The 432,575-nt window shown below is 40.2% G+C and overlaps 5 protein-coding genes and 1 long non-coding RNA gene across 12 annotated transcripts; 2 read left to right on the top strand and 4 right to left on the bottom strand.

Moving 5' to 3' along the window:
- Positions 1-13,107: 13,107 nt before the first annotated feature.
- On the bottom strand, positions 13,108-301,967 carry SYTL5 (synaptotagmin like 5). 6 transcript variants are annotated; one of them, XR_006710868.1, is made up of 20 exons: positions 301,825-301,967; positions 128,521-128,841; positions 105,819-106,028; positions 77,211-77,326; positions 75,661-75,769; positions 71,911-72,045; positions 58,985-59,126; positions 55,078-55,210; positions 52,309-52,415; positions 46,028-46,120; positions 45,356-45,421; positions 42,071-42,249; positions 40,179-40,278; positions 37,374-37,535; positions 26,845-26,953; positions 25,347-25,482; positions 22,051-22,259; positions 20,837-20,981; positions 18,565-18,614; positions 13,108-17,063 (listed from the first exon to the last, which is right to left on the bottom strand). XR_006710868.1 is itself a non-coding variant. In XM_045471711.1 (19 exons), the coding sequence occupies exons 2-18, from the start codon at positions 128,637-128,639 to the stop codon at positions 20,839-20,841; spliced, it is 2,268 nt and encodes a 755-aa protein (XP_045327667.1). In that variant the 5' UTR covers positions 128,640-128,841; positions 301,825-301,967; the 3' UTR covers positions 13,108-18,614; positions 20,837-20,838. The 6 variants fall into 6 exon arrangements, 5 of the variants coding, with proteins under 5 accessions (XP_045327667.1, XP_045327670.1, XP_045327668.1 ...); XM_045471711.1 differs by having other exon boundaries at positions 13,108-18,614; XM_045471714.1 differs by having other exon boundaries at positions 13,108-18,614; positions 55,078-55,207; positions 301,825-301,966.
- LOC123594765 (histone H2A-Bbd type 1-like) lies at positions 161,078-161,688 on the bottom strand. The gene is made up of 2 exons (XM_045471717.1): positions 161,529-161,688; positions 161,078-161,495 (listed from the first exon to the last, which is right to left on the bottom strand). Exons 1-2 carry the CDS (start codon positions 161,570-161,572, stop codon positions 161,186-161,188), a joined length of 354 nt encoding a protein of 117 aa, XP_045327673.1. The 5' UTR covers positions 161,573-161,688; the 3' UTR covers positions 161,078-161,185.
- Positions 174,237-174,575, bottom strand: LOC123594340 (huntingtin-interacting protein M). The gene has a single exon (XM_045471143.1). It carries the CDS (start codon positions 174,573-174,575, stop codon positions 174,237-174,239), a length of 339 nt encoding a protein of 112 aa, XP_045327099.1.
- Positions 301,968-311,135: 9,168 nt separating the features above from the next.
- Positions 311,136-335,392, top strand: LOC123594241. Its single transcript, XR_006710720.1, has 3 exons — positions 311,136-311,242; positions 311,409-311,507; positions 335,294-335,392. It is a non-coding gene; the product is annotated as an uncharacterized LOC123594241 (long non-coding RNA).
- Positions 335,393-351,619: 16,227 nt separating this feature from the next.
- DYNLT3 (dynein light chain Tctex-type 3) lies at positions 351,620-359,368 on the top strand. Of its 2 annotated transcripts, XM_045471214.1 has the most exons (5): positions 351,631-351,922; positions 354,058-354,099; positions 356,438-356,561; positions 357,198-357,275; positions 357,563-359,368. In XM_045471214.1, the coding sequence occupies exons 1-5, from the start codon at positions 351,782-351,784 to the stop codon at positions 357,637-357,639; spliced, it is 462 nt and encodes a 153-aa protein (XP_045327170.1). In that variant the 5' UTR covers positions 351,631-351,781; the 3' UTR covers positions 357,640-359,368. The 2 variants fall into 2 exon arrangements, with proteins under 2 accessions (XP_045327171.1, XP_045327170.1); XM_045471215.1 differs by lacking the exon at positions 354,058-354,099 and having other exon boundaries at positions 351,620-351,922.
- Positions 359,369-384,308: 24,940 nt separating this feature from the next.
- Positions 384,309-418,072, bottom strand: LOC123594326 (cytochrome b-245 heavy chain). The gene is made up of 13 exons (XM_045471129.1): positions 417,945-418,072; positions 415,539-415,634; positions 414,148-414,258; positions 405,692-405,776; positions 402,756-402,901; positions 400,435-400,625; positions 396,989-397,118; positions 394,421-394,513; positions 391,874-392,127; positions 390,867-391,029; positions 389,600-389,746; positions 387,351-387,475; positions 384,309-386,266 (listed from the first exon to the last, which is right to left on the bottom strand). The coding sequence occupies exons 1-13, from the start codon at positions 417,987-417,989 to the stop codon at positions 386,140-386,142; spliced, it is 1,713 nt and encodes a 570-aa protein (XP_045327085.1). The 5' UTR covers positions 417,990-418,072; the 3' UTR covers positions 384,309-386,139.
- Positions 418,073-432,575: the final 14,503 nt, after the last annotated feature.

Below are 432,575 nucleotides of genomic sequence, written 5' to 3'. Positions count from 1 at the left end.
GAATATGTCCCAAACAAAACAAGACAAAATCAAAGTAAAAGAACTACGTGAAACAGAGATAATATGTCTAATAGCAGATTCAAAGTAATGGTCATAAAGATGCTCATTGGACTTGAGAAAGAGTGGAGGTGCTCACTGAGAACTTCAACAAAGAAATAGAAAAACAGAGCTGAAGAAGTCAATAAATGAAATGAAAATAGACTAGAGGGAATCAACAGCAGATGATAGAATGAAAAGAAATGGATCAGCAATCTGGAAGATGATAATAGCAACCAAGCTGAAAATGAAAAAAGAGTAATAAAAGTAGGTGAAGGGAACTCTGACATTATCAAATGTCATAACATTTGTATTATAGGGGGTCTTAGAAGGAAAAGAGAGAGAGGAGTCAGAAAATTTATTTGAAGAAATAATAGCTGAAAACTTGCCCAATCTGAGGAAGGAAACAGACATTCAGGTCCAGGAAGCATTCAGTCCAGGACTCTCTAGTTCCTAAGAAGATGAATCCAAGTTGGTCTTTTAATCATAATTAAAATGGCAAAAAATAATGATAAAGATTGAATTTTAAAAGTAGCAAGAGAAAAGACAATTACATACAAGAGAAATCACATAAGTGTATTAGATGATTTTTCAGCAGAAACTTTGCAGGCCAGAAGGGAATAGCATGATATCTTTAATGTGATGAAAGGAAAAAAAACCTACACCCAACATACTATAGATTAATAACTTATAAATAGGCAATATGGACGTTAAAACACAAAATGGCAAAATCAATTATATCTATAAATATTAGTCCAGGGATACACAAAATAAAAAACTGTAAAATATTATATATATGATATATATATCATACATATGCAAAAATAATGGAGGGAGAAGTAAAAATTTACTATTTTAAAATGTGTTCAAACTTAAGTGACCATCGACTTAATAAAGACTACTATACATGTAGGATGTTACATATGAACCCAATGGTAACCATAAATCAAAAACCTATAGTAAAATACACACAAAAAAATAAAATCTAAGCATAGTGCTAAAGAAAGCCATCAAATTGCAAGGGAAGAAAGCCAAAGAAGAAAGGAACAGAAAATAGCTACAAAAACAACCAGGGAGCAACTTAAAAAATGGCACTAAGTACACACTTACCAATAATTACTTCAAATATAGATGGATTAAACGCTCCAGTCAAAAGATATATAGGGTGACTGAATAAATAAAAGAAACCAAGCCCATCTATATGCTGCTGCCTACAGGAGAGTTACATCAGACCAAAAGACACATACAGATGAAAGTGAAGGGATGGAAAAAGGCAAGTGATATTTATATCACACAAAAAAGACTTTAAAACAGACTATAGTAAAGGACAAAGAAGGGCAATACATGATGAAAAGGGGATCAATCAAATAAAAGGATACAATAATTGTAAATATCTATATACTGAACATAGGACTTCTATGCATAAAGCAAATATTAATAGACATAAAGGGAGAAATTGAAAGTAATACAATAATAGTAGGGGACTTTTACATCAATGAATAGATCATTCAGACAGAAAGTCAACAGGGAAATTGTCTCTGAATGACACATTAGGCCGGGTGGACTTAACAGCTACATATAGAACATTCTACCTAAAAAGAGAAGAATACACATTATTTTCGGGTGCACATGGAACATTCTCCAGGATAGATTACATGTTTGGCCACAAAAGAAGTCTAAATAAATTTAAGAATATTGAAATTATCTCAAGCACTTTTTCTGACCACAATGATATGAAACTAGAAATCAATTGCAACTTAAAAAACTAGAAAAAAGCACAAACACATGGAGGCCAACAAACAACATACTACTAAATAAATGATGGCTCAACAAATAAATAAGAGAGAAAATAAAAAAATACATGGAGACAAATAAAAATTAAGATATAACAGTCCAAAATCTTTAAGACATAGTAAAAGCATTTCTAAGAGGAACATGTATAGTGATACAGGCCTACCTCAAGAAACAATATTTCAAAGAAACAAACAAGCAAAAAAACCTAACTAATCTTACACCTAAAGGAAGTAGAAAAAGAACACACAAAGCCAGTACAAGAAAGGAAATAATAAAGATTAGAGGGGAAAATGAATAAAATAGACACTAAAAATACCCAACAAGATCAATGAAACCAAGAGTTGGTTTGTTGAAAAGATAAATAAAATTGATAAATTTTTAGCTGAACTCATCAGAAAAAGAGAGGACTCAAAGTGAGAAATAAAGGAGGAGAAATAATACCACAGAAATAGAATCATAAGAGAACATTATGAAAACTTATATGCTAACAAATTGGACAACCTAGAAGAAATGGATAAATTCCTAGAAACACAATCTTCCAGAACGTGACTCAAGAAGAAACAGAAAATTTGAACAGACCAATTGCTATAATGAAATTGAATTGATAATCAGAAAACTCCCAATGGCTCACAGGTGAATTCTATACAATATTTTTAAAAGAGCTAATACTTATTCTTCTCAAACTATTCTGAAAAACAGAAGGAGGAAAACTTCCAAACTCATTCTATAAGGTCAGCATTACCCTGATAACAAAACCAGACAAAGATACTACAAAAAAAGAAAACTACAGGCTAATAACATAGATGTGAAAATCTTCAACAAAATATTAGCAAACCAAATTGAATGATACATTAAAAGGATCATTCACCATCAAGTGGGATTTTTTCCAGGGATAGAAGGATGGTTCAATATTCAAAAACCAATTAAGGTGGTATATCACATCACATTAACAAGAGGAAAGATAAAAACCATGTTATTATTTCAAAAGATGTAGAAAAAGCATTTGACAAAATATAACATCTGCTCACGATAAAAACTCTCCACAAAGTAGGTTTAGAAGTAGCATACCTCAATATGATAAGGGCCATTGATGAAAATCCCACAGCTAACATCATATTCAATGGTGAAAAAACAGCTTTTCCTATAAGATCAGGAACATGATAAGGATGTCCACTCTCATCACTTTTATTCAACACAGTACTGGGAATCCTTGCCAAAGCAATCAGACTAGAAAAAGAAATAAAAGGCACCCAAATTGGTACGAAGGAGTAAAACCATCGCTATTAGCAAATGACATGATACTATATACAAAAATCCTAAAGACTCCACCAAAAAGCTATTAGAACAAATGAATGCGGTAAAGTTTCAGGATAGACAACTAAGAGACATCTGTTGCATTTCTATACACTAATAACAAAGTAACAGGAAGAGAAATTAAGAAAATAATTCCATTTACAATTATACCAAAAAGAACAAAATACCTAGAGATAAACTTAACCAAGGAGGGGAAAGACCTACAATCAGAGAACTATAACACATTGATGAAAGAAAGTGAAGATGACACAAAGAAATGTAAAGACATAGCATGCTCATGGATTGGAAGAATACTGGTAAATTGTTCATACTAACCAAAGCAATCTACAGATTCATTGCATTCCCTTTCAAAATACCAATAACATTTTTTTACAGAACTAGAACAAACAATCCTAAAATTTGTGTGGAACCTCAAAAGACCTTGGATGGCCAAAGTAATTTTGAGAAAGAAAAAACAAAACAGGGATTGAAAGGTATCACAATCCCAGATTTCAAGATATAATACAAAGCTGAATTAATCAAAACAGTATAGTACTGGCACAAAAACAGACACATAGATCAATGGAACAGGATAGAAAGACAAGAAATAAACCCACAATTATATGGTCAATTAAACTTTAACAAAGGAAGCAAGAATATGCAAAGGGAAAAAGAGTTGAATAAATGGCTATCCAGTGGGAAAACTGGATAGTATAGCTATCTGTGTAGCTATAGTGTAGGAAAACTATCCAGTGTAGCTATCCAGTGGGAAAACTGAATAGCTACATGCAAAAGTGAAAATGGACCACTTTCTTAACACTGTACACAGGAATAAAAAAACCAAGATATTGAATAAAAAACCAATACAATAACCAAGATATTGAATTAAAGACCTGAAACCATAATTCTCCTAAAAATAAACATAGGCAATAATCTCTTGAACATCAATCAGCCTTAGCAAAATTTTTCTAGATAGGTCTCCAGAGGCAAGGGGAACAAAAGCAAATATAAACTATTGGGACTGCACCAAAAGAAAAAGCTTTTGCACATGAAGGAGACCAAAACAAAAAGACAACCTAGTGAATGGGAGAAGGTATTTGCAAATTATATATCTGGTAAGTGGTTAATAGTCAAAATACAATAAGAGCTTATAGAACTCAACACCAAAAAATCCACAAATAATCTGATTAATCAATGGGCAGAGAACCTGAACAGATATTTTTCCCAAGGAGACATACAGATGACCAACAGACACATAAAAAGATGCTCAACATCACTATCAGGGAAATGCAAATCACAACCACAGTGAAATATTACTTCATACAGTCAGAATGGCTAAAATCAAAAAGACAAGAAATAACAAGCGTGGGTAAGGATGTGGAGAAAAGGGATCACTCGTGTACTGTTGGGTACAAGGTAAAATGGTGCAACCACTGTGGAAAACAGTATGGAAGTTCCTCAAAAAGTTAAAAATAGAACTACCATAAAATCCAGTAATTCCCCTGAGTATTTACCCAAAGAAAATGAAAACAGTAAATTGAAAAGGTGTATGCACCCCTATGTTTATTGCAGCATTATTTATAATAACCAAGATATGGAAGCAACCCAAATGCCTGTCAATAGATGAATGGAAAAAGAAGATGTGATACACACATGTATGCACACACGTGTGACACGTGGACCTAGAGGGTATTATGCTAAGTTAAACAACTTACACATGGAATGATAAATACTGTACGATCTCACTCATATGTGGAAACCAAAAATAACAAATGCACAAATAAATGAAAAAGACTAAGATTCTTAAATACAGAGAAAATAACTGGTGATTTCTAGAAGGGAGGTACTAGGGAGGATGGGTGAAATAGATGAAGGGAATTAAGAGGTGTAAACTTCTAGTTATAAAGTAAGTCACAGACATAAAAAGTACTGCATAGGGAAATTAGTAATATTGTAATAGCACTATAGTGACAGGTGCTGAGCACTGAGTAATGTATAGAATTATCAAATCAATATGTTGTATCCCTGAAAGTAATATAACATTGTCAATTATACTTAAGTAATAAATTTTTTAAAATAGGGTCAAAGTAAACAAAACCTCACAAAAATAAGAAAGGTGTTTTCCACGGCACATATGGCAGCAGGTGCACATTTCATCAGACGCTATGAAAAATCATGGTAATATAACATCGCAAACAGAAAAATATAAATTCTCTAGCAATCAAACCCAAAGACGTGGAATTACTGTGATCTAACTTAAGAAAATTAAAACTAGCTGTTATGAAGAAATTCAATGTGCTACAAGAAAACTCAAAAAGGCAATTCAGTAAACTCAGGAATTAAATTAATGAATAGAAGGACTATTTCACCAAAGAGATTGAAATTCTGAAAAAGAAGCAAATTCTCGGGCTGAAGGACTCAATAAATCAGGTGGAGAATGCGGTAGAAAGCATTGGAAAGAGAGATCAGACGGAAGAGAGACTAAGCAAGGTGGAAGACAGTGATTTAGAAATGATTCATGTAGAAGAGAAGAGAGAATTAAGGTTTTTTTAAAGTGAAGAAACTCAATGAGTACTCTCAGACTCCTACATTAGAAGAGCAAACACAAGATTAATGGGTATATTGGAGGAAGAGAGAGACAAGTGAGCACAGAGCTTATTTAAAGAAATAACAGCTGAGAACTTCCCAAATATGGGGAAAGAACTTGATCTACAAGTCCACAAAGTGAATTAAACACCTTTTTATCTCAATGCAAAAAGACATTCTCTAAGACACATTTTAATAAAATTACCAAAGTCAATGATAAAGAATTTTAAAGGCAGCCAGGTGAAAGAAGACCATAAAACCTACAAAGGAACCCTCATTAAGCTATCAGCAGATTTTTCAGGAGAAACTCTATATTCCAGGAGAGAGTTGAATGACATATTCAAAATATTAAAAACTGCCAAAGTACGGGGTGCCTGGGTGGTTTCAGTTAAGCGTCTGACTTCGGCTCAGGTCATGATCTCACGGTTCGTGAGTTCAAGCCCCACATCGGGCTCTGTGCTGACAGCTCGGAGGCTGAAGCCTGCTTCAGATTCTGTGTTTCCCTCTCTCTCTGCCCCTCCCCCACTCACACTCTGTCTCTGTCTCTCTCAAAAATAAATAAACATTAAAAAAATTTAAAAACTGCCAAAGTACATACTGTACGATTCCCTTTGCGTGAAATTTTTTAACAGGCAAAACTTTCTGTAGTGACAGAAACCAACACAAAAGTGGTTTCATCTGTCAGGAAATAAATTGAAAAGGAGCACAAAGGAAGCATCATAGGGTATTAGAAAAACTCTACCTTGATGGGGATGTAGGTTAAAGCCTGAGTGCTGACAACTTGAGCACCAAAAATATGATCGTGATTAATGTCAACTAGAACCATAAGTCTACAATGACATAAAATGGTCCAAAACCAGAAAGTATGCTTTAAAACAGCATATGTCATGATGTGAATTGATCACAAAATGCAAGGGTGAGTTCAAGATATTGGATATATGACCATCCACCAAGACTGAAGGGGTAGACTATGAGAAAATGAGTGTCTCACGATGGTCCTTGGCCCAACATCGGAACCACCCAGATAAGAGGATGTTAAATCAGACTCACTGTGTGGATTGTGGGGAAAGAAAAGTTTATGCAACACCGCATAGGTGGAGGAGAACATATTCTCAATGACCTGCTACTGACTCAGTTTTCTCCCCACAGAGGAGGACATGGTTGAGGAGGAGGATCTTGGTTCAAAGATGGGAAGAGACAGGAATTCCACGTCCGTTAACAGGAGTGTAGCTCATATAACTATAACTCCGGAAAAACATAGAAAAAAAAAAAAAGGTTGTTTGAATTCACTGCAACTCAACCAAAAGCAGGTAAAAATTGGAGAAGATATGACTCTGAAAGAAGGAAACACATTGAATGAGCTCCAAATTTCATTGGCGTTTCCTCTGAAGCCTCTTCCATTTGCTTGATGAACTGAACACGGAGCTCAAGCAGAAGGCTATAGTCTTACTGAGTTGAGAATTTGGAGGACAGAGATAGGATTGCTAGAGAGGCTGGAAATTGAAGAAACACGAGAGAGGAGAAAGCCACAGTGAAGGAGGCTCTGAATCTGCAGATAATATTATCTCAAATTTTTAACTGACCCCTGAGTTGTGCAGAATAAAGTTCCAAAGGGTCCAGGTGGGAAAACAAAAGTTGAAGGTAAAAGAGCTGAACAGATATCTCGGGAGCTGATCAGTGCCTGAGATCAAGTCAAGTCAAAGGGGCTCACTGAACAGCTTAGGCTTCCATGGAAAACCCAGAAGTAAAGACTAAGTCTCTGGACTAAGATAAACCAAAATAGACCTGCTCAACAAATCCTAAAATCAAACTTCCACGAGATCAGGATGATGAACTAGTAATTTAACTGTCTGCAAGAACAAAAATGAGGCCAGCTTGTATGGTAAGCATTCCCTTAAGCTAGCAGTTCTCAAACCTTGGTAATGCTCCAAAGCATTTCTGTTTATTTGGGTGATATCTACGCATATTTACTGTGTTATAAATTAAAACTGAGAAGGAAAAAAATCTCATTTATAAGTATCAAAAACAATAATATACCTTTAAAAAAAAGAATAAAATACTTAGGAATACATTTAACCAAGGAAGTGAAAGATCTGTTAACTGAAAACTATAACACAATGATGAAAGAAAGTTAAGAAGACACAAATAAATGGATATCGCATACTTAAAATTGGAAGAATTAATATTGTTAAAATGCCCATACTACTCACAGAAAGCTATGAATTCAATGTAATCCTTATCCAAATTCCAGTGGCATTTTTCACAGAAATAGAACAAACAATCCTAAAATTTGTGTGGAATCACAAAAGACCCTGAATAGCCAAAGCAATCTTGAGAAAGAACAAAGCTGGAAGCATCATGCTACCTTGATTTCAAATTATATTACAAAGTGATAATAAAAACAGTATGGCATGTGCATAAAAACAGACACACAGATCAATGGAACAGAATAGACAGTCCATATATAAACCCATGCATATATGGTCAATTAATTTATGACAAAAGAGTCAAGAAAATACAATGGGGAAAGGATAATCTCTTTAATAAATGGTGTTTGGATAACTGGACAGTCACATGCAAGAAAATGAGACTGGACTACTACCTTATGCCATACATAAAAAAAAAAACAAAATGGATTAAAGACTTGAAGGAAACACCTAAAACCATAACACTCCTAGATGAAAACATAGGCAGTAACCTCCTTGACATTAGTCTTGGATAGGATTCTTTGGATCTGATTCCAAAAGCAACAGTAACAAAAGCAAAAATAAATACGTGGGACTACATCAAGGTAAGAGGCTTTTACACACCAAAGGAAATCCCTTTTAAAATGAAAAGGCAACCTATTGAATGTGAGAAAATATTTGCAAATCATGTAGCCCAAAAGGGGTTAGTATCCAAAAAATATAAAGAACCTATACAACTCAACAGCAAAATAAAACACAAAAAACAAAAACAAAAAAAACAGAAGCAGAAAACAAACAAACAAAAAATACCAACAATCCAATTAAAAAATGAGTGGAAGACCTGAATAGACCTTTTCCTAAAGAAGACTTACAGATGGCCAACAGGTATATGGAAAGATGCTCAGCATTACTCATCAGAGAAATGCAAATCAAAATCACAATGAGATCTCACCTCACATCTGTCAAAATGGCTAGAATCAGAAAGACAAGAAATAATAAGTATTAACAAGGATGTAGAAAAAAAGGAAACCTCATGCATTTTTGGTGGGTATGGATAACAGCATGGAGGTTCCTCATAAAATTAAAAACAGAACTACCATATCTACTTCTGGATACTTACCCAAAGAAAACAAAATCACTATCTCAAGAAGATATAAGCATCCCCACATTCACTGCAGCATTATTTCCAATAGCTAAGATACGGAAACAACCTAAATGTCCATCAGTGGGTGAGTGGAGAAGGAAAATGTGTATACACACACTGGAATATTATTCAGCTACAAGAAATACAATTTTCCCATTTGCAGCTACAACATGCATGGATCTTGAGGACACTCTCCTAAATGAAATAAATCAGAGAAAGATAAATACCATACAGGGCCATTATATTAGTAATCTAAAATGGCAAGGAAGCATACATAAAAGCCAAATTCATAGATACATATCACATATTGGTGGTTGCAGGAGGTGGGGGTTTGAGGGTAGGTGAAAGGGATCAAAAGATAGAAACTTCTGGGGCGCCTGGGTGGCGCAGTCGGTTAAGCGTCCGACTTCAGCCAGGTCACGATCTCGCGGTCCGTGAGTTCGAGCCCCGCGTCGGGCTCTGGGCTGATGGCTCAGGGCCTGGAGCCTGTTTCCGATTCTGTGTCTCCCTCTCTCTCTGCCCCTCCCCCGTTCATGCTCTGTCTCTCTCTGTCCCAAAAATAAATAAACGTTGAAAAAAAAAATTTTTTTTTAAATTAAAAAAAAAAAAGATAGAAACTTCTAGATATAAAATAAGTCATTGGGATTACTGTACACCATGACAATTATAGTTAATAATACTGTATTGTATATTTGAAAGTTGCTAAGAGAGTAAATCTTATAAATTCTCATCACAAGAAAAAATTTTTCTAACCATATATGGTGACGGGTGTTAAACAGACATATCATGGTGATCATTTTACAATATATACAAATATTGAATCATTGTGTTATACACTTGAAGCAAATAATGTCAATTATAACAAAATTGAGTATAAAAATTATAGCATTTTTGGCACTATATATCAAGCGTAACTTAATAAGAGGTTAAAACAATTTTTAAAAAATCTATATTTTGATTCATTTAGGAAACAATAACCTCAGGTTAACATAGATATATTTTTTAGAAAAATTAAATATGCTTCTTGAGACAAAAAAAGTGAGATAACTGGTATTATTTTATATTATTACAAGTCTCTTCAAATTTGGTTTGCCATAAAAGCAGACAGCTAGATTCTCATACGTACTTTCCATTCGATATGTTGTAGTATCAATATATTGTTTTGATCGAAGCATGTAAAGAAAATATGGCTTCACAGAGATATATATTTGAAAAAGAGAGGAGTATTTTAACAGCCTATTTAGATAACTGGATATTTTTCTTTGGCCCTTCACCAAAACCCAGCAGTTACTAGTTCCTTAAAGATTAATGTCAATATGAAAACGTTTTCATACTCTACCGTATTAAAATCCATTGGTCTATCCTGCGCTTTGAACGGATCTTTGAGCCAGGCATGATTTTCTAACTTGTACTTCACTATTTCATTTAATCCTGGTCATTTAGAAAACACTGGTTCACTGAATCAGGCAAATCTTCCAAAGGTCGATAAAATTTGTTCGACAATATAAACAAAAAAATCACATTAGTTAAGGCCATCAACAATCTTATCAGAAAAGCCTCTAATCATTGGAAAGCTGTCGTCACACAAAGGTATATACAAGTTTTTCAAAATTCAAATTTTCACTTCAAAGCTCAAATTTTATATTTGTCACTAAATATGTCAGTTTTTTTTCTTAAAATGAGAGACTATTCATTTTTGAGAAAATGTCCACCCAGTCCTCAACACTGAATAACTATGGTTTATCTGTCATTCATTCTTTAAAATAAAAATGGTAAAAAAAAAATATATATACATATATATATAGCCAGTTCAATTTGCAACTCAAATGCACAAATGCTTTATTTACCCTGAGACAACCCTTGTACTTTGGCATGCACACAAATTTAAAAACACATGTATTAAAGGTCCAGATTTAATAACATTAATAATGTTTACTGCTTCATGAAGAACTTTCTTCAAAGTGGTATTTTATTTATTTACCACGAACGCATAAAGGCAAAGAAACACACTGGCTTGATTCATGCTAAAGTCTGTGCAGTTTTACTCATCATTGCTTCTGGACCATTGGTACCCATGTCAACACAGTGAAAAAGGCAAGTAAGGAAAATAGCTTTGACTTTGCTGACACCCCGCAAAAAGGTTTTAGGACACCCAGTGGTCTGCAGACCACTTCCTTAAACAAAAGTGCACTGATTGCTCTGGAATGGTGACAGAAGCATGAGTAGAAAAGAGTGGAAGCATACCAAAAATTCGGCCCTTTTCTCAATGCTGACAGGACTCATGGAGAGTGTTAGTGTTCCTGGTAGCTGTGTGCCTTGTAGAGACCCACAGTAGTTCTTGTACTTGCCAGACTAGACTCAGACATTGCTAGTTTTCTGTAATAAGACAGCCTGTGCAGTTCCAATGAGTAGTTTTGCTAACGGACTGGTAAGTTCTAGACAGGCAACCTAGACTAAGTAATGTCTTAGGCTGTAAATAAGGCCAACATCTATTAAAAATAGGCTTGGCCAGGGACGCCTGGGTGGCACATTTGATTAAGTGTCTTCGGCTCAGGTCACGGTCTCCCGGTTTGTGAGTTTGAGCCCCCCGTCAGGCTCTGTGCTGACAGCTCAGAGCCTGGAGCCTGCTTCAGATTCTGTGTCTCCCTCTGTCCCTGGCCCTCCCCTGCTCACGCTATCTCCCTCTCAAAAATAAACAAACATTAAAAAAAAATTAAAAAATAGGGTTGGCCAGAATATATGCCAGTTGTTACACAGAGCAGTCAGTGAATGTGAGCCAACTTGCGGGCCATCCTCTTCTTTCAGAAAGCTGTGAACTCAGTTCGTATAGAATCACAAACAACAACAAAGTACAGCTTCACAAAAAGCAAATTTGTACCCACATTGGTAGCATTTGCTTTGGAGTTATCTCATTTCATGAGAAATGGAATGACTAAATAGTATTTTAATGTTTTAGCCCTGGTGTAACAACTAGGAGTTTTGGGCAAGGCCATGACCTTCTCGCTGACTACCCATCTCAAGACTGAAAAAGAGCATCTAAGTACTTAGGAAGAATCAGTGTTGACTCTTATTTTTGAAGTTTAGCCTGAACAACACAATCTGTCATACCACTACACTTTCTCTTTGAGATGAGGGGCACTATGAATGCTCATTATTCAATGATTTGTTCATTCACCAGGAATACATCCCGACTAACATAGTTCACTGATTCTAAGACACACATTTTCTTTTCACATTTTAACATCTCTGAGGTGGGGAGTGTCTTACAATCAATGACGTACTTTTTAGTCAAAGTCCTGTTGGGAAACAGACAACAGACTCAAACGGGAATTGGAGAGGACATAATGAAAGGATTATAATGGTGTGGGCATGGTAAAGGAACTCAGTAAGGGGTACTGAAGCACTTCAAAGCTAACAGCATCAAAGGATATTTACCACCCTAGGCCTACAGGGCAAGGGGAGGGAGTGACAAGTGGAGCCCAGAGAGAACTGTATGTATAGTTTTAGGACAGATCACCTAAGAGGAGCTGTGACAGAAGAACAGTCTCTAACAGTCTTCAGCCTAGCAAGGGGGAATAAACACCCTGAACTTTCTGTCCTCTTGTCCTCTAATCTACCACTATTGGCTCCAGTTGGCCAAATGCAGCGTAAAACCAGAGAGCAAAGTAGCAAAGCACAAAGCAGTTTGGAAACCACCTGATACATAACAGGTGCACAACCAAGGTCACTTCTGATCCCTTCCCTTGTCATTACCTACGATTTATTTAGCGCAAAGGGAGTGATGGTGTCAGGGTTCAGATTTACAGAAAGATAAGTGAGCAAAAACCACAGTGATGGTCGAATTCAATAGCTGAGCCCCAAGAAGAGTTTTTCAACATCATCCTAGCCTTAGAAACGAAAAGCAGACACTCATTCCATCAGTGTGTGTCAATTCAACAAATGTGCTTTTCTCCAAAGACAAATAAGTATAAAAACAGGAGGAATATAGGTGACATATAATCAGTCCTCAGGGATATACAATCCATCTTCAAGTACTCAGGAATAACTTGTAACAGAACACATTAGAGATATTAGGAAAGTGAATTTAATGAAAAAGACATTAAAGTTTGCAGCGAGTACAGGGTGGCACAAAGCTTTGGTTTGGGGTACATATTCCATACAGAAGCTTAGAAGTAGGCATGTTAAACATTTAAGTATTGCTGCTAATTTTGCACTAAACATGGCAAGACAAGTAAATAGGAACAGTTGAAGAAAACCAAGAAAACTAGCAAAATAAATGCAGACTTCCCATCATCTCCAGGGGATTTAAAAAATGTTACTGTTTCCTAGAGTTTTCCATCCTTTTCTCTTTATTTAAAAGCAAAGATACTGTATCATATACTTAAAAATGTGTTAAGACAGTAAAATCTCATGTTAAGTGCTCTTAATGAAATTAAAAAAAATACAAACAAATGAACTATCAAACCAGAAAAAGACATGGAGAAACCTTAAATGCGCATCGATAAGTGAAACAAGCAAGTCAGAAAGGGTACATACCATATGATTTCAACTAATGACATTCTAAGAGAAGGCAAAGGAAAGACACTACAGTAAAGTAGACAGTAAAAAGATCAGTGGTTGCCACAGGTTAGAGCACAGGAGATTTTTATGGCACTGAAATTATTCTGCATGATGATGTAATTGTGGATGCAGGATATTATGCATTTGTCAAAACCCACAAAACTGTAAAACACCAAGAATGAACCCTAATATAAACTACGGACTTGAGTTAATAATGATGTACCAGTATTGATTCATCAACTGCAATAAATGTACTACGCCAAGATGTTCATTATAGGAGAAACTTGTTGGGGATGGTGTAGTTGTATATGGGAACTCTCTGTACTTTCTGTTCAATTTTTCTGTAAACCTAATACTGCTATGAGAAATAAAATCTATGGATTTAAAAGCAAACAAAGAAGTCAGATTCCTATCTGAGCAAGGGTTTAGGAGAATAAATTGGCAGCCAAAGCAGGTGGGTGGCAGAGACAAAGCAGAAATGAACACACTCACAGGTAGGCTACCCAGCCTTTGGCAGTTTGGAAAATTACCCCTCTTATTTCTTCCCAAGGAGAGCCCCTGTTCTAATGTCCCAGTGAGCCAATGATTGTTAGCTGTTCTTAGGATATTGAGAGTTTGTCTTCCTTCTCCAGCCCACTAAACTCTTAGACTCATCTTCAGGCCCAGAAAAAAAAAACAAAAAAAAAACAACCAAATGAACTGCTTGTGACAACCACAGTCAATCTAGGAATGGAGACCAAGTACATTCAGTCGGGCCAATTCTTGCACTGATGACATGGTGCCCCTCTCAGAGGTTCTGTAAATATTTGTGTAACATTTGAGGAACACCTGCCTGGTGGAAGGGGTACAAAGAAAACCCTCAATGGAAGCACCCCCCCTTTCCCTACGTCCTTAGCAATTCATGTCTAGCCCAAACTGTAAACCTTATTCAACAAAACAAACGCTTTGCCTCTAAATAGACCTGTCTTTCTTAGAATTTATCAACCATGAATCGCTCTTCAGGCATGGGGTCCCTTCTTCACTTATTTATTGAAATCGACATTATTTCATCCTCCTAATACCATACTTTTCCTTAGAGAAGTTCTCTACCTCATTACCTTTTCAGGGATGTTTAGTGCCCCTTATAACTTGGCACCCCGGGAAGTAGCCAGGACAGCCCCTACCCAATCCCGTAAACTGGCTTTGTGCATTCAGATGCTTTGCAAGCATATGATTCTAACAGGGCTGGGTTTTGAGGTAAAAGGAAAAAGCTGAAAATTAACAATAATATTTCCATTAATCCATGTGGGATCATGAGGAGTTCCTAAGGTTCTTGTATAAACCCCATTAGTCAGAGGGACAATGTAGGAAGATATTTAGGAATTAAGGAGGACAAATGAAGGTCAAAAGCAAAAAGATCCAGGAAATTCTAGACATCTATTTCTTCATATCAACTGAAAGCCAATGATCTCTCTTCAAAAATGTCCATTTATGAATAATGAATATGAGGAAAGGATAGAAAAGAAAATATATTCCCAACCTGCAATTGCTCTAACTATAGTTTAACCATAAATGATGGACATAAACTGTCTTGTAACAGAATGGTTCCCTTCCTTGTTTCCAAGTGAGAAAGATTTTAAAAGTGTTATTGTTTGGAATCATCAATTCTCATGGATTTGCACAAACGAGTGTCAACTTTCTGAAGACAAAATTAACCTTGGGCGAAGCAGAAAAAAAATGCATGGAAGGAGCAATCAGACTCTTTCCCAAAGTAAGCAGATCTAACAATAAAGAGGTGAAACGAAAATATTTAGATTCAAACACGTATCTAGTTCTCTGTTCTTCTATAAGGAGCCTTTTTTTCCCTCACAAATGCCAATGACTTAAACTTTTGCTTTAAATTATAATAAAATATTTTACTTTCTTGCTGTGTTAATCTCTGCCTCAACCAAAGAAAAAGAAAAGCAGAGTTAAGCCTCCCTTTGTGCTGAGATACTAAAGATAAAAATATGATCTACTACCCCATATGAGTGTTTTGTCATGTACAGGCAATACTAACTACATATTCCACTTCCCTTTTCCAAATATGGAAGGAACCCCCTGCCAGAATAGTTTGATGAGTTCTAGGGAGGCAAATGAGGTACAAATGCTGATCTTTGAAACACTGTGCATTCCTCATAATGCCAAGAGTAGTTTGTATTTCTATGGAATTTGTTTCAACAGAACGGTAAATTTCCTTCTGTAAATAAAAAGCACAATTCTGAACAACAACCCTGTGAGGAAAGCACATTTGATCTCTCTAGCGTGAAGGATAAGCAATGGGCCACAGAAAGAGATGGTCTTTACACCAAAAGAGGGTGTTAAGGAAAGGCATGGCAACATGGTTTGCTTGTAGATTCCACAACCTGTCAACAAAAAAACTGACCACAGTTTTTCTCCCCATCAAATAAAACACATTTTGAAATATTTATTATCTAGTCAGATGAAGTAGAAAATTCCAGCCTAAAAATAAATTACTATTACCCACAATGGGTAATATAGCACAAAATAAGATTTTCTTTCTTCCTTTCTTTCTTTTCCTTCCTTCCTTCTTTCTTTCTTTCTTTCTTTCTTTCTTTCTTTCTTTCTTTCTTTCTTTTTTCTTTTCTTCTTCTTCTTCTTACTCTTATTCTTCTCCCTTTTTTTGTATTTCTATACACTGGAGACCACTTAATTGTACATAGAATGATTAAGTTCCATCCAAGCATTCAGGAAAAGAAGGGCCCAAGAGATTATGAACAACAGAGTGCTGTATCTAGCTCACCAATGGCCTCCCCCACCCCAGTGGTTAAAATTTACAAAGCATATTTACATATATTACTTTCTTTCATATCTTCAGTAACTCCAAGTTATCCTGATTATTCCTATTTTACAGGCAAAAAGATCAAGGCCTAGATTGGATACTTAACTTGACCGAGGTCACATAGTTGGTAAGCAGTCAAGACTTGAGCTAATATCATCTGAGTCCGAGGTTAGGCTCCTTCCGTTTCACCATGATTGCCTTGCAATGAACAATGTCCAAGTTAGCCAAATCTAACCTGCCATCATGACATAGAGTGAGTCCAGTTATTACAGTTGAGTTATTTTGTCTTCTTATGCAGTGTTTCTCAAACTGTGATCCATTTGTATCAGAATCACCCAAGAATCTTGATTAGAATGATGGGAATTTCTGAGGATTTTGTTCAGTAGGTTTGGAGCAATGCTCTGGAATCAGTGTATTAAATTCATACTCCGGATGATTCGGATAATCCTTTGGAATCCTCGATGTGGCTCAATTTCCATGGCTATTGTTCAAACTTTGCTAGATCCAATTTTTGTTATAGTGTTACCTGTGTAGATTTCCTCCTCCTGTTTGTTTTAATTTCAGAGGCCATAAATGACACCATTATAGGAGGAGAGCCCTTCTGCCAACTTCTAAAGGCAATGCTCTGTTTAATGTGAAACATCTATATGGAACAAAAAAATAAACATTGATCACAGCCCCAAATGCCATAGGCTTTTACTCTGAGGTACTTCCGGGATGATTCAATATTTCGATCTACTTTGCTTCTACAAGTAGGATTTGCCCTTGTTTCTTCCATGACTTTCTCCTCCCCCATCAAATATAAACCTTAGGGTAGCAGGTGATGATGAGACTGATATTACTGTGAATCAGGCGGGTCATCCATTAGTTACTTAAACACTTAAAGATCAATGGTCATATATTTGTGTGGGTTTATTAAGGAAAAGGAGACTAGGATTATGAAGTTACATCAAAATATCTTTGTGCTTGGCATTTCTGTGTCCTGGAAGATCTACAACATGATGATTCCAGTTATAGTGACAATGTAAGTGAAATGAGAGCTGATAAATTATCTTCCAGATGTCCTGAAAGTACTGTTGACAATCTGAATGGATAAAGTCAGGCTTTAAAGCTTGCCCATATCCCTTTACAACTTGTGTGATTCAAGCGAGGGAATGCTGAGGGCTGAGATGTCCTGACAAGGACACTCCAGCAAGGTCATGGTACCTTCTGAGAAGGCAATATGGAGAGCTGGGCTGGAGAGCACTCTCTGTGCTTTTATCTGTGCTGAGACAGACTGGGCTGAACTGTCCAGCTGAACTGGCTCAACTGGGTAGATGACAGTACAAGGCACCGAGACAGGATATACTAGAATAGGAAGAATTGGGTACAAGGGGAAGGTGGAATAAAGGGTTCCATTTTGACTATGTTGAAAACATGAGCTATGCTGGTGGATAGGTCATATAGGTAGGTGGGTCTGAGTCTAAGGCTGAGAGGAAGGGTCTGGGTTGGAGATGTGAGTTTGAAGTTATAAGCATATAAAACTACGAGGGCAGCATACATGATAATTCCAGAGATGGTGTATGAAGTGATAAGAAACAACAAGCACTGAAGAATCCAATGCTTATCATTTAACAATCTTTAACAGAGAAGGAGAGGGAGCAACTAACGACACAGAAAAACTAGGCATATATGATATTGCAGAAGGCCTCTACTGAGGGGCTACTGGGTTATTTTCTATATTTTGCAATAAATACTTTTGTATGTACTCATTTCTCACATCTGTATCTATCTCTGTAGGACAAATACCCCAAATTGGAAATACCCAAAAATCTCACTTTGAATTTCGAAGTGTTGATGTTTGAAAGAAAAGGTTGTTCAGAAAAGCCACCAAACATAGATAGCTTAGTTAACCATATTTAACATGGCATTTGATAGGAATGGTTAAATAAATTTGCTATATCCCTATAATGTAATACCCTATATGCATAAGAAAGAATGAGGCTATCAATCATTTCTGCTATGGAAGAGGAGAAAGGCAGACGGACTTTTCACAATTTTGAACTATTTGAATTGTGTGCCATTCACATATGTAATCTAGATTTAAAAATATTTGTACTTCTACACAATGCTTAGTAAAAAGAATGACATGAAGATCAATTTACCTTTTCTCTCTGAGAACAACATTGCAGGTTTCTGATGGACTTCTGCATACCTAGGTTTCGCATTGTGGAAATACCCAGTTAGATGTTGGATTTTATGAAACCATAATACAGAAAACTGCTCTAAATGTGGCAAAGATCTGAACACATAAAGTTTATGCTCATCTAGAGTTTAAGTTATAGATTTCAGAATTTATTATTTTGCCACTTTTATTGTTAGTGGATAAATCTACTTCATTTTGTTTACTGTATTTTTAAAAAAATTTTTTAAATTTATTTTTGAGAGAGAGAGAGAGAGAGAGAGAGAGAGAGAGAGAGAGAGAGAGCAAGCACGGGAGGGGCAGAGGGAGAGGGAGCCAAAGAAGTAGACTCCAGGCTCCAAGCTGTTAGCACGGAGCCCAGTGCGGGGCTTGAACTCACAAACCATGAGATCATGACCTGAGCGAAGTCGGACGCTTAACTGACTGAGCCACCCAGGTGCCCCCATTTTGTTTACTTTAGAGATGTTTCCATACTTCACCATCATCTCCCTCTCACGTGTCCCCAAAATATCAATGAAGACAGAATGGGTCAGGTCAAGTGTGAAGACAAGTTTTCCAATACAGGAAGTAGTGATGATCTTACACTTTGTGTTTTGTTTCTTAAGAAGGGCAACATAGGGATGGGAATTTGAGTTTTTAAAAAATATTCCATATATACTGAGCTATACTAGACTGGTAACTTTAATTTTTGAGAATTAGCCTTTTTTGAATAATACTGAAAATGGACTGCTTATTCCCTCAGAATAATGCTAAATATATTCTTAAATCAGTTTTCAAAATTCAAGAAGAAATTTAGAATATGGAAAAATTAGCTTGAATAAGCCTAAAGATGATTCTACCTTTCTTACCACTAAAATTCAGTTTCTATCCTTTCAAAGATTTTATATGAATTCAAGTAAAAAAAATGAGCTGAGGGGCTAGACTAGGACTCTGGCAGAAAAGTCGATCAGGTACTTCATACTGAAGTAATCCGACTCTGCTCCACCTTCTTTCATCTATGCCCTCCTCTCCACCTGGATAAGCACAAGATTATGCCAGGGGCTACCGTAGAAAGAATAATGGCCTATCAATCACAGCCTGGATTTAAGTCTGAATATAGTCATAGCTTCCATAGGACCTTAGCCAAGTCATGTCAGCTCCCTGGGCTTCAGATTTGGAATATGCAAAATGAGGAACAGGTCTGAGGTACCTTTCTGCTTCAACTACCTTTGCATTTAAGTTTGGTGGCTAAAGCATCTAGAATTCCAGGTAACAGAGAGTATGGTAGACTGAACTACTGGTAACAATTCTTCTTCCCTTTCTGCATCATCAATCTTGCCATGGCTTCATCATGCACAGATGGATTTTCCTGCCTCTTGATTTTAGGCTTGGCCATATGACTTCCTTTGACCAAAGAGATATCAGTAAATATGATACAAGCAGGGGCTCAAAATGTGCATTAGTTCTTACTTCCTTGTAGTTAGTGGCTTAGAATATTTTATAAACTAACTGTTTATAATAGAACTAATTGTTAGGTCATAATTAGGGTGACCCTACATCCCAATTTTCCCAGTTCAATCCTGGTTTACATCTGTTGTTCCAGTATAATAATTTCGTTCTTCTCATTCTCAAAAGTGGGCTGATTTAGATTATAAATTATATAGTCACCAAAAAAACCTTTCAGTTCGTCTTGAAAACTTACCTGGTTAATCCACAAGTTTGCTACAATAACAGGGCCACCTCCTTGTCCAAGCAACCATCCCCACCATGCCTTCTTTGGACTGTGGGGATTCCCAGGGTGAGAAAAGGGTAGACAGTATTCCTTCTTACTCTTCAAGTGATCTATATTCTGAGTGGCCCTTTTATCCCTCAAACCCTTTTAAGAAACCTAAAATAACTTATTAATAGAAGTTTAGGGACTCCAAATCTCTACGGTAGTTTCAAAGAAGCTTGCACCATTTCCCTTATGGTATAAAGCCTATGAATCACTGTACAATTTGCTTGCTGACAGGACAATGTGACACACTTTCCATCATCCAATCAACAAGGCCTTGGTCCATGGACATATGGAGGCACATGCTCTTATAGACACTCAGCAAGTCCCTAAATGTTCATAACACTGACATCTCTCCCCGCATGTCCCAGTTCCCTCAGGTGAGAAATGGCAGGGAAACAGAATCCCAGGTACCAAGCCTGATAATAACAGGAAATGGCAGCCAGACAGTGCCTGGAGGCCCCATTTTGAAGACTGGTACCTTCAGAGTCTACACTTCCCCATGCTGGAACGGAGCATGAGTACACCCTCTACGGGAGTCCCGGGATTGTCGGCCATCTTCTGCCAAAGGCGTTGCTCTTCCCCCTGAGAGTCCATCCAATCCACGTTCTTCCCATGGCTCATACCTGAAGAGGGGGAAAAGGAGTGTTACACTTCACAGATGAAACATTTCGATCTTCTGGAAGACACTTATCAACCTCTAAGGGGGTCTTTTGAGCAGAGAGTCCTTCACTGGCTTGTTTTTCCTTATCACATCTAGTGAGTAGTGTTAGTTAGAACGAAAGACTTCCTTTGTAGTCTGACTACTCACTTCTGCCAAGATGAAGAGAAACAAATCAGGACGGCCCTAGTGGGGCATTTCCACCACCCTCCAATTTGGTAGTTTATCACAGAGCAGGCTCTCTTCTGGACTGAGTTAACCTGACAGAACAGGCTGAACGGGTCTCTGAAGCACTCGCTTTTTAACAAGGCCCCTTGTTAAACTCCCCACTGACCTGGGGATTTTTCACTTTAGTGGTATAGATATTCTTGGCTCTCCTTAGAGTATCATAGAGGCAGGGTTGTTCTTAACAGGAACATAGACCATGGTGCATGCAGACCCTCCATGTCTTACTTAAATTATGGAATAATGAGAATCTGGGGGGCTACATGTGCTCTACTACTGTCATTTCCCTCCAATTCACCCTGTTGGCTTGCACCTTGTGGCATCAGTAGTATGCTTCCATAATCTGTTTAAACAACATTAGATGTTATTTTTTAGCGGGGAAAATGGGTTTCCTTTCAATTCAACCAGTGAGTAATCTGAGAAGAGGATGAAGTAAAGTTGGTCTTGGAAATTGTTCTCTCCCCTGTCAGAAGTCTGTGCTGTCTTGGTGATCTTCTCCTGAGCAAAACATGAAATAGCACCCAGGAAGGTAGGTGAAATTCACTTAGACTAAGATGTAGGTGATATTTTATAAAAGGACTGAATACAAACATTTTATATCTTAAACTTATAGCCAAAGGATGCAAACTTATGTAGTAGTATTTTTAACAATGAACAGATTCTTGGCTAAAGGGATGGAGCATGTGTGGTAATTTCAGGAATCAGTTAAGCTGAAACTATGTGTGCATCTATTACACGTTAACCGGCAGGAACCACTCTTCTGCCCCATGCCTCGTCACAGACCATCTCAGGGTCCCCAAGTCCCTCACCAGTTCCAGAATTCAAACGAACTCCTCCCAGAAAGATGTTGCTGGAAAAGGCCTCCTTGTCCCAGACAGTAAGTTCTAGGCAAACATTCCTTATGTCCTGGGGATGCAGGCCACTGAACATGAAAGTATGGTTCCACTGAGGGTTAACACTCTTTTTTATTACCAGAGTTTTGTGCTTGGTGGCTTTGCTATCATCAGGGAGCAGGTAGCTGCAAGAGAAAATGCAATCAAGCCATCGGTGAGACAGTAGCAATGGCATCCTTGAGTAGTCATTTCAATTCCCCATCATTCTTTAAAAAAATTTTTTTAATGTTTATTTATTTTTGAGAGAAAGAGAGACAGAACATGATCAGGGGAGGTGCAGAGAGAGAGAGGGAGACACAGAATCTGGAACAGGCTCCAGGCTCTGAGCTGTCAGCACAGAGCCCGATGTGGGGCTCGAACTCATGGACTGAGATCATGACCTGAGCTGAAGTCAGAAGCTTAACTGACTAAGCCACCCAGGCACCCCCAATCAATTCCCCTAATTCTTAGTATGTGTGTGTGTGTGTGTGTGTGTGTGTGCATGCGTGCATGTGTGTGTGTATTTGATTTTTTCTTCTAGGTTCTTCTATGCTTAAATCTAGATTTAAGTGGATTGGTTTATTGTTTATTTTAAGTAGGGCGATAGTAAAATTCCTGCATTTTCCTTTCTAATCCTATTTTGGTCCCTCATCTTGAAATGAAAATATCTCCTATAGTAGGTGCTTACAATAAATAAGACACCTTGCAACACTTGAGATTTCATTTCATGCACCAAGAAAAAGACTCCTTATCTCCCAACATTCATTCTCTCCTTCTTCTTTAAAATACTCATTTTTTTTTTAGGTAGGCACAAGATTGCCCAGAATAAAGACAACATTCCCAGCCTCCCTTGCAGCCTATATAGCTGTGTACTAAGTTCTGGCCAATAGGACACAAAAAGTGGCTCTATATGAAGTTTCTGGGAATTACCTTATGGCTGGAATTTGGATGGCATAGCTGAAACTCCAGCAGCTATCTGGGCCAATGAGGTGAATACCATAACAAGACAGAAGAAACATGGGTCGCTAATTATCATGAACCTTTCATACCGGCCCTAGATACTTTACCTTTTGTGTTTGCTTACATGCAACAGAAAAAACTTTGCTTTCTCAAGCTCTCTTAAAAAAATGTAAGGTCTCTTGAAAATCAGCTCAATATTTAAGTGTAACCAGGGAGACAATTTACTAGAAAGTTATAGGCCCTTTTTCATTATAGAACAAAGATACTATCTTTTATTATCTCTGCTTTGTAAATGTTCAACAAGATACAGTGAAAACTATGTCAAAAGATGTTAAATCACCCCTGTAAGGTGACAATGAGGCCATAGGAAGGAGCCATCCCCTCATCCCACCAGACAGTGAGCAGGAAGAGGCCGGAATGGATGGTGGGGCTGATGAGAGAAAATGCAATGGCAGGATACAAATACAACATATCTTTTGTGCTTAAAACCATTGTGAGAAAGACTGAAGGACAGATGGACTGGGACTCAGGCCCACACACTCACCAGCAGGAAAGTCCCAGATATCTGCTTCTCTTTATTATTTGCTTTATCAAAATTAGAATGTTGTGAGGGTAAAAGTTTGACTCATTTTCTTATAGAGACGATTATACTTTTCTAAGAAGGATTGATGAGAAGAACAGTAATGTGATTGACTCAAAGAATTAGCCTCGTGCCTAAAATCTATAATAAATCCACAAAACATAAAGAGAAAGAAAGCCAAATATAACACTACAGAAAATCATCAATCACAAAGAAAGAGAGCAAGAGAAGAAGAGAGGAACAAAGAAGAACTACAAAAACAACCAGAAAAACGATGAACAAAATGGCAGTAAGCTCCTACCTATTCAAAATGATCTTAAATATAAACGGCCTAAATGCTCCAATAAAAAGACAGAGGATGACAGAATGGATAAAAAAACAAGATCCATCTATATGCTGCCTATAAGAGACTCACCTCAGACCTAAAGACACATACAGAGTGAAAGTGAAAGGATGAAAAAATTTTACCATGCAAATGGAAGCAAAAAAAAAAAAAGTCTGGAAGAGCAATAATAGACAAAATAGACTTTAAAACAAAGGCTGGCTGTGACAAGAGACACAGAAGGGTATTACATAATGAGATAAGGATCAATCTAACAAGAGGGTATAATAATTGTAAATATCTATGCACCCAATATTGGAGCACTTAAATACATAAAACAAATATTAACGGACATAAAGAGAAATTGGTGGTAACATAATAACAGTAGGGTTTAACACCCTAGTTAAATCAATGGCAGAAAATCAATAAGGAAAAGGTATCTTTGAATGACACATTAGACCAGATGGACATGACAGATATATACAGAACGTTCCATTCCAAAACAACAGAATACAGATTATTTTCAACTGCACATGGAACACTGTCCAGAATACATCACATCTTAGGCAACAAAACAAGCTTCAATAAACTTAAGAAGACTGAAATCATACCATGTATCTATTCTGACCACCATGGTATGAAACTAGAAATCAATCACAAGAAAAAACTGGAAAAAAGAAATATGCCTCTGCCAAAGCACTCTCCAATTGATATCTCTGGGGAAGGTGCTCTGAAATCTCTACTTTTTACAATTTCCCCTAAGAGAGCAAAACACCAATGATCTAATGTTTTTGTTGCTTTTGTATATTACCAGTATCAAATGATAACAAAGCACAATAAAAAATATATTACATGTAGAAAATCATATTTTCTCCTCCTTTGAGAAATGAATCTTACAGGAAAATCTGCCAGTATTGAGGATGAGAATGATGAGAAATCCTGAAATATGCTGGAAGCAAGCTGAAAGCTAGAATAAGCAGCCCCCTCTATACTTGTGTTGTTTCATATCTAAAAGCCAGTATTTATGGGGCACCTGGGTGGCTCAGTCAGTTAAGTGTCTGACTCTTGATCTTGGCTCAGGTCATGATCTCACAGTTTATGAGACTGAGCCTCGCATTGGGATTCAACTTTTGAGATTGTTTGGGATTCTGTCTCTCCCTCTCTCTGCCCCTCTGCTGCTCACTCTCTGTTTCTGTCTCTCAAAAATAAATAAACTTAAAAAAAAAAAAAAGGCAGCATTTAAGGGTAGCTCTTACCTTGTACATTTAGAGTAATACTAACACAGAAGTCTCACAGCCACCACTGTCTTTGGATCACAGACCCTCTCATCTCCCGTTAAGTATTTTCTAAAATGAGTTAAAACAAAATTACCCCTTCACAAAGCTATCGCAAGTGCCTCCTGACTTCACTGCGGTCAAATTCTTTGCCTCTTTGATGAACACTTCCAGTATTCCTCCAAATATTACAGGTGACTCCTTCTTCTTTCCCCTTTTGAAGCTCTTCTTTCCTGCATCAGCCATCAAAATGAGAGAGATTGAGAGAGACGGAGAGAGAGGGAGGGAGAAGGGAAGTGAAAGAAGGGAAGAGAGAGAGGGTTCTATTTCAAAGTTCAGAAAGAAAATCTGCAAATACTTATTTCATTTGTTGACTGAATCAGGTCTTTACGCTACCGTGTATTTTTCCATGTATTTATTTAAATGTTTTTTACCCCCACTGGATTCCTTCTGGATAGGTCTTGTGTTTGTTGAAAAACAAGAACAAATAAATTTATTTTTTTTCAATATATGAAGTTTATTGTCAAATTGGTTTCCATACAACACCCAGTGCTCATCCCAAAAGGTGCCCTCCTCAATACCCATCCCCCTCCCTCCCCTCCCTCCCACACCCCAGGAACAAATAAATTTAAAACTTTATTCCCCAACAAGGAATATCTTTTCACAGGTATATAGAGAGAGAAAAGGGAAAAGACCCTGAGAGCTGCCTGAGCCACATTCTTGCTCTCAGTGAGAAACAGCTACAGTGAACGCCACACACAAGTGTGCAGACTCCAAAAGAGAAAATTCCATAACATCCTTCTTGGATGTTTCAGTCCTACAAATTGAGAACTGTGCAAGGCCAGCTCCAAAGGCAATATATAGCCCAGGCACAACTACATTTTTGAGTGAGAGAAAACTCTTCCTGTGTCACATTTTTATTCTGATGAAATGTGCTCAACGTGAATAATCACCACCACCACCACCACCACCTTTATTTAGTGCTGCTTTAAGCACTTTACATGAATGAACCTATTTAATCCTTGCAATAACCCTATGAAGTAAGGAAATGGAGGCTGAGAGACAGTAATTACTTGCACAGGGTCACAATGAAGAGGGTGATAACGAATAGAAGGACAGAGGAAGATGGCTATAGGAGTTGATGGTAGAAGGGCAAAAGGGATTTAAAAGTTGACTCCATCTGGATTTTTCCTTTGGTGTGTTCTAGTCAACTTCCTCCTCAAGACTCCCTGAGTAACTGTCAATATCATAAATAGGTACAGCAGCTTTTACACCTCCCCTCTCAGCAGACTGTACCACTCCCTCCCTCCCCACTCCATCCTGGGGAAGATTCTAGATCTCTGGGACTTCCAGGAAACAAATATCACCATTAAGGCTGGTTTCTAAGTATGAAATTTGCCCTTTACTTGTAAAGATCTTGCACCCTTCCCCATATGTCAGATATACTTCTCAACTCTCTCCAGTTAGTGACACCTAATCCTTTACATTTTCATCCGCGTAATGGGAAAGTAACATAATCCAACAATTCCTGAGCCCTATTCCCACGCTTCTAGATACAGAATGTCCTTGATCAAAGTCACCAATTTTTACTCTACCTTGAACTTGTTCTAGAGGAAGCACCAGGTTCTCCTCTGGGGGAATGTAACGTAAGACAACTGTCAGCTCTCCTTTATAGTGAAGGCCTATGTCAGCAGCAAATTCCACCTGGCCAAGGGAAAACACGTGAAAAGAAGAAGTGACAATGCTTGGTTTATTATTTTGTAGCCCATGTTTGAATGTACAATATTAACTTGCTGGATTAAATATGACAATCCATTTCCATTCAACTATGTTAGAATTTACTGGTTTAAGATATGCCTTAGGTATAAGAAAAAGAGAGGCTGGAAAACTCTATGAAGGTATTTCTCTGTAACTTTTAACATTAAAGTAAAAGGAATTTGAGAGGAGATATAGGACACACGTGTGGTCAGTCAGTGGCTACTGACACTCTATGGTACAATGAGGACTGGAACCCATCAATGAACATATAGGTTGGGGTATGAGGTGGAAATAAAGATACCACTGAAAACAGCCCCAGAAGATCCTTCTCCTTGTCTGTTCTTGAGGTCTCAAGGCTTTCCTAAGTGACCAAGAGGGGGAAAGTAGGCAGTAATGCTTGGTTCACATTGGGCTGCCAAGCCACCAAACATTAAAAACAGTGTTGGTAATTCACATCATTAAAATTCAATGTGGAAGAGCTGATATAAACATTGGGGTACATGTACCCCTATGGATCAGCACTCCTGTACATACAATGGAATACTACTTGGCAATGAGAAAGAGTAAAATCATGCCATTTGCAGCAACATGGATGGAACTGGAAGGTATTGTGCTGAGTGAAGTAAATTAGTCCGAGACAGACAGATATGTTTTCACTCATATGTGGACCTTGAGAAAATTAACAGAAGACCATGGGGGAAGGGAGGGGGAAAATAAATACAAACAAAGAGGGAAGGAAGCAAACCACAAGAGACTCTTAAATATAGAGAACAAACTGAAGGTGGATGGCATGGGGGGGTGGGGGGGAGAGGGAAAATGGGTGATGGGCATTGAGGAGGGCACTTGTTGAGATGAGCACTGGGTGTTGTATGTAAGCCAATTTGACAAATTATATTTAATATAAAAAATAAGTTGAAAGTTAAAAAAAAATTAAATAAATAAATAAATCATTCAATGTGGAAAAACTGGTTCACTTGGACATTGCTGGTGGGAATGTAAAATGGTGTAGCCTTTTCAGAAAATAGTTTGGTAGTTGCTTATAAGACTAAGCATACAACTACCATAAAACCCAGCGATTGCACATTGGGACGTTTATCTCAGAGAAATGAAAGATTATGTCCACATAAAAAGCTGTATGCAAATATTCATATCATCTTTATTTCTAATAGCCCCAAATTAGAAACAAACTAGATGACCTTCAAGAGGTGGCTGGCTCAACGAACAATGGTACAGCCATACCAGGGGACACTACTCAGCAATAAAAAGGAATGAACTAGCAATATACACAGCTTGGATGAATCTCGACAATTATGCTGAGTGAAAAAAACCCATCTCAAATGATACATGCCATACAATTCCATTTAAATGACATTCCTGAAGTGACAAAATAAGCGGTTGCTGGGAGTTAGGGAAGGGTGGCAGGAGGGAGGTGGGTATGGTTATAAAAGATCACAAGGGATCTTTGCTGTGACGGAACTGTTCTGCATCTTGGCTGTAGTGGTATATAAACAAAGCTACACATGTGATAAAATTGCATAGAACTAAAACACACACACACACACACACACACACACACACACACACAAGAACTGAGGAAATCTGAAGAAGATGGGTGGATTGTATCAATGCCATTACCCTGGTTGTGGCATTGCACCATAGCCTTGCAAGATGATATCACTGGGGGAAACTAGGTAAAGGGTACATGAGATCTGCCTGTATTATTTCTTATAACTGAATGTGGATCTACAATCATCTCAAAACCAAAAGTTTCAATTCAAAAATTCAGTGTGAACATATACCAAGAGCCTTTGTTCTGTAAGACTCCTACTTGCCATGGAGTCAACAGAACTATGACTTTTCATAAGTGGAGTAAGAAAAGACATATACTTTCTTAGGCTTTTCCTTCAGGTACCTGACTCCTGAGCACTGAGTCAAGGGCTGAGAACTGCTGTCTTCTGAGAGGGCAGACCAAAAGAATTCAGAAACCCCAAAACTCACAGTGAAGCCAGAGGCTGTTCAAGCTTCAGCAAAGACAGAGACCATTACCAGGAAAAGGAATCCTTCCCTGACTTTCCTCTTGGTCGTGGTAAAACTTATTAGTAAGGGTGGGAAAAATCATTTGAAGTATTTTATTCAACCTTCTTACTAGGGGTAAACATGAGATTGGATGGTGAAATAGACCATCCATCTAATTTTTAACTGTTGTAAGTCACGTGCCTTGTAAAAGGAATTTTGTTTTAACAGTTTTAGTAAATCTTACTTAATGAGAATGTCACAAATGGAAAGTTCTAATGGACATTATAGCAGATTAAAGACGTCATAACTTTTTGATACTACAGCCAATGAGAGGTGGGGTATTTATCCTCTCTCTTTGGATTAGTGGACCTTGTGATTGCTTTGAATAGTAGACCACGACAAAAGTGACAATGTGCCAGTTTCTGGGCCCCAACCCTAAGATTAACAGCTTCTACTTCCCCTCTTAGAATGGATATTCTTGGGGTGCTCCTTCGAGAAGCCATGATGTCGAGGCCCAAGCTACATGGAGGAGCCACAGGTAGGTGCTCTGGTTGGCAGGCCTAGCTGAATTCCCAGCTGGCAGCTAACATTAAGTGTGAGACAGCCAACTTGAACAACCAGCATAGTCGAGCCTTCATATGACTTCAGAGCCTCAGTCTACCATCTAGCTGCAACCACATGAGAGACCTTAAATGAGAACCACCTAGCTGAGCCCAGTCACCCCCAGAATCATGTGCAATAAATTGTTTTAAACCACTAAGGTTTAGGGGCACCTGGGTGGCTCAGTTGGTTGATTTCAGCTCAACTCTTGATTTCAGCTCAACTCATGATCTCACGGTTTGTGGGTTCAAGCCCCATGTCAGGCCCAGCACATAGCCTGCTTGGGATTTCTCTCTCCCTCTTTTTCTGACTCTCTCCTGCTCACATGTCTTCTCTCTCTCTCTCTCTCTCTCTCTCTCTCTTTCTCTCTCTCAAAATAAACATTAAACCAGTAAGGTTTAGGGTAGTCTCTATACAACAGTTAACCAATGCAGGCTCTATTTGCTTTTGGCTGAAAGTTTTGGATAGGAAAATATGTTGTTAGGAAAAAGTGATACATGTGGGTATCACATACTAATATATAGTATATTAGTAGAGGCTAAAACATGCATTATTGGGATTTATTAATGTTCCATTGGTATTTAGCTTAAAATATACTGGTGACTTTTTGTAAATACAGTCTTCAAATCTTTTTTTAAATGTTTTATTTATTTTTGAGAGAAAGGCAGACAGACAGACAGACAGACTGTGAGTGGGGAAAGAGCAGAGAGAGAGGGAGACACAGAATCTGAAGCAGGCTCCAGGCTCTGAGCTGTCAGCACAGAGCCCGACGCGGGGCTCGAACCCACAAACTGTGAGATCATGACCTGAGCCAAAGTCAGTCGCTTAACAGACTGAGCCACCCAGGTGCCCCCAGTCTTGAAATCTTATGAGAGTAGAAAATAGTACAGATAAAGTCCTATAGCATTATAAACACATACCAAAGAAATTCAGTGGAGTGAGTTATCTTCTAGCCTGCATGTATCTAATGTCTTTGGGATATGTGCTTGCTTTGGCAGCACATATACTAATGTCTTGGGATATTTTTGGCATTCTTGCTCAGAAATTCCAAGGCAATGTCATCTTCCGACATACCAACATCTTACATTATTAAACCACCTTCTGCTCAGAAAAATGGTATAATTCAACGCATTCAATTCTACCAACACATATGGAACACCTTCTTGTAGTAATGCTTTTAAGGCATTTTGCTGAGTGCTGTAGGGACACATAAGACACAGACCTTGCTTTCTATGAGTTTTCACTCTATCCAGGAGACATATATTCAACAGAAGCTCTATTAATCTGCCCTTATTTAACTGATTCATCAGATTAATGTTCTCCATTCCCAATGAAGAGCAGATCTTCTATACAAAGACCATGCATGCCTACTTCTATCAGCTGAACTGTGCTCATCAAAAGCTAGGTGAATTAGTCTCCCAGGCTCTTTATGCCAGGCATGTTTGTGGTTCTAATTATATAAGTTAATATCAATAAACTAAAGAGAAGAAAAAGACAACTACTACTATAAAAATTAAGCTGAATATTTTTAATTTTTAAAAAATATTTATTTATTTTTGAGAGAGACAGAGTATGAGCAGGGGAGAGGCAGAGAGAGAGAGAGACACAGAATCTGAAGCAGGCTCCAGGCTCTGAGCTGGCAGCACAGAGCCCGATGTGGGGCTCAAACTCACAGACTGCGAGATCATGACTTGAGCTGAAGTCGGACGCTTAACTGACTGAGCCGCCCAGGCGCCCCAAAATTAAGCTGAATACTTCTGAAGACCTAAGTATTTGAAAATAAATTTGCTATTGGGTTATGTTTGGGCTCAAAGCTGTAAAAGATTAGAAAACAATCATGAGGGGCACTGGGTGGCTCAATAGGTTGAGCGTTGGACTTTTGATTTTGGCTGGAGTCATGATCCCAGGGTCATTAGAACGAGCCCCACGTCAAGCTCCATGCTGAGCGTGGATCCTGCTTGGGATTCTCTCTCTCTCTCTCTCTCTCTCTCTCTCTCTCTCTCTCTCTCCCCACCCCTCTACCCCTCTCCTGCTCATGAATGCTTTCTCTCTCTCTAAAATAAATAAAATGAAAAAATAAACTGAAAAAAATAATCATGAATATTTAGAAAGCTTTTATGTTTGGTTTACTTTGAAAGCATTCTTAGGTTCTTATTGCACTTTAGAAAAGCTCAAACTAGAAATTACTGATTATAATGCATTAAGGTCAGAATTTATGCCAGGAAGATATGGAAGAATTCTAATCACTGAAACTATACTCAAACAAAATGAATTATTACTATACTAGAAGACTTTAAAATAAATGCACATTTAAGTTAAAATAAATGATTAAGAAATGCACTGGGGGTGTATGTTTGTAGGTATGTAATTTCTGTGGTTTTATTAACTGACCTACTATTTCAAACTCAGGTCAAAGGATGACAGTTGCTCTGATACAGATGCAAAGAAACTACTGTGGGAAGAGAATAATCTAGATTGGGATAAAGAGGTGGCCTTTGCTTGGTGCTTAAAGGAGAGGAGATATGATGACTGATAAATACAGGATGGGAAGAAGGTCAGTCTGGGTTAAGAAAGAAGTATGAGCAAGATACTCATGAGCAAAATATAGTGGGGACTGTATAAAATGTGTTTAAGAACTGGTAGGAAGTCAGGTGTGATTAGAGGTGTGTGTGAAGGGAGGTTGTGGCAAGGAGGATGGAAACAAGGTGTCTACTCTGGGTTGCCTGGAAGACTTTAAGACACAACTTTATCTTAGAGTGTTTTATTAGGAAAGGGAGTGGAGAAGTGGGACCACAAAATGAAGACAGACTTAAGAAGGCTGTGATATCAGGCAAAGTTTTATATGGTGAGCAACTTGCTCAGTTCCACAGGGGAGCTTTGGAGACAAGACAGATCACATGTCAGAGCTGTCTCAACCAGAGACAAGGGAATCAGAGTGTTTATTATGTATGTTCCTTCATCCATCACTTACTGATCAAGGGCTCTGCCCTCAACCTCCAGGAAACTTATTCAGGCTGCTCTGGCTTTCCGCTCCCACAGACCAAGACCACATCAGCAGCTTAAGGGCTGGCTCCTCGCCTACAAAGACTGGCAGGTGTTGGCTTATGTGAATGAAAGCCATGGGGAACCACATATGCATGAATGTGGGGGTATAGGTAGAGCACTGGCATCCTCCTCTGTTACAGAAGGCTGGGCCATACCAAGGGGCCACTAAGTACCAGGGTGATGGGTTAGGATTTATTCAAACCATATCCATAAGCAGTTGGGAACCAGTGAAGGCAGCGGACCAAGCAGAGGTGTGGCGTCATCAGGTAACACCTGTTATTGTCTGCGTTTTGAAAAGAGAGAGAGATCCACATTCCATCAGAGTTGAAAGCGGAGTTGCTAGTACATTTATAGGTGTAAGGTGGTGGTAATAAATTATGGACAAGTGTCTGCCCAAACTGCCAAATACAGAGAGAGCCTTTTAGCTAGGTAATAATTTCACAGGAACTTACATTTACTCTCTGCCTGAAGGCAGAACAGAGAAGATTTCCTTGGAAAACACTTGAGCTTGCTGTTGGTTTTCAAAGCTCCTTGTTTTTATAATAGCACCTTCTGGGAAGACATGAAAGGCAATTCATACTGACAAACACTTCTTGTCTAACTACCTAACATGCCTTTCAGAAAGATAATGAGTTACAGCTAATAAACAAGCTCATGTCATGCAGTGAAATAGAAGTTATACTGTGAAACTACTTTACAGTACGCATGACATCTTGAGCTCTTTCTCTGTCTGCACCAGCCTCCTCACCGGCTTAGTGCTGTAAGACCTAGCAAAGACAAAGGCAGGTGGCAAGGGACTTTCACTAACACAGAGTCAATAAGAAATAAGGCACTCTGTCCTTCCAGTATTCCCACTGCAAAAGGATGTCAGTATTTCCAAATGCTTAAAAGGACTATTAATTCTGATCCTCTATCACTAAAGAAATTGGTTCTCTGCAGCTTACACTTTACCTCCTCAGCTGGATAATCTACAAGAAAACATCAAGACTCCGGGCTGCTCATCCTGTAGGTACAGTTGATGAAGTGACTACTGCCTTGAAGTGTCTGAGACAGGAGACTGAAAATGAAGTGACATCTCTCATAGCTGTAACTACAGAGCCCACACAGAGCCCAGCTCCTCCTGAGGACGGGCCACTAAGGGACAGGAGGCAGTGTACAGAGTTATGGTGCACCTGCCCTCCCCATTTCTGGAAGGCATGGCACCTAAGCGAGGCTGAAACTGCGGGCTTTCCTCTACGCGTGTCAGAGACACTTATATGTATCCATAGGTGTCATCTATTTCTTTGCAGAGAAAGATGATCTGGATTAGAGACGTGAACTATATTGAGTTCCCCAGAAGCTGACTCTGAAGTGAGCATTCTTATGCATGTGACTTATTAAGAATTGCTCCCAGAGTGCCGATTCAATGAGGCACATGCACCCCAATGTTTATAGCAGCACTGTGACCCTAACTATGGAAAGAGCTTAAATGTCCATTGACTGATAAATGGATAAAGAAGATGGGGTGTGTGTGTGTATATATATATATGTGTGTACACACACACGCACACACACACACAGTGGAATATTACTCGGTGATCAAAAAGAATGAAATCTTGTCATTTGCAAGAACATGGATGGAACTAGAATGTATTATGCTAAGCGAAATAAGTCAGTCAGAGAAAGACAAATATCATATGATTTCACTCATATGTGGAATTTAAGATACAAAACAGATGCACATAAGGGAAGGGAAGCAAAAATAAGATAAAAACAGAGAGGGAGACAAACATAAGAGACTCTTAAATACAGAGGACAAACTGAGGGTTGCTGGCGGGGTGTTGGGCAGGGAGAAGGCTAAAGGGGTGAGGGGCATTAAGGAAGGCACTTGTTGGGATGAATACTAGGGGCTATATGCAAGTGATGAATCACTAAATTCTATTCCTGAAATTATTAGTACACTCTATGTTAACTTGGATTTAAATTTAAAAAATAAAAAATAAAAATAAAGCACTCAACAAAAGAATTGCTCCCAGGATAGACCAGCCAAGGGGCGATGGGAAAAAGGTCAGGGAAGGAGAGGAAGCCAGGCAAGGGCATAGCCTGATCTGGCAGCAAAGCTGTAGAGTCTAAGTAATGCCTTGGGGCACCACTCCTTTTGCCCCCCCCCCCCCCCCCCGCTGCTCTCAGGGAATTAACTGTGCTTTCAGACTCCCCATCTATTAGTTATTGGTAAAGGGTTGCCTTGTGGCAGGGCGTATGTAAGCTCCTAGGAGCTTCTGGCTCTCTGCTCACGTGAGAAAAAGCTACAATAGCCTGAGGAGAGGCTTCTAAACAGAGACTCAGGTGAAAGTTGTGGGAGACAAAACTCCTAACAGTCATGGTGAAAGGAATCCAAGGCGACCTGGTAGAGGACCGAGGAGTCAGAGCTCCTTTCTCTGGAAAGACATTAAATGCAATCAGAACTTTTGAGCAGGCTCAGAGAACTACTTCTCCCTTACGATAGAGAGTGAAATCACTCGGTGGTAATGTGAAGGTGATTGCCATGGAAAGTGGTTGGTCCCTGAGCACAGAGGATGCCTGGGAGAGCTCAGATAGCGCCCCAGTGCACATCCTTCAACCATTTCCAGGCAACTGTCTGGAAGCCTCCAAGTTGTTTTCCAAATAGCCCCTCTGTGTTTTAACGTTAAATTTATGACAGACAATTTTATGTATTGAAATGAATGTTACTTGTCCTTCATCTGTGTCCTGCATCACATATTGTCTTGAACATTTTCTAACTTAAGAGTCTATGGTGATCACCCATTATGCACAAAAGGAAGAAAGTGATTGGAGACTGTGAAGTCAGATTAAGCGCTATCCTTTATTGTAGGGCTTGTCATTCAATTCCAAGAGACTTAGTGTTGTAATGACCAAATATTTCCCCTAGTTCATGTCAGGGGAATGCTAATTCTCCTGTGGACGTATTTCTTGTTAATATTGCACTTCCTATTTTTATCATATTTATGTGAGTCATGGGCTTGTAGTTATTTTAAGGACTTTTATTATATTTTATTATCACTTTTACCCCAGCCCAAATATACTTCCCGAAGATTTTCCATGAATTATTCACACCAAGCTTAAGGTCTACAATTATAAAACTCCACCAGAAAGCTGTATGTAACTTCTGAGCCTCAATCTCCACACATAACAAGGAAATAATGACACTTATCTCACAATGTTTGCTGTACCTTTAGCTGTGAACAGTGCTGCTATTGATGATGATCAATGCATGTTTTGCTGTCTAGCATCCACTCACCCACCATTCCTTTAGATTTCCTTTGGGGCAATACCACCTTCAGGACCAGAGTATGTTCTGATCGTCTTAAGTCAGCTGATGTACCCCACCTCCCCGGCTGGCCACAGCAATTAGCTTAGGATGGGCAACTGATGTAATTAGAATGAGAACCAGGCCCAGGGCACTGGTTGGACTACTGGAGGAGGAGGAAATCTTTCTTCTCCTGGACAGTGTGGTGCAAGCATGAGAGGCTTCCAGGTGTTGTAGTGGCCAAGAGAAGCATACTGGAACCAGTGAGGGAAGCCAACTGCATGAGGTCTAAAAAATGAAGTGACAGACAGAAGAGAGACCAAGAGTGTCCAGGGCCTTGATAAGATTTGAGCATCTGGATCAAGCCATGCTTGATAATCACTGGCCAATAATTTCCTTTTATTTTTTGAGCAGTATGAGCTGGGGTTTCTGTCACTTGCAACATAGGGACTATAATGTAACATAAATACTACCTAGCATTGACTGAGAGCTTAAAATGTGCCTGACGCAGTACTGTGAGCATCATATAGAGTGCTTCTTCAAGCCTCAGAACGTCCCAGTAAGATATATCCAATTATTGTATCACAAATGAGAACACCAAAGCCTGGGAAGTTAAATAATTTGCCTAAGGTCACACAGACAGTCCCGAAGCCAGGACTGAACCCAGAAAGTCTGATTTGAGTCTACTATCTTTACCATCACGTTCTTTTTGCCTCTCTCTATATAAAGAACAATCTTTGGTTACATAAATGTGACCTTTTTTTTTTAATCTCACTTTTGACTTAAAAAAGTACTGTAGAGAGACTCCGTTGCATAGAGTGAATCCAAGGTACTGCTGGTCTAGTTCAGAACATGCTATACTGCACTTAATTTCTAGAATCAGCTTTAAGATGGCTTTTCCGAATATAACTCAAGACCTAGGTTATGAATCTCAAAAGTGGGAATGTAGAAAACCAGATACTTTAGCTACTGGTTACTTCCTTATGTGAGCCAAGGCAAGATCACTCCTGCTTCAGTCTGTCTGAATAGTGGAGAATCAGGAATAGAGAGAATGCTTTGATACCGATTGGCTCTATGGATCTGTTTTTGCTTATGTGAAATTGAGTACTTTCTATTATGATAGGACCACATAATGCCTTCCTTTTGTTTATCCATGGAGACCTTCAAATGATGAATACATTTTTAGCAAGTCAAATTAATAATATACACGATGATGTGACTTGCATTATACAGTCTGTATTAAAGGAGGAGTTCCAAGGAACAGATTTACGTTTATTATTCCAAAATTAGCTGCACTAATCCGTTCAGATTATCTCTTGAATATTAGAAGTCTTCAGATTCTTTAGGCCTATGACATCAATTTTGTTCATAACTTGTCTCACTGCAAAACTGTTTAATTAATCTGGAAGCATTTCCTACCTTGGGCTGAAGCACAAACCACTCATCACTTGGATTTTCAAAATTCCATGAGTCAAAAGGAATCTCCACCTCCCCAAGGAAGCTGTTACGTCCAAATCGATCATAATGCCAGACTGAGAGCTGCAGAGTTCTTGTTTCCAGCTGGGTATGGCTGATGGTGTACTGCAAATGAGATTCACAACATCACACTCCACATGGAGGGCTCTGCCCAATTCTACAACGGGCTGAAATGTATTTCCACCATCTTTCGGATATGCATTATGAACCTTATAATATGAACAACATTATATATAATGCATACACAATATGCATTATAACATTATAATATGAACAACAAACACAAAAACTTTATTTTTGTTTGTTTACGCTACAACTGGGGTTCTATTCCATAAACTGATTTTGTGTTAGACCTCGCGCTGAAAGATATTTCAGCAAATCATTGAGGACAAAGTCAGTAAACTTCAAATATATTAATAAGTGATGAAGCTTGTCTCCTTTCCAGTTTTACTTGGGTTTCATTTGCTAATCATTTTTCCAACATCTACTCTGTAAGCTTAAGGTTTGACATATCAACTCTCCAACTTTTTTTTTTTTAATGTTTATTTATTTTTGAGAGAGAGCGCGAGCGAGCGAGAGAGCACACTAGCAGGGGAGGGGCAGAGATGGAGAGGGAGACACAGAATCCGAAGTAGGCTCCAGGCTCTGAGCTGTCAGCATAGAGCCTGACAAGGGACTCAAACTCATGAACCGTGACATCATGACCTGAGCCGAAGTCAGACACTTGACCAATGGTGCCACTCAGGTGCCCTCCAACTTCTTTTATTTTATTCATAATGAGAACCCCCAAATCCAGAAAAGTGTTGTCAGTGAGTGTGGGGAATAAGCTTAGGAATTCCCTGAGCTTGCACTGATGGGTTAAGGAGGCATAAAGAATTAGAAAGTCATAGGATGAACACACCCAAGTTTGGGGAAACAAGATTAGGTAAACAGGGCAAAGTCTCCCAGTATAGGACAAAGATATAGGAATAGAAAGGCCTCAGGATGAAAGCATGAAACTGAGGTAAACAAGATTAGGAATTCAGGGTGGAAACGCCCCTCAACTTAATACAACAGCAGAAAGCTGCTTTCACAGGAAGGAAGGACCAAAATAGGTAAACAGGTAAACAGGACTTTAGACCCCAGCAGGGCAAAGTTGCCAAGAGTGGAGCTAATTAGCAAAAGAAAGGTGCCTTGTTGGCTCTAAGGTAGCATGCTCTGTCTTTCTTGCGCCCTAGGCCAGTTTAGGTAAACAGGTGGGGCCTCATGTATGCTATAAACAACCTTATGCCCAGCACCAGAATTTTGTTTTGTATTGACCCAAACCCCTAACACCACATATCTTCAAAATCCCCTTGCCCCCATGCCCATGAGTTAATGTTCACAGTTTCATTGTCTCTTTGTGCACACCCATCAGGCTTATAAGCCTTCCTTTTTTTTTTTTTATTTTCAATTTTATTTTATTTTTTTTAATTTACATCCAAATTAGTTAGCATATAAGCCTTCTGATCCTAATAAAAACGGAGCAAGGACCCTTACTCTGGGCACTTTTCTCCTCTGGGACATTAGCCTCTCTCACATTTCAATCCTCCATCTGCTCTCTTGCGGGACAAGAGAGAACTACAGACCCAGAGTCTACAATAAGTGAGAAACTTGCAAACACCAAAATCCATAAAGGGTAGCATAAGTGCAGGAATAAATAGACAAATATGTAGACTGAGCAGAAAGAAAATATTGCTGGGGTAGCTTTTCTTTTTCCAGCAGAACATTATCCACTGAGTCATGCCTACACACCCTCAAATCTCCTGCTTGCAACTACCACCTGAGACACAATTCAGACCTCTTCTTGATCTTGGATTTACATCCTTACCTGTCCTTACTTTTCCTGACATGATTAACCTTGGCTTCCTGCTTCCTGAATTTGCCAGGTCACTCTATCTATTCTGCTTGGGCTCAGCTTTGCTATCCTATTATGGCCACTGGATTCACCCCCTGCCTATATTCATTCGTTCTCATTTTCATCTATCTTCATATTGGCTCCTGCTTCTAAACGTGACCCCACTGATGGATGTTCCCATTCACCGATTTCCCGCTATGGTGGACTCTGACTCCATCACTCTGGGCACAAGGTCGATAAATTTCCCTGCAACTAGCAATAACTTCTACATTCCAGTCTCCTCAGATCGTTCTTACCAGGCTAGATTGGCCCAGGGTGAGAGAAGGGGTTGTCACATAGAAGCCCATGGGGAAAAGTAATGTCTCTAGGATTGGAGACTGGCCAAATCCAACCTTGCATCTCCACTGTTCATTACCCACAAGCCTAAATTTAGCCAAATTCTGAAAGCTCACAAGAAACAGTACATATTCATGCTGTGCTAGCAGAACAATGAGTGTGTACAAAGTGACTTCCTGAGTTAGTGTCAAAATGGTGACAAACTCCTCTTAAGGGGAACTAGAAAAAAAATAGCTTTCCCAAGTGTGAAATGTCCTTTAGACAAGATGCACCAGCTCAAATGTAATTTCACTGGATCATATTTACTTAAGGTGTAACTTTAGCAGCAGCAGAGAAATAAGCAGAGTAAGAGCGATTTGCAGTTGTTCTCTTCCAAGAACTGTCAGGAAAGCCAAGGGTATTACACTAATTTATTCACATTCTACTTTTCTAAAAGATATTTACGCCTGGACATGCAAATCCTCCAAAGTTACTTTTAAACCCAATGAGGGTGTGAACAGTATCACCTGAGTTAATATGAGAGGGCACGTACTTACCTTTAATGTCTCGTTGAATTCTGGATTGGTGCCTGTTCTGATCTTGGTCTTGCGTTTATTGTTTCTGGACTTGTCAGGAAGAAGGTACGACTTGACGTAACTGTAAACGATAACACATGAAAGTAATTATTGGGAAACTTTTACTTTGCAAGAAATAGGGGCTTCAGCGAATAAAAGAGATGAAGGGAATAGGCCAGCACACATGAGAAACCCAAAGAGAATATAGTCTGCACAGCAGGACACCTTAAAATATAACTCTGGACCTTCAATAAGAGAAAAGTAGTATAGTGATAAATAGTGTGGGCTCTGGAGTCGATCCAACTAGGTCTGAATCACTCCATGCCTCACTGGTTTTGGTAAACTCAAGAAATTACTTAACCTCTCTATGCCTCAGTTTCTTCATCTGGAAAACTAGGAGAGTAACAGTAACTTATAGCATTCTAAGAATTAAATTGGTTGATACGTACAGGGAGCTGACATATTATACTACTCAATAAATGTCATCTATTTATAGGATCAATGGTCTCAGAAAATACCACAGGGTTGTATTCTTCTCCATTCAGATGTCAGGACTTAAGATGAGTGGAATCAATGGTGATGGGTAAATGAAGGAAAATGATGGAAAAGAACAAATAGGAAATCATAACCTGATGTCACAATAACAATTCTACCCAACACCTTGTGTTGAGCTATCCCAGGAGTCTCTTGGAGCGGGGGCATCCAAGTCAAGGCAGACTTAGAAATGTACAAGACTGCAATGTGCAAGATGGTGAAGCACATCTACCAGAACTCTAAATGACCTGTTTCCATGCTACTCTAAATGACTATATTGGTCCTGAAGCCCGCTGATAGTTAGCTGAGGAAGTAGGTAGACCAAACTATTTTCTGATCTTAAGACACTTGGAAACAGCTTCTTTGAGTTGTGTATTGAACCTAGGTCACCTATTATGAAGGAAAGGGGTAACATAACACAGCAGGCCTCATTGTGCTGTCCTTAGAAACACTTGCTTACAAGGTTAGCGGTTGGCTGGCGTCTGGAAACTTGGATTCCGGGAAGATTCTCATCACTTCCAGAACAGATAAAGGGGCTCACTGTGACTAAACTATGTGTAAAAATAATATGGCTTATGCAGAACACCTGCTCTCCTTCTGGGACACTGGAATTTTGGTATGTGACCAGCTGAGTCTCTAAATGAGCTCCTGTGGTGGACAACATTGTACATATGCTGCCATAACTTGTTGCTGGGAAAATTAAGCACATCCTGTGTAACTCCAGTGGGAAAGGACACTTGGAGGTTAAAGCCTGGATTCTTTAGAACTTCACCACATATGCCTTTTTTCTTTGCTGATTATCACTACATGTGGAGTTCCGGGAGTCCTCCTAGTAAACCAGCAAACCTGGCAGTGATCTTGGGAAGCACTGACACATCTTTCATCTAGTTCCCTTCCAATGTGTCATGGTCCCCATCTGCCTCCCAGCTGATACCTGGAATCCTGAGAGCTTCAAAATTGTCCTTTTGAGTCGTTCAAGTGGGTTAACAGCTTGGTGATTTTCTCTGGAGGTTCTCCCAGAACAGGACACTCACACATCCTGGGGTGTGCCCATGTGTCAGCCAGCCTCTATCTCAAACAGCTGCCTCTGTGTAAACTACAAATGTGCCAGTCCTGAATCACGGTGACTAATAGCTTTTTAAAAACTCAGATAATCACGGACAAAATCATTATATGTACACCTAAGAGAATATCTAGAAGTGTAGCACAGGAGAAAAGGGACAACCTCCTGAAAAGGCTCTGAATCAAGAGGAATGCTAAGAGTCTTCTGAAACAAAAACACACATACTGACAAAGGAAGCAGTGATTGAAAGAGTCTGAGGAATATGCTATATGCTTACGCATCCGTCCTCTGTTTCTTTTCATCTCCTATGGCCAGATTTCTGCAATTCTTGACAAAAATGTAGAGCCCGCCAGTTTTGTAGCAGTAGCTGATGTGAAGAAGGATTTCACCACTGACCTTCACGTTGCCATAGTCTCCTGTTTCACTGTAAACACTCATCATGCTGTTAAGGCTGGTCTGGAATAAACGAGATGAAGACAGGTGTCCAGTGTTATTCTCATTGTTTCCTCACAGAAGCCACCCCCTTCATTCAATTACAATTCTTATTCGTTATAATGAGCAGGAAGGTGTAGGGTGAGAGAAGAAAGCAAAAATCACTTGTTTTGCTTGTTTTTCTGGTATTGTATAAAGTCCAAGCCTGGGAAGGGACAAGAAGATTTAAGGAGCATTAGTAAGGAAGGCAGGAAACTTGCTGAGAAGGGAAGCATTGCCTTTCTGGGTGGCAAATAGCCTTTGTTTGTTCACTTCTAATGAATACGGGGTCACTGAGGCATTTCCAATCCCACATCCTCTCCCGATTCATGTAGCTTTCACCTTTCTCACTGGTAGACTCAAGGTCAGTCTACTTCAAGGTCTAGAATGCATCCATCAGGACAAAGAAAAGCTCATATATTCTGTGCTAGCAGGAGACACAAGGTTTCCTCTCTGACACCCCCAGAGAGCATCCCATCAGTCTCTGGGAAGCCGTAACTGCAGCTTTAACAAGGGCAGGCCAGAAGAACATCATATACCCTTGGCTGTTGTGAATTCCCTGAGCAGCTGTTGTGGTCACATGGGTAGTATGAGACCAGAACTTTGTAAACCTGTATAAAATAACCACCCACAAAATCGAAGAGTAAGCAAAAAAATTACACACCAACCAACAAATAAAATAAAATGTGAGAGAAAAACAGTCCAAATCTACCAGAATGAATAAATGGCAAGGGACATATTTAAATTAAATGTAACAAAAGTATCCTTTAGTGCCCAAACTGTATCTTAGCAACACAACTGTCACAAGAGACCACTTGAAAGGCTTTCATGAGTGACCCAGTAGTTTCAAAAGCCCTGTCTGTGAACTGGTGGGAAGGATTATAGTAAGTACAAAGAGAGCCCAGGCTTCCCACTTTTCAGATATGCCTAACAAAAGTCATCATGTTCCTCTAGTTACTCAGAGTAGAGACCGATCAAAGAACAGGATGTGGGTGACGTGGCTAGCATCTCTTCTCAGCTGGAGTCTAGGGCTTAAGAATTCCATGATTACTTAAAAATGATAATTTCAAGAGAGCCAGTGAGTGATCTAATTTGTCTTTCCCAGTCCTAAAACAAAACAAATTTTTCATAATAACAGGTGGCTTTGAGCAGTGCTTTTCAAACTTTAATTGCACATAAATCATCTGGGGATCTCTGTCAAATGATGATTCGGGTCCAGTTACTCCCCAGTGGGGTCTGAGAGTCTGCTTTTCTAACAAACGCCTAGGCCCACAGCTTCCAAAATGTGTATTGAGGCATCCCAGAGTACCACAGCACATGCACAGGGGCAGTACAGGATATTTTAAAGTTTCAAGGGAAACACAGCAACATCTATCAGACACGGTGCAAACTGTTTACGGTAGTTCACGATGTCAACATTAAATCACAATTTATTCTTTTCAGGTAAGTCCTAACGGTGTGAAGCTGAGTTTTTGACAGTTGCCGTGAAAAAAAAAAAAAAGTGCTGCATAAAAATCAATGTGGAACAGGAAATAAAAGAGGTGCTGTTCAATCAGAGTCCAAGATTTGACAAGTTGTGAAGTGCCCAACAGGCAACCACCTCCCATTAGTAAGGAATAAGAGCTATTTAAGAGTGGAATAAAAATATTTTTCTTTCAATTTATGTGTATTATTGTTCCACCTGTCTACTAAGTGGTTAGCATAGCAGTGCTTATTAAGTTTTTTAACCTAACTGATGTGGAGAACAAAGGCAAAAGAAATCTAGAAAAAATTAAATTTTCCGTTTCAGCCCATTGACAAGTCTAAGACAGGCAGGGTGACTTTCCTCCAGGAACTCAACTGCCTTGATGCTAATACTTTGCTAGAGGCAAAAGGCAACCTTAGCTTGACGTCAGCCTGACCTCCAGGACCCTGTAAGTCTCTAACATAAAAATCTCTTTGGAAACTTCCTTTATCTCTACCCACCGCTCCCCCTCTCCCTGCAAGATACATGTTAGCAATCATCCTCCAAGCATACGGCCCCCTGGTATACATCTGAAGGGTCTCGTGACTAAGGTTTTACTAGACTATGTAAATACCCTTACTTTTCACAGCAGCTAGCCCCTCAAGGTCCCGGAAATCTTGCTTCCAAATTCCTTAGAGGCTTATACTATCCCTCACCCCCTCCCACTTTGAAAGTATATAACCAATCCACTCCTCACACCCCCAGTGCAGCTCTTTCTGCCCACAGAAAGTTCTTCCTGCCTGTCCCTGTGCTTTCACAAAACCACCTTTTTCCACCAAAGACATCTCAAGAATTCTTTCTTGGCTGTTCACTCTCAGACCCCAACATTTCACATCACTAACTACTCGATACATGGGTTGGTCAGGTGTTACTTTTGGCTCAGGAGTAGGATCAAAGAATCACTAGGGGTTCTGCGAATGGACAGTGTGAGAGTCTCTGCCCTAGGGGATGCGATGTTGCTGGTGCATAGACTATGCTTTGACTTTCAAGGGCTTCAAGAATACGCATCTACTCCCTGTTACAGAAGACGAAACTCTGGCCTCCAGAAATTACTGGCAGAGCCAAGGCAGGAAGCAAGATCTTCAGATTTTTAGTCTGAGGACCTCCCTACCATGCCTCCCCACTAAGTTGTGTCGACATCACATCCCTCAGTAGCCACATTTTCAAAAAGGTCCTCAGTAACCAGGGGGACCCTATAGATAGAAGAAAATGTAAGAACCCACAAATGCTGGAGCTTGGGAGAAATTAAGGCAATTTTGCTCCTAACCAACCAGTATGCTCTTAACCAAGTTAATGTGATTTAAAATAGAGATGTTCATTTCAAAGAGATTTCATAAATGGTAAATCATTTTGAACCATGTGTCTTTTGACTGGCACTCAGGTTCTCATGTTTAATGATCTTTTCTTCCCTTGGACTACTTGGATTCTGATAATGTTGTTTACCCTTTAAAGAGAAACTCTGGTTAATTACACACAAGGCAGGAAAAGATAAATGCTGGAAAATGTGCCCACCTTATCAGATTTCCCATACCATGAAATTTGTGAAGTATGGTTGGAAAGAAGGCAAAGGAAAGACTGAAAACTCACAGTGTCTGAGTCAGCATCAGGGACATTCAGGTAGGTCCACTTCCTGTCAGAGCCTGCTGGAGAACTCTTTAAGAAAGTCGCCCAAAGGTCAAAAGGAAAAAGGGTATTAGAGCAACAGACAGAAATCAGAGAAGCAAAAAAAAAGACCTACAGGCATATACACATAGATGGATATGAGGACACGGGGGATCCTAAAGCCTACTTCTCAAGCAAAGCCTTGAACATGAAAGTAAGAAGGGACTTTATTCTACAGGCAGTGAAAAGCTATGGACAGTGTCTGAGTAGGAGAGAAACCCGACTGGGTATGTATTTGAGGAAAACGAAAGGCAGCAGCATGGTGGACGGTTGGGAAATTGAGAGAACAGGGGCAGGGAAATAAATGTATGCAGAGAACTATGATAGTTTATAGGTTTGAGGTGATGAGAGCCTGAACTGGGGAGGGAAGATGTTTTAAAAACTGGGCGAGGACCATGGAAGGAGAGGGAAGGAAAAACCCATACAAAATTAGACCAAAAAGTTTTCTGTGGCCAAAAGGCAAGCAGGTGATTATAATGACGTTTAACTCACTATCACACATATTCCCAAGAACATTCCTATCTCCTTTGAAAAAAAGTACAGAAAATCAACAAGAGAAAGAAGAAACTTCCAGTCACAGGCTAGATAAATGCTTACGGTTGACAGGCCACTTGCTAGACTGTGGGTGTTTGCCGAAAACCGTGAGGACACTAAGTCATTAATGCCTTCCCCAGTCTCTTCCAAGGAGTCCTAAGGAAGGAGGAGAACATCAGTGCTTTAGTTTCTTTCTTTCCTAGAAAGAGTTTTCACTTCCAAAACCACTTTGTTTTTAAATACCTGAACTATTAGATACAAATATCTATAAATCACCTTATTCTGAGGTTTTTCTCTTTTGCTATCCATTCAACGTGAATTATTTCATCAGAGGATTGGGGTCTCCTTCCTACTGGCGCTTGTTTTATGAAAAGAACATGAAATTTAGAATCACACAATCCTGGGTGTTCAATTTCTACCTCCCTGATCTCTAAGCTTTGGGCAAGGTACTTAAATTATTTAACTAAAAAGAAAATGGGTTTATGCATGTGTGTATACTGTCAATATGGAGAAATAGATCTTAAAAATCTCTCCAACAGAATTAACTCTTTTAGACACTGGATTCTTGTCCAAAATTCCAGATTCTGCTTTTCTTCTCCTACATGATAAAGTGGTTTTTCCTTTGGTTAATCATGCAATGCATTTTTACAGTAAAAATTTGCAAGCAATATAGATAAATATAAATTAAACTCAGGACTCCCACTAATATCTTAATGATCAAGTTTCAATAGTTTTATGATATGTACACACACATGCCTACATACACAACCACACATAAATGGAATATATCATGCATACTTTTTTTTACATAAACACCTTGCTTTTTTGCTTCTCCTCTCCTCCGTTTCCTCTCACCCCAGGTTAAACTAATATTTTATATATTCTATTCCATATCTCCTTATTTATGTGAAAAATCATATAAAATTGTGCACACAGAAATCTGAGCAGTTATACATAAGAATTTCCTTTAACCATGTTGTTATAAATTGATATATATATATATATACACACACACACACACACATATATATATATACACACACACATATATATGTATATAATTCTGTGCTTTAAACTAAAACAAATTCTAAAATATCACACATGGAGAAAAGTGCATCAAACATAATTGTACAGTATAATAATATTAAGTGATCGAGTAGAAGCCCCCTTTGTGCTCTGTCAATGTCATAGACCTCTTTCTCCCATCTTTGAAATAATATCTTAACTCTTATGGTAATCACATCCTTACTCTTCTTTCTATTTTTGCTACCTAAGCATTCATTCCTAAACAATATGATATTGTTTTGCCTGTTTCTAAATTGTATGTAAATACAATTAAATGTAAGAGGCTCTTTTGGGTTTTGCCTCTTTGTCTCGACATTATAGTCTTTTAAGAGTCATCCAAATTGTTGCATAATGTTATCATTTGTTCATTTTTATTTATTAGTCAATGGTTTCATACCCCACACTTTATCCATTTTCTGTTGCTAAATGTTTGGGTTGTTTCCAGAGTTTTTTCTATCATTATGAAAGTTGCTATGAATATTCTTTTTTGGTTATTTTTTTGAGAGAGAGACAAAGAGCAAGTAAGTAAGTGCGTGCACACAAGTGGGGGAGAGGCAGAGACCAAATCCCAAGCCCACTCTGTGTGCTGTCCCTGCAGAGCCCATGGCAGGGCTCCAACTCATGAACTCATTCATTGCCCACCCCGGTCTGCTCTGGCAATCACCAGTTTCTTCTCTGTACTTATAGGTCTAGTTCTGCTTTTTATTAGTTTATTCATTTGTTTTTTTTAACATTCCACATATAAGTGAAATCATATGGTATTTGTCTTTCTCGGACTTTTTTCACATAGAATTCTGCCCTCTAGGTCCATCTGTGTGTGTGTGTGCGCGCACACACGTGTGTGTGTGTGTGTGTGTGTGTGTGTGTGTGTGTGTGTGTGTATACATCTTTATCCACTCATCTATGGATGGATACTTAGGCTGCTTCAATATCTTGGATATTACAAATAATGCTACAATAAATGTAGGGGTGCGTATATCTTTTCAATTTACTTTTTTGTCTTATTCGGATAAGTACCCAGTAGTGGAATTACTGGATTATATGGAAATTCCCTTGTTAATTTTTCAGAGCATGAATGGGGGAGGGTCAGAGAGAGAGGGAGACACAGAATCTGAAGCAGGCTCCAGGCTCTGAGCTGTCAGCACAGAGCCTGACGTGGGGCTCGAACTCACGGACTGTGAGATCATGACCTGAGCCAAAGTCGGACGCTTAACCAACTCAGCCACCCAGGCGCCCCATCCCTTGTTAATTTTTTGAGGACCTTCCATACTGTTTTTCACAGAGGCTACATCAATTTGCATTCCCACCAACAGTGCATGAAGGGTCTTTTTTCTCCACATCCTCATCAACACTTGTTATTTCTTGTCTTTTTGATTCTAGCCATTCTGACAAGTGTAAAGTGACAGCTCATTGTGGTTTTAATTTGCATTTCTCTGATGATTAGTGATGCTAAGCATCTTTTCAAGTGTTTGCTGGAAATCTGTACCTTTTCTTTGGAAAAATGTTTATTAAGGCCCCTTGCTCACAGTTTAATTGGATTTGAGTTGTATAACATCCCTCTATATTTTGGACATTAACCCCTTAACGGATAAAACATTTGTACATATATTCTCTCATTCAGTAGGTTGCCCTTTTTTGTTGTTGACAGTTTCCTTCATGGGACAAAAGCTTGTTATTTCGGTGTAGTCCCAATAGTTTAATTTTGCTTTCATTTCCCTTGCCTGAGGAGACATATCTAGAAAAATATTTCTACAACAGATATGAAAGAAATTACTTCCTATATTTTTTTGCTAGAACTTTTATGGTTTCAGGTCACACATTTAGGTCTTTAATCCATTTTGAGTTTGTTGTTGTGTGTGGTCTAAGAAGCTAGTCCAGTTTCATTGTTCTGCATGTTGCTGTCCAGTTTTCCCAGCACCGTTTGTTGGAAAGACCGTCTTTTCCCCCACTGCATATTCTTGTCTCCTTTGCAATAGATTAATTGACCATAGAAGTGTGGGTTTATTTCTGAACTCTACATTCTGTTCCATTGATCTATGTGTCTCTTTACGTGCCAGTGCCATATTCCTTAGTATAGATTTGTAGTAGATCTTGAAATCTGGGATTGTGATACCTCCAGCTTTTTCTTTTTCAAGATTGCTTTGGCTATTCAGGGTCTTTTCTGGTTCCATACAAATTTTAGGATTATTTGTTCTAGTTCTGTGAAAAATGTTGTTGGTATTTTGGTAGGGATTGCATTAAATCCATAGATCATTTTGGGTAGTATGAACACTTTAACCATATTGGATCTTCCACTCCATGAGCATGGAATATCTTTCCATTTGCTTAAGTGCTCTTTCTTTCATCACTGTTTTATAGTTTTCAGAGTATAAGTCTTTCACCTCCTTGATTAATTTTATTTCCAGGTATTTTATTATTTGTGGTGCAATTGTAAATGGGATCATTTTCTTAATTTCTCTTTCTGCTACTTCATTATTAGTGTATAGAAATGCAACAGATTTCTGTGTATTAATTTTGTATCCTATGACTTTACTGAATTCACTCATCAGTTCTAGTAGTTTTTTGGTGGAGTCTTAAGGGTTTTCTATATACAGTATCATGTCATATGCAAATACTGAGCATTTTACTTCTTCCTTATCAATTTGGATGCCTTTTGTTTCCTTACTGTTGTGGCTAGGACATGGAGCACTATGTTGCATAAAAGTGGTAAGAGTAGACATCTTTGCCTTGTTTCTGATCTTAGAGGACAAGCTCTCAGTTTACCACCATTGAGTATGATGTTTGCTCTCAGTTTTTTCATATATGGCCTTTATGTTAAGATATGTTCCCCCTAGTACCCCTTTGTTCAGGGCTTTTATTATGAATGGATATTGTACTTTGTCAAATGCATCTGATGATCATATGGTTTTCCTTTGTCTTGTTAATGTGATGTATAATGTTAATTAATTTGTGAATAATGAACCACACTTGCATCCCTGGGATAAATCCCACTTGATTGTGAATGATTTTTTTAAGTTTACTTATTTATTTTTGAAAGAGAGTGAGCGAGAGAGAGAAAGTGAGCGAGCGAGCAGGGGAGGGGCAGAGAGAGGGGGAGAGATAGAATTCCAAGCAGGCTCTGTACTGTCAGCACAGAGCCCAATGTGAGGCTTGAACTCAGGAACTATGAGATCATGACCTGAGCCAAAACTAAGAGTCAGATATTTAATCAACTGAGTCACCCAGGCACCCCGTGGTGAATTATTTTTTAAATGTGCTGTTGGATTTGGTTTACTAATATTTTATGGAGGATTTTTGCATCTCTGTTCAGCAGAGATATTGGCCTATAGTTTTCTTTTTGTAGTGTCTTGATTTGGTTTTGTTATCAGTGTAATGCTGGCCTTGTAGAATTCATGTGAAAGTCTTCTTCCTCTTCTATGTTTTAGAAATTTTGAGAAAAATAGGTATTAATTCTTCTTCAAATATTTGGTAGAATTCACCTGTGAAGCCATCTGGTCCTGGACTTTTGTTTGTTGGGAGTTTTTCGATTACTGATTCAATTTCATTGTTACTAATTGGTCTGTTCAAATCTTCTATTTCTTCTTGATTCAGTTTTGGTGTTGAAGTCCTTTACCTTTTGTTCATCTGGGCAACTCTGTATCTCATTTTCAGTTCTGAATAACTTTGCTGAGTATTCTTGGTTGTAGGTTTGTTTTTTTTTTCCAGCACTTTGAATATACCATGCCACTCCCTTCTAGCCTGGAAAGTTTCAGATGAAAACTCAGCTGATAGACACATGGTGTTTCCCTTGTATGTAACTATTTTCTCTTGCTGCTTTTGAGGGCACTTGTTGGGATGAGTACTGGGTATTATATGGCAACCAATTTGTCAATAAATTATATTAAAAAATAAAATTCTCTATCATTATTTTTTTCCACTTTAATTATTATGTGTGTTGATGTGAACCTCCTTGGGTTGATTTTATTGTGGACTCTCTGTGCCTTTTTGACATGGATGTTTATTTCCTTACCCAGATTATGGAATCTTTCAGCTATTATTTCTTTAAATAAGTTTCTGCCTACTTTTCTCTCTCCTTTTCTTCTGGGATCCGTATAATGTAAATATTATTATGCTTAATGATGTCACTGAATTCCCATAAGCTATTCTAATTTTGTATTATTCTTTTTTCTCGTTGCTGTTCAGCTTGCTTGCCTCCCACTACCCTGTCTTCCAGATCATCTATTTGTTCTTCTTCATATTCTAATCTGCCATTGATTCCCTCTAGTATATTTTTAATTTCAATTATGGAGTTTTCTAGGATCAGGAGTAGTTTCATAATGTTGGAATTAGCTGTTCTTTAAAGGTTGAACACAAGTAAGCTTTGAAACCATTTGATCTTATTGCCCCACCCCCTTTTGTGGTAGATTTTAAAATACTTTCCAGGTTTTGTTTTTTTTTACTCTAGTAAATAACAGTGAGCTTTAGAACCCAAGTTTCCTGGCTTGCTTTGGAAAATTATACTACTGTCATTTAACATTGTTTTATAACTTTCTTTCAAAGAGTTCAAATTCCATTATAGCAATTACAGAAATCAGAATATCAAGGTATTAGAACTAGAAGGAAACTTAATAATTTAACTCAACCTTCTGATTTCAAAAACGAGTTCACGTTTGCACTAATTTTTACATAATTTAATCTCAGTTATGAAGGTAGTTTATTAGGGGTAACTTGAGATGTACAAATGTTCATATAAAATATACAGTCAGATAAATCTGGTAATATATGATTTAGAAAATGTTAGCATCCTTCATTTTCCAGGTTTAGATTAAGTGATGTTAAGCCAGGAGTTGAAATCCCCAAGAGGTATTTTTTTTAGGGATAATCTTCACCCATTAACCTGATTACCAGTTAACTTTTCTAAATCATCCTTTTTTCTTTTTTTTTTTAATTTAGAGAGAGAGAGAGAGAGAGAGAGCACATGAGCAAGCAGGGGAAAGGGAGAAGGAAAGAGAATCTCAAGCAGACTCCACATTCAACATAGAGCTTGAAGATGTGGGACTTGACCTCACAACAATGAGATCATGACCTGACCTTAAATCAAGAGTTTGACTCAACCAACTGAGCCACTCCAGGAGCCCTTCTAAAACATGCTTTAGTTGTTTTTATATATTGGTTGTGAAGACCAGTAGAAACAGATTCCCATATGTCTTCACTTTATTCTCACCTAAAAGTGGGAAGGTTTGGAACAAGACTGTGCCCTTTCCTCATGATCATTAGACTTTCTTCCACATCCAACTTACCAAGTCTTTGTCTAAAGCCCCAGGGACAGACTTGCTTCTTATGTTTACAGTATTCTCTAAATCTTCTGGAAATGACCCACTCAAATCTAATTCAGATTGACTCCGGTCTGGAGGAAGGAAGAGAACAGGAGAGATATCAATCAGCTAATTTTGTTAGAAGATTTCATTTTTTTAAATGTTTGTTTAGTTTTGAGAGAGAGAGACACACAGAGAGAGAGAGAGAGAGAAAGAGAGAGAGAGAGAGAGAGAGAGAAGAGAGAGAGAGAGAGGGAGAGGGAGAGAAGGAGAGAGGGAGAGGGAGAGGGAGAGGGAGAGAGAGAGAGAGAGAGCCCATGTGAGCCAGGGAGGGACAGAGAGAGCGGGAGACAGAGGACCTAAAGCAGACTCTGCACTGACAGCAAAGACCTCGATATGGGGCTCAAACTCACAAACCATGAGATCATGACTTGAGCCGAAGTTAGATGTTTAACCGACTGAGCTACCCAGGTGCTACAATCTCATTTTTCATTGCCAATATTTTATCATTATTTCCATTCTTTCTAGGCGCAGGGCATGGAGTGTTAAGAAAGCAACAGTCAGAGAAACTTCATGCTGCTTACACTAACATACTTTTTTTAAATAGTATTTTCAAATTTTCTTTGACGGCATTATCAACCCCGATGCGTTTGGTTAAAGGAAGTTAAATGTTCTATTGTAAAATGCAAATTTTTAAGCTAAGACTTCTGTTTTTCTCATAGACTAAAAAACCCTCACAGAACGGGGCCTTAAAATATAATGAGCTCTTAGAAAAAAATAAAGCATTAATCATTCTTGACTTATATATTTAGAGAATTCACTGTGTTTTTACATTTGACATACAATGCTATTAAAGGATATAACAAATTTCTTTCACATAAAAAGGGAGTGGCCATAGGAAAACTGAGAGGAAGTTCCATTTCTTCAGGCACAAGAATAGTCTTTCATCAGAGGAACATCTTGCTTTCAAATATGTAATTGTTTGAAATTTTTAAAAAAATTTTTATTTAATTTTATTTATCATTTTTTTTTTTTTGAGAGAAAGACAACACAAGTCAGGGAGAGGGGGAGACAGAGGAGAGAAAGAGAGAATCTTAAGCAGGCTCTGCACTCAGCACAGAGCCTGACGTGGGGCATAATCTCATGACCATGAGATCATGACCTGAGCCGAAATCAAGAGTCAAATGCTTAATCAACCGAGCCACCCAGGTACCTCTTAAAAATATAATTTAAAGAACAATGCACCACTCAGTAATGCTGTAGACAACTTACTAAGACAAAGACAGTTCATTTACACAGAGTGGTGGTTCTATGTCAAAGCCCTGCTGGGATAGACATAGTTGTTCACTACGAGAAAGATTAAAGAGAGCAAGTTCGTACTTGAGTTTGAAATGGTAAATGAAACACTGCAGAAGTGCTTAGCACAGTGCCTGACACAGAGTATGTGATCGAAAAACAGGAGCTGTTGACTAGAAGGAGTAGAAATATAATCTATGAGGTTGGCCTGTAGACTAGTTAAAAATTTTTCTATTAACAGGAGAAACAATTTTGCAGTCCTGAACAAAATGCAACAAGAACCACATATATTTAGAAAACCCTTTGTGAGCTACATGACTAGGAAAGACTCCTCAACTCAGCACACAGAATCTAGCCTCAGGCTTTATGCAAATATCATCATTAGGTAACAGTTAACCTTTCCATGTTGAGGATCCTGTCATGATTGTAATTCTACATAAGGGACTACTGCAAATGTCTCTAAAGAATTTTCTTATTCGTAGGTAATAAAATTGCAACATAAATAATACCTGTTTCACAGGGTTGTTGTGATGGAGAAGTGAAACGATATACAGTATTTGAATGTACCATCCGAATGAAAAGGGTTATTACTCACTTTAATGCAGCTTACAAGTAACTTTTTATTTAAACCACAGGATAATTATTCTTTCTAGATATAGGGCATTTTAGACCATCCTGTCTACTGAACTATCATTTCCCTGAATTCTGGAAAAGTGTTATCTTTCTACCAAATGAACCAATTATATTTCCTACACTCCTATACTGATGTTTGGTATAGCTCTGAAACTTGACTGACAAGCATATACACTTAATAAATGGATTTTGCATGAATGCAGGAGGCTCAAGGTGTCGCCTGGGTCCACATTTAACCTGTTCTTATGGAATGGACCTACCATCACGGGTCAAGGGATAGACGATTATTTTCTAAAGCATGAAATATCCATTTAATGTCACACAAGACTGTCAATTCCAAATGACTTTAGTCAAGGGTGCCTGGGTGGCTCCGTCGGTTATGCTTCCAACTCTTTTTTTTTTTTTAATTTTTTTTTAACGTTTATTTTATTTTTGAGACAGAGAGAGACAGAGCATGAACGGGGGAGGGTCAGAGAGAGGGAGACACAGAATCTGAAACAGGCTCCAGGCTCTGAGCGGTCAGCACAGAGCCCTACGCGGGGCTCGAACTCACAGACCGCGAGATCATGACCTGAGCCGAAGTCGGCCGCTTAACCGACTGAGCCACCCAGGCGCCCCTTCCAACTCTTGATTGTGGCTCAGGTCATGATGTCAGGGTTTGTGAGATGGAGCCCTGTGTCAGGCTCAGCACTGACAGCGTGGAGTCTGCTTGGGATTCTCTCGCTCCTCTCTCTGCTTCTCCCCTATGTTCACGTGTGCTCTCTCTCTCTCTCTCAAAATAAATAAATAAATTTAAAAGAGAGTAGTCATGCTGTAAATACCCACCTGAGGAGAGGGAGACCTCAGACACTGCTATGGACGGTGTGCCAGAAGTGTTTCTGCGACGACTCTTTGTGAGGTCGTCAGATGTGCTTTCAAGGGCAGCCAAATCCATGGAATTTTCGAAACCATGTTCCTTCTCACAAAGTAAAAATGAAAAAAGAACATTATGATGACTGTAGTTTACTTTCAAATCATATTAATATACTTTAGTATAACCACATTTATGTTGCATTACTCTTTAGGAGGGGCTAGTTAACATTAGCGGTGGGGGTCCTCATCAGGGGTGCATATAACTCTAAAACTTACTATCAATAACCGCTCTATAAAACCCATTTGTTAATTAGGACAAAAGTTGTTCCAAATAATTTTACATTCACAAAACTGCGAGTGTTCCAATATATAATTAGCAAGAAAGATGATATAGGTACAGCTCCAATCTTAAATGAATTCTATATAAGAATATATAGAGGGGCGCCTGGGTGGCTCAGTCGGTTAAGCATCTGACTTCAGCTCAGGTCATGATCTCACGGTTCTTGAGTTCGAGCCCTGCGTCGGGCTCTGTGCTGACAGCTCAGAGCCTGGAGCCTGCTTCAGACTCTGCGTCTCCCTCTCTCTCTGCCCCTCCCCAGCTTGCACTCTGTGTCTCTCTCTCTCTCTCTCAAAAATAAACAAAACATTAAAAAATTTTCAAAAAAAGAAAAAAATGCTAGAATCTGGCTAGCTTTTCATCCTCAGAGTTATACACAAGCATAGTATTCTGTTTTCTCCCACGTTTGTCCCCATTCTCAACACTCTCTTTCCCCAGTGACCCCCTACCTCCTACACCCCCATTTAACAGAAGACCGTGACCCACAATCCAGGTTAACACATGGCACAGAAGGGCTCCCAGGATACTGCCCCAGCCTTGCACCAGAGTCTGTTCTGATAGCTCAGTGCCTCTGCCATATCAGTTACTAAATATTTTGAATATCATTCCTTGTTAGATTGCCAGCAAAGTAAGGGTAATCACCAACTATCAATGCACTTTTCTGGGTATGGAACACTACTGCTTGCTGAGCTTAGTATAAATATTTATAAATTTTAAATCTGCCTTTTACCTTATCAGCAAGTACAATTCAGACTATAAGTATTTAAAGAAATCTTCTATTTTTATTCAATCTGTCTGGATGCCTTTTGGCTTTTCCTTAAAAATATTTATAGAATCTGGCTGTTTACAGTCTCTGCTTTTCTTTTTTAAGTTTATGATTTATCTTTCCGAAGTTGCACTATAGGAAGAGTCGATATTTTAAATAAATATTTAGTTTTTATATTCAGTATTTAGATAATAACTATTTTTATTAAAGTATCATTGCCATATGATGTTAGTTTCAGGTAGATAGCATAGAGATTCAACAATTCTGTGCATTATGCAGGGCTCACTACCATAAGCATAGTCACCATCTGTCACCATAGGATGTTATTACAATATTATTGGCTATATTCCCCATCCTCCACTTTTCATCTCCACGACTTATTTTATAAATGGAAGTTTGTACCTTTTAATCCCCTTCACCTATTTCACCCACCCCCTCATTCCCCTCTCCTCTGGCAACCACCAGTCTGCTCTCTGTATACATGAATCTGTTTCTGGTTTTGTCTTGGTGTGTTCATTCATTTTGATTTTTAGAATCCACATATAGGTGAAATTATGTGGTATTTTCCTTTCTCTGCCTGACTCCCCTTAGCATAATACCCTCTAAGTCCATCCATATTGTCACAAATGGCATGAACTCATTCTTTAAAAAATATATATATATATTTATTTATTTTTGAGAGACAGAGCACAAGTGGGGGAGGAGCAGAGACAGAAAGAGACAGAATCCGAAACAGGCTCCAGGCTCCAAGCTGTCAGCACAGAGCCTGATGTGGGGCTCAAACCCAGAAACCGTGAGATCATGACCTGAGCTGAAGTCGGACGCTTCACCAACTGAGCCACCCGGGCGCCTCATGAACTCATTCTTTTTTACGGCTGAGCAATATTCGATTGTATACATTTACTACTTCTTTATCCACTCATCTATCAGTGGGCACTGGGGCTACTGCCATATCTTGGCTATTGTAAATAATGCTGCAATAGACATAAGGGTATGTGTATCTTTTTGAATTAATGCTTTCCTTTTCATTGAGTAAACACCCAGTAGTGCAATTGCTGGGTCGTAGGGTACTTCAATTTTTAATTTTTGAGGAACCTCCATACTGCTTTCTACAGTGGCTGCACCAGTTTGCATTCCCACCAACAGTGCACAGGATTCACAACCTCCATTTCTATCCCCTTGTTCCAAAGCCCAGTGTCTCACTTGCAGGAAGACAATGGCATCCTAACTGGTCTCTTGGCTTTTCCACTTGTTCCCCTACAGTTGCTTCTCAGCACAGCCTCCAGATCCTGTATAAAAGAAGCCACATCTTCTGCCTATTTTTCATTGGATTATGTTTTGGGGTGTTGGGTTGTGTAAGTTCTGTACATATTTTGAATTAAGGAGCACAGTCGTCACGATGAGCGCCAAGTGATGTATGGAATTGTTGAATCAGGATGCTGTACACCTGAAACTAATACAATCCTGTGCATTAACTATACTGGAGTTAAAAAAAAAACTAATAAAAATAACAAAAAAAGAAGCCACATCGTGTCACTCTTCTGCTCAAAACCCTCCAACTGTCCCCAGCTTACTCCAACTCAATGTCAAAGTGCATACAGTGGTCAGTCCCTATTACCTCTCTGAGCTCACTTCCTCCCCCTCCTCCCTTTGTTCACTCACAACAGCCAAACTGGCCTTCGTGTTCTTCCTTAAACATACCAGGCACGCTCCCACTTCAGAGTCTTAGCACTGGCTGTTTCTCTAGGGGCGTTAAAAATATTTTAGGCACTGGTTGAACAGTGCCTTGACCACCCAAGAGGGAGGCCAGCCATAAGTAATTGGAACAGCCTTCCCTGTATGTGTACCTGCTGAATATCAGTGCTGTCTCTGCCTGGAGAAACACCTTGCTCCAGACTCCTGCATAGTTAATTCTTTCACTTCAACTGTTTGCTTGACCAGGACCAAGATTTCTTAAACATAGATGTCAGCTCTATGTATGGAGCTTCCTGCTTAACAAAAAATCTAGATGCTCATTGATTCAAAAGAACCATTTCCATATATGTATATATGGAAGGTGTGTGTGTGTCCACACACACACACACACACACACACACACACACACACACACGTTTGTTTATTTTTGAGAGAGAGAGCGGGGGAGGGAGGGGCAGGGAGAGATGGGGACAGAGGATCTGAAGCGGGCTCTGTGCCAACAGCAGAGGGTGCGATGTGGGGCTTGAACTCACGAACCCTGAGATCATGACCTGAGCGGAAGTCAGAGGCTTAATGGACTGAGCCACACAGGCAACCCATATTCTCTCTATATTTTATGTATAATGCAATTTAAGTCTTTATGGTGTGTTGATCCCTAATTTTAACAGGTGTGCATAAAGAAAAACTATTCAAATATTTCAAGATTCTACTTTTCCTGATTTAAATCAGTCTGGGAAAGTTTTAGTGCAGTCAACTTAGGAATTCTTGGCAAATAACACGGAAGATCAAACTAGGAGACTTCTAAACATTATTTATATTTTGTTTAAGCCACATAAGCTACATAGCCATTTAACCCCCCATCATACAAATACCACCTTTGAACCTGCTCCTTCCCTTTCCTTCACATTTCTGGCTTCCCACCAAGAGCTAAGTTGCAGGAAGTTCAGTCCTGATAACGAAGCATCTACAATTAAACAGCATAAACAACATGCTTCAAGATCCCGAGAACTCAGACCCAACCAGGCAATGGTGGTGAGGTCAAGTCTCGGAAGTTGGGTGTCCTTTGACATTTGCGGACTTACTCTACTGCTGGCTGAGGTCACGCTGCGCGTGCTTGGAGCCGGTGACCTCTGCGTGACGGGGGTCACTCCACTGCTCCGGCTGCTCTTCCGAGTTGCCGGGCCAGCTTCCTGGTCATAAAGGTCTGATGAACCAGTGCTTCCCCTAAATGAGAAAGAATATTCTGACTTTAACTAGGATGCAGACCAGCAAGCAAAGACAGAGCCATGGAAAAGCTTCCAAAAAAATGATGATGACAAGTGAACCCCCCCGAAACGCACTGCAGCCACACTGGAATCGGTCGCTATCTTCCTCAGAGACTCACTAGGCTCAAGCCCATTTGTCTGACTCCAGGGTTTCTGTAACTGAGCTTCACCCGACCGTTGCAGCCTTATTTCCTACTGCTCACCAGCATCCTCCCACCTGCACAGGTTCTCCGCTCTCCTCTCAACTCACCACACTCACGGCACCCGCTCCGGCTTCTACCTCTAAGGCTTTTTCTCAAGTTCTCTCCACCTGCTATGCTCTATTTGCCACTCTGCACTTATGCAAATCTTCCCCATCCTTCATGGCCCAGATGAAGGCCAGCCTCCCCTATCAGGCACTTCCTGTCATCTACAAGCCTTGTGAACCTCTGCTCTGCTCCGTTCTTACTGATTCACAGTCTTTGCCAAACTATGTAGCACTTCACTCCAGGATGTCTTATTTGGCTTCTAAGTGATCCACATATATGGGCCTTGTTGACTCTTTCAACCTGAGCTCCTTGGGGACAGAGTTCATGACATATTTACCACATTATCTCTACCACCTTCATAAATGCCTTGGTGCAAAGGAGGCACTCAGTACATACTTAATCAAAGAGTGGGAATTATGTTTTATTTCCCTATGTTGTTTCAGTGTCTGACTCACGGTACACATTTAATAAATGTGGCATAAAAATAATGACATTTGGTAAATGGGCTTGACTCACTTTGTTTGCTAAAACTGATTCAATCCCATTCAATAATGATTATAAAATAATAGTTCCTGCCTTTGAGGTGATCATGATTTTCTGATTACATGGAGTTTCATAAGTATAAGTTTTGACAAATTGGATTTTAAGAGAAGTGTTTGTTCTATTTTATTCTTTATCCTCGGTGAACACAAAATACGCTAAGTGGTAAAACATAAGCCTTTGTGAATTTCACTATTTGATTTACTATTGAGTAAGTTATAAGTGCATCTATAATCATAAGCATGTTAAAGCCTAGACGTGATAGTTAACAGTGATTAGAACTTACGTTTGAGCCAATCAGAAAAGATATGCAAAAGAATAGAGGAAGAGTGCTTTAAAAAAAAAAAAAGGATGTCTCACTGTGCATGTGACATTGCTGGAAGACAAATCTGGCAGAAGAACCGGCAATGACCACTGCAGCTATCAACCACAGCTCCTAACTTTTTCAAGGCTCTGCACCAGAGAAGCCACCAAAATCAAATCAAATATGCCCTGATTTTTACTCCTGGCTACCACCACCCTCAAAAATTATGCAAAGAGAAGCTACATTTACTGAGTATTTTCTAGGTGTTTGACACTTTCCATGTCCCAACATCCCTGTAAGGAAAACATTCTTATTTTAAAGATGGGAACACCGAGTCCTAAAGAGGTTAGACGACTATTCCGTGTACGTAGGCATAGGTGTGTGTACACACACAACACACACCACCCCCACCACCACACCGTCGCACAGTTCATACATAATAAGGTCAGGATAAAAACTGAAAATTGCCTGCCTACCCAAAGCCTATGCTCATTCTAGTTTCTCCTGTTGTGTACTCATCACTCACCAAGATCAAATTGATAGAACCAGGCAGGCTGTACATTGCTAGAAGGAGCTATCAAGCAGAAAACAATTCAAGGGTGAGCGAGCTGGGGGTTAGTTTCTTGGAATCTGATGAAAAGAACTAAAAGTTCTCTGGGTAGCATTCCTATGATACCACATAGAAACAGTCTCTGGCTTCTTCCTCTAGATATGGCACCCTGAATGAATTATAGATTGCTCAGGAAGGGTCTAGGACTGTGTCTTGATTCTGACGAGAGAACAAAGTTTTATGATTAAATAAATTTATATAATTTGAGATTCTAAGTTCCTTGGAGACTTTCCAGAACCCTCCAAGCTCAGGTGCTACACTTTTACACTTGATGACAGTTAACCATCTGAGTGATTTTGCTCATCTCAGAAGTCCTACCTAGAAAGATCTTAGAGACCTCCCAGGAACACTGTGGTGGAACCACAAAACTTCTCTACTATTTTAGGTAAAATCTCCTTTAAAAAACAAGGGCTAGACATTAATCTTGCAGAAATGAGCCAAGAAGTTAGGATCCAAAGGGACTCATGTAGATATATCTGCTTGTGCCTGTCCTGAAAGTTCTCCTTGACCCAGGTGGTTTTGAAAAAGTCCCCATCTCAGATGAGCTTCACTAGAACCAAAAGTCCTACTTATGTAGAAGCTCTGGAAGAAGTTGATTAATTGTGGTGATGACATTCAAGAGGCCACCCTGTAATAAGAAAAAAATTCTTATAAGTCAGCTACTGGAAATTGTTGCCAGAAGCACTACCTCAAAAATGACATATAATTTCACGTTTGTCCCTGACATTTACCGTGAGCTTCTCAAAAATATTTTCCTCTCAGTCAGTTGTTTCAGTTGGTTAGACTAAAAAAGATTCAGTCTGATGAGGGATAATATCATAAATAGTTGGGTGCCAACTCTCTTAGATGTTATATAAAATATGACATAAAATACATAAATCATCGCCACTTAAATAGGAAGAGGATAAAAGAAGTCTAAATTCAAGAAGTTTAAAGTTCAATTAAGAAACAGCTATTTTTTGGGTCAGAGGAGCTGAATAGGTATCTTCCCAAAGAAGCCATACATGTGGCAGACACACGAAAAGATGCTCACCATCACTAATCATCAGGGACATGCAAATTAAAACCACAACGAGATCTAACCTCACAACTGTCAGAACGGCTAGATTCAAAAAGACAAGAAAGGGGCACCTGGGCGGCCCAGTTGGTTAAGCATCTAACTCTTAATTTTGGCTCAGGTCACAATCTGCCATGAGATCGCGCCTGCATCGGGCTCCACATCCAGCTCCACATTGGGCATGGAGCCTGCTTAAGATTCTCTCTCTCCCTCTCCCTCTGCCCCTCCTTTGTGTGCACACTCTTTCTCTCTCTCTCTCTCTCTCTCTCTCAAAAAAAAAAAAAAGAGACAAGAAATAACAAGAGTTGGGTGAGGATGTGGAGAAAAGGGAACCCTTGTGCACTATTGGTGGAAATGTAAATTGGTGCAGCCACTATGGAAAACAATGTAGAGGCTCCTTAACAAATTAAAAGTGGAAATACCATATGGTCCAGTAATTCCACTCCTGGATATTTACCCAAAGAAAACAAAAACATTAATTCAAAAAAAATATATGAACCCTTAAGTGTACTGCAGCATTATTTACAATGGACAAGATATTGGAGCAACCCAAGTGACTACTGATAGATGAATGGATAAAGAAGACGTGGTATATAGATAATGGGATATTACTCAACCATAAATAAAAATGAGATCTTATCATCTGTGACAACATGGATGGATGGACCTATAGGGCAAGGGTATAATGCTAAGTGAAATAAGTCACAGAAAAATATATCATATGGTTGTATTCATATGTGGAATCCAAAAAACAAACGAAGAAATGAGGAAACAAAATGTAGAATCAGACGTATACATACAGAAAACAAACTGGTGGTTGCCAGAGGGGAGGGAGTGGGAGGACAGGCAAAACGAGAGAAGGAGAGTGGGACATAAAAGCTTTCAGTTATAGAATGAGCGAGTCACAGGAATAAAAGGTACAGCACAGAGAATATAGTCAATGGTACTGTAATAGTGTTGCGTGGTGACAGACGGTAGCTATATCTCCAGTGATCACAGCATAACATACAGAGTGGTGGAATCCCTGTTGTACACCTAAGATGAATGTGAAGCTGTGTCAACTATTCTTAAAAAATGAAAGAGCTTTTTTTGATTCAGATATCAGGTCACTGATACTTAAATTGGAAGTGTTAGAAATCAGTGTCAACAAAACTTCTAGCTAAAATTTGCTTAAAGGGAAACTGACAAGAAAGAGAGAGATTTTTCCTGTTCTAGAAGGGCCCAGAGTGTGGAGATAGGACACCGCCTGGGGAGCTCAGACATCCCAGGTTACCTGAAAGACACATTGCCTAGAGTAGGAAACCATCTCGTTTACTTTAGCTTATGAAATATACTTTAAAAGCCTTCCATTTTGCTATCTCTAATTTCACAATGGCCCCAAATCTTGATAATGGCTTTCTAGATTTATTTTTAGATAAAGGATCTAAGGACAAGGGACAGAGACTATAATTTAATGAGTTGCCTTTGTGGATTACATAACCATCTCCCAGGAGTTGTAGTCCGGAAAGCATTTCCCAGGATGCAACCTTCCCAGAGTGGCCTGACAATGTTGAGTCTGTGCCCGCATGGTTAAATGAATACTCCCCTAAGAAAGCTCAACCAAAAGGCAGCATTAATATCAGAGATACTAACACTCACTGTGACAATGAGTCTAGTGCATAGCATGACACAGAGACTGCGTATTCTTTCTGTGGTTTATGCACTTTCCTAATTTTTTTTTGTTATATCAGATCTGAAATGGATATATAAGACAAGCAAGGGAGGTAACAGAAAGTGAAGTGATCCCATTAAATGGGAAAGATGTTAAACATGAGAAAGAAAAGAGAAAAAAGCTGAACATAGGTCAACTTTCCAGTCTCTGGTGATCCCAAAATGCTTTGCCTTTCCTGACAGTCTTATGAGAGATGGGTGGTCTTCATCCGTGGCTGCACATCAGAAACAGTGGGGGAGCTTTTAAAAATCTCCAAGCTTAGACTACATCCAAGACTAATCACATCAGACTCTGAGCATAGGATCTAGGCCCATAGGATCGATATGTTTTAATGACACCACCCCCCAGTGATTCCAATATACAGCCAAGGCTGAGAAACACTGGGCTAAACTCTTGATTAGTTTGAATTTATTCATCTCAGACATCTCTCCATCTGCAATTTGTCCCCCTCATACCACTATTTTCTTAACCTCAGTAATCACATCAATACAAGTGATCTGTCCTCAAAACTTAGCCTGTGGATAAATGGAAGGACACTTTCTTTGTTAGTGAGTGAACGTGTTGTACCAGGAATCAGCAAACTATGATCCACGGACAGAATTGAGCCCATTGTCTGTTTTTGTAGCCTGTGAGCCAAGAGTGGTTTTTACATTTTTTAAGTAATTGAAAAAAAATATTTTGTGACATGTGAAAATTACATGGGGTTCAAATGTCAGTGCCTCTAAATAAAGTTTTGTTGTAATGCTGGCATGCCCATTCATTTATCTATTGTCTACAGCTGCTCCAAGAGCAGAGTTGAGTGGCTGAGACAGAGACCGTGTGGCCCAAAAAGCTCAAACTATCAACTATCTGTATATCTACAGAAGCTGTGTTGACCCCTGTGAGTACTGCCCATCCACACAGGCATACAACATACAGATATGGGTATCTCCATTTAACAGTCAAATCCTTGGAGCACCCGGGTGGCTCAGGCGGTCGAGTGTCCGACTTTTGATTTCAGCTCAGGTCATGATCCCAACCACAGTTGTGGGATTGAGCTCCGCATCAGGCTCCAGGCTGAGCAAGGAGCCGGCTTAAGATTCATTCTCATTTTCATTCTCTCTCTCTCTCTCTTCCCCCCCGACCCCCCACTCATGTGCTCTTTCTAAAGTGAAAAAAAAAAAAAAAAGAAAAGAAAAGAAATAAAAATAAAACTCTCTGGAGAGGTTGACACATCCTAAAAGGATGAATTTCAGGTACTGTGTGCATGTGTGGATACATGTGTACAGATGTATGTGTTTTATTCTTAGGCATAGGTGAACCATCATAGGAGCTTTGGAATGCAGAATTAGGGAAGCAGAGAAATGAGGAAAAAGTACAAGTTCATCAGGAAGCTTCTCTAGCTGCAGTTTCCTCTGAAGTCACTGGCTTTCTGTGATTTAATTACACACATTTTCCTTCTGTCTCCTTCTTGGAGAAAGGATACAATGTGGTGGGTACTCAGTGAAATGTTGTTCAATGAATCATAGTGTTAATTATATAAAGAACCTTTATTTAATTTTTCTTTACCATTTGTTTTTTTTTTTTTGAGAGAGAGAGACAGACAGACAGAGACAGAGAGACAGAGTGTGAGCAGGGGAGGGGCAGAGAGAGGGAGATACAGAATCCAGGCTCTGAGTTGTGAGCACAGAGCCCGACATGAGGCTCAAACTCACAAAGGGTGAGATCATGACCTGAGCCGAAGTCGGACGCTTAACCAACTGAGCCACCCAGGCGCCCCCAAGAACCTTTATATTTGATTTACTAAAACAAAGGGTGATTTGTTTGGTGGGTTTGAAACTGTTTAGCGTTTTCTTAAAGGACCTGCTTTATTTAATTTTGTTTAATATAATTTATCGCCAAAATGGCTCACATACAGTGTGTAAAGTGTGCTCTTGGTTTTTGGGGTAGATTTCTGTGATTCATCACTTACATACAACACCCAGTGCTCATCCCAGCAAGTGCATGATGGGCATAAAGGACCTGTTTTAAGAAGACTCTCCTTAAAGTGGAGGAGACAGTCACCATGAGGGAAGGATTCTGAGTGGGTATGAAGGAAAAGAATAGGTAAAACTCCCAGTCTGAAAATACTTTTGTCTTTTACCATCACGATAGAATCCTGATCCCCTGTCTTCTTTCTAAATAATGGATGAAAGCCATTTGGAAGAGAGAGGCCACCAGCCATGAAAAACCTTGGGTGAATTGGAAGTCAGGGGCAAGAAAGCCGATTGCCTCCATGTGTAGACACCAAGGAAAACAAGTGTTTAGCAGAACTTAACTTTCAGGAACTAAAGGGAAAAGGCACATGCTCTGTACTTAATAGCTCAAATTTGCCAAACTCTTGTTCCATCTGGGATGCTATGTTGCTTATAAAAACAGGTCATCAATGTATCCGAAGCCATCTGTATCTCGGTCCAACTTAGCTCTTAATTTCATCTCTTTCATACAACACTTCAATTTTTACACTCTAAAATCCCCCAACAGTTCATTTTCCAGTACACGCAACATCGCTTTATGCCTCTTTTCCTTTATACTTTCTATTTCCTCTGTTTCATTCTTATCTTTCTTCACCTGGCAGGGTCCTCTTCATCCCTTAAAATTGCTTAGAGGTCATCTCCATGAAGCTTCTCTGAATCCTCTCAAAGGATAAATGCCTCTCTCTGGTTTTCCCATAGCACACAGAACATCTTTTTAACATGATACAATATTGTCTTGAAATTATGTGGTTATATCAATCTTCCTTGACAAATTGGATGTTCATGAAGGGGTGGAATAATATCACTGTCTAAAACCTTCCACAGTTAACTACCATTTGGAATACGGCACTAGGACAATAATGTTGACAGAACTGTGTGTTGAAATTATTTGTATAAATAAAATTAATAGGTAAGCCAGTCATATACCTCTACACCTTAATGATTAGCAGATGGAGAAGACCATTGGTGTATCTTAGATACCCTGAGAAAGGACACACCACAAAATACGCCTGAGTGAAAAAAATTATTATACCGGAAGGGGGAAATGTGTTAAATTTAGTTCATAGAAATAGGACATGTCAAGGCAGTGAATCTTTGAGAAACGGCTGCAGAAACAGATGAGAGAGCAAAGGAGCTGTCCTTGGGCTCACAATCATTTGACCACAAGAACGAGGCAAGTCAAGAACCCAGTTGTAATCCAACCAAAGTATAATATCAAGAGTCTGGCTGAACGACCAAGTCTCCATAACTCCTCAAATTATTGTCATTACATAAAGGAAAGTCACACCTATATAAAGTTAGCATAAATCAGGAGCTGAGTAACCAGTGGTCTGACAAACTGCACCTTTGGAAGAGGCCCAAGAGCAGTCTGGGAAGGATGCTGTAGCAGACCCCAGTGCCCCCGCCCAGTTCCCTTGGCACTCACCTCTACCCACAGAATCCTATTTACTGTGAACACCCATAACTCTATGTCCGAGGACATTTTTTGGATCACAGGAGCATGGAGCACCTATGCACAGAACAAGTCAGAAGTGCCAAAGAGTCAGTGCCCCAGAATTAGTCCTCAGCCAGTGATGAACAGGGAGCCGGTGTATAAATACCCCAGATTCCCAATCTCTTGACTAGATAATTCTAAAGTGTGTTGTACACTGTTTCCTACAGGTGTCCACTGAGAGCGAGCACTGGATCCCCATAGTAGTAAACGGCTTCTTTCCTTTCTCTGGCTCACTTCCCCACTCCTCTTGGGTTTCCAAAACCACCTCCTAAATAAATTACGTGCTCTTGAATCCTTATTTCGGGGTTTGCTCTGAGGAGACCGAAATCAGGGTAGGTGTGTATGATGGGCAAAGGATAAGTAGAAAGGGATGACTGTGTGGTATAAACAGAAGTTTCTAGCTGAAGATGTGTTTGGCAACTCCAGACTTCATATTACTCCCACCGATAGGGTCACGGTCTAAGCACACGAAACACTGGTGAATCTGATACGATTGCCATATTCTCCAATGTGACGACAGACCTGCCACAGAGAAACACAGCATCTTCCTTTGTCCATTTTGTACTGAACTGAGTGAAGGTTAAGTTCAAAGTTCCATTTTTCCTTTATGTGTTTTAGGGGACATTGTTCATGTCCTACCCAGATCCCCTTATATCACTTGTGCTGGCTCTGCACGCTCATCTCCAGCTTCTGAGAGCTTGCCTGCTAATGGCCTGCACCCATGGCCTTCAGAGATCTGCCCTTTAGCACTGGAGCAAGGGGCCTAGACATGCTTTGGAGTGGGTCTTCCCAGACCCCCGTTGGAGAGGTGTCAACCAAAATGCAGAACTCTCAGTTACATTTGAATTTCAGGTAAACAACGAATCATTTTTAGTACAAAAATATACTAATATTTATAGAGTATACGAATGAAAATGATATTGCATGGGGCATACTTTGGATCTTTGTTTGTTAAATCTGGAAACCCTATCCAAGGGAATTCAGAGTCATTGACGAATTGGTAAAGGAGTGCGATGGTCCAGCTCCTCAAAATGGAAAAACTCAAGAGACACATCTTATAGCTCCAGAATCCCTTGAGGGATCAAGCTGAGTTCTCAAATTCAGACCTCATCTGAGAAAGCACATTGCTTAGGTTCTTCCCATTTATTCTGCTTCCCTTACTCCTGTACTGGTTTCTCCTGGAATCGCTTCATTAATAAATCACTTACTTATGAATCCTTGTCTGAGGGTTTGTTTCTGGATGAGCGTGACTTCACACAGATCCCTCACAAATCATACCGCATTGCCAAACTCATCACAACGTAAAAGGGCTTAGGACCCGCTGCCCTGAAGAGCATTCTATTTATTAACCATAGCTTCCATGCATATTCTTTTGAAAAAAAGAAGTCTCCTTTGCCTCATCTGTCAAGTCCCTAGCAGCAAGTGAAGGGCCGTGTGCTGTGCGCCTCTGGGAGGCTGCTGGGCCTTGCCTTACCCATTCATACTTTTCCCTGCTTTCAAACTACTGAAAAGAAAGTTAACCAGGCATCTGGTAAAACATCATTTCCATTCTGATATGATAGGAGTTTTAAACAAGAATTCCCAAGCCCAGCTGCTCCAGGAAAAGAGCAACGGACCATGAAGAAATATGCATTGTGGAGGAGAAAGGAGGAATTCATTGCTGAGCTGGGTCAGGTAACAGACCAAAGAGACTGGCTGGGCCCTTACAACCTCTTTAGGGAAATTTGCTGTTCCATATTCTAAAATGAGTTACAAGGGAGAATGCAATTCTGCTTGCAAAAGCTAAGGAGGAATGGAAGTCTGCCAGTTTTACTACTTAGCTTTGCAGAATTACTGCAGCTTCAAGCAAACAAAAAGGAGCTAATATTTTTTGGTGGGGGAGTTAGGAAAAGATGGGCTACTTCCCGCCCCAACTTTCCAAGGAATAGTTTTGGGATAATATAGCTCATCTCACTGTGGCAGTCCATTAATGAGTCATCGTTATGATAAATGCACATTCTAGGAAATGAACGTTTTGCTCTACTGATCTCTCCAATGGCTTTATTCTCTTTCTTTCTGGGAAAACACTGTTCCTGGCATGCTTAAGCCAAAGCATCCCCGACTACCATATCCTGATCTTCTATAAACCATTTCAGGTACTTAGGATTTAGAAGATAAAGTCTGCCTCCTTTCAGTTTACAACAAGAACAAGAAAACCCTAGGTCAATACAACAGTGTTTGGTGAAACATGTCCATATAGCTTTACAATATTATGATTATTTATACTCAGCAGTAGATAACACAGAAGAAATAAACCCAGGCACATGGATTCTGGAAGGACAGCAAAACCGTATTCTTGTTGAATAACTGTAACACTAATTAATTTAAAATGGAATAATCTATTTGCTGGGTCAGGAGACTTTTTGGTTTCTAACAGGAACTCCATCTTTCCTCTTCAGACATATATATATATACACACACACACACACACACACACATGTACATATATGTGTATATATACATACATGTATATGTATATATGTATATATGCATGTATATATACATATATGCATGTATATATACATATACATATATGCACGTACATATACATATATATGTATGTACGTATATGTGTATATACATACATGTATATATGTGTGTATATATGTATATGTATTTGTATAAGTATATGTACATATGTATATGTACATATATATAGAGAGAGAGAGAATATATCTTCCCTGTATGTGTATTTTTTATTTTATGTATATGTATTTTCCCTGTGTGTGTGTGTGTGTGTGTGTGTGTATATACATATATATACATATTTTTTTTAGGAAATATGTAATTTTTAATTGGGTAACTGGTTTTTCTGATTGTGTTTTGATTTGAAATCTCCCGATTTGAAGCAACCCTAGGATTGTCCCTCTCAGTCCGCTGACGTCCTCCTAAAGAGCAGAGAAGAAAAAGCCAGTTCGACAGAACTGTCACATCACACGAGGTGCCGGCTGAAGGTTTTGTTTTTTAGGTGTGGTCCAAAGTGTACATCCACCCACACTGGGTCCCCAGGGTGCTGTTGTAGGGGGACAGGTGTAGAGGCCTGTGGGCGCGGCCACTCTTGGCCTCCTTTCCGTCTCGGAGCCGCTCGGCTAGGTCTGGTGGTCAGGACGTGGATGACCAGTCAGGCCGTCAGCGTGGCTGACGCCATCCCCAGAGTGGCCCCGCAGCAGATGGCCAGCCGTTTGGCTGACAATCTGCTGGCCGGAGCTGGAAGGGCCTGGGCCACCTCTGGACTCCTGAAGAGGTCCAGGTGGCTCTCGGGCCTTGAATACATTGTCAGGGTGATGCCAGGAGAGGCACCCGTGGCCACCGAAGATGTGACGGCTTCTGCAGGCCCGGGTCGGGGGACCCTGACCACCGTGCTGTCAGTGCTCTGCGGCGGCAGCCCGGCCTGTTTCTGGGCCTCCTCTGCAGCTATCTTCCAGTCCATCCAGGTGGTGTGTGTGTGTGTGTGTGTGTGTGTGTGTGTGTGTGTGTGTATACATTACCCCTCTTAAATATTAGCCTGAAGTCTATGCCAAAATGGCTCATCTGTGGAGTCCCCAAGAAGCTGGGCAAAAATAGCAACACTAAGTTAGTTGGTTCTTACCTCTAAATAATGGGGACCACTGTCTGAGAGTCAGAAGTTCAACAACCGCAAACAAAAATGAAGTTTTTATACAAAGATTCTGTGGAACATGGCAGGGGGCTGCCCCAAGGTAAGTCCAGGAGACTATTTCAAGGACAAAAGCAACTATGGTTTGATTTTTTTTAATCATAAAGGAAATATATCTACATTCTTGAAAATTTGAAAACTACTGAATATCGTGATCCTTTGAGAGCGGATGATAAATGATTTTATACTTCCTCATTTTTTTGTGTTGTTTTACATAAAATGCACTATTTTGCAGCAATGCTGTAGAGAAAAAAGAAACCAGTATAGAGAGCCACCATGGGAAAAAAACCAAAGTCATAAGAGGGTCCTCTCTAGGGGAATTTGCTGTTCCATATTCTAAAATACATTACAGGGGAGAATGCAATTCTGCTCACAAAGCCTGAGGAGGCTTCACTAGCTGGATTTGTAGAATTACTGCAGCTCCAGGAAAATGAAAGGGAATTAACATTTGGACAAACCAGTGAAACATGAGGGTACATCTTTTTTCTCATCACTGCCTTTGATAGTACACTAATCATGAAAATAAGCCTTGACTTATACCCCAACAGGATAAAGAAAATCAAGCCTGATGTGAAATGACTATGCTCTTGGCTATCCTTTCTTTTTGCTTTTCTTGACAAGGTGATAACCCTGGGCATAGGAGATTCTCACTTGGCCCCACTGATAACAAGCTGGATGAGGTGGAATTAGAAAGAGGTGGAATTTATGGAAATTCTCTGGAGCAGTTCAAGTGATGAACTTATTAATAACTTTTAAAAAGCTGCAAGGACTATATCTAATGCTCACATGTTTCTTTTCAGAAGCTTCAACAGAGAAATATCAAGAAATCACTGAAAAGAATGTATTTTCCCTGTACATCCCCAAACATCAAGTCCCATCCCTACACATCACACCGATGATTCTGATAGCTGTAATTCCAGAAGGCTAAGTGCTTCCCATTTCAACTGAAAAATACCCTCCTGGCTTTTCATGTTATGTTATAAGTTCTCCAAGAAGAAATACTTTACAGGTACCTAGAAGCACTGTTTGGATGGAAATAAGTCAACCTTATTCTCAGGCTATACCATTGTGCAATCTGTATGTGCTTTACCTGTCTGAACCAGGGATGGACTTTAAACTCCGAAAGTTTTGGCCGTCTAAGTCCAAGCTGTAGCTCCGCCCACTTTCAGTTTTTGGAGTTATGATTTCTCCCCTGGTTGCTGATCTGAACTTGCTAAGAAGAAATCTGAAATTATATAAATATATATGTACTTAGAAGTAACATCAGAGAAAAAAGCATTTTAAAAGATCATTTCAAGAATACCATTTCTAATATTTTCAACAGTAAATAATTCTTCAATAAAGCGGCCTTGGGGCTGAGAGGTTCTGGGAAATTCCCAGTGCCTCGGTAGTATGCCATCAAGGGTAGTGACAGAGGAGGTTATGACATTCTCCCAAGGCCATACCACTTGTCAGTAAGCCAGGCCTCTGTCCCTGCTAGGAAAAAGACCATCAACTTTGGAACTTACCTGGGAATAGGGAAATATTGCCTGGGTTGAGCCTGTATGCAGGGATGTTAAGACTAGGGAGCTTGCAGGTCATGATCTTGCGGTTCGTGGGTTCAAGCCCCTGCATCAGGCTCTGTGCTGATAGCTCAGAGCCTTGAGCCTGCTTCGGTTTCTGTGTCTCTCTCTCCGCCCCTCCCCCACTCACACCATGACACTCTCTCTTAAAAAAAAAAAAGACTATGGAGCTTGAACTCATCTTGCTCAGAGAGGGGTGCTAGAATGATGGATCCTCTGGGACAAACTGAGGTGGTCATTTGTTAGACTACAGCTCCATGAGAAAAGCAACCCTGCCCTGCTGGTTTCCTGTCAGGTCCCCTGAGCCTAAAGTGATGCCTGGCACATACTAGAACCCAATCAATTCTTGTGGAATGAAGGACTAAACCCCTGCGGTGGAAACCATCTTTATATCTTTCAGGAAATTTCTCCCTGCGGGAATGAAGTTTGAACATTGGGGTGTCTCATGTGGGGTGAAATCTGACTGTATTCCCATTTGACTAAATTATTTAGAACTTGAACAAAAATAGCTTTTCAGGAACTGAGATTTGAGTCATGATCCAGGCCAGTGAAGGCCCAAAACATGGGGGTTTCCAAATATACTTTAATAAACAACCAAAGTTATATTCTTTTTGTGACAGCATTTGGAAAAATCGGTTCATTTACTTTATATTCCAGTTTTCTAGGGAGAAAATGTATTCCAAAGGTATTGGGACAATCTTAATAGAATCTGCCAAGATGTCTCTGTTTCAAAGATATATAAAGAGTGTCTTGTCAAAGTGTCGGAAGCTTCAATCTAACTGGAAAATTACATTTTTTTTTGGTGAGAATAGTGCTCGATATAATGTCAATCTATGCTGCTCTGAGAACCACCTTGTTCATGTCCCCACATCCATACTTCTACTTAAGGTGTTTCTTCCATGTGGAATCACTCTTCCCCACCTTTTGCTATCCTGAACTCTTGTCTTTCAAGGTCCTCATCTGGTCACACTTACAATTTTATGTCTTTCCCATTGTCCTCTGTGACCTCCCAACATTATCTAAGCCCCTTGTTTAATATTCACTTCTTTAATATCTAAGCCCCTTGTTTAATATTCACTTCTTTATTATCTAAGCCCCTTATTTAATATTTACTTAATTACTTATCCTTATGATATCTCTTATAGTTAATTAACACCTTGTCTTATTTTAGAAAGGCTTTCAGGCAGCTCATATTGTCATCTTACATTTTCCTAAAATTCTTCTATACATATTAACTTTTCGGGTATGTACCTTTTCTACCCAACTAACTGTTAAATTCCCTGAAAACAGAACCATCAGATCTCAGTTTTGAGCTCCAGCAGGGCTTAGGCCAGTGCTATGGCTGTTTTTAATTCAGAGCGCACCCAATTCATTGTGCTGGTAAGTTACTTATTGTCTCCCAGCTCCAAGTACATCATTCTGTAACGTACTGAGTGAAGCCTGGGCTGGGGTCTGCAAACGACAGCTCCTACAAGCACTTGTGGGCTCTGAGTTACATGTTCAATCAAGCACAAAAGCAAAAAAGAAAAAAAAAAAAAGCCACAGGTCCAGCACTAAGGGAGCTCACAATTAAGTGTGTGTGTGTGTGTGTTTGGGAGAAGGTGGTGTCAGACTGCAATGTAAGAGTGATACTCAGGCACATGGCACTGTGGGAGCTCTGATGGGTGGCCAATGGATTCAGTACAACAGAAAGGACCAATACGTAGGATGTATGGTGACTCTAGGCTATCTTTCACATTCATCTCTGCTAATTGATGAAGACATGGTTAGTCATGGGTGTTTATGTTACATGACATTTAGCTTTCACTCCTACTCACAGTTCAAGATTCTAAAAAACCAAACCAAAACAAAAACAGACGTTCTCTAGAGCCAGATCAAGGCTCAGATACTGGCAGTCTCGCACACTGCTTTCGGCTGAGAGAACAAAGCAATGCTACTTAGAAAGAACCATAAAGTGACCTGGTGGACATTAGAACCCTCACTAAGCCACAAAACAGATCAACAGTTGCCTGAGAAATGAAGACTAACAAATGCAGAGCCGGGAAGCAGAAGTTTGCCTTTGGGTCCTTTTAGCCTGCATTTTAGGGGTCTCTTTTCTCCCCTGAAGAAGCCGTGTTGCCTCCAGTTTCCTAGTGCCTCCTTGACTCTTGCTTCCCTATGTGCCTCCCATTCTTATTCTTAGTACTTGAGACATAGATTTTCTGAATTAAGTTACTGAGGTAGCCAAATGTGACTTCTTCCTTAAGGAAGCCCCCATTTGAAAGAGGGGACATTATGTTTTAAGCCCAATTAATAAATCTTTGATTTGGATATTTCATGTATCAGCACTCAGGTTGGGGGAGAGTGTTGGCATTCTACAACAAAGGCAGTTGTCACTTCTTTATAGACAAGGCTGGCCCTGACATGAAACCTTCTACCTAGAAGTAATGAGAACCATTTAGTGCAAGACCAGATATGTCAAATGAAATAAAAAGTTTTATTTATATGTTCAGGTCCAAGGTGACCTTTATTTATTTAAGACTGAAAGTATGTAAAACTTCATGTTCTAGGGGGAATGATAGGATAATATTGACTTGGTCAGTTATGTTGACCTTCTCTGGGTCACTGAAGTGACATCGAACTTGAAAAACTAAGGGGTCTCAGCAGTAGCACTGCTAGGAATTTACCCAAGGGATACAGGAGTACTGATGCATAGGGGCACTTGTACCCCAATGTTGATAGCACTCTCAACAATAGCCAAATTATGGAAAGAGCCTAAATGTCCATCAACTGATGAATGGATCAAGAAATTGTGGTTTATATTCACAATGGAGTACTACGTGGCAATGAGAAAGAATGAAATATGGCCCTTTGTAGCAACGTGGATGGAACTGGAGAGTGTGATGCTAAGTGAAATAAGCCATACAGAGAAAGACAGATACCATATGTGTTCACTCTTATGTGGATCCTGAGAAACTCAACAGGAACCCATGGGGGAGGGGAAGGAAAAAAAAAAGAGGTTAGAGTGGGAGAGAGCCAAAGCATAAGAGACTCTTAAAAACTGAGAGCAAACTGAGGGCTGATGGGTGGTGGGAGGCAGGGGAGGGTGGGTGGTGGGTATTGAGGAGGGCACCTGTTGGGATGAGCACTGGGTGTTGTATGGAAACCAATTTGACAATAAATTTCATATATTTAAAAAAAAAAAGAAAAGGAAAAAAAAAAAAGAAAAACTAAGGGGTCTTTATTTCAGAAGTTTCTGGAATGAATTCAAATATGCCCTTGGAAAAAGTGTGTCTTACCCCTTTTTCCTGGGTCCATCATGACTGGCCTTTTGCCTGGCAGAAGGTGAAGTGTCTGCCTTTTCTGCATCCTGGTGGGGTTGCTCTTGACTTTGTATTTCTTCAGTTCCTCATTAAAAACAATCAGAAGATAAATTTACATACAAAATGGCCAGAAACGAGAGCAATTTTCTATTCTTCATTCACTTTCCTACGTTAGCAGAGGACAAAGAAGTCCACAATAATTGGCAATGACATTCCCATCCTGTTTCCTAGTCACACAGTTATTTCTAATCTGCTGAGTGTTCCAGAGTTAAATGAAGACTAAGTTGAGGACTCATCTGTGGGAGGTTTGCTGAGATAAGCTTTCTAGGGATGTCCACAATGGAGGAATGATACATCATCCCTCTACAGATATTTTTAGGGCAGAGGAGCCTGGGTTCATGAGAACTCCAAATCCCTAGAGACGGGACTGTACAAACAATACCCTGATTTCTGAGCACCTAAATGAGATTTCCTGCGTATACCTCATGACTTGAGAGAGAGTCTACACTCTGAAAGGTGCTGAGATATGAGTGGGGAAAACAGCCAGAGCTAGCGGCTTAATTCTAACTCTACTCCATTCTGTCCTCCGGTGGCATCAGACCTGATCTTACCCATCTGGGGAAGCCCTTCCTTGCTAGTGCCACATCCAGAAGTGACGCTGGAATCAGTTCCAAGCCTCCCAGCTTTACCTGCCAGACTTAAAAATGAGGGGATTTGTCTCTGTATATGAAACATGAGACACTCTAGGGCCAAGCCAGAAGATGCCTGCTCCACCTTTACTAGGCCACACATGAGAAATATGCTCCTACACACAAGTTTCACTCAATATTTAACCAGTTAAATTGTAGTTTGAATGCACAGAATAGCATTCTCAAGGTGGAATGTCATTTACATTTGGTGACAGTATAATGCTTCATTGAGTGAAAGGGTCCTGAGCATTTCAGGCCATTTAGCATCTCTGGCTAAATGCTATTAACCACCCACTACATGCTATTAATCCCACCTCTGTCACTGCCACAACCAGTAATGCCCCCATTGTATTTCTAAATGCTCCCCTGGCTTGAGGGAGGAGGGCCTGGTACACGATATCACCCCTTGGTTGAGAACCATTGGATTCATAAAAGGAACATTTAAAAGCAATTTTATGGAAATACATCACGTTGAAAAATCAAGGAGTGCTTTCATAATGTGAATCATTTAATTCATCTGTTTTATGTTACTGTCTTAAATGTTTAGTAAAATATTGGAAGTGCATTCAGGAAAAGAACTATGTGTGATGAAAATAAATACTTCCTTTGAATATCTCAGCATGTCAGCTATATGGAAAATCACTGTGGATTTTATGTTCTGTTGATGTCCTCTTCCCTTGTATGAATTACAGATTGAGATTTCATGCTGAGTTTTGAAATGACCTAAGGGATTCAGGAAATTCAACTATGTTTATTTGCAACATATACAGGGGAATTATTTAGCTCATAAAAGTAAAAATTAAGGCAGTTTTGAAACCAAATAATTGCTTTAGTTACCTGGGCTTCTTCTTAAGATGGACTGTCGGACTATATCAGTGCCCAGAAGATTGACTTGCTTGAAACGCTTTGCCTTTTCTTCAAAAAACCATTCACCGGTTACAATCCTTAGCTGCCTACTCAAGAGAAAAGGAGAGAGCATTGAAATTCAGTTATCTGGCCAAATAATTAACTCTCAAAAATCCCTAATTGAGTAAAAAATAGCCAGTCCTTTATAGAATCTATCTCAATTTCTAGGGTATTTTATGGTGATTATAATGGCAACTATTAGTTGAACGTATACTACATACCAGGTACTTTCTAATTGATCTTCATACTTCATATATTTTTATTCACATAACTCTGTGTAAATATTATCATCCTCATTTTGTAGATGAGCAAATTGACACTTAGAGCAATAAAATGACATGTCTCATATCACATAGCTAATAAGTAAAAGACTCAGGATCCCATTCCAAGCAGTCTGGTCTAGGGCTCAAGTTCTTAACCACCGCATTAGAGGGCAAATAATCTTCATTGGAAACAACGGGGAATGAGTGAAGGTTTTGCATTACAAAAGGGCCACAATTAGACTGTGTTTTAGAATGATACCTTGATATACTCTGATGATTGGCTTAGAGTAAAGAGCAAAGGGAACAAGACAGGTTGGCCATGGCAATAGTCCGGGAAAGAGATGACAAGACTCATGCTGGGGCAATGGCAAGACTAACAGAAATGAAGAAATAAAATAAAAATGTAGGAGGTAGAAGGGTCTACCTGAATTTTACAACCAACTGCTGAAGGTGGAAAAGAAGAATCTTTGAACAATCAAACCCATTTTTTTAAAGCCCCACCTACAATGATAACACAAACCCTTCACTCCAGTTACAAAGGGTATTCACCATTCTCTGAATATGGATTATAGATGTGTTGGTAAAGTAGTGTTCCACTACTACTGTCTGAACACTTCTACACAGGACTGTACTGGAAAAAAGGTTGAAAGGTAGGAGTGGGTCATATAATGAAAATCTTGGAACGTCATGGTAAGGAGTTGGAATGAACTCTTAGTTTTTCTAAAGTTCAGGTTGCCTCATATAATCTCTGGAGCATTATCTGCACAAAGGAGAAACCAGAGGCAGGCCGATGAGGAAGTTATTGCGATAGATAGAATAGGAAATGACGAAGATGCATATCAGTGATGATAAGAAAGATATAAGGTGAAAAGGGTGAAAAGAAAGGTATAGATTCTTGGGCCAATGAGAATGACAATCAGCAAGACTGGTGACAAGTCAGACATGATGGCTGGAGAAAAGCAGCTGAGAGTCATCTTGAGATTTCTAGCCCCAAGAAGCATATAGATGTGATTCAGTAATATATTGGACTTAGAAATTAATAATTGGATCCTAAATTATCTAAAAATGATCCCCAAAATATGTCAATATGTTCCCCATAGCAACTACATTGAAATGCTACTTCTAAATAGAAAAGACAAAATTAAGTTATATACGAAACACAGTTCCGCTACTGGGGAAAAGAAGTGAAAACGTTATCGTTGGAGCAAATTATTCATTGAAAGGAAAGACTATATATAGCATGTAAATCTCAGATTTATTCCCAAGTGGCTAGATCACCTGTTGCAAAGCAAGGGCTACTGGATTAGTTAGAAACTACATATGATATATTAATGGAATATATCAAATCTAAGAAGATCTAATTTACCAAAACCAAATGCTTGAATGGGTTAAATTATTTCTGGATACATCTCAAGAACTCCACAGCCTTATGTATCATTACTTATGTTGGAAATATAGGTGCTAAGTGTGCTATTCTTATTTCTAAAGATGTCTCTTCAAGGTTCCTGTCGCTTAGTTTTTCAATCAAACACTAACCTAGGTACTGCTATGACTGAACTTTGCTAATGGAACTGAAGTTACTAAGCAGCTGACTTTAAAATAGGGAGATTGTTCTAGGTTATCTAGGCAGACCCAAAGTAATCACAGAGCCCTTAAAAACAGGAAGAGGAGGCAGAAGTCAGATCTGCAATGCTACAGAATGGGAAGTCAAATTCCACATGTGAGAAAGATTTTTAAGAAGGCTCTGAGATATAAATGTCTACATGCAAGGACCAGATTCTGCTTACCAAATTGAGCTTGGAAGTGAAATCTTTCCAAAGCCTTCCAATAGGAGCTTAGCCAGCAACGCCTTGATTTCAGCCTTGCAAACCTTGAGTACAGAAAGAGACCAAGCCAAGCCAGATTTCTGAGCCACAGAACTGGGAGATAATATATTTGCGCTGTTTTAAGCTGCTAAATTTGTTATGATGGCAAAAGAAAAGTGAAACAATAACTAAACATTGAAATATATTTGTTCGCATATTCAGCTCAGGAATTCGGGGTACCTGGGTGGCTTCAGTTGGTTAAGCATCCAACTCTTGATTTTGACTCAGGTCATGATCCCAGGGCTCACGGGTTCGAGCCCTGCATCAGGCTCTGCGCTGACAGTGTGGAGCCTGCTTGGGATTCTTTCCCTCTCTCTGTGCCTCACTTGCACTCGTGCTCTCTCTGTCCCTCAAAATAAATAAATAAACATTAAAAAAAATTCAACTCTGGAAATGACCTGCACAGGTTGTGAGAAAATAACTACAGAAACTTCAGAAGACCAATACGGGCAGAGGTTGGCAAATATGGTGTGTGGGCAAAATTCACCCCACTACCTGTTTTGTATGGACTACGAGCTAGGAATGTTTTTTTTACACTTGTTAATGGTTCAAAAAAAATCAAAAGAAAAATATTTCATGACACACAAAATTAAATGAATTATATTCAAAATTCAGTGTCCATAAGTAAAGTGTTATTGGAATACAGCCATGCTCATTTGTTTCTATACTGTCTCTGGCTGCTTTTCTACTGTAAGTGCATAGTTGAGTAGTTTTAGCAGAGACCACATGGCCTTTGAAGTCTACACTATTTACTCTCTGGAATTGTATTTTTTAAAAATTTGACAACCTCTTCAATAGGACAGGGTTTACGCAAAAAGAAAGAACAAGGGAAATAATAGGTCAGCAACTGAAAACCACCCAGTAGCGGCATACCAAAATCTCACTTCTGTGTGTGTGTGTGTGTGTGTGTGTGTGTGTGTGTGTGTGTTTAATGTTCCTGGGATATGGGTTGAGACGGGTGGCGTGCGAACAGCAGTTTCACATATGACAGGTAAAACGGGACACAACCAGTCTACAGGCTCCAGGAAATGGTCCTCCACATCATCTTTACCATATATGCCTAGAGCTGCCAACACCTAATACAAATAAGAACTTCCCAGAATTGTTAGTCATTACTTCTTGCTCTCCTTGTAGAAACAATAACTATAATCCCTGTATTTGCTCAACTTAGATAGGCACTTGAGTCATTTGTCATTTCAGAGCTCTGCAACATCAGAGCAATCTCTCGGGCTTATGCTTTTGCCACCTTCTCAGGTCCTGGAGGTACACGGGAGTCTTGCTGGAAGAAAGGGAAACTAATACTGAGTAAGCATATACCATGTACCAAGTAATGTGCTAGGCACTTTATATATACCTCTATGCTTTATATATCCTCACTGTAAACCATGAAGTAGCTATTATTATTCTCTAATTCTAACGTTTATTAAGAGAGAGAGAGACACACAGTGCGAGCGGAGAAGGGACAGAGAGATAGAGACAGAGACACAGAATCAGAAGCAGGCTCCAGGCTCTGAGCTGTCGGCACAGAGTCCAACGTGGGGCTCGAACTCACTAGCCATGAGATCATGACCTGAACCGAAGTCGGACGCCCAACCGACTGAGCCACCCAGGCGCCTCTATTATTCTCTATTTCAGATGACAAAACTAAAGCTCCCAAAGTTTAAATAACATGCCAGAGTTATAAAGGTATTATGGCAGAAACAGGATTTTATACTAAAAGGTCATACCCTTTGCATTTGGCTAAACTGTCAAAAAAAGAACTCATAGTTGTCATCTATAACAAGCCTTTAAGCAAAGATGCAAACTTATAGAAGCCAAGGAACAATACACAGCATTTCATACGATGGGCTATGATTGTACACGTGTGCGCATGTACACATCCACAAGCGCACACTGGCGTTAGAGTGACATGAATAAAGGAGGGGTGAAAGAGGAAAGAAAGTAAACATGACAACCACTGTGAAATTTATATCCCTATCAGTCACATCAGTCTACTACTTGAAAAATACAAGGCTTGGAATATATTCGGTGTTTCCTCGAAGTCATGCTCTAAAAACTGAGTTTGACTGAAACTAAGCAGATTACGCTCATTTGTCATTAATGATTACTTATTCAGAGTTTTCTAGGTCCTAATTTTCTTTAACATCAACCTCCTGGGACTCCAAACTTTCACTTGGAAGCTTATTTAAATGTAAAGTAAAGTTAAGTTCTCCTTAGATTTATAGAGGGAAAATAGGTAATCTTACCCTAAAAAAAAAAAAAAAAAAAAAAGAATATGACTGACCAAAATATTCATTTTCCTTGTTATCTTCTATTAACTAATGGAGACATCTGAGATAAGATATGTTTATTAGCTATGCTGAGATAAGATAGGAGTTTCCTTCTTATTATTCATAAGAAAACTAATTAGATTTACAAATTTATTCATTACACATCAAATATTTATTGCATTTTTACTTAGCCTTCTGCTAAGGCTAGGAGTAAAGATGCAAATAGGACAAATAAGAACCCTGGCCTTACAGAGATGATGGTCTATATTTATTCCTTTCCAAACACAAAAATTAAAAAAGAAATCCCTAGACACATTATGGTAAAACTGCAGAATACTCCAGAAAAAAAGAACATCTTACAAATAGGTAGAGAGGGAAAATTCCCCCAAATTACATACAAAGCGATGGCAATTAGAATGACAGTTGGCTTTCAACAGTAATAATAAAACCCAGAATCCAGTCAATGATATCTTCAAAGTTCTGAGAGAAAATAACCTTAAAATTGTATATACAAAAAACCACTGTTCAGAAATGAGGTGAAATAAAAAAAATTTCAGCAAAATAAAAACTGAAATAATTTACCATCAATAGAGTTTCACTCAAGGAATTTCCAAAGATTGTACTTCAGAAGAGGTGAAATAGATCTGAGGTATAGAAAGAAACAGCACATGGATAAATCTAAGAAACACGGATGTATAAACAATTATAATATCTAAAGTGAATTTTAAAAATATATATCTAAACAAAAAAGCAAGCCAACAAAAAGATATGTCTAAAACAGAACAAAAAGTATGTATAATCCAGGGAGAAGATATGTGAAGTTTAAGAATATCAAGTTCCTTTTATTAATTAGAAGAAAACTAAAACTATTGATTAGTAAAATAAAATGAATTTTGTGATTTTTAGTATAATCACTGGAAATAAAAAATCATATATAATATCTGCACTAGTAGAAAAAATAAAATCGAATGAGAAAAATATACTTTAATCAACCTGCAGAAAGTAAAAATAAAAGCAAATAAAATCTATAGGTAATAATACATGAAGGCAAATATTACAGTGATCACTATAATAGAAACAAATGTACATATCATGGTAATTATGACTAAGTAGCTTAAACCATAGTTTAAGAAAAATATTGCCAGATTAAACTTTACAAATTATATACAGTGAATATGTATAGCATGTATATGTATTACAACACAAGTATTATGTATATAGCATACATGTATAGCAAATATTTAAATACATATAATTTAAAATAGCATATATGCTATATAGATGAGTCTCACCATAAGCATATGGATACAGAAAGGCTGAAAGTCAAATGGTAGAATAATATATACGATGTAAATACTAATCAACAAAAAACTCGATGTAGTTATATTAATAGCAGACAAAACAAACTTTAAAACTAAAGCATTTCTAGAAGTGAAGAGGGTCACAAAGGAAAACTTCAAATTGGTAAAGACTGACAGTCTAATGGAAAAATGAGCAATGGACATAAATAGTCCTATCACAGAAAAGGAACCAAAAAAGGCCAATAAACCTATGAAAAGATTCTCGACCTCATTAGTAATCAGAAAAATTCAAATTAAAATCATAGTAAAATACCTAGTTATATCTCCAGGTTTGGCAAAAATTAAAAGTTTTCATTATTCCAAGCGTTGGTATGATTGTGAAGTAAAAAAAAAATTATATAGTGCAGGTAGTTTAAACTGCTAGAACCACCATGAGAAACAATTTAACATTATCTCATAAAGTTGAAAATGCTCATACCATTTGCCCTGCAAGTTCATTCCTAGGTGCACCACCTAGAGAAGCCTTCTCAAACATTTTTGGCATAGGTCACAGTAAAGAATATATATATATTTTTGAGAGAGAGAGAGAGAGAGAGAGAGAGAGAGAGAGAGAGAGAGAGAGAGAACGCACAAGAATCTTAAGCAGGCTCCATGCTCAGAGTGGAGCCCTATACAGGGCTGGATCCCATGATGCTGGAATCATGACCTGAGCTGAAATCAAGAGTCTGACACTGAACTGACTGAGCCACCTCAGTGCCCCAAAAATGTTTTATATCACAATCCAGAAAATATACACATACACTTTACACACATATATATGTACACACATTTATTATTATATTTTCACACACACATATAACTACAAGCATACTGACATTTTCTATTCTATTTTGTTTTTAGTGCTGGTCAATCACAGCCCCCTAAAGGGTCATGAGCCAGTTTTAAAACCCCACCTTAGGGAAACTCTTCTACATGTCTGTCAGGCCATATGCACAAGACTGTCATAGCAAGAAGAACAAAACCCAAACCCAGCAACAGGAAGGAAATAATAAAGAGAAGAGCAGAAATAAATGATATAGAAACTAAAAAAAAAAAAAAAAAATTGAACACATCAAAGAAACCAAGAGCTAGTTCTTTGAAAAGATCAACCAAAGTGATAAACCTCTAGCAAGATTCACTACAAAAGAGAGGATCCAAATAAACAAAATTACTAATGAAAGAGGAGACATAACATCACAGAAATGCAAACAACTATAACAGAATATGATGAAAACTTATATGCCAACAAATCGAATAACCTCAAAGAAATGGATTAAGTCAGGGAAACATATAACCTACCAAAACTAAAGCAGGAAGAAATAGAATTTATTTTTTATTTATCACCATCAATAGAATAGAATCAATAATCAAAATAACTCCCAAAAAACAAAAGTCCAGGACCAGACAGCTTCACAGCCGAATTCCACCAAACGTTTAAAGAAGAGTTAATACCAATTCTTCTCAAACTATACCAAAAAAAAAAAAAAGGAAGGAAAACTTCCAAAATCATCCTATGAGGCCAGTATCACTCTGACATCAAAACCAGATAAAGACACCACACACACACAAAAGAGAACTACAGACCAATCTCTCCATTAACTATGTTTCTGCAAAAATCTTCAACAAAGTATTAGTAAACTGAATCCAACAATACATTAAAAAAAATCATACACCATGATCAAGTGAGATTTATTCCCAGGATTCAAGGGTGATTCAATATTCACAAAACAATCTATGTGGTATGTCACATCAATATGACAAATCATAAAAACAGTAAGATCATTTCAGTAGACTCAGGAAAAGCATTTGACAAAGTACACTATCCATTCATGATTAAAAAAAAATCCTCTGCAAAGTAGGTCTAAAGGAAACATATCTCAACATAATAAAGGCCATATATGCAAAACCCCCAGCCAACATCATACTCAATGGGGGAAAACTGAGAGGTTTCCCCCTAAGGTCAGGAATGAGACAAGGATGTTCACTATCACCACTTTTATTCAACACAGTACTGCAAGTCCTAGCCACAACAATGAGACAACATAAAGAAATAAAAGGCATCCAAATTGGTAAGGAAGAAGTAAAACTTTCCCTATTTGCAGGCAACATGATACTATATACAGAAAACCCTAAAGACTCCACCCAAAAAAATTACTAGAATTGATAAATGAATTCAGTATACAAGTTGCAGGATACAAAATCAATGTACAAAAATCTGTTGTATTTTTATACACTAATAATGAAGCTGCAGAAAGTGAAATTAACAAAACAATTCCATCTACAATTGTACCCAAAAGAGCAGAATACCTAGGAATAAACAACCAAAAAGGTGAAAAACCTGTACTCTGAAAACTATAAAACACTCATGAAAGAAATTCAAGATGAAACAAAGAAATGGAAAGATATTCCATGCTCATGGATTGGAAGAACAAATATTGTTAAAATAATTCATAAGCAATCTACAGACCAATAGCATTTTTCACAGAACTAGAACAAATAATCCTAAAATTTGTATGGAACCACCAAAGACCTTGAATAGCCAAAGCAGCCTTGAAACATAAAAACAAAATGTGAGGTATCACAATTTCCAATTTCAAATTATATTACACAGTGGTAGTAATTAAAACAGTATAGTACTGCCAAAAAAACAGACACAGAGATCAATGAAATAGAACAGAAAACCCAGAAGTAAACCCAGAATTATATAGTCAATTAATCTTCGACAAAGGAGGAATGAAAATACAATGGGAAAAGAGTCTCCTCAACAAATGGTGCTGAGAAAACCAGAGAGCCATTTGCAAAAGAATGAAACTGGACCATTTTCTTCACTATACACAAAAATAAACTCAAAACGGATAAAAGACCCAAATGTGAAAAAAAAAAAAGAAGAAAGCTACCATAAACTTCACTGAACCTGTCTTTTAGTGAAAAACATTGAAAATTGAAAAAACTATTTTTAACAAATTTCAATTTTTTTATTAAAAAAAAAAAAGACCTAAATTGTGAGACCTGAAACCAGAAAAATCCATGAAGAGAGCACAGGCAGTAATGTTTATGACATCAGCTAGAGCAACATTTTTCTAGATATGCCTCCTGAGGCAAGGGAAATAAAAGCAAAAATAAACCACAGTGAAAGAGACAATTAACAAAACTAAAAGGCAATCTAATGAATGGGAGAAGATATCTGCAAATGACATATATGATAAAGGGTTAGTATTCAAAGTATATAAAGAACTTATACAACACCCGAAAAACAAATAATCCAACTAAAAAATGGGCAGAAGACATGAACAGACATTTCTTCAGAGAAGATATACAGATGGCCAACAAAGAGATGAAAAGATGCTCAGTATCACTCATCATCAGGGAAATGCAGATCGAAACTACAATGAGATATCACCTCACACCTGTCAGAATGGCTAAACTCAAAACACAAGAAACAACAAGTGTTGGTGAGGACATGGTGGAAAAGAAGTCCTTTTGCCCTGTTGGTGAGAAAGCAAGTTGGTGCAGCCACTGTAAAAAACAGTGTAGAGGCTTCTCAAAAAACTAAAAACAGAATTACCCTATGATCCAGGAATCACACTACCGGGTATTTACCCCAAAAATACCAAATAGCTAATTCAAAGGCATACATGCACCCCTATGTTTACTGCAGCATTATTTACAATAGCCAAACTATGGAAGCAACCCAAGTGTCCACTGACAGATGCATGGATAAAGATGTGATATATATTCATACGATGGGATATTTAGCCACAAAAAGAATGAAATCTTTCATTTGTAACAACATAAATAGAGCTAGAAAGTATGATGTTAAATGAAATAAATCAGAGAAAGACAAATGCCATATGATCTCACTCATATGTGGAATTTAGGAAACAACAAATGAGAAAAGGGAAAAAAAGAGAAACCAAGAAAAAAATTGTTAACTACGAAGAACTGATGGTTACTAGAAGGGAGGTGGGTGGGGTGAAGGGGAATATAGGGGATGGGGATTAAAGAGTACATTTATCATGATGAAAATAAAATGAAATAAAATGGAAAAAAGAATGTCACAGGAGCATTTTATCTACCATTATAAATTGAAACAGTATAAATGTCCATCAACAAGAAAATAGATACACTATAGGATGACATAATAGTGAAGATGAATGTAATCGTACTCACATAAATGTGGATAGATTTCACACACAAAAAATGTTGAGCTAAAAATGTCACAAAGAATACATACAGTATGATTTCCATTTCTGTAGCACTCAAAAATGACAAATTATATTACTTAGGGACATACCCAAGTGCAACAAAACCATAAAGTAAAGCAAGGGAATGAAAAACACAAAACAAGAATATTCTCATTCTTCTTTAAAGAGTTCTTTTTTTAATGTTTATTTTTGAGAGAGGGACCACACGTGTGAGCCGGGGAGGGGCAGGGAGAGAGGGGGACTGAGGATCTGAAGCAGGCTCTGTGCTGTTAGCAGAGAGCCCAATGCAGGGCTTGAAGTCACGAACCGTGAGGCCATGACCCGAGCTGAAGTCGGATGCTTAACCGACTGAGCCATCCAAGGGCCCCAAGAACGTTCTCATTCTTAAACTGGGTGACGAATACATGGATACTCCTTTTATTATTGTTTAAATTATACATATACATTATAGAGTATCTTGATGTGTACGATATTTTCACATTAAAAAAAAATCTTTCTAGTCTATGTAGGTGTTAAGATACTATTCTACAGTCAACAAAGCTAGATTACAGATTTTGCTAAAGTAGGGGTGGTTATGAAATTACTATGTGGCAACTGTTAATGGCCATCAAACCAAAGATCACCAGGAACCCACATATGGGTGAACAAGTTGAGATATTTTTCATTGCAATGAAGGAAAATACACGCCATGGAGAACCATGGGGCATCTCAGTAACAGGGCATTTGGAAGACTTTCATATAGGATTTGGGCTGACATTAGGTAATTTTGGAGACAGTTCTAGGGAGCAGAGATTTGGTCAAGATTAGGTGAAGTCAATAAGCGGGGACAATGCTATGACAGGTATATTAATAAGTTTTATGTAGAAGGAGGGCAAACAAGAACAAGGCTAAAGGTGCAATTGTTAAGGAAATAGCAGGTCACATGAGTCAAGAAAAGGGGATGTTTCATACTTTCTGGCTTCAACAGGCACCTTGTTTTTTCTATGCTTAGACAGGGCTATGAATTGTTCTTATTTTGTCTCACTTCATCATGATTGCAGAGTAATCTTGTGGGATGCTGATGCTGAGATTATGTCCAACAGATGAATACCATGGTCTACCTGTGAGTGTCAGTTCATCTTCTAACAGCATCAAAGCCTGCTTGTAAACATCAGACCAGTTTCCGCACGTCAGGGGCTGTAGTTCTCTTTCTCATAACAAAGGACTATACAGTCCCTCCTTGCACTCTCTCTATGTTCCAACCATTGGTACTATCTGCTTTCAAGTTTACTGGCAGAGACTCCTATTTTATCCATTTCAGTTATATTTTATCTATTTCAGTAATCATTACCAATTCATCAAAAACAAAAACATCAATTTTCTCCTTCTTTAAAAGACAAAGACTCTCACAAGGATACACAACAACATGAAATGTAACGACATGGCATGAATATAAGATCAAGTTATCAACGCCATAGAAGTAACTTACTTTTCAGTTCCCTATCTCATTTTTCTGAGTTCAAATGCGGTGCTGATTAAGAAAAATGATCATTAGGACTGTCTCTGTGTTGGATGGCAACTGCATCAGCTAACATAATCATGTGGAATTTTGTAGGTCTCATTAAGATAGCAAAATGAACTAACTGGCTGCATCAGGGTCCCTTTCATTATGTTTCTGCAGTTAAATTTAAAACTAGACCTATAGCAACCAACCTGTTAAAACGAGAAGGGGTTGTAGAAAATGTCAAGGGCTGCTCAGCCCATTGTAACAGGTAGCCTCCCTCCGTCAGTCCTTGCTATAAATCGTTCCAGTGGTCCAGCAATAAAATCTCTTTACTTTTATCCAATCCAAGGTAAATGACAATAAAGGTTGTGCTTCCAACTGATTAAAGAATGAGTCACTTTCTGACTCATCTCCTCTCTTAGAGGTCAGGGTGAGAATTTCAATTTTATGGTCTATTAAACATGGAGACAGCCCAGTGGCACTGCAGCATTCTCTCACAACAAACAAAGGGTGTTCACCGCCCATAAAATATCATTCCTTTTTGAAAACCACTCCATAAACAGCAAACAAGATACTCCTAATGCTGACAGATAGTTTAAGTCTCTGAGATCACAGAGGCTAGTAGCAGGAATAGTGGAGAAGTAATGGTCTCTGTTTTCAGCTTTAAAAACAAGGAGGGATTTTAATAAGTCAAATTAGATACGCACCATGTAAATTTCCAACTGTCACAGAAGGACATGATTATAAGCTGTAGTCACAGAAGCATAAGAATTAATTGAAAGTTCTGTTTCTTCCTCCGGACATTTGAATGCATAAAAACAGAATTTATACTACTGAGGAGACAATACTGTAATAAACTCATCTTCCTCCTTAGAGGGTTAAACCATTGAGGGTAACCCATGTTTTTTCACCTTTGTATTCTTATCTCCTCGTGTACCAACAGGTTATCAATAAATATTGTAGAAGGGATGGATGAATACACTGATGGGATCAATCAGCTAGGTGGATGGTTGGGTTTATTAAGTTATTGCTTCATCAATAAAAGAAGTACAAATGATTCAGAAGTTCTGTATTGATGCATTAACATCTACAAAGGAAGACAAAGAACTTTCCATTTGTTATTATTTATTCTTAACATCCTTCTGACAACAGCTTGTATTACATCTTTGACAGCTGAAAATTTACTCTGTTCAAAGGTCAAATGTATCTGACATGGCTCATATTTTTTAATGTATTTTTTTAAACTTACGCTTCTGACAGAAGAAAACTACCTGTGTTTCATAACTTGTTTAAGCCTGAAATGCTTTAACTGGAAAACTACCCTCTACTCATTCACTCACTCTCTTATTCTTCTAATCCATGAGCATGGAATGTTTTTCCATTTCTTGGTATCTTCTTCAATTTCCTTCATAAGCTTTCTATAGTTTTCAGCATACACATCTTTTACATCTTTGGTTAGGTTTATTCCTAGGTCTTTTATGATTCTTGGTGCAATTGTGAATGGGATCAGTTTCTTTATTTCTCTTTCTGTTGCTTCATTATTGGTGTATAAAAATGCAACTGATTTCTGTACATTAATTTTGTATCCTGTGACTTTGCTGAATTTATGTATCAGTTCTAGCAGAATTGGGGAGCACTGAAACATATAAAACAATTAATCATAAACATCAGCAACCTTATTGATAAGAATGTCGTAATTGCAGGGGATTTTAACACTCCACTTACAGCAATGGATATATAATCTAGACATAGAATCAGTAAAGAAACAAGGGCCCTGAATGATACATTGGATCAGATGAACTTGACAGATGTATTTAGAATTCCACATCCCAAGGCAACGGAATATACTTTCTTCTCAAGTGTGCATGGAACATTCTCCAAGATAGATCACATACTGGGTCACAAAACAGCCCTTTATAAGTATAAAAGAATTGAGATCATACCATGCACACTTTCAGATCACAATGCTATGAAACTTGAAATCAACCACAGGAAAAAGACTGGAAAACCTCCAAAACCATGGAGATTAAAGAGCATCCTACTAAAGAATGAATGGGTCAACCAAGAATGAATGGGTCATCCTACTAAAGAATGAATGGGCAATTAGAGAAGAAATTAAAAATTATATGGAAACAAATGAAAATGAAAATACAATCCAAATGCTTTGGGATGCAGTGAAGGCAGTCTTGGGAGGAAAATACATTGCAATCCAGGCCGATCTCAAGAAACAAGAAAAATCCCCAATACAATATCTAACAGCACACCTAAAGGAACTAGAAGCAGAACAGCAAAGACACCCCAAACCCAGCAGAAGAAGAGAAATAATAAATCAGAGCATAAATAAGCAACATAGAATCTAAAAAAAAAAAAAAAAACAGTAAAGCAGATCAATGAAACCAAGAGTTGGTTTTTTGAAAAATAAACAAAACTGATAAACCTCTAGCCAGGCTTCTCAAAAAGAAAAGAGAGAGGACCCAAATATATAAAATTACAAATGAGAATGGAATTATTACAGCCAATCCCTCAGAAATACAAGCAATTATCAGGGAATACTATGAAAAATTATATGCCAACAAACTGGAAAACCCGGAAGAAATGGACAAATTCCTAAGCACCCACACACTTCCAAAACTGAAGCAGGAAGAAATAGAAAACTTGAACAGACCCATAACCAGCAAAGAAATGGGATCAGTTATCAAAATCTCCCAACAAATAAGAGTCTAGGACCAGATGGCTTCCCTGGGGAATTCTACCAGACATTTAAAGCAGAGATAATACCTATCCTTCTTAAGCTGTTCTGAAAAAGTAGAAAGGGAAGGAAAACTTCCAGACTCATTCTATGAAGCCAGGATTACTTTGATTCCCAAACCAGACAGAGACCCAGTAAAAAAAGAGAACTACAGGCCAATATCCCTGATGAATATGGAAGCAAAAATTCTCAACCAGATACTAGCAAATCGAATTCAACAGCATATAAAAAGACTTATTCACCATGATCAAGTGGGATTCATTCCTGGGCTGCAGGGCTGGTTCAATATTCACAAATCCATCAATATGATACATCACATGAATAAAAGAAAAGATAAAAACCATACGATCCTGTCAATAGATGCAGAAAAAGCATTTGACAAAATATAGCATCCTTTCTTAATAAAAGCCCTCAAGAAAGTCAGCATAGAAGGAACATACTTAAGCATCATAAAAGCCATTTATGAAAAGCCCACAGCCAATATCATCCTCAATGGCGAAAAACTGAGAGCTTTCCCCCTGAGATCAGGAACACGACAAGGATGTCCACTCTCACCGCTGTTGTTTAACACAGTGTTGGAAGCACCAGCAATCAGACGACAAAAGGAAATCAAAGGCATCAAAATTGGCAAAGATGAAGCTGAGATTTCACTTTTTGCAGATGACATGATACTCTACATGGAAAATATGCATTTTCACTAGATACATATTATACAGAGTCTCACTAACTTACAATTTTTAAAATACTTTTTCATCAACCAAAAGTTATCAGGTTTATAGGAAGACAATATATGACCCAAATCAAGAGAAACAAAGAAACCAAATATCAGTCCCATCAGGGACTCAGATAATATAACTGTCATTTGTAGACTTTTAAATAATTATAAATAATTTTTCCAAGAAACTACAAGAAAAAGGTGAAGGTCAACAGAGAGAATTGTAACAAAAGCAAAATGAAAAATCTAAAATTGAAAAACACAACTAAAGGATGAATAAGCGTGCTTAACAGCAAATTAGACACAAAGATAATATTAGTGAATTGAAAGACAGATAAGAAAAAATATACAAAATGAATTCAGAGACACAAAAGGATAAAAAATATGGAAAGGAATAGAAGAGATATATGAAAATTACTGAATATATAAGAATATATAAGCTATATATTTGGAGTATTTGGAGTAGAGGAGAGAGAAGGGGGAAAAAGCAATATGGGAAGAGATATTATCTGAGAAATATTTGAACATGACAAAAGATATTAATAGATGCAAATTTAAGACACTCTAGATTCCCCAACATGGACAAATGTAAATAAAATCAGACATAGGCTAGATGTGTTATAGAAACTCTGTATATACAACAGAAAAGGGGAAAATAGTAAAAGTAGACAATGAAAAATATTATTACAGTTGATTCCTGGACAACACAGCTTGGTGGGGTTTTTTTCAAGTTTTTATGTAAATTATAGTTAACATTTAAATTATAGTGCAATATTGGTTTCAGGCATAGTATTCAGTGATTCATCATTTAAATACAACACTCAGTGCTCATGATAACAAGTGCCCTCCATTTTTTTTAATGTTTTTATTTTATTTTTGAGACAGAGAGAGAGCATGAACGAGGGAGGGTCAGAGAGAGGGAGACACAGAATCTGAAACAGGCTCCAGACTCCGAGCTGTCAGCACAGAGCCCGACGCAGGGCTCGAACTCACAGACTGTGAGATCATGACCTGAGCCGAAGTCGGACGCTTAACCGACTGAGCCACCCAGGCGCCCCATCACAAGGCGCCCCTCCTTAATACCCATCACCCAACTAGCCCATGCCCTACCCACTTCCCTCCATCAACCCTCAGTTTGTTCTCTATCTTTAAGAGTCTCCCATGGTTGGGGCAGCTGGGTGGCTCAGTTGGTTAAGTGTACAACTCTTGATTTCGGCTCAGGACATGATCTCACAGTTCCTGAGATCAAGCCCCACGTTGGGCTCTGTGCCTACAGCTTGGAGCTTGTTTGGGATTCTCTCTCTCCCTCTCTCTCTGCCCCCATCCTCCTTGTGCTCTCTCTTAAAATAAATAAAACACTTAAAAAAAAAGAGTCTCTCATCATTTGTTTCACTCTTTTCCCCCCTCCCATATGTTCATCTGGTTTTTAAAAAAAAATATTTTTTAATGTTTATTTTTATTTTCGAGAGAGAGAGAGAGAGAGAAGGAGCACAAGCAGGGCAGGAGCAGAGAGGGAGACACAGAATCCAAAGCAGGCTCCAGGCTCTGAGCTGTCAGCACAGAGCGTGACACAGGTGGGGCTCGAACTCTTGAACTGCAAGATCGTGACCTGGGCCGAAGTTGGACACTTAACCGACTGAGCCACCCAGGTGCCCCTGTTCATCTGTCTTGATGGACAATGCAAGTTTGAATGGTGTGGCTTCACTTATATGTGGAGTTTTTTCAATATATTGTTAAAATTTTTGGAGATTTGTGACAATTTGAAAAACTCAGAGGAAATGCACAGCCTAGAAATATTAAAGAATTAAGGAAAATCTATGTCATGAATTGCATAAAATATATGTGGACACTAGTCTATGTTACCATTTACTACCATAAAATATGTACAAATATATCATAAAAAGTTAAACCTTATCAACATTTATGTACACAAAGACTTAGAGACTATATATGGCTCTATTTGCAGTTGAGAAAAATGTATACAAAAATAAAGATGCAGTATTAAATCATGATTGCATAAAATTACCTGTAGTATAAGCTCTACTACTGTAGTAATTTTGTAGCCCCCTCCTGTTGCTCTTGCAGTGAGCTCAAGTGTTGCAAGTATCTACTTAAGGTGCCATGTGACACTAATCATCTCTGTATGAACAGTTCATCTCTACAGTAAACCACGTATCACAGTAAAAAGTGATCCCTCATGGTTCTCATAGTTTTCGCGTTTAGTGCAATACCTCAAACTTCAAATGACACCACTGGACCCATACAGAGTGCCACTAGTGATACTGGAAGTGCTCCCAAGAAGTAGAGAAAAGTCATGATATTATAAGAAAAAGATGAATTGCTTGATATGTACCACAGATTGAGGCCTGCGGCTGTGGTTGCCCACCCATTCAAGATATATGAATCCACTGTGAGGACCACTGTAAAAAAGAGAAAAAGAAACTCATGAAGCCATTGCTGCAGTTACACCAGCAGGTGGGAAAACCTTGCACTTTTTGCAAAATACCTCTCTATCTTGTATAAAAAAATGCAGCTTTTATGTAGGTGCAGGACTGTCATAAGAAAGCCATAACCTATAGACTCTAATGTGATTTGGGGAAAAAAATGAAATCATAATATGACAACTTAAAGCAAAAGAAAGGTGTAGACTCTAAAGCTGGAGAATTTCATGCCAGCCAAGGATGGTTTGGTAATTTTAGAAAGAGGTTTGCCTTAAAAAAAATGTCAAGATAAGAGGAGAAGCATCTTTAGCCAACTTAGAGGCAGCAGATGAGTTTCCAGACAGCACTTACAAACTCACTGAGGAGAAAGGATATTTGCTCGAATAGGTTTTTAATGCAGATGAAAGTAACCTATTCTGGGGGAAAAAATACCACAAAGGACATTTGTTAGTAACGAAGAGAAGCGAACACTAGGATCCAAGACAGGAAGGGATAGGCTAACTGTACTTTTATGTGCAAATGCAGTTGGGTTTATCATCAGCACTGCCCTTATCTATAAAGCCGCTAAACCCTTAACCTTGAAGAAAGAAGATAAACATCAGCTGCTAGTGTTTTGGTTGTACAACAAGAAGGTGTTAACAATGAGAACCCTGCTTTTAAATTGGTTTCAAAGATTCTTGTCCCTAAAGTCAGGAAACACCTTGACAGTAAAGTACTACCTTCTAAAGTTCTTTTGATTTGGACAATGCCCCTGACCACCCAGAAGACCATGAGTTCAACACCAATGAAGTAGTCTACTTGTGCCCAAACACAGTATCTCTAATTCAGCCTCTAAAGCAGGTGGTCATAAGGACCTTTAAGGCTCATTATATGTGGTACTCTATGGAATGGATTGTCAACATTATGGAAGAGAACCCTAATAGAGAAAACATGAAAGCATGGGAAGATTACACCACTGGAGATGCCACTGTTGTTCTAGGAAAATCCACAAAAGCCATCAGCCCAAAATAATAAATTTCTGCTGGCGAAAACTGTGCACAGATGTCGTACATGACTTCACAGGGTTTATACAGAGCCAGCCAAGGAAATCATGAAAGAGATTCTGGTTAAGGCAAAAAAGGTGAGGAGTAAAGGGTTTCAAGGTATGAATCTTAGAGAAGTTCAAGGGCTAACAGACATCACATCAGAGGAATTAGCAGAAGACGACTTGATGGAGATAAGCACTTCTGAACAAGAACAGATGATGAAGAGTAAGACATAGAAGAAGTGGTGCCAGAAAACAAATTGAAATTAGCTAATTGAGCAGAGGAGTCTCAGTTACTCAACATGGCTTTGGTTTCTTTCACAACACGGACCCTTCTATGATAGGGGCACTCAAACTAAAGCAAGCCATGAAAGAAGGGTTGGTACCACAGAGAAATATTTTTAGAGAAATGAAAAAGCAAAAAAGTCAGAAATTACAATGGATTTCTGTAAAGTTACACTGAGGGTGCCTGTCTTTCCCGCCTTCTCTTGTACCTCCTCGAGCTCTTCTGCCTCTGCCACCCCTGAGACAGCAAGACCAACCCTTCCTCTTCCTCCTTAGCCTACTTAACATGAAGACGACAAGGACAAAGACCTCTGTGATGATCTACTTCCACTTAATGAATAGTAAATAATCATCATGCTGTACAGTTAATAAACTTCTATGTTCATAGAGTTAATAATCAACTTATCTGTTACATGTGTGTGTGTCTCTGTGTGAAAATCTAATTAACTGTGCTGTTAAGAAACGTATGAGACATTTTGTGTCATCATCATCATGGCCTAAGTATTCACTGCGTGGAACATTTTGTGCAAGACATGTATGGAAGTGGTCAGCCTACGCTCACCTAGGCATAAGGTGAGTGATATTTAACATACAATGAACAATGTACTAGTTTCCTTACCATCTTCTAACGTTGCTTTCAAAGATATCATATATATCTTTAATATATATGTAATATATATAATATCTACAGTATTTTATATCAAAGAAGACAATATTGGTGTAGGTACTGACAGATGATTCATCTTGTAAACAGATGATGTAAACTTAGCTTACAGTATTGATACAGTACAGTAATGTAAATGTATTTTCTCTTCCCTGTGATTTTCTAGCTCACTTTATTGTCAAAATATAGTATATAACACATGTAACATACGAAATATGTGGTAATAAATGGTTTATGTTACTGGCAAGGCTTCTGGTCAAGAGAGGCTATTAAGTTTTCAGGGAGTCAAAAGTTATACATAGATTTTTAACTATGTGGGGCGTCAGTGCCCCTAACCCCACATTGTTCAAGGGTCAACAGTACCTTCAAAAAAGCAACAATATAATGGTATCTTACTTCCTGACAGAAGCATTGGAAACCAGAAGTCAATGGAATAAGGTCTTCAAATAAGTGAAAGTTAGTAACTTCTAACCTAGAGTTCAGTAACTGGCAAAAACATGCTTGAAAATTAAGGATAAAGTAAAGCATCGCTAAAAAAAAAACAAAAACAAAAACTGAGTATTTATCACCAGGAGAACTACACTAAAGGAAACACTGAAGGGTAACCCTTAGGCAAGAGGAAAACTATCCCAGAAGGAAGCACGAAATGTAATAATAGAAATACAGAGCAATGGAAAGGGTAACAGTGCAATAAATCTAAGTAAATATTAACTATAAATTAACAGTACTGTCTTATGTGATTAAGTATGTTAGTCTGAATGTCTGTGTCTCCCTTGTAATTCACGTTGAAACACAATTCCAATGTCCTGGTATTTGGGGGTAAAGCCCTTGGCAGGTGACTGTGGCCCTTATCAAGAGAGCCCAGAGACTTTCTTTGCCCCTTTCACAATGTGAGGACACAATGAGAAGACAGCTGTCTATGAACCAAGAAGCAGGCCTTCAGCAGACAACACATCTGCCAGAACCTTGATCTTGGACTTGTCAGTCTCCAAAAGTGTGAGAAATCAATTTGTGTTGTTTATAAGCCGCCCAGTCAGTGTTATTCTGTTACGGCTGTCTGAATGGACCAAGACAAAGTGTAGATGTGTATCTCTGTAAGTACAAATACATGTGTATGTCTATGTATAGATATGCAGATATTTTACATGTACGATAGCACTAGAAGGGGAGTACAGGGAGTTAAAGGATTTTAACATTCTGGTATTTCTTGGAACTGCCAAAAGGACTCATTTATATTAGATTTTAGTAAGTCAAGAATGTATGTCGTAATCTCTCAAGTAATCACTAGATGAGTGATAAAAAATCTATAAATAATAAAGAAGAGAAATAGAAAAAATACTTAGACAACCTAAATGAAGGCCAATAATTTGAAATAAAGAAAGGAATACATGGGACAAAGAGCAAGTAAATAGGTGGTAGATTTTAAGTAAAATGTATGAGTAACTTTTTTAGTACAAATGGAATAAATATCTTAATTAATGACAACTGTTGGATAGGATTTAACACACACGTGCACAATTATATGCTACTTACAGAAGAGACACTTTAAATATAAGGAAACAGAAGGGTTGAAAGTAAAAGGATAAAAGGATTTACCAACCATACACTAAAAGAAACACACACACACACACACACACACACACACACACACACACACAAAATGCTGCTGCAGCCATAACAACAAATAAACGTTAGGGAAAAAATTAAAACTTGCCATCAGGATCAAGTTTTCATAATGTACACCTATAAGATATCAAAATCCAAAATATTTAAGCACTCAAGACGATCACTTTAACATATATAAATAAAATATTATCAGAACTAAAAGGATAGAGAGGCACCTGGCTGGCTCAGTTGGTAGAACATGTGACTCTTGATCTTGGGGTTGTGAGTTTGAGCCCCATAGTGGGTATAGAGATTACTTAAAAATAAAATCTTAAAAAAAAGAACTAAAAGGATAGATAGAAAATCCATAATCATTAATTGAGAGAGGTTAGTATATACCTCTCTCAATATTGGACAGAATACACAGATTAAAAAAAATCAGTAAGGATATGGGAGATTTGGACAACATGATTAACAAACATCATTAATAGATATATCTAGGATATTCAAATAAACACTGCAGAATTTTTTCTTTCAATGGCATAGGAAATATTTAACAACAATGACCATTTGCTGAGCCAAATTTCAAAGACTGAAATCAGAGAATTTCCTATGACCGCATTGAATTAAGCTAGAAATCACTATCAAAAAGAGATAAAGTTTTATAAAATTAGAAGAAAGACAATTATAAAGATCTCATATCGAAAAAGATGATGGAAATTATTAAACAGAATGTAGTAAAGATACTAAAATGAATTGACATAAAAATGTGTGGGATGCAGCTGAAGCAGTGAAAACAGGAAAATTTATATTCTGAAATGCATATGTTAGAAAAAACAAAGGCTAGGAAAGCAAGCATCTAAACACCTGAATCAAAAAAATCATTAACGAAAAAAATGGAAAAAAACGAGAACGAGATATAAAATATGGAACCTAGATGTACTAAAGGATGAGAATATATCCATTCAAATATCAGGGAATATAGAAACTTGAAAAGTTTGAGTCATCACAGCTTTAAAGTCACTTGAGAAGGAGTTGGGATCCAAATCTCAGTCCAGAGTAAATGTCATAGAGAGGATTCCATAGGGGGACGCAAGGCTATAACATTTATTCACCTAAAAGTCATCCAATACACGTAGGGAAATGGAATGATATTATTCTGAAATAACCTTCTTTTATAGACTGGCCATGCTTTAAAGTGACTTTTATTAAACATATTAATTATATTCACAATTTCTAAATTAAATATCCATGATGCAAAAAAGTCACTAGTGAAAGATACATTAAATCTAAAGAAAGCAAAAAGAAGGAAACAAATAAAGAAGGCAGAAAGCAATAAAATTCAAAACAAATATGCAATATGGCAAAAAAGATACAAGTATTAGAAAGGAAGAAATAAAAGTCATTCTTCACAGATGACATGATTGTATATAAATAAAATCTGAAAGGCTCCGCAGAAACTGTTATAAACAACAAGTAAATTTAAAAAGATTGCTAAATACAAGGTCAGACTATTCAAATCAATTGTATTTCCACATAGCAACGATTAGAAAATAAAATTTAAAAAAGATACTATTCGGGGTACTTGGGTGGCTCAGTCAGTCAAGCGTCAGACTTCGGCTCAGATCATGATCTCACAGATTGTGAGTTCAAGCCCCACATTTGGCATACTGCTGTTAGCCTAAGGGCCCACTTCAGATCCTCTGTGCCCCTCTCTCTCTGCTCCTCCCCTGCTCATGGACTTGCTCGCTTGCTCTCTCTCTCTCTCTCTTAAAAATAAACATTTTAAAAAGATACTGTCTGGAATAACATAAAAATCAAATACTTGGAATAAATCTAATAATGTGTAAAAGTTGTACCCAGAGACTATAACGTTTTATTGAGAGAAATTAAAAGCAAATAAATAGGCAGATAGTGTTTGTGTATAGAGAGACTAAATTCTGAAAGATGTCAATACTCCCCCAAAAGCATCTGTGGATATAATACAATTCCTATAAAAATGCCAATAGGGTTTATTTTGTGGGAACTGTTAAGCTGATTCTAAAACTTATATGAAAATGCCAGGGGTCAATAATAACCAGGGAATTCTGAACAAAAAGAACAGGGTTGCAAGTTTAAACCTGCGGCATTGGCAGAATGTTAGATTAGTCATAAATAATACTTGGTTTGTCAAAGGGACACTGTAGAACAGTGAAAAAATGATGGTCATTTTAATGAATGTTCCTGGGTCATGTACATATACATATTCAAATATAAAAATAAATCCCTAAATCATAAGCATACGCAAAAATCAGTTCCAGGCAGATTGTAGGTCTAAAGGTAAAAGTTAAACCTATCATGATACAGAAGATAACATAGGAGAATATTTTTATGATTTGAAAGTTAGGGAAAGTTTTCTTTAACAGGATATAGAAAAAAAAATCCCACTAATCAAACAGGAAGAGATAAACGAATTGAGCCACTAAAAATTAGAGATTTCTGTTCATTAAATGGCACCATTAAGAGAAAAAAGGCAAGTCAGAAAAATATCTATAACAGAAATAACCAACGTGGTTTGTATGCAGGATATATAAAGAGGTTCTTCAAATTAGTCAGTAAAAGACAACAGAAAAATAGGCAAGAGACTTGAACTAGCACTTCACCAGAAAGGATGTTCAAATGGTCAATAAATATACGAAAATATTCTCATTCTTGTTAGCAATAAAGAAAATGTAAATTACTCCACTATACATAGTCAACAAAATTATAAAAGCAAAAAAGTAAAAATGTAAACAATTACAATGTCCGTGCACTGCTAATGAAAAGGTAATGTGGCACAACCACTCCGGAAAATTTAAAATTTGATCTGGCATCATCTACTGAAATGGAACACATGCGTATTCTGTGACACAGCCATTTTAGTCCTGTGTATATATCCAACAGAAATGCATACACATGTGTGCTAAGAGACATGTACAAGAATATTTATAGTAACATTATTTGTAAGAGGTGAAAACTGAAAACATCCCAAATATTCATTAATGATAGAATAGTTTATCAATTTATGTATATTTCTTTTTAAGGTTTGTTTACCTTAGAGAGAGAGAGAGAGAGCATGCAAGCAAGCAGGGGAGGGGCAGAGACAGAGGGGGACAGAGGATCCCAAGCAGGCTCTGTGTTGACAGCACAGAGCCCAATGTGGGGCTCAAATCCACGAACCGTGAGATCATGACCTGAACCAAAGTCGGACGCTTAACCGACTGAGCCACCCAGGCGCCCCTAATTCATGTATACTTCTAAACTGTAACATTACCAAACAGTAAAAACGAATAGATGACTAATAGAGGTGACAAAATACACTAGTCTCACAAGTATAATGTTAACAAAGTTATCAACAAACAAATACACACCATGTCATTAAGTTTACATAAAGTATAAAGGAGTCAAAGCTCATCTATGACGTTAGCAGGATAGTGTTTCTTTTTGGGAGATAAAAAAGGGAGCAGTGACTGGGAGGAGGAATGGGAAAGGCTTCTGGAGTATTAATAATGTTCTACTTCTTTACCTTAGAGATAATGGCACAGAAATTGTTACAATTCCCTAAGCCGTTCACCAGTGCTTCTCAAGCAGGGGCAAATTTTCCTCCTCAGGGGACATTCAGCACCTTCTGCAGGAATTTTTCATTGTCACACTGGAAGGTGGAGGAGGGGTGCTACAGGCATCTAGCGGGTGGAGGCCAGGGATGTTGCTAAACATCTTGCAGTGCATTAGACACTGTCACTCTCCAAATTATATCAACCAAGATATCAGTAATGCTGAAATTGAGAAACTCCGCTGTATACTTGTTACTTGTGTTCTTTTGTGTAAGTTAACTCTAATAAAAGAAACCCAGAAGGCCATTTGTATAAGGGTCAATAAAAAACAAGGACATTAGTCTCCATCCAAGTTTTTCTATTTCTCTTTCTTTGCTTCTTGTTAATGTTTAAATTCCATTTGTTGCCTGCTAGTGGTCACTAAGAATGGGAAGGGAGAAATGTCCCTCAAAATTGTGTAGACGCAAAACTAAAATTGAGAAAATTCTGTCCATTAATTTATTATTTCCTTGGTGACTTAGTATCTGACTATCCTGGAAGAGCCTTTATAGCCAACTCTGAAATGCCAAATTAAGGGGAGCAGAATTGGAGAAAGCTATTACAACACACTCAGACAAACTTTCTAAAACATGTCCAGAGTTGAAAACAGCAACTTCTGCATTACTTACTTGACTCACAGATGTATCATGTTATTTTCGACGAGAAAGCAAGGTGATCAACTTTTGATAGTTTTTCTCAACAGGCATAAGGAGAAATAGCCAAAGGAAACGATTTGATTTCATGTGAAATTAAGATGTCTAACATTATTTTTGCATCCTGATTTGCAGATGACTAAACTTCATTTAGAAAATGAATACAGATTGGGAATTCTGAGGAAGATGGATTCCTAAGCTCACCTCATCCCATGGATACAACTAGGTAACACCCACACCAGTGTACTTAACCAGAGAATGACCCAAAGACTGGGGGAGCTGACTTTCCACACCTAAATGTGGACAAGAGGACACACTGAAGAGGGTAGGAAGAGCACAGATGCAGTTCGGAGCTAAACAGACTCACAGGACTGTCCCTGGGAGAAAGGGACACTGCAGGCATGGAGGAGGAGATCGCCACACCAGGCATCTGCATGGCGAAGACAAAACCCGTAACATTTGGCTTTGAAAACCAGAGGGACCTTATTTTCTGAGTTCTTTCAATCAGCGGGGCTTAACACCTGGAACCTTAAAAATCAGGGGGCATGGCTCTGGGACAGCCAGGAGGGGGAAAGGAAACTGAGTCCCCATCCTTAGGGAACACAACAAACAGCTCCACTGAGATAAAGCAGAGAAGCAGTTTGAAAAACACCTGAGGTATATGGGACGGAGACTTGTTTCTTAATCTCAGAGCATGTGCTGGAGGGGCAGGGATCATTGGGAGACTTCTCCTAGAACAAAATTGCTGGCAGGCACCATTTCCCTCTCTTGCCCCACCCCCAATCTAGACACACAGTCACCTATGGGAATCACCTTGCTAACAGTGTGCCATGCCCTAGCATTCTTCTGTGGACCTGCCGCCTCCAATACGCTTTGACCAGAGCTCATCCAAAGTGTTGCCACAAGCCTAGCAGTGTGAAAGCAGCCCTGACAGAGGCCGGCAAAACTCCAAAGTGACCCCTGCCCCAGGAAGAGGGGAAGATAACCACACACACCACTACAGACCCAACAGTGGGCTGGGGCGAAGACACCTGGTCTGACTGCAGGGACCGCTCACCAACAAAAGATTCCCAGGGGACAACTCAGGGAGCGTGCCCTGCAGTTCGGTGCCATTGGATACCTGGCAAATGCCAGGTCTGACTTAAATGAAGCATAAGACAGCCTCAGAGTGGCCCACTAACCCCAGAGAGACCAAACCCTGCCCACAACAGGCAAAGAGAGCCATTGCAGACAAGTGTACTGAAGGCAAATTGGCTCAGCCACAACAGTAGAGTGCACATAACACATAGGAGACACCCCTGAAGCACCAGGTTCTGGTGAAAAGGGGACACTACATCGCAGGGCACTCTAGGACTTCTTCTTCATAAGGCTACTACTTTTAAGAGCAGGAGACATGGCTGACTTTTCTAACACATAGAAACAGACACAGACAGACAAAATGAAGAGACAGAGGGATGTGCCCTAAATTAAAGAAAGGGCAAAATCACAGAAAGAGAGCTTAACAAAATGGAAATTAATAATATGCCTGATAGAGAATTTAAAGCAATCATCATAGTGATACTCACTGGATTTAAGAAGAGTAGAGGATCTCAGTGAGACCCTTAAGAAATGAATAGAAAACATATAAACTGTGGACTTTCTAAGTAATTTCCAAGAAATTTGTAAATTCTTTTTTTAATGTTTATTTATTTTTGAGAGAAAGAGTACAAGTTGGGGGGGGGGGAAGCAGAGAGAGAGGGAGACATAGAATCCAAAGCAGGCTCCAGGCTCTAAACTATCAGGATAGAGCCCGACAAGGGGCTCAAACTCACGGACTGTGAGATCATGATCTGAGCTGAAGTCAGACGCTTAACCGACTGAGCCACTCAGGCTCCCTGAGCTGATTTTTTTTTTTTTTTTAGCAGATACTTGGCAGGCCAGAAGGGAGTGGCATGATAAAGCCTAAGTACTGAAAGAAAAAATACCTGCAGCAAAGAATACTCTATCCAGCAGGGCTATCATTCAAAACAGAAGGATAGATAAAGTGTTTTCCAAACAAAAATTAAAGGAATTCATGACCACTAAACCACTCCTACAAGAAATGTTAAAGGAGATTCAATGAGTGGAAAAGAAAGACCATAGGCAGGAGTAAGAAAAGTGGGAAGCAGAAAACCAGTAAAATTAAGCATATCTATAAAATTCAATCAAGGTAATCATGAAATAATACAATGTCAAGTATGACAATATATGCCTAAAACGTGGGGGTGGGGGCAAAAGAGAGAGGACTCAAACAGAAATGAAAGAAGAGAAATAACAACCAATACCACAGAAATACAGAAGAATTATAAGAGAATATTATAAAAAAAATTATATGGACAACTTAGAAAAATGGATAAATTCATAGAAACATGTAACTTCCCAAAACTAAATCAGGAAGAAATTAAAAAATGTGAACAGGTTATCAGCAATTGTAATTGAATCAGTTCTCAAAAAATTCCCAAGAAACCAGGTGGCTTCAGAGTTGAAATCTACCAAACATTTAAGGAGTGCTAATACCTATTCTTCTCAAAGTACTAAAAAAAATAGTAGAGGGAAGAACCTTCCAAATTCAGTCTATGAGGTCAGCATGACCCTGATACCAAAACAGGATAAAGATACTACAAATAAAAAAGAAAGAGAACTACAGGCCAATATCTTTGATGAGCATAGATGCAAATATCCTCAACAAATACTAGCAAACTGAATCCAACAACACATCAGAGAAATCATTCACCATGATCAACCTGGATTTATTCCTAGGATGCAAGGCAGGGGGTCAATATTCACAAATCAATCAACCAATGTGATACGTCACAGCAATAAGAGAAAGGATAAAAACCATATGCTCATTTCAATAGACGCAGAAAAAGCTTTGCCCCACAGGTGACATGGAAAGCAGGCTGGATGGATATTTCATATTCTTCCTGCCAGTCACGCCACACATCTAAGGATGGCTTCGGGGAATTGCCTGTGCCTTCTGAGAAGACATGTGAGCCAAGTGGGGCTATAAGTGAAGAAAGCTTGTGCATGGTTTTCAAATGTAGAAAGAGACCTCATTCTGCCAGGCTTCCAAGTTGACTGTTTTACAGTCTTTAAAACTAAAAATACCGTTCTCTATTTTGCTAGTGTATGCTTACTCATGCACACGCATGCACGCATGCACGCACACACACACACACACACACCCCTCTCCAGAATTCTACAAAGGCATTGCTGAGCCTGTGTTGGGCTATATTTGTATTCTACTCTCTATCCCTAAATTTTAAATACTTTTTTCTGTTTTTCTTTCCCCACCCCAATCCTTTCAGTCATCAAATCTGGCATTCCGCACAAAGACAAGAAACTCACGCGACTTTGGCACAGATGGTGCATTGCCAGCTGCCGTCAAGGCCCGAGACGCGACATTCGCTGCACACTCTCAGTGAGCAGGCCCGGCACGGGTCTCCTCGGTCGAATATTAAGCCCAAGTTTCTCTGACAGTAGACACAGACTCTGCTGGTTTCTTGTTGAGTCTTCCCACTTCTACGTTTTGCTTCTAAGAGTTCATTTTTCAGCTTCCTGGAAGGAGAGGGAGAAAAAACATCGCTGAACACAAAAAGAAAACAGAGGTACAGAGCTCTCTTAAGGGGTATTTTCACTTGGAAGAACACTTGAGAGAATCAAGGAGTCAGAGCCAAATGCTTTGAGGAAACACAATTTCTTTCTCTAACATCAGTAATCTTTCGATATCAGTAGTGGAAAACCACAGCGTTTGTGTTTTACGTTTGAATTTGGACATCCTCCACTGCCATTACTATTTTGCTATTAGTACTGATTCACATGCTACTCTAACTTCACCAGTATGTCTCAGATATCTTAACGCGGGAGTACAACCCATCTGGCAGCTCGCCCAGTACCATGTTCCTTACCTGCCTGGATACACTACATGAAGCAAGAGTGTGAAATCACTGACACTTTCCCCAAGCGATCCAATAAACAGTTTTCTACAAAGACATGTCCCAACACTTCTCAGCATTGGATGGTTTCCGACAACTACCGCCGACCTGTATGTTCTATCAGGAATCAGCTGTCCAAACTGAGGCAATGATTTGTCAGCTAAACCTTAATTTCTTCATTTCTAAAATAGGGGTAATAACGTTCTTACGTGATTGTTTTTAACTTTGAGCAAGATAATATACGTAAAGTTACCGGCATGGTGCCTGGCATATACTAAATAAATGCTAGTTCTACGTCCCTTTGTTTAATGCCTGACACGTAATTTTTTAAATATACACATTAGAAATGAGCTATTCAAAGTGATGCAACAGGGAACTTACTGGGAATGCATAATTTCAGGCTCCACCTTAGACCTAGTGGATCAGAGTCTGCATAGTCACAAAATCTCCAGGTGATCTGAGTTTCAGAGACACAGCTTTGGACCATCTGTGCTCAAATTTGGCTATATGCTGGAATCACCTGGGAGGATTTTTAAAAGTACTGATTCTCTAGTCTCCCCTCCCCCCGATTCTGATATTTTTTCAACGTGTGACTATTTATTCTAATATACTGCCAAATTTGGAGAAACAATACTCTAAAAGATAGGCTCATCTCCAGACCCTTCTTGAACACAACATTTCTATGTTCCAGAAGAAACAAACATCCCGGGATCACTTTACACATCTCATAACATTTCCTTTTACATTTGTGGTACTGAGCTCTGTTATACAAAACCAGAAACTAGGTTTTTTAATTGCTAGTCTGATGAGAGATTCCTAACGGGGAGTTTAAAAAAGGAATGAGGTTTCCAAAACCTTTGATTAACTGTCTCATTCATTCATCCAACGAACATTTCTTGACTGCCTAGTGTATGCTGGGCATTCTGGCATTCAAAGACAAAAAATGAGTAAAAACAGGATGATCTGCTAAGGTTTCCCAGTATCCTCAATGTTAGTTAAGAAGAGGACAGGGGCTGGGGCGCCTGTGTGGCTCAGTTGGTTAAGCCTCCAACTTAGGCTCAGGTCATGATCTCACAGTTTGTGTGTTCAAGCCCCGCATTGAGCTCTGAGCTGACAGCCCAGAGCCTGGAGCCTGCTTCTGATTCTGTGTCTCCCTCTCTCTGCCCCTCCCCCGTTCATGCTCTGTCTCTCTCTGTCCCCCAAAAAATAAATAAACGTTGAAAAAAAAAAAGAAAAAAAAAGAAGAGGACAGGGGCGCCTGGGTGGCGCAGTCGGTTAAGCGTCCGACTTCAGCCAGGTCACGATCTCGCGGTCCGTGAGTTCGAGCCCCGCGTCAGGCTCTGGGCTGATGGCTCAGAGCCTGGAGCCTGTTTCCGATTCTGTGTCCCCCTCTCTCTCTGCCCCTCCCCCGTTCATGCTCTGTCTCTCTCTGTCCCAAAAATAAATAAACGTTGAAAAAAAAAATTAAACAAAAAAAAAAAAAGAGGACAAATGATGCAAGATGATTCATTCGCTACAACAGGCAGCCATACAGAATGCTCTCAAGTCCTCCTTCTTGTCCACCAAAACGCAGATGACAAGAACCCACAGCAAATTTTCCTAATCCCTGATTTAGAGCTTACAAAGTACCCTTATGCCCCCCCTTTTTTTTTTCCATGAACAACTGGCTTAAGAAATTGAATGTAAGAAAAGCTCCACATAATTTGCTTTGGAAAACTTGCAGAAGCTACAAGCTTTAAGATAACAAAATGAATTCTCATTCGAAGACCACGATTATATTGTCCGGAGAATCACAACAGATGTCTGAACACCTCAGGGCACAGGAGAAATAAAACATTGCTTATTTGAAGTCTACAACAATTCGTGCAACAATGATAAAGAAACAAATTAAAATGGGTAGAGCAAAGACAGCAATCATGGATAGCAGTCCTAGCTGAATAGGCTGGTGGGCAGATCCTCTTCTGGAAAAAAAAATTCCATGACCACTTGCGTGAATCACTTACCAGTTCCTTAATCACTTAGTTCCACAGAATGGGTGAGACCACTTGGAGAAATTATGGCCATAGAGTGAAACATTTTCATCGCATCTTTCTTTGTGCTCTACTCGTAAGACTCTATTTAGCAATCAGGTTTGACTTACGGCATTTCTAAAGTCTGAAAAGACTCGGGGCCCCATGTAAATCATGCCACAAGGAAACAAGAATGTAAAGGTCCCAACACAGTAATGGAATTTCTAAGGCAATTGTTGCTAAGTGTCCCACATACTCTAGGAGCTATCTCTGAGACTGTGGGAAAAGATGGGAAGACTTCCATAGACTGGCACAAAGTACTAAACAGCCTGCTGATTTTTCAGATCTCTCTTAGCAATTGTCCTAATTTAATCATGCCTAGGATAATTTACATTAAATGGACATAACCATTTTCAGACACTCAAGAAGAGGAGGAAGATTCGAGGGAGGGTAATTGCAACTGGGAAAAGAAAGTATGCAAGTGGAGAATTAACACCAAGGAGAAAGGGAGTATAGGCAGCTAGAAGAGAGGAACAGGATGAGAGACAGCTCTTGCCTCTGCCTTACTAGCCAGCATTTACAAAAAGCAAGGCGGGTCTCCTTTTGTTCCTGCCTTGCTGACCCAGTCTCAGAAAGATATCTGAGGAAGCTGACTTTCTGGGTTTCGAGCACAGTATCTATTCATCACCGCCCCCCCCCCCCCCCCAACCACGTAAGCTAGAAATGCTTCTGGTTCCAAGTAACAGGCTTAAAAATAGGTTTCGTTTTTTCCCTACATAACAAGAAATCCAGAATTAGGCAGTTCTTGCATTAGTTCAGCTGCAAATCAGGTCATTAAAGACTCAGGATCCTTTCATCCTAATGGTCCCCTATGTTCAAGGTGTGACTTATTATTCTTATGCAAAATGGCCAGCCAGCTGGAGAACCCCACCCTTGTTTGAGACTGGAGGAAGGGGTGGGGTGCGTTGTGGCTCAGTGAGCTTAATTCTACTTCGGCTCAGGACACGATCTCACAGTGTGTGAGTTCAAGCCCTGTGTGAGCTCAAGCCCTTTGTGGGGCTCTGTGCTGACAGCTGAGAGCCTGGAGCCTGCTTCAGATTCTGTGTACCCCCCCTCCTCCCCCACACTCTCTCTCTCTCTCTAAAATAAAAACATTAAAATTTTTTTTTTGTAAAAAGACAGGAGGAAGGGGGCAAGCTGTGCCAGCTGTACCTGTCTCTTAACAGGAAAACAAAACTTGACCTAGAGCTCCTCACCTCAGACTTCTCCTTGGGTTCCTTGATCATGCACTGTCATATCACCACCACTTGCTACAAGGGAGGCTGGGAAAGTATAACAAGTCAGATGGCACATCCCTGCCCTCCTGACATTAAACGTCGTCCTGTGACCTGCACCGGTCCACAAAATGTGGTGTGTGATTCCAGGTAAGAGCTTTAGAGTGAATATGTGGTTTACCACATACCCTCTCCTTTGCATGGAGAATGGTAATGTCCCAGATAGTTTCCACTCTGTAAGTCTAAATCCTGGTCTGAGGATGCTATGAAGTAGAGTCCTCAGCCGTCCTCTTCCGGATACGTAGCACAAATGAGAAATAAACCTTCATTGCTTTAAGCCACTGAAAGTTTGAGGCTGTTACTGCAGCATCACTTAGCCAATCCTCACTGCTAAGTCCAGCCTAGTTCTTCATCTGGCTGGTTCTTCACCTGACTTCGCTATATCCTTTTTACTTGAGCTTTATTTCTGCTTCCCCAGAGAGCCTATCTCTGACGACAAAATCTACAGCAGATACCCATCTCATTCTCACTCTCTGTAATTTTTATTTTAGAGACAGCGAGCCAACATGTGAGCAGAGGAGAGGGGGAGGGGGGGGGAGAGAGAAGAGGGAGAGAGAGAGAGGGAATCCCAAGCAGTTTCCATGCTCAGCATGGAGCCCAATGTGGGGCTTGATCCCATGACCCTGGGATAATGACCTGAGCAGAAACCAAGAGTTAGATGCTCAACCGACTGAGACACCCAGGCACTCCTATAATTTTTAATTATACATTTATTCGGTAGGTTTTTTTTTTTTAACCAGTTTAAGGTTTGTCCTGTCAATTCCTCTGTAATCTCCATTAGGGCAAGACCATATATGCTTTGTTCAGCTGTGCATTTTACTGCAACCTAGTGCCTGGAACATAATAGATATTATGTCAAATGAATAAAAGAAAACATGAGCACAAAATAGCAAGTGCCAGAAAAAGAGGAAGAGGAAGAGGAAGGAGAAAGAAAAGAGATAAAGAGTGAAAGGAAGGAAGGAAAACTCAGCCATGCTGCTTACCAGATGTCACTGGGCATATGAGTTAACCTCTCTGGGTCTCAGTTACTTCAACTTCAAAATAAAGATAAGAATTACTTTCATATCTCCCTCTGAAGGTGTTTGTAAGAGTCAGAGGCAATAAAGTACGATAGTGTGCTTTGTGAATTATAAAAGCCTTTACAATATGAAGTCATCATTATTAAAAGGAGGATGAGAGGGAAACAAAGTACAATGTTGAGTCTGTTAAGGATAAAGTTAAATTAAAATTGGCTAAAATTGAGATCAAAAATACTCTGAAAAAAAATAGTTCAAGCCTGAGAAAACTACAGAATGCTCTCAAGTACTTGTTAAGTAATTACTTCCATCACTTTTTCTGTCTTTCTTAACCTCATTCCTACAGTGTTAAGGAAAAATATTTTGATTTTTGCAAATATTAAAAATCTAACCCTTCACTCTGTTTGGTCTTCTCTGAAGAGGTGCAAAAAGTACAGAGGTGTGGGGTGCCTGGGTGGCTCAGTCAGTTGAGCGTCTGACTCTTGATTTTGGTTCAGGCCCTGTTCTCACGGTTCATAGGATTGAGCCCCGTGTCAGGCTCTACACTGACAGTGAAGAGCCTGCTTGGAATTCTCTCTCTCCCTCCCTCCCTCTTTCTCTCTCTCTCTGCCCCTTCTCCTGCTCATACTCTCTTTCAAAATAAATAAATGAATTGTTTTAAAAAAAGAGTATGGGAGATACAAAGTGTAGCAGACATAAGCAAAACACAAAGAAAAAGAAAAAAGTTTAAGACATTTAACATCAGCTAACACCAGCTCTTTACTTGAGATGAACTCACGATGCTCTTGCATTTTAAAATATCAGCTTATTCTTTAGATTTCCTTCTTGCTACACAGATGCACTGATATTAACACACAAATTGATGAGCTATATGTAATTGAAATCTTAAAGACTGAAGAGATGAACTATCTCAACTTCAGTTAAATGATAGAATCTTTTCATTGCAGTACCCTGGTGATATACTGAATTCATTTTTTTCCATCCCATCAAAAACATTCAATGTATTACAAAGACTGCTTGCTTTATCATTGCATAGACACACTTCTTTCAAATCAGGAATTTCTTTCATTAAAATTCCTGTCACATTCGTATGGCACTATTTTTCTTTTGTTACCCCATCTAGACTCAATTGTACTGAACTCTATTTTGAACCAAATAAGATGGGAATTTTGGAATGGACGCAATTAGCTGCCTGGAAGAGGAAGCTATAAATAACAATTCACAAAGCATCTTTGATTCCTTGATGCCTTAGACAATCCCCAATCTCATCCAGAAGAGCACACCAAGGCCCGAGAGAAATAAATAAGCAAGGATTATTTAGTGGCCAAGAGGATAGGACTCTGGAGGCAGACTGCCTAGGTTCAAATGCTGGCCTTGCCACTTATTACATTTGAGACCTTAAGAAAATTACTTAACTTCTCTATGCCTCAAGATCCTCCTTCTGTAAAAAAAAGAATTATAATAGTTGCAACCTCATAAGGTTGTTGTGAACATTAAGTAAAAAGTTAAGCCCAGCTTGACATGTAGTAATTACGGAATAGGCAATTCTGGTAGGTGTCTCTCCACCTGTTCTTCTCTTCTATATTAATGGAATGTCTAACTAGGCTTATGGCCGCTCAGAATGAAGACTACATTTCCCAGTATTCCTTGCAGTTAGGTTTTGTCTTGAGACTCCGTGTTGGCTGATGGGATATGATCAGAAATGACACAGGCAACCTCAAGGTCATGGCCTAGTGGGAAAGAGCCCTTTCCCTTGAACCCCTCGTCCCTTCCAGAGGCTCGGATGAGAACATAGGAATGAGCCATCTTGGATTAAGTGCTAAACTGTCAAGGTGGTGGAACAAGAAAGGCAAGGCACCCAGACCCATATTATCATGGAGCCACCAGAACAAAATCACAAAGCTGCCAACCAATCCAGGCTTTAATATTAACAAGCAATACATTTCCATCTTATTGAGGCTATTTTTTTTAATGTTCATTTATTTTTGAGAGAGACATAGAATATGAGTTGGGGTAGGGGGCAGAGAGAGAGGGAGAGTCATATTTTTTTTAATGTTCATTTATTTTTGAGAGAGACATAGAATATGAGTTGGGGTAGGGGGCAGAGAGAGAGGGAGAGTCAGAATCTGAAGCAGGCTCCAGGCTATGAGCTGTCAGCACAGAGCCTGACGCGGGGCTCGAACTCACGAACCGCGAGATCCTGACCTGAGCTGAAGCTGGGCGCTAACCGACTGAGTCACCGAGGTGCCCCTTAAGCTGCTATTGTAATGTATTTCTGTCATCTATAGCCAGAACTATTGTCCAATAAAGACAATAGGGACTCAGTAAATATTAGGCGTTTTCAAAAATGTTGCCATCAGGTTCTGCTTCAGCTTCTGCTGCAATGCCTGCATGCTAAATCCTTCTCTAGAACTAGAGTTTGATATTCCTTTGAGACAGCAAAACCACCGTGGCTGATGAAAAGTATTGTTAAACCAAACGATGAGATAAAAATTACTAAAATAACATTTGCAGGCAGAATAATGTCCCAGCAGCCTGATGCCAATGGCTGCAGAGCTCCTAGCACCCCCATCTTTCATTCGCACCCAGAGGCAATGCCATCAACGCCGGGGCTATTTCATAATTGCCTAAGGAAAATCCAGGGGTGATCAGATCTCCTTTCTGTACTCTGAATATAAAAATACATTTTTCATTTTGATTGTATCTTCTGTGTGCAGAACTTATTGAAATCTAAACAGCACAACACTTGGCCACAAAAACGACAGGCACTCAGTTTTACATGCCATGTCATTAAGCTTTGGCAGTGTCCTATGAGAAAGACATTTTTATTCCCATTTTATAAATATGAAAGTGTAATTTCAGAGAGGAAACTTGCTGTGGGTCACAAGGTTATTAAGCGGTGCTATCAGGATTCAGGTCCAGAAATTTATATTTCACAATCTGCATTCTTCCCTCAGATTCTTCTGGCTAATTCTTATTCTATTAACATATTTTTGCTCAGAAAAGACACTGCATGTATTAAAAACTGCTATCTCTTCCCTAGTTGTGCAAAGCCATGCTGCACACGCTCAAAGTTAAACCTCAGTGGGGCACCTGGGTGGCTTAGTCAGGTGAGCGTCTGACTTTTGATTTTAGTTCAGGTCATGATCCCAGCGTTGTGGGATCTAGCTCCGTGTTGGGTTCCATGCTGAGTGTGGAGCCTGCTTAAGATTCTCTATCTCCCTCTTCCCCTCTCCCAAGCTTTTGTGCTCTCTCCAAAATAAATTTTTCAAAAAGTTAAGCCTCAGTAAACATGAACAGTTGTTTTTGCCTGACTTCTCCCACCAAATGGCATCTGCCCAAGTAACCCCTTATCACAAAGTCTCTTATGATAAACATTCCCCAATGGAGCTGTTCTTCAACAAACACAACTCTGGTCCTAATAAACTTTATAAAGCTGTTGGTTAGTTTCACATCAGAGACTTTTTTTTAACTGTTTATTTTTGAGAGAGAGAGCACAAGCAGGAGAGGGGCAGGGAGAGAGGGAAACAGAGCATGCAAAGCGGGCTCCACACTGACAGCAGAGAGCCTGACATGGGGCTGGAACTTGCAAGTGTGAGACCATGACCGGAGCCGAAGTTGGATGCTTAACCAACTGAGCCACCCAGGCGCCCCTACATCAAAGACTATTAAAAAGAATCAAGACCATCTGAGAATTGGGAAAAAGTTTTGTCTACAGAGAAAGTTACTTCAGAAAAATAAAGAACAAGATTGAAAGAACACTTATCTAGACAAATTTTGTGAATTGTGCCAAGTTAATGTGTTTAGAAATTGTCTCAAGGATGGAGGGCATTGTGGAACCTTCATGTCTGCAGGTGACACCAAGCACTTACTGGCACTAAAACACTCAGCTCATAGGAATATACCGGGAGATTTCACAAAGCTATGTAAACAAACAATTGTTTATTGACTATCGTCTTAAAATCGTGGCAGAAACTGATCCCATATGTAACGAGCAAACCAAGTTCCATAATTAATATGAAATAAGGAAGTGTTTTGCTAATCTAAAATCCAAAGGATACATTTCGTGAGTTTCAAAAACAGCAGAAAATTCTGTTATCGATATGGTAAATTATTCAGAAAAAGAGGGGGTGGAGATAGAGTCAGTGCAGCAAAAAAGAAAAAACATGGATAAAATACTAGGCTTTTAAAGATTATTGCTCTGACAATGTGAGGATTATCTTGATGGGAAGAAATTGGGCTTTCACACACCAGAAAAAGGTAACTTAAAGACAACATGTTGCCCTTGAAAAATTCTTTAAAACCACTTGTGCTACTGAATACAGGTACATGCTGGTTTTAATTTTTATAAACCATAGAGCTGATGTTTATTCTAAAAGGTCTATAACTTGAATTTGCGTAAACTATTTTAAATGCATCAAGGAAGGATTTACATGCCCAGCAGAGACAGTTGTAATTTTTTCCATTTTACTTCTTTAGGGTGGTGCTTATGGGAACTCATATTTTCATAGTTAAAGGTGATTAAAAAAAACCACATCCAGCACTTTTCCTAGTTATCAGCATCAGTAAATAGAACAAGGAATGTAAAGTCACTATGTCTTTGAAATTCATTGAGTATGAATAGCAATAGTGTTTTCTTTATGTGCTTTTTCTTATATGCTTCACTGAAAGTAATCACTGACAATTGCTTTCAGATTTGATGAAACGGAAGCTATAATTCATGCCGAGTAATAAACAAATCTAATTCATAATTCTTAATTGCACCCATTGTTTCAGATTGTTGGTTGTTTCTCCAATATTCCTTCCACTCTTTTCTACCAATAAAAAACCCCAAATGTAGTTGGTCCCATGGCCACCCAGAACAAAGAATACATTTCCGTTACATATCCAAGCTCCTTGCAGCTAAGTACAGTCATGCAACTACATTCTGACCAACACGATGAAAGCAAGGCCATCTATGAAACTTCTCAGAAATATCCTAAGGCAAGGAAACCTTTTTTTCTGCCCTCTGCCCTTCTCCCTGTTGACTAGAATAAGGACAGTATGACAAGTACTGCAGCAGCCATCTTGGACCACGAAGTGTGACTAAGATGGTCTTCTTGACCATATTTTAGACGGTTTCTTCTGAGGCCACTCATTGACAAGATCTTGTCCTTGGGCCCTATTTTTAGCTTGCATAGACCAGATTTAGCAAGAATCCTGCTAAATCGGCATAGCGAGAATCTCCCTACCCTTGATATCTGATGTCACCCTGGCTTGCCTTCAGTAAGTTTTTCCATTCACTGACCCCCTCACTCTGCTCACTGGCTATAAATCCCCAGCTGCCTTTGCTGCATCTGAAGGTGGCCTGGATCTCTCTCCCCTATTGCCATGGTCCTTTTTAAAATTTATTTATTTAAATTCAAGTTAGTTAACATACAATGTAGCATTGGTTCCAGGGGTAGAACCCAGTAATTCATCGCTTACATATAATACCCAGTGCTCATCCCAACAAGTGCCCTCCTTAATTCCCATCACCCATCTAGCCCAACCTCCCACCCATCTCCCCTCCAGCAACCCTGTTTGTTCTCTGCATTTAAGAGTGTCTTATGGTTTGCCTCCCTCTCTTTTATCTTATTTTGCCTTCCCTTCCCCTATGTTCATCTGTTGTGTTTCTTAAATTCCACATGAGTGAAATCATATTTGTCTTTCTCTTACTTATTTTGCTTAGCATAATACACTCCAGTTCCATCCACATTGTTCCAAATGGCAGGATTTCATTCTTTTTCATTGCCAAATAGTATTCCATTGTATATATATACCACATCTTCTTTATCCATTCATCAGTTGATGGACATTTAGGCTCTTTCCAAAATTTGGCTATTGCTGATAGTGCTGCTATAAACATTGGCGTGCCTGTACCCCCTTTGAATCAGAATTTTTGTATCATTGGATAAATACCTAGTAGTGCAACTTTTGGGTAGTAGGGTAGTTCTAGTTTTAATTTTTTCAGGAACCTCCGTACTGGTTTCTAGAGTGGCTGCACCAGTTTGTATTCTCACCAACAGTGCAAAAATTCTCACCCCTTTCTCCACATGCTGGCCAACATCTGTTGTTCCGTGAGTTGTTCATTTTAGCCATTCTGACAGGTGAAAAGTGGTATCTCAGTGTGGTTTTGATTTGTATTTCCCTGATGATGAGTGAAGTTGAGCATCTTTTCATGTGTCTGTTGACCATCTGGATGTCTTCTTCAGTAAAGTGTCTGTTTGTGTCTTCTGCCCATTTCTTCACTTGATTATTTGTTTTTTTGGGTATTGAGTTTTTTAAGTTCTTTACAGATTTTGGATACTAATCCTTTATCTGATATGTCATTTGAAGATATTTTCTCCCATTCTGTCGGATTCCTTTTAGTTTCATTGTCTTCTTTGCTGTGCAGAAGATTTTTATCTTGGATCAAGTCCAAATGGTTTTATTTTTGCTTTTGTTTCCCTTGCCTCCTGAGACACATCTAGTAAGAAGCTGCTGCAGCTGAGATCAAAGAGGTTGCTGCCTGTTTTCTCCTGTAGGATTTTGATAGTTTCCTGTCCCACATTTAGGTCTCTCATCCATTTTGAATTTATTTTTGTGTATGGGGTAAAAAAGTGGTCTAGGTTCATTCTTCTGCATGTCATTGTCCAATTTTCCCAGCACCATCTCAAGAGATGGTCTTTTTCCATTGGATATTCTTTCCTGCTTAGTCAAAGATTAGTTGGCCATATATTTGTGGGCCCATTTCTGGGTTCTCTATTCTGTTCCATTGATCTGTTTTGTGCCAGTACCAATACTGTCTTGATGACGGCAGCTTTGTAATACAGCTTGAAGTCTGGAATTGTGATGCCTCCAGCTTTGGTTTTCTTTTTCAACATTACAATGTCTATACTACCCAAAGCCATCCACACATTCAATGCAATCCCTATCAAAATAACATAATCTTTTGTTTTTAATTTTTTGTGTGAAAGAGTTAAAACGTATTTCAGTAGTCCTGAATAAAAAGTCTTCCTTACCATTTTAATAAGTGTCAGAATAACTTTTTAAGTTTACTTTAACAGATGTTAGCCCATGTTGAAGATAGCAGAGCAACCAGTTCGAAGGACCCCGGGCCTCTGATGAGCATGGAGTTACCATTACCAGTCCTGGATTGTTTTCCTCATGACTTTACCAAGGCAAAAATAAAAAATAAAAAATAAATAAACCTCGCTTATTTAAGTTACTATTATTCTGGTTTTATGACACTCAGAGTTAAACTTACCCTAATTTGTACACCTACAAATAGTATGGATACTGTTACAGAACTAGGGGAGAATGCAAATCCTGGTTGCAAAATATAAATGCATATAGCATCTGTCAAAGTGGTAAATTATTTATATTTTACACAAAGAATGTATCAATTTGGCTCAAGTCACTGTGAAAGTGGAGACTGCACAATCCAATAAAATACAATTTTGCTTCTGTTAAATTAGAAACTAATTCATGTCCATATCCTATGCCTTGCATATAAGTACTTAATGAATTTCTGTGCAATCTTGGAAATGTATCTCCCAAATATGACAAAAAGAATTCAAACAAATATATATTGTCTACAACACTAACACCTGATAGTAAATGGACAATGTGAATAAAAAATTCACAAGAGGAAATACAAATGGCTTGAAATCCTATAAATACCAATAAACACATAAGTGCAAATTAACATAGGACACTGTCATATTAGTAGAGATTTATAGCAACAATTTTGATGTAGGCAGTGGTACAATGTAATAGTTTAGTAAAGAGGAAACTGACATATTTTTAGAAAACAACTTTTCAATTTAAAAGAAATATAAATCAAAATATGAATTAGAATATAATAAAAAAATTAAGACAGAAGACTTGCAAATAAGGATTTTCATGGAAATCGAACAAAATATTGCACATCCATTGTATGAAATCTTATCCAGACAATAAAAATGATGCTTCCAGAGAATTTTTAAGTGAGATGATAAATGTGCATTAAATAATATCAAGCAAATATAGAGGATAAAAATTATATATATGATTCCAACTATATGAAAATTAAATGTATATGCAGCAAAGTGACAGGAAGGAAATTCAACAAGAGGAAACTATCTCTGGGAAGAGGAGAAGTAAGGTTTTAAAGTTCAAATTATATGTATTTTCTGATTTTTTTATAATGAATACATTACTTCTAAAATGAAAAATGTATCAGAAGATATTAAATATTTCTATCACTGGATTGAGGATTTATGATATAAAAAATATTGTACACACTTATGCCCTTTACAGATCCTAGTGAGTTTAAACACTTGAAAAATCCCTTATTGTATAAAAGTTTCATTAATTTTAAACATTTGCATTGAATGTTTACCAGTGACAATTTCTCTGCAATGAAATAATGATTAGAAAAATTAGTAAATGCATGTCAGCCTAATATTATTATAGACTTAAATAAATTAAGTCCTAATTTCTATTAAGATATAAACATTTACATAAACTATTGACATAAAATGGTCATATGCCTGAAATCTAAAATATTAGAAGTTGGGGCACCTGGGTGGCTCAGTCAGTTAAGCATCCGACTTCAGGTCAGGTCATGATCTCGCGGTCCGTGAGTTCGAGCCCCACGTCGGGCTCTGTGCTGACCGCTCAGAGCCTGGAGCCTGTTTCAGATTCTTTGTCTCTCTCTCTCTCTGACCCTCCCCCGTTCATGCTCTGTCTATATCTCAAAAATAAATAAACGTTAAAAAATTTTGAAAAAAAAAGAAGTGACATTTTTGTTAGTGAAGTTTTCACTTGTATTATTTCCTTAGAAATAAAATGCCTATTTTCTCAGGAATTCAGTTGGCATTTATTTAATTAGATTTTCCCTAATGAACTGACCTACCTTTGGGCAACATGGGATTTAGAGATCTTTGTTTCTTCAACCTCCAATAAAAAGGAATGGTAGTTTCCTGGATGTGAGTGCAAATTAACCCATGCTGCATGGGGGCATGTCCTTTACACCAATTCTGGCTAGAGCAGTACATTAGACGGGAAAAGGGGTACAAAAAGAGGAATTTGGAGAGGAGTCAAAGATGAGAGAGACACACACACACAGAATGAGAGATACACATACATAGTATATACACACATTCTACATACATGACAGTTTTACTTATTACTATGGTGACCACATTATTTCAAACAAAAAAAAGTATGGTCTGGCAAATATATTTATTTATTTGGAGAATCCAACGTTGGAAATATCCCCAAATACCAGGTATTTGTGGCCCTTTCCCATGGTGAGCCCTACAAGTAAGAATTACTTGGAGGAGAATGCAGAATAAAAACTGAAGTTAGTTTCCCTAAATATGCATATATATCGAAATTCTTAAGTTCTTTGGTAGGAAAATCTCCAAGGTTCTAAACGCGCTTAAAAGGTGCCCTCCTCAATACCCATCACCCACCCTCCCCGCCCTCCCACCCCCCATCAACCCTCAGTTTGTTCTCAGTTTTTAAGAGTCTCTTATGCTTTGGCTCTCTTCCACTCTAACCTCTTTTTTTTTTTTTCCTTCCCCTCCCCTATGGGTTTCTGTTAAGTTTCTCAGGATGAGCACTGGGTGTTGTATGGAAACCAATTTGACAATAAACTTCATATATTGAAAAAAAATAAAAAATAAAAAAAATGAAAAAAAAGAAAAAAAATATGTGTACTTAATTGAAAAAAAAAACCTTGTTAATCAGAACAAACTCACTCTAAGCCTGAATAAAACATCTGTAGAAACTAATAAAAAAATAAAAAAATAATAAATAAATAAATAAACGCACTTAAAGCAAAGCTGGATTTTCTTTTTTCATTTCTCTGTGACTCACAAAGAGGTTGGGTTTTATTAGGGAGCCAGTATGTTCAGGCAGGGAGTTTCTGTTAATCCATTAAGAAGCTTCATGGCAATTCTATCAGGATTGAAACAAAACGTTTACCAAACTAAAAGTCCACTCTTATAGTTCTCTTGGTGTTTTATGGAGACAGTGAGTCTTCAGGCTTTTCAGCAGGTCAAACTAATTTTGTTCCTAGTGGTAGTGATAAGATTTGGAAAAACGAACAGCCCCAGAGATCAAATATTTGTAGAGGATTAAGAGGATATTACCACTTGGCACTTACTGGTCTCCCTAACTTCCAGGCTGAATGTGTAACTCTTGAAATCAATTCAAATCCATTTGAACTGAATATTTAACTTATCTGCAGGATTACAAATAGCCAATTTGAATACACTTTCCCCTTCTGTTTCTCCCTTCTCTTCCCTTCCCCACCCTGCTCTAAAATGATGGAACCAACTGCACAAAGACAAAGCCGTAACATGAATGGCAATTTCCAGGCTGGGATCTGTGGTCTCTTGATGACACTAGACTCTGGCTTGCTCAGTGGCCCATATCAGCTGAGCCAACTGTTTGGAACAAAGCATAATACACTTTCCCTTTGGTTTCAGTCAGCATAAGGACTAGAACAGCATGAGGAACTCTTGTCAGTTTTCACTGTGTAAAAGCGATGCTTCTACAAAGGTCATAGTAACTTGAGATAATGTTACACAGCTCATAGGTCAGAGCTGTCCATAAATACCAGGCTAAAGAAATGTTTTCTGTTTTGCTCCATTTCTCTAAGAGTAAGGCGATGGGTGGACTCTCAATAGGATCTGAAGAGGTGCCTTTATTGCATAAACAACACAACACAGAGAAAAGGGAAGCAATATGGAATGTGAGCTCCTCCTCTCTGATGTTTACCAGCTTGGCCAATTGTTTAACAAGTTTCAGTTGCCACAGCTGTAGCCCATCATAACAGTAGCTACCCTACAGATGACATGGGGATTAAGTGGGGATACATTTTTGAATTGAGTAATACATTCTCCTTTGTGAGGCAGGTCTTGAATAGTGTACCATTCCTTTTTTGTCCTGGTGCTCAGAAGGGTCAGATACATCCCCTAGAGGTTAAAAGTGACCTAAGAGTGGCCTGTGAGCTCTGGGGCCAGACGGTGGGGCTACAAACCACAGTTCTGCCACTTACTAACTGGGTGACCTTGGACAAGTTACTTAACTTTGCATTTCAGTTTCCCCATCTGTAAATAGGATACTTATAGCTCTGACCTCATTGGGAAAATGAATTTGTAATCTGTCCCTCACAATTCTGCAGAACCTTTGGCTAGTTCTTGGTATTTTCTCTACCTCCAAATTCATTGTACAGTTCTCCTAGAGAAGCAATGAAACATTTAAGCTGTTCCAGCACATAAGCCACTACAGATTGAGTGAGGCATAAAAATCTCCTGGAGATGGCAGGACTCTGTGAAATCATCTAGCCTCCCAGATAGAAGCCCATGCTCTATCTCTGATAGCTGATGGATTCTAGTCTAATACCATTTTGTCTCTTAGACTATAAATGTCCTGCTGCTCACTGAGATGGCTTACCAAGGATTTTAGGTATATACAGCTATTCTTGAGGCGAGAACCTACCAAGGCATTGTTTTCAACACTAAACATCAGCAAATTATAGCCCTTGGGCCAAATCCAGCCCACCACGTGTTTTTGTAAGTAAAGTTTTATTGGAACATAGCTATACCCGTCTGTTTACATGTTGTCTATCGCTGCTTTCATACTACAAAAGCAGGCTAACGTAATCGTAATACAGAACATATACCCTGTAGAGCCTAAAGTATTTACTATCTGGCCCTTTTCAGAAAAAAAAAATTGCTGACCTCTGGTCTATGTCATGTATAGTCTGATCCATGACTGCAAACTTCTTTATGTTTATGGATCCAACAAACATTAATATTGTGTCTCTGCTCACCTTTATTATTCCGATAATACATATATAGCATTTGGCCTATAGAAGGTTTTCAACAAATGTTGATTACTTCTGACTCTTAGAGATTACAGGATGCTGTGGGTTGCATGTAACAGAAAGCCAGATTCAAACTGCTGTAAATAACATGGAAATCTATTATATTGCTTAAAGAAGAAGCCCAAAGGTGTGGCAGGTTCAAGTATATCAGGATATTAACGACAATTTTCTGTCATTCGTTTGGTTCAGCTTCATCACTGTGCTGGCTTTCATTCTCAAGAGCAACAATGACAACAGGTCTCATTGAATATGTCAAGTGGGAAAGAGAACCTTCTATAAATATGGGCTATATGCTTGAGTGGGTCATCTTTGGTCTCATGTCTACCTCAAGACCAATGAGAGTTGCTAGAGGAATATTAGTCAAGGAATGAATATTTTTTTTAAAAAATCCACTGCTGGAGCTGAGCAAAATCAAGATTTGGATAGGGAAGAAGAAAAGAACAAAAGGGGGATGTAAGGCAACCAACAGAGTTCATGACTGAGACAAGCCCAAGAATAGGTGCCAAAGAGAACATTAAGTCCAGATATGTTTTCATGTATTGTGGCCAAATGGAAATGAAATCTTCTTAGTAAAGATAAAGCCCAAATGAACTGCTGAAATGAAGAGTCACTTACAAATTGAAGATTTCTTATATAGGCCAATACCACAACCTATACATGTAGCAGTTTGTTTTTACGCATAGAAGATCAAGCAGAGTAAGATTTTTGTCAATGAGATTTTTTTAGAGTAGATACCATGAACCATCTCATCTTTTACGTTAGAGTGAGTTCTTCCAAAATTAGAAAAACCTAAGGTACAAAATGTCAGCAAAGGTCTTTATTGTGTGCTTCCAAACTATATTTTTTTCCATTTGCATTCACTGTTGATAACTCAATTTTATTAGCATCACTTCCGCCCTCTGTCTTCACTGCATTAAAGCCATCACTAAAACCACGTGATTTGTTCTTCAAAGAGAACATTTAAAATATTCTTATTCTGTAGTAGTTGAAACCTGGTTCTAGATATCTCCTACCATTTCTTCCTGCTTGGTCTGAAGGAAAATTAATACATTTAAGCCCCTTGGGTGAACCTAAAATGCTCTGTTAGTAGGTAGACCCCTCTTCGCAGCCTATAATTCATGACTGGAGATAATTATCAGGCTTGCCATGTGCCTTCTGGGTTCAGAGCACCTTCAGGAGCACCAAATCCCATTTTAATTAATGCTACACTTGAGTGGCTATGTGTACCATAGAGCAAAGGTGAGCATCAGTCCTAATGCATTGATTCAACACAATTTTTACATTCTTCCATTTTTCTATTTTCTTTAAGAATAACCTACTTAGGGGCGCCTGGGTGGCGCAGTCGGTTAAGCCTCCGACTTCAGCCAGGTCACGATCTCGCGGTCCGTGAGTTCGAGCCCCGCGTCGGGCTCTGGGCTGATGGCTCAGAGCCTGGAGCCTGTTTCCGATTCTGTGTCTCCCTCTCTCTCTGCCCCTCCCCCGTTCATGCTCTGTCTCTCTCTGTCCCAAAAATAAATAAACGTTGAAAAAAAAAAAAAAAAAAGAATAACCTACTTAAACAAGTAAACACAGAAACAATAAATCCACTGCTTTCAAAAGTCCAATTTACTAACTTTCCATATCAGTTACTTCTCTGTAACCGTCATAATTCTTAAAAATTTTCTTTGGCTTCCATTTCCTTCTGAAACCGATTAGCAGAATCTGAAGGCAATTTTGCGGTTCATAGTAAACAGCTAAAATGCGGTTGATATATATTTGCCAATGCCAAATCTTTTTCACATGTCAAGGGCAAGATCAAGTGTTACCTCTTCTGTGAAACGAGTCCTTCAATTTCTATCTTATTCATAATTAATTATGCTTCCCTCTAGATGCCAACAAAATATCAACTTACACCTCTGTGGCATGGTGAAAACAATTATTGCAACAGCTAGTACAAATGTTTACTGTTGTAACGAAATTGATTACACCATAAATTCCTTATGTTGATGATTTTAGAGGATAACAAGGAAAAAGAACAAAGTTCCCTGTTCCATCTGGCAAATCTCCTGGTTGGGTTCTCCAAAAGCTAATCTGAGAAGTAGATTTGTGTGCAAGTGATTTACAGAGTCCTCTTGGGAGGAACCTGTAAGGGAATAGGGAAGGCAGGAGAGATAAGCAGAGAGGGGCCAAGTAAGGTTGTGGTCTTTGGGTGACGGCAGTATGATTCCACAGGAAGCTGTGAGGCAGAAATTGCATTGCAAAGCCATTGGCTTGGGGATGCCCAGTAGGGACATAAACTCAAGGTTACCTGGCACTGGTGGCTCTCTAGTCCTAGGAGAAACTCTGGCTGCTCAAAGTAGGCCCCTAAAGAAGGTAATAGAGACCATCCTTAGCAGTAAAGCATGTGGAAACTGGAAGATAAGAGCATGGATCCAACAAGAGACCCTAATAGATCTCAGTGGAGCACTGACAGTGTTCACTACAACACATACCAACAATAGGGCTAATGATTAATGCCAGCAATTAGTAAGTACTTACTGTATGCCAGCATTCTTCTAAACTCTTGATGATATCAGCTTATTTAATCCGTACAACAACCTCATGAGGTACCTAATGTTATTATTATCTCTGTTTCGCCAAATGAGCGATTTATTCATGGAACACACCTATCCAAAGTGACACAAAGATTTCATGGCTTAACGAAGATTTCAATCAATAAATGTGGATATGTGATTCAACAACACACACTCTAAATACCATGCCACTCACTTCGGTGTAGCTTCTCAATACACAAAGCTGTTAAGAGTGGCAGAGCCAGGGGCACCTGAGTGGTTCAGTTGGTTGAGCGTCGGACTCTTGATTTCGGCTTAGGTAATGATCCCAGGGTTGTGGGATCAAGCCCTGTGTCAGGCTCCACACTGAGCATGGAGCCTGCTTGGGATTCTCTCTCTCTCTCTCTCTCTCTCTCTCTCTCTCTCCATCTTCTCTCTTTCCCTCCTCTACCCTTCTCCCCCACTCCCACTTTGTTTCTCTCTCTCTCATTAAAAAAAAAAAAGAGGGGGCGCCTGGGTGGCGCAGTCGGTTAAGCGTCCGACTTCAGCCAGGTCACGATCTCGCGGTCCGGGAGTTCGAGCCCCGCGTCAGGCTCTGGGCTGATGGCTCAGAGCCTGGAGCCTGTTTCCGATTCTGTGTGTCTCCCTCTCTCTCTGCTCCTCCCCCGTTCATGCTCTGTCTCTCTCTGTCCCAAAAATAAATAAACGTTGAAAAAAAAAATTAAAAAAAAAAAAAAAAAAAAAAAAGAGTAGCAGAGCCTGAGTCATCTGGCTTGAGCTCATACCTTGGTAGCTCAGGAAAAATGAGACAACATATCTAATACAGTTAGTGCAGAAAATAACTCAACAAAATATTAGCCACTGCTGCTATTAAAGAAGGGAACAAGATATAGTAGCTTTAAAAATATCTATTTTCTATAAAAGTATCTCTTAGATCTATTAAAGCCTTTCTTCTGCTTTCCAGAAACAAGTTTGAAGGGCCAGGAAATCAACAACTTTATTCTCAATAGCTCTGTTGTATGTTACACATTTGCCTACATTTCTTTATAAAGAGTAAGGAAAAAAGGCAAGGGAAGAAAGAAAACAAGGAAAACAGAGTAAAACAGATTATTAGGAAAAGATATTGTGAATGACAGAAGCAAATATTCTGAACAAATCCCTATCCATTGTACTTCAGTGTTTGTGAGGATCTGGTTATTAAATTGGGTTTTCCTGGGGTGCCTGGGCAGCTCAGTGGGTTAAGTGTCCAACTTTTGATTTTGGCTCAGGTTGTGATCTCACAGTTCGTGAGTTTGAGCCCTGTGTCAGGCTCTGTGCTCTCAGCACAGAGCCTGCTTGAGACTCTCTCTCTCTGCCCCTCCTCTGCTTGCCCACTCACTGTCTGTCTCTTTCTCAAAATAAATAAATAAAACTTAAAAAAAGAAAGAAAGAAATATTTTGTGTTTTCCTGAATAGAGTGATTTTTAATTCCCCACAGCATGTTATCAGTTACTAGCTAGTACCTCACCTCCCATAAACAATTTAACTTTTTGCAGAATAGAAAATTTAGTCAGTTTTCGTGACTGGAATACAAATGCCAGAAACATAATTTCTGATTTCTTTAAAAATCATTAACTGCACTAACCTGAATTCTAGGCATAGAAAAATTGCAATAATTTTCATGAAAGCCTTTATTTCTTTAAGATTGGTTGAATCCTATTAGTGATGAAAATAAAAATTCTGGGCTCTTAACTATGAAGTAAGCATCAATCAAGAATATTTCAATGTATTTCCAATTCTAGGATTCCGGTTCCTTTAGGCACATTGAATACTTTTGCAATATATAAAGATAATCTTATGACAAGTTTTCTCCTGAGTAAAAAAAAGAGAATAAACTTAAGTTTTTGTGGTCTTTCCAGATTTTTTCTTGAGGTTGACATCTAGTTTCACAGCATTGTGGTCAGAATAACTGCAGTCTGGAGAGACACATAAAACACAAAATCTATATATTGCACAGTAGGTGGTCATTGAGAAGGGAACTGTGATTATTTCTGCTCCTCTCATCAGGGTGAGATGTAATATCTAAATATGTTTCACAACCAGCACAGTACAGGTTGCAACCAATCCCGATGTATGTGATAACCAATCAGAACAAGGCTGTGACCATTGAGAACAGAAGATGCAACCAATCAGAATGGATGCTAGCTGAAACATAGGGAAGGTCATGCTTGGGGATCCAGCTAAATATCACCCTTGCCTATAATTGATGTGAAACTCAACTGTGCCCATATTTCTCCATGTTACTCATACAGAGACGTATTATTTTTTAAATTTTACTTGAGAGGGAGAAAGAGAGCATGCGAGCAGGGGAGAGGGGCAGAGGGACAGAGAAAGAAAATCTTAAGCTGTGTCCATGCTCAGGGTGGGCAGAGCCTGATGGGGGGCTCGATCCCACAACCCTAGGATCATGACCTAAGTCAAAATCAAGAGTCAGACGCTCAACTGACAGAGCCATCTAGGCACCCCTAGAGACTTATTCTTAAAAATTCAGGCGACTTCTGGGGTAAAATGAGAATTTTTCACTCCCCAGATCCTCTTCTTCTTTTCTCAGCTATGGTGGGAACAAATTCCCAGAAAGACTCACCTGAGAAAGGCATTATAAATAAATAACTGTGAACTTAGGTACCAGGCACTGTACATGTAGTATCTTCCTTAATCCTTGCAATGATGCTCTGAGGAGGGCACTTTTATTACCTTTGTTTTATGGATGAGGAAACCAAGGCACAGAAAAATTGAGTAACTTGCTCAAGGTCACAGAACTAACACATCCAGGAGTTGGAATTCAAACCTTGGCAGTCCTTCCACTTAACTACTACTTATGATGGTATTAGTGAATGGGCATTCTCATCAACACTGTATTATCCCTGGGGCACCTAGGTGGCTCAGTCGGTTAAGCATCTGACTTCAGCTCAGGTCATGGTCCCATGGTTCGTGAGTTCAAGCCCAGCATCAGGCTCTGTGCTGACTGCTCAGAGCCTGGAGCCTGCTTCAGATTCTGTGTCTTCCCCTCTCGCTGCCCTCCCCACTGCCGCTCGTGCTCTGTGTTTCTCTCTCTCTCAAAAAATAAATAAACATGAAATTTTTTTGAAAAAAACCCTATATTATTTGCTCAATTCCATCCTTCAATCCAGCTAAGTGATAAAATATCAAAGATGTTTTCTAATATGTGGGTTACTGCTGGGAACCCACGAAGGCACTGACCAACATTTGTCTCCAGGAAGGTCGCAGTTGCCCGATTTCTAATCTAGCTTGCTTCCAACAGACAGCAGTCGGGAAGGGCAGAAAAGAGAAAAGAATATTACCTTATTCTCTTGTCCTCCACTTTTTTCAAATATTCATCTCTCTTTAGGACTCCCAGGATCATTTCCTTCTCATGATCTAACAAAAATGACAGATTGATAAACTCCGAGTTCTTAGACATGGTATTTCAGAAACCGCTCTGAGTAGCAGTGAGTGAATCTTCCAGGTGAAGTGATATCCGCAATTCTTGAGGCGCCCCTGATCAACCCGGAGTCACTCAGGTGTTTGATGGCAGAGTGGGCTACACAGAAAAGAGTCGCCACTGGGATTACATTCCAAGAAGGTCAATCCTTCAGAATGCTACAAAGCAGGAATCAGATGACCTGGGGTAGAATACAGAACACACAGGGAAGAAAGAGAAGCAAAGGAGAGAAAAATTATTTAGAATTAATTAGGCCATGTTCCCATAGCACATAGTGTCTAAGTTTTGAAACAATGATCTACTTTACTCAAAAAAAAAAAAAATCAACATGCAACCATTAAATAATTACTATGTGTTTTATTACCATGAAATATAATTTATACTTCCTTGGTTCCAGGTTCTTTGTGCAAATTCAGTTTCTTCCATTATAATTAATTTCCTTTGCCAGCCAGTGCTGTTACCACCCTTGTGGCTGACCCATGGGTGAACGGGGTCACGATTGGGGGACACTAAGTGCACAGACTGGACTGTCCATTAAGTGGTTCCCTCCTATTCCTTCCCTTCTTCCCCCAGCTAGGACCACTGTGCAAAGAGCACTGCTGTCAAGACAAATATAAATCGGTGCTACGTGTATCAACTGGAATGTTTCTCACAAACATAGCACTGAATGGAAAAAAATCAAGTTACAGAAGAATTCATGCAGAATGATGCCATATGTGTGAAGGAAACAATTTGTTACAACATTATATCTAATTTAGGAATATATACATTTGTAGTATAAATACAAGGGATTTCATGGGGAATTCAGAGATCCAATCAAAGAGAACATAGGAACTTCAACCATATTGGATAATGTTTTCTTCTCAAGATGAGTGTTTATATCTCATGATGTGCAGATTTGTGAATTATTCCAGGTGTGTATTACATACTGTGAAACAGATGTTACAAAACTACCCCATGTCAACATAAGAAGTACGCCAGGCTGCGTTCCTCACCCTAATTCTTGAGCACATTCTTTCATTGGCTTGGTACCTGGATTCTTTCTGTACATCCCCTTAGGAATGAGGACTCTTAGAGTGATCTATCTGGTTTTGTGATGTGGCCTCATCCCATGACCTTGTCCCTCAGCTTTCTTCCCAGGTCTACGGACTACAGTCTATGTGCAAGTTACGCTTGGCTTGCTTGGTTATAGCCAGTTTCCAAGCATAATTAGATACCTACTCAAAGGCTGCTTTGGGGCCTCCCAGTTGCCCTAAGTTTAGGCTGACATCAAAATCTCAGGTGATATGAAAGGACAGGATCTTGTCCAGAGCCTAACTTTTCAAAGTCCCTAGGTGTCTGTTTTATACAGTATACACCAAACCATAACTTTGCTGAAATGACTCAGAACAGAATCTCTTCCTATAGGTCAAGAGCTAGCCCCCTCTGAGAAAACTGCCCTGGTCAGCACAGACTTTCAAGATTGACTCCAGGCTTTTTCTTCCATCTCCAAAGTCCTAGAGGCAGCAGGGATCAGAGAGCCCCAAGGCTGACAAGAACAGAAAGCCACAAGGTTAGAGCAAAAAGGGCTCTTCAGAAAGGTTAATGGTTTGGTTTTTGCATCACTGTCCACTGTGGTCTCCTCAGATAAAGAGCGGAACTGGTTTTTCCACCCCTTGTGTGGTTCATCTGGTTTCACACTGAAATGGAAAAACCACTTGGTAACTCAATGAATGAATATGCTATAATTATAGCCTGGTTCACTTAGGACATATTTATATTTGAAATGTCAGATTTAGAAAGTCATATGTGAATGTTCCATAGAATTGTATTTAGAGATTATCCAAGGGGTTGGGAGACACAAAAATGTTTGATCTGAAGCTTATGGTTATCCTTGCTTCGGGTTGGAAATGCAGACCTGCCCTCTAAAGGTCCATGGCTCTGCCCAGTGAACAGAATAAAAAGAGGGAGGGCAGTGACACCGTGGTGGAGCATCTGAAGGTGACAGAGAAGATGGGAAATCAGACAAGGATATAAAAGAAATAAAATTTCCCTGTAAGATTTTAATTAACAAAATTAGCCCTAATTGGATTTTTTCTCATTTGTACCAGGACTGACGGAGCTGATTTATAAATGAGTGGCCAAAGAGATAGATAAGAAGTAGCCAAAACTTTACTAAGAAAATCAGTGTGTGTCCTCCAGGCGGCAGGACTGGACTGTGCATTTAATAGGATGGTATCTAACAGGTGACAGTCCTGGAGAAATATGGGGCAGAGGAGAAAGTGAGCCTGGGCATAGACGAAGGAGATCTAAGGAGCTAGAGGCCGACGATGCCCATCCAGGTTCTGAGCACAGGATAATCACTCGGGCCTCAAAATGAAAATAACTCATTTACTCCCTGCAGCGCATGCTCCATGCTGCAGGATGGGGCGTCAGTGTGGCAAATTTCATGACATTAATCACTCAACTACAGAAAACTGATGGTTACCAGAGGAAGAGGTGGGTGGGGTCATGGGTTAAATAGATGATGAGGACCAGGGAGTGCGCTTGTGGTGATGAGCATAGGGTGATGTATTGAAGTGTTGAGTCACTACATTGTGCACCTGAAACTAATATCACACTGTATATTAACTAGAATTTCAATAAACACACGCACACGTGCGCACACACACACACATACACCCACTCAAATCATACAACCAAAGGGAAATATCCTCTTGCTTGAATTTCACTTCTTCCTGGACACTTCTGATTGTGGACTGGCTTCCCATAGAGCTCTCCTTTTTAAGGAGTGGATGTCCTGGTCCTGCCAATGGAACCCTCTGTGTTTAGTCTGAACCTATGTCTAATCTGTTCTCTGTACACCAACCAAAAAAAAAAAAAAAAAACGTACGAGCCTTTGGAGGACCAGCAGTTGGCGTGGGATGAATTCACCTAAATTTGTACAATTTCTTGATGCCTCTTTTTAGCTGGTTCATAGATCCTCCTGGAGAATCTTGTACCCTCTACACCCTTTACTTAGGTAAGAAAAAAGAAGTAAAAATAACCCTAAGAGCATTTTATCTAGAGTCGATCTTCTTTCTTTTCGTTAAATGTGCTGCGAAAACACTATCAGATTTGGAGAAGGAATCCATTTTTATTTTATTCTTCAATACTTTCACTTCAACATATCTCTCTACGTCAACATTTTAGATGTAGATTTTCCCCTCTTTGGCCAGTAGCCTTGACAAACTGCACAACTATTCAAAAAGATGGCAGAATTGTTCCTAAGTCGTTCTGCTGCCTTTCAGCATAGACAGATTGGGACAGATCATTAACTGCTGAGCACCACAAAAGATGCAATAATAAAAAATTCTCACAGCGTCACCAAGATACGTACGTATTTTTTTTAAAAAGCATATTTTTTGAGTAACACACTTAAAAATCATGCAGGTTGATATTTTTGTCAAAGGGAAGACCTAAACATATCTTATTAAGGAGTACTTGAAACGCAGCTTTAGAAGTGAACTACTTCTGGCAGTGCCCTTAGGATGAAATTAATAAAAATAAAATCAATTTCCTGTTTTTCTGTCACTGTGTGACAACACAACGGTTAGGGAGATTTCTGGCAGACTTAGAAATGCTCAGGATACAGGCGAAACAGCATTTGCAAAATTCACTTGGGAGTGTCTTTCAAATAGACAAGCAGGCAAGAATCCACATGACTGTCAAATGGTGAGAATGACCATAGAGATAAACATGCCGTGGGGAGCGAAATAAATAGTTCTGTCACTATGATAGACTCAAAGGCAGATAGTGTGAAATTACAAGCATTATTTTCAGTACAGCAGTTTATTCTTACATAGACAACTGTGTGCAACATTCAATGGGAATATAATTGAATTTTTTAAAATTTCACAATGTATTGATTCTCTGAACATTATTAGGGAGGCCAATTAAAAATATTACCAGCTTTACAGTGATGCTCCAAGCATGGCATCCTCAGAATGTTACACAGTAATAGCTAACACTTATAGAACTCAACTAATCCTTATAACTCCCCTGCAAAATAAATCCTAATACCCCCATTTTATAGATGAGAAAGCTGAGGCCTAGAGAAGTTAATTAACATGCTCAGGTAGTAATTCAGAGCACTGTGGTTTCAGGGACCCTGCTTCTAATGTGACATGTGACTGCCCCTCAATGCCTCCATGGAAGCAATAGCATCCCATAAGATGTCATGAGATATTCTATGGAATTTTTTTAAAAGTTCTTCAGTCCAACAAAAATTTTTCCATATTGAGTTAAATCAAATTATTTTTCTTCTACAGAACTTCTCAGAGCCTTTAATATTCTAATGTTAACTGTGAACTTTCACAGAACCCTCAGTTTGGAAAAAAGATATCTGACATTAACTGGTTCTTATCTCAGCATCACGTATTTTGGTATTTCTAAAGCAAATACTTTTTATCCCACTTCTTTTAGAAGACTATTTCTATCCTAAGAGAAATCAGCAAGGAGAAAATCTAAATAAATTCAAAAGAGAAAGATTTTAAAGAAAAATGAGAAGACAGACTTAAATCTTATTTGATAGTTCCTCTACATGCTTTTTAACTACCAAGACCTATATAAAATTCTATACTGTCCCCCCACAAAGTTTCAGAGAATAGATCATATATAAACTTAAAATAAATGTACAAAGGAAGCAACTGCAAATAAAGTGAAAACAAGTGATGGTTCCATATAATGCAGGAAAAGGATTCATATCTAGAAAATATAAAGAGATAAATACAAGGGGCACCTGGGTGGCTCAGGCGATTAAGCGTCTGACTTCGGCTCAGGTAATGATCTCCCAGTTTGTGACTTCGAGCCCCGTGTCGGTCTCTGTGCTGACAGCTCAGAAGCTGGAGCCTGCTTTGGATTCTGTGTCTCCCTCTCTCTCTGTCCCACCCCCACTTGTGCTCTGTCTCTCTCTCTCTCAAAAATAAAGATTAAAAAAATTTTAAGAGATAAATACAAGAAAATGAACCAATAAAATAAGGTGCAAATAAGAATAGGCAACTCACAGTATTGGCAATTCAGAAACGAATCATAGAAACATGAAAAGAGGCTCAGCTCACTAGTTATATAAATGCAAATTATAACAAGGAGAAAACATTTTAGCTTTCCCATTAGGTTATAAAAATGTAAAATACAAAAATGTGTATCATCCAATTGTTTAATGAGAGCGTGTGGAAATGGGCAGGCTTAGGCCCCACCGATGGAAGGAGAAATCCGTTCAATCCCTAGCTGAGAGAGAAATCTCCGTGGCTCTCTTCCATATCTACCATGTCTTGTGAGGAGAGGCACTAGCTGCCCTTCTGTTATGGGGAGTCCTTCCAAAGATGTTTGTTTGGTGACCAGCCAGGAAAGACACTGTGTCTGTCTCTGGAGCCGAGGACAGATTTGCTTACGATCTGTTCAACAAAGCAAAAGTCTCTCTCCAGGGCAGAGGGCAGATTTGCTGGAAGCTCACTGTAAAAAATTTGGGTTCCCGAGGTTCAGGGTTCCTCAGCTGTTACACAAGTCCACTGCATGCACTATTTTCACCTGGGCACTCGAGGACAAGGGCAACCGATGCCAACACGAAGCTCATGAGACTTTCTGTGCTCTGAGTAATCAAGTCCATGGCATCTGACCCCGGAGTGGGAGGTCTTTAATCACCATCATAAAACTATGACAGTCCTACTTGGTAGCTTGAAAGGAGGGTAAAATCTCAGAGGCTTTACATCTCTTGTCACCCTTCTTAGAGGATGAGTTAAATCTTTTTTTTTTATTTTTTATTTTTTTTTTATTATATGAAATTTATTGTCAAATTGGTTTCCATACAACACCCAGTGCTCATCCCAAAAGGTGCCCTCCTCAATACCCATCACACACCCTCCCCTCCCTCCCTCCCCCCCATCAACCCTCAGTTTGTTCTCAGTTTTTAACAGTCTCTTATGCTTTGGCTCTCTCCCACTCTAACCACTTTTTTTTTTTCTTTTTTCCTCCCCCTCCCCCATGGGTTCCTGTTAAGTCTCTCAGGATCCATATAAGAGTGAAACCATATGGTATCTGTCTTTCTCTGTCTGGCCAAAATGAACAAATCAGGAGACTATAGATGCTGGAGAGGATGTGGAGAAACGGGAACCCTCTTGCACTGTTGGTGGGAATGCAAATTGGTGCAGCCGCTCTGGAAAGCAGTGTGGAGGTTCCTCAGAAAATTAAAAATAGACCTACCCTATGACCCAGCAATAGCACTGCTAGGAATTTATCCAAGGGATACAGGAGTACTGATGCATAGGGGCACTTGTACCCCAATGTTCATAGCAGCACTCTCAACAATAGCCAAATTATGGAAAGAGCCTAAATGTCCATCAATTGATGAATGGATAAAGAAATTGTGGTTTATATACACAATGGAATACTACGTGGCAATGAGAAAAAATGAAATATGGCCTTTTGTAGCAACGTGGATGGAACTGGAGAGTGTGATGCTAAGTGAAATAAGCCATACAGAGTTAAATCTTTCAAAATTGGTCAAAGGGTAGAAAGTTTCAGTTATTCTAGATGAGTAATCCCCAGAGATCCACTGTAGAGCATAATGCCTCCAGTTAACAACATTGTGTTATACACTGAAAAAAATCACTAAGTGCCTTACCCTTCATTCATATATATATATATATACATAGGATGGGAGAACACTTTTGGAAGTGACAGATATGTGTATGGCACTGATTGTGGTGATAACTGCATGGGTGTATGCTCATCTCCAAACTCATTAAATTGTGTACATGAACTATGTACAGCTTTTTGTATGTCATTCATACCACAATGAAGTTTTAAAAATTAAGACATACAAAAATAAATAAAATAAAATAAATAAAAATTAAGACATGCATTTTTTGACCACTTTTAAGAATCCATCTTTTTTTTTTTTGAGAGTGAGCAAGCACACGCATGCGCACGTGTGAGCAGGGGAGGGGCAGACAGAGAGGGAGAGAGAGAATCTGAAGCAGGCTCCATGCCCAGCATGGGGGCCGATGCAGGGCTTGATCTCAAGACTGTGAGATCATGACCTGAACTGAAATCAAGAGTCTGATGCTTAACTGAGTCACCCAGGCACCCCAAGAATCTATCTTACAGAAAAATTAATAACTGTGTGTATATGTGAGGATAATGAATAGCTATTCATTGTAGCCTGATTATCCGCAGTGAAAATTCTGAAATAGCCTCATGTTACAGCAATACTGCGGTTCCATATTAAAGGAAAATATTTAAAAATATGTACCAACACGGGAATATCTAAACTACATTGCAGTAAAAATAGGGATTATATTTATGATTTCAAATGCATATGTGTCTAATGCAATGACATTGATATAGGCATATTTATAATATACACAAAGACATAGGAAAAGGCATAGAATAATACATACAGACCTGCTAATCATGTTGCCTATAGGGATGGTAGCTAGGTTGTCAGGGGTTAGAGAAAAAATGAAATTTATTTCCATATTGTTTATTATTTGAGACACATTCATATAGTCATATGTTTTATATATTTAAAACATTCAAGAAGCAGGAAGGTGTGGTGGCTGAGTGGGGTTAGAAGGACAAAAGAGAAGCCAAAAATAATTTTAACAATTTTATCTTAAAAAATAAAGGTGACATTGCCAGCAACAGGGAAGCTGGGTAGATGCGCTGGTTTTGATGGTCAATAATGAATTTTATTGCGCATTGGGTGATACCACCCTGGCTTTTCAGTATTAGTTTCCTGCTTCCATCTTGCTCTCCTACATCAGATTCCTCCAAAACACAAATTTGACCAGTGTTGCTCCCGTGCTTAAAATCCTTCAGTGTTTTCCCTTTGCTCTTAGAAGTTCAAATTGTTTAATATGGTTTTAAAAACCCTTTATCATCTGGCTCTTGCCTACCCCTCTCTCATGTATTTACCTTCTAACTACATTCAGCACTTGATTCCTCTAAAACAGCTGTGGCTTCTTCACCTCCAGATCTTTCTACTTAAAAGCCTCTGTGCCTGGAATACCCTATCCTTACCTCTTCACCTTGTAACTCCTAAGTATCCACAGGCATCTGCTTAAATGCCTGACTCCTAATGTAGCTTAGGTACCTTTGATAGGTTGAATAACAGCCCCAAAGACGCTCATGTACTAGTCATGAGAACCTTTATGGATGTGACTAAGGATCTTAAGAAGGGAAGATTATCCTGGATCATCCAGATGGGCCCAATGTAATCACAAGGGTCCTTAGTAGGGGGAGGTAGCAGAGTTAAAGTCAGGAAAGAAGATGTGATGATAGCAGTAGAGGTTGGAGAAATGGGCTTTGAAGATGGAGGAAGGGGCCATGAGCCAAGAAATGCAGGTAGCCTCTACAAGCTGGAAAAGACAAGGAAATGGATTCTCCTCTGGAGCCTCCAGAAGGAAGTCCTGCCAACACCATGATTTTAGCCGTAAGACTTATTTTGGACATCTAACGGATGAGATAAAAAATAAAACATCTTAGAAGCAATGCCTACAATAAAAATTGGAATATATACCATCTTATCTCAGGGGAGAACATTCAATCAGCCTGGGGTGATGCTCTATGTCAAAATGAAATTGGGAAAAAGAAACTATATTCTGGGCAGATGCTTGGGATGGAAAAATTGGACAATATTCCAACTCAGTAGGAATCAGTGCAATACTAATGGGCTTATAGTGGAATTTACCCCTGAAACCACTGTAAAGGACATGATGGTGGCCTCTTTATTATGGATGCCATCTTCTTAGACTGCAGTAGGTTCTATTTAATCAGACAGCCCTCTTCCAATAATTCTGTTACAGAATGTCATAAAACATTGCCGTCTTTACAACAGATGTATGCAAAACGAACAGAAAAGTTCACTTAATTAAAAAAAAATTAGCAGGGAGAATGTGAGGACAAGAGAAGGCTCCACCATACAAAATGTAGGAAGAACATTACTGGAATTTACTCGGAAACCTTCTATATAAGTGGAGCTTATTAGTTCCAAATACAACAGGTGCACTCATTCCTTCATGTTTCAGTTACCTGTTGCTCAGTAACAAACTATCCCCAAATTTAGTGACTTCAGACAAGGTATTGCTACTTTTTACAGTTTTTTGGATTGACTGGGCTTAACTGGGAGGCTTTCATTTTTGTGTTTCTGATGCTGCTGCTGTCAGATGGCAGCTGGGGCTAAAGTGATCTGAAGGCTGGACTAGGTAGGATGTTAAGGACGACACACTCACATATCTGGTACTTGATGTCAGCAGTTGGCTGGGAGCCCACCTGGGGCTACTGACCCCAACACCCATATGTGATTTCTCCCTTATGGTGGTCTCAGGGTAGTCAGACTTTTTACTTGGCAGCTGTCTTTCCCCAGACCAAGCATTCTAAAGGCCAAAGCAGAAGCTGCAAGACGTCTTAAATCTTACCCTTGGAAGTCCCAGAACAGTACTTCTACCATGTTTTATTTGTCAACCAAATTATTAAAGTCATCCCAGATTAAAGGAAGTGAATTCAATCCCAATGGAATGGAATTGTAGTGAAGAATTTGTACCCTTCTCTGATTTATGTCACTTCCTAATATATTAGGTGTATAAGAGTGTGGTGACGAGGAAGTTTGCAAATCAAGGGTCATGCATTCTTTGAGCTCTTGATAGGAATGAAGCTACTGGGTCAGTACAAGTATAGGTACTTTTAGATGTGCAAAGCCCGGTTTGAAATGCTCAGCTGAGAAGAAGTAAGAATGCAAGTTATTATTATTTTACACACAGGAACGCATATTAGTGACTTGGTAGCACAGTTAGCAGACATGGAAATTGTATGAGACTCTCTTACAAACAAACAGTACCAAAGGTACTGGTGAGCATCCAGAGAAAATGTATTCCATGGGTTCCAGGGACACACGAAAAGGTAAGAGAGCAAGAAAATATAATGTTCTCAGTGCAGGGCCTGGCAAGTAAAACTACAGTCTCCTCAAAGGGTTTCTGCAAGACTTGTGGATGCTCCATTATTTGCAATAGAGATAAAGCTTTTTGAAGGATACCTTAGACAGCCAAGAACCACAGACTCTCTACCTTGAAAAAGTATAAATATATTCTAATGTATCATAGACATGTATAATGTCTAACAAAGAGAGGTAATTTCAGGGGCTCAAAAACTGTGGTTACCCAAAGGTTTATACCCCACAGGATAAGCGTTGCTAATACAAAGCCTTCACAATCAAAGGCAACCTCGGTGTACCCTCTCAGAGTTGCTGTTAGAGACAGTGTGAAGCTTGAGAAACAAATGGAATTAAAATCTGACTCTCTGAGATAATAACCTGGACAAGCTATTCTAAGTTCCTGCATTTTAGTTTATTCATCTGCAAAACGGGAATATGAATGTCCACTTCCTTGGTTTGTTGTGAATATTCAAATGTTTGTATACAGAGTATATATAAAATGTACATACATGTATTAAAATGTACATAAAATGTGAAATGCATATAAAGCACAGTATCTGGCACATAACAGATGCTCAAAAAATCTTAGACCCCGGGGCGCCTGGGTGGCGCAGTCGGTTAAGCGTCCGCCTTCAGCCAGGTCACGATCTCGCGGTCCGTGAGTTCGAGCCCCGCGTCGGGCTCTGGGCTGATGGCTCAGAGCCTGGAGCCTGTTTCCGATTCTGTGTCTCCCTCTCTCTCTGCCCCTCCCCCGTTCATGCTCTGTCTCTCTCTGTCCCAAAAATAAATAAAATAAACGTTGAAAAAAAAAATCTTAGACCCCTCCATCCATTTGCCTTTACACTGAAGTTAAGCGATATGTCACTAAGAAAGATCAGTCAAAATGTTCCTCCATTCCCTTTGATTCACAAAATGCCTACAGGTCTGTTTCTCTAGTTTCCTAGACTTTCCATTAAGAATTCACAAATTTCAAGGACACCTGGGGGGCTCAGTTAGTTAAGCATCCAACTTCAGCTCAGATTGTGATCTTGCGGTTTGTGAGTTTGAGTCCCATGTCAGGCTCTGAGATGACAGCTCAGAGCTTGGAGCCTGCTTTGTATTCTGTGTCTCCTTTGCTCTCTGCCCCTCCTCTGCTCATGTCCTCTTTCCCTCACTCCCTCCCTGTCTCTCTCTCTCTCTCTCAAAAATGAACAAACATTTAAAAAAAAGAACTCACAAATTTCTTGGAAATTGCTTAGAAAGTCCACAATTTTTATTAGTAAGATTCTCAACAATACTAAGATTCTAGTATATGATGACTAGTATATGATGACTATATGATGATGGAGCGCTCATAATATGAAGTGAAAAAAATCAGGATATAAAAGTACTTACACACTATGGCTCTAATTTTATTTTTTAAATTTTTTTAATGTTAATTTTATTGTTGAGGGAGAGACAGAGACAGAGCTCAAGCAGAGGAGGGGCAGAGAGAGAGGGAGACACAGAATCCCAAGCAGGCTCCAGGCTTGGAACTGTCAGCACAGAGCCCAACACAGGACTTGAACTCACAAACTGTGAGATCATGACCTGAGCCAAAGTTGGCGCTTAACCAACTGAGCCACCCAGGTGCCACTATGGCTCCTGTTTAAAAGGAAATGTATACACACCTAAATATTACAGAAGAAAGAATGGAAATAAATAAGTCAAAATATTAGGTCTATCTCTGGGGAGTTACATTATGGCTATATTTTAATTTCTTCTTTATAATTGTCTTTAATTTCACGTTTCTACAATGAATACACATAACATACACTATCCATAAAAAACGACAGCAAATGTCAATGCTGTCAAAAATACATTGTACCAGTATTAGCTCAGCTTCATATGCCATGATACACAATGCATATATCCATGGATTATTATGCTCGGATATCAAACAGGAAAATATTTCAGTAGTATTGTCATATAGCTTTGAGGTTAATAAAGTTGTTTTTTAAGGTACTGTTTAATTCATTAAGACATGTTCAGTCTGGAAAAAAATAAAACCTAAGAAGAGAGAGAATGGGTCACAATAAGCATGTGTAAAACCATGTGTCAGAAACTATGCTGAATCTAGGGGATACCCAGAGGAAGAAAGCATGGGCTATATCCCAAGGAGCTTTCTATTTTCTAGCGGAGACAGACATACACATAAAAAGAACAGTCTTATAAATGCCAACTTGGCTTTGAGAACTCAAAGAAAAAGAACAATTAGGAAGAGGCGAGTAGCCATTCAAGGATGTAAAGACAGTAAATAGGAAAAGTCACAAGAACATACAACTAGTCCAGGGAATAATGAATAATCCCAGGGCTGGGGTCCGAGTTAATGGTGGAGAGGTGAGAAGAAGGAGGGTGCCAGCCAGAGAGGAATGTGGTATCCAAATAAAGCATCTGGACTTTATCGAGTGTTTTTCAAACTGTGTCTTTGGGAATGGTTTCTTAGGAAACGCAGCAAGGCAGGTTGAGTGGCCAAGGCTGTGGCGCCGACCCCTGCTTCAAACAGAGGAGTTCTGCTTTTATCTGTTCTATAAGTTGGATTTCCTGGCACGGTTTTATTTGAAGAAAGAGTTCCACGACCTTAAAAAGTCTGAAAACTGCTCCCATGCCATCAAGCTGTTGAGTGCTTTTAAGCCAAGAAATAGCACAGTCAGCTTTCTCTCTTAGATTTGGCTTTTGAAAGACATCAGCATTCAGTGATTATACAAAAGAGAGGGCAGAGGTTATGCAGACAGCATGGAGGCTCCCGCAGGAGTGCCAGGGACAGATTAGGAAGTAAAAGTAGGGTAGTGGGGAAGGACCCAAGGGTCATTTTTTAGACATTTGGGGATGACCTCAATAAGATCCAGCTACCAACTAGATGTAGGTGGTAAACAGGAGAGGGTATGACTCTGAGGCTTCCAGCATAGGGAACTATAAAGATTCTTAAATGTTAGTGTACATAAAAATCACCTATGGGACTTGCTCAAAAACAGATTCCGGAGGGTTCATCTCCAGAGATTCTGATTCAATAGGACTGGAGTAAATGGAATGCTGATGGTAATGCTGTTAACAGAGATAGAGGATACAAGACAGAAGAAGTTGAGAGAAAAAATTGAAATTTGAACACGTTGAGGTCGAAGTGCTTATGAGGCAAACATCAACAAAGATCTGTCCAAAAGGGCATTTGGAATATGGAACTACAGTGTATCAGAGAAGTCTACACTAGAGGCATTTCAGTGGGAATCATTGGTGCTTATGTGGTTCCTAAGGTTATGCAAGTGAGAACATATGAAGAGGGCCAGGGATAGGAGCATGATGAATAATGATTAAAGAAGGGACAAAGGAACAAATGAGCTGATGAAACACTAAGAAGGGATAATCAACACAGCGGGGTATGCAGTTGAGTCTAATGAATGAGAGTCAAGTATATCACTTAGACTCTATGTAGGCCACCGTTAAGTTAATATTTCAATTAACCAATCAAGTAAACTGTTACAAATCCCTCCAGCTACATGAAGTATTACAGTAAACCCAGGATCTTTGGAAAATGCACCATATCAGTAAATTCACCCCAATCCAGGGTTATATCACAAATTCCTTGCCCTAACATCCTACCTTCTAATAATATAATTAGTAAATCCTTCAATTATCTTGGTGTATAATCTAATTCCGTCAAGGTCACACTTTGTACTTGTCCCCCTGGAGCATGCTAAAATCTGGCCATCAGTTATGGACCCTGTGGTAACAAGGATTATTTGGGATGGGTGTTGAGAACAGACAACGTCTTGCATCAAAGGTAGATAGATACATGGACAGACAATAGAGATCCAGGCTAAAAATGAGTTATTGGTAAGGATATCTGAAGTTGTTTATCAAAAACCAAAGGAAAGAATAGTTCAAGATGGACACCTAAGAAGAAGTTTGATAATAAAGATTATAGTGCAGGAGACCACTTGAAGCCTGGAGAATTTCGAAGAGTCATAATGTTTTAGCAGATCCTTTTCACAGGAATCAAAGTGAGCTAATGTTGGAAAATCAGCAGAAATGTCTTCCTACATGTAAAATTCATGGTCAGATAACCCTAACCCTTAACAAACACCTTAAACATTAGGGGGCTTGAAGGCCGGTATAAGAAGATGCAACATTCTGCCAATAAGTTCAGCTAACTAGCATCCAACCCCAATTAACCAAGCTGTCTTTGTGGATTGAAAATTGTTCCTAGAGAATCCCACTTCCAAAGTCTTGTCAACATGACCTAGCTGAGAAGACACTAGATCCTTTGTGGAAAGCTATCCATGCTATTCAGGCAAGTAGCTTGCAACTCCAGGAAGATCTATGTGTAAACTAAACCAAAAGTTGACTCTCACCTACCCAGACCTCTTTTCTAGAGGAAGAAGTATCCATAAATGCAGCCAGCTTGCTGCCCCTCATACTTACTATTCTTAGCCATCTGATTGGTAACGCCATGTCTGCCAAATGCAGCAAAGAGCTGTGGAGAGTAAGATGAATAACATTTATTCCTCGAAGGTGGTCATACTTTGGTCTACACTAGGAGTTAACACAATTTTTCTATTAAGGGCCAGCCAGTAAATATTTTAGGCTTTCTGGTCCAAGAGGCAAAACTATTTTGTAGATACTTACATAATATGAGAAAACAGATGCCCAGAAATATTTTATTGACAAAATTCAAAAAACAAAAAATGATTGAATATTCGTGTCTGTTTTTGTTTGTTGATTGGTTTTTTGGTAACACAGATTCACCAATGAGAAGAATAGGATTGTAGGGCAGATAATGTTTCACTTATCTGTTTCATGTTAGTATTCCTATAATCAAAATTATTGTGTGCCTGACTGCATCCCAGACCTACTAAATTTGAACCTGAATTTTAACAAGAGGCTCCAGTGATTTGCATGCACCCTAAAGTTTGAGAACACACCAGTCTAGAGTCTCTTAGTACCATCTGAGCTGCATCTCTATTCCTTAAAAATTTTTTAGCGTTCATTCATTTTTGAGAAAGAGAGAGAGACAGAACATGAGCAGGGGAGGGGCAGAAGAGACAGAGACACACAATCGAAGCAGGCTCAACACAGAGCCCGACACGGGGCTCGAACTCACAGAGAGTGAGATCATCACCTGAGCCAAAGGCGGAGGCTCAACCAACTAAGCCACGCAGGCACCCCTGCACCTCTACTCCTTTGGGAAAGATAACAAGAGCTGTGGATCCTAAAAAAGGTTCACGACCATTTGAAGTCCATTCAAGATCTCCTACAGGGTCTGTAGCCCTGAAGCTAAGACCTCAGGGACTTTGCTGTCAGGCCCACCCCTGGATGAATATGTTCTAAAATTAGATTGTGGGGATGGTGTTTAACGTATGAATATATTAAAAAAACATTGAACTGCACACTCCAAATGGGTAGATCTCATGGTATATGCATTTTCTCTCAGTAGAGCTGGGTTTTTTTTTAATCAAATTAAAGAATTTGGTGGTAAGGCACTGTAGTTTTAAAACTTCCCACGGGTTTCCAAAGGACAGCTCAAACAGCCAATTGCAAGAACTCCAGGTTTTGGAGTCAGGAAGCTCTGAGTGGAAATCCCAGCTTTCCTACCTACTATGTTAAAGAAGCTATTTAATCCTTCTGAACCTCGGTTTATTCTTATGTAAACTGGAGATACTGATAATATCCACCTCGTAGGGTTTCTGGGAGAATCAAAAGGAATGGCTAATGCTAAATGCCTAGCATCATTCCCTGTCACATACTCTTGTTCCATGTGAAGCCACAGAATTCCTCAGATAGCAAATGCAAAGCCAAAAAGAAACCATTATTATACTTCACGTTATCCAAGTCATAATCAATTATATCTGTTCTGTTACCCATGTGGCATTATATTTTACATTGGGTTGTATATTTCCGGCTTCATTAGTACACTTGCCTTAACTCCTTTACCTTACGGCTCATGGTAAAAATGATGGTAAACACTCACATAGCACTTACTTACAAAGGCCAGGCACTGTTACAGGGTCTTGGTTTACATATGTTAAGTCATGCAATCGTCGCATCAACACTTGGAGTTATTTATTTTTATCATTACCATATTACAGAGAGGGAAAACAAGGCAGAGGGAGACTAAATCACGTGCCCAAGGCCACACAGCGCACAAGTGGTGGAGGGGGGATTCCAAATAAGCCAGGTTTCCTCTAGTGACTGTGTTCACGACCATTATACTGTATTATATACCCACATAATTTTGTCTTGGTCAGTCTTATACCAAGGCCCAGTACTCCTGCTTTTGAGGGTGCACATTTGTAGGTACCAAAAGACTGTACAAAGATGGACATACAGACACATCAGAAAAATGAAAGATGGACTGCAGTAAATACAGATCCTTTCTTCCTAGGAAAGGTGGGGTCTGTGGCAATGCTGCTCTAAATGTGGTTCACCTGGGTGGCTCAGTCGGTTAAGCGTCCAACTTCGGCTCAGGCCATGATCTCACAGTTCATGCGTTCGAGCCCCACATCGGGTTCTGCGCTGACAGTGTGGAGGCTGCCCGGGTCTCTCTCTCTCTCCTTCCTTCTGCCCCTCCCCCACTTGCACACGTGCTCTCTCACTCTCAAGATAAATAAATAAAACTTAAAAAAATAAAAATATTTAAACGTGGTTCACATACTGGTGCTGGGACAAGACACATGCAAAACTGATAACATTTAAAAACTTTTATAGAAATTTGACAGTGACATGCCAAAGGAGTGTGTCATCCGTGGAATCATGACACAACACAATTTAAAAAAAAGTGTTAGTCTAAGGTGGCTTGGAAAATTAAAAACAAAGGAACTGATTCTTTGCCACAGATCATCTGGGAAACAACGCTGTGCTCGATGTTTTCTTTTTCTTCAAATGTTCCTCAAGCTAGGTGTTCTCTCTACCAAGAACAAAGCTTGGCGGTCAGAACATCAAGTTTTATTAGAAGACAGTATAGAGAAAACGTAGGATAAGACACTGGAACAGCTTCTCCTGACTAAAAAAGGAAATGAAACCTCCAGCAGTGGTCAGGATGTGGAGAGGGTAAAGAAAAATAGGTTAGGAAGGGCCTGGTGCTACTTGGCTCTTGCAAGCATGGCCTGAGGAGCTCAGCTGGGGGAGGGGAACTTAGTGTGGCTGAGATAACAGGAAGTCTACAAGGACCAGCAGACCTACGAGCCCAGAGAATTCAGGCTCCTCTACCCCAGAGAATGCAGGCTCCTCTACCGTTGACAAAAGGTCATAGAGAGGATGCCAATTGGTGAGACATTGGGAACAAGGCCAAATCAGCAACAGCTTTATAGATGCCAGCACAGATTGGGTGAGCCTATGAACCAGGAAGAAAGGTAGAAACCAGGGGAGGAGAAAAAATATCCCAGGGAGATACTTCTAGAAGTACTTAATTTGACCAAGGTCAAATGACTCACAGACATGACTAAACCAAGACGTGATCATGGTTACATGAAAAACACTTGAATAGTCCTTGGGTCATAGTAAACCACAGAAAGTGTGACCAGTTACTAAGATTATTAGTGGCAGCAACGGACCTACATTTTATGTTTGCTGACCCAGGGGCAATAGTTTTTCAATATAATCAATCGAATATTATCCCTGGATTTTATCCTCATTGTTCAGGAACCTATTCTGTAGATCTGTGTGGTGCTAATACTTAGTTACATCCTATTGTGCTTAAGTATAAAACCAAACACACAACTATTACTCACAAGGACAATAAAAAAGTCAAACAGGAATTCACTTGAAAGAAAATCAATAGCTATTTTGTTTGTTGTATATAACTGATTTAGAAATAACCTTCCTGTGTTTGGAGCTCAAACTCAGTAATAGCCAACCAAATTAGATGACAGTTATGAGCGGTTTGAAGTAAGTTAAATTCTTCCTTCTTAAGCATGGCTAATGCAAACAAAACATTCTAGTCTTTTCTTTTTCCAAATTATTGACTGGAGTTCCTTGTAGTTATTTTCCTGGGCTGCTTTCTTAATCAGAGGGCAGTGATTCTTTGTCACAAAATGTGTTTTAATATATGTCTAGTCCTAGTCAAAATGTAAAACTTTAAAATCGTACATTTGTTTGTAGACACAGACATCTTTGGATATCCCATTATTTACTGAAAGTCAGAAAAAATGCCTATTTGTATTAGGCCCTTACTGCTTTGTTTGAGACCATATCCTTGATATATCAACTGATTTAAATGAAATTCATTTCAAACATTTTAATCATATACTGATTTTAATGTAATTTCACGCCAGGAGACTAAAAATCATTGCTGTCTACATACGGCTCTTGGGAGGATCTATTAATAGATTTTTCTATACTCTCGACACATGAATTAAATAAATATGTTTATTACGACCTTTCTTGGTCTGTGTTTACCAAGTGGGCTGTTGCTGAACTATTTGTAATCCAAATAAAAGTATGTTTAGATTCAAAGTCTATTTTTGAATCCTGGAACATCATTATTTGATGGCGACATTCCAAGTATGATTTCTCTACACACAGCTCCCATCCCAACTCCATATTCTCTGGTAAAATCTATCACTTCCATTCTTAGAATAAACTGTTAATGTTCAATGAGTTTTTCAAAATTACATTGTTTGGTTTGGAAAATTTTTACTCGTTTTAGTTATTTATTTATTTTTAAAAAGTACCTCTTAAAGTTGCTTCTTTATACATATTCCTAATTTCTCTCCAAGTCCTGATAACGCTTTTGGAAATATTTTCTGACTGTACGACACCAAAGTGAAGTCTATTTACATGAACCACAGACCCCTCAACGAATTGGACGTGTTTTAATGTAGGAACAGAGTGCTTCCTGGCATTCGATTAGAAAGATTAAATCAAATTAGCCTGGATAAGTCAACTGTTGCAAGGACTGGAAACTGCTAAATTAAACTCTAACATGAGTTACAAACGGTATTATGTCTACTTGGAAATGAATAAAGTTATTAAGGGGTTCAGTGGAGGAAAGACTGATTTTAATATTTTTATTCAGTGAAGAAGAAAATGAAGTAAAAGCCTATTAAATTATTTTCGTAGCCAAAAATGCTTAAAGTTAAAAGAAAAACACGAAAGTGAAAGAACACTTAAATGAACAAGGAGTTAAAATAGGAAAATGAAATAACACAGCAATTCTAAATACTGAGTTTGAACTTTTGAAATGTTAGCAAAAACAAAGATGGAAACGAACACACATTCAAGAGAATATCCCTGTGGCCAGAAACCACAATGAAGTAACAGTGCAAAGTACCCGCCAATTTACAGTATGATATGCTGTCTAGGAAATAGAGAAGATCATTATTTGAGACCTTTGATGTTCGCATACAGAATCATAGACGAGAAAAAAAATCAGACTCCTCTTGCAAAGACACTGGGAAACTTAGTACAAATCTCATTTTAGTAATTTTTATATGTTATGAAAAACTATCAAACATTTCATAGCACTTGTCAAGGAGAACTGGAGCCGCATAACCAAAGGCCAGAGCACAGAGGTGCCGAGATGATAGGACTCAGTGATGGAGAATATGGGCTTTGGCCCTGGCCTGCCTGGGTTTGAAACCTGGCTCAATTATCATTAGTTATGCATAACCTCTATGATCCTAATTTTATTCTTATGTAAATGGATGATGATGATGATGATGGTGATGATATCTTGTGGGATTCTCGTGAAGATTCAATTGTTTAAATAATTTAAAGCACTTCAAACCACTCATGGAATGTTTTAAGTATTATTATCTGTTTTCTTAACATGGGGGAAAAAACCCTCGCTCAAACTAAACTACTGTGTGAGTAAAAATACATACTCTGGCCAATGGGCCTATAAATTGAGAAGAAGAGAATTTCTAAGGTCCCTTGCACTGTGAAATGTTATAAGCCTACGCTTGTTAAAGAAAGAAATTTCTAGAATACAGAGGATAGTTAAGTCTCTTTTTAGACATCTGGATACTGATATTTTGATTCCATGAAATACTGACATATTTCATGACTCCAAAAGGCAAACTATTTACCATTCCTTTTTAACTTCCCCAAAGTGTCTGAAAGACCATTATCCCTATCCTTGAACCCCAACCGGTTGTTCAGAATATGCACGGCTCTTCAGAATATGCATGGCTCCTCGACGTACATTTGCTCAATTCTGCGGCAGAGGGGAGGACCATTTTTTATGAGTCACGAGGGATTTAGCCAGGTATACATATTCACTCTGTGGTTGTGTGTTTCCACCCTTGATGGGGCACTGATCTGCATAAGGTAACTCCATTCTAATATATCATTCCCACCTTGTATCCACATGCCCCACCACCACTTCCACACTTAAGAGTACTTAAAATGTGCCAGGCATTGTTTTCAAGTATTTTACGTCTATTAACCCTTCCAGTCCTACCATACCCCTTTGGGTAGAAATTTTTACTACCCCCATTTTACAGAAGAGGAAACTCAGGAACAGAGAAGCTAACTAAGTTTCCTCATTTCTTACAGCTGTTAAGTAGTAGAGCCAGGATTCAAAAGCAGGTGGTCTGGCTGGAGAGTCCAGCTTCCCAATACCTACACTATACTGTCCCAGTATTTAAGACCCAGGGCCTTTGTCCTTGCCTCTGACTTATTCTTCTATTAGCAAATCTTACTTTAATGTTTATATAGTGCTTCACACTTGAAAACGATTTCGTCTCCAAGATCCTATTTGTTTCTTGTGACCACCGCATGAGATAGGATTAGTGTGAGGAAACCGAGGCTGGCAGAGAGAGAAAGTGCACAGGAGGCCCTAGATGTTAAAATAAGAACTTAAGGCTGGATATTTGGCTACCAACGCCTGTGTTCTTTCTATCACACTTATAATTCTGTCACCAAGGTTTGGGAAAAGAAGATATCCGTGGACTTTCTGGTGGAGGTGGGGTCTAACCAAGACCTCGAGTTCTAAGTGGCTCTCAGACCAAAGGAGGAGAGGATGAGAAAATAAAGCATAAAAGAAAAAAATAATAACCAAAAAGATACAGGAGAAATGATTCTAGACATTATTGTAATGAAAAGAATAATTGGAATTGATAATGGTTTGGGTATTGAAAGCAAAGGAAAAGTCAGAATCAAAAGTGACTCCGAGGTTTCAAATGTGCAAAACCAGGAGACCATCAACACCATTAGCAGAAACATGGATGAAAAGAGGAGGACATGAAAGACAGTGAGTTTGGCTACAACCATGATGAATATTAGGTGACAGTTGGACATATGAGTGAGAAAATACATAATAAATGGAAAAATCTGGAAATGGATATATTACAAGCATTCACTTAGAGGTGATATTTAAAACTATGGTTTCATGAGACATCACAGGCAAGGAGAAGAAGAAAGAGATTATGGGCCAAATGATACACCTTTGGGGGAACGGACAAGTAAGGAAGAGAAGGAGACAGTGAGAGGGAAAATTGTAGAAAAGTAGCTGAATAGATAATATAGAGTCATGGATTAACAAGGAAGGGAGGATTCAAGAAGTAGGAAGTGATTATGAATGTCACATAGAGCAAAGTAGTCAAATAGAATGAGGATTTGGAAAAGCATCCTTCATAGTACCTATCATAATTGAAATGAATTATTTAGGTAAATTAACATCTTTCCTAACTATACTAGAGGTACACAAAGGCAGACATGAGAGTTGCATATTTACTGAATGAATGCATGAACGAATGAATGTAATTAGATTTCCTAATAGCAACACAAGTGACCCTTGGAAGTGCAATGCCAATAAAGTGACATAGATAGATGTTATATCACAGGGAAATTAAAATAAAGTGGGGTTTTATTAAAAGAGAAAATGGGGGGCGCCTGGGTGGCTCAGTTGGTTCACCTTCCAACTTCGGCTCAGGTCACGATTTTGCATTTCGTGAGTTCAAGCCCCGCGTTGGGCTCTGTGCTGACAGCTTGGAGCCTGGAGACTGCTTCAGATTCTGTCTGTCTGTCTGTCTGTCTCTGCCCCTCCCCCGCTCACACTCTGTTTCTCACTCTCAAAAAATAAATAAACGTTAAAAAAAATTTTTAAAAAGAGACAGAATGGGTAGCAAGGCACGAAGGGGCAGATTTTATTAAGTACCTCTTAGAGATGTGTTGTGGTGAAAGGGGAGAAAAACCAGATCAAGTAAATTTCCTATCCCAGAGTGTATGTATTTATCAGAGTTTGTACCTCTAAGAGGTCTACCTGACTCCCAGATGATCTTCCAGAACTTAATGTAGCCACTTCAGTTGCCAGGTCTACAAATGAAGGAAGCAATGGAACCACCTCTTTTATTACTGCTGTGTTCAGTATAATTGGATGTCTCTGGCTTCGGTGTGATGAAAGATGTGGAGAAACCATGGTAAGCAGAAGTCACAGGAAGCGATGATACTACCCACAGAAAGACAGAGCCAGGAATGAAACCAAGTTGGAGAGAAGTTAAAGAATCCTGTGAAATCATCCAAAAGTGGGAAAGTATGTGTGGGGGTGAATGTGTGAGAGTAACAGTACATACACAAGCAGCATATGGGATGTATAAAAACAGAGTTACAATTCTAAATAGAAAGTATTAAAGATGATTAGCTAAGTTATTACATATGCTGGCAAAACAGGCATAACATATGCCATTGTAGAAGAGAGCTTAGGTAAAACAAACTGCTCATTCCACATATTAAAGCTGCATTTCTTTAACATACGAAATAAGCATAAGAAAATAGTTTCAACAAAAATACTAAATGTGCCTCCAAGACACAAAGAGGTAGAAATATTATTTCATTCCCTAAACCAATTAGGAGACATTAACAAACTGGAATAAACCGAATGACAACACAGCTAACTCCCAAACTCCGGTTGGCAGAGAATTTCAGAAAATCCTAAGTAGCCAGAATAACCATGATTTGACAACAAAAAGACATTTTCTCATCTTCCTTCTTATCTGTTTCCCCAATATTAGTTGTCCATATGTAAATGTGTACACACACACTCAGGGATGTATAGATCCATTTAAGGATTTCACTAGAGTCCATTTGAATGTCTTCGTGCACTTAAGTCATGGGGTATAAATTGTAACAGTCTTGTGCTTCAGCTGTTGTCTAAATATGTAAACATCTTATTATAAAGTAAAAAAATTAAACACCAAATTCCTGTGCTTTAAAGACATTTTAAGGAGGCTAAGATTTTAAAATACGTTATCATACACAAGTAATATTTGCTATACATAATTGTGAATGCTTTAAATATATAACACCTTTTCTCTCCAAGTACCTGGTTTGATATATTGTGTTCCAAAATGCATTTTTCACTTAAATGAGAAAGAAAGCACTGCTAATTAAAACAGTCTGTATAAAAAAGAATTTTCCGAAAACCTGATGCATCTTTCTAGTATACGTTCATATTCAGTCAGGATCTCATTTCCTCATGGCGTTAAAAACACCACATTCATGTGGAAAGTATTCCAAAGTTTTCAGACTTTTGCAATTTTTCTGTTAAACATATAACCACATTGGATATTTAACCATATCAAGAACAGGACTGTTATTCAACAATGCTAAATAAAACATCTGAGATTTAAACAAATGAAAGAAAATCAGAACACAAGGATTGCTACCTTATATACAAAGGTGCGACCGGTTTTTGGTAAAGTGACAGGACTTCTGCTGTGAACCTGATGTCTTTGTGTCACTAGGAGATATATATTTGTTCATGGAGACACTCATTGTTCAGTAGGATCTAGCACAAGGTTACAACTTATAGATTAAATTAAGCCCTAGGAACCAGAAGATGCTTCTATTTCCCTCCTCAAGCCATCAAACTTACACAGCAGCCCAACGGTCAAAATGTCCCTTCTGTATATATTCCTTTCTTTCTCATTTCATTGTAAAATCTCATGTCAAATAGTGGAAAGAGTCGTTCATTTCCTGAAAAGCAAACCCCAAGCCCCGACCACACAGAGATCAAAAATCAAGAAAGGTGATGTCACCCTGAAGACCCCTAAGCACATGACTCTTACCTCAATATGATGGTTAGAGTATTTTCTAGATGCACTTTTCTTTTGGACATACAAGGTATACAATGCTGGTCTACTTGACCCTCATGGAGCGCTAGGAGAAGGAACTTGAAAAACCAGCCTCTCGTGTTCCCACAATCTATTTACACACTGAACACACCCAGTAGCTCAGAGTAATGTTTATCTGTGGTAGACAGCTATTCCAAGAAGCAGGCAATATCTCCGCTTTCATAAAGGAATGCCTCTGCTGATTAGCAGGGGAAAGGTAATAGCTGTTTCGTCCTCTAAAGCACATTAGGGAAGACTTTTGAAAAGAGACACTTTTTCAATTAATACTTTCAATTAATGTTTTAATGTTTCAATTAATGTCTTAATTAATTAATGTCTTTCAATATTCTGTTCCTTTAAATATTCTACTCTTAAAAGATTCAAGAAAAATATATATTTGATGATCACAACTAACACATATGTGCCAGGTGAAATTCCAAGTGCTTTACATATATCATTTCCCATAAATTCCAAAACTTATGAAGGATGAGCTATTACTATCCCCATATTACAGATGAGCAAACTAGGTATTTTGCCCACAGTTACCCAATTAATACATGGTAGAGCCAGAAGTTAAATCCAGGTACCCCATCACCACAGTCCATGTGTCTAACCATGACAATGCACTGTGTATGATTTTTTTATACCTATGATTTTGAAAAGATAACTATAATAGAATGTCATTGCTCAGCTGAACATTAGATAATGAGTAAAATTTTCCTAATGCTTGTACTGTACTGCATCTTAAGATAGAGTCAGTAAAAATTCTGGAAGATTATTTCCTTAACACAATTATTCATTTATGTTATCATAGCATGCTTCTTTCTAGCTGCAGTAGCCCTTTGGGGTCCCAGAGAAATGAATAGAAGATGAGTTCAGCTTTACATATCAAGAGAACTATTACTTCCTTATGTTCAAAGAGCCACACAGAGAAGCCAATATAACACTTATTTTAAAAAAAAAGTCTCAAGGATATCTGTTTTGTTCTGTTTGTTTTTTTTTTCTGACTGGATAATTCCTCTTGATCAGTCTTCAAGTTCACTGACTCCTTCAGCCACCTCCAAGCTGATGGTGAACCCATGTAGTGTGTTTTTTAGTTGGGTTATTGTAATTTTAAGTTCCAAAGTGGGTTTTTTTTTTTTGCATTTATCTTTTTAAGGCTTTATTTTTAGGTTTTCTTTTTTTAAGTTTATTCAGAAAAAGAGAAAACACATGCAGGAAGGGCAGAGAGAAAGAATCCCAAGCAGGCTCTGCACTGACAGTGTGGAGCTGGATGTCCTGAGAAGTGACCTGAGCTGAAATGAAAAGCCAGATGCTTAAGGACTGAGCCACCCACAAGCGCCCCGCCCCGCTCCCCCCCACCCCCCGCCACTTTTTTTTTTGCATTTAAAAGCACTTTAACATGCAGGTGGGACAAACAGCAGGCAGATACCCAGAAGGTGACATAGTTGTTTCTGGGGTATAAAAATTGGGAAGGATTTGGAGAAGTGACTCATTCCAACTCCCAATTAAGTTCTAAAGTTTTTATTTGGTTATAGTATCCATTTACCTGTTGAAATTCCCTACCTGTTCATTCATTAAGACTGTATTTCCTTTTGTTCTTTGAAAATATTCTCCTTTAGTTCTTTGATCACAGAATAATTGCTTTAAAATCATTGTCTAAAAAGTCCAACAATAGGGCATATTGGCTTCCTTTTTTTTTTTTTTTTTGACTATAGGTCACATTTTCCTGTTTCTTTGCATGTTGAATAAATTTTATTGTATACTGGATGATGTGAATATGTTAGAGATTCCGGGTTCTGCTATCTTCCTCTGAAAAGTGTTGATTTTTTGTTCCAGTAGGCAGTTCAATAGGTTTGTTTTTATGTTTTGTTAAGGTAGTTACGTAGAAAATCCAAGGTTTCCCCAAGCCTGATTAATTTTAAGGAATCAGACTCCAAATTTTATCTCCTCTACAGAATTTATAAGGGTAGGATTTCACTATTTTTAAGGGTGGCTCTATTAGACGTTTTACTTTAGGGCATGGCCTTTACTCCTAAGGCATAGTTGTAACATCTAATGGTTCTCTCACGGGTTAAGGAAAACCTTTAAACATGTTAGTTTCATATCTGTATGAACATCATGGTTTTATCTTGTTCTGACAATTATCTTCTAATCATCCGAGAGGTCAAATAGAAATTCCCAATACATTAACCTACCAGAGCTAGGTAGATTTCAATGTAAGAGAAGTGCGCCTGAGGCAGAGTTTAATCCCAAGTGTGTCTTTCTTTTCTTGATGATCCAGGTGAATCCAAAGCACGAATACAATGATGTTGAATCTGTTTCTCTAGTTTTAATTATTTTGATCTACTATCTCAGTCTGTTTTATTTTGGATACATTATAGCCCATAAGGTATTGCTGTACTAAAGGAAAATGGCTTTTTGTTGTGGAACAGGAATGAGAACGATGAAATATAAAAGTGAGCATGTACAGAAAGCTGTAGAAGGGTCACAAAAATAGAATTTGAAAAGGGACACAAATTTGTACTAAATTTTTCCAAATTGGACTCAATTTTAATAAGTTTATTTACAGGATTTTCAAAAAGAGATTGTGGTTACTTTAGTATCAAATATTATGGTGCATATTAACTCAATCTGAGGATTTGATTTGCTTTCAAGTAAGAAAGACCAAGTTTTGTAAGAGCATGGGTCTGGTCTTACTAAAAGACTATAAAAGGTCACACCTTAGCCATATGAGTTTCCTATGACTGCTCCAAATAATTACCAAAAGCTTCAGGGCTTTCAAAACACATACATTTATTTGATTACATTTCTGGAAGTCAGAAGTTGAAAATCAGTTTCTCTGAGCTACCTTCTTCATAATCTGCTGTTTTGTATTTCAAAAAAATATCTTTTTTCAGTTTGTTCTGACTTCATCATGACCCTGATTATTCTCTTTAAAATAAACAGAAGTTACATAACTTTTGGATGGTTGTTTATTACATGGCCACTTTAAGTAACAGGTAGCCAAGCTACAACCATTCATGTTCGGAAGCTACCATAATCCTATCCTTTAAAAAAAATTTTTTTAAGTTTATGCATTTATTTTGAGAGAGAGCAAGTGTCAGTGTGGAGCCTGATGTGGGGCTTGATCTCACCAACCATGAGATCATGACCAGAGCTGAAATCGAGAGTCTGCTGCTTAACCGACTGAGCCACTCAAGCGCCCCTCCATAATCCTAAGTGCTTCAGTGTCCTGGTAATTTTACTTTTTGCTTTCCCAAAATTAATACTAAATGAAAAATGAAACAATAATTCAAAATATATCTTGCAATTAAAACTCTGAGATTTCCCAGAAGGCCCTGAAAGTCACAAAGATTCTGTCACCTTGCAAAAAGAGAAGTAATAGAATTATGAGATTTATTTGATATACTACTGTTTAAGAGTTGCATGGGAACAAATTCTCAAAAGAGGTGGTCAATGTTCTCTAGGTTAAATGTGAATAGGGATAATATCACTAACATAAATATTTTAGAAATTGTGTCATATATAAGATGTTCCTAGAGATTTGTCACTATTCTCACTGGCCATTGTTTTTTTTTTAAGTTTATTTATTTATTTCGAGATTGAGAGAGTGAGCAAGCATGAGTGGGGCAGGGGCAGAGGGAGAGGGAGAGAATCCCAAGCAGGTTCCACTCTGCCAGCACAGAGCCCAGTGCAGGTCTTGAACTCAAAAACCATTAGACCATGACCTGAGCCAAAACCAACAATCAGATGCTTAACCAACTGAGCCACCTGGGCACCCCTGTCCACTGTTTCCATTTAGTGGAATCCTGGTGGTACTTAACTTGATGATATTAAGGCAACAACACTACAATATTATCAGTGCAACTTCAGTTAATTTTAAATGTTTCATTGCAATCTTACTATTTTAACTTGTAACAAGTATCTTCTAGGTCAGTGCTTTCAAAATGAAGTTATACATAAAACTTATCCCTAGAGCTTTTATTAAAATACACATGTTCAGAACCTGCTCCAGACTTCTTCTAAAATAGTCTTAATCAAAAGACTCATTTTTTTTGAATTGGCTTTATTACCTTCTTTTGCATACCACAGGGGCAAAAAGTAATTTCGCCTTCATTTGCATTATTTTTATGCCCTCCCACAGAAGTTTTTACGTATGAAAAATTATCAGTAATAAATTAACCAGCCATTATACATGTCTGTCTCCTGCAGATTGTGTTTTGTTTAATTCTGATGGTTCCCACAAGACCATACAACCAGCTACAGGACAGAGGGCCTGTTTTCAACAAACGAGTTCTGTCTGAGAACTCCCAAGAAAAAGGACAGGTATTTCCAAGAAGAGGCTCTTGGGTACAGGCTTCTGATGTCACCACATGATCAACTTTAATACCACGTCAATGGACAGAGTCAGAATTTTCAGAACAAGATAAGTGAGAAGCAGAAATGTTTGTGACACGGCTCAACATAAGATACGGTGGAACAAGACCTACTTTGCCAAGTACAAAGATAAAATCAAAGTATGAAATCAATGATTTTATCCTAACCTATCAGCATTTCCCAAAGAAAACGAGTTGCTGATGGCACTTCCCTAGATTCAAGAGACACACTGAACATTCAAAAGACAGTACTGAGAAGTTCATCTTCTTTTTCCCAGAGGAGAACATGAAACGCTGTCAGTCTCAAGGCCCATTTCTCGGGACACAGGAGAGGAGAGAGCCTCAACATCAGGTAGGAGAGACAAGCACGCCTTCTGTGAGGTGAGGAGAGGGGATTACCATCTTGGGGCCAAATTGCCCCCAAATATAAAATGGACATCCAAAAGAAGCCCCACGTACTGTAAGAACCTTCCTCAGGAAAAGCTCTTAGAGTGGTAATTGTACATATGCTACAAGCAGACATTTAAAATAATGTCGTCCAACCTCCTCATTTCATAGCCATGGAAGCTGACGTGCCCTCACGTAAACTACACTTCCTGGAGACCAGAACCTACTGAACCTTCACCTGCAGTTAGCAGGAAGAACTGGTCTTGGCTAAGGCTAGGAGGGTTTCGTGGCTCTCTGTAACAACCTACCAAGGAGCAGTGGGAGGTCACGCAGGTGGTCAAGGCCTACCAGGACCACCTACCACTTGAGGGCCAGGAAGTACCTGGCCAAGCAGACGGAGAGGAGGCTGGAAGAGATACAAAGCTGCTTAAAGAGGCCATAGATACCTGGGATGGTAGCTCCATGAGCCCCTCCCACATCACCATCACTGAATTATGAAAATAAAGAGTAAAGAAATTTGAAAAAGAATTTTGTGGGGTAGACATGCTGACAGTGTTTCTGTAAATATTCGGTTGAAGGGGAAGTAAGTGCGAAGAAAGGGTTCTTGGAGTTTTACAAGCACATGTTGTAACAAGCTCTAAATACAACCTCCACACAATTATTCTCAGGATACTTCTGTGAATTACCTAAAAGCCAGCTGGGTCTTGCTGCCTACACAAATGGTGGCAGGAAGCAGAGAGAGGGTGAGTCCCCAGGCAGAGGGGAGCAGAGAGGAAACCAGGCTGAGGCCTGTCTGGTTCCTGGGTGTACCTCTGGCTGCTTCCTCTGCGTGCCACTCTGTCTCTCCCCAAGGTTCAGCAGGCTGCGGTCTCACAGCCAGTGGCCCAGGCCCCCACCCATCGCGTGAGATCCAGGCCAGGGGCACCTGGGGAAGCACGCCTAAGCATGTCCAAATTGTCCAAAGCCCCTGTGACTCAAGATGGCTTGCCAACACGAAGTCACTGAAGCTCCACCTCCAAATTCCACCTTGGATGCTGGATAGTCTGAAGGAGCCCAGGAAGTCTGGCTCCCTACAGGTGTCACAGAGACCATTAGTGTGGACTCCTGCATGGACTGTAAGGTTACCACCTGACCACACAGGTCTCCTAACCAGACATGGATTACCCATCTACTCTCACATCTCCAGCCTTCAAAGAATTCCTCTGCTGTGCGTTCTGGTGAAATACCCAGGAGACTATTTTGTGCTAAAACAAGCCAAAGCCATGAGCCAAATCAACTGCTTCTAAAAATCAGACAGCTATTTAATCAACGTATCAAGATCTTAGCATAATGACTGATTCTCTGGCATGACCCACCGTGGAGGCAGTCCCTGTTGGCTGAAGGACACTGAAGTATGAGAAACCATGCCCTGGTCACAAAGAAACTCAACTTCAGGGATGAGGTGGCAATGTGGGTGCTATCCTGTAACCAGGTGAAGGCGAATCTCCACCTGCAACTGCGAGAGAGAGAGAGAGAGAGAGAGAGAGAGAGAGAGAGAGAGAGAGAGATGCCTGCTTGCTACTCAAATGAACACAGGAGTAACAGTTGGGCTTGGCTAAGGCAAAGAGGGCTTCCTGGCTCTCTACAATAAATCACAACTTGGAAAGGCAGACATCTTGACAGTGAGGTTTCTGTAACTATTTGGTTGAATGGCATCGTGGAGCAAGAAAAGTTTCTTGGATTTGTACGAGCACATATTCAAATCAGCTCTAAACACAACCCTGACACTATTATTGTCAGGACACTCCTATGAAGTAGGTAAAGGCTAAGCCAACACCATACTTTAAAAGATGGTGGCAGGAAGCAGAGAGAGGGTGAGTCCCCAGGCAGAGGGGAGCAGAGAGGAAACCAGGCTGAGGCCTGTCTGGTTCCTGGGTGTACCTCTGGCTGCTTCCTCTGCGTGCCACTCTGTCTCTCCCCAAGGTTCAGCAGGCTGCGGTCTCACAGCCAGTGGCCCAGGCCCCCGGCCATCGGCCATCGCGTGAGATCCAGGCCAGGGGCACCTGGGGAAGCACGCCTAAGCATGTGGTCTACAGGAAGGGAGAGACGTGCAGCTACGCACTCAGGGCGCACCCTGTGCCGGGCGCTGTGCTATGCGCCAGTTGACAGGCACGCAATGACTTAATCTTTGCAAAACTCCAAAGATGGGGGACCCCTTATTATCCCCATTTCACACGGGAAAGTGCTTTTCAGAGGCAACAGAGGAGTGTCCCACATCACATGGCCACAAAGCGGTGAACTGGGATGGCCAACCCAGCTCCTCTGATCCCTTTGTCGACGCTGCCTAGGCAACCTCTGACCAGCCCTCTGTGACAGTCCAGGGGGCTGCGGGGGAGGGGGGGGTGGGGGTGGGCCTTGAGCACATGATGAACCGGAGAAAATATTAAATGTTGACAGTCACAGGAAGGGGAAAGACTGCCAGAACACTTGACGTGACAACTCTTTTTAACCCAAAACACCACAAGAGTCTTTGTAAGAACTCTATGTCCTCCTGAGTCCAGCACTTGGGACAGAACTTACACGGAACACACTTGTACCTCTCCAAACACGTATTCGGCCACTGATAACTCTATGTTGCTCCATCAAGTATATGATCGTAGACGGGTTAGGTGTTTCATGGAGAATGAGATTACTACAGGAGTTTATAATGGACTATATTTCTAAATAAATCTATTAACAAATAACCATTAAGAACTTCATAGGATTGGGACACCTGGGAGGCTCAGTCCAGGGTCTGACTGTTGGTTTTGGCTCAGGTCATGATCTCACAGTTCCTGGGATCGAGCCCCGCATCGGGCTCTGCGCCGGTGGTAGGGAGTTCCCTTGGGATTCTCCCTCTCCCTCTCGTTCAGCCCCTTCCCTGTATGCTCTCTCTCAAAATAGAGAAACGTTAACAAATGGTTTTTAAAAAGAACGTCTAGGATCGCATGTCTGAGGCCACATGCTACCTTTCCTAGTACTATACGGGTGACCAGTGTCCGCGAGAGAGGGCGGAAGGGTATACTCCACAGAGGACCGCAGCACTAGCTAATGATCCCTACCTCGAGCCCTTTTTTGGAATGAGGCGGGGTAGAAGGCCATCAAATCAACCTGAGCATAGTTCCTTCTACGTGTACCTCTTCATGGTTTCCCCGTCGCTCCTCAATCTTCAATCTCCACGCGAAGCCCTGGCCCCGTTAAGTGCGCGTCGGCTGCTATGCCACCCTCTCCACCCACCCCCACGGCCATCACCTCCTGACTTCCACGTGGTCTCCGGTCAGGAATAAGGCCTGTGGCACCTCAGTCGTGGTCTTCAGCCCCCACCCTCCTTCTGGGCATTCAACATGCCTGGGAGAGCCACCCCCACCCCGCCAGCCTCCTGGCCTCACAAGCCTGGACTGGCTCAGCGCCAGCGAGGAAGTCTCTTCCCCCTGACCCGCTACTCCCTCAGGGCCGCTTCCCGCTCCGTCCCCAGCGAAACCGCTCCCCGGAATGCCCGCCCGAGTCCAGCATCCCACACTGACCGCCCCGTCCACCCTCCACCTCCCGTGGGAGGTCTCCTCCCGGATGTCTGACAGACACCTCCGGCTACCTCCCAATGACAGAAACAGACACCGGTCAGAGGCACGGCCCTGGAGTTAACTCCTTTAATGTCACGTGCAGACACAAGGCCACGCCTCCCTCATCTGTGGGCGGCTTCGGGGTCCGGACGAGGGGGCGCGGGCATCACCACTTCCGAACTCGGGGCATCCCATCCACCCGAGGGGAGGTGGTGTTCTCGAGGAGACCCTTGAGGTGCTGGTTGCTGCCCAGGGCTCGCTGCACGTGCTCCGGGGTGATGCGCATCTTGTGGCTGTCCAGAGCCTCCTTGCCCGCCAGCTCCAGGATGTTGGCCGTCAGGTACTCGAGAACGGCGGTCAGGAAGACCGGGGTGGATGTGCTCAGGCGCCGGGCGTAGCAACCCTCTCGCAGCAGACGCTCCACGCGGCTGACCGGGAATTGCAGCTCGGCTCTCCTGGAGCTGGACACCGCGTGCCTCCTCCGTCTGCCACGGTGCCGGTGGCGGCGCCTCCTCCGTCTGCGACGGTGCCGGCGGCGGCGCCTCCCAGACATGCCGCATGCTGGGTTGGAACCCGATCGGCCCGGCCTGACCGTCCTGCTTGCCCGAGGGTGGCAGGATGTCGGCGCCGACTCCCACCAAGCGTGCCCCTCACTGGTCAGGGAGCTGCTTATATGACACCTCCGACATTATGATGTCACTGGTGTCGCTGGTGTCACTGTGCCCTGCTCAGGACTGGCCTGGACACATCCATGACAGAAACCTGGTCTCCCTGTTGACTGCACTGGACCCTCTTTACGAGGGAACTCTTTCTCCTGGCCCTCAACAGTCTAGTACAAACAAGAACGGGAACCTTTCCACTGACACAGTGCTCTGTCTTGAGGACACTCCCCTCCAGGTTACCTGGTCCCGGCCTTCCATGGTCTTTGAGCTCTTTGACAGCCCTTTGTAAATTGCCAGTCACGGACACACATACTGAATGCTTTGTCCAGTAGAGGTCCAAACGAAACCCAATTTTGCCCCCGTTGACACATTTAAACATTATCAATATTTCTACGTTCTTTGGATTCTCTTCTGGATTGGTTACAATATCCGCCAATTCCTCATCAGTGAAGACTCTTAACACATTTTCACGTTACATTGATATAAAGGTCATGAGTTCACTCTCTTTGAAAATATCTTCTAACTGTTTTGGAGGTCACAGTGATATGCCCACTAGATTCACCAGTCAGAGCCAGATACAATGCAAAGACAAAAAAGTGTACCTCATTCTCAGTTAATACCCAGGCGTGTCTCATTTCTTCTAGGTGAATCCAAAGCACCAAGAGCACTTTGTTGATTTTTTCTAATTTAAATTTGTAATAATTTTAATTTCCTTCTCTGCTAACTTGGTGTTTCTGTTTCATTTTTGTTCATTTACAGCCAATAATTTATTTTTATTGTTAACCAAAATGACTGGGGGGGGGTTGCCTGGGTGGCTCAGTCAGTTAAGCATCCAACTCTTGATTTTGTTTCGGGTCATGAGCTCAGGGTTCACGGATTCAAGCCCCACGTTGGGCTCCACTCTGGCAATATGGAGCCTGCTTGGGATTCTGTCTCCCTCTCTCTCTGCCCTTCCCCTGCTTGCTCACTCATTCTCTCCCTCTCACAATAAACATTTAAAAAAAAAAAAATGGTTCAGAGTTTGGTTTTAGGATCTGACCATGTGGAAATCTCTCAAAATGAGTCCAAAGAGATCTAGTTTCTTTTGGGTGAAAGACAAAACACAACCTCATTTTCCAGTCTTTGTTCAAATCCATTAAGAACTGCATACTCTCTGAGGGGAGAAGAGCTTTTTGATTTCTGGACTGATGAGATTTGCTGTTTCTGTGTTATACTTGACATATGCCTGAAATTGTAGGATTGAAGCTATAAGCTCTACTTGTCTGGGCCCATATGTCTCTGTCTTTAATACACAAAGGTCTTCACCTTTGATTGTGTGAGTGTACAATGTTTTCCTACCTCTGGATGATATTAACAGATTATAAAATCTCTTAAGTTAAGGGAGCTCTGTTCTTAAATTGCATTTCTAGATAAATAACTGCTTACACACATTGAGTATTTCCAAATTTTCTTGAAAATAAGGAAACTGAACTATGATACTTTAAATGAGGTAGATCTAAACAATATATATTCTCCCAGAAACTAAATCACAACTATTTTAAGATATCAAATTCAATTTAAGTAAATCTTTGGCAAACAGGACTAGTTCGATCGTTTAGATTTAATGAAAACAACTAAGTCCTTTCTCTTGTATCAGTGTTAACTATAACACAAATATGCATTTATCTACTACTCAGGTATGTTCTTCCTAAACTTATAAACTTTTACTGATCACATAAACTGGTGCTGATGTATTTTATGTTTAAGATTATGATATGTATATAAATTTATAATTAACCAAATTGAATCACTGGTTGGACAAACTTCATCCTACAAAGCAATCACGTTTCATAGTACGTCAATGAGAAGATAATTTTTAAGATTTCTAGATAATGAATAACTTTGGACTGATAGTTAATGGGCATTCGATACATACCTAATTTTTTTAATGTTTATTTATTTGAGAGGCAGAGAGAGCAAGTGGGGGAGGAGCAGAGAGAGACGGACAGAGAGCCCCAAGCAGGCTCACAGAGCCCTATGCAAGACTCTAATGAATTGTGAGATCATGACCTGAGCCGAAACCAAGAGTTGGATGCTTCACTGAATGAGCCACCCAGGCATCCCATAGATGCCTAGATAATTTTTAAGACAGAATGTTGAAACACTGATAACTAAGTACATTTCTAGTTCGTATATTTTTGCTTCTTATTTGCACATGCTACAAAGAGGCTCTATTTTTGAGCCTGCCCATGACCATGGTCATTTCTGCCACAGTGAGAAGTTATATTAGTATGTGGCTGAGTAATTCTGGGGTAGGTGTGTTCATGAAATCTGCTAAATCCACTAACATGAAAGAAATTCACAATTATTCACCCTGTAGTTTTCACAATAAAATACAAGTGATTTTGCTTAAAAGTTATAACTAACATACATGAGTGAGAGTCCACTAGGAGTTTCAAGATGACGTGGGTTTTTTGTTTCTTTGTTTAAAACAGAATGTTTCTGTATGAAGTAAAATGGCATGTTGGTTCAGAATGTAACAGACAAATTTGAAGGACAAAACCCGAATGCACACAGAACGTTACGGGAGGTTTGCAAAAAAGAGAATCCGGAAAGGAACAAAAGTAAAAAAAATTTTTTTCCAAATCTGGTTCAGTTCTAATAAGTTTGTTCACAAGAATTTCAAAGAGCTCCTGGACCCTTCAGAATCAAATATTAGTGTTACAAGACCTAGCCTCAGCTTTCAGACAACGAAATAAAAGGCATCCAAATTGGCACAAAAGAAGTCAAACCTTCACTCTTCGCAGAGGACGTGATACTCTACACGGAAAACCCAAAAGTTTCCACCAAAAAACTGCTAGAGATGCTAGAGGAACTCAGGAAAGTCGCAGGATATAAAATCAATGTACGGAAATCGGATGCATTTCTATACACCAGTAATGAGGCGGCAGAAAGAGAAACGAGGAATTGATCCCATTTATACACTGCTCCAAAAACCTTAATATACTTAGGAATAAACCTAACCAAAGAGGTAAAAGATCTGTACACTGAAAACTATAGAAAGCTTATGAAAGAAATTGAAGAAGACACAAAGAAATGGAAAAACATCCCATGCTCAAGGATTGGAAGAACAAATATTGCTAAAACGTTGATACTACTGAAAGCAATCTACACATTCAATGCAACATTCTCAAAACAACACCAGCATTCTGGGGTGCCTGGGTGGCTCAGTCAATTAAGTGTCTGACTTTGGCTCAGGTCATGATCTCACAGTTTGTGGGTTTGAGCCCCGCGTTGGGCTCTGTGCTGACAGCTCAGAGTCTGGAGCCTGTTTTGGATTCTGTGTCTCCTCCTCACTCTGCCCCTCCCCTGCTCATGCTGTCCCGCTCTGTCTCTCGATAATAAATAAACGTTAAAAAAATTAAAAAAAAGAAAAGAAAAGAAAACCAAAGGTGGAGGCATCACAAGCCCAGACTTTAAATTATATTACAAAGCTGCAATCATCAAGACAGTACGGTACTGGCAGAGAAACAGACATAGATCAATGGAATAGAATGGAGAACCGAGAAATGGACCTACAAATATATGGCCAACTAATCTTCGACAAAGCAGGAAAGAATATCCAATGGAAAAAAGACAGTCTCTTTAGCAAATGGTACTGGGAGAACTGGACAGAAACATGCAGAAGAATGAAAACGGACCACTTTCTTACACCAGACACAAAAATAAATTCAAAATGGATGAAAGACCTAAATGTGAGACAGAAAACCATCGAAATCCTAGAGGAGAAAATAGGCTGAAACCTCTTTGACCTTGGCCACAGAAATATTTCTTATTTGACATGTCGCCAGAGGCAAGGGAAATAAAAGCAAAAATGAACTATTGGTACCTCATCAAGAGAAAAAGCTTCCGCACAGCAAAGGAAACAATCAACAAAACTACAAAGCAACTGATGGAATGGGAGAAGATATTTGCAAACGACGTATCAGATAAAGGGTTAGTATCTAAAATTTATAAAGAACTTATCACACTCAACACCGAAAAAACAATCCAGTGAAGAAATGGGCAGAAGACATAAACAGACACCTTTCCAAAGAAGACATCCAGATGGCTAACAGACATATGAAAAGATGCTCATCATCACTCATCATCAGGGAAATACAAGTCAACACCACAATGAGATACCACCTCACACCTGTCAGAATGGCTAACATGAACAACTCAGGCAACAACAGATGTTGGTGAGGATGTGGAGAAAGGGGAACCCTTTTACACTATCGGTGGGAATGCAAACTGGTGCAGCCACTCTGGAAAACAGCATGGAGGTTCCTCAAAAAAATTAAAAATAGAACTACCCTACAAGCCAGCAATTGCACTACTAGGTATTTATCCAAGGCATACAGGTATGCTGTTTCGAAGGGGCACATGCACCCCAACGTTTATAGCAGCGCTATCAACAATAGCCAAAGTATGAAAAGAGCCCAAATGTCCATCAACTGATGAATGGATTAAGAAGATGTAATGTGTATATGTATACGTATATACACACACACACACAATGGAATGCTACTGGGTGATGAAAAAGAATGAAATGTTACCAACGGTAAGATTCCAATGTGGATGGAACTAGAATGTATTATGCTAAGCAAAGTCAGTAAGAAAAAGACAAATATCATATGATTTCACTCATATGAGGAATTTAAGAAACAAAACAGATGAACAAAGGGGAAGGGAAGGAAAAATAAGATAAAAACAGAGAGGGAGGAAAACTTTAAGAGACTCTTAAATACAGAAAACTGAGAGTTGATGGAAGGGAGGTGGGTAGGGGGATGGGTTAAATGGGTGACAGGCATTACGAAGGGCACTTTTTGGGAGGAGCACTAGCTGTCATATGTATGAGACGCATCACTGGGTTCTACTCCTGAAGCCAAGACTACACTGTATGTTAACTAACTTCAGAATAAAAAATAAAAAGTAAATTAAGAAAACACAAATATTATATTGAAGCAATCACAGAATTTAGTTTGTTCTCTGTGGAAAGGGCTAAGTTTCCTTACAGCGTTTGTCACATCTTCTTTTTTAAAGTTTATTTATTTATTTATTTTGAGAGAGAGAGAGAGAGAGAGAGAGAGAGAGAGAGAAGGGGAAGAGCAGAGAGAGAGGGGGAGAGACAGAGAATCCCAAGCAGGCTCCACGCTGTCAGCACAGTCCCCACCCCAGGGCTTATAACTCATGAACTGCGAGATGACGACCTGAGCCAAAAACAAGTGCTGGACGCTTCACCAACAGAGCCACCCAAGTGCCCCAGTGTTAGTTCTTAATAAGTGGTTGTCAAAGATTACCCTTCACCTGTATTAGCTTCCTATGGTGGCTGCAAACAATGCACATTGATTCTCTTCTAGGTCATAAATCTGAAATCAGTTTCATCAGGCTAAAAGCAAGGTGTGAACAGGGCTGCATGACCTTTGAAAGTTCCAAGGTCAAATCCATTTCCTTGCCTTCTCCAGCTTCTAGAGCTGAATTCTTTGCATTTCTTTATTCATGACTTCTTCCTCCATCTTCAAAGCCAGCCATACAGCATCTCGTTTCAGTTGTCACATTGCCTTTTGCTTATGTATTAAAATTTCCCTCTGCTTCCCTTATATAAGGGCACTCCGATTTCTCGGGCCAACCACAATTATCCAGGATAATCTTCCCACCTCAATATCTGTAACTTAAATCTAAAAGTCCCATCTGCAAGAGAGAAAGTAACATCCCCACATTCTAGGGATTAGGACCTGAGTATTTGAGAAAGCCTTATTTCAGCCTACCATATTACTCTATACATAATTTGCCCAAGTAGCAGATTCCGTATCTCACCAGAATATTCCTTTGTTCTGACTTCAACATGCTTGTGAGTATTCTCTTTAAACTAAAATAATAATAGCTCATTTCTGAAGTTTTAAGGACTTGTCTACATTTATTTAAATGTTGTCTTGACACTGAATTAGTAGACAGCCAAGCTACAACCATTCACGTTCTCAGGCTCTCATGATTCTACCTTAAGCATGCAAATGTCTCGGCAACTTTTGATTTTAGCATTCCCAAAATACAATCTAAAATGAAGACTGAAAGAAAATAATACTTTGCATTATCTTTTGCACTTAAAACTGTCTTTGGTTTTAAACTGATTTCTCACAGGGTCCCCAGAAAGTCATAAAGATTTTTCACTTTATGAAAAAAAGAGAAGTGCTAGAAATGATTGGATTTACCGCACATGTTACTATTGATGAGTTGCACAGAAAATTCTCAAATCAAAACAAGTACTTGGACTTCTCTTTGTTAAATATTAACAGAAAATATTAATGTAAGTGTTTAAAATCTTATATATTGTATGGAAAGTCTCTAGAGATTTGTCAATGGTCTCACTATCCATGAGATGTTTCTGATTATCAGAGTCCCGGTGGGGTTTTCTCCAGTGATTTAGGCAACAACACTATAGTGTTATCAGACATCATTTATTACTTTTAAATACTTGGTTGCAATCTTCCTGATAAAATTTCACTCTAGCATCTTCTAGGCCAGTGCTTTTCAACTGAGGATGCACATCAGACCTACCTATTATAATGGTTATGTTTTACGTGTCAATTTTGCTAGGCTATGGTGCCGACTCATCTGGCCAAATACAAGTCTAGGTGTTGCTGTGAAGATACTTTTTAAATGAGTTTAACATCTACAATCAGTTGACTATAAGGAAAGGAAATTACCATCACACAATCAGTTGAAAGTCTAAAGAACAAAAACTGAGATTTCTTGGCAAGGAATTTGGCCACACTGTAACGTAGAAATCTGGCCAGAGTTCCCAGCCTGCTGGACTGCCTTACAGAATTAGGACTTGTTAGATCAGATAACCACATGAACCAATCACATGTATATGTACACACATGCAGAGATATAGATATAGATATAGATAGATATAGATATAGATATAGATATAGATATAGATATATCCTATTGGTTCAGTTTTTTTTTTTTTTTCTGGAGAACTCTAACGCACCAAGGGGATTTTATTAAAATCCATAAGTCTAGAACCGATTCCCTACTTTTTTGAAAAAGGGTTACATCATTATGCTTACAGACACTGAGTCAAAAACTCTTTTTCTGCCTTTTCTTTTACATATGACAGAAAAAGGTAATTTCACCTGTAGTTGCACTTTTATTGTTATGCCCTCCCACAAGAGTTTTACCTATGAGAATTATCACCAAGTTGAGCTCAGCCATAAGTATCTGTCTCCTCCAGTTTGTTATTTTGATTTACACTGATGCTTCCCTGAAGGCCTTATAAGCCATCTACAGCCCAGAGATTTTGCCTTCAGCAAGTAAGGATGGTCTCAGAACCATAAAAAAGGACAGTAACTTAGACACCTCAAGAAGAAACTCTTAAGCACAGGCTTCTGATGTCATCACATAATCACCTTCAAGACCATGTCAGTGGACAGAGAATCTCAAAAACACCTTATTTGAGGGGGTGGGTTCATGACACCCACCCCATTACAATGGCCAGTGGAAGAAGACCTGGATTTGCAAATTGAAAGGCCTGAACCATAAAATCAGTCCTTGATCCTAACCCTTTCTGAAATAGAACCCAAGTAAAAGTTCTTGAGAGTTGTTGCTCGTGCTTACCCAGAGATCCAATAAACCCCGCCATCTCTGTATCCAAGAGAGTAGCTTCTTTATCCCAGAGGAGAGTATTACACACTTTCTCTCTTGAGGCTCATCTCTCAGGCTATAGTAGCGGAGGAGCCCCAACAACAGGTACGAGAACAGGACTGGCATGCTCACTGTTCTGCGCATTGGAGAGCTGAGGGTCAGCTCTGGGCCAAAGTGGCCTCAGCTGTAAAAAGGACACCCTAAAAACAATTCCTGTCCTCTGTGCCCCATTTACCCACTGTCAGTACAGACTTTTCTTGGGAAAAGCTCAGACTGGTAATTGTACACCTTGAGCAGACCTCTGAAACAATTTTGTCCAACCTCCTCATTTTATAGCTGTGGAAGCTGATGCGCCCCCAAGGAAACCACACCCGTGGGAGGCCAGAACCTGACTTTCCTCCCTCTTCTGGCACTCTTCTGTCCCAGTATGTCATGAAAGCTCTCGCCTCCACAGTCGAGTTGGTGAATTCCTTTCATCCTATGTGGCAGAACCCAAGCGTCCCACAACGACACCACCTGACCTGCCTCCTTGCCGCAAACCGGTTTCCTTTCGATTTTGTTTAAAAAGATGCAGTGGAGAGAGATTTTCCCCGCAGCGATTTCAAAACCCTAAATACATGACGTACCAGTCTTCTGTGTTCATGAAGGACTCTGAAGCAGAAACACTAAATGAAACATCAAATACAGGTCCTATTCGAGGCCTTTCCTAGATTTGAAACCACACTCCTTAAGGAATAAAATAAAATAAATTCACTCTTACAGTGCTATTCAAATGTGACTTAGGGACTGATGTAGATCATTAAATTATGTTACTGATCAGCTACGACCGCTTCGGAAATGGTCGGCCTTTAGCGACCTTTACAGCAATCGTGGGTTTTGCCACAACATTGAAGTGAGTGGAGTCTTCTTGTTGAACAGAGTATATACTAGTTCAGATGTTGCTGAATTCGAGTGAAGAGTCAAATGTAAACTCCATTCTAGTCCTAGGAAAATAGGACCACATATCAGTTCACAATCTATCTGAACAACAGAAAATACTGGCCCCATACCAAAGACAACTGTGAGGAGCACTGTGCTGTTCTAACCTATTGAAGGAGAGAACTTGACCCTTCAGAAAACTGGTTTTAGGATGGTGAGGATAACGAACTCAAGCAACTTTAAGAGACGGGACGGTACTGTAAAGGAGTGACGTGGGTCATACATGAGGTACAACGGTGAAGGGTGAGCACTGTGGCAAACCAGAGAGGCCCAGTAGTCACGGGACAGCAGCCAGACATCTTCATGTGATAATAAACATGTGTGTGCAGACATGTTGACTTCACCCGAGAAGCCAGTGACTGAGGCTTTTTATGTTAAAAATTCTTTAGTTTAAATGCTGGCAGCTGATTAATTTTCCTGTAAATACATCACTGTAGGCCTAATGATCCCATCTGCTACCTGCATTCTGGCCACATCCTGTAGGATGTCAGATTGAGGAACTAAGGGAGCCTGGGCCTTCAAACCTCTCTGTTCCCAAAGGCTGTTCTCAGTGGGAGCCCAGCCTAATCCCCATGCCTTGTGCTCATGCCAACCCCGAGCCCACACAACCTTCCAGATTCCCCCAGACTCAACTCTTGGGCTCATCTCTTCTCACACATTATGTTTTCTGCTGTGCTGACCCGTCTCTGACCTCAGCCTGTCCTCATACACCTTTGGATCCCAGACCTAGTTTGGCAGCTACACACCCCCCAGCCCCGGACCCCACTCACTCTGGTTTTAGTTTCCCATTCCCAACAGGGCACTGGTCATCAACGGTGTCCTCCCTCCAGGGCCCAAGCCAGAGCTGGTCCTTCCTCACCATCGTCCACCTCCCACTTTTTTGAAATGCACAAAGGGCCTAAACTTGGTGGCTCATTCTTTCCCAGGAGCAGTGATTCCCCCTCTCCACCTGCCTCCCCTGAGTGGAGGATTCCTGTGCACGTGTAGGAGGGGGATTTGGCAGGGGCTGCATTTACACCCATCCTGTACTGGCCCTGGCCCCCATGTTTCCTGTGAAATCCACAAGCACAGCTGAAGCACAGTTCTTACAGGGATGGCAGGAGTGCTCTGCCCGATTGTCCAAAGCCCCTGTGACTCAAGATGGCTTGCCAACACGAAGTCACTGAAGCTCCACCTCCAAATTCCACCTTGGATGCTGGATAGTCTGAAGGAGCCCAGGAAGTCTGGCTCCCTACAGGTGTCACAGAGACCATTAGTGTGGACTCCTGCATGGACCGTAAGGTTACCACCTGACCACACAGGTCTCCTAACCAGACATGGATTACCCATCTACTCTCACATCTCCAGCCTTCAAAGAATTCCTCTGCTGTGCGTTCTGGTGAAATGCCCAGGAGACTATTTTGTGCTAAAACAAGCCAAAGCCATGAGCCAAATCAACTGCTTCTAAAAATCAGACAGCTATTTAATCAACGTATCAAGATCTTAGCATAATGACTGATTCTCTGGCATGACCCACCCTGGAGGCAGTCCCTGTTGGCTGAAGGACACTGAAGTATGAGAAACCATGCCCCGGTCACAAAGAAACTCAACTTCAGGGATGAGGTGGCAATGTGGGTGCTATCCTGTAACCAGGTGAAGGCGAATCTCCACCTGCAACTGCGAGAGAGAGAGAGAGAGAGAGAGAGAGAGAGAGAGAGAGAGATGCCTGCTTGCTACTCAAATGAACACAGGAGTAACAGTTGGGCTTGGCTAAGGCAAAGAGGGCTTCCTGGCTCTCTACAATAAATCACAACTTGGAAAGGCAGACATCTTGACAGTGAGGTTTCTGTAACTATTTGGTTGAATGGCATCGTGGAGCAAGAAAAGTTTCTTGGATTTGTAAGAGCACATATTCAAATCAGCTCTAAACACAACCCTGACACTATTATTGTCAGGACACTCCTATGAAGTAGGTAAAGGCTAAGCCAACACCATACTTTAACACCATACTGGTGGCAGGAAGCAGAGAGAGGGTGAGTCCCCAGGCAGAGGGGAGCAGAGAGGAAACCAGGCTGAGGCCTGTCTGGTTCCTGGGTGTACCTCTGGCTGCTTCCTCTGCGTGCCACTCTGTCTCTCCCCAAGGTTCAGCAGGCTGCGGTCTCACAGCCAGTGGCCCAGGCCCCCGGCCATCGCGTGAGATCCAGGCCAGGGGCACCTGGGGAAGCACGCCTAAGCATGTGGTCTACAGGAAGGGAGAGACGTGCAGCTACGCACTCAGGGCGCACCCTGTGCCGGGCGCTGTGCTATGCGCCAGTTGACAGGCACGCAATGACTTAATCTTTGCAAAACTCCAAAGATGGGGGACCCCTTATTATCCCCATTTCACACGGGAAAGTGCTTTTCAGAGGCAACAGAGGAGTGTCCCACATCACATGGCCACAAAGCGGTGAACTGGGATGGCCAACCCAGCTCCTCTGATCCCTTTGTCGACGCTGCCTAGGCAACCTCTGACCAGCCCTCTGTGACAGTCCAGGGGGCTGCGGGGGAGGGGGAGGGGGGGTGGGCCTTGAGCACATGATGAACCGGAGAAAATATTAAATGTTGACAGTCACAGGAAGGGGAAAGACTGCCAGAACACTTGACGTGACAACTCTCTTTAACCCAAAACACCACAAGAGTCTTTGTAAGAACTCTATGTCCTCCTGAGTCCAGCACTTGGGACAGAACTTACACGGAACACACTTGTACCTCTCCAAACACGTATTCGGCCACTGATAACTCTATGTTGCTCCATCAAGTATATGATCGTAGACGGGTTAGGTGTTTCATGGAGAATGAGATTACTACAGGAGTTTATAATGGACTATATTTCTAAATAAATCTATTAACAATAACCATTAAGAACTTCATAGGATTGGGACACCTGGGAGGCTCAGTCCAGGGTCTGACTGTTGGTTTTGGCTCAGGTCATGATCTCACAGTTCCTGGGATCGAGCCCCGCATCGGGCTCTGCGCCGGTGGTAGGGAGTTCCCTTGGGATTCTCCCTCTCCCTCTCGTTCAGCCCCTTCCCTGTATGCTCTCTCTCAAAATAGAGAAACGTTAACAAATGGTTTTTAAAAAGAACGTCTAGGATCGCATGTCTGAGGCCACATGCTACCTTTCCTAGTACTATACGGGTGACCAGTGTCCGCGAGAGAGGGCGGAAGGGTATACTCCACAGAGGACCGCAGCACTAGCTAATGATCCCTACCTCGAGCCCTTTTTTGGAATGAGGCGGGGTAGAAGGCCATCAAATCAACCTGAGCATAGTTCCTTCTACGTGTACCTCTTCATGGCTTCCCCGTAGCTCCTCAATCTTCAATCTCCACGCGAAGCCCTGGCCCGTTAAGTGCGCGTCGGCTGCTATGCCACCCTCTCCACCCACCCCCACGGCCATCCCCTCCTGACTTCCACGTGGTCTCCGGTCAGGAATAAGGCCTGTGGCACCTCAGTCGTGGTCTTCAGCCCCCACCCTCCTTCTGGGCATTCAACATGCCTGGGAGAGCCACCCCCACCCCGCCAGCCTCCTGGCCTCACAAGCCTGGACTGGCTCAGCGCCAGCGAGGAAGTCTCTTCCCCCTGACCCGCTACTCCCTCAGGGCTGCTTCCCGCTCCGTCCCCAGCGAAACCGCTCCCCGGAATGCCCGCCCGAGTCCAGCATCCCACACTGACCGCCCCGTCCACCCTCCACCTCCCGTGGGAGGTCTCCTCCCGGATGTCTGACAGACGCCTCCAACGCAGAACGGCAGAAACAGAAGTCAGTCAGAAGCATGGCACTTGATTGAACTCGTTTATTTTCTGATGACAGAGGCCAACGATTCCTCAGCTATGAGAAGCTTTGTCTAAGACTACGGCTGTGAGGACTCCCTCCAGGCTCTGGGACCCAGTCTTTAGCCACTTCTCCTGGGTCCAGGCATCTCATCAAGCAGAGTGAAGTTCACATTCTTCAAGTTTTGGGGGCGCTGTCTGTTGCTGCCAACGCCTCTATCATCTTGTGGGACGGTGTGCATATTGCTATTGATGGCCTCATTGGCTACCATCTCTAGGATGTAGTCAGTAAGGTGGTCAAGCATGGTAAGGCGGAAATGATTTATGGATGAATCCGAGCCTTGGGTATGTTGATCCCCAAGCAGGAGGCGGTCCACGTAGCTCAAAGGACGCGTTAGCTCACTTCTTATAAGATGGGATGGAGTCTGACAGGAGCTCGCCTGGATTTTTTTCCCCGACATGATGTTGGCTGGGTTTGGCTCCAATCAGCTCTGCTTCCTTCTCCAGTTGGATTAGGTCTCTCAAGATACCAGCAGTTAACCCTCCCCACTACACGCCCCTGCTCTTGCTCCTCATTGGTCAGGGAGCTGCCTTTGTGACATCTTACACTTTGTGATGTTACTGCCCATTGTGTCATCAGGCATCAACCTGGAAACATCCAGGACAGGAACCTGGTCACCCTAATGACTGGACCTGATTTTGAGAAAACTGTAATTTTCTGCTTATTTTAACATTATAAAGATAAATATGTGTTTCAATGGAAAACTTTTCTGTCTTAGGACACCACTCCACATTATCTGATTCTAGCCTTCTATTGTCTCTGAGGTCTTTTATAATCCTTTGTTATAGGTAGTGATAAATATGTAAAATGTGTTATCTAGGAGACATTACATTGACCCCCCCATGATATAATAAGACCACTTTTGCCTCAATTTATACATTGATTTAAATATTCTTGATTACATTTCCTGCATCTCATCCTTGGATTCTCTATGAACCTGTTATAACCTCTTCCCATTCCCTCATTGATTAAACAGAATCTTTTAACACATGTTTATTTCATATCTGTATTAGTGTCTTGATTTTACACTGTTTGAGAAATACCCCTTGATCATTTTGGAAATCATAATGGGATGTTTATATGTCAGAATCAGGTAAACATTGTTGTGAAAGAGAAGTGTACCTTGGGCTTAGTTTAACCCCAGTTGTCTTCTTGGCTGTCCTAGGGGAAGCCAAAACACCAAGAGATGTTGCCTCTCATTTCTCTCATTTAAATTTTCCTCTCCACTAAGTTTGTGTTTCTGCTTTCTTTTAGGTTCATTTACAGCTGAAAGCAGTTATATACCCTCTCGTGGCAAAAGAGAGAAGTAGAAGGAAGAGAGGAGTCTCTGATCCAAGCAATGGGGATCAAGGAGACAAACCTACATAGGTTTCAATCTGGGAATTATCTTTTGTGGGTCAGGCTCCTCCCTCTGGTCACATGACTTTACCTGCAACCATGGCTCTGTCCTCAAAATCATCTTTCCTTTATTTTGAATGGAGCACATGCTTATAGCTGAGTAGTTTTATCACCTTGTTTTCCTCTTGTCAAATTTTTGGAGTTCCATAGCCTTCTTTTATTTCTTCATCTATCCTTTCAGTTAAAGATGGCATTGTTTCTGCTGATTCAACATACTCAAAAGTCTTGTAGTCTCCCATTTGTGCCTTGGGGATTCCTGTCTTTAAACAGGAGACCTGTTCACAGTTCTCTCCAGGAATATGCCATCCCAACTCATTGCTTCTGCTGAGATGGCTGGAGGTTACCCGTGATTCACACCCCATATCACTTCAAAGAGCCCTCTGTATGATTTAATACTCTGATCTTTTGATCCCTCAAAGATGTCTAGCTACATGCTTGATTTTTATCTCCACAGGATGCTTTCCTGACATAAATCTTTTCCTTTTAATGTCTTTTGCAATCTAGATAGGCTGAGAATTGCTCCTATCTTCAAGTCCTGGTTCCCTTTTGCTTAAGAGCGGTTCCCTCAATTTACTTTCTTCTAGCATTTTACTATAAGTAGCAAGAAGAAACGAGGGCACACCTTCAACACTTTTCTTCGGAATCTGCTCAACTAAATTTTCAACTAATTGTTCACAACTTCCGCTTTCCATGTAATTGCAGGACAAAATTCAGCCAAGATTTCTGCCACTACATAACAAGAATCCCCTCTTCTCCATCTTCCATTATGATGTTCCTCATTTCTAAACCTTTACCAGGAACACCTTTGACACTTATATTTCCATTAATAGGTTGTCTTCGATGACTTAGGCCTTCTCTACAACAATGCACATTTTCTCCACTGTGCTCCTTACTTTCTTTTGGGCTCTCACCAGCAACACTTTTAATATCCACATTTCTACTAACTGTTCAAGGTAATCTAGGATTTTCTATGATACTTCTCGAAGTTATTCTAGCTGATAGCCATTATCCAATTCCAAAGCCACTTTCACGTTTTTAGATATTCATTACGGCAGCAAACTACTTTGTTTTACCAAAATCTGTATCAGATTCCTATGGCTGCTAATGAATTGATACAGATTTGGTGACTTAAAAGAATACATACTTATGGGTCACCGGTTGTGCATCCGGCTTTTGATTTCAGTTCGGGTCATGATCCCAGGGTTTGGGATCGGGCTCTGTGTGGAGTGTGGAGACTGCTTGGGATTCTCTCTCCTCCTCTGTCCCTCTCCCCCACTCATGTACTCTCCCTAAAAAATAAAATAAAATAAATCTTAAAAAAATACGTATTTAGTCTCAGCTCTGGAGGTAAGAAGTCCACGAGAGTGCCACTGGGCTGAAAACAAGTTGCCAACAGGGCCATGCTCCCTCTGGAGGTTCTAGAGGAAAACCTGTTTCTTGGACTTTTCCAGCTTCCAAAGCCACATTCCTTGCATTTCTTGTCTGTACCCCCTTCCTCCATCTTCACAGTCAGCAGTGTGGCATCTTCCATCAGTGGTCAAATTTCCTTTTTCAGTGTCAAATCCCTCTCTGCCTCCCTCTTATATGGACATGTGTGTTTGCATGTGGATTCTATCAGAGAATACAGAATCATCTCTCATCTCAAGATCCTTATCTTAATCTTACGTGTGAATTCTCTTTTGGCATATAAGGTAACACTTGCAAGCTCAAGAGGTTTGGATGTGGTTATCTTTGGGGGCCATTTTTTAGCCTACCATGGTGAGTATTCCCAGGAAACTAATAGGAAAGTGGGGCAATGAGACAGGGAAGGGAAGGAAGCAAACAAATGTCCACTATTAATCAGCTTAGTAGCATTGAAGAACTTTAGAGGACACTAGAAGATACACTTTCCAAGGGAAGATATTGCCCCAGCATTCTGGACTATCATGCTATTGGGCAGTGAGCTCTGAAAGCCTAATAAAAACCTTTACCAAAAAAATGCAGGCTCTAACATTTCGAAGTCAGGCAAATATGTATCTAATTGGTATGTGATGTGATGATATGGGCAGGACCCTGACAGCATCTTCTACACAGTAATGTTTATATACTTTCCTTATAAAGTCTTTCCTTTCCATCCTTACCTCCTGCCTGCTCTTATTGAACAAATGTTTATTGTGCAGCTACCTGGAAGCAAGCACGGAGATGCTAGATCTTTAATGGCAAACAAAACAGACAACTATTTTGTCCTTGTAAAGCATCCCGTCTAGTGGGAAACAAAGAAGACCAAAGAAATGTGTAATTCCAAATTGTCATGCAAAGCTTGGTTTGCAAGCCTAATTTGTTCCAGAAACAGGCCTGTTACCCAAAGCACTTGTATATCAAAGCAAATTTCCCCATAAGAAATAATGGAAACTCAGATGATTCATTCCACAACCCAAAAATATTCGTGTAAAACTGACTACAATATTATAATAGAAAAAAATAAATAAATTACAAAATATAAAGAAAAATAAACAAATTAACCTGCACTTACCTTTGAAAGCCTTTGTGGCTGGTGTGAGGAAGAGAAGAGAAGAGAATTATAATGTAGGATGACTTTCACTATCACTAATGCAATCACTGCTATCTATTGGCTCAATAGCATCTTTTTCTGCATGGGGGCCATTGTATATGCTCACACGGATGTTGACTACAGTGCAGTATTAATACACTGTCATATATAATTAATATACTGTCGGGTGCCTGGGTGGCTCAGTTGGTTAAGCAGCCAACTTCGGCTCAGGTCATGATCTCACAGTTCACGGGTTTGAGCCCCGCACCAGGCTCTGTGCTAAGAGCTCAGAGGCTGGAGCATGCGTCAGGTTCTATGTCTCCCTCTATCTCTGCTCCTTCCCCACTTGTGCTCTCTCAAAAATAAACATAAAAATTTTAATATACTGTCATATATAATGACATAATATAATGTCATATACTGTATTTAATGTAACTGGCAATAAAGCAGCAGAGCAAAGGGTCTATATCTGCAGGCAGCCTGACCTAGAATGAAGCAAAGCATTCCTAAGTTTACTCTTGTATGGAAAAGCAAAGGACTGTCCACAGGTGCTTTGAAGTGACAAAAAATACACCAGTGCCAGTTGTGGGCAACTTCCAACATTCTGAAAAATCACCGATTTCCATCAAACAGCACAGCCTGAGACCGAGCATCCGAGCATGGGAGATGATCATCCACAATGCCGCACCGAGAGAGAGAGAGAGAGAGAGAGAGAGAAAGAACGACGGCTCAGTTGCGATCATGTGACGTTCAGCATCATGTACTACTCGTATTGCAAGGCATCGCTCATTGACCAAGTTAAAATTTGTTAGAAATGTTCACTCATCTTGTGGAACACTCACAGAACAAGTTACTCACAATCCAAAGTTTTACTGTATATACAAAAATCATGTTCATGTTCATCCAGATACGAGAGATGGATCCAAGTTCCAAGAAGTCTATTAAATTCCAGAATTTTTCCTTGTTTGTGGGTGGGTACAAGGTCATCTCAACTCCCATCCTCTTTTGCATTCATGTTTGGTTACATTACTTTTATTAAAAGGCCTCTAATACATTGACAGCTTAGGAATTAGCCCATTCCCATCTTTCTGAAATGTTCTTTCTCTTGCCTCATCTCTACCTTTCCATATTCTTGTGCCAGTTCTCAGTCTCACTGTCGCTTCGTCAGAGGATATTCCTTGATTACTTGATTCCTTCATTACTCAAGTTACATCCTTTTATTGTATCTTAATTTATTTTTAATGTTTATTTATTTTTTAGAGAGACAGAGACAGAATGCAAGTGGGTTGGGGCAGAGAGACAGGGAGACACAGAATCTGAAGCAGGCTCCAGGCTCTGAGCTGTCAGCACAGAGCCCGATGCGGGTCTCGAACTCACAAACTGAAAGATAACGACCTGAGCCAAAGTCAGACGCTCAACCGACTGAGCCACCCAGGCACCCAGTATCTTAAATTTATTTTTAATGTACATTTTTAAGGTAATGTGGTTCTTAGATGAGGATACTTTTGCCTTTTAGGGGACATGTGACAATGTATAGGGATACTTTATGGCATCACAACCATTGTGTGCTATTATCATCTAGGGGGTATAGGCCAAGGATACTGCTAAATATCCTACTATACCACGAACATCCCTCCTGCCCCACAAGAAAGAGTTCTCTAGTCAAAAATGTCTACTGCTGAGGGTGATAAACTCTGCTTTAGATCATCCATGACAACTTGGAATTACACATTTCTTTGGGCAACTGTCTTTCCCACTAGACTGGATGCTTCGCAAGGACAAAAAGTCAATTCAACTCCTTTTTGTGGTATTATTGTTATATATTAAAACTGCAGATTCTACAAACTCAGTAACACGTTGAAAGAATTATTACTTTATACTATGTCATGTCTCTGTGCCTTTAAAGGAGCTGAGAGAAGAAGCAAACGTAGAGTTACAGAGATTTTGTTCTATTAACCTCCTTATTTGTCATCTATATTTCTCTTCATTTGTTCCTACGCATTCTAGTCCTTTTCTTAACCCAATACAGCTTTGCTTCCACCCATCTGCTGTGTGCTGTCCTTGGAAAATATATTACATTTTTCTATCTTTTATGCATGATACACTATACAATTTTTTTTTTAATCTGTGAAAAAAGAAATGAAAACAAATATGCATTTCTATTGTCTTTTAAAATTACATAGTTCCCTTAACCAGTGATTTTTCTGGAAGGGTTATGGATTTGAATTACTGCCTGCAGTTGCTTGCTTTCAGTCTGAAAAACTTCATTTTTCTTTCTGCTCCTCACACTGAAAAAATCTCAAGAGTTCTATCAAGTTCACAGTTTCTTTCTTCTGTCAATTCAAATCTACCAGTCAGCCCTCTAATGAATTTGCCATTTCAGTCACTGTACTTTTCTGCTTCAGAACTTCCATTTGGTTCCTTTGTATGATTTCTCTGGCTTTACTGGCATTTTCTGTTTGATGCAGCTTTGTCATTCTTTAATCATGGTTCCCTTCAGGACTTTAAACATATTTCTTAGAGGGACTTTGAAGTCTCTTTTAAATGCCACATCTGATTGACCTCACAAGTTTCTGTTGCCTGCTTTTGTTCCGGTATGTGGGTCATATTTTTTGTTTGTTTGTTTCTGTGTGTGTCCCACAATTTTTTGTTTGAAAGTGGTAATTTTAGATAATATAGTAACTCTGAGTATTGGTTCCACCACCAAGTGCCTACTATTATGTCTCTATTGAATTGTTTAGTAACTGGCTGGATTATTTCAGGGCAGTCAGCAGCCTCCCCTTACGTTGTGAAACCTTTCATGTGGTTCCTCATGGGCTGCAGGTGTGGGTATGACTCCTGTCACCCTGGGATGCCATTGGTTTTGGCACAACTCTCTCCGTCTCCTTCTCCGACCACAACCAACTGTTAAGCTCCACTAGTTACCAGCTGATTGTTCTACTGTATTTAACAAATGTTCTGAAGCATGAATTATTCCACAGGCTGATCTAATCAAACCCAGGCTCTCTTGAAAGATCAGTTGCTTAGGTCAATGTTTAAGATCTGTTCTGTCCCCAGGAGGGTTCCTCCCAGGTGCCTCTTCCTCAGCCACTCTCCAGAAAACTAGCCAGCCTACAGTTTCATCTGTACCTCCAATTAATCTACAAATCTTTTCCCAGTAGCCTTTCATCACAACCTCCACTGTTTTTGAGAGTGCCCTTAAGTTCAACCTTCTCCGTACTTTGTCGCAAATGAAATCAGCTCTTTTGGTAAGGTATTCAGCGTTCTCTGTTTCTTTTTTTTTTTTAATTTTTTAAAAAATTTTATTTTAATGTTTATTTATCTTTGAAAGAGAGAGACCGTGAGCAGGGGAGGAGCAGAGAGAAGGAGACAGAATTTGAAGCAGGCTCCAGGCTCTGAGCTGTCAGCACAGAGCCCGACACGAGGCTCAAACTCATGAACTATGAGATCATGACCTGAGCCGAATTCGGCTGCTTACCTGACTGAGCCACTCAGGCACCCCTCAGCATTCTCTGTTTTATGGTCCACTTCTCCTCCAGGGCAACAATCCCTGAGACATGGCTCTGGTGATGGGGGTGGGGACAACAGGACATTTTTCTGAGTGACACTCTTCCTTTAGGAGCTGAACCCTTATGGAGGGAAAGTAGCCTCGGCTCTTCTCACCTTGCCTCTCACTGTATATCACGGTACTTGTATACGTGATCAGGTCACAGTATACTCAGTGATGCCACATCCAAGGTAGAGACTACATCACATGACAGGGGGTTAGGAGGAAGAAGCAAGCCCCCATCTCTCAGCCATACATGCCCAGAACTGAGTCTTGGCAACAAGTAGCTGGAGGCAGAATGGAGTAGGAGTAGGAGTTGGAGGGAGGAAGAGCCCTGTGTCCTTTGCTGCACAGCCTTAAGGGGAGTGTTTCCATTTTGCTGAGCTAGGAGGGGAGTGACATGGCATGGGTATCAGTTCAGATACCACAGGCTCACTGCAACTTCTGAAGTTTTAACAGATTTTCTTGAACACATACTTCATTTGTGTATGCCCTTAAGACCATGTCCAAAGACTTTTTTTATTTTTTTCAATATATGAAATTTATTGTCAAATTGGTTTCCATACAACACCCAGTACTCATCCCAAAAGGTGCCCTCCTCAATACCCATCTCCCACCCTCCCCTTCCTCCCACCCCCCATCAACCCTCAGTTTGTTCTCAGTTTTTAAGACTCTTTTATGCTTTGGCTCTCTCCCACTCTAACCTCTTTTTTTTTTTTCCTTCCCCTCCCCCATGGGTTTCTGTTAAGTTTCTCAGGATCCACATAAGAGTGAAAACATGTGGTATCTGTCTTTCTCTGTATGGCTTATTTCACTTAGCATAACACTCTCCAGTTCCATCCACATTGCTACAAAGGGCCATATTTCATTCTTTCTCATTGCCACGTAGTACTCTATTGTGTATATAAACCACAATTTCTTTATCCATTTATCAGTTGATGGACATTTAGGCTCTTTCCATAATTTGGCTATTGTTGAGAGTGCTGCTATGAACATTGGGGTACAAGTGCCCCTATGCATCAGTACTCCTGTATCCCTTGGGTAAATTCCTAGCAGTGCTACTGCTGGGTCATAGGGTAGGTCTATTTTTAATTTTTTGAGGAACCTCCACACTGTTTTCCAGAGTGGCTGCACCAATTTGCATTCCCACCAACAGTGCAAGAGGGTTCCCGTTTCTCCACATCCTCTCCAGCATCTATAGTCTCCTGATTTGTTCATTTTGGCCACTCTGACTAGCGTGAGGTGATATCTGAGTGTGGTTTTGATTTGTATTTCCCTGATGAGAAGTGACATTGAGCATCTTTTCATGTGCCTGTTGGCCATCTGGATGTCTTCCTTACAGAAGTGTCTATTCATGTTTTCTGCCCATTTCTTCACTGGATTATTTGTTTTTCGGGTGTGGAGTTCGGTGAGCTCTTTATAGATTTTGGATACTAGCCCTTTGTCCGATATGTCCTTTGCAAATATCTTTTCCCATTCCGTTGGTTGCCTTTTAGTTTTGTTGGTTGTTTCCTTTGCTGTGCAGAAGCTTTTTATCTTCATGAGGTCCCAGTAGTTCATTTTTGCTTTTAATTCCCTTGCCTTTGGGGATGTGTCAAGTAAGAAATTGCTGCGGCTGAGGTCAGAGAGATCTTTTCCTGCTTTCTCCTCTAGGGGTTTGATGGTTTCCTGTCTCACCATTCAGGTCCTTTATCCATTTTGAGTTTATTTTTGTGAATGGTGTGAGAAAGCGGTCTAGTTTCAATCTTCTGCATGTTGCTGTCCAGTTCTCCCAGCACCATTTGTTTCCATTGGATGTTCTTTCCTGCTTTGTCAAAGATGAGTTGGCCATACGTTTGTGGGTCTAGTTCTGGGGTTTCTATTCTATTCCATTGGTCTATGTGTCTGTTTTTATGCCAATACCATGCTGTCTTGATGATTACAGCTTTGTAGTAGAGGCTAAAGTCTGGGATTGTGATGCCTCCTGCTTTGGTCTTCTTTTTCAAAATTACTTTGGCTATTCAGGGCCTTTTGTGGTTCCATATGAATTTTAGAATTGCTTGTTCTAGCTTTGAGAAGAATGCTCGTGCAATTTTGATTGGGATTGCATTGAATGTGTAGATAGCTTTGGGTAGTATTGACATTTTGACAATATTTATTCTTCCAATCCATAAGCACGGAATGTTTTTCCATTTCTTTATATCTTCTTCAATTTCCTTCATAAGCTTTCTATAGTTTTCAGCATACAGATCTTTTACATCTTTGGTTAGATTTATCCCTAGGTATTTTATGCTTCTTGGTGCAATTGTGAATGGGATCAGTTTCCTTGTCTTTCTGTTGCTTCATTATTAGTGTATAAGAATGCAACTGATTTCTGTACCTTGATTTTGTATCCTGCAACTTTGCTAAATTCATTTATCAGTTCTAGTAGACTTTTCGTGGAGTCTATCGAATTTTCCACGTATAATATCATGTCATCTGCAAAAAGCGAAAGCTTAACTTCATCTTTGCCAATTTTGATGCCTTTGATTTCCTTTTGTTGTCTGATTGCTGATGCTAGAACTTCCAACACTATGTTAAACAACAGCGGTGAGAGTGGACATGCCTGTCGTGTTCCTGATCTCAGGGAAAAAGCTCTCAGTTTTTCCCCATTGAGGACGATGTTAGCTGTGGGCTTTACATAAATGGCTTTGATGATCTTTAAGTATGTTCCTTCTATCACGACTTTCTCGAGGGTTTTTATTAAGAAAGTTGCTGAATTTTGTCAAAGGCCTTTTCTGCATCGATTGACAGGATCATATGGTTCTTATCTTTTCTTTCATTCATGTGATGTATCACATTGATTGATTTGAGAATGTTGAACTAGCCCTGCAGCCCAGGAATGAATCCCACTTGATCATGGTGAATAATTCTTTTTATATGCTGTTGAATTCGATTTGCTAGTATCTTATTGAGAATTTTTGCATCCATATTCATCAGGGATATTGGCCTATAGTTCTCTTTTTTTTACTGGGTCTCTGTCTGGTTTAGGAATCAAAGTAATACTGGCTTCATAGAATGAGTCTGGAAGTTTTCCTTCCCTTTCTATGTTTTGGAATAGCTTGAGAAGGATAGGTATTATCTCTGCTTTAAACGTCTGGTAGAACTCCCCTGGGAAGCCATCTGGTCCTGGACTCTTATTTGTTGGGAGATTTTTGATGACTGATTCCATTTCTTCGCTGGTTATGGGTCTGTTCAAGCTTTCTATTTCCTCCTGATTGAGTTTTGGAAGCGTGTGGGTGTTTAGGAATTTGTCCATTTCTTCCAGGTTGTCCAGTTTGTTGGCATATAATTTTTCATAGTATTCCCTGATAATTGCTTGTATCTCTGAGGGATTGGTCGTAATGATTCCATTTTCATTCATGATTTTATCTATTTGGGTCATCTCCCTTTTCTTTTTGAGAAGCCTTGCTAGAGGTTTATCAATTTTATTTTTTGAAAAAACCAACTCTTGGTTTCGTTGATCTGCTCTACAGTTTTTTTTAGATTCTATATTGTATATTTCTGCTCTGATCTTTATTATTTCTCTTCTTCTGCTGGGTTTGGGGTGTCTTTGCTGTTTTGCTTCTATTTCCTTTAGGTGTCCTGTTAGATTTTGTATTTGGGATTTTTCTTGTTTCTTGAGATAGGCCTGGATTGCAATGTATTTTCCTCTCAGGAATGCCTTTTCTTCATTCCAAAGTGTTTGGATTGTTGTATTTTCATTTTCATTTGTTTCCATATATTTTTTAATTTCTTCTCTAATTGCCTGGTTGACCCATTCATTCTTTAATAGGGTGTTCTTTAACTTCCATGCTTTTGGAGGTTTTCCAGACTTTTTCCTGTGGTTGATTTCAAGCTTCATAGCATTGTGGTCTGAAAGTATGCATGGTATGATCTCAATTCTTGTATACTTATGAAGGGCTGTTTTGTGACCCAGTATGTGATCTATCTTGGAGAATGTTCCATGTGTACTTGAGAAGAAAGTATATTCTGTTGCTTTGGGATGCAGAGTTCTAAATATATCTGTCAAGTCCATCTGATCCAATGTATCATTCAGGGCCCTTGTTTCTTTATTGACCGTGTGTCTAGATGATCTATCCATTGCTGTAAGTGGAGTGTTAAAGTCCCCTGCAGTTACCACATTCTTATCAATAAGGTTGCTTATGTTTGTAATTGTTTTATATATTTGGGGGCTCCCATATTTGGCACATAGACATTTATAATTATTAGCTCTTCCTGATGGATAGACCCTGTAATTATTATATGATGCCCTTCTTCATCTCTTGTTACAGCCTTTAATTTAAAGTCTAGTTTGTCTGATATGAGTATGGCTACTCCAGCTTTCTTTTGACTTCCAGTGGCATGATAAATAGTTCTCCATCCCCTCACTCTCAATCTGAAGGTGTCCTCAGGTCTAAAATGAGTCTCTTGTAGACAGCAAATAGATGGGTCTTGTTTTTTTATCCATTCTGATACCCTATGTCTTTTGGTTGGCACATTTAGTCCATTTACGTTCAGTGTTATTATAGAAAGATATGGGTTTAGAGTCATTGTGATGTCTGTAGGTTTCATGCTTGTAGCAATGTCTCTGGTACTTTGTCTCACAGGATCTCCCTTAGGATCTGTTGTAGGGCTGGTTTAGTGGTGACGAATTCCTTCAGTTTTTGTTTGTTTGGGAAGACCTTTATCTCTCCTTCTATTCTAAATGACAGACTTGCTGGATAAAGGATTCTCGGCTGCATATTTTTTCTGTTCATCACATTGAAGATCTCCTGCCATTCCTTTCTGGCCTGCCAAGTTTCAGTAGAGAGATCAGTCACGAGTCTTATAGGTCTCCCTTTATATGTTAGAGCACGTTTATCCCTAGCTGCTTTCAGAATTTTCTCTTTATTGTTGTATTCTGCCAGTTTCACTGATATGTCGTGCAGAAGATCGATTCAAGTTATGTCTGAAGGGAGTTCTCTGTGCCTCTTGGATTTCAATGCCTTTTTCCTTCCCCAGATCAGGGAAGTTCTCAGCTATGATTTCTTCAAGTACACCTTCAGCACCTTTCCCTCTCTCTTCCTCCTCTGGAATACCAATTATGCGTATATTATTTCTCTTTAGTGCATCACTTACTTCTCTAATTTTCCCCTCATACTCCTGGATGTTTTTAATCTTTTTCTCAGCTTCTTCTTTTTCCATAATTTTATCTTCTAGTTCACCTATTCTCTCCTCTGCCTCTTCAATCCGAGCCATGGTTGTTTCCATTTTATTTTGCAGCTCGTTTATAGCATTTTTTAGCTCCTCCTGACTGTTCCTTAGTCCCTTGATCTCTGTAGCAAGAGATTCTCTGCTGTCCTCTATACTGTTTTCAAGCCCAGCGATTAATTTTATGACTATTATTCTAAATCCACTTTCTGTTATATTGTTTAAATCCTTTTTGATCAGTTCATTAGCTCTTGTTATTTCCTGGAGATTCTTTTGAGGAATTCTTCTGTTTATTCAATTTGGATAGTCCCTGGAGTGGTGCGGAACTGCGGGGCACTTCCCCTGTGCTGTCTTGAATAACTTGCATTGGTGGGTGGGGCCGCAGTCAGACCTGATGTCTGCCCCCAGCCCACCGCTGGAGCCATAGTCAGACTGGTGTGTACCTTCTCTTCCCCTCTCCTAAGAGCGGGATTCACTGTGGGGTGGCGTGGCCCATCTGGGCTACTTGCACACTGCCAGGCCTGTGGTGCTGGGGATCTGGCATATTAACTGGGGTGGATAGGCAAGGTGCACAGGGGCTGGAGGGGGCAGGCTTAGCTCACTTATCCTTCGGTGATCCTTTTTGGGAGGGGCCCTGTGGCACCGGGAGGGAGTCAGACCCGCCACCAGAGGGATGGATCCGCAGAAGCACAGCATTGGGTGTTTGCGTGGTGCAAGCAAGTTCCCTGGCAGGAACCAGTTCCTTTTGAGATTTTCGCTGGGGGATGGGTGAGGGAGATGGCGCTGGCGAGCACCTTTGTTCCCCGCCAAGCTGAGCTCTGTCGTCCGGGGCTCAACAACTCTCCCTCCCGTTGTCCTCCAGCCCTCCCATTCTCCGAGCAGATCTGTTAACTTATAACCTTCCAGATGTTAAGTCCCCCTTGCTGTCCCAACACACTCCGTCCAGCCCCTCCACTTTTGCCAGCCAGACTCAGGGGCTCTGCTTGGCCAGCGGGCTGCCCCTCCACCCCGGCTCCCTCCTGAGAGTCCGTGTAGCCCGCACTGCCTCTCTGCCCTTCCTACCCTCTTCTGTGGGCCTCTCTGGGCTTGGCTCCAGAGAATCCATTCTGCTAGTCTTCTCGCGGTTTTCTGAGTTATTTAGGCAGGTGTGGGTGGAATCTAAGTGATCAGCAGGATGCGGTGAGCCCAGTGTCCTCCTACACCACCATCTTCTCCAAGAATACCCCCATTTCCAAAGACTTTAAATGGTTGTTTTAAAAATGACTTTCACCAGTTTTCTGGGGAATTGGTCTACAGAGATGTTTCCCTTTCCTGCCGGAAGCAGAACTCTGGTTGTGACTTTTAAAAGTTACTAAGGTTTAGTAGCTTATTACAAAGCATTATTGTAGCAATAGATGGGTGCTCCACACAAGTCAACACTGGAGCCACTAGAACCCCAGCCTCCCAGTATTTCATGTGGAATCCAGAATATTCCCTCCACTGCAGTCTAAACCACCATAGGGACTTAGTGAAATAAATCACTTACTTGGTAAATAATACCATGGACTGAAAAACACTTCAGCCTGCAGTTTCCAAAAATAATTCTCATAAAATGAGTCATACTGGAAGAATCTGACTTATGGAGAGGCTTAAATAAAGCGTAATTCTTTAGTAAGAAAAACTGGCCATTTGCTGCATGACAGAAAAAAGTACTCTCATAATTCAGGGGCACATAAAACAGTAAGATTGACAATCTACTTTTAACTAAGCAGAGCAAATACTACACTTGAAAATAGCATTTTATGAAAACTAAATTTGTAGAGTAAGATCCTCCTTCCCCAAACATTTGATCAGGTTTGACAGAGAAAATAAGAGGGAAAGGAGTGAGTAGTCTCATCTAAGAATTTCCTTGCTTTAATCCAGAGTCAGAAATATACCCCACCCATAATACCAACAAAAAGTCACAGTCACTAAACAGGAAATTAATCACTTCTAATTATCAACAGAATCTTCCAATAAAGACAGCTAAAGAATCCCATAGCATTATCAACTCTGTGATAACATCACAGAGTTTCTTTTCTTGACCTACAAGAGCACACATCCCGGCGTTCTCATAGCCTGGCAGTTGACTTCTCCGCCATGATATATTCTAATTGTTTAAAAAGCTAAACTGGCCTCTGCCATAAAAAAGAAATGAAATCTTGCCATTTGCAACAACATGGATGGATCTAGAGGGTAAAATGCCAAGTGAAATAAGTCAGAGAAAGACAAATACCATATGATTTCACTCATATGTGGAATTTAAGAAACGAAACATGAACAAAGGAAAAAAAGAGAGCAAGACACAGACTCTTAACTACAGAGAACAAACTGCTGATTACCAGAGGGGAGGTGGGTTGGGGGGGAGGAGGGGTGGAATAGGTGAAGTGGATTAAGAGCACACTCATCATGATGAGCACTGAGTAATGTAGAAAATTGCTGAATCACTATAATGTACACCTGGAACTAATTTAACACTGTATATTATGCTAAAATTTAAAAATAAAAAATAAATAAATTAAAAAAATACACAGAGGAAGAGTTGAGGCTTACATATATTATTTAAAGTTGAACGTTTAGAGTGAGTACCTCTGGGGTATGGGAGAGGATGTTAGGTGGTATTCCAAAGGATATCAATATTTATTTAAAAACTGAGGGTTGGGGCACCTGGGTGGCTCAGCCACTTAAGCGTCTGACTCTTGATTTCTGCTCAGGTCATGATTTCACAGTTCGTGGGTTCAAGCCACGGGGTGTTTGTTCTTTCTCTCTGCCCCTGCTCCGCTCACACTGTCTCTCGCTCTCACTCTCAAAGAAATAAACCTAAAAAAATTAAAACAGAGGGTTGATGGAGGGAGGTAGGTGGGAGATGGAGTAGATGGGTGATGGATATTAAGTAAACACTCGTTGTGATGAGCACTGGGTGTTGTATGTAAGTGACGAATCACTGAATTCTACTCCTGAAGCCAATATTGCACTGTATGTTAACTAAAATTTAAATTTAAACAATAAAGTTTGTTTAAATGTATCTTAGTGTAAGATTTTAAAAATGATAGTGATACAAAAGCTTTATTTGAAAATAAAAATAATACATAAATACACACACCATAGACAAATTTGCAGTTAACTTTCTGACTCCTAGGGAATTGTAATTTTATATCTAGAAAGATCTTCTTTTTTTAACATTCATTTATTTTGAGAGAGAGACAGACAGACAGAGCACGAGCGGGAGAGGGGCAGAGAGAGGGATACAGAATCTGAAGCAGGTTCCAGGCTCTGAGCTGTCAGCACAGAGCCTGATGCGCAGCTCAAAGTCACGAACCACGAGATCATGACTTGAGCCAAAGTCACTTAACCAACTGAGCCATCCAGGCACCCCTGATCTATAGAGATCCTTAATTATAACAACTAAAAAACTGAAGTATATATCAAAATGTCAGAATTTTCCAATATGAGGGAAATAACTATTCAGGCAATCACACTTGCTGACCTCTAGGTCCTGAGTCAACAGGAAAGCCAGCAAGGTCAACACTCAGAAACCAACAGTGATTTAGTGATAACAGACCACAGTGGTGGGCTGGTTCACATTTCTAAAAGAGCAGTTTCAGAAAGTTGCTTCAAAAACATCCAGTTTGGTCTTTCCTAAGCATAAGAGGTAATATATTTCCTGACAGCTTTTAAGCCTCGCTCTACCCTCTTCTGCCCCAAAGTTGGCAAGCTTATAAGAAAGACTGAGTACTCCTTCCTTTGGTGCTTGTGAGAGATTGAAACCCCACAGGCTGGTTTCTATACACGAGAACCTTCACCCTGGGCCCACTCCCCAGCCACCACAAAACCCCCAAGCCAGTCTTCTCTCCCTGCTCTCTCTAGCCATTTTGGGACCAATTTTGGAGCTACCCTGCTCTATCCAGAAAGTCTCATTATGTGCGTGATACATCTGTTCATACCATCTTGGAGGGTATGTGGTTGTGTGTGTGTGTGTGTGTGTGTGTGTGTGTGTGTGAGAGAGAGAGAGAGAGAGAGAGAGGGAGAGAGAGAGAGAGAGGGAGAGAAACCAAGAAAATGAGAGACATATCACTGATCTCTGCATCCTAACCAAGTTTGGGGCGAGAATCCATCCCGTATCTGTGTATTCACAACAGCGGTCCACTACGGTGAAGTCTCCACTGCACTGCAAGGTACAAAGCTCGTAGCACATCCCATGGGGCACTTTCATCATCTCTCCCCATCCCACCTTTCTAGCCTCTTCTCCCCATCTCTTCCTCTCCACAGGAACCTATGCTTCTGCCTGTGCTTATCTATTCCCAGAATATTCCATGGCCCGCAAGATTTCCGATTGTATATCTGCTTTACCCTTTGCCTGGAAGGTCCTTCCTACCTCCATTTTCCCCCTTCCCTTCCCAACTTCCAAGCCATCTTCTTTCTCGTTGATATTTACAAAATGTTCTCCCCATCCCCTAAGACCAAGTAAAACGTGATGCCCTCTTAAAGTCTCCACTAACCTCTCTAAGCAGAGGTTTTATCTTCTTTTCCGGGTCTATGATGACATTTAAATCACTGTTCTTGCCTGCTTACAGGTCTCTCTTCCCTGCAAGGCTCTGAAACTTTTGATGGCAGAGATCTTCCCTTCTTCATCTACTATAATTTGCCTCTAACACACTTTTATGAATACCATCAGTGCTAAATAATGTTGACTGAGTATTTTTTCAAAATAAAGTGAAAATTTTGTTAAGAATGAAAGGATGTTGGTAAACAAAATATTTTGAACTCTTGGAGACACAGCAAGAATTACAATTTTTCTGTACCTGTTTCTAGTCTTTTTTTTTTTAATTTTTTTTTTCAACGTTTATTTATTTTTGGGACAGAGAGAGACAGAGCATGAACGGGGGAGGGGTAGAGAGAGAGGGAGACACAGAATCGGAAACAGGCTCCAGGCTCTGAGCCATCAGCCCAGAGCCCGACACGGGGCTCGAACTCACGGACCGCAAGATCGTGACCTGGCTGAAGTCGGACGCTTAACCGACTGCGCCACCCAGGCGCCCCATACCTGTTTCTAGTCTTATATGCAAATGACGGTTAAGAATTGTTACTTAGTGAAATAAGTGCAAAATAGTTAAAATCAAGGCACTAATGACTTGCATTATAGGGAAGTAGCAAGGTGAGATATTTATCACTTCCAGATCCTAAACATATCATCACTACTGAGCTAGATTCCTTGAGACCTAAATGATGCTTCTCTGTTAAATTGAATAGCCATAGAAAAAGCAGTGTGACCTCTACGGCTCAATAATCACAAGATAATTAGTTGATAGAAATGAAAATGACTCATGTGCCTTATTCTCCCCTCCCATAAAAACAAATTTGGAAACTGTGGGTCCAAGTGCTTTTGTTTTGTTTTGTTTTAGCCAGTCTGCTCACACAAGAGTTAAGAAAAACTTCTTACCATATGATGGCAAATACCTCCATCTTTCCCTGAAATCAATTTAAGTTCATAGTTGCTGACTTGATGTAAGAACATGCCCTTTTGTATCATTTTATCAAGAACCTAGACAACAACTTGGAGGATAAGCTTATCATGACAAGAGGAGCAGTTAGTACACTGGATCACATTTCCTTCAGTCATTCAGCAAGTATTAATTAAGCATCTACTATATACCACTCAATCTACTGTGCCCTGTTAATCTCTACATCTCTTCTTATCTGTCCCTGCAAGTCTCGGAGCTTCTCAGGGCAAGAATTATAGTATTTTCATATAATACCCACTACTACATACTGGTTTGGCACATGGCTCCAGGGCTGAAGAAGATTTGTCCTTGTTACCTTGTGGAACTTACTAATATCTAAACTGGGAATCCTAAAAGCAATGGGATAATATAGATGTAAACTTCTATATTGAGGGTCACAAAACCAGCAACCTACACAGATATAGGGGAAAGACCCAGGTTGAGAGTACTTCATCTGAAAAGATAGGAGCAAATGTTTTTCTGGTCCAAAATGTTGGTGAGATGTGCTGTTAGGTTTATGCAGTTGCTAAGGTAAATAACGTTTGCATCCTTGACTGCTATCGCACCTTCTATAAATGATCCGTGGTTATAGCGATGGGAGGATGGATATCATGGTAAATCCAACCTTCACCAAGGTCTCAAGCCTGCATGCCAATTAATCACATGTTCCTTAACTGGTTCCTTTGCTCATTCCCACTAGTACCATTTTTTAGCTTCTCACTCTCTTCAAACGATGTTCTCACCTGCATTTCCTATCTTATCGTAGCAGATGTTGTCAGTGCCTCCAAAAAACCCTGCAACCCCCAGTATCCCAGTATGTCCCAGCATTACCCTACTGGGGTAATGGCAGCACCTGCCACTCTCAAGTGGAAGCTTTCTCTCAATTGGCCTGGGAAAGGCTGGAAGCCTAGGGAAGTGAATGCCCCTGAGAACAGTTCTCAGCCAGTAACATATGGGAGTGGAGGATATAGATTTCCATTCTCTTTCCCCTAAGATGGGAGAATTGTGATGCATGTTTGGTACTGTTCCCTAGTATTTCCCAGCAGGATTAAGTCCCAGTTGCCCATGGCTGGAAGCTGTTCCAGAACGCCCACTTTATCAGCTTACTTCTCTTTCCTTTCTCACTTCCTTAATTATCTAATGGTGCTCCTTAGAATTAACTTCCACATAAACTACTTGCACACAAACCCAGTCTCAGGGTCAGCCTCTGGGCCTAGAAAGTTGAGATACTCCCTTTCAGCAAAAACAATCTCCTACTCCACAGAGAGAAGAGACCCCACCCCAATCCCAGGCAGGGGTGGTCTTAGGACGGTTGTGCCACAGATAGAAACCTAATGAAACCTACGCTCATATTTCCCTCCTACCTTTCAACTTTGGTAGAAGAGTTGCCTACTCTTTTGCTTAAGATTAATCCCCTGGTATGTTATCTACATTCATTAGACTTAAAGCCTTTAAAAACAATTTTATTTTGAAGTAATTTCAAATTTATAAAACTTGTGATGAAGGACCTATTTAAAAATATCCAACACACCAAGGACCAATCTTCTTGTTTATGTTTTTGGAAAACAAAATGAAAGTGAATCAGAAAAGCAACAGTGAGCAAAGATCAACAAAATACAAGCTTCTATTTCTTTAATATTTAGATTCACTAGGTATCAATTAACAGTCAAGGAGCTCTACAAATTTCTAAATGTTTATTTTTCGTTTCCATTATTTATCATGTCTCAGACCAGTAACTCACAATTCATGGACTGGCACTGGTCCACCAACCAGAATGTACAGCATTACTGGCAATAACATCGTCAGAGTTCACCTTGACATTTCCACCTCCCCTTCAACCACAATAGCCTTGCTCAAATATCATCCTTCTTTTTTTTTTTTTAAGACTTTTTTTCTTTTAATTTTTTAAATATGTTTTATTTATTTTTGAGACAGGGAGAGACAGAGCATGAACAGGGGAGGGTCAGAGAGAGGGAGACACAGAATCTGAAACAGGCCCCAGGCTCTGAGCTGTCAGCACAGAGCCTGACGCGGGGCTCGGACTCACGGACCGCGAGATCATGACCCGAGCCGAAGTCGGCCGCTTAACCGACTGAGCCACCCAGGCGCCCCAAATATCATCCTTCTTAAAACTGAAAACCAGCAGTCCCATCACTGGGTACCATCTTATCATTTTATCCTTATGAACAAAGGTTTTCACTTTCTATCATTGCATCTTCTATCCATTCCTTGGTCCTTGAAATCTACTGTCTCCATCAGTTCAGGAAACTTTCTGCAACAAATCCAGTGACCTTCTAGTTGGTGACTTCATGAGATACATGGACCATGTCAGTCCTTACCTCTTTAGACTTCTCTCCAGTCTGTGAGATGTGGCCATGCCCTCCCCTTCCTCAACCTTTCCTCTCCTTTGTCTTTTGGGCAATGACACTCTTTTGGGTTTCCTCCTACATACATACATCTTTCCTCAGTACTTTTCAGTTTCCTTTCAAGGGTTCTCTCCCCTCAAACTTCTATTTTCATTCTATAATCTCTCTTCTTGAGCAAACATTTCCATTCACATGTTTCAGTAAACATCTTCCATTGACGATTCCAAAATCTGTACCTGGAGCCCAAACTTCTTTCTTGGAGCTACAGTTCTTTGTCCCACAACTTGGCCCAAACTAACCTCATTATAATTGCCACCTAGTGAAGTCACTTTATTTGGTTTTGTTAACTTTTCAATTTTCAGTCTTTGTGTCTGTAAAATGGGAATAATATCTGACTGACAGGACTTCTGTGCAGATTAAATGATACAATGGAGGTAGGAGTATTTAAGCACTGCCTGACCACAGTAAATCTTCAGTAAACAGAAGATATTATTATCTACTTCTTCCTGAATTTTCTTCTCATATTAGTCCCTTATCATATTGAATGTGGCTAATGCCTTAACAAATTGTTTTTCCTCTCTCCCTTCGTTCATCCTTCAACAAATATTCACCAAGTGCCTGCTATATGCTAGACTATGCTATAGACTAGTCTAGTGTAAGGCTCTAACGATAAAACATTGGCTAAGACAGACAATCCCAACCCTCATTAAGTTTATACTCTAGTGATAATACAGATGTTAAATAATTCACTACAGTATAGACGCTTAGGTGTCACCTTTAACTTTTTTCTCTCTCTTATCCTTATCCCCTAATCTGACCTCTATCAGTGATAAAATATTTTATATTTTTTCTCATGATCTCTAAAGTCCAGTCCTTCCTTGAGCTTTGCATGGTCCAACACAGTAGCCACTAGCCACATGTAGCCACTTAAATTTCAATTAATTAAAATAAAAATGCAGTTCCTTAGTCTCACTGGTGAGATTTCAAGAACTCAGTAGAAACATGTTACCAGTGACTACTGTATCAGGTAGAGCAGCTCTAGAACATCACCATCATTGTCTATCGTTGTCTATCAGACAGCACTGTTCTAGTTTCAATGCCCTAAAGCAGATCCTTATCATCTCTTTCCTCTATTAGTGAAGTGGCCTAGGTATTAGTCTTTCAGTCATTCATCGTTAACTCCTCAATATATGTCCCACTGGTTTCCCAGAATGATATCCAGAATGCAAGTATAACCATGTTACTCCTCTGTTAACAATTCTTTATTTCTCCTCCACTGTTTTCAGGACAAAGTTTTATACCCTAACAATAGTCTACATTATCTGGCCCTAACCTAACTCTCGGCTTTAATCTTTTGCATTTCACCCTACAGCACCACATGCTCAAGTCATAGTGACAGAGAATAGCCCAAAGCAATTTTCAAGTTGGAGGACATACACTGCCTGAATTTAAGTCTTATTTTAAAGCTACAGTGATAAAGACAGTGTACTATTGATGAAATGGTAGACACATCAATGGAACAGAATTAAAGGTTCAGAAACAGACCTGAAATATATGGTTAGGTGATTTTCAATAAAGTCACCAAGAAAATTCAATGGAAAAAGGATAACTTTTTCAACAAATGGTGCCTGCACAACTGGGTAGCCATATGGGAAAAAATACATTTCAGCCCTTACCTATAATAAAAAAACAAATCTTATCAGATTTATATATATATATAAATATTTGTGTATACATATATTTGTATATATAAATATAAATATATATAAATAAATATATACTTTTATATATTGTATATATAAATATCCATGATATTTATATTTATATCATGGATATTTATATATACAATATATAAAAGTATATATTTATATCATGGATATTTATATATATATAAATATCATGGATTTTTATATATACAAATGTTATATATATGTATATATATATATATATACACACATATATATGTACACACTCAAATCTGATAAAGTTTGTATATATACACATATATGTCATATATGTGATCTAAACAAACATATATACTAATATGATATATACTATATTTGTAATATTATAGTATATATTATCTATTACTAATTTTACATTATATTGACTATATTAATACAGTATGTAATATATATTACTTTAGATCATATTACATATGATGAATGTCACAATGTATTGTGATACATGTGTACATGTATACATGTGTAAAATAATAAATATATGATGTGTGTGTGTATATACACACACAATATGCAATAAATTAGAAATGGATCACAGATGGAAATGCGAAAGCTACAACTACAAAATTTCTAGAAGAAAACAGAGAAGAAAATTTTTGTGATGCCAGTTCAGGGAAAGATTTCTTAGATAAGACACCAAAAACATAAACCATTAAAAAAATAGATAAATTGAACTTTGTCAAAATTAAAAACTTTTCCTTATCAAAGGATCCCACTAAGGAAATGAAAAGGTAAGCCTAAAAAATGAGAGAAAATATAATACATATATCTGAGAAAGAACTTATATCTAGAATATACAAAAACATGTTATGCCTTAAAAATCAGAAAACAGCCCAATTAAAAATGGGCAAAAGACTTGAACAAGAACTTTTTAAAACAAGATACATAATTGACCAATAAGCACATGAAAACCTATCTAGAATCTTTATAATATATCCAGCATTTTAGGGAAATGCAAATTAAACTACAATGAGATACTACTATATAACCACTAGGATGACTACAATAATAAGTCAACAGCAACAATAATATCATGTGTTGGAAAGGGTGGGGAAACACTGGAACTGTTATACACTGCTATTGGGAAGCCATTCCACTCCTAGGGATTTTCCAAAGAGAAATGCAAACATACGACCTCAAAAAGACCTGTACATGAAAGCTCATACCAGTTTTAGTCACAAAAGTCCCAAAGTGAAAATAATGTGGATATCTGTTAACCAGTGAATGGATAAACAACATGCGGAATATCCATATAATGAAATACTACTCAGCAATTAAAAGGGAACAGATTACTGATACATACAACAATATGAATAAATCTCAAAATCATTTTGCCGAGTGAAAGAAGCCAGACACAGAGCTGTACATGTTGTAGGATTCCATTTATATAAAATTTGGGAAAAGGCAAATTAATCCACAGAGATAGGAAGTAGATCATCTTTGTCCTGGGGCCAGGGGTGGAGGGAGGGATAGACTACAAGGGGCCCTAGGAAACTGGAAATAGTCTGTAAATTCATTGTGGCAGTGGTTTCATGGGTGTATACATCGATCAAACCCTTTTGAATTGCCTTTTGTTGAAGTCCTAGTCCCGGATATGATGGTATTTGGAGATGGGGCCTTTGGGAGGTAATTAGAGTTAGATGAGGTCATGAAGGTGGGGTCGTCATGATGGGATTAGTGCCCTTATAAAAAGATACACCAGAGAACTTGCTTGTTCTCTTTCTCCCTGCCATGTGAGGACACACTAAGAAGGCGGCCATCTGCAAGCTCTCACCAAAACTGACCACGCTGGCACCCTGATCTCAGACTTTCGGCCTCCAGAACTGTGAGAAATAACTTTCTGTTGTTTAAGCCACCCAGTCTGTGGTATTTTGCTATGGCAGCCTGAGCTAATATATCAGTCACAATCAGTGAAATGCAAACTAAAAGGACTATGAAGTACATTTCATACCCATCAGATTAGTGAACATTTAAAGGGTTTTTTAAAGATAGTAACAGACTCCTAAAAAGCAATTTGGCAATATTTTTTTTAAAGCACTGACACTTTATGTATGTATGTATTTATCTTTTTTAATGTTTATTTGTTTTTGACAGAGACAGAGCATGAGTGGGAGAGGGAGACACAGAATCCGAAGCAGGCTCCAGGCTCCGAGCTGCCAGCACAGAGCCCGACTCAGGACTCGAACTCACAAACCACGAGGTCATGACCTGAGCTGAAGTCAGACGCTTAACCAACTGAGCCACCCACATGCCTCTATTTATTTATTTTTGAAAGAGAGGGAGACAGATGGGGGTGGGGTAGGAGGAGAAAGAGAGAATCTTAAGCAGTTTTCAGGCTCAGCAAAGAGCCTGATGCGGGACTTGATTTCACGACTGTGAGATCATGACCTGAGTTGAAATCAAGAATCGGACGCTCAACCTACTGAGTCACCCAGGCACCCTGGCAATATCTTAAATGCTGAAGATTTTCATCCCCTGTGACCCAGGATTTTAACTCTGTGATCAATTATCTAAGAAACTCCTACACACAGGTATAAGATCTAAGCAAAAAATATGTTTGCTGCAACATTTTTTTGATGTGGCAAAATATTTGAAACAACACAGTAATTAGTTTTTCAAAAATAGTGATTAAAAACTACTATGCTTCTATCATGAAATTTTATGCAGCAATAAAAATAAACTCCTTAAATCCTTCCCCAACCAACAAGAACCATCTTCAGAAGCCAGAGACAACCACCTTTGCTTACTGCTTGTTTTTTCAGATTTATCCTCAGAGCCATATATTGTTAGGAAAGTGTGTCAGAAAGAATATCACACGCAGAATCAAAGGAATTACATTTTAATTATGGCCTGCCCTACTTGCTAATTTCTTGGACACAAATAATTTATTAAATTATTCTGCATCCACGGCCTCGTAGTGACCGCAAGATTTTCTGTTTTCTCTAAGTGATGAAAAAGGTCGTGAAGCCCATTCAGACTTCATTTGGGACAAGGAAAAATACTACCAGCATACTTTCTTTTATTGCACTTCACTTTACTGCACTTTGTAGACAAGTGTTTTCACAAATTGAAGGTTTTTGGCAGCCCTAGGCTGATCAAGTCTATCAGTGCCATTTTTCCAAAAGCACTTGCTCATTTCATGTCCTGTGTCACATTCTGTTAATTCTCACAATATTTCAGACTTTTTCATTATTATTGTATTTGTTATAGTGCTCTGTGGTCAGCAATCTCTGATGTTACTATTGCAATTGTTTTGGGTGCTACAAACTACAGCCATATAAGATGGCAAACTTAGTCGATAAATGTTGTGTGTGTGTTCTTACTACTCCATCGACACGCAACCATACAGAAATTAAAATTAGGCCAATCAATACTCCGACAGTGGCCTCTGTGTGTTCAAGTGAAAGAAAGAGTTTCACGACTCTGAGTTTCAATCAAAAGTGAGAAATGATTATAAGCTTAGCGAGGGAGGCCTGTCAAAAGCCAAGAGAGGCTGAGAGCTAGGCCTTTCGTGCCAAGAAGTTAGCCAAGTCGTGAATGCAAAGGATGAGGTCTTGAAGGAAATTACAAGTGCTCCTCCAGTGAATGCACAAATGATAAGAAAGTGAAACTGCCTTCTTGCTGATGTGGAGAAAGTTTCAGCGGTATAGATCCAAGCCACAATATTCCTTTAATCCAAAGCCTGATCCAGAAAAAGGCCTTAACCTTCTCCAGTTTTATGACGGCTGAGAGAGAGGAAGAAGCTGCAGAAGAAAAGCTGGAAGCAAACCGAGTTTGGCTCATGAGGTTTAAGAAAAGCCATCTCCAGAGCATAAAAGTGCATGATGAAGCAGCAAGCAAGGTATCCAGAGGACCTAGCTTTAGATAATCAATGAAGGTGGCTGCACTGAACAATGGATTTTCAACATAGTTGAAATTGGAAGGTGTCATCTAGGACTTTTCAGAGCTAGAGAGAAGTCAATGCCTGCCTTCAAAGCTTTAAAGGCCAGGCTGACTCTCCTTAGGGGCTTAATACAGCTGGTGGCTTTAAGTTGAAGCCACTGCTCATTTACCATTCCAAATACCCTAGAGCACTTACGGATTATGCTAAATCTGCTCTCAGTTTACTCTGTGAATGGAACAAAGCCTGGATGACAACACATTTGTTTACACATGGTTTATTGAATATTTGAAGCCCACTGTTGGGACCTAATGCGGGGCGGGGAAGGGGGCGGATTCCTTTCAAAATATGACTGTGCATTGACAATGCACCTGGTCACCCAAGGGCTCTGGTGGAGACATACAACAAGATTCATGTTTCTATGCCAGATCACACAACACCCATCCTTCAAACCCATGGATCAAGGAGTAATTTTGACTTCCAAGTCTTATTATTTAAGAAATACATTTTGTAAGATTATAGCTGCCATAGATAGTGACTTCTCTGTTGGATCTGGGCAAAATCCGTTGAAAACCTTCTGGAAAGAATTTGCCATTCTATATGCCATGAAGAACAGCAAAGCTTCATAGAAAGAGGTCAAAATATCAGCATGAACAGGAGTTCAGAAGAAGTTGATTCCAAACCTCATAGATGACTTGGAGAAGCTCAAGACTTCAGCGGAGGAAGTAAGTGCAGATGTGAGGGAAACACCAAGAGAAGTAGAATTAGGACTAGAGCCCGAAGATGGGACTGGACTGCTGCAATTTCATGATAAAACTTTAATGAATCAGGAGTTGCTTCTTATGGATGAGCAAAGAAACTGGTTTCTTGAGAAAAAATCTGAAGATGCTGTGAAGATACTGAAATGACAACAAATGATTTAGACTATTACATAAACTGACGTGATAAAGCAGTGGTAGAGTTTGAGGGCAATGACTCCAATTTGAAAGAAATTCTGCAGATAAAATGCTATCAAAGAGCATCACATGCTACCGAGAAATCATTCACGAAAGGAAGAGTTGATCGATGCGGCACACTTCATTGTTGTCTTATTTTAAGAAATTGCCACAGTTGCCCCCACCTTCAACAACCACCAGCCCTACCAGTCAGCAGCCATCAATATCGAGGCAAGACCCCCTACTTGCAAAAAGATGACTCACTGAAAGATCAGATGATGGTTAGCATTTTCTAGCAATAAAGTATTTTTTAAACTAAGGCATATACACTGTATTCTTACACATAATGGTATTGCACACTTGATAAACCACAGTACAGGGTAAACATTACCTCTCAAAAATTTTTTTTATTTATTGTTGAGAGACAGAAAGAGACAAAGTGTGAGCAGGGGAGGGGCAGAGAGAGAGGGAGATAGAATCTGAAGCAGGCTCCAGGCTCCAAGCTATCAGTACAGAGCCCGAGGCGGGGCTTGAACCCACGAACTGCGAGATCATGACCTGAGCCGAAGACAGACGCTTGACAGTTCAACTGAGCCACCCAGATGCCACTAAACATAACTTCTATATGCACTGGGAAAACAATAAATTAATTTCACCCACTTTACTATGATATTCACTTTACTGTGGTGGTCTAGAACTGAACTCCCAATATCTCTGAGGTATGCTTATATTTCCATTGAGTTTAGTGGGATGGTGATAGAGAAAAATAAATTTGCTTAAATGATTACAATATATGAGTGCCATTTGATCAATGTCCTCATTGCCAATATATTTTCAATACAAGTGTTATGAAAATATAAAGGGTAATATTACATTATTTTTCTTGTTAAAGTCTTATGATTAAATGAGTGTGGGTTACTATTATTCAAGAGACACTGGGCACCACAATGTGAATATACTTAACATTAACACACACTTTAAAATAATTAACATGGGGCGCCTGGGTGGCGCAGTCGGTTAAGCATCCGACTTCAGCCAGGTCACGATCTCGCGGTCCGTGAGTTCGAGCCCCGCGTCGGGCTCTGGGCTGATGGCTCAGAGCCTGGAGCCTGTTTCCGATTCTGTGTCTCCCTCTCTCTCTGCGCCTCCCCCGTTCATGCTCTGTCTCTCTCTGTCCCAAAGATAAATAAACTTTAAAAAAAAAAATAATAATAAAATAAAATAAAATAAAATAATTAACATGGTAAATTTCATGGTATGTACTTTATTCCACAATTTAAAAAAAAACCCAAGACCCGTACAATAAAATATGTGCATTATGTTATAAACCATATAATACTAATAAAAAATTTTATGAATTACATACTTTAAATGGATAGTTTATTGAACATCAATTATAAAGTTAAATTAAACATTAAACTCAAAAGTCATCTTGAATCCTTTGCAACTGCTCAAACATGTCATGTTCTCTCATGCCTCAGTGTCATCGTACATAGTGTTCATTCTCTTAGGACATGCCCTATCCCTCACTCCAACTAGCCAACTTTGCCTGGCTAACTCTTCCTATTTATTTTATTTTATTTATTTATTTATTTTTTAACATTTATTCATCTTTGAGAGACAGAAACAGAGAGCAAGTGGGGGTGGGGCAGAGAGAGAGGGAGACACAGAATCCAAAGCAGGCTTCAGGCTGCGAGCTGTCAGCACAGAGCCCAAGGTGGGGCTCGAACTCACAAACCGCGAGATCATGACCTGAGCCAAAGTCAGACACTTAACCGACTGAGCCACCCAGGTGCCCCTAACTCTTCCTCTTTTAAAATTAGTTCTAAAATCTGCTGATCCTGGAAAATGTTTCCCACCAAATGTGAGCCAACTGCCCTCCTAATTGTTCCCATAGCATTCTGTGTTTAACCAAGTCAACACATGGAGAAGGAATATCATAAAATGTTCGTGTTTCCTGTATCAAGGTCAGAGTGGTAAGTTCCCTCCAGAGTCCCAATAGCCTGGCTAATGAGAGATCTCCTAAAGCATCAGTCATGACCCTGTTAAAAATATCTCAAGGATTTCATCCTTAGCCCAGGCTCAGAAATGTGATCCTTGTCAGCATGCTAAAAGTAGATTGGGATCTACTGACATTAAACAAGTTCACAAGGCATAATAAGAAAAAAAAACTATCTCAGGAGCCAAAATACTGCAAATCTAGACAACCAGCAGGTTTTCTTCCTGTGAAAACCAAAAATTGTGTTCAATTCACGCTTAGGACATACACAAAAAGGATTTGCTTAATTAGGAAAGTTTATGTTTCTTTAGTGACAGAACTGGGATCCCTAAGTAGAAATCACAGGTATTAGATGTTTCCTCATTATGACTTAGATGTTTGCTCATTATTACTGTGACAGTTCAAAAATGAGATGCACTATCTCAAATATTATATGCATTTCCTGTCACTGGAACTGCTAGAAATAGTCGACTCTCTGCCTCGAAATGGAAGATGATGTAAACTGTACTAATATAAAAGGAACTTAAGGTCATTAAAGTTCCAACTTTCAGATGCTATGCATTTTCCCAACTCACATCCTAGCATATAGATGTTCATAAGATGTTATATGCTCATCTAGGGTACAAAATAGCATTTGTTCCACTGATGGAATGTCTATACTTTTTAAATCTCAGTTGCTGCAACCTTTCTAAGTTTCCTCATCTGTGAAATTTGCATATTTATACTTTTCTTGACAAAGTAGGAAAAAATTAAATAAGAATACATATCAAGTGTGTAGTTTATATTAAATATTTAATAACTATTAATTCTCTTACTGCTCAGTTTCTGCATGAAAGACAGCTGATGAGTACAACAGCCAGATATCAATTTCAAGAACTTCTCACTCTGGTTTCACATACTCCCAAAGACCAAGAGCCCTTTGAGGTTGGATCAATGTTACTCATCTTTGAATATCTAATGCCAAGCCCAATGCCAAGAATTTACGGTGCTCTCAATACTGTTGGCTAAATAATTAAATGACCCAGGAGATCTCAGTTGGGTGCCTTTCCCCCAAAGATTTGGATGGTTCTTCAACTCAAGCAGCTTGTTTTTTTCCACTGGGTAGTTCAACAATAACCACGGGAAAAACAAAAGCCAGCCAGGAGGCCATTTTAAGAATGTGGATAATGAAAACAGCTATAAAGTCAAAGTAGATCTTATTATCAAGGTCAAGGGGAGTAGGGAGAAGGAAGAGGTACATTAAATTCAGGAAAGGGGCAAAGTCATTCTTTGTCATTGTAATCACCAAACAATCACACATCTGTGAAGCATTAGTCACCTGTAAAAATACTATGAGTCATGCTATCCTTTATGATAGCACTTAGAGGGTTGCATTTTACTGAGTTGAAGCTCAACCTGACATATTTACAGTACACCCCCACGCCACATCCCCTCTGGTTATTGCGGCAATGCCTGGAGTTTCAGTTTGAGATAGGAAAGACTACGTCAGTCAAGTGAAAGCAGTACAGAAAGTCAGAAAAGCTCAAAAGAGATTATGCATCTAAATATGTTCCCCAAACTGCATATATTATTTAAAGTGATAGTCTTATTACCTGAACCAATCAAGACACAGAATTGCATGATGCAGATTTGCACTTGTTTCACATATTTATTTGTTCAAGAAATAATAATGGTGAAGGAGCTAATTTGATGGATGACACTGGTAAATGATTTTCCTTCACTATAAACCATTATAGCTCCATTCAAAAGTTAAATACAAATCTTTAAATTTTTAAAAAATGTTTATTTATTATTGAAAGTCAGAGAGAGTCAGAGAGTGAGCAGGGGAGGGGCAGAGGGAGACACCGAATCTGAAGCTGGCTCCAGGCTCTGAGCTGTCAGCACAGAACCCAATGCTATATAAAACAACTATAGTCAGGGGCTTGAACTCACAAACCGCAAGATCATGACCTGAGCTGAAGTCGGACGCTTAACTGACTGAGCCACCCAGGCGCCCCTAAATACAAATCTTTAAAAGATGATGTCTATTCTCTAGAATATTTACTTGATATGAAAACAATTTTAATAAAAGTCATTGCAATTCATATTTAGCTATATCTAATAAAAAATAGAGGTTTTATTGTTATTCATGTGATAGGACTTCAAATTAGGCAGGCTGTCAGTATATCAGTTCTAATATGGAAATCAAAGACATATCAATCAATCAAGAAGCAAATTATGGAGCATTTATAATGGTTCCTCCCTCCTGGGGTCTCCGGGAAGTTTAAAAAAATTATAGGCTATAGAATTAACTTTCAAATAGTTTATATTAAAAGTTCAGAATATTGATTTCACTTCATTAACGTCTTTGTTACCTCAAACTGAAAATACCAGTGTACCTAAGTGCCAAAATGTACCATCAGGAAAGATTAGAAGAATTCAAAGTATTTTGTCTAGAAAGGTCGAACACCCATTGTCACCATTCAACAATCAAACTTGTTTAGGATTAGGCTGCATTAACTTCTGGGTAAGAAAAACTGCAGTCTAGAGGTCAAAAGAATGCCATGTAAGCCAGACTGCCTAGGTTTTATCCCCAATTAGCCTATTAGTTATGGGACCTTGGCCTTATTATTTAAACTCTTGATGTCTCAGTTTCTCCACTTGTAAAATGGACATGATATTATAAGCCTCTTGAGGTTAGTATTTGTGGAGAATTTACAACAGGGCTTGCTCCATAATAAGTATCAATCACATATGTGTTTGTTACTTAAGAGAGGAAAAAAGAGTATTTGACTCTGATTATCTGAATAAGAGGTTCAATTATTTCAGCCAAGTAACACAGTTATAAAACAACTATAGTCAGGAGTGCCTGGGTGGCTCATTCAGTTAAGCATACAACCTCAGCTCAGGTCGTGATCTCACAGTTTCTGGGCTCCAGTCCCGTATCCGGCTCTGCACTGACAGCTCAGAGCCTGGAGCCTGCTTCAGATTCTGTGTCTCCCTCTCTCTCTCTCTCTCTCTCTCTCTCTCTCTCTCTCTCTCTGTCCCTCCCCTGCTTATGCGCTCGCTTGCTTGCTCTTTCTCTCTCAAAAGTAAACATTTAAAAAAATAAAACAACTATAGTCAAACTGGCAAATAACAGAGCTGAAGAGAATTTCAGTAAGGGAATAGAATTGTTGAATTTGTTACAACTAATTACCTACATAGATGGTAAAATACCAAAAGTGATTATGGCACAGTGGAGAATATTCAGACACTGGAATGAGAAGGCTCAGGTTTGAATACTATCTCTACCACTTATTATCTAGGTAAGCTTGCATAAGTTACTTCTCTGTGCTTTAGTTTATTAAAATAAGGAAAAGTAGAGCTCTTACATTGTAGGGTTGTTGTGCATATTAAATGAGTTAATTTTTTTAACTTATTATTTTTAATTTACATCCAAATTAGTTAGCATACAGTGCAACAATGATTTCAGGAGTAGATTCCTTAATGCCCCTTACCCATTTAGCCCATCCCCCCTCCCACACCCCCTCCAGCAACTCTCAGTTTGTTCTCCATATTTATGAGTCTCTTCTGTTTTGCCCCCCTCCCTGTTTTTATATTATTTTTGTTTCCCTTATGTTCATCTGTTTTGTATCTTAAAGTCCTCATATGAGTGAGTATTTTTAAAGCACTTAGAACAATGTCTGGCATTTTTATTATTTTTTAAAAAATTATAGGTTCTATGGCCAGATACCTACTAGGGTACTACAAAGATTTTATTCATGTTATATCTACCGATCAAATTGTTAAGCTAAACCACCAAAGCATTATGGAATTACTGGAATGATCACTGCCATCAATATTTGTGGGATCCTAATGATACCAAAGGGACTCTCCTGGTTTAGTCCAAGCTTGGATCCTTTTCTACTCCACAGTCATGACGGATCCTTCTGAAAACATAAATGAAAGCATGCTGTTTCCCTGGTTAAATCCAGTCAATGACTCCCCATCTCTCACTCCCCTAACCTACCCCATACCAAATAGCAAATTAAATATTCCTTACAATCATATACACTAATATAAGCATTCTTTTAATCTTCTTTATCTCATCATATTTCCAGTGTTGTTTTTCTGCCCTTAATCCGGCTCTGCAAATCAGTCTTTCTATTCTATTAGCTCTCCCAAGAATCCTCCTCCTCTGAAGTTCTAGACTAGGTTAGATCTCTGTTAATACAGAACATCTTGTATTTCTATTTTCTTAATATTTATTATACTTGTGGTTACTAGTTTAACATCTTTATTGTTACTAAACTGTAGGAGAACAGGAACTGTTTTCTTTTGTTCAGTGTTGAATTCCCAGTACCTAACATCATTCCGGGCATATCAGAAGCAATCAGTAAATACCTGCTGAAGTATGGAAAGTAGAAAAACAGCCTATTAAGGCACCAGTCACATTTTTCATTACCTAACCCTATCTCCTAGTTGATCCTACACCCTCAACACACATTTCACCATTATCACTGAACTTGGAGAACCGGATCTTTTTTGTTATCCCTTATGACCCCAACTCTCTGCTCCTTGTCATCTGCACCAATGGACGAATACAACAAAGCCCTGATTTTTGGTCTGTTTTAGATAATGCACAGATCCCTTCCTCCCCTGGCCTTCAGAGGCCTCATCTATACCCTGAGGAATACGCTGATATTTACACTCTAGCATTAAAAAATTCTGTCAAATACTCATCTTTGAGGCACCCCATTTCATGATAGTTTACCCCAGTAAGCAATGATGTGCTAAACCCAGCTTTTATGGACCCACTAGAGTCAACTCTGCACATCTCTTCTCAACCTCACATTCAGTGACATATTGGTAGCTTGAAATCAGCCATAGTGGGATTATGTATGCCACAGTAATCAACAAAAGCTACAAATGAGGAAGTTTATGGGGAGAGCAGGTTGTTAAACATTTACCAGGACATCACTGACTATAAGCTCCAGCTGCTATCATGGAATGGTGATCAGCCCTGGATTTAAAATTAGCACTAGTGCTATATGGAGCAAGAACTATTGATGTGGATAGTCCATAAGTGGACATGGAACACTAAAGAGACAAAACCAGAGGTTTGGGGTGGTGCATCTTAGTTTAGGATTACCTCAAGGCAGAATCTGATACATGTTTTTGAGTTAAATTGGGAGGTGATCCAGGGGAACACCAGGAGTGAGTCAGAGAAGGGAAGAAAACCAATACAAGGTACATTAATGAGCTGGCTTCTGCTATGGGCAACTGGGGCTCAATTCCATTGGAGATATATAGGAGACCATCCAGAAAAATGACTCAGGATTGTCTCAACAGAAAGTGAGGGAGCTGAGGTATTATGCACCAACGCCTACCCATCATTGGTTGAGCTGCTTCTGTGGGCTTTAAGTCTGTAGAGATTTTTTTTTGGCTATTGCTATACTCCAAACCATACATCTATCTATAGCCAGAAAAAGCTCCCAGAGAATCACACATGCTTATAGTAAGAAACCTGTGGCCTGTAGAGGAATAATGGTAGGTATTGAGGTGCTATGGGTCATTAATAATATCCACTAAGGAAGGATAATAATATGACAAAGAAATTAACAGCACTGACTCAGCACTGGAGAAGCCTTTTTATCAGGGATATTCAGAGTACTTTTATCCAACAAAAAGCCATGATGTACCATTATACCTCTCTACCATCCCATTAGAGTGGAGGTCATTCCCCAGTAACCCACTGCACCTAATTTTGAAGGGCAGTGAGCTTCACTACATTTAAACATTAACAAATTTGCATAATAGTATATTAAGAAAAAACATAGAACAATAAAATTACAGTTGGAGAAAACTCTGGAATTCAAGTTTGAAATTACAGTTACAAAGAACGAGAATCCTCTCAAACTGATAGAAAATCCTTTATATGCAAAAGTGAACAGTCCAATGAGGGGGGGTGGGGGTATTCACAGCACAGGATTAGTAGATGACTTAGAGCTTAGATGATTAAAAGAGAAGAAAATCCTAGGATGAAACAAAGTGACATTTTTCTTATATTCTGTTGGTTTCACCCATTTCTAGTACAGTCTAACTGGAAGTTAATACTAGAACCATACTCTATATTATATCTATTTTGTTGTATCTACATTTTTCTCAAATTATTTAGTGTGTACTATTTTGTTTATAGTTTATTGTTTATTTGTTTATTTTGTTTATATCCCACAGTGTGTGGGATAATCTTTTTCAAGGTAATCCTTCAGTTATTATTACAAAATCTTAAAGGAACTCTTCTAAGTATTAACAAACAAAATATCTCCACCTTTGGATCCAACCAACAACTGAGGTCTGGATTCTCATGTTCAGAGGAGGAGAATAAGTGAATAGCAGTGTTATAAAATAGTTCTTGAACAAAGCCTGTTAATACATTAACCCACAACTGAGAAAATTTTCCAGGAATGGATGTGGGGCAGATATAGCAAACTGGATTATCTAAACATCAATCTGCTTTCATTCATAAAGAAATTAAATACACAAGTTCTATGGCAGCATTTCTCAAAATGTGATCCAAAAACCCCCAAAGATCCCCCAAACCCCCAAGTCTGTGAGGTCAAAACTACTTTCATAATACTACCAAGATTTTATTTGCTTTTTACCCTCATTTTCTCACAAGTGTACAGTGGAATTTTCCAGAGGCCATATGACCTGTAATGCTGCCATCACTCTGACAGCTAAGGGAACAGGTGTTTTTGTGTTCTTATGTTTAAAATTTTTCTCAGCTTTAATTTCTAATCTGGTAAATATTGATGGATAGAACCCACATAAACAAAAGCTTTTCGAGGTCCTCAATGATGTTTAACAGGTCCAAGGCCAACACGTTTGAGAATCACTGTTCTACAGTATTCTTCAGCACTGTTGTACTGTTGTAAGGCATCTACTACAAATAAAGATTAGGTAACTTTAGAAAACACTAGGAATATATTAGAACTCAAAACATTTTAGAAGTAGAAGGGCCTTTAGTTATTACCTAATCATCTTTTTAGTAGGTGAGGAAAGTGAGGTTCAGAGATACACTCGCTGCAGCTGACAGAGGTAGGTAAGGAAGGGTCAGGGTTAGAACACAGGACTTCTAAATGATTAGCGTTGTTTTCTTTCGAATCTTAGTCCTGTCACAGACCATCCACTTCATCCTTTAACCTTCAGGTGGAACCATACAAATGTGCTGGGACATGAGAATCTGTCCCAGACAAAACTTTCTAAATCAACTGACACATTCGGAATCAGAAAGGCTAGAAATAAATTTAATTAAATTATTATCTCTCAAGTTCCCTCTGCTATCATTTAGTCAAAAAGCTGAGTAGAGTCATTTCAAATCAAGGCAGGGAGATATCCCATCAAAGTAATTGCAAGGAAACTGATCTTGTCACTCAACCCAAGGTCATCTTATCAGCTTCCTTTTCTAGCTCTTGCAGAAGATACTTCCTTAATTCCCCAGTGTCTTCCTAACATCACTGCTAAGCTGCAAATGTAACTTCATTAAAAAAACAATATCAGCATATAAATCATATCCAGATAATGAATATAATAGTATTTCATGAACAAGAATGGATGATACATTCTGGTAAGTTATGATTATTATAATGCTATGCTCTGTTTGGCTCAAAAACTCGTCCCAGATCCATTTCTGGGGCCTTTTACTGGAGGTTTCTGTAAGACATTATGAGGTAGTGATTAAAAGTACTCATTTCTCCAACAAAGAAAGCTAGGTTCGTGCCCTGTCTCCACCACTTAAGGGCTCTGCGACCTTTGGCAAGACATGTCACCATGTAAGCCTCAAATTTCTCAAATGTATAAAATGAAGGTCTTACTAGAGTTTGCTTCACAAAGTTGTAAGGATTAAAGAAGATAAATGTAATATGAGGCTAATAGAAGATGGTGAATGCTTATTTAGTTAGCTTTGGATAGTTCTGATACTACCATCGTAAGTATTAGAACGAACGCGTTACCACGAAGCCAGACTTCAGAGACTGGTGAGGTAAAGGTGCTGAGAAATTCTCAAAGGTGATGGGCGGCATATTGAGAAGGGGAGAAAGATTCAAGAACTTCTCAAATTAGAGATGGGGGAAGGAGCACCAGTCCTGGGATTAGATAACATTGTCTTGAAACTCATGCCTAGCAGAAAAATTGGAGTGGCAAGGGTTGGGATTTGGACTTGGATTAGAGTTGGGAAAATAGGGCATACACACTACAAATACTTTAAGGCTTCTTTTATTTCTTTGTAAGATCCATCCTTCCCAAAGTGCTCCACTCTCCACACAGGTGCATATCCCACTTCTAGTTTCGGTTAATAAAGTCTAAGGTAAGCAATTAGCTGATTAGGAGGGACTTGGCCCGGTGGTATTTGAATTTCAAACCAGAATCAGGAGGACAAACAGCTTTCACGCCCAAAGGAATGTCTTTTTAAAGGGGAAGTATCAGGCTAAATATCACATCATAACACTTTGTCATATCTTGAGCAAGTTGTAAAAGACATTTGATATTACTTACTGAGAAATATGATCTGAAATGACTAACTTTGCCTGAGAAAATAACTGCGTGTATATTCAATGACAATAAATTCAGCACCTTATTTTTTATCAAGGAAACTGTGCCATATTTCAGGCCCTGAGGACTGACAACACTTAATTCAGAGGAAAGTTAATTTACAACTGAACCTTCCTGGATGAAGCCAGGCAATGATTACAGTGTGGTGTTTAAATTAAGAGATACCTGCATCTTCTCTGCCACTGATCCTGTATGTGACCTTGAGTAAGTTAATTACCTTCTTATTTCTGATCCCTCATCTATAAAATAAACATAATGATAATAACCACCTCACAGGTTTGTTCTGAACATTACAGGAGAGAAGACATGTTGGCAGTTAGTACAGTGACTGACATATACTAACAGTTATGACTTGTTTTCATTATCAGGACAAAGAACAGATTCTAGGAAGAAAACCTCAACTGACGGGTCAAAATTAAGCTGTACATGATGTCAGGAAAAACACGGACACTGGTGCTACGTATCAATTCTAGACAACTAACGAAGTGAGAATATTTGCTTAGACTAAAAAAATAATAACACCAATTACACTCATATAGGTAAAAATTACACTCATATTCTGTTTATTTTAATCCAACAACCACATCGAGATACCTATTATGTGCCCAATGTTAGCATGTGAGAACACCGAAGAAGAGGACACCGTCCTTGCCCTCAAGAAGCTCACAGGTTACTAGGAAAGATAACTATGCAAACAAATGATTCAATGACAGAAATATACATGAGATACAGACTCAGCATAGAGAACAGAGTCAACAACATGGTGAAGATGAGTTTACAAAGTTTTCACAGCTCAGAAACACTAGGGATCTAGAGAGTCCAGAAACAGAATCCCCCAACACACACATACACACAAACGCACGCACGCACATGCACACTCAACTGCTTTTCAACAAATGTGCCATGATAATTCAGTGGGAAAAGGATAGTCTTCAACAAATGGTGCTTGAAAAATTATATACCCGTATCGGAAAAAAATTAATCTCAAACTTCACACTATGCTATATTTAAAAATTAACTGGAAATGGGTAATAGTCCTAAATATGAGTGCTAAAATTATAATGCTTCTGGAAAAACACATCAAAGAAAATCTTTGTGACCTTGAGTTAGGCAAAGAGTTCTTAGGGCATGAAAAGCATGAACCACAAAATGAAAAAACATTGATCAAATGCTAACATTTCTAGTCTTAGGAAGATACTTTTAAGAAAATGAAAAAGCAAGCCACATTGGAAGAAAATATTTGCAAAACACTTAGCGTATAAAGGATTCATATCCAAAACATGTTTTAAAAAACAACCAACTAACTTTTTAAAATGGGCAAAAGATTTGAACAAATGCTTCACCAAAGCTCTATGTACGGCCAATAAGCACAAGGTAACATGTTTAACACCATTATTCACTGTGGAAAAACAAATTAAAACTATAATATGATCCTCCCACAAACCTACAGGAATGGTTAAAATTAAAAAGTCTGACAATACCATATGTTAGCAATTGAATTCTCACACTTTGCTGCTGGGAATTAAAAATGGTACAGCTACTTTGAAAAACAATTGGGCTTTTAATGCTCACCCTTACAGTACCATAAGACACAGAATCCCACTAGGAGGTATTTGGCTAAGAGAAATGAAAATATATGTCCACAGAAATACTTATATTCAAATTATCATAACAGCTTTATTCATAATAGCCCCAAACTGGGAACATCCCAAATGTCCCTCTACCGATGGAGAAACATATTGTGATAGATCTATACAATGGAATACTACTCAGCAATGAAGAGGAACAAACCACTTATACAAGTAACAGTAAGGATGAATCTCAAAAGCATATAAAGTGAAAGAAGCCAGACACAAAAAAATCACATACAGTGTGATTCCATGTCTATCAAATTCTAGAAAAGGCAAACTTATGAGAGAAAGCAAATCAGTAGTTACCAGGGGCTAGGGGGAGGGGATCTGATGCAAATTGGCAGGAAGGACTTTTCTGAAGTAATGGACATGTTCTATATCTTGTTTGTGCTGATTAAATAACTAAATACACTTGTTGAAACTCATCAAACTGTACAATTTAAACTGGTGAATTTTACTGTATGTAAAGTATGCTTCAACGAAGTTGCTTTTCTAAAACGATCATGTATGGGTTCCATCTGAAGAAACTATTTGTCTGGTTTTCTTAAAAAATGCAAATTTTAGGGTACTGAATCTTTAGGATGTTACAGTTCTTTGAAAAACAGCATTCAAGATTACCATAAAGCTGGTTATGAATAAATTCAGTGTAAATAGCTTTCAACATAGTCCTAAAGTGAAAACCTATTGTTAAAAACAAGGAATTTATGAGCGCTAACTCACTGTAATTTACAAAGTGGACCATTCTTTAGATAAAAGAAATTCTCCAATTCAAATATAATAAAAATAGATGTACCTTAAGTTAAAATTACATATCTAAATGAAAAAAAAATCTCAATTTAAGAAAACCTGATATATAAAAATTTAGACATTTACCTTAAGTGATTATATATATTATAACAAGTTTCACACTTGGTTTACTTTAACAGTAAATTTCTCTATTCCATTTACAATGACTTGATTTAAGGACAGATTTGTAGGAAAGTGCCCCAAATTATACTGAGCATAAACAAGAATCAGGAACTCTGAGCTCTCTAGCTACAAGTACATCATTTCTTCTTCTGGGTCTTAAACCAAGACTATATATTAAATAACATGTCTGACTTGGAATTGTAAGATTATTCCACACAGTCACATTTTGTACCTCTCCCACACAGTTCAACCAGCAGAACTGGCTTGGGAGAATCAACACAATGTGTGTCTGTGTTCATTTTTAATATGGTTCACCGTGGGAAACAGGCCACAAGGAAATGACTAAATTCTGCATTTGTCTACTCTTCCTCTCATAACCACACTGTGGTGACAACCAAGAAGCTCCAGAGGGGCACCTGGGTGTCTCAGTCAGTTAAGTGTCTGACTTTGGCCCAGGTCATGATCTCACGGTTCGTGGGTTTGAGCCCTGCGTCGGGCTCTGTGCTCACAGCTCAGAGCCTGGAGCCTGCTTTGGATTCTCTGTCTCCCTCTCTCTCTCCACCCCACCCCACTTGTGTTCTGTATCTCTCTCTCACACAGATAAATAAACATTTAAATTTTTTTTTTTAAAAAAAGAAGCTCCAGAACATACCAATGCTCAGGTTGTAACCTTGAGATTCAGTGCAGGAGAGTGAAAGGGTCCTTAAGAAAATCTGACCTTGAACTCAAGTCCCCAGGGAGGAACTAGCCATTGAGCCAATTCATAGCATCCTTTGGGGAAAATTAATCATAAATTCACTTACTTAAAATCTAAGCCCTTCCTTACACCTGTTAGGAAATTACTGCTAAACGTTAGTCTCAACAATGAAGACATGAGCAATTCCCCAATACTTAAAAAAATTGAGGCCAGCATCTCTTAATCCTAACAGTAAGGACAGAAACAAACAAAAGATGTCAAACTAATTATTTTCCAGGATAAAGTGATACAGATGGTGTTAACAGATAATTCTAGTCATCCACCTCACTAATTTTGCAAATACAATAAATAGATTAAATCCTTGCCTCTCAAATCTTAAAATCTGTTAAATAAATTAAAAGAAGTCTGGAGAAATTAAGGTATTTGGGTAACCAATTTATACTATTCCTCCAACTTCCTGGCAAGAGACTAATATGTAATCAATAGTTTCAAAATAATCTATATGATGCCAAATGAATATAATGATGTCAGCAAAAAAATTACTCAATAAATTACCATCTCATTTACTATTTTAAAAGGTTTTTGTTACTTTCCCTCTTTGATTTTTTTATAACCACACTGTGAAGTATGTAAGAAAAAGCTGTAACCCCAATTTCAGATAGGGGAAGACTCATTCGCCTTGGACATGGCATTTGTTATCAAGGGAATCCATGTTCTTTATGTTATGCCACAAAATATTTCCAGCTACTGGTAAGACTTTGTTTCAATGATCTCTAAGACTTTTGGTATCACTGAATAAAGGTTTTATTTGTTACAGTTTTGATAAACCTCTTTTTCTCATATGGCATAATGACCTGAAACTTGGAAACCGGAAGTTAGGTCCTGACACTTAACTGGTTACATGTACTTGATCAACTCCAAATAGCTTCAGAGTGATACTGACCAAGAGGGCTTTGCACATAATGCTGCTATAATGTCCACCTATCTGTATGTAGTGGGGTTGGGGAGGAAGGTGATAACTATCAGAAACATCACACAACATGAAACACCACACGAAATCAGCTTTGCAAATCGTGAAACATCTTCTAAGGTTCAATTAAGCCCACCATGGTCTGACAATTACAAACTCTTCTTCACAACAGAAATTCAAAGCAAAGATAAACTATAATGCAGTCTCGTGGAGAGGTCTACAGTTACCATGATAAAACACCAAAACAACAACAAAAATTCCCGTCTTGTTCTTGTTTATTCCTAAGACCTAGCATTTGCCTCTAAAACTGCTAAGTTTCCTTGAGAACATCTTGTCTCCATTTATGTGACTTCATTAAAGTTCCAACCCTGGATCAAACTGCCTTCTTCATGTCCACATCATGGACAACTGGAGAAAATCACTTGGCCCTATAGACTGGTACTAAGACAAGCTCATGGTCTGCAAATCAGCTAGGCCTCAGAATCACCTGTGACCTCGTTTCCTCCTCATGGGTTAGTTCCTGCAGCCAGTACCACCAATGGCTTTTCCAGTGCCCCTCTCATGCTCACTACTGAGGCTCTGATGTCCTCCCTCTCAGAACACAGCTCTCAACGTACTTCCCTCTTTTAACTTATCTGTGTCCATACTCAGCTGCACCTCCTCACTAGGTGCAGAGGATCAAATGTCCTCCCTCCTTTTCAAATCTAGTCTCTTCACCTCTTTGTCCCTGACCTCATCCTCTCATCCCTCCTCCACAGCCTTGTTCCAGCAAGTGTGCTCTTCTTAACTTGAACCTATCCAGTTTAACCCATTATTACTAAACCGTAGCCTATAAACAAGTCTAAAACACTATACACTGCCATCAATCTACTGGGCAGTTTGTCTCTTTTCACATTTATTAAATTTACTGAAATGCTGGGCTATACCTTCTGTGTTCAATCCAATCCAACTCCCAGTCACTTCTCAAATTGCTATAATCTGACTTTTACCCCCACTGCTCTCCTGCAATTGCAATAATGAATCCCAATTGTCAAAAACAATAGGAGGTCAGTCTTTGTATTCTTGTACCTGTTCACTGCACTTCAAGTTATATTTACTTCTTTTTTCTTAAGACTTCCAGCTCCCTTGACCTTTGTGTCTCTATAATACTATCCCATCTCCACTATGGAAGACATCAGTTGTTTCTTTCTGCCCAGTACATTTTTCTTCATTCTTCTGGTAACAAAACATCCCTTTCCTTGAGCTTATGGCAGGGCTGCCAATCATAGCACCTGGCCACACTGATTGGTACAGGGATGAGCACGTGACTTATTACTAGGCCAATCAGAGTTTTCCTCCAGGATTATTTCATATCTGGAGCTATCAAGGAAAAGCTCTTTTCTTTATGGTTTTGGAGCTAAAGGAGTATGAGCCTGAAGCTGCCTGAGACCATGGCTCTAGCCTCAAAGGCTCACCCAACTTGATGGGGAAAAAAATAAATAAATAAAAAGCCAATATAGGTAGGTAGATAGATAGATAGTCTGAGAGAAAAAAAAAAACTTTACCATGTTCTAATTCCTGGTTTAAGTTGTACCCTAAAGCCAGCTCTGACCCTGGCTGTTCTGATATGATTATTTGATCCTTTCAATTCTCCCCTTTGACTTAAGCCAATTCTTACTTGTTCTCAAGCTCCCCATCCATCATCTACTGCAACCTTTTATCCTCCTCATTCTATTCATTTCACTCTATATATGTTCCTTTGGATGATTTCAACTGGGCTCTGGCTTTCCAACATTTCACTATGTGCTGGTGATCCCAAGTCTTTATGACCAGACCAGATTTCTCCCTGGTCTTTCACATTCAAGTATCAACTTGATGCTAAAAACAAAACAAAACAAAACAAAGCAAAACAAAACAACAACACTTCACCTTGATTACTTACTACAGAATGATTATCAACAAGTTTTCTGGAAGTCAGTCTCAGGGAAGGTTTTCCCTTGTGGCATAATTATTAATAGCAATCTTTCACATTTTCAAAAGTATCCTGATTTGAATGCTAAAGCACACAGTCATCCTACCTAAAACCCAATGCTTTCTAAACTGAACCCATCACTATCATTTGTATATCTCAGTCAGACAAACTAGAAACCTAGAGTCATCTTTGACTCTTCCCACTGAATCCGGCCTCCATGTTACAACAATCTCCAGTGTTTGAACATTTCTCGAATCTACCATCTCTCTTCCTTTCCTATTGCTGCTGCCCTGGCCTCATCACCTCTGATGTACATACAGCAATAGTGTCCCAACTTCCAGTCTTGTCCTCCTTATATCCATAACCCACATAGGCATCAGGGTGTTGATTTATCAGCCCAAATTCTTCATTCCTCTATCCATGCCTTTGGCCATGACTTTGAAGTTCCCTCAACTAAAGATGGAGCATACTTCCTCACATCTTGACTTTGGTCTTACTCATGTAGGTTGCTTTAACCAAGTGAATATTTAAAAATATAACTCAGCCAGGGGGTTTGACATGTACCATGTGAATGAACATAGGCTTTTATGCTTCTGCCTTTGCCATCAAAAGAACATTCCTTGGCTAGCCTATAGGTCCAAAAAAGAGGAGAGTTGGGTCAGCAAAATCCAGACCCAATCTGCAACTTGGAGCAAAGTTCAGACAAGCCCAGCCTAGAACAATTATTCCTAACCAAAAGGCAGAAGAATGAGGAAGAATATTGTTGTGTTAAGCCACTGGGTTCTAGAGTAATTTGTTATGAAACATTAGCTGATTGACACAATTTCCCCTCTCTTAGATCACAATACTGAATTAATCCAAAGTGGAAATCTAAACTCATCCTTGATTCTTATGCCTCACTTGGACCTTCACCTTCCAACAGTCCATAGGTTTTACGAATCTATGATTTAAACATTTCTTGAATCCAGGGTCTATCTCTATTCCTGTTCTCACTTCCCTCATTCAAACCTTTACCTCTTTAATTCTAAACTACTCCAATAGATTGACCTGATTCCCTTATGTCTAATCCTGTCTTCGTCAAGTATGTGATTTACATAGACACCAAAAGATCTTCCTATATGGAGCTTTGACCATTCCTGCCCATTTTAACTCTTCTCTCATCTTCTAAAAACCCTTTAATGAGTCCCTATCACCTATACAACAAAGTCAAATTTCCTTAACATATTAAACAAGACATTCATAGTCTAGCCCCTACTTAACCTTTTCATACTCATCACTCTCCATTCCCATCTTGCAATATACATTATAGCAACATTGCTTATGGTTGCCTAGTACCTTTCCAGAAAATATTACCTGGACCTTTATCTATCCTCGATTACGTGTTTCTCCTCTGTGCTTCCCACAATATGCTGTACGTATTCATCTGTACTTCCCCACACTGTAATGACCGATCGACCTACCTTTCCCTTGAGGGAAGACTGTCTTACTCATGTTTTAATTGAGAGTCTTGCTCTAGGGCAGAGCTGAGTACATATAAGGTGCCCAACAAATATTTAACAATGAAGGGATGAGTGAATAGTTTGGTAAGATACATAAAAAATATTTACATAAAATACATAAAACATTCTATTAAAGCACTCTTCTAATATTCTTCTCCTAACCTCAAATTATAGATTTTTTTTCTTGCTATTAATACATGATTCAAAAATTACCAATGAAATGAATCCATATATCACCTAGGCTCTTAAAGTAGATTTGATATCAGTGATATGAAGGCAAGATAGTGATAGAATCAACCCTGCTGCCCCATTCAGAAACTTGGAATCTCACTTAGATTTCAAACTTTCCTTTACCAATCAGTTACTAAGTCCTATGTGACAGTTAATTTTAAGTGTTAACTTGACTGAGCTACAGGTGTCTGGATATGTGGTTAAACATTATTCCGGATGAATATGTGGCAGGGTTTCTGAATGAGATTAACATTTGAATTGGTAGACTAAATAAAGCAGATAACCCTTCCCAAGGTGAGTAAGCCACATCCAATTGATTGAAGGACTGAATAGAATAAAAGACGGTGTAAGAAAGAATTCTTTCTGCCTAGTACTCTTCAAGCTAGAACATAAGCATTCTTCTACCTTTGCACTTGGACTGGAATTTACACCATCTGCTTTCCTGGTTCTCAGGCCTTTGGACTGAGAATGGAACTTCAGGGTATCACTGGCTCTTCAGGGTCTGGACTTCTTGGGCTCCATAATCACGTGAGCCAGTTCCTTAGAATAAACCATATACACACATATATAATAAAATATTTACATACATATATGTGTAGAGAGACAGAATAGGAGACACAGATATGTGTATTATATACACACACACATATATATACACATACATACACACACACACATCTATATATATAAAATCTCCTATTTGTTCTCTCTAGAGAAACCTAATACATCTATAAATCCTACCACTTAAATAGCTTTCAAATCTTTCTCTTTATTTCTAAAAGCTCCAAGCCCGGGAGTTTTCATTTATTTTCACATCTAAGAAATTACTTAGTAAGAAGTTAAGAGAAGTGGACCTCTTAGATGCCGTTTTCTTTGGTGTATACTGATGTACTAAACTTGAAAATTTTTGATTACTCACAATGACTTTTCTTTTACTTTATGGATTCATAACCTGTTTATCTGCTCAGATCCAGTCAATTTCTACCTGTTCTAATTTCTTCCATGGTTACTGTTCTACTCAGGCTCTTTACCTCAGGGTCCACTTTGATAATTGTTATAAAAGTAAAATTAGTATTACGTGTTGGATGCACAATATCCACATGTATACCACTAATTAAACAATTCAAAAACTTTGATACACCTGAAAATTACCACACAAAATCAAGGTATGTTTCCAAATATTTTTACACTCTCATACCCTAAAAAGCTCTCAGAAAAAAGTAGTTATTTTAGTCAAAAGTCAGTATTCAGTGCATGTTGAATTATTAACTTCTGTAATAAGACTATTCTTGAGCAAGCTATTCTTTATGACGACCAACTAAATACACATCACACATTAAGGTAATTTCAATCACTACCAGAGCCACCAAAATGGCAACACACTGGTCTGAATTTCTTACAGGAAAGCATTGCATACCTCCTGGTTATAAACAAAATTCTAAATATAACTTCTGACAACTGGAAGGATATACAAAAGCTTCAGAAGTGTAAAAGTAAATAAAGATCTACTCTGCTTTAACTAAGGCTTCTGAAATGTTGTAATTCAAATGTTATCAAATGATATTTGAAAACCTTCCCACCTAAAACAGTTCCTCTGAAAATATTTTGAGCAAATAATTATCCCTTAAAATACATAAACAGAAAATAGTGATATTTTTTAAATTTACATTTGTTAAGTTTTCTCTAAGTGAGAAATACAGTAGAAGAGGCGTTAACAGAAACTCACACCAGCATATAGCTTACCCAAGAGCAAGAGGACAGCCAGAGCCCTAACTGGTATTTAAGTAGAGAAAAGGATGAAAGGCAAGAGAAAGGTACATATAACTGAATCTAATGAGAAGTGATCTAAACTTTTTCAAGTTCCAACCTCATTAAAATGGCATTCCTCAAGGATTTAAAACAGGCATTGAGTGAAAACCTCTTAAAAACTTAAAAAAAGGCTGCTACCATGAATAATCAATAGCCCAAAATAGCAATGAATAAAAGTCACCACTCACTTTTATTTTTACAACTGATATCCTTTTCTAATGATCTGTACTTAAGAGCAGTCATAAAATTGATTTCCATGCTTTAATCATTCAAACTACCATCTATACAACAGGATGGATCAAGGATGGAATTAAAAACCTGCATGTAATTGTGATAAATAGTAAAGAATAAATTATAAACTTACACTACATTTTTGTTTTCTTTACATCTTTTAAGTATAATTGACATACAGTGTTATATTAGTTGGAGGTGTACAATATAATGATTCAATAATTCTGCACATTTCTCAGTGCTTATCAAGGTAAGTGTACTTTTAATTCTCTTCACTTAATTCAACCATCCCTCCAGCCGCCCCCTCTGGCAACCACCAGTTTGTTCTCTAAATTTAAGTCTGTTTTTTTGGTTTTTGTTTGTTTTTCTTTGTTCATTTCTTTTGTTTCTTAAATTCCACATTAGTGAAATCATTCTTTTTTAATGTACTCAGGATTGTACCAGGTGCAATTATGAGGACAAAATGTGTATTCAGCATTCACTCTTATTCTCCTTCTCTTTGTCCTTATGGTACTACTTTCTTCCCTAGTGCCTGATAACTGTCCTTCACCACGGTGATCATTTTTTTATTTTGCCTCTATCATATTCTACCCCTTAACCACAGTCAGAATGTACCTCTTTTGCTCTGGCCTTGCAAGGTATGAGAAATTAAGCTCACTAAAGCTGAAATGTTAATGGCAAAAGTAACTCTTTCCAGACTGATGAATGAGGAATGCTTCGGGCAGCAAGGAACAACAAAATCAGCAATGACAAAATCAACAACAGTAATAAAAAACTACAGTGACGTCAACTACTTAAGGTAGAGCAGTGTCAAGTTGGTTTGGTGGCTCACCCCGTCACCAAAGATCTAGGCTCTTTTTCTATTGTTATGTTTGACCATACTTGGCATATGGAGTTTGGTCCATTGGCTGGTTGCTTCCTGACTGCAAGATAGCTTTCCCAGTTTCAAGCATCACAATAAAAAGAAAACATTCAAATGCAGAATGTGATAGAAATTAAGCAAAACAGATCTTTGTCCTCATGTACCTTATTCCTTTTATCAGAAGGTACAGGTTTTCCATGAAGCCTCAGAAAAATTTCCCCTATATTTCACTAACAAGGGAGAAGAGGAAAGTGAGTCTCAGGCTTTTCAGCCTCTATAGTGGAAGTAGGCCAGAGAAGAAAGGAATTGGCAATGGTTTCTAGGAAGCAAACTAAATGTGCCTGCCATACCGGATGATATGCTTGAGACTAAACAGAGACCTTAAGGGTTTACCTATGAAAAAGGAGCAGCAGCAACTAAATTGAGGCTGTGGTGGTTCGCAAATCTCTCTCCTATCCAACTGTGGATTTGGGGTGAATAGACGCTGTCTTATTCATGTTTTTATTTCTGCTTCAGAAATTTAATAAATATTCATGGTTTAAATAAAGACAAAACATGAAAACCTCTTTGAATGAATTCCACAGAAGTTCACTACGTGTTTTGTTGGAGAAGTGAATAAAGTATGCCAAAGATGGCCCATGGGGCTAAAACAAACTCTGGTCTCTAGCTTAGAGACCCCTCCTCCATATTCTTCTTCCTTTGCTGCACGTGTGAAAAACCCCACAGACATGGAAGCTGACAAGTATAAATTACCCTTCCTACTTGAATTCGGAGCTCAGATCTTTGGAGAAACAGTCTCCTCTGAGCCCACCAGTGTTAAATAAATCTCCAATCTACCAAGATCTCCAAGTGCCGCTTGGTTTTTCCGCCAGTGTTCCAGCCTGGTTCCGTAACATATTTGGTTCCCTGACCGGGAAACCCAACCATGCTGGCCCATTGTTGCCACTGGTTTGGAAGAACGGTGAGGCAGTGACAGAGTGAGGGATCGCAAGGGAGAAGGCACACCCTGCCTGAATTTCGGCAGTCTCCTACTCGGTCACCTTGGGCCAGCCCTGCTCCGAGATACCTGGTAGGTGAGGACCTGGACCTGACATCGGAACCAGTAAGGCTGGGGCCCCAAAGTACTCAGGCCCACCCAAAAGAGTGGAAGGGGGACCTGCTCAATCCCAGGAGGCCTTAATGGTCTCACAGGCAGAAAATTTTCGAGGAGGGACTGTAATAGACTCGTGTCTCGTGTGTGTGTGTGTGTGTGTGTGTGTGTGTGTGTGTGTGTGAGAGAGAGAGAGAGAGACAGAGACAGAGAGAGAGAGAGAGAGAGAGAGAGAGAGAGAGAGAGAGAGAATGAATGTGCAGCTCGGCCAGGCTTGCCAGTCGAGTTTGAGTTTGTGGCTCCACGGATGGGCACCCTTAAGGTCCCCAAAAGTCTACAAAGTCTGAGTGGGCTCTCCTGTGTCATGGTGAGAGTATAAAGTCTACAGCAGTATCGGATCAGACTCTGATCGCAAGTCACAAAGCTGAGTCCACTACGGCCAAACCTCACCTAAAGTTTCCCTCGGGAATGTGACCAGTGGAGTATCTGATTGGTCCTCTCATTCTAGGGGATACCCTCCCTTCGTCTGTCTTTGCAGCACTGAACACAAGAAAGAAATTAATAATGGAGTCAAAACAGAGCAAGCCTACAATTTTAGAGGTCATGCTCAAAAATTTTAAAAAGGGATTTTCAGGCAATTACGGGGTAAAAATGACACCCAGGAAGTTAAAGACCTTTTGTGAACTATAATGGCCCATATTCAATGTAGTATGGAGCCCAGAAGGGACATTAGATGTTCAAATAGTGGAGTGGGTTTGGCTAATAGTCACTGGGAATCCAGACCACCCTGATCAATTTCCACACATTGACTCCTGGCTTGAAATTGCCCGAAATCCCCTGCCTTGGGTGCTATTCATCTTTAGCAAGCAGAGCCAGGCAAAGGTTTTAGCCACTCTATCCGGAGGCTCACCCAGGAAGCCAAAGAGGTGACCCACCACTCCTCTAATATTTAAAGGAGACGCGGAAGAAGATGTTATCTTTCCGCCTCCTTATGACTCCTCAAGCTCCATCACCCCTGCCCCTGAGCTTGAAACTCCTCCCCCGTCTGTCTCTCGGCCGCTGCTCATCTCCCCACCCCTCCTGGACCTGGGGAACCCTCCCCCACAGGAGCCAGCAGCCAGACTGCGCCCCAGACCCAGACCTAACACTCTCCAAATGCCTGTAAGGGAGACGAGAGAGCTTGAAAGACAGAATGAGGACAGAATAGTCCAGCCCAGCCGTTCCATGATGTATTATCAACCGTTCTCTACAACCAACCTCTTCAATTAGAAGCACAACACTCCATCATACTCTGAAAAGCCACAAGCAATGGTCGACTTGATGGAGTCCCTCTTCCAGACCCACTGACAGACTTGGGAAGACTGTCAACAGTTACTCTGTAACTGTCAGGAATACCTCGACGTTATTCTGATAACCCAGATGCACACACAACTTGAAATACAATTTCTTCAATAAGCTCTTTCATCTCATTAATAGCAGTAATGTTAATAATCTTCATAGTCTGAGAAGCCTTCGCATCTAAATGAGAAGTAGCAATATAATTAACTACCACTAATCTCGAATGATTGCATGGATGTCCTCCTCCATATCACACATTTGAGGAGCCAACTTATGTGTCCTTAAAATAAGAAAGGAAGGAATCGAACCCTCTTAAACTGGTTTCAAGCCAATACCATAACCACTATGTCTTTCTCAATAAAGAGGTGTTAGTAAAAAAAAATTACATAACTTTGTCAAAGTTAAATTATAGGTTTAAATCCTTTGTATCTCTATGGCATATCCCTTTCAACTAGGTTTTCAAGATGCTACATTCCCTATTATAGAAGAACTTCCTCATTTTCACGACCATGCATTAATAATTGTATTCCTAATCAGCTCCTTAGTTCTCTATATTATTTCACTGACAACTAAACTTACACATAGAAGCACAATAGATGCTCAAGAAATAGAAACTATCTGAACTATTCTGCCAGCCATCATTTTAATTCTTATTGCCCTACCTTCTCTACGAATCCTATATATGATAGACGAGATCAACAACCCCTCCCTAACTGTGAAAACTATAGGACATCAGTGATACTGACACTATGAATATACTGATTATGAAGACTTAAACTTTGACTCCTATATAATTCCCACTCAAGAGTTAAAAGCCAGAGAACTCCGACTACTAGAAGTTGATAATCAAGTAGTATTGCCAATAGAAATGACTGTCCACATACTAATCTCATCAAAACATGTCCTGCACTCATGGGCTGTTCCATCCCTAGGCCTAAAAACTGATGCCATCCCAGGCCAACTAAATCAAACAACCCTAATGGGCACACGGCCTGGGTTATATTACGGCCAATGCTCAGAAATATGTGGCTCAAACCACAATTTTATACCTATTGTCCTTGAATTGGTTCCACTAACATACTTCGAAAAATGATCAGCATCTATACTGTAAAATCATTGAGAAGCTAAATAAGCATTAACCTTTTAAGTTAAAGATTGGGAGGGAGTCTAAGCCTCCTCTTAATGACATGCCACAACTAGATACATCAACCTGATTTATCACTATTATATCAACAATTATAACACTGTTTATTATATTTCAACTAAAATTTTCAAAACACTCATATCCATGAAATCCAGAACCTAAATCTGCAATAACGCTAAAACAACCTAATCCCTGAGAAGACAAATGAACGAAAATCTATTCGCCTTTTTCACTACCCCAACAATAATAGGGTTACCTATTGTTATTCTAATTGTAATATTCCCAAGTATCCTATTTCCCTCACCCAATCGACTAGTTAACAACTGTCTGATTTCACTACAACAATCACTGGTTCAACTGACATCAAAGCAAATATTAGCCAACCACAATCACAAAGGACAGACCTGAGCTCGAATACTAATATCTCTAGTTTTATTCATTGGCTCAACAAATCTACTGGGCCTATTACCACATTCATTCACCCCTACCACTCAATTATCAATAAATCTAGGCATGGCCATCCCTCTATGAGCCAGTACTGTAGTTACTGGGTTCTGTTATAAAACAAAAGCATCCTAAGCTCACTTCTTACCCCAAGGGATGCCTCTTCCTTTAATTCCTATGCTTGTAATTATTGAAACTATTAGCCTCTTCATCCAACTGATAGCCTTAGCTGTACGACTAACAACCAACATCACTGCAGGCCACCTGTTAATTCATCTAATTGGAGGGGCTACTTTAGCCTTAATAAGTATTAGCACCTCTATCACTCTGATCACCTTCATCATTCTTGTCTTACTAACAATCCTTGAATTTGCTGTAGCCCTTATTCAAGCTTATGCCTTCACCTTGTTAGTGAGCCTATACTTACACAACAATACTTAATGAACCACCAAACCCATGCACATCACATAGTTAACCAGAGTCCAGGACCACTCACAGGAGCTCTTTCAGCCCTCCTAATAACTTCAGGATTAGCAATATGATTTCACTACAACTCAGTATCACTAGTAACTCTAGGAACAACAACCAGCTTATTAACCATATACCAATGATGACGAGACATCCTCCGAGAAAGCACATTCCAAGGCCACCATACACCTATCATTCAAAAGGGCCTACAGTATGGGATGACCATCTTCATTATTTCAGAAGTGTTTTTCTTCGCAGGTTTCTTCTGAGCCTTCTATTATTCAAGCCTTGTTTCGACCCCAGAATTAGGAGGCTGCTGGCCACCTACAGGTATCACCCTGCTCAACCCCCTAGAAGTCCCACTACTCAACACTTCCGTACTATTAGCTTCCGGAGTATCAATCACCTGAGCTCACCACAGCCTAATAAAAGGTAACCAAAAACATACTTCAAGCCCTATTCATCACAATCTCTTTAGGGATATACTTGACACTACTTCAAGCCTCAGAATACTGTGAAGCATCATTCACAATCTCAGACGGGGTCTATGGATCCACTTTTTTTATGGCCACAGGATTTCATGGACTCCATGTGATTATTGGCTCTATTTTCCTCATGTCTGCTTCCTACAACAATTAAAATATCATTTCATATCCAACTACCATTTTGGATATGAAGCTGCTGCCTGATACTGACATTTAGTAGATGTAGTGTGACTATTCTTGTAAGTTTCTATTTATTGATGAGGATCCTATTCCTTTAGTATTACCTAGTACAGTTGACTTGCAATCAACCAATTTCGGTACAATCCAAAAAGGAGTAATAAATGTAATACTAACTCTGCTTACCAACTATCCACACTACCCATATTAATCGCATTCTGATTACCCCAATTAAACACCTATGCAGAAAAAGCAAGTCCATATGAATGCGGATTTGACCCCATAGGATCTGCCCACCTACCCTTCTCCATAAAGTTCTTCCTAGTAGCCATTACATTCCTACTGTTCGACCTAGAAATAGCACTGTTGATACCCCTGCCCTGAGCCTCACAAACAACCTATCGACTATGCTCACTATAGCACTCCTACTAATTTCACTACTAGCTGAAAGTCTAGCCTATGAATGAACCCAAAAAGGACTAGAATGAACTGAAAATGATAATTAGTTTAAGCTAAAAATAAATGATTTTGACTTACTAGATTGTAGTTAATTCTATAATTATCAAATGTCCATAGTCTATATTAACATCTTCCTGGCCTTTATTATATCTCTCATAGGACTATTAATATATCGATCCCACCTAATATCTTCCCTCTTATGCTTAGAAGGTATGATACCATCCCTCTTCTCTTTATAATAATAACCATAGTAATCTTAAATAACCACTTTACACTAGCCAGCATAACTCCTATTATCTTACTAATATTTGCAGCCTGTGAAGCAGCACTAGGCTTATCTCTCCTAGTCATAGTATCGAACACATATGGAACTACATACAAAACCTAAACCTCCTACAGTGCTAAAAATTATTATTCCCACTATAATACTAATCCCACTGGGGCACCTGGGTGGCTCAGTCGGTTAAGCATCCGACTTCAGCTCAGGTCACGATCTCATGGTTTGTGAGTTCGAGCCCCGCATCGGGCTCTGTGCTGACAGCTCAGAGCCTAAAGCCTGCTTCGGATTGTGTTTCCCTCTCTCTGTTCCTCCCCCACTCAAACTCTGTCTGTCTCTATCTCTCTCTCAAAAATACAGATTAAAAAAATAAAAAAAATATTAATCCCACTAACATGATTATCAAAACCCAACATAATCTCAATCAACTCAACAGTTTACAGTTTTCTAATTAGCCTCATCAGCCTTACCTACCTTAATCAGCTCAGTGATAATAGCCTTAATTTCTCACTACTGTTTTTCTCAGACTCACTTTCCACACCCCTATTAGCACTAACAGCATGACTTCCACCACTAATACTTACAGCCAGCCAATCACACCTATCGAAAGAAACTTTGGCCCAAAAAAAACTATGTATCACAAAACTCACTCTCCTGCAACTATTCCTAATCATAACCTTCACCGCTACAGAATTGATCATATTCTATATCCTATTTGAAGCCACAGTAATCCCCACCCTAATTATCATTACTCAATGGGGTAACCAAACAGAGCGACTAAACATTGGCCTTTATTTTTTACTCTACACTCTAGTAGGCTCGCCACCCCTGCTAGTCACACGACTATATATCCAAAACACAACAGGGTCTTTAAATTTCCTAATCATTCAATACTGAGGTAAACCAATCTCAGCCACTTGGTCTAATATCTTTCTCTGACTAGCATGCATAATAGCATTTATAGTAAAAATACCCCTATATGGGCTACACTTTTGATTACCCAAAGCACATGTAGAAGTCCCTATTGCCAGATCAATGGTTCTTGCTGCCATACTATTAAAACCAGGTGGATATGGGATAACACGCATTACAGTATTACTTAATCCTATGACAAACCAAATGGCATATCCTTTCCTAATGTTATCCCTATGAGGAATAATTATAACAAGCTCTGTCTATGCCAAACAGATCTAAAATCTCTAATCGCATACTCATGGGTGAGCCACATGGCCCTAGTTATCGTAGCAGTCCTCATTCAAACACCATGGAGCTATATAGGAGCAATAGCCCTTTTAATCGCCCACGGACTAACTTCATCAGTACTATTCTGTCTTGCAAACTCAAATTATGAACGAGTACACAGCCAAACAATAATCCTAGCATGGGGCTTACAAACTCCGTTTAATACAGAAGAAAGAAGAAGAATGAGAGAAACATGACAGTACCTAGAAGATCACACACCTCCGGGGATTAATGACCCTGCTTTCTGGGCTCAAGCTGCCATGCCTGAAGAATTTCCAACATGGGATTTCACCACAGAAGAACGACAAGCCCACATCTGACACCAGGAAGCCCTCCTTCAGGGAATCCGAGCTGGAGCCAAAAAGCCCATGAACATGACTAAAATACTGTCAGTCACACAGTACCCTGGGGAGTCTCCTGGAGACTATGAAAGATTATGTGAACCATACTGTGTATACACCCCATTTGACCCCAAGGCACCAGAAAGTCAACAAATGGTTAATACCTCTTTTGCCGCACAGGCTGCCCCAGATGTCAGAAGAAAACTCCAGATGTTGGAGGGCTTTGCTGGAATGAATATAACTCAGCTGATAGAGGTCACCAATAAAGTTTTCATGAACAGAGAAGTTGCAGCCAAAAGAGAAGCAGAGAGAAGACTAAAAAAGAAGGCCACCCTTCCCGCAGCAGCACTAAAAGAAACAGATGCTGCAAAGATGGGAAGTTCCCAACCACCAAAAGGGGGGAAGCCCAGAGCCCCCTTAGCAAAGGACCAATGTGCATACTGCAAAGAGAAGGGACACTGGAAGAATGAATGTCCGAACTGGAAGGGGCCCTCAAAACCCAGCCAATATCGGGAGGAACCTCGAGGCAAGAACCTTGTCAGTCTAGCTGGGATAGAATTGGACTGAGGGGGACCAGGCTCTTTCTCTCTTGGCCCCCATGAGCCCACAGTTGAAATGAAGGTAGGAGGCCAAAGAATAACTTTCATGGTTGACACTGGGCTGAATACTCCATTGTTCCTTCCCCAGTGGCGCCCTTAAGCCAAAAGACAGCAACCATACTTGGGGCTACTGGGACACAGGCGATGCAACAGCCCTTATGTCAAGCTTGACAATGTGAACTTGGGGACCACAAGGTCTGGCACGAGTTCCTCTACTTACCTGACTGCCTGATTCCTCTCCTGGGCCAGGATCTGCTCTCCAAACTTGGGGCCAAGATAACTTTTGAACCCAATGGACACACTAGCCTCCAATTAAACCCAAGGCAGAAGGAAACCCTGCTCTTGGCGATGACCCTGCCAAGGGAAGAAGAATGGAGACTATTCTGCACCCAGGCCTTACCCTGTAGCCCCTCAGAATTCAGGCTTACATTCTCCTCTGTATGGGCTGAAGATAATCCACCTGGACTAGCTTGGAGTTGGGCCGCCATCATTGTTGACCTGATCCCTAGAGCCCAACCTCAGAGACAAAGGCAGTACCCCCATCCACTCGAGGCTAGAATGGGTATACAGGAGCACCTGACCAAGATCAGAGAAGCAGGTATTCTAATTGAGTGCCAATCGTACCCTGCTCTTGCCAGTCAAGAAGCCAGAAGGAGGATCCCGACCGGTACAGGATTTGAGGACCATTAACAAAGTGACTGTTTCCTTACACCCAGTGGTTCCGAACCTGTATACTCTCCTCAGCCAAATTCCGGGGTCAGCCAGATGGTTTACATGCCCCGACCTAAAGGATGCTTTCTTCTGCCTCTGCCTGGCTCCTCAAAGTCAACCACTGTTTGCCTTCGAATGGACTGAGCCCGTTACAGGGCGCCAGATGCAGCTGACCTGGACACGACTTCCCCAAGGTTTCAAGAACTCACCCACTCTTTCTGGGGAAGCACTAACTGCAGACCTCGCTGACTTTCCAAGGGAAACCACAGGGTGTGTCCTCCTCCAATATGTAGACGACTTCCTCCTTGCCAGCGACACCCAAGAAGACTGTATGAAAAGTACCAAGGCCTTCCTGCAGCTCCTATTCTACTCAGGGTACCAGGCCTCTTGGAAACAGGCACAGATTTGTCAGCAGCAGGCCCGATTCTTAGGCTTTCTCCTCATAAAAGGAAAAAGAGAAAACTAGGACCTGAAAGGAAGAAAGTTATCACCACATTGCCACAGCCCCAAACAAAACGAGGCTTGTGTAAATTTTTAGGGGCCACAGGGTTCTGTTGCATTTGGATTCCTGGATTCTCAGCCAAAGGCCCCTCTATGACCTGTTGGGAGGGCCAGACCAGGAGCCCCTCACATGGACTGAGGAGGCAAGGGCCACTTTCACAGAAATGAAGTTGGCTCTGCGAGGAGCCCCAGCCCTGGGTCTGTCTGACATAGAAAGGCCCTTTAACCTCTTCATACATGAAAAGGACAAAATAGCCCTTGGAGTGCTCAGAGCATGGGGCCTTGGCAACAGCCAGTAGCCTACCTGTCAAAAAAACTTGATCCTGGGGCACCTGGGTGGCTCAGTCGGTTAAGCGTCCGACTTCGGCTCAGGTCATGATCTCACGGTCTGTGAGTTCGAGCCCGGCATCAGGCTCTGTGCTGACAGCTCAGAGCCTGGAGCCCGTTTCAGATTCTGTGTCTCCCTCTCTCTCTGCCCCTCCCCTGTTCATGCTCTGTCTCTCTCTGTCTCAAAAATAAATAAACGTTAAAAAATTAAAAAAATAAAAAAAAAAACTTGATCCTGTGGCTGGAGGATGGCCACCGTGCCTCAGAGCGCTGGCAGCCACAGTCCTGCTCATCAAGGAGGCAGACAAATTCACTCTGGGACAAACACTTAATGTTAAGGTCCCACATATGGTCATGTCCCTCATGAGCAATCAAGGATATCGTTTCCTCTCCAATTCTCAGCTGACATCATACCAAGGCCTTCTCTACGAAAACCCAAGGGTCACTCTCCAAACCGTAAGAACACTAAACCTGGCCACCTTCCTTCCCACGGAGGGAGAACCCGACCATGACTGTTCCGAAGTAGTGGATGAAGTCTACACCAGCTGCCCGGACCTCCAACACCAGGTGATAACAAACCCGGAGATCACCCTGTTCAGTGATGGGAGCAGCTATTTCCAAGAGGGAAGCCGAAGAGCAGACTATGTGGTAACCACAACCATTGAATTTCTGGAAGCCAAGGCCTTGCCAGAAGGACGGTGGGCACAACGAGCTGAACTATACACCTTAACCCGAGCCCTCTTCCTTAGCAAAGGTAAACGAGTTAACATCTACACTAATTCCCGGTATGCCTTCACTACTGTGCATGTACACGGGGCCATCTATAAAGAAAGAGGCCTCCTTACTGCTGCAGGGAAAACTATCAAAAACAAGGAAGAAATACTAAAGCTTCTTGAGGCCATATGGCTGCCAGACAAGGTAGCTATCCTACACTGTAAGGGACATCAGAAAGGAGACAACCCCTTAACTCAAGGAAATCGCCTGGCCGACAAAACAGCCAGAGTGGCCACCTGTGGTGACCCAGGCGAAGCTCCTACCTACACTATGACTCTTGCGCCCTAGAGGAAAGCTTCCCCACCCCTGTACACAAACGAAGAAAGAAGTTGGGCCTCGACAGAAGGGAGCACACTAAGCAAAGAGGGATGGTGGGTCATGCCAAATGGACACATCTTTGTCCCATCGTCTATGGGAAAACACCTAGTGAAGGAATATCACCAACTCATGCACCTAGGAAAAACTTCACTAAAGGCCCTCCTCAAAAAGAACTCCAATATCAGCCAGCTGCCAGCATCATGCCGAGCTGCCAGTGAACAACGTGTAACATGTGCCAAAAACAATGCTCGGTCTGCCCCACCGCCCCCGCCTGGCACACAAAGGATGGGGGCCGCCCCTTTCAAAGACTCAGAGGTGGACTTTACCAACATACAACCAAATAAAGGGTTCAGGTACCTTCTTGTAATAATCTGCACATATTCTGGATGGGTCGAAGCATTCCCGACCAGATTGGAATGAAGTCGTGAGGTGGCCACAGCTCTTCTACAGGAGATTGTGCTTCGGTTTGGTCTACCCTTAACTATACACAGTGATAACGGACCTGCATTTGTGGCAGACATTATACAAACCCTGACAGAGTCCCTCAACATTACCTGGAAACCGCACACTGCTTACTGACCCCAGGGCTCGGGGAAAGTAGAGTGGATGAATCGCACCCTCAAGGAAACCCTGGCTAAGTTCCACCAAGAGACTAATCTCCCATGGCAAGATTTACTACTGCTGGCCCTCCTGCGTGCCTGATGCATGCCTGGGGCACTAGGATTCTCCCCTTTTGAGTTATTATATGGGCGACCCCCCCCCCCCCCACATTTAGGAAAACTCCCAGGAGACCTACACCAGATTGGAGACAAGGGAATAAGAGAACAGCTCCAGACCTTGGGGGCAGTACTAAACAAGTTACAGAGATATACCACAGAGAGGGGCCCAATGTCGTTAGGGACCCACGTTCACCTCTTTCAGCCAGGAGACTGTGTGGGTCAAAGATTAGAAGAGGGAACCTCTTAAACCACGGTGAACTGGGCCTCATACTGTTATTCTAACAACTCCTACAGCACTTAAAGTTTCAGGTATTATCCCATGGGTCCATCACTCCAGAGTTAAGAAGGCCAACTCAGAAGAACCCACAAACTGGCAAAGTGATCCACTTAAACTTACCCTCAAAAGGGAAACTGGCCCCTGAGACCTCCAGCCCTGCTCCAGCCACACCCCAGAAGGCCTGTGCGAGGCAGAAGCTTGTGGAATCAACATGTGAACCTAGCCCAGGGGTTTGGATGCAATTCTGCCAGCCCTTGCTCCTTACTGGTGTCATAGCCCTGATCTTACTTCTTACTGTTGGGCTGATAGAGACTGCACCAACAAGCTGGACATGGGACAAAAGATGCATTCTGGGTCTCACATACCACCTCTGTATAGGAGGATTATTCAGTATTGCCTGCATATTATAACCTCTCTCACCCTCACAACTGTCGCTTAACCACTTTGCCCCCACGATTGTTATATGACAATAAGGGCGTCAAGGGCATTCAGCGCCTTCACCTCCCTCCACAAAGATTGCTACAAGGTAAAAACACCCACTCTCTGTCAGTCACCCGTTGCCTCAAGGACTAAGTATTGGACCGTGGAGATAACCCAAAATGTCAGGATGACCAAAATGTCAGGAACCCATGTCACAACAAGGGCCTCCAGAGAGGGAAGCGAGCTTGCTACACTTACCTTCCTCAATGGGGGATTTCGGATGGGGGAGGGGTGCAAGACAGGGACCTTCAGAAGGTTATAAAGGATACCCAAGATAGGGTAATACAAGGCATAAAGGCGACCACTCCCCTGGCAGCCTACCAGGGTTTGAACCTCTCAGCCCTCAATCAGATGCTTACCAATTCCCCACTCCAGCATTGGGCCAATACTACTCTACAAGTCCTCCATAAAATAGATAATCACACCCAAACCTGCTGGATGTGTTTGCCCCTCAGCCGAAGGGCTTACTTAGCCACTCCTATCCCTTTGACCTGGGAAGCTCCTGAAAATCTCAAAACCAACACCTCTGTCTTAATTGGACCCCTGGCCACTGGGATCCATTTCACAAATGCCAACAATCTAATCTGTACAGTCCCTGAAGGTATGAATGGTACCTCTCTATGGAGAAGAAATACAACCTTAATGAGGACTACAACCTTATGTTGCACCCTTGGGGTGTTCTATCTGTGTTCTAATTTGGCCTACCGATGCTTAGAGGCCAACAGGACTCAGATATGTTATTCCATCTTCCTAACCCCAGAGATATCCGTGTACACTGAAGATCAGTTCCTAACAGCCTTTAGCCCCAAGTCCCAGACTAAATGGGCAATCCTGCTACCTGTTCTGATAGGAGCAGGAATTGCGACAGGAATAGGAACTGGAATGGGGGCATAGGTTCATCCGTGGGACTATACCATAGACTATCTCAAGAGCTAAATGAAGACATGGAATGGTGGCAGATTGTCTCGTAACCTTACAAAGCCAAATAAACTCTCTGGCGGCAGTGACCCTCCAAAACAGGCGAGCCCTCGACCTCCTCACTTCAGAAAAAGGAGGGACTTGCATCTTTCTGGGGGAGGAATGTTGCTATTTCATAAACCAGTCAGGAATAGTTACAACTAAGGTTAAGGAACTCAAGGAAGGAATTCAACATAGACAACAGGAAAGTATCAATCAATAGAAAGGATGGGATCTCACAGATTGGGCATCCTGGCTTCCTGCCCTGGTGGGGCCCCTCCTCTCCAAAATTTTAGTTGTATCCATCGACCTCTGTATACTGAATGCCGTGGTTTTACTGAAAACACTGTTGCTCACCAAACTACAGCACGTATCTTAACCTTCCGAGAGTACCAACCTGTAAAACTGAAAGGTGATGTCTACTAAAAGTTGTTTTTTTTTAAGGCATCAAAGGGAGGAATATTGGAGAAGTGAATAAAGTATGCCAAAGATGGCCAATGGGGCTAAAACAAACTCTGGTCTCTAGCTTAGAGATCCCTCCTCTGTGTTCTTCTTCCTTTGCTGCATGCATGAAAACTCCCACAGATATGGAAGCTGACAACTATAAATTACCCTCCCCACTTGCACTCAGGGCTCAGATCTTTGGAGAAACGGTCTCCTCTGAGCCCACCGGTGTTAAATAAATCTCCAACCCACCAAGATCTCCAAGTGCCGCTTGGTTTTTCCACCAGCGTTCCAGCCTGGTGCCCTAACAGTTTCACAACTCCAACACACCCAGACCTCACAGGACATTTTTAATCTTAAAAAAGTATCAAGATGCCTGTGTGAATTAAAGAAGAGGACAGATATTGTATAAAGTACTGCCAGACTGAGAAGCAAAAAATCTGGGGATTCACCAGTTAGTCAAAATGATTAAACTAATGCAGAGAATGAATTTCAGTGATGTTTTTAGATTCTAAAATTCCAAAAGAATAACTAATATTTGTAGTAAACAAAAGCAGCTCGTGTTATACTTCTTGTTCTTCTTAACCTTTACTACCCTCCTATATGTTTTCCCTATCATTATTGTCCCCCCCCCCCACCACCACTTAATAGGATAAAATTGGGAGAAATTACTTTGGATTTAGATGAAATAAGTTCAAGAAAATAAGAAAATTGAAACCTCTTGGAGGAGGGCTTCTCCATTTAAGAAATGTTCCCAGTTAAAACGTTATCAGTTCTCTGAAGGAAATAAGAAATGTCCTATGATACACAGAGCAATCACAAAGCAAAGGTCACAAAGCAATCACAAATAAAACTGATTAGAGATTACCAGAAAAGGGGTGAACCTTGTAATAGGAAGGCAGTTAATTTAGTCCCTGAAGTATAAGGGAGAATGAAGAGAGAGTGAGGTAAAGGGGGAAGTAAAGAAAAGAGAAAAGTGGGACAGAAGAGGGACCAGGGCAATGGAGTGATGACGAGCAGACTGATTGGGAAGGAAAGTAGCCATTATTTGGAAAATTCCAACACAAGAAAAGCTACCTTTGGCAGAAGAGCTTGTGTCACAATGACCGAGATGGAATCATTTGAAGTAAGAGGGAAGAGATCAATTTTCCATTAAGAAAAGTAATTCTTCCCTATTGTATGTCTTCTGAGAACAATTCTAATGATCCAAATATCAGAGAGAAGCTGAGGCTGTAATGACTCTCCTGGTTGAATTTGTTACATTTCTCCCACATCCAATTATTAGGTCCTGCTGCCACTAACATAACTTTTCTGGAGATAATTATTTCACCTTTGCCCATCATCCTTCAAGTAAGTCCATAGTTCAAACATTTTACTATTTCAATTTTTAAGCCTTAATATCCCTGATTTTTTTCTTACCCTGTTTGTAGTTCTCACCACTTATACCAGCAGTGGTCTTATTCTAGTCATGATTTGTGATGCTTTCTGATTCTGTCATTCCCTTTTCAGCCAGCTCACATTGACTCACAAGTATAACATACCTATGAATCTCTAAAACTCAGACTGACATATCCCAATAACGTGTTTCCCAATGTGAACTCAGAAGATAAAGATTAGTTTACTGTTAGAGTAAATAAATATAACAGGATGCAGATGGGATTTTAAGGCCCAAGGTTGAAGGCACACTCTACGTTTATTGGGCCACCAGTGAACCAATAACAGCGGAGGCCAGCCTCTTCCCTTCAGGCCTACTGAAGGGTCCCAGGACAGGTCCACCATCAACCAACACCTTCCTGCTCTCTCAATCAATATTAGAACAATATGCAGAATGGAGAAAGGTTGTCAGTCCTTTTAGGGAGTGTTCACAAGGATAGATTATTCCCTACCCTGCCAATGATAAGGAAATAAATCTCTGAAATGAAATGAATCTTCCCAGGAATGCAGAGTAGAGTGAGAATTATGGAATCTGGCTAAGATATCATAATGGTAGTATTTGATCTATGGGAAAGAAACTTCAACACAGTTGGGGACAGTTAACTGGCAAAAATAAAGCTGTATCATATTATTACTTCCCCTGAATTAAAAATACTCAACAAACTGGCTCCAGGAACTTAAATGGTAAATTTTGAAACCATAAACTCATATCCACATCAATTTATAATTCTTTTAAAAACAGAATTACCCTACCATGTCAGACAAAATAGACTTCGAAACAAAGACTGTAACAAGAGATAAAGGAGGACACTGCATAATAAAAAGGGGTAACAATCAAACAAGAGTATATAACAAATATAAATATTCATGCACTGGGACCCCTGGGTGACTCAGTCAGTTAAGTGTCCGACTTCAGCTCAAGTCATGATCTCACCATTCAGGAGTCCGTGAGTTCAAGCCCTGCACTGGGCTCTCTGCTGTCAGCAAAGATCCCACTTGGGATCTTCTGTGCCCCTCTCTCTCTGCTCCTCCCCTGCTCGTGTTCTCTCTCAAAAATAAACATTAAGGGGCGCCTGGGTGGCGCAGTCGGTTAAGCGTCCGACTTCAGCCAGGTCACGATCTCGCGGTCTGTGAGTTCGAGCCCCGCGTCAGGCTCTGGGCTGATGGCTCAGAGCCTGGAGCCTGTTTCCGATTCTGTGTCTCCCTCTCTCTCTGCCCCTCCCCCGTTCATGCTCTGTCTCTCTCTGTCCCAAAAATAAATAAACGTTGAAAAAAAAAATTAAAAAATAAACATTAAAAAAATATCTGTGCACCCAGTTTGTGAGCACTTAAATACACAAAGCAACTAGTAACAGACATAAATGAAGAAGTTGACAGTGATGCAATAATAGGGACTTTAACACTGAACTTATATCACTGGATACATCATCCAGAACAGTGGCTTTGAATGATATTGGATCAGATGGACCTGACAGATATATTCAGAACTTTCCACCTAAAAACAGCAGAGTGAACATTGTTTTCAAGTGCACGTGGAATATCCTCTGGAACAGATCACATGTTAGGCCACAAAACAAGTCTCAGCAAAATGAAAAAGACTGAAATCATATCATGCACCTTTTCTGACCATAATAGCACAAAACTAAAAATCACAAGATAAAAATCTGGCAAGAACACAAATACATGGGGAGTCAATAACAAGCTAGTAAACAATAAATGGGACAACCAAGATATAAAAAAAATTTAAAAGAAATACACAGAGAAAAAGAAATATAACACAATGGTCCAAAATCTTTGGGAGGTAGCAAAAGCTAAAGATTATAGCAGTATAGGTCTGCCTCAAGAAACACAGAAAAAAATCTCAAACGACCTAACCTTACACCTAAAAGACCTAGAAAAAGAACAAAACTCCAAAACAGTAGACGGAAGGAAATAATAAACATTAGAGCAGAAATAAATGAAAAAGAGGCTAAAAAAAAAAAAACAATAGACAAGAGCATTAAAACCAGGAACTGGTTCTTTGAAAAAAAAAAATCAGCAAAATTGATAAACCTTTAGCCAGACTCATCAAGGAACAAAAACAGAGGACTCAAATAAAATCAGAAATGAAGGAGGAGAAATAACAACCAACACCAGAGAAATACAAAGGATTTTAAACGAATATTATATACAGTTAGATGCTAACAAATTGGACTATTTGTTCTAGAAAATAATGGTAAATTCCTAGAAACATATAACCTACAAAAACAAACAGGAAGAATTGAAAATCTGAAGATTACCAGCAAAGAGACTGAATCAGTAATCGAAAAACTCCCAGCAAACAAAGGTCCAGGACCAGGTAGCTTCACAGGTGAATTCTACCAAAAATTTAAAGAAGAGTTAATACCTATTCTTGTCAACCTATCCCCCCAAAAAACCAGAAAGGTAAGCTTCCAAATTCATTCTTTGAGGGCAGCACTACTGTGGGGAATAAGCTTAGAAATTCCCTGGGCTTGCACCAATGGGTTAACAAGGCATAAAGAATTACAAAGCCATAGGAGGCTCTCACCCAAGCTTGGGTAGACAAGATTAGGCCTCCAGAATAGAGTAGTGGAGGGGCAAAGGCCACAATACAAAGGTATATGAGGTAAGCAAGATTAGGTATTCAGAGCAAAAGCACCCCCCAATTTAATACTATAGCAGAAAGCCGTTTTCACAGGAAGGAAAGACCAAATTAGGTAAACAGGTAAATAGGGCTATAGGCCACTGCCTGCAGGTGATGCTGCCCAGAGTGGGGCTGATTAGCAAAAGAAAGGTGCCTTGTTGACCCTGAGGTTACTTGCTCTGTCTTATCCCCTAGGCTAGCTAAGATAAACAGACACAGTGCCTCCTGTCTGCTGTAAACAACCATCTGCCCATCTTCCCAGTGCCAGGATTTTGGTTTATATTGACCCAAACTCTAAATACTGTATATCTTCAAAATCCCCTTTCCCTCATGCCCATGAGTTAATGTTCACAGATTGTCTCTTTGTGCACACCCATCACATTTGTAAGCTTTCTCATCGTAATAAATATGGAGCAAGGACCCTTATTTGGGGCTCTTGTCTTTTCCCAGACATTAGCCATCTCTCGCTTTTAATCCTGCATCTGCTCTCTTGCCGGCCAAGAGAGAACTTTAGACATAGAGTCTATGACACACGACTCTGATATAAATAAAGATCAGAAAAAGGCATTACATAAAAAGAAAAACACAGGCCAGTATCTCTCATTAACATAGATGCAAAGACCCTAACAAAATAATAGCAAACTGAATCCACCAATGCATTTAAAAAATCATTCACCACAATCATTAGGATTTATTCCAGGTATACAAGGGTGGTTCAATATTTGAAAATCAATCAATGTGATACATCACATTAACAAAAGATAAAAAACTTATGATCATCTCAATAGATGCAGAAAAAACAAAGTATAATATCCATTCATGATAAAAATTCTCAACAAAGTAGGTTTCAAAGGAACATACCTCAACATAATAAACACCATATATGAAAAACCCACAGCAAACATCAAGCTCAATGAAGAAGAACAAAGAGTTTCCCCTCCAAAGGTCAGGAATAAGACAAGAATGTCCACTCTCAACACTTTTACTCAACATAGTACTGGAAGTTTTAGCCACAGCAATCAGACAACAAAAAGAAATAAAAGGCATCCAAATCAGTAAGGAAGAAGTAAAACTTTCACTGTTTGCAGATGACATAATACTACATACACACACATACACACACACACACACACACACACACACACACACACACTCCACCCAAAAAATATTAGAAGTGATAAATGAATTCAGTAAAGTGGCAGTATAAAAATCAATACCCAGAAATTCATTGAATTGCTATACACTAATAATGAAGTAGCAGAAAAGGAAATTAAGAAAACAAACCCATTCACAATTGTACCAAAAATGATAAAATGCCTAGGAATAAATTTAACCAAGGAGGTGAAAGATCTGTACTCTGAAAATTAGACAACACTGATAACAGAAATTAAAGATACAACTGAAAAGATACTCCATGCTCATGGATTGGAAGAAACAATATTGTTAAAATGTCCACACTACTCAAAGCAATCTACAGATTTAATGCAATCCCTATCAAAATAGCAACATTTTTCACAGAACTAGAATAACCCTAAAATTTATATAGGACCACAAAAGACCCTGAATAGTCAAAGCAATCTTGAAAAAAAAAATCTGGAGGTATCACAATCCCAGATTTCAAGATATACTACAAAGCTGTAGTAATCAAAACAGTATGGTACTGCCACAAAAACAGACACATAGATCAATAATAGAACAGAATAGACACCTTAGAAATAAACCCATTTTTTTTTTGAGACAAAGAGTGAGAGAGTGAGCACATGCACAGGAGAGAGGGGCAGAGGGAGAAAGAGAATCTTAAGCAGGGTCCATGCTCAACACAGAGCCCAATGCGGGTCTCAATCCCACAACCCTAGGATCATGACCTGACCCAAAATCAAGAGTCGGATGCTCAACTGACAGAGCCACCCAGGTGCCCCCAAACCCATGCTTTTATGTCAAATAATCTATGACAGAGGAGTCAAGGATATACCATGGGGGAAAAGACAGTCTCTTCAACAAATGATGCCTGGAAACTGGGCAGCTACATGCAAAAGAATGAACCTGGACAACTTTCTTACACCATATACAAAAATAAGCTCAAAATGGATTAAAGACCTAAATGTGAGATCTGAAACCATAAAATTCCTAGAAGAAAACATAGGCAGTAATTTCTTTGACATCAGCAGTAGAAACACTTTTCTAGATCTGTCTCCTGAGGCAAGAGAAACAAGCAAAATTAAAGCATTTTAACTATACCAAAAGAACAAGCTTTTGTACTGCAAAGGAAACCTTCAACAAAACAAAAATGCAAACTACTGAATGAAAGAAGGTATTTGCAAATGATATATCCAATCAAGGGTTAGTATCCAAAATATATAAAGAACTTATATAACTCCACACCCAAAAAACAACCCAGTTAAATAATGGGCAGAGGACCTGAATAGACATATTGCTAAAGAAGACATACCTAGCGCCAATAGACACATCAAAAGATGCTCAACATCACTAATTATCAGGAAAATGCAAATCAAAACCACAATTAACTATCACCATATTCTCTTTCCATGGCCTGGCGCAGCTGAGGAATTTGGTTATGTTATGTTACTTGGTTATGTTATGTCAGAATGACTAGAATCAAAAACACAAGAAATAACAAGTGCTGGCAAGGATGAAGAAAAAAGGAACCCTCATGCATTGTTGGTGGGAATGCATACTGGTACAGCCACTGTAGAAAACAGTATGGAGGGTCTTCAAAAAGTTAAAAATAGAATATGTTAATAGGATCCAGTAGTTCCACTACTGCAAATTTACCCAAAGAATAGGAAATCACTCATTCAAAGGATATCTGCATTCCTATGTTTAACTGCAGCATTATTTACAATAGCCAAGATAGGGAAGCAACCCAAGCTTCCATCAATAGATGAATGGATAAAGAAGATGTGGTATATACATAAAACGGAATACTGCTTAGACATAAAAGGGAGTGAAATCTCGCCATTTGGAACAACATGGATGGAACGACAGGTATATATAATTCTAAGTGAATTAAATCAGAGAAAGACACACACCATATGATTTCACACATATGTGGAATTTAAGAAACAAAACAAACCAACAAAGAAAAAAACTACAAACAAAAAAAAAAGACACTTAAACACAGAGAAAGAACTGTTGTTGCCAAAGGGGAGATGGGTGGGGGAATGAGTGAAAGAGTTGATGGGAATTAAGGAGTACATTTGTCATGATGAGCACTGAGAAATGTATAGAATTGTTGAATCATTGTACACATGAGACTAATATAACACTGTATATTAATTATCCTTCAGTAAAAATATAGAATTAACCACATCCTGCTTCTCTTCAGCTTGTGCCACCAAGAACACAACAGGACTTGTTGAAACAAGAGCACACACATGAAATTAGCAGTGGTTGCAGAATTCAAAATACATCGAGTACTACCTATTTAATACTTAGTATCTGAAATGGTACCAGTACTCAAAGTTAGTTTAATTTGGGCTCTCTTAAAAGTAAACCCTGAGGCAAAAAGGTGGGGGCAGATAACTATTTGGAAGGTAATCCCAGGATACAAAAGCGAGGCAACAGGTAAAGTGAGACAAAGGAAGGGAGAAAGAGGCGCATATATTACTACTGTGGGAAAATGGAACTCAGTCCCTCCTGGGATACTAGAAGAAACTGCAGGAACTTGCCTCAAAATAACACCACCAACGGCTACTATGGCTAGGACACTAATCTACCTACTCCGATGCACCACTGGTTGAGTTGTGCCTGGCAGCATTAGCTCACTTTCCTTTGTGCTGGAATCCAGGGACTGCCTCTCCATTCTTTGCCCCATGCGCCCACTTGACACGGGCTTCTGGCAAGTGCAGGAGACTTCTTTACAGGTGAATAGAAATCAAGTGCCTAAGGGACTGGGCAGTTCTGCGGAACATCACCAATCACTGCTACAGAGCCTAAAGTGATTGCTATTTTCTTCATGGAGTGACTTACTGGTCAAATGGGTTTCTGTAAGTATATCACTGACTGCACAGGGATGGTCAGACAATAAAATGTTCATCAATTATTGTCAAACACCAAAGATCAAACCTCAGTCAAAATAAACCCATCTCTTTTTCTAGAAAAATATTTTTCAACAGGCCCATCTTTTCTAAAATTGGCCAGATCTGTGACAGATTTTATATATATATATATATATATATATTTTTTTTTAATTTTAATTCCAGTATAGTTACCAGGTAATGTTATGTTAGTTTCAGGTCTACAATATAGTGATCCAACAATTCTACACATTACTCAGTGCTCGTCATGATGAGTGTACTCTTAATCCCCTTCACCTATTTCCCCCATTCCCCCCCAAACCCACCTCCTTTCTGGTAACCACCAGTTTGTTCTCTACGGTTTAGGGTCTGTTTTTTGGTTCGCCTTTTGTTTTTCTTGGTTGGTTTTGTTTCTTAAATTCTACATACGAGTGAAATTATATGGTATTTGTCTTTCACTGACTGACTTACCTTTAACTTATGTATCATGAGTACCTAAGATGCGGACAAGGGAGACTTGGTTACAGCTCAGCCCAGGGCCACAAACAACTCAGGACTGAACATGAGACAACTACCAAATTCCTCAGCCCCGCCAGGCCATGCAAAGTTTCTCTCTCAGGCTTCCATCTACATCCTCATTCTACTCACAAGGAGCTTTATATTCAACTGTGAATTCTGGTCAGAAACACGAGAACAGTAGGGAACAACTGTGGATGAAAATCATGTAGATCAGTGTTTTCAGAACTGTGCTGTGAGGGAGCTCAGGGGGCCATGGAAAGAGGAAGAATTAAGGGGGTGGGTCTGGCCCCCTCTCCTACTTCAGTAGGAGTCACTGTGAATCGGTTTTGTCTTTAGGTTTCTGCTTAAGCTTGCAGAACACCAGCCAACTCTTTCAATTTACAAATGAAGAAACACAGGCCGTGAAGTGGCTTTTTAAAGACTGCACTGCCAAATAAAAGCAGAGCTAGGACCAGGAATCGGACTTCTAAGCCAGTAGTCCACTTCCTAATTCACCTTAGTTTTCTTTTCCAAACTTGTGCCAAGCCACAGAAATACCCTCAGCGGCAAGTGGCCCTATTGTCTTCCCTTTAACAAATGTGGCAGAATTGTTTTTTAAGTGGTACTGAAAATTATACTCACTGCAGCCACTTATTCCTCTCTAGGGCAATGATGCAAATCACCAGGGAGGTGGAGAGCTTGTCTGTTAAGAAAAATATTTGGATGATGGGCTCTGACTACCTTTTTTAAAGGATAAATACAAGGGCCCTTGCTCAAAGTTTGAGAGCCAGAAGAGAGAGAGCTGAATTACCCTGTGAAACAGACGAAGAGAGATTAAGGTGGCTGAGAGGGAGGCCTGTAAGAAGGAAAGTCCGGATGGGAACAGGGAAAAGAGAAAAGCAGCAGCCTTGATGTAAGTAATATAAGCCGAAGGAGAAATTCCCCATGACAGGGTATAGCCAAGGAATTGAGGACACAGGGGTATAAGAGTCAGTTGTAAGATATTTATGGTACTGGGCTCGGCTGTCACCACTCCCTTCCCTGTTCTTACCAAGATTTAGAAGTCGGCTACACACAAAAGCCTCACGTTAGTTTCATTTGAGGAAAGTGATAACGTGAGGCCCAGCAAGGGGGAAGTGGACAGAACTGGCAGAGAAGACTAGAGGTGAGTGGATGGGTGCCATGTGGTGAATCCTCCCCCTAATTCTTCTCATCATTCAAAGTAATCTCCTGCTCATGCATTCAAGAACTATGAGGGAAGAAGGAGACAGAGTGTGTGAAAATTACTTCGACTTTCAGGTACCTGTCAGAAGAAGCAGCATGTAAATCTTGGTGTGACTCATTTAGGTAGGAGGCAACAGTACGTAAAATTAACAGGAATCTGAAGCGATGTGTATTTTCCTTTAAAGAGATACATGATCATAATGGAAAAAGCCATAAAATCTGCATACGTTTTATTTAAAATGTTGCCATACTATGAGCAGCAAAAATGCACTGATGAAAGAAACCATGCTTACATTTTTGAAAGGCCTATTATAAAAATCACTTGTAGAAAAGCTCCCACTCCACCCATTCAGATTGATGAATAATGCAATGGGATCTCTCTGAAGCATGAGAAAATTTATAGCAATAATGGAGTTTAATGGTAGCTTAGGCCTCCCAAAACAGTTAACCTTAACAGCAAGATCATCAAAATCAAAATCACAGTAAGGGAATGGCTAACATAAAATATAAATGAAAAGGTTTTTTTTTTTTTTTTACCTCTAAGTTATTTCACATAATTGACTTCCATGGGTAGGAGGCACAACTAAATATAGATTTTAGAAAATTATTCTACCTAAAGAAAACATGATCTAATTCTATCAAGTTCAGTACTTGATACAGCTCGACGTCATTAGTACAGTGCGTCTCACAGTGTAGTCCCTGGACCAGCAGCTGGAGCACCACCTGGAAACTTGTTAGAAATGCAGATTCCACTCCAGACAGACCTGAGAAATCAACATCTCTCAGAATGAGGCTCAGCGATATGTACCGTAACAGGCTCTCCTGGTGGTAGTTTCAGATAAAATGGCTCTCAGGCTAATCACTGCATATGAATGACACAAGGCACACAAGCTAAATACTTCAATGAAACTGAGCCTTTCAAATTACTTAAGGAGTATCTTGGGGCAGCTGGGTGGCTCAGCCGGTTGAGTGGCTGACTTTAGCTCAGGTCACGATCTCACAGTCTGTGAGTTCGAGCCCCGTGTCAGGCTCTGCACTGACAGCTCGGAGCCTGGATCCTACTTCAGAGTCTGTGTCTCCCTCTCTCTGTCCCTCCTCCACTCAAGCTCTGTCTCTCCCTCTCTCAAAAAGAAAGAACCATTTAAAAAAATGTATTAAAAAAAACCCAAATTACTCAAGGAGTATCTATTACGTCAGGGGAAAAAGCCCTTTCATTTAGTTGATAGGTGATACCTGCTTGCATTAATGTACACGTAATCAGCTTAATATCACAGGACTAAGTTGGGAATAAAAGAAAATGACCCAGAAGCGGCAACGTACATGAGATAATTACAGAACATTACAAGGTCATACACTTGCCCTTCATTTTTCTGTAGATTATCTTTTTCTCTGGGACATTCCATCCAGGTTGATCTTCCCCGTTATCCCACCTATGAATCATGCTGACTCTCCACTTTGCCTTGGCTGTTTCTATGCCACCCTTTACTCTTAATATCTTTACGATTTCACCCTCCCCTTTCAGATTCAGCTCACCTTCTCTACCGGTTGCTCAAAGTCTTTCTTTCAACAAATATTTCTTGTATACTGATCAAATAAGTGATGAATAAGTCAATGAATACATGAATTTATTTTCCAATGCCATCTCAAATACTTCTTACGTGCAAAACTTGAGACTCTCTCCTCTGAATAGCTAAGAATAATAATAGTTAACATTTACTGAGTGCTTGCCAGGGGCACTGGACCTAATATTTTATATGTATTACCTCTTTTACTTCTTATGACAACTCTATAAGTGTTGTTACTATTTCGTTTTAAGGATGAGGAAACTGAGACTTAGCAGATACTAAGTAAAGAAGCTGAGATCTGAACACAGCATGAATCTAGCCCCTTCACTCTTAACCATTACGTTTGACTGAAATTTTATAGAGTATAATCCTACTCCATTATAATTCTACCATCCGTTCTTGACACACACATTTTTTTCTCCAGGAAAAAAACTGATTCTTTTAGCACCATTGTTAGAAATGTGGATCCTCAAACAAGAATAACTGAGGCTTTTGTTCAAGATTAAAATCCAGTGGAAACATCACACAATAGAAACAGAGCCACAGACCTTTAGATATTATAATTATCAGAGATGTCTTTTCTTAGAAGGGGGGATCAGCAGAGAGAGGGGTTAATAGAGTTTTGCAGTCATGACCTGACTTATGGAGTATTCTTTTTATCTTAGAAGATGGTATTCTACTACTCTGACATCTATGATGACTTTGAAGAAACCACACAATTTTTCGTCTTACTTGAATTAGCTCTGAGCCCCCCTCCCCCTACAAAAACCCAACATTGTGTTTTATTCTTCCCACTGTGTAATAGGCAAACGAGTAGAAGTTTCAACTGCATCTTTTATCATCTTCCTATCTACGTAGATCCACACTTAGCACTTAGACCTTGCCTAGATAATTTCAAAAGATAAAAAAATCCACAAACTTCATATTTAAGATATAGAATTATTTCCTTTGTCCTGAAAAAGACGTTGCCTTGAAATGTTCTCATTATTTTAACTCAGAAAGGATACACATCACTGACCACTTCATCAAAATAACGTTTATCATTAGGATTATTGTTCAGTTCACATTTGGAACATAAGCAAGCACTGCGAGGTAACACAACATCCTTGATGTTATGCATCACTGTGACAGTTTGATGTTATGACTCTTTGGTCCCATTTGCCCATGCTGCAATCATACCTCAGGACAGGGGAGAATTTGTCTTTCTGACATATTGGCTCACTTGACATGTTTAAGCAACCTATCAACTGCAGCCTTGTTAGATATGCACAGAGCTTTTATTGCACACTCGGTGCCACTTAAAATTCCTTCTGCCACTGTTCTTTTTCTTTCCCGAATAACAATTTATCTTGACCTCCTCTCTAAATGCTGTTGTGCAGCCCTATTTCAACCATTAACTCTAAGGAAGACTGTAATCTACTGAAAAGCCCTAGAATTTTTTTTAAAGTCAAAGAACTAGACAATAGCAAGATCCATTTGCCAAGTCAGTCAAGTAAAATACCTTCTGCACAGGAGAACCGAATTCAAATGTAGAACCTAGATAGAGGTGCCTAGCTTTTTACATGACATGTAGGTTTGGAAGTCATAGACTTGTACTATTTTATCTTTTTTATTGAGGTATAATTGACATATAACATGTTAGTTTCAAGAGTACAACATAAGGATTTGATATTTATATATTTGGTGAAATGATGATTACAATAGGTCTAGTTAACATCAGACCCAGATCCGAAAAATGAATATGTTTGTGATGTTAAAAAATATAAAAGACTGAAATTTTCAGGAGAGAACTGGAAACTCTAAATTCAGTAGCATATTTGAAAGAGAATTTCTAGAATGGAAAAAATTACAGTAGCCAAAATGAAGAATTCAATAGATGAGTGTTACCAGACAGACAAAATGGGAGCCAGTTAGTATTCTGGAAGGCAGATCACAATAAACTATTCTGCAAAAAACTTCAGAGGGACAAAAGGATGAAAAATACAAAAGAGATGGGATGGATAAAACCAACTGGTTGCAAGAACTAGCTAGCTAACCACAAAATTGGCCAGACACCTACTATACCAGATAGCACTCCCCAAATTTATGTGATATATGACACTGTAAAACTTGGAATCATTTGTCTAACTATATTAAAATTTGCATTTTATACACTGAAGGCAGAGAGACAAATCTTAGGTATCTTGCTGAATGACTCTCCTGTATAGTATAATCCTTGCTTACAGACTAAGGATTGATTGTTTCCTATTTTGCGATGATGAAATGTATTGGTATTGTAAGTGTATGAATCAGTTTTAGGAGGAAGTAATTAACTAGAAATAAGCAATAAACTTAAAACTGGATTATATACCATCTTAAATTAGTCTCTGATTGCTTTATCTATGTTAGTACTACTATATTAAGTGAGATTATAGTTACTTGGGGGAAGAAGGGATGTCTTAGTATTACCCTTGCATACCTTTTGACATCAAATACTGGAGATACGCTCAAGGCACAGCAAGTATTTAGTGACAGATAAAATGTATGCATTAAAGGGGACCTGGGTGGCTCAGTCAGTTATGCGTCTCATTCTTGATTTTGGCTCAGGTCATCATCTCATGGTTTGTGGGTTGAAGCCCCACATCGGGCTCTGCACAGACTCCATGGAGCCTGCTTGAGATTCTCGGTCTCCCTCTCTGCCACTCCCCTGCCTGTGTGTTCTCTCTCTCAAAATAAACAAACATTTAAAAATGTACACATTAATAAAATATTTTATGATTCATTTTCTAGAATACTCAAAAAACAGATGGCTCCATGTGAAAAGGACACAGGAACTGGCTCTAGTCAAATTGGAGACAATTTGAGTGTCAAAAATGAATGAAAACAAAGGACTATAACCCACTGAATAAAATGAGACCATTTGTTCATATTGATTTCATAAAATGCAAAGAAATGAGGAAAAGCTTTTCTTTACTATAAAATGGAAATACAGAGGGAATGATGAAATTAGAAGATCAATATTTAGCAATTTAATATAGTGATAATTCAAGCAAGAATCATATATAAATTCGATGAAAGTTTATTGGAGAACAGAATTAAGCTATCTCCCCACAAGTTACATATTAATTACAAAGTAAAAACTATGCCTTTACGGGGAAGAAATTAGGTAGACACTACCTTAACCTAGTGATCAAAATTAAATCACCACCAAAGGGGACAAACTAAAAACATTTCTTGAGCATTTTTACCAAAAATTGCATTATCTAAGTTTGATCATGAGAAAACATCAGGAAAAATCCAAACTAAAATATATTCTACAGGGGGAAAAATAGCATGTTCTCTTTAAAAATGTCAGTCAGTATCAGGGTGCCTGGGTGGCTCAGTTGAGTGAGCTTCTGACTATTGATTTCAGCTCAAGTCATGATCCCAGGGTTGTGGGATTGAGCCCCGCATCAGGCTTTACACTGACCATGGAGACTGCTTCTCTCTCTCTCTCTCTCTCTCTCCCCCCCCCATACACTCTCTCTCCTCCCAACCCCCTCAGTGTCTCATAAATAAATAAATAAATAAATAAATAAATAAATAAATAAAATAAAGTCTGTCTCATGAAAAACAAAGAAAGGCAAGACTGAGGAACTGTTCCAGCTTCAAGGAAACTAAAGGACCCACTGACTTCACCAAATCAGAAGAAAAAGACATATAGCATTGAGGTCTTCATTACATCCTATGTATTATTGACACTTTTATGGCTAGCATGAAAATAGTATAAATATAATAAATGAGATTGTACTCTTAGTGTGATGTAGGAGTTTCAGATTTTGCTTCTTTTTTACATTGTTTTTACCCTGAAATAAACATTAGCTTTTCATTCACTAAATATATAATGCATTTTCTTATCATCATGATTTACTGAAACAGAACATAAAAAGGGCAACGTAGGGCAAATCGTTGTGCGTTTATTTTATACAGAATCCTACTTTCACAGAGAATGGCCTGGAAATCTCATTCTTTCCTGCCCTTTCACATTCAAACTTCAGATCTTAAAGTGGAGAAGACAACAAATGAACAAATTGAATGCGGGCCAACGAATCCAAAGACAGCAGTCACTCCTGCAAATGCTCTTGAGAAAGTTCAGGACTTGGAAAGAAAGCCAGTCAAAGCTCAAAAGAGGCAATTTAAAGAATGGCTCGGGGGACACCTGGGTGACTCAGTCAGTTAAGCATCTGACTTCAGCTCAGGTCACGATCTCACAGTTTGTGAGTTCCAGCCCTGCATTGGGATCTCTGCTGCCAGCACAAAGCCTGCTTTGGAGCCTGCTCTGTCCTCCTCTCTCTGCCCCTCCCCTACTTGCGCTCTCTCTCTCAAAAATGAACAGAAACACTAATAAATAAATAAATAAATAAATAAATAAATAAGATACGACATGCAACGTGGCCTGGATTTGAGAGATGGGTTGGTAGGTGTATTATGGGATGCTATAGAGCTGGCAGCATTTTGATCAAATCTTGAGAGCTTGTAATCATAGAAAATACTCGAACCCCACCCCAAATCGTCTATACAGAATCTCTAGAGATGAGGCCCAGGAGGAATCTGTGTTTTAATAATCCTGCCATGTAATTCTGATGCATGCTAACATTTGAGACGCGTTGCTATAAAGGACAAAATTGGGACAACTAAATTTGAAAATGGACTATATATATTTTCTCAAGGATACAGTTGCTGAATTTGATAAATGTTTTGTGGGTATATACAAAAAAGAATGTCCTTATTCTTGAGAGACACCTAAGAGGAATTCAGTAAAATATAAAATATGGGTGAATCTAGGTCAAATGCATATGAGTATTTATGGTAGGATTCTTACAGTTATTCTATTGGATTAAGTATTTCAAAACAGAATATTAAATACAGACATACACATACATCCATATTCTTAGGCATTCACTGTACCTATCACCATGTTGCATCTTTACAAGATCATATCTGTATTCGTTAACTCTGTGGAAATTAATATTCAGTGTTTTAATTAGCCAAAAAGCCATGCTCAACGCTGCATTTCCACTTTATTTTTTACAGCCATTGCAGACACACTCAGGGTGAGGTTATTAAACTATCTTTTGGTATGAGGTAGTGAGAACAAACCATGACCAATTAAATGCCTTACTGGCTTATTTTTAAAAATTAAAATATTATACAAGTACTGTAAAGTATTCTATATCAGCGGTTGGAAAATTATTTCCAAAAAGAACCAGACAGTAAATAGTTTGGGTGTTGTGGGCTATATGATTTCAGTCACAACTACTCCACTTTGCTGTTATACAAAAGCAGCTACGGACCACGTATAAACAAATGACCTACGGCTAAGTTAAAATTAAACTTTATTTACAGGTAGCAGATCAGATTTGGCCCATGGGCTGTATTTTTTTTTTAAAAACAAATAGAAGGGATTTATTAATCAGTATTATACTTGGCTGCTAAAGAAAACCCCCCAAACAGTGGCTTTCTCACACACACACACACACACACACACACACACAGTCTAGGGAGAGGCAATCCACGGTATTGGAAAGCTCCATATTGTTTTCAAGCACCCACGCTCCTTTGATATTCCTGCCTTACCACATGTGGTGTGAATGGCTTTCACCCTTATGGTCACAAGGAGGCTGTTGCACTTCCACTCATCATGTCTCCCCATTTTCCAGGTAGGAAAACAGGAAAAATATAAAAGAAAAAGTAAAAGGTTTTTCTCCTCATGACCATTTGCATTTTTATTTTTTGATGATTATCTCCCAAGAACATTTTTTTAAAGTGGTTGTATCAATTTTTTTTAATTTTATTTTTTATTTTTGAAAATTTACATCCAAATTAGTTAGTATATAGTGAAGCAATGATTTCAGTAGATTCCTTAAGGCCCCTTACCCATTTAGCCCATCCCCCCTCCCACAACCCCTCCAGCAATCCTCAGTTTGTTCTCCATATTTATGAGTCTCTTCTGTTTTGTTGCCCTCCCTGTTTTTATGTTATTTTTGTTTCCCTTCTCTTATGTTCATCTGTTTTGTCTCTTAAAGTCCTCATATGAGTGAAGTCATATGATTTTTGTCTTTCTCTCATTTCACTTAGAATACCCTCCAGTTTCATCCACGTAGTTGCAAATGGCAAGATTTCATTCTTTATGATTGACGAGTAATACTCCATTGTATATATATATACCACATCCTCTCCCCCAAGAACATTTTAATTAAGTTTTCAATTTTAATTCCATTACCTAACACGGTGTTTGTATTAGTTTCAGGTGTACAATATAGTGATTCAACAATTTTATACATGACTCAGTGCCCATCAAGCTAAGTGTAATCTTAATCCCCTTCACCTATTTCACGCAACCCCAACCCAACTCTGCTCTGGTGGTAACTCTCTGTTCTCCATAGTGAATAGTCGGTTTTTTGGGTTGTCTGTTTTTTCTTGTTCATTTGTTCCTTAAAGTCCACATATAAGTGAAATCATATGGCAACTTTCTCCTACTGACTTACTTTGCTTAGATTTATATTCTTTAGATCCAACCATGTTGTTGCAAATGGCAAGATTTCATTCTTTTTTATGGCTAATATTCCATTGTATATATACCACATCTTCTTTATCCATTCATCTATCAATAGATACCTGGGCTACTTCAATAATTTGGCTATTGTAAATAATGCTGCAATAAACATAGGGACACAGATATCCTTTCAAACGAGTATTTTCATATTCTTTAAGGAAATACCCAGTAGTTCAATTACTAGGTGATAGGGTAGTTCTCTTTTCTTTGAGGACCCTCCATACTGTTTTCCACAGTGGCTGCTCCAGTTTGCATGCCCACCAATAGTGCATGAGGGTTCCTTTTTCTCCACATCTTCATCAACACTTGTTGCTTTTGTTTTTGATTTTAGCCATTCTGACAGGTGTGAAGTGATATCCCATTGTAGTTTTGATTTGCATTTCCCTGATGATGAGTGATATTCAGCAACTTATATTTTGGATACTAACCCTTTATGAGATAAGTCATTTGCAAATAGCTTCTCCCAATCAGTAAGTTGTCTTTTAGTTTTGATGATTGTTCCATAGGCTGTATTTTTCCAATCCCTGTTCTGTGTCAAGGACCTGTTCCACATTATCACATTCATGTGTCCATCCTTGGTGATGTAGACCTTACACTAATAACTCTCCTGCCATCAAGTAGGATTCCTGTATCCCAGAGACCTCACTGAATGCATTCAACAGTGATTTATACCCTACAGCCATGCACTGCATTGGCTTAACATCAGTAAGTATAAAAAGTACAGGAAGTCTTTTACAGACTTTCATTTTATTTTAAAGCTGCAAAGTGATTCTAAACTGTAAATGAGTATTCTTTAGCACGACATCTAATTTGGTCAAAATGAATTTTGAAGCACTAAGCAGGTTTCTTTAGTTTAGATTTCCCCAAAATCAGATCCTAAGACAAAGATTTGAGTTTGGGAAGTATGTAAACACTAGTTTGGAAGTAGGGAAGATAAGGAAGGGAAGAAAACCAATAAAGGGTATTTTATCAAGGCAACTACCCACCACTGTGGGCAACTAGGGCTCAATCCTTCTGGAGAATACTGGGGAATAGTGACAACATTTCTGGTACCTCAGTTGATCAACAAAGAAGTTGGGCTGTTTTTACCACCAACAACCCACCTGTCATTGGTTGAAGGCTACCTCTAGGGACCTTGCCCTCACAAGGCAAGCTTGCCTTCTTGCCCAGCCCTCAAACACAATCTGTCAGACAATACCAAGTATTTGCAGTAAGCAGCCTTTTGTATCTGAGGTAAGCACTGAAGGACATGCAGATTTTTGAGACCAACATTGGCTGGATCCTCTGATTTTTTGAAAAAGGAAGCAAAAATAAGGATTTTATATGAAATTTCCCTATTTATAAATGTTTGCTATTATTTCATAAAAATTAAAAGCAATGGCCAAGACAAACAAAATACTCCTACGAGCTAGATTTAACCACTGAATCAGTTGGTAAACTTTGATTGAAACCAAGGGTTCCTTGTGATCTCATTTTCCTCACTAGTTCTCTCTTAGAAGGTGTACATGTTGAGTACACAAATAAGTCGTTTGAGTGAAGAGCAGGTACATAATGGATTATATAATTTGGACAAGGATATAATCTTTTACATCAATATTAACCTGGATGCAAGAAATGGGACTGGGAAATCTACAGGAAGCCAGTAATAAATACGTACGACCACTGTATTTTCCTAGGTTTTTTGATAATGTTATATGACTCTGGAGAAAGATTTCTGAGAAGGTACAATTGGACAACGATAGGAGACTTACTTGAAAAACCTGACTAAACCCCAACAGTGGGTAAATGACTGTCTGAGGAAAGAAGTTATTCCTTGAGGCAACCGTATCCACTCTTCAAGGCTGTTTTTGGAAATAAAGACTTAGGGAAAGATGCTGTCTAAAAGAGGCTTACTGTAGAAAGATTTTCTGGTTCCTGCTGGCAGTTTATGTGGTTGCTATGAATTGCTAGAATTAGATTAATTTGTTGACTGAATACAGTGGAGTTTCTGTTTGAAATCAAGTGTACAATACATTATGCTCTGAAACAATATTCAAATAGAGCTTTAGAATCACTAAGTTATTAAATTTAAGTGTCAGAGGGACTAGTAAAGCTCAACTTCAGGGATTATCTGCTAGGAAGTCATGCTTATGAGATTCACTGCACAGCAGTAACTGGGACCAAGTCCTCATCCACCCAGTTTGTGCTGGGACAGTCCCGGAGAAAAATGAAAAGTGGCTGATTACGGTTTTGTCATGTAATACACGTGCTACCACCTAAGACCCCTTACCCCATTCTGATCATGGAATTCATCATTCGCATTAACAATGATGATGACTGACGTAATAAAACTTAGCCTTTTCTCATAAAAGGTTTGGGGACCACAGCAGAAGCTGTCAGTGTGGTGTCCATATCCCTCCAGTATTCACCTCAGATGTAAAAAGCTGCTTACTGCAAAAGCATCCTACATTTCCAGAGGACAGGCTTAAAATAGAATACATGCTCTCAATTTATCACAGTCCCCACTATCTTCAATATATTGTCTACCTTCCTTGCCTCTAGAGGCATTGATATTATAACCAAGATGAAACATAATAAATGTAATTTCGAACACGAAGCTTTGGCAATGTAGCAATCTTATCTTTTGCACAAACAGATGCTTCAGAGAGGAAATTTTCACCAAGAACACAGGCTTCTAGGACTTCACTGAGTGCATTAATGTCTGTAATTGATGGAATTCAGCCAGTATGCCTAGGATGACAATGTACAGCACATGAAATAATCTAAGATTGTCATTGTGCTTCCTGTTGTCCTCCTAGCAAGACTCCCCTGATCCCATCTTTTTAAAAAAAAATTTTAATGTTTATTTATTTTTGAGAGAGAGAGAGAGCGAGAGTGAGCACATAAGCAGGGAATTGGCAGAGAAAGAGAGAGAGAGGGAGACACAGAATCCAAAGCAGGCTCCAGGCTCTGAGCTGTCAGCACAGAGCCCGACGTGGGGCTCAAACCCACAAACCATGAGACCTGAGCCAAAGTTGGACACTTAACTGACTGAGACACCCAGGCACCCCTCCCCTGGTCCCATCTTGAGTCAGGTCTTGCCTCTGCCCTATAACATCTTTCCCCCAGATAGTTTCTACATCAGAACCAACATAGCAAGAACTGGACAGCAATATGTAGAAGAATAATGAAACTAGACCACTTTCTTACAACATACAGAAAAATAAACTCAAAATGGATGAAAGACCTAAATGTGAGACAAGAAACCATCAAAACCCTAGAGGAGAAAGCAGGCAACAACCTCTTTGATCTCAGCTGCAGCAAATTCTTGCTAGACACATCCCCAAAGGCAAGGGAATTAAAAGTAAAAATCAACTATTGGGACCTCATCACAATAAAAAGCTTCAGCACCGCAAAGGAAACAATCAACAAAACTAAAAGGCAACTGATGGAATGGGAAAAGATATTTGCAAATGACATATGGGATAAAGGGTTAGGATCCAAAATCTATAAAGAACATACCAAACTCAACACCCAAAAACAAATACAGTGAAGAATTGGGCAGAAGACATGAATAGACACTTTTCCAAAGAAGACATCCAGATGGCCAACAGACACATGAAAAGATGCTCAACGTCACTCATCATCAGGGAAATACAAATCAAAGCACACTGAGATACCACCTCATGCCAGTCAGAGTGGCTAAAATGAACAACTCAGGAAACTACAGATGCTGGCAAGGATGTGGAGTAGGGGAACTATTGGTGGGAATGCAAACTGGAACAGCCGCTCTGGAAAACAGTGGGGAGGTTCCTCAAAAAATTTAAAGTAGAGGGGCGCCTGGGTGGCGCAGTCGGTTAAGCGTCCAACTTCAGCCAGGTCACGATCTCGCGGTCCGTGGGTTCGAGCCCCGCGTCGGGCTCTGGGCTGATGGCTCAGAGCCTGGAGCCTGTTTCCGATTCTGTGTCTCCCTCTCTCTCTGCCCCTCCCCCGTTCATGCTCTGTCTCTCTCTGTCCCAAAAATAAATAAACGTTGAAAAAAAAATTTTTAAATAAAAAAAAAAAAATTTAAAGTAGATCTACCCTACATCCCAGAAATAGCACTACTGGGAATTTACCCAAGGGATACAGGAGTGCTGATGCATGGGGGCATATGTACCTCTATGTTACAGCAGTGCTTTCAACAATAGCCAAATTATGGAAAGAGCCTAAAAGTCCATCAACTGATGAATGGATAAAGAATATGTGGTTTATATATACAATGGAATACTACTTGGCAATGAGAAAGAATGAAATCATGCCGTTTGCAGCAACATGGATGGAACAGGAAGGTATCATGCTGAGTGAAATAAGTCAGTGAGAGAAGGACAGATATCATATGTTTTCACTCACATGTGGATCTTGAGAAACTTAACAGAAAACCATGGTGGAAGGAAAAGGGGAAAAATAGGTACACAGAGAGAGGGAGGCAAACCATAAGAAACTCTTAAATACAGAACTGAGGGTGGATGTGGAGAGAGAGGGAAAAATGGGTGATGGGCATTGAGGAGGGCACTTGTTGGGATAAGCACTGGAAGTTGTATGTAAGCAATGAACCATGGGAATCTACCCCAAAAACCAAGAGCACACTTTACACACTTTATGTTAGCCAATTTGATAAATTATATTAAAAAAAAAGAACCAACACAGCAGAGAAAGCCTGGAGGAATAAAACTGTGTCTAAAAGAGCAATCCATTAGTAAGGAAATGGATTTTTCTCATGGGATGGGTTAATTATCCCTAAACCTCAAAACTTCATGCCAAAAATGCTTGTGTAAATGCAGGCTTATTTGAATAGGTGCCATCACCTAGTAAATGAACTGTTCAAAAGTTCAACCTTCTTTTGGATGAAAGGATTATCACCAAAATGTGTGCCTATTTCAAAGTAACTTATATTTAATCTTTGAAAATTTCTGAAATAAGCTGGCAAAATGGGGAAAGCCCAAGTGAGAGTTATGTTCAGTTTAAAGCCTTCTGGCAAGAGGTGGAGGGATAGGGAAGGAGAGAAAAAGGGAGGGGGAGAAAATGAGATTGAGAAAGAACGAGAGAGATGGAAAATTTCAGTTCCATGTATTTTTAAGTTTCTGTTTTTTAATTTTTTTATTTTTTTTTTAATTTTTGAAGGACAGAGAGAGACAGAGTGTGAATGGAGAAGGGGCAGAGACAGAGAGGGCGACACAGGATCTAAAGCAGGTTCCAGGCTTTGAGCTGTCAGCACAGAGCCTGATGCAGGGCTTGAACCCATGAATTGGGAGATCATGACCTGAGCCAAAGTTGGATGCTTAACCAACTGAGCCACCCAGGAGCCCCTACGGTTCTTTTTTTTCAAACCAAAGCTTTAAAGCATTTGACTCTATGAACAACAGAATGAGATACACAGGAACGAAAAATTCAATGTAAATAAGGATTTGCTTAAGCATTTTAAAGTCAGCCATGGGTTGTTTCATACCAAAATGCAAGGTGGGGCTGCTACTATTGGCCAGATGCAGCACCTGAGAGCAGAAAGATTTTCTACTTTGGCGGGGCTGCAGAATGACCAATAGTTCAATCTTTATCACCTCTTCTTGGTACAGGAACACTTTCAATGAGGGAAAATATCACAACAAAGGATGTCTCTAAATAAACCTCTCCACTTACTTTCCAAAGAAGCCTCCAAAAATATGCATTCAAAAATGTCCCTAAACAAGCCCTTTAAATTTTACAGGATCAGTGAAAATACATTTTACCACCATTTGCTGCTATAAGAATAAGGTGGAAATTGTGTGCATAGACAGGTAGACCCTTCTCACAGTCATGTTTTCCCAGTCATTCATTACATTACTATTGCCTCAGTCAATAAATTCCCCAGGCAGGATTATACCTCAATTACCTTCCATAATGGGAGACAATGTTTTGAAACAATAATTAAAAAAAACAAACTATCGCATATGTGAAAATCATTAAATGCACAGATTTTCCTTTGGTTTTGGGGAGATCCCTGAATTTTTGATACTCAACACTTGTCACAGACATCTTTGGAGTGCTTTATACATCTAGTGTGTACCTCATTCACGTGACCATGGGAAGAAAAAATAACAGGATTCTACACTGGTGCTCTGTTGGTCCAGTGTATTAGTTTTCTACAGCTGCGTAACACATTATCATAAACCAAGAAGCTTATAACAACCACTTACCTCACAGTTCTTTATGTCAGAGGTCTGGGGGACTAATCTGGGTTCTCTGCTCTGGGGTATCTCAAGAGGAAAGGCTGAGCTGGGCTCTTATCTACAGGCCTTGGGAAAAATCTGCTTCAATCTAAAGTTCATTTAGGTTGTTGGCAGAATTCACTCCTTTGCAGTTGTAGAACTAGGGTCCCCACTCCCTTTCTGCTGTCACCTGGGTTTCCTCTCAGCTCCTAGAGGTCAGCTGCTTTTCTTATGAAGTGGTTCCCTCCATCTTCAAGGCTAGAAATGGTGTGTTGAATCTTTCTCATGTCTTGAATCCCTGACATTCCCTTCTCTTCCAATACCAGCTGGAGAAAGTTCCCTGCTTTTAAGGGCTCACATAATTAGGTTAAGTTCACTCTGACAACCAGCTATTTTTAAGATCAACTGTGACATATGACACAATATAGTCTCACACAAGTGATATCTATCTACATTTACAGATCCTGGAGATTAGGAACTGGAATCTTGGGGGTCACTTGCAGAAAGCCCACCTACCTGCCTACTACTACATCTATTAACATACATCTTAACATATACTGTCCTCTTGTTTTTTTAATTTTATTTATTTTTTATTTATTTTTATTTTTTTTAATGTTTATTTATTTTTGAGACACAGACAGCATGAACGGGGGAGGGTCAGAGAGAGGGAGACACAGAATCTGAAACAGGCTCCAGGCTCTGAGCTGTCAGCACAGAACCCGATGCAGGGCTCGAACTCATGGACCGCGAGATCATGACCTGAGCCGAAGTCGGCCGCTCAACCGACTGAGCCACCCAGGTGCCCCTAATTTTATTTTATTTTAAATAGAGAAGGCATGGGACACCTGGGTCGGTCAGTCTGTTGGGCATCTGACTTTGGCTCAGGTCATGATCTCACAATTCGTGGGTTCGAGCCCTGCACTGGGCTCTGTGCTGGCAGCTCAGAGCCTGGAGCCTGCTTGGGATTCTCTCTCTCTCTCTCTCTCTCTCTCTCTCTCTCTCTCTCTCTGCCCCTTCCCTGCTCACACTCTGTCAAAAATGAATAAATGTTAAAAAAATTTTATATAGAGAAGTCATGGGGGGGGGGGTGGAGCACAGGGACACAGAGAGAGAATCCCAAGCAGGCTCCATGCTAAGCGTGGAGGCTCGATCCCACAACACTGGAATCATGACCTGAGTCGAAATTAAGAGTCAGACGTTCAACCAACTGAGCCATCCAGGTTCCCCTACTGTCCTCTTTTGGTGACAATTCACCAGTTCAACATGGGTTGTGTCCACTATTGAGTGAAGAACAGCATTTCAAATGTCCAATAAAGGAAGTCTCAGCTTCCTAGGAGACCATAATTTGTTCCCCATAATGTGGATGTTAGTAAATCATCCACAGCCCTCAATATCTAACTATCTGTACAGGGAATCAGACCTCCGGGGAAGTCAGACTGATGTACAAGGGATGATAAACCTAGACACAAGAGCATTTTCTTTTTGAAGTCATATGAACTGTATACACTCTGCATTGCTAATGGTGCTAATTTGGGCTTAATAAATGATCTTGAAATTTTCGGGTAATCAATTCATTAATTTCCATAACAGATAACTAGATGGCTGTTACTGGAACAAGACAATGTGAATTCTAAAAGTGGTGTCATTTTTCCAATTTTTAATCTATGTGGATGTAGCAGATTACGTATTCTAAAGTAACCACAACAAAACCTCCCATCACATATGCTTTTGGACCTCTGTTGTTAGGTGCATATTTTGGACCTCTGTTGTTAGGTGCATATTTGTTTAGAATCACTTAATTTTCTTGATGGATTGACACTTTTATCATGATAAAAGTTGCCTCTTTGTCTCTACCAACAATTTTGTTGTAAAGTCTATTTCAACTGATAATAGTCACTCCAGCTCTCTTGTGATTACTGTTTGCATGGTTTTTCCACTCTTTAACTTTTAACCTATTTGTGACCTTGAATATTAAGTGTGTCTCTTGTAGCCAGTGTACAGTTGGATCATTTTTTAAAATTTGAGTGGGGTGGGGGGAAGGGGCAGAAGGAGAGAGAGAGAATCTTAAGCAGGCTCCATGACTAGAGTGAAGCCCAACACAGGGCTTAATCCCATGACCCTGGGATCATGACCTGAGCCAAAATCAAGAAACAGAAGCTCAACCAACTGAGCCACTTAGGTGCACCTGGACCATGTTTTGTTTTGTTTTGTTTTTTTATCCATTCTGCCAATTTCTTCACTTTGAGAGTTTAATACATATATAAGTAACATGATTCCTAATAAGGTAGGATTTATACCTGCCATTTTGCTACCTATTTTCCATGTATCTTACATCTTTTTTGTGCTTCTCTCCCTCCACTACTGCCTTCCTTTGTGTTCAAACATATTTTCTAGTGTACTATTTCATTCCCCTGCCATTTATTTTGCTATGTTTTGGAGTTATTTCATTCCCTTGCCATTTATTTTGCTATGTTTTGGAGTTATTTGGTTGATCCTTCAATGACAATTACCTTCTTTACTGAAAACAGTCTAGTTCAGATTAATACCAATTTAATTACAATAGTATACAAAACTGTTCCAGTTTACCTCCATTCCATTCCTCATCATTTACGCTATTATTGTCATACAAATTACACCTGTGTACATGGCCCGTCAACACAGAATTACAAGCATTGCTTTATACAACTGTCTTTTTAATCAAATGAGATTTAAAAAAAAAGAACAAAAAATATACCTATGTTGTCTTTTCTTACCTGCAGAGTTCATTTACCAGTGCTCTTTATTTCTTCATGTGGATTTGAGTAACTAACTAGTGTTCTTTTGTTTCAGTCCAAAGGATTCCCTTTAATTTATCTTGCTGGGTAGGTCTGCTGACAGATTTTCTCTGTTTGTTTTTGTTGTTGTTTTATCAGAGAATGGCTTAAATCTTCACTTTTAAAGGATAGTTTCATGAATACAGAATTCTTGGTTGATAGTCTTTTTCTTTCAGTACTTTAAAAGAAGGCATCCCACTGCCTTCTATACTCTTCATGGTTTTTGATACGAAATCAGCTACTAATCTCATTGAGGACACCCTGTATGTGATGGCTGGCTTCTCTTGCTGCTGTCAAGGTGTTGTCTTTGTCCACTGAGAGTTTTTGATGGGTCTAGATATAGATATCTTTGAATGTATCTTACTTGGAATTTTTTAAGCTTCTTGAATATGTAGATTTGTGTTTTAACAAACTTGTGAAGTTTTAAGCTATTATAACTTCCAACATTCTGCTTATTTTTTTTCTCCCCTCCTATTAGGACTCCTGTTATGAATACTTTGGTATGCTTGATATTGTCCCACAGATCTCTTAAGTTCTGTTAATTTTTCTATTGTTTTTTCTTTCTGCTCCTCGGAATGGATAATCTTAATTGACCTACCTTCAAAACCACTGATTCTTTCCTTTGCTTGATCAAATCGACTGTTGAGCACCTCTACTGAAATTTTCATTTCACACATTGTCCTTTTCAACTTGAGAATTTCTATTTGCTTCTCTTTTTTCTAAATAATTTCTCTAGGGGAGGAGACAAGATGGCAGAACAACATGGAAGCTTTTTGTGTGTCTCGCATCCATGAAATACAGCCAGACCAACACTAAACCATCCTACACACCTAGAAAACCAATTGGAAGATTCACACAACAATCTGCACAACCTGAACCACAGAATTCAGCAGGTACACGACACGAAGAGCTGAATTTGGGGAGCAAGAAGCCCTGAAAGGTAGGGAACCCCTTTTGCGGGCAGAGAGAGGACGGAGACTGGGGAGGGGGGAGCATACGGGAAAAGCACCCCTTCCCAAAAGCAGCTAGAGAGAAAGTGGAAAATTGGAAACAGCCACAGGCACTAAATTAAAAAGGGAGAAAGGAGAAAGGAGAGGATTTAAATTCCATTAAGACTATAAGCAGGGGGAGCACAAAGGCTGCAACTCCTCAGGTCGATACCTGGTGGTGTTCTGGCAGGAAAGGTGAATCCCCAGGAACAGAGTAGGGTCTGGGAGGTTCTCGGGCCACATGGGGAAAAGTGGTTCTGCTGGAAGGACGTTTGGTAGAGACTACTGAAGCCACCTGGTCCCAGCAGACCCCAGAAGGCAGCCACATTTGCTGGTGCTGGGGCAAGGTTGTTGAGGGTGAAGCCTGGTGCCAGATGTGTGTTGTGATTTTCCGTGGTCCCTGAAACGCTGAGGCTACACTGTCTCGCAATTTTTTGGGGGACAGGCTGGCACCTGGCCACAGTCTCGGGGCACCAGCAACTGGAGGGTCCAGTGGGCATTCCTGGGTGCAGCCAACACTCGGCCACTGCTCATTCAGCCATTGCTCGGTGAGACCCTCCCACAGAGGAGCAGAGTGGGTCAAAGCCACAGTCCTTCAGAAGTAAGGGGCTGGGGGAAAACAGCCACATCTGAGACAAAACTTGGGAGAGAGGTACTGCCTGTGGCCTGGTCATGGAGAGTGGAAAAGCAGGGAGAGGACAAGAGCCGAAGACAGAGGACAGGTGCACGCTGATCCAGGAGAACAGACTGGGTGGCTGGGTGGCGCTATTTTCACCACTCCCACGCATGCGCATACACACCTACGAACCCTGCAACAATCCACCCCAGTAGGCTAGCAGTGCCATCTAGGGGAGAGTGGAGCTGTTACACCAAGCCCTGCCCAACTGGGCCAACTTCGCTCTTCAAGATCACAAACCTCACCACCGGCTTAATTTATGGACTATAAAGAGCTACATGGACTGACCTCTAGGGGAAAATGAAGCAATTTCAGTCCTACTTCAATCTGTTAGCAGGTTCATATATTCAATTTTTTTTCTCTCTTTTTCTTTTCTTTTACAATTCTTTTTCTTCAATACAGAAAGAGAAAAAACTCATTTTTATTTTCAATTTTTATTAAAAATATCTGTATTTAATTTTTATTACTATATTTTTTACTTTTGTGTTAATTTTTTCAAATTCTACTTTACTTCCATCATTTTATTTTAGTCTATTTAAGTGTACTCACCTTTTCAAATTTTCAAACATTTTCCTTTTTTTCTTTTTCTTTTTTCTCTTTTTCATTTCTGTTTTCTTGAATGCAGAAAGAGAAAAACTTCATTTTTACTTTAAATTTCTTTTAAAATATTTTATTTAATATTTATAACTATATTTTTTGCTTTTATGTAAATATTTTCAAATTCTATCTTACTCCCATCATTTTATTTCAGTCTACTACAGTGTATTCACTTTTTCAAATTTTCAAATCACTTCTTTTTTTATCTTTTCTTTTTCGTTTTATTTCTTTTTAATTTTTATTAAAAATATTTTTCTATATTTTTTCTACTATCTTCACTACTATTTTAGTCTACTTTAGTGTATTCATTTTTTCAAATTCTCAAATGATTTCCTTTTTTTTCTCTCCCCCCCTTTTTTTGTTTGTTTCTCTAATCTGTCAAACCATTTTCTACACCCAGACCAAAATACCTAGGATCTAGCATCATCTATTCGATTTTTGTGTGTGTTTTTAATTTTTAATTTTAATATTTTTTTAATTTCAATTTTTCTACTTCATTAATTCTTTTTCTCCCTTCAAAATTACAAAACGAAGGAATTCACCCCAAAAGAAAGAGCACGAAGAAACGACAGCCAGGGATTTAACCAACACAGACACAAGCAACATGTCTGAACCAGAATTTAGAACCACGATAATAAGAATACTAGCTGGAGTCAAAAATAGATTAGAATTCCTTTCTGCAGAGATAAAAGAAGTAAAAATAGCCAGAATGAAATTAAAAATGCTATAACTGAGCTGCAATCATGCATGGATGCAGGGGAGGCAAGGATGGACGAGGCAGAACAGAGAATCAGTGACACAGAGTACAAACTTATAGAGAATAACGAAGCAGAAAAAAGAGGGAGATTAAGGCAAAAGAGCACGATTTAAAAATTAGAGAAATCAGTGACTCATTAAAAAGGAACAATACAGGAATCATAGGGGTCCCAGCGGAGGAAGAGATAGAAATCAGGGTAGAAGGGTTATGTGAGCAAACCATAGGGGAAAACTTTCTTAACCTGGGGAAAGACACAGACATCAAAATCCAGGAAGCACAGAGGACTCCCATTAGATTCAACAAAAACCGACCATCAACAAGGCATATGATAGTCAAATTCACAAAATACTCAGGCAAGGAGAGAATCATGAAAGCAGCAAGGTAAAAAAAGTCCCTAACCTACAAGGGAAGACAGATCAGGTTTGCAGCAGACCTATCCACAGAAACTTGGCAGGCCAGAAAGGAGTGGGGGGATATATTCGTGTGCTGAATCAGAAAAACATGCAGCCAAGAACTCTTTGTCCAGCAAGGCTGTCATTAAAAATAGAAGGAGAGAGAAAAAGTTTCCCAAACAAAAGTTAAAGGAGCTTGTGACCACTAAACCAGCCCTGCAAGAAATTTTAAGGGGGACTCTCTGAGGGGAGAAAAGATGAAAAAAAAATTTTACACACACACACACACAAAGCAACAAAAGATTAGAAAGGACCAGAGAACACCACCAGAAACTCGAACTCTACAAGCATCATAATGGCAATAAATTCCTATCTTTCAGTACTCACTCTAAACGTCAATGGACTCAATGCTCCAATCAAAAGACATAGGGTTACAGAATGGATAAGAAAACAAGACCCATCTATATGCTGTTTACAAGAGACCCACTTTAGACCTAAAGACACCTACAGATTGAAAATAAGGGGATGGAGAACCATTTATCATGCTAATGGTCAACAAAAGAAAGCCAGAGTAGCCATACTTATATCAGACAATCTAGACTTTAAAATAAAGACTGTATCAAGAGATGCAGAAGGGCATTATACCATAATCAAGGGGTCTATACACCAAGAATACCTAACAATTGTAAACATTTATGCGCCAAATGTGAGAGCACCCAAATATATACAACAATTAATCACAAACATAAAGAAACTCATTGATAGTAATACCATCATAGTAGGAGACTTCAACACCCCACTCACAGCAATGGACAGATCATCTAATCAAAAAATCAACAAGGAAACAATGGCTTTGAATTAAATGTTGGACCAGATGGACTTAACAGATATATTCAGAACATTTCATCCTAAAGCAGCAGAATATACATTCTTATCCAGTGCACATGGAACGTTCTCCAAAGTAGACCATATACTGGGACACAAATCAGCCCTAAGTACAAAAAGATCGAGATCATACTGTGCATATTTTCAGACAACAATGCTATGAAACTCGAAATCAACCACAAGAAAAAATTTGGAAAGGTAACAAATACTTGGAGACTGAAGAACACCCTACTAAAGAATGAATGAGCTAACCAAGCAGTTAAAGAAGAAATTTAAAAAGCATATGGAAGTCAATGAAAATAGCACCACAACCCAAAACCTCTGGGACACAGGAAAGGCAGTCATAAGAGGAAAGTTTATAGCAATCCAGGCCTTCCTAAAGAAGGAAGAAAGATCTCAGATACACAACCTAACCTTACGCCTTAGGGAGCCAGAACAAGAACAGCAAATGAAACCCAAAACCAGCAGAAGACAGGAAATAATAAAGATTAGAGCAGAAATTAATGCTATCAAAATAAAAAAAAAAACAGAACAGATCAATGAAACCAGAAGCTGGTTCTTTGAAAGAATTAAAAAAATTGATAAACCACTAGCCAGTTTGATTGAGAAGAAAAAGGAAAGGACCCAAATAAGTAAAATCAAGAATGAAAGAGGAGAAATCACAACCAACACAACAGAAATAAAAACAATAAGAGAATATTATGAGCAATTACATGCCAAAAAAAATGGGCAATCTGGAAGAAATGGACAAATTCCTAGAAACATATACACTACCAAAACTGGAACAGGAAGAAATAGAAAATATGAACACACCCATAACCAGTAAGGAAATTGAATTACTAATCAAAAATCTCCCAAAAAAACAAGAGTCCAGGGTCAGATGGCTTTCCAGGGGAATTCTACCAAACATTTAAGGAAGAGTTAACACCTATTCTCTTGAAACGGTTCCAAAAAATAGAAATGGAAGGAAAACTTCCAAACTCTTTCTATGAAGCCAGCATTACCCTGATTCCGAAACCAGACAGAGACCCCACTAAAAAGGAGAACTATAGACCAATTTCCCTGATGAACATGGATGCAAAAATCCTCAACAAGATATTAGCCAACCGGACCCAACAATACATTAAAAAAAATTATTCACCATGACCAAGTGGGATTTATACCTGGGATGCAGGGCTGGTTCAATATCTGCAAAATAATTACCGTGATTCATCACATCAATAAAAGAAAGGACAAGAACCATATGATCCTCTCAATAGATGCAGAGAAAGCCTTTGACAAAATACAGCATCCTTTCTTGATAAAAACCCTCAAGAAAGTAGGGATAGAAGGAGCATACCTCGAGATGATAAAAGCCACATACGAGCGACTCAATGCTAATATCATCCACAATGGGGAAAAACTGAGAGCTTTCCCCCGAAGGTCAGGAACAAGATAGGGATGTCCACTCTCGCCACTGTTATTCAACATAGTAGTGGAAGTCTTAGCCTCTGCAATCAGACAACACAAAGAAATAAAAGACATCCAAATTGGCCAGGAGGAGGTCAAACTTTCACTCTTCGCAGATGACACGATACTCTATATGGAAAACCCAGAAGATTCCACCAAAAAACTGCTAGAACTGATTCACGAACTCAGCAAAGTTGCAGGGTATAAAATCAATGCACAGAAATCGGTTGCATTCCTATACACCAACAATGAAGTGACAGAAAGAGAAATCAAGGAATCGATCCCATTTACAGTGGCACCAAAAACCATAAAATACCTAGGAATAAATCTAACCAAAGATGTGAAAAATCTATACACTGAAAACTATAGAAAGCTTATGAAAGAAACTGAAGAAGACACAAAAAAATGGAAAAAGATTCCATGCTCCTGGATAGGAAGAACAAATATTGTTAAAATGTCAACACCACCCAAAGCAATCTACATATTCAATGCAATCCCTATCAAAGTAACACCAGCATTCTTCACAGAGCTAGAACAAATAATCCTAAAATTTGTATGGAACCAGAAAAGACCCCGAATAGCCAAAGCAATCTTGAATAAGAAAACCAAAGCAGGAGGCATCACAATCCCAGACTTCACGCTATACTACAAACCTGTAATCATCAAGGCAGTATGGTACTGGCACAAGAACAGACACTCAGATCAATGGAATAGAATAGAGAACCCAGAAATGGACCCACAAACGTATGGGCAACTAATCTTTGACAAAGCAGGAAAGAATATCCAATGGAATAAAGACAGTCTCTTCAGCAAGTGGTGCTGGGAAAACTGGGCAGCGACACGCAGGAGAAAGAACCTGGACCACGTTCTTACACCGTACACAAAAATAAACTCAAAGTGGATGAAAGACCTCAATGTAAGACAGGAAGCCATCAAAATCCTCGAGGAGAAAGCAGGCAAAAACCTCTTTGATCTTGCCCGCAGCAATTTCTTACTCAACACGTCTCCAGAGGCAAGGGAAACAAAAGCAAAAATGAACTACTGGGACCTCATCAAAATAAAAAGCTTCTGCACAGCAAAGGAAACAATCAACAGAACTAAAATGCAACCGACAGAATGGGAGAAGATATTTGCAAATGACATATCAGATAAAGGGTTAGTATCCAAAATCTACAAAGAACTTATCAAACTCAACACCCAAAAAACAAATAATCCAGTGAAGAAATGGGCAAAAGACATGAATAGACACTTCTCCAAAGAAGACATCCAGATGGCCAACCGACACATGAAAAAATGCTCAACGTCACTCTTCATCAGGGAAATACAAATCAAAACCACAATGAGATACCATCTTACATCTGTCAGAATGGCTAACATTAACAACTCAGGCAACAAGAGATGTTGGCCAGGATGCTGAGAAAGAGGATCTCTTTTGCATTGTTGGTGGGAATGCAAGCTGGTGCAGCCACTCTGGAAAACAGTATGGAGGTTTCTCAAAAAACTAAAAATAGAACTACCCTACAACCCAGCAATGGCACTACTAGGCATTTATCCACGGGATACAGGTATGCTGTTTTGAAGGGACACATGCACCCCCATGTTTATAGTAGCACTATCCACAATAGCCAAAGTATGGAAAGAGCCCAAATGTCCATTGATGGATGAATGGATAAAGAAGAAGTGGTATATATATACAGTGGAGTATTCCTCAGCAATGAAAAAGAATGAAATCTTGCCATTTCCAACTACATGGATTGAACTGGAGGGTATTATGCTAAGTGAAATTAGTCAGAGAAAGACAAAAATCATAGCACTTCACTCATATGAGGACTTTAAGACACAAAACAGATGAACATAAGGGAAGAGAAACAAAAATATGAAAACAGGGAGGGGGACAAAACAAAAGAGACTCATAAATATGGAGAACAAACTGAGGGATGCTAGAGGGGTTGTGGGATGGGCGATGGGCTAAATGGGTAAGAGGCATTAAGGAATCTACTGAAATCATTGCTTCACTATATACTAACTAATTTAGATGTAAATTTTAAAAAATAAAAAATAAAGTTAAATTAAATCAAAATAAATAAATAAATAATTTCTGTATTTAACGTTGCTTTTCTTTATTGGTGTGACATTGTTCTCACCAATATTCACATACTCAGGAAACATGGAGCACACCCTAAGCTCTTATGTCTCACTAGCCTCGAGGCACTGTGCAAACAAGAATAAAGGCTTTCCTTTACTTCTTTAGACGTGGTTTCCTTTAATTCTTTTTATATTTATTTCTTAAATGTTTATTTTGATAGAGAGAGAGAGCGTGCAAGCAGGGGAGGGACAGAGACAGAATCCCAAGCAGGCTCTGCACTGTGAGCACAGAGACTGATGTGGGGCTTGGATCCCATGAACTGTGAGATCACGACCTGAGCTAAAATCAACAGCTGGACAGTTAACTGTTGGACTAAGCCACCCAGGAACCCCTACTTCTTTAAATTTATTTAAAATAGCTTATTTCAAGTCTTTGTCTTGTAACTCTGACATCTCGCCTTCCTCAGTGATAGTTTCTATGGACTACATTTCTTTCTGTGGATGGGCCACACTTTCTTCTTTCTTTGCATGCCTCATAACTTGTGTTGGAAACTGGACACCTTTAAATAATATAATGTGGCAACTCTGGAAGTCAATTTCTCCCTGTTCCCAGGATCTGTTGTTTGTTTAGTGACTTTTGTAAACTAATTCTGTGAATTCTTTATTCTTTTTCAAGTGTTGCTACTAAGGTCTTTGTTAGCTTAGTATTAAGTTAATGATTAGACAGAAATTTCCTTAGGTACCTAAAACCAATGTCTCCTAGTCTTTGCTGAGGGGCTTTAAGTGCACTTAGAGCATGCCTTTAATACTCAGATGGACAGTTTCCAGCTCTGCCTTAGCCTTTACTTCCTGTTTACACAGTATCTCAAGGCTAGTCAGACATAAGAGCTTAGGGTCTTCTCAAGTTTTTCCTGATCATGTATATAGCCTTCTATATGTGCATGGCCTCTAGAGTTTCACAAATATGTCAGAGTTTTCCAAAGTTCCCTAGAGACATCTCATTTACCAGTTTTTCCATTTAAGCTTTTTGGTTAGCCTACTGCTTGCCCCAAATGTTATCTACTACCGTAGATAGCTTGCAAGGTTCAACAACTGCCTCTGATATTTTACAAATGCTCTGAAGAAAAAACCTTTGCAGGCTGGGCAAGCCCCAAGTCAAGTAAGGACAGCCTTGAGAATAGAGTTCTCCAGGGAACTACCAGATAATATAATAATTTCCATAATTCTCTGGAAATGCAGCTTTGAAAGTATTCCAACTCTGTTGTATCCCTTCTAGTGACTGCCAGGATGCTGTTTTACACTCTAATTATGACATCATATATCTAAAACAGGGGAGAAGAAGAATAAAGAATGGGTTCAAACTTAAGCAACCATAAACTTAATATAGACTGCTATATGCCTAAGAGGTTATATATAAACCTAATGGTAATGACAAATAAAAAATCAGTAACAGATATGCAAAAATTAAAGGGAAAGGAATCCAAAAGACTCACTAAAGAAAATCACCAAACCTTGGAGAAAAAGAAGAAAGGATCAGAGAAACCACAAAACAAGCCACAAAATGGCAATCAACACATATCTATCAATAATCACTTTGAATGTAAATGGACTAAATGCTCCTATCAAAACACATAGGGTGACAGAGAGGATTAAAAAAAATAAACCCATCTCTATTCTCCTACTGGAAACTCATTTCAGACCTAAAGACAGAGGTAGATAGGAAGTGAGGGAATGGAGAAACATTTATCATGCAAATGGGTGTCAAAGACAGTCTGAGTAGCAATACTTAGACAAAATAAATGATCAAGCAAAGACTGCAAAAAGAGACAAAAAAGAACATTATATAATAATAAAGGGCACAATCCAACAAGAAAATATAACAATTATAAGTATTTATGCACCCATAATGGGAGCACCCAAATACATAAAACAGTTAATAACAAACATAGAGGAACAAATTGACAGTAATACAAAAATAGTAGGGGACTATAACACCCCACTTACATTGGTGAACAGATCATCCAAACAGAAAATCAACAACAAAACAGTGCCTTTGAATGACACATTGGACCAGATAGATTCGACACATATATTCAGAAACTCCATCCAAAAACAGAATACACATTCTTCTCAAATGCACATGGAAATTCTCCAGATATATCACTTATTAGGCCATAAAACAAGCCTCAACAAATTCAAAAAGATCAAAGTCATACCATGTATCTTTTTTGACGACAATGCTATGAAACTAGAAATCAACCACCAAAAAAAAAAAAAAAAAAAAAAAAATCTGGAAGCATCACAAATACATCGAGGTTAAATAACATGCTACTAACCAATGAATGAATCAACCAGGATATCAAAGAAATTAAAAAGCACATGAAAACAAACAAAATGAAAACACAAAGGCCCAAAACCTTTGGGATGCAGCAAAAACAGTTATAAGAGGGAACTTTAAAGCAATATAGGTCTACCTCAAGAAGAAAAATCTCAAAAAAAAAAATCCTAACCTTAGACCTAAATGAACTAGAAAAAGAGCAAAACCCCAACCAGCAGAAGTAAAGAAATAATGAAGATTAGAGCAGAAATAAATGATATGGAAACAAAAACAAAAACAAAAGCAAAAGAACACCAAAGAACACAGCAATGAAACCAGGAGGTGATTCTTTGAAAAGATCAACAAAACTGATACACCTTTAGCCAGATTCATCAAGCAGTGGTAGGACTCAAACAGAATCACATATAAAAGGAAATAACAACCAACACCATAGAAATACAAACTGTAAGAGAATATTCTGAATAACTATATGCCAACAAATTACACAACCTAGAAAAAATGTATAAATTCCTAGAAACCTATAACTTACCAAAACTGAAGAAGAAATAGAAAATTTGAACAGACCAATTACAAGCAAAGAAATTAAACCAGTAATAAAAAAAAAATCTAGCCAACAGAAGTCCGAGACCAGACAGCTTCATACACAAATTCTACCAAACATTTAATGAAGAATTAATACATATTCTACTCAAACCATTTCAAAAAATACAAGAAGGGAAACTTCCAAATTCATTTTGAGACCAGTATGACCCTGATTAAAAAAAAAAAAAACAGGTAAAGACAACAAAAAACAGAACTACGGACCAATATCTCTGATAAATATAGATACAAACACCCTCAAAAATACTCACAGATTGAATCCAAAGATACATTTAAAAAATCACTCACCATGATCAACTGGGCAAGTGGGATTTATTCCCAGGATGCAAGGGTGGTTCAATATTTGCAAATCAATGTGATACATCACATCAATAAGAGAAAGGATAAAAACCATACGATCATTCCAATAGATGCAGAAAAAGCATTTGATGAAGTACATCCATTCATGATAAAAGCCCTCAACAAAGAAGGTTTTAAGGGAACATACCTCAACATAATAAAGGCCACATACAAAAAACCCACAGTTAACATCAAACTCATTGGGGGAAAACAGAACTTTCCACCAAAGGTCAGAAACAAGACAAGGATGTCTACTTTCACCACTTTTATTCAACATAATACTGGAAGGCCTAGCCACAGCAATCAGACAAGGAAAAGAAATAAAAAGCATCCAAACTGGTAAGGAAGAAGTAAAACTTTCACTATTTGCAGATGGCATGATACTATACATAGAAAGCCCAAAAGACTCCACCCAAAACTATTAGAATTGATAAATTCAGTGAAGTCACAGGATAAAAAATCAATGTGCAGAAATATGTTGCATTTCTATATGCTAATAATGAAATATCAGAAAGAGAAATTAAGAAAATCATCCCACTTACAACTGCACGAAAAATAATAAGATACGTAGGAACAAATTTAACCAAAGAGGTGTAAGACCTGTACTCTGAAAATTATAAAATGCTAAAGAAAGAAATTGAAAGCCATACAAAGAAATGGAAAGACATTCCATGCTCATGGATTGAAAGAACGATTATTATTAAAATGTCTACACTAACCAAAACAATCTACAGATTTAATGCAATCCCTATCAAAATACCAACAACATTTTTCACAGAACTAGAACAACCCTACAATTTATATGGAACCACAAAAGACCCTGGATAGCCAAAACAATTTTCAGAAAGAAAAGCAAAACTGGAGGTATATCAATTCCAGACTTCAAATTATACTGCAAAATTAGACTAACCAAAACAGTATGGTACTGGCACAAAAACACACACATAGATCAATAGAACAAAATAGAAACCCCAGAAATAATCCCACAACTAAATAAATGGTCAATTGATCTTTGACAAAACAGGAAAGAACATCCATGGGAAGATGTCTCTTCAACAAATGGTGCTAGGAAACTGGTCAGCTATGTACAGAAGAATAAAACTGGACCACATTCGTACACACAAAAAACAATAAACTCAAAATGGATTAAAGATCTAAGTATGAGAGCTGAAGCATAAAAATCTTAGACAAGAGCTCAGGCAGTAATGTCTCTAACATGGGCCACAGCAACATTTTTCTGGATATGTCTCTTGAGGGAAATCAAAGTAAAAATAAACTACTGGGACTACATCAAAATAAAAAGCTTCTGCACAGTGAAGTAAACAATCAAAACTAAGAGGCAAGCTACTGAATGGAGGAAATATTTGCAAATGACAGATCCAATAAAGGGTTAGTATCCAAAATATAAAAGAACTTACACAACTCCACACCCAAAAAATCAAATAAACCAATTAAAATATGGCAGAAGACATAAACAGACATTTCTCCAAAGAAGACATACACATGGTCAACAGACACATGAAAAGATGCTCAACATCATTGCTTATCAGGGAAATTCAAATCAAAACTACAATGAGGGATCACCTCACATGTGTTATCGTAGCTAAAAAGACAAGAAACAAGTGTTGACAAGGATGTGGAGAAAAAGGAACCCTTTTGCACTATTGGTGGGAATGCAAACTGGTGCAGCCACTGAGGAAAACAGTATGGAAGCTCTTCAAAAAGTTAAAAATAGAAATATCCTACAATCCATTAATCACACAACTGGGTATTTACTCCAAAACAGTGTTTCCGTTTCAAAAACAGAAACACTAATTCAAAGAAATACATGAACCCCTATGTTAATTGCAACGTTATTTACAATAACTAAATTATGGAAGCAGCCCAAGTGTCCATTGATCGATGAATGGAAAATAAGAAATGGTATATACATACAATGGAATATTACCCACAAACAAAATGAAATCTTGCCATTTGCAACAACATGGATGGAGCTAGAGAGTATAATGCTAAGTGAAATAAGTAGGAGAAAGACAAATACCATGTGATTTCACTCATATGTGGAATTTAAAAAACAAAACAATTGAGCAAAGGAAAAACAGAGAGAGAGAGAGAGAGAGAGAGAGAGAGAGAGAGAGAGAGAAACCAAGAAACAGACTCTTAACTACAGAGAACAAACCCATGGCTACCAGAGGGAAGGTGGATGGGGGGATGGGTTAAATAGGTAATAGGGTTTAAGAATGCACTTATAGTGGTGAGCACCAGGCAATGTATAGAAGTGTTGAATCACTATATTGTACACCCAAAACTAACCTAACACTGTATGTGAATATACTAGAATTAAAATTTTAAAACTGCATTCATGCGATCAAATTTAACTACAAAGAAGGCTAGGAAATGTAATCTTTATTCTGAACATCTGTGGGCCCAGCTAAAAAGCTGGGGAACTGTTAACTTATAAGAGGAAAACATGAACATTTAAGGGTAACTGTTTGTCTTAATATCATAATTATAATGTTTAAGCATATTGAGATTACCAACTAGTCAAACTGGGGTTACCATCTCAGAAGACAGGCATGGTTGTCAGGATACAGGATCCAAGCTTTGGGGTAATCACCCTGTGAGGCCTTATTAGATGCTGTTAGCCTTTTTTATACCTGCTATGAAACAGGAGACTCTTGACTCTTGGGACTCCTGGGTGGCTCAATCGGTTAAGGCTCTGACTTCACCTCAGGTCACGATCTCTTGGTTTGTGAGTTTGAGCCCCGTGTCGGGCTTTGTGCTGACAGCTCAGAGCCTGGAGCCTGCTTCGGATTCTGTGTCTTCCTCTCTCTCTCTGCCTCTCCCCTGCTCACACTGTCTCTATCTCTCAAAAATAAATAAATGTAAAAAAAATTTAAAAAAAAAAGAATACACTACCTACTTGGTGCTGGTGATTGATCCAGGGCTAGGCACATGACCCTTGGGAGCCAATCAGAATACACTGCCTACCTTGCCATGGTGACTGGTCCAAGGGTAGTCACATGTTCCAGGATAGCCAATGAGAATTCACCAATTACATGGCCACAGTGATTCGTCCAGTGCTAGCCAAATGACCAAGGATATCCAATCAGAATACACTACCTACATGGTCAGGTGATGGGGCCAGGACTAGCCACATGACCCAAGACAGCCAATAGAATACACTACCTATGTGGGCAAGGTGATAGGTCTAGGGCTAGCCACATGACCCAGGAGAGCCAAAAGGAATACACTACCTACCTGGCCATGGTGAATGGTCCAAGGGTAGTCACATGATCCAGGATAGCCAATCAGAATTCAGCAACTATATAGCCATGGTGATTAGTCCAGGGAGAGGCACGTGACCTAGGAGGGCCAATCAGCATCCACTACCTCCTGCCTCTGGTCATTGGTCCAAGGCTATCCACATGACCCAGGACATCCAATCAGAATCCATTGCCTACCTAGCCGAAGTGACTGGTCCAGGGCTAGCCACATGACCCAAGAGAGCCAATCAGAATACACTAGCTACCTGGCCCTGGCGATTGGTTCACAGCTAGGCACATGACCCCGGGGAGCCAATCAGAATACACTTCCTCCCTTGCCATGGTGATTGGTCCAATGGTGGACACGTGATCCAGATTAGCCAATAAGAATTCACCAACTAAGTGGCCATGATGATTACTCCAGGGATAGGCACATGACCTGTGAGTGCAAATCAGAATTCACTACCTCCTGGTGCGCTCTCTCTCTCTCTGCCCCTCCCCCACTTGCGCTCTGGCTGTCTCTCTCTCTCTCTCTCAAAAATAAATAAGTATTAAATTAAAAAAAAAAGAAACAGGAGACTCTCCCTACTTTTTTGAGGGGGACCAGTCTCTGCTGGTTTCAGGTTTCATCCTAAAGTAATTTATCTGTTTGGCTTCCCTAGAAGTCGACACTGAATTCCAATTATTTTTGCAGCTAACTTTCTTCAGGTAATCTTTGTGCAGCCCAATGGAATGCTGAATTCTGGTCATTTTTTTCCTCTTTAGAAGGGTCAAAACCTAATCAGTCACATTTTTCATATCTCTCAGTTGTAACACCAAAGCCATTCTAATAACTGTATCTGAAAGTGCTTTATGTGTGCAATTCTCGATTTCCAGCTTTCTGAGATCCCTTTTAATTTAGCCAAAGAAAATAGGCAGTTCCCTTCTCAAATGCTTCTGAGTTCCCCCCAAAGGTGGCCACTTGCCTTAGCTCCTGCTAGGATCACCTTTTTAATCCTCCCCGGACCCTCTCTGTCCATCTTGTCAATGCTCCATTCGATTCTCCTTTATGTGTTGCTCTCCTCACTTCCACCTACTTCACCAATACTGGATCCAAACCATTGACACAGTCCTGCCCATTTTTTACTAAAGCACAATAGATACCATTGTTTCACTAACTTTATTGAAGGCTTGTGATAAACAGAGGGGGAAATTTCTACACAAATCTAGAAAATCTTTTTTTTTTTCAATTTTTTAAACATGTATTCATTTTTGGGAGACAGAGCATGAGAGGGGGAGGGGGAGACCCAACATCCGAAGCAGGCTCCAGGCTCTGAGCTGTCAGCACAGAGCTCTATGCGGGGCTCAAACCCATGGGCCGGGAGATCATGACCTGAGCCGAAGTCAGACGCCCAACTGACTGAGCCACCCAGGCGCCCCTGGAAAACCTTAAAACTTGTTTGTAGACCTATTTCTCTAGAGCCCCCAGATCACACCCTTCCCTAGGGGTTTCACACTGACACCCTCCTCTTTAGCCAGTCCAGACGGTATCCTGCTGCTGGGGAGGAAAGCCTCTTTCTACTCAAGATAATAGATCTCCATTTTGTACTCTCTCCCAGAAATTCCTATCCCCCCCCCCAACTCACTTCCCTTAAAGTAAGTTAAAAAGGAGAAAAGTCCATTAACAGCATAAGAATCCAGAGACAAAGCCCTTACTCCAAAGAAGACAGCACTTCACATTTTTATGCATAATAGCTTCTACCTGCAGGTAGCTTTTAAAACAGCAGTTTGGTGGGGTGGGAGGGGGCACCTGGGTGGCTCAGTCGGTTAAGTGGGACTTCAGCTCCCAGGTCATGATATCAGGGTCCATTGAGTTCGAGCCCGCGTCAGGCTCTGTGCTGACAGCTCAGAGCCTGGAGCCTGCTTTGGATTCTGTGTCTCCCCCTCTCTCTCTGCCCCTCCCTCGTTCGTTCTCTCTCAAAAATAAACAAACATTTAAAAACATTTAAAAATAAAATAAAATAGCAGTTTGGTCCAGCTTCATATATTCTAAAGCACAATTAAGTAGGTAGGATGATATTGTATCATATTAACTTACAACTTAAATTCTAACTTCCAAATAAGAAATGAGATGACTAAATTTTTTTTTAAAACTGATTCTTTTAGATCCTCTTGAATCGGTTCAGAGAAAAGCGGAAATGGAACCCACAGCCACTGTGTCAGGCGGGAGTTGGCAAGCTTTTTCTGTAACTGGCCAGGGAGTAAATATTTTAGGCTTTCCAAGTCTGTATGGTGTCTGTGGCAGTTATTCAACTCACACGTTGTAGCGCAAATGTAGCCACAGACAGTATCTAATGGGACGGCTGTGGCAACGTTCCAATTCAAAAACCCGAGGTGAGCCACATTCGGCACAGGAGGTAGTCTGTCGACCCCTGGTGTAAAGGACTGTACTAGGCTGGAGACCACAGCGAGCATGTGGGTGAGAGAAGCCTCCTCCTCTGGGCAGGGAGACTAGTCAGACTGCATATCTGAACTATTTATTCTGCGATCTTTTTCTTCAAGGCGGCCAATTAAATTGTGTTAGTTTCAGGTTACACAAAACTTTGGCTATTTCCCCTGTATGCATGCAGTGGACAGGTAAACACAGCACGGAAATGTCAAAAACTCAGGGGAAAATTCTGGGCCATATACAATGCTTTCACTTCCTCTTTGCAACATTTGTAAATGTTTAAGTAATAAAATCAAATTTCCCTTTCTATAATCAGCTCACACAAGGTTTAAACCAGACCCACACCATCTCAGCATTTCCATTGTGTCTTCTCTGTCACTATTTTGGAAAGTATTCTAAAGGTGTTTTAAGGATTAGCCGTATTTTCAGACTTGCTTTCACTTCCAATCAAAGTTAGCACGGCGTGACTGATCCTGGGGAGTGGACTCCAGAGGAAGCACAACAAAACACATAAAGAGCACTTCTGAATTAACTCTGCCAGGTTAGTAACACTGAATACAACTATCTCCCTCATATACATCCAAACAGGTATTTTATATGTCTGGGCTGCCTTTGTTTACCTGCTTTGGTCTCTCCTAAGGACCAGTCCTACTAAGACAGGATACCAGTTATCTTGGGAAGAGTTAGAGCAAGGAAACAGGTTTGTGCCTTTTATATTGGCATGCGTTTTCCTCTTCTTGCCATCCCTTGTAAGATTTTAAGATGAGGAAATGTAGTTGAACGGTCAGAAGTTTTAGAATTTAGTTATGAGGGGCACCTGGGTGGCTCAGTCAGTTAAGCATCAGACTGCAGCTCAGGTCGTAATCTCCCCGGTCTGTGAGTTCGAGCCCCGCCCCCACCATTGGGCTTGGAGCCTAGAGCCTGCTTCAGATTCTGTGTCTCCCTCTCTCTGCCCCTCTCCACTGGTGTTCTCTCTCTGTCTCTCAAAAATAAATAAATGTCAAAAAATTTTTAAATAAATGAAATTAAATTAAGTTATGAGAGTCTGTATCACAAGCCAGGTTGTTTCTGGATCTCATCAAATATTTCAATGGTAAAAGAAAAGAACTTAAGGGTTTAACTCATGTCAGTGTCAGATTATAAAACAAAGAATACCAGAGCTTAAAACATCCTTGCCAGCCAAGGAACTCATGCTAGTAAAGGAATCCACGGAATATTCCACCAAGAGTTACCATCAGTAGTTTTTAAGTGCTAGGAAGAGGGTTTCTTGGTAGATTATGCTAATTAAGCATTGAATTCAAAGGTAGCATTTACGTTAGGACGGAATAACTCTTTAAGTGTAAGTACAATTAGTTAAAATGAGTCCCACTGTTTACTGGTTAAGAAAGAGATTTCGGTCAAGTAGGGGTCTAGTATTCTAGGTAATTCAAAGCTCATATTCCTTGTCCAGAGAGATCAATTAGCTTAAACACAGGCTTCCTATAAACAGAGAAAACGTTTTTGTTTTTTCTGAATTCTCAAAATACAGAACACTTTCCAGAAAAAAGTCCTCCATAAGTGGTAGATCTATCCCTACTAAGGCATATCAGATACTGGCATCTACTGGCGAAAATGAGACACAGCAGCTATTATACAGGAACCACCGAGTCAGAGACAAGAAACAAAGATCTGGAAATTACAAATGTGCAATCAGGGATACCCTGGCAGGAAATAAATTACCAAAGTTGACAAAGACTGATAAAGTTCTGGGTAGAGACGGATTCTGGAGGCAAGCACACAGGGAGAAATTTCAAATAGCTTAGAGATGATCATTACTAACACACGTGATGGACTTAACAAAACTTCAGTCTCCAATGTGTCAATTCACTTGCCAAAAAGTTTCCCATGCTAGCGCAAAAGCCAATAGAAAGAAAAAGAACTAAATGTCCTTTGATTAAAATTTGTCTGAATCCCTACGATCATTCATTTCATAAATATTTATTAGGTGCTGACTATATGTTAATCACTGTTCTAAGTGCCAGGGATCCGGCAGTGAACTAAATGGCAAAGGCTTTGTTCCTGTGAAATATACATTCTATTCAGGGTGAGGGCAGGGTGGACATCCAGTAAATAAGTAAATATGTAATAATTCAGATGATATGTACCAGAAAAAAATAAAGTACAAAAGAGGTCAGAGGTACTATGTTATTATTTTACAGGGAGGAGCCAAGGAAGGCCTCATGATAAAGCAAGTTTGAACTATGTTATAAAGCTTTTATACCCTCAGATTCAAAGATGTGACTTCTTACTTTTTTTTTTTTTTTTTAAGTAATCTCTATGCCCAAGGTGGGCTTGAACTCAATACTGTGAAATCAAGAATCACTCGCTCTACTGACTGAGCCAGCCAGGTGTTCCCATCACCAAAGAAGACATCCAGATGGCCAAGAGACACATGAAAAAGATGCTCAACATCACTCATCATCAGGGAAATGCAAATCAAAACCACAATGAGCTATCATCTCACACCTGTCAGACTGGCTAAAATCAAAAACACGAGAAACAACAGGTGTCGGCAAGAACGTGGAGAGAAAAGAACCACTGTACACTATTGGTGGGAATGCAAACTGGTACAGCCACTGTGGAAAACAGTATGGAGGTTCCTCAAAAAGCTAAAACTAGAACTACCCTGCGGTCCAGTAATCATACTACTAAGCATTTACCCAAAGAATACAAAACCACTAAAATGAAAGGATACCTGCACCTCTATGTTTATTGCAGCATTATTTACAAAGTCAAACTATGAGAGCAGCCCAAGTGTCCATAAATAAGTGAATGGATAAAGATGTGAGATACACACACACGCGCGCGCACACACACGCGCACACACGCAGTGGAGTGTTATCCTGCCATAAAACAGAATGAAATACTGCCATTTGAAACAACATGAATGGTGCCAGAGAGGATATTCCTAAGTGAAATAAGTCAAGTCAGAGAAAGACAAATACCACATGATTTCACTCATAGGTGGAATTTAAGAAACAAAACAAATGAACAAAGGGGGAAAAAGAGAGACAAACCAAGAAGCAGACTCTTAACTACAGAGAAGAGACAGATGTTTATCAGCAGGGAGGGAGTGAGGGATGGGTGAAATAAATGATGGGGATTAAAGAGCACACTCATCACGATGAGCACTGGGTACTGTATGGAAGTGTTGAATCACTTTGTTGTACACCTGAAATTTAACACTGTATGTTAATTATATGGAATTAAAAATTAATAAAAGTTTTCTTTCTGCATGGTACTTCCTTGATGTTATCTTCAAGCCTTAAACCAGACAGCTTTTGTAAGTGGGGTTTTAAGAAAGAGACCCTGTCTGTAGGCAGGGATGGGATGGATCAGGGAGAGGCAGCAGCACGGAGGCTCAGGTCATAGGCAGCAGAGGTACTGAGAGAGAAGCTGGAATGTGTGCAGAGCTACGTGAGCGGACAAGAGACCATCCAGACACACTTGTGACACGTGTAATGATAGGGCCCCTCAAGCATAGTGGGAAAGGAAACTGACTCCCAGCATCCTAAAAAACCATGTTCCTGGCTTATTAAACGGAGAGGTAATGCTGGGCTTCCATCAGTCTCTGAGGACTGAAAAACTTAGACACGTTTGAATTACATCATAGAAGAATTGCCTTGGTTTCCAAGGGCAATAAGGACATTGCCAGAAGACACATGATGTAAGAACAAATGTGTACAGAAAGAAAATGCATTCAGGAGTCCCGGGTAAAGCACGGCACAAAATGAATTTGTATTTAAACACTCCGTAAAGTACATCCACACGTTCCCTAGGGTAAGATCTACTTATGTTATTACTTCCAACTCTCCCCTATAAAATGGATCATCAACTGTTGGGTCCTAATATTTTTGCTTTATGGTCATTTGAAATTTTTTCCCCAATACTTGGCTTTTACAGTTGCAGAAAATTTGAGAATCTTCACCTTAGAAGCTCTCCACCCAACATCAGTTTAAGAGAGGGGACATGACAATTGCCACAAACACCCTTAACGTTCAGGCCCCTGTAATAACCCCCCTTTGAACCCTTCATAGAAAATACACCCAAAGGAGAAAGCACATGCCAACATTTTTGCACATCCAGTACTCCTGGACAATTCTGGAAATTTGATTTCTGGTGTTTGAGATGGCGATGAGGTGGTGGGGAGGGGGAAAGGTCTGGCTAATGTGTTTTGAAGAGGATGTCTCAGCTATGAAATTCAAAAAGCCAAAAAAGGATTTTTTCCCCCAATGAATAAGAAATGATAGCAACAGGAAACAAGAAACAGTCATAAAATAATAAAACAAATCCCAAGTTGGTAGCATTTCAATGTTAGAGTGACTCACTCCTTTTCCCTCCAACTTGTCATTCTACTAACAAAGGAAACAAAGTCACCCTTCCCATCTAGACTTCTTAGGTATCCATTCGTTCATCATCACTGTTTCCTGACATATTTACAAACACACTTATTTAATTCAGTGAGGTGGAGGGAGGCAGCTTTCTAACTGATGTGAAAGCTAGGGGAAGGAAAAAAAGAAAAAAAGAGGTTAGAGTGGGAGAGAGCCAAAGCATAAGAGACTGTTAAAAACTGAGAACAAACTGAGGGTTGATGGGGGGTGGGAGGGAGGAGAGGGTGGGTGATGGGTATTGAGGAGGGCACCTTTTGGGATGAGCACTGGGTGTTGTATGGAAACCAATTTGACAATAAATTTCATATATTAAAAAAAAGAAGAAGAAGAAAGCTAATTACACTGCCTTTTTTTTTTAAGTTTATGCATTCACTTTGAGAGAGTGTGTGTGTATGTTTGCGTGTGTACACAAGAGCAGGGGAGGGGCAGAGAGAGAGGTAGAGAGAATCCCAAGCAGGCTCCATGCTGTCAGTGAAGAGCCTGATGCGGGGCTAGATCTCACAAACCTCTCACCAACTGTGAGGTCATGACCTGAGCTGAAATCAAGAGTTGGACCCTTATCTGACTGAGCCACCCAGGCGCCCACACTGTGCTTTGTTATTAGGAAGGACACAGGGCTGAGGAAACATTGTAGTATAGAAATAATAGTTGAAACTTATTTAGTATTAATAAGTGCTATGTTAGGTCAAGTAACACAGCCATGTTATAACTAGTAAGTGGCAAAAGAATTCCAACCTTGGTATTTTACTTGGTGAGGATTCACATCCTGGTTCTGCCTTTACTTACAGACCAGGTTTGGTCTTAATGACACGGATGTTTCTGAAGCCTTCACAATATGTATATTGTGGCTTTAGGAGGGTATCATACTTAACATCCAACCATTTAGTTCTTCCACCAAGTGGATGTTCTATGATTCTTGGTAGCACAATAAGAATAACACAAGTTCCTAGACTAGCAATATCTTCCATTTGTTTAAACTTTCTAACTCAGGAAACTCGGAGGTTTACAGGTTCATCTAATGGGCACCAACCAGGCATCCAGAAAGGCAGTGTGGCATAGAAGCTAACAGCACAGACCCGGAAGCCAGAATGTCCCAGCACACATCCTGGCTCCTCCACTTAAGAGCTTGTGACATTAGATTACTTAACTGCTTCATGCCTCAATTTCCTCATCTCCAAACAAGAATAATAATTGCACCAACCTCTTAGAGCTGTAGTGAGGATTAAATGAGATCATCGGCCAGGCCCACAAACCAAAGGCCGCACTGTTTAAGTACCTCATACACAGAAAGCATAAGGAGGCATTTGGGACAAAAGACCAGCGAGACGAAAGACCTTTCCTCTCCCTTACTGGAAAGAAGCAATAAACAAATCATGTGACCCTTTGTAACAAAGGGATCATAGAACCCTTTTGAAAATAAGGGTGAAGTCAGAAATGCCAGTGCAGGAAGCTCTAGGGAAATGCAAGGACTTTTGCTGCCCAAACTCTATAGCTTTGTTTTGGGGATTCCAGGCATCACGTGCCATCAACTGAGCACTGATTATATCTGCATGAACACTGATGTAGGGGCTGAGGATACACAGAATTACAGGTCAGCTGCTGTATACTCTAGAGGATAACATTTTAACTGTTAGGAGGTATCGTGAAGGCACAAAATGCCCAACCTAGATGCCAAGAGTATAGATGTGTCAGAAGTTCAGAGGAGGGAGCAGTGGGCAAAGGCTGTGCAAACCAGGAAAATTCTGGATTTATAGCTAAGCTTTACCTCAGTCTAGGCCAGCCTGCATATAGTAGACCAAAGATGTATCAAGAGGGCCAGGGACATCCTCCAGGCAGGTCAAAAGGTACAGACAAAAGTAGAAAAATATCTATCATTGGTGACCAACAATTATACCAGTTGGCTGGGGGAGAAGATTCTATAGGGAGGTGAGTAGGGGACCACCCATGAGGGGTGCAGGTGGGGCCGTTCTGTGGAGATCGCTTTCCCCTGGCCTAAGTCTTGATTCAAGTCTGGCACCTTTGTGAACAGAAGTTTTAGACCTTGTCACAGATATGCTTGGCGACATACAAGGAAATTCACTTCAGAAAATAAAAATTACGAACGTCTACCACAAACTCCTAGTTAGCTGAGTGCATTACAAGCCCATATGAGATTCTCCATCCATACACAAGGCATATTAAACCAAATGACTGAATGTACAAAGTTATATGGGCCAAGTAGCATCTTAACAATATCAGAACCTCTTGTGCTCCTCCAAGAAAATGTTCTGGTCATGTTGTCACGGTCGGGAATGCTTATAGTCTACCTGCAGTTCTGAGCACACGTACATTCCAATGGGTTTGCTCCTACTTTTCCTAGTAACCAGTCAAGGATCCAGATATTGGCAATACAGCTGAATACTTTCCACGCAGATATCCCAAAATACCTCCTTAAAATACTACACAAATGCGACATCTTTCAGTTTTGCAATGTTAGTAACAGCATGGTTTTGCCTATTAAGTTAAAACACAAAAACGTCGCCAAAACATTTCAACAAATGTTTAGCTGGAACAAGATCTTCAGAGAATAAAAATAAACAAAGGCTTCACGTGGCCAATCTCACAACTGCCACTTTACCGATAAATACACATGCACCCACAGGCTTTTCATTTAGTGGACATGTCTTCTATCAATCAGTTAATGCCACCATTAACTTCAGAGGGCCAGAAACTTCAGAGGGCCATTCTCACTTGTAGTGGGGAGTGGGGTTGGAGGACTAGGGTGAGCTTAAAATCCATCAGCCCTGTGCTGTCACCCTTTAGATATTTGGGACACTTGGGTCACTGGACTTGGCACACGAGTATAGAGGGTGGACAGAAACAGGGATGGGTTTCTTCCTTTACATCTTCCCCACACAAGAGCATGAACAGGATTTTCTACATGCCTTTGCTTGTGGCTTTTCACTCATTACAGAGAGGGGGAAACCTGGCCAAACTCGTTGTTTACAGTATCCAATAAAATTAAAATAAAGTGTTGTTTCACCTGGAATTATTCACATGCTACTCTGCCAGCTGTCAAAGAAAAGGCAGGGAGTACCTTCAGTCACCAATATCAGAACCAAACTGCTTTCCTAGAGCTTAAACTGCCAAAGCAAGTCTGGTATGGAGCAGTTAAAGGGTCCAAGGTTCCTCTCCTTGAGACTACAAGTCTTGGGAGTGTCCACACCTTGAGTGTCCCCATGCACAGATGGCAGACAGTCAGAGGATCAGGACACTGAGTTCTTTTCTCTATGCCTCTGTCGCAGATACTGGAGAGGGACTCATTCACACTTACTCCCACCCCCTTCTAGCAGGCCTCCTTGCATTGCAGAGGCCAGAGAGTCAAAAAGCACATTTTCCAGACTCCCTCACAGCTAACATTCCAGGTGTGCTTTAGATTCTACCCCTCAGATGTACCACAGGAAGACTGAAATGAGGAAGCAAACTTTGTCAGGGATATTGGTGATTCGTAAAAGTGATGGGTTGGAGGCATTTGGCTCCTCTGAAGAACACTGGTGAAGGTTCTTTCTATTCTGTAGCATCATAGGGGCGGAGGACTATGAGGCAGCAGGAGTGAAGTTTCTGCTAGAAACATCCTGTGGGGTAGCTGGCACTTCTCCTGGCCAAGTAACATCCAAACCAGGTTTCGGGCCTTCCCACGGATTCTGTCAATTACCTGTATCAGTTACTCATTGCCACAGTAATGCTGCCTAAGGACCCCAAAATTTCAGTGACATACAAAAATAAGCACTTATTTAGCCCATGGATCTGCAGGGTTCAGATGGGCTAGGCTGGACTGGGCTGGTTTGTGTGTCTGTGGCCAGCTGCAGTTCAGCTCACCCATACGTCTGGGGGCCAGCTGGCCGTGAGCCAGCGTAGGATAGCTTCAACTGGGACAACTGGAATGACTTGGCTCTACATCACATGTCGCTCAGCCGCCAGCAGGCTGGCCTTGGCATGTCCTCTCACAGATGACAGACAAGTAAGAACAAAAGCATAAACGTTCAAATGCTTTTACAAGCTTCTATACACGTATCTACTAACATTTCATTGGTCAAGTCACCTCAGACTGGTCAACCTCAGACTGAAGAGACATAGAGATATTCTGCCCTAGTGAGAAAAACCACAAAGTCACATGTCCCAAAGGCATGGGTAGAGGTGGGGAAAATTGGGGCCAGAAACACCCTACCACCTAATGCCTTCAAATAAACTCTTCTGCTTAAACTAGGCGGAGAGAATGTGGTTGTTTTAAACTAAGCAGCTTGATATAGCCACACTTCTTGATAATCAGTGGTTAAAATGCACACATGGGACAAAACTCCACCAGAAGAAAAGTTGGAAAAATCAACTGTTTCCCAAGAAAATACAGTGATTGCATTAGGAATTCTATGACTGACCTAATCATCTTTGGTCTGCTCCTGCCCTTCCTTTCTTACTTCTCTTTCATTATCCCTCTTCTGACCCTTTTCTTCTAGTCTAAAGAAGAATAAATAGATGTTAATATACACAAAATTTCTGGAAAAATATCAGTAACAGTTAACAGGAGTTGCCACTGAAGAGAGATACGAAGGTATGGGGTGAAAAGTAGTCTAAATTTTAACTGTGTGCTCTTTAATGGTTGAACTTTTTTTTACCAAATTACCGAATTATTCTTTTGGTTAAGAATTAAACTAAACATTTGACCAAAAAATGGAAATATAGACAAAGAGTGAAAAAAATTCACGTGTAACCAATGGTTTTACTCTTTTCTTTTTTGTGCTTAGAAACTATTGGGCTAACCACAGTTAGTTAGAAAAATTCATGCCACTGGCCATAAGATTGGGATTATTACTTTATTAAAAATTCATTACCATAAGCCCATACTAATATAAACAAATTAGTGAATAACTAAGTAAATGGGAGAGAAGAGACAATTTTCCTGTGCAGAAGAATTCTAAATAATTTATGTAGATATTCCACCCTCAAGGAGGTGGAGCATAACCCCCATATCTTAAGTGTGCAGGCCACATAGTAACTTCTTTCCAAAGAGGACAGTATCAAAAAGGAGGGAAAAGAGCAACTTTACAATGGAGAACCCTGACAAATACTATCTCAGCCAGGCACTCAAGGTCAACATCAACGGTGGTAAGTCATACTGACAGTATGTACCCCAGACAGGATGTGGTGAGAAAGGTACTTCAACTTTGTGGTCTTCCTCCCAAACACCCATACCCCCAGTCTAATCAGAAAAATCCTAATTGAGGGACATGCTAAAAACACCTGACCAACACACCTCAAAACTGTCAAGGTCATCATAAACAAGCAGAACTCTGAGAAACTATCACAGTCAAGAGGAGGCTAAGGAGACATGATGACAAAATGTAACGTGGGGCCCTAGATGGGATTCTGAACTTTCCAGAAAAAAAGACATTAGGTAAAAGGTAAGGAATCTGGATAAATTATGGACTTTAGATAATATTATTGGTTCATTAACTGTAACAAATGCACCATACTGCTGTAAGATAATAAAGGAGGAATTTCCATGGAGGTGTGTGGGAACTCTGTATATACTCACGATTTTTCTGTAAATCAAAACTGTCCCAAGAAACAAAGTTGATTAAAAATTCATCATTAACCGGGGCGCCTGGGTGGCTCGGTCGGTTAAGCGTCCGACTTCGGCTCAGGTCCTGATCTCACGGTCCGTGAGTTCGAGCCCCGCGTCGGGCTCTGGGCTGATGGCTCAGAGCCTGGAGCCTGCTTCCGTTTCTGTGTCTCCCTCTCTCTCTGCCCCTCCCCCATTCATGCTCTGTCTCTCTCTGTCTCAAAAATAAAATAAACGTTAAAAAAAATTTTTTTTTAAATAAAAAAAATAAAAATTCATCATTAATTACAGAAAAAACAGTTAAAATAATAAATCAATGAATCAATCAGTAGGTATTATGGGGGATACTAATGACATAATCTAAGTGCCTAATCAGGCTGTACAAACACAAATTTCAAATGGGATCCAGGTGTTTGTGTAGCTCGGGGCACCGACATTAAAAGGTCTATAGCTCAGTAATGAGCCCATTTAAAAGGGGCCGCGGGATGAATAAAGAACCATCCCTGATCTGCATAATAATCGTACAATACAAGGTTCACTACACACTTGGGCAGCTTTTTAATTTATGGAGTAGTCAAGAAAATGCTTCTTTTTCCTTATATTTTAAGACTGGGCTATCTCTGAGAATAAGTGTTTTTACTGGAGAGTTAAGAGGGGTGCACATGCTCTGCTTGCTGTAGCTGTAACTCACCACAGCTGTAAGGCCTTAAAGGAGAGAATACTCAGGAAGCCACAGCCCGCCCTACATTGTTGTGTGGGAGTCACCGGAGACTGTATTTGAAGGTTGGGAAAACAGAGACGGGACACCGATAAATCCAAGGGGAAGACCATCTCCTCTGAGAAAGAGGCAGGACTTCCAAAGGAAGGATGAAGACTTGTGTGGAGGGCACTAAAGAACAGGTTCCTCTCAAAGGTCTGTGAAATAAGCATGGGAATTGGGACTTACTATGCCTCCCTCAACACCCACGAAGGACTAGAGTTAAGGGCTTTTCTTGAGGACTCTGCTTTAGATAATGTTGGGTATTCACTTTAAAATTACTTCCCTCATCTGTTGTAATTTTCTTTGGTTTGCTTGGAGCAAGGTTCTCACCTTGCGGTCCATGGAACCCCAAGGGCATATGGATAGAATTTAAAGGGTCCATGAACTTGGATGGGAAGAAACACTTCTTATGTTCACTAATCTCTATCTGAAATTTTTTCTTTTAAATATGAATGTAGGCAACAAACCACAATAGCATTAGCACCTATGACTGTCACCAATAGAAACCACAGATATTTTTCATGTCACATTAGTTACTGCAGATACTGAGAAATATCCTTTATGCTTATCAATACTTTTTTAATGCTTATTTATTTCTGAGAGAGTGAGCGGGAGAGGGGCAGGGAAGGAGGGAGAGAAAGAATCCCAAGCAGGTTCCACACTGTCAGCCCAGAGCCCAACGTGGTGCTCGACCTCAGGAACTGTGAGACCATGACCTGAGCTGAAATCAAGAGTCAGATGCTTACCCAGCTGACCCACCCAGGCACCCCTGCCCATCACTACTTTAAACTTTGGATGGTCATTAGACTCACCACTAGACTGTTTAGTAAGTGAATAAATAAGTACATATATTACTATAACACAAATTTTTTATATTCTGATCATTGTATGTCAATATAATTTGTTTCCTTTGTAATCCAGTGTTTGATTTTATGTATTTAAGCCACATTTTGATAAGAAGGCCATAAGTTTCATCAAAGGGTTGATGGCACAAAAACGTTTTCAAGGTTATAAATCCTAGCCTAGGATGTAAAATCTGCTACAACCTTACAGCTTTGTGTGGTAGCATTGTCAAGGAAAGGAAGAAGTTTGAAGCTATAAAGAGAACTGTCGGGTTAATAGCCTCCTCACTCCCTACCGTAATACTACCTCCTAATACATACACATACACATGCACGCGCACGCACACACACACACACACACACACACACACACACACACCATAGAATCAAGGGAGATTGTAGCCCTTGAGTGCTGCACTGAGACCAGCAATAAAATGGCAGTTGGATCATGCACAGTCAAGAGCAGTGGGGAACCTCAGGATATATAGGAACCACAGGCAAGTGGACGCAGGGGCAAGAGGACACAACAAACTGTTCTTTTCTAAATATACTAGAGGACGTGACCCTTAATGGCCATAAGGAAAACCGAATCTTGTGCATTGCCATTCTAGTTTATTATAATGCACTTGAGAACACAAAGGGGAAAAAAATCCCTCACACGCTGAAGAACAGAGCAGGCTTTCACTGAGGCCGTGCTTTGTCAGTACAGCATCCTTGTTGGTGTGGTTTCACTTCATAAAAATTACTAATATGTGATACATACAAAAGAATCTATGTCACATTTAAATAAATTCTAAAGACTAATGAGTCTCGATGACCCCGTCACCCCATTCAGGACCTAGAGTACTACAAATGCCAGTGTATCTACCATATGTTCCTACCTTATCCTATGTCCCCATCAGAGGAAAGTGCTAGCCTGAATTTTGGGCTCACCTTGCTTTACAGTTTCTCATATACATAGGATTCCTTGCAATGTACTGTTTAGTATTGTTTATTTTTGAGCTTTATAAAAATTACGCCCAACTGCATGAAGGCTTTGGTGATTTGGTTATTTATTCAATTGTTTCTAATATGCATGTACATTCTTGCATATAATTGTGGTTAATTCATTTTTATTCTATTGTGAAATATCAAATTTTTAAATTTATCTATTTTCCCATCAGTGAAAAATCAGGTTATTCCAGCATTTTTTTTTTCATTACGAACCATGTTGCTAAGAACATTCCTAAGGAGAGTTCCTGGTTCACATGCAGAAAGATTTCTCTAAGGGTTATACCCAGAAATAAAATTTCTGGGCTATAGGGCATGTGGATATTCAACTCTGCAAGGGAATGCCAAGTTTTCTTTTCCAAAATGACTTTACCAAATTTGCACTCCCATCAACGAGGTATGTTAACTCCTGCTGATCCATTCCCATACCAAACACTTAATACTATCAGATGTCATAATGTATCATCATCTTTGTATGCCAAAGACAGGGTACCACTTCGTCATACAAGGGGCATAAAAATGTCAGCAAGTACCAAAGTTTCATCAGTAGAGCTTAATTGAAGATAATACAATGTCTTACCCTGACTTCTCCCTGGAATGCAAAGCCTGAGACAAGGATTTGAATGCAAGTAGTCTATTTTGGAAAGTGATTCTAGAGAACGGAGGTAGGTAAGTGGAGAAAGGAAATAGGAAACGTGAAAATAAATCCAGGAGTATATTTTTGAGTTGACCACAACTGGAGGCAACTGGGGCTTAACCCTGCTTAGACCCTCTGACAATCTCTTAGAAGTAAACAGTACTAAAACGCAGTTCAGAAATATCTGAATGTAAGAAGGGAACATGTATCCCTGGCTCCCATCCCAGACTGGTCAAATAATGACTCTTTGGGTCTTTAACTCCCTCACATCCCATAATACACATACTTGGGTGCCAGGGGGGTCCAACAAGCTTTGGTGTTGAAATATCAAAGAAGTCCTGGGGTAGAAAGTGAGGCTAAGGCAAGGTACTCTCTGGTTACTCCCATCAAATGTGGTTATTGAACCAATGGCTTGCCTAAAAGGCAGGCTGAAAGGATGCACAGCAAGGCACAAGATGTACCTAATACACACACCTAATAAGCAGCAGAGATGGAACTCAAAACACATGTATCTACCGCAGTTCAAATATTAGGCACTTGGCACACGGTGTGTAAACACAGTCCACTGCCTACCCAGTAGCCATTCCTACTTTTCTCTGCTAAGAGAACACCAGTATGTTCAGAAAGTAGGCAAGGATCTCTGGAATGGAGCTGCACAGGGGCTCCATGATGCCATCACAGGCCGATTCCTCCTTCTACCTTCCTAAGAACCTCAATGCTGGCGTACATCCAAGCAGTCACTCCATCGTCCAAGAGGTCTCTAGCTAACATGCCTGCATTCCAGGCCAGTAGCTGGAGGAAACAAAGTATAGAAGGGCCTTCCTCCCAGCCAAATCAACTCTCTTCACACAGGCTTCCTAGAAGTCCTGCACAACACAACAATTATCTCAGGGGCAGAACTCAGTCGTAGGATCACGCCTCAGTGCCAGAGATGCTGGCTAATGGAGACTGTTCACTGGAAGCATCACCAGCAGGAATAAAACTAGATTCTGCCACTAAAGAAGATGGTGAGAAAGGACAATGAGTCTTATTTGTAAACTGGAAAAAAGAAAAGTACTAAGTCACAAAGTTGTTACGAGGACTAAATGAGATCATACAAATAAAACTGCACAGTGCCTGGTATGCAGAAAATGATTAATAAATGCTAGTTAATTCGCTTCGGTGAATCACCATCATCAGGCCTGCCACTGAGCGGCCTAACTCCAGAAAACTGATTTTTATCAGTGTCTCTGCATTTCTCAGGCTAGAAGGTGCTGGATGCTGACTCACACCGACAATACTCATAAGTGTTTAAAGCCAGAGTGGTGGCTTAGTAATTTACAATGAGAAATAGAACTTTCAGGCAGACCAGACAGCTTGACCAGGTTATTCTCTCCCTGAAGGCAATGAACACGGGGAATCATAAGATTGACTGCTGAGCATGAAATCAGGAGAAATACAATTTATTATACACTTCAAATGTTGAAATGGCATCAGGTCCTGACAGCCTGTTGCATCCATCTCTACAACCTAGCTTGTGTAATTGGGTGGGTCGGACAATCAGGCTGGAAACATAACAGGTAACCTCTTCCCCTAGACAGTGCTGGGAGCCACAATACCAACTGCTGGCAAAACTCATGAGGAATGTGAAAAATGTGTGAAATCCTTGAAGGTAAACTCAAAACAGGTCATCAGCAAATTCATTCTGAACACAGGCCCTATATGCCCGGCCTAACTTTGGAAATGTCCTAAGTATGGAAAATATTTTAGCAAGACTCATTCTTTTGAGGACAGCCCCAGAGGAAATGGGGCAGCAAGTTGAATCCATTTTTAAGTTTGAAACGGAAATATTTTAGTTGTTTCATCTAGAGGCCTAATAGACCACATTAAAAAATTAAAACATAAAATTCTTGAAATTGATCAAATAGAATATGCATATATACACATACATACGCGTGCACTTGTGTGTGTACATATGTATAAAATCTCAATTGTGACTTAATGAACAAAGATAATTTTTTTATCCTCTAGGCTAACCTCATACCTTCTGTTGACATTGTTTTTTTTTCTAAACGGTACAAGAAGAAGTAGAAAAGCAATGTGGTATAAAGGGAAGAGTACTAAGCTTTGGCATCACGGTTGTTTCTGAAGCTTGGCTCACCTCTTATGAATAATGCAATCTAAACAAGTTATTTAGTATCTCTGGACCTTATTTTTTTCCTCTGGGATAGTTTATCGAAAAAATGACCCATATTCTTCACCCCTCCTTCCATCTATGCCTTTTGCCATATAACTCCACAGGGCCCTTGCACTCTGACTCCGGGCACGACTATGTGCTTGCTTTGGCCAACACAATAAGGAAGAAGTGTGACATGCCAGTTATGAGTCTAGGCCTCAAGAAACCTGTATATTTCCACTTTTTCTCACTTCTGCCTCTGCTACTGCCTTGAGAACATGACTGGAAGCCTGCTGGAGGATGAGAAACATGTGAAAAAGAGGCCGGGCCACAAGGTACTCCAATCAGGGTTAGCCTAGATCAGCTGATATCCAGGTAACCCCAAGACACGTGAGCAATCCCAGCCCAGACCAGCAATCTAGCCAACCCCCAGCTGATCCTGACACATGAGCGGTAAGTGCTTAAGCATAGTATCATATACTACTGAGATTTTGTGGTTGGTTGCTATACCACATTATTATAGCAATAGACATCTGACACACACATAATCTGATACGGTCACAAGAGTTAAATGAGATACTATGGGAACAATGACTTAACACATCCCAGTCAGCAACAAAAATACACATCTTCCTCAACTTATGATGGGTCTACATCCTAATAAAACCACAAGTTGAAAATATTGTAAACTGGGGCACCTGGGTGGCTCAGTCGGTTGAGCATCCGACCCAGGTCATGACCTCACGGTTCACGAGTCCAAGCCCCGCATCAGGCTTTGTGCTGATGGCTCGGAGCCTGGAGCCTGCTTCGGATTCTGTGTCTCCCTCTCTCTCCACCCCTCCCCTGCTCACGCTCTCTCTCTCAAAATAAACAAACACTGAAAAAAAAATTAAAAAAAGAAAATATCGTAAATTGAAAAAGCATTTCCTACACCTAACCTACCAAACACCATAGCTTAGCCTAGCCTACTTGGAACGTGTTCAGAACACTTACATTAGCCTACAGTTGGGCAAGATCATCTCACACAAGGCCTACTTTATAATAAAGCACTGAGTGGCTCATGTAATTTATTGAGCAGTGTCCTGAAAGTGAAAAACAGAATGGTCTTGTGTGTATTGGTCGTTTACCCTTGTGATGGCATGGCTGACTGGGAATCGTGGCTCGGCATCAGGAGAGACACTGCATACCACTGGCCTGAGACAAGATCAAGATTCAAAATTCAAGGTACAGCTTCTACTGAGTGTGTATGGCTTTTGCACTATCATGAAGTCAAAAAATCCTAAGTTGAACCATTGCTAAGTTGGAGGCTGTCTGTATAGCTATTGTTATTTTTGGTAGATTTCTACTTTCTAACATAAAATCACATTCTTGATATTATACCCAAATCACTAGCTTAAGGTTTTAGATGTTTCTAAGCCATTTAATCTCATATTTACAGTCTCTTGTTTTACTCCCACAAGTGAATAACAATATCCACAGAATGTGAACTTTACTGACTTAGCTCTCGAAGAGAAGACAAATTATTTTCCCATCTCTTAATTATTTTGGAGAGGGGGATATTGTTTGATGTAGCTCACTGTTGGGTCTCATGCAGAAAAAAAAATGTGATTAAAATCGAATTTTGTATTAAATGTGTGTGGAGAAATTTGCAATGCCCCTCGAGATTGCTCCATCCACAGAATAGTTAATCCTTGAAAAAAAAATCACAAGGAACCAGCCTTGTAAAATTATCTTTGAGCTGGTACAAGGGCAAGCTGCAATTTAGCTCTGTGACTGGAGAAGAAACATGAATGGAGACAAATGGGCTGATGTATAGTCTCCATATTCATTCACCTCCATTTGTACAAGAGATTGAGGGAGACTTCACTATAGTATTTTCTCCTATTTCCTCATCCTTTGTCATTTGAGCAGAGAAAGTCATTAAGCTTGGCAAAAGCACAAGTACAATACTATCAGCAATTAGAGCAAATACCACAGATAAACTCACCTACAATGATGTAATGAACCAGACTCACCCAATACCATAAAGTCTCAAAATGTCAGAGATCTTGCTAAAAGCTTCTGGATTTTTAAAAGCTTTCCAGGTGATTTCTTTTTTTAAGTGCAACAAAGTTTGAGAACCACCGATGGTGTGCTTCACAAAGTATCATCCCTAGACCAACACCAGCAGCTTCACCTGAGGACTTCTTAGAAACGTAAATTGTTTAAAAAAAAAAAAAAAAAAGACGTGTAAAATCTTGGGCTCAACCCCAAACCCACGGAATCAGAAATTCTGAGGCCAGGACCCGGTGATCTGTTTTTAACAAGCTCTCCAGATGATTTGAATGCCTGGTAGGGCTTTAGAACCACTGATCTAACTAGAACTGCGTTCAAGTATCTATATTGGTATCACCTGGATTTTGTTAGCGCTGCAGAATCCTGGGCCCCATCTAGACTAAATTGGAATCTAAATTATAAAAAATAAAGTCTTCAGGTGACTGGTATGCACATTAAAGCTGGAGAAGTGCCGTATCCGTCCAGTGGTTCCTGTTGTGGGGTGAATTGTGTCCCCACCCCCAAACTCATGTTGAAGTCCTAACCTCAGTAGGTGACTGTCATTTGGAGCTAGAACCTCTATAAAGAGGCGATTAAGGCAAAATTAGGCCAAATGAGTGGGCCCTAATGTAATATAACTTGTGTCCTTATGACGGGAAATTAGGACACAGACGTGCACAAAGGAAAGACCATGTGAAAACAGCAGGAAGGCAGTGATGTACAAGTCAAGGAGAGAGCCCTCAGAAGAAGGCAAACCTTAAGAGACTCGAAAATACAGAGAACAGGGTTGCTGGAGGGGAGGTGGGTGGGGGATGAGGCATTAAGGAGGGCACTTGTTGGGATGAGTACTGGGTGTTATATGTAAATGATGAATCACTGGGTTCTACCCCAGAAACCAATACTACACTGGATGTTAACTAACTTGAATTTAAATACAAAAAAAAAAAAAAGAAGAGGAAGTCAACCCTGCCTCCACCTCAGTCTTGGCCTTCTAGCCTCCAGAACTGTGGGGAAAAAAATCTTAATTTAAGTCACCTGGTCTGGGGTACTCTGTTATGGTAGCTCTCACAAACTAATACGGTTCCCAAACTCAGGTGCATATTGGACTCATCTGAGGGAGTTTTTAAAATCCTGACAGCTAGGTACCACTCCCAGAGGTCCCAATTTAAGTAATTTGGGGATTAGCCCCTAAATCTGGATTTTTAAAAGCTTTCCAGGTGATTTTTTAAGTGCAACAAAGTTTGAGAACCACCGATGGTGTGCTTCCTTCTTTTGACTGGTGAAAAATCTAAGGCCCAGGGTCCTTCAACTGTTAAATGTCAATCTCTTGACACTTGCTTAACTGATGTCCCATCAGTAGGTCTCCAAACCTGGTCCTTCTGTAAATATTTCAGGACTCCTACTGTGAAAGAGAGTCAAGAATCAAAGCGGGCAGTCATCTATGCTCTCTTAATTTCATGCATCAGCTTAAACATTTTGGGGCTAGGATCGTCTTGAACATTTTTTGTAATAAATCTTCCTCAGCACAGGTATAGGGAGGGCCCCCACAGAAAACCCGTTGACTTGAACTGTCAGTACCCACTACCTCTCCTTACGTTCTTCTTGCCCCTCTAAGTTGCCCTCCGGGTTCCTCAGATCCAAATGAAAGACTCCAAGGTTATGTAAACCAGCATTTCAGGGTGTAGGTGTCAAACCACTAATTAGGTTTTTCTTGCTAAACCCTTTCTACTGGGCCATGTGAGGTTATGAAGCTCCCAAACTCTACAGTCAACTCACTAGACAAGTATCTACTGAACGTTTACTCTGTTCCAGGAACTGGAGGATCTGACCCTTATCTGATGGAAACCGTATGCGCTGTATGTATGTGTATAATACGTATATACACATATACATACGTACATATACACATATATACACACACACACACATATATACACACGCGTTTTTTTTTTCTACCTGCAGTCTCTAAAAGTTAACATGCTCCACAACAGTGATTATTTAGCACCTTTAAAACACCATACACCTTGGCGGGGCAGGAGCAGGGGCTGTTCTGAATGTGCTCTTGCTACACTGATTAATATTTAATTTTTTACTTGGACCAGTCATTAATCCTGTCACTGGTTAAAATAGAACCGTTTTCATGACATACTAGCACAATCTGCCGGTTAGCTCCCCAAAGCCATCTCTAACCTCCCTCTCCCTGGCCTCCTTTCCATGACAGCAGCTAAAAAGCCCGATACTCGCTTTCCCGGCCTCTCTCACCATTAAGAACTGCTATAGAGCCCAGTTCTGGCCAATGAAATACAAGAGAGATTCTGCTGAGAAAAGATATTTCTTCTCTGGCAAGAGAAAGTCATATGAGAGAAATTATTCTACCCCTCTCCACTACCCATTTCCTGCCTTTGAACATGGAGTAAGGATGTAACGTCTGGAGTTCTTAGACCCATCTTGAAGCCATGAGCTTAGTAAGGCATTGATCCAGAACCCTGACGCCTTTGGGCCACCAACTACAGTAATCACCTGCTGTCAGGCTTCTCTATTTGTAAAAGCCACCTGTAGTTGGCTTTTCTCTTGCAGAAAAAAAATCACAATTAATACATAGTGTTCCATGTGTGTCAAACTCATTTATTTAGAACACTGTGTGGCCTGAGGCCCCACATTTTGAGATTTATTGAATGAGAAGGAACATCTTCTAGGAATGAAGAGAAAGCATACCCAGGTGGAAAGGTAAACCCAGTCTGAACTGCCGAATTCATTTATTCATTCATTCTTTTAACAGACCTCCACTTTAGTAGACTCCAGGAATATAAAGATGAATAAAACTTTACCCCTGCCTCCCAAGAAATTTTACTATCTTGAGACTGGTATGTAAACCAAGAGTCACAGGATGGTAAGCACAGAGACAGAGATATGCAGGGGAGAGGAGTCACAGTATCAGAAAGGTTTGGGGGGGGGCAGGGGGGGTTCCCCATAAATAATTTTGGAAAAGAGAATCATGAAAACTTCCATTCAAGTCTAAAAAGTTATTCCTGTGACTTGACTAAACACGTGAAGTTTTATTTTTCTTCCTGGGAAGGAGGGGGCGATTCTTTGCTATAATCACAGCCTGTAGACCAAATAACAATTCAGGAAAGAGCAATTTAGGATGGGCTACTCAATCAACTGCCAGAAAAGCTTCCCCACCCAACCTTCTCCCACAAAACAGGATAAACACCAGGTTTGGTGGGGGGCGGGGTGGGGGGAAAGAGGGTAAGTACTTTCCTCCTCTATCAGCAGGGATGTTTGCGCAGCACAGAAGAATTCTGGGCTGTGAATTAAGACCACCTGTTAACATTGCAGCAAACCAAACAATATCGATAATAAAGCAATCAGTTGTCGACAAGAGCCACAAATGCATGCATTCCAGGAGATGCTCTCCTCTGCTACTTTTAAGCAAAAACGACAGCAATAATTAGTACCTATTTAATAATCACAGAAACACCTGCAGTTAATGGTAGAGAAACAGGGATGTGACCTCCCCGCATCGGTTTTTCTAAAGGCAGTTGGTGGAAGCAAACCTCCCCCTCCCTACACACACACACACACACACACACACACACACACACACAGACCCACACTGGTAGAGAAAAAGGAAAACTAACATGTAGCTTTGCATTGTTAAATCCTCATAAGAAACAGAATAGGTCCTCATTGATTTTCTCGCAAGGGAAATAACAGGTTTTGAAGCATCTCTGAAAATAAGACCAGCAGCAGTTTCCTAAAATGTTCCTGAAATACATTAAAAATAAAATATTCAATAGAGTCCTAAATGAATTGTTTCAACATTATCGTGACATTCACATGAATTGTGCCTCCGGAACATTTTGATTCAGTCAGTGGTGACGAGATTGATATGCAGCACGTCCTGGGCTGGGGAGGGTTGTTCCAAGATCCCAACTCAGGCTACAGTGAAACATCTGCCACCTCGCCGAGAATGAGGAAAACGCCTTGGCAAAGGATTCCGGCTCAGCCCTCTAGCTCTCTTGCCACCTCCCACCCCCCTAACCTCTAAGAATCACCCAGGAAGAAAGTGGGGGAGGAGGGAAACACGAGAAACAAATCAAACATTTCTAGCCCCGTAAACGCCGCATCCGGACCTTTGAAGGTACCCTGGAAATTAAGAATATGGCCCCAGAGTTTGGCTTGTTTGGGGTCTGAGCATGGATTTGATAGCCTCTGTTGCGTTTTAAAAATCTAACTTTCTGTCTCCGATGGAGAGAGCCCGAGGGTGGGAGCAAAGGCAGAGATACAGACTGGGAGACATCCCCACCCCCCCAAACACCACCCGAGTCAGCCAAGCCTGAGGCACCAAAAGACGAGAAACTTACCTGGCCCTCACCTAGACGGAAAGGCGGCTGGTCGCTGAAGCTGGAGATGAAATGCAGATCCCAGGCGGGAGGCGATGTCCCGCTCCGCACCCCGGGGAGCAGAGTGACTCACGCGCCGGGCGCCCGCCTCTCCGTCGCGCGCCCCTCTCCCTCCCCGCCCCTCCAGGTACCCGGTCGGAGCGCTGGGAGGCGGTCTCCAGCCGCCCCTTCCGCAGGGCCCTCTGCTCGACGCCCCCAGGCGGCCGCGCCAGGGGCCTCCAGCCAGAGCCGCCTCAAGCACAGCCCGCCCCTCCAGACAACCACCAGCTGCTGCAGGACGCGTGCCTCCGGGGTGGGTCTCCCCTCTCCTTTGCCCCTCGCCACCCCAGGACCTACTGCCCTTAGGCTGCCCATCTGAGCTCAACACACCTTCCACACGCCGCCGTCTGGACAAGGTGTTGTCAAAGCCCTCCCTCGGGCTCTGCCAGACTGCCCGGCTCCGCGACTATGGACTATCTGCTAAACACAACCTCCTACCCCCGCCACCCTCGGTCTCCCCCTTGTGGTAGCGCCAGAACCCACCCAACCTAGAGACAGGTGCAGCTGGCTCCTAGAGATCCCAGGTGTATCCTTTTCCATCAGTCTTGCCTCTCCCCGGACTTTTGCAGACTCGTGCACCCAGGGCTGCTCATCTGACACACTTTACTCCTATCAGCTGGGCTGGCAATGCCCAGACCTTCCCACAGTTGGTGTCTATGTCCAAGGTCCCCCTACTGCCCACCACAACCAATGCACAAATTATTCCCACCTGCTTGGAGTCCCCTACCTCGCACAGGTGGCTGTCAGCCTCTCCCCTCTCAGATCCTCTGGGATCCTGGAAGAGTGCAGTGTGGATGATGGGACTCTGGTGCCAGGGGGCACCCTCCTAATCTGACCCAGGTTGGGAAGAGTAGCAGAGACCATATGCAAGCTTCACTTGGGACAGTCACGGCGGAACAGAATATCAAGACTTATAGAAGTAAAATCTCCAACAAATAGGGACTGGGAATCTGCCTTGGGACCTGACAGTTGTCTGAGAGGTTATCTTGTTGAGCTGGGGGGACAGGGGTGATGAGACCATGGTCTCCATCATATCCAAACTGAGAGGAAGAGCATGTAGAATAAGAATCCTGTTTGTTTTGGCAAGAGCAAAGGATTACAGAATTCAGAGGGAAAGAAAGAAGAATGGGGAGAGAATGGAGCATTTTCCCAGCCTGAAGACAGCATTTCAGCAGCCATACTTCCTGTGTTCTTGTCCAGAATGGAAGGTTACTGACTTTTGATAAAAGTGGGTAATCTCCCCCAACACACACCCCTTCTCATCCTCCCGTTGCTTTCTTACCACCATTATAAACCTAGATCTTCCCCCACGATAGGAAGGCACCATGACATTCATTTCAATGTCCCAATAACCTAGTATGCTGCCTGACACACAGTGGAAAATAAATCTTTATTGAAAGCTCAAAGGTCTAACATCCAGGACCTTCCGACCCCTGCCTTTCATGTCTTCCTCTATGCTTTCCATCTTTTCCCATCTATTTACTTTGTTTTTCTTCCTTATCTACAACTACTTTCCTGAATAATATCAACCCTCAGTTTCTCTACCTCTACTCTCTAAGTCTATAAAGTCATGTTTTCCAAAGTTGTTTCTCCTCTTTTGCTAAAGTTTCCCCTACTCTGCATTCTCTCTTACTATCTTATTTTCAAGTGTAATCTCAAGGAAGAACATTTGATGCTTCTTTTGTTTTAAGCTGTTAGGTACTTGAATCAAAATTCTTACCTACCAAAAATCCTACATTCCTGCAAAATATGGTGTGTGTGTGTGTGTGTGTGTGTGTGTCCAAAACAGTGTGTCTTTCCGTGCAAGGTGATCAACCAAAAGTATTACTAGAATAGTCTCTTAACCTATTCGCCAAACTCACATTTACTGTGCACCTACTATGTAGTAGACATTATGTTAGGACCTGAGTTTATAGAGATGAATAAAGCAAAGTCTCTACCATCAAGAATGCCATACAACAAGGAGTGGGTGAAGGGGAGGAGAAGACAATAAACAAGTCACTCAACAATGCTGTAATAGGGAAAAAAAAACCAAGGTGCTATGGGAATGAGAAGAGAATTCACAGACCTCCATGAGGGAGGTGGGAGAGGTCAAGAAACATTTCACCAGAAAATGACAATTGAACTGAGTCTTGAAGAAAAGACTATGAGTTTTCCAGGAAATAATAATAGAAATACACACAAGATGAATAATTTACTTTGAATTCTTAATTTGTGTCTCCTTTATATCTTGTGATGCATCATTCTTTAGGCAGATAGTATCAAAGACAGCTCCAGAGTTAAGGGTTGAACTTCCTGATAGCTCCAACAAAGGTGCAGGGATTGGACCTGCTTGAATCATGTGTCCATCCCTAAAATAATCACCAAGGCCAGGTAGGTAGTGTATCCTGATTTGCTACTGGGGGTAATGCGCCCATCCCCAGACGATCATCATGGCCAGGTAGGTGGTGAGTTCTGATTGTCTCTCATGGATCTTGTCCTATCCCTAAACCAATCGCCATGGCCAGGAAGGTAGGATATTCTGATAGGCTATCCTGGATCATGTGTCCATCCCTGAACCAATCACCATGTCCAAGTAGGCAGTATATTCTGACTTGCTATCCTGGGTCATGTGGCAATCCATGGACCTATCACTATGGCAAGGAAGGTGGTGAATTTGACCAGCTATGCTGAGTCATGTGTCCATCCCTGAAATAATCACCAAGGCCAGGTAGGTAGTGTATTCTGATTGTCCATTCTGGGTCATGTGCCTATCTCTAAACCAATCACCATGGCCAGGTAGGTAGTGTATTCTGATTGGCTCTCCTGGATCATGTGCCTATCTCTGGAACAATCACCATGGTGAGGTGGGAAGTGTGTTCTGTTTGACTATACTGGGTCATGTGGATATCCCTGGAACAATCACAAGGGCCAGGTAGGTAGTACATGCTGATTGCCTATCCTGGGTCATGTGTGATCCCTGGACCAATCACCATGGCCAGGTAGGTAGTGTATTCTGACTAGCTCTACTGGATTCTATGTCCATCCCTGAAATAATCACCATGGCCAGGTAGGTAGTGTATTCTGATTGGGTATCCTGGTTCATGTGCCTATCCCTAAAACAATCACCATGGCCAAGTATATAGTGTATTCTGACTAGATAACTGGGGTCATGTGTCCATCCCTGAACCAATCACCATGGCCAGGAAGGTGGTGAATTCTGACTGGCTCTCCTGTGTCATGGGTCCATCCCCGAAATAATCACCATAGCCAGGTAGGTAGTGAATTCTGATTGGGTATCCTGGGTTATGTGTCCATCCCCAAACTAATTACGATGGCCCAGGAGGTAGGGTATTCTGATGGGCTATCTTAGGTCATGTGCCTATCCCTGAATCACTCTCCATGGCTGGGTAGGCAGTGTCTTCTGCTTGGCTTTCCTCTATCATGTGGCTAATTCTAGACCAATCACCATGTCCAGATAGGTACTGTATTCTGTTTGGCTATCCTGGGTAATGTGGCTATCCCTGGACCAATCATAATGGCTAAGTAGGTGGTAAATTCTGGGTGATGGCTATCCCGGGTCATGTGTCCATCGCTGAACTAATCAGCATGGCCCAGGAGGTAGTGTACTCTGATTGGCTATCTTGGGTCATGTGACTATCCCTGGACCAAAAATCATGGACAGGTAGGTAGTGTTCTGATTGGCTGTCCTGGGTCATGTGCCCATCCCCGGAGCAATCACTGATGCAAGGTAGGTATTGTATTCTGATTGACTCTCCTGGATGATATGCCTATTCACGAACCAGGGACCATGTCCAGTCAGGTGGTATATTCTGACTTACTATCCTGGATCATGTGTCCAAAACTGAAATGATCACCACTGCCAGGTGGGTAGTGTATTATAATTGGCTCTCCTGAGTCTTATATCAATCCCTGGACCAATCACTGTGGCCAGGTAGGTAGTATATTCTGACTGGCTATCATGGGTCATGTGTCCATTCCTGAACACATTGCCATTGCCAGGTAGGTAGTGTATTCTGATTGCCTCCCCTGGGTCAAGTGGCTAGCCCTGGACTAATCATGATGGCTATGTAGTTGGTGAATTCTGATTCACTATCCTGGATCATGTGACTACACTTGGATGAATCACCATGGCAAGGTAGGTAGTGTATTCAGATGAACTCTCCTGGGTCATGTTCCTAGCCCTGGACCAATCAACAAGACCAGGTAGGTAGGGTATTCTTATTGCCTCCCTTCAGTCATGTGGCTAGCCCTGGACAAATTACTTCAGCCAGGTAGGTAGTGATTCTGATTGGATATCCTGGGTCATGTGCCTATCCCTGGACCAATCACCAAGGACAGGAGGTAGTGAATTCAGACTGGCCCTTATAGGTTATGTGCCTATCCCTGGACTAATCACCATGGCACCATAGTTGGTGAATTGTGATTGCCCACTGGATCATGTGACTCCATTTGGACCAATCACCATGGCAAAGTCAGAAGTGTATTCTGATAGGCTCTTCTGGGTCATGGCTCCTCTGGGTCATGTCTAGCCCTGGAAAAATCACCAGGATCAGCATGTAGTATATTCTGATTGGCTCTCTTGGGTCATGTGGCTAGCCCTGGGCCAATCACTTTGGCCACATAGGTATTGTATTCTGATTGGCTCTCTTGGATCATAGGGCTAGCCCTGGACCAATCACCTCAGCCAGGTAGGTAGTGTTTTCTGATTGGAAATAAGGGTCATGTGGCTAGCCCTGGACCAATCACTGAGGCCAGGAGGTACTGCATTATGATTGGCTGTCTTGGGTCTTGTGGCTAGGGCTGGATAAATCACCTCCACCAGGTAGGTAGTTTATTCTGATTGCATATCTTGGGTCATACCCTGTCCCTGGATCAATAACCATAGCTAGGGGGTAGTGTATTCCGATTGGCTCTCATAGGTCATGCGCCTATCCCTGGACTCATCACCATGGCCCCTACTTGGTGAATTTGATTGGCTATCCTGGATCATGTGACTACCCTTGGACGAATCACCGTGGCAAGGTAGGTAGTTTATTGTGATTGGCTGTCTTGGGTGATGTTGCTAGCCCTGGACCAATCACCTCCACCACGTAGGTAGTGTATTCTGATGGCTGTCTCGGTCTTGTGGCTAGGCTGAACCAATCACCTAGCCAGATAGGGATCCTCTGGGACATGTGCCTAGCCCTGACCCAATCACCAGAGCCAGGTAGCTAGTGTATTCTGATAGCTCTCCTGGGTCATATGGCTAGCCTTGGACTAGTCACTTTGGTTAGCTAGGCAGTGTATTCTGATTGTATGTCCTGTCATGTGCCTAACCCTAGACCAATCACCAGGGGCAGGAGGTAGTGGATTCTGATTGATCTTCATAGGTCATGTGCCTAACCCTGGACTAATTACCATGGCCACATAGTTGGTGAATTCTCATCGGCTATCCAGGATCATGTGACTACCCTGGGACCAATCACCATGGTAAGGTAGGTAGTATATTCCTTTTGGCTCTCCTGGGTCATGTGCCTATCCCTGAACCAATCATCATGGCCAGGTATGTAGTGTGTTCTGGTGGCTCTTCTGGGTCCTATGGCTACCCCTAGCCTATCCCCTCAGCCACATTGTAGTGTATTCTTATTGGCTGTCTTGGGCCATTTGGTTAGCCCTGGACCAAGCACCATGTCCAGGAGGTAGTGTATTCTGACTGGCTCTCATAGGTCATGTGCCTATCACTGGACTCATCACCATGGCCCCTACTTGGTGGATTTGATTTAATGTCCTGAATCATGTGATTACCATCAGACCAATCACCAAGGTAAGGTACCTAGTGTATTCCTTTTGGCTCGCTGGGGTCAGGTGCCTATCCCTGGACCAATCATCAGGGCCAGGTAGGTAGTGTATTCTGATTGGTTGTCCTGGGTCATGTGGCTGGCACTGGACCCATCACCCTGGCCAGGAGGTAGTGTATGGTATTGGCTCTCATAGGTTATGTCCCTATCCCTAGACCTATCACCATGGCCACTAGTTGGTTAATTCTGATTGGCTATCCTGGATCATGTGACTACCTTCAACCAATCACCATGGTAAGTTAGCTAGTATAATCTGATTGGCTCTGCTGGGTCATGTGCCTAGCCCTGGACCAATCACCAGGTCCAGGAAAGTACTGTATTCTGATTGGCTCTCTTGGGTGATGTTGCTTGCCCTGGGCCAATCACCTCGGCCACAAAGGTAGTGTATTGTCACTGGCTCTTATGGCTCTTGGGGCTAGGCTTGGACCAATCACCTCGGCCAGGCAGGTAGTGTATTCAGATTGGTATCCTGGGTCATAGCCTATCTCTGGACCAATCACCATAGCCAGGAGGTAGTGTATTCTGATTGGATCGCATAGATCCTATCCTATCCCTGGACTAATCACCATGGCCATGTAGTTGGTGAATTCTGATTGGCTATACTGGATCATGTGAATCCCCTTGGACCAATAACCATGGCAAGGTAAGAAGTGTATTCGGATTGGCTCCCATGGGTCATGTGCCTAGCCCTGGACCAATCACCAGCACCAGGTAGGTAGTGTATTCTGATTGGAAATTCTGGGTCATGTGGCTAGCCCTGGACAAATCACTGAGGCCAGGAGGTACTGTATTATGATTGTCCCTCATAGGTCATGTGCCTACACTGGACTGGTCACCATGGCCACATAGTTGGTGAATTCTGATTAGCTATCCTGGATCATGTGACTACCCTTGGACCAATCACTATGGCAAGGTAGGTAGTGTATACTGATTGGTGCTCTTGGGTGATGTTGCTAGCCCTGGACCAATCACCTTGGGCATGAAGATAGTATATTCCGATTGACTCTCTTGGGTCTTGTGGCTAGGCCTGGACAAATCACCTCAGGTAGGCAGTTTATTCTGATTGCATATCTTGGGTCATACCCTATCCCTGGACCAATAACCATAGCCAGGAGGTAATGTATTCTGTTTGGCTCCCATAGGTCATGTGCTTATCCCTGGACTAATCACCATGGCCACCGAGTTGGCGAAATCTCTTTCCCTATCCTGGATCATGTGACTCCCCTTGGACCAATCATCATGGCAAAGTAGGAAGTGTATTCTGATTGGTGCTTCTGGGTCATGTGACTATCCCTGGACCAATCACCAGCAACAGGTAGGTAGTGTATTCTGATGGGCTTTCTTGGGTCATGTGCTAGCCCTGGCCCAGTCAGCTTAGCTAGGTAGGGAGTGTATTGTGGTTGGATATCCTGGGTCATATGCCTACCCCTGGACCAATCACCATAGCCAGGAGGTAGTGAATTCTGATTTGCACTCACAGGTCATGTGCCTATCCCTGGAGTAATCACCATGGCCACTTAGTTGGTGAATTCTTATTGGCTAATCTGGATCATGTGTCCACCATTGGACCAATCACCATGGCAAGGGAGGAAGTGTATTCTGATTGGCTCTCTGGGGTCATGTGCCTAGCTGTGAACCAATCGCCAGGGCCAGGTAGCTAGTGTATTCTGATTGGATCTCTTGGGTCATGTGGCTAGCCCTGGACCAGTCACTTTGGCTGGGTAGGCAGTGAATTCTGATTGAATGTCCTGGGTCATGTGGATAGCCTTGGACCAATGACCAGAGGCAGGAGGTAGTGGATGCTGATTGGCCCTCCTAGGTCACGTGCCTCTCCCTGGACTAGTCACCATGGCTACATAGTTGCTGAATTCTGATTGGCTATCCTGGATCATGTGACTACCCTTGGACCATTCACCATGGCCAGGTAGGTAGTGTATTCCTTTTGGCTCTCCTGGGTCATGTGCCTATCCCTGGACTAATCACCATGGCAAGGTATGTAGTGCATTCTGGTTGGCTCTCCTGGGTCATGTGGCTAGCCCTAGACCTATCACCTTGCCCACATAGGTAGTGTATTCTATTGGCTGTCTTGGGTCATGTGGCTAGTCCTGGACCCATCACCTGACCATGTAGGTAGTGTATTCTGATTGGATATCCTTGGTCATTTGGCTAGCACTGGATGAATCACTGTGGCCATGTAATTGGTGAATTCTCATTGGCTATCCTGGAACATGTGACTACCCTTGGACCAGTCACCATGGCAAGGTAGGCAGTGTATTCTGATTGGCTCCCAAGGGTCATGTGCCTAGCCCTGGATTAATCACCAGCACCAAGTAGGTAGCGTATTCTTTGTTTTTAAAATTTTTTTTTAAATTTATTTATTTTTGAGAGATAGAGACAGTGTGAACAGGGGAGAGGCAGAGAGAGAGAGGAAGACACAGAATCCGAAGCAGGCTCCAGGCTCCAAGCTGTCAGCACAGAGCCTGATGTGGGGCTCGAACCCACGAACCATGAGATCATGACCTGAGCCGAAGTCGGACGCTCAACCAACTGAACCACCCAGGCGCCCCAAGGTAGTGTATTCTGATTGGCTTTCTTGGGTCATGTGCTAGCCCTTGACCAGTCACCTTGTCTAGGTAGGGAGTGTATTGTGGTTGGATATCCTGTGTCATGTGCCTATCCCTGGACCAGTCACCTTGACCAGGAGGCAGTGTATTCTGATTGGCTCTCATAGGTCATGTCCCTATCCCTGGACTGAATACTATGGCCACACAGTTGGTGAATTCTACTTATCCTCTTGGATCATGTGACTCCCCTTGGACCAATCACCATGGCAAAGTAGGAAGTGTATTCTGATTGGCTCCCCTGGGTCATGTGCCTAGCCCTGGACCAATCACTTTGGCCACATAGGTAGTGTGTTCTGATTGGATGTGCCTAACCTTGGAGCAATCACCAGGGACAGGAGGTAGTGAATTCTGACTGGCCCTCATAGGTCATGTGCCTATCCCTGGACTAATCACCATGGCTACGTAGTTCGTGAATTCTGATTGGCTATCTTGGATGATTTGACTACCCTTGGACCAATCACCATTGCAAGGTAGGTAGTGTATTCCTTTTGGCTTTCCTGGGTCATGTGCTTATCCCTGGACCAATCACCAGTGCCAGGTGTGTAGTGTTTTCTGATTGGCTTCCCTGGGTCATGTGCCTAGCCCTCGACCAATCACCAGCACCAGGTAGGTAGTTTATTCTGTTTGGCTCTCTTTTGTCATGTGCTAGCCCTAGACCAATCACCATGGCAATGTAGGCAGTATATTCTGATTGGATGTCCTGGGTCATGTGCCTATCCTTGGACCAATCAGCATGGCCAGGAGGTAGGGTATTATGATTGGCTCTCATAGGTCATGTGCCTATCCCTGGACTAATCACCATGGCCACGTAATTGGTGAATTCTCATTGGCTATCCTGGATCATGTGACTACCCTTGGAGCAATCACGGTGGCAAGGTAGGTAGTGTATTCCGATTGGCTCTTTCGGGTCTTGTGTGTAGGCCTGGACCAATCACCTCATCCAGGTAGGTAGTGTATTCTGATTGGATATCCTGGGTCATGTGGCTATCCCTGGACCAATCATCAAGGCCAGGGGGTAGTGAATTCTGATTCTCTCTCATAGGTCATGTGCCTATCCCTGGACTAATCTCCATGGCCACGTAGCTGGTGAATTTTAATTGGCTATCTTGGATCATGTGACTACCTTCAACCAGTTATCATGGTAAGTTAGCCAGTATAATCTGATTGGCTCTTCTGGGTTATGTGCCTAGCCCTGACCCATCACCAGGACCAGGAAGGTAGTGTATTCTGATTGGCTCTCTTGAGTCATGTGGCTAGCACTGGACCAGTCACCTAGGCCAGGTCGTTCTTATATTCTGATTGCATATCCTGGGTCATGTACCTATCCCTGGACCAATCACTGTGGCCAGGATGTATTCCCATTGGCTCTCATGTGTCATGTGCCTTGACCTGGCGAAATCACCACTGCCAGGTAGGTAGTGTAATCTGATTGGCTATTTGGGTCATGTGCCTATCCCTGGACCAATCCTGTGGCCAGGAGGTATTGTATTCTGTTTGGCTATCAGGGTCATTTGGCCATCCCTGGAACAATCACTGTGCTAGGTAGGTAGTATATTCTGATTGGATCTCCTGGGTCATGTGAATATCCCTTGACCACTCACCATTGCCAGTAGGTTGTGTATTTTGATTGGCTATCCTGGGTCATGCGATTCTCCCTGGACCAAACACCAGCCCTTGGCTGTGTATTTTGATTTGCCCCCTCAATCTTGTGACTATTGCTGGCCCTATCACCATGGTCAGGTAGTAGTGTATTCTGAATGACTACCTGGGTCTTATGCCTATACCTGGACTAATCACCATGGCCATGTTTGTGGTGAATTCTGTTTGGCTATCCAGGGTTGTGTCCATCCATAAACTACTCACCATGGCCCTGTAGGTTGTGTATTTTTATTGGCTGGGTCATGTGACTACCCCTGAACCAATCACCATGGCCAGGTAGGTAGTGTATTCTGAGTGCCTCTCCAGGGTCATGTGTTGATCTCTGGACCAATCACTGTGACCAGGTAGGTACTGTATTCTGATTGGCTCTCTTGAGTCATATGCCTATCACCATGGCCAGGTAGTTAATGTATGCTCATAGGACTATTCTGGGTCAAGCGCCTATCCCTGGACAAATCACCATGTTAGGGAAGGTAATATCATCTGATTGGCTCTCCTGGGTCATGTGCCTAGCCTTGGACAAATCACCATTGCCAGGTAGGTAGTGTATTCTGAATGGCTCTCCTGGGTTATGTGCCTACCCCTGGACCAATCACCATGGTCAGGTAGGTAGTGTATTCTAAATGGCTATCCTGGGTCATTGCTGAACCCTGGACCAATCACCTGGGCCAGGTAGGTAGTGTATTCTGATTGGCTCCCCTGGGTAATATGAATATCCCTGGCACCATGACCAGTAGGTTGTGTATTTTGATTGGCTATCCTGGGTCACATGATTCTCCATGAACCAATCTCCAGGCCAGTTGGTTATGTATTGTGATTGACCCTCCTGGATCTTGTGACTATCACTGGACCAATCACCATGGCCAGGTAGGTAGTATATTCTGACTGGCTACTGGGTCATGTGACCATCCCTGGCCCAGTCACCATGGCCAGGTGGGTGGTGTTCTGATTGTCTCTCCGGGGTATAGGTCCATCCTAGAACTAATCACCATGACCTGGTAGGTAGTGTATTCTGATTCATGATCCTGGGTCATATGCCTAGCCCTGGACCATTCACCAGGGTCAGGTATGTAGTGTAGTCTGATTGGCTCTCCTAGGTCATGTGCCTGTCCTTGGACCAATCACCATGGCCAGGTTGGTGGGGTATTCTGATTGGCTATCATGGGTGATGCGCCTATCCCTGATTGTTTTTGGGTGGATATCATTAATAGATTGACAGCCTTACCTGAGGGGGAAGTTATAGTTCCTATAGGAAAAGATGCTAGGAAAGATGTGGCAAAAGTAATATGTCAACTACATGTATACAGTCAATTCCCTGAAAAAAATCTCATTTTGTAAAATAACACTAAAATTAATAGGACTAATAGAAAATAATTCAAGTCGGGGTAGAACACTCAGAACTTATACAACATTATTAGCAGAATATTGATAAAATAAGAAAAAGATGAATATCTCAGGTAATAATTTTGACACCTCAGACACACACCTTGGTATGGTTAAAGGCTGCCTCCAGGGATATTAAACATTTAAGGAACCAATAGAGAGAATTCTGCCTTGATAGAGCTGAGGAGCTACAGATAGAAGCACAGTTCTAAGACAGTGAGGCTACTATTAAGAGGAGCACAGTAGGGGGTGCAATCTGTCTGATGCAAGAACCATGCAAGGCTGGGGTGTACCTTCCTGGGGAGGAAGTCTTGGGTGCAGATCTTCACCTGTAAGGTTTTTTTTTTAATAAAGTTTAAAAGGCTCCCAACTGTGCAGCAGGTAAGTTAAGTCATTTTTCCTTTCTTGCTGAAGATTATAATTATACTCCAATACAACTTCCACATTATATTGACATTGCTCCCCTATTTGCAATTGCATATAAGCTCATTTTTATGGAAAATGTGTTCTAACAGAAGAGATAGTGTGTGTATATATATATATATATATATATATATATATATATTTTTTTTTTTTTTTTACCAACTATCAAATATTTATCAAGCACCTGTGATCTAATCCAGTCTTGTGTTTCTAAACTCTAGTCATTTGCAGGGCGCCTGGGTGGCTCAGTCAGTTAGGCGTCCAACTTCAGCTCAGGTCATGATCTCACAGTTTGTGGGTTTGAGCCCTGAGTCGGGCTCTGTGCTGAACAGCACGGAGCCTGGGGCCCGCTTCGGATTCTGTCTCCCTCTCTCTCTGTTCCTCTCCCACTCATGCTGTCTCTCTCTGTCTCTCAAAAATAAGATTAAACATTAAAAAAAATTTTAAACTCTAGTCATTTGTTAATGAATCCCAGATTCATGTCTCTGGTCTGAAAACTTCCTCTGAGTTGCAGACCCCATCCCGGAAACTGCTGATTACCCTCAGTCACCTTGATGACTAATAGGAATATGAAACTTACCCTGTACAATATCCAGCTCTTGATATTTCCCCCAGGTCTTCCTTTCAAGGTCTTCCCTATCTTGTTTAATGGCAACTCTCTTTATATTGATACTGAACCAAAAAACCTTACATCATTTTTATTCCTCTCTTTCTCATACTCTATCCAATCCATTAGCAAATCCTGTCTATTCTACCCTTCAAAACACATCTAGAATCTGGCCACTTCTCACAACTTGTGCTGCTAATGTCCTTGTCCAACCACCATCATCTCTGCTGTGTTGTTACAAACAGCCCAACTGGTCTCCTTGCTTCTGCCCTTTGCCTCCTATAATCTATTCTCCGACAGTAGCTGGAATGATCTTTTAAAACTACAATTCCAGACATGTCATTTATCTGTTGCAAATTCACCACTGTCTGTCTCCAGAGTAAAAACCTGATTTTTATAATCATCCCTAAGTCCCTACATGACCCAATCCATACCATCTTTCTAAACCCATCCTCTTCCATAGTCTCCCTAGTTCACTGCACTGTGTTCACCCTGGCCTCCTTCCCATTCCATCCACACACAAGGCTGGTGCACTGACTGTTGAACTCTCTTCCCCCGGATATCATCAGGGCTCACTCTCTCAAATTTATGTTTCTCCTCAAAGGTCCTCTATCTCTGAGGTCTTCCTTGACTGCCTGATTTATTTATTTTTTAAAGCATTTTTTTAAATTATTTTTAATACTTTTTTGAGATAGAGATAGAGAGAGAGCAACGGGAGGGGCAGAGGGAGAGGGAGAGAATCCACGCTGAATGTGGATCCTGATGCATGGCTTGATCTCATGATCATGAGATCATGACCTGAGTTGAAATCACGAGTCAATTGCTTAACCGACTGAGCCACCCAGGTGCCCCTTGACTGCCTGATTTAAAACAATAACTCTCCCACTTAACCCCAGCACCCTCTATCCTCCATTCCTGCTTTATTTTCCCCCATAGTTCTTGTCCCATCTAACATACTAAATATTGTACTCATTTATCTTCTGTCTCCTACATGTTCAATATAAGCTCCACAAAACATGCATTTCTGTTTTATCAATGTTGTATCCCTAGTACCTAGAACACTATCTGGCATGTTGTAGGTACTCAAGAAATTTTTGTGTGTATATTTGCCTGTTGTGTGCCAAGAACTATTCTTGGCATTAGGAATATGGCAAAAAAAAAATGAGATAAAGCCTCCCCATTGTGTGCATCATGCACGTGTGTGTGTATGTGTGTTCAACTGCCTAACTCCTAGTGTCTAGAAAGCAGGACTTATTTTAATATCATTGAGCCTATTCTGTATGGACAAGCAAAGTTTTTTTATTTAACTTTATTTTTTATATTTTAAAATTTACATCCAAATTAGTTAGTATATAGTGAAGCAATGATTTCAGTAGATTCCTTAATGCCCCTTACCCATTTAGCCCATCCCCCCTCCCACAACCCCTCCAGCAACCCTCAGTTTGTTCTCCATATTTATGAGTCTCTTTTGTTTTGTCCCCCTCCCTGTTTTTGTATTATTTTTGTTTCCCTTCCCTTATGTTCATCTGTTTTGTCTCTTAAAGTCCTCATATGGGTGAAGTTGTATGATATTTGTCTTTCTCTGAATAATTTCACTTAGCATGATACCCACCAGTTCCATCCACGTAGTTGTAAATGGCAAGATTTCATTCTTTTCCATTGCTGAGTAATACTCCATTATATATATATATATATATATATATATATATATATATATATATATATATATACCACATCTTCTTTATCTATCCATCCGCCGATGGACATTTGGGCTCTTTCCATACTTTGGCTATTATGGATAGTGCTGCTATAAACATGGGGGTGCATGTGTCCCTTCGAAACAGCACACCTGTATCCCGTGGATAAATGCCTAGTAGTGCCATTGCTGGTAGTTCTACTTTTAGTTTTTTGAGGAACCTCCATACTGTTTTCCAGAGTGGCTGCACCAGCTTGCATTCCCACCAACAATGCAAAAGAGATCCTCTTTCTCAGCATCCTGGCCAACATCTCTTGTTGCCTGAGTTGTTAATGTTAGCCATTCTGACAGATGTAAGATGGTATCTCATTGTGGTTTTGATTTGTATTTCCCTGATGAAGAGTGACGTTGAGCATTTTTTCATGTGTCGGTTGGCCATCTGGATGTCTTCTTTGGAGAAGTGTCTATTCATGTCTTTTGCCCATTTCTTCACTGGATTATTTGTTTTTTGGGTGTTGAGTTTGATAAGTTCTTTGTAGATTTTGGATACTAACCCTTTATCTGCTATGTCATTTGCAAATATCTTCTCCCATTCTGTCGGTTGCCTTTTAGTTCTGTTGATTGTTTCCTTTGCTGTGCAGAAGCTTTTTATTTTGATGAGGTCCCAGTAGTTCATTTTTGCTTTTGTTTCCCTTGCCTCTGGAGACGTGTTGAGTAAGAAATTGCTGCGGGCAAGATCAAAGAGGTTTTTGCCTGCTTTCTCCTCGAGGATTTTGATGGCTTCCTGTCTTACATTGAGGTCTTTCATCCACTTTGAGTTTATTTTTGTGTACGGTGTAAGAACGTGGTCCAGGTTCTTTCTCCTGCGTGTCGCTGCCCAGTTTTCCCAGCACCACTTGCTGAAGAGACTGTCTTTATTCCATTGGATATTCTTTCCTGCTTTGTCAAAGATTAGTTGCCCATACGTTTGTGGGTCCATTTCTGGGTTCTCTATTCTATTCCATTGATCTGAGTGTCTGTTCTTGTGCCAGTACCATACTGCCTTGATGATTACAGGTTTGTAGTATAGCGTGAAGTCTGGGATTGTGATGCCTCCTGCTTTGGTTTTCTTATTCAAGATTGCTTTGGCTATTCGGGGTCTTTTCTGGTTCCATACAAATTTTAGGATTATTTGTTCTAGCTCTGTGAAGAATGCTGGTGTTACTTTGATAGGGATTGCATTGAATATGTAGATTGCTTTGGGTGGTGTTGACATTTTAACAATATTTGTTCTTTCTATCCAGGAGCATGGAATCTTTTTCCATTTTTTTGTGTCTTCTTCAGTTTCTTTCATAAGCTTTCTATAGTTTTCAGTGTATAGATTTTTCACATCTTTGGTTAGATTTATTCCTAGGTATTTTATGGTTTTTGGTGCCACTGTAAATGGGATCGATTCCTTGATTTCTCTGTCACTTCATTGTTGGTGTATAGGAATGCAACCGATTTCTGTGCATTGATTTTATACCCTGCAACTTTGCTGAGTTCGTGAATCAGTTCTAGCAGTTTTTTGGTGGAATCTTTTGGGTTTTTCATATAGAGTATCGTGTCATCTGCAAAGAGTGAAAGTTTGACCTCCTCCTGGCCGATTTGGATGCCTTTTATTTTTTTGTGTTGTCTGATTGCAGAGGCTAAGACTTCCACTACTATGTTGAATAACAGTGGCGAGAGTGGACATCCCTGTCTTGTTCCTGACCTTCGGGGGAAAGCTCTCAGTTTTTCCCCATTGTGGATGATATTAGCGTTGAGTCGCTGGTATATGGCTTTTATCATCTCGAGGTATGCTCCTTCTATCCCTACTTTCTTGAGGGTTTTTATCAAGAAAGGATGCTGTATTTTGTCAAAGGCTTTCTCTGCATCTATTGAGAGGATCAAATGGTTCTTGTCCTTTCTTTTAATGATGTGATGAATCACGTTAATTGTTCCATGCTAGGCATGAAGCCTGCTTAGTATTCTCTCTCTCCCTCTTTGTCTCTCTGCGCCTCCCATGCTCATGCTCTTTCCCTCCCCCCTCCCTAAAAAAATAGAACAAATAATGAATATTATGCAAAAAGGACTCTCCTATGTACTTACTAATACCTGTAAATTATACAAAGTCTGCTTGATGTGTTCCTTGATTTTTGTTTTAAATCTGAAAAGCCCGATTAATCATTAAGTCTGATTCCACTGAACCATTTCTTCCCTGATAGGTAGTTCTATAATATCTTGACATTAAACTCTCACAATCTGACTGTAAATCTGTAAATCTGTTTGGTCATGGAAATATTCTATTCCTATTAGTACCCAACATAAAAGAAAAAGTGTGAAAAGTAAAATTACAATGAAACCGCATGGCACTGAAATAACTTGCTCTTAATTATGGAGTAGCACATTGGTGTCATGGGGCAGCACATAATTAAATGGAAAATGAGGTGGGGAGAGAGAATGTGTCGTAAGCTCAGAGGCGGAGCAGTAGCTGGTGGCTGGATTGTCTGGGTCTAAGGATTGGGCAATTCTGCATTTCCAGCCTACTGAATGTAGTACCATTGGGGTTGGGAGGTCTCAGGTTAGGATGACTGGTGAGATTTGATCTCCCTGTACCTCCTTTTATCTTCTGGTTCAACTCTAGGCCTTTCATACCAAGGGCGGCCAGGAGATGAAGGACAGCTGCGTCATTTAAGGTGGTTCCATATCCTCCCTCTAGGTAGCAGGGAATGGTTTCTCAGTAAACCAAACACCAGAGAAAAACCATCAAGTGGGGAGGTACTGATTTTGTTCACTTGAGTTTCATTATTCCTCTTGAAGTTCTTTCTATCTGCCAGCTGCTCCCACCAACATCATGGGCCCCAGAGGCCTGTGTTTCCTCATTAAAACTTTGTCACGGGGTAGAACAGTTGAGACAATGTGGAATTTTAAATGAGAACCCTATGACACACCAAGAAAGAACAAAAAAAGCACATAAGAAGTATTGTAGAGAGAATCAATTATCTCCAGTAAGAAAAAGCATGACTCTATTATTTATTTATTACGATCTTTACATGTATCTTTTATATTCCTCTTAGCAGCCCTAAAAGATAAGGTAGGTGTTATCATGCCCACTCTACTGATGAGGAAATTGAGGCTCAGAAAGTTTAAATACTTTGTCCATGGTCACATAGCCAGTTAGCAAAAGAGCCAGAGCGTTCTATTTTTCACAAGTAAGGTGCTGGTATCAATTAGACTTTGTCACAAACTGCTGCCCCAAATGTCAGTGGCTTAAAACCAGAATCATTTACTCTCATGTATCTGTGGATTAGATGAGAGTCAGCTGATTTAGGCTGAGCTCGGTTGGTGGTGACTCTGTTGAGTCTGTTACCGTCTGGAACTACAAAGCTGGCGCCGGCGTGGCACACTCTCTTTATGGTTAGTAGAAAGGTAAGACACAAGGGGAAACATGCAAAGTCTCTTGTTAGGCTGAGAACCGGCACGGCATCATTTTTACCTCATCCCATTGGCCCAATAAAGTCCTTAGGCTGAACTTAAAGTTAAGGGACAGGGGAGTTCACCCCATCCAGGGAGGGTACTGCAGTTACATGGTTAAGAGCATCTGGACAGGAAAGGAGAAGGAATTGGAGTCACTGAACAATTCTACCCCAGTGTTCTTCCCCATTGCACCAGACAACTTCTCTGCACTGGTTTCTCATCTGCCTTCCAGCTCCCTATGGCTGATCCAATGGATGTCTGTTCTGCCCCCAAACCAGAGTCAAAGGATGTGATCATGGCTGTCCTACTGCATTCCTCTGTGACAGTCTGGATCGTTAACTCAAACTGTTAGGCCATCCTTCCTGGGAGACCTACCTCTAAAACACAGGGGAGTGGCCTCATCTAAGCTCACAGCAAATCTACAACACAGAAACCCCTGCAAATCAAAAGAATTGTAAAACTCATATAGTAAGATGCAGATATAGCCATCAAGAGCAGGTCATTGCATGTATCTGAACTATCCCAGCTAGACACTGATTCTCTGATGTCTAACTCTTTTCTTTCATCCCATTCATTTGGACATTTTTCAGTTGAGTACCTACTGTGTGACAGGTAGGGCATGAGGCACTTGAGATGCAGTGATGAGTAGACACAGGCCCTGCCCTCCTAGGGGTGTTTTTCCCCACCTTGGTAAATTAGTATGTACTGATGTGCGTTAATGAATTCATGTCATGTTACACACACTCACATTTGCATAACTTATTTCCATCTTAACAAGAATTTTAACCCCAAATGTGACCCTTTATGTCATGTCTGGCCCTGATGGGCTAAGGAACACTTTTTTTTTTTAATTCTTTTTAACCTTTTATTTATTTTTGTGAGACAGAGAGAGACAGAGCATGAGAGGCAGAGGGGCAGAGAGAGAAGGAGACACAGAATCTGAAGCAGGTTCCAGGCTCCAAGCTGTCCACACAGAGCCCGACAAGGGGCTTGAATCCGCAGACCGTGAGGTCATGACCTAAGCTGAAGTTGGACGCTTAACCAATTGAGCTGCCCAGGTGCCCTGGGATAAGGAACACTTTCTGAGCAGGAATGGTTTTCTGGAGTGTGTACATCATACCACCTAGCCTGTCATTGAGAGTGAGTTCCTAGAATGAAGCCTCTCTACCCACAGTGAATGGACTTGGCAGAAGCCCTGCCTGGAAGGTCAAGTCCAAGTTGATTATCCCAGGAGGTGATTTTGTGGATACTCAGTACTCTTCAATGAATCCATACACAAGTACATGCTAAGGGCTGGGTCCTGAAAGAATGTGGGCTCTGCAATGGAACTGCCCAGGTTTGAATCCGCACTTAACCATTTATCAGCCATGTCACCTCTCTGGCATCTGTTTCCTCTGGGTAGAAATGGAGATCATCAGAGAAATTGTTCATGAGTTACTGTGAAGTTTAAATAAGATAATTTATATAAGCACTTAGCACAGTGCTTGACACATTATAGACACTGAATGAATGCTTAGCTGTCATTATCTTGTCCTATAAGCACAGCTGTGTAGAGGAAGGATACAAAATAAATTGAAGAAATTATTCTTGTCTCTAAGAAATGAATAATCCATTTCAGAAGAGAAGGCATATATTAAGCAACAAGAAAGAAATCACAGATGATTATATTAGTTAAGGCTCTTTTATTTGCAAGCAACCGAAATTAACTTTGCTTTATTGAAAAAAAAAAAAAAGAGTGTAAGAGCCAATGCATTGTAATCCTTCAGGGGTATTCCAAAGGCTCGAAAACAAGTTTAGCTCCCGAGCCTCAAATGGAAAAGAAGCAGGCCAGCTCCAGAAATTCAACAGCTAGTACTGGCTGTGGATCCTGGGCCTCAAGTTCAGACAGGAAGGTGACTTGAACTCTAACACCTCCCAACCTCTGGGTCTCTGTATCCCAAGTTTCACATTTCCAGAAGGAAGAAACTGATTGGCTCAGCTTGTGTTAGTTTTTTTACCTCTGGACTGATTGATTAGCATGGTCTCATATGAGACACAGCAAGCCTTTGGGGCACCACCTCCTATATATTAGAATCCTCTTCCTAGATTTGAATAGGGAACTTCATAGAATATTTGGCCTCCTGTGACCTCTTTGCCCTCATCTCCTACAGTTGACCTTGTTTTTCTTCAAAAAAGCCAGACACACTATGCATCAGGAACTTCCTACTTGCTATTCTCATCTCTCAACCACAAGAATCACTTCTCTACTTCAAATGTTTACTCAAATGTCATCTGCTCAGCGAAGCCTTCCCTGACAAAATTATTTAACATCACAAGTCATTCCCACCACCCCCATACACACACAAACCCATACACATGAACACTTCTACTCTCTCGTCCTCTGCTCTATTATAAGTATTTATAACCTTCAGTACCAGTTAGCTACTTCTGCATAACAAAACACTACAAACTTAGCGGCTTAAAACAACAGCCGTTTTATTTAGCACATGATACTGAGGGTTGGCTGGGCAGGTCTTCTATCCTAAACTGATTCAGCTGATCTCTTCTGGGTTAGTGCGTGCATCTGTGCTCAGCTGGCAGGTCAGCTGATGGCTGAATGATCCAGAATGGCCCCGTTCACATTTCTCGTGGTTGGCAGGCTCAGAAACCTCTGATCTCTTCCATGTAGCTTTCTCATCCTCTAGCAGTCTTTCTTTGATTTATTCCCATAGTGGTCTCAGGGTTCAAAGAGCAGTTAGGGAGTAAGCTGCAGTGAGCTAGCACTTTTCAAACCTGGCTTATGTGTCTTCTTTGCTAATGTCTGATTGGCCAAAGCAAGTCACATGGCCAGCCTAGATTTTTAAGAGGTTGAGAAATAGATTCCAATTCTTGGTAAGAAGAGCTGCAAAGCCATGCCACAAAATAACATGGTAAAAGCGTGCTCAAACAGGGATGGGAGGTATTTGTGGCCATGCTTGCAATCTACTGCATCTTCTAACATAGCATGTAACTTATTTATTTTGCTTCTTGTAAAAATGACTTGCCATTCATTCATGAATTCCTGCCACAAGCATAACATGGTTGGGGGTGGTGGTGCAAGGGGCGGGGGAGATTTGTGTCAGGAAATTAGTTTCAGTTTCTTTGCTCACACTGAAGAAAGGGTGTCTATTTCTGTGAGAAGTTTGATTTTTTTAAATGTCTTATTTATTTTTGAGAGAGAGAGACAGAGCACGAGCAGGGGAGAGGCACAGAAAAAGGGAGACACAGAATTTTTAGCAGGCACAGAACCCAACGTGAGGCTCGAACCCACGGACCATGAGATCATGGTCTGAGCCAAAGTCAGATGCTTAACTGACTGAGCCACCCAGCTGCCTCTACCTGAGAAGTTTTCATTACAGTCTGCCCATCAGTTACCACATTTGTATGTTACAGCTAGCTTCTATGCAATTTTGTAACTGTTTTAGTAGCACAATAAACTACCCTAGCAATTGCACAGACAAAATCAACATCCGCCTGAACATTTAAATGAATGCAAATCAACCTAATGGCCTCTCCTGGAGGGAGCATTATCATGCAATGAACATTTGCTCTAACTGATATTATATATGCAAATGAGATTTTAATTTTGATATACTTTCATATGGACATATTTTCAGTACAGTGCAAATCTGATGGCAGTTCATTGCCAGTAAGGCTGAATCAGTCTGTTTTCTAGTGTGCATATGTGTGTGCTTAATACTGATATAGACAGTGAGCTTTAATTTTCAAAATATCAGGTGTTCTATTCTGCTGGCCACTTCCCCAGTCCCATGGCAGGCATATTATGGAGAACTTTATTTTTAGGATGGGGACATGATTTCTTGCCCTTCAACATTTTTTATTCCTTTCTCTTCTCCAACCATCTTCCACCCTCTCATTTTCCTCAGTATCACCCTGGACATTTTTGTTTAAGATATTATAAAGGCACAATGTTGTCACTACTATTATAAATTCACTTGACCTCTCCAAGAAAAAGAAAGGAAGGAAGAGAAAAAAAAGGAAGAAAGAGTGGGAGTGAATGAGGGAGTGGGGAAAGCTAGAATTCATTGAAAGCTTGCTCTATGCTGGGCATGAAAACCCTAGACTAGTCCTCTGTGGTAGATATTCTCGTCCCCATCCAACAGCTAAGGAAACAAAGGCACAAAGAGTTTAAGAAGTTATTTTGCCAAAAGTCATAGAATTACTAAATGGCATACCTGGCATTGAACTTAGGTCTATGGGAACAAAAATGTTCTCAAACCTGAGCAAAGGTGGACTGGGCCAGAACTTATTGAGGATGTTACTAACAACCTCTCCTGGAAAGTATTTATATCTCTGATAAAAATGTTTGGGCACTTTTCTGATAAGTGTCGACGAGATTTAGAGCCCTATCTTGGAAGTGAAATTTATGCTCACAATGCATTAACCGCACAGCCAACCATCTTTCTTGTCTGTATCCTAGAGCCAGACCTTCTTTCTACTACCTAGTTTAACATCAGGATCTAACCACACGCTCACCCTATTAAAAAATCTCTCCCAGTGGTACTCTCATTCATTGCTGGGAGGATTGGAAATGTGTACAACCACTTGGGAAAACTTTCTGGCATTATCTCCAAAAACTATGCTTGTGCAAACCCTGTGTCCCAGCAACTCCACTCCTGGGCGTGTACCTAAGAGAAAGTAGTGCACATTCCACCAAAAACCTCATACAAGAAGGGTCACAACTGCATTCTTTCCTTTTTTAAAATTCATTGATTAATTAATTTTAAGTCATCTCTACTCTCTAAAACCAATGAGGGGCTCAAACTAACTACCAAGAGTCACGTCTATAGTCTTGATAGTCTACTATCGAGAGTCACATGTTCTTCCGACTGAGCCAGCCAGGCACGCCCACAACTGCATTATTTCTAATCGTGGAACACCAGAAGCAATTCTAATGTCCAAGAACACCTAAATAGACAGGTAAACTGTGGCTTATTCATAAATGGGATACCACGCAGCAATAAAAATGAATCAACTCTTGCTCCACAAAAAAAGCATGGATGAAGCTCATAGGCATTTTTTTGTAGAGCAAAAGAAGGCCCGGCACAAAAGAAAACCTATGATATAATTTCATTTACATGAAGTTCAAGAGCAGACAAGATTCATCAGTGGTGGCCTACATAAGATAAAGCAGTGTTGATGGGGAAGAGGCATGAGGGAGATTTCTCTGGAGGTGGGAATGTTCTGTACCACAATCTGGATTGTGGCTACACAACTAAAAATTCACCAAGCTGTACACTTAAGAGTGATGTACTTAACTGTGTGTATGTTATACTTCAAACAATAATTTAAAGAATCCCATTCCAGAAAGATTCTTCACCTTTTCTTGCTATAAGCTTGAATAAAACCTTTGACACGCACTGACAATCAGTATGTTTCAGGAACTGCTTTAACATGTGACTGGCTCCGATGCCGTGTGCTTTGCATTTACCAAATAGAATTATGCCCTTTTGCTGTTATTTATCTAGCCTGAGGGCAACCTATGCTTTGTTGTGGTACTCAGACTCCTGGTATATCTCGGGCTTGTATTACATTTAGCTCTCAGATCAATAGTTGACTTCCATCCACTCATGTACTGTTGACTGGTTAGAGAAGAATCTCCCCGTCCCTTACGTCTGTGTCTCCCCACAGTTCCTGCCTCAATGCCATGCTGATTAAGGCGCTCGAATACAGCTGTTGGATTAAACCACGACAGAAGTTGCTTCATATAGCTCACTCACTTTCTACCTCTCCAAAGAGATGAAAGAGACGAATTGGGCGGAAGTTTAGCATGCAGACATTTCCCCCTAGACATTCCTCACTCTGAGATTTCCTTTCCCCTGCATCTATCACATGCCCAGAAAGTGTAAGATGATGCTGGCAGAAAGCTGCCGAGTGTTGTCAACAGGCCCAAAAGGGATAAAGAGAATAATGTCATTCTTCCTTATAAGTAGACCTATGAGAGATGCCAGGGTGGCTCGGTCGATTAAGTGTCTGACTCTTGATTTTGGCTCAGGTCATGAGCTCATGGATCGTGAGCTCCAGCCCTGTATCAGGCTCTGCGCCGACAGTGCAGAGCCTGCTTGGGATCGTCTTCTCTCCCTCTCTCTCTTCCCCTCCCCCCCCCCTCTCTCTCTCTCTCTCTCTCAAAATAAATACATAACTTAAAAAAAAAACTAAGTAAACCTGTGATATTTGCCTCAAAATATATACCCATAGAAAGTTCTTTGGATTATTCAAGTACATACACACATGTATATATGCATATAAATATCCAATATATATGAGATATGTTTACATACCATGCAATTCACCCATTTAAAGTGTACAGGGTTGTACAGTAATCCCCACTATCAATTTTAGAACATTTTCATCACTCCGAAAAGAAACCCCATAACCATCAGCACTCACTTCCCACTTTCCCCCAATCCTCCAGTTATAAACAACCAATAATTTCTTTCTGTCCCTACAGAATTGCCTATATTGGACATTTCATAAATGAAATCATTCAGTGCGTGGTCTTTTGTGTCTGGCTTCTTTCACTTAGCATAACGTTTTCAAGGTTTACGACACATGTTGTAACATGTGTCAGTACTTTATTCATTTACAGTTGACCCTTCAACAGTCTGGGGTTTAGGGGCACCAACCCCTACACAATTGAAAATCTGCATGTAACTTTTGACTCCCCCAAAACTTAGGTTTGGGGGGAGTCGAAAGGTAGTCAATAGCCTACTGTTGACCGGCAGTCTTACCGACAACACAAACACGATCAACATATATTTTGACTGTTATACGCCTGTTTGAGTGTTATACGCACTATATGCTGTATTCTTACAATAAAGTAAACTAGAGAAAATTTTATTAAGAAAATTATAAGAGAAAATACATCTACAGTACTGCACTGTATTTATAGGAAAAAAATATGCATATAAGTGCACCCATGCAACAAATCCATGTTGCTCAAGGGTCAACGGTATTTGGCTTTGCCTAATAATGTTCCGTGATATGGACATACCACAATTTATTTGTCCATTTATCACCTGATGGACATTTCAGTTGTTTCCATTTTTTGACTCCTACGAATAAAGCACCTATGAACATTTATGTACAAGTCTTTGTGTGGACATACGTTTTTATTTTTCTTGGGTATATACCCAGGAGTAGAATGGCTGGATCATATGGTAACTGTATGTTTAACCAACCTTTGAGGGTTCCAATTTCTCCACATCCTCATCAGCACTTGTTATTATCTGTTTTTGTTTTTTTTTTCAATTGTAGCCATCCTAGTGAATGTGAGGTGGTATCTCGTCATGGTTTTGATTAACACTTCCCAATGATTGGTTTCAATTTTTTAAAAATATTTTTAATGTTTATTTATTTTTTGGCGGGGGAGGGGCAGGGCAGAGAGAGAGGGAGACATAGAATCCGAAGCAGGCTCCAGCCTCTGAGCTGTCAGCCCAGGACCCAACACGGGGCTCGAACTCACGAGCCGTGAGATCATGACCTGAGCCGTAGTTGGCCACTTAACTGATTGAGCCACCCAGACGCCCCAGCATCTCCCTAATGATTAGTGATGAGTGTCTGTTCATGTGCTTATTGGTCATGAGCATATCTTCTTTGGAGAAATGCCTATTTAAGTCTTTTGACCATTTTAATTCTAGTTTGGATGATTGTTACACAGAGCAAAATAAAAACCCAAAACTTAAGAGGACATGTGATTCCCATTTAATTTTCTCTAAGAGTGGCAAGGCCAATATACAAACAACAGGTCTGGTGATATCAGGCAGGCAACAGTGAAACGTAATGAAGATAAAACAATGCAGGAAAAAAATCTCAATGAAGTATAATTATGATATATTTTTATGTATTTGGAAAACAAGTTAATTCCAGCTCTGCAAGGCTGCACATTTACCTCAAGCATTAGCAGCACTCCATTTCGATTTTCTTTCAGCTAAAAACCAAGGAACTGTTAAATTGACAACAGGCTTTCATTTTGTCAGAACTGAGATTAAAGCACCCAAGAGAAGTTTAAGCAATTCTTTTCCACTGGGTAGGCTATTATTAGGCAAATTGCACTTTGCTTTTCAATATTTCTAATAAACACTCTTTGTATGATTATCCCCTAATACAAGCCCATGCCATATCCAGGAGGTACTTGGCTTCATATGACCTTGTTATGAAAAGCCTATGTAACATCTAAAAATATCTCTAGGATTAGTAATATCTGTTGTAAACGAATTGACTTAACTTTTCCTTTCTTTTCTTTGTTTGTTGTTTTTTGGGTTTTTGTTTGTTTTGGTATGACCCTAGAGAGAATTGTCTCCATTAAGCTACTCAGTAGGCTGGCACCAACTCCCAAACCTGGAAGTGCCTGGGCTACCCCACATCACAAGGGATTTTTATGATAAAGAAGCATACTTCCACTAAACAATCTGCAACAAGCCAAACGCTGCGAACTGAAGTCCTGTGGAGCTTGATGATACCTCAGCAATCCACAGGGAGCATTCTCAGGCTGCTTACGGTTCCTGTTACCAACACAGAAATAGCCCCATTACTTGCAGAGTCTGCTCAGTAATCCTGGCTGCTGCTTAATTATCCTCCACCAGTCTGATGTTTTTCCTTGAACATCGAACGGCATCGAAGTTTCCCCTGATGCAGCATTCACAAAAGCAGCAGTATATGTCCTCTTCAGTCCTGCTCATAACTCCAGGCCTTTTAGGGGAACCCACAATCCTTGCAATCAAGCGTCGGATTGGAGATTTTCACTCCCCGAGGCCTCCCTCTTTATGGTATCATTGCTTCTGAAAACTAAAGAAAGCCACTATGGGATAAGAGCAGGGGAGCCGTTCTCTTTTCTTTCTAAGACCTTAGAATCCAAGTGGTTACAGTCTCATGTTAGAGGGTCAGAGCTGACTTCAAGCCCAGATCTGCCCTTTTGCTGGCTGTGTTGCTTTGGGTGGGTTTATTTGGCAATTTCTAGATTTCAGTCTTCAAAATCTTAATCAAGAAGGAAATTATAAATGAGTATTAAAAGCACACAGGGGGCATCTGGGTGGCTCAGTCGGTTAAGCGGTTAATAACTTGATTTCAGCTCAGGTCATGATCTCACAGTTTGTGAGTTTGAGCCCCGCATCAGGCTCTGTGCTGACAGTGCGGAGCCTGCTTGGAATTCTCTCTCTCCCTCATTCTCTGCCCCTCCCCCACTTGCACTCTTTCTTCCAGAAGAAATAAAAACACTTAATAAAAATAAATTTAAAAAATACATAAAAGCACACAGAATGAGGGGCGCCTGGGTGGCTCAGTCGGTTAAGTGACTCTTTTTTTTTAATTTGTAAACATTTTTATTTATTTTTGAGAGACAGAGAGAAACACAGAGTGTGAGCCAGGGAGGGGCAGAGAGAGAGGGAGACACAGAATCCGAAGCAGGCTCCAGGCTCCGAACTGCCAGCAGAGAGCCCAACACAGGGCCCAAACCCACCAACTGCGAGATTATGACCCGAGCTAAAGTCAGACACCCAATCGACTGAGCCACCCAGGCGCCCCGAGTGACTGACTGTTGATCTCAGCTCAGGTCTTGATCTCAGGGTCGTGAGTTTAAGCCCAGCATTGGGGTCTGCACTGGGCATGAGGCCTACTAAAAACAAAACAAAACACAGAATGAGCTTTGAAAGGGTTAGAGGAAGAGTCTCTAGGCTGAGTTTTCAGTAACACTCCCAGGGCACATGGCACACAGAGGCTAGCGAGACAGTTGCCCCATACCCTGCCTTCCTATCTTCTATCTTGACATTTATTTATAGTAGAGAAGCATTTATCACTGTGCAGGATAGTTTGAATTGCAAAATACAGCTATATTTAACAACATTTTTGAAAAGTAACAAAGAGCCTGCCGCATCTCCTGCCTTCATAGCCTATGAAGATGGACAAGTGGACCCTGTGCATTTTCTGTGGGTTAAGGAGAGATCATGGATACCATCCAGATATTCTCCTAAAAATAGTGAGAGAATCCCTCACTTTGTTCCTTCTGTTCCATTTGCTCAAATACAGACTTAGAATTGTGGACGCCAGATGTCCAATGGGGGATCACCAGATGTCCCCATAGTAAATGGTTACTAGAGGCATAACAATTAAGTCCCGTGCTTGAAAAAAAAGATAGACAAGTGAGTGGAATACACGTTGGATAAGACACTAGGAAAACTGAATTCCATGTCCAGATCTGCCAACGTACTCTGTGGGAGCTTAGCTTGGGCAAGGCACCAGACCTCCCTGACCTCAATGACTTCATCCAGAAAATTGAGGAAGTGGCCCAGTTAGTAAAGCCAGTTATTGTTCCAGTAATCCTAGGAGCATCAGTGAACTCTGCAAATTATATAGATATGTTTCTCGCATTTAATTTTTAATGGAATTAGTTGTCTCATGGTTTTTAAAGTCATACATTCTCATTTTTGAAGGCTAGAAAACTATAAAAAGATAGACCTTCTTGTAATTCCCACTACACCTTATGTTTTGTATTCCTGGACTTTTTTTCTCAGAAATTTCCCCATTCCTGTTCCCCTCCAATATAACATTATTTTGTCTTAGAAGATCCAATGTGAGCTATTCTTGTTTCAAAAATGGCATTTCCAGTATAAAAGTGGACTGTTCAATCCAGTCCATGAGCATGAACTTTTAAGTCGGGGGGGGGGGGAATTATTAAATTATGCTACTTATTTTCATCTAAATTTAATCTTCTATTTCAATTCCAGTAAATAGTCCAGTATTAGGTGGCAGAGACATAACTTAAGCAACCTAATGTTAATTTTCTCTATACCTAATGAGAGTAATGCTCTGGAAAGTCAAATCCTGACAAAGCCTGTCAATTTGTCACATAAGGCTGAAAACAGGACTAGGGGACTGAGAGGAGTGGGGGTTAGAAAACTGGTACCATACTTTAATGCAAAATTAAATTTGAAATGGAGACATTAGACATTGAAGTACTCTGTTTAGTTTTGTCCTCAAGTGAGAAAGACAGCTACCTATGTGATATATTTGAAAAATAGCCATGGGGTGCCTGGGTGGCTCAGTTGGTTGAGTGTCTGACTCTTGATTTCCACTCAGTCATGATCCCAGAGTCGTGGGATCAAGCCCTGAGTTGGGCTCCACACTGAGCATGGAACCTGCTTAAGATTTTCTCTCTCTCCCTCTGCCCCTCTCCCCCACTCATACTCTCTCTCTCTAAAAACAAACGAAACAAAAAAGAAAGAAACTAAAAATAAATAAAAAATAGCCTCAACTTCCACCTCTCAGCACTATTTGTTTTGAGCTGAAATTCTACCATTTCATCGTGCTTCAGAGCATATTTAATCTTTAGAAGTCCTCTCTATAAGGATGCAACTACCTGTTGGAAGGAATGGCAGGTAATTACTTATTACCAAGTAATAAGTTAGAGGAGACTATAACAGCAAAGCCCTCAGGAAAAGGAAGCGAAGAAGGCCATCTCTTACATGCCCATCACACTCTGCAGGGAGGTTTCCTACTTTAACTCACGCAACATTGGGACACAGGCAGAGCAAGGACTGTCGCACCCATTTGACGTACGAGGAAATGGAAGCTCCAAAAGATGAAGGGACTTGTCCCATGGCCTAAGGAGTGGATCCAAGAACTCCAACTCCCAACCACTGATTCTTGGTGCACAGCACTTTGCACTCCCCCACCTCTAGAGCCAGGGGAATGACAGATAAGTGAAAATAGAAGGGGAAAGGAGGAGACATATTAAGGACTTCACTCTTGCCTACAGTAAAATGGTATTGTGTTTCCAACTGGACAGAATCCTTTCCCCTTTATCTTCAGTGAATGTGTGACCATTCTTACCCCTTGCTTAAGGCCCACAGTGTCGTGGTACGACATCCGAAACAAAAAAACGGACACACAAAAACACACGTCTCACTCTATAGCACCTTGTAAATCTACATATGCATTTCCTGGCGTATGTTCATGAGTGGTGAAGAGGAACTATACCTCACCACGCTGCGAGACGTCGCTCCTGTCCTCTTTGAGACATTCCTCTGCTCATTCATTTATGGTAACTCCCCCTCACCCCCCACCCCTGGCTCCCCCCTCTCTCTCTGAAATCTCTCCAGGGCCTCTCATATACATCTCCAGCCTTTCCAGACTACTCTCGTCTTCTGGGAGTAGTTTTCTACCCTTTCCTATGTAAATCAACTTAGTGTTTTCACTTTGTCTAATCCTTCTCTCCACTTAATATTGTGGCGGCCATGCTCCAACAACCTGGGATTCTCAAAAGGTGAGAGAGGAGGAAAAGCTGGGAATCCATATACATCACTAAAATGGATCCTGTCATAGCCAACAGCAAGATTCAAAGTGTCTGTGGAAAATGATTAGCTCAGTCCTGTCCTCTCTCCTTCCTCTCCCAGTTTAACCTCTTTAGGGGAAATGTGGGCTTATTATAAAGGATTTATCTCTGCCTCTAAACTAGGGCATTTAAGCTGTGCTTTTTGAATGCTGAGGAAATTGAGGAATTACCGGCCTCCTGCCTACTACCACACATCTCCTAACTTGGGCATTCCCAACTTGTTGAGAAAGAGCACTTGTTTTAAGAGTGGAACAGTTGAGGCACCTGGGTGGCTCAGTCAGTTGAGTGTCCAACTCTTGACATCAGCTCAGGTCATGACCCCAGGATCGTGGGATGGAGCCCCAAGTCAGGCTCCGCACTAAGCGTGGAGCCTGCTTAAGATTTTCTCTCTTGGGCATCTGGGTGGCTCAGTCAGTTCAGTGTCCGACTTCGGCTCAGGTCATGATCTTGCGGTCTGTGAGTTCGAGCCCCGCGTCTGGCTCTGTGCTGACAGCTCAGAGCCTGGAGACTCCTTCGGATTCTGTGTCTCCCTCTCTCCCTGCCCCTCCCCTGCTCATGCTCTCTCTCTCTCTCTCAAAAATAAATAAACATTAAAAACAATTTAAATTTAAAAAAACAATTTAAAAAAATATTTTCTCTCTCTCTCCCTCTGCCCCTCCCCAATTCACACTCACGAGCTCACTCAAAAACAAAAAATAAAATAAAATAAAATAAAAATGGAACAGTCAATATGTATTTGCCCTCAATATTTTTACAAAAATTTGAGCTGAAATATCCTTTATTCCCCTCTATTATTTATAATGTTTTTTTTTTAATTTATTTTTGAGAGAGAGAGAGGAAGGGTGCAAGCAGATAGAGACAAGAGAGAGAGGATCTGAAGCAGGCTCCAGGCTCTGAGCTGTCAGCACAGAGCCCAATGTGGGGCTCAAACCCATGAACTGCGAGATCATGACCTGAGCTGAAGTCAGATGCTCAACCAACTGAGCCACCCAGGCGCCCTTCTCTTATTCCCCTCTAGACTGTAAGCGCCTTGAGGGCATCTTTGTGCTTAGTTTAAGATTTAGTGGCATGTGACATATAGTAGGGACTCAATATTATTACAAGAAGGTGTCCAATGATCAAAAAGTGAGAAATAGATACATCATTTAAAAATAATTTTATAAAAAAATGAATTAAAAAAATTAAAATAACTTTATAATTTTATATTCTTTCCTGCCAGAACTGAGAGGTCCAACATCCTCAAGTATTGTTTATCTGCACAGCCTTTTCCAGCTGTGTTAAATCAATGGAAGCACTAGTCATTCTTATCATCAAACACCAATAATTCATTCATGACCCTGTAATGGCTTTTCTGATCTCCTGTGGAAAATGCTGCTAAAAACAGACACCCACCATTTTTATTTTATTTTCTTCTTTATGAGGAGGAAGTAAATAGTTTAATATCCATCACCCTGGAATATTTTTACTTCTGGCTTTTTTTGTTCTTGGTTCTAACATGATTTAAAAGATAAAATGTTTGGATAGAATGCTCATTTGATATAAGTTATATATGCACAAGACACATCTCTGACCATATTACATAGTCCAAACATCTTCATTATACTTGAATGTAGGAAGAGCAAACAGTTTGCATGGATATTCACTCTGGAAGCAAATACCCAAGTCAAGCATTGCATCCAGTCAGTGCTCATATCTTTTCTTGCCTTAGGAGTCTCCACTGAGGACTAAAATATAGAGTTTGGCATATCAGCAGAAAAAAATACCTACAGACTTAAAACTTTTTTTTAATTTTTTAAAATGTTTATTTATTTTTGAGGTGGGGGCACAGAGAGAGGGAGACCCAGAATCCGAAGCAGGCTCCAGGCTCCGAGCTGTCTGCACAGAGCCCGACACGGGGCTCAAACTCAGGGACTGTGAGATCATGACCTGAGCCGAAGTCGGATGCTCAACCGACTGAGCCACCCAGGTGCCCCCAGACTTAAAACTTTGAAACAAGACTCGCCCTTTATAAGGAACCGCTTTGAGGAAGGGAAGAGAACCAGAGGTTAGGTACCTCTACATTCCATTTCCTTAGCAAATCAAAAGTACAGACTTTCCTTTCTATCTGAGTATACTCACTGTTTTGATTTGGATTTCCTTAAAAGTGGAGCCAGGGGTAGAGTTCACCCGGACATATTTTGGGTTTTAGGTACATTCTTAAATCCTGTATCATTGTTCTTCCCCTCAGTGATTCCTCATCATTTCTGGAGGTAAAGGGGGCTCATTTTCTTGTTTTCTGGCACATTTATAGATTTATTTATATTTTTCTAGATTGTCTTGCATTTTCTAGGAGCTGGACACAGTGCAGCGAGGCTTGTTTCATGTGCCCAGTCTCTACAATAAATTGAAATTGCTAATTTTCACTAAATCCTTCATGGTGAACTAGACAAGCACTAAAATCTCTCTTTTGAGTTTATTACCACCTCTACTAAGGAACCAGTGACAGAGTGGATCTCAGTCCTGAAAACCTGCCTAGAGCTAGTTCTTCTACATCAAAGCATGAGAATGCTTATTGTCCTTCAATATGCATTCTCTCCTTCCTTGCAGTAGAATCCCTGAGTTATAGCTGGGCCTATGGCCACCCGGCTAGAGACTACACGTCCTAGCTTCCCTCGCAGCTAGTGTGGCCAAGTCGGTAAATGCTGGCCAAAGAGATATAATGGAAGCAACGATGTGTCAGTAAATCTTGAACCACCAGCTCTCAGGGGTCGGGGTATGGGAAGAGGAGACTTGATGTGCAGCATTTGCTGATGTCTATGGTGTAAACACTCCCACCACATCTGATTTCAAGATAGAAGGTCACCGAATGCAGAGTTGGGAAGAAATCAGCAGTAGCACCATTATAGACTGTTGCTGCCATACAGGTAACATAGATTCAAATAGCAGCGATAGCACAGACAATAGTACAATGCAGTAAAATAGCTAAGAAAAGAAGAGCTTTGAATGTTTGCCTTTTTAAAATACGATTTGTTTGATGGTAAATTTATATAATTTAATTTTTAATAACGGCTGTGTTTAGCCACCAGCTTGCAAAATTCTTGGAGATTTAACAATCGCCTCTCACAAGCTGGTACAAGCTGTGTGAGACAGCTCTCATACACCATCCAATTAAAGAAATGCGTGAAATATTTGTCACATTCTTAAAAGGAAACTTCTTGCCCTCCACTTCCCCTTTCCCTGTTTCTGCAGTCCAGAATACAGATTAAGCGGTGGTGAGGCACTTATTTTTTTTAAGTGTTTTTTTAAATTTCTTTTCTTTTCTTTTTGTTTTTTGAGAGAGAGAGCGTGAGCAGGGCAGGGGCAGAGAGGATCCTAAACTGGTTCCATGCTATCAGCACCGAGCCCAGAGTGGGGATCCCTCCCATGAACTGGGAGATCATGACCTGAGCTGAAATCAAGAGTTGGACACTTACCTGACTGAGCCACCCAGGCGCCTCAAGTCACTTTTAACCAAACAGATGAAGACACCATTCAAAGGGCTGGTAAAACAAAAAGAAAGAAGAAATCTGGGTCCCTGGATGACTTTTTAGAGCAGTTTCCCTATTCCTCAGTCTACCTCCCGGGTCAGACTTTTCTGTGAGGGAGAAATAAATTGTCTGTCTTGCAAAAGATCATTGTTATCTGATCTCTGTTAAGGTGCCCAAACAAACTAACACCGAATTTGCTACCAGAAGCAGGGCTGACTTAACAGAATATGTAATATGTGCCATTTGCTTAGCACTTTGGGCAGCAGGCAGTCAGTAAACAGATAACGTGGTCTGGATAGATGGTGACCCCCGTTATGTCATAGCAAACATTTGGTAAAACTGTTGTCAGTGCATCAAAAGGCACGCCACTTGCCTAGTGAGCTTGTAGCTTATGGGAAAGCAGTTAACAAAACTCACTTTGTTGGTCTTCCTTGGCTTCTTTTAGCAGAGTACTATAGTCAAGAACTGAACACAGTCAAGGGTTAACCAATTTGCAAAGGTGAAAGGAGATACAGTTCTACCAAGAGATGCTTTCAGCCTGTAGTCTACTACCTAAATTGAAAATTGGATAATTGGAGGTTTGGTACCTTTGGAGTAACAACTGCTTCCGTATTCCCAACACCATTGAGATGAGACTGTGGCTCTAAAGCCTTTCTCACGAGTATCTCATGTGACTGTTCTCTGTCAAGAGATAGGAGCTAGACTAGCAGGAAAGTTCAGATTAAGGGTTTTGCCTTCACTCCCAAGCTCACTGCTGCAAGTAACTTCAAGGTAGCCACCACCATTATGTTGAGGAAGAAGAAAACAATCATTGAGGAAGGTGACAAGGGTTGAGTACAGAGGCTAGTAAACGAAAGTGCTGGCGAATGTAAGAACTACTTGTCCTTGATTACTTTTGCATGGAATTGACTGAAAGCAAATAAACTAGCACTTTTCTGACATTCTTGGTAGAATTATAATGACAAAACCTCTTTAAACCCTAAAACAACCCCTACTCCGTCAAATATGTACCAGCAGAAGTTGAGATATAAAGAATTTTGCAACCCCCTGGAAGGGTATACTTTCTGATACCCATTTCAAATGTAGCCCTCCAGAATAAGAGACAAGGGAGTCACTCCCAGAGTAGAACCCGGTAGCACTCCACTGCCCGGGCAGGAACTTCCCACAGTATCTGTGCAGCAGAATTTGGTAACTGCCATGGATGATGAGTGTCTTGTCCTTCCCATTCTTCCTCTTTCCAGAATAAAAGCTATAACTGTGGTTATCCTATCCCTCCTCACCATGTTATATTGGACGGTGACAAGGCTGATTATTTGTCTGAAGGTTACCAGAACATGAGAAGTTACATGCAAACCCAACAGAACTATGCATCACCTTGAAGTGTTGAATCACTATATTGTATGCCTGAAACTTGTATGACACTGTATGTTAACTAGCTGGAATTTAAATAACACTTAAAAAAAAGAACTATGCATCACCCAGAGATGCTGAGTCTTGAGTTAGATAAGGTAACCACATGGCTGTGTTTTTTTCCCTGGAGAAAGTGGTATTCATGAATGCTTGGGTGGCCAGAGAATGGATTGTGGCCTGGACTGCTAAATGTATCCAGTACTCATTCTTTCTTTTTATTTTTAGTACTAGAAACCTCCACTTTTAAATTAGTTGTGGCTACCATGTGCCAGTATGCATCTCTAGGACACAAAGGAGATACCTGGCCCCTACTTCATATTCCCTTTTTTCACCCATTGGTTAAAACAGACATGGTGATGATGAGTCTCCTTTGAATCTGCAGATGAGGAAAATACCCAAGGGGTTGGTAGAACAACAGGAAGAAAGGTATGTGAGTCTCCTGATAATTCTGTTCACCAGGGCTTCCTTATCCTTCTGTTCTATCAGCTTGGACTTTCATATGGAACAGAAATAAACCTTCCTTCTTGTTAAAGCCATCGTTATTTAGTTTCTACTAAAACAACTGAAGCAATATGCATAGGCTGCTTCCGTAATAATTCCAGTTGTCTCAAATAAAACACTAATTAATACCTTTGCTAGAAATCCTCCTCCTCTTTTGAAATTAGTTCATTATGAGTAATCAAGTTATGGAAACATTTTATGGACCAATACAGTTTTTCAATCGGAAGGCATGATCCTTACACAATTTCGTATTTCTTCAAAATTTGTTTTAATTGCTTGGTAAATATAATTTGCTTAAATTGCTTAGTAAGTATAATTATAGTGAAAATTATTATTTTATATGTTGCTGAAGGTTTTCAAACAGAGTGTTATCTCTGCACTTCAGTTTGGGAAGTTTCTACTGACCTATGTTCCAGCTCAATAATTCTTTCCTTGGCCATGTCCAGTCTATTGATAAGCCCATCAAAGGAATTTTTCATTTCTATTACAATGCTTTTTTTTTCCTAGCATTCTTTTTACTCCTTCTTAGACTTACCACCTCTCAAATTACTCATCTGCTCTTGTATGTTGTCTATTTCATCCATTATAGCCTTTAACATATTAATCATAGTTATTTTAAACCCACTGGCTGATAATTCAAAAATCTGTGTCAGAACCAAGTGTGGCTCTGACGTTTGTTTTGTCTTTTCAGACTGTGATTTTTATTGCCTTGTAACATAGCTTGAATTTTTTCTGGAAAGCCAGACGTGCTATCTAGATAATAGGCACTCTGGCAAATAGGCCTTTTGTGTGAGGTTTCGTGTTAATCTGGCTAGAAGTTGGGCTCTGTTTAATGTTCGCTGTAGCTGCAGGGGCTAGAGGCTTCAAATTCCTCCAGTGTCCTTGTTTTCGCCTCCCCTGTTGACTTTGGGCTTCCGTAAGTACTCCTCCTCAGACAGTCTCCTTGCTGCTCTTTTAGCTACAATCCACCATTATTATACTGGAGCCCTGTTGGTGTGCTAGTAAGGTGTTGGCGAGCAAAAGCATTCTGTAAGCTTTTGATGAAATCTCAGTTCTTTTAATGGGCCTATGTCCCTGGGTTGTGGCCTTCACAAGCATTTCTTAGCTTTATTTTTCTCCTCTTAGGTAAGAAAGGAAGTCTAGATTGGAATGGAGTAGGAGAAATGCCCTTCCTCAAAGTGGGAGAAGACTCTGGTAAAGTCATTCACTTCGCAGAGTAGGCCTTTGTCACAGAGAATACTCTGGGCATATTTCACAATGGCTACTCTTTCCCCTTTCACTGTCAGAGCTATCAGGGGATCTTCTTCAGCTCTTCACCATGAGAAACTGGTGGAGTTCTTGGAGATAAATCCCCAAAATATGTGGGCCCCCCACAAGACTGCATCCCCAGGAATTTCTTGCTGGTCCACACTCAGCCTCTTGTCAGTTCCTCAAAACTACCATGTAAGTGTTCCTACGAGTTTATGGCTGTAGCCACTTCTGCTCTAGGTAAACAGATCTCGGCTGTAACTCTGGATTCACCTCTCTCTGGGGGTGGTGGTTTGCCCTGTAACCTAAGTTCTCTGAGGGGTCCAAGAAAAATCACTGATTTTTTATTTCAGCTTTTTCTTGTCATAAGGATGACGGTGGCAATGTCCAAGCTATTTACATGTTAAAGCTGAAACCAGAGGCCTGACAGTACACGATCTTAACTTTTAATACCATGTTTGGGTACAATATGGAATTTGAATGGAAACTGCAGATGATTTTATTTTAAACTTAGATCTGGTCAAAATGATTCTTTAATAATAGGAACCTGGGGTCTGCTTCAAAGCTGTTCATATAAATGCCTGAGTGGTAGGCAGGGTCTAACATCTCAAAATCATGCTACAAAGATGGGAGTCTTCTGGGCAAAAGAATAGGGCTGACTCTACCAAAACTACCTAACAGGTTCCTAGCCTATTTCTGTGGGTATCAAACGAATTTGGATGTTACCTGAGGCTAAGTGAATGAATTTCTAGTAATATGAAGGTTTTTCATGATCTCTTCAAAATTTAAGTACATTGGAATGGGGAAAAGGGCAGGAAACCAAATGGGCATCCAGAGTGCAGGGCCATACAAATCAGCGGAATCAAGGAAGGTGTGTTCTGGGAAACACCCAGACACCAAGAAACTGACTAGCCGAGACTTCCACACACTGAGTAATAGTAGCCACAGAACACTCTCCGATTCCACAATGTGAACTAAGGTTGTGGACTCAGTAATGTGACCCTGAGTTGGGGAAAATCTCAGTCCCCAGAGCATCCAAGATGTTCCAGTTCTCTTGAAATGAGCAGCCTGTGTTATTACCTCAATCCACTGTTGACTTGTATGACTTCACTGCCCTGGACTTACTCGTTCAATATTCCCTTCACAGACATATGCCATTAGCACTGTTGGTTTCTCTTTCCATGTCTAGCGAATGATCCAAATCTATTTCCACCCACACGTTCCCTCTTGTACTCTGAGAGTGGGATAGTTCCACTAAAGAGAACCTGTCAATGCTAATTAGGGAGGAAAGCCTATGTGGCAATGTGTAGGTTTAAAAGACAAGAAAATCCCCCATGGAGGTTCTGTGGAACACTTTGGATACACTGACAAGTTAATAAAAAGCTTGATTTAGTGACATTTTAAACACACTGGCATGGAAAGTACCACCAAAAATAAAGTGACTTTCAAGGGAAAAATTGTTTCAGTGAACTCTGTGAAGTGCTGTTCCTGCTCTTAAATCTCCCCTGTTTCATGGCTCCTGAAGTGACGCATCAAAGAACAATTGGTGAGGGAGTTGGGTTCCCACTCTGGTCCCACAACCTGACAACAGCTTCTTTGTGGCATTTGGAAGCGTCATTGTTAGAGAAACTCACTCATCCAGGGAAAGCAGGCCAGTGTTCTGCTTTTACTCTTTCCTACACCTGTGTTCACACAGAGCTAACTTGGAGAGGGGATGAGAGGAGAGGGGAAGAGGAAGGGAGAGAATGAGCTGCGCTGACACAGATGGACGTGTGTTTGCTCTGACTGGAGAACAGTCAGGAGAACATTTGGTAGTCACAGCTTCGAGGACACCACGTTTGATATTGTTTGTGTCGGATGTGTGAAGGATCACTGGGTTTACAAAAAGTTCTCTCCCCTCTCTCAGCACTCTCGTGGAAATGGCAGAAAGCTATAACTGTCTGCCTGAGCTTCACCAGTGTTCTAACAAGTGGCTTAATAAATTAGGCACATGAGAGCCAAGAAACTCAATGGTGAGTCTATATATTATTACATGGCTGCTGAGATGAGAGAAATGGTAAAAGATTTCAGTATGCGTAGTAGCTACTAGAGCTGGCAATTCAGCCTGGAAAAAAAAAAGAACTATTCAAACTTCTAAGTGGCTTATGGCCATTCATATTTATGACTACCACCTACTCCCATTTCAAGCCATCTCGTCTAAGTAATCTAAGAGAAGCCACTTAGTCAAGCTGTAAGCATTTATGCTTATTTTCAGGAAGTAGATACAGTCAGATTTATCATGGTCATGAATTTCAATAAATGACTCAACGAAATAAACAATGTGGTAGATTGATCGCAAAAATGGCTCCGATTCTCCCCCTCCTGTATCTACGCCCTTTGCGTTGTGATATTTCGGCTCCTCCCATTAAGAGGTGGAGTCCTTTCCTCCACCTTTTGAATGGGGGCCAAGTTGAGACTTGCTTTCACCAACACAATGCAGAAAAAGTGATATTGTTCTAATTCTGAGCCTAGGCGGCAAGAAACCTTGCATCCTTCTGCTTTCTCTCTTGGACTCATTCTTCTATACGAGAGTAAGTCCCAGCTAACCTGATGGAAGGTGAGAGGGCACAGGGAGCAGAGCCTTATTATCCCAGTTGAGGCTGCCCTAGACCAGACAGCTGACCAGAGATGTATGAATGAGGTAAGCTGAAATAAACTGACACCACCCACATTGGCAAAACACAGGTCGCCAAGCCAATCAAGAGACTTCGAAAACATTATAGATGGTTATTGTTTAAGGTATTACCTTGAGCAATAGCTAATGACATGATCAGTTAATATTAACTTGCTCTTGAACCTGCTGTCTGATTTTCTTGGGAGTCATCCTGACTTCTTGCAGGTTTTAAACGTGTGCAACAGATGAGAAAGAATGAAATGTGGCCCTTTGTAGCAATGTGGATGGAACTGGAGAGTGTGATGCTAAGTGAAATAAGCCATACAGAGAAAGACAGATACCATATGTTTTCACTCTTATGTGGATCCTGAGAAACTTAACAGAAACCTATGGGGGAGGGGAAGGAAAAAAAAGAGAGGTTAAAGTGGGAGAGAGCCAAAGCATAAGAGACTCTTAAAAACTGAGAACAAACTGAGGGCTGATGGGGGGTGGGAGGGAGGGGAGGGTGGGTGATGGGTATTGAGGAGGGCACCTTTTGGGATGAGCACTGGGTGTTGTATGGAAACCAATTTGACAATAAACTTCATATATTGAAAAAAAAATAAACATGTGCAACAGAATTTGTTTTCTTTACGGATGTAATATACAGAAAAGGATATTATTTTCTTTATTAGCAATAGTAACTTTGTACTTTACTCAAGCCCCAAGTCCGTCCATTTCTTTGAGAAATGTCAATATCCATATGGAAGATTCCTTCTAGCATTTATTTTTGTAACCTTCTGAATTTGAAGGACATTTCCCCTCATGGGCTCTTCAATGATCACCTCTCATTCCCTAAATTCCTTCACCCCACAATTTTTAACCTCCAATAGCACTTAACCTTCTCTTATCTTCACCATATCTGATATTCAAATTTGTTGAACGTTTCTACCTTTGGTTTCTCCGCTTTCTTGCAGTGTGTCAGCTCTTTCTTGATCTCACTTCTGTAGCAGACACTCTACATTAAGTTCACTTCAATATCAAACCCCTCCTCCCTGAGCCTCCCTGTACAATAGAGTTTGGAAAATTGAGACCTTGAATTCCTGGTCTCCTTTGTGACAAGGGTTGCAATGTGATACAATTATGTCCAAAGAGGTTATGGGAAGTCACAGTGGAATGCTTCCCTTCCTGAAGAAAACTTCGTTAAGAGAAAGCCCTTGACTCCCTCCTCCTTCCTGCCTGCAACTCAGATGTAACGATGCAATTGTTCAGCAGCTATACTGCACCCACAAAGATCAAAGCCATGTGACAAGGATGAAGAAGAACAATATATTGATGTTACAGTGATGACACTGGAGTTACACCACGACTCTAGATCCATTCTTCAGGATTTTTTGTTGTATCAGAAAACTAATCTCTTACTTACTTAAGCTATTACATATGGAAAGATTTTCTGTTGCTCATGGATGTATCACACAGTTGTACTGACACGACTTCCTTTCCTATTCAGTATATCTTGCCTTCTATCACACTGCCCTGCAGTGTTCCAAACTAGAATCCCTCCAACTTCCCACTTACCCCTAGACCTGAATTACAAAGCCTATCCAGAGAAAGCATACAAGCATGTATTCTTACCAGTATAAACTTATCTTCAGCTTTAGTTGGTAGAACATCCTGAGCTTTACTCCATTCTGGAGTAAGTCTTTCTTCTCTTCACCTAATAGCAGCAATTAAGGTTTACCATTCTTCTCACTGTTTGTAATGTGACTTTGCAAAGTCCCCAAACCAAAACCCTTTTGTACTTATACAGAAACCATAATATGGGCACTACTTGTTTCACTTTCCTTTCTCTTCTCCCTTCTTTCCTGGAAACGTATCTTTTTTCCAACCCTTATTTCTCTCTTCCCAGCTCAGTGGAGAAGAATCCCTTTTTCTAACCAAGGCGATTTCCTCTTTGTGTTAGTGATCATCTCCTTCTACTTGCTCAGGGATCACTTTGCATAGGTCATTCCCTATTTCTCCTATGTTTTCAACCACTCCTTCTTTGCTGATTCTGTCTCCTGAGCATATAAAAGCACTCACATAATTCAATTCATAATTCTTTCTCTGGCATTCCACACCAGTGATCACTCTCTCTTTGAAACTCAGTTGAGTGTCCAACTCTTGATTTTGGCTCAGGACATGATCCCAGAGTGGTGGGATTGAGCCAGATGTGCATGGAGCCCACTTAAGATTCTTTCTCTCTCTGTCCCTCTCCCCCACTCAGGTTCTCTCTCTCTCAAAAATAAAAATAAAAACAAAAACAAAAATAAAAAAAAAACAATAACTGATTATTTCAACACAAGTATGCAGATCAGGGGCAGGTTGGTTGATTTAGGCTAGGCTTAGCTGGTGGTGGTTTATCCTTCTGCTGTGCCCAATGAGCTACTGGGGTAGTCCTTCTCAGACCAGAGATGCAACAATACAGGCCCAATTGTACAACCTGCTTTTCAAATATGTTTGGGTTACATCTGCTAACATTCCATTGGTTAAAGTATATCATATGATCAAACCTAGAGTCAGAGTGGGAGGGCACTGAAAATTTACATAATAATAGGAATAGGTACAAGGAGGGGTGAAAAACTACTCATTACTGTAATTTACCTACTGTACCGCCCTGTGGGTTTTTCAGTGTGTGATATCACTTCTTCTATAATTGCTTTTTCTGTCTTTTTGGGGGCTCTTCTGCTGCCCATCTCTTAGATGTGAATGTTTCCTAGTATTTCAACATCTGTGCTCCTTCTCCACACCCTGCATATGCCCCCTCTCCCCCGCCATATGCAGGACTCTCACTTTTATATTTCCACATGTACCTTTTCTCTAGCCAAATGGAAGCATTTGTAGTCTTCCGCATACATTGTACTTTCTCATGCCTCATGCTTTTGAACATTCTGTTACTTCTTCCTGGCAGTTTCACTGCCCTTAGCCTGGTTACCATCTGCCCTCTTCCACGAGTCAGCTAAGCTAAAGCATCACCTTCCCTGCTTCCCCCATCCCTTAAAGTCCAGGCTAGTGCTACAACATAGCATGCCATCTAAGAACATTTGTTGATATAGTTATTTAAAATAAAAATATGTATTTAATTTTATTACAAGTTTAAAAAAATCAAAGTCTACTGGGCAAAGGCAAAGCACCGAAATTTGTTTCAGGCTTCAGGGATAAAGGTGACATAGAAACGGATTTTATGCTGCTTTTTCCTCGTACTTTCTCTTCAAGAAAAATTCACAATGTGGTGTGTGATAGGTGGAAGTGAATGATTCATTTTATTTTGACCTCAAATATAAACTCTAAATGATAGGCCTTAAATAATTTTTTCCCCTAGTGGATGACACACTGTTTTTTGAAGTTGACCTTCACTTTCCGTGTATATGTAAACGGATGAATGATTTTCTTTTGGGAAAAACACACTATGTCCAATCATGTCATTGGTATCTAACATGTACTACGCAATGCTCCAGTAAATATGAAGGAATAAGTAAGTATAATTCTACCAAAACATTTTCTCCTGCAGCTTCCCCTTCTCGAGTTTTATTACTGAACTTTCTGAAAAATAATTTACTGAGAAATTTACACATTAGCAGTCCTTTGGTAGCATGGCACAGTATGAATGCCATAAACTTGACAAGTGGTCAAGAACATAGACTGTTGACCTAAGTAAACAAGCAACTACAGGTAAGTATTCCATTGATACCACTGCTTTGTTGACGAAAGACAACTTATCAGTAAAGATTAACATAGGGGACTTCAAAAGGAACAAAATAATTGAAATTGAACCATAGAACATTCTGGTTCCATAACACCACTCTGCCCCACCACACATGCCTCTTAGCTCTCATTCATTCATCAGAAAACATAAACATTTACTGAATCACACACTGATCTCCCCTCTAGAAATATAACAAGGAGCAGGATAGACCTGGTCCCTAGTCAGGAGGTTTACACTTGAGTGAGAGATACAAGACCAACAGGTGGGCAGTTACAATAAGCCCTAGAGGGAGTGAGATGAAAAGCAAAGGATAAAGAAGAAAAATATCTTTCCATAGTCTGTAAGAAAAAAAGATTAAGTGTCAAAGAACTGGGATTACCACATCTAAGAGAAGCAAAGAACAGCAAGGCATTCATATGTGTTCTTATGTCAGTGGGCAAGGAGTTAAAGGAGGCCTTATATGATGGATTCCACTTCTCAGTGAAGTGGGAAGCAAAATGCAGATAGTGACAGGAAAGTTCTGGATTCACAGGGCTGGAGAGTGAGAGAATGTTTGTAATAGTCTTGGTGGAGAACCAGAGCTGAGCACACCAGAGGATTATCAGAGGTTTCCCCTGCTGCTGTGAAAACTCCACTGTGGGTGGATGCCACAGACTTATGGAGGCCCCAGTTGGTTTGCTGAGGGACATTTTCTACCAGCCTGGATTTAGGTTGAAAAAAAGGCAAGTGAGTTGGATCAATTCAAATGTCAAATGTTTAGCAACAAAGAATCAAAGAAAATCACAGCTTTTTTCACTTTGTGGTGGTTCCTAAAACAAATAGCCAAAAACCAAACTCCAAAATGCCTCCAAGAGATATGTCCCTAGTGCAAACCCCCCAGTGAGGGCCTTCTTCACATCTGAACAAATTCCTGACACTGGTACCTGATGTCCTCACCATAATGACTGGCAGTCTCCAGGCTCTGAATCTGCCATTCCATCAAACATGAACTAGGGGTGAAACAGAGGTAAGACCTAGTGGGCAGAAAACCCTTCCTGAACAGTTTTTTTTTGTTCTCCATGCCCTTGTCTGTGTCTGGAAAGAGACAGTTGAGCCTTGAATATTTCCATCAGTTCTGATCCCTAGTTTTTTCAAGTTTGTTTGTTGATTTTGAGGGGGAGAGGGGCAGACAGAGAGGGAGAGAGAGAATCCCAGGCAGGCTCTGACCTCACAAAGCATGAGATCATGACCTGAGCCGAAATCAAGAGTTGGACGCTTAGCCAGCTGAGCCACCCAGGCGCCCCTGAACCCTAATTTTTATACCTTAGAATAGAGGAATAGAAAATGTGTTTAATCATACTGCCTCAGCACATTGTTCAACATCTGTATCATCCGTATCTTTACCTAAGGAGGATGGTATATAATGATGATTCTTACAATGAGAAATACAGTATATGCACAATCCCTTAGTGTCAACTGAGGTCAATCTATATATGTTTATATTTGATTATGCGTTTGAAAACCAGGGACGGATCATGTGTTGAATAAACATACATGATTAGCATTAGTGCTTAGCAAATGCTTTATTATGTGGAAACCACGGCACACATGCTCATTCTGTTCATATTCAGTGTCATTTTCTCCCTGTACAAAAGTTGCTTTGCTTTAAAATTAACCACTTTAAAGGTTCTCATCTGGTCTATGAATAAATATTTATAATGTCCTTTGACTATGAAGAGGTTCATTATCACATAAACCTGGACAGTGAATTATTTCTTCTGATAAGGATGTAGATTTTTGAAGAGCAAAATGACTAAACTTAATGAAGGCATTTTGATGCTTGTAAATACCTTATTTGAGTTCTTCAAAATCATCAAGAAATGTCCTTTATGAGACATGGTTTAGAAGAATCACAGAAATTAAGAGCTGGGTGAGACTTAATAGGTTTCCTTGCACCTGTTCTTTCTGTGAATCAGTACAGAACTGACTCATGAAGTACATTTATTTCTTAACCAGTTTATGGTTCCTTTCAAGGCAATAAAGCACTATAACAGACAATAGGGTCAGATTCCATACCCTGAATCAAAAGGTCAGCATTTCCACTAAAAGAGAGACGCTAAATAAGAAACTTTGTTTCCCCTCTGTGATGCAAGGAAATATTCTGAGTCCTCAGATTGGCTTCAATTCAAGTTTGTGATTTGTGCCTGAGATGGGGCGTGGGTTGCCCATGACAAGTAAAAATTTTAGTTCAACAAATGGTTCAGACCTTACCACCTTTGCTAGAAATGGCACGAGGAGGGGCCAAAACACACAAATAAATGAATCCTCTAAACCTTAGCCCAAAACATTCTTATTACTGTCTCGCGACTGTGTGAACAAGCAGAGCGTACCAGAGACATAAATGTAATTTCACCTTTAGCTACACGAACAAGAAGTAAATCACAATAAAAAATCATGGCACAGACAAGGACAGAAAATAGAGGAAAAAACATAAGCTAGATATCTCGTATAGAATCTATGAGTCTGCAGGAAAGGCATCAACCTGTAAAGGAAAGTCTTTCTGTTTCTTCCCTGGTTCCTGTTTACTTCCCTCTAGCCAATGTGCTAATCGTGGTACAGTACACTAGGCTTTGTACTCAGCTACCCTCTTCACTCATGTCCCCCGAGATGACCTCAAATACCAAAAAGCCAAAGGAAGGCATCAGATAAAAGCCAGAGAAGCTGATAAGCACACTGTCCCCTCACTGTGACACCAATGCAAAGCTTCTTATACTCCTAGTAACTCACTTACACACACCCCCACCCGGCTTCCATGCCCACAGTACGATATAAAGGAGGCACCAAGTAGGAAAGGATCCTCCTTGCTTCTTGGATCTTGGCCTCAAAAATATTTTCTTTTCAATCATCCAACTTTCTGACCCTCACTCTCTTTCTTCCCATATCACTTCTTCTAAAACCCTCACCAAAGCAATTCTCTGACCCCATTTGCATCTTGAAGGCAAGGACCCTGTTACTTTTTCACTGTTCATTGCTACTTACCCAACTTGGAATCCGTGATCTATTAGCACGGACCCTCCTCTGAAAATGCGTTCAAATCCCATGACCCACTCTTCCTCAGTTAAAATCACCTGGAAAAACCCCAACCCTGGTTGATCCTACTCTTCTGAATGTAGCTAGAAACCATAACTGGTTTCACTTTGAAATTAGGACCATTCCCTTCCTATCTCATCTAACTTTCAAGTTCCCATCTAACTTCTTCACATCATTCAAACGATTGCTTAAATATTTTTTTCAGAGGAGCCTTCTCTTATCACCTCACCCAAAATAGCCTCTCCTCCATCATACTTGATTCCCTTACTTTGCTTAAATCATCTTTGTGACACTTATAACTACCTGACATCCTATACACACATATACATATGTACATAAAAATATATATAAATGCCATAGAGACACAGAATTTTTCCTGTCTTTATTTTCACCCCTATCTAACACAGGGTTTCTCAACTTCAACACTATTATTGTGTGTAAAATAAGTTTTGTTGTGAGGCATTGTCCTATGCATTGTGGGATGTTTAGCAGTACCCGTGGCATCTACTCTAATGATGACAGTCAAAAAATGTCTCCAGATGTTACCAAATGTTTGCAGGAGCCTGGAAGGGGAAAAAATCTCCCCTGATTGATAACCACTGCTCTAACACAATGCCTGGCACACAGTGGGTACTAAGTAAACCTTTGATGAATAAATGAATGACCAGATCACAGGTCACAAAAAAGCTCCAAGAATTAATATAATTTATTGCTCTAACTTCCTGCAGAGCTGTATTTAAATCTTACCAGGAGATCTTACCTTGTTTTAATGACTTCCATAAGGGGAAAGAAAGGATTTTCCACCAAGTGTTCTCAACCCTGACTGCATGTTATAATCACGGGGGCAGGGCGGAAGCTTTTGCAAAATTACTGATGCCAGCCTCCTCTCCAGAGCAATTAAATCAGAATCTCAGGAGGTGGAGTCTAGTCTAGATAATTTTTTAAACTTCCTCCTATGATTCTGATTTGCAGCTAAGGTTCAAATCCTGTTCTTTTCAATCCTCCAAAGACTAATTCCATAGCAGAGCAATCCTCATAGGTAGGACATTTCTCCTCACACATCTACATTGGTGACCAGCTTTTGAGAGAAAGTGTATATGAGCATAGTAACTTCTCCATTTATATCTTCTATTTCCTGCCCATTGTTGAACCATTTTCATTCTAAGTAAAGCAATTTTTTATTTTTTTTTAATGTTTCTTTTTGAGAGAGAGAGAGAGCGTGAGTGGGGTATGGCAGAGAGAGAGAGAGAGACAGAATCTGAAGCAGACTCCAGGCTCTGAGCTGTCTACACAGAGCCCAATGCAGGGTTCAAACCCATGAACCATGAAATCAGGACCTGAACCAAAGTCAGACACTTCACTGACTGAGCTACCAAGTGTTCCTGTAAAGCAATTTTTTAAATGTTTATTTATTTTTGAGAGAGAGAGAAAGAGCACGTGTGCGTGAGAAGGGGAGGGGCAGAGAGAAAGAGAGGGAGACAGAGGATCCGTAGCAGGCTCTGAACAATCAGCACAGAGCCTGACACAGGGTTCGAACCCACAAACAATGAGATCGTGACCTGAGCTGAAATTGGATGCTTAACCGACTGAGCTACCCAGGTGCCCCTAAATAAAGCAATTTAAAAATTAGCATTTTACTCTTGATAATTCAGAGAAATGTATTACCATGCAATTTTCCTTTGTAATAATGGCTTGTGCTATGGAAGAAAATTCATGTTATCATATTGGGACCAGATATTATAAAGGCCTTAAAACAGTACTGTGTGAAAATCTTGACTCAAAGTAGCTCACATACTAGAAACAAAAGGATTATAGAAGCAGATGCCTGAAATGGAACCCACAGCAAAGCAGGGTTAGCATTACAAATTGGAGAGTTTCCTCGACATTTACATAACATATGGTGGTCTCCTAGTGAGAACATTAATAACTGTGATTTTAAGTGTCTTATTCAAGTATACAGAATTTTTCATTCCCAAAGTGGTACCTCGAAACTTGAAAAATGAACTCTGGTTCTCAAAGATGAAGAATAGTTTTGAAGTGAAATAAACACTAATTCTAGAAAAGGTTTCTTATGGGAGTTAGCTGTTTCTCTGTGATTTGAAATTGAAGGAGTATCAGCCACAAAACAAGTAGGCATAATCTCTGTCACCATATTGCAATGACTTCAGTATAATAACTCTGGTATACAAAATATCCTGAAACAGGAGAAATAGTCTTCCTCCTCTATGAAGTACAAATGCAGCTTTTCTGCAGCAGCTTTGACATGAGCCACAGTTTAGGAGAACCAGTAACAAACTGCACATTATCAAGTAAACAGTTCATAAAATGAGAGCAGAGATGGAAGGGCCTGAGATTCAGAAGCCCAGGGGTCCAGTTAATACCTATGTACCCTTGTCCAAGTTACTTGCACCTCTCTGAGCTCCAGTTTTACTTGTAAAATAAGAGAGTTTGACTAGATTACTAATGAACCTTCCAACTTTGATTTTAGTGAGTAAAATGGAATAGCGGTTGAGGTAAGCTGAGTAATGTGCCCACTCCCCCACCCCACCCCGCAAAAGATGCTGACATCTGAATCCCTGGAACCTGTGAATATGTTATCTCATGTAGCAAAAGGCACTTTTGCAGATATGATTAAGTTAAGGCCTTGAGAGGGAGACAGAAGGAGAAGGTAGGAGGATGGAAGTAGAGGTCAGAGAGGAGAAAGGATGCTAAATTGACAGCTTTAAAGATGGAGGAAGGGGTCACGAGCCAAGGAATGCAGGCAGCTTCTAGAAGCTGCAAAAGACAAGTGAACAGATTTGGATGTAGAGCTTCCAGAAGGAACATAGTCCTGCAGACCCATTTTAGACTTCTGAACTCCAGCACTGTATAGTAAGTTTGTGCTGCTTCAAGCCAGTAAATTTATATTAACTTGTTATAGAAGCAATAGAAAACTAATTTAGGTTAAGAACTTGGGTGATACCACCAGACTACCTGAGTTTAAATCCTTCTATTACCTACTGGATCTGTAAAGTTTGGCAAATTACTTAAACGCCCTGTACCTCAGTTTGTTCTTGAAAAATGGGATAATGGTACCAGAAACAAACCTGCTGGGTTATTAGAAGTTTAAATGAGGAAGTCCTTAAGATCATCTGGAAGTTAGTAATTTTTAGATAAATGTAATCATTGTTCTGCTAAATTTTGAATTTAATTCAGGATATTTGTACCCTGTGTCCTAGAAATCACATATTTCTTTTCACATAGTCATTGAGGAGGACCAGCATAGGAGCATTTAGTTTTAGGAATTATGTACAGAGCGTTTCATTTGATCCTCACAATCAACCGTGAAATAGGTATAAATTTAAGTTTTCACACGAGGCTGTAGGAGGTCAATTCACCCAAGTAACGGAGCTAGTAAGTGGACAAATCAAAGCGGCTTGTCCATTATTACATTACCTACAATTGTTGGCTAGATGGTAATGACGTGAATACGTGCACATAAATACAGCAGTGGCGACTCAAACAACACTATGGACTCTAGACTGACGCTAGGTCTCCCCATCTGATTACACTGTCACAGTTTCCAGCTCTTTAACACCCATCTCTTGTTTCCAGAGAGGTCGGAAGCAACGGGACAGAAGCCTCCCTTCGCGCAAAACCCTGCCCATGCTCCCAACGAGGAGGTGCCTTTTCTACACGAAGGCGGGGCTCTCATGGGGGCCGCCCCGAAACACGATTGGGGGCGGAGTCTCCTAGGAGGCCAGTGCGCGGCCGCGGATCTCCACCAGCCCATCGCTCCGCCCCGCAGGAGACTACGCGCCACCATGGAGGAGTACCATCGCCACTGCGACGAGGTACCGCCCCTCGGCCACCCGCGAGCGACCCCCGCCCCCGCCCGCCTCGGCGCGGAGTCTCCGCCCGGTGGTCTTCCGGCGCCAGGCGGCCGCGAGAGTTGGGGTGCGGTGCCCTCCGGGCCCGGGTCCTCCCCTCAGGGCCGGGACCCGCCCCGCCTGGCTCGGCCCGGCCACCGACCCCGAGGTCCTGAGGGTGGGCTGAGAGCCGGGGTGGCAGGGGCGGCTAAGAGCGCGCCGGGCGGGCGGGGGAACCGGGACCCAGGGGTGGAAGGACGGACTCGGGGTGCGTGGGGGGTGGGGATGGGGTGTCGGGCGCCGCCCGTCTGCGAGACGGGCCTTAGAAACCGGTCTGCCGGGCGGCTTCCTCTGCCCCTTGGCGTCCCCAAAGCAGGTGGCAGAGCCCCCCTGCCCGGCACCCTCGTCTGGGTGGACTGGTAGGAGGTGCTTCATGGATTAGGAGCCCTTGCTTGCTGACTCGGGCTTCCCGGCATCTCACCGGAACTCCATGGTGTCTGTTGTTACCTTCCTGTTACTGATAGGGACTCTGACGTTCATGGCGGCTAAGTGGTTTGCCCAGAGTCAAAGCTGCCAGGAATGACAGATGCTCCATTTGAACCCAGGCCTCTGGCAAACACCTACAACTCTGGCTTCACTTAACCACTAGGAGGATGAGGCCTGTCGGATCCCAGAATAACCTGTGACGAGTCTGAAGGGCAGAATAGACAAAGACATTTTCTGTCCCATGGTAGCCACAGGTGAATGGTGCAGTGAGATAAAAGTAGGCACCTGGAGGAGGTGCCACAGAAAATAGTGTGTTATTAGACCCGTGGAAGGGGCTTCTGGTTCATCCGTCTTTGGGATGTGACACTGCGCAGAAGCTACAACCATATTTAACTTCATTCGTTCTGTGATGTAGGTTAGTGGGAAAGTATTCTTATTTTAGAAATTGAGGCACAAGCAATTTCACTCTCAGACATATCCCGCAACAAGTGCTAGTCTCCTGACTCCCAAGAGGGTTCTGTACTGCTGCACTTCCTAAATATAAAGAGAAATACAATTACATGTGTCACCATGGTACCCAGTACTACCTGATGATTTACTGACCTTCCAAATGGAAGTGAAAGGAACATCATTTAATTTGTAGGCCACTTTTCAAAATAGACAATGACCTTAAGATAAAATGATCATTTTCATAGGGTCAAAACGTGAGAGCTGTTTTCATAATCCTAATGGTTTAGAATATTGTTATCCCTTTGTTGTTGGGGAAGTCTGTGGTGTAATTAAATGATTTGTAAATATTTTAAATCTGTGCTTGAGATGATAGCTATTCCCAGAATTGTTTTTTGAACTAATTTTAAGTTTCATAGTAGGACTTACAGAAATGGTCATGTCATAAAGCACCTTGTCTCCATGGAAACAACTCATGTATTACCTGAAGAGTTTTGGTTTAGTTTACAATCTTATCACATAGCCGAGTTCTCTACTCTAGGACACTTGGATGTCATTAATAGTTGCTTTTAACTCAGAATTCTATCAAGCCACTCCACAGCAAAGATTAAGTTGCCAGACCTATTATAGTATTAAAGTGACATTAATTTAGAATGATCAACCATGTTCATTATCTTTAATTCAGGAAAGCCACGTTGTTGCCCAGCATAAGTTAAAAAAAAATTGAAAACCATCTATTAATCAGTCTCTTCTCATGGACCACCTCATTCTCACTTTGCTGTAGCCATTTCCTATATACTGATGTCTGTGTATACATCTTTATCTCCTCCTGCGATTTCCTGAGCTTTATAATACAAACATTATCAATCCTAGGGCATTCATCAAAATCACCAGTTAAAGCTCTTTAAAAAAAATATATGGTTGCCCAGGCTGTGCCCCAGATCTAATAAATCAAAATCTCGAGGGAGGTAGGTGGGGAACACATTCTGCAATTTTAGAAGTTTTAGAAGTGTTCTAGGTGGGATTAGCAGCCTCCATAGACCTGATGTTACCCCTCACCGCTATGGTCTGCTGTCACTAACACCTGTCCAGGCCAGCCTAGGGTATTCTGTGTGTCATCACATCTACAAATAAAAGGAAGTCTGTGTTGAAAGCAGCTGTATCTTTTGTCCCCCCCCCCTTCTTAGGTTGGCTTCAATGTTGATGAAGCTCACAATATTGTTAAAGAGGTGAGTTACACATCTTGTTCATCTTGAAGCTTGTTCTGTTGACTTTCAGTACAAAGTTATAAACCTTAGTATTAAAACAAGATTTTTAATATTTGCTCTTTATAGGGGTACCTCTATGTTTTGTTGTATACTATCAGGCATCCTGGGGCTAACTCTGAAAGTGATGTTGGAGTATTAATCGAGAACACTGGTCTCCTTTTTCTAAAACTGATGGTCTGTCTTTTGAATGGAAGAACTTGTATTCCAGTAGGCCAAATATTATTTTAAATGTTAATGCTATAAAAGTATGTGTGTATGTGTATCTCACACGCCCACACTTTTATGTCTGTAAGTTATTTGTATATGTCAAAAGACTGTAGAAATATGCTTTTTTAGCCCAATATAATTGAAAAATAATCACTTAACATCTTCTAGACACTGATATGATGCTAAATCAAAATCTTAAGAAAATTATTTGAAACATGAAATCTGGTCCTCCTAGTAGGCAAACAGATAAGAAGTTCTTTTTGGGAATCAGTTCTGGCAGAGGAACTTGAATTATTATAGTCATATCACATCCAGACTATACTGTGGGTAAGGTATTTATAAACACTTAATAGTCCTGAGTCATTTTTCACTGTGCCAAATCCTAGGAAAAAAATGAGTTGGCCCAGAAGGCAACCTTGTATTGTAGGTATGGTGGTTAGGTCTGTGTCCTAACAGGCCCCACCTGCCTTTAGTCTGGGCTAGGTTGGCTTGCCCTCTGGACATTGAGCACCTCCTCAGTCCATGCTGAGACAGTGCCTTGCCTGTCTGAATGTTCTAGGGCACAAGCTCACCCAGAACTCACCCAGGACTGGCCTTGTACAGCTAGATCAACTCAAGGTTTGAGAGCCAGACAGGCACCTGAAAATCCTGCCATATTTTAATAGTTCAGAATCATGTATTAGAACTATGTAGTACAGGATGAAGGCTCTAGTTAACAATACTGTATTGTATGCTTGAAAGTTGCTGAGATAGATCTTAAATGTTTCCACCGTGAAGGCAAAAAGTGATAACTACATGGGGAGATGGATATGTTAACTAAACTTACTGTTATCATTTCACAATATGTACGTGTATCAAATTATTGTGTATCAAATCATCACATTGGACACCTTGAACTTACACAATGTTTTATGTCAGTTACATCTTTAAAAAAAATTTTTTAACATTTATTCATTTTTGCGAGTGAGAGAGACAGAGCATGAGTGGGGGAGGGGCAGAGAGAGAGAGAGAGGGAGACAAAGAATCAGAAGCAGGCTCCAGGCTCCTCCGAGCTGTCAGCACAGAGCCTGATGCGGGGCTCGAACTCACGGACCACGAGATCACGCCCTGAGCTGAAGTTGAACGCTTAACCGACTCAGCCCCCCAGGCACCCCTATGTCACTTACATCTTAATGAAGCCAGAAAAAATAAAACAGCAGCAGCAATAATGATGAGGGTGATCTCTAACATTGCATATGTGCTTACTCTGTCACAGTCACTGTGCTTGAGCACTTGACATTCATGATCTTACCCCATCCTCACAACAACCCGATAAGATGAGGCTGTTATCTTTACTTTCAGGATTAGGAAAATAGGGCTCTAAGAGGTTGTGAGATACCTCTGGATGTGGACATAACGCATGTAAGTCACTGACAAAAGGTCACAGTGACTAGGTGGCAGAAGCAACCTTACAACTAAGCTTGTGATACTAAACCAGCGCTCTTTGTCAGATATCAGAAGTGGATGTGAGTGGGCACTAGAAAATTACTTAACTGGCTTGTTCTAGAGCACCTGAAAAGTGCTCTTTGTTGATTTACTTTTAGTGGCAGGAGGTGCGAGCTTTCTAGCTAAGTTAATTACATAATATAAATGAAAATGTAATGATTACACATGAGAATTCTGTTTTTAAATTAGCCTCATCCTTTGTTTCTAGCATCTGAAACCTACTTCAAATCCCAGCTGTTTCAAAGCCATTCTTTAACCAATTAATATCACCCTTTCTTCGTCTCCACTTCCCCTCCATAATCCTTTTATGAGATAACTTATCATCTTTGATTAGTCTTTCTTGGGCTACAGATTTCTTTTGTTAGCTTCTCTGCTAGCTCTTTACAACAGAGGCCATGTCATATTTATCTTCATATGGCCCATAGTATCTCACAGAGTGAGATAATATGTGCAGGAAATATGCGTTGAAAGTTCTAAAACAGAGGCAGTGCATAATAAATATTTACCAGATGCATATTTTCTAAGATGCTTTTGGGGGTTATAAATGTTTATGAATAAACTTTTGTTGGGACTTGTATATGTCTTTAACTGTCCTCTGCCCTTTTAGTGTATAGATGGGGTCTTGGGAGGTGAAGATTATAACCAGAATAACATCAACCAATGGACTGCAAGCATCGTGGAACAGTCCTTAACACATTTGGTTAAGCTGGGAAAAGCTTATAAATATATCGGTAAGTATCCATGTCCTTCCTCACTAGTCTGTTCCCCTATGTCCTCATGGTCTTTTCTGAATTTAGAGCATGTAAATGAATGATACACAAGTTGAATCCTAATAGGATATGAAGGGCTTCTGGCTTATGCATCCAAAGATAATATATGGTAATACCTAAAAGATGGAGATCTTTCACTACTCAAAAGCAACCACCTACTTGTCCTTTGCAGCAGCACCTTTTGCATTTGCATCAGCTACCTCTTTCCAGGGAAGCCCACTCGGCCCCACTGTTTTCCTGTCAGTAGCTCTGTGCCTCCTTCTGTGTAGGACTGTGAAGGGCCACACAGTAATTGTTTAGCCAGTGTCATCTTTTCTTCATTTTTGTGTCTGGATTATGCCCATGGAATGAGGCACCTGATTTCGCCCAGATTTTTCCTGTACTACAATCACCAGTAGTTACGGCAATGGGCAACAGACTGGATCCAGTGGAGGCAAAATCATGGCGGTAATCAAGAGGACTTATTTTTTCTAATCTATTCAGCGAATGTTTGTTTTCTGTTATTTTACAGCTTTTAGAGCCTGAACTCAAACACTCAGATCTTACATATCTTTTCCTTCGCTTGTAAGTGTTCTCATTCTGCAACTTTATTTTTAGTGACCTGTGCGGTGGTCCAGAGGAGTGCATATGGCTTTCACACAGCCAGTTCATGTTTTTGGGATACTACATCTGATGGTGAGAGACCTTAAGCTGATTCACACAAAATCCAACTTCTGGTAAAGCCACACAGTGCACTTATTATCAAACGCTTATTTATCTCTAATTAAATTTCGAAAAGGCTATCGACCGGATTGCTATGTACCTAGGAACAAGCATGCCTCAGACAAATACAAAATGTGAAGATGTAACAAATTGCAGGAAATAAGATATTAAAACCAATGAGATATTTTAGTAATATTCAATATTTTGGCAATTTCAGCATTTTGCTAATATTTCAAAGTCTTTTTTTGTGTGTGTTTCAGGAACCTGTACCGTGAGATGGGAGAACCGAACCATGAACTGTATTGTCAATGTTTTTGCCATTGCTATTGTCCTGTGACACAGTAAAATGTCCGGCCAAAGCCGTTAAATTAAGAATTTGTCAGTGTATCCTTTCTAAAAAGAGTAATAGTTACTTGTTAATGTATTAGATGACAAGCGTGCAATATGCTTCAAAAGCTCTCAACAAAAACTGAATATTCTAAGCAAAAGCCATCTCATAGTAAGTTGGCAGATTAGCTCATTCTACACAGCATCATTTACATGGGAAAAATTTAATGTTGGCAAAAAACAAAAACAAATATGGCATGACATGAAAATACAATCTTATATTTACACCGGCTTTTCACTAACATGTGTGTAAGGAGATGGGGAAATCTGTTCAGATAATAAAATTCTCTTTCAGCAGAGAAGTTAACAGGGATAAGTATATGAACAAAAAAAATTCTGCAAAGATAAATGTGGAGAAAATGATAATTAGCTAACACTTCTTAGTTTTTGATTTCTCCTTAGTTGTACATCTAATTTACTGGAAAATCGTTTTCTTCCGTACCAGCTATTATTACAGTAACAGCCATCATTGACTTGTTTATTTTTTCTGAGGATTGTCAAAATGTTTTTTTAAATTTCAAACTCTTAGATTTACATGTGAGGACCAATTAAATCTGGTAACTTGCATTCCGTGGTGAAACAAACCTCGTGATGAAAAGTACATGACACTAACAGCTGCCTTACAATGGACTAATTTCATGTAGAGCTAACATTTATTGAATTCCTATTATATGTATATTTCTCTGTTAACATTATAGTTCTCAATGTATTGTGCGAATTCCGAGTTCCTTTTGGCACCTGTTCATTTGAACAACTAACATGTTCAGGGCAGAAAAAAAAAGAATTGTTTTACAAGAAGAAAAGGAATCTGATTATCCATGTAGAAGTAAGCAAAATGAAAAGCACTTAATGCTGACAGAGAATTAGAGATGTCATTTTAAGAACTGCTTCCAGCAAGTAAAAAAAAAAAAAAAAGCGCATAAAATATGCAACTCTTAGTTAAAGGCCTTACTAGCTGTATAACTAGACAGGTAGCAAATTTTGTCATTGCTTTAGTTACAACCATCTGTAAATAATTTAAATACATATTACATGAGGTTCAAATTGAGTGGAATAAAGTATAAATTCAAAGTATACAATCATTAGCAGGTTAATGAATATCTCAGGGCTTATAAACCGTAGTTAAATTTAGTAAGAAGATAAAAGATGAAAAATTAGGGTACACAGCTGGTCACCAAACGCGAAGTCAATCTGGTTATTTAGCCCGGAAAACAAAAATAATTTTGCATATTACCACTAACACTAATATATAGGGAGGAGAACCATGATTCATTGCATTTTGAGGGGAAGGAAAGGCTTAGTATTAATACTGACAATATTAACATAGTATTCTTGTAGGAATACTATGTGCATGTTTGATATGTTGCTGTGTAACAGTAATTGTTCAATGTTTAAGAAGAACATTAAGAAAATACAAGGGTAAAGTTTCATGTGGGGAGCTACATTTTTGGCACGTCAAAAATTCTCATAGCCATTACCTTCATCTTACTTTGCGCTGCTGGCTTTTGTGCCCTTGAAGATTATAATAGTGACCAAAATATCTGTGCAGTTAAGGCTTGCTTTTGATTATTGTTATTGAGGCCTGATTTTAAAGGAATAATAATCAAAAATACCTCGTGAACTTGCTATCTGCTCTGTTTTTATTTAAAATATAATAAAGATTATCTTCCCGTGCTGTACTTTTGCTTCTTGTATGATCATTGAATAGTTAAAGAAATGGCACCGTCCTCACTCTAGGAAATTCTCAGTAGGAAGAAGGAATAAGGAATGTCAGACCACATAGATACGGCATACAGAGTAAATACCAGTAAAATAGCAGCCCGAAGCCAGTATGCAACATTACAGCATAGTTAATAGCTTCTATTCTAGGCCTTATGTTTTATGATTTTAACACAAAATTTCACTTTTAAAAAGTCAACGTAAAATACATTTTGTAACTGTGTGTTAGCTTTTAATGACTATTTTTGGCCAGGAATTTTGCCCTGTTTGTCAACTTGCAATTGAGTTGTTGCTGTTTTTATTTTTAATTAAAGACTTTAAGTATATAAAATTAGGGTATTCAAATCTAAGTACTAAGTCAGATTTTTGTAAAGCTGCAATTTTATGTTTGTAAAGTGCTAGTATGCTGCCCTAAGTTGATGGCAACATCTCATTACGTTTTCTCTAGTAAAAAGTACTTTTTTACTCTTCTTCCCAAGCTGGGTGTTATCTAATTATGAGTCACTGAAAGCATTTCACCACCTACAGTCATCATCACATTTTTAAAGTAATCTTACAATAATGCAGATTATATTTTCAAAGTTTGAGTAAACAAAAAACCTGTCTGTTCCTGATAAGTTTCTTTTTTAATGTTTATTTTGAAAGAGAGAGCACAAGCAGGGGAGAGGGGCAGAGTGACAGAGGGAGAGGAAGAGAGAATCCCAAGTAGCGCAGCGCTCAACGTGGGGCTCAATCCCACGAACCCGGAGATCATGACCCGAGCCGAAATCAAGAGTTGGATGCTTAACCAACTAAGCCACCCAGGTGTCCCCCTCAATACGTTTCTTAAAAGTGGGAGAACACTCTGACTCTTTATGACAAAGGAAGTAGATCGGTCACATAGCAGACACCAAAGCAAAGTTTGAGCCATGAACTGAAAATTTCACCCCACGTGTTACAATGTACCCAAGAGCAATTTATTTTAAAATCCAGAAGGTGGAGCTATTTTTGCGGCCAGAAAGATTCAGTAAAATTGAGCTTTGCATATTTGTGAAGTTCCCTATAAAAGGATCTTACGCATTCAGCTCTTACAGGATTTAGATGGCCATCACCAATATATGTTAAGTGGTCCAGGAGATTCTAGCCCACCATGTCTAGTTGCAAACCCTGTAATTCCCAGTGAAGTTCCACTTAATGCTATTCTATGTCATCCTTGGATGTGTAGGATATATTGACAATCCAGGACTATTTAGACATCACCCCCATTGCTTCATGAAGAGTGTCTGTTTCCAAAGTGGTTTCTAAAGATCTCAGAGACAAAGCTGGGACTTTGAACAGACACTTGAGGCACCACTGGTATGGTACGTATCTTCCCTATAGGACAAAACGTGGGCAACTATCCCCACTCTGGGATCCCATAAAAGTGTAGACTATGTGGGGAGGTTTCTCTGCAGCTCTGCCTTACCCCGTCGGGGAATTTGATGCCCGGGCTTATCCAGTAATGCAAACCTGACTTTATTCATGCTGAAATACATATCTTTATATTTTCCTGAAGGCTTCATCTTTTTAGGTAATTTTTTTTATGAACACCAGCTTCTACCTTGAGATATTTCAGTCTGGGTTTCTCAGGGCACCATTTTACATGAGCCAGTATTATTACTTAATGAACGTTCTGTCGACTCGCTTTCATCCCCTGTAATACCTTATGGAGAAAATCTGCATGAAAATGATTAGATTTTGGTGTGTACTGACCTTTAATTTTGTAGGCTAGGAATTTGGGTTAAGCTGCATGCGCTAACATAGGCTTTGAAAGTTAATGCTCATGCAGAATACCACCCAAAAATGATCAGGGTTAGAATAATGGTTTCTTAATAATCAAAGTAAACTTGTTCTGTAAAGGGAAAAAATGAAATATTTTAGACTTTGCAGGCCTTTTGCAACCATTCAAGCATGCTGTCGTCATATGAAAGCAGCCATAGACCATGGGGGAAATGCATGCATGTGACTGTGGTCCAGTGAAACTGTTTACAAAAACAGGTGGCCGGCTGGCTGAGCTTACCAACCTCTGCAGTAGAGTAAGAAGTGTTTCCCAGCCACTTCAAAAATCAGACATTAATGGACCTGAGAACTTTTTTCTTTTTATTGTTCTCAGTTACAAATAGTGGGACACAAAGCATTTTTATATATTGTGTTCTTATTATCTTGGACTCAGAGGGACCTTATCAGGAAACCAAACCTGTACTCTCTTTATTAAAAGAAAGAAGGGCCACAAATCAACTTTTCCAAAACTAAAGTATTCCTTTTTTGATATATATCACCTAACTTTTCCCTAGTTGACAGATAATTTTATATCTTATTGTCTCCAAGTTCATTTTACCAGCTTAAAGAACATTTCTGAAAAGGTCCACATTTTGTGTTTTATTGATTTTTGCTATTTTTGTGGGGAAGATAGGTACCTAGTCTACCTAGAGAATCTTCCACACATACCAGACATGGCAGTCGTGGCCCACTGACTGCCTCCTGTTAGCAGAAATCACATACAAGAAAGCGCACAGCCTACAGATGAAATTACCCCGCCTTGTAATTTGAGAAAGTAGATGTTCTTTACCCAGGAACAGCAATGAATCGCATTGGCGTGAACCCCTGACCCAATGACGGCTTATCCATACACTGAGTTTTAATCCACAAGATGGCTAGGGTCCATTAAGTCAAGCAAAGTAGTTCCCTCTGAATTGTGGATCCGAAAATAAGGAGCATTAGTCAACAGAAGGAAAAGGGAGCAAAGAAGCAGAAGTCTGGTCAAGGATTAGGACAAGTTTTCTGATTGGGAGAACATTCGGCACGGCTTGCCCTCTCCTCTTTCTACACCCTCCAATCCAGGGAAGACCGACCATACGTCAGTACGAGCAGCAATGCTGAAAATGGTGTCGGCAGTGATTGTGGTGGACGGAGTGAGACAGGGAGCAGGCTGATGGGAATGGTCTGGCTTAGAATCACTAGCATACCTGTACAGGAATGTTCATGACAGTTTTTTTTTTTTATTTTTTTTTTCAACGTTTATTTATTTTTGGGACAGAGAGAGACAGAGCATGAACGGGGGAGGGGCAGAGAGAGAGGGAGACACAGAATCGGAAACAGGCTCCAGGCTCTGAGCCATCAGCCCAGAGCCCGACGCGGGGCTCGAACTCACGGACCGCGAGATCGTGACCTGGCTGAAGTCGGACGCTTAACCGACTGCGCCACCCAGGCGCCCCAACATGACAGTTTTAATAGTAATAGCAAAAGAAATTAGAAACCACTTAGATGTCCTTTAATGGGGTGGGTGGTTTAACCAACTGTGGTAGGTACATGGAATAGGACTTAGAAAAAAGGAATGCGTTATTGATGCGAGAACTTGTGTAAATCTCCAGAGTATTGTGTGGAGTCAAAAAGTCAATCCTAAAACGGTACATACTGTGTGAGTCCATCTATAGAACATGTTTGAAACAACACTTTAAAAACTGGAGAATAAATTAGTGGGTGCCAGAGGGTAGAGATAGTGGGCAGGAGGGAGGTAGAAGTGGTTATAAAAGTATCTTGATTCTGGTGGTGGACACACAAACCTACATGTCATAAAATTCACATAAAACTGAATACATACAAATGACTATCAATAAAATTGGGGAAATATTTAAAAATTTTTTTTTAATTTTTTTTTTCAAAGTTTTTATTTATTTTTGGGACAGAGAGAGACAGAGCATGAACGGGGGAGGGGCAGAGAGAGAGGGAGACACAGAATCGGAAACAGGCTCCAGGCTCTGAGCCATCAGCCCAGAGCCCGACGCGGGGCTCGAACTCACAGACCGCGAGATCGTGACCTGGCTGAAGTCGGACGCTTAACCGACTGCGCCACCCAGGCGCCCCAAAATTTTTTTTTTAATATTTATTTTTGAAAGATCGACAGAGTACAATGAGGGGAGCGGCACAGAGAGAGGCAGAGAGAATCCCAAGCAGGCTCCACACTATCAGTGCAGTGCCAACGTGGGACTTAAACTCATGAACCTGGGAAAAATAATCATTTGTCTTAAGACAGAAAACAATTCAGGCTTGAAAATAGCAAGCAAATATATTTGCATACAGGAGGGAATTTTCCTTCCCATGGACATCCTGTGCCGGCCCTTAAAACAAACTCAGGAGCAAATAAATAAATTAAATTAAGTAAATGTTATTAGGCAGAAGTAAGAAGCACACGGTGAAGAATCCAAGGGGATGCCGATGGCTCCAGCAAGTGGAAGCTGGAAGAAGGAAAGCTAGGGATGCCCAGAGTCATGGACTAAGAAGGGAATAGAGTGAGAACGGCTCATCATAAAGTCAGAGAATCCCAGAGTTGGAGGGGACTTTGAGGTTGCCTCTGCTAACCTCCCGGCCCCAACAGAAATTCTTTCTACAAACACATTTGGCGAAAGGTTTATGAGGGAGGTTGTGTAGGGCCTGGATTAGAGGGTGCGGTGCGGTCTACAACCAAACTTAGCTGGCGGGTAATGTCTTCCACTAAACTTGTCGCCTTTGATGCTGAAATCACTCGAGTAAGGAAGTATGGTCGGGTTTCCCGGAGGAAAAACACCGGGAGGGCTCTATCCCAAGCAAATACACACACGCGCGCACATTGAGGGTTGGTACAGGCTTTGAAAGATAGAATATTGAAATTCTTGTTTGGTCTTCTCTTTAAGGCATTTACTTCCCTGTGCAGTTTAGCTGTGCTGCCACCAGGGGACAGAAGGATGCCACTGTTTAAGTACTGATTGTGAACTTGAAAGTTTGTGCTTTCCTTGAGGTTCGAACAATGGCTCTGCTGGCTTTGATCTCTTACCCAAGATGTCTAGCCATAGATGTCCAGCTTTGCCTATAAAATGTATCCACTTGTTAAAATGATTCAAGTCTGTCAAACTTTAAACCCATCATCACCCTGGAACCCACGTTTTCCAGGCCTCCAAGTAGATAAGCAGGAGAAATACTGGCAGTCTGATTTATAGCAACTCTTCCTCAGAGAAATCACGGGAATTCCGAGTCTTTCTGTTCCATTCGAGGTCTCTCGGCTGTATCTCATTTGTATTCCTCAGTGGCCCTTCCTGGCCTCCTCTTACCAACCTCCCAACACCTACTCTCCTTCCCTGGTCTCTTCCCACATGCAACCCAGGCTGAGGTCAGTGACTCCTGCAGTAAATGTTCACTTAATGTTCACTGTGTGCCAGACACCGTTCCGGGCTCTGGGGGATCAAACCAAACCCTTCCCTCGTGGAGCTTACATTCCAGTGGAGAGGCAAACAATAAACAAATATGCTCGGACAAGTAATACTTGCCCTACAGAAATCATAATAAATAAGAAGTAATGCACGTGTTACCAGACAGAGGTTCCGAACGCAGGTCCTGCTGCTCGCCACTCGAAAGTCAGTACTTGAGAGACACGTGATGGTCGGAGAGGAGAGGTTGCTTTATTCAGGAAGCTGGCAGCCTGGGAAAACAGCAGACGAAGGTCCCAAAGACCAGGTCCCCCCTCCGGGCATAGCGGGAGGTTTTTAAAGGGGAAGGCACGGGAAATGGTAATGGAGCTACACGCAGGAGAAGCTGGTGCTCAGCAGTTAATCATTTGTCCTTAGGACGCTTCCAGATTCTTCCATTCTGCCAGTAATCAAGGCTCCCAGGTGTCTCTTATTGAGGATACCAGGGTCAGCGGCGGCTATTTGAGTGCAGTCAGACTGTATCTTCCAGAAAATTTGGTCCTTTGTTCCTCAAGGCCAGTGGTCCGCAGGATCTCAAGGGAAGTAGGTTAGTTCTGCTACAAACCGGGGTTTAGGTCAGCGTGCAAGGAGCACATAAGCTCATCGGTTGGCGTGCTGTCACACAGGGGAGGGTGATAGGGAGTGATTCAAGGAGGTGGCACTGGCAGGGCTGATGTTTTCCATGGGATTGTTGAGAGCAGACCTCCTTATGAAAGGGAGTATTTGAGCTGAGATCTGGAGGTGATGGGGTGAGTCACACAGATTTGTGGACAAGATGCATAGCAGGCAAAGGGAACCACAAGCGTAAAGATCTCAAGGTGAAACCAATCTTGGTATGTTTGTGGGACGACAAAGTGGCCAGTGTGGCTGGAGGTGCGTGAGAAAGGGAGAGAGTGATGGGAAACAAGACCAAGTAGGTCACAGGGGACTCGATCGCGTAGGGCCATTTGTGCGTGAGATGATGTAGCCCTGGTGGTTTCGAGCAGAGGAGTGATGTGGACACTGTGGCTGCCGTGTTGAGAGTAGACTGTAGGTGGGCAAGGGTGGAAGCAAAGAGCCCGGTGAGGAGGCCGTTGCCGTAGGTCAGGTGAGAGAATGGGGGCTCAGACTGGGATGGTGGCAGTGGAGGGGATGAGAGGTGGTCAGATTCTGGAAGCCTTTTGAAGGGAGGCTTGACAGGATTTGATCATAAATTGCCTGTGGCATTTCAGAGAAAGAGGGGTCGGGGACAGGTTACAGTCGTGGCCGAAGCAAATGGAGTTTTCCTTTTACTGCAGTGGGAAAGACTGTGGGGTAGGCAGGGAAGGAGGAGAAAAACTGCAAGAGTGTGGACTCCTGAAAACTCAAGGAAAGGAAGTTTTATAAGGACAGTGTGACCCACCATGTCACGCGCTAACGAGGAGGGTGACGTCTCTTCTGCAGCTGTGGCTACAGGTGCTGCCCGACTCACAGCGTCACTGGTATCGGTGGACTTTTATGCCATGTCCAATGCTTTCTAGGTAGGGAGATGGTCCTCCTTTCCCGGATGTTGGAGACAATTCTCATACTTGACCTCAAAATATGATGGACTTCTGTGTTCTTTTCTCAGTTCCTAGGTTCCTGGAGCTCCACGAGAGACAGACAACTGAACTCTCACCTTGCACCAGGAGACAAAGAGACATATCACCAAGAGCTGTATTCAGAAGTCTCCTCTCCAGCACACCCTGTTCAGCTCTTGGAGCAAGTGTAATAAGAAGAATCCACGGGGCTCCTGGGCGACCCGGTTGGTTGAACGGCCGCCTCATGATTTGGGCTCGGGTCATGATCCCAGAGTACTGGGATCGAGCCCCGTGTTGGGCTCCATGCTGAGCGCAGAGCCTGCTTAAGATTCTGCCTCTCTCTGCTTCTGCCCTCTGCTTGTGCGCACTGGCTCTTTCTCTGAAAACAACAACAACAACAAAAAAAAAAAAAAAAAAGAAAGAAGGAAAAGAAAACAAAAAAAGAATCCAGCTTTCTCATTCAGAGTGGTTTTTTTCCACCTATAATGCTGCTTTAGGCTGACCATCTACCTCAGCCTCCCCCCCCCTCCCCGCTTCATCACCATTACACTCTCACATCCAATCTTCCTCGATAATCACAAGCACTCCCAGACTCAGTGGCCCTATACCTGGAAACCATACTGCACTTTAGTTAATGACTATGCTTTAAACATTTCGTTGAAGTAAATGGAATTACTAAAATAGGTGTACATTATCTTCAGTGTTAACTGTTTATTTAACATCATAACCTAATTGTACTTTTATATACTGTCACTAATCAAAATTCTAGGTTTGAAAGGGGAATTCTCTAGCAAGATCATCTTTTGAAGTAAACTTCCGTCCTGCATCCCAGTGAATTTTGGTATCTCTATTCACTTACCTTGATCGTCATTGTTGTATGAAGATACAGGGTAGTAGTTATGTTTTGTGGAAAACACACCATCCACATTTAAATCCTAACTCCTTTGTTTCCTAGATGTGTAACACTGGGAAAATTGCTTAATACCTCTATGCTTCAATTTCTTCCTCTGAAAAGCGGGAATAATAACTATGAGGATTAAATGAGGTGAAGCATATAAAGTCCTCTGCACATAGTAGAAGCAGGGAGATGGGTTCTGCCCGAGCTTGGGTCTGTAAGGGTCATGCAGTGGTCAAGTAGTACAGGAAAAAGTAAACTTTTACTTTTATCTCTTTAAAGCACTGAGATTGGGAGTTGTTTGTTACTGCAGCATAACCTAATCCTGACTGACCGACACAGAAACTGAGATCGGAAGTAGGGCATACTGTAACGAAACCTAAAATTAGTGACTTTCACATGGTGATCTGTTGGTGGGTGGCAAAGAAACAGATATTTGAAGGTTGAAAAAGTGCAGATCTGTTATGCAGAGGCAAAACATTGTTTTAAAAGAAATGTTGCCTCTAGTCACTTGGGAAGAACTTCGTGTATCTGTGAAACCTGTCTGGGTGGGAAAGATGGAAAACATAAGGTGAGTAACGTCGTTGTCGGCTACTCACTGAGAATTGACTGTCTTGCAAGTAGAAATTATAGTAACTCGGGTTTCAGTTAATATTCCTGGACTTTGAGCTTAATGCTGTGACAGGATGGGAGGCCTTTGGGGCTGTGAACTTTGGGCAAGGGCTGAGTGTATTTTGCAGACAAAAAGGATCATGAACTAGTGCTATTCTCTAAGTGCCCAGCATTACTTGTTGGGACATAGCAGGATGGCACTTTCCAGGACCCTTAATATTAGGTACAGGGAAGCCAAAGAAGTAAACACAGTCCCTTTCAAGTCATGTGAAACATGTGAGCCTCTATCCTGAAGCGGTAGGAAACTTTGAAGGGTTCTTAAAAGAGGAATGACAGAAGACGGGCTGGCCAGAATTGCATACCCCACCAGAATTCAGAACAGGCAATGTTTTGTCAACAATAACTATGCACCACTCCGATCTTGTGAAGAAACATTAAAATATTAAAAAACTAACACAAAATAACATAACAACATAAAATATAACAAAATATAAAGGCAAGAATTCCCTTTCACCTAACCCCAAATCCATTCTCTTACTTCCCCAGATTATTATATCAATATTTTGGTGTGCATCTTTCCAGTCTTTGGCCATGCACCTGCACACACAGAGGCGCTTTTTTACATTAATGGGATCATATATATAGATCTACCTAGATGACTGTATTATAAGTATTCCAGCATGTGGATACGCTATAATTTCTTATCAACATACCATTATGATGTTTCCAATACTGCATAAATGTCCTAACAAAAGTTAATTTCTCTTTTAAGCCCCTTCTGTTATATAGAAGTAAAATTAATTAGCCTCTTAAGAGTTACGGCTTCACTGTCACCCACTGAATTTGGGTCACAGTTCCAGAACCTTACACCAGCCAAGAGGTGGGAGCATTTGGACATTTCCTCCCATCATCTGTCCATTTTTCCCATAAAACCTAGTATCTTTCAGCGATTCCTGTGCCACGTCTGGGCACGTGAAATTCCTCCAAAAGGTTTCCCATGGGCATATCTACATATCCTGATGGCATATCCTTTTTCTCCCTCACGTCTTCCCAATACTCCACCCCTTCTGTTGTACCTTTAATTTTATACTGTCAAGGTTAATTACTTTCCATTTTTTAACCACGGCTAATTCTTCTGTGCTTTGTCTATTAATGAATTCTAAAATTTAAAACAGATGGACGACACTTATACCATTATGACATATTTATGTCAAAATAATATGTAACAATTATATATATACGAATTGTGTGCTAGGATTATTTTGCCTTCTCCATGGATCTAAGCTCATGACTATACCACTAAAAAGGGAATATTCCTAGACTGATATTTGAATGGGTTCCTTTTTTAAAAAAAAATGTCTATTATTTGTTTTGAGACAGAAAGAGCCCATGTGTGCGGCAGGGAGGGGCAGAAAGAGAATCCTAAGCAGCCCCTACAAACTGTCAGCACAGAGCAAGTAGGGCTCACACTCATGGACCCTGAGATCATGCCCTGAGCTGACATCAAGAGTCAGTTGCTTAACCAACTGAGCCACCCAGGTGCCCCTTTTTAACACTCTTATCAAATGTTTTTACCATATGCTCGAGAAGGCCAGCTCTCTCTATCCCTGCTCATTCCATCATGTTTCTTTATTTCCTGGAGATCATTGTGGGAGTACTCTTTTCTCCTGCTTCTCTCTGAAATAGCTGCTCAGCCTGAAATTCCGCACAGCCATCATCCTGGGGCATTCTTTCTCTGCTTCCCTGGGTTAGACACATTGCTCTCTAGATCTTATTTCCTCATTTCTTTTAGTTACTTCCTCATTTTTCAAAACTACAGCGTCCAGTAACTTCTCAAGAAAGAGTTACGGGAGGTTAATTTTAGTATACCTAAAACTCTGAAAACATCTGACAGTTCCAACTGTTCTGCCCCCTCACCGACACCAAAACTTTTCCATTTTAGGTGTATTGTTGGATATGAGGTGGTATTGCCTTGTGATCTTAATTTGCATTTTCCTGAGGGCTGATGATATTGATAATTTTTCATGTTTATTGGTTATTTGACTATGTCTTGTTGTGAAGTGGCTGTCCAAGTGGTTTGTTCATTTTTAGATGTTTTTTGTCTCTTTATTATAGATCTGTATAAGTTCTTTATATATTCAGAATATGAGTCCTTTATGGGCATATGTATTATACACATCTTCTCCCAGGCTGTGACTTGTCTTTTCATTTTCTTATTAATACTTTTTGATGAACAGAAACTCCTAGTTTTAGAAAGTCCAATTTTAATTCTTTTATGTTTAGTAACCACTGTATACTGTTTATTAAATCTTTGCCTATCCCCAAGATCATAAATACAGTTGCCTCTGTTCTATTCTAGAAGTTTTGTTTGTTACTTTCAATTTAGGCTACTTAAGTCTATGCTTTCTCTAATTTTGAAATGTGGTATGAAGTAGAGGTTTAGCTTTATTTTATTCTATATGGATATATGATTGCTCCAGAAGCATTTATAAAAAAAAAAAAAAGACCATTCTTTATGTAGATTTAATTGCAATGGCACAATATATAGCTATAATATAATGTATAATATTAACTTGAATATATATGAATTTGGATATATATATATGCCTATTTTTCTATTTTTGTTCTGATACCAGACTGTCTTAATTACTATAGCTTCATAGTGCTAGTAGTATAAATTGGGACAACTACTTTGGAAAAGTCTGGCAGTGTCTAGTAAAGCAAACATATACTTACCCTATGACCCAGGAATTTGACTCCTACGTATTTTCCCAAGAGAATGAATGCATTTATTTACAAAAGGCATAGAAGAATGTTTGTACAGCTTTATTCATGACAGCCAACAATTGAGAATAAACCAGATGCTATTAGTGGAGAATGGATAAATGAATTTGAGTGGAGTCAAACAATTCAAGATTATACCACAATGAAAAAAGAACAAATTCCTGCTTCCCATAAAATGGATGAATCTCAGGAATATTTCTGAGTGAAAGACAGAAAACTGCATATACTACACGATTCTATTATATGAAATTCAAGAGCTTGCAAAACAGATATATGATATTAGAAGTCAAAATAGTAGTTACCTCTAGTGGGCAGAGTATTGACTGTCAAGGGGCATGATGAAAATTGGGTTCCAGAAATGTTTTGTATATTGATCTGGGTGAAGTTACACAGGTACCTATACACGCACAGATTTATTGAGTTGTACGTTTAAGATTAGTGTTCATTATATACCTTGCTTTACATATGTCATATATCAATACATTAAAAAAAGGAAATGGAGGGGCTCCTGGGTCGTTCAGTCAGTTGAGCGTTGGGCTCCTGATTTTCCAGGATCATGGGATTGAGTCCTGCATTGGGTTCTGCGCTGAGCTCTGAGTGTGGAGCCAGCTTGGGATTCTCTCTCCTCCCTCTGCCTCCATGCATGTGCATGCATGTGCTTCCCCACAAAAAAATAAAAAATAAGAAATGGAAGTCTGAAAATATTTTTGTTCTGCCTCATAGTTGAGTGTTTAGCGGGGTTAAAGGACACAAACTGTGTGCTTCTTGTTAGATCCCCTCAAATGCCTCCTTACTTGCACTCTTGGACAGAGCCCCGACTGTGTGGGATTGCTTCTTTTCTTCCAGACTTCAATGAATTGTCCCAACACATCACAGGAGATCTAGTTCCTGACATGTACTGGATAATGGCTGGATAATGCAACCCAAGAGTGTGCGTGTGTGTGTGTGTGTGTGTGTGTGTGTGCGCGTGTGTCTTGGGGGTGATGAAAAGGAAAAACTGTTTTTCCTCTCAACACTACTTCACTTCTGGTCACGAAATGTGTGGACATTGTCCCATACTGACCAAATTTCCAACATCACCTGGGTGTCCTACAATTCAATTCAGTTCTGACACTACCTGGAGTTAACTCAGATCTCACAAGTTCAGAGCTCAGTCCCACTAGGCTGCTCCCATTTCAGATGACAGTCACAAGTCCCAGGTTGCCATCTGTACTTCAGACTGATCGGCTCTAAGTCAGAGTTCCCATGACCCCCTCTTCAGATTTGATAATGTGTTAGAACAGCTCAGGGAACTCAGGAAAACCATTTACTTATCATATGACAAGTTCATTATAAAAGGACACAACTCAGGAACAGCCTGGTGGAAGAAACACATAAGGCAAGGTACGTGGGAGGGCTTGAGGACCTTTCACACCCTCTCAGGGTGTGCCACCCTCTCAGCACCTTGATGTGTTCAGTGACCTGGAAGCTTTCTAAACTCTGTAGTTGAGAGATTTTTGTGGAGGCTTCATCACATAGGCAGGATCAATTATTAACTTAGTTTCCAGCCCCTCTCCCTTCCCTGGAGAATGGGGGATGGGGCTGAAAGTTCCAAGCTTCTAATCATGGCTTGGTCTTTCAGGGGACCAGCCTCCATCCTGAAACTATCCAGGAACCCATCAAGAGTCACTTCATTGTAAACAAAGGTGCTCTTATCACTCAGGAAATTCCAAGAAATTTAGGAGCTGTGTGTCAGGAACTGGGTCAAATACCAAATGCTAGATCAAAAGATACTTCTAGCACCTTTATTGCTTAGGGAATTACAAAAATTTTAGGAGTTCTGGCCAGAAACCTGGAATGAAGACCAAAGTATAGATATTTCTTATTATATCAAGATATCACAGAAGGTTATGTTCCCTTGAAGTGAACTTGACCAATGGAAAACAGATAGGAATATACTGGGAAGATTAAAAAAAATGGGGGTAATTCATTTAGGCATTATTCTAGGAATATTCCCTTTCCAGTGTTATCGTCATGACATTAGATCCATAGAGAAGGAAAAATAATCCTAGCACACAACTCAGCTCAAAGTTAAAAATAGTTATATATATATAACTATATATATATATATATATATAACTGTATGTATATATATATAACTACATAACTATATATACAACTATATATATATAATGTATAATGCACTGGTTATTCAATGGACCCCATCAATATGATGCTTTGTGTTATTAGCTCAGATAAATTATCTTCTAATTTCTTTAATACTTTTCTCCTACCTGCTACTTCTGTACTGTCTTTCTGGAACTTGCATAGATTAGATAATGGACTGTACTTTTTTCAGTTTCATGTCACTATTCTCCTCCTTTATGTCTGGTATTCCCATGTCCCTAAACTCTCTGGCCTTTTTTAGGATAAGTAGGGCACCTCTTCAGATACTTCTGGTTTGGTTTCCTTCCTCCCAAGTCATGAATTATCATTTCTCCACCAATTATCCAATTTCTAGGAATATGTTGAAACTTTTTATCCCTTGAGGTCCTCATCCAGCCTTTTGCATGGGTTATCTATTATTTTTTTAAGTGCACTTTAAGAGCCTTGGGATACAGAGAAGGAAAATTGCTTAGGGTCAGTTTGCCATCTTGAACTGGCAGTGTCTAAATGTTTATTACATAGTTGAAGCTGTCTTTGCCATGTGACTTGTGCGTTTCATGACTGTGTAACAGGACTATCTTTTTCTAAGTGTGAGGCATGTTTTTGATTCATTTAGCCAGTGCAAACTTTTAGAGACAAATTTAGAGTTCTCTGCTCTCTCAAAGCAATCAATACCACCTGCAGCAGACCTATACCCAGCAGGTCAAAACTTCTTCATTTCTGAAAATAACTAATTGTGCTTTTTAAATATCACTAAGAAAGAGGAAAGTGAAACACTTGTTTGTATATCCTGTATTTTTCACTTCCAGCATAAGATTTAAGGAGTTATTTTTCGAAAAATAAAATTCTATTCTTCTTCCTTTAATACCTTAAATGTCACAGAATTTCTATCTCCCCCCTCCCCAATTTTAAAGCAGGCTAATTATTTATTTAAAAATTTTTTTAATGTTTATTGATTTTTGAGAGACAGAGTATGAGTGGCGGAGGGGCAGAGAGAGAGGGATACACAGAATCTGAAGCAGGCTCCCGGCTCTGAGCTGTCAGCACAGAGCCCAACACGGGGCTCAAACTCATTAGCCATGAGATCACGACCTGAGCCGAATTCGGAGGTTTAACCAACTGAGCCACCCAGGCGCCCCACTAATTCTTTATTTTTATCTTTAAATTAATTTATAAACAAATTTTCCTTATTTAGGTAGAGTCTACACAAGTTCTCCTTTCCTTTCCCCCAGAAATCTGGACATTACTGTACTGGAAATGGACATACTAATTATGCAAAATTTACCAAAAAATCAGACACACTAATACAAAATTTAAGCCATCTGGGAACACCCTGGCACAAGCCATTCTCAATTCTTGAACTTTCCAGATGACTAAGGATTTACCTTTAAACATGGGCAGAAATCTTAACCATTACTCATGAATATTTTAGCTGACTCCACATGTTTTAGCCCTTTAGTGAATGGACTGTTAAAAACATGATTGCCATTACACACATTATTGTACCAAATTGTAAGCTCTAATTAATATTCTCAGCTCTTTAGGTCCTGGATAATACACTTACCAGAGAAAAACTCAGGATATATAGCATTTGTTGAATGTATGTATGAATGAATGAAAGAATACAGAAAGAAAGAAAGAAAGAAAGAAAGAAAGAAAGAAAGAAAGAAAGGCAGTACAATGACGCTCTTAGGCTCTGCTGGGGTATATGGACTCTTCCGTTATACCTAATGACCCCAGACTGCTGTGCTTCTGAGTTTTTGGGTCTGTTTGTAGTGTTCCTTTTTGCTCTTTCTTTAGATTCTCTTGTCTCAAATGTCTCTTGTTACGATTGTGTGTATACCTACCTCTAAAAATCCTTCTCTCTTCTTTAACTCACCACTTCTCATTTTTTTATTTAAATTGTTTAATTATGTTATTTATTTGAGAGAGACAGGGACAGCATGAGTGGGAGAGGGGCAACGAGAGAGGGAGAGAGAATCCCAAGCAGGCTGCACTCTGCCAGCAGAGAGCCCGATGCAGGGCTCGAACTCACAAAACCATGAGATCATGACCTGAGCTGAAACCAAGAGTTGGATGCTTAACTGACTGAGCCACACGCGTGCCCCAGATGGCTGTATGTTAGTATTGCCTTCTTGCATTGTAAAAGCCAGCACCCACAAGGTAGTCATTCTCTTCTAACCACTTATTAAGTATGGATTTGGGACCGAGATCACTAAGCTTCTTATGGCAAATTTAAAAACAGCTCTGAGTTTCTGATTGGTTTTATCAGAGTTTAATGTACTGTTTGTCGATTTAAGTTCAATTTTGGTTGCTCAGACACTTCCTCCTGCCCTCATCCCCACTTTTTACTTCTATTTCAGAGAATAAGATTGCCAGATAGCTTATTTCTACATGGTGAACAATGTGCTAGTTATTGGGGTAGAATTGTCTAATACGCATTACCTATATTTTCTAGATGGCAATACCTTTAGGTTCTATGAGCCCTGGGATTTTCAAAGCAAGCATAACTCCACATAAGTCATGAGAATTCAGAAGATGTAGTGTTTTCCTCAAAGTAAAACCAATATATTCTTTATGGTAATTCCAGAAAAGTTTGCCATGCAATGTAAGCATGAATATAATCACCTAAAACTCTTGTACTGGAACCTCCATCTCTTTCATCAAGTTTTGATACTATTTATATCAGTAGCTTCGTCGCATAGCAAATTACCCTAAAGTTAGAGGCTTTTAACAACAACTATTGGGGTGCCTGGGTGGCTCAGTCAGTTGAGCGTCCGGCTTCAGCTCAGGTCATGATCTCACAGCTTGTGGGTTTGAGCCCTGTGTTGGACTCTGTGCTGAGAGCTCAGAGCCTGGAGCCTCTTCAGATTCTGTGTCTCCCTCTCTCTCTGCCCCTCCCCTGCTCTCTCTCTCTCTCTCTCTCACACACACACACACACACACAAATAAATAAACATTAAAAAATTTTTAAATAATAAAAAAGTAAACAACAACAATTTATGTTTCTGAGCATCTACAAGTCCTCTGGGTGATTCTGTTGGTGTGAGCTGGGCTCACTTACGCACCTGCAGTCAGCTATAGTTGCCTGAACAGTTCTGTTAATCTTGGGCTCTCTCTCACATGTCTGTCTGTGGTCTTGGTGGGCACTGCTAGGCTGAATTTGCTCTGCCCTACATGTTTCCCTTCACGCAAGCTAGCTTGGACATACTATCATGGAAAAGGGAAAAGAGTAAAAGACACCAGAAGCATGCCAGTTTTCTTGAGGTCTAGACTCTGGAATTCACACATCAATTTTGCTGCATTCTATTGGTCAGTCAGTGCAAGTCACAAGAATAGCCCAGATTCAAGGAGTGAGCAAAATAGACTCCCTCTCTCGATGGAAGGAACTGCAAAGTCATATTGCAACAGACATGGATACAGAGAGAAGTAGAAAATTGGGGTCAAATTGCAATCAATGTTAGCATTATTTATATTTTTGAAAGCAAGGAAAAAGCCACTCCATTTTATTTTAACATTCCCCATTTTGTTTCACTCCTTCTAGTTAATGCTGATACCACCTATTTATGTTTCATTTTTCCCTATTCCCATCCCTTTGCCTTTGATATGCAATACCTTAAAGAAGAAGATGTCTCAAAATGCATTTTTATATATACCAAAGGGAAAGTAAAGTTTGCTGAACATTTGCTACAAAAGAAAAAAGTGCAAAACTCACCATCTTAAAGGGTGTTTTACAGCCTACTTCCATTGTGAGTTGGAAGTGGTCAGCTGACTGTTGCCTTTGATCTCAGTAAAGTCACAGGCACGGTTGCCCTAGCAGAATGAAACGCCAGGTGATAAATGCAGCAGAAAGTTGTCAACACAGATGTCTGAGTTTAATATTTTAGCTGTGGGTGATACAGAGCCTCCAACTGGAAAACAGGATGATCAGATAGCTCTGTGAACCGTCGGTAGCTAGATCTGGAATAACCACCATGTGAATGGTGTGCCCTGGTGATCTTTAGCCAACACAGACACATTAATTAACCTCAGGAGATGTTTAGGCAGCGTGATTTTTTTAAATCAACCTGTGCAAGGAGCTCTGAAACTTGCTCTCAAATCTCTTAGGAAGGACAAAGATGACTCCTTCATTATGCCCTGAATTTCCCCCCATCTGACTTGAAGGAGTGATGTTTAGCTGTTTCCATGGGAGTGGGAAGGTTAGAGATTTTATTGTTACTTAATTGGGAATTGCATGACTAAAAACAGGAAGCACTGTTTAGCAATCAAGTGATCTAACATAATGGTACCCTTAGGGATTACTTAATATTTTAATGTAATTCTAAAATTTATGAAGAACTTTTGAGCCTGATTTTCATAGAAATCAAGCTTACTATATTTGAAGCAGTCTTCTCTGATGGATAAATTTCAGACTACAATACTTTGGGCTGTTTTCAAAAGTCAGACAGGCACAGTGCCCAGGTCATTGGCTCTCAGAGCAATATTGTGAAAATAAACTCACGGTGGCTGCTGTTCACGTACAATCTTTCCACAACCCAGTATGCATCAAAATTTAGTTTCTTCTTATACTTTAAACTGCTTCCTTTTTTTTTTAATTTTTTTAACGTTTATTTATTTTTGAGACAGAGAGAGACAGAGCATGAACGGGGGAGGGTCAGAGAGAGAGGGAGACACAGAATCTGAAACAGGCTCCAGGTTCTGAGCCGTCAGCCCAGAGCCCGATGCGGGGCTCGAATCCATGAACTGCGAGATCATGACCTGAGCCGAAGTCGGACGCCCAACCGACTGACCCACCCAGGCGCCCCTAAACTGCTTCCTTAAAAACTTCTAATCTGTTAGCAATTATGAGTATTAATTGGAATATCCAATTGTTGAGATTCCTCATCAAGATGACAAAAACTACAGTTTTAAAAGAATCTCAGGCCACCTGGTGGATCTTTTGTTAAATTGTTAGAAATCTCTAGGGGTCAGACAACCTAGCCTACATCAGCAATTTATTTTTCACCCAACAACACTTACAGTTGTGAAATTCTGTCCCTTTATAACTTACCTTCATCCTCATACAATTTTATTTCATAATACACACACACACACATACACATACATGCACACATTCATGTAATGTACAATAGTTGGCCAGTCTCTGCCAGATAGAGATACGTTATAAATAAAATAAATACCAAAAAGTAGATTTCATACATATTGTTAAAATCTTTTAATGTATATTTATATTTGAGAGAGAGAGAGACAGAGCACAAGTGGGGGAGGGGCAGAGAGAGAGGGAGACACAGAATCTGAAGCAGGCTCCAGGCTCTGAGCTGTCAGCACAGAGCCCAACTTGAGGCTCGAACCCATGAACCATGAGATCATAACCTGAGCTGAAGTCAGAGGCTTAACTGACTGTACCACCCAGGTGCCCCAATTTTATACGTATTATTGAGTCATCCTAGAGACTTCTTTACTCCAAGAAAGATACTTTCATTTCTTGATAGGTCCTATCTTATTTTAATTTGAAAGTAAAAATTAGGTTACATGGAATAAATGGTAACATAGGAGAAGTCAGCTCCCCAGCCTTCCTCCCCACAGAGATAATAATTAGACACTATGCATGAACAAAAACAGCTCTGGGAGAGCTCTTGAGTCCACTTAGGACACTTTAGAAACACAGTTGAACAAAAAAACTGAGATTAATAACACAACAAGAGAAGGAAAACAAATTCATTTTGCCTGCATCATCCCATCTCCCAGGCCAGCATTGTTAACACCAAGAAGGAACTTCCCAGTTAGAAAGAGTTTCTCTCATCCGAATAGTGGGCTAAGTGACCAGCTTCCCCAGCCTTCTGGGACACTGCATAAAGGTTCCGCTTCACCTTTACCCCACCCAGACCTGCAAAGTTGAGATGTATTGAGCCAGCTAAGAATATGGAAGAAAAACAGAGGCTGTTGTTAGCAAACACACAGCAGCAGCCATTGTTCATAGAGACCTGCTCTGCAGAAGAACTCAGTAGATTTTGCCACTGATGAGGCCAGAGGCCAGCACAGCTGCCATGGACCCCGTGCACATCTCTCTAACTTTTGCCCCAAGGATATTCATTCGCTGATGCCGGCTGCTTGAGTTCTCCTGCTCCCTTCCCCCTCCCATCCTTACCAGAGCCTGGGACCAGCACCTGCAGCCTTTGAAGTCTCTGTGGCTGGACAAGTGTTGAGACGCACCCACCAAAGTCCCTGCCCATCCCCACCAGAGCCCAGGAGCCATGCTCACAGCCAGCTCTAGCTTCTGCAGCTGCACAAATTTAAGACATCAGTCTAGGACCCCCTAGCTGACCCCACTACTATACTTGATCTGAAGGCTAGCCCCTTCAGCTGTGTACCTGCCCACCACTGGCCTGACACCAGTCATTGGCTTCCACTGCGGCCATCAAGCACAGGGGAAGAGTATACAGCCATGGGTGCTGCATCAACAACTAGGGCCTTTGCAGCTGCTTGTGGACCCGGATCAAGCCCCATCTTCCATCACTGGCTGGCACCACCATGCCTACCTATAACTAACCCCTCTGGCTTTATATGTGTACACTCCCAGCCTGAACCTGTCACCAGCCTCCACTGCAGTGTGCATTCCTGTGAGGAGAGTATGCAACCATAGGAGAGCACACCAACATCCAGGTCCTCTGCAGCTGCTAGTGAGCCCATAGTTAGCCCCGGTCCTTGTTACCTGTTCTGGTGCCCATCATTACGAGTGTGTCTACAGCTGACCCCAGCCACTACATAGGCACCTGCAGCTGGCCCCTGTAGTCAAGTGTGTGTATTATACCACCAGTTCTGGACACCACCACTGCCTACCCTGATCTTTAACTACTGGAACTGGAGGTGCTATTTCGAACCCCAACAGCCCTTGCAGACATTGAAGACTCCTCACAGTGCTCACTAAGGACCACATAGTTATTGATGCCATGGATAGATCAAATGATAGGTCATAAAACAAGTCTTAGCAAATTTAAGAAGACTGAAATCCTAAGTGTCTTTTCGGACCACAATGGTACAAAACTAGAAATCAATAGCAGGAGGAAACTGGAAATTTTACAAATACATGGAGATTAAATAACACATTCCTGAATAACCAATGGATCAAAAAAGAAATCAAAGGTAAGTCAAGAAATATCCCTAAACAGACAAAAATGGAAACCCAATATGTCAAAAGTTATGGGATGCTGCAAAAGCAGTTCTATGAGGGAAGTTCATAGCAATACATGCCTACATTAAGAAACAACTCAAATAAGCAACCTCACTTTAATCCTCAAAGAACTAGAAATAGAACAACAAACTGCTAGCCCAAAGTTAGCAGAAGGAAGGAAATAAAGATCAGAGCAAAAATAAATAAAACAAACACCAGAGAAATAACAGAAAAGATCAATGAAACTAAGACCTGGTATTTTTGTAAAGATAAGCAAAATTGACAAAAGTTTAGCTAGACTAACTCATAATAAAAGAGATAGGACTCAAATGAATAAAATCAGAAATGAAAGAGACATTATAACTGATATTACAGAAATACAAAGGATCATGAGAGAACACAAACTGGATAACCCAGAAGAAATGGATAAATTCTTAGAAACATACAATCTACCAAGGCTGAGTCATGAAGAAATACAAAATCTGAACAAACCAAAAAAAGAGTAAGGAGACTGAATCAATAATCAAAAACCTCCCAACATAGAAAACTCTAGGACCAGATAGTTTCACTGGTGAATCCAACCAAACATTTAAAGAAGAATTAACCCCAACCTTTCCCAAACTTTTCCAAAAAATTGAGGAGAAGGGAACATTCCCAAATTCATATTATGAAGCCAGTATTATCCTGATACCAGGGCCAGATAAGGACATCACAAGATAAAAAAAAATTATAGGGTAATGAACACAGATGCCAAGATTCTCAACAAAATACTAATAAACCAAATTCAGCAGCACACTAAAAGAATTGCATGCCACGGTCAAGGGGGATTTTTCCCTGGGATTCAAAGATTATTCAATATACACAAATCAATAAATGTAATATATCACATTAATAGAAAGATAAAAATCATATGGTCATCTCAATAGATGTAGAAAAAGCATTTGACAAAATTCAATATCCTTTCAGGATAAAAATTCTCATAAATTGGGTATAGAATGAAAATACCTCAAGACAATAAAGGCCATACATTGACAAACCCACAGCTAATATCATACTCAATGGTGAAAGGTTGAAAGCTTTTTCTCTAACATCAGGAACAGGACAAAGGTGCCCCCTCTCATCACTTCTATTCAACAGAGTACTGGAAGTCCTAGCCAGAGCAATCAGGCAAGAAAATTAAATAAAAGACATCCAAATAGTAAAGGAAAATTAAAATTGTCTTTGTTTGTAGATGATATGATCTTGCATAGAGAGAATTGTCAAGACTCCACCCAAAAAAAGCTAGAACTAATCAATGAATTCAGTAAAGTTGCAGGATACAAAAATCAAAAACAGTTGTGTTTCTATACACTAACAACAAAAGATCTAAAAAAGAAACAAAACACTCCCATTCACAATAGCATCAAAAATAATAAAATCCTTAGGAATAAATTTAACCAAGGTGGTGAAATATCTGTATACTGACAACTACAAGAATTGAATGAAAGAAACTGAAAAAGATAGAGACAAATGGTAAGATATCCTGTGTTATGCATCAGGAGAATTAATAGTTAGAATGTCCATATTATCCAAAGCCATCTATAGATTCAATGCAATCCCTATCAAAATACCAATGACACTTTTCACAGAAATAGAATAAACAATTCTAAAATCTGTATAGAGCCACAAAAGACCCCGAGTAGCCAAAGCAATCCTGAGAAAGAACAAAGTTAGAGGCAAACTATGCTACAAAGCTATAGTAATCAAAACAGTATGGTGCTGGCATAAAAGCAGACACATGGACCAATGAAACAGAATTGAGAGCCTAAAGATAAACCCCCATATATGGTCAACTAATATATGACAAGAGAGCCAAGAATACTCAGTGGGGGGGGGAAAGATAGTCTCTTCAGTAAGTGGTGCTTGGAAAACTGGATAACTACATGCAGAAGAATGAAATTATTCTATCTGACACTACTGGCAAACATGAACTTGAAATGGATTAAAGACATGACTGTAAGACCTGAAACCATAAAACTCCTAGAAGAAAACATAAGGAAAAAACTCCTTGATGTTAGTCTTGGCAGTGATTTCCTGGATATGACACCAAAACCACAAACAATAAAAGCAATAATTTATAAGTGGGACTACATCAAACAGACAAAAAGCTTCTACACAGTGAAGGAAATGACAAACAAAATGAAAAGGCAACCTACTGAGTGGGGTAAAATGTTTGCAAATCATACATTGGATAAGGGGTTAATATCCAAAATATATAAAGAGCCTCCTAAAACTCAATAGCAAAATCAAGCAATCCAATTAAAAACCGGGCGGAGAGGGCACCTGGGTAGCTCAGTCGGTTAAGTGTCTGACTTCGACTCAGGTCATGATCTCACAGTTTGTCAGTTCAAGTCCTGCATCGGGCTCTCTGCTGTCAGCACGGAGCCTGTTTCAGATCATCTGTCCTCCTCTATCTCTGCCCAACCCCCCCCCCCAATAAATAAACATTTTAAAAAATTGGCAGAGGAATTAAATAGACAGTTTTCCAAAGAAGACATATAAATGGGCAACAGGTACATGAAAAGGTTCTCAACATTACTCATCATCAGAGAAATGCAAATCAAAACCACCATGAGATATCACCTCGCACCTGTTAGAATGGCCATCATCAAAAAGACAAGAGATGATGAGTGTTGGCAAGAGTGGGGAGAAAAGGGACCCCTTGTGCACTGTTGTTGGGAATGTAAATTGGTGCAGCCACTATGGAAAACAACACGCAGGTTCTTCAAAAAATTAAAAACAGAACTACCCTATGATCCAGCAATCCCACTTCTGGGCATATATCCAAAAGAATTGAAATTAGTATCTCATAGAGATATCTTCATTCCCGTGTTTACTGCAGCATGATTTCACAACAGCCAAGATGTGGAACAACCTAAGTGCCCATCGACAGATGAATTGATAAAGGAAACGTTATATATATATAATATTTATATATTTAAATATATATATTTTATTTATAATATTATAAAATATATATTTGTATACATAATATAATAATATTCCATTGTGTATGGAATAACATTTTTCTTTCTCAGTCATGAGAAAGAAGGAAATTCTGCAATTTGCAGCAACCTGGATGAACCTTGAGGGCATTATGTTAAGTGAAATAAGTCAGACAAAGAAAGACAAATGCGGTATGATCTCACATATATATGGAATCTAAAGAAGCCGCACTCAGAGAAACAGTGGTTACCAGGTGCTGGGGTGTGGGGGAAATGGAGAGATATTGGTTAAAGTGTACAAATTTACAGTTACAAGATGAAAATGTTCTGGGGATCTAAGGCACAGCATGGTGACTATGGCTAATAATACTGTATTGTATACTTGGATGTTGCTAAGAGACTAAATCTTAAATGTGTTCATCAAAAAAAAAAATCATTGGTAAGTATGTGATGAGATGGAGGTGTTAGCTAACACTACGGTGGTAATCATTTTGCAATATATAAATATATTGAATCAACTCTTTGTACATCTTAACTTACATAATGTTATATGTCAATTATATCTCAAAAAAATCTAGGAAAAAAAGAAACGAAATTGGCAGATTACTGAGGTTTCAGAATACAGATATTTTGTAACCATCGTTGTAAAAATTGATTCAGTGAAATTTCATTAATGTATGCTAAAACGACTGGGTAAAAGGCTATTGGAGAAAATGAGATTTGTAAGGTCCCAAAGTATTCCCCAAATGTGACTTACTAGTTACAGAAGTAAAATGAAACCTTTCCATTTATACAGAGAAACCTGGTGATCAAACTTAATACCATCAATAACAGGACCAACCGACAATGGCTACCCTCTAACGCAGTGCACTGAGGATACAACGTCACTTGTACATAGCCTAGAGAGTAAACGTTAGTTCTGTGACAGTGTTAAATTTCTTGGATTTGTTCACTGCCTTGTGGTTATATAGGTAAAAGTTGTTCTTTGGAAAAACATTCTTTGGTGAATCATCATGTGGTATGCTTTAAATATCTTACAATTTTATTGGTCAATTATACCTCAATAAAGCTAAAGAAACATTATAAATAAATATAAATGAATAAAAGTAATAAAAATTAACATGACTTGGATTAACCAGCATTTCTTAAAAGTTTTTAAATGTTTATTTTTTTTTTTGGGGGGGGGGGGGTAGGGGCTGAGAGAGAGGGAGGCACAGAATCCGAGGCAGATTCCAGACTCTGAGCTGTCAGCACAGAGCCTGATGTGGGGCTCAGACTAGGGGTTCTTTGTCTTTGAGATTCTTTCCAAAAGGTGAGGTGACACTGTATTGTCTCCTACCAGTGCTGTGAGGGTCCCTAGGACATGAGCAATAGAACTCAGTACCCAGTTTTCCCTTCCCAACCCATAAATCATGACATGTTTGGCATGTCACGTGCAAAAACACAGACTCTCAACCCCACTGGGGCAGAGCAAATCTTTGCTGTTTGAATCCACCCTTTAATATGAAGAAGATCAATAACACAGACACCAACAGAAGCTCATCAATTTTAATAGTTGAGCAAGGTTTTAACAGTTCTTCCTAGGATTATATCCCAGAGCCCCCCCTCCCCACCAAAGTACTCAAATACAGCACCTACAAGCATTCAAATTTCATAAATGCAATATTGCAAAAGCAGGACAACTCAGAGAAGCCTTCATAGCGTTGAGATTAAAAAACAATGCTTAATCATCCTCTTGGTACCTGTTGCTAAGCGCTAAATACTAAAAGCTGAAAAAGCTGTATTGGCAGCTGGCAGCTAGCTGCTTGGGAGAAGAATATGGTAATGGCGAGCACTTTTACACTTCATTTTTCATCTCGTAACCAGGATAACACAGGACAGGGCTCTCTGTTTTGGTAACTATTCTGGTATCAAGGTAAAAAACCCTGGAGAAATATTTTCAGAGCAACAAGGGAGTTGGTTTTACTCATGCCACAGGGTTAGAGACGGCCAGGATTCTCAGAATTTTCAGAACTGTGATTGCTTCTTCACACATTGTTATAAAGAACTGAAACTATGAGCACAGAGCCTGAGTCATAGTAAATAGCACAATAAAAATTTGGTGAATGAATCAAGTGATACCTGGGTTTCAGTATGAACAGGCTGGACCTAAGTTTCTCTAAGTAAAAACCTTCCTGGGACATTCTGGGGAGGCAACATTCTCACAGCAAGCCTGACTTGTCGGGACCAGCCCTCAGTGACCTGCATGTCCCGGGAGCCCAAAGGAACAACTGAGTTATTACTACTTCATCCCAGTCCAATGCATATGCCCATCCAGCGTCAAAACTTGCAACCAGAATCTCAGATTCAATACCACATGTAATCAAAATAAAATGAATTATGTGTAAGCCTCCTTCAATTACATTCAATACATAACAAGACTAAGAAATCTAGGGTGGAAAGTGACCAGTGTGAGAACTTTTTTGCTTTCTTTCATTCTCCTGTTCTCTTCCCCCTTCCCTCACCCTTTCCTCCTAAACCAGTCTTGTGCCCTTCCCCCAGCTTTCTTTTCTTCCTTCCTCATTACCAAAGTAGTTCTAAATATCTGTGGCTTCAGAGGGTGGGGCAAATAAAGCTGTTTTAGTTTCCAGAAATAGAAGCAGTTCTAAGAAAAAAAAAACAACTGTTTCTGGCCACACTAACAGTGATTTAGAGGCTCTCTCTTGAACTCATGGATATCTAGAACATTCTATGGGGTGTGAATTCAATAGCTACACAGTAAAGCTGGGGATTTTCATTTCTAGGGCATAAATTTGTTGATGGTGATGATGATGATGATGATGATGATGATGATATGACAATAAAACATTAGCCACACAAATAAGAGACATTTTGTGTGTGTATTTAAATAAAACAAGGGGTAGATGCTTTTTAAAAGCAGATGGGCATATCACATACCTATTTGTCCCAGTTCTTACTTTAAGGCAGCCTGGTATCATGGAAAGACCACAAAACCCGGAGCGACGTGCACTAGGACCAAGCTTCATAATGTTAAGGAAGTTACTTCACCATTTCGAGTCCCTATTTTTTTTATCCTAAATACTGAGTCCAGGAATCCTTGTCCTACCTTTCTCTGGCATTACTGTGAGTGAAAAATGAAATACAGTTTGTAAAAGTGCTCTGAAAACCATAAAGCCCCATACAAATGCAAATTACCACTATCAAATGATCTTTGACATCTTTGACATCCCTTTCAGGGAAAACCTGCACATTGTAACTTCATTTTCTCTCTCTTTTTAAGGGGGGAACTTACATTATCAACTAGCATTATTGGGTTGGGTACTTGGCAGCATAATCCTCACTGATTTCCTCGTGGAAGAGACCAGTTAGAAGTTTTCCTTGTTGAAAATGAAATGCACTCCCCGAGGGCCAGACTCAGAGTTGGAGATGCACTGTTTATTGAGGGTTTCCGCCAAGGCTTCAGGTCCGCAGAGGAAAACTCCTATTCTGGTACTTTGGGGAAAGAAAGGAAAAATAAACAGTTTTAGGCTTTTGGATGAGATAGACTACAAAGCACGTGGGGGGATCTCTTATTTCCCTCTGCCCCTGTGTCTTTTCCACTAATGGCAGAGTTCAGATTACCCTGCAGGAGAGTGGTTCAGCCCTGTTTGTGGCAACAGCTCCAAAAGTCAGTTGACCGCCCTGGGAAATGACATTCAAGTAGAGTTTACAGAGACCTCTACCACAGAGAAAATGGTGGTGAATTCGTGAGTCTGTGGGCTACTTCACTTCAGGGCTCTATGTCCCCAAACCGTCTCCAGCATCTTGAAATCAGGAACAAATCTGCTTTAGGTTCACCAACTCGGCCAACAGCTTGGTGGGGATTCATCTCTCTGTGTTTTTGATTCTAAAGTCTCGTTCCTCAAGGTGTGGTTCCAGACCAGTAGCCTCCTAGTCCGCTTTTTAAGAATGTAGGTTCTCGACTCCCACCCCAGACTTACTAAATCAGCATCTGCATTGTGAAAAGATCCCCAAGTGATTTATATGCTCATTAAAGTGTACAAAGCAATGGCCTGAAGGGTGTGTTCGTGGTGATTCTTGAGTTTATCGTGAGTTCTAGTAAGATAGAGGATCCCCTCAAAGTTTCAGAACGGCTAAAGCTTTAATGAAGGCAGAAAGGACCTTAGGATGTCTAACAACTTATGATTTTAGACCCCAAAACTAAAACTGAAAGTGGGGATGGTGTCTCCTTAATAATAAAAGTATGAATCGTATTAAATTAGAAGAAGTACATACACTGGTGAAATTTAGGAGCTGAAAGAAAAGAACCAAGTTACGACCCTTCTTAGGAGGAAAAGGTTCAGAAACGTGGAGGTGGGGGGCCCAAGCATCTTTGTTTATAATAATTCTCCAGGTAATTTTCGTGTGATTTAAAGACTCTCTTGTAAAGTCATACATATCTAGAAAATTTTATTGGGTGTGCAGATAGTAACCTAGGTGTTCTGGTTTTCAGAGCACACAAATCGAGCCGTGTTTGAGAGTTGCTGCTTTAGGCAGGCCATGGGCCTCAAGAACACTGTGGTGGGGGACTCCTTACTTTGGGTGTTGACTCGCAATTGTCTTGAATTCATTATCCCAGTTGGGCCGTCCATACAAGGTCTTTTGTTTCAGGCCTGTGATCACGTCTTTCTCCTCATCGTGATGCACAGCAAAGTGATTGGCCTGTAGGAAAGGACATGAATTCACAAAGCAGAGACATGCTATAAAAAAACCCACAGATATCTTTACATATCTCACAAATGAAGTTTCACTATCCGTTTTAACTATATATATATGTGTATATATATATATATATAGTTGAATATATATATATAGTTGAATATATATATATAGTTGAATATATATATAGTTTAATATATATATATAGTTGAATATATATATATATATATATATATATATATATATAGATATAGTTGAAGGCTAGAAGGTAAACAAAGATGAAAAAACTGGGTCTCCTCAGGTAACTTACAATCTAGAAGGGCAGACCTTTAGGAGAATTGCTAAGAACTAAAACAGATTAAAATGCACTGATATTTTGGTAACACAATGAGACAACAAATCAAGTCTAAAGTTAGTCTGTGTGTGTGTGTGTGTATGTGTGTGTGTACACACACAGTCACACGTTGTTTTCTGCCACCCTTCTAGGGAGCCTCAGTTTGAACAACAAATATTTTTCATAAAAGTGGTTAATTAAATGTATTTAAAACTTAAGTCAGATTTTCAATTCACTGTACAGGGGATGGATGATGGGCTAAGAAGGGTGGCCAGTCGGGTTTCATAACCCTGTAGAGACCAGTTTTGTAAAGCAAAATAATTGTTTTTCAATGCAAATACATTTCCCATTTAAAAAATGGTGTGTGAGTTTTTAAATAATAAAACTGCCAAGTGATTTATATATTATATATTTTCCCCCGGTCTCATTTTGATCAAATATTTGTTGTTGTTTTGCTTTTAAAATTACAGAAGTGGCATTGCGAAGTCCCATTTTTCTAGAGCAGCACTTTTCATGGTCATGTGTCCCTGGATCTACACTTGCAACCAGACTCATCTAAGACCCAGCGAGTCTATGATAAACAATACACCAAAACCCAAATGAGAAACCAGTTTTCACAAACACCAGGCACCAATGTGTGGCTATGGCCAGTAGAGACACTGGCCAGTGATAGGCAGACACTCTTGCCTTAGCTCCTCACACAGGGGGATAGCTTCTGTTGCTTCCAGGACAAGTAATTAATGTTTGCTTACTTAGAAAGATGTTACCCCCTAGGAATCATTAACTTGTTTCAGAATTTCTCAGTGTCAACACTTTTGACATTTGAAGCCAGATAGCTCTTTGTTGCAGGGGCTGTCTTATAAATTGTAGAATGCTTTCATTGCAAACATGAAATTTTGCAATGTGCCTGGAGGGAGGGGTACGTGTTTGTGTGTGTGTGTGTGTGTGTGTATAATGTGTTACGTCTCATGCATTACATAGTATACTATACCCACATATATATATACATGCATACATATATGCTACATACATACATACATACATATATACATATATACACAATATATATCATCTTCATTAACTATATTTCAATATATTATCAAATATAAATGATAATCATGAACTCCTGGGAGTTGTTAAGAGTGCAGGCTCTGGGACATTCTGCCTCTGCCTCTTACTAGTTCAGTACCTTTGGACAAATGACCTAACCTGTTCTGGGCTTTGGTTTTCTCACTTATAAAGTATGAATAATAACAGTAGCTGTTTCATAGGGCTGTTGTTAGGATTGAATTAGACAATCTATTTAAACACTAATAAAAGTACCTAGCACATAGTATAGGCTTAATAACTATGAGCAGTTATTATTACTACTTATTACATGTATTGTGTATATTGAAAAACACACATAAACATAAAATTAGAGGAATATGTGTGTGTGTATACTGATATAAAGGTAGAGATAGAGAGAGAGAGAGATATAAAGAGAGGTGGATCATCTTGTCCACCTGGTCTGAGTCCCCTGGTAGGAATGTGGCTTTAATACAGTCAAAGTCATGGCACCTATTCCCTTGTAGGTTCCTTAGCTTTGATCTGTTCCTCAGGTACTAACTTTGAATCTAGGCTCGTTAGTCTGAACACGTGGGGATATTGAGTGAGGGTGGACAGGCTGGATCACTGAAATCCATCAACAGTTCTTGGTAAAAACGGTACACAAAATACTCCCATAACCAAAGGGAAGTCAGTCAGCTCTGGACACTGGGGGAAGGACCTGAGATCTGGGACGTCGCCCTCACCTGAGACTCATCCCAGCCGGTGAGGTAGATGTTATAGCTGAGGAAGCCGGCGTTATTCCTCTCCAGCATCTGGGTCTCCAGCAGCTGCAGCAAGTCGGCAAACCACTCAAAGGCGTGCGTGTCCCGGCAGAGCCAGTAGAAGTATATCTGCAAGAGCCACAGATCATGAAGCAGTCTAGATTTAAATAGGCCTTATCACAACTGATATATGGATTTCTGCTCTTCCCCCCACTCGACTTTTTCCTGCTGCTCAGAATGCCTGGAAACATAGGTTTTCAGAAAGCGCTGGGCGTTTCATAAGCTAGCTCACGTGAACCTGTGCTGGCCTTCACACTGGCGGGGCAGTAAATCAATAGCTTGGTCTCAGAAGTACATGACTTAGGAAAAAACATTAGCTCCCCACTTTCCCTCTAGGTCTGCCCTTACCCACCCCAGATCCCTGGCTTCCTTTGTGCACAATAGGATCAGGCATTCCTGAGTTCCTCCTCCATACAGTAAAGAGAGAAAGGGGAGAATGAAAAGTCAAGGTACATTCCATGTCCCTATTAGAGGTTACCTCTATAGTTATTAGAATGACTCACGTTTCATTCAAGGTGTCCTTTACCAGGCAAGGAAACCAAATTTACATGTGACCAAAAAAATGCCCTGGGAATTTATTCTGAGGAGCTGCCCAGAAGAAAGTAAACGTTTCATGAAAGGACATGTCTCCTGCCCTCCCCTTGCAAACTAAAAAGTACTGGGGGACTGGAAATGGAATCAATCTCAATGTCTAACACAGGATGATAGAAAAGTTTTTCTATATCCTCTCAATGGAACGCGGAGGAATCATTAAAAAGGATCATTATAAAGCCTGTGACAACACTGAAAAACACCATAATATGTTTCTGCTAAAGCAGGACATGAAGGTATATGTACAACTTTCCAGGAGTATGTAAACTTGTGGGGAAATATTGGAAGAGAATACACAAAAACAATAGCTACTGGACCGGGGTTGTGAACACTTTCTGTCGCATCTTCGTTTCTTGTGAATTTCTACTAACGCTGTACGAGCATAGTACATTGCTTTCGATAATAGACCTGCTTCTGTGAAAGCACATTTAACTTCTCAAATCGCCCTTTTATGAGAAGTCGGTCTCGCTGCAACCACGCAGAACTTGTCTTCACTTCCTTTGGTCTCTGCCAGCCTCTGCCCTGAAGTCTCTCTCAGGCTTCACTAGGCAGAACCTAACGACCTTATCCGAGCCCTGTGAAAAATGAGAGAACTTACCTTTTTGAGCCTCAGATTGGTGGCATTATTGCAATATTTGTACCAGACGGACTTGAGAATGGATGCGAAGGGTGTGACCCCGATCCCTGCTCCCACCAACATCACCACCTCATAACTGAACACGTCTTCACTGGCGGTGCCAAAGGGCCCATCAACAGCTATCCTGGAAGAAGGCGTGTGAGGAGATGGTTACGGGGCTATCTTGCACTTCAGAGTAGGATGGGGCACAGGTTTTCACTGGGGGTGTGTGCAATATGTCACATCGAACCGGGACGACGTATCTATGGGGCACTTTCTTTTCTGAAATAGCTTTCAAGTAATGAACCTGATGTCAACAGTGTGGTTGGAAGTAATAAAAGGAAGTTTTAGCTAACTGAAAACATTTGATAACTCTCAAGGGTGTTTTTTCATCTCTCCACACCCTTCACCTACCACACACACACACGCACACACGCACGCACGCACGCACGAGATTCCTGTTTACATCACACCCTGAGGTAAACTGAGAATTTTCTGTCATAACATCTTATAAATTTAATATCTTCAATTTGCACTTGTGTATTCATCGAGTGAATCAACAAGCTTTTCTCTAGCATCTACTAAGTGCCCAGCACCGTCTCAGGCATGTGGGAAGGAGGGGACAAAGTGAATAATATGTGGCATTTACCCTCAAATAACATATATCAATTAAATTGTAAGAACATTTTTGATACACTATAACTTTGTTAGAAAAGTTAATATAACTTGGCCTTGACCCTTACCCATTTAAAGGAATTTGGGAATATTTGTTATTAATGTTTGATTCAAATATTTTGTTTCACACAAGACTTATAGATATACGCATAACCACACCACACACATACAATGGGGAACACAGAGATAGCTGCCTATATTTGTAGAACTTGTGTGTTCTACAGATAGTAGAGTGAGAGACGGGAAAAGAGGAGCTATTTAGTGACATTTTCCCTGAACTCATACGCTTTCGTACATACACACTTTGTACTTACTTAGGTAGTTTCCAAGCATCTTGAAACTCTTGTTTATCACAGCCACAAGCATTGAAAAGTCCTTCTGTCCAGTCCCCAACGATACGAATATGGATGCTAAAGAAGTCTTCCTCAGGGGCGGAGGTCAGCGTGAAAGGGTGCCACTCCAGCCTGGACACCTTGGGGCACTTGACGAAAATGTATTGTCCCACCTCCATCTTGAATCCCTTCTTCTTCATCTGTAGCTCGATGGTTTTGAAAGGGTGAGTGACCACCTACGGAACAAAACAAGTTGAGCCCCTCTCCTCAACTTGGGACAACTCCCAAGAGTCATCCCAACCCTGGCATTCCCTGTAGCATCAGCTGAGTCTGCAGTTGCAACCTCATTGAGGGTCAGCTATTTCTTCCCCCGTCCTGACTTTCTTTTCTTTTGCAGGTTCCTTTCCTGAAACTATGCCTCAACAAACCTTCTGTATGCAGTTCGCTGTTTCAGAGTCTTTGCCAGGGAATCTAACTTAAGACACCAGCCTATTGTGATATTTTTTTTTCTCCAAGAAGTCAAGGCAGGTAACTACAAACAGGAAGAAGAGATGTCTTCCTGCTCAGTCTTCCTGCCTCCCCAGGGGATGATTGAGAGCCTTGGCAGCTGGATAGAAGAAGGAGACCCCATTGGCTAGTAGTGTAGTAACATCCCCCAAACCAAGCCTAAGGTACTAGTCTATCTTTGTCCTGAGCCACACCTTGAATCTGCCTGATTCCATGCATTGTTTCTACATTTCTACCTACCTGGGAAGTACACCATCCATCTCTCCCAAAGCCAGGCCCCAACCACCCGTTGCCATCCTCATTCTCTATGTATACAAGTGTTCATGACAGCTTTGTTTATAAGAGCAAAACATTGGAAACGGTTCAGACATCCATCAACTGGTGAGTTGGTAAATAATTTTAAAAAACACAATCAAAAGCTGTGATTACAATACAGAAAGTAATATATTTCTGGGACAATTCTTGAGATACCTAGGACTTTCTATGTACAACTAAAGAACAAGGGACATCAAGGAAAAGAAAAATCAATAGAAACAAAACAGCAGCTTCCCAAATGTTGACTGATAATGTGAAACTTTCCTTTCCATGAGCGAGGAGGAGTAAAGTGGGAAATCCTTTTGATACACATTGCGAAACATTTCCAAAACTTGTGATTTAAATAGATGTTAAATGATAAGCTGCAACTGACTTCCTTTCTTCACTGAAACAAAGAGCCACAATGCTTCATTTTGAAAACAGAAAATAAAAATTTATGAAAATTATTTTGAAAATGATGTTCACCATGTTGCAATTTTGTATGGTGAAAACATTTTTTACCCTGTTGCAATTTCGATACCACAGGCGAAATTGGGATGGAACTAAATAAACTGTACCAGTAGATAGAATTGACACTGGAATACTTTTGGATGACATCTTGTTTCTTTTCTTTTTTGAGAAGAAAATGAATATCTATGTTTATAAGAAGAAAGTGAATATTTTCTCCACAGGAAAACAAGCTTGTCTTTGAAATATGTTTAAGGGAAATCCTTGTCTGCTTAGTCAGGTCTGGCCTAATAAGGAAAATTTTGTGGCAGCTCTTTTTGCTCATCTTTGGGTTTTTTCTTTATAATACAATAGAAGTATCATAAAAGGAGAAGTGCTGTCGCTTCCTATATTTCACGATTTCTAAGGCCAGCTGGACTAACTTTACTCTGGCCTTCCATAGATGCCAAGAAAGAAAAGCTTGGGTGGAGGATGGAACATTTGTTGAACTGTATTGAGTCGAATTAAATTTTATTTGATAAAACTAGCTTTGTCTGTTGTTTCCTGAAGCTATAAGCAGGAATTTCTATTTCTATTTAATTAGTTGTATATTTACATAGTTAGTAATGAGAAGCAGCATAGAAACATGGGGAAAAAAGGCCACCTTGTACCTGGTGTTGATGAACTCAATTCTAGACGCAGTTTAGTTACTAACCTCCTTGAGACTTTGGATTCTTCAACTCTGATATTCTATGATTACATACACAGCACAGAAAAGGAGATAAAGGGAGACTTGGAATGCTATCTCAACCTCAGTCAGACCTGCCCTTGGCTCCCTGGTTCTTTTAACATCTGAGTATTTTAAGGCTCAGTGTGTGCCCTCTTGAACTCATGTGTTTTGCCTCTTCACTCTTAATCTGCTCACATCATCACTGTATGCTTCTCCCCTCTACACACACACACACACACACACACACACACAATGAAAGAGAGAGAGAGAGAGAAAGAGAGTGAGAGAGAGAGAGATTCATGCACACAAAACAGTCGGCTTTATTTTTCAACAGAAAATGTTAACTCGTAGCTCCCCGAGTTAAAAGGTCCAACCACTTGATTATCAAACTAAGTACACTGACTGAAATTAACTATAGGTCTTCTCTCTACCCTACGTTTAATCGAAAGAAACCGGGTGAAAGACAGCTCTGACCAATCATATAGAGAACTTGGGTAAACTTGTTCATGATATAGTTAGATGCTATTAGTAATTCGTAAACCAGACAATACCTTGGTGATGACCACTTTCTGTTGAGATCGCCAAAACCGTACCAACCTCTCACAGAGGTACAGAAACATGGGACCAACAATCCATTTCCAAGTCTGTAATTGGAGCAAAAAATGAAAACAGGATGTGTTAATGGGTAGTAGGTAATACAAGATTCATGAGGACAAAACATTGTAGAAGTCAAGTTAATCTTTGTAGGCTTGTTTAAATATTTGATATTAGATTAGTAAATTTGTTATACAACAGAACACATCATAAATATCTAAAATCAAAGCAAATTTTTGAGTCGATAAAAATGAGCATTCTCCTTGGCCACATTGGGGAACTTCATCTACAGTATGAAACTCTCCCAAGAGGAACTGTCCAAAAGAATGGGATTTCCTCCTCGTGTTGCAACAGCAGTTGCAATAACCTTACAGCAGAGCAAGGTTGGTTTCAGAATTAATGTTTCTCTTAAGGATACCATTTCAACAACACCATATTTTTCAATGCAACATTGAAGTTGCTTTCTCTCAGCCATGCAGTCAAAGCTTAATCTTTTGCAAGATAAGAAGTTTTATGCAAGAATGCAGCTGTTTCTCCAATATCCTGGTAAGTTCTCAGAGCTATGCAATGTACCTGCTGAATAGGGATAAGCCCAAAGACTTTTAGATTTCTTTAGATCCCCTTCTGGTCAGAAACTCCAGTGTTTCATAACACTGGAGTTACCCTGTACTATTATTGGCTATAATAAAAACCTTTAGGACACACAGATCCATCCTGGGGCGCAGTCAGTTAGGTTCCTAGTTTAATATCTGAAATAGCCAAGAGCTTTAGAAGGCAACATTACTTAAAAAGATGGCATTCCAGAATGGATTCCAAGAAAGAAAAAAAAATTCCAAAGTCTCACATATGGTCTTTCTACTAAATTTTTTGAAGAAACTTGTTATTGGAAGTTGAGAGCACCTGAATATCTGCCCAGAAAGTTAGAAATATTCTGCTGCTGGCCTTTGTTTTCAAGGGACAGGTTTTTTTGTTTAATTTTTTAAACTTTTTAAATGTTTATTAACAGAGAGAGAGAACGGGGTAGGGGCTGAGAGAGGAGGAGAGAGAAAGAATCCCAAGCAGGTTCTATGCTGTCAGCACAGAGCCCACACGGGGCTTGAACCCACAGAACTGTGAGATCATGACCTGAGCCCAAATCAGGAGTTGGATGCTTAACCAACTAAGCCACCCAGGTGCCCCGTCATGGGACAGGTTTTTAAAACATCCTGACATCTGGGGCGCCTAGGTGGCTCAGTCAGTTAAGTGTCCGACTTCAGCTCAGGTCATGATCTGACGGTTCGTGGGTTCGAGCCCTGCATCGTGCTCTGTGCTGAAAGCTCAGAGCCTGGAGCCCGCTTCCAGTTCTGTCCAGTTCCGCCCCTCCCCTGCTCTCTCTCTCTCTCAAAAATAAATAAACATTAAAAATTAAAAAAAAAAAAAAAACCATCCTAGCATCATCCATCTATTTCCTGGGTGCCACAATGGGGCCCCACTGAATGGAGCCAGGTCTCGGACATTGCCTCTAATCCCAGAAACCCAGAAGCTCCTTTGAGGTAGATGCCTATTAAGGTAGTACTCTGATTCCAGCTGTCTTCAAGGAAATGTGCCTTCCCCTAAACCATATGAGGGCCTGCAATACAGTTCCTTTTTTTTCCTTTCTATTGATGTCTGTATGTAGAGGGGCAGTGCATTGAGACGTCTGGTGCTTTCATTAATGAGCAAGGTTGCTTCAAGATGTTAAGTCCCTGGACAGCATACTGTGTCTTAGAGGAAGAAAACTGTTATAGTAGGAAAGTAGAAAAAATTAAGGAGAAAATGAGATGGGACGTCTGCCTTTCTGTTACACTGTGCTTAAAAAAATTATAATCCTGTCCAGAAGCCCTATACAGATGTTGATTTTTGCCTAGTTTTATACCAACGGTTAGCATGATGACCAATAGAGTATACTGCCTGCCAATGGAAGAAAAGATACGAAGAACACAGGGCCCACTTCTCACTCAGTGGAGCAGAGATATTGAGAATACACAAAATGGAATTGTGCAGAGCACCCAACAGGAGGTCTGAACAGCGGGTTAATATTCCCGCATGTTTTCCCATGGGCACCCTTGCCACACTCCTGCTCTATACGCAAAGCCTTTGGGTGTTGGTAGGAACCTTATATCCAAAGAGGCTCATAGCTCCTTCTAAGTGACTATCTGAGTCATCCAACTCAGCTCAGAATGGAATCCCTCTGGAAATCATTAACTGCTATCATGGCCTCATATCCAGAAGAGAAGAGATGGAATTTCTTGAACCCCAACAGCACTTTCAAAAACAATCCTTTTTCAAGTTTTAGATCAGGATGTTCAGAACAGACCAATGCAATCCTTATTTTTCAAGAAATAATTCTAGACAATAAGTGTAGCAGAAAAAACTAGACACATAACATTCTAGCACTTCCATGGCCTTCGTAATGGACAGCTCTATGACATTTGTACGTATTTCTTAGACACAGTTTGGAGATGGTTGGTAAAGAAATCGTAAAAGTAACAATGAATTGTACATACCATAGGAGGGTTCCCAGAAAACTGTGGGATTGGGCATTCCTCTATTTTTCCCCATTCTGAGATCTTTTTCTCACAAATTTCGTGACGGTGTTGGTTTAAACTCTGTGGGGTCTGCCCACGTACAATGCGCCTGGGGAGGAAATGTAAGTCCGGATGGTTTGGTAGCAAGAAATCAAGCTCTTAGTATTTTGAGACTCTGGGCATATTTCAAGTATTCTAACATGAATCCTGTACTTTCCATTTACCAGTAATATATTATTGACCCCTCTGAATAGATTTGAGGAAGGGAAAGAAAATATGTCTTCTTCAGCAATAGAAAAAAGATATGTACAATGGCACAAAGTATAGGTAACATCGTACAGGGTAAGTTTTGGATCATTAATATGTGTTTTCTTAAAGGGAGCATCTGTGCTTCCGTTTCGAGTGTTACTTTCATTTATAAACAAACGGAAACAGGAAAACCGTAAATCTAACAGAGCAATGAGTAGCCCATACAGTGCCTTGGTGCAAATTAGAAAAAGACGCCCCCTCTGAGAGGGCAGTACTAGAGGCAAAGAGTATGGCCAGCAAAGCATGGGCTAATTTTATGCCCTGAGGACAGGCACCCTTGTGTAGTTGACAGTCCATACACTCATACACAGTAGCTTTGAGGCTTAGTCCAAGTGCTTCATCGGTTGAACCCAAATTGCCTAAATTGAACCAAAAAGTTCAATTTAAGAAGACTCTGTGGAGATTATGACATTCTCACAGACGTCGGCACTAATGGTGTGCCCTTTGAAGTGCTCACAGCCCATTCATTTCAATTCCATAAACTGTAATTGAGCTACTGCTAACACACAAGACAATGTGGGTTTAGTGGGAACAGAGGAAGGGAGGCACAAGGTCAGGTAGGTCAGGTTCCTGACCTCGAGGAACATAAATTGCAGGGTCTTCAGAATATGTGAGAATAGAGGCACAAAAGGCCCTTTGCAATAGTTTCTATGGGGGAGCTAAACTTTATTGTGCCACTTGGTACATTCTGCAAATGGTTTTTTTAACACTTATTTTTAGAGAGACAGAGAGGAGGAGAGGAGCAGAAGGAGAGAGAGAGAGAGAGAGAGAGAGAGAGAGAGAGAGAGAATTCTAAGCAGGCTCCACACCCAGTACAGAGCCTGACACGGGGCTCGATCCCACGACCCTGGGATCACGACCTCAGCGAAAACCAAGGGTGAGACACTTAGCCGACTGAGCCAAGCAGAGGCTCCTGTGACTGTTCTAATTCAAGGCTGTTAACCATCCCTTTCTGTCCTTACGTTTGGGGGCAGAGAATTACTGTGCCAGACCTGGGGAAAGGCACTGTACACAAATTATCTCAGTTGACCCTCATAACAAGATTGAATGGTAAGTATTAGCACCCCCATTTTACATATGAGAACACCGAAGCTTAGAGAAACTAGTAACTAGAAGCAGAATGATTTGGAGAAAACACTTCTGGGCCTAGGTCAGACAGCGTTGGTTTCAAATCCCACGTCTACCGCTTGCTAGTTTGGTGGCCTTGGGAAGTTATTGAACTGCCTCCAAGCCTCAGTTTCTTTAGCTGTAAAATAGGTAATAATAATACCTAATTAAAGGTTTATTTTAGTAATCAATTGGCATGATGCATAAAAAATGCCGGGCACAAAGTAAGAGTCTAACAAATGATAACTATCAAAGTTTCTAATGCCCAAGTTCACATGCGGAGTAAGTGAGAGGGAAAAAAAGGGGAGGAGGGGATTCTCCCGTCTTCTCACTGCCAGGACCAGAAGTCAGAAAACCTGGATATTAATCCTAGCTCAGCTTCTGCCTGGCCAGGAGACTGTGAGCCATCAGCCAACCAATGTACGTAGCAGATTCTGTTCAGATGGAGAGTGGGGTAAATCCGTCTCCTCTGCCTGCTCCAAAGGAAAATGTATAGTTGAGAAACTGTACAAGCATAAAGTGCCGGAATTACTAAACTAGAGATGGGGAGAGATTCATTTTGTTTTCTCTAGGATTCTCTGAAACAGCTGGATTATGACCACATCCCATTTAAAGATTTTCAGTTGCTTTAGGAAAGTCAAGAGATTCTTTGTCTACACAGATTTCCCGGTGCTTAAATGCTGATCAGGGGTCGGAGTCAGCAAGTGGATTAAGAATGCACAGGGGCGCCTGGGTGGCGCAGTCGGTTGGGCGTCCGACTTCAGCCGGGTCACGATCTCGCGGTCCGTGAGTTCGAGCCCTGCGTCGGGTTCTGGGCTGATGGCTCATGATGGCTCAGAGCCTGGAGCCTGTTTCTGATTCTGTGTCTCCCTCTCTCTCTGCCCCTCCCTCGTTCATGCTCTGTCTCTCTCTGTCCCAAAAATAAATAAACGTTGAAAAAAAAATTAAAAAAAAAAAAAGAATGCACACAAGTAGTTGCTCAGTGCTGCTCCTTCCTGCCCTTCCCCTTTTCACACTCAGGTCTTAATCACCTCTAGGCCAACTTGGCTCTCAGCAGAGTCATTGAGCCTTGAGTATCTACTCCCTTCATGCTTAGCTATAGAGCCTCAGACCCACCAGGGAACTTCCCCACGCCTACTTTTGTGTGCAGGTGTGAGAACCAGCTGGTGTGAAATAGTATAAAAAGGAAACCTGATATTAAATAGGATTCCCAATAAGGGAACTGTCCCAACCACACATGCAGGCACTGAGTCTCTATGAGAGTATTTGTCACAGCCTGCCTTAGAGCAGCTGTGCCACTTACAAACAGGGTGACTTGGGCTACATATTTTACCTCTGTTAGTCTGTTTCCTTGTCTACAATCTCCCCCAGGAAATGGGGATGTGAGAGCATCTCTACCTAAAAGAAACATTTCATGTCTATAACAAGTGCTCAATAGAAGAGAGCTCTTACCTTTATCATATTAGAAGGCTGGAAGGCAATAACGATGTATTTTTCCTTCTAGTATTCCCCCACAGTATCTGAGATCAGCCCTCAAACATGGTAGACAATCAATAAATGTCCAGCTTGAATCAAAACTCATTGAACTACAGCAAATGCTTTCACCTGCTTAATCATTAGCCCCTCAAGTTTGGGAGTTGGACTAATTTCCTAGCAATTAAACCATAAGAAACATCACTGCAGACATCCAAGACCCCTCCAGCACCCTTAACATGCCTTATACACTTGCAAAGACACTCAAACTTTGGTGCATTTTTCAAGCTTTCTAGAAATAACTGCATTAATAATAGCTACTATTAAATAACTAAAGAAATAATAGCTATGAATCAGGCGGAAGAAACTAAAATGTTGCGGAGTGGTCTCTCTCAAACTGACCCCTGTTGTCCCCTCATATTCTATCAGAAGACAGGCTGCCCACACGTAGACAAGGAGGCCACTGTGCCTCTAATAGCATCACACCTGGAAACTGAAGGACTTAAAGTACTCGACGGTGGAAATTAAACACTCACTCAGCTCCGTGGATGGCGAGCCCGATGAAGAAGATCACAAAGAGATGGTGTGTGTACCAAAACAGTTCAAAGTAAGATCTCCGGATGGTTTTGGTGGAGGAGGTGATAATTAATATGAGGCACAGTGTGATGACAATACCAGTGATGCCTGCCAACCGAGTCACAGCCACATATAGGCCTCCTTCAGGATTCTGTAAAATACACACACGCACACACACACGCACACACACGCACACACACGCACACAAACACGCACACACACACACACACACATACATTACTGGTAGGCTCTCAAATGCAGGACTACCTATTTATAAACTTTCCAGTGTATAGGGCCATAGGTATTCCCTCTCTAGAGAGAGATACAGACTTGGAATAGATATTTCTCAATTTGAAAACATTTACGTGGCTGAGGTATCATGGGAAGTACTAACTGATACACTGAAATAGTTGTAAGGGAGGATCGAATAAAGGAAATCAGCCAAGTAGAAGATGCCCTAAAAGGGTCTGAAGCGCTTTCTCCCTTTGGTTTGGAAAGGACCACAGTACTTTGTTTTGCAAATGTATTCTGGACATGCCTGACATCTTAGGCTGGGGTCCCCTGAAGCAGGTAGACCTTGAGATGAGGGTGCATGTGCTCATGTGCATGAGACTGGTCAGAAGATGGGTAATAGATCACAAAAGAGGAACAAGTCAAAGAAGGAGGGTGATCGCAGGCTGTTTTGTTTTTTTTTTTTGTTTTTGTTTTTGTTTTTTTTTTGTATATAGAGGGTAGCTCCCACCTGATGCTGCCGAGGAACTGTGGACACTCAGTCACACGTCAGAGTTCATCCTGACTCAAGACAAGGAGGATGGGCTTTCATGGTCTGCCCCCATCAGTTTTTGGCTAGGGCTGCCCCCAGAGAGGTAGCCATCAGGCCCTTTCAGTTCTCTGAGTTTGTGGACAAAGGGGCTCCAATAGCCCCAGAGTGGTCCTCTGAGGAGGAAACGCAGGTCTCAGAAATCAAAAGTGAAAACACACAGAAAGGTGTGGGAGCACAGAGTAAAAGTGGTCCAGAGAAATCCAGGCAGAGCGTGACAGTGTCAGCCCACCTAGTATGGTCACATTGCCTTCCTTACACATCGCTGTGCAAACAACAGACAACACAAAAGGAAAATTATCCCAGACATTACAGAAAAAGAATTTCTGTTTTCTTTGATGCAAGTATTTTCTTCATGAGAGCCCGAGGAGAATTATTTCTGCAAAATTAAGGGGCTTTTCTTATACTCTGCTAAACACAAGGAAACACGTTTGCAATTGGGTGTATAGTAATTTGACTCGGCCATCCTCCCAAGCCATTGAGCACATGAGGATGACTTACTTGGAGCTTCTCCCTCTGAGTGTAGGAAGCTTTAGCCACTGTTGGAAGGGAAGCAGGGCTTGTCATGGATGCCCCAAAGGGCTGCTCCTGGAAGACTGCTGAGTACTCCCAGTGCACCTGGCTTCTCACGGAATGGTGGTTAGCAGACATAGGCCACCCCTCAGATGTTGTAGGCAAGAGAGAAGAAAAGCATCTCTGACAGCTGTCAGTCAGTGGTCAGCCTCGTACTAACACCGAGGCCGGAGTGTTCCCTGTTTCACATAACCAAGTGCATAGAACACCCGCATCAGACGAGGTCATTCTGTGACTGTGGTGGAGTGAGACAAAAATAAAACCACTCCAGAATTATGTCTCAGCCAGGACAACAACACAAGTGACTGCCGCTTCTTTACCAATTACAGATTTAGCCCCATTCTATTCCTTCTGCCTCCTGGAGAAACATTCCTAAGATACCCAATCCTAGAAAGACCCCCAATTCTTAAACATACCTGATCCAGAGCAGATCTTTGCTTTCTTAAACCCCTCCAGAACCACCTTACACAAGTCCATGTCCTCTATTAACAAGCCTCTATTAACACCTTCCTGGAATGTCCCAGACTTTCTCATGGTGCAAGGCCTCTTTTGCTGCAGTAAGTAATAAGCCCAACTTTGTTTGACTGGCTGTGTGTTCCTGTCTTTCTTTGATGGTGGGCATTGTCATGGGTGAGCCTGAGTTACTCCGGGTTCCACAGGTGAGCTTAAGGAGCTGGAAAACTTCTAGAGATCCTCCACACGTGGGGTCGGGAGTGGGGGAGACATTTCCTCTGTACCCACATTCTTAGAAACTACAGAACTGTCCCCCTGATAGTCAACTTTTGTCACTGTTGTTGTTCTGGCCAAGTGCGGTTCTTCACTCACTGAAATCTAGTCCTCAGTTTTAATGGTCTAGGGAACATCTGAATCAGGAAATAGGAGACTTACCTTGAATCTCTTTCGAGCAAAATTGAGGTAAGTTTCATTAGGATTATCTCCAAGGTCAGAGAGTGCTATTGAATAAGGATCAGAATTGTTGGATCGGGCATCCACACACCACTCCACGTTAAACAGATGTGCAATAGTATGAATCGCTGAAGAGGACAGAGAAGAGAAACAAACAGGGTGAAGGGTATGCACAATTTTATTATGAGCTGGGTTTCTGCCTATAGCCCCTGACTCTATGATAAGTTATAAGGAGACACAGGGATGGCCCAAGACACTCACAAATAAGAACTGGGTCTCCAGGCCACAGGGGCAAGACAATTCTAGTCAGTAAGCTACTCTCTAGTTGTGTGATCATACACAAATCACTTGACATCTCTGGTCTTGGTTTCCTCATTTGTGAAATGAAGGTGCTAAACGACACCATCCTAAAGATCCAATCAAGTTCTGAGATTCTACAAAATAACCTTGGTCTCTGAGGATATTTGGATGTGCTCTCTTTGCCTCTCTCCCCCTGATATATTTATGTTCAAACAGGAAGACTCTCATGTAATATATGCCTTTAGCGGACCCATTCACCTGACTCTGACATTACTCCAGAAAGATAACAAAATTTTATTGATATGATATAAACCAATGGCCATAACAGTGAATATCTTCTTAAAAATTGCATTCCTTACTTAACAAGCACTTACATACAACTTACTAGGTACCAAGAACTGTTAAACATGCCTTTAATTACTTTATCCTTATATTGATCCAATGATGTAGGGACGATTATCATCACCTCATCTTACAGATGAGGAAACTGGGGCATAGAATACTTAAATATCTTGCCCAAGATCATCAAGCTAGGAAGTAGCAGAGTTAAGAATCAAATCCAAGCAATCTGGCACTCAAATCTATGCCCTTAACCATTACACTATGTTACATTCTAATAAGATTTTATCATGCATTTTGCTTTTGAGCCATTTTGTTTGCCACAGAAAGCCTTCATGATCTACTAATAGGAGAAGAGACGCCCAGTTTAAACACCTGCAATCTAAGCCTATTTTACTCAAATTAGGGACAGACTCTTTAAGGGCAGAATAAAAGTCTCCTTTGTTTATCACCGTGCCTGTGTGCATGCCTATCGCCTGGCACAGCCCTTATTTATTAAGTGAATTAGTGGAGATTTGGTAAGGGTTCCAGATGCATCCCTTGTGCCAACACCACCACTTTAATAATGATAATAATAACAACACATAATATAGCATACATATATACATATGTATACCTATTATATATAATAATAACAATAACACAATAAAGAAGATGCTTAGCTCATAAGGGCTACCTTACCCTTAAGATAAGATATCTTCTCAACTTACGGGTTGTGGCCCCTGCAGCATTACTGCAAGAAATCCATAAATCTAAATGTTTAACCTAGTATTTTTGTAATGGATAAATAAAAGCTCTCGTTTGTGAACTAACAAATTTTTTTTTATATTAAAAAGAGTGGAAAAGGGTGAAGACGCTGGGATTTTGTCAGAAGAGCCTAAGATAAAAAAAGTTTTAGGAATTGAATAAATCCTAATAGTGGGATGAAAGAAAGAGTGATGAATATTTTTTAACAGAATTCATTCAAAAAGTACAGCATATCTTGGCAGGAATGTAAATTGGTGCAGCCACTATGGAAAACCCCATGGAGGCTCCTCAAAAAAACAAACAAACAAAAAAACAAAACAAAAAGGAAGTACCATCTGACCCAGGGATTCTACCCAAAGAAAATGAAAACACTAATTTGAAAAGATATACGCACCCTTATGTTTAGAGCAGCATTATTTACAATGCTGAGCTATGGAAGCAACCTAAGTGTCCGATAGCAGAGTTAAAAATCAAATTCAACCATTTGGTATGGATAAAAGAAGACGTTATTATATATATATATATATATATATATATATATATATATATACACACACACACACACACACACACACATATACATGTATGTGCATACATATATACATATATATACATACATGTATATATATATGGAATATTACTCAGCGATAAAAAAAGAATGAGATCTTGACATTTGCAACAACATGGATGGACCTAGAGAGGATATTATACTAAGTGAAATAAATCAGACAGAGAAAGATAAATACCGTATGATTTCATTTATACATAGAATCTAAAAACCAAAACAAACAAATAAAACAGAAGCAGACTCATAAATACAGAGAACAAACTGGTGGTTGCCAGAGGGGTTGGGGGTGAAAGGATGGGCAAAATAGGTAAAGGAGATTAAGAGATATAAACTTCTAGTTATAAAACAACTCACAGGGATATAAGGTACAGCATAGGGAATACAGTTAATAATACTGTAATAACTTTGTGTTATCGGTAACTACACTGATCATGGTGAGCATTTTATAGTGTATGTGATTGTCGGATCACTATGTCATACACATGAAACCAATATAATATTGTATGTATTATATGTATTGTATATGTATATGTTGTATGTATTATAATATTGTATGTATACTTCAATTTAAAAAATTAAAAAATACAACATATCCAATCACCACTTGATCTACCTAAAAAGGCTGATCTCTTATTTTAAAAAAGGTATCTAGGGGCGCCTGAGTAGCTCAGTTGGTTAAACATCCAACTTCTGCTCTGGCCATGATCTCAAGGCTCATGAGTTTGAGCCTCGTGTCGGGCTCTGTGCTGTCAGCACACAGCGCGGAGCCTGCTTCGGATTCTGTGTCTCCCTCTCTTTCTGCCCCTCCCCTGCTCACACTCTGACTCTCTCTCTCTCTCTCAAAAATAAACATTAAAAAAATTAAAAACAAATAAAAAACAAATTTAAAAAAGGTATCTAGGAATAGAGGGAACTCTCTGGTTCCAAGTTTTCTTTGCAGTCTCAAATATCTTAATAAGCTTACCAGTGTGAAGTGCAATCATCCATGCCACCATTTTATGAAAGGTGAGGTTCCTGTCCAGTTGTCTTCGAATTCTTGTCGAGCAGCACTTTGGATTAAGGGGAAAAGAACAAAATAGTAATTGGCAACAAGAAGGCTTTCCATGCGCCAGGCAGTAGATACATATCATCTCATTTCATTCTCACAACCACCCTAAAAACGATGTCATTCGACGCATTTGACAGATGAAAAAACTGAGGCTCAGATATGTGTAGTCATCTTCCCAAGGTCAAACAGCTGGTAAGTGGCATACCTGATAGGTCCCTGCAGTAACCACACACAGGCACAACCAGCTCAGCCCAAGAAGCCTAAGGTTTGTTGACCAGCAAGCCTTAGGTCCCTACAATCCATTTCTGCCTATTTCACTTGGACCTGAAGGGGGAGAGCTCTTCTCTGTCTTCTCCATCACTTTCCCCTGCCCCAGAATGTATGTGAGCTCTCACGGTCCCACCCTGGGCAGTTAGCAAAGGTTCATCCTCAAGAAGATGTTAACCAGTAACTTAAGTGTTAGTCAGTTGAGAGATTCAAGTGTCAGCTATCCCAGAATACTGGCAAGCTAATAGGATTCCCTCCAAGAGAAAAGGTGTATGCATTTCACATGACCCTGAAAGTCTAATGGGGACACAGACAAGTGAACAGTTCTAGAACAAGTGAATAGTTTGAGAACAACATCCTTCTAAGACATACACTATGGGAGGAGAAAAAATTTTCCACCTGCCTCTGTTGATAAACATCACAAGGAGATATCATTAAACAAATAATAATAGCAAAAATAACAATAGCTAATATTTGTAAAGAGCTTGTGCAAAGAGCTGGTTTAAGTGTTTTATATGCATTTTGACACTTTTCATTCTTACATCAATCCTATCAGGGAGGTACCATTTTTATCACTATATACCAGACTAGGCAAAAAGGCGTAGAGAGGTCACCTTGCCTTAGGTCACATAGTTAATAAGTGGCAGAGCTGGGATTTAAATCCAGAGTATCGGATGCCAGAAGTATCAGTATTCTGATATTTCGTACCTTGCATGATTAGTCTGACATTAAAAATAGTATTTTGGTCAGTACTCTGGCGTAACTGTCTTACTGATGCATGTTAGAAGATGTGGGTGTGAATCTTGATTCAGGTCAATGCCCAAAGTAGAAAAAGAAACACCCTGCTTTATGGTTGAGTCAAAGCTTTGCCCTCCTAGAAACCGGTCAAATGCTCGCTCTGGCTGTTTTGTTCTCCAGTCTAAACGTACTGCCACAGAGATACAAAGAACCTTTTGAGAAGAGCCGAGTGCCAAAGACAATCTTAGGTATTATAAGCATCTGGTTCTAAACACATTCAATTTATTCTAAAGATGTTTAATTTTTGGTTTGCTTATTTTTCAATAAAATTTTCTGATTTTATAGGAAAAGAATGTGGTTGTGTGGAAAACTGTGTTTATTCCACTATCTCTCAGTTAGCTACATCTAAAGAGAGCATGGGAACATGACAACAGGTTCTTGGGATTGCAGTGAGGAAGATACTGAGGATTCCAGAGAAAGGAACAAAGAATTCGGTTTTATCAAATGTTTTCTGTGAGCCAGACAATTTACGCAAAATCATTACCGCATTCAGTGGCAACAAGATAAGGATCATTATCCTCATTTTACAGATAAAAAACCTAAAGCTAAGTCTCACACTGTCTGGGATCCAAGTCTATTTTCTTCAACATTCATACCCTTTTCCACTAAACCAATTGCAAAGATATCGCCACTATTTTTCTATGTGTCTAAAAACCCAAGACGAGAATTTTAAGTGTGAGTACTCAGCTGCAAGGTGATCGCAGAAAACAATGTCAGGGGAAGTGAGACTAGGAAGAAAAGGAAACCAGTGAAGGGTATATTAATCAGATCAGCGACCACTATCATATATCATATCATATCATATCATATCATATCATATCATATCAAAACATATATCATGTCATCATAGTCTTGCTGATCCGAGGACTCTGAGAGAGTGTGTAGAAAATGCCCCAGAGGATTTTTTTTTTCCTTTTTCACCCGAGGGATTACAAAGTTTAGGTATTCATCCAACAACTCCTATCTGTCACTGGCTGAGGGCTAGTCCCAAGGCATCAACTCCCTGGCATTTCAGGCTTGCCCCAGGAGAGGCTAAAAGAAAATTCCGAGGCAGAGAATGACTGGGGCTTCCAGAAGGCAGCTGCCCCATGAGCTGCAGAACCAGAAGTGGGGAGGGAATGTTAGTGGAACACTAACTGTTGCTTGACACAACGGCATCAGCTATGACTAAGAGTCCATTGGTGGAGCTGGGCAGTAACTCGGGCTCTCATAATAAGGGTTTCCTGTTGGAGATCACTTAGTTTACATTTCTGTTAGTGAAAAATTGTTAAAAATTTTTAATGTAATTTTTAAAAATCTTTTTTTAATGTTGATCTATGTTTGAGACAGAGCGCAAGTGGGGGAGGGGCAGAGAGAGAGGGAGACACAGAATCGGAAGCAGGCTCCAGGCTCCGAGCAGTCAGCACAGAGCCCGACGTGGGGCTCGAACTCATGAGCTGTGAGATCATGACCTGAGCTGAAGTTGGATGCCCAACAGACTGACCTACCCAGGTGCCCCTTAAAATTTTTTAAAGAATTTTTTGATGCCTATTTACAGTGACCCTACTGGGTCAAGGCGAGGTAAGGAAGGTGTCCTCTCTCTTTTTTTTAATGTTTATTTTTTTGAGAGAGAGAAGAGGGGAGGGGCAGAGAGAGGGAGACAGAGGATCTGAAGCGGGCTTTGGGCTGACAGCACAGAGCCCGACGCGGGGCCCAAAGTCACAAACCACAAGATCATAGCCTGAGCCAAAGCCAGACGCCCAACTGACTGAGTCACTCAGGCGCCCCTCTTTACAATTTTAAGGAAATATATTTTTCCTGTTTCCCAATCGCTAGGTTCCTCCATAGTATCTTAAACTCCTCGAGGTAGGCAGAATTCAAAGATGATCCCCAATGACATTATATAATCTCCTCCGTTTGAGTGCGAGTGGGACCTGACCTGTGAATATGATAGGACGTCACTCCTATGAGTTTGTTACATTATATGGCAAAAGGAACTTTGCAGAGGTAATTAAAGTCCCAAGTTGACCTTATGAGAAAGATTATCTGGATGGGCCTGAACCAATCTCATGACCCTTTAAATCTGGGTCTAGAACACAGAGACTGAAGAATTCAGAGATTCAAGGCACAAGAAGTATTTGGTGCAATGTTGCCAGCTTGAACATGGAGGGGGGGCCACATGGCAAGGGATACAGGGACATTTAGGATCTGTGACCAGCCCCTGAATGACTGTCAGCAAGGAAACAGGAACCTCAGTCCCACAACTGCAAGGAACTGCATTTTGCCAACAAGAATGAGCTGGGAAGATTTCAACCCAGAGTTTCCATTTGAGAAGTCAACCCAGTAGGCACCTTGGCTTCTGCCTTGTGATATGCTGAGTGGAGAACCCAACCACCTGCAGACCTGCAGGGTGCTGAACTTCTCATCTACAGAACTGTGAGCTAATAAATGGGGGTTGTGTTAAGCCACTGAATTTGTGGACATTTGTCACATAGTAAGAGATAATTACCATAGCCCTTACTGGGGTTATGGCAGACAAATTGGAGTCCTAAGACAGAGAGAATGGCAATTAGCGGGATCAGAAACCAGTACTGAATTACATTTCAGAGAGCAAGTTTTGCCATCCGATATACCCATGTTGGATCTCTGCTCTAACACCTAGCTATGTGACATTGAATAATATGCTCAGTTTCTAACTTCCTTGCCTATATATTTATCGTAGTTCTTTCCCCATAGATCTGTTTCATAGATTCACTGAGAAGTGCTTTATAAATATTTGAGGGTTTTCTTGTATCATGATTTAACTTTTCAGTGAGTAGGGCTTGGCTCCCCAGCTGTGGAGTAAGCTTCCTATATACAGAGCAATATATCATATACTGTAAAAAAAAAAAAAATCCCTTGGTAATTATTTGGTTAAATGAATTACATTTTCACTAGTCTAGAACCTAAGATGATTATTATAAACCTATAGAGAGGTATTTACCCACATGTCTATACTTGCCATGCTGCTTGCTTTTCTTCTTCCTGACAAATTATTTTGAAACTTTTGGGGGAAAATACACTGGCTCCTGCATGCTGAAGTGGAAGAAAAGGAAAGTAGTTTTGAAGTGGCCTCCACAGTGTCTCTACAGAGTTCTACCTTCATCATCATCAATATGGATCATGAGAAATCTGCAACCATAGATTCTCATGCCCCCTATCAGCTTGAGCATCTGACTGTTACAGAAAATGAAATTGAATGCCAGAACAATGGAGAAATGTGCTTGGGAGATAAAAAGGTCCATTCGGTAATAGTCTGATCTTAATAGGTAGTGTTTTTTTTTAAAAAAGCTAGTTAATAAAGGGGTGCCTGGGTGGCTCGACAGGTTACGTGAAAGACTCTTGATTTTGGCTCAGGTCAGGATCTCACAGTTCATGGGACTGAGCCCTTCATCGGGCTCTGCGCTGACATTGCAGAGCCTGCTTGGGATTCTCTGTCTCTCTCCCTCTGTCTCTGCCCTTCCCCCATTCATGCTGTCTCTGACTCTCTCAAAATAAATAAATAAACTTATAAATTCTTTTTTTAATTTAAAAAGCTAGTTAATATGAAACATGTACATCTCATGAAAGGAAAAACAGAGGCCATTAGTCACTAATGGGCCAGGACCGGAATGGGTCTCACCAAGGCACCAATCCCTAATTTTCCCAAGTTACCCTCTATGGTATCTCAGGATGGCAAAAAAAAAAAAAAAAAAAAAAAAAAAAAATCCCAAGGAAAAACCACAAGACATGCTTATATGGGGCTTCCAGATACAATTTCTTACCGTTTGTGAAAAGGGAGCAAGGCGGCTGGTTGGTGGGGTGAGAAGGAAGGGCTTTGCTGCCTGTGACTGCCCAGGGCTTTTTTGTCCCTCCTCGTTACAAAGATACCATTCTTATTCTTTTGAGTCACTTCTGAATTATCACCAGCCGCCTCCTAATTACCCAAGCTGCCGTCATGTCCCGTGGCTTCCTCACTGAACTACCTCTTGGCCTTTTGCCATTGACTTCTAGAGGGAATTTTCTCTTCTGTTACTGTCACCTAGAGCCTTGCCTGATCTCACTAAGCTAACATTCAAGTGTAAGGGAGATCACTGAGTCATCTCAGCAGATTTCTATGCTCCATTCTAACTTTAAGAGAGAAAAAAAATTTAAGTGAGAAATGGAACTAAAAAGAAGTGCATGTTTAATGGGGTATAACATGAGTTTCTCTAACGTGACCACTACAGAAACATAAAAGTTCTATTTTGTGTACACCTGGTCCTACCACACATGCCATGAACTCAACTCACCTAAATTAGACGTTTATGTGAAATTTGGGAGAAATTACAAAAGCCAGCCTTGAGTCTACAGAACTCAGGCAAAGGAGCTGACACTAATGTCCAGTAGGATGGTGGCAGTAGCATATGTAATAAATAAGAACATCACTGTTTCTAACTTTGAAATCACGTGTTTATTCTCTTTCATAAAACTCTAAGCTCCTTGAGCTCATGGCCTATTCATATCCTACTCTTTACTCACCATGTGTCCCCAGTGCTTAGAATATAGCTGGCACTTAGCAAATATTTGTTGACTGACAAGTCAGCAGTTGACAGGCTTGGTCAATTAATATATACTTTTAGAGTATATATTACTCTATTATTTAATATATATTAAATATTATTAACATATTAATATATTAATAAACAATTATTATAATCATGAAATTTTATTTATTTTTATAAATAAATTTATTTATTAAATAATTAACAAATATATTAAATAATATTAGTATATTAAATATTACTCTATTTCTTTTCTTTTTTTTTCAATATATGAAATATATTGTCGAATTGGTTTCCATACAACACCCAGTGCTCATCCCAACAGGTGCCCTCCTCAATACCCATCACCCACCCTCCCCGCCCTCCCACCCCCCATCAATCCTCAGTTTGTTCTCAGTTTTTAAGAGTCTCTTATGCTTTGGCTCTCTCCCACTCTAACCTTTTTTTTTTCCTTCCCCTCCCCCATGGGTTTCTGTTAAGTTTCTCAGGATCCACATAAGAGTGAAACCATATGGTATCTGTCTTTCTGTGTATGGCTTATTTCACTTAGCATAACACTCTCCAGTTCCATCCACGTTGCTACAAAGGGCCATATTTCATTCTTTCCCATTGCCACGTAGTACTCCATTGTGTATATAAACCACAATTTCTTTATCCATTCACCAGTTGATGGACATTTAGGCTCTTTCCATAATTTGGCTATTGTTGAGAGTGCTGCTATATACTTTTATATATACTTTTAGAAGACCCTCATGAAGATCTTCCCTCCTGGACCACAAGAAGCCTAAACGCAGCCATTATGACATGTGCATTTCATGGGTCATGGCCGTTCAATGGCAGTGCAATTTGGGCCTGTGAGGTAACAAGGATTTCTTAATGGGCCTTCCTGGTGAAAACTTTGCCTGTTTCTCAGGATTTACTTCCTGTAAATAGAGAGTATTCAAATGGGACTAAGAGGAAGGCTACAAAAATGAATCGTGCCTTCCTAAAAACAAAAAGTTACAGTGCATGAGTTTCATTTAGCAAATGTTCACTGGGTACCTACAATACACCAAGCACTGTAGTTTTTAGGTGGCTCATTGATAGAACTTGAAATCAAATGGAATTTGACCTTTGTGATTGAGAATATTATTTAGAAATCCTTGTAATCAGGGGCGCCTGGGTGGCTCAGCTGGTTGAGTGTCTGACTCTCACGGTTTGTGAGTTTGAGCCCCATGTTGGGCTCTGTGCTGACAGCTTGGAGCCTGGAGCCCGCTTCTGATTCTGTGTCTCCCTCTCTCTGTGCCCCTCTCCCACTTGTTCTCTGTCTCTCTCTCTCCCTCTCTCTCTCAAAATAAATAAACATTAAAAAAATAAAAAACAAAGAAACCCTTGTAATCGATGTCTACTGTTAGCTGTGTCCTGCTCATCTTATATTTATAAATCAACCAACAAATTTAGTAAGACTAGGAAAAACAGGGCAGAATTCAAGGCAAATTCTACTTGTTATCGACAGTTTAGATCACTTTCCTTCCCCCAAATATTCCGTGATTGCCAAATTAAGTATTAACTTCTCGGCTATACATTTAACGTCCTAGTTTACCAGCAAAGCTCCAGCTCTCCTCTGCTGCCTTACCTCAGACACCTGCCCTTTACAATCCCTACATCCCCATCAAAGTGGATTGCTCCCTGGTCTCTTCTATAAATTATCTCTACCTAAGAGATTTTTTAAAGCTAGTTAATATAAAACATAGACATTTTATTAAGAAGAAAAACAGAGGCTATTAGTTACTAATGATCCAGTAGAATGGGTCCCACCAAGACGTCAATCCCTAACTTTTCCTAGCTACACTGTTTGGTGTGGCCAGGAATAGCCAACAAATCCAAAGAGAAGCCACATGTCATGCTTATATGGGGCTTTCAAGAATATAATTTCCTCACTATTTTCTGTGCTTTGGCCCATTCTATCTTCTCCACGCAGGATGTCTTTCTCTCTCATTTACATCTCCTAGTGCTTATTTTATCCCTATATGCCCATATTTGTTGCCATCTTTACCAAATAAATATAGCCCCTTACGTCTAATGTTTTGTGGAACCCATAATATTTTGCTTTGTATCATATTTATTTGAGTACACAGATCTAAGTAGGTTATAAGTGCCTTGTTTCTAATCTTTGTATAATAATAATAATAAATTCACATAACATTTTATAGGTTACACAGTTTATTCTTACATAATCTTTTCTTTCTTCTAGCATAGTACATTTAGGGGCTCGCAAACTTGTCGAAGTGAGGGTTAAAAAAATCCCTGAGCATTTAGAAAGCTCTGAACTCCTCAATTCCATGGACTTGACACCTCTTAGTCGCCCTCATTATACTCATCACTCATTGATTCCATCTGCCTGGGACGCTATCCACAAAGAGATTTTCTCTGACTTAAAAATTTTGAAAAACATGGCACTGTAAGATCAATTCCCAAATCCCATGTCAGCATCACAAAGCCCGTAATATGTTACAGATGTCTGGTGTGTGTGTGTATGTGTGTGCACACATGCGCAAGTGTTTTATTGCTCTTCTCGAGGTGCAGGTTGGTGGGTTGTTGTTTTTACGTCTATTCCAAGTTAAATGGCTGTCCTAGGGAGCTCCATCAACAATGAATATACAAATAAAATGGAGAATCAGGCATGGCTTGGCTCATGCATATTGTACAGAGGTTGGAATCCTCACAAACCATTAGTTTGCTTTTCTTCAAACTTCAAAATTCAACTTTGTAAATGTTTGCTCTTACCGCACTGGAACCCCTGAGGAAGGAGAGCAGATTTCGACAGACTGGCAGCAGAATCAGCATGCAGTTGAAATTCAGGCAGGCTGCAGGGGCCCTGGCCAATGGCAGTGCGATCTGGAAGATGCAGGATAGGGAGTGGGGAAGGGTATCAGGTTATCTGAGGAGGAAGGTCCTTCAGAGCTAAGAGTTTACCTTTAGGGCCTGCTGGGATCCTTTGTTTTAATCTGGCCCTTCTCTCCCACCCCAACATTTTACTATGAACATTTTCAAACATAAAGAGAATTTGAAGTAATTTCGCAATGAATGCCTGTTTACCCAACTCCCAGATTCCACTATCACATATCTATCCATCCATCTACCCATCCCTCTGTCTATCCATCAACACAGCTTAGTTTTGATGCATTTCAAAGTAAGTAGCAGACATCACTTTCCCCTAAGTACTTAAGCATGTGTATCATTAATTAGGGTTCAGTATAGAAACTGGGGCTTTCTAAAGATTTTCTTGGCACTTAGACTCACTTCAGAAGTAACCTCGGTTGGTATGTTGTAATGCTTTGGCATTATAATTGTTCTTTGTGATGCCTAAATAAGTTGCCTATTTTGGAGAGGGAAGAAAAGGGAAATCCTCCTCCTCAGTATCAATGTGAATAAGTTAACAATAGCTATAATAGCGTAGTATGATTATGTATTATAATTATTTATACAAGTGATATATAATACATATTATCATTAGTATTAAGTAATGAATTCATGGTTTCAGCATGATATAAGAAGTGATTTCCTGTAGGGGCAGCTGTGATCGTAATTATCTTCATGTGTCATGAAGCAGAACCCTGGCAGATCAAGGAAATCAAGAATGCCAGTGGATCCAAGGAAAGATGGGGGCCTTCCTCTGCTGGCCTAGTCAGTGAAAGCGACCCTTGGGCAAGTTCCTCAAAGGCTGCATCTGTAGGGAGAGGCTTATTTCCTGAAGACAATTTCACAACATGCTACCAGGCCCAGGGCTCTCCATGCACAAAAGTGTCAGGAATCAGATGATTTAAAGAACACGGGAAGACTCACTTGTCCCACCCATGTCATCCTTGGATTGATCTCTCCAACCTTGCCTGCCACGCCAGAGTTGGTATTAGATTTCTTCTTTAAACTAAACAGTGGCACAGTAGTCCTTGGGAGGGAAGGGATGCCACTGGGACTCTCTGACACACTTTTTGTTTCTCCCACTCTGGAAGGCCTAAAGCTTCTTGCCCAGGTGGTTGCAATGGAGGGGGCAATGCTGATGGCGCTGTTCGAGTTGATCAGAACATTTATTTAAAGTGTTGAAAGGAATATGAAACAGAATCTTTGATTAGAAACATGAGCCAGTCAATATTGCATGAGATGGGACTTATACTTACCCCCAGAAGTTTTTGAGTGTAAAAGAATGTCTTTCTCAACGCATAGAATCTGTAGTACCAGACAAAGAGGAAGACGTTCAACCCCAGCCATATTATCTGCACAAAGAGAAATAGTTGCATAAAGATTCCACATTTCACTGGGCAGATTTCACATAAGATCAGTGTCAGACCAGGGTCAGGGCTTCCCCAAGTCTAGCCTTCAACAAAGGTGGTTAGAAAGCTGGGTGTAGCCAGCTGAAAGCCAGCTCTTGCCCACAACAGTGCCTCTACACCTTGTAATTGACCTTTCCACTTTGTCTTGTTACCCATGATTGTTTTACTACTGGCCAGTACACCAGGTTGTTATCAATCTATCTCCCCTCTGTTCTTCTGCCTCCTCTTTTCTTCTTAGCTTTAGACAGATAGATAATGGCAGGTGAGTCTTCTCAAAAAAAGAAGGGAAAGGAAGATGTTACTGTGCTGTCCCCCACATTGGTAAGACGTCGTGTTCTACTCTCACGGGTGCCTCCCTCCCCCACACGGCATCCCAACCCTCAGCTAGTGAGAGTCACATCAGCTAAAATGTGGAGTCTTTAATTCTGTTTGGTAAGTTTTGCCAAACTTTTGAAAGAGGGGATATTAAGCATCAATGAGGGGGTGAGGGGCATGGGATTTTTTTAAGAGGATGGAACTAGAGGGTATTATGCTAAATGAAATAAGTCAGTCAGAGAAAGACAGATATCATATGACTTCACTCATATGTGGAATCTGAGGAACACAACAGATGACCATAGGGGAAGGAAAAGAAAAATAAGATAAAAACAGAGAGGGAGGCAAACTATAAGAGACTCTTTAATACAGAGAATAAACTAAGGGCTGCTGGAGGGGGCAGTAGGTGGGGGGATGGGTTAAATGGGTGACAGGCATTAAGGAGGGCATTTTTGGGGATGAAAAAGGAAAAAAAAAAAGAGACCCTTCTACATTTTGACTGCTCATTTCATCCCAAGAACTGACTACATGGTAACACTGCCCAGTCCTCTACCTTCAGCTCTATAGTGATCTTTTCTTACCTGTGCTTTGACGCTATTAAATGTCCATAGGTGCTTGAGAACAATCTCTCTTTAAGAAGAACATACTAAAACAATTTCTCCATTACCTAACCTTGTCATTCTTACTCTTGCTTTCCAAGCTGTGTCTTTATTTTCAGGTGTATGAGTGTGTAATTTAGAAGGAGGCCATCTCCTGGGGAAAACTCTGGTAGGAACTAAAAGTATAAACATGAACTTGGTTTCTGTAGGAGTAATCTGTTCTTAAAATGGTGGTAAGAAATCAAGTTAACAGGTCTGAGTCCTCAGAAGAATTCTATATTGCATTAGAACGTTGGTTTGGCCTAATTGTTTGACGTGATATTTCTTGTTTTTACTTTATTTATGCCACTAATTCCTCTCTGTGTGTACAACTCAAAGACTCAGTATTTACTTCATGAAAAATTCTTTCAAAAATTCCAGTCGTAGGTGCTCTTTTTAACATCTATATAATACTTCCATTGGCTATTTGGAAAGGCTATTTATATATCGCTTTTCGGCCTTTTGGCTAAGATCAAGTGGAAAGGCTATTTATAAATCACATTTCTGTCTTCCCAATTGCCTGTGATTGTTTTGCCGAGACTGCCATCTTAAAATAATAGTTCATCTTTGTTATGTTAAAAAACTAAAGAGATTAACATGCCTATTTGAAAATTAGCCATATCCTCACCTACAAAAATTGTTTCTCGAGATGGATTATATTGATTTATATATATAATATATATCGTATATCCACTGTATATATGAGTCTAGTTTATTTCAATTACTTTCCCTTGAATTTTTATAAACCTTGTAAACAGCTCAAGTTTACAGCAGAGAGAAAAAGTACTTTTTAAAAAAAGAAAGTTGAGATCTTCAATTATTTTTGGTGTAATTACTGAATAAAGGCCAATTTTCCATACATGAGCCAGTCTTGTACCTGTTATTTGGAAAATGGTGTAAAATTACGATTACCCATTTTTAAGTGGTATAAACACATAAAAAGTAGAGAAATTTGCCTCTGAGTAAATACCAATAAACAACTTATTCTCGGAGATCATTAGCATGAAATGTCTTCTACTCCCTCAGCGAGATGCTGGCTAATTTAGTACTCCCAAAGACTCAAGAAATAAAGTAGGTGAAGTGAGCCTCCAGATACATTCTTTCCATTAATAAGTTTGGAAGAATGCACTCAGTCCGGCTTATGGCTTACAGATTAGAAGTATGTTCACACAGTAAATTAGTTTCAACACAATTTCTCAGAGAAACAAGACAAAGAAACAAAAAGTTTTGCCCTATTTCATTTTCCGAGAGAACCCAGACAAGTTCGAGAACTTCTCATTTGTCTCTCGCGGGTACTTACAATGACAAAGATGGAGAGTCCCTCATTTTCAACCCAGTTCCCCATGGTGACAGAGGATCAATGCTTTGTGTGTCTGCCCTTCTTCTCTGCTCTGCTTCTTCTTCCCATGAGGAAATGAAAACAGCAGCCTTGGGGCAATCAGTTTCCTTTTCTATTATCAGAAATTAGCTAATCATTGGTCAACTGAAAATCTTGTTTCCATAAGAACTTTAAATCTTTAAACCACAAGAAAAAAAACACTGCAGAAAAGGGGTCTGTAATAATCCAGTCATAACTAAATATAGTAGGAAACGAAACCAATTTCCACAACTGAGAGACAAATATCAGTCCAATGATGGTACAGATTTTACACACGGAATTAACTTTTTGACAACTAGTTATCAAGTAGCATTTTTTAACAAGCCCTGACTCTGTGCTGGGTAAAAATCATTAAATATCTTTTGACAGGCTGAGCAGCATTTACAGTCTCATTGAGAAGAATAATAACAATAATGATGGTTGATGTTTATAGCATACTTACATCGTGCCAATTTTCTAAGACACATATGTGTATGTGTGCATACACATATATACACACATACATATATAGACAAACAAATATGTACATATGAATTGATACATACGTGTGTGTAAACACAGACCCCCCCCACACACATATAATTCAATATACAAATAAATTCACTTGATTATAACATTTCAATCCCTATAAAAAAGTAGTTTCTTTTTTTTAAGATTTTATTTTTAAGTAATCTCTACACCCAACGTGGGGTTCAAACTCAACCCGGAGATCCAGCATCACACCCTCTACCGACTGAGCCAGCCAGGAGCCCCTAAAGTAGTTTCTATTCGTATAAGTACACTTACAGCTGAGGAAACTGAGACCCAGAGCAGTAAACTTACTTGGCCAAGGTCGTGCAATTAGGAAATAGTAAAGTTGGGATTTGCAATCCAAGCAATTTGGCAACACTTCTAACCAGATACCAGAAAAAAAAAAAAAAAAAAAAAAAAAAGCCTAACTCTGTCAACCTCATCCCACATCATACCAAATACAAATACAGGAAGTAAAAATATAACAAATATAGCAAAACGTTTGGGTGACTATAGTATTCCTAGGCAGACACGGCATCCTGCAGGCTAGCTATGTAAATAGGGTCAAAACAAAGGTATATCAGATGGGGCAGATGCCAAAAGCCAGATTTAGCATTTTTCCTGACTACTACTCTGTCTTCAGGACACGAAAGAGACAGGAGGGTAGGGTGGTAACCCCAGTATGAGATCAAAGCTGACCAACGGCACAAAGGTGGTTGTACGACAGCTAGAGTTAATGAAGAGGTAAAAGCAGAAATAGCAGGAGGCATACGGGAATGAGAGGAACCAAAAGAGAAGCACGACCCGCTGTGGTTGTTTATTTATGAACCACTTGAGACAGCCTACAGAATTATGACCATTAGTGAAGTAACATTATTTTTCACTTAATGCTGAAGGAAAGGTATTAAACTGTGACCTTTTCCATTGCTCTTGGATCATGAGTAACCCACATAAAGGACAGACGGCTGCATGATTCCATTGCCCACAGAGGTGGATTCAAAGAGACACGGTTAGACAACCCCAACACGGGCCACTTCTTTGCTTCTTTGCTCTGAGATCTATTCCCTACCCTTTCCTTGCTCTGCTCCATTTCAGGGAGCAATTCAGAATTCTATCTGCTGGGCTCCTTGGCCCTCTGGCTTCCGGTGTGGTCGGCCAAATGGGAGGATGAGGAGCAGGAGAGAAGCCAAAGTGTTTTTCCCGCCAGCTTTCTGCTTCAAGTGGCATCTCTGAAGTGGCTGCATTTCCATGAAGGCTCCGGCTGCTACCAGTCAGCCTTTCCCTCTATGGCATGAGCTCCTGCTGGCCATCGCCACCGTAGTTTTAGCCTGCCAGATGGCCCTGGCTTCTGGGCTTGAGTTATACCTCCTTCCGGTGTCCCTCCAACACTGAGGGTGGTAACCACTTCCTGTAGATGTTAATCTCTATGTTGCCCCCACACCCATGTTGGGATTCTGCACTTTCCCATCATCCATGTAACAAATTCCTGGTATGAAATTCCCTGCATTAAAATGTGGTGGTTTGTTTTTCTGACTGGACTTTGCCTGAGACAAAAAAAAAAAAAAAAAAAAAAAAATGTAATTCAGGCGTGTACTCTTTTACTCATGTAATTAAAGAGGTGAGGCAATGAGGAATAAGCTGTTTAAACACCTGCTCTCCCCCTCTCTGCCTCTCTCAGACTCCTCCACCGGGTGTCTGTGGCTCCATCATGCTCTTTGAAACTTATCAAAATCTTCTCCTCTCTACTCTTTCCCCTTTTCTCTTTCCCAGCCTGCTGGTTCGCCTTCCTTTATCCCATCTGAATCTTCAAGTTTCTCCCACATTTTCTCATCTACCTCCTGATGCCTGTGCTCTGCTGGGGAAGCAATGCGAAGGGGACCATGAATATTCATATACCAGGAAATGATGTTCTTTGTTTCACATAAACCTGTTTCTTGAACGTTTTCCAACTCCCTTCCTCTCCCTCCACAATTTGAGAGAAAATTCAAAAGAGAAAGAATATTTTCCATGGGTAATCAACCATTCCCTCCTATTGCTTTTTTCCCCCTTAATCAGTTTCACAGCTGGAAGAAGAGAGATCAGTTGCCAAAAAAAAAAAAAAAAGAGAGAGAGAGAGCGAGAGACAGAGAAAGAGAGAGTAAAAGCTTTCCTTTATGGAAAGTACCTTCTCTTTTAAGAACATTGTTCAAGTAAATTGTAATGTGCTCCACTCTTGGAAAGATGGAGGGTTTGATAAAGAAGCGACAGGTAATGGTTGCCTGGGATTGACTGGATATTGAGAATAAAGAAAATTGAGCCTCTGTATCTTCTCCCAGCCACTTTAGCTTCCACTGTCTCCTAAGCTCTTAGTGTCAAGCCAGAGTGTGGTGAATACAAGGAAGTACTCACCCTCCCAGTAGGCAGTCATGAGTAACACCCTCAGATGCGACTGAAATCCTAGACACCTCTTGCTGAGACAAAAAAGGAGATAAGCAGACCCAGTCTCTAGGAAATTCCCTAGCTGTGCATCCTGAGTATAAATCCTTCTTGATTTTTCAAATTAAATTAGGCTAATAAATTAGGCTCCTAATTTATTCCAAGAAGGATATGTGAAATTGCTGAAGAAAGGGAGGTGTGGTACCACGCCAAGATTCCCAATGCGTTTTGCTCCTGGTGATGATGAGAAACGGATTTTTGTTCCTTTTCTCTCTGCTGTGTATGCTATTCTTTTGAGAACTGTCATGCTCCTACTCTATATGCTTCTATGAGTTATGTGGCCCCACTTTCCTTGCCTAATAAGGATGACCGAAGGGGGGACTTCATCTTCCTGGACACAGTGTATGTCCCATGGGGTGGGCACTTGACCCAAAGAAGGGTCAGGAGGGAATTGTTAGGGACTTGGGAGCAGAGAAAGTGAGGCTTTTCTATCCTTGTGAATGATGTATGCTGGCTGCTGCCATAGACTATCTCTACTATTTTGGGCTAAGAAGTTGACTAAGAATTATGCCAACACAAACAAAATCAAATCAGAAGCTAGGGAAGGATGGAGAAGTTTGGAGACAGATATGATGACAATGTTTGAATTCCCAGGTCAGACCTGCCTGAGACACCTGGACATCTTAGTTATTCTTATAGATTGGGTTTCCTGGCATGGAGCTTAGTGTTCAGGAGTTTAATTACAGAGTTTCTTTGGAGGTAAACACCCGTGGAAAGGAAGGAAAAATAAGAATGCTGGAGGGGGCAGATGGGGAAGTTGAATTATCAGTGTGTGGTCACAATAAGGCCTCAGCAACCCTGTGGAGAGATCTGAAACTGGGATGACTCAGAATGCTTTTGGACAAGATGGCTCTCTTCACTGAAACAGTCAGTGCTGTAGATGCTGACGGCAAGAGAGCTAACCTTTTGTTCCTGAAGTTCAACCTGGTGGCCATGTTATAGTATTCAACCCAGCTACATAAGCCATTAATTCCCACCACTACCACTTCCTGCTTTTATTTATTTATTTATTTTTTATTTTAACGTTTTTATTTATTTTTGAGAGAAGGAGAGACAGAGCATGAGCACAGAGGAGCAGAGAGGCAGACTCTAGGCTCTGAACTGTCAGCATGGAGCCTGACGTGGGACTGGAACTTGTGAACTGCGAGATCATGACCTGAGCTGAAGTTGGACAGATAAAAATGACTTTTTTTTTTCAGTATATGAAATTTATTGTCAAATTGGTTTCCATACAACACCCAGTGCTCATCCCAAAAGGTGCCCTCCTCAATACCCATCACCCACCCTCCCCTCCCCCCCACCCCCCATCAACCCTCAGCCCGTTCTCAGTTTCTAAGAGTCTCTTATGCCTTCCACTTCCTGCTTTTAAAAAACAGTTTACGTACACCTACAAGGCTTTCTACTAAAGCATGGTGTAATGAAACCCTCTTTTACTCCATAACCATAATCTCAAAGGTAAGTGAAAGTTGAATACAGCTGCTAGAATGGGATCCAGATGTTCTATCTCATTTGAGGGAGAAAATAACAGAAGAGACATTCAGGGAGTGATATAGGTCATTAAAGGCATTGCAGACGTGCTATTAACTGGCATTTCATTTAATAGAAAGCTAAAGTGTCTAGTGATGAAGACTAAATTTTTTTAAAATGTTTATTTATTTTTGAGAAAGAGAGAGAGTGCATGTGCAAGCAGGGAGGAGCAGACAGAGAGGGAGAAAGAGAATCCCAAGCAGGCTCTGTGCTGTCAGTGCAGAGCCTGATGCGGGGCTCGATCTCATGAACCATGAGATCATGACCTGAGCTGAAATCAAGAGTCGGACACCCAACTGACTGAGTCACCCAGGTGCCCTGAAGATTCATATTTTTAACTCTTTATGTTAAAATGTGATTTGCATACATTAATTCTTCAGAATAAGGAAGAAAATGAGGAAAGATCACATATATTCTCTCATTAAGCATTGATTTGGATTGAAAACTTTTCAGTATGCCTTCTGTAGTAAATTGATGATTGTCTTTCTTGAAAAAAATCAATTTTTACAGGCTTATTTTAACAATAGCTTCAAAAGCATTTTATATGTGTCAAGTGCCTTATGTGATTTACCTCATTTATTTTAAAATTGTTCATATCCATTTGTAGTAGGATGAATAGTGGTCCTCCCATCAAAGATATTTAGGTACTTGTAGGTTCACAACCCTCTCGGAGCTTTTCTGATATAATCTGAAAGTAGCCCCTGTATGCAGAGGGCAGGGCAAGACCGAAGAAAGAGGCAGTCCTCACCATGTCAGTAGGTGGGAATTTTAATAATAAGCAAAGGGAACTTCCATATGAGGCTTGTCTTGGGTGGCAGCATGATGAATAGATTCCCATACTTGTCCTCCAAAGCTTAAAAGTTTATATAAAGAGACGCAAACTGGGTTCAGTCACGTATACTGTGCAGGTGTTTTCAACATTACATCACCATCTCAAGGCTTTGTCTTTGGAGCAGACTCTGGGAGCAGGAAAAGCAGGTGGAACCCACAGTCCAAGGACAGAGCAGGAGGTGAGGAGCCTCTGAGTGCCCAGGTTCAGCTCATCGGTCAATTAGCAGTCATGTCTTTTTTGATCACGTTCTCCAACAGTACAAATCCTTGGAACCTGTGAATATATTACCATATGTGGTAAAAAGGACTTTGTAGATTTGATTAAAGACTGAGATGGGGAAATTAGCATATATTATTCTGGGTGGGCCCAATGTAATCATAGGGGTCCCTATTGGAGGGAGGCAGGAGGCTCAGAGGCATAGAGGATGTGAGGAATGAATCAGAGACCAGAGAGAAGATGCTATGCTTGCCATCAGCCAAGGAATGCAGCTCCAGAATCTGTAAAAGGCAGGAAAATGGATTCTCCTCTAGAGTTTCTAGAAGGAATACAGAGCTGCCAACACCGTGCTTTGAGCCCAGTGAAACTGATTTTAGACTTCTGACCTCCAGAACTGTAAGAAAACAAATCCGTGCTCTTGTGAGCCAGGTGGCTTTTGGTAATTTGTTGTAGCAGCAGCAGGAAACTCTCACATCATTTTACAGATGAGAGAGGAGAGCACCGGGGAGATGAGTTGCTTGCCCAGAGTCATGTGGCTACTTGGTGCCAGAGCTGAGATGTAAATCTGAGAAGGCTGTTGCACTGCTTCTTATTTCAGCCACCAAAAGCATTTTGTAAAGCCGGGGCTTCATCATAAATAATAAAATCATTTCATGAGTATCAGCTGCCAACCCAAAGCCCCGACTTGAACTCTGCTCTCCTGCTTTTGTTTGCAACACGTAACATGACTCTTTGTCACAAGACTGATAGAATAGTCATTGGTTTCTAGTCCCCTTCTGACAGCCTGGATGTCACTGACAGGTTCGTGGAGTAACCACACGTACACAGAACCAGTTCAGCCCAAGAAGCCTGAGGTTTGTTGACCAACAAGCGTAAGGTCCCTACTATCAGTTTCTGCCTATTTCACTTGGACCTGAAGGGGGAGAGCTCTTCTCTGTCTTCTCCATCACTTTCCCCTGCCCCAGAATTTATGTGAGCTCTCACGGTCCCACTCTGGGCAGTTAGCAAAGGTTCATCCTCGTGAAGATGTTAACCAGTAACTTAAGTGTTAGTCAGTTGAGAGATTCAAGTGTCAGCTATCCCAGAATACTGGCAGGCTAATAGGATTCCCTCCAAGAGAAAAGGTGTATGCATTTCACATGACCCTGAAGTCTAGCTCCCTGAATACTTTCAGCAAATAATGTTTGGCCTAACAAAACTAAGAGGGTCTTACTGCTTGCTAGTGAGAAACTGACGATGTTTCACATGAACACGTATAGTCACACGCAAACGTCTGTTAGGATACATAACCACAGTACAATTACCAACATTTTCTTTCTGTTCTAGTACAGGATCCAATCTAAGATCATGCATGGAATCCACTTGTCATGGATCTTGAGACTCTCTTAATCTGGACCAGTTCCTCAGCCTTTATTTTCTGTCATGACATTGACATGTTGGAATCATGCAGCCTGGTTTATTTTGTAGGGGCACTGCTCATTTGAAGTGTGTCTGAGATTTGTTCGTGACTAGATTTAGGTTATGCATTTGGGGCAGGAATATCCTAGAAGTGATGTGTGTCCTTCCCAGTGTATCACATCAGGAGGCACGTGATGTTGGTCTGTTGTATTACTGGTGATGGGCCTGCTCTTAGGAAATGCACACAAAAGTGTTTAAGACTAAACATAGGCAATTTATTCTCAAGTAGTTCAGAAAAAATAATATGGAGAGAATAATGTAAATGTGATAAAATATTAATAGCTGATAAATCCGGGTCAAGAGCATACCGGATTTCTTTGTACTATCCTGGTCATTTTTCTGCATGCTTGAAATTATTTTCAAATAAAAAAGTTTTTAAAATTGGACATTTGAAGCTCTCTTCAGCATGTACAGATTTCTCTGGCAGTTGAGGGCAGAGTATGTTTTGGGGAGATGCTGTTCTTTTGTTAGGGAAGACACTTTGGTGGGCTTTTTGGTAATTCAAAGACACTGCCTGGTCTAGGTGTTAGCGGTGGAGTCAGGAAAGATCTAAACTGCATAGCACAGTAAAATGAAAGGGTGACATTCTTGTGTGGAGAAACTTATAGTGTTATCTGATTTCAAACTTACACTGGAGATTGTGAAAGAGAATGTCATGGTGGATACGAGTGGTTCTCACAGAGATGACAACTAGGTCCCAGAACAGGACAGAATGTCTGGCCACAGAGAGGACATGGCCAATGAGGGTGACGATCGTAGAGAACAGGTACACACAATAATAACTGCTTGTTTTCCTTTTCCTATACTGTGATTCTTTTGTGTTGTTTGTGTGTCTTCACTAGAGCTGATTAATCAGCACAACACAGAATCAGCTTGATTTAATGGTCATCTTGGAGGATAAGGCAGATGCTGGCCATGGGTGAAGGAGGCTAGAGGGGCTGAGGGAGTAGAGAGAAGTCCTGATGAGATGATCAGAGATGATCCCCAGGAGCAGCAGGAGACAACCAGGAGGATACCAACGTCTGAAAATCCCCGGAAGTATTTGGGAAAATACACAGGACTTGCAGGCATGGTCTGGGGTTTGTACTGTAGTGATTTGCATACTAAGGGGAAAAAGACGGCAGAACGTGATTATATACAGGACAGCAGCATTCATTTGCCACTTATGAAATCACATACAATCAATAGTATGTATATATACTTACTGCAACAATCATTAGGAGAATAACTTCTGAGTTAGCAAAGTAAATTCATCCATTGTAGATAAGCTAGATCAAGAATGGGAATTTCCCACGTGTGTACTTTCAAACTTTGCTAATTCCGGGACCATGTGTAAAAAAGATTAAGCAGATAATAAATATTTATTTTATTTAAATGCAGTGAGAGTATTAAGTTATGGTCATTTGTGAGATTTACTAAACTGCTTTCTTGAGCTAAGATCTCAGTAATTAAAGAAGTCTACGAAACTCAACCAAGAGTTCAAATGAATCATAGGGTTTTATTTTCTCACCGATATGGGAAGACATCTGCACACACTGAACTTGAAACTACAGGCTAAAAATGTAAATATTGCTGTCAGTTCAAGGAAGTGAAGATACGCAGACTGAAGCCAGACTTTTATATAATTCAGAGACCACACACGTTTCCTGTTCTAAAAAAGTTCCCTGGGTTCACTGGATTAACAATTTTGAACAAAGGCAAACATTTCAGTGGAAATGAAACCATAATTTTAAAAACAGATTCAAAGACTATGAATGACATTTAAAATTTCTTCAATTGCCTTTGAAATTTAAATATCTACATTTATACATGTACAATTAAGTAACTATCAGTCCTGTGAGTGTGATTCAAATTTAAAACTATTAATTTGGCTTAAAAATGAAACTTGCTCATCAAAAATGGCAGTGTCCAGGGCGCCTGGGTGACTCATTTGATTGAGTGTCAGACTCTTGATCTTGGCTAGATCGTGATCTCGCTGTACATGAGTTCAAGCCCCACATCAGGCTCTGTGCTGACAGCACGGAGCCTGCTTGAGATTCTCTTTCTCCCTCTCTCTCTCTCTCTTTCTGCCCCTCCCCTGCTCATTCTCTCTCTCAAAATAAATTTAAAAAACTTTAAAAAATGGCAGTTTCCATGGAAATATGGCACACATGTGGAATATAGATGCTAAAAACTCTCATAAATCATCTAGCAATATGGCCCAATGATGAGCAATGCTTGGGTCTCAGATGACTGTATAAAATTGTTATCATTAATGAAAGAGCTAAAATCAAAGGGACACCATGAGTAATGCAAGCCCAGAACAAAATGAGGTACTCCCTGGCTGTATTCACTTCACATTTCTCCAGGATAATTTAGTATGTTAAATACCAGCATAACAGGTGTTGTTTTTGACTACTCCAAAGATTTTCTCAACTTCCTTCTCCCCTGCTGCCTCCTAATATAGAGAATGAAAAAACAAATACTAGGTCTCCCAAACTTCCCCAAACTCCTTGCAAGTAGCCTTAAAATAGAATTTTCCAGGGCGCAGGGGACAAATCACTACTAGAAAAGCTTTTTGTTTTAATAAATAATAATAATAATAATAATAATAATAATAATAAAGTCAGGGATGACGTCAGCAAAAATGGTGGTATTATGGACTGAATTGTCTCCCTCTAAAGTTCATATGTCTAAATCTTAACCTCCAATGTGACCATATTTGGAGATAGAGCCATTAGGGAGGTCATTAAGGTTAAGCGAAGTTGTAAGGGTGTGGCCCTAGTCTGATAGGACAGTGTCCTGGTAAAAAGAGGAAGAGACACCAGAGACTTCTTTCTTTCTCTGCATGTGCACAAAGAGGCCATTTCTGAGGGTGTAGCTAGAAAGCAGGAGTCTACAAGCCAGGAAGAGAGACTTCACTAGAAATCAACCATAATGGCACCTTGATCTTAGACTTCTAGCCTCAAGAACAGTGACAAAGTGCTTTTAAGTTATTTAAGCCACCCAGTCTGGAATATTTTGTTATGGCAGCCTGAGAAGATTAATATAGGCAAGTAAGGAAATCCAGAGGTCTGTCCATCCCCAGAATCATTAGAAAACCTGGGAAAAACTGTCAGGATAAACCTTATCAGAACTCTGGAAGATAATGAAAGGGTTATAGCAATTGAGCAAATGTTTAAGAGAATGGTCACTAAAACATGGTAGGAGAGCTTTGTGGCATTTTCCCTTGTCCTTGTCCAATCCCCTTGCCCCTATGTGGCAGTGGTCTTGAAGAGAGCAGACTGCATTCCCTTTGCAGGTACTGGGTTGTAGAGGGATCAGAGCAGACCTTGTTCCTGAGGATCGACATTTGTCCGTTTTGACCTATCTGGGGGCTCCCTGAGGGACTGACGCAAGGTGCTTAATTTTGTTTCCCCTAAATCAAAGCTCTTTCAAAGTGAAGTGGCTAAGAAAAGGTCCTTCCTCAAAGACATTGAAAGGAAATCCATTTCCACCTGGGGCAAAACATAAGACAGGGTAAACAATAGATACACTGACAGCCTGGCAGGAAACATTGGAGTGTGAGATTATTTGGGGAATAAGGGTTTTGACAAGCTGCTGTGTAGACTGGGGAAACTAGAAGGCCATGCACACACACACACATCCAGGGCAGGAAGCATGCTCAGAAAAGACCTAAGAAAACCATAAGCTTCCACTTCTGGCTGATCATTAGGCTCTGATCAAGTAGGAAGTGAATGTTAAGGCAGAACTGTAAATGGTTTGGCTAAGGGTTGAAGGACCGCCCCAACACAGAGCCAATCCTCAAAGACCTACGGAGTATATTTTTTCTGTGTGCGTGTGTGTGTGTGTGTGTGTCTGTTTATCTGTCCCTCTCTCTCTCTCTCCCTCTCTCTAAATTTGGCTCCATGTGTTTAAGGAAATCTCTGTCAAATAAGTAGCTGACTTCTGAGTTAAAGGAAAGAGACCTCATATTCCACTCATGGCAAAGAATACATTCTTTACAAAAGCAGTTTAGGAAAGTCACTAAACAACTGCGACCCATAGCAAGCAACAACAAATCCTGGAATGGGGGAGAATCTAAGTCACCATACCATAATTTTCAAAATATCCAGTTTTCAGCAAAAAAATTACAAGGCATGCATAGAAACAAGAAAGTATGAATAAAGTATGGCCCAGATGAATGGATAAAGAAAACGTATTCAGCCATAAAAAAAGTGGTAAGAAATCTTACCACTTGCAACAACAAACTGGATAAACCTGGAGGGAACTATGCTAAGTGAAATAAACCAGATACAGAAAGACAAATACTGTATAGCCTCACTTATATGTGGAATCTCAAAAAGTCTAACTCATAGAAGCAGAATAAAATGGCAGTTGCCAGATATTGGGGGTTGGGAGAAATGAGAAGACGTTGGTCAAAGGGTACAAACTTCCAGCTCTGAGATGAATAAATTCTGGGGATCTAATATGAAGCATAGTGACAATGGTTAACGATGCTGTGTCATATGCTTGAAAATTGTTCAGAAACTAGATCTTAAATGCTTTCACCACAAAAAAGAAATGTTAACAATGCAAAGTGATGGAGATGTTAACTAACCTTATAGTAATGATTTTTTCAATATATACATGTGTCAAATAATCATGCTATATGCCTTAAACTTACATAATGTTATTTGTCAATCATATCTCAATAAAGCTAGGGAAAAGAAAAGATAAGGTCATACATGGGTAGAATGGACCCTGAATGCAGTGAGTGGTGTCCTTATATTAAAAGGAAAAAAAAAAAAAAAAAGGATGTGAAAGGGGTCCTGGGTGGCTCAGTTGGTGGAGTGTCTGACTCTTGATTTTGGTTCAGGTCATGATCCCCAGGTCATGGGATTGAGCCCTGTGTTGGGCTCTGTGCTGGCCGTGGAGCCTGCTTAAGATCCTCCTTCTCTCGGGGCGCCTGGGTGGCGCAGTCGGTTAAGCGTCCGACTTCAGCCAGGTCACGATCTCGCGGTCCGTGAGTTCGAGCCCCGCGTCAGGCTCTGGGCTGATGGCTCAGAGCCTGGAGCCTGTTTCCGATTCTGTGTCTCCCTCTCTCTCTGCCCCTCCCCCATTCATGCTCTGTCTCTCTCTGTCCCAAAAATAAATAAACGTTGAAAAAAAAAATTAAAAAAAAAAAAAAAAAGATCCTCCTTCTTTCCTTCTGCCCCTCTCCCCCATTCATGCTCTCTCTCTCTCTCTCTCTCTCTCTGTAAAATATAAATAAATAAATAAATAAATAAGAAGATGTGAAGACATGAGGGGAGAAGATCATGTGACAATAGAGGCAGAGATAGGAGTGCTGCAGCTGCAAGTCAAGGAATGCTGGGGATTGCCAGCAACTATGAAAAGCTAGGAAGAGGCAAGGAAGGATTCTCCTCTACAGGCTTCAGAGGGACCATGGACCTGTTGACCACTTGGTTTAGGAATTCTAGCCTCCAGAACTATGAGACAATAAATTTTTGTTTAAACCACTCAATCTGTGGCATTTTGTTATAGCCTAAGAAACTAATACATACCTCCTGTAGAGAAGGCGACACGCTCAAAGGCCTGGATGCAACAGAGAATATGGCTCAGCTAAGGATCTGCAAATAGCTCAGTGTATTTGAAACTAAGAGAGAGAGGAGGGTAATGCCAAAAATGAGGCTGACGAGATGAATGAGCAGGGGTCATATTATGCAGGAGTTTGTAATTTATCCTAAAGGTAAAGTCAAGATACACTGAAAGGTTGAAGAAGGGGAATAAGATGATTCGATTTGTGTCTTAGAAGAGTACTATGACTTCAATAGGAAATGGATCGGGAAGGAGCACTATAGACAGGAATAAAAGTTAGGAGGCTCCAGAATTTGCCTCAGTGAGTATGTAAATTGGCTAATACAGTGTAAGAAAATACCCCGAACTTAGTAGCTTAAAACTCCATCCAATATTATTTCTTGTGGATCAGTTGATAGATGACTAATCTAGGCTGGGCAAGTTGGGGGTCAGCTGATCTAGACTGGGCTTAGCTGACTGTGACTCCACACCCTGTGGTTTTTGTCCTCCTCCTAGGGACAATATGGGTACATCCTTCTCATAGTCATGGAAGAAGTGCAGGAGAGCAAGCCCAGGCAGACAAGCACTTTTTCAAGCCCCTGCTAGCATCATGTCTGCCAACATCCCATTGGGCAAAGTGCTCCACATGGTTGAGCTCAAGTCCAAAGGGCAGAAAAAAAAATACATGTCATCCCTTCTTGGGAGGAGCTGTAAAGTCACATTATAAAGGGTGTGCACATAGGGAGGGGTGAGGAATTGAGGCCATTAACACAATCCACCTGTCATGTGGGAAACTACCTTAATATGATGGTGGCCTCCAAGTACACCACCAGGCAAACTATCCCGGAGGTCGCAGAAAAGACAGACCCACAGACCATATGAAAAAGCTTGAATCACAGAGTTTATCAGACAAAGTTTAAAACACACAGCAAATGGCAAGGGGAAAGAGATGAGGTAGGTTGCCATACTGAGCACAGGGTGCAGGCAAGCAGAACCACACTTCCCGAATCCTGGAATATGCAGTGGGCATACCTTCTGTCTATCTGTCTCTTGCTGCATCAGCCTTCCCTGCTGATGGTGTGGTTATGAGCATTAGAACTGAAGTTTGAGCCAGCGGTCAACAAACAAAGTTCCTAGGACCAGCGGCACACACTTCCTCTGAGAGATGCAGAGACAAGTATACCGAGCCACAGCTAGAGTTGTCACTAAGTCTGCTGAACAGCTGAGGGTTTCATTTGTATTTTATAGGAAGAGGACACACGGGACCAGGATGATGTCACCAGTGGGTGGCCAACATAAGACTTCACAAAGACGGAATCCCTCATAATCCTCATGTAAAATAGTATGCCTCGAGTACCTTGGGTATATTTTTCATACATATCATGAGGACTAGTATTTCCTTGTTCCTTCCATCCTTTTCTCTCTATGTTCATACACATTTGCTGCACTTACTGTACTTATCTCACATCACATGTCTTCCAGGTTAATAACTTACTCTTTGTTTTGGACTGAATTTTGTCACTCCAAAATTCATATGTTGCAGCTCTAACCCCAGTGTGAACGTACTTGGAGAAAGGACTTTTAGGAGATAATTAAAGTTAAATGAGATCATACAAGTGGGACCCTAATCTGACAGTACTGGTGCCTTATGAAAAGAGGAGGAGAAAAAGATCTCTCTTTTTCTATCCACACACACACACACACACACACACACACACACACACACCAAGGACACCTTGTGTGTGAAGACACAACAATAAGGCAGCCATCTACAAGCCAGGAAGAGAGGACTTACCAGAGTTTAATCATGCCAGCACTCTGATCTCACACTTCCAGGCCTCAAAACTGTGAGAAAATAAACTTCTCTTATTTAAGCTACCCAGTCTATGGTATTTTATTATGACAGTCTGGGCCAACTGAGATACTGATCTCTGCCTAACACATTGTATGCATTTCACCCATCCCATTCATTTTCTTGTCTTCTACAGCAGAATTGA

This window comes from Leopardus geoffroyi, chromosome X (assembly GCF_018350155.1).
Source record: "Leopardus geoffroyi isolate Oge1 chromosome X, O.geoffroyi_Oge1_pat1.0, whole genome shotgun sequence".
Taxonomy (NCBI): Eukaryota; Metazoa; Chordata; class Mammalia; order Carnivora; family Felidae; genus Leopardus; species Leopardus geoffroyi.
The sequence above is the reverse complement of the archived record's forward strand: the minus strand, read 5'-3'. Positions and strand labels throughout refer to the sequence as shown.

Coding starts and splice junctions, on each gene's coding strand:
- DYNLT3 (XM_045471214.1), top strand. CDS start 351,782: ATGGGGGCCGCCCCGAAACACGATTGGGGGCGGAGTCTCCTAGGAGGC. Junction 354,100..356,437: donor CTCACAATATTGTTAAAGAG/GTGAGTTACACA, acceptor CTGCCCTTTTAG/TGTATAGATGGGGTCTTGGG. Junction 356,562..357,197: donor AAAAGCTTATAAATATATCG/GTAAGTATCCAT, acceptor CTTTATTTTTAG/TGACCTGTGCGGTGGTCCAG.
- LOC123594765 (XM_045471717.1), bottom strand. CDS start 161,572: ATGTCTGGGAGGCGCCGCCGCCGGCACCGTCGCAGACGGAGGAG. Junction 161,496..161,528: donor CACCGTCGCAGACGGAGGAG/GCGCCGCCACCG, acceptor CAGACGGAGGAG/GCACGCGGTGTCCAGCTCCA.
- LOC123594340 (XM_045471143.1), bottom strand. CDS start 174,575: ATGTCGGGGAAAAAAATCCAGGCGAGCTCCTGTCAGACTCCATCCCAT.
- SYTL5 (XM_045471711.1), bottom strand. CDS start 128,639: ATGTCTAAGAACTCGGAGTTTATCAATCTGTCATTTTTGTTAGATCAT. Junction 37,536..40,178: donor AATTCAACGAGACATTAAAG/GTAAGTACGTGC, acceptor TCTCATTTGCAG/TACACCATCAGCCATACCCA. Junction 25,483..26,844: donor TCCTCTAGAACAAGTTCAAG/GTAGAGTAAAAA, acceptor TGGCTGATGCAG/GAAAGAAGAGCTTCAAAAGG.
- LOC123594326 (XM_045471129.1), bottom strand. CDS start 417,989: ATGGGGAACTGGGTTGAAAATGAGGGACTCTCCATCTTTGTCATT. Junction 405,777..414,147: donor TCCTCAGGGGTTCCAGTGCG/GTAAGAGCAAAC, acceptor CTTAATCCAAAG/TGCTGCTCGACAAGAATTCG. Junction 397,119..400,434: donor CTCGCCATCCACGGAGCTGA/GTGAGTGTTTAA, acceptor TTTCCTCCCCAG/GCGCATTGTACGTGGGCAGA.